This window comes from Drosophila pseudoobscura, chromosome 2, assembly GCF_009870125.1.
Source record: "Drosophila pseudoobscura strain MV-25-SWS-2005 chromosome 2, UCI_Dpse_MV25, whole genome shotgun sequence".
In the NCBI taxonomy this organism is placed as follows: Eukaryota; Metazoa; Arthropoda; class Insecta; order Diptera; family Drosophilidae; genus Drosophila; species Drosophila pseudoobscura.
Genome location: NC_046679.1, coordinates 15,124,805 through 15,693,762, shown reverse-complemented (window position 1 = coordinate 15,693,762; position 568,958 = coordinate 15,124,805). Strand labels below are relative to the sequence as shown.

The 568,958-nt window shown below is 45.4% G+C and overlaps 37 protein-coding genes and 1 long non-coding RNA gene across 77 annotated transcripts in view; 14 read left to right on the top strand and 24 right to left on the bottom strand.

The window, feature by feature from the left end:
- Ir92a (Ionotropic receptor 92a) overlaps positions 1 to 3,608 on the bottom strand; it is a 6,447-nt gene extending 2,839 nt beyond the window's left edge. The window contains exons 1-4 of the mRNA XM_033383594.1: positions 3,557 to 3,608; positions 3,282 to 3,499; positions 3,069 to 3,222; positions 1,415 to 1,842 (exon numbers count right to left, since the gene is read on the bottom strand). Coding sequence (XP_033239485.1) covers positions 1,415 to 1,842; positions 3,069 to 3,222; positions 3,282 to 3,499; positions 3,557 to 3,608 — 852 coding nt within the window. The remainder of the gene's footprint in view (positions 1 to 1,414; positions 1,843 to 3,068; positions 3,223 to 3,281; positions 3,500 to 3,556) is intronic.
- Positions 3,609 to 13,411: 9,803 nt separating this feature from the next.
- On the bottom strand, positions 13,412 to 14,972 carry Sirt2 (Sirtuin 2). Its single transcript, XM_001358848.4, has 4 exons — positions 14,754 to 14,972; positions 14,604 to 14,686; positions 14,450 to 14,546; positions 13,412 to 14,391 (listed from the first exon to the last, which is right to left on the bottom strand). Exons 1-4 carry the CDS (start codon positions 14,836 to 14,838, stop codon positions 13,511 to 13,513), a joined length of 1,146 nt encoding a protein of 381 aa, XP_001358885.2. The 5' UTR covers positions 14,839 to 14,972; the 3' UTR covers positions 13,412 to 13,510.
- Positions 14,973 to 15,101: 129 nt separating this feature from the next.
- LOC4801853 (zinc finger protein 501) lies at positions 15,102 to 18,584 on the top strand. Of its 2 annotated transcripts, none has more exons than XM_015181944.2 (3): positions 15,102 to 16,194; positions 16,286 to 16,786; positions 16,874 to 17,011. In XM_015181944.2, the coding sequence occupies exons 1-3, from the start codon at positions 15,555 to 15,557 to the stop codon at positions 16,882 to 16,884; spliced, it is 1,152 nt and encodes a 383-aa protein (XP_015037430.1). In that variant the 5' UTR covers positions 15,102 to 15,554; the 3' UTR covers positions 16,885 to 17,011. The 2 variants fall into 2 exon arrangements, with proteins under 2 accessions (XP_015037430.1, XP_001358884.2); XM_001358847.4 differs by having other exon boundaries at positions 15,104 to 16,194; positions 16,997 to 18,584.
- Positions 18,585 to 20,014: 1,430 nt separating this feature from the next.
- Orp8 (Oxysterol-binding protein-related protein 8) lies at positions 20,015 to 32,593 on the bottom strand. Of its 8 annotated transcripts, none has more exons than XM_015181939.2 (9): positions 31,304 to 32,593; positions 27,649 to 27,750; positions 24,062 to 24,111; positions 23,163 to 23,541; positions 22,420 to 23,091; positions 21,914 to 22,077; positions 21,680 to 21,858; positions 20,435 to 21,610; positions 20,015 to 20,367 (listed from the first exon to the last, which is right to left on the bottom strand). In XM_015181939.2, the coding sequence occupies exons 1-9, from the start codon at positions 31,731 to 31,733 to the stop codon at positions 20,136 to 20,138; spliced, it is 3,384 nt and encodes a 1,127-aa protein (XP_015037425.2). In that variant the 5' UTR covers positions 31,734 to 32,593; the 3' UTR covers positions 20,015 to 20,135. The 8 variants fall into 8 exon arrangements, with proteins under 8 accessions (XP_015037425.2, XP_015037428.2, XP_015037429.2 ...); XM_015181942.2 differs by having other exon boundaries at positions 22,855 to 23,091; positions 31,304 to 32,578; XM_015181943.2 differs by lacking the exon at positions 27,649 to 27,750 and having other exon boundaries at positions 31,304 to 32,590.
- On the top strand, positions 23,433 to 23,896 carry LOC26534044 (uncharacterized). The gene is made up of 2 exons (XR_001451738.2): positions 23,433 to 23,567; positions 23,622 to 23,896. It is a non-coding gene; the product is annotated as an uncharacterized lncRNA (long non-coding RNA).
- Positions 32,594 to 32,756: 163 nt separating the features above from the next.
- Positions 32,757 to 33,773, bottom strand: LOC4801850 (uncharacterized). Its single transcript, XM_001358844.5, has one exon. The coding sequence runs from the start codon at positions 33,593 to 33,595 to the stop codon at positions 32,852 to 32,854; it is 744 nt and encodes a 247-aa protein (XP_001358881.2). The 5' UTR covers positions 33,596 to 33,773; the 3' UTR covers positions 32,757 to 32,851.
- A 155-nt stretch (positions 33,774 to 33,928) lies between these two features.
- Positions 33,929 to 35,703, bottom strand: LOC6897361 (thioredoxin domain-containing protein 9). Its single transcript, XM_002137478.4, has 3 exons — positions 35,556 to 35,703; positions 35,109 to 35,357; positions 33,929 to 35,036 (listed from the first exon to the last, which is right to left on the bottom strand). The coding sequence occupies exons 2-3, from the start codon at positions 35,283 to 35,285 to the stop codon at positions 34,563 to 34,565; spliced, it is 651 nt and encodes a 216-aa protein (XP_002137514.1). The 5' UTR covers positions 35,286 to 35,357; positions 35,556 to 35,703; the 3' UTR covers positions 33,929 to 34,562.
- Positions 35,704 to 36,652: 949 nt separating this feature from the next.
- Positions 36,653 to 57,767, top strand: Map205 (Microtubule-associated protein 205). 2 transcript variants are annotated; one of them, XM_003736568.3, is made up of 3 exons: positions 36,653 to 37,155; positions 37,245 to 39,113; positions 54,426 to 57,767. In XM_003736568.3, exons 2-3 carry the CDS (start codon positions 37,269 to 37,271, stop codon positions 56,430 to 56,432), a joined length of 3,852 nt encoding a protein of 1,283 aa, XP_003736616.2. In that variant the 5' UTR covers positions 36,653 to 37,155; positions 37,245 to 37,268; the 3' UTR covers positions 56,433 to 57,767. The 2 variants fall into 2 exon arrangements, with proteins under 2 accessions (XP_003736616.2, XP_033239556.1); XM_033383665.1 differs by having other exon boundaries at positions 36,653 to 39,113.
- Positions 57,768 to 59,518: 1,751 nt separating this feature from the next.
- On the bottom strand, positions 59,519 to 61,942 carry mod (modulo). The gene is made up of 4 exons (XM_001358842.5): positions 61,562 to 61,942; positions 61,048 to 61,486; positions 60,213 to 60,950; positions 59,519 to 60,141 (listed from the first exon to the last, which is right to left on the bottom strand). The coding sequence occupies exons 1-4, from the start codon at positions 61,805 to 61,807 to the stop codon at positions 59,777 to 59,779; spliced, it is 1,788 nt and encodes a 595-aa protein (XP_001358879.2). The 5' UTR covers positions 61,808 to 61,942; the 3' UTR covers positions 59,519 to 59,776.
- Positions 61,943 to 62,197: 255 nt separating this feature from the next.
- Positions 62,198 to 68,828, top strand: krz (beta-arrestin protein kurtz). Its single transcript, XM_001358841.5, has 2 exons — positions 62,198 to 63,298; positions 65,276 to 68,828. The coding sequence occupies exons 1-2, from the start codon at positions 62,671 to 62,673 to the stop codon at positions 66,124 to 66,126; spliced, it is 1,479 nt and encodes a 492-aa protein (XP_001358878.2). The 5' UTR covers positions 62,198 to 62,670; the 3' UTR covers positions 66,127 to 68,828.
- Positions 68,829 to 70,479: 1,651 nt separating this feature from the next.
- Positions 70,480 to 71,256, bottom strand: LOC6897358 (uncharacterized). The gene has a single exon (XM_002137475.2). It carries the CDS (start codon positions 71,254 to 71,256, stop codon positions 70,480 to 70,482), a length of 777 nt encoding a protein of 258 aa, XP_002137511.2.
- A 2,432-nt stretch (positions 71,257 to 73,688) lies between these two features.
- LOC6897357 (uncharacterized) lies at positions 73,689 to 76,708 on the bottom strand. The gene is made up of 2 exons (XM_002137474.3): positions 75,639 to 76,708; positions 73,689 to 75,423 (listed from the first exon to the last, which is right to left on the bottom strand). Exon 2 carries the CDS (start codon positions 74,652 to 74,654, stop codon positions 73,746 to 73,748), a length of 909 nt encoding a protein of 302 aa, XP_002137510.3. The 5' UTR covers positions 74,655 to 75,423; positions 75,639 to 76,708; the 3' UTR covers positions 73,689 to 73,745.
- Positions 76,709 to 82,913: 6,205 nt separating this feature from the next.
- Pos (Poseidon) lies at positions 82,914 to 84,367 on the bottom strand. The gene is made up of 2 exons (XM_002137473.3): positions 83,144 to 84,367; positions 82,914 to 83,084 (listed from the first exon to the last, which is right to left on the bottom strand). The coding sequence occupies exons 1-2, from the start codon at positions 83,997 to 83,999 to the stop codon at positions 83,050 to 83,052; spliced, it is 891 nt and encodes a 296-aa protein (XP_002137509.3). The 5' UTR covers positions 84,000 to 84,367; the 3' UTR covers positions 82,914 to 83,049.
- Positions 84,368 to 110,920: 26,553 nt separating this feature from the next.
- LOC6897355 (protein strawberry notch-like) lies at positions 110,921 to 114,896 on the bottom strand. Its single transcript, XM_002137472.3, has 4 exons — positions 114,754 to 114,896; positions 112,809 to 114,683; positions 111,600 to 112,749; positions 110,921 to 111,540 (listed from the first exon to the last, which is right to left on the bottom strand). Exons 1-4 carry the CDS (start codon positions 114,755 to 114,757, stop codon positions 110,979 to 110,981), a joined length of 3,591 nt encoding a protein of 1,196 aa, XP_002137508.2. The 5' UTR covers positions 114,758 to 114,896; the 3' UTR covers positions 110,921 to 110,978.
- Positions 114,897 to 118,763: 3,867 nt separating this feature from the next.
- Positions 118,764 to 126,487, bottom strand: LOC6897354 (uncharacterized). The gene is made up of 3 exons (XM_002137471.3): positions 126,421 to 126,487; positions 119,214 to 119,590; positions 118,764 to 119,160 (listed from the first exon to the last, which is right to left on the bottom strand). The coding sequence occupies exons 1-3, from the start codon at positions 126,485 to 126,487 to the stop codon at positions 118,870 to 118,872; spliced, it is 735 nt and encodes a 244-aa protein (XP_002137507.2). The 3' UTR covers positions 118,764 to 118,869.
- A 15,324-nt stretch (positions 126,488 to 141,811) lies between these two features.
- On the bottom strand, positions 141,812 to 145,877 carry LOC6897353 (uncharacterized). 2 transcript variants are annotated; one of them, XM_002137470.3, is made up of 2 exons: positions 145,795 to 145,877; positions 141,812 to 142,817 (listed from the first exon to the last, which is right to left on the bottom strand). In XM_002137470.3, the coding sequence occupies exons 1-2, from the start codon at positions 145,811 to 145,813 to the stop codon at positions 141,922 to 141,924; spliced, it is 915 nt and encodes a 304-aa protein (XP_002137506.3). In that variant the 5' UTR covers positions 145,814 to 145,877; the 3' UTR covers positions 141,812 to 141,921. The 2 variants fall into 2 exon arrangements, with proteins under 2 accessions (XP_002137506.3, XP_015037422.2); XM_015181936.2 differs by lacking the exon at positions 145,795 to 145,877 and adding an exon at positions 142,996 to 143,086 and having other exon boundaries at positions 141,812 to 142,922.
- Positions 145,878 to 153,413: 7,536 nt separating this feature from the next.
- On the bottom strand, positions 153,414 to 165,189 carry LOC6897352 (putative inorganic phosphate cotransporter). 5 transcript variants are annotated; one of them, XM_015181933.2, is made up of 4 exons: positions 164,971 to 165,189; positions 155,034 to 155,138; positions 154,830 to 154,966; positions 153,414 to 154,769 (listed from the first exon to the last, which is right to left on the bottom strand). In XM_015181933.2, exons 2-4 carry the CDS (start codon positions 155,053 to 155,055, stop codon positions 153,441 to 153,443), a joined length of 1,488 nt encoding a protein of 495 aa, XP_015037419.2. In that variant the 5' UTR covers positions 155,056 to 155,138; positions 164,971 to 165,189; the 3' UTR covers positions 153,414 to 153,440. The 5 variants fall into 5 exon arrangements, with proteins under 5 accessions (XP_015037419.2, XP_015037420.2, XP_033239612.1 ...); XM_015181934.2 differs by lacking the exon at positions 164,971 to 165,189 and adding an exon at positions 159,343 to 159,530; XM_033383721.1 differs by lacking the exon at positions 164,971 to 165,189 and adding an exon at positions 159,343 to 159,530 and having other exon boundaries at positions 155,034 to 155,129.
- Positions 160,215 to 334,208, top strand: heph (polypyrimidine tract-binding protein 1 heph). 7 transcript variants are annotated; one of them, XM_033383690.1, is made up of 14 exons: positions 160,215 to 160,716; positions 161,995 to 162,165; positions 187,761 to 187,790; positions 209,275 to 209,373; positions 300,953 to 301,076; positions 309,452 to 309,717; positions 318,340 to 318,669; positions 318,742 to 319,027; positions 319,285 to 319,478; positions 320,135 to 320,168; positions 326,991 to 327,083; positions 333,081 to 333,297; positions 333,830 to 333,907; positions 333,983 to 334,208. In XM_033383690.1, exons 4-14 carry the CDS (start codon positions 209,284 to 209,286, stop codon positions 334,113 to 334,115), a joined length of 1,845 nt encoding a protein of 614 aa, XP_033239581.1. In that variant the 5' UTR covers positions 160,215 to 160,716; positions 161,995 to 162,165; positions 187,761 to 187,790; positions 209,275 to 209,283; the 3' UTR covers positions 334,116 to 334,208. The 7 variants fall into 7 exon arrangements, 6 of the variants coding, with proteins under 6 accessions (XP_033239581.1, XP_033239572.1, XP_033239603.1 ...); XM_033383681.1 differs by lacking the exons at positions 160,215 to 160,716; positions 161,995 to 162,165 and adding an exon at positions 181,075 to 181,090; XM_003736567.3 differs by lacking the exons at positions 160,215 to 160,716; positions 161,995 to 162,165; positions 187,761 to 187,790; positions 209,275 to 209,373 and adding exons at positions 248,508 to 248,717; positions 250,806 to 251,413.
- Positions 334,209 to 341,042: 6,834 nt separating this feature from the next.
- Positions 341,043 to 342,690, bottom strand: LOC117184816 (uncharacterized). The gene is made up of 2 exons (XM_033383762.1): positions 342,526 to 342,690; positions 341,043 to 341,802 (listed from the first exon to the last, which is right to left on the bottom strand). The coding sequence occupies exon 2, from the start codon at positions 341,700 to 341,702 to the stop codon at positions 341,058 to 341,060; it is 645 nt and encodes a 214-aa protein (XP_033239653.1). The 5' UTR covers positions 341,703 to 341,802; positions 342,526 to 342,690; the 3' UTR covers positions 341,043 to 341,057.
- Positions 342,691 to 342,889: 199 nt separating this feature from the next.
- Positions 342,890 to 346,968, bottom strand: Smg6 (Smg6 nonsense mediated mRNA decay factor). Its single transcript, XM_001358838.4, has 10 exons — positions 346,488 to 346,968; positions 346,060 to 346,418; positions 345,548 to 345,991; positions 345,105 to 345,478; positions 344,894 to 345,036; positions 344,683 to 344,818; positions 344,526 to 344,621; positions 343,629 to 344,462; positions 343,427 to 343,563; positions 342,890 to 343,363 (listed from the first exon to the last, which is right to left on the bottom strand). The coding sequence occupies exons 1-10, from the start codon at positions 346,672 to 346,674 to the stop codon at positions 343,221 to 343,223; spliced, it is 2,853 nt and encodes a 950-aa protein (XP_001358875.2). The 5' UTR covers positions 346,675 to 346,968; the 3' UTR covers positions 342,890 to 343,220.
- A 2,124-nt stretch (positions 346,969 to 349,092) lies between these two features.
- Positions 349,093 to 350,521, top strand: LOC4801841 (WD repeat-containing protein 91). Its single transcript, XM_001358837.5, has 3 exons — positions 349,093 to 349,457; positions 349,539 to 349,679; positions 349,739 to 350,521. Exons 1-3 carry the CDS (start codon positions 349,214 to 349,216, stop codon positions 350,314 to 350,316), a joined length of 963 nt encoding a protein of 320 aa, XP_001358874.2. The 5' UTR covers positions 349,093 to 349,213; the 3' UTR covers positions 350,317 to 350,521.
- gukh (NHS actin remodeling regulator GUK-holder) lies at positions 350,388 to 392,408 on the bottom strand. 3 transcript variants are annotated; one of them, XM_003736564.3, is made up of 6 exons: positions 390,981 to 392,399; positions 365,004 to 365,413; positions 361,432 to 361,781; positions 360,438 to 360,713; positions 354,983 to 357,921; positions 350,388 to 352,035 (listed from the first exon to the last, which is right to left on the bottom strand). In XM_003736564.3, the coding sequence occupies exons 1-6, from the start codon at positions 391,627 to 391,629 to the stop codon at positions 350,912 to 350,914; spliced, it is 5,748 nt and encodes a 1,915-aa protein (XP_003736612.3). In that variant the 5' UTR covers positions 391,630 to 392,399; the 3' UTR covers positions 350,388 to 350,911. The 3 variants fall into 3 exon arrangements, with proteins under 3 accessions (XP_003736612.3, XP_003736614.3, XP_033239539.1); XM_003736566.3 differs by lacking the exon at positions 354,983 to 357,921 and having other exon boundaries at positions 351,878 to 352,035; positions 390,981 to 392,408; XM_033383648.1 differs by lacking the exon at positions 350,388 to 352,035 and having other exon boundaries at positions 352,432 to 357,921; positions 390,981 to 392,407.
- Positions 392,409 to 393,675: 1,267 nt separating this feature from the next.
- snRNP-U1-C (small ribonucleoprotein particle U1 subunit C) lies at positions 393,676 to 394,378 on the top strand. Its single transcript, XM_001358835.5, has one exon. The coding sequence runs from the start codon at positions 393,786 to 393,788 to the stop codon at positions 394,224 to 394,226; it is 441 nt and encodes a 146-aa protein (XP_001358872.1). The 5' UTR covers positions 393,676 to 393,785; the 3' UTR covers positions 394,227 to 394,378.
- Positions 394,379 to 394,392: 14 nt separating this feature from the next.
- Positions 394,393 to 396,019, bottom strand: dnk (deoxynucleoside kinase). The gene is made up of 4 exons (XM_015181926.2): positions 395,804 to 396,019; positions 395,156 to 395,507; positions 394,826 to 395,096; positions 394,393 to 394,756 (listed from the first exon to the last, which is right to left on the bottom strand). The coding sequence occupies exons 1-4, from the start codon at positions 395,823 to 395,825 to the stop codon at positions 394,607 to 394,609; spliced, it is 795 nt and encodes a 264-aa protein (XP_015037412.1). The 5' UTR covers positions 395,826 to 396,019; the 3' UTR covers positions 394,393 to 394,606.
- A 71-nt stretch (positions 396,020 to 396,090) lies between these two features.
- Positions 396,091 to 398,649, top strand: Smu1 (Smu1 spliceosomal factor). Its single transcript, XM_001358833.5, has 5 exons — positions 396,091 to 396,232; positions 396,301 to 396,367; positions 396,424 to 396,682; positions 396,739 to 397,817; positions 397,878 to 398,649. Exons 1-5 carry the CDS (start codon positions 396,207 to 396,209, stop codon positions 397,974 to 397,976), a joined length of 1,530 nt encoding a protein of 509 aa, XP_001358870.1. The 5' UTR covers positions 396,091 to 396,206; the 3' UTR covers positions 397,977 to 398,649.
- Positions 398,284 to 398,839, top strand: euc (eucalyptus). Of its 2 annotated transcripts, none has more exons than XM_001358832.4 (2): positions 398,284 to 398,443; positions 398,511 to 398,839. In XM_001358832.4, exons 1-2 carry the CDS (start codon positions 398,314 to 398,316, stop codon positions 398,702 to 398,704), a joined length of 324 nt encoding a protein of 107 aa, XP_001358869.2. In that variant the 5' UTR covers positions 398,284 to 398,313; the 3' UTR covers positions 398,705 to 398,839. The 2 variants fall into 2 exon arrangements, with proteins under 2 accessions (XP_001358869.2, XP_015037411.2); XM_015181925.2 differs by having other exon boundaries at positions 398,496 to 398,839.
- Positions 398,840 to 399,362: 523 nt separating this feature from the next.
- On the bottom strand, positions 399,363 to 443,137 carry LOC4801835 (cubilin). Of its 14 annotated transcripts, none has more exons than XM_033377131.1 (20): positions 442,926 to 443,132; positions 441,123 to 441,295; positions 436,388 to 436,506; positions 431,463 to 431,525; positions 426,873 to 427,694; positions 408,227 to 408,331; positions 407,595 to 407,772; positions 407,509 to 407,535; positions 407,236 to 407,444; positions 406,943 to 407,156; positions 406,407 to 406,624; positions 405,781 to 405,907; positions 405,608 to 405,712; positions 405,116 to 405,544; positions 404,646 to 405,049; positions 404,421 to 404,590; positions 404,179 to 404,356; positions 402,023 to 402,202; positions 401,912 to 401,920; positions 401,642 to 401,835 (listed from the first exon to the last, which is right to left on the bottom strand). In XM_033377131.1, the coding sequence occupies exons 5-20, from the start codon at positions 427,684 to 427,686 to the stop codon at positions 401,783 to 401,785; spliced, it is 3,420 nt and encodes a 1,139-aa protein (XP_033233022.1). In that variant the 5' UTR covers positions 427,687 to 427,694; positions 431,463 to 431,525; positions 436,388 to 436,506; positions 441,123 to 441,295; positions 442,926 to 443,132; the 3' UTR covers positions 401,642 to 401,782. The 14 variants fall into 14 exon arrangements, 10 of the variants coding, with proteins under 10 accessions (XP_033233020.1, XP_033233018.1, XP_033233019.1 ...); XM_033377130.1 differs by having other exon boundaries at positions 401,642 to 401,828; positions 401,905 to 401,920; positions 442,926 to 443,131; XR_004468536.1 differs by having other exon boundaries at positions 401,696 to 401,828; positions 401,905 to 401,949; positions 404,172 to 404,356; positions 442,926 to 443,130.
- LOC26532691 (uncharacterized) lies at positions 417,280 to 424,855 on the bottom strand. Its single transcript, XM_015181924.2, has 2 exons — positions 424,408 to 424,855; positions 417,280 to 417,964 (listed from the first exon to the last, which is right to left on the bottom strand). Exon 2 carries the CDS (start codon positions 417,846 to 417,848, stop codon positions 417,738 to 417,740), a length of 111 nt encoding a protein of 36 aa, XP_015037410.1. The 5' UTR covers positions 417,849 to 417,964; positions 424,408 to 424,855; the 3' UTR covers positions 417,280 to 417,737.
- Positions 443,138 to 444,127: 990 nt separating the features above from the next.
- Positions 444,128 to 445,647, top strand: Mpc1 (mitochondrial pyruvate carrier). Of its 2 annotated transcripts, XM_033376916.1 has the most exons (5): positions 444,128 to 444,195; positions 444,300 to 444,391; positions 444,460 to 444,588; positions 444,657 to 444,757; positions 445,013 to 445,647. In XM_033376916.1, exons 3-5 carry the CDS (start codon positions 444,527 to 444,529, stop codon positions 445,171 to 445,173), a joined length of 324 nt encoding a protein of 107 aa, XP_033232807.1. In that variant the 5' UTR covers positions 444,128 to 444,195; positions 444,300 to 444,391; positions 444,460 to 444,526; the 3' UTR covers positions 445,174 to 445,647. The 2 variants fall into 2 exon arrangements, with proteins under 2 accessions (XP_033232807.1, XP_001358866.2); XM_001358829.5 differs by lacking the exon at positions 444,128 to 444,195 and having other exon boundaries at positions 444,207 to 444,391.
- Positions 445,648 to 445,795: 148 nt separating this feature from the next.
- Positions 445,796 to 452,795, bottom strand: Xrp1. Its single transcript, XM_001358828.4, has 3 exons — positions 451,843 to 452,795; positions 446,959 to 447,689; positions 445,796 to 446,886 (listed from the first exon to the last, which is right to left on the bottom strand). The coding sequence occupies exons 1-3, from the start codon at positions 452,642 to 452,644 to the stop codon at positions 446,320 to 446,322; spliced, it is 2,100 nt and encodes a 699-aa protein (XP_001358865.4). The 5' UTR covers positions 452,645 to 452,795; the 3' UTR covers positions 445,796 to 446,319.
- An 8,966-nt stretch (positions 452,796 to 461,761) lies between these two features.
- Positions 461,762 to 463,714, top strand: Sgsh (N-sulfoglucosamine sulfohydrolase). The gene has a single exon (XM_001358827.5). It carries the CDS (start codon positions 462,007 to 462,009, stop codon positions 463,585 to 463,587), a length of 1,581 nt encoding a protein of 526 aa, XP_001358864.3. The 5' UTR covers positions 461,762 to 462,006; the 3' UTR covers positions 463,588 to 463,714.
- A 1,143-nt stretch (positions 463,715 to 464,857) lies between these two features.
- Positions 464,858 to 468,762, bottom strand: EndoA (SH3 domain containing GRB2 like, endophilin-A). Of its 2 annotated transcripts, XM_001358826.4 has the most exons (3): positions 468,562 to 468,762; positions 468,241 to 468,429; positions 464,858 to 468,100 (listed from the first exon to the last, which is right to left on the bottom strand). In XM_001358826.4, the coding sequence occupies exon 3, from the start codon at positions 467,959 to 467,961 to the stop codon at positions 466,852 to 466,854; it is 1,110 nt and encodes a 369-aa protein (XP_001358863.1). In that variant the 5' UTR covers positions 467,962 to 468,100; positions 468,241 to 468,429; positions 468,562 to 468,762; the 3' UTR covers positions 464,858 to 466,851. The 2 variants fall into 2 exon arrangements, with proteins under 2 accessions (XP_001358863.1, XP_033238634.1); XM_033382743.1 differs by having other exon boundaries at positions 464,858 to 468,133; positions 468,241 to 468,762.
- Positions 468,763 to 470,505: 1,743 nt separating this feature from the next.
- LOC4801829 (uncharacterized) lies at positions 470,506 to 471,254 on the top strand. Its single transcript, XM_001358825.4, has 2 exons — positions 470,506 to 470,629; positions 470,705 to 471,254. Exons 1-2 carry the CDS (start codon positions 470,576 to 470,578, stop codon positions 471,152 to 471,154), a joined length of 504 nt encoding a protein of 167 aa, XP_001358862.2. The 5' UTR covers positions 470,506 to 470,575; the 3' UTR covers positions 471,155 to 471,254.
- A 1,929-nt stretch (positions 471,255 to 473,183) lies between these two features.
- Positions 473,184 to 473,721, top strand: LOC6897350 (uncharacterized). Its single transcript, XM_033385731.1, has 2 exons — positions 473,184 to 473,293; positions 473,362 to 473,721. The coding sequence occupies exons 1-2, from the start codon at positions 473,249 to 473,251 to the stop codon at positions 473,689 to 473,691; spliced, it is 375 nt and encodes a 124-aa protein (XP_033241622.1). The 5' UTR covers positions 473,184 to 473,248; the 3' UTR covers positions 473,692 to 473,721.
- Positions 473,722 to 474,294: 573 nt separating this feature from the next.
- Positions 474,295 to 475,784, bottom strand: Rh2 (Rhodopsin 2). Its single transcript, XM_001358824.4, has 4 exons — positions 475,636 to 475,784; positions 474,655 to 475,571; positions 474,559 to 474,592; positions 474,295 to 474,496 (listed from the first exon to the last, which is right to left on the bottom strand). The coding sequence occupies exons 1-4, from the start codon at positions 475,732 to 475,734 to the stop codon at positions 474,401 to 474,403; spliced, it is 1,146 nt and encodes a 381-aa protein (XP_001358861.1). The 5' UTR covers positions 475,735 to 475,784; the 3' UTR covers positions 474,295 to 474,400.
- A 70-nt stretch (positions 475,785 to 475,854) lies between these two features.
- LOC4801827 (low molecular weight phosphotyrosine protein phosphatase) lies at positions 475,855 to 477,014 on the bottom strand. Its single transcript, XM_001358823.4, has 3 exons — positions 476,829 to 477,014; positions 476,406 to 476,761; positions 475,855 to 476,341 (listed from the first exon to the last, which is right to left on the bottom strand). The coding sequence occupies exons 1-3, from the start codon at positions 476,860 to 476,862 to the stop codon at positions 475,949 to 475,951; spliced, it is 783 nt and encodes a 260-aa protein (XP_001358860.2). The 5' UTR covers positions 476,863 to 477,014; the 3' UTR covers positions 475,855 to 475,948.
- Positions 477,015 to 497,554: 20,540 nt separating this feature from the next.
- On the bottom strand, positions 497,555 to 498,831 carry LOC4801826 (kunitz-type serine protease inhibitor Hg1). Its single transcript, XM_001358822.4, has 2 exons — positions 498,441 to 498,831; positions 497,555 to 497,870 (listed from the first exon to the last, which is right to left on the bottom strand). Exons 1-2 carry the CDS (start codon positions 498,568 to 498,570, stop codon positions 497,683 to 497,685), a joined length of 318 nt encoding a protein of 105 aa, XP_001358859.3. The 5' UTR covers positions 498,571 to 498,831; the 3' UTR covers positions 497,555 to 497,682.
- A 25,388-nt stretch (positions 498,832 to 524,219) lies between these two features.
- Positions 524,220 to 567,559, top strand: Octalpha2R (alpha2-adrenergic-like octopamine receptor). 2 transcript variants are annotated; one of them, XM_033385523.1, is made up of 4 exons: positions 524,274 to 525,152; positions 562,239 to 562,397; positions 564,064 to 564,639; positions 564,727 to 565,179. In XM_033385523.1, the coding sequence occupies exons 1-4, from the start codon at positions 524,274 to 524,276 to the stop codon at positions 565,177 to 565,179; spliced, it is 2,067 nt and encodes a 688-aa protein (XP_033241414.1). The 2 variants fall into 2 exon arrangements, with proteins under 2 accessions (XP_001358858.4, XP_033241414.1); XM_001358821.4 differs by having other exon boundaries at positions 524,220 to 525,152; positions 564,064 to 567,559.
- The last annotated feature ends 1,399 nt before the right edge of the window (positions 567,560 to 568,958 follow it).

Sequence of the window (568,958 nt, the reverse complement as noted above, 5' to 3'; positions counted from 1 at the left end):
CCCCAAACAAAACCACGTGCACATGCTTGCGGCTGTATTCGCCCTCTGTCTCTTTCAGCGCCTGTGTGTGTGTGTGTGTGTGTGTTTATGAATGGGAGGTAGTATTTGTGTTAGTGTTTGTGTGGGCGTGACCGTGTGTGTGTGTGTGTCTGTGTGTGCTTACAAATGTGCAAATGTCCTTAAGGCAAACAATTGAGTGCGAACAAAACTTTTGCCAAATGACAACAAAAGAACTTTCTTTTTTACAACTGGCACAGTGGGGCTAAAATGTACAAAAATAAAAGAAAAGTTGGACAAATTTTTGTTATAGAGTAAGGTTAAGTACTAGTGGATTTTGTACACACATCTCTGATGCCTTTTCTTATCTGATTGATCCGAGACACTGTGCTTAGACTGGGTCTCAGAACACTGTGAGCACTTCGATGCTCATATAAAAAGAATGTTGTACGATATCTTTAACATAATATCTTTAACATAATCGTATTGATATTTTGTTCAAGTCCCTAACACTTCAAGAAGAAGAAATCTATAGCATGGCGATGAAAACCCGAAAAAAGATGTTGATTTAATAATCTACAATTTTAAATAGCATATTAAGTTATTCTAAACACAGTTATGGGATATTTTAATTGTTTTACAAATAAATACAAATAAATACAAGACCTCTAAGAAGTCGCTTCGCTCGTGCGTCAACCCCCGGCTCACTCGCGCCGATGTGTGTAAGATATAGGGAGACTACCCAATACTTTTTCTATTTAATAGAGAGATAACATACCTACATATATAAATAGTATAGGAGCATTACCAGAACAGTATAGAAAATGTCTGATATTTTGGAGAATAATTTTTGAAGTGCGATATTTTTCTAGGTGGCTACAAAACAAAGTCTGTTTTTCTTTTATCCCCAAGTCCAAAACTATGTGGCTTGGTGTAACCAAACCAATCATATAGACGGCTCCTGACAACTGCTCTGGCATCTGCAACCTCCTCCGCAGCCATAGACACAGGACCACAGGACAACATGTGCTTACATTTTAGTTCCCAAAATCGTTGCCCACAACGACAACAAAGGCAAATAACTAAGCACCTCTCACCCACACAGAACAGAGCCCACCCACCCACAGAATGAGGCAACCACTGGACATTTATTCATGATGAGTCCACACACACTGAGCCCCGACTAATGCAAAGACAACGATGTGAATGGGGGCCAGACGAAGATGAGGCCCAGAACGGACCAGGGGCCAGAGAGGATGAGTGCTAGTGCCAGTGCGAGGACAACCAATTGGCTTTGCTTAATGTTGGCGTGCAAATCTCTGGCATTTGTGGCCCAGTCTGGTCCCGGGGACATGCCACAGGGAGCAGGCCGCAGGGTTGGTCACGATAAATATAAACTTAACCGGCAATTACTTACCACATAATTAGTAATTGTATATGGGACATAAGTAATGGAGCCCAAGCGCAGGGTGCGCTGCTGCAGATCGAGTAGCTTGTTGGGATAAAGTTCGACCCGGCTGTTCCCGGCAAAAGTTTCGTTCGGCAAGAATGCGCCCAGGCGCACGGCATCCAAATTACCAAAGGCTCCGACAAACTTTTGTGTCCACAGCTCGAAATTGATGTCGCGGTACGGCAAAGTGGCTCCGGCTCCTCCATCTCCATCTCGCACATCCCCATCCCCATCCACATCCACATCTCTGGGTCGACTCCCATCCCTCGTGCTTTCCGTGTTTACCGATGTACCCTCTTTATGCCTGTGGGCTGGTACTGGTACTGTTACTGGTCCTCTTTCTGGTCCTGTTACGGCTCTTGTTCCTGGTCGCACCATCAGATGGTGTGGGTAGACTAAAGCGCATTACAACGATTTCCCGTTGTTGGACAAGCAGAAACAACAAACAAGCAGGGGACATGCGAAAAACCAAAAAAAAATTGGAGGAGAAAGCTGGCATTAGTTTTGCGCAGATCGACTACAGGTTATCCTGTATTACGAGATATTCTTTTGATTTAGAATGGTTAAATGATACAGAAATAACATTTCAGAAAAATAAATAAACTAAAAAAACATAATATTTTGTTTAAACTGCTAAGAAAACAGATTTAGAAAGGGGTAAGTTTTCTTAAAAAAATAAAGAGATAACCCAAGCATTATTTACAATTAAATTTCTTAAGAAAAACTCTTGTTTAAATATTGAATGTATAAAAGTATACATATATATGGATGTCATAGCACAGTGTTAATTAAGTGGTGGCTTTTCAGTCAACTCCTGTTTTAAGAGTTTTTCTATAGCGATTGTCAAAAAGACAAATAATTGTATTCGATATAAGTATGAGTCAATTTTATATAAGATTGGCTAATTTTTCAAAACGTAATTTCATTGCATTATTGTGTAAAATTTTTTAAACGAAAAGAGTTATGAAATGAGGCAAACTAAAAGTATTGGCAGAGTTATCACTTTGCACTTTTTTATGGAGTATGTTCATGGAATTTCATATCTAGAACTCCTCCAATCGTCCCATAAATCGCTCAAAGACAGTTAAGGAAAAAGAAACCAAAGAAAATCGGGGGATATGTCAAATACAGGAAAGAATATAGCATATATAGCATTCCCTCTGCATTTCACTACCTTCCTGTCCTCAATAAATACAGGGTATGTGAAAAGAAAATAAAAAAAATCGAAACAAAATTAAGTCGTGGCAAGCAAAACAGTGAAAACAAAGCCAACAAATAAAGAAAAAGACGGAACGGAACGGAAAGGAAAAGAAAGCCCAAGCAGAAAAAAGCCAAAGTTTACAATTGAACAAGACGCCGTCGAGCGTTGAAATTATTGGCAAGTGCTAAAGTTTGATCAACTGGCCACGAATGTCCTGCGGTGGTTGCCCGCTCCTATTTGTGTTGCACAGTGTCAGAGCATGGAAAAGTTTTCCAGTTGGATTTGTTTAGACATGCCCCAGAGGGGGCTGGCAAGAAGTCACCGCTTAAGCTAATAAATTGATGTTGGGGGAATGGGAGGCGACGGAGTTCCAGGGGAGCTCGATTGAAATGTGAGATCAATGAACGCCACTTCACTTACACTGCAGAATGTCCATGGCCAGCAACTCCTGGGGATGTTCATCCTCGCACAAGAACAGATATCGCTTGTCCTTGAGGCGCACATTGGCATTGCGTGTGGCATAGTATCGGGCATGGAGAAAAAGATTCGTCTGCGGCAGGATTGTGATGAATCCCTTAAGAAGAGGAGGTGTGGTAACATGGTAACAGCCTCGATTCTGTTCTCTAAACCTACCTCTATGGTGCTGCTGTTGACGGCACTCATGACCTGCCACTCAAGTTCCGCCAAGTCACTCAATTGTCCGACATTGATCCATTGCAGGAGTATGGATTGACCAAAGCCCTTAAGCACAAGCTCCAGAGATCTCAGGTACTCCAGTTGAAGGAGAGTTGTGGTCCTGGTATTGTTGTGAACGATCAGAATAGACGAAAAGGAAGCGAAATATTGTCCAACTGAGGGAAAAAAGAGATTATGGTGTAATATGAGAAGTATAAAAACCCCCTTCTTACTTATAATCCGAAGCAATGGACTCAGCTGCATCACGAGTGGCTGTAACAACATCTTGTCGCTCTATTGGTCTCAAATGCAGGGAAAATCAGCCTTTATAGGAGGGACTGCGACTTAATGACCCTGCATCGATTGAGGAACCAAATTGATTTGAGCTCGAATTGTAATTGAAAACCCTTCGGTCGGCTCTTGGTCTGGTCTGGTCTGGTCTGGCTATCATTACAAACTTCCAATGGGCATTGTTTGCCCAGACATTATCCTAATGAAACGCACACAAGACATTACAATATTTGCATAATTCACTAAACAATCCTCTGCAGGTCGGGGGAAAATCGAACAGAGGTGGATGGGAGTGTGTCAAGTAGAACAACTCCACTGCCACTCAAGCGAAACCCTTCGAAGTGAGGTGGCTGCAGCATTCGATCCCTTAATCAACCCTGAACGGACTTCCCCTGGCTGTGGGCCAATTAGCGAAGCCACAAATTAGCGACAACAATACTGCCAAAAGACTGACTTTCATTATGAATGCGAACAAAGCCCCCAGCCGAACCACCGCTGCAGTCGGCGGATTGTAGACACAGAACTGAGCCAGACCAGGCCAAGTGTCAATTGAAACAATTCAATTGGTCTGGCCAGGAGTGGGGGAAGCCAGGAGTCAATGGAACAACGCAGTCGTGGCCAATGTGAGAACATAAACGGACAGACCCAAACGTCTGCTGTTCTCTCCCTCTCTCTGCGGGAATGTGTGAGTGTTGGGAGTGCTTAACCAGTGGGTTATTTGAAATTGAAAGACGGATTAAAGGATTTACTCTCCTGGCAAGGCAGACCGGAACCAGCTGGAGACACAGAAAGCGAGCCAGCAGGCACGACGAGCGGGCAATGACGGCAGTCTGACTCCGGCTCTGGTCATTCGAGTGCCCAGCAGGCGACGATTTTATTGCCCCGACAACCTGCTAGGACCTGCCCCCCAAAAAACAACAACAAAAAAAAAGGCCAGCACACCCACACATGGCTGTAACTACGGCAACATCCACACGGGGCCCCCAAGGGCAATTAAACACTCAAGCGGCGTTTTGTGGAGGCGTGAGAGTTGGGTTGCGATGCCCCCTATTCGGGGTTATTCGAAAGTCAATGGCATTAAAAATCCATGAAACGGTTTATCTTCCCTGCAATGATTCATTGGATAGCAATCAAAGATAAAGATCGAGATAAAGCGTTTACTAAGTTAATAGCTGGGAAATGGTCGCATAAAACCAGAATAATATTTAATCCATGCACTCCATATTTCAGTTTTGCAAATATAAGAAATACAGCTTCATACGAATCCACTTATAAGTAACAGCGTCCTTGCAGGTTCCAGAATATCGTCTGGAACCTGCCAAAAAAGATGGGAAACTCAAAACTATGCCCAGCGCCTTGAGTCGACCAGCACTAATCAAGATACACATGGCAGACCAGTGAGTGAGTGTTTTATTTGGTCTTTTTCTGGTTCCATGTCTGTCCGCAGAAATGGAATTTACTCACCTCGCACACGCAACTATCGGGCAGCATTCCCGGAGCCAGGAGCCAGCAGCCAGAAGTCGGGCCGGGCCGGGCCTGGCGCCGCATCACCGCAGGCTGGCTGGCCAACAAGCCGACCACAATGTGGCCAACAAGCACCAGTGGCCAGAACAGCAACATATGTATGGCCAAAAGAGAGAGTGTTCCTGTGTGTGAGTAGAAGAGTGCGTGGCGCATTTTTAGCTAAAGTTTTTTCAAATTCTTTCCCGGGTTTCTGTTGTGCTTTCATCTGCTGCCTGTTGCCTGGTGCATGGTGCACGGTGTGGCGGTGTGGGCAATTTGCTAGCCAGTATTGCACTTGAATTGCTAATGGAAAGTAGTTGCCGCAAAGGAAATTAAGAGCCTTAAAGAACTTTAAATTGCCACAAGTTTAAAGGCAAATTTTAATACTCATTTTCCCCCCTATTCATATGCAAATAATCACGGCCACGACAGCAAGTGCAGCCCGGCAATCAACGCTGTGAGCTGCATTAATGAATACTAAACAAAACAGAAGTCCTTGAAAGTCCTTGCCAACTAAGGCTAAACAATGGCAATATGAAGGACTCAGCGTACATCATGCCACTCCATAATATGTGCCAGAGCCCTGCAGAGGCAACACGAACCATGGAAATGAGTTTTCCCTTTCAGCGAGACGCGGTTGACAATCAGGCCATTCAATACGGAATACTAACTAAAATGAACATCGTCATATTCCGATTCAGGGCTCAAGGCTACATCAGATTTAAGAGGCTTCAAAATCAAACACGATACCAGAATGATCAAGAATATCACAAGACTAAGTAGATTAAGTAGATCTCGGGCTTTCTCTTGATTTTCCTAGTATTTTATTCGCAAAGCGTTTTGTTTTCATCGAATTATGTGACCTGAATTGGTCACCTCATCTATGCCTGTGTCTGTTTGAATGATTGAACTCATTGCAGAAGCCAGAAACAATTACGCACAGCTCATCAGATTGCCTCGCCCACCCGCACTTGATGATGGGCTGCTGTGACAACTCAATGCTGACAGGCTCCGACAGGCAGCATGGCATGTGTTTGAGTGGGGCTCTGGGAGATTCTTCTATCAATTCTGGGATAGGATGTGTAAATATTTGCATGGTAATTAGCTGCGACATCCATGCCACTTCGCATCCATGAGGCAGTCTCCTGTCATTGGCGCTGTCCTTGGAATTCTCATTTGCCAGCCAAGTGCGTGAGGTGGAAAATACATATTTCCCCAGAACATTTTGTTGCTGCACAATTATGCAGATTGGCATTGCTGAGTGGTGGTCTGGGGGGTGGTGAGTCTGCAGAGGGCTTCGAGTATTGCAGTAAATATTTGCCATTTGGTCGAGGCCTTACTGCCCGGACTTCTGGTATTTTTCTGATATTTGTTCTTGCAATTTTTTTTTGTTTTTTTTCTGCCTGTATTGCAATTTTTGCATATGGTTTGTAAACAAACTTGAGTTGTAGCTGGTGATTTTAATGCCCTTTTTTTTAGAAAAAAATCTTATCAAAGCAGAAAAGAAAGCATTTTCGATTTTTCGTGAGAAAAAAATCATGTCGCTGGGTTTGTTTCAGTGTAAGCCCGTGCACAAATCCTGCACTTATTAGAAAGATTTGTATTGCCAAGTTTTTGCAGAAAAATCCTTTTCATTTGCATCACACAACTTCCATCGAAAGGGCATCTAGGGTTCGACCCCCTAGCATATCTTCCTCGGTTTCATTCTCTTTTTTTTTAGCTCCTTGTGGGTTCTTTTCATTGAAGTCTGAGGCAAACACTCGAGCGTGTAAATGCACACACACACACACAAAAAAGAAGAGAAGATGGCGAAACTAAAATAGAAACACATTTCATTTCCGTAAGATCTGCCAGAGTGGAAACGGAAAATGTGCAGTACACTACTATATGGTGTGGAGGGAGGGGGTGAGGATTTTAGGAGGGGGGGGGGGGGGGGGGAGGACAACGGGCAAACAACAAGAAAGTGGAAATAAACTTGGCGATAAACCAACGAAATCGATTGGAAATATTTTAACGAAATTGCAGCTTAAAGTGTCAAGGCAGCATGTTGCATGGCTGCCAGCCCCAAGATGGAGCCATACAGGGGGTTGGGGATTGGGCAGTGGATAGTGTGAAGCGGGGACTGTGGAGGGAGGAGGGGGGGATAGCAATCATTTTCAGTGACGTTAAGATGAGTGCTCGTTCCGTTGATTCCGGCTGTCGATGATTATGAGGCTGCTGCAGATCCAGATCCAGCTGCAACGAAATGTTTCTGTTGGGCATTTAGATAGAATCCAACACTCAGAGAAACTAAGGTATACCAAATAGACTATATGTTCAGAATGGTCCTTTTTTTAGTGCCATAAATGATCACCATTCTTGGAAATCGAATTGTTCTTAACTCCAATCCTGTCATAATCCCTGTCTTACGTTTCGCCCCATGAGAACCTATTGAGTAAATAGTAATACAAATAGATGATTTTTGAACTTGCATTTATAGCGTATCTTTTTCTGAGTGAGATTCTCTCTCTACTCTCTCTCTACGCCCATCTCTCACTCTCTGTATCTATGTCTCGAGTGTGCAATCTCCGAGCGAAGCGCAACGGCAAAGAAACAGTTTAAATGCTAACAATGCAACGGTTTCGGGTCAAGTATTTCCATTTCTTCCCCTGTCCCTCCTTGGCAACATCTCCCCTGCTCTGTATTTTGGCATATCTCCCTCCCTTCGGCTACGGAAACGAAGTGTAATGAAAGCGTGTAAAGTGCAAATCGAAAAGGCAATACAAGTAAGGAGTACAAAATACTTATACCCCTCCGTTTCTACCTCTTTTGGCCAACATTTTCTCTAAATTACCAATGTCGGACAGGGCCAGGACGATAAGGAGGTAGGAAAGGTACCAACTGGTAAGGTGCCCCGGGCACATCCTGAGCGAAGGAAACAGGCTGAGGAAATGTATCGCAAAATGCAGTTTCTTTCACGCTCTAAATGGGTTTTCCTTTGCGCTTTCTCTCTGTTTCTCTCTGCTAAATTATAACTTTAATTAAACGAATTTAATTTCGGGCATTTCTCCAAGGACTTGACTTATCCCCCGATAGCGAAGTGCTTGCTGCTGGAGAATTTCGTTCGGTCTGGACAGGCACTTAACTATTTATCTAAACAGATTTCAACATTTCATTAGCATTTGGCGACCACAGAAACCGCCAGCGAATTAAATATTGATAATTGTTTTTCCACATCGATTCCACGGGCAGCTGGCTCAGCGCCGCGCCCCATAACTTTATATGAATTTATCTATACAAATATATCTATCTATCTATGCAATTACATAATCCACTTTGTTGTCGAGCCGCAGAGTAATGTTGCTGTTGTTTTTTGCCGAAATTTATTGCATTCTGAATTCCGGCGGGAATTGGCCATGGCCCAGGGGCTTAGAGCCAACCATTCAAAATGAATTTAAAGCCGACGCAGGCAAACGAGCCAAATGAAAAATTTCAATTAACCACAAAAACCGGACACAACAAAACGAAAACGAAACAAAAACCAAAAAAAGGTTGTCCACTGCCAAACCATTTTGGCTAAATCATTTCCCCATCTCCCCCATCCACGACGACTGCTCGCACACGAGTGCCGGTCTCTCTCTATATTTTTGAGGAGTTTTTGCTGCAGTGACAGCAGCCGGGGACAAAGCGAAAATCCGATTGTTGGAGTGCGCGGGTCGTCCTGTGCCACAATTAAATGCACTCGATGATGCACCTGACGGACCCCAGGACGCAGCACAGCACAGCACACCATACCCACAGACCATGCCCATCTCCGACGTTCATTTATTCATTGAAGATTGGCTTTGGCCCAATCAATTGACCATGCTGCACGGTGCACCCCAGCCATTGACGAGGTTTTTCCTGGTCCAAATCAATGCAGCATGCGGTCGGGGTCACCCCACTGCCAGTGGACGGGTTTCCGCTTTCGAGGGGGAGGAAACCAGCTAAATCAATGCGAATTATTTGGTTTTTCAATTCGTTACACTTCTCTAGTGACAATCCCTTAATTTTGTTTGTTGTTTATTGATTTTATTTTGATTATAAGGAATATATGATATGTCCGATCTTGTGAATAATTTCATTTGGCCACCATTCGAATTGGTTATGTTCTGGTTGGTGGCCATCATATTTATGCACATCAGTATTATGTGCACTGAAAAAAGGGCATATATTTCCTGATTTCAAAGACCATACGAGTCAAAGGGAAAACAATCTATGAAATATGTTATAAATGCATTCTTGTCCTGTCGTGATGATTTCGGTCAGGTTTTTTCCTCTGTGTACGGATAAAGCCACAGCGGAAATGTACTATATTTTATACATACCACCGCAGCTCATTTGGAGCCACGAAAACCGCCAATTTGGATCTGTGCGGCAGGCAGGCAGGGCATCATTTCAAATCGCACTTTAATTTTGCAGGAGAGAGTGTGGCATGCGGGAGGGGCACGGCACACTCAATCGTTTTTGGAGCATTGTGTTGACAAAGACGTAAATAAAAATTTATGCGCCCAAAAGTAGCTATACAACATGCACATAAAATGATTATGACGATTATGCTGGGAGCTGGAATTGGAGCTGGAGCTGCTCCGTCGACTGCTGGGAGGGATGGGATATTATGCGAAAAAGAACATTGGGTAACCACCCACACACATATGCAATGCCCCCCGACACAGAAACACACACTCCCGCACATTTATTGACACAAATTGCTTTTTCAGAACAGCATTTGGCAGCCGTCGCCCGAGTGCTGCGGCTCCTTCTGGTTTTTCTTTTTATTAAAGCCATAATAAAATATTCATAAAGATTCCGTTTATGCTACGATAACAATGCATATTTTAGAATAAACGCCCATCAAAGATGTCTTTTTTTATTCTTTGGGGCCCACACAATCAATGAAGATCTCTTCGATTTGCTTTATTAGAGACCGCTTGAGCTATTTGTGGTTTTGGGTATCGGCTATGGGATTTCAAATGCTTTTAAACCCTCTCCATGTGGGCGTGGGCGTGTGGTGGGGGGTGGGGGGTGTGTCTTTGCAATCAATTCGATGGCAAGCTGTGTACTGCTCCTCCGCACAATCATGTCAAGAATTCAATATCAGAGCGCGAGCACAGCTGTCGGTGATGACATCGAGGAATGTCCCTACAAGGAATACTCGTCTTTTGTTTCAATGCCATTGATGAACAGGCTCAGAGTGGGGATTAGATGATCCCGGGTGCCGGGTGCCGGCGGTCGGGGGTCGGGGGTCGGGGGTGGCGTCATTTTGATTACAAATATGAAACATGTTCACATAAATATGGCCCCGCCCTTTGGTCCCTCCCTCCGGCACCACTTTCGCCTTCGGCATCATCAAGTGCGTGTGTATGGAGTGCACTTAATGGCGTTCCTTCCACATTGGAGGAGCGGAGCGGAGCGGAGAGCAGAGGGCTTTCGCCCAAGTCAAGTCAAGTTAATATTGGGGGCAACTTGAGTCAATTTTGAGTGAGTGAGACACAGGATACACACACAGGACTGCAGAGTACAGAGTACAGAGTACAGACAGCCAAACACTCTGGAAAATTGCAAATAGACAAGTTCTTGGGGCCATTAGCTTTAATTGCCCAAGTTGTGGGGCAACTGCAACAAATTGCGAGGCCATCAATATTTCCGTTGCTGCATCTGATTTCCTAGTGTGCACCTCCAGCATCCGCATCCTCCCTGCCAGCGATTAACAATATCAGTTTCTGCTTCCCCCGTCCGGAGGGACAGGAGGTTACCCGCTGTGCTGGTTCGGGCTGGGTTTTAATTAGTGCAGCCCGTACGTATTTTCTATTGGCCAATTCACCGCAGAAGCTTCATTACCAGCAAACCGTACGAGTATGAGGCAGATCCCTCTCTCGCTCTCTCTCTCTCTCCCCATCCCTCTCTCTCTCTTTCTCTCTGTCCATCTGTTTGCGTGTGTGTTTATCTGTGGGACAGATTGTGAGTCATTAAGTTGGTGCAGCAAGCATCAGGATGCAGCTGCATGCCACACAAACATTCTGTTAGGATGCCACATACAACGCCCACAACGGCGGTTGATGACGTTGGGGGGCGCGGCAATGGGGCAGTGGGCAGCTGTAACGGAATCAGAACCAGAAGCAGGATCAGAGCCAGCAAATGCTGCCACAGAAACAGAAACAGAAGCAGAACCAGAACCATGTCGAGAGTTAACCTTTGTTGGCGGTTTCAGCTTTTTGTGCGCCGGAAACGGCAGAGCAACTCAATCAGTTTTTGCGGTTTTCGGTGGCACGGCTAAAAGGGACCTCGGCCACGGCCACCCTGCCTCCCGACTTCGGCTGGACGGACACTGGCTAACGCTAATGGCTCACAAATGGCACTTGAATAATTGAAAGCCGGAAACGAGCCAGAGCCAAATGAAATGAAACGCACGGGATTTACCAGCCATGATGCACATTCCTTTGTCCGTTCAAACATGTCCCATCTATACAATTTGCACCCTAAACCAAGCCCTAGTCCCTATCATACCGCCTAGCCCTCTTCCGGCAGCTGCTGGTCTCCTCTTCATGCGAGTCCACAACGGTTGCCGCTCAGTGGCGATGAGCTCCTGCAGACTGTCCGCCCATCCCCAACAGGTAACCAATCTCTAGTAGTGGAAATTCTGTGCATGTGGCTAATATCATGACTTTCTTATGCCCCATGCCTCCGGTGCACATTCACCTGCCAATACAGTCTCGACAGGTTCGTGTTCTGAATTTATTGAATATTATACAGTATTCATTGCCAATCCAACTCCAACGCACGAGATAAATTTCTAGTGCCCTTTATTGACCTTTTTCTACCTTGGATGTAGACACGTGGACAGTACTGTACAGACAGCAAGTACAACAAAATATTGTTGGTCGAGGTCTGATTTATTAATTTCAAGCTATTATTTAAAACTGCAATTTGTTTGCTCCCAATTGTAGGAGCGGAGTCCAGAGCTTATGAGTCTGATGCAGTCTGTGCTGGCGCGCTGCATGGAAAATGTCGTAGGAATGCTTCGCTAAAGGGCACTTCCGGCTCCATGTACATTGGACCAGGGTCCTGAAGGCTTATATTTGATTGTATCGACAACGCTGTAGTTTGCTTGCAGCCACATGCCCGAACCAGAGCCTTGATCTGATTCTGGGGCACAGTACGCTGCTTTAAGTGCTCTGCCCCAAGCCCGGCAGCCAATTCCTGGGCTGGTCGACCAGTCTGGTCCGTATTTAGTAACCCTGACGGCGGCGTCTGGAATCGAGGCGTCCATCGATGCGAGGGATGATGGTCATGATGGTCTGCCTTGCGGGAGCTCCTCTAGCTAGATACCCAACAGATGGTATACCTAATTAAACCATTGGAAAACGATATGCGTGAACATGAGTCTTCTTCGCCTGCCTCCTCTGTCTGAAACACGCGTGGGCGGAGGAGTTACAGTATGCATTTCAGCCTTCTCAGTAGAAGAACAATATGATCGCAAAGGTTTTCAAGTCGCCCGACTTCCAAGATTGTCTGTTCGAGAGATCTAGGACTCTCTATCGAATGGCTCGGAACGCCAAAATATTCAACACGATAAATTTCGAGGAGCCCGAACGCTCGAGGGTGTACTGCGGAATTCTCGACAGCTCATCTAGCGGACCTTCAACCTGTGCCGTCATCAGCATTCCGAGACCTACATTGAGAGCCTCGAGCCTGGTGGTGATGATGGCGCTGTCCACTGTCCACTTGTTTCGTTTCCGTAGTTCGTTGACGTATTCCGATGTCCAGCGACGGCAGACTTCTTGTTTAAAGACCACGTCGAAGAGGTCCAGATTGGTGAGGTTAAGTGTGTGGATTATCCGCTCAGGTAGTGCATAGGCAGACCTTCTTCATAAAAGATAAGGAATATGGAATTGTCACACAATATTAGTCAGTGTGGAGGTAAATGATAGTTAAAATATTTTATATCGTTACGTAATTCCGGATTGAGGAATTAAAGATTATTTGGGAATTTCTTTTTGAAAGAATTAAAGGTATCTTCTGAACAACCTCGGAGACAAAACGAACTAATTCCACATTAGCAATCGATAAAGTATAATACTTGATCTCCCCGATCTGATGCTTCGCCCTGATCTGCACTTCAGCATAACCAATCATGTGGCTTATAACAAATCAGCTTATAGTCCTATATATTTTCATTGGGTATAGTCTATGGCTTCGTTCACGTCCTTTACATGTCGTCGAGAGGACAAATCGAAAGCCGCAAACGAGCCGAATCAAAATGAAATGAAACGCTCTGGATTTACAAGCAATGCTGCGCATTCCTTTGTCCATTTATACATCTGCCATGTTTACAAATTGCACTCTAAACCGAACCTAACTACTAATTTAACTATCTAATCCGTTCTTTCCTGCGGTGCAGTTTTCTCGGGGCTACTGGTAGAGGCAGCCTCCTCAGCGTGCGGCTTCTGTTTTGCAACCAATTCCTGCTCGGTCAACAGTTTTCGCTCAGTGGAGATGAGCTCCTGCAGCTCGTCCTCCCAGCCCAGATTTTTGGCCAGTTCCAGCACACCCTCGTCACAGTCACCAAGGAAGGCCACATCCCGCGTGTTGTTGGGCCGGTTGTAGAGCAGAAAATCGTCGTTGTGTCCATCCATCCAGGTGGTGTATTTGGGACGTCCCACGGCGTCGCGATTAATCAGCAGTCGCACACAGCGCGGCCCAGGGAGCTGCGCCAGCGATGCAAACGGATGCACTTCCAGCGTGGTGCCCATGATGATCAAAAGGTCACACTCCTTGAAGTCTCCATCTAAACTGTTGTGGAACTTTTCGGGTAGATTTTCGCCAAAGAAGACAATATCCGGCTTCACGATTTTCTCGCAGCTTGTGCAGGTAGGCAGCCGATCGGAGAAGATCTCCTTCTTCATCCACGCCATGTCGTACTCCTTCTTACAGCCAATGCAATGGTTTGTATGGAAGCTGCCATGCGCCTCGATTAACTTTTCATCGGGTATGCCTGCCAGGCGATCCAGCGTGTCAATGTTCTGCGTGTAGTGCCTCAGCAGCAGACCCTTCTCATGCAGCAGCCGAATAAAATAGTGTGCCGTAGTTGGCTCAAACGAACCAGGGTACAGCTCCTTGGCCAGGGCAAAGAAGGGAGCTGGTTTCTTCTTAAAATAACCCAACTCAAATATGGCCGTGGGGTAGGGTAGCTTGTATTTAGCCAGGTTGTCGTACAGTCCCGAGCCGGGTGATCGAAAGTCCGGTATGCCAGCGGCTAAACGAGTGGCAACAAATGTAAAAGGCGCGGCCAGACGTACACTCAGTTGACTTACATGTGGATATTCCGGCTCCAACCATGGTGATAATCTTCTTGAATCCATTTTCATGCCAGTGGTCGGCAAGGCCCTTAAAGGTCAAATCCGCTATGACCTGGAATAAATCAATAATGCATCAACATTCATTTAATCAGTGAGTGGGCCACCATACCTTTTCCTTCTGCTTAGTCGATGAGGGACCTACATTCAAAGTGCTTGCGAGCAGCCGACTTATACCATCTACTGTGAGACAACCTGGAATTATCACAAAACATTACTAAATGACAGTCATGACAATTGTTTATTGTCAGTCCGAACAGACCTTCGCTATTATCACTTTCGGCGGAATCCTCTTCCTTCGGGGCGATCTCCACTGCAGCAGTCTCATTCTGATTGTTGTCGCTCATACTGAAGCAGGTTTTCAGCCTTTGATAGTTGATATATCGAAGGTCTCGAATTTTTCGGAAAATACCTGCCGTTTGTTTTTGTGTTTTTAATAAACCAATATCGAAACACGCTACGTTCGTAATTTTCGACTCATCGATATTTTCCAGCCGATAGTTGCTATCGAAAGTATTCGCGATATGCGCAGTGCGCAATTCGGCACTTTTTTGGAGCGCAGCCCTGGTCCGACTATTCGATATGCACTATCGGTGGGCGAGCGACCACTGCCGATGCAGCTCTGCCCGTGCCGAGGCCCTGGAAAACCACGCCAGTCATTTTTGTTTTGATAAGGATACGGATACAAAAAGAGCGTGGCCTGAAAATTTTGCATTAAGCATATAAAACGCAACTTTAAGATTCGCGAAAACTGTGAAAACTGTGTGGCATGTTGTGCAGGACAGAGTGTTTGCCAAATTGCTTGCGATAACGCATACGTGGAAGCGACGTGCCAGGTGCCAGGGCAGGTCGTGGTAGCAGCAGCAGCAGCAGACAGCTAAAATAACAAACCGACGGCGGAGTGTGGTGGGGCTCTGGTGGCAAATGGCTGCGGGGTTTCAATTAAATTGTATAACGCGCCCACTCGCATCCTTCATGTGCAGACAATAAGCGACCCAAAAGTCACTAGCTGGAGCTGAAGATTTTTCGAATACCTCAGATCGGTGAGGCAAACCCCATTACTATGCATCTGAATCATGCAACTGCTGCGACAGCTGCCATGGCCAACTATCAGCACTATGCGCCCGCCCAGCTGGCCACGCACGGTGGTGGCGGCGGTGGTGGTGGAGGCGGGGGTGGAGGAGGCGGTGGCGCTGGAAACGCCTTGCAGCAGTCGACCACCCTGGCCAGCCTGCAGCAGAGTCAGTTTGCGCTGCACCAACTGACCGCTGTGCAGGCCATCCAGCATCCCACCCACCAGACCATGCTACATCCGCAGCATCCACTGGTCCACCTGCTAGATATATCGACGACCACAACGAATAGCGGGGGCAATCACACGCCCATACCGCCCATGAAGCAGGAGATTGTGCAGACTTTCATCAAAGAGGAGGAGTCGGTGGTGGACGACCCGCGCAAAAAGAAGCAGTGCCACGTGTGTAAGAACAAATTCCGGCAGCTCACGACGTTACGCAACCACATGAAAATACACACCGATGAACGGCCCTACAAGTGCAAGCACTGCGACAAGGCATTCCGCCAGATCTCGACACTGACCAACCACGTGAAGATCCACACTGGCGAGAAGCCGTTCACCTGCAACATTTGCGCCAAGGACTTTCGGCAGCAGAGCACACTGATCAATCACATCAAGACGCATAAGGGTAAGTGCAAGCCTTTGACTGAGGAATCACCTTCGGCCAGACCCTGAACATCCCAACAACTGTTTCCCATTCCGCACTCTCCCCCACATAGCGGCAGAGTCGAGCACGCCGACGTCACTACTCAACTATCAGCCCCAGCCGCAGTCATCTGGGAAGATGAGGAAATCGCAGGCGAATCAGATGCACAACGCCTACCAGCAGCAGCAGCAGCATATGCCGCGCGTACAAATCTCAAAGACTCTATACTCCGGCAGCTACAGCTCGCCGGCGGCCGAGGAGCTGGTGAAACCGTACCAGTGCAGCGTGTGCAAGCGGCGATTCCCGCAGCTGAGCACGCTGCACAACCACGAGCGGACGCACATCGATCCCAAGCCGTACAAGTGTGAGACGTGCGACAAGTCCTTCAGCCAACTGGCCACGCTGGCCAATCACAAAAAGATCCATACGGGAGATAAACCATACACGTGTTCCTACTGCCACATGCAGTTCCGACAGCAGAGCACCCTCACCAACCACATGAAGACGCACACGCATCTGGCCTCCCAGCAGCAGCAGCAACAGCAGCAGCCAGGAGGCACAGTCACAGCCACAGGTGAGCCGCTTGTGTGTTCGCCCTACAACTGAGCCGCTTTCTGTTATCACTGTGTGCATTGACCATTAACGCTCTTCCCTAACGAAGCTTTTATTTAAATTTTGTACGCATGCAAACACCGATTCGTTACGATCCGACCCGACCACCAAACCACCAACCGATCAACCCTCTTCCAACATCAACCGAACCAATCCGCACATCGAATTGCAGTGGATCACTCGATGCCAGTGCCCCTCGCGCCGGGAACGCAGCAACTGACGAGCGGACTGCTGCCCAACAATCTGCACGGGGCAACGCACAACATCCTCCAGCTGGAGCATCATCCGTTACTGCATTTTCTGGACAGCGGCACCACGGTCAGCTCTGTGGTAGCCAGTAATGTGGCTGCTGTTGCGGCCAAGTCTGAGCACTTCCAGACCAACACCAAGTCTGAACACTTCCAGGCCGCCTCGCCGCCCGGTCGCATAACCATGGTGGGCAACATCAACATGCTGAAGGGCGAGAATCCGGACCGTCCGTTTGGGTGCAGCGTCTGCCAGCGGTTCTTTTCCCAGCAGAGCACCCTGGTCAATCACATCAAGACGCATACGGGTGAGAAGCCGTACAAGTGCAAGATCTGTGAGGTTAACTTCCGACAGGTGGCCACGCTCAACAATCACATGAAGATCCATACTGGTGAAAAGCCCTACAACTGTTCCTACTGTCCCAAGCAGTTCCGGCAGAAGAGCACCCTGCAGAATCATCTAAGGGTGCACACGTGCTAGGCGAGAGGCGACGCTCCAATCTCCAGCCACCAGTCCGCAGCCAGCGCAGCCCAGCCCAGCCCAGCCAGCGAGCCAGTCAACCAGCCATTGAGGAATAGTGCAATATGCATGCCACATACATAAACCGCATACAGTTATAGAGTTGCATATGTATACAGAATATGATTACATGAATACTATATTTGAATGATATACTCAAAAGTGTTATTTACCTGCTGTGCAGAGCGCAATTGTATGTAACTATATAGTAGGAGAGCTGATCCACATGCATGTCCAATTGTAAATTAAGGCTAGCCGTACATCGTACTGTCGTACATCTGACGTGCACACACGTACGCATATAATACAGGGTGTTTAAGCCTAAAACTCTATACTATCCCCCCACTACTACTAATACTACTACTATTAGCCTCATAACTGTTGTCACCCAGCCCCAGATCCAGCCTCTCCCGTTTCCCACCCCCCGAGTCAAGTCTAGCTTCTCTCCAGCTTTTCTCGTCGTGTTAAATGTTAAGCCCCGAAAGCAAACTAAAGTAAAGTAAAGTAAACAAATAATGGTAAAACTAGTTATTGCTATACTGTGTGTAACCCCCCGCCCGCTCTAAACATATACATACATAAGTTGTCATCGCAAAACAAAAACGCAACTATTTATATAAGTGTACTCTTAGCGGATATTTAGCAGCATCTTTTACTCAAATGACTACAAGCGGAACGACGGCGCGATCGCATAAATAATCAAATAATACCACACTATTCATGAAAGAAAAGTTGAAAAACAAACCGGGTTGCTTATACTAGAACAAACAAAAACTTAGAAAACGGAGAGACGAGACGCGAGAGTCCCTATATTAAGCGAAAAACAAGTAAAACCAGCTTTTACTGCATAGACACACAGAGTATGAACGTAAATGTTGTAGAAAATATATAGTATATATACAAAATATACATATAAATAAACTACTTGTAAATGTAAGCGAAGCGAATAGCTAAAAACAACAACAATAAAACATGGAAAACAAGAAATATTACCCCTATTTAACGTACCCCACTAATCTTGCATTCAGACCTTATCAACACCAGTCCCAACAGTTGTCTCCTACGAATCTTATATGATGTGCTATTCTATCACATTTTCCAATCATTCAACGATTTAGTTAGATTTGCCGTACGATTGCCCAACCTATTATAGAACTCATTTGAGAATTTTTGATTGCAGTCCAATAGGATTAGAGGTTAAATATAAATCCTGTATATGTCAAACAGGGAGATTCCTATTAACTTAAGGTGAAGGAATACTTATGTATGTTCAGAGCGATCTCTTTCTGCAAGATGAGCTTACGATCAAGCTGGAAAAAGGAAAACTGCAAATGCAGTATCTTAAATTCTAAACAGAATAATTTGTAATCAAATAACCCAATTGGAGATATGTTTTGCTCAGGATAACTTTGAAAACGGCTAGATATAATCCAATCCCAAAGAAGTATAGATTTGGAATCGAAACTATGGGATGAAACTAGGTGACATTCACAGGGATATCCACTGATAGAATATCCACTGACCAGAATACTAGAGGAATACACAAATGTGGCCAGCAGTGTGTCCGCCAGCAGACATAAAAACATTAAGGTTTCTTGGATTCCCTGGAACTTTAAGAACGAATTTCAATTCAAAAGCATTGAATCTTGATGATGATAGCCAGAGGAATTTTCATACTATTCCATACTATACTGTATGTATGTATACCTTATCCCTGTGGGACTACTCCCCAATCCCATCCCCATTAAATGTCATTTAAAGATGGGCAATAGCCTCTTTTTATTTGATTTGAAAAAAAGATAGTTTATTAAATATGCACTTCAAGTGAAATGCTTGCAGGTCTTGGGGGAATACAAGGGAAAACAGGAGGTCATGTATATAAGATATAGGTAGTACTAAAATTAGATACATATTATAAGCACTTTCGCATTAAATCTCTAGGGTGCGGGTGGTGTCGAGCAGACAGCCTCTCGAGCATTGTTCGTTCGTTAATCGCTCTAAAAGGTAATCGGTTAAAAGGTAATAAAAGAGTACGTATTCGTATAATTACTCAAAGAAGGGAGAGACAACAACGAAACGAAAAAGCGAACTAGCCAAACAGTAGTATCGAAGATATTGGAATTTTTACGAAATCAGGTGCAACTATACTATATGCATGTGTGTGTGTGTGTGTGTGTGTGTATATATTTATCTATCCGCTATCCTAGCCTACCCAAAAAGTGCTACGGAGTTAAGAAGGAGACTTGCACTAGGCCGTTAACTGCGGGATAGTGGGTGAGTGGGGAGGGGAGGGGACTTACGAGTACATACGGCAAACACTTATGACTTAGTTCGTGATTGGATTCTCGCGCAAATAGAGCTTCTAGCTGCACATCTCTGGCAGCGGGCAAAGGCAATACAGTATACAATACAATAGTAGGCGTCGTACAGTCAGAATCTTTCTTTATAGGGTGTATTATAAGTTATCTAAAGGTTGACCAAAATGTATTCTTAAGTCTAAACAAATTGCGCCCGCAACTGCCCTGCCCTCTCCTGCCCGTCCGCATTTACTTGAACAGCCAGCGCAGGATCAGGCTAAAGGTCAGCCCAATGAGAGCATAGATCAGCGACTTGATCACCGTCGACAGGGCCACACCGCCGCCCAGCATGTTCTGTGCGCCATGTCTCAGGTGCGCCGGGGGAGCATACTGCATTCGCTCTAGTCGCCGACTTATGTCGTTCAGCTGCTTCGAGTGCTCCTCCAGCACCCGGTTAACCTGATCGAGGGCCGCGTTAATTCTGAAAGGTAGAAAAATCGATACTGTAGTACTTTCCACGAGGAGAGAGGCAATGCCCTTTCACTTACTGCCTAATCGAGCTGGAGGAGCTCCGCTTGACCACGCCCTGGGGGGACTGGCTGGAGTCCGAGTTGGTGTCTCGCGGCGCCAGAACCAGGCTCTTGTTCTTGGCCTTGGGCGCCTTCGAGGAGGCAGCCCCCGATTGTCTGTGCGAGCGGGCCACCGGTTCGATGGAGCTCCGCAGGGGATGCATGAGTTCGGCCCCGTGGACGATGGGAACCGACTTGTGGCGCGTCTGGGTCAGCACCTTGTACTGGCACTCGTACTGCCGCACATCGTTCCGGACGTCCCAGGGCCGAAGGTCGGCGTACTTGTATATCCACTGGCCGTAGCTATCCAGCTCGAAGAGATTGGGCACGTATGGGGCCTCGATGCTCGAACGCTCCTTGGCGGCGGCCCTCTGCTTCTCCTCCAGTACGGTCTTCTCTTCGGTGGCAGCCACCTGATCCTCGCGTGCAATGGATTCAGAGACGCGTTCCCACAGGCGCTGCGACTCGTGCGGCTCCTGCGCCTCGACGGGGACCAGGTATCGAGGGAGCCGCTTAGCGCGCAGATCGGCATCCACCTTGAACAGAAGGGTTTCCTCGCCCGTCTTGGCGTCCTTGATGCGGCACTCCCTGTCCCAGTGTCCATTGATGGTGGCCAGCGTCTCCTTGCCCAGCTTGATTTTACCCACAACCACATTGGTGGACTCTGAGCCGCCGAGGAATGGCTTCAGCTTGAACTCTAACTCCGTCCTGTAACCGGTGTTCTCGCACTCGATGTTTATCTTGCCGCCCAGCTCCATGGACAGCGTGCCCATCAGAATGCCTTTGCAGTGGGCGTAGGGCGTGGTCGCCGTGTAGCATTCACCGCGCGGCAATAGCGTCATCGTGGCCGCCCCCTCAAGGACGGCGGAGGTGCTATTGCCGTAGAACTTCGATTTCGCCAAGATGGAGCAGGTGATGCTGAAGCCATCCTCGCGATTCGTCACGTAGAAGGCCGACACGGGCGGGTGATGCGAGACCTGCTCGGCAATATAGAATGTCCGACTGCCGCTGGGATGCTGCCAATAGCAGCGGAACGTCTCGCCCAATATCGGATTGTAGGGCTTCTTCAGGCCCTTGGGTTTCTTGTAGAAGCTGGACATGTACCATTGCACGATGATCTTCATGCGCGTGAATGCATCATCCTCCTGCACGGCCCTACAGAGAGAGTCAGAGTCAGAGTCTTAGTTAGTAATGAAGCACACGTTAGGGGAAGAGATGACCTACTTGGAGAGCAAATCTGCGTGGTAATACGAGTCCGAGAGCTTGTCGAGAAACGAACGTGGCTCCAGGATGAACGTGGGCAGCACCACCTTGCTCAGATCCATGCCAGGACGCACCTGCTTCACAATGCACCAGATGAGGCTCTTGTTCTCTTCGGCCAACTCCTCCACCTGCTCCCCTTGCTGAAGAAGAAACGTGTGAAATGTTGCGGGAGGGAGATGACTTCCGTTTAGTTACCTCCCCAAACTCCTCTTCGGTGAAGGGCACATAGGTGGTCTCCACGCAGTCGGCTGGTTCTAGGGTATCATCTTGTACGGCCTCGCCCGCATCCGACTCCGATTCTGACTCCAGGCCCGACATGGCGGCGTTGGGCGCTTCATTCTGACTGTCCGCGTCCAGATCTGAAAGGGTTAAGAATTATTGAAATGAGACACAGGCTAAGCATTTGCCACAGACGTTTCTCTAGCTGTAGCAGCCTCTTAACAACAAAGCTCTCGACTGCTGTCAGCCTCATTAGCGAAATACAAGGCAGGTGCAGGCGCTCTTGTTTTACAGCAGCAAGGACTAATGATTAAGAGGGGTCAGACGGTGTCTAAGAGGGTGCCCTTCCCGGCACATACTCTATAATTTTGAACAATAATTTCCAAGTCTACGCTGATCCTGATCCTAGCCAGCTACAACTACAATGACATCGACAACGCCAGCACGACAATATCTAGCTATAACGACTTGTTCGGCATCACCCTTCACGTTGAGGCGGAACCGTGGCTGCAACGGGCACTCGGGCGGAGCGCTCACAGGCCGCGGATCAGGGCCCGGGGCCGGGGCCAGGCTGCCAGCGCTCGTGTCACCATAGTCATCCTCGTTCTCTTCGCTGGAGCTGCTGCCGCCCAGGGCCCCTGTTCCGCCCAGGGACAGGGACTTGCTGACGGGGCTCAGGAGGCGACGCTTGCGCTGGGTACCCAAGGCGTAGTCGCAGCTGGAGGCATCGCTGCAGGAGCTCTTTCGTTGCTCCGAATGATGCCGAAAGTGTGGCAGCCGCTTGGTGCGCTCCCAGTTGCTGACGGCGCTGCTGTAGAGCTGCTGCAGCAGTGGAGTCTGGGCCCGCGAGGGCAGGCTGGTGTCGGAGCGCGAGGACTCCATGTCGGGCGGCACAGCCAGGAACTGACCCCACTTACCGTGGTCGTTGAAGTGCTTCTCGTAGTCCGCCTCCGACCACTGTGTCTCGTGGGAGACGGGCAGCAGCGGTTCCCCCACGTAGGAGGTGTTGGACGGCGCTGTGCTGCTGTTGGTGCGCAGCAACAGAGCCGAGCAGCGCAGCGACAGTTCCAGGGCATCCATCCAGCATTTACCAGCCGCCTGGCTGGGCGCTCGAAAGATCAGGTAGGCGGTTGGTAATGGCTGGACAACGGCGCCTGCAAGAACAATTATAGTTTAGAGGTCGCATCAGGCGTAGGTTGTTTGGCGCTTGGCCACCACCACTCACCGATTGTCTCCTTGTCGGGTCCGCGAGGCGCCCAGATGGACTGCTCCATGGGATGGAAGAGCTTGAAGCAGAAGCCATCCTTCTTGCTGGGCCGCTCGATCACCTGGCACGCGGTCAGCATCACGGTGCCCACCCAGTGACTGCTCTTGGTCTTCTGGCTCTTGTAGATCAACAGCAGTCCCGGCTTGAGCACGCACCACAGCTTCGTCCAGGACTTGAGGGTGCCGCGGACCTTCAGCCAGTCGGCCAGCACAATCACGGCTGGATCCTGCAGGGAATTCATCAGCTCGCTGGCCACGCGTTTCTTCTCTTTGCGGTAGTTCTTCCGCTGGGCCTTGTAGGACTCCTTTCGATTGAGTTTGGCGGCATCGGCAGCGGACTATAAGAATGCCAGAGATCAAATAAGTAGGACATACCATATCTGGAATTCGTGAGACTAAAACCTTTCTCCCATAACAGCAATGGAAAACGTTCAAATACTGGGATATTTTCATGGATTCAGGCGGGTCTCAGGCGCTTGGTGCTCTCACGTCAAGAGTCTACGGAAAATTACTCAAGGCAGAGCTGTCAAAAGTTCTTTTTGGAGAAGCAAGGAAGCCCGAAACTCAAGTGTTAATCTAATTAACATTTATAATTCCAATGAAAGTAGAAAGAACAATGTGTCATATCCATTCCATGTTGCACGTGGCATGTTCCAAGTCCATCGATTACAATAAATATCAGACCAGACCAGACCAGACCAGACCCCACTCTTATCGCAACTTCTTGCCCGCCCCACCTCCCTGTAGATATAGATAATGACCCCATTTCTGTTTGCTGGCAACTAATTTTTGATAAACTCAAACTAAATAGAAAAATTATACAATAATTATGTACGTATTCGGTTCGGGAATACTTGCCTTATCTGCCACATTGCCGTCCCGATTATCTGAGGCCCAATTGGCGATTCCTGTAAAACGGAAAATATGTTCTACGTAATGATTGTTTTTCATTAATCAGGAGCTTGGAGCTTGGATCTTGGATGGGATATTCGTGTGTGGTGTGTGATTTCGTAGATGGTTTTAATCGATCCGAAAAATGAACAAAAAATATATCGCAAAAGGGGAAAAAACTTTTCCATCGACGTTTTACGATCGAAAAAAAAAACACAATAAACTAGGACCAGGTTGGGTCGGCATAAAAATCAACAATATCTAAAGGTGAGCGCAGGTCGAGGAGACGGGGAGGGCCATGGGTCGCGGATGGGCCTGCCGGGGCAGTCGTTTTATTTATTTTACGAATATGCTTTAATTTATTTCGCAAGATACACAAACAAACATCGACTACATCTCGCGCGGTTCCGTACACCGAGAGAGCGAGAGTCTTATGGGAGGTCTGTCGTGGGGCGAGGGGGCGCGGGGGCGCGGGGCACGTATGGGTTGGCATTGTCAAGTGTCTCGTACTTGCATTTTACGGCACTGCTGTCCGGCCCTCGCGCTCATTCCACATTATTATTAATTTCGTTTATTGCTTGTCTAAAAATAAATACCCAAAAAGAGTATATAATCGTAAAGCTCACACACACACACACACACACAGAGAGAATAGATTATAATTTCTTGTTGACTTTTTGTTGTTGGATTAATAATTGCCACTTGCTTTGTAGAAGATTCATGACCAATCGGACATAACTCCTGTTCTCCGGCTCTCAACTGGTTTCCGTTCCGAAGATTACATCCACATACAGATGTATTTTACAGGCAGTAGTTTCTTTGCATATTTATTTTCATTATTATTTTGCTCATTCACACGTTTTACAAGGCGGCACTACATGGCGTATGCGTTATGCGTTATGCGAGAGGCAACCGTTTCGAAGACGCCGACGACTGCGTGCTGAATGTGTGTTTTCGACTTCTTTCTGTTTTCTGGCTTTCTGCCGTTCCGACGTTCCGCCGGCCTCTCGCGCCGACTGATTGAGATATATGCCGCCGGGCGCGAAACGAAACGCTCGCCCAAAAGCGCACAAGCGGCGGCAGCAGCAAATGACAACTGAAAGCAGCAGCAGAGCAGCAGTAGCAGAGCAGTAGCAGAGCAGCAGCAGACCAGAGCAGAGCAGAGCAGAGCAGAGCAGAGACCCGTCAGCGCGCTGAGAGCTGGGGCCCAGCGGCGATGACGACAACGTCGGTCGGCCAACACAGCCACAACAACTGTCTGGTCTGCCCGCTGGCTCGCTCTGTTTATGCACTCGGAGCACGCTCGTCATTATTTTCGAAAGAGCCAATAGCCAAGAACCGAAGGTGTTGATACTTTTACAAACCGATCATTCCAGTGTCCAATATTGGATGACAAGCAAAAGATCAAAAACTGAGTCTCCTGCTACTTTCTACAGACAGATCTGGTCTAGATTTATTTTCATCAATTTTGGTTGAGTTTTAGGCAAAGATTTTCCACTGCATTCGGTTGGCAAAATATCAGCCAGAATCGGTCCACTTTTGGCCTTAATTTCGGTCAGCGGTGGGCAGTATTTTCTGCGTCATGCACACGACATGTATGTTGTTCTTTGCACTCGCTTGTGCAATGGCAGCTGTTGGGAACAAGGATTTAAGCTAAAGCTAAACCATTAAAAAGTGGGGACATTCTGTACCCCTAAGCCTGGGGCACATGCTAAATGTCCCCTAAGCGAACGGGCACATACCTTTCGAATGACACGAACAGACACCTGGTCACGAATAGCCACGAGCGGGAGAGAGTGTATGTATATTTCGTAGCGCACGAGTAGTGTGGCAATATTTCTAGCAGAGAAGATCGCCGCTGGTTCAGGTTCTGCCTCTGCCTCTGCCGCAGCCAGCAGATAGTTCAAACGCGTGAATATACGATATAGACAACATGTGTGTGGGGTGTTCAGATAACGATAACAACGCTGACCTCGCTGCTGCTGCTCTGCCGCAAACCTTTCGAGAGGCGTTATCGATGGGGTCCCAGCAGAGGAGCTGCCGTATCTTCGGCCGGACAGCAGAACAGCGTGTGTGCTGAAATTATATATTGTACAACACAACACCCAGCAATTATGGCTTGCTTTCATGGATTGTGACTCAGGTGGGATCTCCTTAGCCCGAACCTATCCCAAGTGGAAGATTAGAGACAGGGCGGATCGTTATCTGTGCACTACAGGGCACGTGCACGTTGGGTTGTACTCGGCCTGGATTTATTCGTGTCATAATAGAGATCGAAATCAAAGCCATTGTAAAGATAGCCAGATATCCAGAACAATCGACTGCAGACCTAGGCCTGAGCTAGAATCTCAGCTTCTTCCTTGGTAAATTTACTGAATCATAAAATACCTATTTGTTTTTCCAATTAATGTGTCCCCAGTCCAATGTCCATGATAAATGGGTAAGGAACACCTGTGAAATGTAGCATAATTGTCTGCCCAAAGATAAAATCCCGATCGGAGACCACCTGAGCATTTTATGTGTGTCACGGCTGAAAGGAGGGGGCTCGCAGACACCTGTCGAAGCACAGGTGTGCTTCTGAGGATTACTCATCACAGAAATCAGAACATGAACCTTTATCAGTGCCAGCGATAAGGAAAATGCTGTTGTCGTTTCGTCAATGGATGATTCACCTCTACAATGGACCTCTTTTTGCGGGAAATCCTAGGCTGAAACTATCGTAAAAGTCTTTCGCTCTATAGATTCCATGGAGATTTGTCACCTAATTGGTTTCTTATCGCGGATTCGCAACATTTTTAGGGTTGTAAAACTCAAATCAAAACCATAACCGCCCAGCCAAAGCGATAACGATAACGATAAGATATCGTACGACCAGACCCCAAGGACAAGCATTTATCCAGGTTTCTTTCTGCCAAGCGAAAAGTCCCAACAGCACTCGAGTATTTAATAATAATTCCCGACTCTCCACAGCACACAATCGCAAAATCTTTTGATGATAAAGTGCCCGCAGTCGTTCCACAGCAAATTCTACACAGAAATGGCACGAAAATGGCAATCGAAATGCGTCACAGAAAAATGGAATGCTTGGCTGACTTTTGGGGTGACGGGGGAGTAGGGGGGGTTTCGGTTGGGGGATTGGGTTAAGGTTGGGTGGGGCATATACATAAGTATTAGCTGGCGGATGGGAGATGCATACAAATGCGACACCAAGTAGTTTTTGGTCAGCAAAATCAGGTGATCAGAGATGATCAGAGATGATCAGGTGATCAGGTGATCAGGTGATCAGTTGCTCAGTTGATTATGATCGTGATGGATGGAAACGAAACATAAGTTCTCACAACTACGAGAGAGCCTCTCTCTCTCTCTCTCTAGACTATGATCCCTAGTGGATGATCCTTCGAGTCAAAAGAAACCAAAGAAATTTCAGAGATGATCAGTGATCGCTAATCGATAATAAATGTAATCGAATGTGATGTTTGGGTGATTGATTGATTGAGTCGAAAGAGTGTTGTTGTTGTTGTTTTTTTTGTGGTTTTTTTTAGGAGGAACTTCACCTGGCGATGATGGCGCCGGACTGTTGCTCAAACTGTCGTTGGATGGCAGTTTCGTTAAGAGCACTTTCAGCGAAGGTCGCCGTTTGAATTTGAAATCGAATACTGAGGAGAGCAGCACACACATGTACGGGCGGAGGGAGAAAGAGAGAGAAAGCGAGCAATATGTATAAAGATATAGATATATATGTATGTATATATAGATATATAGAGAAGGTTCACTGGTTTAGACAGTTTTAGTTACAGATAGTACGCACACGACACATAGACGACATCGACACGTTTTAAGTACAAAATAAAGCACATACTACACACAGAAGGAACAAAAGGATAGCCACACACACACAGACACACAGAAGTACAGTTATCTACAGTTTAGAGTGGGAGGGGGAGGAGGAGCTTGATCCAATCAGGCCATAAGGCAGCACCATCCGAGACCATCCATTACCATTACGGGCTTAATTATGTGAGCTCATCAATTGTCTCCGTATCAGACATGGGAGCTCAGCACGCAGTCCGTTGCAAGCCCCCAACCGTCCCCGCTTAAGATGGTCTCGTTGGGCGCCAAGGAGGCGCCTGCCTGGCTGCCTGCCTGGCGGTAATTAAGATAGGCGATAGGGATAGAGGACTCGTACCAGAAGACAGCATACAATGCCTTGATTGATTTTAAATAAAGAGCTCGAGCGGCCGAGTGCCGGAGTGCCGGAGTGCCCGCCCGCCTTGCAGGCAATCAATTTACGCAATTAGAACACGCCTCACCAGCCCCAAAGCCTCTACTGAAATACGGGAATAGTTCAAAGTTCAGGCATGCGGTCATGCGGCGAGAATTATGGACACACCAGACCCTCCAATGATGCAAGTGCATTCTGCACTTTCACACCAGCCCACCTCCCCAGCATTCCCCTCCCCAGTGACGTCACATGGCGCCACTCTAAATGAACCCCCACAGGGTCCTCGGTTGTGCTTCTTTTTTGAGGTAATCCAATTACAATTCCATTTCGGGGATCAATGAAGAGTGACATGTGGGGCGTGGGGACGGACGGCAGGTAGCCCCCTCTCCACCCCATTCTAGCCATGTTTTATGTACATATTTTCCTGTAATTTTCCCAAAAGCATGCTATAAAATATTCATCGGGACACACAGGGCAGGATGAAACTCGTTCAGTATGCAAATGCAGATGCAAATCGGCCTTAGCCCAGAGACTCGAACAAAAGCACAGCCCCAGTGCACCCCCCCCCCACTCACCCTCTCGCTGTTGACCTTTTCGTGGGGCCATCTTTTAGCCGAAACATACGCAAAAATAGAGCTCATCAGCACGAGAGGAGGTCCGGCCCAAAGTCTATAGTCCACATTCGGTGACCCACTCTCCGCTGCCACCTCTGCCCCGCCCGCTGCCCCTTATGCTGCCTGCCTCTGTTCGCGACAAGCTCCACTTAAAATGTTCGCGAAAAAAGAGTGCAGCCATAGCCGACACATGTATGCTCTTTCCTTGGAAGAGCATTCAAAACTTTAGCGAAACGCGTACACGACATGTAAGCAGTTTACAGCATTCGCTTGTGCGGAAAGGACATGCTTTAGAAGTATTTATGGATTGCAGCCCAAGAGCTTTTACCAGCAACCCCAGCCATGGAAGACCTCGGTTGGCTCTGCCGCAATCCATCGATTTTTTTCGTATTTATTTTTCACGCATTTTCCCTTTTTGCAAATTTACGAGCAGGTCCGTCGGGGGTGAGGGTAGTGGGTAGTGGGGGTGGGGGCACCTCTTTGACAGGTGTACAATTTTCCAAGCGTTTCTGACTTGCAGTTTCCACAATTTGCACACCTTCATGCAGGACCGGGGGCGAGCTCTATTCGCGCCCACTGTGCCCAGGGCCAGCCAACAAAAAAAAAAGAGACGAGGCGCGGCGCGGCGCGGCGTACAATGGCAATTATAAAGTCGCATTTAGCCTGGAGTATGAGCGCTTGTGTCAGCTAATTACGTACACTACACACATATATAGATATACATATACATAGGTGTATGTGTCTATCTGAACAATAAAAGAATACAACATGCGAAATAAACAATTTAACGACAATAGCACACAATAATAATCAAGAGCAACAGCAACAAAAATATACACATATTTCTGTGGACTTGGGGTCAAAGGGTGGGCGTGCAAAATTCCCTTCGCCCCGCCGAGCATTGATTGGTGATGTTGTCCTGGTTACCCACCTGTCCCGGGCAGAAAGCAAAAGTCATATGGAAATCGATAAACAGCACAAAAAGGGGGAAAACGAGAAGCAAAAACAATCAAGAAACAGAAACAAAAGCGAAACCATGTTGCAGTGTAGAATGTAAGCTGAACAAAAGCAAGAGGGGGGAGGGGGGGGGGGGGAAGGTGGGAATGCATGGAAATGAAGAACCTAAAACTTGGGCGGCAGGTGGAAACGAGATACGTTATCGGGTGTTAAGTGATACGTTATGGCAAATAAAAAGTACTAAACAATTGTGAGAAAACAGAACGAAAATGACACATGATTTAGGAACAGAAATCAGATACGATTAAGCTCCAAATACTGGAGACGAGAGAGCCTGGAGCCACGCATAATCATAATCGTAACCTCCTTCTGAGGGATCTTAACTAGGATCTTAGCGATGAATATTCTGATATGAAACAAATCATTTCCCCCTAATCTACTTTGTATTTCCATAAGCTGTACTGCTATAGCTAATCCACTTAGTCAGTAGATCTCTCCCGCTTAGTGGATAAGTCAATTAATTACTGGGGATTCCATAAGGAATCTGCCTTGAACACTCGACTCGTATCCCTAGTATCACCGATGCCATGGCAACACTGTAAACACAACCACACCGGACCATGTCCAAATGTTCCGATATGACAATCAAACCTTGGGAAATTTGTGGAGAGCCAAGAGCATGGCAACCAGTCAGACAGCACCCCGACTACTTAGTATGTAAATCAATTAACACCAGCGACAGATACAACCACAGCTACAGCGACAACTACAGCTACAGCGACAACTACAACTACAGCAATCAAAAGAAAAGTGAACGACAGACATGGGACTTGGATGAATGGTTCCGACACAACGGAAGTGTGCTAAATGCCGAACAAAGCAAAGTGTTAAGCGATAACGGGGCCACAGGGAGAGCCAGTGGCGGGGGGGCGGGGGAGATGGTTTGTTTCCGACACTCAACGGATGAATGAATGAGCGAACGGGATGGACATTAGATGAATTTTTGAAATGCGAGAAGCCACAGCAAATCAAAACTGAAACTGATATCAAAAATTATTTTTGTGTGTGTGTGTGTTTGTGTGCTTGTGTGTGCCCCCCTACAATGTTAATCATTTTGATTAGTTTCGATTGTGAATGATCAAATCGAAAGAACACATAACGGAACGAAACTAAACGAAATGGAGAACACAGAGGCAGAGAGGCACAGAGACAGAGAGAGTGTTGCGGTGGAGTATGTGGTCCGCTGACATTGAATCGAATTAAAAAGGAAAACAAGACGTAAGAGGCAGAGGCAGAGGAAGAGGAGAAAGAGAATACGAAATGAACAGAAAAACGCAAAAAAAGACATCAAAAAGCCATTGGGGCCAGGCCATCTAGCAGGTACGGGAAGGGGGTGTGAGGGGCAGCTGTACTCACCTGTCGACTGACGGAGACCAGCACTGTTCGGTGGCGTAATGCTGATGCCGCCGACACTGCTGGCCGCACCGACGCTCACGCCCAGCGATTGATTCGAGGCCCCCATCGAGAGGCCGGATGGCGTCACGGCGCCGCCAGTGGCGCTCGGAGTCTGCAGCTGCAGATGGCTGCCCGTCGGGACACTACTGGACTGCTGCGGGGTGCCTGGCATCGAGTGGGAGGAGGTGGATGCACCCGTCCCACTGCCGCCAGCCAGGCCCAGCGATGGCAGCAAGGAGTCGCCGCCGCCAGAGTGCTTCGCGCTGTTGATCCTGATGGGCGTACTGGTGCTGCCAGCTGCTGTGCCTGTTACGGAGGAGAGGCTGGACGTGGGATTGACGGGCGTATGACTGCCACTGCCGCTCGGATGCGCTGGCTGGGGCGACTGCATGGTTGGGATTCTCGATTGGGATACACTTTCTTTCGGTTGCACTTGAATGTTCTGTTCCAGGGGGCTGATCAATAAGGCATTGCTCCAGTTCTCCAGGCAGCCACAATACACACTCAACTCACAGAGAGGGACACACACACACACACTGACACACAGTGACACACAAACACACGGGCACGGGGCCAATTATTGATTTTTGTTGTTGCCGCGAGAGAGAGTTTCCCTTCTTTTTTGCACTTTGAATTTGTTCTGTTTTGTTTTGAATTTAGATTCTTCTTCTATCGATTGCTTACAAGCAGCATTGCCAAAAAACAAACGAAAAACTAAAAGTGTGTGCGAGAGAGATGCCTACGTTTTCTCCAGCTCAGCTGTTGTCAGTGCAGGCCGATTGTTAATTAATCCAGATTAATGCCGCGTTATGGCCACGTAACATTAAAACCCACCAATTAGTAGCACTGGCAAAGAAAAACGCTGCTGCTGCTGCTGCTGCTGCTGCTAGTAAAATTCTACGCACACACACACACACACAGAGAGAGAAATGGACACACTTATGCGGGCTTTGTCACACGCTTTTCGTATCTGTATCGTTGGGCCGTTGTCGTTCGTGGGCGTCCGCTGTCGTTCATCCGGCGTCGTTCGCGATTCACGTTCGAATGAAGCTGCCCCACCGTCCAGCCAGCCATCATCATTTCAAAAAGCTAAACTTGTTTCTTTTCGTTTTCGTATGAGCTCATCCACCGCAGCCATTCCATTCCATGCCGCCGCACCACATCACCTCACCGCCCAGGCATGGGCAGACGCAAACCCCCCCTTCTCGCATCGTAGAACATACGGCTGGTATTATTTTATGACGCGGCAAAGACGCTGGAAGTGCAAAAGCGTCCCGTTGTAAAAGTTAAAGCTTTTTGCTGTTTTCGGGGACGACTTACAAGCAGCTGATGCACTCGTAGTCTCCAACCCTGCTCGGACAGGGTCGCAACACAGCTCAGCCAGGGCTGCACTGGCACAACATTTTGAATGTAATTTTAACAGATTTTTTATTACGTTACGTCACTCTTTGGAAGAGAATCAAGATACAAGTAAATATACAAATGCGGGGGTGTGGGATCGGGGACCTGTCAGAAGTTGGTTTCGCCACCGCCGCTGAGCAAAACTAACTGCACACGCCCCGGCATCGATTCGTACAGTTGTTCGATCCTGTCCACCATCTCCTGGTCGCTGTGCCATGCGTCGTAGAGCACGGCCCGAAACTCTTGGGCATTTTTCGGAGCCTGCGTCTGGATCTTGGGCAGGATAATAGCCATCAGCTGTTCGATGAGACTCAGGTCACTGCGATTGGTCCCCTCTGGACCCACCAGGGTATCCACGAATATCTCCTTCGGCGGCGTGCCATCTACAAACTTGAGATCGTCCATGTTGAAGACATTGCGCCAGTCGCGCACTGTCCAGTCCTGGTGTGCAGTGGCCCAGGCCATGCGGCGTCTCTTGGCGGCCATACTTAGCCCCACGTTCCTCACTTGGATATGCTTTGTCTTGATATCGACCACGCGACTCTGCAGGGTGCGACGGTTCCTCTCGATGTCGTGCTGGGGCACATGCTTCTGCTGCACATGCATGGGATGATCTTGAACCTTCATCACCACATTATTCGCTATTTTGTGCGGGAGGCGCACTGTCTTGATCACAGCCGCGGGCTTCGTCGGGAGTTTAAATGTGGCGGTGTTTCCCTCGACGAGCTCGCACTCCTTGATGCAGCTGACCACACTCTCCACGTCGCACTCCATAATCTGGGCTATTTCCTCGAAGGTGTTGGAGCGAATCAGAGCCTGCACTATGCCGCGGGCCGCAGGTACGAGAACCATTCTTGAAGAGCTTGTTGTCTGTCTCCGATGGATAGGATTTGGACAAGAGATTTATAGTCCCGGGCAGACTGCGAGGTTTTATAGCGAACAAGCTAAATTGGCGTCAGATAAATTTTTGCGATCAGGCGTCCCTTTTGCTTTTGACGGATGCTTCCGTTATTCGTCAAACCGGGCTGCCAACTTAATCGCATGCAGCCCTGCTGCAGCGCGCACTTTTCAAATAATCGAATCGAGTCACTGGTTTTCTTTGAGAATATGCAATTTAATAGTTTTCTTTCTGATGCTTTATAGAATTACAAAAATAAATATAAAAAACTTGTACATATGTGTTAGTTACCACTACATTAGGAAATGCATTACATCTCTGTCAAATTGTTAGAAAATATATATATGCCAGATGATATTTTGTTTGTCTTTTTTGTTTGTTGTGTGCATTCTTTTACATTCACCATTTAAGAGCGAGCTTGAGTACGTGCGGATTATGCCCCAGAGGCAGACTCGAAGATGGGTTGTAAACTACTAGCAAGTGGATAACACATGGGTAAAAATATTAGAAATTATTGTAAAAAACAGTATTAAAGAGTTTACATAATTGTGCATAATAGTTGAGGCTTTATAAACATCGTTTCATAGGAGATATAATTAAGATTAGGGTACTTTTAAGCTCGCTAGAGTGTTTAAACGGGGGTAAAAGGCAACCGAATACTAATGCTATACGAACTGAATGTGCGGAGTGGATAGGGGGGAGAGGAGGGACGCAGCAGCAGGAATACGTTTGAAAACGTATTATTTAATAAATAACTCTAAAAAGTATGCCTAATTGGTTTAGATCCATGTGCTAGCTTTTGATTTGTGTGTGTGTTTGTGTTTGTTTGTTTTTCCGATTTGTTTCAGGCCAAGCTTTGAGTGTGGGTTTTGTGTGTGGCTGGGACTTTTGGGCTTAAGGTTACGGAATGGGTGGCTGTTGTTAGTCATCCAGTTCGATGTCAGAGTCATCGGAATCGTAGCCGCCACGTATTGTCTTTTGCGCCCGGTTCATGTACGGCTTGCGCTTCACATCTGGCGGCTGCATGAGATCGCCCTTGTACTCAATCACCCCCGAGTGGGCGATGCGCCACTCGAGCATCTCCGTGGAGAAATCGTCGCAATTGCCCAGGTCGGTGAAGCCGACAATGAAGTCCTTCGTCTTGCTGTCCTTCACCAGTGCAATCGTGGGTATCACCTTGATACGCAGGCGCTGCGTCAGGAATGGGGACTTCTCGGCGTTCACCTTGCAGAATTTGGCCTCCACATGCTTAGCGGCCAGGGTCTTCAGGTGCATGTCCACGATGCGGCACCGCTCGGCGCTGTCTCTGTAGAAGTGGCACACGATGTTGGGTGACTTTTTCGACACCTCGAAGAACTCTTTCTCATCAGCCAGCTCCGTGTAGGTGCCGTGGCCCTGGGGGAAAGAGGCGAGAAATCGGTCAGCTCTTGGCGGAAACGGTGCGGCAGCCACGGGGGCATTACTCACATTTCTGAGCCACTCTTGCTTCTTGTTGTTCAGCTCTTTCAGTTCGCGTAGGCGCTGCTCGCGCAACACCTTCAGGTCGTCAGAGTCCAGGTTATCCAGGCGGTCGAGCTGCTGGTCCAGCTGCTGCTCGATCGTCTTGGCCGCATTGAACAATTGATTTTCCAATAGGTGTGCCATGGCTGGTGATTCTATCTGTCCAGATAGCAAACAAACCTGCGCTGAAGATTTTCCTCTGGTTTAGCTCTGTCTCTGCGTGTGGTGCGGCATGTTGAGGTGAGGTCGAGGTTGAGGTTGTGTATGTGTCCGGCACAAATGAAAGGCGTAGTCATAGGAGCCGCAGATGCGTCATGTTTAGTGGAAAATTCGGTTAAGTAGGCCATGTTAGTGGAAGTTTGCAATGGGCTGTGTCAAATGCAACAACAAATGAACTTTTTAGATTGTACGTACATTGATCGTTCGACTATTTCATTGATTTTAATGGTTTAAAGTTTATTTTAGCGTAGTGTTGTGACAGTGTGACCGTGGACTTATCTACAAAATACACCGTCCAATCCCGTCTCATTTTTAAAATATACCGACAAAATATTTGTCGGTGTATTCATTCATATTCCTCGATTTTGATATTCGGTGGGATATTACTAGTCAGCTTGGATCCTCAACCCTGATCATATAGTTTTATCCGACAATCGAATCAATTTTACACAAGAATGGTTTATTTTAAGAACTCATCTTTATTGTATGTTTATAAAATAAGGTTTAGACAAAAAAGGTCAACAAAAATGTGCCAGTTTTTACATGGTAACTACACATTTGCTACATGTCAACAACATATGTATTTATTGAGTACGGGTATTTTTATACCCTATAGTCCATAAATTAATATTAAAATCCTGTTTTCCGAGCTGACATGTTTTTAACCTATTCATGCATTTAATTATATTCCTGTATATATCTCAATCCCATACCATACCATACCATGTCCATACCTTTGCATTTCCCATATATATTTGGTATGGTATGTTATGAAACTTTAAGAATGTAGCGCAGCTCAGGTAAAAGATATCGTGGTAAACGAGAATAGAAGGGTTAGGATAGGTTGGATCTACAAGAACAATTTACAAACAATATTCTTTTTCGCGGCTTAACTCAAGTTGTTCACCGCCTTAATTAGAGGTGGGTTAAGTTCGTTTCGTTTATAGGTATATTTCGGTATTTTTCTTGCCACCATGTGCCACACACAAATGAGTTAACGCGTACCATGCAAGGAAATGAATTTTGTGGAAATTGTGGTTGACTGTTTTGACTTAAACCTTATTAATGAAATAAAGATGAATACTTTAATCTGAACACTATTTTAGAAAATTGACTTAATAATCGGTTAAAATTATGAAGTCAGACCTGAGGGTCTGTGCCAGCTAGTAATATTCAACCGAATATCCAAAACGAGGAATAGAATGTGTTCCAGATTTAATGCAAATAATTCGTCAGTATATTTACGGTATATATAATTTGCGACGTGTTCGGTATATTTCAAAGGCGGAAGACGGTATATTTCATCAGAATATCCGCAGCCACACTGTTCATATCAAAACTTTAATTTCAACTGAGCGGTTGCAGCGCGCGTCGGTCGGCTTGAAGGCGAACAATTCAAAAGTAACTGAAAAGCCCAAGAAAATTGTATTTGAGAGTTAAACAGAAGCACAGAAGGCGAAACCAAAACGTTCAGGTGTTTGTTAAAAGTTGATTGTGCTAGCGTGTGCGTTGTTAATCCGTTTTGACATTTTCATAAAAGTGCTAAAGAAGGGAAGAAGGACCGAGTGAAGAAGCAGCGAAAACGACAAGCGAAAAATTTGTTCGTGACTCGGCGGCTGTGCTGTTCTGTTCGCTTCTCCCTCCCGTTCGCCGCTCTCTCTGTGTGTGTGTTTGTGTGGTGCTGTGGTGCGGCGTGTATGTGAGAGGGCACAAGGAGAATTTGCAAGAAGCAAGAAAGAAACGCCAGAAAAAGAAGCGAGAAGAGAAATAAAACGCAGTGGCGTGTGAATCACGAGTAAGCTGAATCATTATTATAATTTTTTTTGGCAAGCCCAAGAGCCAAAAGAAATTGTTTATTGCTAAAAGAGCACCGATATCCCCCAGAGAGAGATTGAGAGATACAGCAAAATGGAGCACGAGGACAACGCTCAGTTCGATAATTACATGAACCGCTTCGCGGAGAATATTCAGCAAATCGCTGGCGGTGCCGGCAATGCTGCCGATGCTGCCGGCGAGCTGGTGCCCAACATCGGCGCCGCCTCCGTCAAGTCGGGCGAGCACGAAGACGACGAGGAATGGAAGTACAGACATGAAGTGCAGCAGAGCGAAAAGCAGCAGCAACAGCAGCATCTTGGCGGCTTCGGCGAGGAGGATTTCGGCGCTAACGTGGCAGGAAATGGCAACGGCAACGGCACCGGCAATGGGTTTGGCCACCACGAGGCAGAGCTGCTGATCGGCAATGGGCTGGGCAATGGCGGCGGTGCAGCCGCTGGCTTTAGCCTGGTCTACGAGGACGAAGACGTTGAAGTGATCAAGAACGACGGTGACTTCTCGACAAACTCCAACACCACAACGTCGACCGGCGAGGTGGCCGGCCTGGAGCGGCACGATCAGCAGCAGCTGCTGCTGGAGCCACAGCGAGATCTGCTGCAGCAGCAGCAGGAGCTGCTCCATCAGCAGGAGGACGAGGATGAGGCCAGCTCGGTGGCCACCACATATGGCACCAGCAGCCTGAGCGAGAACAATCCCACGCCGCTGGATCAGGAGGTGGTGGGTGGCCAGCAGGAGGAACAGGAACAGGCACAGGACCTGCTCGAAGCCTTTGACAACAAGGAGAACAACGATCCTGTTGTCGACCCCGAAGAATCTCACTCGCAACTCAATCCCAATGCCGTCGCATTTGTGCCCAATTTTGGCTCCCAGCCGTCATCCCCATTGCCCATGGAGGGTGAGCCTGTCCTGGGCCTGAATCCGCGCCAGCTAATTGGTGGTCCTCTCGACGATATGGTGGCGGAGAGTCCCCGCAAGGGCTCGGCCAGGGACAACATGGACGCCATTGCCGTGCCCGACGAGCGGGAGTTTGACATTGAGGCGGCCAAGCGACCCCATGAACTGGAGCAGGAAAACGATGTCTTTGCCGATGGCAACCTGGAGCAACAGCTCTTGAATGGAGCAGGCGCTGGCATTGTCCTGGGCGCTGCCCCGGTCCTCGAGGATGTCCTGGACCACGGCCCAGAGACCAGCGTTGACTTGGATCTGCCCGTGGACCAGATCACCGCCAGCAACGACATCATGAAGCAGTCGTTCTACGGCGAGCACAATGCCTCCATCGAGGACATACTCAACTCGGTGCAGCCGCTGCCGACTCAGTCGAGCGAGGATTTCGGAGCTGCCGAGAAGGAGCTGCTCAATGTGGAGGAAAAGGAACATGTTTCGCAGTCCCCCTCCACGGAGGAGCTGCAGTACCAGGCCAACGACGACCAAGACCAGATTCAGATTCAGCAGATCCAGCATCAACAGCAATTGTTTGGCTCTGCCCCCGAGGACCCAATGCAGGCCTCGTTCTATCTGGAGCACACTTCCAGCGAGGCCCATCAGCAGCAGCAGCAGCAGGAGCAGGAGCAGCAGCGCCCAGATGAAGATCTTGCACAGCTGCCCGGCGACTCTACCGATCCCTTCGCCCAGAACGTCAACGACCAGAGCCTGCTCCTGGACACCAGTGCCCCGCTGTTCAGCCCCGAGGAAATTGCGCCCGTGTCCAAGCTGGACGCCAGTGCCCCCCCGTTCAGTCCCCAGGAAAATGCACCCGTGGCCAAGCTGGAGCTGGAGCCGCAGCAAGCCGATATTGTGGACATTACGCCGTCGCCGCTCTCCTCCACCGAGGAGAAGCATCTCGTCGAGGACACCAAGGAGACATTCGAGCAGGAGACTCTATTGTTCGAGCCAGTTGTCGCGGCCGGAGCTCCCCCACAGGTAAGCCGACCGCACCTGGCCTCACACAAGAAGATGACTCATTAAAAGTGCCAAAAAGTCATCATTATTATGCACTCGTTCGTCATTTCATTTGTTTTCTCAACCCTGTTTACAAATATATATATACATATGTGCGTGTGTGTGTGTGTGTGTACCAGTACCAGTACCCGTATGTGTGTTAATTTTTCCTGTCTTGCTTCCGTTCCTGCCCTGCCCTGCCTTTGCGCCTCACCTGGCCCGCCTAAAAGAGAAATCATTAAATTTGTTGGTATACTCCTTTGTCCTCTCTGCACAGCTCCTGGCAGTGCATGTGCCGTGACCCCGCCATCTGCCCTTTGTCTGTGTCTGGTCGCACAGTGAAACAGTTGCAGATTGCTGTCGGTCGGTGGTGAGGGGGTGCGGCAAGTGGGAGTGATAGAAATGTGTTTGCTGTCGAATATTTGTTTAAAATTAAATTTTTCACCGAAAGTGGTTGCATTTATTGAGCCTTTACTGTGGTTATTGCACTTCTACGAGCCTGGGGTGTGTACCGTTAACTCGCTCGCGCGTCGAACAACGTCTCCGTCTCCTTCTCTCTCTCTCTCACTTGCGTTGTTTCCGCTGGCTCGGTCATGTCCTCGCCCTCGTTCTGGTTCTCATTCTCCTTGACGTGCTCTCCTTCTATTGCTCTGCACTCTCCTGTAGTGGTTGCTGCAGTCGTGCCGCCGGCCCGGGTCGGGTCGGGACTCGACTGCCACTCAATTTTTACACTCAACAGGACACGCAAGTGTTTCCTTCGTCCTTCCCCCTGCCCCCTGCTCCCTGCCAGAGAGCGGAGCGAGTACATATTTGGTGGTGTTAAGGTTAGAGCCATGCTCTTGGGTGGGGTTTTCCCTTTGTCTCTGAATGCGCGCATGTGTGTGCGAATGTGTGTTTTAATACTTTAAATTCCGATTTGAAATAATTAAGGGAGGCCCCAAGGGGGTTGTTGGCCATTTGCCTTTTGGCCATCATCCTCTCTTTTTATTGCCGGCCTTTGTTGTGTTTGCCTGTGTGTGTGTAGCACTTAAAGCTGTCTCTTTCGTTGCTCTGTTTGCTCTCTGCTCTCAGACTGGCTGGCTGGCTGGCTGGCTGCAATCTGCATGGCCAGCAGCAACAACAAAAAGCGTAACAGTAAATGGCGTTGCCAACTTCTGCAAGAGCTGGCAACCTTTTCGCTTCGTTGCAAATTCCAGCTCCAATGCACACACACATACACCGATGCATATGCACGCTTTCATAATTACAACAACACTAAAAACAGCTGCACACAGACAAACGAACAGAGATAGCTAGACAACGAGTAGGCGCAAGAGAGAGCGAGAAGAGGAGTGAGAGCGAGAGACGAGCTTTTGGGTTCACTTAATTGGGTCATATACGGTTTTCGCTTGCATGTGTATACGATTTTTATGATTCTCTTTATATTTGTTTTATGTGTGTTTTCTTCTTTGTCTTGCTTTGGGCATTGTTGTTGTTGTTGTTGCTGTCGCTGCTATCGGCATCGGCCACTTCCTGTGGGAGTTGTGCTTTGGGTGTAGTTTACGCCTGCAGACAAAACGATTGAAGAAAGCGGCCGCCGCTTGTCTTTTGCCCCCCCCCCCCCCCCCCCCCCCCCCTCTTCTGCTTCTTCTTATGCTCCTCCTTCTGCATGCATTTCATTGTTTGCATATTACTATATTTATCTAAATGATTTGTGTCGTTTTGTGTCTCTCTTTTGTTATTTATTGCCATTCTACTCTTCTCCTGCTTCGTCCTGCGCAGGGGCCATGATGTTTTTGACCAGATGTTTGACACTCAGCGAGGGTATATTTCCTCAAGGGTATCCACCATTTCGAACCCTTTGCCAGCCCTTCATTTTCTTGTTTATTATTACTCTGCTTTGGCGCACGCCACGTCTTCCCTTCCCTTTCCTTCTGCTTCTGCTTTGCTTTGCTTTGATACGATTCCGTTCCGTGTCGCCTGCCAATTATTACTGTTTATTTATCGGCAATCACATATAACAACAACATTAGCGTAACAGACAGTTTGTCACCGATCTTGTAAACAAAAACAAAACAAAACAAAAGCAAAACCAGCAGCCATTTGGCCGCCGGGCGCGGGCATTTTTATCAACGAAAATTGAGACCCTACACAATTTTCAAGTGGTTTTCAACGTGTGGTCATTAAGTTGTTTCGTGAATGGGCTCTTTGATTGATTTATGGCCAGATAACATGATGATTGTCTGTTAATTGGCAGCAGAAGGTGCTCCCAGTGGCCCACCGCCAGGGGGTAGGGGGGGGGGGGGGGGGGGGCTGTTCTCGAAAACGATGGGAAATCTTTGAGATTTTTCAATATTTTGAATATTCTTTTATTGTAATAAGTTTTCAGCTTTCTATTAAACCTTTAAAATAATATATTTAATAATTTAAGAATAAACTCAGTCATTACCTACGGCACCTACCACGGAGGTCACTGTCTGGCTGCGGCACATGCAACAAAGCTAAGCATCACAACCCAAGACAGCTATAGGAAATGGTCATCGAAACTTGGGAACATTCCATCTGCAACTGCCCCGAAAACACCTGGTCGCTCCGGTCCTGGCATCTGTAGAAGATGCCCCTAAGAGGACGCCTAAGGAACTTGCCTTGGAACTACCTCGATTGTCGACGACTTTAAAAACTGATAAGCACTACCGCGACGGTTCTTACCCCCCTATCCCGACAACCAAGGGCCTTACTGGCCTATGGAGGCCGTTCGGGTTAACCTAATCTAACACTTGAAGAATAATCGATACGATTGCTAGAGCTTTCGGGAGCACTGAATATCTGAGGCACAAACAAAACAGCATTCATTGCACTTTGCTCTCCTGCTGCTCTAATCACGCCAATCTATTTATAAAATCAAAGCTTGAGAATAGCGCCAGTCCACAATCTGATACATATATGTACACATCGAAAGATAGATAGATAGATAGAGAGAGAGAGAGAGAGAGAGAGGATGCACTTAAAAAATAGACAAACAACGAACTGATAAATGCGCAAAATTGTTCACGCGTCTGGCTTATGACTCAGCTCGAAAAAAGGTCTACCTACCGGCCTATCGCCTATCGCCGGTGTCTGTGTCTACGATTCCCACAATGGGAGAAAAACAATTACAATTGCAAGCCGCATAGAATTACAATTACAAAATACAATTTGTATTGTTTTGAAGAGAAACTTTCCCTAGAGCTTCGCTTCGACGCTGTAGTTCACACAATTCGCATGACATTTGCTCTGGTACCATTTTTTTTTTTCGGTTCAATTAAAATTTATACAATTTACATACATTTGCATTTCCATTTGCTGCATTATCATTGTGTTTTAGACCGAATTTTTGAATGACAACTGGTCGGCTCTGGTCTGGTCTGGTCAGGCCACCACACAGTATTATTATTATTATTTTTATTTCTTTTTCCCCGACTGTAATTGAGCGCACTCGTAATTTAAAACAGAGCAAAACAAATATATTCGTTCTATATATTGTGTTTATGTGTGACCCTCCAAAAGTGAATTTATTTAGCTTAAAAAAATTTAGGTACATTCCAGAAATTGTGCAAGGGGAGGGCTGCTTAGATTAGGGGTATTCCTGGACTGGCTTTGGGCTTATAAACCACACTGAATCGTTTCTACAGGGCAACAAATGGACGAAAGTCGAATCTAATAGACCTTCTTAAAAATTAATCTGGCAATTTAAATTCCAAGACACCACGAAGAGTTCTTGGTCTATCGAAGAAGGATGTACCCTTAGCTTAGCTTTTGTCCTTATTTTTGTACACCTGACAAGCCAGGGATAGCCGGCCTGAAAAAATGCAATAATGAAAACAAAAATTTAATCTAATTAAGAGAGTCATAAGAAAGCCGCTCATATGGATTATATTAATTTTATACCCGGCTCTTATTTTATTTGAATTATTTGCTCCGAAAGCACGAATTTGTCCAATTTTGCGGTGCTTTGTCGTCCTCCAGCGCCTCAGTACCCACAAATAATTGAATACTGCTTGCTTTCATACAAAAAATTTGAATATTTAACTGTTTTTTGTTAGCAAAAAATCACATAACAGTGCAACCGTAGAGCCTGCGCCTCTGGTGCCAGATATATGGCATTTTGCTAGTCTTTAAAAGGAGAAAATTCACTAAAAATTTGCATAGATCTGGAATACCATTAACACGATTTTGATGCCTGCTACTTTTTATTTGTGCAGTCCAAGGCCTGACCCCAGCACGTGGCTGGTTGAGGGGGGAGGGGGGGAGGGGGCTTTTGGGGGAGGCCTAGCAGCAATTTATGGCCCAGACTTACAAAATGCTTTTCGGCTTAACAGCCCCCAGAGCCCCAGAGCCTGGCCTGTAATTAAATTGAAAAATCCATTAAGATTATTAGCTCAATTAAAATTGCAGTTGGCTTCTTTCTTCACTCTCTTTCTGTCTATAGTAATTTAGTTCACACACACATACAGATGGATAGATACTCATGCAACGTGGCTTTTGCCGAGGCGCCACTCCATGACTATGGGAATGCGACGCTTGACGCTTGGCGGTGGGGCAAGCAACGGTTGGTCTGGTCTGGTCTGATTTTTGTTCGCTCTCTCTCGTACTTTTGAAACCTACGCGAAGAAGGCGCAATGGCACCCAACCTTGTCTGCCCACACAGGACAAGTGCTTAGAGATACAGATAGATAGATAGACCCAGACTCCACTGGTGCTGCCCACCTATCGACAGACGCCCAAAGGAAAACGACAAAAAGTGACAGCCAGAAGGAGAGAGCGAGAGAGAGACAGAGAGAGAGAGGAGAGATACCGATGTGTGTATCTGAAAACTCCACATGTCTGGGGATGTCTGCATGTATGTATCTGTGCGAAACTCGTTTCGGCCCCAAAAAGCCAAAAAGCAGAACAATTGCAAGACAAGACAAGAAATCTTTTGCTGCAATATGATTGCTGCCACTGCCACCGCTGCCACTGCGACTGCTGTGTGGGTTGACTGCGGAGTTGATTGCCAAAAAGGCAGGCACACACACACGGCTGGAGGAGCACTTGACGACGCTGCTGCCAATCCTCCTCCGGGCCAGGAGGCCCAGGCCAACTCAGGCAGACGGAGACGACTTGACGATTAATTGCAGCATTTTACATTTCGAGTTCAAAAGAAAATGCTTGCAGCAGCATCAGAGGCAGAGGCGGCAGGGGCAGCATCATCAGCCAGAGTCAGAGGCAGAGGCAGCGTCTTTGCTTGTATCTGGCAGATACAGTATCTCGTGCGGCCTTTTTGCCGCTGCATTTGTATGTGTTATCTAAATTTACATTTTCCCCATGTACCATCCACCATCCACGATGTATATATTTCATATATATCTGTACTTTTGCCCGTTCCGCGGAGAGAGGCGACACTTATGAGCGCCCTGCACTTTCGCTGGCTGCATCTTTTGAGATAGAACTCAGTGCCAGTGCTTCCTGATGGTGCTGCCCCTGCCTCTTCTTGGTCAGTGTATTTATAAAAATGCAAAATCCTCTGCCAAGTGCCAAGTTCAATAGCTTTTCATACACCCCAAGGGGGCAGGAAGGGGGCCAGGGAGCTGGGTAAGAGGAGATACTTACACGAAAAAATCATTATTCAAAACGAGAGACAAAATGTCGCTGGGTGCATGTTTCTGTTGAGTTCTGTTCCTGGTTTTTTTTGGCCCCTGCAGCGATGGATTGGATGGATGGATGGACGGATGGTTGGCTGGGATGCTGGCAAGGATGGCAAGCTGGCAGACCCCAACTCCAGAGAGGTCTACCCTCGGCACAAAAATAGAATTTAATCGCTTCGAGGCTGAAGCAGTGGGCTGCTATCCAGTGGGGTGTGTCATCCATCCAGTTGCGAAAAAGAAAGAGTGTTGTGTGTGTGTGCTGTTAATTGAAAGACATTCCAGAAAGAGGCCATCCCAGCGACGATCCACTCACTGCAGTCATCTGTCTTCCGCACCAGCCCCTGCCCCAGCACCTGCCCCAGCACCTGCCCCAGCCCCAGCCCCTGCCCCAGCCCCTGCCCCAGCCCCTGCCCCTGCCCCAGCACCTGCCCCTGCCCCTGCCCCAGCCCCTGCCCCAGCACCTGCCCCAGCACTTGCCCCAGCCCCAGCCCCTGCCCCAGCCCCTGCCCCAGCCCCTGCTGTATGTTTTCGGTGAGGAAAACTATCCGCAAGATTGATGTTTTCATGCCAGAGCTGGGTACCCGCCTTAAACTGAACCTATTTGTCTTCCAAGTGCTGCCCATCCGCTCTCGAATGGAGATTTAATGCATGTCTAACAAGACATAACAGTTTCTTTCGGCGACAATAACATCTTGATGGAACAGAGAGAGAGGAGAGACGATTGGGGATAGTAAAACCTGAGAACCAAGTTCGCTGTGGCCTCGTGTCTTGCTAGAGCCATTAAACTGGTTAAATTTAGTTGGAAATTAAAATAATTTTGTCACATTTTAGTGCTATAAAAAAAACCTGAAAACATGGAAAGGAAACTCACATAAAGATCTGAAAGATCAAATGTTGTTTAGAAAAGCATTCATTTGCTTAATTTGGATGTGATTTAGGATGTGGTTCTTTAGAGCAACAAATCCTACTATGACTAATCACTATTACTATCTAATATCATTGAAAATAGACGCATTTGTTGACCGGTACTCTAGTATTAGGTCATCTAAGCACTCGTAAGAGAAAAACAAACCTTATCGGCATGACGTGAGTAGAACTTCCATATAGCGAATCTCAAGGGGACAAAAAAAGAAAATCGTTATTCGGAAAATTCGTTAAAGCCTATTTTGCTTTAAAATAATTCGTAATATATGTTTGCGTCAAGCAAATACATTTCTTTAATCTATCCAACCATTTCTATCCAACCTGCCTCAAACTCTAACTAGTCCAATGCCACAGCGAATTCTTTCGCCTTCTCTATCTCTATCTATAAGACTGACTTTTTGCAATATAATCAGACATGACATCCTCTCTATAATCCTCTCTCTCTCTCTACTAAATCTCCATACCAACATCTACCCCTAAAAACTGAGAACTGATGGAAACGTAGCTGATGCTGGTCAATTTTTAATGTCACCTTAATAATTCGGAACTTCCTCAAACGAATTTGTACTTTTGTTTTGGTTGGAAACCGCAAACAAAATTTTACAAATAATTTCCTTATAAGGTGATCGAAAGCGCTTGAGCACTCGAGTTACGGACATAGAAAAAAAATCGTAGTAAAGAAATATTCTCTATAAGGAAACTTCGGTGATATTGTACTGTGTTCTGCAGTGTTCTGGAACTAAATTCGCTATATAGAAAACTTTGTTCTACGGAAGTTCGTTATAGAGAAGCTCGACTGTCTTATCTAGATGCGTAACGTCCATACTTTTCTATGGTATTTTTAGCATGGGCTTCACTCAAAAGCCATTCCAGCTTGGCCGATGTAGCCGATGACTGAGATTCCGTCTTTGGCCGTCATGCACATGACATGTATTTTGTTTTCCAAAGTCGAAAGAAAACGAAAATAATGAAAAAATACTGCAAATTTATGTTTTAAATATTTTGTAATTATTTAACATTAAAAATCATAATTTAATTGGTATTTCACCAATTTATAATTCCTACGAATACAGCTAAAAACATATATTAACCCCCCTGGCGCGCTCTCTCACAGAGTAGCTTAGCAGAGTAGGGTGCCTCACCTTTTCTTTTAGAGTGGTTCGCCATAATTTTTATAATAAAATATTTGGTCATCTGCCGGCAATGTTTAGATATCGATTTGGTTTCTTTGCCTTTAGCCGCTGCCAGGCCTTCGCCTATCGCAGTTATCGCAGAGCACTTGCCCCGCAATTAATCACACTCCAAATCCCATAAACATTCCCTGATAATGACTTCTTCTAGAAGGAAAGGCCAACTGCCATTTATAGTTGGAGTTATCTCTGCCTGGATTCCATTTCTAATGCCACACAAGTCGTGCAGAGAAAGAGAGAGGCAGAGATAGAGATAGAGAGAGAGGCGGGTATATGGGTGGATAAATGGATCGTAAATAAAAGTAAATGTGGAGTTCTAGCCTGGAGTCATGGATCATGTTTGTCATAAAAGAAAATTGTGCAAAATAAATTCCGAGAATAGAGGAAAATGTTTCGACCGGTCGGCGGGTCAATTTACTTTAATTAATCATAAAAACAGATACAGAAACCAGCCAAGACACAAACAAAACGTCAAATTTAATAACAGAAAAGACTTCCATTTGCTTAGGGGGGCCCTCGCCAACATCTATCTATAGGAATTGACAGAACAGAACGGAACGATCTGGAACCGTCTGGATGGAATGGGTGGGGAGTCGCCTCGGCCTGGCTTCTATGGATGGTTTAGTGGAGCTCCAACTTTCAAATTGTCCAGAGATGATTGCACTTCCCCCCCGGCCGCAGCCCCAGCCACATCTTCGCCGAAGAGAGTGTGAAGCCAAAGCCAAAGCCAACGCCAAGGCATTGGCCATTAGCCACAAGGCTTTTTGCCTTGCCTCGCCTTGCCTTTGTCTAGAGCTTCGGGGGCTCGCAATGCTAAAGAAATCATAAAATAAAAAGTGGCAGAAGAGCCCCAGAAGCCCCAAACCAATGTTCGTGCTGGCCAAGTTTGTTGGCCAGGTGTTTTATTACCATTTGTGCTATTAACAATTTCTTTTGGCCCATGTTTCATGCTCTTTTTGTATCTCATATTTTGCACTATTATGAATTTGCTAGATACCCTCTCTAGCCTCCCCCCCTTCCCTCACCCCTCTCTCTGCAGACCGTTTTGATTGGTGGAGGGGGGGACCCTCCTTTGGAACGTTTTCGGTTTATGGCCAGGCCGAGAGTCCAACTGTTGGCCAACAAAGCCAGTCAATTTCATGGCTGCGGCTGCTATTGCGGCTCCATTCTAATGTATCTATCGGATGACTGCAATGTGGTTTCGTTTCGTTTCTTTCTTTCTTTCTTGTAATTGTATCTTTTCGGTACATTCTGTATCCGTTGAATACTTTCACAAAAGAACCAAAAACAAGCCGCAGTTAAATCTGTTTCATGTCCATCGCTTTTCCACATTGCATTTTCTTGTCTGGTTTTTCCTTTTTGTTTCGTACTGGCAAATGTAGCTGTATCTTTAGCTGTGCATCTTTATCACATTACCGAATGGATTTATGGAGAGGGGAGTGTGCACTGGCTCTGGCTCTGTCTTTGGGGCAAACCAATCTGGCCTTTCACTTGGCCAAGAACCCATTACCATTCCCAATCCCATTTGGAGGGAGAACTGATTTATCATCGAACTTCACAGAAAATTAATTGAAATAATAAAATGCACTTGGTATTTTTTTGATGGATCCGAAAGATACAGCAAAATGGGTTTACAAGACGTGCAGAAATGTTTCCCCTATGAGAGCCTGGGTTTTCGAGCCACCAGTTAATAGTCTTCCTATTTCTCTAAGTTCTGTTTCCCGGGAACGAAACTTTTGCCTCTTCAAAGTTTCATTTTATCTCGGGCCCTGCGTCTGGGTCTGCCTCTGGTTCGGGGTCTTTCGAAACTTTCTGCATAAATCCAAAGAAAGAAAAAAAAGAAAAGTTCCATCTAATAAATTTTCTGCATGAACTTTTTTTTTTTTTGCTATTTTCATTTTTGTGGTTTCCTAAACAAATTACAAACAAAATGGGGGGAAAAATTGGCAGATTTTCTCATATTTATTTTGGACAAGCCTCATGCAAGATTTTCCTTTCCTTTCCGCCAGCGGCAACAGAGCAACCGCAGAGGAGGAGAGAACATGCCCCAACATCATCATCATCATCATCATCATCCTCTTGGCGGCATCGCGTTGGGCTTTTCTTTTGGAACTTGGGAACTCTCCAAAGTACAAAAGCAAAAGGCAAAAATTATAAAACATAATTAACTTTCTATTCTTTTGGATATGATTCGTTTTTTGTTTCTCTTGCCCCTCTTGCCACAAAACACTTCAGACAGCGCTCCAGCCAGCTCCAGCTAGACCGACCTCATCATCATCATCGTCATTATGATTATCATGTGGCAACATGGTTTCGCAAATTCTTCCCCTCCCCCTCTCCCCCTCCACGTACCCGTATCCGTATCTTTGGCTGTGTCTGTGTCCAACTCTTGCCAGTTTGTGCCCTGCTTTATTTTATTTCTTTTCTTGAGATCTTTGGTGCTTTTTTTTGTTTTTGTTTCGTCTGGCTTGCGAAAATGTTGCCATGGCCGTTTGCCGGTTTTCCTACACAATTTGCGCTGTATCTAGTTCTTTTTTCTTTCTTTTATTGTGGTTTATTAATTTTTTGTATTATTTATGCCAGAGCCCCGCCATAATTCATTGAGTCCGAGCCGGGGCTGAGTTGGCGTTGAGTCGGTGTATCGTTAATTGTCCAAAATTATATTAAGAGAATGATGGACAGAAGCTCTCCCCCCCGGGGGGGGGGGGGGGGGGGGGGGGGGGGGGGCGACCACGCCCCACAAGGCCGCCGCCGACTCGTTGAGATTTTTCGAGCGAGTGGCTGACTAAGCGCAAAACCCATAATGAACCGTGAACTGAAAGCAAAAAGCAAAAAGCAACAAGAAAACACAAAAAGAGAAAATGTCGCAGTGCATTTTCTTGACCTAAGTCATTTCCGCACTGATATGAGAGCAGAGAGTGCAGCAGGAGAGAGCGGGGAAGGGGCTCCCCACGAAAGATAATAGAAATAGGAATAATAGAGGAACCAAAGCCCAAAGCAAGTCCTGAGCTCCCTGGGTTTGTCTTTGCTCCCAACAGATCTTCCTCCTCCAATACGGTTAAAAAAAAGCACAAAAAAACTTAATTAAAATTCACAAAAGGTGGATTTGCTTCATGCCTCAGTGCAACTGCAGCGCAGTCGCAGCAGCGGCAGTAACTTTGTGTGTAAGAATGATGAAAATACATATAACATTTTCCATTAATCACCATTGGGAGATTAATGATGTGCAGCAGCAGCGGCACATGAGCCGCCGTTGCATCTACCAAAAAAGAAACAAAAAATAATAAGGTGGAAACAATAGAATATACATATGCTCATGCGCCCAGCGCTGGCTGCATGTTGCGTGTTGCTCTCCAGTTGCATGTTGCCTGGCTGCCTGCTTGCTAGCTTGCCATACGGTTTCAACATTTATTGCTCATCATAATTGCCGCGGCACAGTTAACCAAGCAGGATAGGCAGAGAAAACGAAAGAGAGAGAGGGATAGAGGAAGAGTGAGCAAAGCGCTGCAGCCTGCAGGGCATATTAGTGTCTCCCTCGCTCTCTCTCCCACTCGCTGGCAAACAAAAAAAGAAATATAGATGAGAGGATTTGGCAATTTCTGGATGAGTCACAGTTTACAGGGCATCGGTTGGGTCGCTGCTGCCCGCACTCTTGATGTTCGCCTTCTTTTCCTTTTGATTTGTCACTAATTTTTTTTCGCATATTTAAAAATAGAAATTACATAGCCGGCACAGCCCCAATAGAAGCAAAAACAGCAGCAGCAGCAGCCACACTTCATTACGCACGCACACACACACACACACACACTCGCATAAGGGAGGGAACACATGCAAAAGTCAAATAAAAATGCAAAGAGCAAACTTTTTCGCTTTATTTGGCATTGTATTTGGAGAGTTTGTGCCTCTCTCTCTCTCTCTGTTTCTCCTTTGATGAGAGTGCGTATGCCCCCTCCCCCCATGCCATGATCAGATCATCAAGAGCGTCGCCATGGAACATCATGGATCATCAGACAGCCGGCGGCGAATGCGAATTGTGCGTATGAAAAGGGAACGGCCCAAGACAGTGGAACATTAAGCTGTTTTATTGTGGTTGATTATTATAATCATTTTGTGCATACATATACACACTTTTATGGTTAGTGAATGAGTGTGTGTATGCGTGTGCATGGCCAAAAACGGTTGACAGTTCGGACCGATAGAGACCCTGCGCAGCGACTGTCAATTGCATTCCATTTTTGTACAAACCTAATGGCCACTGTGGTCGCCTCTCCTCCGTCCTCCGTCCTCCGTCCTCCTTAGAGAGTGTGCCTCATTTCCCCCGTGTGCCTCGCGGTGCCCAGTTTTGGCTGTCTAACGAGCCATGTGTGGCAGCAAACGGCAACCGTTGGGTCGGTCGGACGTCGCGTACATCGAACGTCGAACATTGAATGTCGAATGTCGCATAGCAGCAGCAGTAGGGGAGAGCCGGCAAAGACATGGACGACTCAATACCAGTGATTTGTTGTATTTGCGCACAAATTTGCGACTCTATAAATTGTCTTGTACGCTTGTGTGCGGATCTCTGTATAAAATTATAGCCGGCCATTTGTTCATACTAAAACAACCGTACAGTCAGCTACGCTCCTGCTTATGCGATCATTCTCCTCCTCCTCCTCCTCCTACTCCTCCTCCTGCTGCTCATGCAAATCCACAAACAACGCCATCTGTTGAACTTGATTTTTGTGTTTAATTCTTTTTCTTTTGCTCTCTTTTACCTGCCCCCGTCGCACTCTCTCTCTCTCGTGTGTCTCTTTCTCTTTGAATCGCACAAGTTGACGTCAACTTTCGTGAAATTTCTTCATTTGCTGCGCACTTTTTTGCAATTATCCAAAGCCAAAAATTCACATGAGAGCCAGCCGAGCCGCAGCTAGAAATTGTTGATGTCATCGTTGCGTTCTTTGTTTGCCTTTTGGCAAGCAAACACCAACACCAACACCAACAAAACCACCCACCAACAGCGGCAGAGCCGGTGACGGCGACCGTTGACGCCTCGTTGAGCAAATCAATGAGTGTGTGAGAGAGTGAGGCCCATTGTTATACTCTTTGAGGGAGGGAGTATTATGATTTTGCTCAAGTATTTACTACGTGCAAAGAGGCTTATACATATATTTATTTATGTATTTCTGATAAGCATCAGCCGTAAGGCTTAACCAAATTGGGCTTAAATCAGATATGAAATTTCATACGATTATATGGACATGGCAGCCAGGGTATCAAAAGCTTCGCTCCCATTTCTTTTGCTGTGCATGTATTTTTTCTGCCGGCTTCTTCGAGTGCCAAAATGATTTGTAAATAGACAGAGAGTGAGAGAGGGAGAGGGAGAGAGGGTTTGCGGTACTTTAGCACACAGTGAAATCTCTTTCATTGAGTGGACCACAAATTGAATGTGCAAATTGTTAGACATTGTGTGTGCCCACTGTACACATTTGTGTGTGCAAAAGTACGTGTATTGGTTGGCCAAATAGATTATTTGTGCAAAAATAAAAAGCAAAACACTCAATTAACACACCGGGCCGGCCGGCCGGCAATCGCCGCTACAGAGAGCGCTGCCAACTTGTGCGGCTATCAGCTTCCACACTGATAAAATACCGAGCAATTATCGCGGCGATTAAAATGCACACAGGGAGTGGGGCAGTGGAGTGGAATGGCTTGCAGAGTTATTTGAAAACGCGTATTACATCATTTCTAGTCATGATTGATTAGCAAATAGCAGCGACGATGAGTCATGGGGCAAGGAACTAAGTCTCGCGAGAGCTCCGACTAAGCTGGGGTTTGTCTTTCATGCTTCTTTCTTTCTTTTTGTTGTTGTTGTTGTTTTTTTTTTTTGGACTTATTCGCTTCAGCTCACTTTTAACCCCATTACGCTTGAGCAACAGTCCAAGCAGTGTAAAGCAGTGGAGAGAGAGAGGAGAGCAAGGCAAAAGAAAGTCCGACCAGCCCAGCCGGCAATTGCGCGAGGCGAGTGGGCTAAAAGTGGGCAACCGAACTGGGAAACCTGGCAACCCGGGGACCTGGCAACGAACGGGGCCCCGGCTGGTGGCATTTACTGGTCAATGACATTTTCGAGTTTCAGATCGCTCTCTGTGGTGCGATGTGCTCCGATGTGCTGCGGTGTGGCCTGGCCTGGTCTGGTCTGGTCTGGTCTTTGCGTGCCACAGAAGAAAAGTGCCGGAAAAAATGTTAACGCTACATTTTCCCCTGCGCCAAAACTAACGCCGAGTCACACTACTAAGTCACTGACACGTTTCCTGTCATCTGACTGTTGTTTTTTTTCCCCCTTCTTTCTTTCTCTATCTTTGGTTTTTGTTGTTGCTGTGTATGTATGCCCTGGCCATGTCATCGCTGGTTTGGCTCTGTGCCTGCGGTCTGGTTGTCGGTAATACAGTGCGACATGGGGCTGGAATACTGTCCAGCAACTGTCATGACATTGTCGGGGGGGGGGGGGCTGTTCCTGTTCCTGTTCTCACTTTCACAAGTTCTCTGGACTCTTCTCGGGGCTGATGTCATCATTATCATAATTTGTATGCATTAGTAATGTGTCTGCGTGTCAACCCTGGACCCTCCCTGGCAAATGCGCAGACAACACTCCCCTTAGTTTACTCCGAAATCTACAGTTACCCGGGGGGGTGAGTGCATCGTCCTGAAAGGGCTGCCACTTTGTACCACATTTTGGGATTACTTTTACAGTGTTACCTACTGATGTGGGATGTGGGATATGGGATGTGGGTGGCAAGATTGTCCCATAAAACATGCACCATTTAAAAGCACTTTAGTTGATTTCTTTTCGTCAAAAATCCTTCCTGGAAAATGTATATTTGAATATTGCCTGCTTTGGGGCGCGGTCGCTGTCCCGATATAAAAAATATTCCATCCACTTGCTTTTCTATACGCGTATGTGGGGCATGTGGGGCACACAGTCCAGGCCAGCCCAGATGATATTCATTCCTGGTTTTCCCTCCGTATTTATTTAGCTGGAAATTTGTCTGTCTGTCTTCGTGGTGTGATTTATTTTCGTTGGAGCACAAAATACTTTGGTTGCTGCATCTGTCAGATATTTTTACGAGCCACGAGCAATAATGCCATAAGTAACGCGCAGAGGGAAAACTGTTGTGCCACCATTTTGCTGTGTGCGTTGTGCCCCCAGGCAAACGGAGATGTCTTTCAATGGACGGGGGCTTATTGCATTTATCGATTTAACAGCACTGAAAACTTCGAGAAGGGGGATTCCAGACAAGCGGGAGACTGGAAGACAGCGACAATGGAGAGCCAGACACTTACCAAATGCTTCTTTTTGTTGTCTTTCGGCGATAGAGATGGCGATGGCGATGATGATGATGTTGTTGATAATTGTATTTTGGTTTAGTCATCTTCAGGGTGTGGTGCCTAGCATTTCCAATTCCCCCGCATCGCCCGAATCCCCCGAATCCCCGAATCTTTTCCACGTCACTTAATAATCTTTTCTACCCACTTGTTTTTCCGTTTCCTTTCCTTTTCCGCAGGTGGAGGAGTACGCTGCCTTCAATGCAGCTTCCGGCTATGAGGCTCAACGCTCCGTCGAGGCGGAGGCGGAGTCGGAGGTGGAGGTGGAGCTGCAGGAGGAGGAGCAGCTCGCCCCGTCACCGGGAATCAATCCATTTGCTGCACCATTCACGCCCGCACACTTGGCCGAGGAAGTCGTCGTGGCCCAAGAGCTGCAACCGGAAATACAGGAAAACTTCAACCAGCTGCAATTGCAGGAGGAACTCATCGAGGAGGAGTACCAGATTAGCCCTGAGCCTGAAGCCGACGCCCCCGCCCCCCTCGACGTGTTCCCCGACTTTGCTGCTGCCGCGGCTCCAGCTGAGGCTGCTGCACCCTTTTTCAATGGCTTCGAGAGCAATGCCACCCCAGAGCCGGTGCTCCAGCAGGAGGAGATTAGGGAGCCATCGGTGCTGCTCTACTCAGAGCCAGCTGTGGAGGCACCAGCTCCGGCTCTTCAAGAGCCCGAGCTACCTGTGAGCTCTGAAGCAACTTCCGAAGCAGTGAAACCCGTTTCTTATGCATTTGACCTGGACGACACTCCGGTGGCTGAAGCAGAGCCCATCCCTGTGGCCGCCAGCGAACCCGTTGCCGAGGAGCCCCCCGTGGTCGCCGCTGCTGCTGTGGCGGCTGCAGCTGCAGTCGCTGTCGCCGGCACAGCCGTGGCCGCAGCCGCAGCCAAGGCCAAGGGAAAACCAACTCCCACTGATGCCAAGAAGCCGGCTGCCAAGCCTGCAACCACTACGGCTGCTGCCAAGCCCAAGGCAGCAGCTCCTTCGGCGGCAAAGAAGCCCGCAACAGGCCCCACAACAACAGCAGCACGTCCTCGGACGGCACCAGTGGCTCCCAGGACCACGACTGCATCGTCGTCGACAGCTGGCAAGCCGGCCACCACTGCCCGCAAGCCGCTGGCCAGCTCGGTGGGAACTGCCGCTGCCAAGCCGCCACCCAGGATCACCACCACAGCCAGTGCACGGCCAGCGACAGCTCCGGCCGGCCGTACGGCTCCCGCCAGCAAGCCGTTGGCCAGCAAGCCCCTGGGCAGCACTTTGACCAAGACGACGACCAGCACAACGACAGCCGCTCGCAGCGCTGCCTCTGCCAGCCTGGCGGCACGCAAGCCGCTCCCTTCGGCCACGGCCAATGGGGCTGGTGCCAGCAGCGCCAGCAGCCTGGCCAAGCCACGTTCGGCGACCACCACCAGCACTGGCGCACCCAAGCCGAAGGTGCCGTCGCCTCGCAGCGCCGCCCCTACTGGCGCCAGCACAGCCCGCAAGGCGGCGACTGCTGCTTCCACAACGAGTGCATCCTCGCAGGGCGCTCGTAGCCCCACAAAGCCAACGACCAATGGACTGGGCAAGAGCACCGCAGGCAGCAGCACTACTACCACCACCACTACTCGCGTCAAGTCGGCCACAACGGCCAATGGCACTGGCACTGGCACTACTACCACATCGACAACAAAGACTTTCACAGCCCGCCCGGCACCCAAGTTCACGCACTCGATGGCCAGCGGAACCACCGGCAGCAGCAGCAGCAGCACCACCACCACCACGCGACGCTCCCTGCTGGCCACGAGCTCGACCACGACTGCGGCCCAGCGCAAGTCCTCGCCCCTGAAGCCCAGCAACAACACGCTCAGGGCGTCGCCTCTGAAGTCAGCCGGAAGCGCCTCCACCACGCCGCTGAAACCGAAAGCCAAAGAAACCGCAGCCGCTTCCAAAGCCTCGCCGGCCGCTATAAAGGCGCGCAAGGTGCCCACCCCGATGAAGGGTGCAGCCCCTGGGGCCCCCATTAGGAAACCAGTGCCGGCTGAGCCGGCTCCTCCGGCCACCAATGGCGAGGAGGAGCAGCAGCCACCCATTACCCAGAACGGCAACGGATCACACGAGGCAGAGGTCGTCGCAGAGGAGTTCCCAGTGTCCCAGGACCAGGAACAGGCACCAGCTGCAGCTCCACCCTCAGAGGTGTCCCTGCTGGATTTCTAGGGCAAAAAAACACGAGAATTACTTTACTAATATTATAAACATATTAAGCTAAAGTACTTTGTGCGCGCGCGGACATCAAGAGAGGAAAATAAGATGGGGAAAACGGAAGAAACCGAAAACTTTAAGACAGAAAATCGAACCCGAATTGTGAATTGTGGGCCCCGATAACGATGCTCCAATGCAATCGAACCGAACCGATCTATTTATACATCGACTACGATTTCGATTTCTTTATAGATATTTATATATATATTAAATGTATGTTATTAAAACGAAGCCCCAGAGCGAAAGCAACGTTTTGTGCTATTTTGTGAAGGTTTTTTGTACCGCTGTGGCAAATGATTATACTATATGGTGTGCTCTGTTTTTTCTCGCTCATTTATTTAAGTTTTTTAGTAATTGTTCCTCACACGCTCTGTTATTTCTTTCGCCCATGTGCTAAGCGAAATTTTTGTATTGCTCCGAACGGCACGACGGCACCCAAGCGCATCGCTAAAAACCACACAAAATAATTGTCATTTTTGCAACATTTTTAAAGGCAAAGAAAATCCAATTGCGAAAGAAAAAAGCCCAAAAAAAAACACAAAAAACATTGTCAAAAAGGGAAAACGCAAAAAAAACAACAAAAATCAAATAAAACTATGAAAAAATATCGTGTAGGAAGAACAAGAAAAAGTATAACTGTAGCTATTAGTCGGCGTTCTAACAAGTTAATAGGAAGAAGAAGAAAAAACATAAAAAAAAAATCAAAACTAATCGAACAAGAAGGAAAAGCAAACAAAATTTGCGCAGCTGAAATGTTAGACTGCTAACCATTAAAAAAAGAAAACAAAACAAAAATAACTTATAATATTACTAAACGATTCAAGCAGGAATCGATGTGTTTTAACTGTCCTCCAAGCACACACACATATATTTTATTGATTTAAAAATGTTTTGTATACGTTCCTCCAAGTTTACTTAAAAGAAAAGAGTTACAAAAATTGAATTTGCTTGAAAACCCGAAGAGCAATCAAAATCCTAACCCAGTGTATCATTTTAACTTCAGCAAAAAAAAAAAAAAAAAAATCTTGAAAAGTTTTCTGTTTTAACACATTTGAAAAGCAGTTTTTGATGCCACCAGGAAACTGGTTGAATTGTATTATTATTTTTATTTTTTAATTTGTTAAAGACAAACATCAGCAAACAATCGGCAGAACGAACATTTAATGTAACTCTACAGCACCATCCCCGAATCACACACACTCTCTATACATATACTGTATGTTTAAAACGATATTACCAATTAAAAATTAAACAAAAACGAACAAAAAAATACTTAAAAAGGAAACATTACAACTTTTGATTTGTTTTATTTTATTTTTTAATTTATTCCTTCGGTTTTAGTATATACAGATCCCGTTTCAATATTTATGTATATGTGGAATGAGAGATACCAAAGCGTCAACGACTCGAATTTATTGTATTGAGAAAACCAATTTTGCCTGCTTTTGTGAAAGTAAACACCTCCCCTTGTCGGTGGGGGAAAATGTGGATCAGTTTTTAGATATTAAGTTGCTAGAGTTGAAAGTTTTGCCTCTATTTACACACATAAATCAAATATACAATGCATGCAGTAATACAATACACAAGTATGTATTACCTAGATAAGCCTTTGCGATCGATCGATCGATCCTATCCATGTTTTTAGAGAGTTGGTTGGTTGGTTGGTTGGTTGGTTGATTTGCGTTATTCGGTTTGCCCAGCCCCGCCCCGCCCCCAGTGCCCTTCACTTTCATTTGCCTTATTACTAGTAATTTGCTAACTAAAGCATAAGCTAAATTATGATAATTATTATATTACATCTATTGAAAGAGTTTAAGAGTCGAAAGCACGAGACTCGGGGCCCCTTCCAACCCTGATATCCAGCCCAGTCAAAGACCTTCACGGCTCCAATTAGTTGTGCTTGAATTAGCCAGACGGACCCGGCCCCGGCCCCAGCCCCCCCTTCAACTCCTCAACCCAACAGCCCATTATCGTCTAGTGCGAAGAGAGACTGATTAAGTGATTCATAACCAATACTGCCCGTGGGGCTCGGAACGGAGCTGTTGCTGGATGGCTGGAAATTTACTCTCCGTTGCATTTAGGCCTTGGCTCTCGGACCAGGGAATATTTCCTTTTTTATACACATATACATATATTACACATGCATGCATGGAAGAACCCTAAACAAGTACTTAAACAACAAAATATATATTTAAAGAAAAAGGCAGAAGATACTAAAACTAAACCACAACTAAATGAGAAGAACAAAAACTAACTAATACCTACACATAATTTATCAAATATACATATACAACAAATGGAAAATATACAAGACATACTATATGCCGATATACATCTATCTAAACCATATACATGCATACATACATACATACATACGAGTATACATATATATCAGTCAACAAGAACAAACATATTTGTGTAGTGACAAAACTGAAATTAACAAATATTACACAAAAATACAGAAAATTTATTACTAATAAATGTTAAATATACAAAAAAGAAAACACCACCACCGCTGAGCAATTACTTACGTTACCAACTGTTGCTGATGGGCGATGCCGTCAAGGAGCTCCCCAATCAGTCAGAGTCCTCCAAGGGGGCGTCCTGAATCGGGCTCATTATGGCCAGTGACCTAGCCAAGCCCCCACTTCCACTTAATGCAACTGACCTGGGACCCCCCGCCTGCCGGCCGCCTCTGCTCATTTGCATTGTGGCCAAGAAGACATGAACAAAGACGAGACTTACGAGTGGTCTGCCGGCCAATGGGAGCGCCACCGCTGAGCAGGGCCATCAAAAAGTTTGCGTGTGGAGTGCAGGCTGGCTGGCTGGCTGGCTTGCATGAATCACTCGACCGGCGACATCGTGTGCAAAGTGTAATGAATCATTTGTCTCGGGGGCAGAGAGGGTACACCCATACGCGGAGTGTGTGTGTACGTGCTGGTAATTTGCAATTTGTTCTCGCACCAACTTTTACCAGTTTTTTTGTATGAAATTGGCCCACAGCCTTTGTGGGCAGACAAGACGACAAAAGACGTTTTGCGTTTGTTTGCATTTACTCGACTCTTTTTATTTAGCTTTCGGCTCGGTGGTGTGAATGGCAGCAGAGCAGCCCTTACATCGGGTAATATACAAATCTTTTGTGGGGTGGGGGAGGAGGAAAAGCGACCACGCCGACACCGATGATGCCGCCAGACTTAATGACTAAATTCAACGCACTATTTCGCATTGGGTTGCAGGGAGGGGCGTTTTGCGTTTATGGATTACAGATTAACTTAAGACTAAGCCTGTCTAAAATCTGTTTAGACCTCTTGCTTGACCTTCTTCCAAGCAGGCTTTGCACCGTTGTCCTGGGCTGGCCGTTTGTTGAAGGGCTTCTTGCCGAATTTGTTGAACTTTGGTGGGCCGGCGGGACCTGGGCCAGGCTTGCGGTTGCCGCCGGCGTTGCGGTGCAAGGTCGACTTCTTTTTGAGCAGCTTGTGCTTCAGCATCGAGTTGGGCTCTAGGAATACGGGCTGGTTCTTCACGACGCGCTCATTGCACAGGAAGGACTTGCAGAAGCCGTCGTTGGTGGCGAACTTGACCAGGGCCTTGTGGGTCAGCAGTGTGACGGAATCGATCTTACCGCTCTCACCAAGCAATTCCTGTAGGTCGCTCTCAGTCACATCTACAAATAGGAAAAGAACAAAAATATTAGTATGGAAAAGGTGCTGGGAATGGGGAGGGGGAAAAACCCACCTGCGGCAAGATTTGTCACCAGAACGGTTCGCGGCGATGTGTTGAAGGTGTATTGCTCCAACTTGAGCTCCAAGTCGCTGACAGTCTTGCCATTGAGCTGCAGCAGCGCCTTGGCGGCCTGCTCGGGCTCCTTGAATGTGACAAAGGCTAGGACATAGTTGGTGCACACAACATCAATGTCCACAATGTCGCCGAACTTCTTGAAGATCTTCTCAATAACGTCGGACTTGAAGGACTCGTGCTTGGCACCATTCTGGACGATCAGCGTACGCTCGGGCGACTTCTTCGAGTTGAGCTTGTACGAGGGCTCGCGAACGGTAATGAAGCGAGAGTTCAACTCGGTGCCGTGCAGCTTGAGAGCCTTGGGCAGGGAATCGACAGACTTGAAGCGCACGAAAGCCGTAGGGTTGCTGCGGTTGTTGGACAGGTTGACCGCCTCCACTTCACCGACCTTCGAGAAGAATGTCGACAGCTGCTCTTTGGTGGTATCGCGGCCAACTAGTCCCACGGCAACAGTGCGATTATTCAGATCATCCTTGTTGAATGGCCGACCCACGACCAAAACATTGCCGTAGAAGGTCAAGGCCTTCTCCTTGGCTTCGAGAGCGGCCTCGGCCGCTGCAGATGTCTCGAAGGCAATGAAGACAGTGTTGCCGTCATTCTTTCCCTTAATACGATTCACTGCAATGAGGGGCCCGAATTTGCTGAACTGAGCAACCAAATCGAGATGTTTGTACTCTGGAAAAAAACGTTTAAAGCAAATCCAAATGTGATCTCAAATGCAAAACGACCACCAGAAATCATTTAACTTTAAAGAAGGCGTTAAATAACTTACCATTTGGTATGTTGGAGACGTGAATAACCTGATCCTTGGGAACATCCGCTGGAATCTTGCCAACAGTGATTTTTGGAATGCCGCCCTTTTTGGGTGACGCCGCAGGTGCTGCTGCTGCTGCTGGGGCAGCTACCTTGCTTTTCTTGGCTATGGGAGCCTCAACAGGTTCGTCGTCTTCGGAATCGCTCTGTTGTTTTCCTGCATTTGAAATCTGGCCAGGTTCATCTTCGGAATCGCTCAGTTGTTTTCCCGCATTTGAAATCTGGCCAGGTTCATCCTCTTCGGAATCGCTCAGTTGTTTTTTTGCTGAATTTATAATCTGGCCAGGTTCGATGCTAGAATCGTCATCGTCATCATCTTCATCATCATCATCATCCTCCTCATCGCTATCGTCTTCAACAGCTTCATCGTCAATTAAATCTGAAACTTTTTGTTCTTCCTACAAATACAAAAAACACAAAACACGCGGTTTTTCCTACGGCTTTTCGTGAAGCGTGCTGTCTCTGAAACTTACCTCGGACTCGCTGCCTTCCTCATATTTGACGGCAGTCTGCTCCTCCTCGGAATCGGACTCATCCTCGCTTTGCTGCACTTGTTGCTCTAGCTTTCTTTTGGACTGCCTTGTCTGCGCTTGGGTGGCCACAACCTCCTCGTCGATCTGTGCCGCCTTTGGCTTTGGCCCGCGCTTGTTGCCGACTGGCTTCTTAACACCATTCTCGGACTTCTTTGCAGGGGCTACAGCGCGTTTCCTTTGTGCCATTTTGCTGGTTAAAATGTTTTCAGTCAGTAGGCTAATTAAAATAGATTACTTTCAGGCAAATTTGTCGCCGAAATGTGAACAACGCGTGGTTTAAGCGGAATAAAACGCACGTGGTAATAGGGATGGGAAACAGATTTATCGGGGAAATATACCGTCCGACTCTCAGAAATATACCGCCTCATTTTAAAAATATACCGCAAATATACTGACGAATTCGAGTTTTATTTAACATATTCCTCGTTTTTGATATTCCGTGGAATATTACAAGCAAAAAATATATATTTTGAAATTTAAACAAATGCAACAGCCCAACATGATATGGCAACGTCGTGAAATTAGTTTCAGACACTTACAGCACTACCATAGATGGCGCCATATCGATATTCTTTTGCCATTCATTGAGCGATAAGCTTGAAGGACGAGGTTCATTACCTCCAGCTATTATTTATTAGTTCGAAAGGTCGTTGAAACATAAAAACTGGCGGCGAGCGCTTATCACCGTAGGACTACGTATTGCGAATGGTTGTTTCTGAGAGTAGTCGTGACCAGCAACAGACACGGATGTATCGCTCATCCCTAGAAATTTCGTACAATGCTTATCGATAAGCGATAAAGTATACACATAAAAAATTAAATTGCAGCACCAGCACCAACGCACATATTTATTGTTCGAAGTGCGAGGAGTGCCAAAAACAAAGAGCGAAGCGACGAGCGTGTGTGCGACTAAACACTTTGGAGCAGATACAGACAGACCGGAACCAGAGCCAGCCACGGGCCGTAGCAACAAGGGAGTCGCAGCAGCAGCAGCACAGGGCAAGGAACTGAGCAGCAGCAGCAGCTAGAACAACGTCGACGACTACACAATGAACACACTGACCCCCAGCACAAACGGAGCAGCCAGCGGTGGCTCCACAACGGCCATCTCCACGACAGGCAACGGCAACGGCAATGGCAGCGGCTCCAGCACAAATGTCACAGCGGCCGGCACTGCCGTCGATGGCGGCGGGGGCGGTGGCCTCGACGAGGCTGGCGGCGATGCCAGCTCACGGCGGCAGGCGACTCGTGTTTTCAAGAAGAGTTCGTCCAATGGCAAAATCACCGTGTATCTGGGCAAACGGGACTTTGTCGACCATGTGACGCACGTAGATCCCATAGATGGGGTGGTCTTCATCGATCCCGAGTATGTCAAGGATCGCAAGGTGTTTGGCCAGGTGCTGGCCGCCTTTCGCTATGGTCGCGAGGACCTGGACGTACTGGGTCTGACATTCCGCAAGGACCTGTATTTAGCGCATGAGCAAATCTTCCCACCCATGCAACTGGAACGCCCGATGACCCGTCTTCAGGAGCGGCTGATTAAAAAGCTGGGCCCCAATGCACATCCGTTCTACTTTGAAGTGCCACCCTACTGCCCCGCCTCGGTGTCCTTGCAGCCGGCCCCCGGAGATGTGGGCAAGTCTTGTGGTGTGGATTACGAGCTGAAAGCATTTGTGGGTGAGTCTTTGGCATATGGCTGGCAGGCAGGCAGGCAGGCAGGCAGTCAGCCGAGGGCTTGCCTGCCTCGTTGTCCATTATTAATGTATGTGTCGACATCTGTGCGTGTGTGCGTGCGTGTGTATGAGAGTTCTGCTCCGGTCAGGCAAAGTCAAAATCATTGATGAGCAGCGACTGCAACAGTGGCGGCAGCAGTCAGGCATTGTCAATACATGCATAAATATGTACATTTCCACATTCCGCAGTACGTACCCATGTACATACATACAATATGTGGAGTGGAGTATAGATGTGTATAATGTGGCGCATGTGTCACGCGGACACGCGGGGTTAATTAATCCAGCTACGTCTACATGGAGCGACAGCGGGGACTGCGCAAAAATGTCATTGGAGGTTTGATGACGCAGCGTCCCACCTAATTGGAATTCGACGCTTCTAATTGGAATCCGACGCTGCTCTCGACTCTGGTTGTATCACAGTCGAGATATGTATTGTTGTTGGCTTTAATTAGGCGCCGCTGCCACTGCCGCTGCCGCTCCCGTTGACTTTGCTGACGTTTTCCACAATGCTCCTCCCCAAAAACACTCAATTGATTCTTGGAAGAGTGGCGGTGGGGGGGCCAGTGGTTTTGTTTTCTGCTTGCAAAAGCTTAAAGCGCAGAGCGGTTCTCCCCTTTCCTTATTTGTAATAATAATAGGTTAACAACAATATACGATCGCCGCTTGTTCAGCGAAAAAATTAGCTGCGATTTATGGAAGTTACGCGCGCATATTTGCGTTTCGCACGCGCACTGGCAGTCGCACATCTTCTACGCTCCTCGCTCCCAAGCCCCATCCTGGAACGGGACGGGACAGTGCGGCAGGCCATCTCGCTTGCACTTGGCACACATTGCTATCTGTTTTGTGTGCGGCGCGCTCTTGCCTTTTGTCCGCGCTTCTGGCGCTCATTCTTATCTGCTTGCGGAGACTCTGCCAATTTGTGTGCGGCCATAAAGAGATTAATGAAAGAGCGGGGCGGTGGCAGCGGCACCCCAATTGGCATTTGGGTGGGCCTTGCCATATGTACATATAGATAGACAGCCTACTGTTGCACTGCACTAGATGATACCTAAATAAAATGTGAGATTTTCAAAATAATTATTCACACAAGCGTTCCACAGCACGTCGCACCCACTCTGGATCTCTGGCAGCTTCCTATACCCGACCAGAGGGTGTTATGACTATCAATGCTGACCGAGTATTTCCTACTCTCACATTGCTGATCGGCATTAAAGCTGGTCCCCAAGCTGTAGCTTCGTACATACCCTTCTCTTTGCTGCCTGCAGCCACTCTACCAACCTCACTCCACATCGTTCAGAAAAATCACTTTCATCTGATTATTTCATCTAATTGACACCACAAAAGATCGCTTTGGAGTCCCATCTATCTGCTAGGGTATTAAACGCTTCGGGGTCTGAACGATAGAATCTCTTTCTTGTTATTTACTTGGCGTATGTTGATTTGTTTATTTAATGTGCTTTGCCTCCATGTTTTTGGCATAAACAATTAACTCAGCCCCTCTTGATGCGGCACGATTTACGATCTTCAATTTGGAAAGCATTTCGTTCAATTGGGGCAATACAGAAAACCAACCAAGAAAATCTTGGCATTGAACTGTCTGTATCTGGCTCTAAACCATCTCTTGTCGCTATGCCCTTGTATGTGGATTCCCGGAATTTGGTGGGGATCTACATACAATGGTTGGGAAGCGGATAACTGATTCATCTGGTTACAATGCCGGTGCCGATGCCGATGCCCGCCGCCTACCATCTATGACGCACATAACCAAGCGTTCATTCATGTATTCACACACTGAGAAGCACACACGCATTAGGGATAGATATGACACACCTCTAAGCCAAATATGCAAACGTCACATGATATTATTCCAGTCAAGTGGATAGCCAGGCCCTTACTAATTATGTGTATCCTACATTAGGTGAGCACGTCGAGGACAAGCCACACAAACGGAACTCGGTGCGGCTAACCATACGGAAGGTCATGTATGCCCCGTCCAAGGCCGGGGAGCAGCCATCGATTGAGGTGAGCAAGGAGTTCATGATGAAGCCGAATAAGATCCATCTGGAGGCCAGCCTGGACAAGGAGCTGTACCATCATGGCGAGAAGATATCGATCAATGTGCATGTGGCCAACAACTCCAATCGAACGGTCAAGAAGATCAAGGTCTGTGTGCGGCAATTCGCGGACATTTGCCTCTTCTCGACGGCCCAGTACAAGTCCGTTGTGGCCGAGATCGAGTCGGAGGATGGTTGCCAGGTGGCACCGGGCTTCACCCTGTCCAAGGTCTTTGAGCTGTGCCCAATGCTGGCCAACAACAAGGACAAATGGGGACTGGCCCTGGACGGACAGCTGAAGCACGAGGACACAAATTTGGCGTCCAGTACGCTGATCACCAATCCCGCCCAGCGCGAGAGTCTCGGCATAATGGTGCACTACAAGGTCAAGGTTAAGCTGCTAATTAGCTCGCCGCTGCTGAACGGCGACTTGGTTGCCGAGCTGCCGTTCACGCTAATGCACCCCAAGCCCGAGGAGGAGGAGCCCCCGCTGCTGGGCGAGAGATCGCCGCGGGCCAGCCTGGCGGCGCCGCTGCTCACCTTGGGCGACGCGAATGAGGACGGGGCATCGGGGTCAGGTGGCGACCAGGGACAACAGGATGTGCCCACCACCACCAATCTGATCCAGCTGGACGATGAAGAGGCGCAGGACGATGACATCATCTTCGAGGACTTTGCCCGCCTGCGTCTGAAGGGCGCCGAAACGGAGGCCTAAGTCGCTGATGGCTGGTCTCCCGTCCCCCTAGATTTTCGGTCGCATTGTTGTCGAGCCCAGAGCTCTTGCAGTTCTTGATCGGTCCCGATCGGTCTTTAGATATATGATGATATATGTTATGACAGTGTGCACGCACAACAACACACTTCGATTGTCCAACTTATTGAATACGGTCACCTTTCGGCATTTTGTATCATATATGAGAAATTCGCGCAGCCGCCTAAATGTAAAGTTTTATACAGTAGCCAATAGCCACGGTAAATAGTTTGGTGTAAGCTAAAGTATTTGATATGTGTAGGCCATACGTTCTAGTATCTATAGAGTTAAGCTGACAGTGTACGAATTTTAAAATGTGAAATTGTTTAACAAATACACAAACCATACACAGACACACCCACACAACGCAGCACAGCACAGCACAGCAAACCCCACACGCGAACCAGATACGCCATGTAATTTACAACCCAACACCCACGCCTGCAACAGTTGAAAGAATGCACAAAAATTATATTTATTTATCTTCGAACCACGAAATCTGTTCACTTATGCCCAACGATTGACGATACGCGCACACAAACCCATGCATTCTAGACCCCACACGTTGTTGGACTTGTCGTAATTGTGGCCGGCAATATTTTAAAAGCTTTAAATGCAGCTAATTCGAACTATGTTTTTTCTTAAAAAGAACAGCAGCAGCAGCACAATGAAACGCCCGAGCATTATACTTACAATCAATGCCTAAGTGTAAAGAATAATTTAATGTAATTACAAAAGGAATAAAATGCAAGGAAACTTGTTAAATGTGCTTTGTTAAAAATAGCAAAAGTTTATGTATGATTTTCGAAATTTGCGAATCGAATTTGGAACTTGGTGGCTGAAAAAATCATCAGAAATATTTTAATATGCATTTTTATAGCGTTCAGACGGATCGTATGCACTGAATCCTTTGGCATGAGTTCTGCTCCTAATTGGCTATGTCCGGAATCGAAATTGAGGAAACGAAAACGTAACGCAAATTACTTTAGAAACACACAAAAATTGGAATTGGTTCCACTATATATATTTTTATGACGACCTTTTCAATGAAAAGTAAAAAACGCATAAGTTTAGAAGCTGTGAAAGCGAGAAATGTATGAATTTGGTTCCTTTCATTTATGGGCGGCGCCTGCTACGAATGAATTATATGATATTTAAAAATAATTAAAATTCTAGATACGCTTAGGACAAACAAAATTGATAAAAAAAATATGAAAATAACCTAATTTAAGGCTTTTAAATGCTAACATTAGCTCGAATTTGTTTTTAGACCGAAAGAAACAGCAGAAGCAAAACAAACCATGATATACTATGTAGATATCATATGAACATATTTTAAAGTGCATTTTTATAACGCGTATATCTGTACGATCGTATGGGTTTGTTAGAATGTTTTTAGAGCGCGACGGGAATGATTGAAACTGGAGCAAAAACTGGTTAAAATGGATACAATACTCGTATGACAACAAGTAATTTAACAAAAATATATAGAGCAATTTAAATGTATATGTAGAAGGAATATTAAAATAAATATTTATATGTGAATATAGTAAATATACATCAGAACCGAACAAAACAGAACAGAACCGAGTGTAAAGCATTTAAGCCATAGCCTCAGCATGTGCCCACGAATATGAATATGAATATGAATATCCTGCAGATCTGCTTAAGAAATTAGTCTCGGATGAATATGAATCAAATTTTCAACATTATTTGTAAAGTTTTTATAATACCTTTTTATATATTTCATACATACACATGTAAGACGGAGGAGAACCCTTTTGTAGCCTGCACAAAAGCAAAAGCAAAAAACAGATGAGAAAATTAAATTAATTTTATTTTTTAAAGTACATTTTTTATCTAGTACCAAAATGCATTCAATTTGATAAATGTTTAATGTGTAATAATTAATTATACAGATATAGGTATAGGTATAGGATATATAGTTATTTATATATATTATATACATACATATGTATAATAAATACCGAGCATTATGTGCTGTTTGCCTAGCCCACGCACAGAGAAGGAACCCACGATAGTTGAAATGCTATAAGATATGAAATGTATGTATTACAAGTACCTACCAGAACTAACATAGTATCATAGTCCCATAGTATATACTATACACCGATATAAATATATATATATACGAGTATATGTGTACATATATGTATATGATATGTAGAATATGTGAAATCGAAATCGAACATTGATTGATAATCTATCCACCCTAGCCCTCGCGCAAAGCGATTCGAATGGAACACGATATCCAAGACAACCTACCTACTACTCGTACTCGTATGACTAATCGAACCCAAAAACACGAAAACCTAAAACGGATAATGGAAAGATTGAATGTTGTTTATTTAAATGTTATAGAGTACCGAACCGATAAAGGAAAGCATAATTATTGGAAGAGTGGAAGGGGCACGTTGGAGTTGTGTGTGTGTGTGTGTGTGTCTGTGAAAGACAATGTCCGAAAAGCTTTAAACAAATATATACAAAAATATATAGAGAGAGCATTACAAAAATATACCATTTATTTGAGTTTGTTATATCGATACCGAATCCCATTCCCCATTCCCCCAGCCATGCCTCTCAATATCATCCAACGTGTCCATCAAATAATTAATGTTCTATCTACTCGACGCAAAAAAAAAAAACAAAACGAAAACTAAATAAAACAATCTATCAAACACTGAACTGGAAGGGCAAAGAAAAACAACAGATTTTTAAATGTAAACGAAATTTTTTTTGTCATTTGATTTAAGCTGTCATTATTGTTGCACCATTTAGAGAATAATTAATTAATGAATTATGATATATTTTTGATGTCCAGCGATGATTGAACAGCAAAAAATGGGAAAATATATTCGCTTTGTGTTTGCCTGAACAGTTTAATAATGTAAACTCCTGAATAATTATGCAATAAAACGATAGAAATTCTATGGAACTCAGTGGAATAATACGAGTATGAATGTACCATATGAATAATCAAAATCAGAGGGTAATTAAAATACACAAGTGGAAACTGTTGTCATACGTTTGTCGAAGGTTACTTTATTCCGCAACAATTAGCGAGAATTGTATTACATTAAAGGGGTATTATATTCGTCCTGAGTGTTCCCTAGGATCCCATTTATAATTCGTGCACATTAAGCTGCTGAAACACAGTGCTGACCCACAATGAGGAGCGGGTGTTAGCCTGCTTGTGGGATCATCAGAACTTCTTGGGATTATAATTTATACATTTTGCACAAACTGAATAATTGATAATGGCACAATGGACTTGGCAGCGCCGCTGCGGTTTAGAGGCTGCGCTGTGGAACGGATGTACGGACAGATGTCGGGCTCTGGCGCTGGCTGATGGCCAACGAACCCGAGCAATGAGCGGAAAACCGCAATGTGAAAAAGCCATTTGCTGTTTGGCCTTCCCCGTCCTAAATTTCCACTCACCCACACACCCAACATTACTAGCGCACTTAAAACAGACGAGGAGCAGCAGTCAGCAGAGAAGTCAGGTCATAGAGCAGAATGTTGTAACATTTCGGGGGACGGCCATTCAGTGCGGTTGTGTCTTGGGTATGTGTCAGTCAACCTGTGACGACCACCGAATCTGTCGCTGGGAGTCGAGCAGCAATTCTTCATTTCCGGTGCAGCTTAAGAGCCATGATTCCTTCCCGACTCCTTCCTTCCTGGTTCCCCTCTGTGTGGGGAAAGCCTTTCTTTTTGTGCGCTGTGGAAAAAGCGAGCAACGGCAACGGCAATGGCAGCGGAAGTTGCTTGCCTGACCCAGACCCAGACACAGACCCACTCCACTCAAGCCCCAACTCGTTCCGGGGTCGCCTTCAGTCTTCTACGTGTTCCTTACCTTGTCCTGCCTTGCCCACCACTCGCGCTTTGTACTGTATGGTTTTCATTTCCGGTTTCCGCTGCTGTTCGAGTTACTTAAGCGGATTACAAGAGCAACAGCGAATGACGAAGTCAGTTGGAGCAGGGGCTTGCTGCAAATGATGAAGTAGACGACAGGACCGATTCCAGTCCTGTTCCTGTTTTGATTTACCAAATATGTTGAATATTAATTGAGATTTATGGCCACTGCACCTCCACTGGGCCTTCCTAACCCACCCACCCATGCATTGTTAGGCAAACCCATTATCGTAATTATGCCAAAATGACGGATATAGAACACCAGTAGTGTAGATGGACCTTGCCTATGACGAACTCTACTTCATTAAAGGCTGAAACACAGTCGGATTGCTGCTTTGCTATTACTTATATTTGAATGATTGAAACAGGGAGAGGCATCTAGCACTAGGCCTGGCAGTGGGCATTCTCCCAGAGCTGTGCTTGCGACTGGAAGTAGTTGACCAATTCCTCCATACTGACGTTGGCGAGCATCTCATTGATTTTCGGGACGAGCAGGTTCTGGTACAAGGAGTCGGTGATCTTTGGCTGGATCTCCTGTAGACCAAGAGAAATGAGAGTCTTGCTCCAGCGGTTCCAGAAGTTGTTGGTGGAGATGTTCCACAGCGTGTTCCAGTTGTCCAGCTGAATGTCGGCCAAGTAGATGGCCAGTTTGAAGTCGACGATGCGCAGACCCGAGGAATTGGTCAGGCTGTTGGCAAAAGAGTAGCTTCCCACAAAGCGCAGATCCACAAAGGCCTCATTGATCAGATCGCGCTGACGGATGGGCAGAGGGACTCCGGCAATGTTGACGAAACCCTCGATCTCGGAAGAGCCCAGAATCTGGATCTTGGGGAAGATAACGTCGTAAGCTGCCTCGCCGGTGGTGCCATAATCGCTGGCGCTCAGGATCTGGAAGTTGTTGAGGCCCTCGATCCGGATGTTGCTCACATTGCCCTTCAGATTGTAGTCGTCGCTGGAGCAGTCGAAGGCGTAGAAGGGATTGACAATGGGAGCAAGCACGGGAATGTCGGGGGCGTAGCCGCATGGCATGATACTCTTGAAGGCCTGTATGTACTGGGTCATGGCCGAGCTGAACTTAGCACTGGCAGCCTGCTGGGGGACTGGTGTAGCGCTGACCAGGGCGATGCCCAGGAGGGCAACAAGGAAGAGTTGGGAAGCCATTTCGATTGCTGACTCGGTTGGTGAATGAACTGTGAATGGTTTACGATGGCACCGTGTGTCTTTTATAGTTGGGATTCTTATCTATTCAGTCGATGTTAAATGGAAGCTTTCAAGTCTTATGATGGATTGAATATCGATGGAATCGCTTATTGGGTGCCCATATCGCCACTAAGGCGCATTACATACTTTCAGCTCCCACATGACTCATTGGCTCGTGCGCCTGTCGAGGGGTTTCACACGATGTCAAACGATCCATCGACTACTTAGGGTCTGCAAATACCGAGAGCCGTGTTCATTTGGTTTCGATATCGGAATGAGTTCCCGGAATATTCTAATTGATGAGACCCTTAGTTAGACTGGCCTTTTCCGAAGCCACAAGCAACCAACAAGCAGCTTTATTAAATACTTTTTAATTTAGTTCCACTGAATTTTTCTACTACTGGAGATGATAGATGAGCTGAACGGAACATCAAGAAAACATATACAGGTGTTGAGGTGTTAAACCTCTGAAATATTTTCAGATTTATAGAACTGCAAGCAGCAATTCCGGTCGCGTTTAGTACTCTTGTCTAAGTCCGCGGTGGCTCTTGAGATTGAAAGCTTCTTCTGCGCTTCCCACTTTCCCGGGGTAGCAACTGGTATAAATATATATTTGCCATCAACACTTTTCAGATCGATATAACCGTAATCAATAGTGGATTATTCATTTCATCTTTAACTTTACATAAAAGGTATGTGTATCAATCTAGTGGACCTTCAGTGCCACCAGTTAGTTGGGATTGCCAATTTGCTTTTCAAATAAATAGATCTTGTTTTCTATAATATGCAACTTTTTTTCTTGTTTGTTTTGAAAAAACAAACATATTTAATTGCTAAGAATTCCGCTTCAAATGTACGACCTATTCCTCTTGGAGTTGCACATATCGTGGTTTTCTGGAATTCCTTCTCCCGTTTTTTGAGTTTTCTTGTCTTGCAATCCTTTATAGGGTTTATGGAACTTTTTTAATGTTGAATGTTGTAGCAAAAGCAATAGAATCATAAAAATCAACATCTTAAAGTGCTTCGAGATGTTCAACTGCTTGAGAAAGGGAAAGAAAACTTGCTTTTCTCTCCGTAAGAGAAATGTACTAAAGCTCTTCCTTCTTATCAACAATTTCTGAGTAAACACATAAATTTACTCATTTAATCTGTTATGAGAAAATAATGAGGAAGTCTGGATGAAATGCGGGAATGATAAGAATAAAAAATACTTTTCACTTTGAACTTTAAACTCAAAAGAATCCGTGTGAATATATCCAAACTGCCGATGCAAATGGCGCAATGTTATTGTGGAAGAGCAGAACCTGTTCAGTTCTTACTATACATGTTCCCTGGCTGTTTTTCTTCGAATTTGTTAAATAAAGGCTTTTTACTTCATAAGCCACCACGAATGTACAACTCTTTCATCATTAAAGGCTTTCAAGGAAACTTACATACGGATGTTATTTACACCGACTTTAGTAAAGCACTCGACTCTGCCAAACACTCCAGTGTTCCAGGTCTCAAAGAGTCCTCTTCAAAATCTCCCTCACCTTCGGTATAAGCATACTTTCGATGATCCGCATTTGAAGGTGATATTAAGCTCAGTGTCCAGTATATGTATATTATATATTTCCCTTCAAACTCGCTTTCAGTCATGGTGCTGTGTAAACTTGATACACCTTATTGCCTCAAAATGTAAAGTAATGACATATCATGCCCTATATACCTATACCCTATGCGGCCTTTCTACACGACATCTCAGAGATGTCCAAACTATGTCCCAGGAGGATAGCGAACTTTGTGAGAGCATCTGGATGGGATAATTGCTGACAGGAAGTCTCAAAACGCAGGAAGGAAATGATCCTATGCGGTATCACAACGGGCCGAAACCGGCCTAAGTGTGACGGGCTCCGAGCGAGCCCGGCAGCCGCCTCAACCTAACCTAACCTAACCATAGAGCCGTCAGTACAAAGTACACCAGGACTTTTTACTCTTTGCTTTACGGGATGCGGCTGTGAGACTACCACCTTACTCTAGTAGACTGCTATTAGTAAATCTCCCATCCCACCACTTGATCGAGGGTGAAGTAGATAGCCTTGATTTGTTCAGCCGCATAAATTTCACTCCACTAGAAACAATTTACCGTTGACCAGATAGTAAATTCGAAAAAATGGTTTCTAAAGCCTTCTTTCTTGAATAGGAAGATAGTTGGTCCGGTGACCTACTTCTGATTTAATACACCAAATGTGTTGACGATTAATTGAGATTTATGGCCACTGCATCCACCAAAGCATTGTTAGCCAAGCCCAAACACGGCCTTCAGTCGCCCCATTAGTGTAATTATCGCAAAATGACGGATATAGAATACCAGTTGTAGTTGGACTGGTGTTGAAAGCCGAAACACAGTTGGATTGCTGCTTTGCTATTACTTATATTTGAATGATTGAAACATGGAGAGTCATCTGGCACTAGGCCTGGCAGTGGGCATTCTCCCAGAGCTGTGCCTGCGACTGGAAGTAGTTAACCAATTCCTCCATACTGACATTTTCGAGCATCTCATTGATTTTCGGGACGAGCAGGTTCTGGTACAAGGAGTCGGTGATTTTTGGCTGGATCTCCTGCAGGGCGAAGTACAGAAGCTTCTTACCCCAGCTGTTTGCTAGGTTGTTGCTGGAGATGTTCCACAGCGTGTTCCAGTTGTCCTGCTGAATGTCGGCCAAGTAGATGGCCAGTTTGAAGTCGACGATGCGCAGACCCGAGGAATTGGTCAGGCTGTTGGCAAAAGAATAGCTTCCCACAAAGCGCAGATCCACAAAGGCCTCATTGATAAGATCGCGCTGACGGATGGGCACATCGTAACCGGCAAAGTTTATGGAACCCTCGACATCGGTTGATCCCAGCACCTGGATCTTGGGGAAGATAACGTCGTAAGCTGCCTCGCCGGTGGTGCCATAATCGCTGGCGCTCAGTATCTGGAAGTTGTTGAGGCCCTCAATCCGGATATTGCTCACATTGCCCTTCAGACTGTAGGCGTTGCTGGAGAAGTCGAAGGCGTAGAAGGGATTGACAATGGGAGCAAGCACGGGAATGTCGGGGGCGTAGCCGCAGGGCATGATGCTCTTGAAGGCCTGTATGTACCGGGTCAAGGCCGAGCTGAAGTTAGCACTGGCAGCCTGTTGGGGGACTGGTGTAGCGCTGACCAGGGCGATGCCCAGGAGGGCCACAAGGAAGAGTTGGGAAGCCATTTTAATTGCTGATTCGGTTGGTAAATGAACTGTGACTGGTTTATGATCGCGCCGGGTGTCTTTTATAGCTCGATTTTTTATCTCTTGGTTATATTTTCGTTGGGAGATTCCAAATCTTATGATTGATTGCATATCGATGGAATCGCATACTGAGTTGCCTTATCGCAACTAAGCCGCATTAATTTTAATTTTCCACAAGACTCAATGGTTCGTGTGCCTGCTTTGGGGGTTTTCCTGACAGCTCAGCACGCGTTTCCCCCAAACGATCGATCGTCTGGTTAGTGGCTACATAATGCCAATAGCCGCGTAAATTTGGTTCCAATATAGGAACGAATTCCCGGTATAGATATTCCTACTGATGAGGCGAGGCGCCTGTTTGGCCAGTTCCCGTGGCCTTATCTGAAAAAACAGTCAATTAGCCTGTTTAGCAAACATTTAACATTCAGTTGAATACTGAATTCGGTATCTCCATTTTAGTTCTAGTTTGCTTGATTAAGGGAACATCAGGATGCATCAAAATAAATCCTCTTTTCAGTGCGTGAAATTTGAGCATTTCTCGGAATTACATTGGTATTCGCTGCTGGTCTTACGGAACCATTAGGCTTTCAGTTTGGCGGTTGTAAGTGCTTTTTGAACCGCTTCATGGTCGTTGGAGAAACATTACCTCCACTATTGGCGATGGCTGCGTGGCTAGAGACTTAATCTGACTATGGTGCCTCTCCTCTTCCAGCTCCTGCTGCTCTTTCTGTCTGAAATATTAGTGGATGCTGCATTTTAGTTTTTAGCAAAAGTTCCTCCCCTCTACTGCCATCAAGCGCACAATCCGTGTAGTGTCTATCGATCGAATGAGCAGGACTATAACAATCCTTCAACCTTCGGTGGTAGTCTTTTGAATGGGAATCTGTGGAAATAAACATTAGCTTTTCGTTTGGGCTGAGTTTTGTAATGTATTCAAATAATTAAAGTCAATATTGATTTAAATTGGTGAATTAGACAAGGCATGAACTTCATTTCGATATGAAGTAAAATAATAATATGGATTAGTTGGATGTTAGGTTTATTTTTACTTTAGATTGTAACGCTTTATGCTTCATGCTTTAGCTTTTCTCAACTTACATTAGTTTAGACATTTTGCGTTACTAGATATGTCGGCTTGAGCGATGTTTTGCTACACGTGAACTAGACGGAGAAGCATTGGTCCTAAATCTCGTATTGCTAGTGGGATCAGCTACAGCCGAGGAACCACGTCCAAGTAGGGAGTCATTCTCATTACTTTGGCGATGTTTTATTGCACGAGAACTAGACGGAGAATCATTGATCCTAAATCTCGTAATTCTAGTGGGATCAGCTACAGCCGAGGAGCCACGTCCAAGTAGGGAGTCATTCTCATTACTTTGGCGATGTTTTATTGCACGAGAACTAGACGGAGAATCAGTGGTCCTAAATCTTGTTTTGCTAGTTGGATCAGCTACAGCCGTGGAGCCCCGTCCAATCTCGGAGTCAATCCCATCACTTTGGAGATGTTTTGCTACACGCGAACTAGACGGAGAATCATTGGTCCTAAATCTCGTATTGAGAGTGGGATCAGCTACAGCCGAAGGGCCACGTACAAGTACGGTGTCATTCTCATTACTTTGCCGATGTTTTGCTGCACGAGACGGAGAAGCATTGGTCCTAAATCTCGTATTGCTAGTGGGATCAGCTATCGCCGAGGAGCCCCGTACAAGTACGGTGTTATTCCCATTACTAATTGCCTTGTACTTCTTCTCCAAGTCGCAAATGCGGATCTCTTGGCTCACGATGATAGTCTGGAGCCGAATTATATCGTCGCGGATTTTGTTCACGTTCGCCTCAGACAAATACATAAAGCGCTGACTATTCAGTGGTGCAATAGATGTACACACTGAGGAATCGCTGTTGTTGACTTTTCCAGAATTTCCGTCGAATCGTCTGCTGCTGGGACCCTCACGATAGGCTTTTGAAGTGGGAGTTCTTGGCCCCTGAGGAAGCATCTTGATGTTGGGGTTATTTGCTGACAATTCGCTCGGATTGATGGCAGCTCGGCAAACCGGAAGAGGAGCGGATCTATGAGGCCTGTTTCATCTAATCATATTTGTTGGACTACAATTTGGAATGGTTGGTATTATTGTGGCAGCATTTTCATATAGAGCAAAAAGTGACTTAATATTCAAGGTATACCCGATGAACGGAGAACATTTGAGTTCTCTGAGCTATTATTTGAGATGGCAAAAGTGCACACAAAGAATCTCTTTTCACAGATATTTGACTTTAGCTATGGCAAACAAATGAACCTTCAATTTGAAAAGGATTCCATTTTTGTTCATTCCCATGGTATTTGGGTAGTCGGATTCCTGTTCCAACTTGTGTTTTTCGTGCGTATTACATTGGGATGCCTTTGTTTCAACATTTTGATTTGGTTTGGCAGGGTCCAGCGCGAAGGGAGATGGAAATGGCTCTGGCTCTGGCGCTAGCTGTTTGGGATGATGACTGGGACCATTGGAGCTTTGTTGGAGCGATTCACTTGAAATGCAAAAGTTCAATTTACTGCAGGCGCCAGTTTGCTTTCTTTTCTCGTGTTGTGTTGCACTGCGTGCCGTACCGGAAACAAGCTACGCTCGGTCCACTCCTATCCACCTATCCAACATCCGCTCCCACATGGAGAGCGACACGCACAGACATGCACAATGGTACATATGTAGGTATGCTCCCTGCCTGCGCCTGGACAAACGGGATGGATAGTGAAACAAAGCAAATGTGAGCTGAGTAGCCTCTGCATTGGACATTTGTTACCGCTGGGCAAAGATGTCCGCAGCGACCCAGGGCGAGGGCGAGGGCCAGGGACTGGGTTTTAGGTTCTGCTACTCCGGCTTTGCTTCCATCCTTTGATTCGCCCACCCCGCGACGGAGGTGCGGAGTATGTGTGTGTGATTGAATGGACTTGGAGTGTAGTACAACACTCGGAGCTGACGATGACCACGTCCATGTTGCCGTTTTACCATGCAAATGCCGGTGAAAACATTTTTTGGACACAGATCCACCGTTGGCCATATTTCGCCAGTGCTGTGGATGGGGAGGGGCGACCTGGCCGAACAGCGGCCGTCTGCCGCTGCTTCAGTTTGCCCTGCAGCCATTGATGATGAGCGCAATGTTCATAACCTGCCCCCTCCTCCCACTGTGTCTGGGTGGATGGGCTGGTTGTATGCTAATTCCCTCCAGGTGCACATGTGCGGATAGCCGGGTCGAGCCGGAGACGGACCGTGCCCGGCGGCTGAACAAGATCTGTATTCCATTTCTGTTATATATACACAAGATTGGTACACATTATTTTCCTGTTTCGAGCAGATCAAAGTGACAACTGACCGCATTAAGGCTGTAGCTATGCAGAATATCCGCCGAAAACTCAGCCGATGATGGAGCTCCACTTCATTTGTGGCACACGACGACGACGGCCCAACGCTGTCGGCCACAACAAAGCATGGCCCACAGCCAATTTGGTTGGACACACGGCTAATTGGACCAAAGTGCGTGTGCCATCCCATCCTCCGCCTGCTACTATTCCTCCTCCTCCTCCTGCTGCTAGCTGATGGTGTACCTTGGGTGATGGTGGTGTACGAGAGTGTGCCAGGCCTGTGTTTTGGGTGGATGGAGTAAGAGTGTTCTTGATTATACTTCCGCTTGCTTAATAGGAATTGCGCCACAAAACCACATTATGCCGGCGCGTTGTCGCCCTCAAGTTCTTCTTATTCCGACCTCAGGTGGGGACGGCCCGACCCCTGAGCATCAGCCTGAACCGGAGCTCAGCTGCTTTAGCCTCTCTTTTGGGCATTGTGAAACCACAAAACTTTTACCGTTTGTTTTGGTTTGGCCTCCGCCAGTGCCCGGATTCCCCTGCACCCACATGTATTGACTAAATTAATATTCTCAATTGAAAACTTTTCAACAATAGTTGCTGCAAAGTTTTTCAAAGCCATTACACGGAGAGAAATCCCACGCGGGATCAAACAAATAATCCAAAACAATACAATTTATTATGTTGTAAGATGCTGCTTAACAAACGAGTTGGCAGCCCTGGAGCCTTTAATGATATTCGATTATTGTCAGCTGGTCAGGTTGTGCTTATCGATATCCTAGCTTTTGTTTGCCTTTGTAATTTGCCATTGTTTATGGTATTTTTGGAGATAAGTTGTAAGAGAAAAGTATCAGTGAAAGTGAATAACTCTTCGGATATAAGCCACGTTGCTGATTATGTTATTCGTGTGTCCACGGGTGCCAAAGTACGGGCGCCTTGGCGAAAGCGATCGAGATGCTTCCAACGCGTCACTGCCCTGAGATGGCGGCCCCGCGTGGCGGAGTGAATTCCTGGAGTTGCCGTTCCTCGAGGAATACTTGAGTATTGGATTTACTTTCACTATATCACCAAGTTCTTATGTGTGTTTGTACATAAATTTCAGAATACATAGGATGAAGAATTCTGTAAACAATCATTGGCTTCAATGAATGCTGAACTGAAGATATCAGGTACACACTACCCATGTGTGCATGTAAGTAAATGTTTTGTAATGAACTTCCAATCATAATTGTTTATTTTTTTTTAGGCATGGTGAAATGAGTCATTGGAAAGCTTCGGCCCGTCAAGTGAGTCACTGCCAGTATTCTCAACATAGCGTTTCCCTTTGAATAATCTTGGCTAAAGCCCATTTCGTTCAGTGCAGCCTAGGCGGACACACCGCAAAACTTTTGCGTGTGGTTTTGTGTATTCCATTCTAATAAGTCGCCAGCTATCTAACAATTCAAATCTAAGAAAATTTCAAAATTCAATTTGCACTGTGGTGCGGTGTTGCTGTGTCGCTGTGCTGATGGGGGAGTGAACAACAAAAGCCCACCTCATCTAGAAACTCCCTCGGTTTTGTCCCTTCTCATCATCAGGAGCCCTTGCCGATGCGACGGCAAAGTGAACAAACATTTCTGAAAACTTACTTGAATAGATTATTAGGAATTATCAAAACTTAATTTAGCTTAAGAGTGCTCAACGTAAAGGGGGCAGGGCAGGGCAGGCGGGCGGGCGAGACGTGGCATGCGGGTAGCTAATGAATACCGCCCGAGTTCAGGAACAGGTGACAAACAATCAGTGACTGCAGCACTTGAAAGGCGGCTTTTGAAGTGGTTGCCATTGAGAAAACTTTTGACTTGAAAGAGGGGACTCCGACCTGGTCGGGGACGTTGTGGCCATTGATCTTGTCATGTCTTTGTTGTGGACTCTGCTAAGTCCCCGACTAAGCGGCTTAGGGCACTCTGCGCTCGTGGAACTTAAAAGTTTAGCACATGCGACTTAAGCGCTAAAAGAAATAACATCAACTGCTAGGCTGTCATCACAGCGGGACTGCGTTTATTAACTAGACTCGGAGATGGACGCTGACATGGACATGAACACGGACAGGAATCGATCTAATGAGGCTGCCAGCTGGCGGCAGTGTCTGGGATTGGCCGGGTCTGCCATATCCAGCTGTGTAATCGGCTTCAATTAAATCAAGCCAAACGACACCGGCAATTTGAACGTTCGCTTTTGTGCTCCCCACGGGCATGGACAAGGAGCTTGCAGCTAAATAGAATCCAGCCAATGTCGGAGTCGGAATTGGAGTTGGAGTCATGGCGACCTTTTAGGAGCGCTTCCTGCCGCTTCCCCCGTCCTGGCCATTCACTCAATCTGGCGTTAATAACGTGGCACAAAATTTACAAGGGAAGTGCAGATGGAAAGAATACTTGAGTTACCTTTACCTTGCCCTTGCCCTTATTCCGAGTCGATAATCGCAAAGGAAAACGGATGTCCAATTAGTTGTGTGCCAGCTTCCGGCTCCAGCTCTTCCTGTGCACATCCAGCTCATCTTCGCCCGGTCTGAGCCTGTCAATTGCAGCAGCTTCCATTCGGAGTCGAGCCAAGTCGATTGCCAGTTGGAGGCCAGGCGACGCACAGCCTCGCCTCGCCCCGCCCCGCCCCGCCCGTCGTCATTGTTGCCGGTTGGACGCCAATGGCATAATTTTCATATTTGCTTGCCAGTCAATTGCCAACAATTTGCATAGTTTGATGTATGCATGTATGTATGTATGTAAGTATGTATGAATAGTAGGTATATGTGATTTATATGTAATCCTCCCACTCTACTTTTAGATATGGCTTATCCCGGTCCCTAATCAATGCCTATTTATGTGCGAAATCCGTTTGGCTTTGCCAGTGACGCGCTTATCGCGCTGCATGCTCGTCGGGCTAAAAATTGAATAAAGGATTTAGGGCCTTAAATTGGAGGTACAGCCGCCGACTTGCCACGTCAAATGCCAGTGTCTCAGAGTGTGCGTGTTGTGACTCCACCAAGGATCTCCACGCGTGTGTGTGTGTGACAGGAAGCCAAACAAAAGCAACATGTGTAACTTGTATGGCCTGGCAGCGTCAAAAGGCGAGAGGCTGGAAAAATCTATTAGAACGTGTCTTGCCTGCCAACCCGATACTTCGTTACCCATTCGCCCAGCCTCTGCTCCATTTTCCCGCTTATATTTCACCCGAGGGCATAATAAGCTTGCCTCTGCCTGCCACTTTTTCGAAGAGGAAAACCTCTCCGCCTCTCTGCCCCTCAGCTTTCCCTTTTCCCTTTCTTTTTTTTTTTTATTTATTTCCACGTGCGTGTGTGTGCCTGAGATATTTACTTATGATTGAGTTGCGTGGCGCCAGAAGAGGAAACATCGAGGGCACGCCACCCTCGAAACAATTTGGTAAGAGATTGCGGTTGCTTTACTGATTTTCTCACCCATTTTGTGTGCGCTTTCGCCCCATTTTACCCGACCGTTCGTTTCCTCCCTCTTCCTGCTGCCGGCCTGCCGGCCCGCCTGCCAGCCAGAGTGTGTGTGAGAGATGAAAATTTAAATTGATTTTGCATTGTTTGACTGTCATTGTTGTTGCCCTCATCGCCGGGCTGTTGGCTGTTGTTTTTCTGTTTTTTTTTGTTGTTTTTTGTATATGGTGGTTCTCGATAAAAACGAAGCTCTGGTTCTACATGGGTGGAAAATTATTATAAATTTCAATTTGTGCATCATAAACGTAACACCGAATTGGTTTCGGGATTCCCCTAATCGATTCCCTCTGTTGGCTAGCCAGCTGGACAGTACTGTTGCCTTTTGGGATGATCTTTCATACCAAGAGGTATCACCATACGAGAAGGTACGATTACAGGTAAAAGACGCAGAACAGAATGGAGATTAAGTGGGCTGACTATTGCTGTCATGCCGGATTTGATTGGAAATATTCAGTCTTGGCTCGGACTTGCTCTCTGTTCGTATTTTCCGGGTTGAGAGGCTTGACTGCACTGGGATTTTTAGGTGTTGTTTCAAAGAACTTCGTGAGGCCTTGTATGCATACACTCCTCCTGCAGCCATGGATAGCGGATCTACAAATTCAAGGTAAAGCTACAAACATATATGAATACTTTGCCACCTTCATAGGTTTCAATTGAAATGTATTGTTCTTTTTCTTCTCAGGCCTTGGACACATCAATTATCCAAACGGCTTATGCTTTTCTGATATTCTCGGAGATCCAAGGTAAAGATATTCCTATCCCCACCATTCCATGAAAGGATTAACATATTATTTTTCCTTTCAGGTCTTGCCAGACGTTTCCCCAGAGCTTTGATCTGCCTGGAATTGTACTCCCCTCTTATTCGATATGGCTTGACTCACCCCAGCATTGTGATGCGCTTTGTTTATGTGCGACCCAAGAATCATTTGTTTTTATATGAAATTGTTTTACGCTGTGGCAGCGATCAACCCTGCGTCTGCCCCGCTCTCTGATTACAACTACAAAACTGATTCTTTGGTTTCCTTTTTGCCGGGCTGTTTGCTCTCTGCTTTCTTTGGCTGTTCATACAAATATTTATCGACTTGTGCGTTGATTTTCCGCTTGCTTTGGTTTTACAGCAGCCCCAGCCCCAGCCCCAGCCCCAGCCCCAGCCCCAGTTTCGGTCCCATTTTCATCCTTCGAAGATTTTTCGGCATATCCATGTCAGAACCGAGCCGTAGCACGTGCACGGTAGGGTTAAGCGTTGCTGCTACCCCTTCCCCTTCCCATTCCCATTCCATCCCTGACATGTCTGGAGAGTGTGTGTCTGTGTGTGTGTGGTACAGAGTGGGGTCTGCATTTGGGGCTATGGATTGGTAATTGAATTTATTGTTTGACATTCAAAGTACCGTTGAGTCAATTACGCTGGAAAATTGGTATCAAAATATTTACGAGCTGTTTATTGCATTACGCAAACTTGATGCCCCCTCCAGGCAAACCAATTCGATCCCCAGCCCGAACTAAAAATAAAAATGAGAAAAGGTAACGCAATTTACATGCTGATGCCAGGGCTCCCCCGAGTGGGTGCAAGGCTACATACATAAGTACAAATATATTCTCAAGAAAAATTACATAAAGGTTAAACGAAAAAGGAAACTTGTCGAGGTGTAAACTGCCCGTGTGCGTCAATTAATTGAACAGAGGGATTCTTCTGCTTGCGCTGCAATAGATCAACAATCAACTGCTTGAATTCCGGAGCAAATGCCATCCAATACTTACACTTAATGGCCTTAATGGCCACCTTCTCGTTGAGTATCCGCAGGTCGGACTTGACGTTGTCATAGCTGAGCACATTATCCATGCAAAAGAAGCCATTGCGCAGCTGCATCGGCAAGTGTAGCTGGATCATCTCGAGGGACTCGGGATTGTCGGCCAGACGCGTGTAGATGTGCAAGACATGTTGCAGGATACGAGGATCCGGCTCCAGCGTCTGCTGATGGATGACGCGGCCCAGAGTGTGGATCAGATGGGTTCGACGGGACAGACGACGGGTGGCAAACTTCAGGCCCACCGCATTGTCCAGGATCCGGTAGAGAATAAACGAAGAGAGTGTTTTGCTAATGTTCGAGCCGTGCTCCATCTGGTGCAGGAGCTGAGGAATCATCTCGGCGGCCATTGTGTAGCAGATGATCTCCGATGTGTTCTTTTTCAGCAGCCCACAGATGATGATCAGGACCGAGAGTCGCACGTTCTCGATGGGACGCGTTTTCTGGGTCAGCCTCAGCAGTGGCATCAGATAGTAGAACAGGTGGGTGCGCATCAGCAGCACTCCAGTATCCGGATGCTTGGCCATGGACAAGAAGAGGCTGAGGGCCGCGAATACGCGCTGTGACTGCTGGTCGTCCAAACTGTTGGTCGACACCGCCGGATAGACGTCAATCACCTCCTGCAATAGCCCGGCCACAGCGCCAAACGACTGCCACAGCATGGGACCGAGATTTACGATTACTCGGCGACGCTCGCAAAGCTCTAGCATGGCCAAAGGACGGTCCTCCTTGCTGCACAGGTCCAAAATCCATCCACAGATGTACTCGGCCTCGGCCAATTCCCCGATATTAACATTTGAATCGCTCATCTTGTTTGCTTTAATTGTTTAATTTTCCTTTTAATTTTCCCTGCGGCTTTCACCTGTCTCTTCGGTGGCAGAATTTTAATTGTTTTCTGTCAATATGAAAGTCGGCCTTCTGTCTGTTTTTTTTTGCGGTGCAGTGCAACTTTTGTTGACCACTTTGTTTGGGTTATAAGCCGAGAAATCTTGCACCTTTCAAGCAGATGTTGCGTTTAGCCCAGACAGAAATTTGAGCCTGGCCTCAGACTTAAACAAAGAGAGTAAACAGATTCTATAGCCACATCAAATTGCACTGCTTTATAAGCCAGACTATTTTTATTTTCACTAATTGAGAGATGTCACTACTAGTGTTGGAAAAGTTACTAATGTCTATCGTGTAATTTCGTTTCAAACACCAGAGGGTGACAATCTTATAAAAAGAGTATTAATTAATGCACTAAAGTCCTCGAAATTACGGAATTAAATATACCCATATGACACTAGACTTTAGAGAGAGGGAGAGACAGAAATTGAATCTGAAAAGTGTGGAAATCGAATATTTCTGCCGCAGCTGGCGCATATAACTTTCTCGCTCTCACTTCAAGCTTTTCTCATAAGACTGTCCAAAGTCCAATTTCATCAGGCTATAAGTAATTAATATCGTTATGGTATGTCTGGAGTATTTGAGTTTTCTTTGAACAAACTCAGATTGAAAAATGCATTCGCATTTCAATCTTAATAAAGCCGTCAGTCAAATACTGCATTATTTACCAAACCAAAGTCTGTGCACACTAGCCGGGCGACATTAACGGTACAAATATATGCATATGCATATATCTCGTTGGACGACCAGACAGGCCATTGGATAAATGAGCTGATGAGTTGCAGTTAATTAGAGCGAATTCATCACTCACTTGCAACACCCACTCCCCGCACCTCACACTCCCCGTCTGTACACCCAAATGAATTATGCATAACAATGTGGGCAACAAGAACAACATGGGGCTAAAGCTAAACCATGCAATTAAATGCAAACAATTTTCCATAAATTATGTGCGGCAGCAACAGCAGCAGCAGCGTCACCCCGAATATGTATGAATATATGTATGTATGTATGTATGTATATGTAGTTCCATGAAGCGACTAATGCAAAACGGAAGCGGAAATCTGTTTCGGTCTTCTGCATGCGTGGACGTCCCCTCCCCTACTTGCCCGATTGTGTATGAGTTTGTGCCGTGGCGGCGTGTTAATTGGCAACAACTCTATTATTAGAAGAAAAATATGCTGACCCGTCAATGGCAGCAATTTGCCTTGCTAATTTTCATGGCGGTCACAAAAAACCGTGGAAAACCAGACAAATATAGAGGAGAACACAGGAAAATATTCAAACACTGGTATGGGTGAGGGGGGGTGTGGGGCAGCTGTGACAATTCCCAAAAATATATTTGCATACGCCAGATCGATGTATATTAATGCAATTAAGTGATGCATCCAAAATTTTCAAATAAACAAATGCGCAAACAGCAGTTTTCTCCTCGCAACTCCCCTCCGGCCCCGAGGTTTCATTTTCCTGTCGGTCGAAAAGTATTAACTGCATTTTCTGGATAATTAGGCAGGTCAGTCGCAATCGGAATTTCCGGTTGCGTTGTTGCCCTTATTCAAAGTTTCGAATCGCATTGGCAAATTAGAAATTTCACGCTACGCCAGGCAAAACGCCAAATAGTTGTGCCTTTTAATGAACCGACTAAAATGGTACCCATTCTGTGAAATACAGAATTATTATTAATCCTCCTTTCATGGAAAGCAGCAAAGTAAAAGTACCAGTAAATGATAATTTGATGCTCCCACAGGTCACATTGAGTGCAGGGCACATCGTTATTAGCTGCTGTCCAACCCAAGCCACTCAACCAAAATGCCAAAATTGCATTTGGAGACTACACACACCACACCCACACCCACACCCACGCCATGGCACGGCACGGCACGCCAGAAGGCACCACGCACTGCAGTGGCAATGCGCACCTCACCACATCAGAGGGCCTGGCATACCTGGGCCCTATGGTATTTTGTCTAATTTAAATTAATATTATGCCAAGCATCAGCAGTGGCGGCAGTGCAGGCCAGAGGCATTTCGGCCTTTATATCCTTTGGCCCTTTTTGGGGCCCGTCAGACAGGACAGCAGAGCCAACAGGCAACAGCCAACCCATTGGCCATTGTTCGTCGGCCAGGGCAAATTGAAATTGAAACTGCAACCGGATGTAATTGGGCTTGCATACGTTCGTTTCGATTTGGTTTGGGCTCCGTTCCGCTTAGGTTTCTGCTCTGCTCTTTCCTGTTCTGCCAGTCTGTTTGTCTGTCTGTCCGTTGATAATATCATTGATAGCTTTTGCCACAATTCGTAACCGCAATAAGTTGTTGTTGGTCACAGTTGGAGCGGCAAAAAAGGACCGACCGTCCATTACCTATGAGACTACTGTCCACTTCCCACATGGCCATGAGGTTGTTCTGTTCTGTTCTGTTCTGTCCACTCGCCCATGGCTCTGAGTGTTGTGTGTTTCTGTGCTGAATGGCAACTGGAAATTGGAAATTTTAAGCTACCTTTATCTGTTGAATGGCTTGTTGATTATTACCGAAGCTGGCGAATGGATTTGCAGTTGCTTCATTTGTGGAAATTAATGAACCAACACACCTAAGCTGCCTTCCATTGTCTACTGCATTCTCTGTGTGCATCAAATACGTTTTGGAATTTGCCATTGTCTGTGTATGACTGAGCGGGTGGAACCCACAAGAAAGATATTTGGCAACGAACATTGCACCAACTGTAGCAATGCATAATAAAAACAGACCAGAGATGGGGATGGCTTTACCCTTTTTTTTTTTAAATATACCTACTCTGAGAGACAGAGAGAGAGAGATTTTATTGTATTATATTATTAAATATACATTTGAAAACAATTTAAAACATAGTAGTAGATTTTCAGTGCACATCTGCATTGGAAGTGCACAATGGACCTCTGAGCACTTGCTCCCTGGGATAAACTTTGTTTGATTAACTTTTTGCAACCGAATAAGCAACAGGGAAAACCCCAAAAAGGTAAGCCCTAAGCCCGCACAAAGTGTCTTTATTTATATTTGATAAGGTATTACAGGAACACGCCACACAGACACAGCAAACAGCACCACAGAAACCCACACAGAAACACAGAAACAGTAGCAGAAACACGCAGAACAAGAAGCCCCAACAAGGCAGGCCCCAGTGCCAGCGAGTTGGAAAACTAAAAAGTGTCGCAGCAATTGTTTTGTGACTTGTAACTGTTTGCAATTGTTAAACTTTGGTCAATAATATCACCTGCGCCTGTCCACAACCCACAACAACACTAAACTGCATTTAGCATCAGAAACAATGCGGCGTCTGTTGTGGGGGAAGAAAGAGGTTGCAGGAGCTGCCGGGCGCCGGGCGCCAAGTGGCAAGTAGCAAGTAGCAAGGGCAATGCAACAAGTACAAAGCTGCACGTATTTACCATCTACTAAGTATTTTCTATGACTTTGTGCCATTGTTTTTTTTTTCCAGTAGCTTGCATTTTTTCCACACCCTTCCAGAGGGTGTTAGGATTTTGGGCAGGAAGCTATGTGGCTGCTACAGTGCACATTCGTAACACCGCCTGGAACACTTTAAGGACTGAAGGGTACGATCTGTAGGCTGGAAAACTGACTTTGATATGATGGATATCTGCCAGTGTATCAACAGCTTCGGCTTTTCTTTGTGATTTGTATTCTTTTAGAGGTTTACTCGAGCATTAAATAAGTCAAAACACTCACACAAATACGGGGAAGGAGCGAATGGGAGGAATGGGGGGCCAGGAGCATGAGCAGCTGCAGGCCTGCCGCTGGATGGCTTGCTGGATGGCTTGCTGGATGGCTTGCTGGATGGCTTGCTGGATGGCTCGCTGCCTGGGAACAATTGTCAACAGAGCGCATTGTTTTGTTTACAACATGGAAACTTTTGTGCTTAACTTTGGCACTGCCAACAAGCATTAAAAATAATTTTCTTAGCCAGCTGAGCAATGTGAATGGCGGAGGGTATTTCGGCGCAACAACCAGCATTGTGTGCTTTCCATTCCCGTTAGATGAGGCGCCTAGCCAATGCCACTCGAGCGGGCAAAAGATATGGCAATTGAAAAGAGTAAATACGAAATGTACACAGATCTATGGGACGTTGCAAAGTATGCTACAGTGGAGATTCTTTAGATTGAACAATTCGGAGTGGAAGATATGAAATAGAGAAGCAGTATTTCATATAAATCCAATGCCAAATAAAGCAAAAGCTGGTTCCTGAGGTATTCCTCACCTGGTTGTGTTGCAAAAGTTTTCCTGCATATTTTGGAACCCTTTCGTTACGCTTGGGAAAACTTGAATAAGTTTGGTTTGTCATCAGCATAACTTTGCAATGTGCAGCAATCAAAATTAATGTAAAACGCGAATCTCCAAACTTTAATTAACTCATACACAGACATTATGTCTGCTAAACCTTGCGTGGCCTCCCCAAAAACAAAAAAAAATACAATACATATATGTATATGTATGTAGACTGAAAACGATAACTGACACTTAAAAGGGGAAGGGTAATGGATGTGTTATTGCGAGGCGGTGGGTGTGAGCCAATGATTGTCATTAAAATGTTTCCGCTGCCACCCAAAAAACGGCAACCAGCATCCATTGTCAGTCGCCGTTGCTAATCAGCGATGATGCCACAAGGTATTCATATGCAAAACAGAGACGTTGCGCGACGTTGACATTATTCATTGCAAATGGCAAACGGAAGGGATATTCATATACATATGTACATTGGCCCTCGTGTGTATGTGTGTGTGTGTCGGAAGGGAGCATATGCCGGATGGGGGGTGGTCGTGGGTTGCCCCAAACTTTAGCGGCGCTTAAGGTAAAATATAATCAAAAGCCGTGAAAACATTTTTACACGTCATTAAACTCAAATTCAACAAACCATGGCAGCGTATGTTACGGCAGCACACCCAATGCCTGGCGGCACACACAGATAATCCCAAAAAAGAAAGAGAGAGCAGATACTCCTTCCAAGCCTCCAGAAGATTGATGTGCCTCGGTTGCATAACCAAATTAAAGCCCCGTCTAAATACACGAGAGAAGCTGTAAAATATCCTGGCTCCGGCTCCATATCGGAATCTGGGCTCTAGCTCCTCGGCTTTTGTTAGTTTCTGTCGAAAACTTCTAATTACCTTGTAATGATTGCAGTTTACATGTTTCGTGCTTGTTGATGATAGACACAGACACGCCCCCGAATCAGCAGCAGCCCCCAGCTCCCAGCCCACACTTCTCCGACACTTATGAATAATGACTTTGTCGCAAGTTTCGACAAAACGTCAAAGTTTTCATGGCTGTTAGGCAGATGCCTCCATGGTTGTGGATGTGTGGATAGCTTTGTACAAATTGAATTTAATTGAATGCAACAAACTAATTAAATTCATTTCCCAGATATGGCCAGGAATTTCGAAATTCAAGTCAAGCAAGGAAATCAATGAAATTTGATTTCCAGTTTAAAGGACAAAAACCCCAAGGGGCAAGCAGCTCCGGTCAGCCTCAGCCCTTGGACCATAAACCTTTGAATTATTAATTTTTAAGCTTCCTCCCCCCCCACTCTCTCTCTGTGTGTGTGTGTGTGTGGGGCAACATTATGAAAAAAAGAGCGACCCTAGGGCCTTTGATTTGGCCTGTGGGTCAGTGAAGCACAAGTAATAGGGTGGCAGGGAGGACACACAGTCCCCCCACCCACACACACACACACACATATGTCTGCACGCCTGAGTGCGCATTATTAAATCTAAGTAGCCGAACGGATCGTGAAGTGGGTGCGGATGTGGGTGTGGGGTCCCGGCATTATTAAAAAAATCCCGGCATGAAAACCTCAGCAAAAGATAACAGAATATTGATTCCAAATCACATGCATTATGCATTAGCCCCCAAAACAATTTGCAACATGTCGGTCGGCGGCCAGTCAGCGTCAGCGTCAACGATTTCGATTATAAAATTTCAAAAAATAACACAAAGCTGATTATTTTCGTTACATGGACAGGCAATTTGTCCAGCTGCCAAGAGCAGTATTCGACAAAAACATAATGCAAACCAAAAGCCAAAAATGAAACCATGACAGAAAAAAGGGCGCAGAGCAGGATTTTTGCCCCCAGGCCGGCCAACAAACGGAATGGAATTGAGACTGGGCTGATAGCTGACATTTAGCGTTGCATTGTTTTTGCTAGCCAATTTCGGGTGGCTGTCAAATCGAACTCTGTAGAACTCTGCTGGCGCCAGCCATTCCTTTGATCCGTACCACCATTTCGGATCACTTTATTCGATAAAGCTATAGTTGGGCGCATCAGACCCTCAGTCTTAATATTCAATACTATTATCGCAACTTAAGAACTGTGTCACCAAAAGCTTGAATGAAATTCTTTAGATTTGTAAATAAAATATCCAAAATCGGACACATTAAGATTCCATTATCTTTCAATGGGTAGATAAGAAATATATCAGCTCCCTTACAAAAATACATACTCCAGCGTTGTTTCATATCTTATCATATCTTTGCCTAGTTTAGATAAAATCAGTTATCAACCCAACGAAATTCAAACTAAACAATGCTACCTCTTAAAAACCTTAATTAGAATCAAAATTAAAATAATATAAATTATTTTTGATTCAAATATAGTGTTTAGAAGAAAGTAAAAAATAAAATAAAAATGTATAGAATTCAGCAATATATATAAAATTAGCCATAAGGAATATTAAATATATAAAAGTGGTGACTAGCTCATTATCATAAGGCACAACTTTGCAGCCCCACGAATATTTAGATAAAGGAAAAAATAAATCATATTTCATCGCTTCATTGGGATCTTTTGATGACTTGATAAATTGTGCAGGGCATGCGAATTGTTGTGATGAAAACTTGATGGAGTTTTCCTTTCGCCATTGCCTCTCAGTCCTTTCATTCCGCGTGTTACACCAAATTACATTATCAGTGAAATTGAGTTTGTAAAGAGACTGGGGCCTGAAAAGCCGTCGTGCCACTCGCCACCGTAAACATAATTGACTAAAATGTTTTCACAAATTAATTAGAGGCGGCTAAATTAATTTACATGCCAAAAATGTTTGATGCAGCGCCGCCCTTGCCGTGCATTAGCTAATTGCAAATTGACTTTATCATTTTGGTTGCCGAATTGTTTGCGGCGGTGCCCATGTCCTTGGTAGCTGCTCCCTGCGGCTGTCAGCGGTGTATTTTTGTGTGTTCTTTTATCGTAGTATGTATTCTTTGGCGGTAACAAAGGCCCCAATAATGTACAAAATTTGAATAGAAAATGAAATTATTTTGATGCGGGTGCTGCGAAAATGCTTCTGGGGTAGCTATTCTTTTATCGAAAACAAAATCCCCCAACATGGTTTGTAATATGCTAATGTTTTACCGGAGGCAAATGCATTGAATTAATGAGTTTTGATAGATCAGGATCAGGATGGAGTGTGCGGATAAACAGCAGCATAGGGGCATTGCAAATTAGAGCATGCATAATATACTTCTTTGTACAACACGGCTAATGAATAGCATAATTATATCATAAAAGAGCTGATTAATGTGGTCCAGAACACCTAGAATAAATCGAATATCTGCAGACAAGCCATACCTTTAAAGAAAAGCCATGGAGATGAACAACACAAAATCAAAATCCTGCAGATTTATCTTTTAATTAATCCAATCAACCGCTTACAAAAAATCTTCTTCAAATATTTAGGACTATTTATGACAATTTGCATGAATTCAAATTGAAAGTCAAGTAACGTATTTCCCATTGGTTTTCCTGCCATTGTATTCTACTGTAAATACGAGTAGAACCCTATCCAAGTCAATTTGATCCAGTTGAGCCACTGGACTGAACTGAACTGACCGCAAAACGATTTCAACAGCAATAGAAACCCAAAGATAAATACTTGGTCACTGCCAGGAAATTGCTGAACAGACTCCAGTGCGTCCAGTGGGTCCAGTGGGACCAGTCTGCCAGCCACAGAAATTGTCTATGAAATTAATCACTTGACAAAGTTGTGCAATTTGCGTAGCCAAAAATTAACTTAAATGTTCGTTTTTTGCATGCACAATTGAGCACACACACACACACAAACACTCGGCTCGGGACAATGCCGAGGAGTGGGTACTAAGAGAGTGCCATTGGTGATGGCGCTCCTTCTACTCGACCTCTGCTGACCAGCAGTGGCCACAAAACAAGGCTCAATTTGGGCCGAGATGGGAGATGGGTCCGGGTTGGGTACGTTTTGTCCCTGGCCTAAACCATTGAAAAACCGAAAATGTATGGCAATTAGTGTAGCTATTGTGTGTGTGCTGGAATGGATCACTGAGAAAAAGGATCTATGGCTTAGACGCTTGCAAATCTTGGCTTGCCATGTGGATTCCTCTACGAACAGTGCTTCTGATGTGAGGATTGGGTAAATGAATCCTTCTTTCGTTTCAGGTTTTTCCTTGATTTTCCTCTTTTTTTTCTTCAAGTGCATCGGAATATGAAGTTACTGGTGGAAGAGGCATATGGCCGGGGCAAACTATTAGAGAGCAGTCCCGTGACTGTGTGTGCGTGTGCTGTTCATTTGGCCACATTTTGTGGCAGCCAGTGCAAATGGCTCTTTGCTGTTCTCACTGTGTTGAGTAATTTTTCAAAAAAGAAAAAAAGAAGGACCAAAATGGGCTCCCTTCATTGTTATGCAGCCTTATTGTTATTGCATAAAAATGGCACAGCCCAATCGCACCATCAGGGGACGCACACACACATGCAACAGTTGCAACTGTGGCGCAATTAAGCGACGCAATTAACGTGGCGCAGTGTTTAACCTGTTACGTTGTGGTCGGTCCGTAGCTGGACGTCGACGAGGACCAGGAGGAGGACGTGGTGGTGGCCAGTCACATGGACGGACAGACGCTGGCGGGGGATTTTCTAAATTTTAATGCCGGCCATTTGGCTCCTGGCACATGTCCGACTGCAATTGGCCTCCATTTGTGTGCCCACAATTGTCCTCATAGCCATAGCTATAGCCATAGTCTCGTTCCTGGGCATACCGTTACCGTTTGAGTATGGCCTGACGCATCCCTGGTAATCCCTTTAGCATTTAAGTATGAAGGGTCCCTGGCAAAATACCGCTCCCATTTAAGTATGCCAATTTTTCACACACCCACTCATTGGTTGTGCCACTTCTCGCCCCGCCCCCACACAGCCCGCTATTCCTGGTATAGCATCGGGTTAAATGCATTATTTTTAACACCAATTGTGCAAATGGCCGAGAGCCGATAAATTGCCAACAAATGCGTGCAGTCTTGATTGCCTCAATTATATTAATTATCGTACGTGCTCTCCAGCCCCGACTCCTTGGCGCACCACCACCGGCAGTTTAATAATTTTCATACGTAGTAGCACAGAATAAAGTCCAATAATGTTTGAAAAAGCCTTGCGTTGCACCAGACCAGGTTATTCTGCCAAAGGGTTCAGTTACTCTTTCCTGGCTTAGCAGAGAGGCCTTTCGGCTTTATTACCTCTAACGGGACCGACCTCTAACGAAGCTAATTTGTTGAATTTTGTCGAAATGCAATATTACATCCCCAGAAAGCATGTGCATAATTATGCTCAGATATCAGATATCGTTTTTTGTTTTGGTGCTGGTTGGTGCTGGGTGGCGCTGGGAGGCGGAGGGGGAGGTGGCGTGAGGCATGGCTTCATAATTATTTGCGCATGATTTAATTATAAGTTTCGCGAGGTACGACCAACACCACATATGCGTGAATTTTTTGGCTGCTGGAGCGGACTTCTAGCCCGCAGCTGGGGAGCCGGAATAGTTTTGCGGGCACTCGTGCATAGTTTAATGTAATATTTGAGCGCGCTTAATTATGTGCAAATTGCAAACAAAATAGATTAAATATTAATCGCATTATTCCTTGACTCGTGTAGTTCTCGTGTAGGTCTGTCTCTCTACAAATATTTGGTCTAACACGATATGGGGGTGAGAGGAAGTAACTCTAATTTGCCATGCGAGATACCAGTACATTCCGGTTGTCTGTGTGTGTTTTTGGCCGTATAAAATATTCCATTATGGAGTTTCGTTGTTCCATCATAAAAATTCATAACCCACAAAAGGTGTACGCTCGAGTGAAGCCCCCACAGAGATCACAATTGTATATATCCATTTCAATTACCTGGCACACTGGGGCCAAAATAAACCAACAAAAAAGGAAGAAAAAAAAAGACAAAACCACTTCAATACCAATATCAATAGCAATTCATATAAAAATCAAATCGAGCGAAATCGTGCGTAAGAATTAATAACTTCCGTTTTGTGTTGTACTGTACAACAAAAATACTTACACATGTATGGAACGAATTTGTGGGATATGTGGATGTGGATGCCGGAAATTAGAGAGAAACCCATGTCATATGCTCGAGTGGAAGGGAATTTTAATGGTCATAAAGGAAAATGACCCAAAGAACCTTTTACTCGTAAGTTATTCACGAGAGAGAAAAGGCAGGACCCCCAAACGTAGCTAAACGAAGTTATTATCTGTCCGCTAGTTACTTACTTACCATATGCTCGTACAATGGCTGATGATTAACTTGCCCTGCCCCATCGAACCGAGCAATTTGCAATTGCACGCCCGACTGACTCGGCCCTACAGCGAGTGCTCTCTGCTCGGTCTCCACCTGTCCACCTGTCTTTCTGTTCTTTTCTGTTCTGCTCTGTCCCGCTGTGCCTTTAGGTTGTGATGGCGGAGAGTAAATGGTATCCAACGACATATTGCATTTCCAGCGAACAAGGTGCCATTTCTTCCACCTCTTTGACGCCAGTCGTGGCTGCCTGGCAGATGCGGCCTGTGGAAACGCTTCTGGGATGCCTCGGCGTTTTACAAGAGGCTGTAATGAGGTCCACATTTCTACTTTAAGTTTGCTCAAGCATATAATTCTTCTCTTCTTACGGTTCCGATTGGGTTGAGTCGGCATTGCTGATCATCGCTTTTCATTTCACCTTATTTGTCATTTTCTTTTAATCCGCACTGGTGGCCAGACTAAATATCCTTTCACCGTCACTGCGGCTGTTGAATATTTTTGTTTCTTGGCACGCCTCCAAACCTCACATATTATGTCTGTCTTTTCCTGTCTCCCGTTTTTATTTGTATTTTTTAGTGGTGAAGTGAATGCGTATGCTGGCTATCCACATTGAGAAAATACGCTTTCTATAATTCTCTGTAATAATAATATAGAAACTAAGAGAAATTCGAAATGAAAGTAGAATGACTAGGAGCAAACCATACATCTATGGGGTTTTCAATTGGAATGTCACCAAGACCAACAAATTAAGAGTTACATTAAAAACACATTACCATATAATTCTTTTCCCCGATATTAAAACTTAATTTTACTAAAATAGAAATTTTATCTGAAAATCAACAAAAGATAATTTTTTCTATTTTTTTTTTTAATGATAAATGAATGAAAATCAGGATAAAAATTCTTTTACAAAGTATCTCTTAAATATTCAGCTAACTACAAAAAATTGTAAAAAAATTTCACACTCTCTGCTAACGGTAGAAATTTTGCAAAGTCACGGCAGATACTTAGACCTTTCGTAATATTTCACATATGTATTTATGTATTAGTAATGTTATACAGATAGTCTTGACCAATTTGAAGAGTTTGGAATTTCGTCTACCCAGTTTCCTGGGTTTATTTTTCACAATCACAACTATTGGGTATCCTTTATTTGTTACATCCGCTTGAAGCCGGATTGCTTGTGGATTTTTGTCGGGTCCTTTGTGTGCAAATTGTTGGCTATTGGCTATTGGCTATTGACTCTTTGCGTCTTTTGTTGTTTTAAAATTGCTCATTTTATGCACATGAGTGAGTGCACGTACCCCAATTACCCCACACTCATACGAGTGTGCTCGTAGGAGGGGGTAGAAACCCTTTGATGGCAGCGAACTCTTACACTTCCACCCTGCCGTGGTTGTATTTTTTCTGAGTAAGCGGCGGACAGTTCAGTGATTAGAAAATTGTGGCCATGGCTGGCTACTTGGTTATGCAGGTGACGATACAATGGTGCTAAGTGAAGGCGAGCCGAGTGGCTGTTACGTGCCATCGCAGGTGCATGAAATTGCACATCAAATTGAGTTATGACAGGGCTCTAATTTGACAGGCGTTGAGGCGTGCTGATTGCGTGAAAATGATGCCATCCAACCAGACAGCCTGACAGCCTGCCTGCCAGCCTGTCCAAAAATCTCAGCTGCAACAGGCTCTGATTAAGAGCCGTAAAGTGCCAAAAAAGAAATGGAAAACTTTTATTTGAGCATTTAATTAATGGCCACAATTTACTTTCTAATTAAGGGGTGAAGGGCCAGCAACCGGGCAAAGGTTTCTCCGGTGATATTTGTGATTGATATGTATGCCCGGGTTCAACGGGAAGTTTTGCTTTGCCCCAAACCCGAAACGGGGAAGGGGGAACGGGTAACGGGCCGCACCGCAACTCTTTTCGTGGAGAAAATTAATTCAAGTGCGTAAATTACTTCCACAGCCACCTCAGGTGATTGCCGAGTCGGCTCGCTTCGCCTTCCTTTCCGACTTAATTGAAAGTTGGCAACATAGGCTCGACCCCTGTGTGCCCTGTGTGAGAGTCCTCATCCTCATATCACCCACAAACGAATCGGGCACGGTCCAACCCGATGGCCCAAAGTGCCTGGCGGTTGATTTGCGGCGGCGATGGAAGAAAAGTGAAATGTAACTCCCCTTTCCCTGCGCCCGTGCCGGGTCTATGCTGGTGGTTTTTACTCCATTTTGGGTTCTGGTGCAGCTGTGTTTTTACAACCGAATTGCTGCCACTGAGCCGTGGGTGTTTTGAGTAGAAAACGAAATGAAAGACAGAGAGCCACCTGCCACCTGGTGGAAAAAGTGTGAAAAAGCTCCAGCTGAGGGACTGAAAGAAAGTCATCCCAAAGAATTCAACAAGAATTGTTTTGCTACAAGTGAAACGGGATGAAAAATAATTTCCATGCTAATTTTGAAACTGATATAAATGGCTATATGTTGGTTGAAGATGATTTCCTCCTTGCACTGCGAATATGGCCTTTGTATTTTTCGGTACCAAAGGCAAATTACCCGAAGACTATCAAATAAATCAAGCCTGGATTAAAACGTACCGCATCAATATTTAAAACTTAAGTTTGGAGACGGGGAAGTCGGGGAAGGTTCACGCTAAACTTACCTACACAAATTAAGATAGAAAATGAAATATTTAACATCAAATTATCAGCATTTGCAGTAGTATGTGTGGAATAGCGAACAATTTGATAGAGTAATCCGGGACACTGCTAACAAAAAAGCTCAATCAGGCCGCCAACCTCTGTCGACCTCGACCTCCGGCAGCTTCATCCAATTAACTTCTACTTTTCTCTGTGCTGCCTCATCTGCCGGCCATGGTCCTGGTCCTGGTCCTTGATTCTACTACGGGACCACGTCCTGGCGGTGGATTAAGTGAAGGCTTACATAAGTGCAGACAGCCAACATGTGTTGCAAGCTGATTTGGCTTTAAGGCGGACCAAAAGGTTATTTTATTTATAGCATTAGGTGGCTGGGTGCTGGTGACAGCAGCTGCGCATTGCCTGGACTGCCGAGGCTGCCTGCTCTACTACTGCCGTTGCACTTTTGGCCTTTGATCATAATGACGTTGACATGTTGGCCCTTTTCGACCCCCCACTGGGTTGGCCTTTTGACCGGAGCGTGCTTTGAATCGACTGCATTGTCCACTTGAATGGACCCACATGTTGCACACACAGAGAAGTGGTGCGGACACAGCACCAACAACAACAACAGCAAAAAAAAAAACTGATTGTAGAAAATAAAGTCCCGACCGCACACTGACAACGCGGTTCGAGGATTCTGGCAACAATTGAGCTCTTAACTACAGCCGGGATGCATTTTAATTAACAAAAGCTTTGCCCACAAATGATTTTGCTTTAAAGATCTCTTTACAACATTGACTATAAAATAGGTATTTAATTGGCTTTGAAAATTACTATTCTGGGCTGAAATTTAAAGCACGACAATGCCTAAAGTTTGGGAAGTATTTGTCCAGATATGGTTTCCACATCGGAAGTCTATAGATTTGCATAAACACATGTACTTTCATTTACTTGATATTTTAGACTTTTAATATTTTTAATGTTACAGAAAGTTTGTATTGGATTTTGTTGATCTGATGGGATTATGATATGGTATGGTAGGTATGCTCATAGGAACCAATTCGAATTATACTTTGAATTGAATAAGATAAATATTTATATCAGCATTATTATTCCATCCATATTCGAAATTCCATATTATTTAATATTTATTTCCATCTTATTTCTCGGATTTACGGTTTGCTGAAATTCGCTGAAATTGCAATGCATTTACACATATGTATATCTATATATATATGCATACACAATTTTATACATATGTTGCGTTCTGTTATTACTTTCTATTGTTTGGCAATGTGTTTGCATATTTAAAAATTCCGTTTGTGTGTTAAACGCAGCAATTAAAAATACAAGCATGAATTAAACGGGCTTATAAAAAAGCCCTCTCGCAAAAGCAACAGAGGTCGTTGAAGGGTGGGTGTTGGGGGCAAGGTCTCTGCTGTAAATACAAATACAAAGCGTTAGGCAGACACCACCGCCAGCGCCAGCGCCAGCCCCAGACCTAGTCCCATTCCAAGTCCCAATCTCCACTCCCAGCCGCAGTCCAAAAAACTCACTGGGGCGACGACGGACGAAGGAAGCGCAAATACAAACTGATTAAATATGCACTTTGCAGCTCTGAAAACGCGGAATAAATTAAAGTGTTAATTTAACATGACACATTAGTGCAGCCCTCACACTCTCTCTCTCTCTCTCTCTCACTCTCTTTCCTCACGCACTCACACACACACAGACAGCAAACAGACACTCACTTACACTGAGAACAAAAATATTCTGGTTTCCTCATTTCCAGAAAAATAGCAAGAAATAACTGAAATAAATATTAGAAATATTCCGTAGTGGAGGATAAGCCAGAGTGAGTGGAATCCACAGCCATTTATTCTTAAAAAGTTGAAGGCAAAGAATAGTACTCTTGAAAACTTAATGACACTAAGGTCAAGAAATAATGAGAATGGTCACTAGAATTAAAAATAACTATTTTCCTCGAGTGTACCAAACACCTATAATACATAGAAATGAGTTGGGCTTTGGCTTCTGGTCTGACTTTGCTCTGTCGCCTGATTTTTGTGTGTGTCTGCGTGTCTGTTTTTTGGGGAGCACCCTCCTCCACTGCCTCCACTGCTGGTGCTGGTTCTGGTACTGCTAATGAGTTGAAGGACTGCTGCTGGGCCCAAGCTGCAGGGATTAGGCGACCGTGTGCTGGCCCTGATGATGATGGTGGTACCAACTCCCAAACACCTGACATGCGGTAAGGTGTTTGAAGTAATTACGCTCACGCTGATGTATTAGCATTTTAAAGCGTAATTATTGTTGCTGGCTCTCGTTCTGCTGGCTGCCTCTGCTGGCTGCCTGTTAAGTGGAATGCCAGGCGGCAGCTGTGCAGACCACAAAAAGAAATCATATACGAGTATAGAACCGAACTTTGCCAACTTTGAAGTGGCTTTAATTCAATTAGCGGTTTGTCTAGTGTGTGTCTGTGTGTGCGTGTGTGTATGTGGTGGCTGATGGTATAATGCGTTTAGTTGAGTGCCATGAAGTGTTGGCTTTACTGAGTAATTTAAAAGGCTCTCATTTAAAAAATAAGCCCAGTTAATGGAGAGTCGAACCATTCATTAGCCTGCCACTGAATGAGAGAGAAAGCGAAGTGAACGCTTCCACGTATGGATATCTGAGGGGAAAGGTAGCGAACAGTATTTACCTGACCATAAATCGCTGGCAGGTCCATTCCAGCCAGTGTCCCCTATTCAGGAATCAATCTACCGTAACTAACAGCTGCGATTAGAGTTGCTTGTTGTTGTTCCCCCAGGTAAGGGATTTACAATGGCAATGCTCCAGCTCCCTGGATCGTGGGCCCTGGACCAGAATGGTCTGCAATTTATGCAGCTGTCAGCGATGGCTAACAAAAGCCAACCGGGGACTTGCCTTGAGTTACTTCTCGTCTCTGCACTATATTTTTGTGTGTTCTTTTTGAACGCTTCGATGTGATTAAATGTTGGCGCTTACTGTTTACTGCAAAGGGGTGCGCATTCCCATAAACATGCTCCGCGGGTCGCCATGGAGGGTAAGTAGCGGAGCCATTGGTCACGCTTAATCGCCTGCTAGATGGACAACAGTGGCAGTGGCAGGAAAAGGGGCACAAAAAGGGACATCAAGTATACGCGTCGTGTACATAATTCTATGCTTCGGCAGGGACACTAAAATTGCAGGGCGTGTCCCTCGGCTGGGGCTCAGAGGCGTGAAGGTAGCCCGTACACATACACACACACTCAATGTCGGGGGTAGAGGTGCACACACACCCACACATATGCCTGCCTGTGCGACAGTGCAATGAAAATAATGAAAAGCAAAAGCAAAAGCAAAAGCACCCTGGGAGTTTTATAACAATTGATCACCTGTTACATTCATTGGTAATTGCACCCAGAGCCATACTAAATACACAGATACACACAAATGCACTCGAACGAACACCCAGAGGAACGCTCTCGCACACATACTCGTACTTGGAGGAACACCCACAGGTAATACTCATCCTGGCCGCATTGGTCGGTCGCATGTCTGTGTGTATGGAAGTAGAGCCCAACGGGCCGCATGATGTGTGCACTGCATTCCCTGGCAATCTGGCACCCCCGAATGCCACCCAAACAACACCATGTGCGACAGCCAGTCCCCGGCACTGAATCCCCATCATAGATGTATCCCCCACATACCCCCAGCAGCAGCAGAACCTTGGATTCATCAATAAACCCGCTGCAGGACCTCTATCCGCGCCATAGTCATGGAAACACCAGGCACCCACAGCCATTGCCAGTGCATTACCCGTCGTGGTCTTTGCTTTCGATTGTCGTTGGCTTCGGATTTTGTGCATGAGGTCAGCTTTTGTGTGCTTGGTCTCAGGCTATGGTCTTCCAACGAACCTCCCAGCTACTCAATGCATTTGCCTCTGCTCTGACTACCTCCCGCTACCTTCTCTCACTGCGGAGTGAACTGGATGGCCCTGGGACATTTGTTACAGTTGAAATGCGCTCGTAAAATGTTTTTTGAATCGTTCTGCAGTAGCTTCTGCTTCAGCTCCAACTCTTGCTGCTGTGCCTGCTCCACCTCTAGCTTCACATCCAGCTCCTGGTTCTGCTTCTGACCCTACTCCAGCTTCTCCTGGAGTTCGACCTCCAGCTCCACCCTACCCCCATCTCCCTGTTGAATGCCAACAAGTAAAACAAATTGTTGCATTTTAATGTTTTCGTCCCGTTGAATATTCCAGGTGCGTGCCGTGTGGGTATGTGTGGGTGAAGGACTGACCAGTATATATAGTCGTAGCGGGTCAGTGGGTAGTGGATGGATGGATTGGATGGAGTGGGGTAAAGCAGGAGGATTTATTGAATTTTAAATTTTAATTTGCAATTTTTCAGAGCGAAAAAAACCAGAGGTAGAATGCGGCATAGCGGGGAGGGGGGGCGAGGAAAACGCAACTGACGGAGCTGTTGTTGATTGAAAAATGTGGCTGTGGCTCTGGCCATAATATCCCTCGAATATGTAGGAACAGGGCTAGCACTCTTTAGGTAATGAAATCGATTATGAGCGGCTTCCAGGCGAAGCTGTTTCGGATTAAAAATGGTTCCCTTCGATAGAGGTGCTTTTTTCTCGTGAGATTTAAATGATTGTGTGAATGTAGACATTCATTTCCATTTGTCTATGGCTGCAATGGAGATATCGACAACAGATACTCCGGATATCATTGGACACCACACCGCCCCATGCCACACACGCCCACCCACTCGCCCATGCCACGCCCACAGCATCTGTCCGGAGCAAGGCAGCCGCCCGTTGCGCTCTCCTGCTGTCACTTGTCAAACATTTTGCTCTGCTTTGTGGCCATCTGAAGCCTCAAAGGCTTTCATTGGGACAACAATACAGGACAGGAGCAGGGGGAGACACAAGTAGAGAGCACTGTGCTGTGCTGTGGCAGAGGCCAGTGGATGTGTGTAGAAGGGGCAAGGGAAGCTGGGGCAAGCAGAGAGGCCAACAGGATTAGCATTTAGTTTAGTTGGCTTTGTTAGCCGCTGGTTGCCATGGTTTACTTCGGTTTGATTTACCTTTGCATCTGCCTTTGGTGGCCCCTCGGCACACGCGTCCCGACACCTGCGGCAAATGTCAGTGCAGCTAAATGGCTTACGACCTCCCCTCCCCTCCCCTCCCCCTCCCCCTTTCACTCCTCTGCCGGTGGCTGGCTTTCTCCATTGGCCAGGTCTCCGTTGCTAATTTCAGTTGCTGTCGCCTGAAAGCATTCTGCAGACGGTAAAAACTTTGATTGTGCGTGCAGCAGGGCACAAACAATGCCGAGGCGAAACATAACTTTTAATGAAATTCAACGCATTTTCTTGTTAATATTAAAATGCGTCAACGGCGACGAAAGAGAACGACAAAAGGGCAGGGAAATTATATTTATTATTATTTTATTATTATTGTTCTTTATTTTTTGCTAAGGAATTTTCCTTAATACACCTTTTGCCAGGGTTTGGATCTGGTTCTGGTTCGTGCCTGAGCAATTCCTTCAATTCAAAGCCTTGGGGGCATGCAAATGCCTCTTGTCAGCCAGTTGCCTCCCTTAGCTGTGGCACTTTGTGCCGTGCCGTTCCCCCCTGGTCCCGCATGGTCCCTGCATGACAGCCAACCCCCTTTGGCATCGTGTATTATTCTTTTATGCGTTTCTAATTTCATTTAGCGACATTCGACATCCCACCTTTTCGTACTCCCCTGGAAACTTTGATAAACATTTCTTTGGCGAGTCTTTGGGCTCGTGGCTCGTGGCTCAGGCCTCGGCCTGCATTGTTGTGCTTTCTTCATTCTTTTGCTTATGTATTAACATTTTTTTTGCCCCATCTTTATACCCTTCCAGAGGGTTTTATGATTATAAGAAAATTTTTGCAATATAGAGAAGGAGTCTTCTTATAAAGAACATATCTCTATATTAAATAAAAATGTCTTGGGTCGTTGTCGTGGTCCCGATATTGAACTAATGTCGGCCGGTATACATATAAATATACATACTCATCGTTATAATGGATTTCGAAACGATCTGCAATTAAATACATTATTTGCCTCGAAAAACAATCCACAATAAAGTCACTTTTTGATATACAAATACCTGCCGTGGCAATCATGAATTTTCTAGGGTATTTAGTGGTTCGGTTCCATAGGGTAGTATTTCTCTTTTCTCATTTTCTCTTTGCATTTGGCTTGGCTCTCTGGTTCTGAGTATTTTCTTTTAATTTTTTGTATTTCCCCCTCAACTTTGAAATTAGATTAGAAATATTGCTACCAGCATTCTGCTGGCTTTTCTTTGCTTTTCCATCTGCTCCGCCTACTTCTCTCCTCTCAACTCCTCCTCCACCACCTCCTCCCCCATCACTTGCTTTTCAATTCTTGGCTTTATTAATACGCATGTTTTTTATGTGTTTGTGTGTTTGGGCGTTCGGTTTTCTGATTTGCATGGCACTAAACAAGAAAAAATGCTCTTTACGTTTGTTTAATATTTTTCAGATTTCCTTTGGTTCCACCGCATTGGAGGCTCGGCAGGGGTGGCAGGGGTCCTGGCTTGCTGCGACTGTTTCAGTTTCGAAATTATATTTTAATTTAGTTGGCATCGTTAACTTTTTATGTCGCTGCAGGCCAAGTCCTTGACACGGAAGCCCCGCCTAACAGCTGAAAGAAAAAAAGTTTTCCCTGTTCTGTTTAAGCTTCATGGATTGCAATTTGCTGGTTATTATTTCATTAAATTTGTGTCCAATTAGAAGTCTGAATTTGGCATTAGACTTGTCATTAGTTAGTAATTTAAGACTTTTAATGGGTGGTATATTATGATGAAAACACCATGGAAGTGGAGAGAAGGATAGAGTTCTATTGAAGCTACCACCATTTCCTTGGAGAATGGAAGATGAACGGCATCCATCATTTGGGGAAATTGCACTGCTTGACTATCCTCGAAATACCAATCTCATTCGAAGCTTCTCCACACAAATTAGCAAATTGTTTTCTCTTGCCAGATATTATCCCATTTAGGATCCGAACCCCCCGCCAACGCCATACTTGTGCAACAATGGCAACCGCAGCAAAGGCAACTGGATGATGATATTATGCAAGTGTGTTCTGCCAATACCTGGCTCCCACACAGACTTCTGTTTGTCTCCCAGCGACGTCTTCTCGATATTGGCAGCTCGTGTGGCAGCGGTTGTGGCCATGTAATGAATATGCACTGCGGCCCCCAACATTTGCCATCAGTCTGAGCAGCTTCCCATTGATGTCATTATGTGTGTATTGTGGTTTCGGATTCTCTTCCCTTCCCTTTACTCCTTCTAATGGATAAATACCCGACCCATCCTCCTGCTAGCTCTCAGGCATAATACGAGTATTTCCACAGCGGATGTTAAGCTCTAATTAATCCGGATGGAGGGTGTTGTTGATTTGCTTTTGATTACATCTGAAACTTAAACTGATTGATGCGCTTAATTTTTCAGTTGCACAAAAGTATTTAAGTCGATTATCCTGTGTGTGTGTGTGTGTGTGTGTGTGTGTGTGTGTGGTACGCCTCGGGTTAGGCCATAACTTATTGTTAAAGGGCTGAGCGGATCATTCTCTAATTATATGATTTTTCATTGATTATATTTATAGTTACATGTATTCCAGCGAACAACCCACCAGCTTCGTTTAATCGCAATGAAAAATTAATTAATTTATTTAAATTAATTGCGAACACACACACATCTAAAAAAAGCCCATACTCCCTCTAGTGTGAGAAACAAGTTTATGCCTCAATTAATTTCCATCATAGAAATGGATGTAATTAATTCTCGGTTCTACCTTCAAAACAATCCGCACTCCTGGGCTAACATGTGAAATTTTCAATTTCCAAAAGAAAAATCATTTTATACACACACACACGTCCGAATCCAGAGAAAAGGAAAAAAGGAACAAAGCTGCAAAAGGAACGCAAATTGAATTTTGGGTCGGAACGGACCACAGGATGTGAACCCTTTTTGATGCGTTTTTTTTTTGTTTGCCTCTCCTCAAGCTTTTTTCCGTTACTGTTTCTGTTCCGTTCGAATGAACAAAGTGCAGCTGAGGGGCCTGTTTCTTGAAAAACTCCCCGTGCCCCCCCTCGTGCCCCCCACTGAGATGGATGTGTGTGTGAGCATTAATTAAAATACAAAAATTGTATAAGAACCCAGGCGTTTTTCCATCATACAGAGATCATAAATTATATAAAAGAGATACCGAAAAAGTATCCGGCATTCCACACAATGTAGCAGAATCAGCTTAAAGTCCCGCCCCCCACACCGTGTGTGTCCCCGTTCTACCCCGACCCTCTGTTCCGTTCAATTCGTGGCTGCCATTTGGCAAATTGAACTCATGTCCAAGTTTTAAGCAGATTACAGGCCATTAAGCATTTTTTTTTTCATACATAAGAGTACGTGAGCGAGTGCGAGAGGGCGGTGGTAGGTGGTAGGTGGTAGGTGGTTGGTGGAGTGGTCAAGCCTGATGGGTTCTGGGTGCTCTTTTCAAACAATTTCTGCGTTTAACATATGCGAAGTCATATAAATATTTTGATAAGGGTTTGCCGACCCAACCCAACCGACTGCGAACATATTTTTGCCGCCGGCTCTGGCTCTGGCTCTGGCTCTGGCTCTCATGTGGGAAGGGTTGGACGGACGGACGCTTAATACCCATCATGACTTTTAAGTTATCTCTCTCTTTCTCTCTCTGTGTCTCGCACACCGCCTCCGCCCATCAGTCGAATTAAAAATGCCCCAAATACAGTGCTACATACAGATGACCGGCCTAGTAGGGGCTAAAAGATACAGCATCTGAAACTTCAAAGTAAATAGGTAGTTCTTGCTGCTGCCCCTTTTTGTTGGTTTTTGTAAATCCCAAAAGTGCCTGCTGAAACCTTGTCATTATTTTTGACAAATTAAATGGAGCAAATGGAAATGGAAATGGGTGAGGGTGGGGATGGTGATGCGGATGCGGATGGGAATGATGCAGAGTACCTGTCATTCGCATTTTATGCTAATTCTTTTCATTAAAATACACAAAAATGGGACATGCATTTGTGCTCAGTCTTTGAGTCTTTGCCTTTCAAGAGCTGACAACAAATATTTCCATTTTGACATTTTAATTCATTTCGGGCTATGAAAAAAGCTATGAATATTTAAGATGAGCTCTGGGTCTCGACCTTGAGATACCCGTTACCGGGATGAGTATAAATAATTTAAAACCAAAGTAAACACTAAAAGAGGCTAGAATGGTAGATATTGTCTATGCTGGCTTCGGTTCTCTTTCGTCTTAAAATATAGGTATTTTTTTACCTATTGAAATTTGGATGGCTTTGCTGATATTAATTCGAATCGAGCTGTCTTTATAAAACAATTGTTATGGAAAATATGATTTTATAGAGAATGAGTAGATATACAACTGTATAATAATTGAATGACTTCCTTATGAACTTATGGTTAGTATTCAAATTTTATTGGCTAGCTGGAGAGACAGGGGAAATCGAGAAATAATTGTTGATCTGTATACCGGATTGGATACATATAAATTTTATTCTTAGAGAAATTCCTTTAAATCTTTCGGGTCATTGTTTTCTGATGTTGCACAAAAATCTCCATGAATACCAAAAGCAGGCAGAGTGCCAATTGAAAGTATTAACAAGTATGGTATGAAATAGCTGCTCCTCCATATAACTGACAGACAGGCAGACAGGCAGGCAGGCAGGCAGAGAGACAAGGTTCTGGGAGTCGAGGCATCCCCCAGAACTGCCAAACAAATTGCATATGTCAATTACAAAACTGGCGGCCGCACAAATAAAGTTTTAAAACTTCATTTCTGTATATGCCACGGAAGAAAAGCGGAAAACTCGCAGGCAAATAAACAGAGCAAAAACATCGAGGAACAGCCGCAGCCGCACTGCGTGAAGAGATCTCCGTTCGGGGTCTCTGCGGCTGGCAAATCACTGTTGCAAAAACTGTTGAAAATTCCATTAAACTTCGCGTAAATAACCGAAGGCGTTCAATTCGAGTCGACGTCGTTTATATAATTTTGTTGTTTGCCCAAAACAAGAGTGGATCGCGGGGGTAGAGTATGGCCAAGAGCGGGGTACAAAAAAGTTATACGCAAAACTTAAAACAAGCTAGTGCTGTGGAGTGGTGCCAAAAGGGGACGGGGGGGGGGGGGGGGGGAGGAGCGGGCTAAAGTTTTGCATGCCTGATGTGTGGGAGAAAGGTCGCGGGTTGTTGTTTTTAAAGCACTTGAAGAGGGTATTATGAAGAATTTCCGACCTCTTAAAGGATGATAATCTTAATCAAAGCTGTTCTAAAACTCAGTTCTAAGTCCATCGGTTTACGAGAACTGCATAAAGAGCTCTCGTTTTAATAGGTCTCTTGAATAGATCATTATGGTCTGGATAGCATATCTAGGAGCTAAACAATCAGTCATTATTTGTAGCAAAATAAAGTTTCTTTCTGAAGATATTCTAAAGAGAATGCGTTTAAATTGCATTTAATGTAAGATAATCTCCATTAAAGTTAAATATTGGTTCTCTAAGGGTATCTACAGTCTCGACTCGTATTTCTTTTCAGTATTTTTTTTTGTTGCCTTGTTTTTCCGACATTTCTTTTGTACTTGAGCTGAAATGCAGCGAAATTAACTAAAGCATACTTAATAATAAGGATGGATGAAGAGCCAGGGATGAGGGCTTGTTGCTTATCTAGCCAGGACACGCACACGTTGCATATGCATATGCAGCTGCCTCACATGTGGCGGCTGCTCCTTGTTTCTTGTCTGGAGGCCGCCCCAGGGCTTGCTGTGTATGTGGCATGCATCAAATTATGTGCGGCGTATTGTTTCCAGCAAAATATTTTATATTATATTCTACTTAAATCTCAGAGTCAAGTTAACTTGGCCATCCAACTTTTGTTCACTTGGGCAAAATAGTTGCTGGTTTTTCTCTCTATCTCCATCTCTGTTGCCTTTGTTTTCTTTTCTTTTCTGTTCTGTTCTGTTCTGTTCTGCTTTGCTCTGCTCTGGCCAAGACTTATAATTCGATTCGAAGGCAAAGTTTATGAATAGCTTATGGCCTTAAGTAGGTCCGAGATGCTTCGTTCTAATGCACATGGCTGCATTCCATTTAAATGAAAAACTTTTGTGTGTTCTGGCCATTATATATATAAATGTTTTGTGTTGGGATGAAGCCTTTTCGACAGCGGTTAATTTAATGAAATGCCAAATGGAAAAGACAAAGCCATGAGCCAAGAGCCAAGAGCTAAGAGCTGAGCACTAATTAGGCGCCCAGGTGTGACTACACTTCGGGGATAAGCAACGTTAGTTTCAATTAATTAAGTATTTCATAATTGTTACCTTAAGAAACACGAATTCCAATTGAAGATGAAGATGTCGATGTTTTTGGGGCCAGTCGAGCAGCAAATCGATTTGGTGGTCGTGGATGGGTCGACAATCAGCTTAGAGCCTTTTGCATATTCCGACTGCAATATGCATAGATTAATTTCATTTTGGACCCAACCCCCTGGAAAAAGTGATTTGCAAATCAATGGAGCAGGACAACGAGTGGCTCTCCTGGCATCGCATCGAATCGATTCAATTTCGCCTCCTAATTTAATTACAATTTATGCAGAACTCCGAGCTGAATCGAACAGCTGCTTAAGCTCAAAGATTTTCTATTTGGTATCTCGGTTCGGGTCCGGTCCTCGTGCTGATTGATGTAGATGCTGATGTGGACCCATGTCCGACTCCAACGACGACTCCGACGACTACTGCAGATTGTAATTTGCATCGAACATTAATTAATTGCATATTATGGACATGCATAATGGTTACTAATACGCCAAAACCAATAATCAACACAACAATGGGCAAACACAAAGGCCAGAGTCCTATGCTGTCCTGTCAATCGAGGTTAGTTCTGAAGGGCAGGGCAAGGATTAGATATGCTTCAAGTGGACTCTGGCAAATGTGTTTCAATTTACAAAAGCTGTCTCAGATGTCTGTCTACTGTTTGGTTGTGCGTGTGTGTGTGAGTGTGGACAGGACGAGCAGGACACTTGGAGAACCCAATCACAGCTCAACTTCAAAAACTAATGCAAATTAAGAAGGAGAAACAGCAGCTGCTGCAACGGCAACGGCAAAGGCAGCAAGCAGCAACTTTTTCAATTAACACAGACAATTATATTGGCATTGGAGTGTGCTTGAAACTTTTATCGCTCCATCCGCTCAAGATCCCTTTTGAAATTGTGGTAAATGATTGGGGCAATTTACCAAGTACCCCACTCCAGCGCAGGTAGAGGCTAGGTAGGGCCTTGATGAGTCCGCTCATTTCATTTAGTTCATTTTTTTTGCTCTCCAGTATTTGTGATATTATTTCATCATTTCACGCTTGTCTGCGCTCCATCAAATGCTTAACTTTGTTCAGCAACGCTAATTGTCCTTCTTCTGTCTTATTGTTTTTCCAGTGTCTCCTTCTTTAATTTTTAAACTGCTTCTGGGGGCATCTCCACTCCATCCCCATATCCATCTTCAGCTTCAGCGAACCCAAGCAGCTGCTTCTGGTTCTGTTTCTGGTTCGGGTTCGGGTCCCCAGTTTCTGCTCCGGTTGGACAATGAGCCCTGGGCAAATGTACACTGCGTGTTTAGTTTTGCTTCTCTCTGCTCTGCTCTGCCATTTGTGTAATTGAAATAAAATGTTTTTAATCAAATATTATTCTAATTATGCACAAAGAAAATAATGGCAAAAACTTTCGGGCTTCCTTTCCTTTCCGAGCCGCCTTGCATATGAAGAGTCTCGAAAAAGACCACAACCAGACCAGAGGTGACTCCTTTCTCCTGGCCTCTCGCCTTCTCTCCAAATGTGGTTTCATCTCTGCCATGCGAGCCAGCTCCGTGTGGAGTTGATTTTTCCAAGAATATTCGAGGTGGTCCACCCGGTGGACTGACTGCAGCTTAAGTTTGAGCATTCCGGTCGAGCTGCGGTCAATTGTGCACGGAGCAAGATGCAACGAGAGCAGTAGAGCGTGTACTGAGAGAATATATATTTACTTTTTTTATATTTGAATATAGTATAGATGTTAAGCCATAATCTCTCATATTGTGAACTAGTTCTGCTGCTACGATCGATGTAATTTGGGAGCATTAACTTTATGTGCGAATGGACTTCAGAAACAGGTTGGAATCTGGATCCGTGCCCATGAGCATTACATATGACTCACTTTTGAATTTGAGCGCATGACAATAGAACATTCTTTAACCATAGCATAAATCTGTACTTTTGGATGAGCGTAATTTAATCGTACTCGATTGCGAGACGAAGAGACAAAACAAAGTTCCAATTGTGATTGTTGCTTTCGTTCATCTCGTACCTCTTGTGATTAAAATTCACGCATTTACGACATGCTCACACTCACATTCTCGTTATCTTGTTGTTCTTTGTGCTCTACCCAGTCGAATTTTTCTTGCTTTATTTATTCAACGGCCTAATGGCATTGCTCACAGTGCAAAGCATTCCCAGTTACAAAACACTTAACCTACTAAATATACAACAAAAATTGCATAAAAACTGGTCGAGCCATTTGGGAGCAGTTCAAACATAAACGAGTCTTTTATATAATGGTTCTAAGATCATATTGTTGACATACATTAATTAATCTTTCGTGGAATCTAATAGTTCAACTTTACCAACATCTGAAGACAAATCAATGTAGATTATCTTGTAGACGGAATTCGGCACCGCAATACCCACAATATTCTGACCTACATCAGTTTTTGCACTAATCATCTGGATCCTGTGCCTGTTCTTCTCAAGGATATTAGTAATGCGGTGCCAAAAGGGCAGCACACGCCCCGAGAGCACATTATAGGTGCGTATACGCTTGCCGTCCATACAGTCATCGGGAAAGTGACACGTGCGATTCCAAAAGATATGGGAACAGGTGTTCAGACACACATCATACTGTTCCTGCCAATATTTGCGGGCCGTTTTCGGCTTGACCCTTACATAGCGCGAGGAAATGGAAGCGAGGTTTTCGATGCGCACTTGACGTCCGATATGGGGTCGGTAGATCTCCATTTGGACGTCTTTGGGGCCTGTGACAAGGTGGAAACTCGACTTGACTTCCAGGCATAAGATAGCTACCATTTTGTCCCGTTTCTTCTCTTTCAATTGATAGAAGCCTTCGTAGCGCTTACGGGCTCTTCTGCGGAACCTACGAGGCAAACGTGTTACCAGTATAGCGACTGAGGCAAAGTAAAAAGCAAAACTTACATGGTCATAGCCGCCGAAAATGTCATGCCACGTTCCACCTGCAACGTGTGCAGCTGTGTGGTTTCCGAGCCATTGGTGAACATCTTTGTAAATTGTAACTGCCTAAAGGACTTTACGCTAACTTGGTGGGCCGTCAGGTCGAGAATTCCAATGTTAAAGCGACCCGATCGCTTCATTTGCGCAATACTCCCGTACATGTTGTCGATAAAGAACTTGAATATGACATTCTGCATCTCCACGCAACAACCGCGCAATCTGTTGATGAATCTATCAACGTTCGAGGAGTCCTTGGCGACGCTATAAATCTCGACGCCGTTCTCTCCAGTCTCCACATTGAGCACGCCCACATCGCCAAGGGCCACTTCGCAGTCGGCCAGAAAGTCCCCCTTGTACGTGTCTGGTATCTCAGAAGGATCGATGCTTCTCTGGCCTGCCATCTGTTGGATCACATGGTAGAGGCTGCTGGGTCCATGGATGTTGTTAATACTGATCTGATCAAGATCTGGGTCATCGGAGGACAGGGTTTTGTCCTTGATCAAAGCACCCAGAGCCTTCAATCGTGCGGCGACGGTGGTGGCCATGCGTCGTTCGCCTACCAGGTCCGCGACAACAAACACATACTCCGGGGTGTTGACCTGATTGGAGCGATGCGTGCGACCCAACTGTTGAATAGCCAGGTCCAAACTCGACGGAAGCTCCAAGATGATGTGCACACGCTGGCGCTGATTGGCCACAGTCTGGTCGCTGTGCAGAGAGATGCCCATGGCGGTGGTCTCCGCAATGATGGCCACCTTCTTGCTGTCCGCCATAAAACTTTGATGCTCCATGAAGTTGACCTGGTCCCGATGGGCCGCGCTACTACAGCGCGGCATATACTGGTAGACCTGCTTAATAGAAACGATTCCTCCCCGTCTTGTGGTTATCTCGGCCACCGCCTTGTGGCCGCCTAGTCTTGCTTTAAGCTTGTCCATCGTATTGGCAGGCAGACGGCGACCTAAGAAATCAATCTTGCACAGCATCTGGTATCGCATGTAGATACAACATGCCACATCGTAATCGGTGATGTCTCCGGAAGTGTCCTTTTCTTTGTTTTGCTTGGACCGCAGATAGTCGTGCAAGTGAACCAGGATGCGCTCCTGCATGGGTTTATCTATGTGAGGAAATAGATAGATAGAAGTATGATCGAAGATCCAACAAATACACTCTTACCACTGTCGGCCTTTTCCATGTCGCTCTCATCGGATTCAACGTTTTCGTCATCCTCATCGGAGTTCAGTCTGTGTCTCTTTGATTGCGATGTGTTTATGACCGCCATGTTGATCAGACGATTAAAATCCTTGAGTTTGGGTGCCGGAAAGTATTTCTCTACAAACAATCTCATAATCACCGTCAAAGTGGATACAGGCTCTTTAAGCTTGCCTTTGTGGCCCTTCAAGTATTCGAGAGTCCACGACTCTTCTGTGGATTGAAGGCTAATGACCACCGCCTTACCGTGGTCGATTGCGTCACGAGCCAGATTCAGGGCATTTTCCACCTTGCCGGCGAGGCACAAGAATCGGAAAAACTGTTGATGCGAGGACCAGAACTCGTCCCAGATCTTCTGTTGCGTGTAGGGGTCGACGCGTAACAGGCGGCAGGCTGCTTGCCACTTCATGTTGATCTCGGCCCACAGTTTGGCTGCATGATCGTACGTCTTGCGGAACTCCGTCGTCATGGCAACCTCTTCGATGCGGACGCCGACGTTCTTGAAGCGCAGCTGACGAGCTATGTAGGTGCCTCGCAGCTTCATGTCCATGCACAACATCTTCATGCTGGCTGGGCTTCGATTTTGCATCTCATTCGCAAAGTTATCGAATTTCGGACAGCCAGTGCCGGGGCCCCACAGGCCCAGACGCGTCATAAATATCATTTTTTTGGGATCGCTGGGCTCCGTGGCCAAGACATAGACCATCCGAGCACTGGGGAGTTGCTTCTGCAGCTTCAACAACACGCTGACATTATCCCGAGTGAGGTTCCTGGCGTTGTCGCACTCGTCGAAGACGATGACCCCGTCAAAGCCCTTGCCCAGCCAGCTGGAAACCTGTTGAAAACGGTTATCGTACTTTCCATCGAGCTTCTCCGACATCGCCAACAGAGAGGTGTACGTGCAGAAGACGATGCCTGCCTTGAACTTGTCGTTCTCCTCGGAGCTTATACGCCAGAAATTCAAGGTGTCCAACATCACCACTTTGATCTCCTCGCACTCGCACTTGCTCCCGCGAATGTCTTTCAGATCACGCTCCACATCGCACTTGAGTACATTCGAGACGGAGACCCAAAGAGCCCGCTGGCGGCCCTTCAAGTAATTGTCATATATGATCCCAGCTATGGTCCGGCCCTTTCCCACGCCAGGTCCATCGCCCAGAAGGAAGCCAGCTCGCTCCCCACAGGGTAGAACTCCCTCATGGGTCTGGCAGGCCTGGAGTACCGCCTCCAGTTGCTGGGTACTCAGGCAGCCCGGGGAGGATCCGGGCAGTTTCAGATCGTAGCTGATGTCCGGCAGTGCCACCGATGAAAGAATGGTCTTCTCAACCAATGCCATTGTCGAATGTGGCTCGGAAAGCTGGAGCTTGCTGGGCTCATACATAACGAAGGACTCGGCCACCCGATTCTCCTCATAGTCGACCTCCTCATCCTGTAGGGCCTTATCCGGCGCCAGAGCATCGCCGACTTGAGGTTCCGAATGGACTATGTGCATTAGATAATAGGGCTTTTCATCTTCCATTACAGCACTGATTTCCTCAAACGTGAAGCTCTCCCTCTCCTGTGGCAAGGCGGTAACCCCACCCACTGTGGCTGTACCTTTTCTCGATGGAAGAATTGTGAACTCTTTTATCAGCCCATCTGCTCCAGTGACTACGGAGAGTGGTATCTCCTTGCCAAAGTCATTCGTCACAGAGGTAATCCTGGTCTTCGGGACACCATGGCGTTGCGAGTCAAGAGTGGGCTTATAATTGGGTACCGATAGGATTGGTTTCGATGACTTCATGCCTGGCGGACAGCATCTTGGTGCCTCCCAGTTGTCTGATTTCTGATCAGTTCCTTCTGATTCGGAAATTGTAAGAATTATTAGCTGCACGTATCACATTATTCTCCTGCAGCCAGAAAAACTTACCCATTTTGCTTCAGATTTTACACGATGTAGCTAGATTCAGTAATAAGAACCAACAACAACCAACTAATAATAGATTTTAGTCGGCCCACTTGTCCCAATCTCCGGTTTTCAACCCAAATTAAGCCTTGTGCTTTTAATTGTTTTGGCAAGTGACGCCGATCAACCAGTGTTGTGAAGAGCATAAACATTACCTATCGATTGCGAAATATCGCGCAAAAAAAATTTAATACCAACTAATTAAAATTACACTATTTTTTTAACAAAATCTAGTTGAATATTAGGTAGTTAAATACAAATTATTTATTAAATACAGTTTTCAATTATTACATAAATATTTCACATAATTTCGTACGTGTTTGTCGTCAACGATAGTACACATGTTTGAAATGTTCTGTATTCATTTACTTATTTCTTTGTTATAAATGCAAGTGTGTTATCAGAAGACTCGAATACCCTTTTTTAAATACGATAAATACGCCTAGCGGTGTCAAAAAGTTTCCTTCTTTTCGAAAGTAGGTGCGCCTGTTCGGAATATTCGATTATTTTTGCACTTTTCCGCGTATCAGCCCAACTATCACCACTAATAATCGCAATAAACAGTATTTCAAAATGTTGGCTCGTAAAAATGCTATAAATCCCGAAAACAAATACTTAAAACTAAATACTTAACACGAAATTTTTGTGGACACCTGTGGCCATAAAGGCTCTGCTGGATATATTTGAGGAGAACATCGAATAAGGCAACGGGATGGGAATTACAATTCCGATACGAATTGTTCTGTTGCTGATTGTCACAGGCCTCTTTTCACAGGCCTTAAGCTTTGAGTTTCGCTGACCTGAAAGCTAATTCTACTAGTTTGTGTTACCCACACAGAGGAAGGCCATTTAAAAACTAATCAAAGAATTTGTAAAGGCACCAAATAAATGCCTTGTTCTAGCTAGAAATATTTGAATCCATTTCTGCAGTTCTTTGGTTTCCTTGCGTCTACTGCTGTCTCTGTTTCCCATTTTCTATATTTTAAAAGATTATAGCCTTAGCCTATAACCCCTGAACTGGCTTCTGTAAGACTTCTCCTTCATTGTCCGACTGATCCTTCCCCGTCGGTACTGATGGAAGCCAATGGAAGAGCACAAAGGCAAATATGCGAATCTAAAATAAAATTGAATTTGTGCACACTTTATGGCACTTGCGAAGACCTGCACGCACTTCGAGCAAATTAACAAAACCAGACATACAAAAAAAAGGAGGAAAAGCCAGAAGATGAGAAGGCGTTGGAAATGTTTCACACATGTGTGCCACGCCCACCGCAGAAGGCATTCGAAATATGCCATTAAATTTAATTCAATTACGAATTTCATATGGATCGACAGTGTGCGAAAGAGGGAAGACGGAACGCGTCTCGGGGCCCCTTTCAATCGGGTTTCAATTTGCCATTAACCCATTATGGTTCAGCGGGCAATAATAAGCGACGGCATCGCCAGTCGACGGGGGGGCTCGTGCCTCAGGCAGTGTCTGCATTATAACGCAGAAATATGCAATAAAACATAAAAATAACACACCTGTCCTGGCAAACCAAACTATTGAATGGAAGCACTAATACACGGTCGCACGGCGCCGCACAAAGCGCTCCTTTGAGGTGGTGCTCGATGAGCGGCGTTGTCAGGATGCCGCCGCTGGGGAAATTGCCAGAATGGAGGAACACCAACAATGACAATCCTGAAAGGTGTGGCGTCCATTAAAAGCAACAAGGAAGGAGGTATGGCTGCTTGGGCACAACGAAATTTTGAATACTCTTCGATGAAGGTCTTAGCCTTCATAGCAGCGGATAATGGAGAGGTTTCTATTTTTGGTCTTTCAGATTAAGGAATCGTGTAAACTTTTTCATGATTGCTCTATCAATACAACATCCTATAAAAGAAATCTAAGGTATTCTAACTTGTTGAAAAACAATATAGGAAAATTCATAACACCCTCCATCTAGGGTATACAAAGGGGAATGGGGAATACGCAATGAAAAGAGATGAGTGAGGCTGGGCCTGCTGGTCGTAAACACGGACAGGTGGGGGAATCGTTGGTTCTGCAGAATTTTTCAATTTTCCAGCTTTTGTGTGTCAATAAACGTTCAATTCACGAGCATCCGCAAAGTGCCTACAACTGCCAACCCACAAAACACACACACACAATACGCACACACCCATACAAAAAACCAAAAGCATATACGCACATGGATGCATGCATAGATGATGATGTACCAAGTTTTTTGCCTCTATCGATGTTGCTTTATAATCATTCCACACACACACCACCAGGAACCACCGACAATGGCAACAACAAGAGAGCAGCATCGTTAGTGGCCCATTCGCACCTCCCACCTCCCACTTCCCACTGCCCACCTCCCACCTCCCCCTTCCCACTTTCAGGGTTTTCCATTTCTCTAGTGTGTGCAAGAGTTTTTCTTTTATTTTTTTGCAATAATCTTTCCTTGGCTGCACTGCGTCATTCCTGCCACGGCTGTCAACGTGGTCTTTGATGCTTGTAGGCGTTGCTGTTCGGGCCAATAAGCTGCTTTGAGCCTTGAGCGGCTAAAACATGGCCAGTATTTCCACCATGCCGTTGTGACAACATTTTCCAATGCCTCACATCAACAACAGTGCCACAGCATCAGTTCTGTTTCAATTTCCTCGTTGCTTTGTCAGAAACTTCAAAAGCGCTGCAAAAATTCATCAATTTCCACCTGGACACGTCTTTGTTAACTTGTTTTTCTCCTTATCCACCTGGCTATGCTGCGGTGGACAGTGTTTTAATGACGGCATTGACCGCATCGCCCTCATTGACAGCTCTGAAGGCGACATTTTAGTTAGAGAAGCCATAAAGGCGATTACCAATACATAGTAGGATTAATCAAATTCAAAGCCAAATACAATTTTTCCCTTTACACAGTCCAAACATTTACCCAAGCGATAGCCGATCAGTTGAAGCAACAAATAAACTGCACATCTCTCTTAGCGAGAATTTCCAACTAAAAACTTGATAAGCGAATTTCGAAAAGTGTGCCGCACCCGCCCGCCCCCGCCGGGTCCTGGGGCAAATCGCTGCTGCTGCTGGTGCTGCAACAGCCCCAAAGGACAACAAGTTCCGTGCAGGGCGGCACTCGACTTCCGCTTTGTGTAAAATATGATGGCAATATGTGGATAGTTTTTTTTTTTTTGCCTCTTTGCACTCTCCATCTCCATATCCATTTCCATCTATTGCTGTTGAAAGGAACACTCAGCGGAACGAGGACGAGGACGAGGACGACGACGACGACGACCATCCCAGGCTGGCGTATCAATCAGGATTTAACAAGCAAATTTATGCACTTGAGATACACGAGCGGACGGGCGGGCCCTGGGCCCCCGGGGGCTATGCTGCTATGCTGCTATGTGTGCTGCTCTTCATTTTGCATTGTGTTTTGCATATTTGAATAGTTTTTATTTACTTGAACTCACAATTGCACTTTTGCCATTACTTTGGCTATTATACTGACGCTTTTACCATGTGAGCCGTCAGCAGCAAACATTGCAGTCCCGTACACTCCCATCTGCATTGGTGTGTGTGTGTGTGTGTGTGCGAGTATCTGTGTGCTTTCATTATTTATGCATAGGTGCTGTGCTGGGCTCTCGACTGTTGCCTGTATCTTAGCTCGGCTCAGATACTCTCAGATGCTTTACTCCTGCACTGTCTTATGGGTGCTCTCCTTTGCTTTGCATATTTTAAGGGACAACACTGTATCGCTGAGTGGGTGGGCGTGGGCTCTCACCTGTCTGAGTGGGTGTGTTAGTGCGTATTATCCTTGATGTCATTTATCCCTTTTTTACATACTAAAACAAAGGGGACCCTTCGAGTTTGAGCCATTTAAGTATTTTGTATCCCTTTTCGGTTTGTCATGTCTTCAATTGTGCAACATTCTTTCGAAAGTAGCGTAATTCCGGCACCTTCTATGGACGCCATAAAATATACAATTCTGAAATACCAGTACCCTGCATAAGCTTTTATTTCAGGACAAGAAAGCCTAAGGTGGACCAAGATAACACTTCCGCTCAGAGAGAAGATCAATGGCTTTAGAAATATCTTCCTTAGATGGGATGGGTTTCTTTGTTTGAACGCCGTGTGGCCTGTGTGGCATTCTTCTGATTCTTCCGCAGAAGCTGCTTGGCTGCCGTGGACTTCGGCTTGGCCTTAGACTTCGGCTTGGCCTTGGACTTCGGCTTGGCCTTGGACTTCGGCTTGGCCTTGGACTTCGGTTTGGCCATGATCTTGTCCTCGTCGCCCAATTCTAATTCGCTCAGCTGGGCTACCAACATACCGGTAGCAAAAGCCAAGGCCGATGACCCTCCTCCAGCGAGGCGAGCCGGCACATAATTATCCTGTTGGGACGATACTTAGATGATGATACTTAGATACTTAGCTCCTTACAAACCTCCTCGAACAGCGACTTCTCCTCGGGACTGAGAGCCTGCCAGGCATTGGAGGCCTCGTTGACCAACTCCATGGCTGGGACGTCTTTGTCGGCGCAGGCATTCCGGTACTCTCTCAGAAAGTTCAAATGGGTGCAACGGGTTACGAACATGGTGCTGCCACAACCCAAATCGAATGCGGAGGTGCCCAAGTGATCAAAATATACGAATCGAAAACTATCTATGTATACAAATCTGATTATTTGTATATTAATTTTGCCTTTTGTTGTGCAGGTTGTGTTTGATTTTGTTTTTGAAAAGTGTTGTAACAGAACGATTCGAATGGCATTGATAAATGGCCTACTTCCATTGGTCAAAGGAGGCAGGTAATGCAAAGGGGCTTAAAAAATCTGCGAACGATTGAAATGTAGATAAATTTTGCATGATGTGGTTGCAAAATATTGTCACAATTAATAATGTCTCCCCAGTGGAATCTATTAAATTTCTATAAGCATTTACTTAAACCTTACACTACTCTCATAACTCAGGAGGAGACGCTCCGTGCGACAGGAGCCGTTCCGTTGCCCCCGCTAATTGCATCCAGCTAGAACTTTTTTAATTAAAAGAAGCAGCAGCAGTAGCAGCAGCAGCAGCAAGAGCCCCTGACAAACGCCTCGCTAAAGCGCCAACAAATCTTGGTTAATGTCGGCCAGCTCGTGTCCTGGACTGAGGCTGAGACTGAGACTGAGGCTGAGGCCACAGACCGCCATGACAAATACACAAACCATTTTGCTTTACACTTTACATTTTCTAAGCAATTTATACAACGTACCTTACCGTACGGATAGGGATGTGAGGGTGGGAGTGGGAGTGGGTGCTGCTGCACTTGACTGTTATCTTCCTTAATTGCGATTCTCGCCCGAGCCCAGGCGAAAGGTGGAAAAAAATTGTTTATTGTTGCAACGGTAGCGGCAGCGGCAGCAATGGCAAAAAGTTAATTAAGTTTACTTTGCCCCCGAGGTAAAAACGTTGACAAAGTTGTAGAAAATACAGCCCACTGTAGCCGGCTGAAGAGCAAAACTCGGTTCATTTATATGACAAAGCGATTACGACAAAAAAACAACAAAAAACAAGGGGGAGTACCGCTGCAGAGCAAATTGCAGGTTGGGCCCAGAGCCTAATGATATTGGAAATTACATTTGCCGTCGATTGTTCGATACGGTTAAGGGCAGCTGCCAATTAATTCGATTGTTGCAATCCCACAGCCCCTCCCCCCCCACCAACCTTCGCGTAACACTTGACGTCTCGTTTGAGCAAACAAATTGCTTGCACTCTTTCCTCATCGCCCCCTAATTGGCAAATACGAGTATGTATGTATGTATGTACTTGTTTCCAGCATGTTCACTTTTATTCTGACTGTAATTTTGACTTTGACTGCATTGGGGGCTCCCCTTTTTTGGGCAGTCAATAAGCGGAAGCTAAAAGGCAAACTATTCGTTTCGGTTGAGGGTGGAAAGATAACTTTCAAGTGGTTTTTATTGGGCAAAATGCTACCAAAAGGGAACCAAATCGATTTGATTTTATTTCAAACAAAACGTGTAATCCGGGCAGAGGCCTTGGTGATGCTTGGATATAATTTCTCTAATATTTTTTGGTAAATATTCATGGAATCCCACTGATTGGCTGGTAATGAAAGTTTATTAAAAAACTTGGTCCTCCCTTGCCTCGAATATGCTATCGAGGGCGCCATTTCTGATTTCGATGGTAGGCAAAGAAAAATGTATAAAACGCAATTGATTGCAGTTTTCCCAAGGTATTCCAGTCGAAGGAATTTGCCCAGAAAATATATGAAATATGCATTCTAATGAAGCTTCAGCCGGGAACTGCCTGCCGGTGTCGACGGCTAAAATGAAGTCAACTTTGTAAAAAGGCAGCACCCAGGATGCTATCCTGTGGTGGCTGCGGGGTTCGGTTCGATGGCGATGATGTAGGCCAAGTGGGGGTGGGCAGCGAAAGGGGCGCAGTTACTGCATATGGCCAAATTGGTTTCGATTCAATCGATTCGGTCAATGAAACAGCTTGAGAAATTCAATTAGTTGTGTGCTTCAACGGTCATGGCTATGACGTACGTGCCCCCCGCAGTATCTCCCCCACCTGCCCTGCTATGTGGGATTTATTTGCTTGATACTCAGGAAAATCAGCAGAGCAAAAAATATATACGGAACAACATTCCCTGCAGGAATCGTTTAGGGGTTTTTCATATCTACTACTAAGTCCATTCGTTTACCCTAATTAGTAAAAATATTTGTAATTTTGAATGCATGTTTAGCTCTTTTAATCAGTTCTCAATCCGTTTCGGCGGTACGCGTCGATCGTAATGCGGCAGCGCCCCTCGGTAGCGATGGGAGGGCTGCGTTTCTAGCTGGGATCCACGCATAACAGGCTTCATCTTTTTGTTACATGGCCCATTTGATGATGAACTCATTCCATAACAATGTCTAATATAGCAAACAAAATTTACAGACCAATGACCTATGTCTCAACACAAACACAAGCAAAACATTGATAAAAAGATCAACCACAAGGATCACGATCATTAGGTTTTACGGAGCCAGCGAGGCGAGCGGGCAAGTACTCCTTCCTCAAACAATAACATCTCTTCGGGACTGAGAACCGGCCAGCCTTTGGAGGCCTCGCTGAAACATTTCCTTAGTTGTACCCTATATTTTGTATGACCATATTATCTAAAAAATCAAAAATAAAAGTTAAAATGAACATCCTTTGTTGAGTATTACCAAAAGTATCGAATTATTCTGGATCTATGATTCATTGCATGTCCTTCAAGGACAAATATTAAGGATCCTACACCACCTGGTTCAAAAACCTTTATTAAATTTATCTTTTATTTTTAACTTTTAAAATAAAAGTTACGGAATAATTCTTATTTGTAGCTTTTAAAATAAAAATCCAAAAATAACTTCTTTTATTGAAAAAAGAAGAACAAAGTTTTGTTTTTGTTTTTTAGCATTTTTATACCCGATACTCAAAATGAGTATTGGGGTATATTAGATTTGTGGTGAAAGTGGATGTGTGTAACGTCCAGAAGGAATCGGTTCCGACCCTATAAAGTATATATATTCTTGATCAGCATCAATAGCCGAGTCGATTGAGCCCTGTCTGTCTGTCCGTCCGTCTCTGTCTTACAGAGTGCAAAATCTGAACCAGATCGTATAATTATTATAGCCAGAATCACGAAAACAATTTCACTCTTTCTCGCTCTGTCTCACTCTAACACACAGGTTTCATGGTCGGTTTTGCCAATTGCAAAATATGAGTTCAAGGATCTGAGAACCCATAAGAGCTAGAGCAACCAAATTTGGTATCCACACTCCTGTGATATCGGACCTTGACCGTTTCCTGTCCAAATTTCGCCACACCCCCTTCCGCCCCCGCAAAGGACGAAAATCTGAGGCAACCACAAATCTCAGAGATTATTAAGGCTAGAGTAACCAAATTTGGTGCACACACTCCTTTAAGATGTCACTATAAAACGTATATCTCAGAATTTCGCCCCACCCCCATCCGCCCCCACAAAGGACGAAAATCTGTTGCATCCACAATATTGCAGATTTGAGAAAACTAAAAACGCAGAATCATAGATAATGACCATATCTATTAGATTGCTGGATCAGATCAGATCATTTTTATAGCCAAAAGGAACAAATCAATTTGCAGTGGCTACGCAGCGCGTAGCTCAGACTGATTTTCTGTCTCTCTCGCACGCACTCTTTAGCGGCGTCTGCCGGAGGAGAGCCATACTGACTTAGTATCGGGTATAACCGTAGAGTTGCGGTGTCCGCAGCAACTCACAACGTTCCCCCTCGTTTAATATAAATTAATAATAAGTTTTATATTTTTTGTTTTTTTAAAAAAATGGAGAGTTAATTGTTAGACTGGAATTTTTATTTTAAAATCTGTTGCGGTCCCTGCTTAAAATTATATTTTCACGCAGTACCCAACGCATGAGGCACGGCATAGACCATGTTTGCATATGTATTAGTAGCGAAAGTTCTTCGAAATCACAGCCCAAACAATGGCTTAAGCAACGGATAAAGAACAAGAGGCAGAACACAACTCCGATGCCGATGACTACGAGAGCAACAGTCTTGTCAAGTAAATCCACTAAACCGCTAGCCGTCTCTCTCTCTCTATCTCTGGCCTCCTCTATCTCTCTCTCTCGCTCACTCTAGTTAAATCTGTCTTACTCCCGTCTTCATCTTACATTGTGTTTGTCTTGCTCGTAGTCCTACACCTCCTTTATTTTCCAGCTAGATTGTTATTATTGTGGGTACTCGTACTTTTACTTTTTGGGGATTTGCCCGATGGGCGCTGCCGGCTCCGGCTCCGGCTCCGGCTACGGCATTTTATTGTTTTTATATGCTCAATTTTGATTGTTGTTGCTGTAACGGTATTGCTCAAGAAGCCATGGAGTAATTTATGTAGCGAGAAGCACTACTGACACTTGGACGACACTCAGCTGAGATAAAGAGGATAACAAATTGCGCTCATGCAACAGATTTCCATGCAAAGGGACAGCCGCCCACTACTACCACACACACACACACACACACACCCACGCACACACTCCACAGATGACAGCTGAGCGAAAGAGAGAGTGAGTGGTAGTGGCAGTAAGCATGAGAAATTTGAGCGAGAGCTTGCGCAAGTTTTGGTCTTGAGTGAGTTAGAGGCAGTGCCCACTGAGGAAAGGATGTTGCATCCAAAAAACATTATGAGACATAAATTAACTCTTGGAATTGCCTTGTAATTCATATCAGTCACATGGCTTATAGTCTCAGTTTTTCAGCTTTTTCCCGGCCGTTCAGCGTTGACTATTTTGAAATGCCGCCATTCCCCGAACAGCTGTGCGCAAGCTCTACCCAAAAAAATTGCTAACCCACCACACACGGCGCTCCGGAGACTGAGACAGAGAGCGAGCTAGGGAGAGAGCGGAAAGCAACGAGTGATTGTGCTGGCTGTGTGGGCCAGGACTCTGCCGCTCTCTCGTGACAGCCAGCCAGCTGTGGTGAACTCTCACCGTGTGTGTGTTGGGTTCAGTAGCGAATGGCCAAGGTGCGAACAAATCAACACGGTTTGCACACTCCACGCTGTGTGGCATCAAAATAAATCGCAAAAAATTACCAAATCGCGCCTTAAATGTGTGAAATCTGGCCAAACAACAGCCCGAGATTGTAGCCCAATCAAGGGAATCGAACAAAAGTCGAGAGTCCTTGCGAATACCGCGTGTTCCGCGTGTTTGTGCATAGAAAATTACGGCATCAGGACATACGCCAAAAATCGCGTCCTACGTTACGCTTTGCTTAGGTGTGTGTGTGCACATGAACGAACATCTGTCTGTGTGTGTGTGTGTGAGTTTTGAGTGAGAGCGTAGCGCGTGGAGGAGAGTTGTGTGAGCGAGATTTTTGTGTGGGTGCAACGTGCTCGTGTGGCGCGTAGCCAAATAAATTCAATTTCTATAACCGCAAAACCAAGCAAATCATAGCAAATCGAATAAAAATCGGGCAGAAATTAATCAGTAGAAGGCCGTTGAATACAAAAATTGTCTAAAAAGTATCCGCTCGCACTCGAACTGAAACTCGCACTCAAATTCGGACTCGGACTCAACCGCCGCGGCCGCGCAGCTGTCAGAATGTTAGCATGTGGCGTCGACGCCGTCGTCGACGTTGACTAACGTTCGTTTAGTGGCACTATCCACGTGACATGTCTGGTGCATGCATAATTTAAGCGGCGTTTCAGTGGGACGCCCAGAAGCAGGCTATGAAATATGCCCACACCACCCAGCCCCAGCCCCAGCCACAGCCACAGCCACAGCCATAGCCACAGCCAGCAAGAAGGCCAACTTAATTACTTAACTTAATTTCGTGTAAACGTGGCCAAACCAGCAACAACAACAATAACAATCTGAAGCCAGAGCAAGGCGCACACTTTCGCTAGAAACTGCTCGAGTGCCTCAATGGGTCGTCGTCATTGTCGTCCTTCCCGCCGCTGTCTTGTTTCATTGTTTCAAGGCTGTAACTGTAAACGCGTCGCGACCAGCAGGTTATCTCTCTCTCTGCAAGACGCCCCCATTACACTGTGTGAAGAGAATTCATGCTAACAATCGTGGCAAGTGGCACTTGGCTGGCAGCGCGCACGTGCAACGCCACGTGGAAAGTGAAAACACTCGAAAGTGACTTTTCAGCACATCAAGCTGACTACTGAAGCGTTGGCAACGAAGACTGTAACTACGACTGACTGCGATATCCTCACACGGCCAACGACATTGGCAGTCCAGCCCAACCCCACCTGGCCACCCACCACCCACCACCCACCTAGCCACCCACTCATCACCTACAAAGCACACAATCCTCAAGCTGAGCCACCACCATCACCACCGCCCACCCAACCACCAAACCGAACGAACGAGCACCCACCTGACCTAACCGCTAACTGGCACCTGCACACGTGCGGGCCCCAACGCGCTACAATAGAACGAGTATCTGTACCCACAGCAGCAGCAGGAGGAGCAGTAGCAGGAGCGGATAGTGCGACAAACAAAGAGGTGAGTCGACAGACAGTCAGCTGTTCACACAGCCAGCATATCGATATAAATCGTAAGGGGTGGGGGGGATCCGGTTTGGCTGGAGTGTCTCTGGAGACTTGTGTATCTAAAACACAGTGGGATTGAGAATTAGTAGCATAATAATACAAGCAGGATAGCGGATAGCGGATATTCGATATTCATTCAGACATAAAGGTATCCAGCCGCTTACTTTTGTAAACCATCTTATGCCCTAGAAGGTCCTTTGATAGCCAAGACTCTTGAAGTTGATGTAATCGTTTTGAAATCATCAAATAATATGTTGAAAACTATAAAATAATGTCGGCTGGCAAATATATCAAGCCCACATATGTCTTTCCAGACAAACCTCTCGACAAACAACAGAAATCTACTTGCACTTCGCCTGGCCTGGTCACGGTTTTTATGGTCCCACTGTGTTTACCCGACAGAGATACCGGACAGACCAGAATTGCACGCTTTAAAATACCAAATATATGACAGAGTCATATGCACGATGGCATATTTTATGGCCAACCAGCAATGGGACGTGGTCGGGGTCGGGGATGGGTACGGGGACCGTGGGAATGGGAACATGGGAACAGACCTACCCAGTGCCATGCGGTGGTCCGTGTGGGATGGCTGTGGCTTTTGGGTTGTGGGTGTCCTGCTATTCATTTCCGCTTCCGAGTGCTACGTCCGCTTCCCATTGTTATGCTAGTCGTCGCCCAGGCCCAGGCCCAGGCCGAGCTCCAGCAAAAGCAACAGCCACCAGTTCCTGTCCGTGTCCCTGTCCCTGTCCCTGTCCCAGTCAAGATCCATCTTCATTATATGAGCGGGCGCGGGCGCAGTTTTTCTCCGTTTTTTTTTATTCCCCCCCCCCAACTGCTCCAAGGATGGATGCTTGCGGTTGCCTGCACTTGCCAACGGCAGCAGAACGAGACTCTGTCGAGTTGAGATGAGATGAGCTGAGACATCTGCGTCATCAGTTGGGGCATCCGTTGTGGATCCCTGACTGCCGGCTGCTGGCTGCTGGCTGCTGGGATCCAGCACTCGTGGCATTTCTTCAGCTTCACTTCACTCGAGCTGCTGCGTCTTGGTGGGTTCTCTGGCTCTTGGGCCACACCACAGTACTCTCTCTGACTCTGCCACTGCCTCAGCCTCAGCCTCTGCCAACCCGAAATGTCATGTCTTGCTGTCAAATCAAATCAACTGTCGTGGCTGGGGCTGTCTGCCTCGCTGGTTTGCCATTCAACGACCACTTGTTAGTCTGTAATTTTCGCTCATACCCAAACACATACACATCTCAACTTACCCCCTCACACACACACACAGACTAGTAAACACATATGTATGCGCGTCAAACACAGAATCAGCCACAGAGACAGAAAACGCTTACGCTTCTTGCTTGACTGGGCCTGTGCCTGGGCCTGGGCATGGGCCTGGACCCCTCCTCAGCATTTGAAGCTGTCCCTGAAGCAGCTTCTAACCTCGCTTGCCACATCCCATCCACCCGCCAACCCCCGCCAAGCCACCATGCTGCCTGTCCACCCCCTTCCTGCTGCTGTCGAGGTTCTGTTGCTTGTCGTGGCTTTTGTCATTTGTTGAATCTTCGCGAACTTTGCCTTAGTCATTCAGGGCATTCGTTTCTATACCCAGGGCATTCGTAGACTTCGAGGGTATATGGTTTTTGTGCACATCCTGAAACTGTGATTTATAAAGGCATCTGCCGGAATAATTAGAGATCCCTTTCTTAACGATTTGGGCTGCCGCTTTCATGTCAAAACTTTTGGGTATCGTTTAGTCGGAATCTCATTTGATTTTTCCTTGTCTATTTTTTGTCGAGTGCCCGTGTATTTGTCTGGTTTTTTCCCCCGTGCATTTTTGTTTTTGGTTGGTATTTTTCAACGAGTTTTTCCAAGCTCAGCCGACTCATGGTTTTCTTTGTTTTGATGTGGATTCGCTCTCTCTCGTCTCCGTGCTCAACATTTGCCTTTTACTTTCCCACCGTGTCCGTATCCGTATCCGTGTCCGTGTCCGTGTCCGTGCCCTAGTGTCTGTGTGTGTTTGGGTGTGTGTGGGTGTGGGCCCTTTAGGAAACTCACCACAGTTCACAGCTGAAGCTCCGGCTCGTCTCATCCCGTCCCGTGTGGGGCATGCATGGTAAATTGAATTCTGATTTCTTGCTTAAGCATTTCGCTCTGTTTGCAACTTGATAATGTGACATGCAGCTGCTGACCCGGCTAATGTCCTTCCCGGACGACACCCTTCAGCTCGCCGATCCGATCCCGATCCCTGTCGAGTCGAGTCCTGGTCCTTTTTGCACTCGAACAGTGTGATTAGTGTGTCATTCGGTGCACGTGACTGGAATTCAATTTGCATGCTCTTACTTTTTTTGCTGGCAGAGCAGCTCATTTGCAAACAATTCCAATGACAGTTTTATGCATAAATTTTCATCATCGTCATCTCGGGAGAGCGACTCGAAATGTATGCCCCCTGGCATGGAGGAGCTCAACAATTGACGTGACGACAGGGCCCACAGGGTGAGGGGGGGGGGGGGGGGGGGGGGGGCGCAGTGAGCGGACGTATCGAATGAATGCATTCGTGCCAGTGGCGATAGGAACGTGTGCGGGGGGCGGGCGCCGACTCTGTCGTTGTCTGTCGCCAGTCAGCCAGCCGCCTTTTTGCGCCTACAAAAGGCTTACAAATATTGTCAGGCGCCTGGTATCTGTATTGTCTCTGGCTGTATCCACCACCCGCCTGCCTTTCTGCTTGTGTGTGTGTGGCGTCTCCTGTTGCGCGATGTTCCCAGTATCCGCTTGGGTGCCTCCAACCAGACTGCTGGCAGCTCAATGCAACAAGCGATTCAAGCGATTGTTCTCCTGCCTCTCACAGTCTGCCTTCAGCCGGAGTTCAGTGTCGGTTCGAATTGAATTTTATGTGGGTCACCTTCTTCCTTCTCCCATCTGCCATAGACCGAAAAAGTTTTCGCTGCGTTTGCCCAACCGACCCCGACATTTCAATTGCGGTTTCATATCAATTCGATTTTGATGGCACCCACACACACACACAGCCAAGACGTTGTCATCGTTGCCACAATAGTGATAGTTCCACCCCCCCCGCCCAGAAGCAGAACCAGAACCAGCAACAACCACAAACAACAACAAAAAGAAAAGTAATAACAATATGCTGGTGTCGTTGGTAATATGGCAGCAATTTTCCCGGACTGCACTTGGTGGCAACAACGACGCCGACATTGACGATGGCTTAACCATGCCCTGCTAAAAGGTATAACGATTGCCAAACGATGTTTGCCACATACTTAGGAAAGCTTACTTCTATTCCATACTACTTAATCGGAACTAAGTCTTTTATCTGTAATCAGAACTTGGCACAGCTTCTTCCTTTGCCCATAACATGTATACGAAGAGTAATTAAGAGTATATTCCGCTTCGATCTCCAAAATCTAGCCGTTCTTTCTTGTTGCAAATTGAGTTAAGTGCCAGGCCACATGCAATGTGGGGCTGGCAAATGGCCTGAGCTTCATATTTGAGTTGTTGCCGTTGCGGCCTGACTCTGACTCCCTGTAAGTGGGTCATATTATTATTTAGACTCTTTTTCTATATTCTTTTTTTTGGGTGTCGGCGGCACTTGAGTCTAGGCTGACAGGCCAGGCTGTCGCTCAAAATTGCCTGACAGCTGGGCATGGGACTTTGTGGCAGCGATTCGCTCTGCAAATACTCGTACTCGTATCAATAGAAATCGTTTGCAGAAGAGCAGTAACTAGACCCCCCTGCTGACGTCATTGCACACTGTTAATTAACTCGCATTGAATGTGGGCAAAAGTGTTGATAAATGGAACACACAGGCACATACTCGTACATGTGTGGATGTGTATAAAGAACCATTTACAGAGCGACATTACCTGCCAATGGGGGGGCCATTGACAGCCCCACAATGGGACAAATGCATCTTTGATGGGGTAAAAATTATACAGCATTTCAGCGACCCATTCTGCTATCCCATACAAGAAATGCAGCAGGAATTGGTTGTAATTAGTAAAATAAAATTATACGAGTATTGCTCGCCATTTTTATATAAGTATTATAGAGTTTATTGATCAAACAGCTGTGCTTCGAAAAAGTGGGTTTACAGATCTCTTTGCAACCGTAGAGCGCTGCTCATAGTCTTTGAATAAGTGTTGATCTTCATCTAAAATATTAGCAGTCAAAATCTCATTCAATAATTGAAAGATTATCGACTTTTCCTGAACCAATCTACCATATTTTGGTTCAAGTTTTCAAATATCATCCATATCGATACAAAATCTATACTTATTGCCTTGGGTGTCACATTTTTGTGGCATTTTGTACTGCTTTGGCCGACTAGCGATATTGAAACTAAAAGATATCGTCTGCATATTGATTGCTCAGTGCCTTAATCAAATTGCTCGTCATCTTTCGACTATCTTAGGCCGCCACTAGTTCATAAAGACTGAATAAATAAACTGCTCTGCTCGAAAAGAAACGAAATTTACATTTTTATGCCATTCCTTTTGTGGCACGCTCCATTGTGCGGGGTCTCATAATGCGCTCCTCACGGATACCCTTCTATTCTCCAGTGTTTCCCCTAACCCCCCCTAACCCCCCAACGGCTGCCAATGATGAGGCGCCCGCTGCGTTTTAGCATTTTGGCGCAACTTTTTGTTGCCCAGCTTCCCATTCAGCGGCGTCCCAGTGGGGCAACGACGACGCCAGCCGTATCAGCCAGCAACAGCCTTCGCAGCTCATTATACGGCGGCATGCTGCAGCTTCGCCTTCGTCTCGGTTGCCCCCTTAGAGAGACAGAGAGGCAGGGAGGGAGGCAGAGTGGAGAGTGGCATTTTCCCAGTTGCCAGTTTGGAGCTCCCCGGCTCTAGCTTCCCGGCTCAGTGTGTTTTGTGAACCGATGCTGCAAAGTATGCAACAAATTTGGTTAACTTTTTGCTAGTGTTAACTTTTTAAACGCTTCCGAGGGCTTCGCTTCTCCTGTCATCATTGTCGAAAGTTGAACTTATGTTTTGCATAACAATTTGGCTCTCGAGGTAAGTTTTCCACGGGCTGCTGGGTGGCGGGGACTGCGTGTCACTTGGATCAATCATCGGGCGCACTACGATCCACTTGTGGGGGGATCCACTTGTTCTTGTTGTGGGACTTCTGTGTAATGGACTCGTCAAGTGCCCCGAGGCACTCACGCAACGGCTTTTCATCGCTAATCAGTTGCAGTGCGTGCGGTGGTCACGACCCCTGAACCCAGTCTACGTCCCGACCTGGCCCGGCCTGCCCCAGACGCCTGTCAAAACAATCTAACCGCTGGCTTGTCAATTTGGTTTTTCGGAAATTTTACTTGTTTCAGCCGCCCCAGGCATGGATTTCGAAAAGTTTCTCCTTTCGCCCACCCCCACACACTCTTTCTGGTGGCTCCAACTCCCCCGTCCGCCGTCCCGCGTTGCCCCCTGGCTCCACGTCGGGGGTCATTTCGCTTAACAATAGGATATTGCGAACAATTTCCGTTGCGCGGCCGGATGTAATGGTAATCAATTGATTGTTTTATTGTAAATTAATTGTGGGCATGCACATGAGCAACATTCATTGTTGTTGTTGGTGTTGGTGTTGTTGTTGTTGTTGTTGTTGGTGTTCCTCCTCCCGTTGATATGGTTGCTATTATGGCTTCGTCCTTGTGTTCATTGTTTATTGTTTTTACGCAATTGTTTGGCAGTTGTTGGCCCGAACCTGTCCCCATCCCAATTTCCCATTTTCGAGCTCCTGTTTTGCTCCTGCCGCTGCTCCTGCCGCTGTTGATTTAAAACAACCAAAATGCGAAATGAGTTTTGCGAAACGGAAATTGTATTTTTGGTTAGCAAGCGAAACGCTTTTGTTATTTGGTCTCTCAGTTTTCGCTTGATTCAAGTTTTTGTTTAGAGAGGTAGCCCCCAGCTAGATTACTTTTCTGTGAGTTTATCGGGAATTGTTGTCTGATAAACAGCACACCAATTGAAATCATAGATGGAGGCAGTGCGAGGAGCTGGGAGGAAAGCCAGAGAGAGCGAGAGTGAGAGTGAGTGAGGTGAAAGTGAAAGTCACTCAAGGATGAGACCATGAGATATGAAAAGCATAAAGAAATGAGGAATAACTTCGGTAAGAGATATGAAAGAGGTTCCATTATACATTCACGCCTGACTGCCAATCCGTTTAGGGGCAACTCTTTGGACAGAGCTAATATTTTTGTTTCATTACAAAAAATGTGCCCTCGACTGTACGCTGTGCAAACATCTGATCTGCCACATTTATCTTAATTATGGGCAAATCATTCCTTGGCCACTCCAAAAACCCTTTCACTCGCCTTTCACTTTCACTTCAAGTGCGCCGGCTGATTAACAAGCCGCATCATAGCCAAGTTAATGAGTGCACGACTTAGTGGGCTCATCTCTCAGACAGTTAATAGGCCAAAAGAGAAAAGTTATTGAAAAACTTTACTCTACTTGACTTCATTTCTGGCAGCCTCTCGTCTGGGTGCCGGGTGCAAGTGTGTGCGTGTGTGTGCTCAAGACAAATGACAGAGCCGTTGCCAAAAACTTTGGCCATAAAACAGACATTGAGCCGCCCTGGCTGTCTGTCTGGCTGTCTGCTTGTCTGCCTCACGTTGCTGGTGACAATCTGTTTGGTTTTTTTCTGCCGCTGTTGCGGCATCGCCTCATCATCATTAACTCATCAATGTCAAAGTTGATCAAAGAGGCTGCGGCTGGGCTGAGACCAAACCAGATTTAGCGTAAAATTAACACAATCTAACGTGCGCTGATGGTAGCTCCTGCTGATTCTTACTACTGCTCACCCACTTTCTCCCACTTTCCTCTCTTGCTGCTTATTGGAAAATCAATTTTCTGCCTGCCAGTCAGTGGGTCCTGTCACGGGGGCTGCTGACTGACGACATTGATGCTGTCTCTTCGCCGTGTACCGTCCTGGGGATTGTCCCAGACGGTGTATCTGACTGTGTCACGGCTGAATCAATTATATGCCTGGCTTCTCTCTCCGCCCAAACTCCGATATTTGCTGCCCTTGATTGTTAATTAAATGAAGCGATTTATTGCATTTTGTTTGCCTGCCTAATGCTGCATGCCATCGATAATTTCGCGATTACATTCGAGGCTTAGCGCCATTATTCGTTTAGCTATTTTTATGGCAGACACTGTTTGGACAGCTCTATCCGCAGGTACTCTGCCCCACGAACAGACATATGTACTCTGTACTCGTATAGTTTAGTTTTTGCCACAGTTGCAGCTGCACTAGTCGGGTGTCGGGTGTCGGGAGTCGGATGGCCGCCGCAATGTTTGTCATTGCTCTTGTTATGTTTATTTTTCAGCTGGATTTACACGGTATACATTTAGATATATATATTTGGTATAGATACAGTGAGGATCAAAATATTAATCGAATTACGCATGCCCCCCTTGCAATTCTGAGTTTTGATTTGTATCTATGACCGGCTCACACGCACATGTTCGTTATTTTGTTGGTTTGGTTAGTCTTTTCTTTTTTCTCTACCAGTCGGCAAGATTCTATCGACAGCCAAATGGCATTGTGCATTATACGACAACCGTTTCTACTCAACTTACAGTTTTGTCACGCACTGCCTGGCCATATGGTATATTTTTGCACGCAACTGCATCGCTTTGCCAATGCATAATATTTGCCATCGATTTTTTAGCTTTATTGTTTTACTTGTCAGACAGAAAATGCCACACAGCCAGTAACAATAGAAGCAAAGCAGCAACAGAATGTTGCAACAACTTCACTTGCCATGCAGGCGACGTTTTGTGTTTTGCATTCCCCATCGGGGGTCGAAATCGGGGTATTCTGTGTGCATTTGAGTGTAACCCGAACATTTTGATTGTTCTTTTGGGCTCGGTGGGGGGGAGGGGAGGGGAGGGCGATCCTCCACTGAGTGGAGTGTTCTTTCCTCGGATGTGTCAATATTTTGCCATTGTATTTAATTGGTATTGAAGAGCCTTAAGCCAAATTCGATACGGGCCAATTGCCCAAACATGTCACTGCTAGTCTCTGTTGTACAGCAAAAAGAGTAATTTTTAATCCGATCTGCTTGTAGAATACATGGGCATTTATTTATTAAAATAATTAACTTGTCATTTATTGCCGTTGAGCAAATAATTCTCATGTCTTTGAGGCATGGCATTGTGTTGCGGGAAGCCAGAAAGCAAATGCACAAAAGCAATCATTTTTCATACGCATTTGGTCTTGTGACAACAGTTGCGTTTTACATAAAGTGAGAATATTTAAAAAGAGTCATTGAAGATTAAATGTGGCTTAAACCATGAGGAAGCCTTACCACATCTCAGAAACTGGCAGTCCTTTGAGATATTTGACATGCAGTAAATTACGGAATTTATTTCTACAACGGTTTAATTGTATTGTTACAAGGCTTTGCCTACCAAGACAGGCTCTCATCTGTCCCATCCGTAATTAATCCAAAACGCATGCCCCACTTGAGCCGATCAACTCTCGAATCGAATTGAATTTGTTATTACAAATGCAAATGCTACACATCAATTTTTAATTAAAAACTAAACAGCCAGAAAATCTCCTTTTGCTAATTGCGGTCTGTATGTGCCTCTGTATTAGTTATGGATATCCGCTTAGCTGTTTCTATGTACAGACGAACGTCATTAGCAGCCTCTGCCCCAAGACGACGATGATGACGATGATGCCCAATAATATACGTCATAATGAGTTGGAATATCGAGCTGCTTAAGCCATGGGGCTGCCACAACAGCTGGCCATGTCTGCTGATTAGTGCCCCATGATGGCAGTCAGTCATCAGCTGCCCCGGCAACGGAGGCTGGTCGTCGTTCCCCCCCTCCTGTTTTTGGCGCAATTGACGTCAGCTTTGTTTTAATGCTAATTAATTAAATTCATTCAAATTAACAGGGGGAATGGCATGAAGGGGACTCCCTCTCTCTCTCTCTCTCTCTCTGGTTTTGGCCAAGGCATTAATTACCAATTTTTGTGCTTTGTTGTGTTTTGCGATTTGCGCTCTGGGGTCTGGGGTCTGGGGTCCGTTCTGCTCTCAGTGCTGGCAGTGGAATAGAAAAAAAGTGATTAACATTTGGCGTTCGAGCTGCTTAATGAGCGGCAACAGTTGAGGGCCAGCAACAGCAACGGAAGGGACTCATATTTCGCTGGTAATTCATTTAAATGAAATGCACTCAACCTGAAATGCAGCAAAAGTGGAAAGGAAAGGAAAGGAAGCCGATTAGCGGTTGAACTGAAATGCGTTCGTAATTGGTCAGAAAGGAGTCCTGGTCGAGGAGGGGCCCTGATGGGATTTTGTGGTCATTAAACTTTAGTTGAAGTTTAGCACTTTAGAGAGTAGTGCATCCCCCCGGCCTGCTCCACCACTGCCCCACCATTGGCATTCAGTCAGTTGTGTTCATCTGTTAGGTGGCAAAGTTAATGAGATTAGGATGCGCTGGCTGACTGGCTGACTGGCTGGAAGACCTAGCCGAGCGCCTCTCAACGGTTTTGAGGTCTGTCCGGGACTGGCCACAAGCCCAAAGAAGGAGCACGGGCTGGGCAACCCCTTAATCATCATCAGTGCATAAATCAATTGTATTAATAAATTAACAGACGTTGCCTGTTCGGGGTCCACTGCTCAACGAGTAGCATGCAGTGAGGGGAGGGGGGGCTCCTGGTGGCTCCATCTTGCCTCAATGGCCCCGGCAACGGTTCGCTTGTAATATCTCAATTAATTATTTGTATGCGGTCAATGTGTCTGTGTGTGCGAGAGAGAGAGTATTCGTGTAGAAGCGGATATGCGGCCATGCTGCCATAATGTTGCCTGCCACATTTTAATTACTCATTAATGTGTGCACACCGCCTGCCTGCCTGCCTGCCTGCCCCAAAAAGTTGTAACGAACTAACGTTTTGTTCTCTGCGGTTTTACAAATGTGATAACATCAACTGTAAACAAAACAAAAACAAATTAAACAGATGCAAAACCTGTGAAAAATGCGAAAATGCGAAAACGAATGGGAGGTACCCTGCTTCCGAGCTGGAACACCTATGGAGCATCATGTAAGAGCCTCTCAAGTATTTAATGGAATATCAAGCTAAGTTAGATATTTCCCCATAGGGAAATCTTGCCACCAGAATCGAAGGTAAATGCCGATTAGGCCCCATAGAGTACCCCATTAGATCGAAACCTCAAACGGGGAGGCATTAAAATTTAACCCATTCAAACCTTTAGCCGGAAAGCGAATATATTTTGCAAAAAATAAACATTAAACCAATGACCAAACCGGCCAGAGGCTATATCAAACCTAGGCCGCAATGCCCGAGGGTATAATACTATTTAAATATGTTTTTAACTTTTACTGCCACTCTGGGGCTGGTGGCCAACAACAACTGATGTTAAGCAAATATACGCCAAAAAGAAATTACAATAAATTAAATAATTAATGTAACTCGTTGTTGGACATTTTAAGGGCTGGGGCCAGGGCAGGGCCATGGAATGGAGGTGTTATGTGAACTGCATGTTAATTAATAGTGACAGGAGAACACAATGCGAACAACGACATGGAAACTAATTAAAATTTATACACCAATAAAGCAATTTGATCAATAAAGACACCGCAATGCCACACACACACACACACACACACACAGCATAACAATGGGCAAATACATATTTGTATCCTGTGGTCAAGGACTCTGCACTCGCCTGCTCTGGCTCTCCTCAATGGAATGTCGAATGCGCTAAGGCTAATGCATGGCAAGCATTTCAAGTATTCCATCTGTGAGTGTGCGGCGGCGGCGTCCAGAATTATGCAAAGGCAAACAAGAGTGGGGAGGGGGGAGGGGGGATTGCTCCTCCTACGGGCAACATATCATCCGTGTATTCGATGTACTGTACACATGCCCGGCACTGCCAAGGCACTTCATTATTTTTTAACACACTTTTTAATGATTTTTCATTTTCCGTTGCCGTGGCCAGACAAATAGTTTGTGGCTTGGGTGCAAAATGTATACATATACGTGTATATGAGTATTCTCTTTTTTTATACATTTTTTTGGTTTTTTTTTTGTTTTTTGCTGTTAAGTTTTGGAGCCCGACCGCTCGAACCGCCACTGTTTGTTTGCATTGGTAATGAGTTTACTTTGGCTGTAAGTTGCGCAAACAGACCGCCGGCTCACCTCGGTCTGGCTCTGGGACCGCACCCACAGAGAGCACCAGAGAGAGAGAGAGAAAGCCCCAAAAATGGCTATGGGGCATACGGACGGACTTTCGAGGAACCAGGGATGTGGGGGGGGGGGGGGGGGGGGGGGGAGGCGGCCCAGAACTTGTGCATTAAACTTTCGTTTTATTGTAAACTTCTGTCAACAAAAATCTTTTGCGCCCGCACAAATACTCGTACTCTGGCACGCAAATTCGTGTGTGTGTGTGTGTGTGTGTGGGTGTGTGTGTGTGCCACATGTGTTTTTAGTTATTTGGTTGTTCCTGCAAATTGCTTTGCGGTGTGTGCAGCTCTCTTTCCCCCCTCTCTAACTTTGATAAATATAAAAATTTTAATTAGTACTAAAAAATAAAAAGTCCAATGTTCAAACATGAAGCAAAACTCGTGTCCTGTCCTGTCCCATCCCGTAAAGTCCTTTGCTGGCTACGTAGTTTCCGTTTCATGGGGTATATTGGACAAGTTCAGGTGCAAAAAAAACCAAGTATTACCATGTATTTTGGACTCTCTTTGGGGGGATTATTGGGTTGCCTCTGCAGTACGGGGTATCTTCTAGTCCCGTGTTTCTGTTTCACATTTAATGACCTCTCGTGTGAGTCAGCGAAATTTCCGCTATGGCTCGCGGCCCTTTAAAGTGGGCTTTAAAAAAGAAAAGTGAAATAAATCAAGGCAGCACGGTTGATGTTGTTTGGCTTATCAAAAAAAAAAGGTGAAACACAGAACATCGTGATGTGGCATGGTCAGGTCGGCGCCATCTCGATAAGCATCGGGCGCCGGAACATAAATCACTTTACAAAGGAGAGCCGGCAATCTGCATCTATTTGATGCTCGAGACGTCCCTGATGCGGATATCAATTCATTAAATGATGCGAAACTCAATGAAATTAGCGAGTGGTGGCTGTGTCGGCGTTGACAAGCCATCGCTAAGTAGACCATTACCAGGACAATCCAGGGCGCTCAAAGAACTTCAAACAGTGCCCCACGGTTCGGGGCAAAGGCGACTATGAAAACAAAATCCGCCACTAAGTAGCGGGTACTTATGACATAATAGCTTTCTCCCAAACAGTGGTTCAAAAGCGAAACTTTTTCGTTGAATGGCAACATTTGTCGTTCTATAAATAACTTTTTCTTTGGAAAAAATTCACTTTTTATTGACAAAAAAAACGGCACTGTGAATTGGCAAGGGAAAATGATATATTCTATAATTAACATATGATTTACATCTGAATATTAATTTGTTGGCTAATAGGCGAAGAAAAAACTGCAGACAAATAACTAAAGCCAATAAAGAATGATATATTGATGGATTGTTTTAATTGGCAGTCAATGAAGAGGAATTATATTTGATGGTTCTTTAATTGTTTCTCACTTTAGAGGGAATAATGCTTCAGATAGAATAGATAGAAGTTCCGATAGATTCTGTATTCCTGTAGATTCTTTCCATGGGAATAGGATAAGGACTAATGAAATTCTTCGAATAGAATCCATTCTGGTCTATTATTCAGTGTGGATGGTGATGGTTGACGATGGTCTGCCCACCACTGTGCCCATCAAGACACGTTTCAAGTCAATGCCGGGCCATGTCATCATTCACCTCACCTGTGCGCCTGCTTCCTCGTGTTGTTTTTCCTTTTAGCCATATTAATGTATAGTATGTGCTACTGTGTGTGATTTGAAACATTTTAGGTAAATTAAAAAATAACATTATTATTATTTTGACAGCACGCTTTTCGGGGAAGGCAGCGGCTCTTTGCTTGGCCGAAACAAGAATAATAACCTTAAACGATTCTTGTGAATTGAAAATTATTTAGAGTCGCTAATTTTGCTAAAAGCAAAGACCACTTACGGGCCCAAGACCACAGAACTTCAAAGGAGGAAAGGGCCAAACACTTGGCCCTGTTTGATCTGCATTAGCGTGTCCATGTGTCTGAATATTTCCAATCAGAGCAGAGCCTGGCCATATATCATCATCAATTGTAGTCGAGAGGCTTGAGAGGCTTGAGAGGCTGGCTGGTGGTCTTGGTCATTGACTTTGATGCCCTTTCGCCCCCGAGAATGCTGTTAACCCCAGACCCCGTCTGTAAATCCGGGGCGTTGAGCTGACAGTGACAAAGCAAATGTCAAATTAATTTGATGCCTTACTTAAGGTCCAACACCTACTCCTCTATCTCCATCACCACCTCCATCCGGCATGAAGCATGCAGACAGGTGCCGGACACAATTCACGGCACACGAGGGGGAAAGTGAAACTTCAAAAGGCACAAAGTGTCAAGCTATTTAACACGAAGTCGGAGATGGAAACGTGGCTCACATCCAGAGACAGAAGCAGAGACAGTCGTCATCCAGGCTGCTGGTCACCTGGAATGCTGACTGTCAATTTCATTTACGTTTTCAATCGATTTATTGTGGCCCGACCACAGTCCGGCCGGGAACACGCCCCACATACACACACACACACACACACACACACACACACCACACAGGACTCGGCAGCAGACACTCAAAGGCAATATTGGTCAGATTTTTGACAGCTCAAATTGAATTTGCCTTTTGCTGCTGCCTTTTTGGCTGCGCCAGGAGTCGGGAAAAAAACAGAGAGAATTGTTGTTTGCCTCCACCACCTCGAAAAGGGGCAGGCACCGCACGAGGGTGTGGCCGGCTGTCAAGGTGTGAACACATTTGGCTTTTGTTTGCCGCCTGCCACACGACGCAGCAACGATTTGTCTCGCTTTTTTGATCGATTGTTTATCTCGCCACCCGGTCCCTGGGGGGAGGTGTCCTGGAGTCCCAGCAATCGCCTGACCGCACACATATTTGTCCTACTTTTATTGTTCCTCCGTGGGGGGAGGACTTGTTTGCTTCTCAAGAAATCTGAAAATCAAGAAAAACTCAACACGCATATTCCCATATGTCCTTGCCCATGGGATGGGTATTATAGACGGCATATTCTAGCAGGAATCCCCCCTTTTTATTTAATTAATTAATTAAAAAGTATCTGCTTATAATGGACCAAGACAGGAGGGGGGAACGAAATAAGATAGTGTTTAAAATTTTAATAATTGCCATATTTTCAAGGGATATTTGGGGGGATATGGTGTGGCAGAGGGAATTTTAATTATGGCATATGACCATATACGAAGGCAAGCGGATAAGACGGAATCTACGTGTAAGTCTGGATGGAAGGAGTTTGGGCGTCCCCTATTTCGGGAAAGAGCTCGTATTTGCCATAAAGGTGGCCTATAAGTTTTTGAATAGATTCAATTAGAATTTCCTGCTCGAATTCTATGGGCTCCACACACATGAACAATATTCCCATATCGGCCGCACCAACGAGACGTACAATACGGTGTTCTAGTAATGGCAAACTCTTTTGATGAATGGTAGAAAACCTTTAGCTTTATTCAACCTTGCAGCCTGTTTGTGTTCAAAAAGGACTCCAAGGTCATTCGTTCTTAAAATTACATCCATTTGAGGCGAAATGTACGACAAGGGCGGCAGAAAGTCTTAAATTTACGTTTAGAATGATAAAAACAAGAAAGATTATTCGTATGCCAAACTCATTTTACACTCTTTAAACTCATTTCAACTCTCATTTAAGTCGCTTTGAAGGCGATTATCAATCGCAGTAGAAAGGATAGATTTTTATTTATTTATTACGATATGATTTCTTCTTTATTTCTTTATATTGTAAACTTTCGAATACACGATTTTATTATTCGTTCTTCCTTCTTGATTGTCATCTTCGTGTCTACGGCAAGTATCGATATATCGAGTACAGTGGAGTTTCTTATAATACAATCGATTAGTAAATACTAATACGATTAATAATACTAATATTAGTATTCATATCTTAAAATATCAATATAAATATATACCTGATTCTCAATATTTTCTAAAACGAATTATTTGATCTTTAATTCGATTTTTCATTTCAAGATTTATTTATTTAACTGCTGAGGAACCTCTGATTACTGCTTTCAAATATTTGCTTAGCTTTCTAAAAACTAAAAAACACTCGGACTCCGTGGAGCAGGCAGGAACACATAAAAAAAACTGTTGGCAATTTTTGTCTTCATACAAGAAGAGAAAGTCGGCTGCTTGAGACTTTTTCAAGCAAATATATAATCAAAAAGTTTGCAACAATAAAACATCGATACGCAAGAAATATAATTATTCGTAAGAATCGATTATTACGATATAGACATCGATTACACAGATTAAACTTACACCACTAACCATATAGTATACAGTGTGTACTAACACATGCAAAGATGTTCTCTAGGCGCTCTCTCTCTCATGATGACGTCACTCTGGGGTACTGAACGCGCTAGCCAGTGTGTGACGCTTTCGTTGTATGAACTGGCACATCTATATACTGTATGGTTAGTGCTTACACCAAAAACTACCGAGTATCGAGTTTCAAGCAACTCTGAAAAATTTGTTCAAACAAGTTTCCACCATATATTTAAGGTTAGAAAAAAAAACCTGTCGAAATGGAACAAATCTGACCTTGGATTCGTGTTCAGGGCTGCAAAATACATAGAGATATGTTACTACTCGGCCGATCTGTTTTGCCCTCGCTTGTTTTTACTTTGCGATCTCCTTTCATGGTTGGGAATTCGCCAGGGTTCGATCGTGTTTGCAGTAGCCACCCCACATGACTTCCCCGCGGAACTCTTGAGGTCTCATTCCCGACACTTGACAAAACATTAGAAAACTCATGTTACATGATTATTTATTTATTTAGCCATGTTTCAATGCGATTATATTCAATGCGCCACATAGGAGGGTATATACGATGTTCAATGTTTATTGAGATTAGATTAGATTATTGGCCGCTTGGAGTTCCTTTGTTGTCGGCAGCGCCAGCTTGGCGGGGCATAAATTCCATGGTGTAGCGCATGTAGACCTCGGAGAGATGGACGAACTCGGACCAGAAGTTGTCCTTGGTGTACGGCAGCTCGAAGCAGGCGATGAAGCCAGCCATTAGCTTGTTGGCCTGGCTCTTGACCATAATGGCGGCATCCCGGTTGACAGTGTGGGCCTCCACACTCGCTGCGAAGCGGCACAGCAGGCGAATGCAGTCCACGGCCTCGAAGTTGCGCAGCAGCAGGAGCTTGCTGACGGGCATCTGGAGGAGCTGCTCGAAGGCCGCAAGCGCCTCGTCGTAGTTCTTGTAGCCGATGGTCAGGCATTTGAGCAGCTTGTTGATTTCGCCCACAAACTGCCTCTCCACCCGCAGGGAGCTGCTCTCCTGGTGCACCTTACGCATGTAGGCCAGTTCGATTTCCCTCTGATGGGTCCCTGGAGCGGCGATGGCAGCGGCGGCTCCGCTGGTGGAAGGAGCAGTAGATGGGGCCGGGGCCGGAGCTGTGGCCGGGGCCGGGGACGGGGCCAAGGCCACCGATGGTGATGTATTTTCGGCGCCTGGATGCATCACCTGCCAGACATAGTTGAGAATGTCGGTGTCCTTGCCGCCCATTCGCTGCTCGGTCATTAATATTGCCAAGCGAAAATCATCGTAGTCCAGGGATTCCTTGGTGACATATTTTTTCTTTTGTTCATCGTCGTAGGGCCAGATCTTGCTATAGCTAATTTTCTGGCAATCGTTGGTGGAAATAAACAGGACGACTGCACTCTGCTCGTGCTTCCTAATGATCCTGCCCGGCCATGGCAGGTATTCGCGATATTCCGCAAACACAATGTCTTCCACCTCGAATTTACCTGCCAAGAGAGCGTCATCCATCTTTGTAAGTGCCAAATGAACGAATGAATGCCACCAAAATGCTACAAACTGCACTTGACTATTAGCAGAAAATGAACCAAGGACTGTGGTGGTGTGGTGGTGTGGTGGCCGATTAGAATGAGATGAAACCAGTGCCTGTCTAGTGATGCTACGTACCTCAGTAGAAAACGATGTTTAAAAGCAAAAGAAACCTCGAGAGTTTTAATTTTTTCAAATCGGACAAAAAAAACACCAAGAACAAAGCGTCACTGCAACTTTTTTTTCCTCTTGATACGAACATTTGCAACATTATTTTTTTGATGAAAAAACCGATTTTTCGAATCTTTACAAATTTTTAATGAATTATGGTTTTTTTTTGGGCAATGTTTTTTTCAAGGCTCAGAAAAAGTCTGAGAAAAAATGATTTCCTGTTTTTTCATATTTTATTTGTAAAGGTGCATTAATTAGGCGTTGAATAAGGTATAGTTTATAGAAAGCTATGGATAAACAGCTAAGGTAAACCTCCTAAAATCGCCACTTTTAATTATTGTAGGCATCTCTGGCCCAGTGTTTTTTTACTCTCCTCGGAATACGTTCCCTTTTTTTTTTACAAAAAAATACCAAAATTGGCACCGAACGATATACCGATAAGAAATATCGACGAAAATGCACATCACTATTGGCTAATGAACGGCACTGCCATTGTAGCTTTTCCAGCAGCAAAAGAGCACAGCTATAGAGGTCTTGTGCAAGCCCGCACAGGTTAGAGGGAGTCCAAGCTAATGTCTGAAGGAATGCCAATTACGAATGTCAATTTCATGAACATGCAAATACATTTTTCGTAAGCCTTTTCGCTTATGGGAGTGGGTGTGGGTGTGGCTGTTTGTGTGTGTGGAGCATGCGTTAAATGAGACATAGAAATATTTGTTGTTTTTTTTTATTTTATTTGTTTTTGGTTGCCATGGTTACGGCATGGGGGATGCGAATCATCTGAAGATACAAACAGTCCGTGGAATCTGCATTCAACAAGGTACAAAGTGCACATAGCAGCCTTCAATCAGTGTGTGCCTGGAAGCGGCAAGTGGCATGACGCAAACGCCAGCGGCAATCTGAGAGCTGAAGAGTCCCAGCATTTAAGCTTTAAACATAAGAATTAGCCTTGGAATTTTATAAACTGCACCCTGTATGACGCCTAATTAATGCACCTAGATATACGAATTTTCCAGAGTTGTTAGTGTCTTAATTTCACAAAAAAAAATACCAAAATTTATAGCAAAAAATTACCAATTTTAGATATTAATTTGAAAGATTTACATTGCCCAAGCTGCACCATTAACCTTCCAAAAATTGAGCCAAAAATTGATAGCTACATTTAATAGTTTTTCAGAATTGCAAAAATCATAAAAACGAGGTGTAGCATATTCGAAAAAACGCAAGCTTTTCTCCTAAAAAATCCTTAAAAAAATACCTATTTTTCCTTCGCACATAAAATACATAATTCATTAAAAAATGTGGGAACCCCAAATCTATCGGAAAAAATGATGGGATCTGAAGGGGGATAGCTGATATAAACGCTGATTTTTCCCTTATTTCCTTCTTTTAATTCTCTTAATTTCATTTCAGCTTAAAGACAACTTCCTTGAATGCTGATTTGGTAAGTCTTGCAACTCATTTGAATAGCGTTTCAAGTTTTTTATGGCCTTAAGTACGCGGTTTCCCGCAAGATGATCGCCACAGAAGTCCCTCCATAAATCTGTACTTTTATGTAAAATTTTGAATGTCATTATTCCCCGTTCGGAGAGCAGTGCACGGCGGGAGGGGAAATGTCTTTTTAGTGGACTTTGTTTGGGCTATAAATGCCGGCGTTTTAATGTGGTGGCCGTGTCCTAGCTGCTGGCCGCCATAATGGGGCACACACATTGGACGAATGGCCATGCAACATGTGGTGGCGTCGGCTACTTGTGGCATCTTCCTGTCCCTCTTCTAATTTGATTTATATTTATAAAGTTGCAATCATTTACTTTCGATTGCCGGGGTAATAATAAAGCGTCGTTACATTTAAATAATGACCAAGTCGGGCGTCGGTTAATGGTTATGAAAATTCAATTATAACCCCAGCCGCAGGATGATGGTCGTCTCCTTAATTCGCAGCATCTTTCCCCACTCGCCACTCGCCACTTGGCAGTGTGCCCCTAGACCGCCTCCCACCCCACTCAAGGAGGCACGGCACATAAAACACGTGGCAAGATTAATTGTAGCCGGCTGTCGTACATTACAATGCGTATACGCGCTGTTGTACATGTGTAAATAAGGGACAAGAGAACCACCGCAATGCTACTGCCGCTCCTTGCCGACTGCCCTGCTCCTGCTCTGCCCTGCTCTGACTACTGGGTGTCCTTGCGGCACTGGCGACTGCTTTTTTGGTCATCATATTTAATTCAAGCATAAATTTTTGCACGCATATAAAAAAGGAGCCCGGGACAGAAGGAAGTAAAAAAGAATTAATACGTTTCGGTTAATTTATGTGGCCAGGGGTGGGTCAGGGCCCTGCCCTGCCCTGCCAGGGGTAGGCATGAAAAATAACCCGAGCTGGACGCAAACCAATGAGCCACAAACGACCGTGACGGAACGGACGATGGGGATGGGGATGAGGATGAGGACGATGATGATGATGATAGCCACTGCTTTTGTCTCGTCACCCTTTTTGCCCTGGTCCCCGGACCTAGTCCTGTCTCCGACTCCTGCTGCTGTACTGCTCCTGACCCTGTCTCTCCGGGCACCATTTGGCTGCCTTTTGTTATTGCAATGTTCGGGGTAATTACCAATGTATGCGAGGCGGGGGACAGGTGTCCGCGCAGCCTCGGCGCCGCTTTTAATTTGTCATAATTTTGCCATAGACTATCGTACACCGTGCACCGCTACCGACTAATTAGCTAGGCCAGACCACCCACCAAAACAGAGCTATTAAACACTCACCAGCCTCGGCGTTCTCCATGGCACAGCGTTCAAGTCTTGACGAACAACTGATCGCTCGACTTGTAGTCGCGGCTGTCGATACTGCAAGTGGAATATAATTCCTGCTTATAGTTTATAAAACAATTGCGTTTTCTCGGAAACATAATAGAGGGGGACTTTGTTTACTTACTTGGGTTTCAATCGGTTGAATGCGATCCGAAGGAGGGGGCCTGACGACTGCCGGCGTCAGCAGTCTCTTGTTTAATCATCACCACCCAAACCGACGACATAAACCATAATCTCGATGATAAACTCAACACTGAGCGAAAGCCACTTAATTTTTCAGCCAATAAACCCAAAACACCGACAGCTCCAACACCAACACCAAACAGAGACGCCGCAGAGCAGCTCTCAGCAGAAATGGAACGAGCAGCTTGCCTCCACATTCACATTCACATTCACATCATCAACTGTTGCAACCGTAGAACCGAAACCACATAAATCAATGTCTGAGGGCGGGCTGCTGGCCAGAATTTCTAGGTACTGGCATCCAACTCTCTACGGATTCCGAGCCATTTCCTTTTGGCTGTCACAGAAATTGCAAAATATTTGATTTGTTCTTATTTAATTTGAGCATTTTCGGGGGCCGCACGCACGAATTTGCCAAAGGCAGAGTCCCCAAAACCGCAGGCCACACACACAGGTAGGATGGATACATGTGGATACATGCGGATACACTCCTCCATTGATTGGCATAAGATTGCCAGCAGAGGACAGGCCGGAGGGCAGAGGCAAGCCATAGTCAAAGCCCCCTCCAACCGTGGCCATCCCCGAGTGCGTTGTGCAGTTTTCGAGTGATGTCAGGCCTACCCTTAGACGTCATCATTGATGCCTGATGAATGGGGGGCCAGTCGGCGGGAAGGGGCGGCCGAGGAGAGGGAGAGAGGCTGCTGCTTTTGGCCATCAACGAAGCTCTGGCCATGTTCATGTTCAATTAGTGCAACGGCACTGCACTTTGTCCATATAAAATGCCTGCGAGTCTAATTAATTACTACACGAGTCAGATACAGATACAGATACACTGGGGGAGAGAGAGAGAGGGAAGGAATCTGTCGGGCCAGACCGCAGCCTGTCATCCATCTGTCTATCCTTGTATCCTGTGACTGATTTCAATGGACCCCAACAGCAGCGGCAGCATTATTAGGCCATGTCCATGTCCGGCATTGGTTTCTGTCGCCACCGCCCCCGCCCACAGCTAATAGCGAAATAGTATCCACAAGGCCCCCTAAAATGGAGAGCGGATCAAATTTTGTATTTTGACTAGCGGCTAAATATTTGCCATTGTATTTTATGTGTATTGTACATGTCGTTGGCTGCGATTATAATCAAGGGGCTGCTGTGGGGCTGCTGTGCCCGGACTGGCAGCTGTTGAAAAGGAAATGCATACCCTGCCATCCCAGCCGTGATGCATGCCTCCTCCCAATCAATTTCAGTGCCACCAAACGTGGAGAGGCGTACCGAAAGCCCGGCTACTCTCTGGCAGATCGTTCGTCGCACCGCCACTGGAGTCTGCGGCCAAAAGATATACCCTTTTTGCAGAGTTACAGAGTAGATAAAGTAGAAAATTGTTGCAGCCAATTTGCATATTGAATTACATTCATTGTTGATGCTTGCGTGCGTTTAATCCGGCAGTACCTCTGGCAGTACCCCTTGGAACCTTCGGAAAGGGGGTTGAAGGGGGAGGGATGGCAGGGCCTTTCATGTCAAACAAAAACCGCCGTCATATGTGGGGGGGTGTGTGGAAGGCTGCCACTGGGGGGCTGGCAAAGAGTTGTCATTGTCCCCTTTAGTTATTTATTTTACACAACATTTTCTCCCCAGTGTTGTATTCTTTTTTGACGCTTCTGAGTGACGCTGACAATGCTGGCAATTGGCAGCCGCCACATGCCACATGCCAAGGCAGCGGCCATAAAATATTCAGCTATGGCAACAAAGGACTACAAAATACGAGTACTCTCCTGCCCTCTGGAATATTATTCTTCTCTCGTCACACCGATGTACTCTCCCACGCAAAATGTTGCCTCTTCTACTTCTGGCCTCAATTTGGCATGCAAATAAATTGGCTGAAAATGCAAGTAACTCCAACTATTGTTGGAGTAAGTCGCTGGGTGGCTGGGTGGTCGGGTGTTGGGTTTCCCCCGGGAATTTGTGATGCTTACTGCATTGAGCAGAATTAAATGAAAGGTTATTGGGGGGGGGACGCCAGAGCCCTATTAAAACCTGGAAAATATTACCAAAATATATGGAATCGCTTTTATAATTGGTCTCCATAGAAATTGGGTCTTACATAAGCGACGGCTCATTATTTGTATTGTTATGAAGGACTCTTGTTATTTCTGGCAATACTAAAGTAATGATCAGTTCCTTTTGATAGAAGTTGCCTCGTAGACCCACGTAATCAGCACTAGGATTTTTGTGGGTGGGGACTTATATTGGCCTGCCGGAGACCCTCACTCTTTTGGACCGGGTATAAGACGACAGGAGGAGGGTTTTCCAACCAAATAAATGTTCAGCTACGAGTCTCTGTGCATATTTCGATGAACAAAATTGTTGGCACACCCCAAGAAAAACTTAAAAGTAAGATATTTCAAAAATATATCATATTTGGTGTTCGAACCCTTAGCCTTAATGACGGCCGATAATCGTGCTGGCGTCGAGTTTAGTCATTTTTTGATAGTTTCCTCCCCTATATTTCCCCATTCTTCCCTTAAGGCTTTTGTCCTTCTAGCCCGCTTTCTAATCCAATTCCTCCCTCATCACTTTACAGTTTTTAATGCTTATTTGGGTCTACAGATATCTTATGGATTATTACTCCTATCATGTATTTTATCATTCTTATTCATAGATGCATCCTACTGCCTGTTGCATATTTCTTTAGGTCAGCAGTGCAATTTCCACTCAAAATCCTAACGTCTTATGGTCCACTAGTTATAAATCTCCACCATACTTAGGTGTAAACAAGTAACGTCGAAAAGGTAGTGTTTTCATTGGAAAAATTAGAGAAATTTTCGATAGGAACACGATTTTAATGTACCCAATAAAAAGGCTGGGATTACTGCATTTAAAACGACCTTAATATAATTTATCTGCAATTTTCTTAAGCATATTCTTAAGGACAATTTCTAATAGAATTTATACTCTAGACCATTTTTTTATTTTGGAATTCTTAAGAGAGCATAACCAAAGATTTCTTAGTAACTTTAGTGCTAATTTTCCTCGAATGATAGTCTAATAGCTATTTTTCTGGCATGCTCGCATTCGGTTCGGCTACGCAGCGTGCGTCATGCGGCAGCGCCCCTCGGTCGGTTGGGCGGGAAGAGGGCTGCGTTTTGCCTGGGATCCTCTTGAAAGATGCAGTCATTGCATGTCAACGTCCAAAGAAAGATGATAGTCTACCGATTGGAGATTAAGTAGGCAGACTATTGTGGTCATTCCGGATTATATTGGAAATACAAGACTGACTATTTCCAATATAATCCAGCGCGGAGTGGTTTGGAACAACTCGTAAAAAAGCCCCCGTTCAATAAAGTCTCTCTGTTTAGTAAAAATACTCTCTGTTTTATAACCGTAACCATATGTTAGATATAGAAAATATAGATTATTCATCATATACGAACCCACAGAGTCGATTGATTTACTGGTGATTGGAATTCCACGACGCTCTCATTCTCTTCATTAGACATTGATGCCTTTCCCTAGGGTTCCATAATCCTTTCCATTGGCCTCTATCGTTCGCATTTTGTATGTCTTTGAAATAGAATACTCGTATAAATTTGGATGCTTATATACCTTTCCACAGAGAGGTCTAAAAAGAAATGATTCTCTAAAACTTTTGTGTATTATTGAATGAGGAACTTGGAACCCTGTGAATCCAGAGAATACACCAAATTGTCTTTAGTTCTCGTAATCCTTTTAGTCGCTGATTTATAGCCGCACCTAATTCCATTGCATAAAGTACTTATCCCATGAGCATTGCTCCACATACGAGTATCCATTAAAAAGGCCAAACTTTGGCAGCACGAAGCGAAATCTTTCGCCTGCAAATGGAATTACATCAAGTTGTTGGCTGGGCTTTTGGCCCAACTTTTGCTCGGGTGATAAGCAAGCCAATTTGCCAATGAGCAGAATGCTAAAACAATTAAGATTCAATTTGGAAGTTCTTCAAGCTGCACATTTCCTGGCGCTCCTCCGCTCACTCCGGCCGGAGTGACAATTTGAGCCCGGGCCAAGAAGCCGGGCCAGAACTGGTTCGTGGCCATGCAGTGGCAGGGTCGATTCGGGTTAAGACCATTTGGCCAAAAAAGGCATTACAAGGATTTAATTTAAAAGTTTGCAACACTTGGCTGGCCAGGGGGTGGCCAGGGGGGGGGGATGTGCTTTGTGTGGCAGATGGGGCAATTAAAGCATGGGGCATGCAGCAAATGAAATTTTTAACTTAATATAGAAAACGATTCGGTGAATGAATTGCCTTTTTGGCCAGCCATATTTCTTTTCATTTTTTGTTCCGTTTTGTAATTTGAGTTGCAGCAAAGGGAGAGAGTGCTGCTGCCACTGCCACTGCTGCCACTGCCACTGCTGCTGAGAAAAGTTAGTTTTTCGGGGATGAAGCACATTAATTAGAAGCTGCCACGCTCGGCAGACACGCGTCCAGGTGCCTAAAAAGTTGCCCAACGTGCAACATGCTTCGTGGAAAGAGCAAAACTTTCTCGGTCTGTGTTGCGTTTGAGTTTGACTTGAAGTTGAAGTTGAAGTTGATTTTTCTATATATATGTATGTACCTACTTATGCTACCTGCCACACATACGATATGTGTGTACACTTTTTGTTGTTGTGGAATTGCCTGCGAGAGGTTGCTTTTAATTAGGGCCCGCCGTCATGCGCCATGCACTTAAGTCCTTCGAAGGAGTACGAGTATCGGGGGCAGTGGCAGTGGCAGTGGCAGTGTGGCAGGAGTGGCAGTTGCCTCTGTATCAGCCAGCATCATTAGCAGTCGCTGCCTGACTGCCGACAAGGTGTTAACTTTTAAACGTAACATTTAATTTTCGCTAAAAGCGCAGAAATAAAACATATGCACACACAGGGGTGGCTCCCATTTGTAGGGGAGGTGGTAGTGGGTAGTGGGGGGGGGGGGCTGCCCTGTTATAAATAACGTAATCTTCACGCACGTAATTCAAATGTGGCGGATGGGCGTGTCTGGCCGTCGTTGCGTCTCATTTAGCGCACGTAACCAAATAATGACCCCAAATGATGCTCCTGCCTGATGACCCACGCGGCGTATACATAACGCTCGCCGAGGGGCCGAGAGCGGTGTAGGTCTCCCCTAACGACTAGCAGATACCCCCTGAATGGGTTCAGTAGTGCTGGTGCAATCTGTCGATCACATATTCCAGCTGTTGTCCAAAAATACTCCCACAATAAGGCGCCAGAGAACATGGTCTTCTTTGCTCTTCTTTTAGTAATGATCGGAGAGCTATTATTCTTGGCTTATAAGAAGATTTAAGTACCTAGATTAGAGTTCTATACGCTTAAAATTGTGATTACCTAAAGGGGGATTTTTTTTTGGCATACTAAAGACTTAAAGTTTGTAAAAAGGCAACAGTTTCACTTAAATTTTGATATTAATATGCTAATATCTGATCTAAAGATCTCTCGATTGCATACAAAAAGTCTAGGGTCAATATTTGACTCATATCGGCGTGAGCAAGCGAAGCGAGTGAGCCAGGGGTTGGCGCATCAGCGCAGCGAGTGTGCAGGGGGCTTGCTGCCTATTTAAAATAAATATATTTATTTAAAAATTCAATATATTTCATATTTGAATGAAATTTTCTCCTGATTTTCTACCAAAGTAATTGTTTTAAATTTAGCCTTATTAAAAATAATTTTTTTTTTAATTTTTGCTTGCTAATTTTGTATTTTAAAGCCGAATATTTGGCTTAAATTTGGTTGTTTTTCTCTGAGTGTAGTTTGGAGTTCTATATCTTTAAAACTGTGATTATTTTTCGTTGGCTTAGCTTCCAGATATTCTTATACCTGTCCCATACCTGTCCACAAATCCAGCATACCCCTTTGGAGCCCCTTCGGATACCCTGTACAAAAAAGTAAACTGCGTGCGTATTGTAAATAAAATAAAATGTAACGAAACGAAGCGAAATGTTTTATCAACGTGCCGGAGCGCACTAAACACAGTACCCCCCCGTCGCCCGTCCCCCGCCGGACTCAAACCCCCCCAGGAGCAGCCTGGAGCCAGAGCAGAGCTGTCCATCTGACAGATGGTTGCGCTGACCAGAGTGGAGGCTTGCGGTGGCACCCCTCCCCCGCCCCTCTATCAGAGGCCTTTGTCTCTCTCCCTGTTGCTGATTATCGCTTCTCGTTCATGTGATATTTGTTGTTGTAATTGTTTTGGGAGAGGGAAGGACGCAACGGCGCGTTAGATACTCGCACTCGGACGGCAGAGGAACAGGAAGATAGATTGCAATTGCCACAGGCCATTACCGAATGCGGGCGGGGAGCGGTGGGGAGTGGGGAGGCAGAAAATTTCTTGTCATTAAATTAAAAATAAACGACAATATTTTATGCGCCTATAAATATGCAGCACGGCACACACCAAACGCCTGTCTCGTAACAGGGAAAGCGAGCAGCTGTTGGAATTTATTTATGCGATTTCTTGCCGTAGTAGTTACTACGTTTTAATGTAGGTAGGTAGGGGTAGGTACCCCCCTCTGCCACACAGGTGTGTGGAGTTTACACGGGCTCGAGAGTGGGGATAGAAAAGATAGAAAGATGCCTAAGCCGATGTAAGAAGAATTTATATCTGCTAGATGCATCCAAGGATACGCTCTCGGGCACGGCCCAGGCTCCGGAGTCGTAAATTATGATTAGGCAATTGGCAGAAGGCTTAGCAAATTGACATTTTGCAATTGCATCTCAAAGATACACACATGCACGTGCGCTTCCCGCAGATTATTTTGTACATAAACCTTTTAAATATTGAAATATGGTGCTCATCTATGATTTAATTCCAGTTAGATACTTTTGTATCTCAAAGATATTTTTGTATAAAAATATGCTTTTTTCTGCAGAAAATGTCATTCATTGCTGTAACTTTTTCGTCTCAAATATGATTGCATCTCTAAGATACTTTTTTGTGTTATGATTAGCCCCAAAGATACATTCAAATAGTATACCTGCACAACTGTAGATATATTTTTTGATTCTAGATACTTTTACATCTAGACAATACATTCGCATTCGTATCTGGCAGATACATTTCTTTGCCTGAATAATTTTGAATACCATCGTTGGCTGAAAAGTATCTCCACATATTTTATACATATTTGTGTATTTTTCTCAACTGAGTATCTTACAGATACTTACTTCCCTAGTCACTGCTTGGCTTAAATCCTGCAGTCTGCAGTCTGCATCTCCATCTTCCATTTTCGTAGATATTTTTGCAAGACTTCTCTGCATCCGACAGATACACCACAAACTTACATCGCACAGATACACATGTGTATCTGTGTGCTGGTCTGCAGATACTTTTGCAGCTTCTGCCGCTCCGCCCATTGATAAAATCCAATAAATAAAGCTCAAAAGTAAAATAAATCTTCTCATGGGTCTTTACAATGCAATCCTAATCCTACGCCTCCACCTCCGCCTCCATCTGCTCCTCCCCCTGCTCCTGGTATCTCCAGGCGGGCATTCTTGAAGGGTTTCAGCTCCTCGTCGGGCAGCTGCAGCTGCTCCTGCGGCTCGTTCCACGGCTGGGTCACGGCTGTGCCCCAAATCAAGTAGATCACATTGCCGGCAAAGAGGACGCCGGCCGCCAGGCTGAAGACCAGCTGCCACTCGCTGCGCTGCGTGGCGTCTGTGACCAGCAGGCCGACGACGAGGGGCGTGCACAGGGCCACCAGGTTGGTGAAGGTGCTCAGGATGCCGGCGAGGATGCCGGCATGGTTGGGCGAGAGGTCAATCGTGTTCAGCTCGCTGCCGATGGTGGCCGCACTGCTGACGCCCACGCTCAGCGTGACGAGGAGCAGGGCCAGCGACTTCTGGTCGACGCCCACGAACCCCACGGCCAGCATTATGGAGGCGGGCGCCCACAGGGCGATGCTGTTGTACGTCTTTCGCAGGGCCGTCAGGCTGAGGCACTTGTACTGCAGCAGGGTGTCGGCCACGATCAGGTACACGTAGCACATGGCCCACATCAGCAGGAAGGGCAGGGCCGAGAAGACGGCATTGCTCTGCATCTCGAGCCGCAGGACCCCGCTGAGGTAGGCCGGCAGCTCGGCCTGCATGGTGGCCAGGCCCCAGGTGTCGGCGCAGCGGGCACACAGGAGGGCGTAGAACGGGGCCGAGGTGAAGATGCCCCGCCAGGGAATGGCGCGCCGTCGCTCCCTCTTCTTGGAGCTCATCTGCATCTGCAGATCACCCATGATGTACTCCCTCTCGGCCTGGCCAATGAAGCGGGTCTCGCTGGCCCGGTTGGCGCCCAGCAGCAGCCACAGCAGGCACCAGCAGAGGGCCAGGCCCGAGGAGGCATAGCTGATGCCCGGCCAGCCCAGCGGCGAGCTGGCTATCGTCCCGGCCGCGTACATGGCCAGGACATTGCCGCAGTCGAAGCCCGTGTAGGCGAAGGCCCCCAGCCGCGTCCGCTCCGCCTCCGGCGCCCAGTTGGCCAGATGCTGGTGGATGCAGGGCCACGTCACCTGGCACAGGCCCTGGAGCAGCCGGATCAGGCAGAAGGCCTGCCACCCCGCCGCATAGATGCTGTGCGGCGTGGCGGCACTGAGCAGCGCCGAGCCCAGGGTGCCCCACAAGAGCACCGCCTTCGAGCCGAACCGCTTGCACAGGTAGCCGGCGGGGAACTGGGCCAGCGTGGAGCCCCAGTAGAAGCTGGACAGGATGTAGGACTTCTCGGACTCCGTCCAGTTGTAGTGCTGCAAGAGGGAGACCGCACTGTGAGGGGGCTGTCAACGGTGGCTGCTTCGCTTACCCACGGGCGTGTCCTCATTGATCGATGTGGCATTGGTCATGGCCACCACGGTGACGCCCACATTCAGCTGAAGGATTGTGTTCGCCGCCAGTCCGATGAAGAGCAGCGCGGCCTGCAGATGCCGCAGTCCAAGGCGTGGCACTGTCCACGGGTTGAACGATTAATAAAGGGCACAACATTCACTGGACTCTCTCTCTCTGTCACTCACCCTTCTCGAGATCCTCCTCCATGGCAGTTCCTGATTTAAATGTGATTCTGATTCTGATTCTTATTCTGTTGGCAGTTCTTTGGCATTTGGCTAGCTCTTTGGAAGCTGAAAAGATACAGATCTATGAGATTTGGTGGCTTATTTGCTGTTGGGGCTTAAACGGCAATTATTTCTGGGAATGAGATCATTTTTATGGCCCATAAAGATAGCTGGGAATATCGTATATGGGTTAAAGGTAATGAAACCCGATTCTCATATACTTTCATTACGATATTCGGTAGAATTCGGTTATACGGACTCTGCTTATAGCGACAAAAATTCGATGACTTGGTTGGTCCCCATACAAACTTATACGAAAGGAACTCCGCTTAGTAAATTTCCGCTTTTAGCGACAAACCTATCATATTTTTCAAAAAAATTCAGCGAAATAATGCTTAATCTCTAGTGATAAAGAAAGAAGATGACATTCCTCTATTGGTTTCGGCAAGAGTTCTGAAAAATCAACTACCGATTTCAAGGAAAGAACTGTATAAATATGTTCTTATTGACAATAGAGTGGCGATTTGGGTGGAACCTTCCGAAGAAAACATTGTTAAAAATATATTAGATGACGGACAGGACTTTATACGACTTTTTATGAAAAAAGACCCATGTTATTGAATTAAATTTAGAAAAAAAAAATTGTTTGACTAGAAAATTAATTTGGTTTATTTTAAAACCTATTACGAACTTAGCAACCATGAAAGAAATTTAGAAAAATATTTTTTTTAGCTTCTTTTGGTTAGAACGTCTTCTGGGTATAAGTCGGTCCCTTGATTGTCCATTATAAACGGATTATACTGTAATTTCATTGTCTGAGAGAAAGAATAGTCCATAGAAAAACTCTCGTTCGTATTATCAAACTTTGAGCTATTTTTAAATGTATTTGTAAGATCCAAACTTGAGGTTTAAATTAAAAAAAAAATTCAACAAAAAATATAATATTGGTACTTTATGTTCATATTTTCCCCTATTATTATCTGCTATAAGAAAGCTGTTTCAAGATACAAGTTCTTCCACAAAGTCTCTCCTACATATTCAATTGTCTTAAAACAAATCCCAAAAAATTAACCAAAATCGGCTAACGTTATATTTTAAAATTTTTATTTACCCAAGAAAATGTGCCTAATTTTAAAAAAAAACCATCAATTTTTTTTTGTTCAAATATAAACCATTTTTTAGAGTTATTAAGGCATAATATTTGAACATTAATCACATTTAAATATGGCCTCAGGTTATGCTGGAATCGGCTTTTCAATGGTTGGCCGGGAAAACCATTTATTTCTTTGTCACTTGGGAATAAATTGGTTTTTTCTGGCATTATCTAGGATTAGAATTGGGATAAATAGGACTGAAAAGTTAGGTATATTTTCAGAAGAAAAAAACCGCTTTATTTTGTCATTTTTTTACTTTAAATTTGTACGATTTTGCAGTGGAACATAATGGAAATTCCCAGGAAAAAGTTTTGGTTTGCACTATGAAATGTGGTGTTCCCTTTCTGAGAGAGAATTTTCCATAGAAATACCTTAATCTAGTAATTTTTGGAACCTTTTGAAGCTACTTTTTCTACCGATTTGCAAGATCAAAACTCTTTTTTGAGGTTTTCAACTCATTTGAATGCGATTTAAGGCATCATATCCATCAGTAAATGATTCAATCTTGTGTTCAAGTGGATACTTTTACTGAGGACACAATTCTCCTTCGTTTTCTGTTCGTTTTCGATCAACAAATCAATTGAAGTTCCCATTTATTGAAGTCGTGACCCAAACAAAGTTCGTGCAAATCGTGAATGCCGATCACTTAAGATTCTGTTCTGGAGTCATCAGTTCTTGTGGACAAAGTATGAATAATTCTCCACTTAAAAACTGCTGAAGTGGACAATTTTGTGTCGAGAAACAATGCCACATTCCAGTGCAACAATAAACCCTGGATCTTGGCTGGTTTATGGAAGAATCTGCCACAATTTTGTGCCGATCTAAACATATTCCATGTTCTATGGGGGAGCTTGGCAACGATTTAATGAACATTTCTGGGCTCAGTTGAGGTCATCCGTGGGGGCCTCGAAATAGGGACAGACATATCCTAATCAGATTGATGACAGAGGAGGCAGTATTGTCCGTATTTGGGCATATTTTGCTGGCACAAAAATTCCACTGCAACACTAGGGGTGGGGAGAGATTTTCAATGTTGCCTCTGTTGCCACACGGACACAAAAACAGACACTGGGAGCCCTTTATCCGGATATTGCTGCCATGAAAATTCTCTTGTTTGTTTGTTATTTTTTTTTTTGTTGGATATGTTTTTGGGTTTGTTATTTCCAGAAATTTTTGGTTCTGTTTGGTCCTGGGCTCTGAATCTGAATCTGGCTTTGGCTCTGGCTTTGGGTCCTGTCTGGGGCTCTGTTCCATTCGGTGCCTCCTCCAGTTATAGTCGTGTGTAAATTTTCTCGACAATACGCAAAATACAGAGAGGAGAAATAAACAAAACGAGAGACCAGAAGAGAGTGCATCTGAATACAAATCTCGGCATTTACAGTTGTATCTGTGCGGCTAACAAGATACTTTTCAGTTCGAGAGTGCACACACGCCCACCCACCCATCCGCCCACTCTTTTTCAATTGTTCTAATAGTTGGCAACGTGTGGAAGCCTGCCAATCGACAGAGGCGCCCCAAATGGAGGGGGGAGTGGGCGCTGCATTTGTCCACCTTTGACGAAAATAGTAACAGATTCAAGCCTCTAGCGACTAGCAGAATGATCTATATTCGGAATGAAATTCGAACAGAAAAAGATTAAGATACAACCGACAGACCTTTTTTTTCCAGGCCTCGATGGTTGCCAAAGCATTTTATCGCCAGAGACATAATCGCTTTTGCTTTAGTTTTGATGTACTTTTTATCTTATCTCGATGGAAATTGTTTAACAGATAGACCATAAAATACATGTATATTGAGGAGTCTATGAAAAGTGAAGACTTTGTGAATGGTTTGGACTTGGGCATACCCTCCCAAGGCAGAGTGAAATTAAGGAACTGAAAGTCCTCTTAGTCCTCAAATATTCCCTAATATAAAATGGGTTTTATATATTCCTCATAATATCTTTGGATAAAGCCATTAAAGCCTGACTTTTTCTTACACAAAATTTAAAAAAAAAATAACTTAGGAACGTTTAAATTGGTAGAAAACTTCAACTTTATCTTGGTATATCTCCACTTATAGGAACTATATGGTCACAAATTAAAAATCTTATGAAAGGCTAGACATTTCTCTTTGAAAATCATCAATTCTTGTGGATTTTAGAGCTGCAGTTTCCCAGTGAAAATTATGAGATACCACAAGGCGGTTTTTGAATGTTTTTGGGTTTACTTTCCAGATTCAAAGTATCTACAATCTAATTTTTGGTGTGGTGCCAACTGCAATCCAAAAGATACATTTAATTGCCTTGTGTAATTATTTTTTATTTAATTTTTATAAATAAATGATGACAATTTTGTGTCATTCTGAGCATTACCCTGTTTTAAATTCTATGGAATTTCATGGACACTTGGACAAGGGGTATATTTATGACTGTATAAAATAAAAGCTATATATAGCCCTACGAAAACCCAAGCAAACCCCACAAAAGGTTGACTAACAGACGCCGATCTGTGGCAATGACGAATGCAGCACAGCCCCAACACCTGTTGAATACCCTGTATAAAAAACAATCAATTCAATGGCTTGTGTCCTTGGTTGTGTGTGCGTGCGTGTGTGTGTGTGTGTGTGTGCGGGGGGGGTTTTTATGAGTAAAAGGCCCATTCTTTTTGGGGGCCCATTGTGCAAATATTTGCACATTCGAATAGTTTTGTTTGCATTTTAGTTCACATTTTGCAAATTACTCTCAGCCCGAAAACCCCTCCCTCCCCACCCCCTTTCCTTCGGCCAAAAGCAGAGTGTGGTGGGGGGTGGGGGGAGGGTAGGGCAGATCCCCAACGATCTTTGAGGGCTCTTACATATGTACGAGTATTTTGTTGAGTATTTTGTGCGAAATTTATTAAAAACAAATCGGATACAATGCCATTGAGATTTAGATATTTTGTTTCTTGGTTTCAGAAAATAAATTTCGGCACACACACAGAGATACTCCGACAACATTGTTGATTAAGTTATAAATAAATTGTATTCAGATTCACTTGTTTCCCATAGTTAAAAGATTCAGATTCAGAATCAGATTCACAGATTCACAGATTCACAGAACATTCGTTCCACTGTTTGCAGCACCACGTTGTACGTACACTTTGTTATTTCGATACAATGTAGAGGCTTATGTTTTGTTGTTGTTTTTTATTTTCTATTAATAACGATTTTTAATTTAGTTTTACTTTGCCTCTGGCTGGCGCGGTGCTCGCGATCGCTCGTTCTGTTTGTGTTTGCGCGCTGCGGGCGAATGTGAGTGTGCGAATGGATTCAGTTCTAGCACCCGTAATTGCCAGCGAATCAATTCGAGTCGCCGTCGTGAGGCGCGTCACGCGTGAGGCCCTACAAAAGCAAGATAATAATGTTTGCTTTGGGCTTAAACGGTTTCTTTTATCGCAAATTAGTGTCTTATGTTGGGTCTATGTGTTTGCTTAACCTTAAAATGTGGTAAACTTTTCACCAAATGCCGCATTTTCTCGATTTGTTTTTGATACTGAAGAAATTCAAATTCAAACCAAACCGCCATAAACATTCCTCACTGACACAAGATCACTGCTATAGCACTCGCACAACAGATGATCACGAGAGCGTGATGTGGCGTGAGAGAGCATGTCTCTCGCAAAACTCATCCAACGACACGCAAAGCTGAGCGCCCACTCAAAAAATGGGATTCACACTCAAACAATCTCAGCCGTAAGCGCCAGCCATAACATCAATATTATATTGTTTTATTAAAAACAAAAGCATCGATATGAAAAGATATTTAGCTCTCACTCGGTGACGCTCTCTGCCACCTTTCAATGTAAGTTTTAGGTAAAGCACATAGGGCATAGAAAGTTCCATACTCAATACCCTGCAACCGGCAAATTCAAAGTTTCCACTCAAATTGATCGAAACTCACAGTTGACACGTAAAAATGAGAAGAGAGCAACATTTTGAAGCTCCAGCAACATTTCGACGGCCTTGCCGCCCGCCCCGAAAATCGTGATCGTGAATGAAACATCGGCCGCGAGCAATGAAACAACAAAATACCGTCGAATGTTATTCTGAATTCAGAAAAGTGCGTTAATATACCCCACAAAAACAAACAAAGTGATCGTGTATGAAACATCGGCCCCGCTATCGATATATCCCCACAACAACAACGAGCGGCGTTTTTGACGGTTGAGTTTCTGGTGTGTGTGCGTGTTTCGGTGGAAAACAAAAACAAAACAGCCGCGAAAAGTGTTCAATTGGATTGCAATTGATTTCATTTTCATTTGAAAATCCCCGTAAACGCATGTGCCCGCTAAACCCGCGACAGCCGTGAAAGATCAGCCAAAAGGGCAAAAATTACCTAGTAGTTGATAGATCGCGAAACGCAAAAGCGCGTCAACAATTACAGTTAAACTAGAAGGGTCGCGTCGTCGTCGCTGCCGCCGCCACTCTGCCCCGCCGCCGCCTACAAAACGACGTCATTTTATCATATTTGTGTGAGTGCTTAAATTGTTTAAACAAACACACAAGCAACAAAAGCCGCTGGGCAATCATTCCTCGTGCGTGTTCAACTCTGAAATTGAAATTTGAATACGTATGAAAGAAGGCAGTTATAAAAAAGGGCAACAGCAACAAATTAAATAAAGCTGTGTGTGAAATCGTGTGCAAAGGAAAGAAGTGTGAAAGGAAGAAGAGATCGAGTGAGGAGCGAAAGAGGCAAGATTGGCAAAGAATACGGCATAAGGAAGGAAAGGAAGAGTGCGATAGGAAGCGTGCTCGCTGAATTTTGGTCTAAGGGTTGTTCTGAGAGGGGAACAGTGCGAAAGGAAGCCATAGCGGGGCAGGGTGTAAAAAAGGAAATTAGAATGAACGCCACATAAGGAGCTCGGGAGAACAAAGCTGCGATCCATAAAAAAGCAGTGCTAGGAAAGATTTCCACAAGAAGCTTAAAGCAGTGCAAAACGAGTCAGTATGTGGGAAGGGTACCACGGCAAGCAGTGTGATCACCGAAAGTAAGAAATACAGGAAAAGAAGAGTGTAGAATATAGGACACAAAAATGTGCTCAAAGCCAAGAAGTGATCTCAAAGAATGTGAAAGAATCCAATAAGAAAGCGACAAAAACAGAGAGCACAAAAACTTTTTACCGCCAAATGCAGGCCGGCCGCTCATAAAAAAACTCAATTATAATTTAATAACAGTTCAATTTGAGTTTTACTGCAGTGCAGTGAGTGTCGAGTCCCCCCTGCACAACGCACAACGCCCCTGTGCAATTTATGTCATTTCGGCAACATTTCCTTGTCGGTCGCTTTTCGGTAGGTTTTTTTTCCGTGTGTCCACTGGTATTTTTCGCGGCGTATTGTCTCTGGTGAAAAGTTGCACGCTGTGGTGCGGAGGGGAGTGGGGTGTTGGGCTGGTCACCTGGTCAGGAAGTCCGCCTTTTAGTGGAACACGCGCTATCCATCGCATTGTCCAAGGAAAATGGAAACAGACTGCCAGTGTGTGGCGTTATTCGTTTTTGTATTTCTAATTGTACTCGTTTTTGAGTGAATGTGTGCTCCTTGATACCCTGCATACACTTGGGGTTTACATCCCTTGCCATGCCTCCTATTGCTGCCGCAACTTGTGGTGAAAGCCACACGAACTGCAAAGCCCTTTGTGCCATTTATTCATAGAGAAATAAAAGAATCTGAATAGCAGGGTATCCCAAAGTCCGCGCGTGTTTGTGTTAAAGTGTGTTCTAGCCAAAAAATATAATTTTTCGCCCCTCTTTCAGTCCCCACATTGTGTAGCGTCTTTTTATGAACGTGTCCCCAAATATCAAAAGTGAATGAAATACAAAAATATCAAAAGAAAACAACAAAACCAACAACTCGGATCTTTACAACTGAACAACGGAGTGCAACGGATTTAACCCGCTCCCAAGAGCCACAACAGCAATCAATTTGTAAGTTTTATATTTATCTTTTAATTTTATTTTAAACTGCTTTTGTTTTCGGAATACTCATTTGTATTTATCATAACTGCTCTTTTGCCTGCTTCCCTTTTTGGTTTTTGCCTGTCGTTTACCTGTTGCCTGTACTCCTATTTTGTATACCCCTCCCTCTCTGGCACACACACACACGCACACATCATCTTACGCTCTGCCCGCTCTGTTTCTGTATCTGTCTCTCTTCCTCTCTGTCTGCAGCTCCTGCTCTCATTGTTGAACGGTTATTTCATGCATTGCGCTTTGTGTTGTTGTTTTTAACATTTATTTTGTTTTCGGTTTCGTCTGCCCCGTACACACACATGCACCCACACACTCATGGCATTTACTTTATGTTGTTTTTTTTTCTTTCTTATTGTGCAATTCCACCTTGGATTTACCTTAGCCCTCCAGATCATCATCTTGAACCGAAGGCGTGTTTGTATAGGGTGAGATTTTTCCGCTCTCTCGAGTCGCCGCTCTCATTATCGAACACTCGGGCATGACAATGCATGGGACTATCGGCAGAGTGCGCTTCACGAAGGCTTCACCTTGTAAAAATACACCGCGTTGCGGGCCCTGAATCCTCTCTCACTCTTGCTCTTCCCTCTGTTCCTCTGTGTGTTTTTTTTTTTTCGTTTTTCGTTTTCGTTTGTTCCACTTTTATTGCCGTCGCTTCCTTTTTGCATAATTTCGCTGACTCATTGGCATGCTCAGTGTAATTTTCATATTTTTTCGGTTACTGCGCGATCTCCTCTCTCCCTCGTTCTCTCACTCACTCACTCTATGAACTGCTTTGCTTTGGTTTTGTGGTTTCGACCACACACGCATGCACACCACACACACACACACCTGACTCTGACTTTTTGTGGCTGTGCTTTTCCGTGTAGGTTTTTCATTTTGTTGACATTTTGCCTGTGGCTTTGGACCCGGCTCTCGGGGGCTCTCGGCACCGCAGCAGCACGGCACCTGCTCAGGCCTTTTCAGGGTCAGCTGGGAGGCCGACCCACCCCGAGCAAGCCCAGAGAATTCTGTTTAATATTGTGTTGGTGGCTGCTAATGAGTGCACTGTGAGTGGAGTGTGCGTGTGTGTAGTTCAATTAGGGAAATGAGGAGTGGAAATGTTGCAAGTGGCAAGTACTGAAAGATTTATTGGCTCTCGCTTTAAAGGAATTTATTTACCCTTACCCATTCTTTGTGCTGCACTCCTCACCCTCCTCACTCCGCACTCCGCCCCTGCTCATGCACACAAATGGCACTCATTTGGCGGTACTTCAATCCTCGTGTTCGCCTTTTCTTTATAATAAAAGTAACTAGATTTAAGCACTTGTGTGTGTGTGGGTGTGGATGTATCACGTGTCGTACAACAAGCGCCGTTATTTTAGACACAAAACGACTCATTTAGAGGGAGTGCAAGACAGAGAGAGGGAGAGAGAGAGGGAGAGCTGTGGATGAGGTGGCGTTTTGCAGGGCGACGCATCGTCGGGGCCAGACGTAATTTGCAAACAAAAAGCCATTAAAATATCAAATTAGCGTCTGGCTTCAGGGGGCCTCTCCGTATACGGATTTAGTTGAAGTCTCCAATTGTCGTTGACGCCGCCGTCCCCGTCTCCCTCCCCCTGCAGCCTCCCGCAGTAGGCCCGCCCACTGCTCCTCCCCCTTCTCCGTTATTGTGCAAAATCGAAAGTAAATGAAATGTGGCACCCACCCGCATGTGTGTTCCGATTCTGTCATCAATTTGTTGATTAACAGTTGTTAGTGTCCTCTGTCTGGCCGTGCCCCCCTTCAAGCCCCGCCCCCCATCCATCAACTGAGATTCCGATAAAAGTCGCGTGCACATCGTAGTTATCAGTGCGCTCTGCTCTGCTCTGCTCTGCGGTTCCCGTTCCCTTTAGTTTCGCTTATCAGCCATTAAGTGAAATTGTTTCTGGTTCGCGAGCAAAACTTTCGTATCCTGTAAGTGAGGGGAGTAGTTGGGGGTATATGCGGTATTTAATCAGGGGATCGGCAGATCAATAGGGTTATGTTCTAGCGAAACAAAAAAAACCAAAACCAAACCAAAAACCATAAGGGTATACATAATTCTAAAGATCTCTTGAAAATGGTCGAGATTAGATGATTTTTACTAGAGATCAGAAATAAGAGGTATGAGCCTGTAACAGGAATAGATAATGCTATCACTTTTTTGTAAAAAAATTGGTTAATAACATTAATTTTGGATTTTGGATAAATTTAAAATTAAAATAAATTATTAATTTTTTATATATAAATAAAAATTAAGGAGCTATTCCCGATATTAGTAAAAATAAGTATAATCTCTTTGATATTAATAAAAAAATGAATAAATATTATTTCTGATATTAGTAAAAAAAAACATTATTTCTGATATTAATAAAAATAAAAAAATAATATTATTTCTGATATTTATAAAAATATAAAAAAATAATATTATTTCTGAAATTAGTAAAAATAAAAAATAAATGTTATATCTGATAAAAATATAATTATTTTAAATTAAATTGTATATCATAATTTTGATTATAAAAATTAATACGACTCCCTACGGTCGCTGCTCTTTATAGACAGCTGTGACTTCGACTGTACCGATTTTAACCAATTACAGGGTATCTTCGATTAGCGACTATCAAATGCAAACGCTTCTAGAGGCTTGCTGCTGCGTTGTTGCTGCTGCTTTTGATAACTGAATTTACATGCCGCATATCATTCCATTTGTTTCACTGTCAAGGCTGTGTGCAATAAGCTGAAATTTGAAACACGTTTTACCTGAAAATAAAACCAAAAACTGAGTCACTGGGTTGAAAGAACTTCGTCGTCGTCGTCGGTTCCAGTTGTTGGGGATGATGATGATGCGAGTACAAAATGGTTACCCGCCGAATGCAAACGAGGCCCGGCAATCAAATCATTAAAAGCAAATTTATGACGGTCGTCGCACACACACGAAAACCCCTTGCAAACTGTTCTAAAAGTAAAGCTCGACTGCTGCTGCTGCTGCCGCTGCCGCTGCTGCGGAGTTATCGCGATCAATGGATCTTTTGGAGTAGCAGAAAAAAAAACAACACGCACACGCAGGCAGAACAGAGAGACAGACAAACAGACAGCTAGAGCGGGAGAGAGAGACGCATATCGTGCTCCATATTTGGATAAGCCCTCTGTTCGCTGTTCTCGCGCTCTCTCTCTCTCTCCTTCGTTCTTTCTTGTGCCGAATGATCTGGAGCCACGCTTGCGGATCGGCCTGTGTGCTGTTCCCTTCGCTAGTTATACCCGCGAAACGCGTTTCATAAATTATCAAGTTGAATGCCCAGTTTCGAAAATTCAACCGGGCCCGCCTGACCTTGAGCGCACAATTTTCGGTGCTTTTGCTTTTGCTTTTGTGGTGTGTATCTACAGATATGTACACACATGTGCACACATACAGTCGAGCTTCGCTAATTGCGACTACCATTTGTCGCTTAACAAATTCGAAGAATTTTAAACACCACATTTCACACTTGATTTGAAATGTTTAACTTTTTGGAAAGCCAGCAGTGGAAAAACACGCCACCAAAGCAAGATCTAAGCGATAGGGAGGCCATAGAGAAAGAAAATTTCCATAGTATACACATATTATAAGAAAACTGAGAGAATAAGATACAGAAAGAGCTCTAATATCTAAAAAGAAATTATATTTTCATACATTCCCGATAGATCTATCTGAATTTCCACTCAATTCCATCTTGAAATTACTTCAATTCATCCCCCACAAGTCTTCACTGTACTCGTCTGATGTTTGATTGCTTTGAGCTTCGTTTTGTTCTCTTCTGGTTTCTTAGTTTTCCTTCCACGCTCTGCGCTTTGAGGCCCGGCAACTATCTCGATCTCCCTCGCTCTCTCTCTCGCCAATGGCCAATGCCAGTGGAGGGAACACAAAAACCTTTAGGCACAAGTACGCAAAGTCTTTTCGCTTTGGTTAATTAACGCAGCCATACAAATTAACTAACGCACATGCGTAACCCAACGACAAACTACAATTTGGCGCTCCATGGCTGGCGGAGATTGTCCGCTTCCATAATGATTAATGATGATGCTCCCCCCCCCCCCCCCGCTCCATTGTGGCTTTACTCTTTGAACTTGGCTCTAACGAAAAGTGCGTGTTGGGTAAATGAAACCGGTTCGGGCCCTTGAATTTGGCAATCCAAAATAAATGAAGGAAAAAAGAGCCACAAAAAAATGGTGGGAAAGGGAAGGTCAAGTTGATTAGGATTGATGGTAGATGTACCTCTAACCAAACTACATCTGTATCTGTATCTGTAGCGTGTGGGAAACACTGTGGGAAAACAAGTTATGGAATTCTCTTTCAAGAAGAAAAGACAAGAAATTAATTTTATAATTTCTTGGAATTACGTTTTGAAAATACTACAGTACAAAGTACTATTTTTATTGTAAGAAATAATGCAATAAATTCACGTTTATAAAAATTGTCTAATCTTATAGAAAATTTATTAATTTGTCGGATAAAATTAATTTTCGGTTGAAAATCGCGGAAAAAGCTCTTGAAACAGCTGTAAACTGTACATCATACACATTGTATCTCCCTAAAGAAGAATCGTTCTAAAAGTTTTTAAAATTTCAAACAAATTTTTTAAATATTTTTTTATTAACATTTGTATTACTTTTCATTAACATATGTATATTTTTGTTATTGTATATTTTAAAGCGGGTTTGAATCGGCTTTAAATCGGGTGCAAATTGGTGTTAATGGTTTTTCAAAAATTAAAATGTTAATGAAAAAAAAAAGTTTTTACTAAAGATAATTTTTTGTTCGTTTTTATTTTTATTTTTTAATATTTTCTCATATTTTATAAGAGATTTTGAAGCAGTTATTAATCGGATTTGAATAGGGTGTAAAATGGGTGTTAAGAGCTAAAAAAATATTAATTTTGCGAGAAAAAACTCAAAATATTATCTAAATTTTAGAATGATGCGCCCTCCCTAAGATTTCACACTCTCTCCTAATGTTTATAAATGTTTTCCAATCAATTTCGACCTGCTATATATTCTAACTCAATTTCACAGCAGAAACTTTTCCATTATATTGAGGAAAACAATTTTTATTGATTTTTTCGCTGTGGAAAATCGTAAAACATGAAAGCTAATCAATATGCGCCCGCAATGCTAAAAATGGAATAAAAATCATATAGGAAAATACCCAGACAGAGGGAGGGAGAGAGAGAGGGGGAGAGTGAAGCATCATCATTATCTGCCTCATTTGGGGGGGTTGGTGGAGGGTACGCATTCCCCCCCAAATATTTATTGATATTCGGACATGATCGATCAGTTTTTGTTTGGGTTTCGTGGGCGCTCGCTTTTGTGCGAGAGTGTAAAATTGAGGCAATTTGTTAAGGTGTTGATGGGTGCATGCAAATGAACTGCTGCCACACGAGGATGATGATGCTGACGATGATTGGGGCCTGTCACATTATGAGGCCTTGTGTGTGTGTGTGGCATGGCCCCACATGCCATAGAGAAGATTTGCCGCATAATAGACCGCTCAAATGGCCCACAAAATGATGGACACATCAATTGAGTCTCACCCGCTATGCTATGAGGCGATCGTTGTGTCCCACCCACCCCCTACCCCCTTCCCGCTTCCCTCCCCCATGGCGGGATTCACTCTTTAAATTGTATTTATTATTTTTTATCAGACTGCACGTATATGTCAAACATAAGCTTTGACAACTTAAATACCGCACGAGACACACAGATACATAGATACAAAGATACAATGCGTTCTGTGTACGTGTCTGTGTTTGCCGTTTGATTGATAAGAAAGTGAGGCAGTGACAGCTGTTCCGGGGACACGGCTGCCGCCGCATGGCAATGCTTCCACTTCTTCTTTTCCTTGGCGGCCAAACGAGTCGTGAGGAAGGGTTGAACTCTCACGAGTGTGCGTGTGTGTGTGTGTGTCTGTGTGTTGTGTACGCAATTAGGGTTGCATTTGCCGGTTTAACCGGGCCCTGGGACGGGTGTCAATGTCAAGGGGCGACTGCCAGGGGCAGGAGAAGAAGTGTCAAGAGTCCGTGTGAGATATGGAGGACCTTTGGGAATAAGGGATCCTTTATGCATTCAAACGCATCGAAACCGAAAGCTATCTGGCGGGATTTGGGTTTTTTGTGGCATTTGCAACAGATTGTCCAAATTATCCCTAAGCAAATGGATACATTGGTTAAAGAAAAGGACAATACCAAATTTTTTTTTAAATGAAACCACAAAAATATATTTATTTTTGGGCTATAATGTCTATAAATGAGAATTTTACATTATTATAGGTAAAACGAACAAGAACAAGCCTTAATACGATTCTTGAGAGGAATTGCAGTCCCTTATGGTGTGGAGTCTTCGAAAAAACATGTTTTATTATTTTAGCACTAGCTTAAAGTACAGTTTTAGATTTTTAAAATCTAGTTTTAGTCGTGTTTTTTAGATGCGGCACGCAGATGAGATCTCATAGAGGTCTCGGAAGTACCAATTTTGGTTAGGTTTTTCATTTTTTTGCCATAATTTGACCCGTTCTTTATGAAATTATTCATAACACACCTAGTTTTACCAATTTTATGACATATTTTCATTTTTAATGGACCTACTTCCTTCGAGGCTTTTAATGTCGATTTTTCGTCCTTTGAAAAGGACTTACCACAACCCAAATTTTTTTCTCGTAATGAGGACACTGTAATGGATTTTTGAGAATTTTTTCGATGTCCGGTCGCGACCACATCCAAAATGAAAAAATTGTTCAATGTGAACGTCGGGGAGTATATTTATGTACATATATGTACGTGTTAGAGAAGGACAGCAGACTCTGGCGGCTCCTGTTCTTGCGCTTTTTGTTTATTGCAATTGTCTTATCTCTTGATCTTCGTTTCATCAGCGAAGCATATTCCTCCTCTCACGCACTAAAAGCCCACGCAATGGCTTCGTTCTTCTGTTCTCTCCCGCTCTCTCAGCAGCAGCAGCAACAACCATGCGAGCGCATCGGAGTTTCACTTTGTTGTTGCTGTTTTCTGTCCCCCGATCGTCGTTTCACGAGCTTCGGCTGCTGCTCGCATGCATTTGCTTGCACATTCAATCGCTCGCTCAGCAACAAAAACAACTGCCTGACGCGACTCGCGCTGCCAAGCTTCGCTTTAAGCAGATAACAAACCAAGGAAGAACGGAACACAACGGGACTCTGCGTGGTTTTTGTCTTTATTTGGATATTCGACACTGCGTGGATTGTGGGAATTACCTTAAATAATCATTAAATTGAAGCCAAAGCACTTGGATATCTTTAAGCACTTTCATCTGAAAATATACATATGTATGCAGAGAGCTCTCTATCGGGCAATCAATTTGATTACACTCTCAGGGAACCCTCGCGCCCCGCCTCTAATCAACTCTTTTGTGCACACATCCATCAGTATAATAATCAAACAAAACAAAAACAAAAACAAAAACAACTTTGGATAAACAAATGGAAATCATTCGATAAATAAACACTAAAATGCATTCTCCTGCTCAAACACGATATCCCCCTTCTGTACATACAAATAATACATATAAAAGTACATACATATATATATATATATGTATATAGTATATAGAATATTTATTCTATTTTATGCGCTTGCTGTTGTTGTGGCTGTGTTCTACATTCTTTTTTATTCCTTTTTTTGGTTCGTTTATTATTTCATTTATTTATTTTCCTCCCACCATATAACGTATGTATGTATTCGTTTCGTACTACTTTTGACTCTCTCTCTCTATCCCACTACCCCACTATTGTTGCTGTCTCTGTCTCTGTCTCTCTGTCCTTCTCTGTCTGTTGTTTGTTTTTGCACCCTGTCTCTGGGCCGTCTGCCTTCCTGCCTGGCAGTCTGTGCGCTATTTCGAAATGTTTTCTAAACATTTATACAATAATTTTTAATGCCATTTTTCACAATCAAAAAATATTTTCTATAAATATATGCACTAAAGCACACACGGAGACTCTATAAATATCTGCGCTGCTGCTTGGATAAACTTTTATTTTATGGATATTTTTCCCACTTTCCACTTTCCATTTTTCCCCCATTTTCCCCATTAAAGTGCATTTTTCACCTAATTTTCCTGTGGCGGCGGCGTCACACAAACACGCAGTTTTCCTAAACAAAAACTTTTCCCATAAAAAGTCAAAGTCTTTTCCTGTTTCTGTCTATCTATCAATCCCCCGTTTTTCACTTTCCCTCTCTATCTATCCCCCTGTTTCTATCTCTATCTTCCGTCTCTTGCTAGCTTTGCCATGATCATGCCTGGCATTATCAATATATACTATATATATATAGTACGTGTATGTGTAACCCCGATCTATCCCGAAGATATATTGATATAAACAATAACCTGTTGTCTCATATCGGAATTGTTTTTCTGTTCTCTTTCTCGACTCTTGCAGGCACCACCCCCGCAACCACAGCACCGCCGCCACCACCGCCGCGTACGTGGGTCGTGTGCAGTGCGAAAGAAAGTCTTTCTCTCTCTATTTAGTAGCCTCTTCGACAGCGCCTAAGATATACAGAAGATACAGATACAGATACAGATATACGTATCCGTAGTGTATGTGTAGTATTTGTATTTGAGAAATAATCAAAAAGATATAAAGTCTTATTTGTTGAGACCGAATGTGACAACCGAGAGAAATCTTAATCCCCGAGCCTTTGGGGCGAATGTCAAATGCAAATTTATTAGAGTGCAATCTCCCCCCGACTCTCCCGCTCTCCCGCTCTCCCTGACCGGCGAAATTAATATCTTTGTAGGCTATAAATTTCTCATAAATAACACCCGAATCGAAAGGAAAACGGAAATCCAGAATACATCTATAAATAAACCCATTCGGAACCCAGAGTGTTTTCTATTTTAAGTTTTTTCCTAATTTCCATTTGTGTGTCCGTGCCCGTACCCGTACCCGTACCCGTGCCCGTGCTCTTGTGCTTCGATTATCCGGTAGTAGAGTAATCGTTTATCGTTGATCGTTGTTATCGAGCAGCAACAATCGTTTATCGCGGCAGCGCCAGCGCTGACAGCGGCCCCCCATGCGTGGGCTCCTCTAAATTGGGTGAGTAAATCATCTCTGGCAAAAGTCTTATCACATAAAATGCTATACACAACACACAACACTCGTCTTCACGGATATATCTGATTTTCCCTTTTATTTTAAGACCCAGTGGGGATGGCGGGATGGGGCTATGGGGGCATAAATCGTCTCATAAATTCATCCATGCATTTCCTAGAGCTTCCTTTCAGCCACTGCTTTGTGGCAGTTATTAAAAAATATTTCTTGTTTGCTCAGCGCATACAGTGCCGGTCGGAGTTGTAATGCAGTTTGCAGTTGAGCGTAGGAAACGCAAATAAATATGCATAAATATGCATAAATATTTCAATTAAAACTGGAAACAGAAGGGGGGGGGGGGCTACTACAGTGAGGCATCCTTTTGCAAAGATAGTTATCTTTGAAGATAGCTCCGAAAATCAGTGCAGTTTTCATCGATTCTTTTTTTGTTGTCTTTCGTTTTGAGATGCAAATATATTATTACTTTTTATTGTCTAATTTTTTAATTTGTTCCAAATTAAATTTTTAATTATAAATTAATTATCCACTTGATAACATTTTTTTTAACTAAAAATGTGATTTCGATTTTTTTGTAATTTATTTGAAATTAATATTGGTATCATTTAATTTATTCGAAATTAAATTTGTCTTCTTAAACTTATCCTAATTTAAAGTTTTTATTTATTTTTAATTTTTAATTATTTTATATTTATTTTAAGTTAATTTTTTTTAATTTAATCTAAATTAGATTAAAATATTTTTTTTTAAATTTTTTTTAAATTTTTTAATTTTAGATTTTTTAAAATTAATTTTAAAAACTTTTTTGGAACAATTTCTTTTTTTCCACATTTTGTGTTTTGAATATTATTTTTTTTTATTATTTTACAATTTTTTTTAATAATAGTTTTATTATTTTTAAAAATGTTTCGTTGTGTTAAATTATTTTAATTTCAAATTTGTAAGATAACATTTTTTGTTGTATTCTCTAGTCTATTATATTTTTTAAATATATAATTTACTTCATTTAAACATTTTTTAATATCGTTCTATTAGGTTTATTTTATTCCCATCCTGTCTGTATTTTTTTCGAAAGTGCATAATAAACTAGATCTGATTGAACAGTGTCTCAAGTAGATATCTCTCCACTCCTATGGCCATGAAACGCAGTTTAGAATTCAAAAGTTTCGCCTTCGTTGGCCATGCAAAAGTGCGTTGACGTTCACTTGGCTTCCCCTCCACTCGACTCTTTATACGCTCGTATTTTGTTCCATCTTTTTTCATTTGATTCCTGTACTGCATATCATTTATGCGCAGACGTCAGACCGTCAGACCGACAGACAGTTCGACCTCCTTTGCATGCTAAGCAGAGGTTGTCTGCTGCCTGCTTCTGGAATTTAAAGAGGTGGCTCGTTCGGTGCAAGCTGCTTGCTTAGCGACACGCACATCGTTATTACCACTCTCCAAGACCGCCGCCCCCCCCCCCCCCCCCCCCCCCTCTCTCTTCCTCTCTCTCTGGCCCTGTCCTTGTCCCTTGTCTTTGGCCATGGAATGGGGCAACAGCTGCTGCCACTGCTTGCTGCACTTGAAGTTTGTCTTACAATTGCAATTTCAATTGCATTTCGGTGGTTGCGTGAGCTCCCTGTCAAAATGTGCTTGTAATTGACTTTGCGGGGAGGCAACGCCACGTTGCAACGACTGGGAGTACAAGTAAATGGAGATTCCTTTTCTTTAACAGATAAAGAGCTGAAAGATGACCAAGGAAATGGAAACTTGGGAGAGTTTTGAATAGGGAATTGGTAGGGAATTAAGAAAAAAGAGGCAGAGGAATCTCAAGTAAACGGAAACATGACAATGGAGATTGTTTACCCCTAAGAGAGTTCTTCTTTAGCTACTTTAAGGTATATTATCTGTTTAATAGTGTTCTATAGGTCTTCTATAGGCCATCCCGGGACACTGGCGGATTGCCAGTCACGTTTTCAGAGTGTCAATCCCTCACAATGACTTCTGCAGGTCTGCTGTCGTGATGAGGAAGAGCAGGAATCGGTCCTCCATTTCTTCTGGCACTGCCCGACCCTGGGAAATCCTAGACTTTGGCTTCTGGGAGCCTCTTTTCTCACAGAAAAACCAGGGATCTTGTCGAAATTCATCCAAGACTCCGCTTGGGACTGTCCTTAATCCTTAAAGTTTGCTCTCCATGGTCTAGGCAGTGAGAAGGGGCACCACAATGGACCCTTAACCGGTCCCAGGGAGCCGAAGGGAGGTCCATCCCCTCTCCCCAGCTACCGCCTTAATCAATCCCAGGTTTCATTGATTATTCCTGGGAAATGGTAACTTTAAACTTTGTTTCTTTTCTGAGGAACTATTTATGGAAGTTCTAGTAGCTTTTCCGAGTATTACTTGATTGAAACATACTCTTGAATCGATTCTTAAATCCAGTTTTAAACTGAATTCTATGATTCCTGGAAACTTTTTAGCTGTGAAAACTCCAGAGCTCCAACTGCTTCATGGAAATAAATATCCAGTTGATTGTTTAGCTTGAAATTAAACAAAAATTCATGATGAATAATTCTCTGACATAATCATAAAATGCCACTCAATCATCCGTCCAGCAAACGTTTCAAATTTCATTTCAGTGGAAATTTTAGCTGCAAAACAGTCCCCCCCCCCATAAATATCTATATGTATATGTATCTATGTATATGCTCATGTATCTTGTAGCTTGATACCATTTTTATGTATTTATTTATTTGTTTTTTTGTTTTTGCTTTCAAATGCACTTCAACACAAAAAAAAGAAAAGAAAAAAAACCTAGGCGGAACTCGAAATAAAAAACCAACAACAGAAACCACAAGAATTTTGTCGCTCTGTCAACAAAGTTTTTGTTTTTTTTTTTGTTTTTTTGTGTCTACTGTGGCTTTTGGTTTTGTTGTTTTTGCTGCTTTTCTGGCTAAAAATCTGACGCGATATTTATATGTATTTATTTTTCTGGAGCAGCAGCAAGAAATAAACAGAAACAAAAAACTTTAGTCGAATGAATTTTTTGGCGAGTTTTGCTGCAACATCAGCAGCATCTCATGGATCGGATCTGTGCTCCCACGCGGCTCCCGTTTCCCCATTGCGATGGCAACACTTGGAGCAGCCCTCTCGAGTGTGGCACAGGGACTGGAACCAGAGCCATGGGAAATGTGTGGAGTCTCGAGGGGCAGGGAAGGAGTTTTGGGGCACTAGAACTATGGCAATGTGACACACAAATGGGGTGTGTGTGGGGCAAGGGGCAAGGGGCAGGGGGGTCTGTCAGCGGTTCTAAGTGCATTTGGACATTAGCCCCCCAAAACGAGACGAAAATCTCACTCGGACTGGCTTTTGCTCTGCCTTTTCCTAGGCAATTTGCCTTAAAATTTATTTCAATTGCTCTTAAACGAAATAAACTGTTGTACAGCTCTGCCGCTCCACACGTTGTGGGTGTCAGCGACGACGACGACAACGAGACGACATCATCACCTTAGAACAAGTCATTAGAAATGCGGTGGTTGCCGGCCCGCCCACGCACGCACCAGGCCAAGCACTGGGCCAATTTGCCCCCAGAGTTTATACGAATATGAAATATTAATACACACACGAGTGTGGCATGCAACGAGTGGGGCATTTACATAGGGAATAAGGAAACACTCAAAGCCTCCCGAGCACAAAATATTACATTGATTTATGGTCTAGGGGATGGAGGAACTACTAGCACCACGGTTTTTGTCCACATTCGCGGATGATACGCGACTTCACTTGGGATAAAGCTAAAAAATATATATATATAGCTGGTTTAATATTTTCAAGCGTATTTATAGATATATTCAAATATTTTCCATATCTTTTTTGGTGTAGAAATCAAACGCAGGTTTCTAAACAATTTCAAAGATTATAAATCGATAAAATCTTGTTTTGAAGCGAATTTGAAAACAATTTAAATGATAAATTATCGATACAAAGCTAACAACTTTTGATACAAATCGATTAGTTATCGATAATAGACATACAAGTTTATCGTTTATCGAACATATCTCCATAACATCGATAAATTATTAATTACTTAATGAGGCACTTGATAAAAATAGGTCTAAGCGAATTTGAAAATAGTTTAAATTATAAATTATCGATACAAAGCTATAAATTTTCATTAAAATCGATAAAATCAATAAACGTTTATCGACAACATTTATAACATCGCTAAAATATATAAAATACTTTATAAAAATTAGTTGAAGTCAATTTAAAAACAATTGAAACGATAAATTATCGATAAAAAGGTACAAATTTCGATAGAAATCGCTTATTTATCGATAACAGCTATAATAAGAGTTTTGCGTAATTTAAATTTTACGAATTTAAACAAAACTTTAACTAGGAACGAAACGTGTAATTTTTGTAGACAATTTGGTCGATACTTATTGAAAAATTCGATATTAAAAAAAATTCGATTATAAATAGATTAATTTTCGATAATTATTTCAATTACCGCATCATTCCACCCTGCACTTTTTTATAAAATAAAATAAACTAAGATTCCAGGCCACTTGGCTGGTTGGTGGCTTCCACCAAATGAGGCGCCACTGTGCACTTATGCAAGTGCTAATGCCACTTGGCAGCTGCTGCTCCCAAAAAACTATCGGCAATAAAATCAGTAAACTTTTATGCAACAAATTAGCAGAGCAGCCGCCGTCCCTCCGTCCCTCCGTCCCCACGGCCAGCTCCAAAAGAGTGCGGCCACGGCCACCTGTTGGGTGGCGTCTCCTTGGTCCAACACTTGGCCCGTAAGGATATCATTAAATTTCACTTAAGCCGTTCCTCGAGTAGGAGCCCCCGAAAAAACTCCACAGACAACGACAACAGCGCGACGACAAGGAGCTTCAGCAGAAGTGGGGGCTGCGGTGGGGGGGGGAGGCGGAGGCTGTGGCAACGAGGCAACGTCCAAGTTGCAAAATCTCCAGATGGAGCGTCGAGCAAGTGCCAAAAAAGTGGTTTGGTTTTCGTGTTTGTTTCGCTTTTGCCCCCCTGCCCCCTGCCTCTTGCCCCTCCCCGCCGTCAGAGGCGCGTGCGGCGTTGCCTCCACTCTCTCCCCCTCCCCCCCCCCTCTGCCCGTGTGTCTGGGTGCCTCCTTGTGCTGCGTGCGAGTTGTTGCACTTTGCGCTTTCGACCCACATTTGTCTTTGGTTTGCATTTTTGTCGAGGATTGGCATCCATCCGCCTGCCTCCATCTGCCCCGCCGTCTGCTCCGTCTCCGTCTCCTCGCTTGTGTGTGTGTGTGTGTTGAGCATTTCCTTGTACAATTTTCCTTCTTGTTGTTTTTGTTGTGGCATGGAATTTGGCTCTTTTATGCATTGCATTCAATCTTTGTGCTGTTTTAGCCGCTTCTTCATGGGATGTGTTGCATGCGGCATGCTGCTGCTGTTGTTGTTGTGGTTGCTGCATCTTGGAGTCGCCTGTGTACTGTTGCATCTCCTCGAGGAGCTATATTACGGCTGTTGTTGCTTGTGGGGCGCCTCTCTGGCCCTGGTTTGAATATTTTCTGTTCTGCGGTTGCTCCTGGCCAAAAACTGATGCTCATGTTGCCCCATCCACTGCTCTTGTGGCTGCCCCATCCACTGCTCTTGTGGCTGCCGCCTGCCTGCCTGCCTGCCTGCCTGCCTGCCTGTCCTTCCTGTGTGGCAGGCAGGACTACTCTCTACTCTACTCAGTGGCACTTTTAAATGAAGTTTAAGCTCTTCTTTCTTCTTCTTCTCTTTTTGTTCCATAATGCACTGCCTTTCGGTCAAGGAGTCTGTGCCACTGTGTGTGTTGCATGTGGCGGGGCGAAAAGTGTTGCCGGAAAATGCCAGAAATCTCATCCCAAATATTCCTGAGATGTTTATACCAAAAATCCTTTCGGTTTCGCTTAAATTTTGGCAAAGTTTGCCGTTCTTTAAGGGAATTTTTCCTCGATATTTGATATATTTCTTTTCTTCATTCTACAACATTTTGTTGCATCTGGCATTTATTTGGTATTTTATATGATTTTTTACTTTTAATTAAATTTATTTTATTTTATTTTAAAAGAAATTTCTAGCGACGGGCCGAAAGGCATTTCTTGTGTAGTTTTTTTTTCTCAGAGAGATCATTTCTTGGTCTGCTGACAAGATTTCAATTTGACTTATGGCCGCCCGTCGCCTAACACGATGGAAACCGTGTCCCCTCCGCCCTCCGTCCCTCCTCCGTCCTCTCGTCATCTGTCGTCGCATTTCCCTACGAGAGCTTCGTATCTGACGGATTGCCTAGCATGCAGGCGATGGCACAGCCAACACATGTTTTAGCTAAATAATTGAGATTGTTGGCATTGCATGCCCCAATCCCTCCCCCTCCCCCTCCCGAGTATCTTTCGAGTATCTGGCATTCTTCTCAACCTCTCGGATGTCATCCAAAATTGGGCATCATGCCAGCCAGCCAGCAGCCAGGCGCAGGGCCACTTTCTTCACTCCTTCCCTGCCGTCTCCTTGGAGTCTACTGCGGTTTCTTCCATGACGAAGTGAGAGATGTGTCCACTGGGAGGTAACTACGAAATCAAATATGCTCATAATTTGTTCAAATAAACAGCAAAATTCATAGTACGATAAATATTTACACTCACAAACAGACGACAGAGGAGGGGCGGGGCTACTGTTGGAAGTGGCTTCGGTTTGGTTGTGTCTTTGAATACCCTTGCAGAGGAGGGCAATATTATTCGAAGGAGGAGCTGGAAATTCTTAAAAAAGTCAGTTTGTTGCCCTGTAAACTATGGAGCAGTAGAAAAGCCACCTTGGCTGATGGGTTATTTGTGGCTTCTGTTTTATGTAGGACTCTCCATCCTCTGGTCATGAAATCGAAGTCTTTCTGCCTCGCCATTTTCTCCTTAAAAAAATAAATAATAAATGAATAAATAAATAATAAATAAATAATAAAAAAATAATAAAAAAATAAATAAATAAAAAATACATAAATAACAAATAAATAATAAATAAATAATAAATAAATAAGTAAAAAATAAATAATAAATAAATAATAAATAATAAATAAATAAAGAATAAATATTAAATCCAATATATTATAAATAAAAGAAGTAATAAATAAAATAAATGTTAAATCAAATAAATAATAAACAAAATAATTAATGAATAAAAATAATTAATGAATAAAAATAATTAAAATAAATAATAAATAAAATAAATAATAAATAAAATAAATAATACATAAAATACATAATTAATTAAATAAATAATTAATTAAATAAATACCAAATAAAATAAATAATAAATAAAATAAATAATAAATAAAATAAATAATAAATAAAATAAAATAAATAAAATACGAGTGTTAGGGTATATAATAGCCGCTTCAAACCTACCTAGATTCTTGGAACCTATCGGTATTTTTTCTCTGTTTTTTTTGTTTAGTTGTGGGTTGAAGTTTTTTCTATCTTTATCTCTATCTCTGCACTTAAGCAGACAATGAACCGGCGCTAAGAAGGCATCAGAATGATGATGACATCAACTGTCCGGCAGTCACCCACGTAGCATATGCTGTCCCTCTCCCCCTCTGGCCAGTGGCTTTCTCTGTCACACCCGTAATCGTAGGACAGATTTTTATCAATTTCATAAATTATGATTCCAGGCAACTTTGTTGCGCCCCAGTGCCCCGCTCATTAGGTCGTAAAAATCAATAAAACATCAGGCGCACAGATTTTAAGTGATTCAGATTTAGCAGCGAAAGATTGAAGTGAAAGAGAGTGATAGAAAGATATAGCGAATGTTTTAGATAAAGATGGTTATACTATGCATGTGTGTGTGTGTGTGCGTGTGTGTGTGTTTGTGGGTGTGTTGCATGGTCTTTTTGTTTGCTGTTTGGCCCACAACAAGCGGGTCTAAGGTAAATAACAACAAATTAGATAAGCGATTTATTAGCCAGAGCGAGAGATACGAGATACGAGCCACAGAACCAGACACACGATTACAGAACTAGCAGATACATTTGTATCTATGGGTGTGTGTGTGTGTGTGTGTGTGTGTGTGCTATGCAAATTACCTTTTGCCGACATTTAGAGATTTCTGTTTGCCGAGAGTTTTGTAATTTACTCTAAAGAGTCGTGTGAATAAATTTGTTGCTTTTGCTCGTTTGATTATGTTTTCGTGAATCATCTTATCGGAGCAGCCATGAATGAACGGTTGGAGGCCATGTGAATGGGAATCTATTTTTGGGCATAGATACTGCAGGGAAAGCACTTGGGGAAGGAATCACTAAAAATGGGAGATTATAATGGGAACGGAATGGGCGAATGTAATTAATTTATAATTACTATAATTCATTTTTAATGCCTCTATAAAATAGAACCCTCGGAATTTTCTTGGATTTGTTGTCTGATTTTAGTACAAATTATTTGTTTTAGCATTGTGTTGACGTTTATTGATTTCTTAAATTTTTTAATTGTGTTTGGGCCTAAGAATTTGGCCATAATTTTTTTTTATATCCACTTCGAACTGGCTTAAAGTCTTTAAAACATTTTAAAAGGCCCTATAATTTGTATAATAACAAAATTATGAAATACAAATTTTATTTATGATTTTTATTTTTAGTATCAGAAATAATTCTTAGTTTTATGTATTTAATTTGTATATTACAAACAGAAACATGTTTTTATTTGCAAATTTAAAAAATGATTTTAGTATAAAAATGCAAAATAGTACAGACGAAATTTTCTATTTCGAAATTCCATACAAAGAAGTTTTCTATATATCGAATTTATTTCCAAAACACTGCAATGTTGTATGTTCTGGAAAAAATTCTATACTACAAGTTTTCCGTATTACGAATTTCCCTTGAGATTCGCTATATGGAAGTTAGACTCTATTTAGAAGACAATTTATTTTAAAGAAATTTCCTTTATTATTGGTTTTTCTTGCTCTGGAATACCTCTTGTAAAAATAGGTCACTTTTTTCCTTGATTTTCTTTCTTATATTTTTTATTTCTGATTTCCGACTTTGAATTGGATTGGAATAGCTTGAAATTGTATTGTAAAATTCTTGGAACCTACATAAAATATGATTTAAATGTAACTTAAATATACTAAATGATGATTTATTTTTTTAATCTCCCAAAAAGTACTTAAAAATACACGCAAGTATCTTTTAATCCAATCTATCGATTGGCGCGTCTGCTTACTTATTTACCTTCCTGCTTTAATTTATTTAGCTTGCATTTTTTTTTCTCATCAGTTTCTCTTTTATCACATTAATTTGTGCTGTGCTGTGTTTGCTTTCGCTTAAAAAAGAATGTTTCAGCCTCCAACTTTTGTATATTTACACGTTTCGAATAACGAGAGAGATATAGAGAGAGAGAGAGAGGGAATCGAGTACAAGACCGAATGAACAAAGGAAAATAAACAGTGCTGTGTAAATAAGGTCAGAAAATGTACAAAAAGTTTTGCCAATTGCTGATGCTGCTGCCGCTGCCTCTGCCGCTGGAAGCGGAAGTATCTCTGATCTCTCTCGGGTTCTGTCTGCCTCTGCCCGCTCTATTTCTGTCCCTTTCTTTTCTTTCCTTAAGCCATAAAGTACTTAGTTTTATAAAATAGTTTTAGGATATCCTTTATTTGTGCCCGTATCCAAACAAAAAAAAAACCATCAAAAACATTGTTCTCTTTTGCTCTTATTATTTTTCGTTTTAGGTAAATTTTGTTCTTGTTTTGTGGTTGGTCAGACACACTTGTTAGCATGAATATGAGTCAAGCTGTAAGTCCATACAAAATTCTCATATTTATTATTGTAACTATTGTAGAACAAGAAAAGCCTATAAAATTAACAACAGTTGAAAACACATAGAGAAGGGTATGTGTAAGTCGTTAAGTCAGAATGCACAGAAATTCGCAGGGAATATCCAAACAAAGACAGAAACTATGCAGCAAAGCAGAGTCCCGTTGTGTTCCGTTCTTCCTTGGTTCGTTTTCTGCTGAGAGCGAAGCTGGGCAGCGAGAGTCGGCGTCAGGCAGTTGTTTTTGTTGCTTCGAAAGCGATTGAATGGCAAGCAAATGCATGCGAGCAGCAGCCGAAGCTCGTGAAACGACGATCGGGGGACAGCAAACAGCAACAACAAAGTGAAACTCCGCTGCGCTCGCATGGTTGTTGTTGCTGCTGCTCAGAGAACGATGTAAGAACTTGCGGGAGAGAGCAAAAGAACGAAGCCATTGCGAGGCCATTTAGTGCGTGAGAGGAGCAATGCTTGCTGATGAAACGAAGATCTAGAGATAAGACAATTGCCACTGCACGGCGCGCAGCAGCCTTTTGCCTTTAGAATTATGCTGACAGAGAGGGAAAGATGCTGGAAAAGAGTAAAGCAGACAGCGTGCCGTCGTGTTTTTCTCCGTGTAGTAAATATTGATAGGCGTATGGCCTTTTAGTCCCAATACCTAAGTGCTACTCCTGTGTAGATTTAAGAGCCGTCCGAAACTCGAGTGTCAATGCAAACAATTTTACAAATGCACAAAAATGTACAAATAGTTTTAAACATTTGTTTGGCAGACAAAACAACAAAAAAAAACAACAAAAAAAATGGGTATATAAATGTTATTGGTTCCGTCTGGGTAGCCGTCTGTTCGCTTTTCCCCAAAAATGTCCGAATGATTTTCATGGCAAAAGTCTCGTCAAATGTTGGCTGCTGCCAGCCTCGGAGAGAGAGAGACAGAGAGAGAGAGGTAGAGATATGCTAGAGATATTTGTATTTTATTTCGATTTGATTTTGCTTTGCCTTTTGTTGCTGCCTCTGCTCCTGCCTGCCTGCCTGCCCGCCCGCCTGCCTGCCTGCTGCTGCAATTGAATTGCAAATATTTGCGCTACAATTTCTCAGCGTGCCATAGATAAATAAATGAATTTTCGATTGTATTTTATTAACAGTAAATAAAGTTTCAATTTCTCACACACCAGCGCACACACACACACCAGCAGACTGTGTGTTCATTAGATGAAATGCGCCTGCCGAAAACCCCAAAGAATTCCCTGTATTTTCTGGCTATATCTTTTGTGCATTCCCCAAAAAACTAAAGAAACCAACGAATCTCCCTTGGAATCCCCTCCCTTGACTTGAAAAGTTCTTTTGGCTAAATATACAACATACATATTTACGATTTGATTTCATTTTCATGTTCCACTCGGGACAACATTTTTAGGGTGCCCCTCCTCTCCCCCCCCCCCCCCCCCCCCCCCTTGGCGGTCATAAGTCAATAGTTGGCGACGTTTTAATGGGGCTCCTTGGTCGTCGCTAATGAAATATTATGAATGATGTAGACGCCGCCCCCCGCCCCCCGCCCAATCTCCCTAGAAATTAAATCAAAATATATATAATTCATGTGGGGTTTACGACCTGTCCGGCATAGGGACTACGCCTCCTCCGAATATTTGGTGTTGCATTTGCCCGTTTTATGACCTTCTTTCCATTTTTAATGTACAAAACAACTTTTATGGTCGCTGGTCCGTCCGGTAATGTTTTATTAATTGAATTTAGAGAACAGAGAACAGGGTCCCGCAATTCCACATAGATTCATCACGAAATAAAGAAATGAAAGAAAGTTTTTCACTTTGTGAATCATTCTATGAATGATGCCACTTTATGGCACGATATCGTGACATCAATCTTGTGGCACGCGGCATGCTCTCTCTGTCTCTGTCTCTCTTTCCGTCTGCTTTTCTATTTCCCATCTCCCTCACTCCATGTGTTCTTAATCAAGTATGAAGCGAAGAGTCTCAGATGAATGCATTTCCACGGAAAAGATGGAATCATTCACTCGTGAGTGATACCACCGGTCCACTGGCAACACATTCGCCTTTCGCCTAGGGGAAATATTTAGAGAAAATTCACATACCGAAAATGTATTTCAAATGCATTCCATCTTACTTTACATTGTTCTTATTTGATCCTAGAGCTTTAATAATAAAAAGGTTATATATGTAAATATAAACAAAATAAAATAAAACAAAATAAAAAATAAAAACAAAAACCATAAAATTCAATTAAAAAATAAAAAATTAAAAATTGATAAAATAACAAAAAAATAATAAAATAACAAAAAAAAAATAAAATAATACAAAATAATAGAAAATAATGAAAGAATACAAAATATAAAACAATACAAAAATAATAAAATATTAAAAAAAAATAATAAAAAAATAATACAATTACAAAAACAAATGAATAAATCAAACTTAATACAACAAAAAAATGTTAAAAAATACCAAAAAAAAACGTAATTAAAAAATAAAAAATACACAAAAATAATATAATAAAATAATAATAACATTAAGTAATAATAAAATAAAATAATAATAAAATGAAATATTAATTAAACAAAATAAAACATTAATTAAACAAAATAAAATATGAATTAAATAAAATAAAATAATAATAAAAAACCAAAAATTAAAATTAGAAAAAGTTAATAAAGTGGAATATCAATTCACACATTAATTAAACATGTATTAAATATTAATCCAAATTTTTGTAAATGTGAGACTCTATTTTGTGGAATTCTTCGCATAAAACATACAAAATTCTGCTCAAAGAAGCGGAAACAGAAATGAATTTTGCTCATGTTACGAATTTGTTGATGAAGATAAATGTTTTCCGCTAAGATCTAAGATCACGCACGAAATAAATGTCACTTTGGGGCCATTATAAATTTGTCTCTTAATCAAAACTATTTCCCACCTACTTAAATGGACCCGAAGATGAATTTTGGGGTGCCCGAAAGGTGCCTGAATTAAGATTTTGATTTCGATTTGAATGGGTTTTTATTTTTGCAAATCACCGGAAACGGCAGGCGAATTTATGGCCCTTCTTGTGGCATGTAGCATGTAGCATGTAGCTGTTGGGTGTCGGTGGTTTTGTGTGGCGTGTATAAACAATGCAACAACTTGTATATTTTTAGTGGCATAATTATGGCCCAGATTTATGGCCAAGAGCCGACAGCCATACTCTGCCGGGGGGGAATGGAAAACCATAATATTTTGGCTAATCTGAACGGGATGGCAAGATTAATGTGGCTAACACAAAGTGGCTAATGTCTGGCTATGGGGATGGCTTTTTTTTTTCTTCATTTTTGAACCCATTTAACAAATCAAAGAGGCGCCGCTTGAAATAAAAATAATAATATGCCATATGTTTTATGAGATGTGGGAAATGGGCAAGGAGATGGTACAGTGCGGTTGATAGCGAGAAGATAGAGAAGGTCGTGTATATTGGAAAAATATATTGTTTTATGTATTCCCAATTGGGTCTTATTCGATGTATTCTCTTTATCAGAACTAAATTAAGATGAAAGTCTATAATTTAGGGCGATAAAGCTAGAGAGCATAAGCTACAGCGAATAGTGTACAGCGATTTAGATACAGCGAGTAAGATACAGCGAATTAGATAAAGCATGTAAACTACAGCGACTAAGATTTAGATACAAGTATTGCACAGAAAAATAGCCACAGCTACAGCGAGTAATCTACAGCGATTGATCCACAGAAATTAAGATAAAGCGATTAAGTAACGAGTAATACAGCGAGTAAGCTACAAAGAGTAATATACACGAATACGCTAAAACGAGCTATCTACAACGAGATTTCTACAACGAGTTCTTTACAACGAGGTCTCTACAACGAGTTCTCTACAACGAGTTCTCTACAGCGAGGTCTCTACAACGATTTCTCTACAACGATTTCTCTACAACGAGTTCTCTACAGTGGGTAAATAACTTCGAGTAAGCTACAGCGAGTAACATACAGCGTTTACCCTAGAGCGAGTAAGCGAAAGAGACTAAACTTAACCTACAGCAAGGAAACTATAGCGATATAAAATAATTACTGCAACGAGTAAGCTACAATGCGTAGGTTATAGCGAGTAAGCCTCGTCGAGTCAACTAAAGCGAGCACGCTACAGCGATAACTCTGAAACAGTGAGCGATAATGAGTAAGCTACAACGAGTAAGCTATAACGAGTAAGCTATAACAAGTGCGCTACAACGAGTTTTCTAAAAGTTCTCTCTACCCTAGAGCGATTAAACGAAAGCGACTAAACTTTTCCTGCAGCAACTATAGCGATTACAATGATAACTGCAGCGAGTAAGCTAAAACGAGTAGGTTACAGCGAGTAAGAACGTCGAGTAAACTATAGCGAGTAACCAACAGCTTTTACTATGCAACGAGTAAGCTAAAACGAGTTCTCTACGGAGTACTGCTTCACTGATCGGTTGTTAACCTTTTTATCGAATAAAGTGACTATAGTACTATATTATTTCAATTCCTGGCTATTCAGAAAATACAATTAATCTTTCCTATCAAATCCTATCCGTTGCTAAGGAAACGTATCTCTTCATCCGCATATAACGTATATTTTAGAAACGCACTGCAAAGATACACATAAAGATACAAGATGCAGACACCGCCGTAGATACAATAAAATATATTTAATACTTAATATTTTAGTCGCATGTTATTTGTCCACTTGATCTCTCTCACACTTGTTGCCCATAAAAAATGCCTTTTAAATAGCTCTCACGGAAATCTAAACATTTCGTTTGTGCCACCCCCCCCCGTGCCACCATGCCCCCTTGCCACCGCTCGGGGCAGGCAGCCTTCTGGTGCGTTCTTTTTGTTCTTTTCTTGCGTGGGCCGAGTGTTGGGGCGAGTTCGCTTCGGTTGGAGCGTGGCCAAGTTATGCACTTCTTGACGCCGAAAAACCAAAAATAAATCTTAAAACAAAACAAAAATCGAGAATAGAGAATCGAGCAGGGGCTATAGATATTGTATCTCGAAAGAGCTTAATTAATTTACGTGAAATTTTGATGATGTATTAAACGGCGTGGAACCGTGTATTCGGATGCATGTCTGGGCCATCAATTAGCCAATATTCTCGATATTTTCTGACAGGCGGACAGGCGGCACCCCTCCCTCCCTCTCTGGCCTCTAAGCCTTGTCCATTTAGCCTTTGAAAGGCTCACGTTTGACCCACTGCAGGGGGGGTCCCTCCCCCCCCCCCTCCCTGTGTCTGTCTTTGTGGCAATTTGTATGCAAGACTTGTGTGTGCCTGCCTCCTTTTACTGCGGCACGTTGCAGTCTTGCTGGCTAAACGATTGCTGCTCTCGAGTGCAATCTGTTTAAAGAGCGAGAGAGAGAGAGCTAGAGAGGGGGTGAGGGGGTGAGAGAGATCTGTCTTTGGGGGTCCTGGCGGTGGCGTGGGGCGGCTGCTAATTGTGTTTGCGGCAGCCACAATTAGCCCTCGAATGTATGCTACGCCAAAAACTAATCTCCACATCAATGCATTTTTAATCAAAAAGCGTTGCAAGTGGCACACTCCACTCGCCTGAAAGAGTTGCAAAAATAAAAATGTAATGCTATTAGCTCCCCTCTCTCCGCCCACCGCGCCGCCGCCCTCCTGCCACAAGAATAACCAAGTTTCGGGGGCAAGGGAATCGCGTGTAAATATTTTCGCACAACTGCAGTCGGAGCGTGTAATGTATTTAGCTGCTGCTACGTGCCACAACTGCCACAAGTCGAGTTAGTTTTCGCCCTTGCCCCCACAGCCCCCCCACAGCCACACAGCCAGCAATCGCAATTTGAAGTTATAATTTATTTAAGCATCCATTAAGGAGCACATATTGATGATCCCCCACAGACGACGGTGGGGGAGGGGGGTGGCGCCTCCATCCTCCTCCTTTGAGGCGAAAGCTGAGTGCAATTCGACAAACGCCCGGGCCGGGCAATTACTTTTGAGTTATTTGGCTTAATAGAAATTCAGCGAGCGTGCGGTGTTTGTCTTGTTCCAGCCATTACCTGTGCCACATGCCCCATGCCCCATGGCCCCGGAGTGGCATAAGTAAATGTTGGACTCTGTGCCGCTTTGCCTAGTCCTGAGACCCAACCAACTTGTCTCCAGAGAGGGGCAGGGGGGGCGAGCCTCTCAGGGGGGGACTCCAAAGAACCAGCGACAGTCCTTTGGGGACCTTTGGGGATCGATTATGAATTATTTGAGTTGGCCAGAAACAGAAAATGACTTATGAGGCATCCGCACAATGGACGCTGCCACAATGGCCGCCACGACACACGTTATCAATTGTTGCACAAGGGTTAGGGGGTGGCGGGGGTGGCGGAGGAGGAGTGTCCTTTTGACACTAATAAATTGTAGCCGCAGGACAACAGCAGCAGCAGCCGAAGAAAGCGAAGAAAGCGCAGAAAAACCCCCATGAAAATTAATTTTCTTCGCATTCTTTTGGGCCGTGATTTATTTCCACAATTTCCTTGATGGATTTTCAATTTCAACAAAAACCTCTATTCATATTTTTTAATAATTTATGTGCTACAAAAAAAAAAAAATAAAATAAAACCCAATTTAACCTTTAACCTTTGTGTGTTTTGTATCTTTTTGCAGGTAAGTTTCCACTACGACGAAAAAGAAAACGTAAGTTTCATAATTTATTTATTAATTACCTCTCAAGGGGCGATGAGGGTGGAGGGGGGGGGGGTAACCTTTTAAATAATTAATAAATTCGCTACGTAATCGATTTTCATATAAATTGAGATTTATTTACGAGAGAAATTGCTAATTTATTTAATCCCCCAGTTGAGCATTTTTATGCCCGCCACAAAGCAAGTGGGATGGGAGAGTGGGGGAGGAGGGGGGGGGGGGGCAGTCTCCCCTCCCCTCCCCTCCCTCTGCAGGCCAACTATTTAGACAGTTGATTAATCGACAAACGCCATTATGTTTCCTAATGTCTTTTCCTTGAGAGAGCTCCTCCTCCTCCTCCCCCTCCTCCGCCTCCTCCTCCTCTACGTGTGTGCGTCTGCCTCCTTTTGTTGCGTTGTTTTTGTGCGGTCGAGAGGGCAACCGATGCCCAATTAGGTCGTTGCTCAAAGTGTCATCAATAGGCCGCACAAATTGCAAATTGCAAATTAATTGCCACACCAATTTCGGGGGCGCCTCTTTCTCTGCCACAAAAGCAGATAAACAAAGAGGATCGATGGCTCGATTGGATATCCCCACTCTTTGAGGGGGCTGCCACACCGGTATCTCCTAATTATCTGCCACTAATTGTTGCCATTCTTTTGGGCACCACTTCAAAGCGTTTTCCATTGTGATTTAAGCAGAGTGCATGCCTGTCATAAATCCCTCTTTGGCTCCCGCTTTTGGCAGCGACAAAGGCAGGGGCAGGGGCTGTGGCAGGGGCAGGGACTGGGGCAGGGGCAGCGACTGGGTGTTGTGCTCAATCAACGCGTCACGGCGTGGCAACGATCATAGCAGGAGACACACTCTATCGTACGAGTATACGTATGATTGCTGATAATTTAAATGACACTCGAGAGGGTGGATGGAGGAGTTTTTCGCATGTGCCACATGTGGTATTCCACCGGGGACTCGATAGAAATGTGGGCCACTCGATTAGGGGAATTTAATTTTGGTGGCCATAGAATAATGCACTTTTATTCTTCCTCGGGTCCATATTTTCATTCTTAGGACTGTGTGGAACAGGGGAACCGGAACATGGGTAATGGAACAGACATATTATGGAAAAAAGATAGGAGTGTTTGGGGAGCAGTGATAAGGATTCACTATAGATGGAGCCCCTTCAATATTGCACTACAATTGCGAGTGTTTCATTTCCATTGTACGCTGTTTCTCATATATTATTCCACTACAAGAAATGCAGAGCAGTGGAACCAGAACATGGGTAATGGAACAGACATATTATGGAAGAAAGATATGTGTGTTGGACCCTAATGAACGCTCTTCTATTTTTCACTTCAATTGCGAATGTTCCATTTCCACTTTACACTCTTTTCAATCATAGAAAAACGTCTGCAGCGAGACAATATTTTAATAATTCTAAGAATAGTGGAACATTTGGAAAATGGGACATGCATAGCTGAGCAGACACAGTGGAACATATATTATGGAACAAAGAGAATGTATCAGAGCTAGTGGATCGATCACAATGGATCAGTATTAATGGTGGAGCCTCTTCAATGTAGCACTACAAATGGGGATGTTCCATTACCAGTCCAACATTTTTGAAGTCATTATTTCCATTATTTTTATCAATGTCTAATGGTGGAATTGGAACACGTGTAATAAAACAGCTTTATAGAACAGACAATAGGCCATATATTATGGAACAAAGATAATGCACGAGTGTCAGGGGATCACTGATAGTGGATCAGTATTAATGGCCCTCTTTCAATGTTGCACTACCATTGCAAATGTCCCATTTCCGCTTGGAACAGTTTCAATAATGGTACAATTTCTACAGCGAGTCAATATCCCACAATAACAGTGTGGAACGGTGGAATTGAAACTCTCGTAATGGAACAGCTATAATTAAACAGACAGCAGAGCAGAGCAATGTAATAGTGTTAGTGGAACAGTGAAACTTGGTCAGTATTCATGGAACAGTGAAATGCAACATTCACGGGTAAACAATGGAATTTTATCATTGAAGGGAGTCACTCAAGGGCTTCCTTTTTAATTGGAACAGTGGAAGTGGAACATTAAAAAATCTATAAATTTGTGGGAAAAATGTAAAAACATAAATTTGCATTTTCAAGTACCAATTTTGTTTCTTTTCCTTTTTTTGTTTGGGGTTACTCACCTGGCAACCCTCTTCAGTGGTCACCCACCCCCACCCCCCCGCTGCAACCCTCTCTCTGCCCGCTATCCATTGCAATCTCCTGGTCGCTTTTCCCTGTCATCTCTTCTCCGTCTTGCACTCAATTATGAAAAGAAATTATTAAGTGCGAGCTGCGCTAAATTAGCGCGCAATTGAGTGTGGCCAGGGTTGACAGGGTGCTTTCCCAGGGAGAGAGCGCGAGAGGCAGGGAGGGAGGGAGGAGGGTGGTGCAGGTGGTGGTGCAGCCTCGACTCTTGTGTGCAACGGCAACGTCTTCTTTGTGGTCTGCCAGCCTGTGGCCTGCTGCCTGTTGCCTCATAATTTCTGCCACATTTCTAGGCAGCATGCCCGCCTGCCTGCCACACGTTCTACAAAGTATGAGACAGGGCATGCCTGGGGGTCGGGGCGGTCGGAGGGGACTCTTGGGGCATGTTATAAATGGCGCATATTTTGTGCATTTCATTTGCGTGATTTGCCAGCCCGAAATGTGTAGCATTTTCCATGCAAGACAGAGAAAACAGAGCAAGATAGAGATACATTCTATCTCGGATGAAGGGAAGATGGACTGGTGGCAACAACAGGTTGCATGGTGGCCGCATAGCCGCCTGCCTGGACGGCTGCCAAAAGGCCTGCCCTTTTTTTTCGGTTATCAGAGCGCGCCAAGATGGATGTTTAATTGACCGCAAATAGAAACTATAAATTATGGCAGCGTTGCTAATCAGAAAATTGCTTTAATGAGCTACGAGATTCTGAGGCGAGACTCGGCCGAGTGCCACGCCTTTTGTGGCACTTATTAGTCACTCGGCGAGCCTCTGCAGATGTGTTTTTCTCCTCCCACCATTTGCCCAGAAAATCAACAGAACGAAACATCGTATTCTTTGGTTCTTCTGCGAAAGTCGCTGAGCAAATAAACAAAAGCCAGACGCAGACGGAAGTCCATCAGGCGGCCAGGCAGGCGGGCATCCATCCAGAGATCTCACGCGATGGTAAGGGGTCCTCTACCCTCTCCCCGAATGCAAACATCAGCTAAATATTTATGCACGGAGCGGAGCTAAAGATCAGCCCGCCAACCACTGGAAGATCATCCGATCATCCGATATTCAGATTCCACAGATCTTTCGGATTGTGTATAAGATATTCATTCTACTGTTGTTTTGGTAACCTTTGAATGTTTTTCTGTTCTTGGGGGCAAAACCGAATTGAGATTGGGATTTGGGTTTCTTTTTTGGGGGGGCTTTCTCTCTCTTGCCCTCTTTCCATTCCATTCCGTTCCGTGGCCGTGTTCCGTGTGTGTTCATTATGCGAATCAGTAGACCAAATCAGCTCAACATCATCATCGAAAAAGAGCACAGAAATAGTACTAGTCGATCGAATCAAAGAAAAAGCCATACTACGGTGGGGACTTATTTCTTTCACTGGCTGTGGGAATAAACATCTGCTTTTGGGCATTCGTTTCATGGAATTTACTCACTTTTCGGTGGAAGAGAAAAATATATAGGAGGAACATTCCAGGTAGATGGCTGTGATTGCCCCCGATTGGGGCATAAACAAAAACAGTGGTAGGCACTTTTGAAACTGCTAAGCCTGTCGCCCTTTAGGGAAGGTTCGTCTAGGAGATTCCCTAAGCTAAGCCACTCTGTGAAGGAGAGATAGAAATAGAAGAAGTGAGGGGCAGTGACCCCTTCTCAAGGCAGTAAACGCTTCATTCTTAAAGCATTATTTTATTTTAACCAAGCTAAGCTACTCTGTGAGAGAGATAGAAAGGGAAGGAATGTATGCGCTCAAGGATGGAGAGAGGGAGCCACAGTGATCCCTTCTTTAAGCAGTAAGCGCATTCATTCTTATAGCATTTTTGTATGTCTAACAATGCTAAGCCACTGTGTGAGAGGGAGTAAAATTAAGGGCAGCCACGGCGATCCCTTCAAGCTATCATTAAAACTCTTTGTGCCTTTCGAAACGAATGCATCCGGGGTAATTGCCACAGCGCATCAACGATTGAATTCATCAAGGACCTGGGAATAGTGGAATTAAACGGTGGAACAGTGGAAATGGATCACAAGGGTATTTTATTGGGTTTTAGCTGTAATTGCCACAGATAACCGACTAGTGGAACAGTGGAAATGGATCAGAACTGTGTTTTATTAGGTTGTATGAATAATTGCCACAGATAACCGACTAGTGGAACACTAAAAATGGATCATGAGTGTGTTTTTATATTGTAGGAGTAATTTCCACATAACACCGACTAGTGGAACAGTGGAAATGATACAAAAAAATGTGGAACGGTGAAACTGGAACACTTAAATCCGATTTCCTTGCCTTCCTTGTCGTGGACGGGACAGTGGAAGTGAAACGTCTCCGATTGTCTTTCCCAAATGACATTGTTTATTCTATTGGCTTTCCCTCGCCGTCGATCGCGTGTTGCAAGTGCCACTGGTGCCGCACTAGTGCAGCGTCGCACTAACCCACAAAGGCAGTCACTCAAAAGTGACACGGATACGCGCTAAGTGCCTCCAATTGCTGTCGATCGTCGTCGGTCGAGTCAGTGATCTCAATTCAAAGCCGTCACGGACAGAGTTTTTCGCTGGATGTGCCCGTTCCTCCGCCGGAATTGAATTATGAGAAATTTGTGTGGCCTCCGTCCGTCCGTCCGTCCGTCCGGGTGGATGGATTTGTGTTAATTACGTTCCGTGTCGCATGCAGGCGGACAGGACAAGTTTAAAGCGTTCAACCTGTGCTCCACAGATGCGGGATCTCTAGCCCCAACTTTCGGAACTTTTCCTGCGTGGCGCCTCAACTCGTGTGAGTTTTTCACATTGTTTGGCATTTTATGAGCGTGAAATTAAATTAATTAAAACTACACGACACGACGTTCTCGTCTGCACAACACACACCATGCCACACCATGCCACACCATGGCACACCATGCCGCACCATGCCCCACCATGCCACACCATGCCACACCATGTTCTGGTGGAAGGAGCGAGAGGATGAGCTTCTCCAGCTGCTGTCGGAGGCTTGTCAGACGTTGCAGCAAGCGAGAGATTGTTTGTGTTTGTGCCTCGTGTCCTGATTTTCTCCATTATTGTGTGCGTGCGCCGTGGAGTGGCAGGCGCCGCGGCAGGATGATGGCCATGGCAGCAGCCAGTCAGCGATTGCAGTATCCACTTACCTGCTGCTGTAGACCAGGCTAATAGCTGCATTAGGCAAGTGCCTTTCGCTCTCTTGAAAATGTGGATTTATATATTGAAAAACGTAAAACGGTGGGGAAAAAAAACCCCACGCGGTTCTGATTGGATTTCGCAATCAATTCGCTCGCTCGCTGTAGCCATAAACTAATTTCCAGCTAACTGAGTCCCCCCTCTGAGTCCACCCACACACCTTTTAATACCAAAAAGCTGGCTTTATTCATTTCGTGGATATTCTCATATTTCCCATATTTCCCATGCAGCCCAGAACTCAGAGCCCAGACAAGCGAAAGCGCTTTCAACTGCAAATGAACCGGATTAGATTTCAGCTTAAAACCAGAAAAATAAAGAAAAGAAACGAGTAACGGCCAACAGAGTCGGCCAGAGGATACCCACTAATAAAAATGCCACTGTTCCATAAGCAGAACATTCGTTTGCGCGAATTGGAACGGTGGGAATAATGGAACATACTGGATTTTGCTGTTTTCAAATAGTTTTTGCGTCGAAAAATTATGGCACTAAATCTGCACTGGAGATTCTGTGCTGCTAAGCTACTCTGTGAGAGAAAAAGTGGAAGAATGAGAGGGAGAGAGAGCGTACGAGTCATGGGGGATTATGACATAGGTGGAAAGAATCACACGTGTGGATTATAAGAAGGTTGCAACAGAACAGAACAGATTATATATTTTATTATAAAAGGTCTTCATAACACAGGGTGTTCAATGCAATAAATTATGTATATATATATATATCAGGGGTATTCCTTATTTCGTTGTCACATCCCACAATATTCCACAATATTTCCTGTAATATTGCAAAATCTCTTCTTATATCTGGAAAAAATAGTGCCTCAATGTCCTTAAATTTGTATTTCTTTGTGAATTTCATTCGTTTTCAATGAATTTCTTTGAGTTGGTAGAGAATATCCTTAACTATCCACAGCCCAAAGCTGGGGTTTATGTCTAGAAAATTATGGATGGTATGGCATCTGGCTTTCCAGATGAACAATTTTTGGAAAGTTTCAGCCTCTAGATAGGCCATAATTTCGGTACTTGTATGGGTTTTCATCAAAGAAAATCCCCCAAATCGTTCGAGGCCATTCGTTTATGAGAAATTTGCACACCCCATCGTTATTACAGGGTATAAAAACATATATGGCCAGCCATTGAGCTAATTGCAGGCATCCCAAGCACCGAGTGGCCAGGATACGAGTCGCAGGGATATCTGTGAGATCTGTGTAAGGATGTAAGGACTTAGCTGGTTGGCTTTTCGGGTCACAGACAGACACACACACACGCATGCATGCACGGATACACAGATACACAGATACACCGATGCAGATACAGATACAGATACAGATGCATGCATGTCAAAGGTGCAACAGCTAAAACATTGACCATTCAACATGTCAGCAGCGGCTTAACTTGTTGCACGGAGAGAGAACATCAGAGCAGAGCAGAGCAGCAGCTAATCTCGACTGTCTGTCTCTGTCTGTGGATGCAACTGTTACGAGCAGGCGGCACACACCTGCCATCTGACTTGTGGCTTATGGGAGAGACCACCGACCACCGACCACCGACCTTATGTCTGGGCGGATGACAGGGAGAAAAAAAAAAGAACTTAAAGCTTGCTCATAATTTATGTAGCACCTGGAAAGTGCAGCACGTTAAACACGTTTTCTGTCAATTTAATTTGTAATTAGTCACGGCTCTCATTTAAAGGCCTCACCTCGGGGCCCGGCCCAAAGAGAGTTTTCGCTTCTTGGCCTCGTAATTGAAATTGGCAGCTGGTAAAACCCGCAAGACCCGAGACCCAGGTGGAAGCTCCGCTCCGCCGGCTACTTGCACGTGATTTCATTGCTAATTATTTTGTGTGTGTGTGTGGGGGGGGGAGTGTGGTGTTGCGGCTTGGTCGACCAACCGAAAAGTGTCATCATCCATCTAGCCCCATGGCCCTGATGGGACAGACCGAATCCTACGTGCCTCAAAATTCACTTAGAGCTGTCTCCGGCTCTTCGGCTTCTATTAATAGCCGCATGCTAATCAGACATTAAACATCCAATCCCCATCCCCATCCCAATACTCCCCCTTCTCTTAGACCACAAATTTGCATAATTTCCTTATTTGCTTACATCTTCTTAAGAAAGAGATGAATCAAGCCCCAGCCCCTGCTTGATCAGAGCCCAAGCTTGAGCTTTGATTAATTATGGGAAAAACCCTGAGAAACGATAGAAAAAGGCATCGCGTCAGCATTAAACGACCTTGGCAGAACAAAATTGAAAGTTATAAAGTATTAAAAATTAAGTTTCCTTTCCTTCCTGCCGTTTTTTTAGGGTACAAACAAGAATCAGATTTGTCAGATTTAAACACGAAATTATTTCCAGTGTTTAATCTTGTGTTGAGAGAGGATCATACTCGAGCCGATAAAAGCTCTTCTTCTTGATGTGGCTGAGCGCCAGAGAGAGGTTTATGTCTGTCCATCCTTGTCATTTGCTCATTTTTGCGCTCAGAGAGGAGGCAAAGGTGTGGGTGTCTTGTCCAAGTAATTACGTGGCGACGCGTCTCTCTCTGCCTGCAAACGAGCAGAACGCAGAATGTTTGCCATCTCCTTCTAGCGCTTGTCACTCTGAGTGCCGATTGGCTGGACCCTCCCCATATCATCCTGCTCGTGCCTGCTTGGTGAGAGAGCGCTTACTGGGAGAGGAAGCTTACGCTCAGAGAGGATCGTAAACAAAAGCTGTGGCCGAAAGACGAGTGCGAGTGAGAGGGAGATGTTTGCCCATGAATGGCGTTTTGTAAACAAATTTGCTAAGGAAAAAAGCTGCATAGGGAATTGGAAGTCACCAAAAAATTAGTTTTTTTTGGCTGGTTTAAAGGTAAAAAATAATAGAGGTTGTTAGTGAATAGAAACCCAACATATTCCAAATTCTTTGAAGGTATCGGACTTAGATTCATTAATGTTTTTGAATGTTTTACACTATTTTCTGTGACAAAATTTGTTTCTCCAAGAAAAAGTTTGACTACCTTTAAAATGTTATGTTTTCTTTGAAGAAACCTCCCAGACATGTCTCTTTTTTGGGGTGTTTTACGGCTGTTTTGACCCCCAGTAAAAACTATCCGTTCCCATGATCCCAGTGCCAGGAGAGACACCACGGTTTCCCCTTTTGAGAAACGAGAATCATAAAATAGTACAAGTTTCGTTTCCTCCACACAAAAACCAGAAGCCCATAAATTTGCACATGTTTTAGATGTGAGCAAAAATTCCCATGAATAAAAAGAAAAACTTCAGAAAAGACTTTGTATATTATATAATTTCATTCAGGCTTAGTGGCCCCGTAGTGGCAGTAGTTGCATGCCGCCAGTGTGTGTGTGCTTGTGGTTGTTGGGTTTGCCGGCCGGCAGTCGATGGCCGACAGCCGACAGCCGACAGCCGACGGCCGGTTAAGCCGTCCGACAAGTTTTTCCACTCGCCATTTCAGGCATGAGCTCATCATTACCATCTGTAAGCCCTCCGCGATCAGCTGTGTGGGTCTCCACTGGAACACTGGAATCTCTACAAAACAGTTTTATGGCGGGAAAGACACGTTTCGCGGCCGGGAGGGGGAGGGGTGGGGGGGTGGGGGGGGCTTATGTCAGTCCCAGTGCCCAATGAGAGACGTTTTTGAAGTCATTAATTTGACGCTGCTAAATGAGAATTTATGTGTCTACTGCAGGCCTGGGCCAAGGCAATTTCTCATGCACAAACATTTTTCAACGCCTGACAGACAGAGCCAAAACACCAGACCGAAAGACAAGACCAAAACTCGTTCTTCTCTGCCCCCCCCACCCTCTCTCTATCCGTCTCTCTCTCCTTCTCGGTGGCACAGATGTCATTAACACACGCTGCCCGGCATGACCAAAAAAAAAAACCACAAAAAATTAAACAAGAGAACCAAAAACAGAGGCAAATGAGAGGCTGGGGGCCGAGAGACCCTCATTACCCCGGGCTTAGCAAAATTTATTAATAACCGAGTCCGAGTTTGTGGCTCGCTCGTCTACTACGTAAAAGGATTTCTCGAATCCCCCTCCCAAAAATGGCGTATCTTTAAGATGTACCAAAGTACAGTGCGTGCCAGAGTTGTAGAGTCGAATTTTGCTATAACGAAGTTTTCTATATGACAAGTTTATTTCCATCCCATAATTTCCAAAAAATGAATATTCGAAAACGAATGCTAAGAATTTTCCATACAACGAATCCCCATTGAGATTCGCTCTATGAAAGTTCGTCAGTAGTGGAAAAGTTTCCCATAAGCGAACAGGGACTATTTCCCACCAGGGATTCAAAGGGTTTCTATAAGAATTACTCTATAATTAAGCGAAATTTGAAAGAAAATGTATCTAGAAAACTTTTTTGTGTATCCACCATTCTACAGATATGTAAATCTGCTTTGGTATTATGATATATAAGGATATTATATACGAATTCGTTAATATCTATCAAGTAAAGCCCCAACGATAGTTACGATCTATGTACTACATCTTGCTGAATGTATGTATACGGATTATCATCGCAATATTCCAATAATCAGTAAATATACATAATTCCATTTTGAAGATGAATAATTTTCAAGAAATATTTATCGCTTTTCAAGCTCTTAGATCCGATAGTCTTATAGTTTTGTCACGCACTTTAGTTGCGTGCCCCACGGCGAACGATTTATGTGTGTTCGAAATTCGAATGCCTTAAAAAGTTTTCGTTATTAATTTCTAGAACAATTCGCTGCTGGATGAAATCCCAATTTGGCAGAGTTTGAAGAGCACTTGATCCGATCATTCCATTCCTTACAATTTGCTGCTGCGATTGTTTTACCGACGGCTGCTATTCTTCGTGGCTGCGCATTCAATTTCACACCAAAACGAAGCTCATTTATTGACAGTCAAGGCATGAAATAACAGAGCGAGAGAGAGCAAGAAAAAACAACGAAAGCAACAAAAAGGCTTCAATTCAATTCTTGGGCTTTGTTTGCGATTCTTGATGGTGCGCGAACGCGCCTCTTGGGCTGCCTTTTGTTTTTGCTTTTTCCATGGGACTTTTTTCGTCCGTCGTCTTTGTCTTCGACTTCGGCTATGGGCTGCCTCTGCGTCTTCAGTTCGGCTTTGGGCTGCGGCTGCGTCTTCACTTCGGCTGTGGGCTGCGACTGCGTCTTCAGTTCGGCTGTGGGCTGCGACTGCGGCTTCAGTTCGGCTTTGGCTTTGGGCTTCGGCTTTGGGCTGCGTCTTCGCTTTAGCTTCGATGTCTTCGGTTTTGCTCTTGCCTTTTGGGTTGACAGACAGCTTCAATCTTCGGCTACGGCTGCGGCTTCGTCTTCATTTTTTTCCTTTGCCTTTTTTTTTTGTTCTTTGTCTCTCATTGTATTTGCTGGTTTCTTTTGCCTTTTGGGTTGACAGCTCAATTGCTTTGGTCTGGTGCGCAGTCGTAGCCGCAGTTCAAGGCCGCCCCTCGCACACTCTTTTTGTTTTTGCATGTAAAGAGAGGGAGGGGTATTCTCGGGAAGAGAAAAAGTCTCATCTGAATGGGGAGAACGTGTGTCTGTGTGTGTGTGTGTGTGGTGGCCATTTGTTTAGCTCCCATTTTTGCTTTTGTTTGCCATCTGTTCGGGTTTTTTGTTTAGAGTGGCACAATATTTATTCGTGTACCCTTAACAGAGAGGGTATTCCATAGAAGCAACCATAGGAGCATGCCATGTTCCTCCATCCATCGAATAAATGTATCTGCAGGCAGCACGGCAAAAAACTTGCCACCAAAAGTGGAAGGAATCCATCAGGCAGCAGCCAGCCAGAGAGGGTGAGGGGGGCGAGGGGGGCCTTGTTGAAAGAAGAGTCGGAAGAAGTTATTACTCCAAATATCATCAGGTGTTTTCATTTAATTTGCGAAAAATGTTTGTCTGCCGTCAGTCAGATTCGTTGCTACGAATGGGGCTGCACCCAGCACACAGACTGCCACATGTGGCAGATAAAAGTGATTGAAAGTGCTGCCCAGACAGCAGCAGAAGGAGGAGGGAGGAGCCAAAGGAGCTGCCGCAGCTGCTGGGGGAAAAAAAGGCGAAATCACATCAAAACGAAGGATTGTTTTCCCCTCCCCCTGCTCCACCCTGCTCCCCCTGCTCCTAGTATTATTCATAAGCCAAATTAAGACTCGTTTCCTGGTGGAAAACCAGGCTTAACGTTGCAACTGTTTCAACGAATGGTGCCACATCCAAGGCGGCAGTCATTGGATCTTTGTGCTGCATGCAACCTGATTGGAAAATCTGTTGTGCGTTGACATTTTTAATTACAACAGCCACGTGATTTTGGTGGGCAGGGGGGAGGGGGGTGGCGCCTCCTCGCTAAATGATGAATGGATGGTGGGCGCTGCAGCCGGGCTTTGGCTTTGAATTTCGTATGCAGCATGCAGCATGCAGGAGGCAGGAGGCTTTGCCCCAAAGCCAGGCGAAAGTAGCAGCATTACACGCCCACTGGCACTCCCCCTTCCGGGAGGCGCTTGGATCAGAATGCTAAAAGGCAAAAACCGTCGAGAAAGAGCGGGAGAGAGAAGGGCACACCCACAGAGCCAGAGAGAGGCTTTTCTCTCCCTTGCCCCCCCATGGAAGGGGCACCCAGATGCATCTTCGGATTCGGGGGAAGCGGCTTTCTGGGGCGGCTTTTCTGCTTTTGTGCTGCTTTCAACACTAATGCAATTTGATGCGGCACAAAACCACACGCATGCACACTTGCAACACATGCAACACAGGCAAGAGACTCTCAACAAAGCCGCCACCGCATCCTCGTGGGGCAAATCCTTAACAGAAAAGGATTTTCCACACACTTGCTCGGCACTGTGCGGCGTGTTGCATAGTTTTAGGCGTTGCAGGGGGCACCAGGCACCAGACAACGTGCAACGTGGCAGCTCTGAGCCCGGGGCGGGCTCTGTTCTTATCATTCTTATCATTCATCCGTTCAATAGATCCCCTGCCGAACGTTTGCCACCGTCAACACAAATTTATGCAAATGCCGAGCATTTCGCTTTTCAATTTCTGTCGACACCTCCCACAGGGCCGCGCGTCTTGCTTCTGTGTGTTGCAACAAGTCCTGCCCCTGGCCCTGCCACTGCCACTGCCACTGCCTCTGCCTCTGCCACTGCCTCTGCCCCTGCAACTTCTTGGCGTGTTTTCCCAGCGCATTAAGAGCCATCCGCCAGCCAGAGTTCTTCCTTTTTCCTTTTTTTTGTGATTGAAATATGGGGCGTCGTGACCCCTGACCCCACTCTCTATTTACTTTCACTTGTCATGCACAAATCTGCACAATTTCTTGGCTGGATTTCGTTATTGTTGCCACAGACATCGCACCCCCCCACCCCCCTCCTTGCCCCCCGGCCGTGCCTCTTCTTGGTGTCGCAAATCTAAACGATTTGAGCTTTTTAATGCGATTTGCGTCTGTGTACGATGCAGTCTGCCTCCACCCCGGAGTCCTTGGAGCCCCCCCACAGATACTTGATAAAAAAGATAGAACGAAGGAAATGCCTGCTGGATGTGTAGTTTGTCTGTGGCAAATCGATTGATGGCACTGTGGCAAATCTGTTGACTGTGCTTAAAAATTAGGGCCATTCCATAATCTGCATTCGAGAAAACTTGAAAACTTCTTATTGGCCAAATATTTGGCCAAGAGTTTTGCTGTTGAAGGAAACGCCCAAAGGGAATGCTTGTAACAAACAGAAGGGAAATGTTTCCGAGATCTCAAAGACTTTAAAAGAAGGATTAAACGGTTTTTGGGGACAGACTTGTGTGATTTGCCACTCTATGGCAGCCACAATTTTGAGGGTAGAGGAAAACAGCAAATTGAGAATCATAGAGAATGACCACAGCCACTAAATTGCCAAATCTCATCCAAATCGGTTCAATATTACAGACAGAATGAGGAAAAAACCTGCTGTTTTGGCTATTTGAACACCTGGCTTTCGCACAATATTAATGCCAGAGCAGCTCATTGTTGATTGGATAGATTTAGGACGTACAATCAGATCAAGTTTCAATATATAATGCCCTGCTCCGGGTTTTTAAAGATTTACGTTTAAAAATTGAGTTCTGCGTGCTCCGATTTTCGCCACTTTTTGCCATGGAGAGTGTTTCCTCCCCAAATTGTTTTCCGATATTTAATTTGATAAAAAATGTGATTTTCATTTGGAGGAACGCAGACGATAATCTTCACTTCCCATATTAAAAAATAAGTCCATCGATAAGGAAAGGTGACAAGAAAAGAATGGAAGAGACGCAAAATCTGTATACACAAATATTCTTTTCATCGAACCGAAAGAATATTTCAGCAAAGACATTATATGATACAAAAAAGAAGACGAAAAATTCGCGAATTAAGGAACAAACGATGTATTTTTCACCTATCGCCAGCTATTGATAACGATATTCTATCTTCTTTTGGTTTTTTTTGGGTGAAGTAAAATTTGAAGTGTGATTGGATATACATTTTATTGAATATATTAATGTATATGTCACAGTACTTCCAATTGTATATAAACTCCAATATAAAGTTATATACATTTAAATTTATATTTTGTTAATTTATTCATTAATTATGTGGCATAATACAATAACGAGAAACATACGAGAGGCACTTTCCTAGAGAGAATTTGTTAAAGAGAGTCTGAGGCCGACAGAGGAACTTCGATATGCTCCTCTGAACAGCAGGGCAAATGCGCAGGGTTGCTGGGGATCGATAACTGATTATCGTTCGTATTTATGCCTCAAGTCTAATTACTTTTTGAAAACAGAAGCTCATTGGCAACTGGGTTGAAATCGTAAGAATCTTACGATTTGCCAAAACCGGAGCACGTACTTTTGCGATTTGGCAGTCAAATCGCAACGTTTTTGCGTTTTGCGATAACCAGAGCAGGGCTAATAGATTAGTATTACATAATAAGGTGTGGGAGGGGTGAGGTGGGGGTAGGGAAGTGTCAGTAGTTGGTAGAAGGGATTGATGATGGTTGGGTGGTGGCGACTGCCTTTTACCGGGTGGAATATGTGTCTCGCATTATGTGAGTCGCAATTCAGAACATTTCAACTGGTTTATTATTTGTTTAAGTAGCTTGTTTTTAGATATTTCATACTGTTACAAGATTTCGCTACAAGGCGGGCCGAGCGGATGTTCCTTTCTGGTTGGAGGATGGTAGAACGATGTGGAAGGCAGCAGCCAAGGCAGAGCAGCTCTCCGGTTCCGTAAAGAAACCCGTAATCTTCTTTTAGTCTTCCCGTTTCATTGCTTTTTACACATAATCTCGAGGTTACAACTTTTCTTTAACTCTCCTTTCTTCAATGTGTTTTCTTCTCCTTCCTTTTTCGTCCGCTCAAGCCCTGCCGATCGAGATGGGATCCAACTATCGATAGGCCGGGTCAAGGGCTCTAAGGTGGCTATGCTATGGATAGATATGGAATGTATCTATGGAAAGAGGCGCCGTCGGGACATCTGGTCTTTCCATCTCCCAGTCCCGTCCCCCCAGGGACATGGAAATGTTTTCCATTCTCGAATGAAACAAAAGTTTTGCTTAATTAATCATTGAATTACAAAAGATTGAATGATTGAGCGAGTGACTGATTTATTGTTTTGAAAGATGCCATCGATTATGCAAATTGATTGATTGATTGAATGATAATTGCACTCATGACCAGGGGTTCAATGCTCCAGCCCCCCAGCCGAATGACTCAGCGGCAGTGGCAGTGGCAGTGGCAGCCACCTGCTCATTAACTTGCCACCTCATTGTATCTGGGAGTCTGTGCCGTATCTGTATCTGTATCTGTATCTGTATCTGTATCTGTGTACATGTGATATCAGTGCCAGGGGCGCATCAGGGGATAAATGTTCGCTTGATTTGCTGCACGATTGTCGTCACAGCTGTTGCAGTGGCAGTGGCAGTGGCTGTTGCACTGCCTGCAGGTGTGCACAGATGCCGCGCATGCCCAGTGAGGTGGAAAAAGCGACGACAAATGCCATGAACTTGTTGCAGTTGCGGCTGGCTGTTGCAACAGCCGCATTAATCATTGTTTTCGGGCCGCCCCCTGGGGCCTAATTGTGCATGCAACAGCAGCAACAGCAGTGCAGCGGCCGTTGTGGCAGCAACAGTCTCGCTCTCATTCGCACCCATATTACATTTATTATCCTGCTCGAATGCTGGGCGCTGCATGCCACAAAGCTGGACAAATTAACGCGTGGGCGGGTGGCATGGCACCTCAAGCGAGACGAGGTCGTGCCTCAATGTGGCAAGTGAGAGAGAGAGAGAGAGAGTTCAGAGAGCTCGGACATTTATTACAAGTGTAGTTGCCAATGTTCATGTGGCTGCCACATGTGTGTGGCATTCCGCCATTCGCCATTCGCCATTCGCTCCATTCCATTCTTTTCTCCTTTTCCAATCGCCCATTCCCTTTTGGTCCCTGTGTCGCGTGTCGGCATTAAAAAGGCGGCAACATTGTTGAATGTTGCATGCCTGAAACGTCGGGGGCAACGTCAATTTCCGTTTGTTGTCGTCATTAAAACCCAAGCCCCAACGCACGCTCCGCTGCACTTTGCCGCTGCTTTTCTGATAATGATGATGACGTCCAAGACGACGAAGACGATGGCGATGGCGATGGCGACAACTGGTTGCCACAACGAGAGCGGCATTGCCAGAAACGACCAACGAAACGAGGCTTGTGGTTTATATAACCTTGAAAACCCTTCGACGAGGGCAAGGATATATGAGATTTCGTCAATTTTAGACGGATTTTGAGACGGATATATTGTTTATACTATGATCTAGGCACAGGCCAACAATAACAATAACAAGACCCCTCATTAACGAAGAGCGATTCGAGCATTTGATGCGGTCATGCACATGACATGTATATTGTTTTCTCTTTTGAAGGATTCCCTTGTGCGTGTGTCGAGTCAAACCTGTGGGAAACAAGGACATGCCCATGGACGTGCTGATCTACATATACAGAAAATTATAATAAGAATTTAACAAAATTTTTTCATAACAATACTTGAAGAGTACCTATTATTTTGAGCAGCCTGAACTTGACTTTGAAGTACAAATGGATCCATTTTATTTTATAGCATTTATCCTATAATATAATCATGTTTATTTTATAGAAAACGAATACTTAAGGAATAATTGAGAACTAATTTTAAGTTTAAAATATTGAATAAAACCGTTTTCTGTTATGTTAAAGTTTACGTAAATAAGTGTACCTATTATTATGATCAAGTGTGTATAAAGCCTGATTAATACCAAGGGTTTAGTCGCCTAAATCGGAAATAAGTCTATTGCAAAAAGATGGGCACTTCTTTAGTTCTAAAGAAGTTTGTTCTCGCCTTTACATATTTGTATCTTAGGAATCCTTCATATGCTCCTTCATATATCTAAGGGAAAAAGTATAGAGGAAGAATTATAGAAAAAGAGTTATAGAAGAACAATTATGGAAGAAGAATTGTAATGGTGGAATTGTAGGGTGGTTAAAGTGATTCAAGAATTGGAGAAGAATTATATAAGAAGAATCTTGAAAGAGAATAAAATATATGAGAAGAATGGCAGAGTAGGGGTCCTATTCCAAGAATCACAGTAGAAGATTTCTGGTAGAAGAAATCTAGAAGAAGAAACGTTAAAGAAGAAATGTGGGGCAATATTTTAGAAAAAGAAATGTACATGAAATGCTATTGATAGAATGGAGAATGGAAATGGAGTAGAATAGTTGTAGAAGAAGAATTGTAGGAGAAGAAATGAAATCGAGAAATTGTAGGGAAAGAAATGAATTGGAGAAATTGTAGGGAAAGAACGAAATTTGGTTGAGGAAATTGAGAAGAAACGTTGAAAAGGAAGTCGAATGTAAGACGAATTGTAGAGCAGTATTTTTAAAAAAAGAATCATAGAAGATTTGTGGTGAAGGGAATCTTACAAAAGAGAAGTAAAGGAATAATTTAAAGGAAGAAGAAATGTTGTGGAAGAATTCCTGTTGTTGAAATGGAGTAAAATAGTTGTAGAAAAAGAACTGTAGAGGAGAAATAGTTAAAGAAGTGTTGTAAAAAGACAAATGGAGAAGAAGAACTGCAGAATAAAGATTTCAGAAATGTTAAAGAATTAATATATATTTATTTAATTAACAATCATCTCCTAATAATGGAAGCTAGTTACAAAAGAAGGAAAGGAGGATTTTAGGTGATTATATATATTACATGCTATTAGCTTAAGGGATAGTTCAGGGGATAAGATATATAGACAAAGAATTGTGTAAAAATCTGCTCCACAATTTAAAAGAAGAAATCTACTCCGAAATTAAGAAAAAATAAATCTAGTCAGAATGTTTGCCCAATGGAAATTCTTTTGTACTTATTTCCCTTCTCTAGTCTAGATTTATCTTCAAAAAACAATTGTAATACCCTCTGTCAGCCGAAGACAGACACGACAACGTCAAGAACATGAGCAGCAAATACCAAAGGCTACAAGGGCTACAAGCAACACGCAACATGCGGCATGCAACAACTTGAGAGCGGAAAGTGAACATAATTCTGAAATGGTGTATTCTATTAATTAGTTTGGCCAGTGCTTGGGCCTGGGAAATGACACTTTTGTAGCACTTAAAGCAATTTGCTGTGAAATGCGTAAGCAAACTGACAGATGGACAGGCGGAAGAGGGGGGGGAGAAGCGGGGCAACTGAAGGGGAGTGGACAGAAATATAAATACTTTGGTTATGAATTCTTTAAGAGGTGCCGGACGGATGCTTCGCCGCTGGTAATCGATGCCCCCCATTGACAGGTGGAAAATAGGTGCCACAGACCACCCACAGAGGTGGAGAGAGGGAGGGGGGTAGCCCGGGGTGGGGGGTGTAATGCGATAGGAAATTTGTTTGCTTTTAAATGTTTTTAACAAATGGCGGAGAATGAAGGGAAACCAAGGAGGAGGAGGAGGGGGCTTCTTTGGTTCGAGGAAATCAAGGCCGGAAATTGAAATATTATTATGTGTCTCTGTCTGTGTGTGTTTGTGTGGCATGCAACTACTTTTATGACATGCACTCGTCTCTCCCTCTTCCGACACAATGTTGCATGCAGTCCTTTGGCTGGAAAATGCAAAAGTTTTGACAACATTTGCCACTTTGTCATGCCATTTTAATTTTCAACCTTTTCCGCTCTGTCTCCCCTTTTATCGCTCTCCTTTTCTTGCCTTTTCTCTTTTACATGTCTTTCTTGGCTGATTTTTCGGATTCTACTTTGTATTTGTTGTTGCTTTTATTCGGTGTATTCCTTTGTTCGGTATTTGGTGGAATCAAAGGGTGATGTGGTATTCGTGCCACATACCCAGGGAGCTCCGCCTTTGTGGTTTCTGAATTTTAAGAGCTAGGATATCGACTTTAGGATTGAAAGTGGAAAAATTATGCATCTTTTAAGCAAAATATTATAGGGATGATCTATGGGATACTGATTATGCAACCAAAATGGAGATCCTTTTCAAGAGCTCCGCTTTGGCATGATTTAAATGGTGGCATTACAAAATAAGAATCCCTTTTTAAATTTAAATTTGAAAAATATATTAGGTTTTTATTTGGGTTTAGCCTATAGGAAATAAAAAACTATTTCTGGATAAAAGAATTTAAATATTATATATTTTTTTATATTTATTTATTTTTTTAATATTTAATTTTTTATTACTTTTATTAATATTTTTTTTTATATAACTTTTGTATTTACTTAGTATTTAATATTTTTTTTTTTATTTTTTTTAAATTTTAAATATTTTGTTTATCAATAATTTAATTAATAATAATTAATAATTTTTTTATATTTTTTGAAATATTTTTTTTTATTTTTTTTTTAATATGAAAATTTAAATAAGGTTTTAATAATACAAATCAGAAACTAATTTTAATTTTTTTTTTAACTAATCCTTACAAACAATAAACAAAATTTAGTTGTTAAAAATAAAAAATTTTCTGCTTACTAATAGACGGTAAAAAAGTGACACATAAAAAATATTTTATATTATTATTGAATATTGTATATAATAATAATGTATTGAATATGAAATACAAAAACTTTTATGGTTTGAAATTGATTAATTGGCAACAAAAACTAAAATTTAAATACAAATATTTTTGTATATTAAATTAAATTTATTAAAGAAAAATTTTTTTAAAAAATATTAATTTAAATTTAAATAAATTTTCGTGGCCATCAATACATCCAGATTAAAAAAGTTAAATCCCTCAAAGGAAAACAAATTTATTTCCGCTTAAAATATAAATATTCAACAGGGTATCTTGCAGTCGGGTCTAGGGGACCATAGCATTCCCTCTGGTGTTTTTTTTGTGTGCTCGTATTATGACAAAGTCGAAAAGTTTTTATTGCTTGGGAAAAGCGCGAAGGCAGAGAGAAATAGTAGAAAGAGAAAGAGAGGGGGGAGAGAGAGAGGGGGAGAGAGGATGTGCAGTGAGTGGACTGTGCGGAAGAGAGTGGCATAGTGAAGTGGTAGACAGCGGAAGAGGGAGGGGTGAAGGGAGGGAGGGTGCAGGGGTGCAGGGGCGTGGGGTGGGGCTAGGCTATGATTTATTTGGCGCCCCAAAACGAAACGAAACGAAACGAAATGCAGCGCGCAACGAAATGAAGCCATCAAAAACGTTGACATCGTTACGCAAAAGCGGAAATGACAATGATGATGGGCGCCAAATGAAACGATGGCCTTGCCACGCCCGCCCACCCCCAGCCCCCCCGAGCAGGACGAGCAGGGCATTTTGCTTCAATGAAATGCAATGCGGTCGTGATTTGTATGGAGAGGGTCTGGGTCTGGGTCTGGGTCCGTGTCCGGGTGCTCGGAGAGGATGTGCAGGCAAACGATTCCTGTGTTGGCTGCCATTAAAACGCGTGAAATTGAAAAGGCGAAAAATTGCAATGCCAACAGTAAAACGGGCGGAAGGGGGGGACAGAGGGGGAGTGGGGGAAAATGTGGGCCAAATGTCAGTGCAGGTTGCATGGCAAATGGTGTGAAACGGAGAAGGGGAGGGGGGGGGGGCACAAAGGAGAAGGGATATGATCAGCAGGAGCAGAAGCAGAAGCAGCTGTTGCATTGATTTGGTTATCAGCCCGGGCGCCATCTTATTGTTGCAAGTCAGAAAAGAATGTTGCCACAACGAAGGAGGGGAGGGGGGAGAGTGGAGAGTGGAAGTGTAAATGTGTGCTTGCTTGAGCGGACTTACATTGTTCAGGGATTTGTGTGCGATTAAAGGCGAAATGTCCGCTAAGGAGAGCATTAAAGTAGGCGACCAAAAGGGTTCTCTCTGGATTAAGTTCTTTCTATGTTTATTCTTATTCTATTATTCCACTGCATTCAAATGGGCAATGTTGATGGAAAACGTGAACGAAAAGCACTCATTCGATTGTGTTTTTGCCCAAGCAGTGACTTTGTCTCCTTATTTGTTTTTGTATTTGTTTTTTGCATACGCTTCGGTCGATCACAGGCAGCCAAAGCTATGCGTCTTTCGTGTTCGTGCTCGAGAGAGATCATCTGACGCTGTAAAGAGCTCGGCTTCTTGTCTCTCTATCTCTCTCATCTGCATTGAACTTTGTTTGTGCTGCTATTGCGGCTCAAGCGAAAACAAAGAGAACACACACAAAGAGAACAAAGAAGTTCGGCTGATTGAGAGATCGGCTGCTAACAGTGAGAGACCCGAGCTGTTACGCCCGATTCTGTTAGGCCTGATTCTGTTAAGCCTTTGCCAATGTTAATTCTCTGTTAAACCACTTACCATGCAGTATATACTGCACTGGGGTGTGGTGTTAAGCGAATGTTAAAATGTTAAAAGTCTGTCTGCCTGTTATATTCTGTTACTTGAATGCCTCTTTCCTTATATTAATGTTATCTTCTGCTTCTTACTCTTCTCCTCTTATCCTCTTGATCTATTAACATTATTCACTCTCCTTAACCTAACCTATCATACACACACACATTCTATATACACACAAAATCCGCATCAAAGAAGAACGAGAAAAAAAAAAACCAACACTAACCTCTATCTGCATTCTCTCTGTTTATCTATTTACACAGGTAGCGACCATGATGTCCTGCCCCCTTCCTATGCAATTACCGATACCGATTCCTTCACTACACAAAACAGAATTTGCATCGGTTCATATTGGAGTTAAGGTAAGTCTCTATCATGTCACAACCCCTCCCCTTCCCCTCCCTTCCCTCCCTTCCCTTTCCTAACTCTTTCTCTGAAATCTATCATCCTTTGATCCTTTATTCGAACTCTTTTTCTCTGTTTGCTCGCTCGATTATTAAATAGTAAATTAAGCGAAAACAAATGCGAAAATCATGCAAATGGCAAAAAGTCAACAAGTGGGGGGGGCGGGGGCAGGGGCGTGGGTGATGGGGCACAAATGCTAAATGTAAATGTTGCCAGCAACAAACTGGGGCACAAACATACACCCTGAGAAGGATGCTGTTGAGAAAAGGGGAAGGGGGGGGGGGGGGTTTCGCCACATCCGTCCATTGTTGACATTATTGCAAAACATATACACATAGACCCATGGACCCATGGACTCCTTACCCCCGCACCCGCACCCGTCCCCGCACCCACCCCCGCCCCCGCAGGCGACACAGCACAAGCCAGCAGATATTTACGTAAAATAATGTGTGCCACTAAATCAAATTGTCCGCCCCTTCGTCCCCCCTTCGTCCGCCCCCTTCGTCCTCCCCCTCATTTGACTACAACTTTAATACGAAGTGATCACATTTTAATGATACCAAAATGCACTCTTGAAGGAATAATGATGTCAAGATGGTCGTGGGTTCAACAAGAAAACAAAACAAAAACGAAAAAAAACGAAAAGGAAAAAGGGAAAAGGGAACAACGGACGCACAAAACATTTCTACGGATTGTGTCACGTTTTTTGTTTTTTTTTTGTTTGATAAATTCCACAGCATACACGTATATATCATGATTTTGGTTCGTTTTTTGTTGGTTCGTCCTGTTTAAATGCCAGGACATAAATCTATTTTTGAATGAAAGCCACTCGCTTGGCAGGATGCGTGTGGGGGGGGGCATGGCGTATGCGCAATATTTTCCAAGGGATATTTTTTGAGAGTGCTCTGTTTGGTTGTTGTTTTGTTATCTGTGAAGGAAACTGTGCTTATTGTTTGCATAATGGACGCTCGTTAGCGGGAGGGTGTGTGTGTGTGTGTGTGTGTGTGCATCCTGAGAGGGTAGCTCTTTCGCCAATACCTTGAAGGGGGGCTATTTTTGCAATTGAATAAAGAAATACTCGCAGAGCACCCCTTGAACACAGCAAAGGGACGCAGAGAAGGCTTAACCAATATAAATGCGCTTTTAATATGGGGCATACGGAATGTCCCCGACTGCTGTGTCCTGCTGCCACCTCCTGCTGCCGCCTCCTGCTGCCACCTCCTGCCCCCTCCTACCGCCTCCTGCTGCTCCTTTTTGTCACTTGGGCGTTTTAATAAATGATATCCTGCAGCGGCCCTTTGTGCCAAGGATGCTCCCTCCTGCTTTCAGGGATAATTGAAATTTCTGTTCCCCTCACACAGAAATCGGAGTTTGCTTTGTGGCTGGCCTGACAGACGTTAACTTATTGCACTCACTGTGAAAGAACTTTTCTGTGGTCCACCCCCCGCCCCCCTGCCCCTCCCGCCCACCGCGGAAATGCCGTCGGCATTTGTCGCAACATTTCAATGAAGAATGCAAACAAATTTGCAAATAATTAAGGTCGGAATGCGGCCGCAGCAGCGAGAGACAAACAAATTCAACAAACAATTAATTCCGACCCATCGAACGGCAATTAAAATGATTTTTTCTTTTTTTTTGTTTTTTTTTTTTTTGCAAATTTTATTATCCATCCAGTTGAAGGGTTAATGAGCGGCCAATAAATTGTGATTTATGTCGGGCGACAAAAAAATTGACACTGCCACTGCCACTGCGAGAGCTTAAGCGCCTCCCTGCCTCCCTCCCTGCCTCCGCACCGCCCACTCCCCGGGGCGGGGGGAATATCCGTGATCTGCCGACGCGACTAATTAACGCAAATCACAGCACGCAAAGCAGTCCACGGGCCGGAGTCCTGCTGCTGCCATGGAAAGTGATAACCAGTTCATAAAAAAGAGAAAAAAGAAGCCCGGCTGGGAGGGTGGCAAAAGTATATTTAATAATAAAAACGGAAGACAACAAAAAATGGCCTGAAATTAAACGAGCTGCCAGGAAGGAGCCAGCCCCCCCCCCCCCCTGACTGCTGTTAAACCCAATTTCCTGCCCCCCCCGAAAGGTAGAACCCCTTACACTTGACCGCGCGGCATAAATCATGGGGCAGTGGCACGGCTGCCATCGGGTGAGGGGGGGGGGGGGACACTGTCTTCGTGGGCCATAAAAAAAACGGCGCTTAAAAATTGACCGTGCTCAGGTGAGGCGGCAGAATAATATTTAATAACAAAGGAAATATAGAAGACAATGAAAAAAAAACATTTTATGGGGGAAGCCAGTCGTCGGAGGGTGGTGGGGCGGGGGGTTGTGTTGGGTTGGGTGATGGAATTTTTAAGAATTTAATTTGGTTTAGACAGCCACAATTTGTCGATAAATGTTTTACAGGTGTAAAAAACAAACATCTAAAATGTACTGGAAATGTATTCTGATGCTCCTGTTCTAGCGTTTTTGTTGCTGTATTTCGCTGCGGGAGCAGTGCAGTCGCCTCAACTAGCTTTGAATCTCTCACACAACAAAATTCTCTTCCAATTGCTTCGCCGCCCTTGCTTGTATCGCTTCTCTCAGCAGAAACAACAACAATGCGAGCTCAGGCGAGATTAACTTTTGGTTGCTGTTGTTTTCTGTCCCCCGATCGTCACTTCACGAGACTCGGCTGCTGCTCGCACTCGTACATTTACACTTTTTAGCAACAACAACAGCTATGCAAGCGCAGGCAAGGTAAACTTCTTGTTGTTTTCCGATCGTCATTTCAATTTACGAGCCGAGCCACTCGCACGAGCCTACTTCGCACGCATTGTCCGCTCGTGCATTTGCAATTCCATCCACCTATCCCCTCTATCAGCAAAAACAGCAACAATGGGAGAGCAGGCCAGGTGAATTTCAATTCACGAGCCTCTCGCTCCTACTCGCACGCATTTAGAATTCCATGCAGCTAAGGCACTCTCAGCAACAACACCAATAATAGGAGAGCAGGCAAGGTGCATTTTTTTTGTTGTTTTCTGCACTTCGATCGTCATTTTACGAGCCTCGGCTGCTGCTCGCACGCATTGCATACTCGTACATACTCCGTCCAGCTGTGGCTCTCTCGGCAACAAAAATCACTGCCTGACTCGCGCTCTGGTCTCGCTCCCACCTCAAAGCAAATGCGAATCAAGGCATAAAGAAACGGGACTCTACTCTGCTGCGTAGTTTCTGTCTTTGTTTTGACACTCTCGTCTGCAATCTGTATTCATGATTTGTTCTTTTAATGCACTGCAAACACTTCGAACCCAAGCGCTTTAATCATGTCCGTGCGTGTCCCTTTGCTCTCTTCAATTGATCATAACACAGTCATCAATGTTTCTATCTATATTTTGCAACCTCTTCAATCGCCTTTCAATCTGCTTTACCTACTTGTACCTATTTACAGTGTATGCAGCATAAACTCCTCTTTATTTACAGTTCCGTCACCGACAAATAAGAATTAGATTTAGATTCCATGGTAATCCGTTTCATTCCATGGATTTGCTTGTAGTTTTACAGCGGCAAAAACAACGCTTGACTTCCAACGGGACATGGACTCGGTTCAAAGGCCTTCGAGCTTAAGGGGACTTCCGCCATCCGCCTGTCCAGCAGGCCACTCAGCGTGTGCTCTACTATTCTCTTTGCCGGATGGGAAGGGTGATGATGAGGTCGCCACCACACCAATCCCCATGGCAAAAGCAACAGCACTGTACCGTGCATTGCACCCCTCAGTCTGTGGTCAGGGGCAGGGGGGGAGATAGAGAGAGATGTGCTTCCGTTTCAGCCATCTCAGAGGATGATTCTTTGCCTTGGACTGTCTTTAGCCTGCTGGACTACCTTTAGCTGCTTCTCCTCAGACTCCTTCTTGGAATACCTTTATCCCGCCCCCGTCCTTCTCCTCAGACATTTTCCTGGAGCTCCTGCGCATACATTCGCATTTGTTTTTCTCATGCTACTTATTAATAATTTAAGCTGCGCTTCACTCCGGGCCAAGAGACAGAGGACAGCACAGCACAACGGAACGGAACGCATTGTTTGCCCAGAAATGTTTGTCTGTCTGAGGATGCTGTGTATCCTCCTCTTCTCACAAAGGATTGCGCTTCAGTTACATTCGGGCGTTTTTCGGGCGTTGTGTTAAGCGCTCATTTCTTCCCCTTCCCCCTCACCCCTCCCCCCCACAGGTTGTTGTTTTTTTTTACTTTTTTTATTTCCACTCAAATTGTTTTATTTGCAACACACACACACACACACAGATACAGATGCAAACACCCCCAGACGTCTTGGCTTTATTACGGTGATTTTTCTTGAACGCATTTCGTGCTGCGAAAGGATCTCCGGGCATTTCCACCTTTTGTAATTTTTATGATATTATTTCGCTGCCGTCGCCGTCGCCGTTGCTTTACCTCAACTTTTGATATGCGTTCGTTCTTTCGCTTTTCCTCCATTCTTTATTATTGTAATTCATATTAAAAGAGCAAAAAAAAAAAACAAGAGAGAAAGGGAACCAAGTAGTTCTTCTTCTCGTCTCGTGTTCGTCTCATTCCACTCAATATTTGCCTTTGTGCAAAGACCAAGAGAGAGGGAGAGAGAGAAACCTTTTCAAGGAATTAAAAGAAAAGAAAAGAAAAGCATATGAAAGCCAGCCCGGATCGGATCCATGACCGAATATCCGTGCCGCCGCAATGCACATTAAGCACACACCAGAGCACCACGCACCACCCACCACCCACCACCCACCACGCACCGAAACCCCACAGCAAGGACATTCAGATTCAGGGCCTTTTGTTGTGTCCCCGCGACTCCTGATTTGATTCCAGGCTTTGTTCGGGCTGGCTCCCTAACAAGCGTTAAAAATTATAGTTATTAAGTGGGATTGTGTGTGTGTGTGTGCCGTGTGTGTGCGTGTGTGTGTGGCTCGTAAGACGCGTATGGGTAATTTGCTGAAGGCTACCAAAGGACTTTTGCCACTCTTGCCACACACATTAGGCACACGCATCTCTTCTTTTAAAATCAAAATTGCGTCGAGCCATTAGGAGGCAACAGAAACAGCAACAGCAACAGCAACAACAAAGGACCGGGCCAACAGAGGCTAATTATTCCCCCGTTTACGGCCGCCGGCGAACACAAAACAATCGTTAAACGAGAAATATTATACGAGTGTGTACCATGTGGCATACAACATAGCATGCTTTTGTGCGTGTCCAAACTACTGCGGCACGCAACCCAAAAAAGACAGAAGAAAAGGCTGGCTTCTTTCGAGCGAAACCCATGCAACAGATACCCTAGGATTTATACGAATTATAATCGAAGGGAATGTCTCTTAAAGGAAAATTCTATAAAAAAAGAAACATTTAAGAAATATTGAAAAATAAATAATCGGGATTTAAATACACAAATATATCAAATAACTATTATAATTATTTGAACTATTTTTTTTATTCAATTTATATATTTTTTTATTTAATAAATTAGTAAAATAATATAATAATAAAACATAAAACCTTAATAAATAAAATAAATTAATAATAAAACAAATAACAAAATAAATATGGCTCATATTTAATCCAAATATAACACATTTAAAAACGTAATGTCTTAAAGTAAGTATTAAAGTTGTAGGAAATATTAAATGATTAATATTATTTAATACTATAAATATTTTTTTTTTTTTAATGGGAAATATATTTCATAATTATATTTGATATGAAATATATTTTAATATTATTTGTAATATGAAATATATTTTATTATTATTTTTAATATGAGATATGTTTTATTATTTTTTTTAATATGAAATATATTTTATTATTATTTTTCATATAAAATATATTTTATTATTATTTTTATTTTTCATATGAAATATATTTAATTTTAATACATGAAAAATATTCAAATTAAATATGAAAATTAGTTAAATCAAAAATCCAAACATTTTAAAAAATTCTGTCATTAAGAATTAAATATTTTTGTATTGGAAGCCTCACAAAAATGAAGGATACTTGCATTCTCGGTATTGCCCAACATTCCCCATCTCCCATTCAAAGTCTCCCCTTTTCAATGGGATGAAAACTGAAGAAAGAAAACTGAAGAAGAAAAGCTGGCCAAGAGTGGGCCAAATACAAACAGTTAACAAGCTGCTTGTTGCTTCTTGGCATAAGTCAATTCTTGGCAGCAGGGAACACGGCTGGGGGGGCAAGGACAACGAGGAAAACTATCCGCAACAGACAGACGGACAGCGGAACAAGAGTCCTGTGTAGAAATCGAAAAGGGATACACATTAATTTCAATTAAGGCATTGCGGAACGCCCCAACGCTTCTTGAAGGACTATCTCTGAGTATTTGTTGTCCTGCAGCGTCCTTGTCGCTTGTTTCTTGTTGCTTGTTCCTTGTTCGTTGAATGCTTTACATTTGCTTTACTATTTTCGTCGTGAACGTGGGACGTCCGATATGTGTGTTTGAGACACAAAAAGGGAGAGAGAGGGGCCACCATTATTTATTATAGTTGGGCACAAAAGGACAACAAGGATACAGCACAATAGACTGTTGCTCTCTCCGTGTGTGTGTGTGTGTCGTGTGTCGCAGAAACGCAAGAAATTACACGAAATGATGCAATTCCCAGGTGTCTCGTTAAAATTTCACAAGATGGAACATTTCACAAGATGAAAGAAAAACGAAGCGAAACCCATGAGGAAACTGATTTGCCAGCAACCCCACTACGGGGGGGTGGAAAACTACTTGGAAAAGCCGCGAGCACGGCTTATGAATGGAATAGAGTCTTTCATTAATATTTGTCGGAACCCTTAGCGTTCGTTTCTTCTCGAACATCTGAAACGCTGGAAATTCCTTCCGGCTGGCAATCCCTTAAATTGCCTTTCCAATTAGATAGTTTTTCAAGTTTGCAGAACTTAGGAAAACTTTTATTGTGTATGACAATTTTTCACAGCACAGAATTCTCACAAAAAAAAAAAATAGAAAATAAAAAAATAAAACTAAGGGAAAGTGGCAAACTTTTCGCTGATTAGTTGGGAACTTGCTCTAGTTTAAAAATTACAATTTAGATTAAAGTATTTCCACCATTCAGCTGGTTCCCATTGCGGGTGGTTCGGTGCAGAATGCAGTGCCCCATAAATGGTTTCCGTACCTCCAACGCATCGAAAATTTTTGGACTAAAAAATATTTTAAAAAAATAACAAGTAGCCAAATAAAAAATAAATAAAATAAATACGACAAAAAACGATAGTAAATAAAAAATATAAATAAAAATCACAAAAAAATAAAAGTTAAAAAAATATATATAAATTAAAAGTAAACAAAAATAATAAATAAATATAAAACTAATTAAAAAATTAAGAAAGAAAATAAGTTTTACAAAACAAAATTTAAAAAATACAAATATAAATTTAAATAATATAAATACAAAAAATATATAAAAATAACAATTATATAAAAATAAAAGATATAAAAAAATAAAAAATATATATTAAAATGAAAATCAAATATAAAATATTAATAAAAATAACAAAAATAAGTCAATGAATTTATAAATTAAAAAATTAAAAATAGTCAAAGAAAATAAAAGCAATATATATGTATGTATAAAAATATATATTTAATAATATTAATATTTAAGAAATAAGAAATTTAAAAAATATACATATAAAAAAAAGTGATTACAAAAAAAAGTAAATGAATATAAATTCGAAAAATGTAATATCTAAATATCTAATAATCATGAGTTCAATATAACCCTTTGAAGATGCAAAATCTAACGATTATTATCGTGAATTCTGTATTGCTTGTTGATGCTAAAAGAAAACTTTAAGCTGCAGTGCAAACAAGCCAATTATTGTGGTCTTAAAAGGTAAAGAAAGTGGGAGTAAAAGTGAGGGAAAGTGGAGGGGGGGGGGGGGGAGGAGGAGCGTCACAGCTGCGGGCACAGGAGAGCAAATCGGCTTTAACCCTAACAACAGGGCCCCGAAGATGGCCACCAAGACAACGGCCCGGCCGCACACATCCTTTGGGGCAACACAACATTTTGTTGTTGACTTTGGCTTTACAGTTCAATATTTATTCTCGCGATTTTCACGCCGTGTGCGGCAGAAAGATTGCTTTCTCTGGTGCTCCGGTGGCAACCCTGGCAACGAGCAAGAAGCGGAAGAAAGGAGAGCCCATGTGGACAGAGCAAACACAAGCGGACACATGCATTAGTCGGACTTAAATGTTGTCAGTGGGGGGGGGGGGGGGGGGGGGGGGGAATGGGCATGGCAATGGGGGATCCTTCCATACTCTCCAAATATCTGCCACTTTCTGTCTGTCTGTCTGTCTGTGTGCCTTTGTTGCCAATGCGAGAGTTTGGTCCTTGTCGTCAGGTGTGTGCGCGCCACGCCAAAAAACGAAGGAAAACTTGTTGACCAAACTGGAAGATAAACAGACAGACAGACAGACAGAAAGACAAACACACGGGGAGTGGACAGGGGGGAACTGAAACTTTTGGCAAGCAAAAGTGTTGGGCCAGGACAAACACATCTGTCCGTCTGTTCGGGTGTCCGTCTGTCCGGGTGTCCGTCTGTCCGCCTGTCGTGTCCGCCCGACTGCCCAAATAAGCATTATGAAATTTGCAAAAACTTTCCAATTGAAAGCGAAACTAAAGGAAGTGACGGTGAAAACCCAACCAGAGTGTTGAGTGGGAAAGTTTTGGGGGCGGGGGTTGGATGCACCTCCCCCCAGCCCTGCCTCCACGAAGGTGTGTGTGTGTGTGTGTGTGTGTGTGTGTGTGTGTGTGCGGCGCCTTGAGACAAAAAGCCGACTGGTGGCGCTCTGGCTTTCGGGCTCTGCGATTTATTTGCATGTGTGCCTATAAATTTGTAATAAAAACTGCCAACGACCGCAAGGGCTGTCTGCGGGCATCCCCTAATACAGTCATCAGCGCCAGAAAAGGGGTGCCTGGTCGATCCTGGTCCTGTCTTCGGCTGGCTTTTGTTGTAACTCATTTGACATTATTATGTGAACTTTTTATGGCCTCTAAGGCTCGCCTTCAAGTGGTGTGCGTGTGCTCCTTCCTAGGCATATACATACGCCGTGGAGAGGCCACCATCAATAAATTTCCATGTGTTGCTCTGCGCTTTTCGGTGGGGCGGAGGGGGGGGGGGGGGACTCTTCCTGTCAGGGACCCGGCACAAAGCTTTTGGGTAATTATTATTTTGGTTTATGTGTGGCGTCGTCTTTAGAATTCTCTTTATTACGCATCGAAGGTGTCTCTCCGCCCTCCCCCCACCTCCCCCTGTCGCTGCGACATAAAATGTTTACTCGAGATACGTGCCTTGGGAGGATATCCCTCTGGTGGAGGCACAGGCCTCGAGAGTAGGCCAAGGAATCATAATTTTTATGGCGCGACGAATAGTTAATGCGCTTCTCATGTCTCCAGGACTCTCTCTCTCTCTCTCTCTCTCTGACTATCTCTGTGGTTATGGCCATTCCCAGTCGCTGATTGGACTAGTTATCCTTACGAGTGTCCCCTGCCGCTGGACTAAGCCAGGCCGCAAATCTAATCTTGCGGCGAATAAAGGCTTAAAGGTCGCCAACGGAGGAGTGGCCGGGAGTGGGAGTGGCACTGGTTGATGGCTAAATGACATCAAATTGTAGCCACCACAATAAAACGAATAGCGACAGTCATGATGCAGTGGAGCATGGTGCAACCAGCAGGTGGGCGTGGGGCACCGTGGATGTCATGGGGTGGACTGGGAAATTTTGTAAATATAGAAATACTTTATTCCGTTCAAAATTCTGTGGATTGCATTCTAAATTATGTGGGTATATTGTGGATCCTGTTCGGCAACACATGGATTTCATTCCGAATGATGTGGATACGATTTTAAAGCATGTGGTTTCCATTCTAAATTATGTGTATCTTGTATGCAGTGGCAGTGTATTCGGTGCCCCATTCTGTGGATCCCTCACGAACTGCTGTAGATTCCATTCAAAATGAGGAGTATCATATTCCCCATTCCTTTGGATCCCATTTAAATATATGTGGATAAATTCTCTGGACCGTATTCCGGGAAAATGGAACAAAATATTTAATGAAATATAAAAAATATCTACACACAAGCGCTTTTCAGTCAGTCGTCTCCCATCCACATTCAATGCTGTGTCGCAAACGTAGGAAAGGAATCGAAGCACACGTGCCTCGACACCAAGATACTCGTAGCCGGCATCCAGTTTCTTTATGGGGGTGATCTCTATGAGAATAGTCTCCCTAGGATAAAGTCCCACGAGCTAATGGACAAGGGAGACAAAAAGAAAGAAAGAGAGAGAGAAGGAGAGGTAGTGCGCTCTATTTGTGTACTAATTGCCAGGCATGAAAGCACACCCTTTATTGCTAAGCTACTCCGTGTGAGAGAAAGATAGAGAGAGAGAGAGATAGAGAATCAATCTTGAATTCCAGAAGGAAGATTATTCAAATCGACAGTAATATGAATAATTATGAATTGTGGAACCGGAAGAACATCCCGTTCCGTAAATTATTTGCTATTTTTTAGGCATACAAAATATCATTGTTCCAATAAGAAACCCCCCGTCGAAATCGATCCCAATCCTTGTAACTCTTTTTTAGGCTTTTCATCCCACTGTACCCCTACCCTTTGTCCTACCCCCCACCTGCCACTCCCACTCCCACTCCCATTTGGGGCTTACAATCCGCGGTAATACGAAACATAAAACTCAAAATCATAAAAAACGCAAAAGCAAGGACAATACGAGCCGGGCCCTATCCAGGACTCCAGGATTCGCATTCGCATTCGCATAGAAAGCAAATACAAATATTGACATTGGATATGCGATTGGTTGGCCTTTGAGCGGCGGCTTGGCGGTGGGGGCAGGTGCCCCATCATGTGGTTGCAGAAGGGCTTCTCGTAATGCCGTAAATGTGTGTGCGTGCGTGTGTGTGTGGGTGTGTGTGTGTGTGTGTGTGTGCACTTAAGGAAGTTGGCGGCTGGCGCCCAAAGGATTTTTGTACCTTTACGATGCCAATATAAATTTGTATTTACATTGCAATAATACTCGTAAAATGGAAGGAACTCAGAGGACACCCCCCGCCCCCGCCATGGCTACTTGCAACAGCGCGGCACAATTTCTGATTTATGACACTAAAAGTGCACTCAAAGTAGCAGCAAAGGCAAGGGGCAAGAGGCAAGAGGCAAGGGGCAAGAGGCAGCATCTCGTTGTGGCAGCAATATGGGCGACGTTTTTTAATTCCACACATAACAAAGCACTTGTGGCCTTAAGCCGGCTACGCCCTCGCCCTCGACCTCGCCCACGCCCACGCCCACGCCCACGCCATCGAGATAGCAGCGGATAGAAAATGGAGCAATAAGCCAGGCGGCAGGGCCTCTAAGCACAAAGAGGCGCCACCCCCAGGGGCAGATAAAAATCAAAACTTAAGCGCCATGGATCGATGCAGCAGCCGCAGAGAGAGTGCAGCAGCAGCCGGAGTGGCCGTGGCAGCAACAGGCGCTGCTGCGATAACAATTTCTAATAAAACCGCATGACAGCCATTTGCCACACACACACACACACATGTGGCAGAGAGAGCGAGAGAGAGAGAGGGGATTATTGCAGCATTGAGAGTTTTCCTATTTGGCCATAAAGTGGCATTATGCATGGCTCTGGCGGCTCTCCGTGGGCCCCATCGATAGAGCCCCCCTTAGAAATTGGCAAATATTTACGGCCTTCCAGCCGCACAGCACCCAGCGGCACACATGGCGTATACTTGATGTGGCGCAACGATTATATAATTGCTTAATTACTCAAAACTCTTGTAAAAAGAAAAGTTGTGCCGCCTCTCGAGTGCTTGCAGCCGCAGAAAATTAACCATAATATTCAAAAGAAAATAACTTTTCCCTCGAGCAACTTTCTCTCTCTCTCTCTCTCTCTCTCTCTCTCTGGCTGTCTCTGCCAGAAATCGGAATGGGGATAGGGTTTTCCTTTTTCCTTATTTATTTATTCACTTCTTTTCGCTTTTTTCTGTGAAAAATCAGTGCCAGAAATCGGCGTGAAATACTTGACGGGCCCTCAAGAGGGCAAGCGCGGAAAAAAATTGGAGTTTTCTCCGGAAACTTTTCACGGCAGAAGGGGAGCTCCGCGAAAACGGGGGAAAAATGGAAAAATCTCTGGCATCATTCTTATTGCTTATTGTATATGAACTTTGTTGAATGGCAATAGGAAATGAGCGGGGCAGGGGGCGCAGGCGGGGGCGGGGCAAGGATATTACGAGTATCTGCACGGGCCACGACCCACGACCCACTTTTTTTGCCTATTTTCCAACTCTTTGTTGCGGGCACCCGTTTGCAATTTGTCTTAAGTGGCCGCCCACCACCGAAACCAACCCCCAACCCCCCACCCCCGGGGCACCCTCGAGGCCCGCGTTGCGTGTGCCTCGAGAAAAAGTGTGAAAAAAGCGTAGGCAAATGCCATAAAGTATGCAAAGCATTTGCATTTAGCATTCAACAAGAGACAACACACAAAATGAAGTGCGAAGCGGTCGAAGCCGCGACAAATTTTCCAACTAACTGGGGGACAAAAAAAAACCAGAGAAAGAAAAGCCAAAGGACGGAAAAAAAACGTGGAAAAAGGGTTGCTTTTTCGGGCTTTTGCTCCTTCGTTGGCTTTTGTGCTGACAAATTCAGGCGTGATAAGTTTTATGTGCGCTTATTTGACTGTTTTTAAATAGACCCAGGACGCGGCAGGACCCCCCAGCAGGAGGGGGGGGGGGAATGCGTGTTTAGGCCTCGACCAAAAGTTAAATAATTGATGTTGACAATCAACAAAGCAAATAAAGTAAAATAAGTAGAAGGCGTCGCGGAGGCAGGCCACGGCCACGGCCACGGCCACCCGCCCATCCTATTATCCCGGAGTGTCCTTGCTACTGCGAGAATTAATAAAGGCATTTTCAAGTTAAATTTAATTAAATTTATTTATGACGAGCAACGCCGAATCCAACCACCGAAAGAAGTGCAGAGATTCCCAAAGCCCCACAACCAGAGAAAAAAAGCAATGAAGTTTTTATACCCGATACTCAAAATGAGTATTGGGGTATATTAGATTTGTGGTAAAAGTGGATGTGTGTAACGTCCAGAAGGAATCGTTTCCGACCCCATAAAGTATATATATTCTTGATCAGCATCAATAGCCGAGTCGATTGAGCCATGTCTGTCTGTCCGTCTGTCCGTCCGTCCGTCTGTCCGTCCGTCCGTCTGTCCGTCCGTCCGTCTGTCCGTCCCCTTCAGCGCCTAATGCTCAAAGACTATAAGAGCTAGAGCAACGATGTTTTGGATCCAGACTTCTGTGATATGTCACTGCTACAAAAATATTTCAAAACTTTGCCCCGCCCACTTCCGCCCCCACAAAGGGCGAAAATCTGTGGCATCCACAATTTTCAAGATACGATAAAACCAAAAACGCAGAATCGTAGAGAATGACCATATCTTTTAGACTGCAGAATCTGAATTGGATCGTATTATTATTATAGCCAGCATCAAGAAAACAATTTCATTTTTTCTCGCCCTGTCTCTCTCTAACACACACGTAGCATAGGCGGCTTTGCTTAGAGTAAAACATTAGCGCCTAGATCTCAGAGACTATAAAAGCTAGAGCAACCAAATTTGGTATCCACACTCCTAATATATCGGACCGAGACGAGTTTGTTTCAAAATTTCGCCACACCCCCTTCCGCCCCCGCAAAGGATGCAGATCTGGGGATATTCATAAATCTCAGAGACTATTAAGGCTAGAGTAACCAAATTTAGTATCCGCACTCCTGTTAGATCTCACTAGAAAAAGTACATCTCAAAATTTCGCCCCACCCCCTTCCGCCCCCACAAAGGACGAAAATCTGTTGCATCCACAATATTGAGGATACGAGAAAACTAAAAACGCAGAATCATAGATAATGACCATATCTATCAGATTGGTGAATCTGGATCAGATCAGATCATTTTTATAGCCAAAAGGAACAAATCAATTTGCAGTGGCTACGCAGCGCCCGACGTCACGCTCAGACTGATTTTCTGTCTCTCTCGCACGCACTCTTTGTCGTGTCGTTTTATATTAGCGGCGTCTGCCGGAGGAGGGCCATACTGACTTAGTATCGGGTATAACCGTAGAGTTGCGGTGTCCGCAGCAACTCACAACGTTCCTCCTCGTTTTTACTATGCCTATTTTCTCCTAGTGTACAGCCACATAAATATTAAAATCTTATTAACCGGGCCCTCCACGTATCTGCAGCAGGAGCGAAAGATACAAAGATACAAATACAAATCCAAAGCAGGGGGAAAAACGTATAAGATAAAAATGTGTCAATTGGGAAATCTATTTTGCGGATTTGGGCCAGAGCCGCACCACTCAATCAAAGGCTGAGACACGGCCTGAAATCACACATGCCCGGGGGTGGGGGCAAAGGACACACCTGAGCAGATGCCAGCCCGAGGAGGCAGCTCCCGGCTCCTCTGCCTCCACGCATATTTAAGTAAAAGTTTGCCGCCAACGTCCTCGTCGTCGTCCACATATAAATAAAACATTTGCGGCCTGCGGACCGAGAACCAAGCATCGAGGATGAAATGGGAGATGGATGACCCATTGGCGCAAGATGACAGGCGGCAGTCGGCAGTCGGCAAGCAAGTAAGCCAAGGGGCAGCAGCGGCAGCAGCAGGCCGGATGCAAGATACAGGAAAATCCCTTTACGATCCCCGAACGGAAGTGCGTACAAAATGTTACAACGTCCCCCGTCCCCTCCGTCCCACCCCCAGAGACTCCTTGCAGACCTGCGGAGGTGTGGAGTGGGGCGATGTCCTGCTCTCTCCTGCTCCTGGCCCTGTCTCTGTGTGCGCTTGGTCAAGCAGATATTCCACGGCATCGAAATCTCCGCCTCAAACGCTTTTAAGACAACAGCCAAAGAGGGACCGCCCAGGCCAAGGCTAAAGCTATAGTTAAGGCTAAGACGGGTGTCCCCCTTCGCCCCCCGTCGCTCCCCTGTTCGATGCTCCAAGGACATGGACCGATTCGGCCGTGCAGCGGGCAAATTGAAATTGAAATTGGAAGAAGCGAAACGAAATGAATTCTGGTGGCGCTAACTGGCCATCCAGCTGATGGCTTCCTGCTGGGGCTGGAACCTGTGCCTCCTGCTCTCCTGGTCCTGGTGGGGGGGTGGAGGGGGTGGAACGGGGTGGCCCCGGACGAACGCATTTGCTGGTGGCATAATTGGCGCTTATTTCCTGGACAGATGACGACCTCGACGACGTTTCGTCAAATGTTTTTTTCTCTGTTGCGCCTGTCGCTTTTATTGGTCACTGGAGGATGAAAGGCTCTGCCCCGTCCTTGGTGGGGGGGTTCGCTGCACTGTGATTGACAGCTGGCACAAAAGTTTGCTTTGCTCTCCGAACAGATTATGTATAAATCTCAATAAATTTCAATAAGCAACAAAAGTTGTTCTCTACCGTTCCTGTCGTTGCCTTTGGCTTTGGCTTTGAAAACTTTTTATTTTCCAGTAGAAATTCTCCTTCCTGCTCCTCTGGCCTTTGTCTTGATGTTTTTATACCCTTTCCAGAGGAGAGGTCTTGGGGTTTTTGCAGGTGCAAGTGCTAGGCTTTCAAGGAGCTAAAAAAAATAGGTTTTTGGGTCTAGACTTCTTTGCTTTTCCTTCACTGTGCGAGTACCAAGAGGCACTACCTCTTTTTGAAGCCACAAATTGCATTCACATTTTGTAGATACAAGAAAAACGAAAATGCAGAGCTATAAGGCATGATTTTATCTATAGGATGCCAGAATCTGGTGTCGATCGGTTGATTATTATAGCCAGAAGAAAACTCTTGTCGTATGGCTCTTTGAACACCTGGCCTTCGCTCACTTTTAATGCCAGAACAACGCGATTTTGAGCGCATACTTTGGTATGGATTCAAACAGACAGAAACTGCAGAGAAACAATGGATCTAACCCTATCAGTCAGTAAGGGAGCCTCATTATGACCCCTATATCAGTCAATACCGCATCCCTAGTTTATATTAATAATCCCTGAATGTACGGCCACACTAGAAAAATACCGAATATACGGCCACTGAGAAGAGCATGGAGATCGGAAATTCTTCATCAAAGAAAGGTAGTCCTGCCCGGAGAAATAAGCTTATAAAACATCTAAGAAGTAACTCTGTTTCACTCTCTTAGTTTTGTCATATTTTTGTTGAATTTTTCTTGCAGTGTAGCCAAGTCTTCGGCTCTCGAAAGCCTTCATCGGGTTTTTGTTTTCTCCCTATATTTTTTATGTTCCACAAAGTTGTTCTTTCTCCTTTTAATTCCTCTATTGATGCACTCAGGTCTTAGTCCCCATTTCACTCTCTCTCTCACTCTCTCCCTTTCTCTCTCTCTCTCTCTCTCTGCGCGTGTGTGTGTGTAAGTTTATCAAATGAAGCGTATTAGGGCTAAAACTTTTAATTGGTCAAATGGCTGACATATTGTGCGCTTAAGTGACTTACACACACACACACACACACACACACACACACACACGGACACGCAGGCAGCTCCTTCTGGGGGCCAAAGTTGACTTTTGACGAGTCAAACAAACTAGTTTTAAGCGGATTTTCGAGATGTTATGACAGGCAGCTCCTCAAAGTATGCAGTACTTTTTCGACCGGCAAAAAAGGATTACAATTTTTGCCTTATATCGTTAGAGCTACAAATAATCATCCCATTGAGTCGTCAAAGGCAAGGCCTTGAAATTAGTGAAGGAATGTGACGAGTTTTTCCCGCCCACAGAGCGTGAAATATATGCGAGGACAAGGACGAGAAGGAGGACGAGGACGAGAAGGAGAAGGAGTGTTTTTATTTTTTGATAAAATATGCTTAAAATGAGATAAGCAGCAGCGGCAGCAGAAATCCCATTGGTGACTACAGGACCATCCACACGGAGAAGGAGACAAATACACAGAAGGACACACACACACACACACACACACACACACTCGCGTAGATAAACAAACACGAGAGGAGGAATGGCGGGACTCGTGTTGGTCCAGCATGCCAGGGATTCAATTTCTCAAAAGGAATTTTTGAGCAAGCAGAGAACCAAAGCCAGAGCCAGAGCCCGAGCCATGGCAGACAACAGAACAGATTTGTCTGGAGGGGGGTGCCGAGGGGGGGGGGAGACAACAAAAACAGAGAGACACAGATAGAGAGGCAGTGGCTGTGGCAGTGGCAATGGCAATGCCAAGAAGCGAAAACTCAAGTTGAAAGGCAGGGAAAAAGGTTGCTGGGAGCAAATGCAAGTAAATTACAATTTAAGTGAATTTTTCATGGTGTCGAAAGCAGAAGTGTTAGCCCTTTTTCTCCGAGCCACAGAGCAGCACAGAAGTCGGAAAGATAAAGGCCAAAAACCAAGTTGAAACAGAGACGAGAGATACCTCGGCGGAGAGAGAGAGAGAGAGAGAGAGAGAGCCAAAAGATTTGTTTGGTGCAAATTGAATGAAAGTGGCAGAAAAAATGTTGCTAAATTATGCAGCAGCGTGGCAGCGGTGGCAGTGGCAGTGGCAGCGTTGGCAGTGGCAGCATCCTTGATGGATCAGATAAGTTAATTTGCTCGCATAAAAGGCAAAAGGGCAACGCGTAGATGCTGTCAACTTTAAGCAGAAATGCGATAGTTTTCCACAAGCATCCACAAAGTTTTCCCCGTACTTTTCAAGGGTATGTGGCAGGGTGTGTGTGTGTGGCAACAACAACGTTGTCTGTGCCCTTTAAAGCTAATAGCAGCCACTTCATTTGTGTCACTCGATGGCACTTCACACGTGACAACAGCAGCAACAGCCGAAGAAGCAGAAGCAGACACTGCAGCAAAAAGACGCACGCACAAGTGCCTCAAGTGGCATCGGATAACGCTCGGCAGCAGGAGAACGGAGGTATGCCACATAGTGGGGTCGACAAGTTTACAAAAATCTTCAAAATAAATACAGCCACGTGGGATTTGCATTAGCAGCAGCTCCTGTTGCCGCCGCTCCTGCCGCCACTCCTGTGGCGTGTCTCTCCTTCTAATGCCATCAACATATGCAAAAAAGTAACAAATTATATGGCACATTTAACCTTCGTGCCGTTAGGGGACCGACTGTACACCGACTGTACACCGACTGTGAATGTGCTGGCTGGATGGCTGGCTGGCTGGCTGGATGGCAGTCACGCCCTCTCGTAGCTCTGCCAGATGGAGAGCTTGTTGGCAGACCTGACACTGTATTTGATCTAATCTCTGATGCACACGAGTAATTGAGCATGCTAAGCTCTCTGGGAGAGGGACTTGTTAAGATTTACGAAATTCTGATGGAAATTCTGGCCAAGAAGTGGTCCGATGGGAGTGAAAAGAAATAAGAAAGAACTTTGTGATAGAGAGACCAAAAGGCGCATTCGTAGACGGATTGAATTTTGCTGATTAGCTGTATAAATTTCCCCTAACAGAATGGACACATTGGCCATTAACCAACAAAGATTCGAGAGATTTTTAACAATAAAATCACAAATATAAATCCACTTTTTTTAAACCTTCAACGTTGTTCATTGCGATTGGAATGTTTCACACATACAAAATTATTCGAAAAGTTGTATTCCAAGGATAAATAATTATTGAAATATTTAGAAATAATTCGAAATCTTCTAGAAGCTAAAAATTCGAAATGATTCGAGGTATCAAAAAAGATTTGAGGAGAAAAAATTAGGGCCAAGGGAATCAATCGATGATACTGAGATCTATCTCTGCGGCACCGTGGTACATACGGAATGAAAATATTCTTAAAGACTTTGAAATAGGATCTGTTTAAGATGAAATCGCCAGAGTGAAAGCAAAGGTAATACTTCTGGGTCATAGACCTAATAGACTTGTGCCATACACGACTCCTGCGAAGAGAACTCCCCTCCACACCCAGCCATAATAGTTAAGGTTGTACTCTAGATAATTAATTTGAATTAATTAAACATATTAGATTAAGATTTGCCTATTGTTCGTTAGTCTCCAAGAGAGAAGATACGATAAACAAAAAGAAAATTATTCGAACTAATATGAAGAATTAAAAATAATTCGAAGGAATGGAAATGATTCGTAGGATTCACAAAGATTCGAATAATTTCCGTGATTTTAAGCATCCAAAATTATTCAAAAAGTTCGAAATGAGTCGAAAGATCAAAATGATTCGAAGGAGGACAAATAATTAAAAAAAAACTCGAATGATTAGACATATTCCAAGAAAAATAATTTATTGAAATGTTTATGTTCAAAAATGATTTGAAATATTTAAAAAGATGAAAATTCGTATTGATTTAAGGAATCATAAATGATTAAAGGAAAAAATGATTAAAATGATTCGAATACATTTGAAGAATAACAAAAAAAGTTCGAATGAATCGAAATGATTGTAAGATGCAAAAAGATTCGAATACTTTCAGTGATTGAAAGTATCCAAAAGTATTTCAAAAGTTCAAAATGAGTCGAAAGATCGAAATGATTCGAAGGATGAACAATAGTTCGAAATATTTCAAAATGATTTGAAGGTTCGAAAATGTTTTTATATCAAAATTCAACGTTTTTAAATTCCAACACCTCCTGCTTTCCAGATTATTGATGAATGCTAATAATTTTAAAGTCGGATGGAAATAGATTTGTTTTGTTTGAAATGCTTCAAAGGCATCGAAAATGCTTCCGTATCAAATTTGCAGGTTTCTTTTTCTCAATGCAAACTCCTTTCAGTCTGCAGCTCTCAAGATTATTGATTAATGTTCGTTTGTTTAATTTGAATGCCGGGCCACGATTTAGAGCCGCTTTAGCCGTGGTAATTGGCCAATCAATGCCCAAAACGACGGCCAGTCAAACGCTATTGAGCTGTCAATTACTCAAAGTATTTCTCATTGGCAGGGCGATAATTTTGGATGACATCCGAATCGCGGGATTTATGATGATATTCTATGTGTGTGTGTGTGTTTTGCCATGTAAAAACCAATTGGTTGTTGCATGCAACTGCGGGTGTCAGTCTGTAATTTGTTTAAACGAAATTCGCTTTAAATTCAGAGCGGGAAAAGTGTGGCCCAGGGCTGGGGCAGGGGCAGGGAGGGGGGTGGGGCAGTGTCATGAAATTAACACTTCTCGACCTAATTTGATATTCATGCATTTCTCATGAGAGAGCGAGCGAGAGAGAGAGTGTGAGAGAGAGCCAGCGATGATGACGCTGTCGGATCGAGTCAAAAGAAAAACTTTATCCCTGGAAATGTGGAGAAAACTTGCTCGCTGGCTGGCTGCAACGAAAAGTGTGAAAATTCCCCAGTTCCCTTTGGTAATGCTCCGTCGTATCCTTGGGTATCCTTTGGCCACCTCCCACCTCCCATTTTTTGTTGTTTTTCGACTCAAGTCTCTTTAATGATAAAAGCCAACAAAGGCCCGACGCCACTGTGGGGCTTAGACCCGGGCTCCCCGGCCGAGACGTAGGCCTGCCGCCTCGTGTTGCCTCCGTTGTAAGCCTTTTCACGGCCTCTCGTTCAACATTTCCTTTGCATATAATTAAGAGCCCAGTGCAAAAGTTGCTTGCCGCCTGACAATTTTTGTTTGAGCTCTCTCTCCCTTTTTTTTTCACACAGGAAAAGTCTGTTGTAATTTCAGGCCACAACATATTACGGGCTAGAGGGGGGTGGGGGGGGGGGGGTTGCGGGGCTACCCTTTAAGCTGTTTTAATGCCCATCATTGGCAGCAGTCGGGATGCATTGCGTGTAAGCCTTTTAAGCCTCACTCCTGGCTGTGTCCTTGGGCCTAAGCCTCCGCCTGCGCCTCTGCCAGCGCCTCCCTTTGACCATTTCAATTGTTTTTCAATAATTTATGCTCACAAATCTCTTGCCCCCTACCCGCCCCTCTCGATTTCCCTTCAATTTGTATGGCATTTTCTCATGAGATTTTCCAATTTTCATGGATAAATGGGTGGGGAGTGGGGAGTGGGGGGGAGTGGAGGGCCTTCCGCCTTCAGGGCTATTAGTGGTAATTCTTTATTCATGTGTGTGTGCTTTGTTCTACCCTCCTTTTGTGCTTCTTCATTTTAATTTGCATTCTCTGGAAGGAGGGGGGCGGGGGAGGGTGGAGGGATGAGAAGTTTGTCACGATTCAATCAGTGGGCTGTTTTTTCCCCCTGTTTTTCGTTTCTTTAATAAATAAATACAAGTACAAAATTACATTTGGGATCCCCCCGAGGGCCCCGGGCGAAATCCACTCAATAAACCAACTCTCACCTTTCCCCGCCCCCCCCCCCTCGCAAGGATTCAAGGATGCTCATACGAGCATGTGGAAAAGGAAAATGAGAGTCGAAAAAATGTGATTTGAATTTTTGTTTGGCCTTCTCTTCCTTGGAGGCTTTTTCTTTTCTCTTGATTTTTGGCCAATTTGCAAATTTGCACAAAGGGGTGGTAAGTGCCACAAAGTGAGGCAAACAGAGGGATAGAGAGAGTGCCTGACAAGCGGCAAAGCAAATAAACAGTTAATGCTTTTATGCAAATTTATGCCATTAACACAAATAAGCAGCAGCCCCCCTCCCCCCACCACCCCGCCTCCCCCCACCACCCCGCCTCACCCATCCCAGGCCACTCCCATTTGGAAATTTGAAAACAATTTGTCACTCAAAAGTCACTTTCCCCCCACTCTGCCACACACACACACACACACGTGTCCATGTGTCCTGAAGCAAACAAAAGAAAGAAATCAAAGCCCAAAAAAATGACAAGTGCAGAAGTAAAACGAAAAACGAAAAAGTCAGAGAGCCACAAGAAGGTATATCACTGAAAAACCCCAATGATAATGAAGATGCCTAGTCAGAGGCAGAGACAGGGGCAGAGGGGCAGGGGGGAGGGGATGCCCAGCAGCAACATTGCCAAAAATCAAAGTCACTGAAAATTAAAAGTAATTTGTTTGCTAAAACACCCAAGACATTAGGCTGCTGCAGGGGGTTGTATGGCGGGGGAGGGGGAGGGTGAACCCCAAATTGAAATGTGAAACTCATGCCAAGTGCCAAGTAGCAAGTGGCAAGTGGCAAGTGGCAAGTGGCGGCAAGAGACAACGACGAATCAACCAAGTGTGGCAGTTATAAATAGAGACCGTGGCGTAGTGGCACACGAAACGGGAAAAAACAACGGAAAATAAATTGAAAATAATGCTCGCATACAATGTGGGGGCAGGTGAATAGGCACGAAGGAGAGAAGGCCCTCTTTGAAGTCAGATGCCAGGAAGCAGGACCTCTCCTTGAGGACAACTTTGGCAAGTTTGAGATCTGAAGGTAGGAGATCGGGTTGTGGGGATGTTGAAGGTGTGGCAGGAGAAGGAGAAGCGCAGATTGAGATCTTTATATATCATTCAACAGTGGAGGAGAGCACGAAAGAATTTCCATGGGTATATGGAGATGGGGGAGTCCATAAAGGAGGCTGGGATTGATCTGAGATGGTCCTTCTGCCTTCTGCGAAGATCTCTGTCGAAAATGGACTGTGGATGGAATGTGTTACAGGGACTCGAAGTCCAATGACAGACAGCCTTAAGTTATACATTTTTGCCTAGAAAAATGTGCTAAAAAAGTACCAAAACTTTACACAGTCTTTATTTCCGCAGTTGGGATCCAATTATTCCTTGGATGAACCTCCTAACCGGCTATTTCAAGGGACGGTAGCTGAAGGGAGTGTTTACACATGGCCTGTGATTTGTTTTTGCACTCTCTGCCCCAACATTCAGTTGCGATCTCTTCTTTTTGCTGGTTGCCGAAGAAATGGAAGCCATTGGGCGAAAATGAGTGTCCATCGCTGCTCTAAACCGTGTTTCCTTCTGCTTTGTAGATCTAATTATTCCGTGAATGAAGCCTTAGGGGGGGTTAGAATGGACTACAACTTCCTGCAGGGAGCACATTGTGTCCAGTGTTGACTGCCTTTCATTTCTAAAAAAAACCTATGCAAACCGACTAGTTAGTCTGTGATTGGTATTCAAATTTATAGTTCATATGTTTAAATATCGTGCGTCCTCCAGCAGCGCACCTCGGTCGGTTGGGAGGTTCATGAATTGGGAACAAAGGCCTGGAATACGCATAACAAGGCAGGGCTTGCTGTCGTTTGGGCCAGTCATTGATGGTGCAGTCATTGTTCTTCGAAGACCTAAATAGTATATATTTTGATTACCATATTATCTGCCCCATTAGTACAATAAAAGGTCATTCAAGTTTCTTAACAGTTTTTGCGGAATTCAAAATGAAAATAAATTGATTTTATTTCCCTGTGTTTCCGCTTTAAAAGTGTCCCCCAAAGGTTGTTGCTAACCGAATGCCCGTGACTGTGTGGCCGATTGCAAATCACAGTGCCATCCTCTCTCCCTGTCTCTTTCTGTCTCGCAATCTCCTGCTGTTTGTGCGTGCGCTCGTCTGTGTGTGTGTGTGTGTGTGTGTGTTGGAGAGATGATTTCTCGCTGCCAGCCCGAAAGTATGCAATGAACAAAAACGCATTAATAATTGAGGAGCTTTGGGGTGCTGCCACTTGGCTGTTTGCCACTTGTGCCTCCCCCCCCCCCTCACCCTCACCCTGCCCCACGGTTAATGCAACAAATACACACATACACAAACATATATATGCGAAAATTACATTTAAATAACATTTTGATCTTTTATTTAAAGATGGTGATTAAATTTTGTTTGTTTTTCCATTTGTTTTTCCAGGTGAGTTCTGCTTTCGGATATTTATTCATGTGCCCCAAATATTTGTAAGTACAATCGAGATACATATAGTAGATATAGATATAGATGGAGTTTTTTTTTTTTTTTTTTGGGAGTATAAATCAGAAGCGAAAATTATGATAAATTATTATTTATGATTGCGAAAGCAGCGAAAAAAGGAGAGTGAAAAATATTGAAATATGAAATCTATTTTCATTAGGCGCCGTGGCCCAAAAATTTCACTTCCCCTTATTTATTTATTATGCTAAAAACTTTCCCTGATTTCTCCGCCTGCGGAAACTTTTTCGAAGGAGTTTGCCGTGCAACTTTATTATTAGCATGTCAGAAGACAACAGAACCAAAGGCTGGCGGGGGGAGGGGCACCCCCTCCCCCGTTCGCCCGTTCCCGATATGCGATTAAATTTGAATACTTGAAGAAAAATTCGTACTCCTCCGACTAAGAAGCATTTCAATTAAAATACCCAAAATGGCAAAAGCTGCAGAACGGAGGAGGACGACACAAATTGCATATCGACCACAGAACAAACGAACAAACAGAATCGGACTCCAAGCCCGAGACACCGACACGGGAGGACTTTTGGTTAAATGCTTTTGTGGCTACCCCCAAAGAGGAGTCGAGAGGCAAGAACTCAAAAATGCAGTCCCCAAACTGGTTTATATTGCAACCGCAATAGCAGCAGCAGCAACAGCAGCTTGTGGCAGGGGCAGCAGCGGCAGCATACCTTTCGGAATGGCAAAGACAGACCAGACCAGGCCAGGCCAGGCCTCCCCTCCTCCTCCTCCCCTTTTGCTGACTTGTTTCTGGCCAAGTCTCGAGTCTGAACTTGGCCAAAAGCAGCCAACGTGTTGCGTCGGCGCAGCGCTTGTTTTTGCTCATTGTTTGACTTTGAAATTTGAATGCGCCCCGCCGGAAAACAGTGACCGTCGACTGTTTAGCCACACAGCCAGCCCAGAATGCCGGGGCTGCCTGGGAGAATGCTGCTTCATTAGGGTCAATAAACCAACTGCAAATGCAGCTGCAGCAGCGGCAGCGGCAGCGGCAGCACTGTCTATCAGATACATATATACAGTATATATGTATCTTTGTCTATGACTGTTGTGTGGCCATGATCGTGACGTTGATTTCCGCACAATGCCCCAGCCAACGACTCAACGACTGAACGACTGCAAACGAGAATTTATTTACGATGATGAAAAGTTTCATGTGCGAGAATCAAATTAAGATGGGACCTGGTTTTACGGGCCTGGTCCCTCGACATGAAATATTAATTGAAAATTAAAGAGAGTTTGAAAGATTTTCCATGTCTTTTGCTTCATTAATTCCGAGTACATTTGTGCCACATTGCAATGGGAAGTGGGCTCTGGGATCTCTCGGTTTTAGGTCTAGAATAATTCAACAGTCCTGTACTTCTGGAGGACTTTATGGGGATTTTTCCTGCCATCATTGCCACTCTCTGTCTAGATCTTCTGTGGAGAAGCATATGCGAGAGAAAACTGTTAAGAATATTCACTCCCACATCTCCCACAAGCCGCATTGATGCTCGACTCGAGACTCACAAGCGAATGATTCAACAGAGAATTCCAGAGAATTGTGCAAACAATATACATGTCCCGTGCATGATGTAGCAGATTGATGCTCGACTTGACTCTTGCCAATACAGTATATATTTTTTATTTTATTTATTTATTTTTTATATTTTTTTAATTATTTATTAATTATACGTATTTTTTTATATTTTATTTATTTAATTTTTATATATATATATTTTTAAAAATTTATTTTTTACTTATCTAATTTTCATATATTTATTTTTTATTTATTTATTTTGTACTTATCTAATATTATATATTTATTTATTTTTTACTTAGCTAGTTTTTATACATATATTTATTTTTTAATTATCTAATTTGTAAATACTTATTTTTTATTTATATTTTATTTATTTGTTTTTTATTTACTTATTTGTATTTATTTATTTATTTTTTGTATAATTGATATCAAACAACATTATCGATAGTATTCAATATATTCCTTATTGATACATGCTGATAAACATTCAGAATGTATTTCGCTGTAAATATAAACTCCATTTCCATTTCTGAGCCATTTCTGAGCCACTTCCTCTTAGATTAGAGAACATTTTCCCGGCCTCTTTCACGCCCGAAACTAATAAGTGAAAACCCATGGCCTTTGCGGCTTTCAAAACCCGGAAAACTCTATGATTTTTCCACTCAGTCTGTGCCCCTCCGCCCCCCAGAGAGGCTCCCGCCAGACAAGACACATCAGACGCCGTCGATGATGGTGACGCCCGTCTAACCAGTCGTCCACTCTACTCACTGCTGCTGGTCTGCTTTTTGTCAGACATTGTCTGATTTTTGTTACAAATTTAGTTGCAATTCATGGGAAATGTTACGCGACGGCAAAGACAGCGGCCAGCCAGCGGACGACAAGTGTGGAACGACAAGTGTTGTAATTTTTTCTCATGCCCCCCAGCCCCATGGCATGCATCGGCAAAAACGGATCAGTCATCAGCGGCAGACAGTGGCCAAAATGGTCAATGTACTCGAGGCTGGTTTGACTTGTCTGGCGAGGAGGAGTCTCCCAGAGGCTCCCAGAGTGCGTTAGAATCTGCACTCCTGTGAGGCCATTCAAATGCTGTGGCAGCCAGCAGGCAGCAGCCAGCAGCCAGCAAGTCTGCGCATCAGTCGCTGGCTTCTTGGCTGCTGCGCTGATTTGCCGCCGGAAGTTCGTGTCATTTGCTGTGGCACCTCCACCATCGCCCAACCACTGGATGGCCACTCTTCTACGCCTCCGCCACTCTCCTACGGGCTCCTGTTGGCTAACAGCCGGGGGAAAGCTTTACAGCGCTAACAGTGCCGCCTGCCCCTGCGGTAGGGGCACGCATCCTTTTTTCGAAGACTGTTGCGGCGGGAGCTTTCGGCCCCCCCGCCACGTATAACAGTTTGTGGCGTCTCTCGGCGGCGTCGGTGGCAGCAGCGTGTTTCCTAAAACCGGTTTCTTCTCGCACACACCAGTTGCGCATTTATTATGCATGAAGGAGGAACCGCTGCTCTGTGGCATGCCACCACTGCCACTCGGCTCCTTCTTCCTGTTGCTTCTTTCGCTCTCGCTCTGTCGCTCTGTCGCTCTGTCGCTTGCTTGTTGTTGCTTCTTTGGTGTGTGCCAAGTCTCGTCTGTGGTCTCTTTCTGGCTTCGATTGCGATCAGTTTCTGTTTCTGTTTTTGTCTCTGGCTCTGGTCTCTGACGCTGGTCTCTGGCTCTGACGATGGTCTCTGGCTCTGACGATGGTCTCTGGCTCTGGTCTCTGGCTCTGACGCTGGTCTCTGGCTCTGTGTCTCTTCTGGCTGTTGCTTGGCTCGTTAAACCTTGGCCTTGAGGCCCTTAAATGGCGCGCTATCATCGACGAAACAAAAAAAACAAAGGCAAAGGAGAAGAATTATTGCAGTCGCCAGTTGCCAGAACAGGCTTTTGGCCTGGCTCCTCATTATCTGCACTCCGTTTCTGGCATGAAACCAAAAATCTTGGCCTGGCCTTCGCTTTCGTTGTCCGTGTCTGGCTTTTGCACTTCTCTGCCTCTGCCCCTGCCTCTGTTGCTGCCACTTCTAGCCTCTCTCTCGCTTTTGATTTCATTCAAATTCAGAAAGTTTCGGCCCTCGAAACATTGCCGGCTCATTAGCCGTTAGTTTCGTTTTAAGCCAAACAAAAAGCAAACCTGCACCGCCGCTGTAAAACTCAATTTGCGGTGGCGGCGGCGGGGGGGGGGGGGGGGGGCCTGTTGCAAGCCCTATAAATCACAATTTAAGCAGTTGCAAGCCGCAAGGAGGCAGCCAGCATCCGTCCCCCGTCCTCCCTCCTCCGTCCCCCGTCTGGGCCATATAATTCCTTCCAATCAGCCAGGAGCAGTCGAGGTCGCCAAAGGTAAACCACGGCTACAGCGCAGAGCGTCTTATTATCTTCGTCCATTGTTGCCGTGCTTGCCTTTGTTGCATGCCCCTGCCCCTGCCACCCGCCAAATCATATTCTACAACGACTTTCGGCTGGGAGTACATTTTTGGGCTTCTTTTCTGGCTCGTCGGGATGTTGCTTTCCTCCAAATTGAAATTAAAATCTGTTAAAACCCTTTTTGGCCCCAAGGACTGGAGCCTTTGTTCTAGGCAGCCAAATCCCCCAGGAAGTTGCACTTTGCATTTGTTCTTGCCACAATTGTGTTGTTGTGCTGCTGCCTTTGGGGCCAGGCGCCACTCCATTTGCTTTGATTATAACTGGTAATCGAGGGCGCCACGAGGATATCAAGGAATGCACTCAGAGAAAATATATTTAGAATTATTTAAAAAAATATATATATACAAATTTAAATTTGTAATTAAATGATTTTATTTAAATGCACAAGAGAGTGAAATTTTGTGTAACGAAAACGTATTGACTTCAATTATTAAATTTATATAAAAAAATGTTATGAAAAAAAAAACAATTAATAATTTTGTTCTTAAAAATAAATATATTTGATATTAACATTAATATATTAGGCCTCATATTTAATAGACAAATTAAAACTCAAATAAAATAGAAATTTATTCCCAATTTTCGTATAAGAAATATTTAATTTTTAAAAATTAAATACAAAAATTTAAGAAGGTACTTATTCGGATTTTAAAAAAAGTTGTGTTAAAAAAAAACATTCTAAAAAAAATAATTTTAAGGATTTTATAATTTAGATGAAATATGGGCAGTATTTAATTTTATATTTTATTTTATTTTATTCTACTATATTTATTAAATATGTGATGTATTTATTTAATTTATTACGTATTTATCTACTTCATTACTTTTTTTATTTATTACTTATTTATTTAATTTATTAGTTACATATTTATTTACTTTATTAATTATTTATTTATTAATTTATTTTATTTTATTTTTTTATTTTTATCAAAGCGAATTTAATTTAATTGCTCTATTTTTTGTATATAAAAAGCGTTAATTTAATTTTAAGATGGGTTTTTTTGACCATGCCCTTTTTCTTCGGGTGTAGTGTTCCTCGAAGGAACTGAATTCTTAGAGGATTCCCCCAAAACCACAAAAGAACGGAACGTACGTTTTTGGGGACATTAAATCGCACATTTATCCCCGTATGCCGGTATCCCCGTGTCCCTGTATCCCCGTATCAGTGGCATCTGCTTGAAGGACATCTCTTCAAAGGTTAATCCTCCTAAACGAAATGTGCTGTGCTTAGGCATTCGACTCCAGTCAAGCTGCACTGGCCCTGCCCCCCCTTCCCCTCCCCACCCTCTCTCTTCTGGCTCAAATTAGGCATATAACAAGTTTCCTTTTGATGGCCAGGGCTCTTGAAGAAGGACTTCCTCTGCCAAAAAAACGAGAAGAAGAAAAAATCCCTAAGAAGTGGAACGAACGAAGGAACGAACGGAGCCCAAAAGAATGGAAAGGAATGGAATGGAATGGCATGGAATACTTCTGTCAAGTGGCAAACATAATGCTTTCTGGCCAAATCACGCTAATGAAAAGCTCAGGGCGACATCAATAGGTGGGTCAGGACAGGGCCCAGCAAGGACTCGTCGTGGCAGGCGAGTGGCGAGGTAAATAAACTTAAAAAGTGCCACTCGATAAGGGGGGCGGGTGGGCGGGTCAGTCAGTCAGTCAGTCAGTATGCCAGGATATGCCAAGTAGTTGTCGCCTGGCCGGAGTCCTTTTCAGGATTGCGTGCTGTGACCCAATCCGCTTAGCGAGCATTTCTGGGCATGGCTGTTGCCGTTGTTGCCGTTGCCGTTGTTGCCTGCCTCTCCTTATTGGTTGTAAGTGGTTACAACGAGATTATGCTTCATTACGCGACAACGTCCAGGGACGTCTCCTGTGACTACTCCTGCGACTCCTCGACTCCTGTGACTCCTCGACTCCTGTGACTCCTTGACTCTCGATCCCCGTCTCGGACTGGTGGCAATCATAACGAGCTTTATGCGCCCCATTAGCGTCGCGCTTGCCGGCGATAATAGCAAAAGCACTTCCACCTAATGGACGACGTGCCCTGCCTGCCATTGCCTGCCATTGCCTGATGCCTCGATTGATGCAATTGTGGAATATATTTCCCTACCCCCCACACCCCCCCAGCCCCCCGGCCCACCAGCCCCCTTGGTTTTTCTTTTATTCTGCTGCATATGGCCGCACCCGCAACGCACACACAGATACTTGCAGTCGATTCTCTCTCTCTCTCTCTCGGTGGCAATGGCAGCACCGATACGATGGCGGAATCTCAAAAATGCAGACCTCAGACTCTTGAAATTCTGCATCCTCTGGCAGTGCCCGTGGCAGGCTGTGGCAGTGGCAGTGGCAGGCTGTGGCTCAGACGGCTGCTGCTGATGATGAAGCTGTTGTGGTCGCTGCAGTGCCTCATCTCCTGCTCCAGCTCCTGTTGCTGCTTCTCCTCTCTCCCTCTCTCTCTCTTTCGTTGCCACAAAATGCCTGTCGCTGGGCAAAGTTGCCAAACTTGTTTCATTTGCGGTCCAAATATAATTGCGACGGCGTCGAGACTCCGATTCACGTTTTATTTTTTCTTTCAACCCCAGCCCCCCTCCGCACCCCCTGGCACTCTCCCTTGCTCCCTTTTGGGCTCCCTTTTCCGCTTGGATGTTGGCTGGAATTTCGTTATTGAAAATGTTTCATGAGAGTGGATTGCATTTGGGTTTTGGGCTTCGCTGGGAATCGAAATCGAAATCTGAGCACCTGAAATGCAATGCACTGGGTCAAGGGTGGTGGCGGTGGCAAGCAGCCAAATGAGGCAGCAGCCAAAACAAAAACGTCAAGGGTGGGGAGGGTGGGGAGGGGCGTCTCCTCCACTAAAAGAAACCGCGGGGGGTTCATGGTCAACTGAATGCATGGCGTTGCATCTTCATGTTGCATGCTCCAGTGAACTGTAGCACAAGATTAGCGGCGCTGCAGAGACTGGCAATTATCTTGTTGAAGATGCCATGACACGATCGGGGTAGAATCTATGCAGATCGTTGCCTGAACGATGGGTTCTCAAGGGAAAAGTGCACTTGCCTCCGCCCCCATTCGGTGGAGCAATAAATTCCAGTTAAAATAAACCGAAAGACAGGCCCCGGCACTCGCTATAATTCTATTGCCATGTGTCTTGTGGGGTTTGAGGCTGGGACTGGGGGCCAAGGCGACACATTCCAGCGGCGACTTATGGCCAAAAGCCGCAGCAGCAGCAGGCGAAAGGAATGCGGCGAGGGGCAGCCAGTCAGCCAAGTTAAGCTCAAGACAAAGTCATGGCCCGAAGAAGACCTGAAGATGGTAGAAGGCACCAGCACAGACCCTGGTCAGAGGCTTGCAACTTGCATCCATCTTTGTGTGCCTGTGTGTGTGTGCCTGTGCCTGTGCCTGTGTGTGTGTGTGTGTGCGGAGTTGCATGCAATTTTGCCGTTTATGCCATTTGCAATAAGAACAAGCGACGGCGGGAACCAACGACCAAGAGAGGCAGATAAAAATAGCTAGAAAATAAGGCAAAAACTTCCACTAAGAAGAAGGTTCGAGTCTCAAAATAATCAGACTAAAAGATACCCTGGAAAAGTCATTGGAACCTCTCGTTCGCTTGTGCTCTCTCTCTCTCTCTCTCTCTCTCTCTCTCATTGTCCCAGTGTGGCTTAGCAATAAAATTTGTAGAAAAAGATATGAAAAATTAAAAAAAAAATTGAAAAAACAACAAAAACAAAAAATAATTAAAAAAAATTTTAGAATAAAATATAAAAAAATATAAACTAATATTTTAAAAAATATATAAAATGAATATACAAATTTTACAAAATTAAAAAAAAATATATACAAATATTACAAAAATCAAATAAAAAAAAAATTACATAATTTCAAAAAAATCAAATAATGAATTTTTTTTTATGTCGTTTATTATTAATAATAACAATTAATATAAATAACGATATACGATAACATTATGTACCGTAACTATTAAAACTATTTAATTATTAAAATGTTTTATTAAATTTATAATAATTTGGTGATAATAATAAGAATAAATCTAATTAAAATATAAACAGATAAATGAAATTAAAAAATATTCAAAATCTAATAATAAAGAAATGAAAGTAAAAACTTCTAAAAACAAAGAGAAAATACAATTAAAATTAAAAACATATAATTAAAAAACTAAAAAAAAAAGAAAAAATTATAGTAAGAAGGAACCCTTATATTTTGCTTATTCTGTGTGTCATAATTGAATGCAATTTTGATGCGATTGCTGTTAATTTTTTGAAGAAAGATAGACCATGGTCCCCAGCTTTATGTGTGGCATTTATATCTCATGTATCTTGTATTATATATCCATCCCCTATCCCTTAAGTGCCTTCCATCTGTGAAACGTGTCAGACTCCTCTTTAAAATGAGAATACCCTCTACTTGCTGCTGCCTCAGCCTCTGCCTCAGCCTCTGTTGCTGCTGTTGCCGAAGAAATATTCGAGTGAATTAAAATGTGGCAAGTTGACTGTTTCGTGCTTTGTGTTGTTGCTTCGTTGGCTCTCGCTCCCTCTCCCTGTCCATCGCCCTCTCCCTGTCCCTCTCCCTGTCCCTCTCCGTGTCCCTGTTGCCCGTGGCTCCGTTCCCTCCTGGCCCGTTCTTTCGTTCATTCGTTGGTGGGTCGCCAGATTCGCTTGGCTTGGCTCTTGGCTCTCGACTTGGACTTGGAGTCGCGACTCCGACTGCGACTAGTAAATGCTGTTACCGCATATTTCTCTCCTAAAAAACATTGCAAGTTGAAGTTGAATGTCGTCTGCGGCACCATGGCGGGGTTGTTGCTTGTTGCTTGTTGCACTTGAATTGCCAAAGTCAACGGCACTGCGAGATGGGGGGAGGGGGAGGGGAGAGAGGGACTGGCTCTCTGGGTCCAGGTCCAGAGCCAGAGCCAGCGACAACGTAGCCGAGATTGAGATTCATTGCCTGTTGCATGCCTGAGCCGTTCGACTAACTGCCGCTGTTGCTGCCCCACAACGCTGCCTCTCACGTTGGCTAGCAAAATTATGCGCACATGCACATAAAGATACAATACTTGTATACAGATATATGTGCTTGTAGATACAGACATATATATATATATATAGGTACTTCTCCGTCTGTGTCTGGAGTGGCATGAAAACTGCATTCTGCCGCCTGCTTGTGTGTGGCTGTACTTGGTCAACTTGTTGCCTGCAACATTGTTGCCATCCAGTATTTTGGAGCCCCCCCTCCCTTCCGGGGATGAGAATTATCAGATTCTATAGCCAATTGAGCCGAGTTTTATATGCACTTTGGCCATTTTTGGCCAACATTTTTCCTTTTTACAGCTTAATCAATATTTAGGCCTTCTGCTCTGAGTATTTGCGTGTTTTTTTATGCTCTTTGCAGGTAAGCTGCGTTTTACATTTCTTTTATGTGGCTGTTGCTTCCACTACAAACAACAAAAACAAAGGCAAGGAGTCGGGGAGGGGGGAGGGGGGGAACAGAACAAACGGAAAATCATTTAACGAGCCAGGCTTAGATTGGAACGGAGGCGCATATTGTTTTATATATCGAACCTCGAACCCCAACAGCGCCATGCCCCATGCCCCATGCCCCGTGCCACCGTGCCCCCGTGGAAAGTTGCCAACAAATTGCGCGTAAATCCCATAAACCGTTTACAACTACAACAGCTCGTCGGCGTCATCGATGACGATGCCATAGCTTTGGAGCTCTCTCATGTTGATGCAACAATAACAAACCGATTTTTATGCACAGACTCGCTCTGTCTCTCTCTCTCTCTCTTGCGACAGTTTTAATGCTACTAAAAAGCGTGAATGGTGGCGGGGAGCGGGTGGGGGGGAGGCTGACAAAGCTAAAACCATACCGTACCGTGCCTCACGGTTTACGGACTAAACTCAAGGATAAAGGTTCTTAAAAACACAACAACAACAACAACAACAAAATCGGGATAAACAGAAATTGCCGCTAAATGAAATTTATTTTTATTAGTGAAAAACTCATGGCCCCCGCTCTCCAACCGATTTGCATGGCGAAGTGCATTGAGGGGATTTTTTTCCACGTCAGCGAGTGTTTTTTATGTCAATCCTGATTGTGAGCTTTAATTTCAAGTGGATGAAATCCGCCAAAAATTGCAATTTTATCATTTAATATTTTATCAACTAAATGGTAGATGAAACAGGATAGGGTTAGGCCTATAAAAAGGGATTTTTGCATACTATTTTTAATAAATTTTACTAGTTTCCGGCGTATCCTAGAATGGGCCAATCTTTGCCTTATCTTTGCCCTTCGGGGACTTAATTGGAACCCTTCTAGACATTAGACATCCTTTACCATGAGAGCAGACTTTTCAAAATTTTCTTTAATGGGCAAATCGTTTATTTATATTTTTTTAGTTTTACAACAATAGGTTTCTTATTTTTCAATATTTTTTTAATGGACAAATATTTTTTTTTTTTTTTTAAATTTCATAATTTGTTTTACGGTTAATGTGTGCTGAAAAGAATAAAATATATTATTTTAAAATTATTATTAACTGGGGATTCGGTTTCTCTACTTTTGTTTTTGAAGTCTTTTGTAGGACTCTTTAGAAATTAAATGAAAGCATTTTTACCTTAAGTGTTACAAAAAAAATGTATTATATATCCATTAACATTCCAAATTGGGAATCTATTGATTAAAAGACTTGTTTTTCAGCAGAAAAATCTCTGGTTTTTGTTGACTGCCCTTTAATATATCAGTAGAAATGGTCTAGAAAAACATTCAGTCATAAAAAAGTCGCCTTTTTGCCCTAAAAGAAAGTAAAATCATAAATCGTAAATGTTTACCCTTAGCTTTATTGCCATCAAAATCCAGCCAAGCGAACCGGCGAATATTCCCGGTCTTAACGCCAGCCGCAAGCAGCGACCGTCAAAGTTTCATTAACATGTTTATTCCCATTTGATTAGTTCAATTAAAGCTTCGAGCGAGAACTTTGACGACACAAGTTCTGGGCTCTGAGTTCTCGGAGGGAGTTCTCGGGGGAGTTCTGGAGCTGATGATGGGGCTCATCAAGTCCTAGCGGAACAACAAGTTGATAATGTCTTAACTGTTGCTCCTTCCACGCGTCCTGGGAGGCTTAACAGAAAGCTCTAGCCGAAGGAGCTTTCGCTTAACAGCCACTGTAACAAAAACTACCCCTCTTAGCATACCTGCTACCCCTTACAACAAAGTTCTGCTACAGCTGTTGTATACACCCCTCCGTGAGGGGGTGGGTGGGCCACCCACTCGCACACACACTCACACACACTCATAGACAATGGCCATTCGCATACCTACGCACAAATTTGCACCTTGGCGTCATGCGCGCTGCCCGCATTCGGAGTCTCGTGTTTCGCCGACCATCGGCACTCGGCCCAGTGACGTTCGGCAGCAGGGCGCCCTCGTGCTCGTGGCTGGTGGCTCGTGCGTTTTCCGTGCTTCGGCATTTGGGCAGCGTGCTGCTGCCTCTGCCGCTGTTGCTGCTGCGACCGCCTCTATTGGGGATTGGGGGTGGTGGCCACGATGATGCTCACCTGAAAGCAGCCGACGAAGCTCTCGTTCCTTGTCGTGTGTTTCGTGTGTGTGTGTGCCACCCCATTTCCACCCCCCTGGCGCGCATTTCCGAAGCAGGTGTAACAATTATTATTTTCTCGTTGATTTTGCCATCGCTGCCCGCCTGACGTCGTCGTCGTCGTCGTTTTGCCTTTTTTCGCTTTTCCAACCCCTGCGCCCCCACTTTTTGTGGCCCCTTGCTACTTCCTCCCCCCCTCCCCCGCCTAGCGCTTTCGCTCTTTCTCTCTCTCTCACTCTCTCTGTCCCTCAATCTCTTGCTCTTGTGCACCCTTAGCGGGCAGCGGACTCGCTCGCACCACCTGGAGGAGGGGGCGCGCACGCATGGCGCATGCATTTGCTATCTCACATGGGGGAGCCCACCTATGTGTGTGTCCGAGTGTAGCTGTGGGTGTGTGTGTGTGTGTGTGTGTGTGTGCCAGTAATGTTACTGCAACAATAGCCATTACAACAGCAGCAGAAGCGGCAGCGGCAGCAGCACAGGTTGTGTGTCCTCTCGTGTGATTTGGCACGAAGGTGAAAGCATAAGCATCCATGCCGCCCCCCACTCAGGCCACGATCCTCGAAAGTCTTATACTCTTATACTCTAATACTTGTACTTATACGAGTATAACAGCGCTATAGGAAACACGTTGAATACGAATCATCCATGAACATTCTGAGAATAATGACCGAAAGGCAATTGATAATTGCGCGCACCTGAGGAAGAGGAAAGAGGGAAAGGGGGAGAGAGAGAAGGAGAGGGAGAGAGAGACCAAGATCAAGATCAAGCCAGGCCTAAAACCAGCCAAGAATGTGTCCGAAGCGAAACAGCAGAGAAGAAGAACCAAAGAAGAGGCAACACTGAAATCAGAAACCGGCAGGTAACCAAACAACAGCTGAGAGCGAGAGCCAGTGCGAGAGCGGCAGAGGGAGTGAGAGCCAAAGGCAGGGGCACAGTGTGCTACGTGCTGCTCCGAAGGCATTCCTCCGCTTTTCGGAGTCGCTGCCCGCAGGAGAAATGCTGCCGATGCCGATGTCGATGTCGATGCCGAAGTCGAAGCCGACGCCACGGGGCCGAGAGCATCCCCGGGTGGGTTCGGGGCGGACGACGACTCGGTTTGGTCGGTTCTTCGGTCGGTCGGTCGGTCGTTGTCGTTGTCGTTGTCGTTGTCGTTGTCGGTCGGGCGTCCGGTTCTCTGGGCCTTTCCACTGTTGCTTTATTTTGGTTAACACGCGTCGCTGCCGCTGCTGCTGCCTCGGCTGGCGTCGACGCAACAGATTCAATCTGACGGAGGCAGCGACGCTGCGCTGCTGCTGCTGCCGCTGCCGCTACCGCTGCTGCTGCTGCTGACGACGACTCCGAAACAAAAAGGTATATTACCTTAGAATGCCAGTCGTTCTTACTTCAGTCTTCGTACAGTCTTTGCTTTAACCCGTTCCAACTCTGTCCGCCGTTCGTTCGTACGCTCTCGCTAGCAGCAGGCCCCGTTGTGCGCTCCATAGGAAGTCACACACCAAACACTACAGTAGAACAGCAACAGCAGCGGTCGCTTCTTCGTCTGTGTTCCACCACCACCACCACACCACACCACACCATCATCATCATTATCATCATCATCATCAGCAGTAGCCGGGAGTCGAAGTAGCCGTCGCAGTCGCCGTCGTCGTCGCAGCCAGCGCATCCACTACTACATTCACATTCATAACATCACAAACCAACCACCACCTCCGCTACCGCTGCCACCATCATCATCTCTTCTACTTCTACCACCACCACCACCGCTGCCGCCGTCGCCGTCGCCGCCGTCGCCGACGACAAGAACAAGAACAACAGTAACAGCAGCAGTAGCAGCAGCACCCACTCACACGCACGCACACAATCGGGCGCACGGGAGTCTCTCCTCTCCACTCACTCACGAAAATTTCAATATCCAAATCAAAGTCGAGTTCAAATCGAAAACAGCCGCAACACCAGCAACAACGTACATCGCACACAGCACGCGGATAATGATAAAAAGAAAATAACGAACGCCGCCGATACGCCGATACGCCGCCACGCCAAGACCCAAAAAAATAAAACACCTCCAAGTCCAAGTCCAAATCCAAGTCCAAGTCCACGTCTAGGATCAGTCAGTAGTAGCATCCCCAACGAAATAGTCAGCCAAGTTAACCCCCGGAAACGAAACGCGTAACTCTCGAACAAGACGCTCAACTCAATGCTAAAACGCTAAAACGCTAAAAACAAATCAGTTTAAACAAATTTAAACAATTATTAAAACAGTTCTTGCCGGTTCTTCAATCTTTCGCTCGCCCTCTCGTTTTCACTTTTTTGCGCGTGTGACTTAAAAACTTTCAACCAAAATTAAAACACACAAAAAACAAAAAAAAAAACTCTTCGTATCTGAAATCTGAATCTTCAGTGTATATTCTCGCACCTCGCTCTACTACACTACACAACAACTACAACAACAAATGTAAGCAAAAAAAAAAACAAAAAAAAATGAGTAAAGAAAAAACCAAAATTATTAAAAAGAAATATTTTGTGCTCACACAAACACACACACACGCACACACACTCGTAAAGAAGAAATGTTGAAAATAACAATAAAACGAAACCAGAAAGAATAAAAAACCAAAGTCAAAGCCAAAACCAAAGCCAAAGAATTGCCAAGCAAAAGTTCGTTGCTCGAGACTGTCTCTCTCCCTCTCTCCTCAAGTCCGATCCCCATTAATGATATTCTCATCATTTCTTATACGCCACTCACTCCTCTTTCTCTTTCTCTCTCTCTCTGCTTCTGCTTCTCTGTTGGTCTGGCTATAGGCCCGACCGAGCATATAGCCGGCAAAACACACACCGCAGGGCCCAGAGCCAGGGCCAACAAAGAAACACGTTTTCGGTGAACGAAAAGAACGTGAAAGCAAAACACGAAAACGAAACAAAACCACAAAAAAGAAAACGAAAATACACAAAAAGCAGGCAAAAAAAAGAGCAGACGTAGCGCGTCGTCGGGGGCGCCTCTTCCTTGAGAGCCCAGAGCCCAGAGGCCAGAACTCGATGCCATAAAACCTTATGGGCCAACGTTCCAATAGGCCGCACAGAGCCAGAGCCACTGACTCTCTCGGCCACTTGTCGCTGGCTCTTTTGGCTTTGCCTCTAAGTGCGCTTCCGAATAATTCCCGTAGTTTATTTTTATTGTTGTAATTACACGTCTCTCCACGGGTCGCTCCGCTGGGGGTGGGGTGGGGGGCAAGGAGCCCAAGAATTTCAGCCCACGCGGCATTTCTCGCACGGCGAAACTCTTCTTTCTGGCCGCTTGGCAACGCCGCTGTCTGCCCTCGGAGTTGCTTCTATTTTTTTTTTGCGCCAGCCAAAAGTGTGACTCAATTACAAAAAAAAAATAATAGAAACCGGTAAAGGTAAAGAAATTTTTGTGCGTGTGTTAATCAAAGAGAAAGAGAAACAGGAGAGAGAGAGAGAGAAAGAGAACGCTGTGCTGTGCTCTAATCTGTTCCAAAAAAAAAATAAACGTGTTTTATTCCCCAAATAAAAAATAAAATCACCCAAAAACACTTGAAAAAAAACACACACACACACACAAGAGCCAGGGCACAAAATATTCCAAAACGCGAAATATTCCAACCTTTTTGTTTTGCTTTTGTTCCAGAGCCATAATTACAAGATCCGCCACAACAACAACAACAACAAACAACAAACAACAACAATAAACAGCATAACAATCTCCAATAACAGATAAACGAATAAATACAAAAAAATCGCCAAGCAAATCCAAATAAATATAAAAAAACCGCAACAAAAAACTCGAAAACTGAAAACTGAAAAAAGAAAATAAAACAAACCATCACTTCATCTCCTACTTGAACGACTCTCTGACTCGACACTCGATTGGTAATAAGAGCAAATTATTATTAAATATTCATGCCCATTGTGTCTCCCCCTCCCCCTCCCCCCGTTTTGTGTTTTGTTTCTTATTTTGTGCATTTTATAATTGTTGCCCACTTTATTTTTCTTTTTGTTTTTTGTTTGTGAGTCATTTTTTTGGGTTTTTTGAATTGGCAAAAATAAAAGGAAAAAACCCTCGAAAATTCGGGGCATAAATTGGATCAAAATTGATTTGGACAGCTTTTCATTTCGAAATGGAGTTTATTTAATTTACATTTGTTAAACGTATTTCCTCGCATTAAATTTAATCACACTTTCAAAAATTTCTGTCGTTTCTTTGGCCAGAAGCAGAAATAGAAAACAGAAAACAGACAAAAAGCCAAATGAAATAAACCAGCTTAAAGAAAAGTAAAAGGCCCCAAAAGCGAAAAGAATCTCTTGGTATTTTTCTAAAAACCCCAAAGTACCCCTTCCCGAACCCCCCGACCCATCGCTATCCCACCATCAAAGCATTACAGAAAAAAAAAATAAAAAAAGACGGCACAAAATAAGAAACAAAACGCAAGAGAGAAAAAAGTGGCAAATTGTTGCTCGAATCAGAAGAATTTCCCATAAAAACCAGAGAGAGAGCAGTATTTAAAAAAATATATAAAAAATTGAAGATTTGCAAAAGATATTTACAAAAAAAAAAAGAAAGATCCTGTTGAGACAAACAAAAAAATAATTGTGAATTTTATATAAATTTATATATCCATATATCTATATAAATATATATATATTTACGTGTGTGTTTGGTTGTTAATTTTGAGCGTAATTTAAAAGTGGTGCCAGGGGGGGAAAAATCAATTAGGAAAAGGTGATAAGCAGGTCAAAGGGTAAACAGAACGAGAGAGAGAGGCCACCCGCTCCCCCCAAGGAAAGGTTGTTGAATTGAAAATTAAGTATAGATGTATTTACAAGAAGCGAAATAGCGACATATCAGCATCAAAGAAAGGAAATCGAAAGGAAAACCAAGGCAAAAGGAAAAGCAATCGGCAAGCAAAAGATGAGGAGAATCAAACAGCGGAAGTAGAAATCAAAAGAAATAGCTAAATAAATATTGATATTACGGAAATAGCAGCCCCAGAAGACCCCAATCCACCCCCCCCGCCTGGAGAACATAAGTGTCGAAGGGATAGAAGGGCTAAAGGATTAAGGATTAAGGATAAAGGATACAAGACAGTCAATTTGTAAACCATAAGCAAGCAGCGTCAATCAGAGGGAGAGTACCAATCAATCAATCAAACAATCAAATTAAATCGAATCACAAGAAGAGATTTTTATCCTAGAATTCCTAGCATATTTAAGGGTTAAGGGTTAAGGGCTAAGGGCTAAGAGGGGTTAAGTTTTAAAGGGATCGCCGGGTCAAATCAAATGCCTCGATCGACAAGAGTACGCGTTTTGACAATCACACGAAATTAGCGTATTTCATATATACACATCGGATCGGATATATATATACCCCATATATATGATCAATATATATATATATCTATATCTATATACATCTTCTACAACTGTATCTGTAGGATACTATATTTATAAAGAACTTTTATGCTAGCTTTAGCACAATCTAATCAAATCGAATCGAATCGGATCTAACGATCCAACCTCGTGCGAAACCTTTTACTATATACTACGACAATCTCTCTTCCTCAAACAATCAATCTTAACAATCTCCGAAGAACGGTTTTCAAAACTTTATAGATCTCTAAAACCCCACACACAAACAAATATAATCGAAACCTCCTCTCCAGTAGTGATATACGATATAGGAAAACACACCCACACCCACACACACCCACAAACAATTTGTACTAGAAGATACATACGCTTAAGATACGCTCAAAATCCAATCGAAACCCGTAGATGCATAGCAAAAGTTGTTAGCGTTTATTTCTCTGGTGTGTCCTGTTGTCCTGCACGGGGATTCTCTCACTCGAATCGTAGCAACAATTTGCGTAAGGCTTTAGGAAACCAATTGGCATTCAAATAAAAACCAAATATATATCAAATATATACAATATATATATATATCTAATCATATTTAAACAGAAACAAAAAAAAAAGTAACACCAGAGCTCATATCCAATCCCCACACATCCTGTGCTAAGAGTCCTGTCCCAAAAGCCTCAAGAAATTACCAAAAAAACAAAAACAAACACAACAACAAATCATCAAAAAAAAAAACTAATCCAAACGGGCCAAGAAAAGTAATTAAACAAACGACAACAACAAAAAAGTGCACAAAAAACCTTTAACAAAAAAAAAAACCAAAAACTGAATCAGCTGAGATATTTTTTAATCAAGATTTGTTGCCAATAAAATCTGTCATCATTGCCGCGTTAACAGAAACCACGGCGTCAGCAGCGATTGCAGCGCTAAGTATCAGCAGCAGCTCTCAAGCATCGCTAGCCGTTAACGCCTCCACGACCACGCCCCTAGCGAACGCACCGCCGGTGGCAACTCCATCAGCGACTGCGTCAGCGTCTCCAGCAGCAGCAGCAGCAGCAGCGGCAGCGGCAGTTGGAGTCCCTGCCACCACACCAGCAGCGGCAGCAGCAGCGGCAGCAGCAGTGTCGCCGCTAACGGTAAAGAGCGAAATCGCCACATCCGATTCAGCAGCCGAGTCCGAGTCCTCCCCTATACAAGATTTAATCATGGTAAGCGCCGCCCAAAATCAAATCAAATCCAAAACAAAATCCAAAGAATCCAAGAAACAAATCCGAAAGAATACCAAAAGAATACCGCAAAATTAATACCAAGAATACCAATATAGAAAGTGAAAATCTCTGAGAGACGCAAGACGTTTTGAGTTTGTCCTTAAAGCCATTACCATACCATGCCCCATGCACCACATGGGATTTGCTCAGTCTATGAATAACTAAATATACTATATATAACCATCCATCCATCCATATATAAAGATACCACTGCAAAATACTGCAAAATTAATAAATACCGAATTGTACAGTTTATGCAAAAAGCCAACTACTTGCTATATTCCTCTACTCTTAACCAAGTATTTTTTTCTTTTTTGGGTTGGTTACATCTCTCACTCTCTCTCTATCTCTCTCTCTCACTCTGCTGATGTCTTTACTATAATCTCTCCCTCTCTCTGTCCCTCTTCGAACGACGGTGTCAATGGTTTTGGGATCTTAATTTTAAGTTTTGAATATTGTAAAATACTTGCTTTTGATTGGTTTTTTTTTGTGGGTCGTGGCTTCGAGAACTAGTTTAAGTTTTGTTTTAATGATCTCTCTTTTTCGTGCCTTTCTTCTGTAAATAGTTTTTAGTTTTATGTTCTGTTGCCAGCCCAAAAGCCATTGACATTCAAACGATGCTAAAAGCTGGAACTTTCTCGACTTCTTCTCAAGAATTCTTACAGTCTCTCTCTCTCTCTCTCTGTCTCTCTTTATGTCTATCTCTCACTACTGTTCTACTGTTCCAATTGTAGATTTATCTATCCACTCGTAGCGCTCGCTAAACTCGCTATCCACTGCCAAAACTCGAATCACTTCCTGTAGTCTCTCTCTCTCCCCTTCTCTCTTACTCGCTCTCTCTCTCTTGTTACCCCCTCCCTACCCACAGAAACCATTTATAATTTTAACAGAAATCTTAGGTAACCTCCGACCTCGTTCGCGCCACCAAACCACAGAAAATACTAAAAAAAAATACTGACTGAAACGAGGAACAAATATTTTCAGTTGATTTTTTGTGTTTTTTTTTGTAGAAATGAAATTTTGTTTGCTTTTGAGTCCATGAATTTTTTGTGTTTTTGCCAATTCAAAAATAAAAAAAAAAACTGAAAACCAGAAAAATACCACAAAAATACCAAACAAAAATACCAAACAAAAAATACCACAAATAATCTGAATAGAGAAAAAACCCTTCACACCACGCACAGCAAATGCAATTGTTGCACGCACCGCCGTCCACGCATCCGCATCCACATCCGCATCTGCAGCATCCGGCGGCAGCCGCGACTGCAGCAGCCACCTATCAGGCCTACCCCACGCCGGCCATGCAGACCAGCATCGTTGCCGTCCACCAGCAGCAGCAGCACCAGCAGCAGCAGCAGCAACACCACCAACAACAGCAGCAGCAGGCGGCCGTCTACCATCAGCAGGTGGCGGTGGCCCAGGCACAGGCCCAAGCTCAGGCCCAAGCCCAGGCCCAAGCGCAGGCCCAAGCCCAGGCGCAGCATCAGCAGCAGCTCCAGCAGCAGTACCACTACCAGGCGCAGGCCCAGGCCCAGGCACAGGCCCAGGCACAGGCACAGGCCATGCTGCAGACGTACATGCAGCTGCAGGTGAACAACGTGAGTGTGGCCGCTGCACCGGCCACGCCCACCAAGTACCAGGCCGGGACCCAGGCTGTGGGGGCGGCAGCGGCAGCGCCACAGTTCTTTGCGGCGCCGAGCACGCCGCTCACGATCATACCGGCTGGGGCGGCGGCAGTGGCCGCCTCGGCGATGTTTGCCACGGCCGCCACGCCCACGTCCGCAGCAACGACACCGACCAACAATGTAAATAATACAGTTAATCTATCAGCCGTAACTAGAACTACTACCACTACTACTAAGCAGCCGCCTGCGGCAGCGGCTGCTGGCATCTGGGGCGCCGGCCTTGGCCCCGGCCGCGGCGGCGGTGCGCCCGTGCCCCTGCCCCTGCTCTCGCTGCTGGGGCCGGGACCACTGCTGCCATCGCCGCCGCCGTCGCCATCGGCGGTCGGGGCCGGGGGCCGTGCCGCCACGGGTTGCAGCAGCGCCAGCAGCGGCTGCAGTTCTGCATCTTCTGATTGTTCTATGCCATCGCCAACTTCACTACACTTATCTTCTCCTAAAAAGGTTTGTGTGTTCACTAAAAAAAAAAAACAAAAAAAAAACCAAAACTAAGAAAAGAAAATGATCTCTCTCTCTCTCTCCCTCTCTTTGGGAGTCTTTTTTTTCCCGCCAGTCATTTTCGTATCAAAGAAAAAGTAGCATTACTCTCTCTCTCTGTCTCTCTGTCTCTCTCTCTTTCCCTCTGTATCTATATCTATTTCTTACTATATCTTGTATCTTTCTATCTGGAACTGAAGCTTTTGCCTGCCATCCGTATTTGTTGTAAATGCTGTAGATACATTTCTTGTAGAACAACTCTTCCATCATTCCATCCGTAGATACATTGCTGTTGTTGTTGTTGTTGTGGTTGTTGTTGTAATTTGTTGTACACCCCCACGCCCCCTTTTGTTAATTACTGATATCCGCGACGTATCTTTAAGTGCGGATACCTTTAAGCTAGTGTCTAAGATACACGCCACTTGCCAGTAGATTTTATAATTATATATTTATTCATCACATAATAAATGCCACACCCATTCCATCCCTTCCGTCCGTCCGTCCGTCGGTCTGTGCAGAAACTTCCTCGAAGGAGGAGTCGATTAAACGCCAATTAAATGAAATTATATATGAATATTCGAATACCGTGGATCCTTCTTCAGGCTGGATTCCTTCTTTCTGGGCCCCACGCGCCACGTCCACGTCCTTCGGGTTCAATGGCTCGTAATAAAATATTGTGCAACCTCGTGGCATACCAATGAGCCTCTGCCACTGCCTCTGCCACTGCTTGTGCCTCCCCTTTTTTTGTATCGGGCCTGTGTACGTATTCTGAGGGATTTTAAGGGTCTAAAAGCTGGACTTTGTTGCACCAAAAACGTACTCCGGGGTTTATTATGCCGCATTTTATCAGTCATAACTATCGCGCGTTCCACGGGGGCGAGCATTAACCGCAATTGTTTGGCTAGCACTTACGCTTTGTCCTGCCCGAGGACTCCTCCTAGGCCTCCCACTGCCGCTCCCGCTGCTCCTGCTGCTGGCCACATGTGTCCGACCATATTGATTAGTTGGCGTTGAAAATGTCACTGCAATTTGTTGGCCGTCGACCAGAGACCAAAGAGAGGAGAGAGGGAGAACTGCAGGCGCCAGAAGGCGAGCAAAAAGTGTGGCAGCTCCTGACTTGTTTTTCTCTGTTTCTGGCCAGGACTCGGAGTCGCAGTCGGACTAGTTTTTAGTTGTATTTCCCCAGTTGTGTGGTCGCCGCGGTGGCCTCCACGAGTGATGTATTGTGCCCCCCCCCAACCCCCCACGTATATCCTGTGTTTTATGTGTCCTGCGCGTGTGTGTGTGTGTGTGGGTTTCTGCTTTGTTTGTGAAACGCAATCGGACGGGCGGCCACATTTAGTATCGATTTATCCGCTGCCCCAGACAGCTGCAAGAGTGTTAGACGCTGCAATTACCCCCCGTATTAATGTTTAAACTGTACTTAAATGACTCTATTATGACCCCCCCCCCCCCCCCCATTAAATTATCTGTAATTGATTTTGTTCAACATACGCCCCGCCGCGCCTCCATGTGGCACCCCCGCCCCTCGGCCCTGGACGGACACATCCATTAGCCCCGATTTGCCCCAGTAATATGTTGATTTTTGCATTATTTTTGTGGAATATTTCTGCCATCCATTAAATGCATTTCGTACATGGAAATATTCGCCACATTTCTGTGTGTAATTATAATTGTTATTGAGGTATTTCCTTGTTTGCTTCAACAAAATACCACAGACACAAAAATTGCAATTGCAATTGTAATGCGCTGTGAAAAATCATATTTCAATTTATTAATAAAACAGCAGCAGGGTGGGAGGCGGGGTGGGGGGGTCTCCCTTGCCGTAACCATGTGTATTTTTTGTCAACAGGCAACTGCCTAAGCAAATACCGGATGAAATAGAGCCTCCCCCACAGTCCCGTGGATCCTTTGGGGGGGGGCTACAAACAACCGCCAAAGGTGCTAATAAAGCCCACCGCAAAAACCGCAGATAAATAAGGATATTGACAGAGCCACAGAGTGAGACATAAAAGATTCGACGCGCTGCTCGGAGGGTAAATAGAAAATGTTTTCAAATTAGGAAAATCTGCGTCGAGGAAAAAGCAATTCAAATAAACATATTAGCGGTGGGGTGGGGGGCATAGGGGGGCGGGGCATCCGCCTTTGAAGTGTCGTCAGAGTGGGAGTTCTAATAAGCCGGGATTCTCGGCTCTCGGCCAACTTGCAGACGCGCAAATAAATAAAGTTTTTAAATTTGAAAAAATTCATCAAACTTTCAAGCCAGCGTCCAAGTCAAACAAACAAGCGCCACTAGAAACCGAGGGGGTCAGGGGTCAACAAAATAATAATATAAAAAATATTACATTAATCCGTAATCGAAAAACTTGAACACGGATACGGAGCCAAACACGGCGGAAAAGTTTTGCCCCTTCGCGCCCTGGAAATTTTCTTTTTTTTTTTGTATATTAAGCGATTTACAAAAAAAAAAAAAATAGAAAGTGTTTTCCTTGTACAGAATTTTCAATTATTTTCGGGGTCCGGCAATAAAACAATTTGAAATTTAAATGCAGGCCAAAAACCGGCCAGGAGGAAAAAGTATGTCAAGAAATGGGACAAGCAATATGTTTCCCCCCCTCAAAAAAAGAGACGAGCAGGGGTGTAGAGGGGTAGAGCTGCCATCAAACTGAGATGAGAAAATAAAATTCAATAAACTCTTGTTAAGCACGGAGCAGAAGCGACAGCAGGGACAGCAGGGTAGGCGGTGGCTGGGGGGCAGCAGGACACAGCAAGGACAACGTTTTAAATATTGACAGCTCCCAAAAGGAGCCTTCCTTGCCGCTCGATGACGAGGCTGTCGAGTAAATAGATAAATCAACCCTAGAGACATGTACACCGAGCACACATTTTTGCATTGATCAAATGATGCTTTCGGGAGGGGGGGAGGGGGAAAATCGGAGAGGGGGGACCAAGCATTGTGATGGTCGTAGTCTTACCCTGCTTCAGAGAAATATGCCCCATTCGCAGACCTTCTCTCTGCAGAATAAATCTCGCTCGATGGACCTGCCAAGTGTATCCAATGCTTCGCCTTTTACCGGCTCGCTGGGTCCTTGTCTTGTGGATTATGAATTTGCTTCATTCTTTTCGAATCGATTTCCATAGCATACTTTTTGGGGCCGCCGAAGTTTGTCCCTCGGCAGGTCTGGGGCTCTCACAATTGCGCTAATCAGACAGGATTTGGATCTCCGATTTCCTTGGCTTGGATTTCGATGAGGATGTGGGGGGACTCCCCCCTCAGTCCCCGCCACCGCGGTGGCTGCCTGTCGCTGACAAACAAATTAAAAAGTTATGACTAAAAACGTTTCTCGCCCGCTGCCCGGCAAATGAAATGAAATGCTGTACGTGCACCCCCTCCACCCCCGCTCCACCCCCGCTCCCCTCCACTCCGCCACGGCGCGGCGTCTCCGCTCTGCTCTGCTTTCTGTTCTGTGCTCGAGAAAACGCCGTTGGCTAAATTTAAATTGCTTTTGTTGCGCTTTTGTAGTTGGCTGCACTTGCGATGTTCCTTCAGAGGCTTTCCATCTCCAACTCCTCCCGCTCCCCCTCCCCCTCCTGTTGCTGCCGCTGATGATGATTTTCCTTTTTGCGCGCAAGTTTTCTTTGTTGTTTGCACAAATAGTTTTTTGTCGCCTGACCGCCTGCCCGCTGGACGATTTTCCTTTTTGAATAGCAGGCGGCGCGTGAACAGAAATGGAAGAAGATTTTCCAAAACTAAATCACAGCCAAAAGAAGCAAAAAAAGAAATGCACGGAGTACTCGTAAGTTTTTGCAGTTAAATGTCCGGGGCTAAGCGCATTAAATCCGTAAGTTCCGCCTCCTCCTCCTCCTCCTCGTCCTTTTTTTTCGCGGACAGAACTTTGGAAATCATTAAAAGCTTAAACGAGAGTGAGAGAACCAACGAGAGCCAGAGCTCGGGAATATGAATATGAATATGAATATGAATATTGAATGTGTGGCTGACGGAAGGAAGGACTCCCTGACTCCCTGACTCCCTGACTCCCTGACTGACTGAAGGACTGACTGGCAAGCCATTAAAACCAAACACGCTGTGCGGCTAGGGCACCCCCTTCAGCCCCCTAAGCCAACTTATGGGGTTGTAACTTTGGCTTTTACGAGCACACAAAATGTTTGCCCTCCAGTGCACTAATCCGGCATACGAGCACACGTGGAGTCCTGGGTCCTGGGCACTCACTCAAACTCAAACTCAAACTCAAACTCAAACTCAAACTAGAAGCGACAGAAAACTAACTTATTAATATGCAATGCACACTTTGTTGCTGTATTAATTGCAATATTAAATTTCCACTAATACTCGCTTAGCAGAAGGTCTAGTCGTGCCACAAACACAATCCACTCTGCCACTGCCACTGCCACTGCCACACTCTACCCTCTGCCCCGTAGCAAAAAAGTTGTGCCGCAACTTTTGGCGGAGTAAAAGTGAGTTGAAAAACACCTAGAAACCAAGTAATTATTACATGTTTACGTGCGCCAGGGTCCGTCGTACACCCGTGCCCCATGGCCCGTGCCCCGTGTCCTGTCTGTGCTTCATTCGGCATGCGGCACGAGTGCGCTGAAAAGCGATACTAATGATAAGTTTCGCCTGCTGCCTGCTGCCTGCCACGAAATGAACTCAATTTGCTACGTTTTGCATTACCATCCCCCACTCCCCCCACTCCACTCCCCCCTCCCCCCGCACCACTGCCGCGCGGACATCATTTCCATATGCGTCAGGTCCTCCCGTGCAGCGTTTCGGTTTCGGTTGCCCGCAGCTTGATGTATGTGGCGGAGGAAAATGCTGCGTCTGGCAGCTGGAAATTGCACTGAACAAATGCACCCACCAAAAAAAAAGAGAAGGAAGCATATAAATAAATGCTTAAAAGGTGTGCATCAGTGAGCCGCAGGAGCAAAGGAGAGTCAGAGCCAGAAACAGAAACCGAACCAGTGCCAGAGCCAGAGCCAGAGCCAGTGCCAGTGCCTGCCATCGATGCCAGACATAATGTGGGCGCGAGTTTTGAAGTTAACCAAAAACGCACACACGCCCCCCCTCCCCTGCCCACCCACTCCCGCACTTTTTGGGAGGAAAAGCACTGAAATTTAAATATTTCGACTTGGATTTAAGGCCTTTATGGCATTTGCTGCGAGAGGGGGAAAAGTGAAAAGAAACGCTTCTTCACTTAGATTTTTTTGAAATATTTTTCGCTTTGAAAATAAATATATTTTATTTTCCAAATAAATATATTTTATATTTAAATTAAAGATACATCATTCATATTCAAAATAAATAAATTTTTTTATATTAAATAATTATTTTTATATACATATAAATTAAATAATTTGATGTAAATATATTTGGTGGATTAATTTCATACTTAAAATAAATATATTTGATTTTTCAATAATTCAAAATTCAATTATAAATATGAATATATTCTATATTGAAATAAAATATTTTCTATATTGAAATAAAATATTTTCTATATTTGAAAGAAATATTTCCTAAATTTAATTAAAATATTTTCTAAATTTAAATGAAATATTTTCTTGTTTAGATTGAATATTTTCATATTTAAATTGAATATATTTATTATTTTAGCTAAATATTTTTATACCTAAATTCAATATTTGTGTAGAAATATATTTGGTATTTAAATTAAATATATTTCATATTTAAATCAAATATATTTATTTTTTCAAAAATTAAATTTTTGATTATATAAATGATTATATTTTATATTTAAATTAAATATATTTTATACTTGAACGAAATATTTTCTTGTATAAAATTTAACAAATTTATTATTTTAAGTAAATAATTCTACATCATAATTAATTAATTTTCTAAAAATATATTTCCCCACAGATAAAATATGTTATATATATTTTAAATAATTTTATTTTGAGATAAAATCTTTTTTAATACATTTATGTTTGAATCAAAGTGAATGCCATTTAATTCCACTATTTGTGATTTAAATTTAAATATGGATGTGCCTGATTTTTCCCTGAGTGCACAGACACTGCCACTGGCACTGGCACTCGCACTCGCTCTGTGGCAAGCAATCTGTGTGGCAGGGAGTCGAGTCGAGTGGAGTCGAGTGGAGGTGGAGTGGAGACGAGTGCAGGTGATTTCATTAACTAGAGTTTGAGCAAATAGCGAGCAGGAGGCATCCTTTTTTGGGCGAGTGGTAAAATTAATTTGTTGAAAATAAGTTTGTGGCGGGTGAAAAGTTTCCATCTTTCATGCGTTGGCCGGGCGAAGGATGATGAAGGATGACGATGGGAGTCCTTGTTCTGCCTTGAAGGCTGATTAATATCTGCACAGAGAGACGCCCCTGTCTGTCCCTCGCTCTCTTGTCTAATTATTATTATAAGAGCCTGACGACTGGAAGACAGAATATGTGTGTCGCGGTGCCTGAATTATACAGAAAGTTTTATGCACTCCTCCGCGCTCCTCCTTTCCGCTGTGCCTCCGAGAGGCATAGAATATTTTATGGGCAGCATAAACACATGCTAATCACTAATTTGTGGCAACACTCTGATGAGGCAGGCGCAGGCACCGGCACCGCCTGCCTCTTGATTAAATGCAGGCCCCCAACAATTGTCACCTTTTTGTCGGGGGGGAATCAACATGGAATTTTCCGCTAAATGCAAATGCCGGTGAGACGCAGACTTTTGATGAGTTGTGCAATTTCCAGCAGGAAAATAGAAAACCAAAAAAAAAATGCCAAAAGCCATTGTCGCCTTTTTGCCTTTTAAGCGATTTCTCCCCCCTTTGCGGAAAAGCCAAGGACTGCTCTTGATTGTCTGTGTAAATGCGGTGCCAATTTTTTATGCTCATAAATGCAGACATCAGGCCAGAGCGAAGGACGCCCAGGACCCGGACCCGCCACTTTCAAGTCAAGTTCATTGTATTTGCATGGACCTGCCCCCGGCCCCCTGCCTCCGGCCCCCTGCCCCCGCCTCCTGGCATATTTTCTTGCTGTTTCATCATTTTCATCAACAGACATTTGCCTCATACGTTCGTGCCACGTTCCGTTTGCTTCTTTATTCATTCGTTTCGTCACTCGACGAAAAAAAAAACCTTTGGCCCGAGTTCACTCCACGCTCTCTCTGTGTCCTTTTGTCCAGGTTCTGCTGCCTCAAAAACGTTAACAGTATTTTCCAGCAGCATTTTCGAGACAGTTTGTCATAATTCCAGGGAATCTCCTACGAAGCTGCCTGCTGCTCCTCCTCCACCTCCTCCTCCTCCTTCTCCTGCTTTTTCCTTGGACTTTTCAGTCGACTTCCTCTGACGTTTTATTGTGTCAACATGACAAATCGTCAAGTGTCAGCAGGGTGGCAGGGGGCAGGGGGGGCAGTGCCAGGGGGCACTTTCTTTATTTAATTTCTTAGGACTTTAATGGGTTAAATGGCCATACCCCTGACTCTCAATTTATGACGTGCACCTTTTATTTATTTACATTTTTTTTCTTTCTATCCCAGAATTGTTTCAGTTCCGATCAGCCTCGGCCATAAATTCCCCTACTTTTTTGTGGCTATGCAAATTTATGAGAATTTTCATTTCGATCAATTTACTTGCTGCCTGCCTACTGCCGGCCTCTGCCCCATTCCATCCATCAGATATGTATATGTGACTGGACTTGTATTTATGCCCCTTACAGACAGAGAGAGAGAAAAAAGGAGAGCTTGGAAAAATTTATTCATTGAAGTTTTTACAGTCAACTAGACACACCTCCTCAATGCGGTTAGCCCGGGCCATCATCTCTCTCTCTCTCTCTAGGTCTCTCTCTCTCTCTGTGTCTCTCTCTGTCTCTGTAATCATTCATACTTCATCAAGTTGAACCCTGGACTATGGTTGTATGGCTCCTCCATTCAGCATTCAGCAGCATTCAGAATTTCTGCTCCTTGTGCTGTGCGCCTTTTGGCTTCATTGCTATGCAAACTGCTCCCAATGGCCACGTTTAATGGTCAAGTGTGTAAAATTGCATAGCAAATCGTTGCCCCCAGGATGCGGAGGGGGGGGGGGGGGGGGGGGGGGGGGGCGCCCCTCGTAGATAAACATCTTTGCCATCTGTTTTTTTTTCTTTCGGTTTTTTGTTCCTTGCTGTTTTCCGAGTGAGCTACATATTGATGTGATTTAGCACTTGGGCGACGAATACGGAATACGGATAGTGTATCTTTTTTGGCAAATTGTTTGTGGGCCCTCGATCAAGGCCATAAATGGAATATTGAGACCTTTAGAATCAGAAACTGTGCCATCAATCAATTTGGACCGGGACTCTCTCTTATGGTTGATTTCATTATAATTTCGATTTGCATAGCCGAGAGGAGTCCCCCCCCCCCTGCCACGCGACTACTCTGCTCTTCCGTCTCGGGGAGTGTATCAATTTTGGGCCCAGAACCTCCTCGCATTTCATTAGCTTGTCAACATTTGTGTTGGCTCTGCAGCTGCCCAAAGTCTTTGACACATCAGCCTGCGGCGTTTGCCCCCCAGAATTGTAGTTGCCATAGAGGCCTACCCTCCTCCTCCTCCTCCTCCTCCTCCTCCTCCTCCAATTGTTGCTTTTGTATGCCTTAAATAGTTTAACTGCTTAGCGGGGTGGCTGTGGGGGGGGGGGGAGGAGGAGTGCTGGTTGCTATGCAAATCAATTCTCTGCCACTCTGTATTTGCCTGGTGCTCGTCTCTCTCTCGCCCTATCTATGGGAAACACAAGTTCATTAGGCGACTCATCAACGGCAGCAGCCATCCATCCATCCATCCATCCATCCGTCCATTCAGCCATGGCAGGCTGCTGTTTAGCCAAGTTTATGCTTAGGCCCAGGCCCAGGCCCAGGCGGCTTTTGAACTTTGATACTCCTCCTTCCTCCCCGCAGGAGAGCGGGCAGAGCCGGTCCTTTGTTGTTGTGTTGAGCCTGTCGCTCGGTTAATTTGTTTTAATTGCCATAAACTGCTGCTGCTGGAGCTGGAGCTGCTGCCGCCTTCGGATTTGATATTCATGTAAATTTTAAAGGCGCTTAAAGCACACACACAATGGCAGGGGGGTCCTGTGGCCCCCTTCCAGGTAGCACACACAAAGGGAAATCCTTTTTCTGAACAAAAGAAAATAAAGGGAAATCATAAATTTTGCCCAGCAGCCATAAAAATGTTGAAAAAAACCCAAAAGCAAATATGCAATACGTATACGGTTTTTTTTTTGTGTGCTTTTGCTATCGATATGGGCAAAATCTAAAGCCAAGGAGGGGCACGAGGAGGAGTCCTAGACAAAAGGGAACACAAGAATCCCAGGCACGTAGGGCATATAGACTTATCTGCAAAAATGTTTTTAAGGGGACCCGAACCGACCCAATCCGCCTGTAAGTATGCAACAGATTTTTTGTCGGTGCCCCAGGGCCCCCAACAACAGGCAGCCAATTAGGCCAATACCAAAATCGGTGGGGACCCCCGCCCCCCTCTCCCCCCCGCTCTTTCGGTGTATCTGTGGCGGGGAAAACTGGTTAACTGTTGCTGCCACTTGGCTCCTGCTTGGCAGGCAGCCAACCAGCCAGACATGGCCTTTATTGCAGTTTAATAGGCAGCTAGCTAGAATGGGGGGGGGGGGTGCTGTGAGGGGGGTGCTGTGGGGGGGTGGTGATAGATAGGCAAACGCATTAAGCAAATCGTAAATGTTCCAAGTTTCTTCTTCTATTTTTTTTCGGCGCATTGCTTTCTCGAACACCACTTAACGCAAATTATGTTGATATAGCCAAGGAGCCAGCAAAGAGAGAGGGAGAGAGGTAGATAGAGGGGGTGTATGGGTGTGTGTATGGGTGTGTGTGTGTGTGGAGGAGTGCAAGGAACTTTCTTTCTTGCCAAAAAACCCAAAGAAAAGCACACGCTGGCAGACACTTTTCCATAACTTGTTGTTGTTCTTTCTTCCACCCCCTCCTACGGCCCACCCCCCCCCCCCCCCACCCTCCTAAAAAGTAGGCAACGCAAAGTCGTTGAGCGTTAAAAGCAAACCCCGAAAATGTTGTGCAACTTTTTGTGGCACAGTGCGTTGTGTAGAACAAGTTAATGTAAAAGTATTTTTATGCTTTGAAAAACATTTGCCAAGCCAAAAATTATAAAGAAAATAATGAACGTAGGAGAGAGGGGGGGGGGGGGAAGGAGAGGGAGAAAGGAAAACAAAAACAAGAAAGGAAAGTAGAAAATAGGCAAAGAAATCCTGCGGCTGTGTTGTTGTTGCATAAATAAAAATCAAACAAAACAAAACAAAAAAAAAAAGAAGCAACAGAGAGATGAAGCAAGAACAAACCCACTCTCTCTCCGCCCCCCCTCCCTGCCCCCCCCTCCCGCTCTGCGCCTCTCCTGATACACATCATCAATGTCAGCGAAATGCTGCGTGGGGGTCGGCGGTCGGGGGTCATCATCGTCATGGATCAGGCCCGCCGTCGCCGTCTCCTGTAATTTTGTTATAGGCACCAGCGGCACGTGTATGTATGTGTGCGCCGCAACCGTGCGCTGTGTCGTTGCCACAAGATAAATGTCTATTTAAATTGTCCCATGCTTCGGTCTGCCGTCTGCCGTGTCCTTTGTATCGTCGATACCAATGCGGCACAGGGGATGGGATGTCAATGGCAATGCCACTTGACGGTCTATCCATGCCCCCAGACTCCACTCTCTCCACTCTCTCTCTCTCTAGTTAAATCTTTATTGTTATCATAATTTGCTTTTATCCGTGCTCGAAGCTTGTCGCTTGGGCAGGTTGCCGTTACCTAACCCAAGAGGCAGGCTGGTGGGGCCGGGGGAGGGGTCATCCCACCTACAGAACAGAAACGGAGACCCACATTTTTATCGTAATTGTTTTTCATGAACATTTTTCTCTCTGTCCGTGCAAAAGCCCGGCAAAAATGGAGAATGGAGCGTAAATAGCAGTCGAGCTCTGCCGAGGCTTGTTTACCATTTTTCTGTTGTTGTTGTTTTCCCTGCTTTTCTTTCTGCTTTTCCCTGCTTTTTCTCTCGGGTTTTCCGCTTGCTATGCAAATCAATAAAGCTGATAATTGAGATTTCTTTGACAAGATTTCGGGTGTCACAATGACAGACAATAATGATGAAGGAGAACGAGGCCTCCTGTCGATACAGGATACAGGGCTACCGTGGCACTGGGAAATTATTAAAAATTATCAGAGACCCCAACGCCATTTCTAGCGACATCAATTTATAATTAGATTGGAAAATGGAGCACCCAGGACCTTGAAAAGTGATATGCCAAGGGGGGTGGGGAGGGGAGGCAATTTCCTGCCATCATTAAAAGATTTTCAAAATGTAAATCTATATCATAGAATAATTATATTGCTCATTAAATGATTTTTTTATTACAATTATAAATATATTTTATCTAGATTTATTTTTATATATATTTTTTTTCGTATACCTCCCTCTCTCTGTCTCTCTCTCTCTCTCTCTAATTAGTAATTGTCGTATGAGATTTGATATGTGTGTGCCTCTCTAGATACTCCCCCCAGAGATTGTTGTACTTGTAAACGTAATTCCATTGTCTATTGTCGAAATGTCTAGAGATCTAAGCCCCGTTACCGTGGCATTGAGAACCGCAATAAAATGTCTAACCGATTTCTTTCGTTTCTATTTTATTTGCAGGTAAGGATCGATGAACAATTTATATATAAGCTGAACTATTTGGTAAGCGTTTTATAGCACAAACACAAACTCCAATTCAATTCCAATTTGTCACGAGCAAGAAAACCCATCTCGCAGGACCCTTTTTTATGGAGTGGAGTGGGATGCCCAGGGTTCATAAAAAATCTCACTTCATTTGGCATTTGCGGCGTACGGTGGGGGGAGGCAGCAACAATTGTGTGCCATAATTGAATTTTAAATAAACCTGCCACACACGAGTGTGGAGAGTGTGGCACGCACACGTAGTCGATAGTCGATGGCAGCGGAGTCTCGTGTCTGGGTATCCTTTTCCTTTTCCTTTGGCACTTGTCTACGTTTTTTTTAACTGTAAATAAATTTCATCGAATTGTAGCTTCAACGACAGCCAGACAGGACCACACACACAGGACTCTTTCTTGGGTGGTGGCATCTCCTCCTCCTCCTGGAGGCGCCGTAAAGTATGCAATTTTATTTCTATGCGACCGGCACTTACCTGGCTGCTCTGCCGCTCTGCTGCCATAAAATATTTAAGTTTACCAAACGGGAGGCTCCTCCTAAGATGATCCTGGAGTCTGGCTTTGACCACACACACACACACCGGCAGTCACAGAGTCCTGGCAGTCCTTGCCTGTCTGGGCAGTTTAATATTTGCTTTGCCATTGTCAGAGACCTCGGACCTCGGACCTCGCACCTGCAGCTGTGGTATTTGTCCAGCCCTTGACTCTGGGCTCTGATTACCCCTCTCTCTCTACCTCCCTCCCTCCCTGCCTCCCTCTACCTCTCTCAGCAAATATAATTAAGTCAACAAACACACACACATCGAGGAGTATCTTTCTATCTTTTATAGCCAGAGAGATAGAGAGAGAGAGAGATGCATATGCATTTTATTTAAGAGTTCAATAAGCAAACCCTGACAGCCATTAGGTAATTAATTTAACACTTGGCCACTAATTGGCTTCCAATTACCAAACGAATCAAATAAAACAAAAAAAAACCAGAGACCAGAGACTGCCAGAGACTGCCAGAGACTGCCAGAGAGAGTGAAAAAGTGAGAATATCAGTGAAGCAATCCGACAGATACTTTTACGAATCGATTGGATCGGAGTCAAAGAGTCATTAGAGCCATTTGTGGCACATTCAGGGGGTGGCAGCCATGGCAATAGTTCAGTTGCTGCTTGCCTCAAAATCGCTTCAATGAACTGGTCAAATGTGGATAAAGGTCCTGACAGCAGCAGCAAGGACTGCCCAGTGAACCAGCTCGAAATTAATGTGCCACGTAAAAAGGGTAATTTCTGAGGCCACGTCAAAGGTCTCCGTCCTGACTTGTTGCGTGCCTGCTTGACCCTTTCCTTTGGCCCCCCCTGCCCCCACTCCCCCCTTCCACTCCCCCCTTCAAAGTGAAGTCAAGTGCAAAGGAAAGTAAAATATTTTCTTTATAAAAACTGACGAAAAAGTCTAGAAAAAAAAGGGAAAACTTTAGATACTTTTGGCCCCTGCCACCCCCTAGATCTACGTGTCCTTTGGGGTGGCCAGGCCTGCCGTGAGAATCATAGTAGCCGCCCTGCAAAAGGGTATCCCAGGGAAGCTTCTCCTCATTGGGGGGCGGGGGGATGTCCCGGCCTGGGCCGTAAAGGATAGCTGGCTGGAGATGCGTTTGGCTGGCGCCCGCCTTTGGCATTAAACTCATTAACGGTAATTGCAACCTTTTCTTTCTTTCTTTCGTTGGTTCGGTCGTTTTTTCCTTGCCGCCGCGATGCCGCGACGCCTCGCGTCTCTCATTTTTAAAACGCAATTTTGTTAATTAATTTTCGCACATGCCGCCGCCCGTCGCCCGCCCCCCGCCGCCCCCGCCCCCCGCCGCCCGACTGCCAGCAGCAAGGATGTCTCCCTCTCGTTAGCACTAGCATTAGTCGATGATTTGGCTTTTGAATATGTTGTCAATCAGCGAGCGAGTGGAAGAGTGCCAGAGCCTTGGCCCCTCCCTCATCTATCCTCAGCCCCAGCCCCAGCACCAGCCCCAGCCTCTGCCACACGCCACTTGTAGCTGGCTTTTCGGCGCTTTTCAATTACAGCGAGAAAAAAAGAGAAGAAGAACGCCCCACAGCCAAACATTGAAGATGCGATGGGGTTCGTCGTGGCTGTGGGATAACGCGGAATCAGAAGGCAGCCCAAGGACAGCCAGGAACAGCCAGGAATCCGCCTCCTGTTGCTGACACTGATGATGATTGTCGCCGGGAGGAAAAGCGGGGGAGGGGGTAGCAAGAGAGAGCACTCTCCTCTCACATTACCCACGACTCTCTGTGTGTGTCTGTGTGTGGGTGTGTGTGGCTGTGTGTGTGCGGGGGCACACAATTTGTCTTGCGGCCAAATGTTCTATTATCAGTGGCAGAAGAGCCCCTGAAAAGCGAAAAATAATATCCTCACTTGCAGGGGAGCCCCCAGATGGAGACGGAGACGGAGATAGCGAGAGAGCCCCTCAAGGCAGTTAACTGAATTTGAGTGAAAAACGAAAGAAAGGAAAAACTCTGTGCCACAGCCAGAGCCAGAGCCACACCAGTAGGAGCAGCTTAAGGAGCTTCTGTGATTTATAAGCATGTGCCCTCGGGCTAACCTTTCACTGCCACACTGCCGCACCCCTCCAGCGTGGTCAGGCGTGGCCAGCAGACCCCTTTTCATGGGTCAGTGCAGTGCAGACACACAGACACATAGACACAGAGAATGCTGTCACTGTTGTTGTAATCAAGTTAATTGCAGGGAAAGGAGACAGAGGAGGCAGGGGGAGGCGCGTAAAAAAACAGAGAGCGAGTAATTATGAGTAATTGCTATTAATATAATAAAGCCAGGGAGAGCCAGGGAGGACCAGGGAGAGCCAGGGAGAGCCATGGAGACCCAGGAAGACCCCGGGACAGGGACAGCTAGCCAAAGGACGACATATTCATAGCGCCCAAAGGCACGCAACAGAAAATACCAAAAAAGCGAAAAAAAAACAGGTAGGGGGAAAATGGAAAATTCTATAACAAAAAAAAATACCTCATTCCTAGGGAAATTATCTAAAGGGAAAAATCTCTAAGCCAGATACCCTGTACTCGATTTAGAGCAAGGAATACTTTTTTGTCATAATTTTAATTTATTTTTATTGGACATAAAATAAGTAATTATTATTTTTTTTAATTTTTATAATTAAGAATTTGATTTATAAATAATTTTTTTTAATTGTTACTAAAAAATTACAAAATAATAATTTTTTAATTGTTAAAAATAATTTTTTTTAATTGTTACAAAAAAATTGTTTTTAAAGATACGCCCTCATTCAGGATATCTCCCGAAAAAAATAGAAAAAAATACACCCAGGTATCTTGTTAAGACTTTTATTTTATAAAATGGTACCTTTTATTTGAATCCTAAAAGTATGCTATGAAAATCGCATTGCTCTACCATTAATCGTGTGCCAAAGCCAGGTGTTCCATGAGCCAAAATTTGTTTTGCTTATACTGCTTCTAAAAATGAACCAAAATCAATGGGATTTTTGAAAGCAACAAGTTCTAGGCAGAAACTTAATTCTAGTTCTGGGATACAGACAATTTCCTTGCACAGAAAGCTATAGATAGATCATTTATACCCTTAAAAGTGCTGCAGTTTGTGGATATTTAAAATACATTTCATTAGAGACATTATACCCTTGTACTTGGGCATTAGCGGGTATGCCAGAAACACACGAAAAAAAGCAAGGAAAATTATTCACCGAACGGAACAAAATACATTTGATTATAATCTACGTCAACAGCAGCAACAAGCAACAAGCAACAACAAGCAACAACAACAACGAGGGTTGTTAGCCATAGACAAAGCTCGAAAATTGATATTAATTTTTCCGCTTCTCCTGTTTTTTGTCCGTGCCTTGGAATGTCCATAAAAAAAATGTACCTAGAACAAAAAGGAGGCACAAAATGTTATGAGCCATTTGAGCGCCTTCTTATCGGTGGAACGCCTCTCGGCGGCCCAGAAACCGCAGCCGCAGCCCCAACGCGCCGCAATGTGTTGCCTTGGCATTAATTTTTGCCATTTAACAGGAGCGTAAGAGAAAGAGAGCAGGGAAGAGGAGCGGAGGGGAACGGGACGGATCGGAGGGGAGGAGAAAAAAATATCAAATTAATTAGTGAAGCTTTTGTGGCGGGGCACAGGCAAAACCAATGGCGCTGTGGAGCGAACAATTTGGATAAATGAAAAACCTATTTTCGGACAGCTTAAAGCGACAGGCAAACAAGGGTCTAAAAAGGAACAGTGGGCCAAAACTAAATGGGCCATGACCAATTGGAGAGCAATTTGTTAGGGCCAAGAATGAGAGAGAGACAGAGAGAGTGGTTTTTGTGTGTGGTCTACGGAAGACTCAGAAGGGTAACTGCAATTCGATTTATGGTTTCGCCTGGCCCCAATCTCAGCCACATAATTATATGCAATAATTAAGCCGTCTATGGCCTGCCATGTGGGCAAGAGAGAGGCCAACGGGATGCCATTTATCAATCTGACATTGATAGAGTCTTTCGGGGATATATGGGCCCTGTTTTGGTCCTCGAAGAAGCCCTAATGAGTGAGAAATGCAAAATACAATAAATGTTGTGTCTGGAGGATGCCCTTTCCAAAGGGAGGGGTCTCTTTACGAGCCAAAAGGAGGGACTTCTTGGCCAAAACCCTCATCAAATGCACTATACCCGCTGCGCCACGAAGGGCATTGCGCTGGCTGTCTCTCATTGGCCCCGAGGACATGTTGTGCCGCACAAAACAAACTTCATTTGTGGCCAGGACTCTGGCCAGACTTTTGTCCTTGCTTGTGGCCCTTTCTCTGCCGCTGCTGCTGCTTGACTTTTGCTTAAACGCTTCAACGACTTAATTATATTCTGCGTAATTGTCTCTAAATCACAATACAACAACAGCAGTCCTTCTGTCCACTGGCTGTGGCAGATATTCTCGTAATTAGATTGTGCCACAACGCACAAAAGTATGCAACACATTTATACGCTTTGTTGCCAGAGCCATGGCCATGGCTGGAGGGGCAGCGGAATATTATTTAACTGCTGCACGCGGCACGTTTATAAGCCAAAAGGGAAAACTATTACCCCGCCCCACACCCCCCCAAAACAAGGCAAAGACCAAAACCCAAACCCAAACCGAAAAGAAAAGAAAAGGAAAGAAATGAACAGAACAGAACAGAAGAGAGGAGAAAGTGCTGCAGTCAAAGTTTTTAAGTGTTTATTTCAATTATTGTTTGGCTGCCCCCCTTCCGTGGCCCCTTGTTTTTTTTTGGGGGGGCAGAGACACGCGGGGGCAATTTCATTTGCCGCATTTTGTAAGGGTAAGGCTAAGGGAAAACAATAACAAAAACTAGTTAAGAAATGCAAAAGTTTTTAGCGTGAAAGTTCGCCAGTCTCGGTGCAACGCCCCCTCCGCCCTCCCCCCGGCCCCCCAAACCCCAGTGTCCTCTCTGCCCCTCTCCATGTTGCAACGCAGCGGAGCGCAGAGCTTGGCTTTGTTTTCATTTTCATTCACGTGCAGTTACTCAATTTTGGTGCTTAACGACGAAAGAGTAGCGGAAAAACAGTTGGAGAACAATGCAACTGGGAAAAGCCAGGGAGCACACCCCCCTCCGCCCTCCAGCGATCCGGCGGAGCCAGGAGCAATCCCCTCACTCCTCTTTGATTCACTGGCAATGCTCCTGGAGGTGCTTTGCCCTCTTTCCGTGGAGGTCCTGTGGCAAACGAAGCTCCTGCTGGAGCTGCTCGGCTATACCCTGCTTTGCTTCGGGGCACTCCTCTCGCACATTGACGCCTGGCCATAATTTCATTTTACACTTTCCGCTCCTCCCCCTGCCATTAGTTGGCAACTAAAACAAGAGGGGACAAGTATATGCTACGACTAAAAGGTACCCTCTACTGGGGAAAGAAAAGAAGACCAGCCTTTAAATGGGAGAAAAGAAGATTTTAATGAAAGGGGAACCTACAGCCCAGACAAAATATTTATGTTTAGACAGGAAAATGTTTACCAATAGATTTAATCCAAGAGTGAAAATGAAAAGCAAGTTTTCTCATTTCAATTTTGACTTGAATATTCCAAAAAATTGTATTTAAGTATATTTACCATATTACAAAAATTAAAAAAATTATTTTTCAATTTAAAAATAAATATATTGCATATATAATTTTAATTTAACTTATTATTTATAATATCTTCTATAATTTTTACTTAATCTATTTAATTGAAATTTTAATATAAATAAGAAATATAAATTAAATATATTTCAATTAAATTTTTTTTATTTATTATTTATTTATTTATTTTATTTATTATTTATTTTTACGTGTAATTTATTTTTGTTTGGTATTTATTTATTTATTGTGTATTTATTTTTTAAATTTTATTTATATTTATTTTAAATTATTACTTATTTATTTTAATTGAAAATAGGTGTATATATTTTCCACAAATTAAATATATATATTTTTTTAAGTGTTTTTTATATTTTTATTCAAAATTAAATATTATTTGTGTATAGTTTTATTGGGTTTCTTATTTATTTTATTATATATTGAATATTTTATTAATATTATTATAAATTTATTAACCAAAATAAATTCTATTGAATTTCACTATTTGTTATACTTAAGAACCTTTTCCCATGGCATTCCCCTCAGTGTGTGTTGCTCTTCTCAAACTCGTATATACCCATGTTGCAACCAAGAATCAATGTATTCTCTTCTCCATTAAAAGAGTATACCCCCCGTTAACCCCCCCACATTTGCTGGGTAGCAAATGAAACTAATGTTTGAGGCGCTCGTGCGGGGCAGTTTCTGGCTCGCTGACAGTTTTTGCTACTTTTGGCTGCGACAGCGGCAGCGGCAGCGGCAACATTGTTGCTGGCAACACTTTAAGAAGCGGCAAAAGCAAAAGTCTGTGCCCCATTTTGCGTCTGCCGCCTGCCGCCTGCCGCCTTGTGCCGCCTCTGCGGCATGTTTAGTGTTGCGTGTCGCCATATTGTTTGCTTTATGTCACACAGAAATGCTCGTGTACTGCGGGACGGTACACTCTGGTTTATTTGCTTCGTCCGACTGCCACACACACACGCACACATACACGCATACATATATATTTTACTCTCAGGTAATTGCGGTTTTTATTTCACAAAAATAATAATAGCTGCACCTTTGGGGGTGGCTCGGGGGCCTGGCTAAGGGATGGATGGATGGATGGATGCCACTGCTGGCTTGGTGCCTTGGATGGACAGGCTGTCGGAAGTTGTCAGCCAGAGGGATCCAGAGCGCGCACTAAAGTGTGCTACAAGCCATTGTGCGGCCATCTTAAAGCCACACACACACACACAGAGACAGAGGGAGAGGCAGAGAGAGAGAGAGAGAGAATACATGTGTATTCCGAAGCCACTTTAAAGCGCCACGTGAAGCATATGCTGCATGAGTGGCAAGTGAACGCTAATAAGACACACACACACAGAGGGAGAGGGAGAGCAGAGGCAAGAGGCAGACAGCCTGGCTGTGTGTGGGTGTGGGTGTGGGTGTGCAGCATAAACCCTGTTAACACACTTAACAACAAACAAAGCTACAAGCAACGCCTGAACGGACACACGCCCCAGACACGAGCGAGGCATGCGAGGCATGGGAGGCATGGGGCATGAGGCATGGGGCATGGAGCATGCGAGGCTGAGGCAGAACTTTAATGCTCATTGCCTGGCCCGACGACTGGCTTTGCCTGGCCTGCCCTGGCCTGGCACTATGCCAAATTTAAATGAACTGGGTCGACGCCACCGCCAAGGACTCCACTCCCCGTCCCGTCCCGTCCCTCTCCTCTCCTCTCCCCTCTCTGCACTCCCTGCATTCCCAGTCGAATGGTGGCTGCTGTAGGCCAAAGGTTTGAGAATTTGCATGGATCTTAATTACATAATATCCGCCCGAAAGTGAAGCAAGAAATACACCGAATACCGAATACCGAATGCCCCCCAGAGGGAACTTCTCTCTGTCCAGCACCAATATCCCGTTATAGAAACAATAGTTCATTTCTGTGTGTGTGTGTGCCACACCCGCATGGCACCACCGATTGACCAGCGTCGGCTGAGGTCTGTGTGTGGCAAGACACGAAAGAGAGGGAAGATGCTCTCTGTAGGTGTGGAACGATCAACGCTTGGATGCGTACTGCTGCTAAAAATGTTAATACAAATCATTGGGGAAATCAAAAATGGCGGCAGTACACACCCACACACCCCCCCTGCCTCCCTCCCTCCCCGCCTCCCCTGCCAAAGTGCAAGTGAAAAGATTTTTCATAGGCAAAAGGCAAACCTTCCAGCTGCTGGCCGTGCAATTTGCAAGGGTTTCCCAAGTGGCCATCCCTTTCTCACACCCCCCCCCCCCCCCTCTGTCGCTGCCCCCCTCTGTCCCTTCCCCCCTCTGTCTCTGTTTTGTTGTCAAATTTGCCGAGCAGCCGCTTCCCATTGCAGTCGAGAGAAACGGCAGCCAAATCATTAGCATAAACGTGAAGCCCGAAGCCTGGCGAAAAGTAGCAAATCCATTAAGCACCCGAGAAGAGGGAGGCTCTTCCCTCGGCCAGGACTCGCTGCTTTTGGCAACTCTTTAAAGATTTATGAAGCGTCAAATATTTATTATGCTCGCTTTTGCAATATAAGGCGGACGAGCACGCAAGCCGCCTCTCTCATCTCTCACGGCACGGCACGGCACGGCAGAGAAAATAGTCCAAGGCGCCGAGGAGGCATTCAACCCGGAGACGATGGGGAAGGACACTCCAGCTTCAGCTTCAGCTTCAGCTCCTTCCCCGCTAAGCCTTTGCTCTGGCTGGAACACTTTTTGAAATTGCAAAGCGGCGCAAATAAATAAAAACACATAAAAAGTAGGCAAACGCCGAGAGACGGGAGACGGGAGAGGGGGGGGGGGGGGGTCCCAAGAAAAACCAGGGCCAAAAGCGGGCACACAGACAGAGACACCCACACAGTCGCAGCGTCATAATAAAAATAAAATAAAAACCCAGGACCCAGAGATGTGAAATGAAATGAATGGGGGGTGGAGCAGGGTAGGGGGCAGGGTGGGGGGCCAGCAGCAACAAATAGTCGGCGGAAAGGCCTGGTCCTGAGGAAAAAAACAAAATCAATGCGAGAGCCAGCCGAGTTTTTCCGCTCTCTCTCTCTCTCTCTCTCTCTGGGAGCACTTTTACTTTTCTTGGTGGAGGGAGGGTTGGGGGGCGAGCACACACTTCAACCCTTTCAGCGACTGGCGGTTGCTGCCCCACTCTGGAATGATGATATATGCGGCTTCAAATATGAAAAATCTTTGCCTCTGTTTATAGCAGAGGCACCTGTATGCCTCTACGCCTGTCTGTGTGTGTGTGTGTGTGTGCCCCGTCGTTTGTTTAAGTGTTGAAATATGTCAAACATCGGCGAAACCATTTAATTTGACTGCCGCCTCGCGGAGCATCGCGTCTGTCGCCTTTGTGCCAAATGCTTGGCATATTTTTAGGCGCACACAACATTTCTGACTAATGATGGCACGCGTGTGTGTGTGTGTGTGTGCCCCTCTCTGTGGCAACTAATGAGGCGCATAAATTCTACACACAAAAATCTCTCCCTATGTTGCAAATTTTATGAGCTCAGCAGATCCAGGCATACGTTCTAGGGTGGAGGGAGGGGGTAAGGTGAGAGGGGGAGGGGGAGGGGGCGGCCTGTGTCTAAGCCATTCAAGCAGTTAGAGACAATTTAATTAACGCATTTTAGCTGCCTCTTGTGCCTCGTCCTAGTGCCTCGTCACTGTCGTCTGTCGTCTGTTTGTCATTTGTCAACACTGGCACACAGTCGTAGCTGTACCGCAAGGACTTGGCTATTTAAAGCTGAAAAGCCAGAGAAGAGAGATCTGTGGCACATCAAAGGAAAGCAGCCGCAGAGCAGACTTTAAGCTGGGCCCCCACGAGTGGCGGCAGAGATAGACCTTCGGGAGAGGGGGAGGCACTGGGATGCCTCCAGAAGCGATCTATCGCGCTTCAAAGGTGCACTGTCGAAATACAAGTCACGCTCCAATTTGCTTGCCCCTCCTCGCCCGCCGATGGGAGCCAAAGGAAAACAGAAACTAGAAAATGGTGCGGCATGCCCCGGCCTAACCGCAATTTGGTCAGGTCCAACTCAATTTTCGTTACGAAAACTGCAGCCATATGCCAGGAATTGCCAGTCGCCCGCCGACCCTTCCATTTGCTGTTAGACATAACTTTTTCGATGGTGGGCGGCCCCTTCCCCCTCCTGCCCCAAAAAAGAAAAGAACAAAAAATGACCAAAAAAAAAGCCTCGATGGCTCCGCTTCTCAGGCGCTTGAAATTTAATTAAACATGCACACGTGAGCAAATGCAAATAAATAAAAACTTGATGGCTTTTGGCCAGCACCAGAACGAGGCAGGCAGCAGGCTGTGCTGTGGGGCAGGTGGCATGGGGCATGGGGCATGCGTGCGTCTCAGCATTGAGCATTGAGCGTGGTGTTTGGTGGTTGGGAATTGCATGCAGATTGGTGGTGGTGGGGGCCAGAACACAGGTGGAGAGTGGAGGCCATGGCGTGCTTATAAGTTTTAAATTCTAGCAAAGGCTGGTGCCAAATAGAAATAAATAGAGAGCCCCCCCCGGACTCTGGAGCCTTTTTTTCTATTTTTTTCAGCGGATTTTCGGTTAGTTTTCTGCCGCCGCCGCTGCCGGGGCGCAACACGTTTTAAATTGAACGGCTTTTCTCGCTTTTCTCGCTTTTCATTCTACTATTTGTGGATGGTTTTTCCCGGTCTACTTTTTATGCCATGTGGAAGAATGATTTATGCAGTGGCTGATGGCTGCAACATCGGCAACACATTTTAATTGAAATGCACTTAAGGACTTAAGGACTCTCTCTCTCTCCCTGTCTCTCTCTCTGTCTCTGTCTCTCAATGTGCTCTGTAAAACATTTTTTAATTACTAGAACATCAAACGGTAGTGAGATTTGTTCACAAACAAATTCCATGAGATTTGCATATGAAATCCCCTCAAAAAACAGCAGCAGCAGCGCTGATCCTCTGATGGAGGATCCTTCCCCCCCCCACCCCCCCTGCAGGTCACTGCTAAATTCGAAATCATATGCAAGCATGCAACATGCAAAATTTATGACGAGCATAATAAAATAGAACCCAAAAAACAATTTAACTTTTAGCACACACATGGAAAAGGGTCGCAGGCCATGTCCTGACCAAAGGCAGTCAGCCATGTAAATCCTGCCTGGCTGCCTGCTGCGGGATTTTTGTTAAAAACTGCATAATTCATTTGCAGAATGGCTTTCTTCTCCTGTGGAAAGGAGCGGAGCGGGGAGGAGCGACAATCATAACCAAAGCCACAGAAGAGCGATGGCTCCGGCTCCGGCTCCGACTCGGACTCCGACTATGTCCTCTCGTATATGTATATTTCATTTAAAATTTACAAGTTAACAATATTAAATATTAACAGTTATTTATGCATTTTTCGGCACAAATCAAAAATTTACATACGGGGACGAAAAGTTGCTGCAGCTTCATCTCTCGAGATGAATGCCATGTCCGTGCCCCCCGCCCCACGCCCCCTGCCCCACCCCCATATGCTGTGTGTGTGTGGCAGACATTGTATTTGCCTTTTGCCACATTTTATTCGAGTTGCATGCCACACACACACGGCGATTGTTGATTTAAATAATTCGCTTTTGGCTTTTGTGAGAGGGAAAACATTTTTGGCATATTATGTGTGTGCTTTGTCCGGTTTTGGTTCGCATTTTCAGCATTGTTTGACTATGAATTTTTGTTTATTTGTTAAACAATATAAACAATAGTCGGGGTGCCCCACAGGGGGCGGGGGGGTTTGGCAAACAACAAATCAATTTTAATTTATGCAAAACTTGAGTTGACTTTTCTCCAATTCAGAGCGGAATTCCAAGCCACAACTCGCCACAAAATTATATTTTACAATTTTTTTTGCTGGTGTTTTCCTTCCTGCAAGCCGACCAGACGGAGGCATGCCTCTAATGCGCCCTCAAATATTTACTAATTTTAGCAGGGGCGGGGGGAGGGGTGCCCAAAAGTTGCAGACAAATTTTCAATGTCTATAAAACAAAAACTTTTGCATTAGAGAGGAGCCAAAAGGAGGAGCCGCCACCGTCGCCGCCACCGCCGTTGCTCAAATATGCAAATGAGTTGAGATCTCCGCAAAACTTGCCCCTTGCCCCCCCCTGCCCCCTGCCCAGGGCCCTGTAAAGTGCCCTTCCCCCCCTCCCCGCCAACAACAAAAGCATTAGCCTAAAAAGTGCATGGCAGGGACTCCTCTTCGGGCTCTGGTTGCGGCTTCTGCTGCGGCGGCAGAGAGTGCATTTTGAGGGCCAGGACCTGGGCCTGGTCCTGGGCTTGAGCCTGGCGTGAAACATTTGTTTGCCCAACCCCTCTTGGCCCCCCTCTCCAGTCAAGGAGGAGTGAAGAATAAATGGAGTGTGTGACTGGCAAGTGGCTGGGCCCTGGGTCCTGGCCAAACATCAGGATTACATTTACACAGCATCACAGAGGGGTGGGGGGGACGGATGGAGGAGGGGCGGGCTCTGGTCAGAGCTCTAGATCTAGCTTTTGGTAATACGACGATGGTGCCTCTCCTGGCTGCACTCCTGGCGGGTGTCCTTTCAGTCTGCTAGCCGCGAAAATGCCAACAAATCATTGCCAGGACAAGCAGCAACAACGAGCCAGGCAGCTGGCCATCATCCGGGGCTGGCAGAGCCACCGACCGACCCACCGACCGAACAACATCATCATCATTCAGTCCAGTCTGTGCCTAAGCCGCATTTTGTGGATTCAGATGTTGCAAGGCCTGGGCCTGGGCCTGGGCCTGGACCTCAACACTAACACAAGCGAACGCGCATGGAGCGCCGGTCCAGTGCGGCATGCAGCACGGCCCAGCACGTCCGCTACCTGCAACAAACGAGGCGGTTGCCAGCAAAGTGATTTCTGGTTTAATGTTTTTTAATGTTGCTCATGTTGCAAGCACAACCAGAATGCGGCTCCTCCAGGGGCTACTCCAGCAGCTCCAGCAGGTCCTGCAGGTCCTGTGGCTCCTGCTGTTGACGCTGATGATATTGTTGCTGTCGACAGCAGCGGTTGCTTTGGTCAGGCTCTCTTTCTCTCAGCGATGACCGCCCTGTCGTCAAGTCAAAAGAGGAGACAGGAGTCGGCAGGCAGGAGCGGCAGGAGCCGGCAGACAAGGGCCAGGGTGGAAGTGGGTGTCCGTTGCACCTCTGCAAAGACCATGGCTAATTTTTCGCTTTGTGCATGTGTGTGTGTGTGTGAGAGAGAGTCCATTAGCATTTGACAAAGTTGTCCAGTGGTTGGCCCCACTCCTTGCCTCATTTCCGCTCTGTCTGTGTGCGTGCGTGTGTGTTGCGGCTGTGTTGCCGAATTTGACACAACATTTGTCAAACCACAAAATGGCTGCCGCAACTGCCGTTACTTTCATTATGCAAAAGGGGGGATCAGAGGTCGCAACAGACAGAAACAAACAATGTGCACGGTTGTCGGATGCCAAAACCTTTTAATGACATTTCGTGTGGGTCCAAGCCAGGTTTTCCATGAGCACATCATCATATCACAGCTCTCTCTCTCTGAAATTGTTTTCAGTCTCTCATTAGGAATCTATCATGCATATTTCTGACTGCACTGATCCGATGCCCACGTGGCGTATGCGTAATGTCGTTCTGCTTGCGGTTGACCAGGGCCAAAAATTGTATTTGCCCGAAAATTGTTGGCAAATGCAATTGTCACAACGTGATTTGGCCCCAAACCAAGCTCCCCCCTCCCCCCCACCCCCCAGCAAACAGAAACTGATGACAGGGGAGGCAGGGGGACCGGACAGGAAGAGGAAATCAATTAGTGGGCAACATATTTGGCAGGGCGCTAAAAGCATTGACGGATGATGATCGATAAATTAGCGAAGGGCCCAGCAGCCGCCTGCGGCCCAGGAAATTATTTATTTATAAGTTAACGCTTGACCGAGCATCCCCCCCCAGCTCTCTCCCTCTCTGTGCTTTCTGATAAATACTTAATGATTGTGTTTTTATTTTAGCAACAATTAGCAGCTTATGGCATACGTGTTTTTATTGATTTCCATATGCATATGGATTAGTGAATGTTTTCCTTGTTGCAATCCGCTTTGTTTCAATATTTGCGCCGTAAAGTAGGCAATATTTCTATGCAAATTCGCGGGCAGTGCACTGCCAGTGTGTGTGTGTGTGTGAGGTCATAATTAATAATTTAATTGCTTCTGTTTATCTCTTAATTAAAAGGGATTTATTTGACCATTACACAAAACACACACACACACACACACACACACACACACACACACAGACAGACACAAAGAGTCGTACAAATCGCAAGCACTCGGCTTTTTATCGCTTTTGCTAATTAAGTTCCATAATTAATGGCATTTAATGCGGTTTTGTGTCCATCAAATACACGATACAATACGGCATATATTGACAATCAATTGAGACATTGCCCCCCCCTTGCCACATGCCACATGCCTCTCTGCCTATTGACCACAGAAAGTGATTAGGGCTTGGCTTAATTAGATTTGATTGCTCAAAAGATTGCGAGACAAAAACACTGAGGATTCCAATAGAGCGAAGAAATTCCGTAAATTCGAAAATTCCACAATCCCAAAATCCCCACAAACGAACTGCTAATCAAATTGTCTTACGTTTTCTCGATTTATTTACAGGTGAGTTATCCGCCAGACTATGATGATGATGGCCAAATGCCGCTTCAATTAGTAAGTAGAAAGCGGCCCCGAAACGGCCCCGAACTTCACCTTCCCCTCCACTCCACAGGCTCTCCACAGGCTCCTCTGTGTGTGTGTGTGTGTGTGTCCTGTGGGCCCTTAAGTATGCTACACTAATTTAATTTCCCAGGCATATTTCTGCCCTGCCTTCGCGTGTCTTTTCTGCCCATTTGGCACAAAACTTAATTAGCCGCGAAAACAATGGCCCAGCCTGGTCTGGGGCCTGCTCTGCGCCTCTCTCTCTTTGGCTAATTTTCATAATTGTTATTATAGAAATTCAGGCAGCCATAAACAAAAGGTTAGTTACTCGCCTAATGACTTGAAGTGGACTACGGGGCGCCTCCTGCCCGCCTCCCGCTGATAAACATGTAAATGCGCTTATCATCCTGTGGGGGGAGGGGGGGTGGGTGGTGGTGGGGGGGTAAAAGTTTTCCACCTCTCTATCAGAGACCGAGACTCGCATTCATAACCCGAAAAACTCCACTCAATGCGAAAATGATAGCCAAACGCAAAAGTTCACAACTTTTCAACTATTTGCCAGAGCAACCCCCAAAAAGGGGGGGCGGTTGGGGGGTGGTGGGGGGTTGGGGGCATGGCAAACAACCCAGCACTAATTACGCTGTGGCGTTGATTTTTATGTGCCCCGCCGCGGCGGCCAGAGCCAGAGCCAAACACTAAACGCTTTTAAAGGCACATCTTAAAGGGGCGGCTGTGTGTGTGTGTGGCAACATCCTACGGCCTACAAAGTTGCACGTTGAACTTTACAACTTTTGCGATACTTCTTGGCCGTCGTTTCAGTTGTTGTTTGTTTGCTGGTCGCTGGCACACAACTTTCTGGAGCCTGTGTGTCCTGTGTGTCCTCCAACCGGACGCCTTTCAATTATTAATGCCACTCTGCCACTGCCACTGCCACTGCCACTGTGCAGTGTAGTTTAATTAATTAATTTGACAAAAGTTTTCAACTGAACTTGAGAGCTATTTTTCTGCCCTGAAAGCCGAGCAGGCTTTAAGCCAAGCCGCCTTTAAATAACTGAAGGCCAAAGCAACAAAAGGCAAATCATAAATTAATTGTTATTTGGTTTCGAGTATTTTTGATTCGAATTCTAGGGTTTCTTTTGCGTGCGGCATGTGGCATGTGGCGTGTGTGTCTGGCAGCAGCCCTATGAATATTTCAGCAAAATGAACTTTTCATTAAGTGCTGCTCTCTGCAGAGAGGATTGGCCAGCCTTTGAGACTGCAGAAACGTCAATTGCAGCACAAAACACAAAGCATTTAGGAGTATATTTTGCTCGAATTTCAGGCCTCGTTGTGAACGCATTCCTGCTGCAAAAAATTCCTTTGCCGATGGTCTCGAAGATTGCGAATTTAATTAACAATCTTCTGGGCCGGGGCCCAGCCTTTTGCTGGTCTCCGGCCACGAATCGAAGTTGCAGGAACAACAAAAGGGCCTGCCGCATGACCTCAAAAATGTGTGTTTATGCCACACACTTCCGCCGCCTCGGTACGCGCATGAGTTGGCCATAATTAAAAATGCTATTACTGCCAACTTCATATAAATTTTTAATTAGCAATTTTTGCTATTTTGCTACTTTGTTGCCACCACCCTTCCACCCATCCACCCTCGTCCTTTGTTGCCGCCTGCTGGAACTTTTTAAATTAGCACTTTGTTAAACACCCTGACGAAAAAGGTAGCAGCATCCCACATAAATTGTTTTTTAAAAGGATTTTGTCCATTGCCCCCCCCAGTCCCTTCAGTCCCTTTGGGTTTTTTTTTGTTGGTGGCAGAAACGCGTGCCACGGCAGCTGCTCGCACGCATTAAGCTCTGACGTGGCATCTGTCATAAATTTTTTAGATAACAACAAAAAGCACAGAGCCACAGAGAGAGAAGCATGCAACAAGCAGCAGCAACAGCAGCAGGAGGAGGAGGGAGGGGGGGGGGGGCGTCCTGGGCTCCTGGTAATTATTAGATTTTATGCAGCGCCACCGCAGCAGTGACTCTGCCTCTTGCGGCCATAAAGAGCCGCGCAAATATTGACAATTATGGCCTATAATTCTGACACCCATCGCCAGGACATCGGCCAAAGGGTTAACAATTTAAATTAAAATGTGTGGCACACACACGCACACACGTGTGGCACGAGTGTGTGTGGAGATACTTTATGATTCGGCAGCTTTTTCTCGTTTTTGGTTTATTTGTGCGCACATTTCGTGCATTTTAATTAAAATTAACTTCATTTTTATTACGCATCAAAGAGGAGGGGGGGCCTAAGCTGGTGGGGGGGAGGGGTGTATTTTTCCTACAATTTTTACAATTAAATAAAGATTTTATTATCATATGCCCGTTGGCTTTTAATGTTTCCACATCTTTAGTATCCATGTGCCGTGCCTCTCCTTTGTGCCTCTCCTTTGTGTGCCTGTCTGTGTGTGTGTGTAAATATTTAAGCTGCAAGCAGATACAATTTACTGTAGGTGTCGCGTCGGCATATTTTAAAAGCTTTTTGTTACACGAACGCGTTTACTTAGCCGCACCAGCACAAACGGGGCAACGAGGCAAGGCGGCAAGGCGGCAAGGAGAGAGGGAGATGGCTGGCTGGCAAGGAAAGAGCAAGCGAGCGAGAGCATAGATAGACCCTTCATATACATATGCAAATTTATGTGACATTGTGGCAAGCACGCGCTCACACTGGCTCTGCCTTAAGGCTGTCTCTGTCTCTCTCCCTCTCTCTGTCTCTCTCGCCCAAAGGAATTTCCGTTGGCTTTTGTTTTCTAGCTGACGCTGCAGCTCCCCCACCCACCCCCTTCTGGGGACCCACCAAAATGTATGCAAAGCTTTGTTTAAAGTGTCAGACATGTGTATATACACACACATGGCTGGGTGTCTGTGTGTGTGTGTGTGTGTGTGTGTTGGCAATTTAATGGCCCGCGACCTGCTCTCGAGCTGGAGCTGAAGCTGGTGTTGGAGCTGTGAGACCCCCACCGTTTATGCATATTTAATAGTTGCTATTTTTGCTAAGTGCTTGAAATTATCATCGGGACAGCTGGCAGGTGCTGCCAGGAGCTGCCAGGAGCTGCCAGGAGCAGCCAGCCGTCGTCAAATCTGTTGGCCTAAGCCTCAAAAGAACACTGGGGATTCCTTTGGAGAATTGAGGAGGATTCCGAAAGGAGAACCGAACTAATTAAATGTCTGCCTCGACCTTTTGCTAGGTGTCAAGGCGCAGCCCGCCCCGCCCCGCCCCGCCCCGCAGCCCTTTCTAGGCGTCAAAAGGATGTGGCGGCTGATGGCTGCCTGACAAGTTACACAATTAGCAGAGGAAAACCAGAAAGTTGCTCTCAAACATTTCAATGGTTGCTCCGCCCAAAAATTGTGCCCACAAAAACTTTTGTTGGCCAACAAAATTCGGCTGCTGTTAATGCTGGATCCTGGCGGCATCCTGGGGATCTCTGGCAGGATGCTAATGAATTGCTGTAACTGACTGTTCGCTCGCCTAGATTTATGCCATGAAAATTCAAAGGTAAATAGCCAGCCGTCGTTCCACTCTCTGACAGGCAGCATAATAGAAGTCCTGACAGACCAAGGGGGGGCGGCGTCGGGGGCGTGGAAACTTTAATCAAGCGATCCTTTTGTTTGCCAGCAGCCACCGGGAGAGAGGACAGAGGAGAGCGGAGGAGCCTCCTCCTCCCGCCGCGAGTTTGAATCAAGTTTGCATCAATTTCAATATTCCCACTGTTTTCATTTAATTTCAGCAACTTAAAACTTAATTGTGTGCTTCCTGCCGGCTGGCAGTCCTCCTTTATGCCACTCTGCCTCGCTGCCCCTCCGCCCCTCTGACTCTCTGGGCGCCTCGCCCCGCCCCCCGCCTCTTGCTGCGTTTAAATTTGCAAAAATTAAAGCAAGCAGCGCGTGGCAGGACCCCTCTCTGGCTCGCAACAGGTTGCCACACAAACTCATTTGGCGAGGGCAGGAGGGGAGAGGAGCGGGGAGGAGCGGAGCGGGGCGGGGAGTGAGAGATTGGGATGCCACGTCTGCCAGTGGGCTCCCGGGTCTTGTAATTTCCCGCACAGTGGAACGACAACGGCAATGATAGTTTCTCCAGGCCCCTCTGCCCCCTCGCCCCCCTCTGCCCCCTCCTTGCCACCCGCCAGAACTTCAGTTATGAATGGCCATCGGAGGAGGTGCTGCTGCTGTTTGGAAAAACATGGCAGGCGACCCCCAGCTTCATCATTTAAAAGCGCATTAAAAACTTTTTAGATTAATTTCCACCGCAGCGTTTCGCATCTCTTTTTTTTTGTATTTTTTTTCTCGCCTTTTACTTACTGTTTCCTGCCACTAATAATCCTGCCTGCTGCTGGTTTTGTTCCCGCTTAATGTGGCTGATTTTAATCCAAAAATTGCTGCAATTTAAAACGAATACCACATGAAAATCTAGGAAATATGCTTAACAATTGCTCCTCCGGTTACTAATACGTTTTTCGTGTACCCATTGTTGCTCCTAGCAGCAGCAGAAAGGACTCCAGGCCATCGAGGCACTGCTTCGTGTTCGGATTCCCCATATATTCGGTTTATTCATGAGCTGAGATGCAAAGCATTAGGAGCAAGGAGTACCACCTACAGATCCACCAACAGATCCATCTCCAGCTGCTGCTGCACTGGCAATTCAATAGCTTTTACCTTTTCAATACACATTTTGCCAAATCATCAATACATTTTTTCTCTTTTTTTTTGCCATCGAAAATGCATGCAGCTCCCAGGAGCAAAAGCAGAGAGATGATATACAAACAGCCCGCCCCCCGCCCCCGCCCCGCCCCCGAACTATGGATAGAATGGGGTTCTGTTTGCTCTGCCCTGTCCTTCCCCTGCCTCCTCCCGACGCTTTCACAATCATTTTCAATAAATTTATCCGCAATTTTCAGAGCCTTTGGCCCCTGGGCTGGGCTCCACCTTGTTGTCGCTCAAAATTCGATTCCCAGCAGATTTCTTTTTTCATAATTTTCCCTTCCAATGAATGCAGAAGGAGGTGGCTGACTGGCCTGGCCTGGCTCTAATCCCGTCCACTGACTGTGCCAACCGTGTGTGATTTTATTTAAGCTGCACCTCGATTGCTTTTCAAGGATTTCCCCTCCAAGACGAAGGGGTGGCCCGTGGGGGGGGGGGGGGGAGGGGGTTTATTCATTTCCTTGGCCTTGGCTGAAGGGGTTCCTTCCTGTCCGACCTTTTTGGCCACAAATTATACGCAATTAAGCAAATTTGTCTAGCCCGAAAAAAAGAAAAAAATCAAAGCTTCCTTTTTGGTCACTGATTAAGGAGCCGGTGGCCAGGAATCCTATGAAAACAAATTGCAAGGCAAAAAAAAACATAAATAAAAACGAAAATCAAGAACAATAACAAGGCAAGGGGCACGGTGGGCGGGGCACGGGGGGAGCGTCATGTAAATAAATGCAAAAGATACGGAAAGACGACTAGGAAATGGCGTGGGGGGGGAGGGGTAGGGGGTAGGGGGGTGGGACGGGCTGTGGGTTCATTTAACTTACGGCGCGTTTCCGATTTACCGCAAATTTGAAAACCAACAAACAGCCAAAAATTCGCCCCAAAGGCAAAAACCCCAAACAAGTAAATACGAATGAAAGACCGAAAGATAGAAAGATGGAAAAAACAACAACGAGGAAAAACTGCGAGGAAAATGTGAAAATCCCAGGCACTGGATAAATTGTAAAATTCAATTTTCGACCCCTTTTTTCGCTCTCTCTCTGGATCTCTCCTCTGGTTAACACTTTTAACTTTGATTTATGCATAAATTTCCACTTCACTTTGCACATGGCCCAAAGTCCTCCCCCCCTCCTTGCGTTTCGCCCTTTTGGTGCCTTGATTTGTTGATTTCTAACAAATATTTGTAAGCTTTTCCGATAAAAGTAAAGTGAAAATATGAAAGAAAGGTCGCGGAGGGGGTGGCGGGGAGGGGGAGGACAAGCAATGACTGTCACTCGACTGTCCGTCCAGCCATCAATGAATCATTTCGTTGTACCTTTTCCCACTCGGTGTTCAATATTTTTTGGTTTTCCGCCACGCCAGATCCTCGGCTTGTGTCATCCGTCACTTTTTTCACAGCGTCCGACAAAAGTTATTGTCGTCTCGCACTCGTTAGTGTCCAGGAGGGGGGGTCAGGGGGCAGGCAGCACTTCCGGACAGGCAGGGATGAAAGTTACTCCACTCTCACCAGTCAGGGGCCATCCAGCGGTCCATCCAGGGCTCCATCCTTCGCTCCATTCAACGCTCCATCCATGGCTCCATCCAGTGGTCCCTCCATCCTTCACTCCATTCATCGCTCCATCCATGGCTCCCTCCATCGCTCCCTCCATCGCTCTAGTTAAGCGATTATCGTTCTCGATTTAATATCAATTTAAGTTTTTCATAAATTTCATCATCGAATGCCAGGCTCTGGGAATTATTCATGACCCGTCTTTCAGCCATTCAGCCTTTCACTAGCCCCGTCAACAGCCATCAACCATCAATGGCAGGGCTGCTGCTGCCACATTACCTCGTATTTTTAATGGCCATTATAAATAATAAACAGTGCGAGAGAACGATGTGTTTTTCTAGCCAAATGATATGTGATATGTGACGCAAGAAGCCCTCCTCTGCCACTGCCACTGCCACCAAAAAAAAAAACCAGACCTTTTCTCGCTCTCTTTATTTTGGTTTGGTTTTTGCGGGGGGGGCGCGGCTTAAAAACATTAATAAACCGGAAGAGCAGCACAGCACGAGCTCAAAAGCGGAAATGGGGCCAGCAAAAAAAAGGAGGAAAAAGGAGGTAAAAAAACATCCATATATCGTCCTGTGTCCTGCCTGCTCCTGCCTGCCAGGATGTCGCGGGAGTTGCGGGAGTTTTCTGTGTGTTTATCTGTGCGCGAAAATGCATTTTTGCATACAACATAACCGCAACAGATGCGGTCGCTTCAATATAAATGCAGTTACAAATGGCACAGATCGTACTCCCCCCCCCAACGCCCCCTCTACCCCTCCTTTATACCCCGCCTTTATATGTGTGCGTGTGCTGCGGTCATTACAACGAATTGCGTTCACAATTTCAGAGCTCTCTGGCATCCCCTTCCGCCTCGCCCCGCCCCATGTCTCCACCCCCCCTCTGTCCGTCTGTCTGGTTTGCAGTTTGGTTCTCTCTTGTTTTTTCTTTCCGACTTTTTGGCCTGGTCATTTCCGGTTTTTGTTTCTGTCGACCATTATGCGCCCTGTTGTCGCTCATCGGAAGGGCAGACGGGGCCTAGCTACTGCATTTATAAATGCATATGACAGAAGCCACCGCAAAGGCGGCAGGGGAGGGTCAGCAGGGGGGAGGGGGCACAGGATGCACTGATGGGCACACACAAATAACGCTAATTATGGGACTTATGCTGGCGAGGCACCTTTAAAGCGGATTTCTTGTTAAATGCATTTTACCCACCCCGCCCCGCCCCGCCTCGCCCCGCCCCGCCCAAAATTGAAAGCTGCTTTCCATCACACACCGAAGCACAGGCACAGAGGGGGGATCCTGCCGATGAGGAGCAGCAGGACAAACACAATCAAAGTGTTTCATCCAGGCTAATGAAGAGCAAATGCAAATGGCTCTCTCCTCTCCAGCGGCAGCTCTTTCTCTTTCTCTCTCTCTGTCTGTCTGTCTGTCTTTCTGTGGCTCATTAATGCGCATAATCAAAGCGGCAGTGCAGCAGCAGGAGCAGCAGGATGCAGCACGGAGGACTTGCACAGAGGCTGGAGCATATTTGTCACATGATTACCGTATCAAATAACACACAGACAGACAGAGGGAGAGCCACATAGTGGTCGCTGCCAGGATTACACGACACCGAGACATTTCTGGTTAAGCAGGGAGCACCGTCTGTCATGACGGAAAATCCGCGTACCATAACGTGGGGGAGGAGGGAGGGCCTCCACAAGCACCATAATTTGGCACTATCCCCACAGACGAATGGCGACTGGCGACTGTGGACTGTCGACTGGCAGTGGCACCAAAAAGAAGCGTCCAACCATTCCATTCACTCATCCTCGTGCATCCTGCCACACAGACGGCAGGCAGGCCTGTCCGACTGGGAAGCAGGGACAAAGGCTGCCCGCAAGCGTGTGGCAATAGACAATGTCTATGCATATTTGTCATATGTGCAGCACCGAGCTCGTTGTGGCTCCTGCCTCATGCCTCCTGCCTGAAATTGAAACTGTTTAGTGCTGGTGGATGCCGTTGCTGTTTCTGGCCTGATGCCTGCTGCCTGCTGTCTCTGACTCTCTGGTTCTGACTCTGGCAGATAATTTGCTAGAAAACCCATTTTCCGCTTGCTTTTCTGTGCGGCAACCTTTGGGGCACCACGAGAGTGTGTCAAAGCAGCACTTGCTCCCTTCCCCGAGTATTGATAGGTTCAAGGCGACTGGATGCGAGGATCTTTGCTGTTTACAGTTATGACCGCCACAAAACTTCCGGTTTTAAGCTGTGCCGCACATGGTAGCTCTTTCTCCGTGTTTTCTGGTGATTTCGCGCTTTCAAAAACCTCTTAGGCCGAGTGCCACATCGAGAACATCCCAAAACAAGGCCCAAATGTGGCCAGCAACCAGAAGCGGCATCAATGGGAATACAGCACTTAACGGCATCGTTTCGACGGCTTAAGTAGTCGTAGTCGTAGTCGTAGTCCTAGGACTAGTCGGAGGGAAACAGAAGGAGAGAAAGAGAGAGAGGAGTGAGAGAGAGAGGAGGAGAGCGGCTTAGTGGATAGGCACAGTCACGGTCTGCCTCTGCCTCTGCCTGTGCCTGTGCCGTTTGCCATATTCCATATTCATAATTGCTAATGGAATATGCTGCGACAACCACGAGAAGGAGCGCCAGGAGGGGCGCCACGAGGGGCAGCAGGAGGAAAAGATGATGACTCTGACGCTGACGAAGAGTAGCAGACAGACAGAGAGGGAGAGACAGAGAGGGAGAGAGAGAGTCTTAGCAGCATCATCATCATGATGATGGCGATTACGAGCGCCCACTACAAAGTGTTCCTCCAGCTCCCACCACCCCCACCCCCTCCCCCACCCATCTGCCCAGCAGGCGCTCTGCGGAGATATTCCTGTGAGAAATTAATTTGCAACTTGCGAGACATTCGGCTCTGGCGTCTATTTACGTTGTATATATTACGTATACGCCACCGCCGCTTGGCTGTTTGTGTTTTAGGCGGCCACAGCTGGCACCGCCCCTGTCCCCTGCCCCCTTTTGTGATATTCCTCTCTAAAAAGAAAAACTGGGCTAATTTCTAGTCACCCGTCACCTGCAGCAATTTTCACTTTACTTTTTGTGTTTTTTTTTCCCCCCGCCCCTGCTGTGTTTTGTTTTTGGTGGAGCTGCAAAGTTTTTGGCAGCTAGAGAGAGGGAGAGGGGGAGAGTGTTCTAGGAAGCTCTCGCTCTTTGTTAATTGGTTCAGTCACCTGTCTCTTGATCTGCCAGTCAAGCGTGCACGACCCAGAGAGTCACACCATCAGCACCGAATCCGAAGCCGAAGGCAAACCACCATTCAGAACCGGACGGACGGGCGGACGGGCGGATGGCCGGTTGACGGGGCAGGAAGGAAGGAAGCCAAGCCAGGGCCGGGCCGGGCCGTGTCACCTGGGCACTCCAACAAAAAAATGCCGTAGCCGCTTGCTCAATGAACGTTTTAGATTACAATAGGCCAGGCCCCAGGCCCCGAGCCCCCGAGCCCCGAGCCCAGGGTGGATCGGGGACCTCACATTAGCTTGGGGAGGAGGGCAGGGGGTTCTCGACCGCAAAGTTAGCGCTCCGCTCCGCTCCACTCCGTCCGTCGTTAACTTAATTGGCCATCACCACCCACTTTGCGGGTTTTTATGACGATGGCGATGGCGACGGCGACGGTGACCCGAACCCGAACTCGAGACCGAAAGCACAAGAACAACTTTTGCCTGTTGGCCCGGTGGTCCTTGGTGGTCCTTGGTGGTCCGTCCTGTCGACGCGCGTTTGCCTGTCACATTTTTTGACATTTTTATTCTATACTTTTTGTTCGTTGTTGTTGGTTTGTTGCTTCTATTTTCTATTAGGAGACTTTTTTTTTTCCTCTCTCTGTTTTGTTGCGGTTGTCACCTGGCCGGCCGCCACCTGTCCCCCCCCCACCCCCCACCCCCCTTCCAGTGGTGCCCCCCTTTTGTATAATATTTGTGGCATTGCCTACTTTTTAGCGCCGTCTCATCGTTTATGACCGCTCTGGGACACGGACTAGACTTTGGACTTGGCATTCGGTTTGGTGGGGGCGGGGAGGGGGTTGGGTGGCTAGGTCCTGTCGTTTACGCTCGGTTTGGCTCGGCTTTTTCTATATATTTTTTGTGTGATTAATAGGTGTGTTAATGGATGTCATTTTGATGTTTCCGCCAGACGCATGTCTCCCTCTCTCTCTCTTTCTGGCTACTTTGTTGGGCAGCCTCGCTCCGTCTCGCTTCCCCTGCTGGGCGGGGGGGCTGGTGGTTTTGTGTTTAATTTGAGCATTTCTGGCTAATTTTTAAGGCTCGTCATTAAATGTAGATAATTTTTTATGCTTTTCCTCCATTTGGCCATTTGCCCCTCCCCCTCCCCGGGCGGCCTCCATGCCCATTCATTTACCATTTCTATGCCTAGGTTTATGGAGCAGCAGCGTCGTAAAAGCGAGAATGTAACGAGCCAGCGTCACGACTGTTGCAAGGGTCAAGGGGCAAGGGGCACACGGACGAACGACCAGCGGAACCATCGCGATGGTCATCGTTTCTGAAGGAAGAGACAGACGCCACCGAAGCGGTTGTTAAAGCCTTTTATTTGCTGTCGTAGACAAATCGTTTGGGCATGGCCTTGCTCTCTCTCTCTCTCTCTCTCTGTCTCTCTCTTGCTGCTCTCTTTTTTTAATTAGAAATTTTTAAAGTGCTTTCGAAGCCTTGGAAAAAGAGTAGAAAATATTAAAGATACCCGCAAAAAGGCGATACACGGCATACCCTTGAGCACCCTCTATGGCGGGGGGGGGGGGGGGGAGAGGGGGTTGGATGGGTATTAAAAAAAAAGAGTGCTCTCTCCTTAAACAAAAAATATGTTCGGCGTTTGCTGAACATGGCATAAAATGCAACATGTTTCGCCTCCCATCTGCAACGCCCCCGAATGCTGTTTTTATGGCCACAAAGAGAGCGAGAGAGAGGGAGAGGGGTGTGGGGAGGGGGGCGGGGTACGTTGCAGCAGGCGGCGCAGTAATCGATATGTAAACATGCGAGTTTGCGTTTCCCCCACTCGCTGCCACGCTGCCTCGCTGCCCCAATGAATGTTGAATGGCGAAAGAAGTGGCGGCACGAGCGGTGACAGCAGAGGGGCGGCAGGGGCGGGGCTGTGTGTATAAATTTAGAAGCAAACACGACAACAAACCAAAAAAAAAGAGAGACAGAGAGAGAGAGGGACAGGGGGAGGGTAGAGAGCCAGCAACAAGCTGCAATCGCTGCGTTGTGGCATGCAACATGTTTTTATATATAAATCAATTACTTACCAAACATGAAGCGCGCACCACGATGAATGGCGGAGGCATGCCATGGATTTATGGCCCTGAAGGAGGCCACTCCGTCCATCCATCCATGTGTGTGTGTGTGTGCGTGTGTGTGTGTGTGTGGCAGCCAGGCAGGCAGGTCCATTAAAGTTATTCAAATTGTTTTGCAATTTGATTAAATCCGAGTGCCGAGATTCCAGATTCCACAACTAACTTCGTTATGGGATTGCGCCCTTGTCCCACATCCATCCGCCGCCCTTTCATCGCCCCTCCCTTATCGCCCTTCCCTTATCGCATCGATATGGCTGCGGCACAAATTTAACAACCAAAATCGAATTATCCCTGACGCGTATATTAATTGAGCTTTGCGCCAGAAATTAGAAACAACCAAAAAACAAAACACCAAAAGCAAAAGCAAAAGCCAAAGCAAGAAAATTAAAATTGACGCGATTTTGGGTGAATCCCAGAGAAAATCCCCGGGAAAAACCCTCCGGCTCCGGCTTTCACGGCAGCAAATTTGTCAACGGGAAAATATTTTGGGCCATGAATTGATATAAATGCCTGGCCCGGGGGCCCACCGAGAGGTCCTGCGCAAATAATGCGCTAAATAAATTGCGAAAAATTACATAAAATATTTAAGCGCATTCAAGTGTAGCGCTATAAAAAATGGCGGGGCATTAAGAGATTTTTTTTGTTTTGTTTTTTGCTGGCAAATGGCTAAAGGGGGGGTGGAGTGACTCCAAGGTGGAGTGACGGCGTGTCAGACACGGCAATAGACAGCCCCCAACCACCTCGAATAGAACAAGGAGCCACGTGGCAGTGGCCGTGTGGCAGGAGCAACAAATTATGTGTGTGTATAAGCAAATAGCTGCTGAATATTAGACATTTGAGAATTGGCATAGCAAATGCTGGTCCTTCATTGACTTGCAACCCCTCAAGCAGCAGCAGCAGCAACAATGCTGCCCCACCCGCCCGCCTGCCACCTGCCATGCAAATGTGGAGACGCGTGTCTTGGGGCAAGTCAAAACGAAATGGAACTTCCATTTTCCCCCCTTTTTTAAAGTCCAATGGCGGCAGACAAACGCCGAAAATGCTTGCTTCCGCCGCCTCTCAGACGCTTTTAATGCATTTTTTATTGGACTGCCGCGCACAAAACGACAAGCAAATAGAGAAGGCCATAAAAATAAATAAGGCACACAACATGTAGCCAGTGGGCGGGGGCCGGGGCGGGGGCATGGTCACATTAACACCAGCAAACGTATCCTTCGGCAGGAGGGACCCCGGGAAAACGCGCAGCATATTTTTGCTATTGCCCGGGTGTCCAGCCGCCATAAATTTCAATGCTATTGAATTTTGTATGAACCCTCGACCAGCAGCAGATCGCAGGAGCCCAGGTCAAGCTGGGAGAAAGATCTATATGCTCCTCCTCCTCCCCCACTACGTGCCGAGTTGCTGGTGCTTTAAAAAGGTATAATTTATTTTAAAAGAACCCCTCAACACCCTCCAATCCCAGTCCCAGACCGAGTCCCTGTGCGCTCTCAGAATCAATATACAGGCAAGATTTATGCCGCCCGGTAATCGTTGCTAAGGTCAGGACCAGAATCTGACTTGGCTCATTAGAAATGCCAAACGGCAAATGCCTGTCATTTGCATATACAGACTCCTCCACTCTCAGCCAGTCAGGGGCCCCAACTCTTTATGCGAGTATGTATATATGATGTCGCATTACAGGCGAGTGAATATCTTAATAGAGAGACTCTCCGCAGAGTCGCGTGCGGCACACAGGCAGCAAATAAAAAATTGCCAAAACTTTCGGCCGTGCGGAAAGTGAGACACATGAGAGAGAGGGAGCGTAGTGGAGATTGGGGAAGGTGCTCCAAGGGCGGGGGGCAAAAAGAATATCAATGAAATTGTCATACACAAGTAAATGCCTCCAGATAAAGAACGTAGAAAGAACCAACAGAGAGGTGGTGGCAGACACTCCACTGAAGGGAAGGCCAGGCAGGAAGATGATGGTTTTCGTATACCCTTGGCAAAGAAGGTCCTTAGACAAAGCTTTCCTTTATCAGAAATTGAATGAAAGGACTTTAGAAGGGCCCTGCTTCAAACGGCTCTAAATGATCCAAGATTTATGCTGCGATGGCTGCCAGTTTGTCCGTCGCTTAAGAGGAAAAGTGGCAAAGAGAACACATGAGAATCCCAAAACAAAATGCATGTCGTGTGCGCTATGAGGTTCTCGTTGAATCAAGTCTCGTTAAATCGAGTCTCGTTGAATCGAGTCTCGTTGAATCAAGTCTCGTTGAATCGAGTCTCGTTGTTAAAGGGTTTATTTTTATCATGTTGTTTCTGGATTGCTCCCAATTTCCCGCTGCTTGCGGAAGCTTTAGGATCCTCCCCGCCTTGGCTGCTTCTCCAGGACTTCCCTCGTTTTTTGGCCCTGAAAATTCCCTCTACTTCTCATAGTCAAACCCCTGTTCGATGCCTGCTATACCCTCTTGCAGGGTGAAAACGTTTGCCTACCTTTGAGCTTGTGGCACTTTTTCTACTGCATTTGCTGCTCAAGAACGTGGCAAGGGGGGGGAGAGCAGTCGCAGTCAGAGACAGACACACAGATACAGATACGGATACTCGGGCGAACACATGTTTTGAATAATTTATGCGGGCGGGCGGTGGAGGCGAGTGAAATGTGCCCGCCAGGAGTTCTACTGCTGCTCCATGGCTCTCTGCCACCCCGCCCCCCCACTCGTGCCACTAGGCAAAGTTTTTTGCACTCACACAGGGGGGAGTGTGTGTGTGGGTGTGTGTGTGTGTGTGTGGGAAAGAAAGAAGGCAGCAAAAAAAGGTGATAAATGCATAAGCAGGAAAAGTTTTGCGCCTCTTTTCGTCTTTGCCTTTCGATTTCGCTTTTGCACTGAGTGCCGTTTGCCGTCTGAGCAGACAAGTGGTGGAGAGAGGGGGGAGTGGTGGAGAGAGGGGAGTGGAGAAAGGGGAGTGGGAGAGTGGGGGAGAGAGAGAGTAGTACTAATAGCGAAATTGCTACAAATCGTTTTGGCCAAACTTGCGCAAGTTTGTCTTCCCCTTCCACACACACACACACAGGCACACAGACAGGCACACACACACACACAGAGAGGCACACACACACGTGCCGCAAAGAGGAAGCCATTTTTTCTCGCCTTTCGACATTCTAATTTAGACTCGCTTCAAATATTTATGCAAACAAATTGAAATAAAAAGAGTTCCTCTCTGCCCCACACTCCTCTCCCCCACACTCCTCTCCCCCTCCCCCTTTGTCTCTTCGTGGAAGCAATAAAAGCCAGAGCGTAAATATTTAGTGGTATATGAAATAACCTCTGCTCCCCGCCCCCCCGCCCCGCCCACTCGAGATACTTAGAGAGTATCTCTATGTGTACCTCTAGATACATTTCATATTAAACTTGAGCTTCTCTCCGCTGCTGGCTTGACTCTTTCTTGTTGCTGTGGTTTCTCTGGGGCTCCTTGATTGTGGCAGGAACCGCAGCTGTTACACTTTGGCGGCATTTTCATATAATTTATTGCCTTCAGCCTTCAGCCAGCAGCCAGCAGCCAGCAGGTGGGTTGCCTGCCGCTTGAGTAGGGTTCGAGTGGGTGGGGGCCCATGTCTATGGCTGGTAACGCGGCCGCAGCTACAAGTTGCGTTTATCAACTGACAACTAGCTAACAAATAGGGCGACTGGAGAGGAGTGGGGCTGGGGGTGGGGGTGGGGCCTCTAATTTGGGCCTTCTAATTAGAATTTATTGGATTTTCTAGGACTCGAAATGCTTTAAAGACCCCACCGTGGCGGACTTAAAGCCTTCCTTCATCGGTGGAAATATCCAGCAGCAGCTGCTGAAATAATTGTTATTTCAAAAGGGGGAAGGGGGGGGGGGGGGGGGGGGCAACCGGAGATTGCCGCTTTGTTATGGCTGCAGTTTTCCGCTGTTGTTATTTTTACCTACATATGCAATTTTTTGCACCAAGGATGATGCCATCATGCCACACAGAAGGCCCCCATCGTCAGCAGCAGGCAGGCAGGCAGGCAGGAGCATCGCATCATCATCAATGCTGGTGCAGGAGTGGCGGAGGAGTGGCGCGCAGTGCAAGTGGAACGAGAGAGGACTCATCGACAGTCGATAGTCGTCGTCGACATCAATGAACCGATCCGATCCGGTGCACCAGCGGAAATATTGAGTCGTATCTGTGTCGCGTGCTGTACACACACACGGCACACACACACACACAGAGAGAGACACAGACAGACAAAACGAAAAGCCTTTAATCGACAGCAACATATTCGATTTTAATATTCATATGCCGTCGTCATAAATTTCATGACAACGGCAAAGGCAAAGCGAGCAGAACAGAACAGAACAGAACAGAGAGCCGTGCAATATATGTGGGCATTGATAGGACTATCCTCCCCCCGCCTCCTCCTCCATCGAGAGACAGAGAGAGAGAGCTATTATCAGCCCAGTTCGTGGAGGATGACTCACACGCACAAATCACGAGCAACTCGTTACTCGTTGAGGGACATATAATTTGGGTTTTGTTGTCCTTTTTTCCCCCTAAGAAGGGAAAGAACGTGCTGTGGCCTTGTGTCCAGGCAACTCTCTGAGCTCTCGCTCTGTCTCGACTAAGCCTCTTTTTTTGTGATAATACCCAAAGCCCTTTTTGACTTGATAATCACATGGGTTTGCATATCATTTGCCCTGGCTCTGGCCTGCCCTCTCAATTACGCACATATCTCTCTCGGTCTCTCGGTCTGTGGGTCTCTGGTATGCCTTTTAAAGCGTCTTCGAGGAGAAAATCGCATGTGCCACATGCGGGGAATTAAACAACAAACAACCCCAAAGAGAAGGCCAGAAGCAGCCGCTAGAGTGGGACATTTGCCCAGGGATGGATGGACTACGACTACGCATTGCTCATTACAACAGCAACAACAATCAAGGAGAAGTAGATGAAGGGCCAGAACCAGTACCGAACAGAGGTTCTCTTCTGGTTCTCTTCTGATGACGCCTGACACCCTTTGCTTCCGTCTCCGTCTGCGTCGCCGGGGCTCCGGGTCTCTCTGTGTCCGTGGCGCACTTCAAAAACTTAACCGTTAGGCATATGCGTGATTATCTTTCCACTGCCAGCAACAACAACAACAACAGCCAGTGGGAGAGAGTGGGAAGAGGCAGCAGCAACCCTTAGTGTGGCAGAGAGGCACTGGCAGTGGGGGCATGAGGCACTGGCAGTGGGGGCACGGGGTACCGGGGCCCTTCAACAATTGCGCGCTGACCCAGTTACCCGGCAACAAAGGCGGAAGCAAAAGGAAACGTGCTGAAAGCGAGAGACGAGAGGAGACAAGGCGCGGAGAGCAGGGTATGAAAAGGCACATGTCATCATAGAAATCAGTGAGTGCCGGCCAGCAGCAGCTCCTCTCCTCCTCCTCTGTGGCACTGGCCAGGCCCTCGGCTATGGAACGTTGCTTATGAAAAAAGGAAGGAAAGGAAAGAAAGGGGGAAAGGGGGCGTACAGAGAAGGTGGATGGTGGGTGGTGGGCAGTGGGAAAATTCATTAAAATGGCACAGAGGCGAGACAACAATGAAACGGTCCACTTGGGTCCGCACCGGGCGGACAGTAGCCAGTGGCCCAGTGGCTTATCGGCCAGGCCATATGTGCCACACACACACCCACCCACCAAGAGAGAGAGAGAGAGAGAGAGAGGGATGGAGATGGGTGCGGATGGACATCCAGTTAGTAATCAAATATTTAGCATACTTTTTAGAAAGCATATTAAAATAACATTTCCGGCCAGCTTGGCAAAAAGGAAGGCAAATCGTCGCAAAGTCCCATCCGCCGAGGCAGCCGGCGAGGGCATTAGCCGGAGTCCATGAACCGTGTAATGCACACTCTCACACCCACACACACCCACACACACCCACACACCTACACATGGCCCTTGGAGAGCGAGCGAGAGCGAGAGAGAGAGAGACGAAATCCCAGTGGCATGTGGAGCAGCCGGCACTTGGGGAGCGTTAATGTGCCATAACGAATGCATTAGAGACTTGTACTAAGTAAGCGCCGTTAGTTAGTTAGTTCCACTGAAAGGGTTGCCCCAGCCAGCCACGTGGCGCTGGGGGGTTGGGGGAGCAGGGTATTTAAAATTTAATTACCCACCACAGTAATCCAGCAACCAGCCCACTGCCTCTCCTCATCCTCCTCCTCGTCCTCCTCTGTCCTCAAATGAAATCCAATATGCTGTCCAGAAGAAGGCACAGAAAAAATATGCTCTGCTCTGAAGGGGAAAACATATGTTGCTGCTGCTGCTGCCGCTTCTGTTGTACAATGCCACACGGAACAACAATGAACAGCAGCTTCCCCACTGATATCATTACTCAGCCGCCACCCAAAACACACACACACACACACACACACACACACACACACACACTCGGAACTCGGAGAGCTTCCTTTCTTCTTTTTTTTGTGCTTTCTTTGGGGCTATCGAGGTTTTTTTCCGTTATTGTTGTTGTTGTTATTGTGATATTATCAAGTGAAGTGCTCTTGCGGTTAACATATGTACTCTCCCTGCCTCGTTCTCCCTCTTTCTGAGGGAAGGAGGGACCCTTGGCCCTCAGTTTTAAAGGTATTTTGGGGATGGAATCCAGTATCATATCCTTCTAGCCATACCTGATGTATCGAAATAAAACAAGTCGCTTTGGGTGATAATAAGAGCCTCGCAAGTAGCCCTTAACACGCATATCTCCAATGATCACTGATCACTGATCGACTGAAGAGCTGAATAGCTGAAAACAGTATAAAAACCCAAGCCCTACTGATCTCCCGATATGCCTCGCAGTTGATAGGCTCTACTGAACGCAAAGGATTCGTAATTATGATGCATATATTCATCCATGAATGAATGATCAGTGGAAAAGGATCATCAAAATAGTGAGATACTTTGAGAGTGAAATTGGTTAGATGGTTTTCTGTTCCGAACACGTCTTTATTCAACTGATGCCCCATCCAGCTTTGATCTACATACCTTTTCATCTGGCCGTATCTTCGGCATTTTCCTGGAGTGGCCGTACATTAATGGATTCTTAATCTAAGCTAGGGCTGATCTAGCTATTGGCTGATAAAGGTTATAATGGGTGATGGGGGTTATCCTACCGCTATACTTTATCTAGATACATGATACATTGACAAATCGTTGAGAATAAGCAGAGTAAATCGAGGAATTGCGACCACCACATGACACCAATCACCGGAACATGATCTATGCTCTGCTGATCTGCTGAACATGATGCCTGATAGATCCTCAGCATGATGACACGTGGTCCCTGACGAACGCATCCATTCATAGAGGGGGCAGAACGTCTTTGGAGCAGAAAAACACAATCGAATGTTTCCTCTTGTGTCGGCAATAATCTGTATTATTATTTTACGGCATTTGCCAGCTCTGGAAACCACAAAATAGCTGCCCCTGCCAGGGTATCTGCCACATCTAGTATAATGCCTCGTGGCTCTCATATCTGTTGCTGTTTCTGTTGCTGTTGCTGCCATTTCTATTGCTGCCTTTGTCTATTGCACACCCTCTCTTTCTATACATATATATTTCTGTGTGTTTGTGTGTGCGTTTTGGCTTTTCTTATTATTCCTATTACCACATTCTGTTGCTGTTGTTTTTGTATTTAAGCTAATTCCTTTATGTGTATGGATATGTGCCGTGTGGCGTGTGGCTGTGTGGCTGTGTGGCGTGTGGCGTCTGGCTGTGTATTTGTACAGGGGAGCATATAAAACGTGCAGCCACATAAAAATAAAACCCAAACAACAAACAACAAAACAACAAAAGCAAAAAGCAAAAAGCAGCAGCAGCGTAAAGCAGAAAAAGCCAAAAGCGCGCAACGGATGATAAGCCAAGTGGCAAGAATTCAAGCGTAGTCAGCATTGATAGCTGATGGAGTGGAGCTGCCTCTAACTGGGGCTGTGAGGGGGTGGTAGGGGGGAGTGCGGCATAAAGGTGCCTACTTCACACAAAATTACCCTTTTCAATTTGTGTGTGCAGAGAGGGGGGGGAGAGAGTGGGGCATTCCCCCTAGCCAGAACTCGTTTATTGACTTTTTGTCATTGCTGCTAATGCATAGCAGGAGGAGGAGGAGCAGTACCAGGAACTGAACAAACAGACATATGTAGAGTCCCCTTCCTCTCAACCAGACACATCCTGTGCTCAGTCCTGCCAGAGGATAATACAGTCGGAAGTAGCTGTGAGGGGGGAGGGGAGGGGACTGCTGTGTAGCAGCTTTATTTTTATGGGACGCATTACGTTTAATGTTTGGCTTACTCTCTCTCTCTCTCTCTCTCTCTCTCGAAGCCACAGCCTCTGATTCCCAGACATTTCTATAGCTCCTGGCTCCCGGCTGCTCTTTCGGTGAGTGCCGTAATTAAGTGTCACATGTAATTACAATACACTCATGTGCTTTGTAATTAGAGTTTAGCGCAGCCAAAAAAGGACCCCCCATGCGGAACTTTTTCGCAAAAAGCTAATTCCAATGAAAATGAATGCCGGGGCAGCATTTCGAATCGGGGACAAGGAGATTTAAGTTTGAGCTCAGCCCGGAACGGACGGATGGTCCAGTGAATGGCTAAGCAAACCGGAAACCGCGAAGCGGAATGATTCGGACCGACGATGATGATGGGGGGATTATTATAACTATAATTTACTGCCGCTGTCTGTTGACTGTTGACTCTCGACTCTCGACTGAAGCCCCAAGAACCGCAAGCCCCTAAAAAGCAAAGGCTATGCAAATGCCGCCCCCACTTGAGGGTGGATGGGGGGCGGGGGGCGGTGGGGTGTGCTCTGTAATTTATTTAATCTGCGTAAATAGCCCTAATACAAATATTTATATTGTTCTCTCTCTCTTATTTTTCTCTTTTTATGTACGTATATAATGTATACCTTCATCTACTACAAAACTACAAACTACAAAACTACAAAACTACAAAACTACACAACCACTACCAATAAAAAAATAAAAAAAAAAACAACAACTACTGCCTACTGAACTGCTGTATAAAACCATCTGTAAACAATCTTCAAATCTGTGCCTCTGCCTGTGCCTCTGCCACCTGCCACCTTGCTCTTCTGCCACATCTGCCACATCTGCATCTGCATCTGTATCTACTGCTCTACTCTACTGTTAACTGTCTCCACCGAAATGCAATGCGCAGCGCGGAAGCGACGAACTTTTGAGTCAAGCAGCAGTCATGGCGCCCGCTTCCGACAATAACAATCAGGACCTGGCCACAAAGAAGGCCAAGCTGGAACCGAGCACCGTGCTGGCCGGCGGAATTGGTAAGTCTTCGCTCTCTCTCTCTCTATCTCTCTATCTTTCCTTTCCATAACTATCATACTTTGTATCTGTGTGCGCTCTCTCTCTCTCTCTATCTCTATCTCCATCTCTGTCTTTGCTCAAGTGCCGCTATAGTTTTGTTGGCCTTAAACTTGGCCACAAAGTCGCCGCCTGCTATTCGCCTGGAGGCACTTTGTGGCCTATGGCCAATTAACCTACTAATTAGCATGGAAAACAAGCCAACGTATGCTGTTGGCCAGCAAATTATTAAGGGGGGGGATGGAAAAAACAGAAAAAAAAATACGTGGAAGTGTACAGGACACCGATGACTGACCACGCCACGCACTGTGTTGTGTGTCGGCACATTAATTAGCCGCACACACACACACAGACGAATGCTAGGGGGGTGTTACAACCCCTGGCAGCACTCTCTGCATATTGCCATACCGCAAAGTAATAAAGCTAATCAAAAACCGCACACCGAAAACCCGGCCAAAACCGTAACCCAACGCGGGCCAAAGCGAAAGCAAAACCAGTAGAATGAACCACACATTAGGCAAATATTTGACAGGTACCCACTCGCTCGCTCGCCCTCTCGCTCGCCCGCCCACTCGCTCGCTCACTCGCTGAATGGCTGAATGGCTCTCGCTGGTTCACTGGCTGAATGGTTTGTCGGTTCGTTGGCTGGGATGTTGCATGGAAAAATCCGCTGAACCACAAAATGATTGCCACTGCAAACAAATCAATGGGCAACAATTTCCGGCTGAAATTCAAAAGTAATCGACTGCTTGTCGAACCCCCCCGGTCCGCCCGCCCCCGCCCTTGCCTATCGATTGTTGTTGTTTTGTTGCAGGCGAATTTAATTAACGCCATAACGCAGTGCAGGGGGGATTTTTGAAAATTCTTTTGAAATGTCGCTGTAATTAACGTGTGGCATGCCCCCGCCAAAGGAATCGGATCGACACAACGGTCGTCAAAGGCCATAGAGAAGGATCCGAGAATTAGCCATTAGCCGTATGGCACTTCTGGCTTTCCCCCCACCACCTCCCCCCGGCAGACAGTCAAAGGTCACACACACACACACACACACACACATACGCAATGGAGTGGCAATGAGCGAAAAGGAAAGGAGTGAAAATGGCAATCGACACTCGGGCGGGATGAAAAATAAACGCAGAAAGCAGAAGCATAATATTTATTTATTACTTTACAAAGGACTTTTCTATTAATTAAAAAGCAACAAGCAGACAGTCCCCATCCTTTCACACACACACACACACACACAGCAATGGAGAGAAGAGACGAGAGGAGAATATGGTTCACCTTTCACCCTTGTCGCCTCGTCCATTGTTCGGTGTCCACAGACGAGGCGGCTGGCGCTGACCCAACGGCATTTTGGTGGCCAGTTCATGCATACGCAGACCGGCGAGCCCCCACACCCCCCGCTTGACACCAGCCACCTGCGGCCATTTTAATTTTCCACGCAAAGTTCTTGTGCAAACACACGCCCGCCCACGCACCGAGAGAGGGAGCGAGAGGGGGCGATTTCCGTCCTGCTCCATTAAAGTCGCTGGCCGCAGCTTAAAGAGTGTGCAAGTGGGGGCCAGCCAGGGGCAGGGGCGGGGGAACGAAGCTGAAATCCCAATGAATTCATTCATGTGGTCGCTGCCTGTATGGAAACCACTTAAAGCCGCTGCTCCTTCCCGCTCCCTTGCTCTCCGCCCGCTTTGCTTCGATGCCGAAAATAATAACAAAAGGAATTGCTAAATAAATGTATAAGGACACTTTTATTGCACTGCAAGCGAGCCGATACATGTGGCAGGAGGCGAGGGAGACTCAAAGGAAAGGACGAGCGGGATAACAACAAAAGCCAGACAAGTAAATAGCAAAAATCCAAAGAGCAACAATGAGCATTGTTCTCGCTCTCTTTGTGGGGGCCTGTGCCGGGTCCTTGGACAAACACACGCACAGGAATTGGCCCAAAACTGTCATGTCCCTGCCTATTGACTGGCCCCCCCAGTGTCCTTTGGCAGTGTGTGTGTGTGTGCCAATACATCGATACACCGCGAACACTACACACTCCACACGGTACCTGCTACATGCCACATAGCGGCAGCAGGACATGCAACAAATTTTTCACGTAAATGTAATAAAAACACTTTGGCATGTGCAATGCGGGGCAGCAGCGGCGCCACGCCCACCCACTTCAAGCGGTGAGGAGTTTGGGGGGGGGGGGGGCTGGGCTGAAGCACACTTGTAGTAAGTGGAGCCCCCACACCCCCTCTCCCACCCTCCCGAGCACCACTTGGGCAAATGCAAAAGTGCGCTGTGGGATTTTCGGGGGTCGGCTAATAAATAGTTTCATTTGATTTATTTGATTTTTTATTATTTGGAATATTTTATGCAAGCCCTACGAGGCCCCAGGGAGTCGCAGCGGCAGCTAATTTGTGGCGCCCAAAGCCCTTCGAAGTCTAGACCTAGACCCAGGACCGACCCCAGACCGACCCCAGGAGCCGTGGCATGGCCGGGTCGCGTGTCTGGATGGGAACATACCATGCCATATGCCATACGCTCCGTGTCCTGCCGTTTCGTCTCGTTTCGTTTCGTGTCGTAGGTGAAAGCGTGGCCAGAGCCGTGTGTTTTTCCTTTGTTGTCGCCTCGCCCTGCGTGTGTGGTGGCGGCTATTGCTGTTTCAGTTGCTTGTTTATTGTTACAGCTCTCACACATGCATCGTCCTACTCCCTCCTCCACCCTCCTCTCCGGCGATCCTCCTCCTCCTCCACTGTTTGTACAGTCCACCAACATTTGTTTGTTTATTGACCGATTTTCGGGGGCTTAACGGTCAACACACACACACATTGTTAAAGGCGGAAAAAGGACCAAGAGAGAGTCCTACCGCTGCAGCTGTTGCCTGTCCGTGCGTGAGGATGGCAGTGTATTTTTTCGGTTGATTTTAGCATTGCTAATTCCTCCGCCAGACAAACGGATAGACACGGCTCGGAAAATATGCTGAAAAAATAAGTTAAAATTACTCTTAACCAGCCATCCATCCGGCTGCCGGAACTACTCCCTTAAGCCCTCAAATCCTGGCTCTTCAATCAATTTAAAGCTCAAGGACTCCGCGCGCAGGGACTCTGGGACACTCCGGCATCTGTCATCGGCGGCATCGGCCAATCCCCTTGGACTGGTCAAACACTTAAACGCTTTTATTGCCATAACCAATAAGGCGACAGTTTGGCAGACACCGAATCGGTGTCCTCCCGCCGGTGTCCTCCCGCCTTGTCTCGGATATCATTCGCACGTCCGTCGCTCCTGCTATGCGTTGCGTGTAAATATTTTCCCAGTCAATAAAATAATATTGTCATAATTTTTTTTTTTTTTTTGCTGCTCGTGGTAGGACGCGGTCTGTATCAATATTGAGACAGCATTGAAAGGAGGATAAAAATCCGAACCAGACCGTGAGGCAAACAACAATTGTCCACTGGTTTGGCCGCCGGCCCCCGGATTGTGGCCTTCCCGCTCGACGTGTGTGCTATTTATGGCCAGCACTGTACGTGAGTGCGGTTAGTTGAGAGAGAGAGTCCTCGGCTTGACTTTCGACTTGACTCCAAGACCTGATCCCGGATCCATGCCGGATACAGTGGATATTTGTGTGCACTTTAATTAAGCATACGCACCGTTGACGGCCCTCTCCCTTTTGCCGAGTAATTATAATGCACAAATGGAGTGGAAAACTTCTGCAAAGGCTAACAAAACTTAAGCACTTGCCAGAGTCGGGCCCTCCTCCGAGTGTGTGCTCATAATTTATACAATTGATATACTTCATGGAGAGCCACTGCCACAGCCACTGCCACTGCCACTGCACCTCCTCCGAAGTGAGTTCTAGTTACAGACTCCGCCTCGGCCTCCTGCTTGCCCCAGTTACAGGCACAGTCGCAGACATGGAGACTGCACGCTAAAAGGCAATGCAGCTGCCTGCCGAGTGCCGAAGAATCCTGTGGAAAGGAGCCCCCACCCCCTTTTTTCGTAATTGAAATGCAATTAAAATTTGTAAACGTCCCACTCTGCGTACATTGACTCTTGGCAAGGTCTCCCCCCCAGCCCCGCTCCCTCCCTCTGTTCGGCCTACAAACATTTTTTAATGAATTACATTTCTTGCGGGTGTTAGACTCGAGCCGGGCCTGGGCCAAAGAAAATCGTTATTTTCAATTATGCCACAGGACCTGTCTGGCACAAAAAAAAAGCAAGAACGAGGGAGGGGGTGAGAGGGGGGGAGGGGGTGTGTAAAATGCAAAACGCAAACACAGCCGCTGGCATTGAGTTTCATTTGCTGCCAAAAAAAAAAATACGAAAAATTTGTGCCATGATTGATTATGCGTGGGCGGCAAATGTTGAAATTAAAGACAACGAAGGACCCACCCCCTCCCCCCCTGCCAAAAGCAAATATCATTAAGTCCTTAAGCATACACAGACAGAGACGGAGACAGAAGGAGAGGGAGAGAGAGGGGGCACAGAGAGAAGTTTGTGGAACAATTTAAAATTTATGATGTGTGAGCTTGTAAAAATCTAATTTACTGTCGCATAATTAAAGACGCAAGGGGACGGCATGTGCATGTGTGTGTGTGTGTGTGTGTGTGTATTTATTCAAATTATATATTCAACTGTTGACACACCCAAAAGGCAAAAGTTTTATCTGTCGTGTGGCGCGGGGAGGGGTGGAGGGGCAACACTGGCCTGGCGTCACGTCAGGTCACGTCTCTCTCCTTCTCTCTCATTAAATCATTAAATGCCGCCATGTAAGCATAAATTTAATTGTTATTAACAATCAGCACTTATTTTGACTCCTCCACACAGAAAGGCGGGAGGCGTGGCACTTTTCTTTCTGGCCTGGCCTTTTGTTCAACTCCCCCGCTCTCCCCTGTGTCTTTTCCATTCATTTTCATTTACAAATTTGTACGTTTCGGGTTTCTGTTTGCTTTATGAATTTAAATTGTCATTAATTAACTTTTGTGCGCATCGAATGGGGGCCTGAATGGGTGTCGGAGGGGGCGGGGGAGGCCGGGAGGGTGGAATTATTACACATACGCATGGAGGTCCGTGCTGACCATTCATTATGGGCCCCAGCATCGTCCTGCGAACTCAATTACAGTTTGCAAACTTTTCAATTAGCTATAAATAGTTTATTTATGTTGTTTTTTTTTTGTTTTCCTGCAACTCATGCAACACGAAGTGGCGCCTCGCGCGCCTGTGTGTGTGTTTAATTGAAAAGTGCTGCCTCAAACGCTTTTCACTCTCACTCACTGTCTGTCCGTCTGTGTGTGGGTGTGAGGCTCATTAATACTGTTGAGCCCCCCCCCCCCACATCCTTGCAGCTCATTTCAACGCGCAGCGGAGCGGATGATTGCTATTCATGGCCCGATCATACGATACATCCAGGGGTAGGGACATTGACAGGACAGCAGGCATCATTATCGCATGCAAATTTTTCTCGTATCCTGCAGTTAATGTATCTTTTTGCTTGTTGATTTAGCAACATACGCGCACGAGTCTGATAATTACTTTGATGTTAATTCATTGTCCAAGAAGCACTCGACCTTTACACCCGCTCTCTCCCTTCCCACTGCTTTCCCTGTCCCTCCCTCCCCGCGTTTTTCTTTGGGTTTTTTAACTCGATGTTAATTAAAAAGCAGCAATGGCCATAACTGGCGTAACAAATCCAGCCGCAGGCCCAGCACCCACCAAAAACAGAACCAGAAACAGAATGATTCAAATTGCACTTTTTCGCCTTTTTTTTCGCCCTGTTTGTTTGTTAGACTGCAGCGTGCCACTGGCTGTGGCTGTGGCAGGGACTGTGGCAGGCAGTAGCTGTGTGCTCCGAGCGCTGTGTTGGCTGTGTTTCCGGCCGTCGTCAACTCGTCGCCATCTTCCTTTCCAATTATGCCCCTGCCGCCCGGCCGCTGTCTGCCTTTGTGGCAGTGCCCCAAGGCGTCTGCTGCGCTTTCTGCTCGGCACCGGGTTCACTGCAGTTCGAGTCCCGTTCTCTGCGTGCTCTCTCTCTCTCTCTCTGTTCGGTTGTCGATTTGCAAAGACATTTTTTTTTGTGTCGTTTTCACACCATCAAGCAGCGTTTGTTGCGATTTGAAACAAATCTACGAATGCCCCAGCAGCGGCAGAAAATCATAAAAAATATAGGAAAGAGGTGGAGCGGGGGGAGGAGGGAGGAGGGCGCGGGAGAGCCAAAAACCAAATTGAGTTGTTGATGGGCGAACGTCAAAAAATCCACAAATTCTGGCAGTTGTTGCTCGTTTTTTTTTTTCTGTTCCTTTCCCGGCGACAACGTCATCATGAATGATAGATACTTTTACATATTTTCGCTGTCGATGGTTTTTCCGGCAAACTGCCCAACGGCACTTGATTTGTTGTTTGTCTTCTGCAGAACATTTCCGCCGCTCCCCCCCTCCCATTGGAGCCCCACTGTAGCCCCCTCTAGGAGTGCACACTGTACAGGTTTATTTAGTTTTCGATTTTCGCCTGTTTTTTAGGGGGTCCGTTATTTATGGCGGAGCCGCTTTCATCGCCCGTTTTTTGCCTATTGATTTTTAATAAATTTTTGAGCTGCCGAAAGGACTCAAACGAGACCGCACAGGGGGGTGGGGGGCGGTGCGGGGGGGCTGGAGGGTTGCATAATTTCGTTTCAACTTCATTTCCGTTTCGAACTAATCAAAAAGTGTAATTTCCGATTAGTTGTATTCAGAGGCGGAGGCGAGTTCTGCGAGTGACCCGACGACCCGACGACCCGACCTGACCAGAGTGCAGGTCGATCCTCTCGAAAGTTGGCTCGAGACTTTTCCTCCAGCCTGCCGCAAAATGGCAGTGGCAGAGTCCTTTTCATTGGCCAACTGTGTGTTCTGCTGTGGCCCGGTTTTTCTTTCATTGTATAACAAATCGGAACATTGACCTGGCCTGGCCTGGCCCCGGCGTCTGTGATTGAAAGTGGAAGGGAATTGGCCGGATAATGACCCTTTTAGATTATGAGTTATGGCCGGACTTCGGGGGGCTTGGAGGACTCCGAGGGCTCCTCGATTTATCTCAATCCTCGGCATTCCTAGCATACTTATGCGGGCAAACGAGTCGATTGTCGTGCCTTAAATTGGGGAATAATTTCGTGGCAATTAAAACGGCAGATGGACCGGCACTCACCGCTATCTCTGCTGTTCCCATGTGCTGGTGTTTTGGCTTGTTTAGCAAATATCCCAGAGAGAGGGAAAGCAGCGCAGAGGTGACTGCATTTCATTTGCATATAAACACCCCGAAAACGAGTCTGCAGGTGCATGCGGCGTTGCAGGTGCAGGTGCCACAACACACACAAAATAAAAAGCGAAATAACGAAACGAAACGAAACCAAACACATTAACAGGTGTTGACTAAGCGCCGCCCGAAACGAGACCCCCGCCAGAGCCAGAGGGGCAGAAGGACAGACAGATTCCAGTCCGGTTCCGGTTCCGGTTCCTGAGAGGGGCAGGGGCAGGGGCAGGGGGAGGGGGAGGGGATGTGCTTTGGTGGCTTATAAAGAGTGCCAAAATTTGTTTGCTTTTGTTTATAAAAATTTAAGGCACTTTTGGACAGGTGCCTGCCGGGGGATGCGGCAGGATGCAGGATGCAGGGAAAACCCAGAAATGTTGCAGGGCCAAAAGGCACCAGCAGCAGCAGCCTAAAATCCCATTTGTGCCCCCAGTCGGGGGGCCTTGGTGGTGCTTTATTTATGCAAAAATAACAAACAAGCAAAGGAGAGGAGCAGCCAGAGAGACAGAGAGAGAGAGAGACAGCCGACAGAAGGGCCCAAATGGCGGGGCGAGTGGCTAAAAGCCTCAAACGTTGTCTGTACTGCTGCCGGACATTGTCGCCGTGTTGCCTGCTGGATTATTCACAGCCGTTGAAAGTGTGCAATGAATGAATTTATGGGTTTCTCCTTCTGCCACTCCCCTGACCGCCCCCCCGCCATTCGTAGGGGTTTAACTGTGCAAAATGCATACAAATGTGGCAACGTTTGGGCATGTTATCAACATTTTTATTTGCGTCTGCTGTGTCTCTTTGTTGCCACTGCGATTTGGTTGCAACAAACCCCCCACACCCCCTTCCTTCCTACCCGAAAAAAAAATAAACAAATTAAGTGAAGCGCGGAAGCGGAAGTGCAGACAGCGATGGCCATTAAGTGAACCCAGAGAGCCAGCAGGGCCAAGGGCCAAGGGCAAAGGGAATTGTCAAGAGAGAGTGGAGTCTCTGGTCTGTGGCAGGGATTGTCAACTGTTTAATATTGCACTTTGGTTACAAAATGCTCACCTTTCGTTGTCTTCTTTTCTGTTTGTTTTTGTTGCAGCCAAGGCCTCGAAAGTCATCCACTTGCGGAACATTCCAAACGAGTCCGGCGAATCGGATGTGATCGCTCTGGGCGTGCCGTTCGGTCGCGTCACAAACGTCCTCGTGCTGAAGGGCAAGAACCAGGCGTTCATCGAGATGGCCGACGAGATGGCCGCCACATCGATGGTGTCCTGCTACACAGTGAATCCGCCACAGATGCGTGGCCGCATGGTCTACGTCCAGTTCTCCAATCATCGCGAGCTCAAAACGGATCAGAGTCACAATGTGAGTATCCCCCCTTATGCTGGAGATCGACGATCCTCGATCAAAGAATGAAAATAAACACATACAAAAACCTCTTACTTGTAGCTTTGTTTCACTCTCCCACCTTCTAAATATCTGTTTGTATTTCGGTTCTATAGTTCTGCCGGTCTTAAGTGTTATTAATGTGGCAATTAAGTTTTGGGTCTAAAGAAATCTGCGATTTATATGCAAATTCTGAAACGGGACGGCACCGAATGTGATATGGGACGATACCCCTGCCCGTGCCCCTGCCCCTGCCCCTGCCCGTATGGTCGACCGAACCTCTCTGATTAATTACAGTTTCTGGGCAACTTAATTCCCATCCAGCCAGAAAGGAGAGCCCAAAGGATTCCCATCATAAATGCCCAGAGATCCACAGAACTACGAGTATCTCTGTGACCCACTGTTTGTTTGTGTTTGTGTTTGTGGGTGGGGGGGAGGGTGAGTGGGGAGGAGGGGGGAGTGGATTCTAAACCAATTTCTAATTTTAATTTCGTAAGCCACAAAGTCACTGACTGAAGTTTAAAAAGCTTTCAAATAAATACACATGGCCGCACACAGACACACAGATACAGACGCACACACACACACACACGTGCCTGACAAAAGCAGTAAAATGCATAGTTTTTGGGGTTTTTGTGGGCAGCCCCACCGCCCCCCCTCCCCCATACATCCCGGATAGATACCGAATGGAAACCACACGCATACCAAAGCAAAACGACAAACGAAACAGGACTCGTATACACGGACAGAGAGGATATGCCAGCCAGCTGCTTAGCTCAAAGTCAAAAGCATATTTTGATTACTTAAATGAAAGTGGGTGGGGAGGGGTCCAAAGGAAAACCCCAAAGCGGTGTTGTCACCTTTCGGGGGGAGGGAGTGGCACTCCCCCCCTCCTTTTGATGGTTTTGTTGGTGTGCCCGCAAAGCAAACTACTTAAAAAGAGATCGTCGGCCGAAAAAAAAAGGTTAAGAGGCTGCAGCAGTGGCAGAGAGCCCCTGGAGAGCCTTGGGAGTAGGTGACACAGCAGCAGCAGCCACAATGGGGCAGGCCTCAAACAACAGCTAGACCAACACAATACAGTTACATTTCACTGATTACCTTTTGGCTGTGGTCCCCCCTGTGTGTGTGTGTGTGCGTGGGCAGATTTCTCTCTCTTGTTAACTACTAATCCTAGTAAAAGGCCTTGTTACCCCAACCCCAACCCCAGGGCAGCCCGCTCCCCCCCTCCTACCCCGCAGACAAGTCAGACGAGTGGAAAAGTCAACGCCGCTTTCCATAGTCGTTGTTGTTGCTGCTCTAGTGGAAAATCTCTTAAAATGCATGAGAGGGAGCACACAGAGGTTTAATCTTGTGTGGAAAGAGCCTGTCGCTGTCGCTGCCTGCCAACATATTTATACAATTTCTCATTTCATTCAACCCCCCACTCCCCACCCCCTCCTTCCCCCCTCCATTGTGGAACATGTCTTGTGTCTTGTGTGCTGTTTTTTCCTCCCCCCTTCCCCCGTGCTGATGGTGTAACAGATTCTTTCTTTTGCTTTCGGCCCTCTCGCATCTTAACAACTGTCTTCATTGGCTCCCCCGCGTGCCGCACCGCACCGCATCGCCTGTCTTCTAGTTGTTGTCGTCGTGTGCCCCACCTGGTGGCAGGAGCATTCGCCTGATTGTTTGGCGACTCTTGACTGTTCCTTTATTTTGCCGCTTGCGTCATATTTCGCTGCTTGTCATTCGTTTGGTGTCTGCCGGTGTCTCCGGCTGCAATGTGCAGGGCTTCAGATAAGATGCTGGGAGAAATTTAAGAAAACTCTAAGGGAAAGCGAACAACCTGGAGAGGCAACGCTTTTTAATTCGCTCGTTAGTTGTAGATTCCCCCCCAAAAGATCTTAGATACCGCCCTTGGCCACAAGGATTTGCCTGCTTTAAATTTATGTAGCAACAGCAGCAGGGGAAATGTTGTACCTCCACACAGAGAGAGAGAGACAAATCCAATGCATGGCCTTAAGGGATTTTAACCCCAGCACAAGAGCAAGGAGCACCGAGGGGGGGAACGCACCTGAAGGCAAAGCTTCGACGACAGCAGCAACAGCAAATCAGCAATACAGGATTTCCAAATCATCTCCTTCCTTGCCACACGCACACACATAAACATAAACATAGATACACACACAGACAGAGGGAGAGGGAGAGAGCATAGCACAGCACATGTGAGATTTCAACGGCTGAGTGATTGCACGGTATAGAAAATAAAACAAATGGGAACCGAAGACGGGATTGGAATGGAAAACCAAGCAACAGGAATGAAAAATCCTGCAGCGCCTTGGCCACCCCCCTCCTCGCCCTTCCACACACACACACACAAAAAAACACACACACTCTGACATTTATGTTGGCAATTTGGCAGTCAACCGGCAATGGTGGTGCTGCTGCTGCCTGCCTGCCTGCCTGCCACTGTGGCAGCCACTTCTGCTTCTGTTGCTGTTGCTGCTGCGTAACAGGATTCTAATATGTCATGTCTTTGGGATGTCCTTTCACCTTTGCCACGACAGCAGTGGCAGTGGCAGTGGCAGTACTCCCACCTCGGGCTTTTCCTCTGTCTCTATTCTCCTTGATGTCTCTTTTCTGTGTGTAGCATCTTAGTCCGCCCTTCGCTGCTGCGGCGAACCTTGACTAAGATTCGCAGGAGCATGGCAGCGTGGCAGCATGGCAGTGTGGCAGTGTGGCAGCCCCGAAATGAAGATAAATGCACTGTGGCAAGTTCACGCGGCTACGACCACAACGAGCAACGAGCTGCCCGCAAAAACCCCAGGAGCTACTCCGACCCCACAACCTCCAAACCCCAACCTCCGACCGACCCCAAAGGTCCGCCCCAGCCCCAGCGTTTCCTGTATCTGTATCTCTGTCTGTCTGTGTGTATTGTTTAGTGGGTTTCAAATTTGACATGTGATTGTTTTGTCCCTGTTGCTGTCTCTGGTCTCTGGGTCTCCGGGTGTGGTGCCACATCTGTTGCCGCTTTTTCCCTGGGTCTATGGGATTGTTGGGTAATTTTGATAAATTAATTTTTGAGCTTCTGGCCTCTCTTTGAGGGAAAAAAGGGTTGACAGGCTCTTGGGGACCCAGAAACAGAATTAGATTGAAACAAAGTCCCGAGTCTCCTGTGCAACATTTGGCCTGCGCCTAAAAGGATTCATTAGATTTGCCCACAACTGATTAATCGTCCTTCGGCTGTCTCCCCGAATGGCCGTCGAAGGCTGGAGCGCGCGTTCAAGTGCGAACAGTAAATGCAGGTAATCATCCTAATTGGCACTTGCCACAGTCCGGCGCCCCCCCCCCCCCCCCCCCCCCCCCCCGAACAGCCAGACGCACAATCTCCCAGAGAAGTGCAGCTCCCCAAAGGTGTGTCCTGTGCAGGTCCGAAGCCCCGGCCGTGGCTGCATCCATGTGTCCTGGCTGTGGCAGCTGCTCGTTGCCCCCCTGGTTTTAGGTGGCTTGGGTTGCCTTGTAATTAAATTAAATTGCCGGCTACAGAGTGCAGCATTTTACTGTGAAATTCTAGTCTTCAAACACAGAACAGGAATAACATAAACAAATGTCGAATCGCAAATGAAAGGCGCCCAAAAAAAATCCAGTGATGGACATTCGGCAGCGACAGCAATTGTCAATTAATGGTTGGTATATCCGATCCGACTACGAAGGGGCTAAATTAGGATGGAACACGAAGGTGGGATTAGTTTTCACCACAATTGACATTTGTGGGTGGACAAGGGAGGCGGCGGGGGGGGGGGGGGGGCCCGAGTTGGAGGCCAAACTAATACAAATGTCAAGCGATTAAGCCACAAAAGGGATCAAACTGATTAGCAAAGGCTTATCACAGCCACAGAGAGAGAGGGAGAACGAATGTCCTGTCTATACGAGTGTATGGGGAATATATAGGATATTTAGTTGCAGGCGCCATTTGATTTGGTGTTAATAATATGAGCTCCCCCGATGGCTCAGGGCTCAGCGGAGACTGAGACAGAGACCTCAATGTTTTATTTAATTTGCTGCCTGCCTGTCGTCCTGCCTTCCTGTCGTCCTGACAGCCCGTCGTCGTCGTTGTCGTTGTCGAAGCCGAAGCTGATACTGAGGCTTATAGGGCCTTTTCCTTTTGGCACGCTATTTGTCTAACTCTCAGGCGTCTGCAGTTAAAGGATTTCGACGGGGCAAATAACTTCACATATGCCAACGCAGCTCGTATCTGTGTATCTTTGTATCTCTGTATCTTTGTATCTGTGCGCTCGTTGTTTATTTTTCTATGCGTGGCTGGTGTTTTTCTTTTCTGTTTTCCCATTTTATTTTCACGTTTACTTTTGCGCCTCCATCCTCAAAGGAGGAACTCGCAGCAGCAGGAGCAGGAGAAGTAAGCTAATCTTATTGTTTTCCCAACAACAGAAGGAGCAACAGCATTCCGCGTATGTGGCGGTGGCAGCCAGGCAGCCAGGCCTCCCCGCTGATCCTTTGAGTTATGCGAAGGATGCAGGAGCTGTATTTGCTTATACTTGTAGCTTGTAGCAGGCGAAAGCTTTTTGCCATTTTGATTGGTGACGTGTTGAAAATGGATTTAAATTACATTGTTTCACACACTCGCGTGTCGTGCCGCGGAGTACCTCGGAGTACCTCGGAGTATCTTGGAGTACGTGAGCGGAGGGCCCGACAGCAGTGAGGGAAATGGCTCCTCCGCTGACAGACAACAGACATCTCTATCTCTCTCCCTCTCTCTCCCTCTCTGTGGAGTCTTGCACTGACTTTTCCTACTGCTAGAATGTCAATGTTTTCATTGAATTGATTAGTTTTCTATTACGGTTTGCCCCAAAATGCATGTTTGCCTTTCTCCCGCTTTCCCTTTTCCTTTCTTTGTTTTTCTATGCCCCCCCACCCCCCCCCCCCGTGTAGTAATATTTACTTTGTTTTTGGGCAAGGCAGCGGATTTTCCTGCTTTGCGTATTTATTTATGGACCTGGTCCTGGCTCTGGCTTTGGCTTTGGCTTTGGCTCTGAGTCCCTCTCGAAAGCCAAAAAGGCTTTTAACACATTTTACGTGGTTTCTATTTTCGTTTGCCTTTTTGCATAAATAAGACAAATATTGTTTTGTTTTCACTGTAACCGCTTCATGCACTTTGCACAAGTTTCAGTCAAGCTGCCTTCTGGCTTTGGTATCCTCTCCTCCGCCCGCCCTCCTCTTTTGACCATAAAAACCACGCAGCATCAGCAGAAAGAGTCAGAAGGGGCAGAAGGGGGTAGGGGAGGGCCTGTTGGGGCAAGCAGATAAACGACTCGCTCTGTCGTTGGTGGGCAACCGCAGCAAAGTAATACATAATCCAGAGCTCAGCTTTAAAACTTAACTACAGAACAGAACCACCTCATAACTTGTCGGAGTGCGACTACGAGTGCGAGTGCGAGGAGTTGTTGCCAAAAAAAGTTTACACTTTTGCAGCTTTACGCTCGTGGTTCTGGCCACGAAAAGGCCAGGAGCTGTCCTTGGCGAACTTGCCACGCATGCAGTGGCTGTGGCACTGCAGTGGTTGCAGCAGGAAGCTGTGGCCAAGGAGCTGTAGCTGCTTTACTTCTTAACTTGGCCCACAGCACTTAAGCCCGGCCAAGTGCTCGCTTGACTGAGAGACGACGACGACGACGAGGGCCCCCAAAAGGGCTCTGTGCTTCATGCAGTTTAAAGTGTGCCGCCGCCGACTCTGCCTCCTCTCGAGGACAGCCCAAGATGCTGAGGCGGCACTCAGTGTGACATTGCAATGAAAATAAACTTTCCCCCCCCCCCAAAAAAAAAGGGGGTCGGGAAAAGGGGGGAAACAAAAATATTTATGCAAAACTTCAGGCGAAAGGCACCTTCGATATTCTTTGGCGCCTGTCCTCCGCCGCCAAGCCATTTTCTTATGCAAAAAAAAAAGGAAAGGCACCGTCGACAAAGTGTCACATCAGAATCGTAGAACAATTGCTGCTAAAAGTTTGCGCTCTGCGAATATTTCGAGTAGTTTTGGGAGATTTCTATATTTTGTTGGGGTTCGGATTGGTTGCCCCTCGGCGGGGGGGGGGATGTACCTCTGTAGTTTTCGGGCGGACATATGTCTCCTTTGTGTGGATTTTCCCACCGGCAACGGGGTGCGATGCGATCGATAAATGTGCTTATCAGTTGCCTGATACTTTTAGCTTATCAAAGCATTTTGGTTTATCAAATGCCGCATTATCGCACGGAAGGATGGCGGCGACGGCGGCGGCGGCGGCAGCGCGGCTTCTCAATCATATTAAATTATAACAATGTGGTGGTGGTGGTGGTGGTGTGTGTGTGTGTGTGTGTGTGTGTGTGGGTGTGTGGTTGCTTGTACATGGTTATTGGTATTAGTTGGTGTTTGAATACATATCTAATCAATGCCACATTCCACGCACACTACGAACACCGACAATGCCAGGAGGAAACACACAATTGACTCATTAACAGGCAAAACCGCGACAAGCAAAGACCGACGCAAACACACAGATACATAATCATACTCCACACACGCACACACACACACACACAGACGGGTACCGATTTGCTTTGTTTAATGATGTTGCTGGTTGTGGTTGCCACCCAGCCCCCCTCAACCGCCAGCCCCCCAGCCACCAGTCCAGCCCTAGTCCTAGTCCTGTGCCTGTTTTGGACTCCAGTCCCCAAATGCTGTCAGATAATTAGAATACCTACGACCAACACTACTCGTACACCCAGAGAAAACTAGGGCCATGATAGGGAAATATTTAATATATTTAAAAAAAATATATTTTCCAAAAATTTATGTTAAATTGTTTTTAAATCAAAGTAATTTCCATTTAAATTCCTAATTTTTGTATTTTAAAACTGAATATTTTATTGCAATATATGTTTGGTTGTGAGGCCATTTTTCTCTGAGTGTATGCCTGCCTTTGGCTCGGATGGCGGTTATTATAAAGCCATAAATAGCTACAAACTGTCTGGAAGTTTGACCATTCTCGCAGCCCCAGGATGGGGGCCCCAGCCCCAGCCCCAGTGCCAGTTCAAGTACCATTCTCTGTCCTTTGGTGGATGTTGCGTTTGTCGTCAATGGAGGAAGGCTATGCACAATTATCGGAGTACTTAAACGCCTGGCAATTGCCCACTTGACAGCTAGTTAATGTTAACCAAGTTTAAACCAAGGGCCAAAAGGAAAGCGCAAACGCACACGAGTGGGAAGTGGGAGTGGGAGATGGAAAGCAAGAAATAGATGGGCAAAACGCTTCTCAACAATTACATTACAATTTTTACACAATCAACGTCATCGTCATCATAATAATCAGGCAAAGTGAAGTATCAAATTACAGGAGCAGAAACGGCAGGAGCAGCGGCAGACTCCAACGCCAGGCCAGGGACTGCCGGGTCTCCCACAGGCATCTCGAGGAGGAGAAGGAAAGGCAATCGAAGATGAAGAAGCCGCATCATCGTTGCTGGGGCAGGGGCAGGGGCAGGGGCTAGGGCTATACATTCCACATACGACACGATACAGCGATACAGCGATACGGCGTGTCTAGCCACGCACACAGAGCAAAGAACATGCCACAGCACAGCGTACACAGCACTCTGGCAATTCTAATCAATTTTTATTATTTTTACAAACTTTGGCAGGGCCATAGCCCACAGCCTGAAGCAGGCAGGCTCACACAGGCAGGGGCCACAGCCACAGCCAGAGCTCACGTCGTCCTTGTCTTTGTTTCGCCTGCCAGAGGAATTTATCTAGGAGGAAGGCAGCAACAAATAGCACGCCTGGGGAGGATTGACGATGGCAATGGCGACCAGAGAGGTTTCTTCCTTCGCTTTCCGCTCTCCACTTTCTTCAGGCTTTCCTCCTGTTGCTGCTGACAAACGCACAAAAAAAAGGAAGAAAAAAAAACGCGTCGCAAAGGACGAACGATAAGGCTCGATGGGGTGGGTGGTTGGGTGGTTGGGCAGGTGGGCGGTCGAATGTGTTTACGTTATGATTTTCGGAATCAAAATTCAGCACGAATAGGAATAAATTTACTTCCGAATGTCATTAAATTGTTTTCCGATAGAACGTGTATATTTCCACGCAAGAAGTTTTTCCTCTTTTACTTCCTAAGAGCCTCGTCTGGCAGCCACCCATCTCGGCGTCTCCTTCATCATCCTCGTCAGCGGCAGACTCCTGTCTCCACCTCCACTTCCATGTCCTCCCCCCCAGAGCTTCCTTTTATTATTACGATACTTGATATTATTGATTTTGATTGAGATTTATGTGGGCTTGGGTCCCTCCTTCCCGTATGCTTCGCTCGCTTCCTTCAAACCATCGTTTAGCATATTCCTGGCTGTGTCCTGGCTGTGTCCTGGTTGTGTCCTGGTTGTGTTCTTCCCTTCTACAAGTACAAGCGTTAAAAAAAAAGAAGAAAACTTGTCGGTTGCTGCATAAATTTTGTGCAATGCAAGTTCGCTCCTTTCGCTCCTTTGATTAATGCGCAAAAGTTTTGGCGCCTTTAACTAATAAAAGTTTTCCGGGTAGTAAATTGACTCAACATCTTTATCATCTTGGTTCGTTGTTCTTCCTTCTGCTTTCAGAACTCGGTGGGGCAGAGCGACTACCGCATCCAGTCGCCGGCCGGCGGCTCTCCGCTGCCCCTGTGCGCGGCCAATGCCACCAGCAACAATGCCAACAACTCCGGCGACAGCAACAGCAGTGCCGTGGGCATTTTGCAGAACAACACCAGTGCGGTGAATGCCGGGAACAACACGAACGCGGCCAATGCCGCCGGCGGACCCAACACCGTGCTCCGGGTGATTGTCGAGTCGCTGATGTATCCGGTCTCGCTGGACATATTGCATCAGATATTCCAGCGGTACGGCAAGGTGCTGAAGATCGTCACCTTCACCAAAAACAATTCATTCCAGGTGAGTGGTCCTCCCCCCTCCCTCCAGAGGAGTTGCCGGCACTCACAAGCTCTCCTTTACGTTCCCCTTTAGGCCCTCATCCAATATCCGGACGCCAACTCCGCCCAGCACGCCAAGTCCCTGCTGGACGGACAGAACATCTACAACGGGTGCTGCACGCTCCGCATCGACAACAGCAAGCTGACGGCCCTCAACGTGAAGTACAACAACGACAAGTCGCGCGACTTCACGAATCCGGCGCTGCCGCCGGGCGAGCCGGGCGTCGACCTGATGCCCACCGCTGGCGGCCTGATGAACACCAACGATCTGCTGCTGATCGCCGCCCGCCAGCGGCCCTCCCTAACAGGTGATAAAATAGGTAACACGAACGGAACATTTTCCCGATTTTCTATCATTTATGTTTTCCTAAGAGCTTCACACACACACACACACAAGCACTGCATACACACACACACACACTAGATATCTATGCTTTGTTTCAGTCTGTTTTTTCTGGCTTTACACTCGCTATCGATTCGCCTCTAGACCGTAGAGCTTAAGTGGCATGCAACACCATTGCACAGCACAGCCTTGGACTACCCGTACTAACACTCGATCTGTATCTTTGTCTTGCAGTCAATGGATTGGGTGCTCCCGGTGTCCTGCCACCGTTCGCCCTGGGCCTGGGCACACAGCTGACCGGCGGCTACAGCAACGCCCTGCCCAATCTGGCCGCCTTCTCGCTGGCCAACAGCGGGGCCCTGCAGACCACCGCGCCGGCCATGCGCGGCTACTCGAATGTATTGCTCGTCTCGAATTTAAATGAGGAGGTGAGTCGCAACAGTCTGCGTTCTTTTGGTTACATCTAGTCTACCTTTAAGTAGTCCCGAACCGCTGCCAGGGCTCTCCTTTGGGTGCTCCCTTCCCCCCTCCCCCCCATACTCTCTTTCACACTGAAATATGATATATTTATGCGTAAAGTCTTTCAATTAGTTTGCCTTTCATGTTTGCGTAAATACCATTCCTTTTTTTGTTTGTGTTTTTTTTTATAGAGTTTTTTCCAAATTTGTCGCATATTTTATTTGCATTTTAATTTGAAAATCCTTTGACATTTTTTTCCATTCCACGTCTTTTATCGGTTAAGCAAATACCAATAGTGTGCGGCCGAATGCGTTTATTTGATTTCTCGCATTTCACACATATTTTAATATTAACTTTTAAATAAAAAATGTATCAAATATATATTAAAATGTATGCAATCCTGCTTTGGGCCAGAGAGACTCTTTTTCGGCTCTTTATTTTCGCTCTCTCTCTCTCTCTCTCTCTCTGGGCCAAGGCCTAATCTGATCTGTAATTTGTTATTTTGTCATTGATTTCTCTACTGTTTATCGTTTACTTTTGTTTGTATTTTTATTTGTAATACACCTAAAACGAATCTCTCGCTAACTGACGACAAAACTCTCTATTTTCTCTTTTTTCTCTGTAGATGGTCACGCCTGATGCTCTCTTTACCCTCTTTGGTACGTCTGCACATAAAAACAAAACAAAAAAAACCAAAACCAAAAAAAAAAGAACCGCAATACTTTATTAATTTTTATGTTTCCGTTGTCTTGTGGGCGCAGGGGGGCAGAGATGGATATCGTAGAACTCGTTCCAAAGTATCTCTTAGCTCTCTCTCTCCCTCTATCTCTCTCTCTGCCTCTCCTTTGTAGCCCTCTACCACCTTTTGACTCTATCTCTAGCCACACACAACGTGTCCCCCATATATTTACACTCCTTGAACAATTTATAAGTAGTTTACTTGATTATTCATTGAATTTACACTGTACTACGGACCGAGAGTCGAGTGAAATGTCTGCCCAAAGGCCAAAAAAAAAAGAAAACCAAAAATTCACAGTGGCTGCTGCTCTCTCTCTCTCTCTCTCTGTTTCCGCTTCCGTTTGGCATTTACGCCATTTACGTGCAATCAGCAAAAGTGCCATGAATTATTTATATGTGTGGGAGCAGGCGGAGGAGCAGAAGGAGGGAGGCTGATGGTGGACAGGGGCAACAAAGCAATAGCTGACAAAAAAAAAAAGTGCGAAGAGCGGAACATGCACATAAAATGCATCTGCCAGCGGAGGTGTCCCCCGCAGTACTCCCCCAACTCTCGTCTCAGAGAGCGATCGAAACCATCTAGGAACTGGGTTAGCCGAAAGCCCATAATCTCCCCCAGGAGTTGCGGGATTGTGTTCCTCGATCAGGCCATAAAGCCCATTTGAGTGGGGTTTCGGGGGTGGGGCGAGGCGGGTGCATGCACTGTGCCAGTATTTATTGTATTGCCAAATGGAAAGCGACCGGCCAAAGCCAGCAACAAATGGCTTTCTAATAGCTTTTTGCCAGCTGCAGGGGCCAGCAAATCCGTCTGGCTCCAGCAGCTCGAAATTGAAATAGTTGTGGGTCCAGCTGGAAGTCCCTCTGACGTTTAGCCAGTCATAAGTTCTGCTTACATATTGTAAAACAATGAAAATACTCGTACCATTCCACTCCAACGTCATATACATATATTAAAAACGGAACAGGGAAGGGGCATTCCGACCCATGCTTCTGGCAACAAGGCAACAAGTGAAACCGCACTCGGGGCTAGGAGCGGCACCCACTCGGGCTCCTTCTGCGCCACTTGTGCATCCGCTTGTTGCTTCTACGACACACGCTCTTCCTCCTGGCTGTGTCTGTGTCTGTGTCTGTGTCCGTGCCTGCGCCTGTGTAAAATTACATGAATTAAGTGTGTGCTCGTGGCTTGGGCTCTCTCCGCTCTACGCTCGCCCCATTGTTGGGCCCCCGGGGCCAGAGTGTGGGCTAAAATGCATGCACAAAACACATGCTTTAACATGTGCTCATCCTGCCACACACACACTGCCACAGTGGCAGCACAAAAGATTGAGTGCGGAAGTGCATAGCTATAAAAATGTCCATTTATTTAGTTATCATTGCGCTTGTTGCTGTCGCCATTGTAGCTCTGTGTCTCTCTCTCTCTCTCTGTGTGTGTGTGTGGTCTGTCCTGCTCCTCCTTCTACCTTCCACCTTCCACCCTCTACCATATATCCTCCTTTTATTCCACACACAATCGCAGTGTGTTGTAGTTTTTGCTGGCTTTTACAATTGAAATAAAATTTACTTGTGACTTTTCGTAGTAGGTTCGGCTGCTTCCTTGGCTGGCTACGAGTCGAAGGGGTCCTGGAATTCTGGAGCTCCTCTGTCTCTTTGCTGGTTTTTGCCTCTGCGTCTGTTGTCTGTCGTCTGTCGTCTGTTTGCCAAATGAATTTAACTAACTTTGTAAAGTTAATGGGGTTTGCTGTTTGAATTGCTGTATAGCCCCCTCCCTTCCTCGGTCTTGTGGGTGTGTGCGATGTGGCTGGTTTTATTATTTTACAGGATTTCCACTTGACTTTTCACTTGCGCCTGGCCCTGGCTCTGACTCTGGCTGTGGCTCAGCATTCGTCCGTTATGTACTTGATTTAATTACCAAAATACATCGATTGTGCAAGTTTTTGTTGAATGTTCGTATCTGGGGGCCATCTCTCTCTCTCTCTCTCTGCAGCCGAGTGTGGCGCATAATTGCAGCATAATGGATTTTGTTGCCGCAACAGAAACAAGAACCCAACCTCCAGCCCTTCCACAATGCCACAGTTCTCTGGTGTATTTTTCGAGTGTGTGCGTGTGTATGCACAATGCCAGGACTCTCTGAGGAGGGGGAAGAAGCAGCAACAATGTTAAGTCTCTCCCTCTCCCTCTCTGGCTCTCTCTGTGACTACCTTTGTCTCTGGTGACACAAAACGGTTTGTTTGTGGCAACACACACACACATACACTCCCCCATACAGACACACTCATGTGAATGCGGCTCTCATCCTTCGAGAGGACCCTTTGTTTGCATGCAAATGCATTTAATTTGAGTTTAAATACCCAAATATAAACTTTTGCCAAACAAACGCAACCACACCGCAGGAGTCCAGTAGGGCAGAAGGGTCAGGGGGCGGACGAGTCAGTGGGGGCTGCAGCCAGGCACTGGCTCGGTCCAGGACTGGGGTGCAGTAATCGGTCGTTGGTTTAAGCCGATTGCCTTAACCTGGCCCTCGTTTGCCTTTGATTTATATTTACGACGCACAAATTGCATTGCATTCTGTCAGCAGTTTGGCAAGGGAGCCGAGGAGAGGGGGGAGTGGGGGGGCCTTATCGCTCGGAGTAAGCAAAAATTTGCCAAACGTATTAATTGCTTAAAAAGTGTCCGTTGTTTGTCGATTCGGGGGATTGGGGTCTGGCGCAGACAGTCCCTCCTTGCGGGGCGGGACTTAGGGCAACTGAGCCACAGGAAAGCCGATCAGCAGACTGCTTAGTCGGGTGCAACAGCAGGGGCTCTCCAGCAGGAGCTCTCCAGCATCCTGTGGCAGCTGCCAGTGCACTGCTAATAAAGCTTAGATTGCTGATTAAACGCTCCAAAGGAGGAGGAGCAACAGCTCCAGCAACAGCTCCAGCAAACAGCAGCAGAAAAAGAAGAAGCAAAAGTAAGATACATCATACGCACCGTTGCACAGCCAGAACGAGAGCGAGAAGAACGATAGAGGGCATGGCAGAGATGTCGATAAGTTGAACGTTAAGCGTATTATTATTGGCCTCCTTTCCAGCCAAGGCGAGAGCCAACGAAGTGCCAATAGATTTAGATAAACTTGTTCGCCAGCCAGCGTGTAATTGACGGCATCTGCCCCGGCCCCTATCGCTGCCCCCAGCCTCCCAGCCAGGAGTGGGCCAGGACTCGGGCTGGAGTCGGGCAATCAGCCAAATGGCAAGCTAAAATTTTATGTAATAACCTTTGAATTTCCAAGTAGCTAAGCAGACACGGGACAGACAGTGGCACAGACACTTAAGAGGCGGGTTGTACGACAAACAAGCGACTGGCAACTGGCAAGTGGCAAGCGGCAAGCGGCATAGCGGCAAATGGCAAATGGCAAACGGCTGCTTTTGTTATGTTAATGGCAACACGCAGGAGGGACACGTAACAACAATTTCCACATGTGAGGCCGTGGCACGGCCAAGGCGGAGGTGGCAAATTTTGCACTTCAAACATGCCCCAAGCTCAAAGGCGCTAAGCATTCTGGGGGAGGTTGCAGGGCCATTGTGCGGTTCGCTGCTTGCTCACCTGAAAGCTGTTTGCATGCCAAATAATAAGAGTGCCACGCACCGCCCGAGACAAACAAGGCACTTCAAACGGCAGCGCGTTTAGATTGATCTGGCCATCAGTGGCTCCCAACACAAAAAAAAAAGGCACACACGGAAAACCCAGGAAAAGTTTGGCCCCAAAAACCCTTTCGGTGCCCAGGCGGCAGACAGACATTTTATTAGTTTTGACAGCGCTTTGTTGCCTACGCAGAGAAGAGGACGGAGGACTCAATCGAGACCAGGCCCAGGACCCAGGGGCTCTCTGGGGCATGCTCTTTAGACACTTGACACATGCCGCTTAGGCTGTCAAGCATTCAATAAAGTCCCTTCCTCACTCAAGAACCACCCAAACACACACACACACATCCATTCCGATTCGATCTGGAGATCTGGGAGGATGGGATTGGGTTTGATTTGGATTTGGACTGGGGAGTCTCGCCAGTTTTTGCATAACAATAAAAGAAAACTTAATCAGTCTGGGAAACAGGGCAATCCACACAGCCATCGACATATGTTCTGGCCGCTGTAATCCGCTTACGTAATTGTAATGGCGTGATAAAAATTTATATGATTGCCGAAAATATGGCGGAAACGTGTTTAATTGAATTTTTATGCGTTTAGCGAGTGAGTCCTTGCTGCGTGATTTCCTGTGTGCGCGCCAAATAATTTCATAAAATTTTATGCGCTACATGTTGCGGCAGAAATGCAATTTGATAGAGTGCCCGACCGCCCGCCCGCCCGCCGGTACAAACGGAATATCAATGCTTTTCCCATCAGCCGGCAAATCGTTTTAGTTGCCAAAAGGTGACAAACAGCCCACGTGATTAAATGGAAGAAACCGCACGGAATTTAAATTTAATTTCTGCCATTAGATAGATAGATAGATACGGGATACGGGATACGGGATACGGGATAGATGCGAAGGATAAAGTGGGAGAGAGTAATCATATCCCCATCGATCTCTGGGCGGCCACAAAACTTTATAGACTCCCGGGCTAATGTGCCAGCACCAGCCGCATATTTCTTCATCTAGAATATGCTCAAACACACGACTAATGGGCCATCTGGGAGTCGGAGTCGGCGTCGCTGTCTGCATACGTTAGTGTCGCGCAGCCGAAAAAAAACCCGCCCGAGAAGGAATAAAAAAAAGCAGAAACCTCGAGGCAGCCGCAATGCCAGTGCAAATATAGCCGATAATAAATTATTATCAAGTCTGTCGGATGCCGTTTCTGCCGGCTCTGCTCTGCCGCCGGGTGGTTTCGGTTCGAGGCACTTTGCATGGCAACCGGCAGCTTCTCATACGCCCCGTTGGACGTCAAGTTATGCTGGTGACTGGTGCAGCAGCAACAGCAGCATCAACAGAGAGAGCGAGAGGCAGGGGGAGAAGGAGAATGAAGACCTGGCATTCAATACGCTCCACTGCCAATACCTGCATATAGCACTAGGTCCCAGGTCTGGCCTGCCTTTCTTATTGCCAGCAATTGTTGCTATGAAATTTTCTGGCAAAACGAAATTTTTCGGTGTTTGGCATAAGTCAAGTTAGCAGTTTACGCTGCAGAGGATGCCCTGCCACAGGAGCGCTATAGCTGGAGATGTAGCTGGAGCTGGAGCCGTAGCCAGTCAGTCAGTCAGGTAGCCAGTCGTCTGTATAAAATGGATTTACTGCCAACTGTTGAACTGTGTGTCCTGCTGCTCGCTGCTGGCTCCTGCTCCTCCTCGGCACACTATTTACGAGTGCGAGTACTACCTGCATTTCCATTGCTACTTTTGTAACTTGTTAGCGCACCGCTCGCTTCGCTACGCTTCGACTGGCTGCCTGGCTGCCGGGCTGCCGGGCTGCTGGCTGCCCCTCACTTTTATGGCCACATTGCTTCCCAAGTTTTAACTTCCTTCTTTTTTCATGTTTTCGTGTGGATCGGACTACTGCGAGTAGTTGAAAATTTACTTTGCGCATTATTCGATTTGTTGTCTTGGGCAGCAGCGGCAGATGGAGTGGGGCGGGGGCGGTTGCGGGTTCGGGGGCAGGTCCTGCACTTTACATTGTTTGCTTTGGGGCTGCCCTTGCGACCCCTGGCCGAACCCTGGCAACTATTTTTTATGCTTGATGGCAATTTGCGCTCTGCTTCAAATTTGCCGCTGATTGGCTCCACATGGTTGAAGGGGCCCCAGAGGGTTGCGGAGCACCCAAGGGCCAATGGACCGACCTTCGGGCAGCTGTCAAAGCAAAAGTCCAATGACCAATCCCAGGAATAACAAGGGCCACCCACCTCTGCCTCTCACTCTGCCTCTGCATCCCCAAATACTTAAATTCTTAAAGTACGTGTCCGACTCTTAATGGAGCTCCGACTCGGGGCTCCTGCCTCTCCGAGGTCCCCCGCATATTGCACAGTTTTGTGGCGTAAGTAAGGTCGTAAAATACAATTCAATAACGCGTTGGACTGCGCCGAAAAGTTGCCCCTTCTTGTTGCATGCACACCTTTTGCCTGACAGCGCTGTAAAATCTGTGGCATGCTGCGGCCTTAAAACGGGATACTGGATACGGGCACGGGCACGGGCCGTGGAAGATGAAGCCGGAGACGATGCAGCTCACTGGCTGGGAGTCGGGAGTCGGTATTGAAGCTCGTAAAAAAGAGCGGAGCAAACTTATTGAGCTAGTTATGAGTTTCCTCGTACATGATACTAACGGCTTCGCCCACGGCAATAATGCGAGTGCTCCTGCCCGTCTGCCAGCCACAGACAAGGCGGAAAGACGGCCAAGGAAGGGTGGCAGGCCAGGGATAGTGCCAGCGGATATCTTCCTGTATATGTTATGGCTTTTTGGTGGCGTGTAAAACTTTTGCCGCGGCCGCAAGCTGTCCGAAAAAGCACTCCTCCCACGGCAGGAGGAGCCGCCTCCTTTGGTGGGGGGCTGACGGCAGTTTATGCGAGTAGGGGGGGGTCCCTCAGCAAGGACACTTGAATCATGATGTCAACCATAAAGAATTTGTCATTAGTTGTGTCCCCATCCAGCAGCAGCAGCTACAATCTCTCTCCCCCTGGCAAGACACTCGTTTAGTTTTAGCGGCAATGCAATGAAATTAGATCCGAGATCCGAGATACTTGTGTACCCAGCCAAGCTAATAATCATCCTGAAATGTTCTTCCGCAGGTGTATACGGCGATGTGCAACGTGTAAAGATCTTGTACAACAAAAAGGACTCGGCACTCATACAGATGGCGGAGCCCCAGCAAGCATACTTAGGTAAGTCCACACTCAAACACACACACACACACACACCACCTCACAAAAAAGAACGAAATGAAAGTAATGAAAAATCTGAATCCGATTCTGAATCTGAATCTGAATCTGAACCATCCTCGACCCAGCAGCTGTGGAAAAGGGTACGGGGGGGTGGATGGTGCTGCTGGGAAAAGAGCAACTGCAATTTGCAGCTTGTTTAAAATGAAAATTCCAGCAACATGAAATTCCAAACGGGGGTGCATTCCTTTGGCAACCGTAACCGTTGGTGCTGATGATGATGCTGCTGCTGCTGCCATTTCCTGGAAATGCAGCAAACAAAATGTATTAATAATAAAAATTGTTAAAGCGAAAGAGCTGGCACAAGAGGAAGCCCACAAAGAGCCGCAGCCAGAGTCAGAGCTGGAGCCGGAGCCGGAGCCGGAGCTGCCTCTGAAGCCACACGGCCATCGGCCATCGGCCATCGGTGGAGGACGAGAGCGATGGCTGGCCGGGCGCATAAATAAAATTTTATAAGCGCTTTATTACCAGCGCGCGCCTGTACGGTGGGCAACACCTGGTCCACATCCACATCCAGACCAGGAGCTGGACCCCATGGCGAGACCCCGAAGGCAACAAAGGATCTTCGCCTGTGTTCGGGCTGCTCGGCGAAACATGCCAATCATTTTATTGCATTTATTTGTGTGCACTTTGCCATTGTCAGGCGTCTGGCGGGTGGCGGCTGGCGGCTGACTGCGAGCCACCCACCAGGGCCATTTCTGTATTCGCATTAAGCGAAATGAAAGTCCTCCTCCTCTCGCATCGCGATGCGTTAAGAGCAACCAACCGACGTGCCAAATTCCACTTTATTACAAAAACAGAAGCAGCAGGAGCAGCAGGAGCGGCAGGAGCACCTAGGGGCAGTGGCAGTGGCAGTGGCAAGGCGATTGAAAGTGCCGGGCGTTGACAGTGCGCTGACAGCGACACCTTTCTTTTTCAGTTTCGATTTGGTTTTATTCCATTTAACACGCCGCATCTCCCTCTCGGTCTCCCTCCCCGCGACTCATTGTTCTTCTGTCTTTCGTTTGTTCGTTTGTTTTATTTATTCATTGGAAAAATAACTCAAAAGCCGTCAAAGTGCCCACTGGGGCCCCCACGTCGCTCTTTTGAATTGAAAATAACTGAGGCGGTTGGCCAGGACAACCAATCTTCGTTATCCCAGGCTCCTGTTGAGCACTTAAAGTGCTCTAATTAAGGCAATAATAAGGTGAAACAGGGCCAGTGTCGGCCGGCATTAGCTGCTTATGCTCGATGAAGGCTTATGAGCCAGACACACAGAGAGCCATAAGCTGCTTTGGGCCCACAAAAGTATGCTATGTCAACTGCAGGACTCCCAATACGCCATACACTCGCTGGCATTAATCGCTCGCACACATGTAATTTATCAATGATATTTTCTGTCACGACTCGGACTGTCGCTGCTGCCTGCCGCCTGCTGCCTGCTGCCTGCCGCCTCCTGCTGTTAATAAAGTTTAAATAAATTTAATCTTCTCAATAAATGCAATGCGCGATCGCAGCTACGGAAATTGCCAGCAAATTGCACGGCCAGAAAAACGTAAGCTACTGCATAATGAATGCCAACAACTGTTTATTGATTTAAATGGAAATAAAATAAGTGAATGGGCGGGCGGCTGTCAAGGGATCGAGCAACCCATCGGAGCAGCCCAGCCAGCATCCGGATGCCACGGACACCGCCACAGGCAGCTACCCGGCGGCCCTTAGGGTACGGCATTCCCCGACCCACGAGAACCGCAAACTATTTTTGCCAGCTTGTCGCCAACTGCTCATCCCCCATCGCCCAACCCCCAACCCCGTCTCCTCCTCCTCCTCTGCGTGCCGTGTATATTCAATGTTGCGTTAAAAATATGCTTTGTGCTGTACTCAATTAAATTTTTAATTATCATTATGCAAACATGCACATCCGACGCATATTCTGTGGCCCCCCACACCATGCCTGACCCCTGTTCCGTCCCCACGCCTCCCTTGTGGCGCATTCCTTGGCCCGGAGCTCAAACGCATTCCCCCCCTTTCAGGTTTTCTTTCTTAATTATTTGTGCATGAATTTTCAGAGGAATAGAGAGAGGGCTAATAAGCAGCGCAGGTCGCTTGAAAATGCATTGCAAAATGTGGGCTATTTCTGCCTTTGTGCTACTCGGCGTATGCGTAATGTTAATTAAATTTGTGCCCAAATTTGACGGAATGCAAAACCACAGAATGCCACCGGCTGCCACTGATAAAACTACGAAGCGAACAGAAAATTCCAGCAATGCCTGCGATGCCGGAAAAAATGTTTAGCGGCCAAAACCAGAGCCAGTCAACTGTTTGACCAAACAAGCAAATTATTGTACTAAACTAGGAGGAGGTCCCAGTCCACCCGCCCAGCCGTCCACCCGTCCCCCCGGGCTGGAACACACACACACACACACACGTGGAGAAATGGGAGCCCGAGGGCATGGGAAAATATTAATGGGAGTGCGGCAGCATATAGACTACTAATGTGGCCGCCAGGTCTGCCAAATGGCAAACACTTCCGCTACGCTCCGCTCGGCTCTGCTGTGCCGTGCCGTGGCTCCTGGACACCAGGTAGCAGTCTGGAAGGGAACGGAGGATGGCGATGGGGGATGGGGGATGGAGAGTGCGCACTTATGCACTCATAAAATATTAACAAATTCATTCGTTACTTTGCCCAAAACTCTCGCCAACTCCAACAAACAAAGACGATTACCGACAGCCCAGGAAACGGGAGCTGGGGAGCTGGGGAGCAGGGAACTCGAGGCATGAGAATCAGGGAACAGCAGCTGTCCAGGGTCACCCGCCCATACCCACACCCACACCCACTCATGCATAGGAAAGTGTCTCGTAAGGTGCTGTGCGTTATGCCATGAGAAGAGTGTGGGGGGGGGGCCGTCCTGGGGTCTGGGGTATGTGGCAGTCCAGTCCCCACAAAATACGGCTACAATTGCACACTCAGCATACGAATTACAGCGTAAAGGCGCAAAAAACTTTTTGTAAGTGAAGTCAACAGCAAAATGGGAGACGACAGGGGAGGAGAAATGGGCAGGAGTGAAGGCCAGAACGATATAGAATGGACACGGAGACACAACTCGGCCGAAACAAAGTGCGACAGCAATCAGAAGGCAAAGACAGGGGCAAAAATAGACTAAAACACACAATGAAAAAACAATAAGCATGGGAAAGGACCAAGGAACAAGGACCAAGGACCTCATCTCCACACCGAAACCCAAGCCTCGACCAGTCTGAGGTGTGTGTGGGTGTGTACCGGGAATTGGACCTCAAATGAAAGTAGAGAAGGAAGCGGGCTGGCAAGGGAATGGAGGGGAAGGGAGACCCACTGAAATGTCTGCTGGGCGGGATTAAGTTTTTGCGCAACTTATTACAAACTATGTTCCATACGATAGACACAGTCGCCCACAAATTTATTGGCACACTCCCAGCAGCTGTCGTCTGGTGTCTGGTGTCTGCCTGCGTGATTCCATGATTCCATGCCTGTCTGTGCCTCCTGCCTACTGCCTACTGTCGGGATGGGCGCTTGCTCTTTCCATTCCGCTCTCGTATTGGGGAATTTTGCGTAAATAAATTTGCAGCTTCTGTTATTCCGTACAAATTACTACCAAATATTTTGCATAAGCGTACGCATAAAGGCATTTACAATAAAAGCAAACAAACACGCGCACACACACCCGTGCAGACATATGTTGGCAACATTCTATGGCCATATATATTATGGTCCATTACGCATACGCCATGTGGAATCTCGGGTGTCTGTCTGTCTGGCTGGCTGGCTGGTTGGTTGCTGTCCTGGAAATACGAGTAGAGTTTTGTGAAAGTTTTGGCAGAACTCTGGGCCCTGGGCTCTGGGCTCTGGGCTCTGGGGCTGGAATCCTGTGTGGCGTGGCGCCCCCCTGCCTGTTTGACAATGCTAAGTGACTGTTTGAATGACTTGGCGCCCGGCACTCGTTCGGCTCGGTCGGTCGGTGCTCACAATTAATTACGGCGAGGGGAAACGACTCTGAGAGGATGTTTTGCATAGTTTACGAGCCAGAGATAATAAAGTGTCTGGCAAGTGCAGGGCTATAGATCATAGTCAAGACATTGCCGGACATTAATCGTTCAAATCATGAAAGTTACAATTGAGTTGTCTCCCAGAGCAGGCACAAAGCAGCCGATAGCCGACAGCCGACAGCCGAGAGCACACAGCCAGTTCCCCAACTCCCCGAACCGTAAAATCCTGCCTCACCTGAGCCGCCGCATTTGCCTCCGCCTCCTGCTTCCGGAGCAACTCCGTCGCCGACTCCTCGGGGTTGTCCCAAGTGTATGGATGCTTAAAAGTCTTAAACCAAGAACTTCATGCATAAAACAGAGCAGAGACCCTCTCAGAGCTCTCGCTCTCTCACTCCATTCACGAGTCATTTCACTTACTTTTTGGGGCCCATTGTGCTCGGAAGGGAGGGGGGGGGCACTGTGCTCAGCTGTGCGTGTGCACTCCTTTTGCTCCTTTGTTTTTGCAAGTTAATAATGATTTGTTGTTGCTGTTGTTGTTGCTGTAGCTGCTGGTCAGCCCCGTAATTAAAAGTTTAAGATACTTTTTGAGTTGGGCCCAGTTCCGGAACCCCCAGACCCAGACCCAGGCCCATCCAAAGCCAAAGCCAAAGCCAGCAGCAGCAGCTGCAACACTTTGAGGCTCGTAGGCAAAGTTGCGGCGGCTCGTCTTTGCCCCCTTCTTGGGGCAAGTGTCTCGCCTGCACATTAATCTTTATTACAAGTGTTTGTCATACAACGACAAGGACAACGGCAAGGAAAAAAGAGTGTTTAGCTCGCATATGAGGACCGGGGGGGCCCAGCCTTTGTCACTGCTGCTTCCGTCTCTCATTTTACAATTTATTATATTCCTGGGCCTTTTTTTTTGTAAAATCACTTAATCCATTAGGCGAACAATAAACGGCTGAGTAAGCATATTACTTTACAATAAAACAGAGGGCTGCCAACCCCATTACCCCCACCCCCCCTCGTCTCGTGACAACTGCTCCTCCAATGATAAAATGCCATATAATTTATTAATATAATGCACTGAAAATGAAATTGAGAAAAAGAGATCGCCTTGGACACTTGCGTGGACAAAGCCTTTGCGTGATGCGGCACAAAACAGGGAAACAGAGCGGGTAGGGGCAGGGGTACGAGTACGGGTGGGGGCAGGGGCATGGCAGAGTCTGAACAGAAATTAAATAAAAAAAAGTAATCGAAAATGAAATCGAAAACGAAAACGGAATGGAAATGGAGATGGAGATGGAAATTGAACTGTATTTAAGTACGGCTCTGGCCTCTGGCCCCTGGCTCTGGCTTTGGCTCTGGCATTGCACATGCAGTTGGTTCGGGGCCCCAGGTGTTATGAGAAAACAGTCCCCGGGTCCAACATCCGATGGGAGCTGCTGGCTGGTGGAAGATGGTGGCACACTGGCACCGCTCAAGCGAACTTTTTGTTTGGTAATACTTTTACGGCCAAACAAGCACATTACATTTCTGCTTGTATAAATCACCAAAGGCAGACGACAACGACATTGATAAAGTTGCAGTTACATTTCAGAACCCAGAACCCAGAACCGAGTACCCAGAACCAACTACGAATATGTAAATATTTGCCAGCACTTATTGCTGACTTTGTTCAACTTCGACGAGTCTTCGGCGTCTGTATCCACCGGTGGGTGGTTGGGGGGAGGCGCCAGAAAACAATTTTATGGCTTGTGGCACAGCATATAAATTGCATTTGCAGGCACGGATACAGACACAGACACAAACACAGACACACAGTTGCAGATACAGATACACACTCCAACAATTTGACGAGCATATGGCCAGCAAACAGAAAAATATAATACAACTTTAGCCCTAAACTTGTGTGCACTCATTTTAACGTGTTTGCTTTGTGTGCTCCTTTTGTTACAGCCATGTCTCACCTTGATAAATTACGTTTATGGGGCAGGCCGATACGTGTCATGGCCAGCAAACACCAGGCCGTGCAGCTGCCGAAGGAGGGACAGCCGGACGCGGGCCTGACACGTGACTACTCGCAGAATCCGCTGCACCGCTTCAAGAAGCCCGGCAGCAAGAACTACCAGAACATCTATCCGCCATCGGCGACACTGCATTTAAGTAACATTCCGTAAGTATCGCTTCGAATCGTTTAAAGATGCCCCACAGCTGGAGGTGCTGCCCGTTCGTTCGTTCCTTTTCGTTTCCGTCCTACGGCATCGTCAATGAGGCGTTGGCAGGCGCTCTATGGTGCCTGATAGGATAACAGGCATGGTGTGAGCCCGAACCCGAGCCCAAACCCGGACCCGTCCCGGGCACGACAAGGCAATTACAATTACCGCTATGAGCAACAGCCCGGGCTCTGGCTCGGGCTGGCGCCCCGCAACGCCTTGTCTGCCAAATATGACAAAGCGCCCTGCCAGGCCAGGCCATTGTGTGTGCCTCTGGTTGGGATGGGGATAGGGATGGGGATGGGTCCGCTCTCTCTTCTGCCAGAATTTATGAGGCAGCTTCAGCGGGGGGAACACCGCCTGCCGAGACGATATCAATGAACGGGCCGCACAGCAGGCAGGCCCATGCATGGGTGCTGCAAAAGGCTCATACATAAATCGATACCAGTTAATTTTAAACCGAATCTAACCTATCACTCCCGCTCCCCACAGCTCATCCTGCTCCGAGGATGACATCAAAGAAGCCTTCACCTCAAACAGTTTCGAAGTCAAAGCATTCAAGTTTTTCCCGTAAGTAATTGTGATTGTAATTGGCATCGACTCCTGGCGACACGAGACTAACCCCCCTCCCCTCTGCGCTTACAGCAAGGACCGCAAAATGGCGCTGCTGCAGCTGTCGTCCGTGGAGGAGGCCGTCCTGGCACTAATCAAAATGCACAACCACCAGCTGTCCGAGTCCAACCATTTGCGCGTGAGCTTCTCCAAGTCGAACATCTAGAATCCGATTCGAGGTCAGGTTTACTGAACCTGACTGGGTGCCGGCAGCAGCTATGTGCACCACCAACACCACCAACACCACCACCACCACCACCACCACCAGCTACAAGTCTATTGGCAGCAACAGATACAATCTATTATTCGTAGTACAAGAAGGATGCACGCCCACTTCAACTGAGGATTAAGCACCGTACCCAATCCAATCCAATCCGAACCCAGCCCAGCCCCGTGCACCCCGAGCCCGGAACCCGGAACCCATTCGAATCCAATCCAACCCAACAAAACCCAACAAACCGATCAACCAGCGGCAACAATCGATGTATGAGCTATACCAACAGGAAACAGATGAGCATATACAATACTCTTAACTAGGATCTGTCCACTGTGTGTTCCGCAATCGTTACAATCGAATGGAATGGCATGGAATGGAGCAGGACGAAACCAAGAGTAATCTTAACTAAATTTCTAAAGAAATCAAAATCAAACCAAGAAGCAAGAGAGCAAGAAAACAAGAAAACAAAATGCTAAACGTTAAATAAATAAAGTATAAACTGAAATTATATATGAGGATATAGCATTTCAACTTACGGCGCACGCAAACAAAACAAACAACAAACAAACAACCCACTAAACAATCAGCAACATCGTATCTTAAGCTTAACTTTAAACTATAGTCCTTAAGTAAATTGCATTGCATAACAAAACGGATAAAACAAAACAAAACAAAGCAAACAAAAAAAAAAGAATAAAAAAGAGTATAACGAGAATAGAGGAAAAGTAAATTTAAATGTACGAGAGATGAGGATGATCGTAAATTAGAGATATTTTTAGTGCACTGTACTGTGTTTTGGTTTTAAAAAACGGCAGAAAGTCAGAAAAGGAAGGAACGAAAGAAGGAAAGAACAAAACAAAACAAAACAAAACGAAACGAAAGTGAGAGGAGAAGAGAAGAGAAATTATGTTAAAAATGAATTAAGGCAAAACTTTTTATTATGTATATGATGCTGTTATTATATTTTAAATGAATGCAACTTAACTTTAGTTTTTTATAAATATGCAAAAATCAATTGCAAGAATCGCATAGACGTAGCTCTTAAATGTTTTTCATTTTGTTAGACTTAGAGAAAAAGAGAGAGAGAGAGAGAAGAGCGGAGAGAGAGACGGTCCCGAATTGCACACCGAGTCCTAGGCATTGAAGCATTGAAGCGAACAGAAATCAAGAACAGAGTAGAGTTTATGGAAAACTGAGAGAAAAGAAATGTATTAAATTTGAATAAGTTGAAATAAATCGGCCACTTGGACAATCCGAAGATGTACATCCAAGTATATCCAAGAAGGCGCACTTAGCTCGTCTGTTTGTTTAGCATTACCGATTACCGATTACTGATTACTGATTACGTGAGAATAATAATTTTAAACGGCAGTTAAATCAACGCAACGCGTACGTAAACCCTATGTGTGTATGTATATGTAAATGTTGTTAAGCTAGCGCAAATTATACACAAATCGATCAAATATATATACAATATACATCCGTATAAGTATGTATTGAACTACAACAAACCATGAAACAGGAAATTAAACAAATTTTAAGCTACGAAAAAAACGAAAAAAAAGTATAATCTCAAAAAGAAAACAAAACAAATGAAATGAAAGGAATGGAATGGAATGGTAATTATATTTAATCATAGGCATACTGGTAACAGAAAGACATATACGTGTTTTAGCAAACAAAACTGAATGATTTTTTGATAATTTTACAAGGACCCCACAACATGGACAACACACACATGCACACACACACACACACAACACACACACACACAACACACATACAAGACACACAGAATCAGACAGATACACTCATATATGAAAGTTTATATATATTTAGAAAGTGAAATTATTTATACGTTGGCGCAAAAGAACAAACAAAACAAAACAAAAACAAAAAAAGAAAACCAATAAAAAGATGAAAAAAAAACACACACACAAAATGGTTAAAAAATCAACTAATTGTAACTTAATTGATATGGATTTAGTTAGTAAGAATGAGTAGCAGTGATCGTAATTTAAAATTAACAAAGAAAAATAAAAATAAAAATAAACCGAGACAGAAACAGAAACTGAAACACAGGAGAAGCATACAAATCACAATACAAATTAAAGAAAAAAAAAATGGTAAAAATTAAATGAATAAATAAATATACATATATGTATATGTATATATATATGAAACGTGTACGAAAAGCAACAGTAAAATATTGTAAAATGTAAATCGTATTGAAATATTATATTTACAGTTTACAGTCAGACAGAAAAGTCGCAAGCAGTGCAGAATGTGGTTGAAAGTGGCACAGAAAGAAAGAATTAAAGAGAGGGGGAAAAAAAACAGGGGGAGTGTGGGGGGGAGCTCACGAGAAAATAGTTGAACAAGCCTCTACCTACATTTTCCACGCAACACGCAACAGAATGCTTATAGTGCAGCAGGAACGTTTTGAGCCACCAACACTAGCGTTTCATATACCACATAATGCAACTTACTATCTAACACTTAACTTTAACCTTATACCTATTTATCATACTACATACATATGCTCTATGTCTATGTCTACTACTTATATACCGTATACACACTATATACATACATGTTTTGTTAGCGATGCATCGATGCAAGGTAAAGCGATATGATATGAGATATATATATACATACATACGTTGATATCAAAACCCACGACTGCTAGAATTTCAACTGAGAACTCTTGACAAATCAAAAATTTCATACAAGTATTTAGCGAACTTAATCTACAACTTCATACCCCCAAGAAGCAACAACACACAGCCACACACTATGAAAACCTAATGCACACACACAGCCACACACACAGAACACACCAACACACAGGCAATCCAAAAGGGATTTAGATAACAGGGGAGCATGAACAGCATCCTGGGGCTGTCCTTTGGTATGCATTCAAAGCGTTCAAAGCGTAATCAAATATTTAGCCCAACGATAATATAGAATCAATTTGCGCTTCAGCGTGTAAATGTTGATAGTGAAGACGACACCGAGAAAGCAGCATGCGAATTAATAGAACTAATACAGAATCTACAGAATACAGTTTAAAGATGGGAATACGAATATACGAACAGTAATGCAGATACCGCAACATTAAAATTAAAGAATACAAGTGAGCGAATGCAGAGTGCAGCTAATTGACAAAACAGTACACTAAAAGTATTACTTTACCAAGTAGAGAAAAATCACAACTAAGAATTAATTTACAATTTAATTGAGGAGCCGAAAACTGAGAGCCTGCTAGGGAAAGGAGACGACAGGAGTAAGGAAATAATCAACGTACATCCCAAACAATTGTTGCATTTGTCAAAGTCAAAGTGATCTCGTTCGACTGACATTGCTGGCGACGATCAAGGGATCCACGGAGGGGTCCCGGAATTGCATTAGCCTAAAAGATCTAAACTAAAACCTAAAACATTAAACATAAAACGTAAAACAGAAACAGAATACAGAAAACAGAAGCCAACAGTTTTAAGTTGTACAGTACGAGCTGCAAGACGAGATTTTACCAAAATGCAAAGTGAAGCATACAAAATTGAAGACTAATCGTGGATTACATATATATAGATATATATATATATATATATATGTGTACCAGTATATGCACAGGTTCATATGTTGTGAGACGGTGCATCGGTGGACGTGTGCGACATACTGCATGCATACTTATGTACGTGCTACTTTTACAGTTAGAGAAACCAGATATAACGTTATACGTGTATGTACTATATGTAATTGTAGCTATAACTATATATAAATGTATCGAGGAGAAGCAGCAAATTATTAGAAACATAGCGATCAGTCAAATCGGAATGCAGTCAGAGGACGGAAACTATACACGAACCAAAAGGAAATCAAAGTAGGAAAGTAGGAGATGGAAAAACAGGAACCGTTTTTGTTTTACCGAAACCACACACGCAACATATACAACATGAACAGAAACATATCAGCATTGTTTGACATATGAGTAGTTAATTTTAAACAATCACCCTTTTTTACAGTCACAACCCTCAGACAGCACCCATATTTCAGTTCAGCTTAATTCAGTTCAGTAGTTCAGTTCCACGCACACACCTGACACCAGACATCAGACACCAGAGACCACACCGACACCAGACATCTGTACAGGAGGTACGAAGCTCCTGGGATTACGTATATGAATACATTTACAAATCGTTAGTTTGGCAAAAGTCAGAAAAAGTAATAATTAAGGATCGATGAAGATGGAGATGGAGCTGACCGAAGTCGTAGATGAAGGCGTAGGGAATATGTTTGAAGTTTTGGCAGAAGACAAAACCAAGTGGAAATGCATATACTAATTTGTACAGTTATCAATTTATGTTGAATGTTTTTCGGAACGGAGATTCGTGGGGTTATGTGCTCGGTATCCGGTAACCAGTATCCAATATCCAGTATCTTTAGTAGCGGAAATTTTGTGTGTGATTTTTAGTGGAGACGAGAGGCGCCAATCAAAAATGTTGTTACGTTTATGGTTTTGTTCATTTGTTTTGTACAATTAGACAAACGTATACAACTAATATACAATATATACCTAAACATATGTTTATAGTTAGCGAAATCTGGATGTGTTTTATGTGCTACGCTACTTTTATACAGAACTGTTTTCTTTGCATTTGAATTGCGTTTCCGAGACAAACACACTCGAACAGACTCACATACCAAACATAGTACAGCAAACAGTCGACAACAGGCAGAAGTTCCTACTTTTAGTAAAACTGATAAATGATTAAAGCATAACTAACCGAGAAAACCGAGAAAAACCGATTAAAATTGCAGCAGTGAATTTAATACGAGTATGTACACATAACGACAAGTTTTGATTCGATTTCCTTACCAATCAATTGCCGCTTTCCTTTAAGACTCGCTTTTTGATTGAAGTTGGATTTCCTTGGTCTGTCTATCACTTGTGAATATCTGAATATCTGGTGCGGCTTTAACATTAGTCAGGCATTATTGCAAAATTTAAATAGGGTCCAAGTTTTAAATATTAAAAATACAGCTCAGAAGGAGGGAAGGAACGTAGAGATACGATGAATGACTCGAATGAAGTGAATAAAGTGGCGAATGGCCAGCCGTCTAATTGGTTATATTCTATTCTATTCTATTCTACTCTATTTGGTACCCAGTCTTCAGGAAGTTTTTTATGGAGGAGAATAATGTCAGTCCAGTCACTCTCTCACGACAGCCACAGCCACACCCACACAGCCATCGGCTAACTATCTGTATATCGATCGTTGTAACTGAGAAAGAAAGCTTAGCAAATCTGCCCTAGATCTCGACTCTTAACCGCTTAACTAGCCCAACTGCGAGTAGACACACGCGAAACAATCAAAGTTGAAAACATCTATTGAATCAAATTTTTAATTATACACCAAGCAAACCACTTTGAAACTTTTGTGCTCTCTAATTGTACAACTTAAAGGTAATACAACAAGAATAATCATTTTACGCTCTTAACGAAAAAGTAAACAAAACGAAACGAATCGAAACAAAACAAAACAAAACGGCGATGTTTATGTAATGCAAGATTTTTCTCACCAAATTTTACTACAAATCTCTTATGTGTATTGTATATAAAAGAAAAAAAAACAAAAACAAAAACTAATGTGTATTGATATATTTAAATGTATTGCGATTGCAAGGAAGAAACTGCAACAACTGTAACAAACATAACCAGCGCATGAAACGTCAAACAAAATGAATTAACATCCAACAAACAGCAGCTACGCGACTCTTAATTAATTTTTAAACAAACTTAAGATACATTTTCATAATGCGATTGAATTTGACGGCACAAAGCGAAATGTACGAGCGAATTGAGCATTTTGCCGAGCTGAAGATACTTAGAACTAATGAGTAAACTGGCGACAGGAGGCAGGACGTAACTAAGGGAAGTGTGAGATCTGCAGATCTGCAGGCTGCGGCGCTGGTATTGAGACATTCAACTGGGCGCAGCGTTGAGATTGCAATGATATGAAATGAATATTTGTTATGTTACAAGCATTAATTAATTAATTATTATAATATTAATTATTATTGAAAATATTTGAGAAATAAATATAAAATAAAAATGATTCAAATCATTAAAAAACACTCTTTCTCTTCAACTTGGGCGCTGACAACAAGCAGCTTCATGAGCTGCCGAATACATTACATATTCTATAATCTATAATTATTGTTATGTTTTACGAATTATATGTACGAGTATGTATGTAGTAGGTATATTTCTTGTGACATAAATAATACGAGAAAGTGAAAATCGAACTCAATCTTTTTACTATTAATTTATAATTAATTTTTGTATTCAGAATTGTATTTTTCTAAGAAGCTTCTTTTTTATTGCAAAATACAAAAATATAATTTACAAAAAAACAAGTCCGAATAAATCTTGATATCTTCATTCAATTAAAATCTTAATTTTATCAGCTCTTCAATGTGGTAAGCAAGAAGGGGTGAGTATCTCGGAGCGCTATACTTAGGACCTGCTTTTCCGGGCTCAGGATGATTGAGACTGTCGATCGGCATGAAATTCTTAGGCGTACTTTATCATTTTAAGGTTCTATTCAATGGATTTTTTCAATGAAAATTGACTTACAGATTATATTATTTCAAAAATATTCCCATTGGTATCGTTTTTATCTTAGGGCTTACAAAGATGCTTCTTTCGGTTTGGAAGTGATCATAATTAATTCCTTCAATATTCGCCGTTGCAACATTTGTAACTTAGTAAACAAATAATTAAATGCATTATATTGCCTATCGAACTAGTTAAGGAACTTTATTTTGGATGGAACTGGCTTCCGAAACATTCCTGCTGTAGGTAGGAAACTGGCCGGAGTTTGGCTTCTAGACAATTGGTGGGGTATTGTCCTGATGAAGAAGCGTGTGATGTCGCCCTAGGCAGGTAAAGCAGTCGTATGGACTTGGGCAATCTCGAAGCTCATGTCCTCGTGCGAAGCAGTTCAAACAGAGCATTTTCTGCTTGATATAGTCAATCCTCTCATTTACGGTGATCTGTAGGAAACGACGACACTTTCGCACAGGATGATACTTCTTACAGCAAAGATCACAGGGCCGTGACCTTTTGCGTACCTTGGCGTTGGCCTGCTTGGAGGTGCTGGGATTATAAAGCTCTCTCATCTCGAGAATGAGATATCGGCGAAACAGGAATTCACTCATCGCCTCCCAGGACGGAATCTCGGTAGGGTCGGCTAAGGACTCTTCCCAGAGCATCAAGATCTCTCTGGGCAATTTTGTGGAGGTCAGGAAAACCATCCAGCAATCCAGCAATTCGGCTGCGGATAATTCGCATTGCTCCAGGGCCGTGACGCATCCATTGACAGTATTCAGGAGCTCTCTTAACTCAGTTGCAGATTCAGAATGTATTCTGGGCAAGCTCCAAATGGTCCTGATCTGGCTGAAGACTGCCGATCTCCTGTTAAAACGCTCTTTGGGAACGTCCTGTGACGCCACTGTGATCTGGGCGGACATTAAAGTAGTGGACCGGGAACTTCTCGGGTTGTTGAGCTGGAAGAGGCTTGCCCCGCGTTGCACTGCGGAATGACTTTTCGTTTTGGCAGCCTGTGACGTTCTACGAGAAGTAAGAGGATGGTTTAATTATTAAACGGATTATTTATAACATTTGTCAACTTTACTGCGGTGTAAAACAAAAACGCGAGTATCCCACCTAAAAGCCGGAGTACCCCGAGCACGGGTAATCGATCTTGTGTGCAATCGAAATGTAAAAGTAAACAACCGAATAAATAAATACATAAATAAATTTTAAATTATTTGGAATATTGTGTCTGGTATAAGTGAACGATCTAATTATTGTGTGTTTCCCGGAAAAGACTGATCTCCAGATTTGTGTATATTGATAGTATTTAATGAAAATGTTATTGTAGGCCGGCAAATTGTGTATAGAAATTTAGACAAATGAATAAATACATATTGCTAATGACCGTATTCTTTTATATTGTTTATTCCTTTACATTGTACATTGGCATGGAAATGGAAGCTTATCATATGCACATATCATACATACATACATATGTATGTACAAGGTAGAAAGTGCTTGGAAGAACGATAGGAATGTAGGAGGAAAAGGAATAGGGTAATAACTAATTTCTTCGGGAGCGCAACAGGTACGTTAGCTGGCGGGAACATTGGATTATAATGTATTCCGTGACTAACATTTATAAATAAATGGATATTCAAATTGTCGCAGTACTAATTCTGGAAGTTTATACGGACGACGGGTGCCGAGTAGGGGAAAGGATGAACATATGTACGTAGATAAACAATTTGTACTCACCTGAATTATGGATCGCAAGAATTTTCCCGCGATACGAGCTCCAGGAACTATAATATATCCGGCTCGAAAGGCCAAGTGATGTGGTGGGCAGGTTTCCTGGTGATCCAATGAGTACGTACTGTCGATCTATAGTGGCGTGGTGAGACGTCTTTCCCCTTCAGTAGATGTGTGTGTCGATAAGCGAATTGCATTGTATGTTGGGGATGTGTTTTCATACACCTTTTTGGCGCAGTCGATATTTAATGCACTAGAAGTTATGCTTTATAAGAATGCCCACAATGGAACGTGAGCCCCGTGTGCTGACGGGACCAATAAAACAAAAATAATTGAAAAACAATCCAAATTGTTTTTAATTGTATCGAAAGTCACAAAGTGTACATTGAAAGAAATGAGAAAAGGAAAATTAATGTGTGGAACACCACATGATCCGATGCGACGAAATCATCCCCCGGAAGATACCAGCACCTATGTATCCTACATACGCACTGTACTCTTGTCCAGCCATCAGGAGCCTACGTCTCTCGTGAACGTATTTGCGCGCAGGGACTTCCGACCACGACACACATACTTGTAGTCACATGCGAATAATTTAGTAAATATAACAGCACAAGCCCGCGCTTCAGCAGGAGCGGAGCTGCTGCGTGAGCCTGTCCAATAGTCAGCAGGGACCAGCGATTCGCATTGCGAATCTACGTTCAGGTTGATTCGCGACAATCTTTGGCCCATTGCAAAAACTCATCCAACGCGCTAACGGCTAGATTGCGAGTCAGGGCCTTTACGCGCAAGTTGCGATCGGTGGTGATAAGTACCAGCTCCGTTTGAATGAAGCACTTGCCATCTGTAGCAAGATATGTTAGGATAGGTTAGGACTGCCCTGAAGATGGTTCTAGTGCAACCTTACCTTGACATTGTTCCGACTTGGTAGTCTTGGAAACAGCTATGGCCGTTGCCAGAATTTTGTCGTCGTTGGACAAATACTCTTCCTCAACCAATCCGAACACCGAGGCATTTACAAAAGATCCCTTTGTAGTTGCACACCTAAAATGGAGTCAATCAGGGTAGAGCAACTCTTGAAAAGAATATAAATCAAATGGGTGTCTTACTTCAAGTTGCTCTTGGCCGACTTGATGAACTCCAGGGACTTTTTGGCGCGCGTCGACACCTCGTCAAAGTGATGGATACGTTTCTGCGTCTGCCGCGAGTTGCGATACGAGTCCAACTTGACGCCTTTGGAAAGCCCGTCCAGCTCTTTGACGACTGTGAGAGGTATTATGAGCGTATAGCGCTTGTATTCCATGGACAATTTCTCAATGTCCTCCAGACAATCAATGAAGCAGTTGGTGTCCGGCAACAGGTATCGCGGACGCACCTCTATGTATATTTTTGTGTCAACCAATTTAAGAATTTCCTCCAACTTGCTGTTGCAGAACTTCTTGACCCTGGCCTTCTCCTCGAGCTCCTTCTTTAGCTTGCACAACTGCGAAACATCAAAGTCAGTCGAAGGGCAGACCGCAATTTCCTTATCCGACTTGGTCTGCTCCTCGCCTTTGCCCATGGAAGCCGTATCCGAGGAAAGGCCACAACTTTCTGCATCAAAACAGTTCAGAGCAACCTTCATATCGTCATTGAGATCCTCAATGGTGAAGCTGGAGTTTTGTGGCTGCTGCAAGGCATCCTGATGCAGCAAGAAGCAATCCTGAAACTGTGCTATCTTTCGCATGCGCACAAGGAACTGTATGCGCTCAGACCCACGCTGTCCGTCGACTCTGCTCGTCTCCTTACCCAACGGACTGAAACCGCTCAGGGCGATGTCTTCATTCAAAATGATTTTGGACAATTTTTCAACGTCCTTCTGGTCGAGCTTGTACTTGCCGAGCAACCATTCTATGTTTACGAAAAGGGTTGACAACTCAGCCCAGCAATCGATGAAGGAGTGCCTGTGGGAAATTAAAGGACTGATAAGTAGTGTTCTCGATGAAATGGAATGCAGTAGCACATACTCCTCCGAGCGCACCGGCTCCCACAAATCCACATTGATGCTCAGCCAATGGACGTGGACGTTCACAAACTGCAGATAAGTGTTTATGGTGGTGTACCTAGAACGTGATAAAAACAAATTCAAAAACCAAATTCCAAGGCCCATTTCGCATTTCATACTTGTCATCAGAAAGAGACTGAACGCCCGAAGATTCCTCTAAACAGTTAGCAAGCGTTTCGTTTGTTATTTTCAGAATGAGGCCAAACAATGAATTGGCAAAATTGAAGCTGTGATAACGCATCTCCCGACGTGCCACTATAAAATATATATGAGTGTACAGCGCATTAATTTCAATTGTTATTGAGCTTATCTGCTATAATATGCTCGCACCTTTGCGCTTGTTGTGCTCCATGACGAACAGGTTAAGTGCCGCCATTTTCAGCAGTTTGGAACGTGACAAGAGGTTGGTCTGCTTTAGAGCGACACTCAACTGAATTTGAAGCTTTCGAAGCAGCTGGTACAATGAGTCCACACTAAGAACAAGTCACATGAGGGTATATCTATAGTCAATGTACAAATATAGCCATGAGGTGTAACTCACTCTGTTCCATTGTAGAGCTTGCCGATCAAGTACAAGTAAAGGGACATAACGCGTGGCAACAGATCCACTGGTGACATTTCGTCGTAGCGGTTAACCTCGGCCATGGTGACCTTGTTTTTACCCTTTTTCTTTAGATCCGAACGATGCAAGCAGCGAATGCCATCCGGGTAGATCCAAACTTCCTTTCGCATGTGCTTGGACTTCTCGTTCTTAGTGATTGGGCCACAAGCGAAGGGAGATTTTTTCATTTCAGTCTCCTCGTACTTCCGGCGAATCTCGTCAAACAGATCCAGCAAGCTCTCTTTGGCTGTTTGAATTGAGTTTGAAGTCAACAAGCTGCGCACATAGTAGTATACAGCATCGAAGCGCTTATGCTGCATAAATTATATGCCATATTTAATAGTTACTCGAATAGATCACTGAAAAGTGCGCAGTTAACTTACATGAAAAATAGCAACGATAGCCAGCTGGTTGTAGGGCGCACCGTTTCCGGGCACTAGCTCCTGAGCACGATGGTAATAGCGTGCAGCCTCCAGGTAGTCCGTGCCATGTACATAATTAACCCGATAGCGGGACAGGTCACCCAGACAGATTAGAAGGCGTTGTGCAACCACCTTGACGGCGCTCTCGAAGCGTGATATATACTTTGCCATTAGTTGGTCAAAGACAGTATGGTAAAACTGGAGCGCTTGTTCAATCAGCAGCAAGGTGTGGGTACGGGCCTGGTCGGTCTGCTGCCGCCTTAGATACTCGCGCACGTTGTAGAATAGCAGTTTCCAGAAGAAAGCATCAACTTTGTGCTCGCAGACAAAGCGCAGCTCCTCCAGCATCAGTGTTTTAAAGGCGCCCTGTAGCTTGTTTTGGATATAGCAAAAGTTCTTCCAGTTCTGCAAAGAGCAATGCACAATTTTTGGTGAAGCTGTTCGGTCAGCCAGCAGAATTAGTCACAACTTACAACTAGTATTAGGTTCCTGTTCTGCAACACCAATAGTTGGTCGTACAACTGTACAATTTCCTTTGCATTGGCCATAGACAGCATAGGCTCGAACCACTCGGGATGCTCGGTGGTCAGAAGAGTCCGCTCCTGCGGCGAATGGGGAGTATGCGCCTTATTACTCTTAGTCTGAGTGCGCCCACGTCGCCGTCCATAATGACAGGACTTAGCAGTAGCATTGTCAGACACTGTTGCCGTGACACGCAATAATCCCGGTATGCATACATCCCTCAGTTGCTTGTTGCTTGACCCGTTGGTATCCAAAACGGGAATTTTTTCATTGCATTTTTCCTTTGCTGATGAATTGCTCAAAATCTTGACTGTGAATATGTCAAAGTGAAAAAACATGATGTGATGGTAAAAAACAACCGTGACGTATTTAAACTTACTTGGCCTTGGGCAACTCTTTGTTGTTTTTGTCATCGCCATCGGGGGCTCCGAATTTTCAGCATCTTCTTCCAACGCTGTTGCTGTTGCGTGGCTACAGCTAGCAGCAATTTTGTTTTGCAGCCGCTTCGGTAGCGTCCCAATGATCAACGATACCTCATTTTGTTCTTTCGTTCCCTTTCGACTCATATTTCAAGCGATTCTTTTGCTGGTACATTGATTTCACTTTAATTGTAATCCGCCTTTGTTGCAGAGAGTGGAAAATTTTGTTTGTATTTGATCACTTTTGGAATGAATAGAGTGTTCGCCAGACGATGTATCTGCAATGACCATATGCTACAATAATACCAGCAGAGCTCAAGGCAAGGCTGGTTTTGTTGCAATAAAATTAATGTTACTATTGCTAATTTAATATTTTTTTATTTTGTGTGTGGTAAAAATTTACGATTTATCGATATATACCATAAGAAATATACCGAAAATACGTCACAGTTTCAAGATATATTGTAAATATACTGACGAATTATTTCATCATATTGCTTGATTTTGATATTCGGATAAATATCACTAGTTAGCAAGCACCCTCCGCCCTGAGCACGTAATTTTCGCCAACTGACGAATCTCTTTCCTACAAGACTTGCTAATTGAAGTTCTCATCCTAACTGAATTGCTTGTAAAACAGGGTCTAAACAAAAAAGATCATTTATACAGTTTCCACAAAATACATTTGTTCTACAAGATAACTACACAATGGCTACGTACTAACTACATTTTCATGTAGTTAAGAGGAAATGTGTACGTTTGAAAATTTTTTGTCCTTTGGGTCAATGTCCTGGGTCCATGGAAGCCAGTGTGAAAAAACTCCGTTATCCACTTTTAATATGCTTTTTCTGCATTTAAAAAAAGTGAGATTTTGATGGCAAACGATCAGGAATTCGGTTCTAATCATTAATTAGTATTCGATGCTGCCTGCGACATGGCGTTAAATGGCATTTCTACACGATTGCTACATTGGTGCAATGGACAAGAGGGTGAGTCCATGACGGAAAATTCTAGAAATTACTATGAAAAGTATACAAATGTGCAAGGTGTGTGAGCTAGACATGGTGTCTAAACTGAATCAGTGTGACATGGGCAGAAATATAGCATCTAAGTTTCAAAATATACCGTAAATATACTGAGCCCACCTTATCTAAACAAGTGATCAACTCGAGCCAAATCGCGGCAAAGAATACTGTTTTTGAATTCTTCTTATAGACCTGCCACCTGCCTCTTTACTTGCAAACAAAAAAACACGATAACTTCCGCCTGAGCTGCGCTAAAATTATTCTAGATTTATCATGTTGGGAAATCATTTTCCTGCATTTTGATATTCGGCTTAATATTACTAGCCAGCTTAGGCCCTCGGCCATCAACGCATAGTTTTATTCGGGTTGTACTTTTAAGTACTCCTCTTTATTGGATTTTATCTAAAAAAAAAGGATTAAACAAATAAGGTCAAATAATAAAGCGTAAGAGGGCGTGAAATAAACCGTAAGTGAAATGGTACGTTATTTTAACACTTTTTGCTTATTTACCGATTTTTTTCTTGAATTAATATTTGAATTCTGTTTTCATAGCTGATTTGAAACATTACTAACAACTTTTTCTCAGATTGATATATTTTGACCTATTCACTCATTTCTTTATCTACTCTAAGTCTCTGTAAGCTGCAACATTTCGTTGTGATAGCTTTAAAATAGAGACTAACTAATTTCTAATTAGTGCTGCCATTCCGCAGCACATGTTGCTGAAGGGAAGTATAGATTATCGTCTAGCGAAAGGGATGTGAACTTCGTATGGAATTTATGACTTAATTAGTAAAATCGTTGCGTTTTCAAATTTTGTAGCACTTGTAGCAGTGTGAAAATGTCTTCACACAAAATTTTGTTGCCCTAGTTTTTTGTACAATATCTGAGATCCAGGCGCTCATCAACACGAACAGAATTCTAATACTATACTATATCCCCATATTGGCAGGATTGGCAGAGTTAGAGTGCCTTTTTTCTTGGAGATTTGTTAGCCGACCAAACAAAATATTAAATGCACTCCTTTTCGAGCGAAAGTTGTTCTTAAAGAATACGTTGGATCCCAATATGATCCACGTCGCGGCTATTTTAATTTGAAAGAAAAGTAAACGGGGGTAAATGAAAAGGGTTCAAATACATCAGGTGTAGTGAACCCATGCATGCACATACATATGTGTACATATAAATATGTACATACATATATATGAGCGTATAAATGTAAGCGCAGTGACATAAAAAACTATTGTTTATGTTTCACATTAATTTTATACAGCAACATGATCTGCCCCTTGAGCACGGATCAGCTAGCTGCCCAAACAGATCAGGCATTTTCCCAAAACTCGGGCAGAGCCCAAACGAGGGCAACCCAATTATACATTACAAGCGTTGCTTCGTGTTTTTTTCTCCGCAGATAGAACATGAAATCTTTTTTTGTTAATTTTCACAATTGAAATCTCGATATCGATAGCAAATTAGCGGCTGAACTGAAAACAGTGATTTCGTTATCGGTCACTTTTAAGGTATTTTATAAAATATGCTAGAACACTGGTCACTCTAATTCATGAATTTCATGGTCACTCTAATTCATGAAAACAATCCGTGGTTGCCCAATATAAATTTGCAATTGTTTTTATTTGATATCCACGGTCTTCTACTGTTAAATGGCACAGGTGGCATTCCTCGATAACTTGCTGAGAGAATATCTCGTGTTTCGAGGCTTCTCCAGCACTTTAAAAGCGCTGGACTTGGAGCAGCGGACCGAGAGGGACCAGCACTTTCGGGCCGAGCGCATCCTGGAGCAGTTTACATATGCCGTGCAAACGTACGACCTGCACGGCCTACGGAGCCTATGGCTACACCTGGACAATAATCTGTTCACCAAGCTGGACCACACCTACGCCGTGGGTAAGCAGCCCACTGCGAACCCGCCAATTGCTCCCAATCTAACATACATACATTTTTGTGTGATTCATTGCATGCCTTTAGCCGTAAAGAAACTGGAGAACAGTCTACTCAAGTACTATCTGGTGACGGCCTACAGCAACCACAAGTCGGAGAAGATATCAGAGTTCTTCAACAAGATGGCAGGCGAGCTGCAGCAGCAGAGCGAGTGGAAGGATTGGTTCTGTGGGTTGAGATTTGGAATCCCCTTGACATTCATTGATTGATGTTTTATTTGTTTGCAGATTTCCCCTTCTGCAAGAACGCAGAAGAGTCGCCCAGCTTTGCTCTTTACTTTACCAAACAGTGGCAGGACACGTCGCTTTTGTCGCTGCGCAACTTCCTAACGACCGTCTATCAATGCTTGCCACAGCCCTCGTTTGTGCGTGCCGAGCAGGAAGCGGCCCATATGCAACGGCTCAGTGAGGACAATGTTGGCCTACGCTCTCGACTCCTACAAGCGCAGCAAGAGCTGCAACAGCAGGCGCAGCAACAGCCAGTCAGCGGTAGCTCGCACAACTTGAGCGGCGACGCTAACACACGGCGGCGTAGTGTTTATCGGCATCAGCAGAGCCTAAACGATATCTTGCCCTTCGACATTAGTCCGCCGGGTCACATAGTCGACGACTTCTGCATCATTGCCTCCGAGGCGAACAGTGTGGGCCAGGCCAGTGATGCGCAGGCTCGTGGGCTCAAGCTACTTATACGCAATATTGGATCTGGAAGTTCTCCAGTTCTGGGACGGAAGGATCAGGCCGCCAGCTCGGTCGGCGACAAGTCGACCAAGCGCAGATCCGGCAGCGTGGGCCGCAGTTGGATATAGACATGCAATAATCGTAGTAAATCAGTGATAGACGCATTCAAACATTCATATATTACTGCCTGGTCTCTGTGTGTTTTTCAATGTATTTATTGATTAGCAATTCTCCTTAGCTCGTAGACGTACAAAAGAAAGAGCAATGCGTGTAGCGTAATACATAATTGCAATAAATAATGTAAAATTACAAATAAATATAATGTATTGTATAGACGATTCGTATTTGCATTCGTATTCGTATATAAAATATCCGTTTATACAAGCAGCACAATTTTAAAAATACAGTTTATTGTATAAAGGTATTGTGTGTATATAGGTAATTGATATATGTATAAGTTTTGCATAAAGTAGCATCGGTTTTGACACGTTCCATTTCGTCAATAAATGCAGGTTCAGCGTGTGGCTAGTGGGTAAGTGTCGGTGAAGCCTAAGGATTAGGATTGCTTGTCTCTCGATTATCCGATTGTTTCTTATGGAATACATATGTATGTATCTATCCGAACCCACCCGTGCGAGTATGTGGGTGAGCGGTTTCGGGTCCTACTTCTGTGCCTCCTGCGAATGCAAAGGCGGGTTAGACCCGTTTGCATCGCCAAGTCTCTTAGAGCGCTGTCTCAAACGACGGCAGTGCAGTGGCCACTAGTGGAGCGTTCGCACATTTGTTGCTCTCTGCACTGGATCCTGCAGAGTTGCCTCCTTTGCCCGCGAAGGTGTGCTTAAACTCGCCGCGCATGAAGTTGTTCTGCTCAGTTTGCAGGAAAAAATTGCGCTTCAGATCGTAGCTGGAGGTGACAACAGGGGGGCTGATTGCTGTTTCTCCCGCCTCAGAGCTGGCACGGGATCCTCCGCTTGTGTTGGAGTGATCCTCCTCGCTGTTGACCTCTGGTATTGTGGTGGACATAATGTCCGTTCGTGGTGCGGCAGATGCAGCGGCCACCACATTAACAGGACCACGGGTCTTTGGCACAAAGGTCTTGGATGGCGACCCGAACTGGCCCTGGCGCAGCATCCTGCGGTTGGCAAACGTCTTTGGCGAGCCGCTCAGATCGAGCAGCTTGAGACTGGAGTTAATCGTGGCCTTGGCTGCTCCTGGCGCTGCAGTTCCCACTTTGGCAGCGGGTCCACTGGCCTTCGTCGTTGGTGCTGGGCCAGATGGTTGACCGCACGACTTCTTCAGCAGTTCCACGGCTGACATTTTCCGCTGTACGGGACTCGTCTTGGCTGACTTGGCCAGCAGCAGCTTCTTGAAGTCCATCAACGTCGTCTTGCTCTGACCAATGCGATCGGCGCAAGTGTTCAGTCGCTCCGGCGCATCATCGCTCCAGTTTCGCGAGGGCTGCTTCATTGGCGGTACTTGGGCATTCTCTCCTGCCTTCTCCACCTCATCGCGAGTGGGCGTGGACGTGAGGAAGGCTCCGCCGCGAGTTCTTGGCACAATTGGCGATATGTTGCTTTTGCCATTTGGGTTGTCCACTGAGGGGCCAGCAGCTCCAGTGGCGGCCGCAGCCCGGGCCAGGCGATCGGCTCGGCGTATTGGCGTGGCGTACAGATCATCCCGGCAGGTAATGTTGCCACTAGGCTGTGCTTTCTGCTGGTTGCGGCGACTCTGCAGGGTCCAGTAGATGGGTGCGCTTCGCTGGAATGGCGTGGCTGAGTCATCTGTGGGCTGTGTGGTGGTCTGTGCAGGCTGCACTTGCTCATAGATGTTAGAGAAACGTTGATACCCTGGGGAGAAAAGATAAGTTCGATGCGAATTAGTCAACGGATACACAAGTCTGCCGATTTTGTCATGGGTTTTAGTAGGCAATTTCAAGTGCGGATGGTTAGGATAATCGACTAGAGAAGAAGCATTCAAAGCAAGCGGCGCCATACATACCTGGTAGTCTCGAATGAACGTATTCCCCTCAAATTTTATGCACGATTAATGTATATACATGGATCTGGTGAACTGGTGCTTGGGTGCTATAATGTGAGGATGCTTTTGTATGCTTTGGGTGCATGTGGGGGTGGTGGATGGACGGTGGTATAAGTATGGGAGATCCTTTACCTCAATCAGCCTTGGGTATGGTATGGGTGCCATGATAATGTCAATGATTCAATGCCAAATTTTCGTTTCGTTTCTTTTCGTTTCGATTTATTTTTGTTGCAAAAACATTACTTACGATCGGTGGGGTGTTAGATGTTCTTTTGTGTGGAATGTGGTTTGGACTTAGGCGAGAACTTAAGGTTATGGCCATGAGCTAATTTTTCAAACTACGAGTACTACAGACTTGAGCACCTCCTCCTCCTTATGGGAGCAAGAGTATGTTATCGTTAGTTCTGGGAAAGTGTGCAAAAAACTACTACTACTACATTAACATAGACAAACACACATGCTGGCATGCTGGAATAAATGATGCAATAGAAGTCTTTTGCACGCTTTTGATATTACACAAATTTTGGATAAAAAATCATAAATAATTCGAGTAGTTTTACAAAAATTAGCATCATAGTCGTGGTAGAACATAAAAAACTTACTTTATAAAGTACGTGAATGGTGCAAAAAACTTTACAAAATTTACAATAGACATGTGTTGTGTTGGAAAAGTTATTATTTATCATCTCTCAATCGATCATTTATTGTACATTTTGGTAACTGAATGATATAGATAATTGTGTTTGATCTACAGAACGATCGAAAGAACAGGACCCAAGATTTGTATGTTAAAACTTTTGAATAAAATATATGCCGGATCCCATTATTCTGAGTGTCTTTTGGTCTGTTGGCTGTCCTAGAATTCACTACGGGATTGTTCGTTGAATGTAATTCGCTTTTAGGGATGTTTTTGCAATGCTCTGGGAGTAGGTTCGTTCTGGAGTGTGCCCAAAATTCGTATGAGAGCCCGACATATATTAAATACAAATTGCAAATGAGCAAAGAAAATGTTGACAAAAAATTAAGCGTGACGGACAACCAGTCCAGCGTCTTTCGAGCCGACTATTGCTAAAACTATTCCACACAGGTACAACAACATGTTGGTTTATGTTAATTACAATTAGTTACAAACATATAGTATTTTTTAGGGGTAACACAAATAACATTAATCTTTATCGCTATGGTTAAAACACACACAAACAAAAAGTTGGTTATTTAAACGGTTAAACGGGCCCAAAATTGGGAAAATAAATTACAAAACAAAATATCAGGGTGTTCCCCTGTAGACTGCCGCAAGGGATAGTAGTATATCAAGCGTAGGAGCGCAGCAGCAGTGGCAGGGACATTGAACCCCAAGATACAGGACTCGAGACTCCACCAGGCAATTGAACACGCACACGAGCCTAGTGGCTGGCAAAGTGGAGGCCACATTAATGAGCGCCACCATGTGAAGATGCTGTGTGGTGCGGAGATTGTCAATTATTTTGCAGTGTTTGCTCAAGACGGCCTCCTTGAAGGGGCCTGGGACATGTGTGAAAAGGGTTGGGCATTGACAAAAGGTCAAACTACAGCCAGGGACAGGCTTTTACCAGATCTCCGTCACCTCGAACTTTTGCAAAATGCGCTGACGACGGACCCCGTTGTCGTCGTGGGGCAGAATGATTTTGAAAGGCCGCAGCAGCACGCTATCCACAAAGGACTTGTGGTACTTGGGGGCGGGCATGGGCGCTGTTAGTGCCTCCACATCGTCCTCAGAGTCGGAGTCGGAGTCAGAGTTGCGTGCAGCAGTGTCTGGGTCTGGCTTTTGTTCGCTTTCTTGGGACTCATTGGCCAGGGCCAGAAGGGCTGGTGAGTCATCGAAGTTTTCCAGCGATTTGTTCTTCAAATAGGAGGAATCGTTGCCGGAAGTGAGGGACAGGGAGAACTCATCGACGAGGCGCTCAAAGGATTTGGCTATCTTGCGCTCCCCTCTGGTGCTGGCAGGTGTGGCTGGCAGGTTGCTGAGGTTGCGCAGCCTAAGGGAACTTGTTGCATGCTGCATGGGGGGCAATGTACCCGAATTCGGGCCTGCGAGAGGGCCTCTCTCGGCACCGAACGAGAGCTGAAGTCCCTGGTTCTCCTTATTCATTTCCAGCTTCAGCTCGTCGTTGGCCAGCCTATAGCTGTTGTTGCGCTTGAGAGCGGCACGAGGCTTGCCGGGATTTGCATTTGCATTTGCATTCGCACTCGGATTCGGATTCACATTCGGTAGGGAGAAGTGCACTGCAATTGGGTCAATCGATAAGGCAGGGGGTGGAGTTGGGGCTGGAGTCGCATTGTCATTTACTTTCGCCCTCGGCGGCAGCAGGGGTGGCAGCTGCTGCTGCTCCACCGCCTGCCCACCTTCATCCCCATCTTCAGCCCCACGGGGGTTAGTTTCCATTTCAGCAACCCTCACTTTCGACTCGCAATCTTTTGGATGCTGCTGCCGCTGTGGATGCTGCCCTACGCTTGATATGCTCGTGCCCATTGATGCGGATTTTGACTTGCTTTTGACTCCAAAATTGTAGTGTTTGTTAATGTTTGTTGCTGTTGCTGTTGCTGCTGCTTCTGTTGTGGCAGTGTTGCAAAGTAGCGTGTTATATACATTAGCAGAGGAGGAACAGGGTTTGGATTCGGTTTGGGGATTAGACTTAAGTGTAGGTGTAGGTGTAGGTGTATGTGTGGGTGGGCAAGCGAAATGGCAACTGTCTGCCGGCGGCTGGAGCACTAGCTTACCTTCTTCGCCGGAGTGGGCCGACGCCGTAGAGGAGGACGAATTGGTGGCCGTGGAGCCAGTCGATGAGTTGGACTTGCCCGAGGGCGAAGGCATCATGTTGCCCGTTGCCGGGGCAACGGCGGCGGCGGCTGCAATTGTTTCGTAGAAGGGATTCGTGTGGTTGGCCAGCAACTGCTTCTGCTCCTGGTAAGTGGCTCCGCCGACTGTCGCTGACTGATACGCAGCCATGCTGCTGCTCTGAGGGATCTTGCTGAGCGGCGACTTGGCTACTATGGGACGCACATTGGCCACCTTGCGGTGGTTGCCAGCGATACCGCCGCTGCTCAATAGCAATAGCTTGGCGCTCTTTGTTGTCGCCGTCAGAGGGGATGTGGCCGTCGATTCTGCTTCTATAGATCCGGGTTCTCCTGCTGCTGCTGCTGCTGCTGATGTTGCACTTTCGCCCGTAGCGGCGTCTCGCGTTGCACTGAGCAGGGCACTTTCGGTTTCCTTTACGTAGGGCCCAGGTGCAAAAGTGGTGTGTGCACCCTTGCGCCGCTTCAAGCTGTCGGAATCGTAGATGACTCTGCCCTCGGCCGTCGTGCGCACCCGACGCTGCTGCTGCTGCTGTTGCTGCTGCTGAGCGGCGACGAGCGATTTCTCCTCGCGCAGTTCGCTGATTTCCGCATACATCGGCACCCCGCAACCCTCGCTCCGGGTGGGTTGCTGCCTCTGCCGCTGCTGCTGCAGATGGGGTGGCGGGGTGGCCTTGCCAGCTGCTGCCGTCTCACCGGGCAGCAGCAGCTGTGCGCAGGCCCCGCTCTCGCTCAGCGGCAGCGGTAGGGCAGAGGGAGAGCCATGGGTTGCATGCCGACGCAAGTGCTGAGGCAGCTCGTTCAGCGACACGTACTCGGACGTAGCAGAAGCCGAAGCCGAAGCCGAGGCTCCGCGACGAACTATGTCATTGGAATAGTAGATGCCGAGGCTGGAGCCAGCGCCCGAGGGCGTAATCTTTGCCCTGTGATTGTTGTTGTTGTTGCTGATATCCGCAATGGTGACGTACTCGCCGGCCAGGTCGTAAAGCTCATCGTCATTGACGGCACTGGCGGAGGCGGGCTTAGGCTTTGGCTTAACCGGAGAGCTTTTTCCCGGCACAAGCTTCACCTTGAGCTTCTCAAACATTCCGCTCAAAGCTTTCGTTGGCGTCTGCTTCAGCTCGTTTAGGTTGTGGTCTTTGCTACTCTCCGGATTCGCATTTGTTGGTGTCCTCTGTTCCGGCTCTGCGGCATCATCCTGGTCCACATCCACGTCCACGGAGAGATTGGTGAGGGTTCGATCCGCCTGCGACTGGTGCTCGTCATCGTCGCTGGTCGTGGGCGTGATGATGCACATCGAGGGTATCCGCTTCGAGGTGATGGCCGTCTTCTGCTTGATCCGCTCGATCCGCTCCACTCCCTCCAGATCCGAGCTCTCCGAGAACTCCAGCTCCGTTGCCCCGCCCGGTAGAGGCATGGCCGAACGCTGCTGCTGCTGATCCTCCTGCTTGGCAGCATCCTCTGCATTGGGCGCCATCTTCACGTTCCTCTTGATGGTTCCCGTCCGTTCCAGTGTGCTGCCGATGGTGCTGCTGCTGTAGCTGCGCTCCAGGGTGCTGCTGCTGGCACTGGTGCTGTTGCTCTGACTGTGGCTCTGGCTCTGGCCAGAGCTGTGCTTGCCCAGCGAGCTGGTCCGCTCCGGCACATCCGGCCCGGAGATGGCTCCGTTCAGGAGCGTGGTGCAGACAGTGCCCGCCGAACTGGTCGTGGTCGAGGTCGAACCCCGGCCGTACAGCTCGTACTCGTTCTCCGCGTTGAGCACCGTCTGGTTGGACTGGCTGCCGAAGGAGTAGGAGCTGGTGTGCAGGCTCTGCTGCAGCGGGGTCATCGGTGGCTCCTCCTCCTTGAGCGTGCGCAGGCCGCTGTCCATGTGGAAAGAGGTGTAGTAGCCCTCGGTGTCGCAGCTGTACGCGGAGCTGGTCTCGTCGTCGAGATGGTTGGGATACGCACCAGCCTCCGTCTGCAGCTCCGGCGTAGCTGTGCCCTCGCTGGTCACGCTGCTCGAGGCGGAGGTGTTCAGGAATCGCCGCCGGCTCATCATCGAGGAGGGCGGTCCACTGCTGTTGCACGGCTGGAAGCTGGACACATTCAGCGAGGTGTTGGAGGCACTAGACTTGGGCTGCATGGTGATCTCACTGCCGATGGAGGCGCGTCCCGACTCGGAGCTGGCGCTCCAGTTGCCGCTGGAAGAGTGCGGCTGCTCATCCTTGCCGGCCAGGCCGTGCAGTCCGTTCCGCCGCTGTCTGTTCAGCGTGGCCGTCTCGCGCATCTTCACGTTGGCCGCCGCCAGCGTGGAGGAGAGCTGGAGCTTGCCCCTCAGCTGGCCGCTGCTCGACACGCTCATGCTCTTCTCCGAGGAGGAATACGAGGGTTTTCGTTCGTGCGAAAACCGAGATTCACTCTTCTGGGCGATCAGATCGTGCACCACACACTCTTCGTCGATGTCGCGCTTGGGCTTCGCGCTGGCCTTGGACTTGCCACCAACCCGCTCCACGCTCGCGGAGCCGAGGCCCGGCGGCGATCCATGGCTGCTGCTGTCCGGCTTCTCGGCGGAACTGTTCTGGGAGCTGCATCCGCTGGTGTCCAGCTGGCTGCTCTCCCCAAGGCCGTTCAGCTCTCCCGCCCGGTGCATGAACTTGAACCGGTTGCGGCCCCACTGCTTCAGGGAGTTGAGGCGGGTCAGGGTGCTCTTGCCTTTGTCGTAGGGCAAGGCAACAGATTCCTTTTTTAAGATGTCGCTGGACTTGCTGCGTCCGAACTTCTTCGACTTCTTGGCGCCCTCCGGCGTGTCCGCACTGGCCGCAGCCGGTGCCGGCGATGTGGCACTCGATGAGGCATTCTGCTTCGAGGAGGACTCTCCATTTCTGCTTACGTGTGTGGGAATTCGGGTTTTGCATAAATTGTGCAACAGAACACACACATTTTTTGTTGGGTTAGGAGGGAACATAAAAGAGAAAATATATGTTTGGTATTTGGTTAGCATATTTGTAATGATTGATGGAAGATGTCATATGGAAGATGGAAGATGGAAGGAAGGGCATGGAAGACAGCCTCGTAGGATAGAGCCACACAGAGAGAAGGAGAGAGATGGTACGAGTATAGCAGAGAGTATAGCAGAGACAGAGATATTCCTATGTAATGGGATTATTGTGAGAAGTTTTTCAGTCAAGATTTGCTTTTAGACGAACGATCTATTAGAGACACAGATGCACACGCACACACAACAGACATGGGAATAGATGGGAATCTAGAATTGTTGAGTCTAGAATCTAAATTAATTAATGGCACAGTTCAGAGGTTAATTTTCCCGAATACATTTGTATTTTTCGTTTCTCATTTTTCATTTCTCATTTCCCATTTTCTGGCTGTTCCCGCCGCCGCCTCATCTGTTGATTATTAGAGACGATTACAACATCTACATTTTAGTTTCGAGTGGAGCAGATCATCCATCCCGCCACTCTATGAGGCATCTATGTGGCATGCAAAGTGCCAGCGAGTGGCAGAGAGAGAGGGCGCTGGCGCAGGGAGATAAGAATTCGACTCATTTCGATTCTGGGGCAAGAACGGCCCGAATTAGGGGATTCATCGGGCTAGAGGCTGGCGGGGAGGGGCCCCAAAGTGCAGTCATTGCTAAAAGATTTTCATTGAATTTCAATGTATACTCGAATGAGCACAAACAAAATCAAATACGAAAGAAATGCCAGCTTTCGGGGTGGTCGAAGTTTTGGATACCCTTTGCAGGAAATTCAATCTAACAAAAGAAAACCAACTCGAGTGCAGCATTAATGTGCCGCATAATGCAAAGAACATTTATGTCCTGTCTAAATGCTGAGTCTTTGCCTTGCAAACATATTTGATAAAAGAAGACTACCCCTTTTCGGTGTGAGGGTAACAAAGAATCACGGATTGAATGCACTTACAGTTTGGCAAGCACTGGCCATTGGGGCGTTAACTTTTTCGCTGGTTTCAGCATTTTTCGACTGCTGATCGCACAGCATACAAATATTGAACAGCATTGACATAATGTGGCACACAAACTTGTAGTCTGTCTTTCTGTGTGTTTCCGTGTGTGTGTGTGTGTGTGGGTGTGTGTGTGTGTAGGGTCTCTCATGTTGCACATATAGAACGCAGTCAAATGGAATGACGCCGTCTCTGGGCTGTCGCTGGGACTTGGAGCCAAAAGTCCATGGCTTTTGTGGGCATCCGCCCAACAAAACAAAATAAGATTTATGAAACTTTTAGCAAAAGGCGTCGCGTCGTGTCGTTTCGTGTGCGCCGTGGCATTTGAAAAGCACAGGAAAGGCTGAGAGTCTGAAGTAAAGTAGAAACTTGTGCAAAATCCTACAGAGGAGTTTGCCTCTCGCATGATTTATGCTGATGATGCGGCGGACAGCGGCGTGCCGCGGAGGAGTTGCAGGAGAGAGAAGCTTGAAAGAGTGGGTCGACTGACTGACGACTGACGACTGACTAGATCCCAGCTATAGGCCCAGAGAGGAGTGCAAACGTGGAGTGCGTGTGTGGGTGTTCGAGGCTCGTGGCCTGGCCAAGAATGCATGGGTGCCCCTCATGACGGTGGCTGTGGCGGGGGCCGGGGCGGGAAAAGGGCGAATGTCTGGTATGGATCATGATATGTACGTGTATGGATGTATATGACTGTTCGTATTCATGTGGGTACTCTGTATCTGTATTCAATATTTTTCGTTGAATTTGTTAGGCTGTTTTTTTTTTTTTGCATTGAATCAAAAAACGTTTATCCAAAGTTGCATTGTTTCGTAATGTTTCCATTGTCGAATTCGTAAAAGGAATGCGGCTGAAATTCAATTGAAATTTGGAATGCAACAGCAAGTATCTAATTACACGTACATTAAGCTAAAAACACAATTTATTTACAATTTTATTTGTATTTCTTTGTACAACATTCAAATTTTGTTAAGCAATTTTCGTAATTTGTAATAATTTCATGCATTTTGTGCGGCTAATTCGGCAAACAATATATATAGTATTCGATATAATATGTAGTTAATGGCACAGGAATCTGCTTTGTTTTGTACAATCATAAGAAAGAAAAAATCAAGAAAAACAAAGAAAACTAAACAGCATAACAAATTGTTCAGCTACAAATTTGGCTGTTCACAATAATCTCATAGGAAAATGCAGTTGAGAATAAATGGGGGATACGATGGGAACGATTCTTCTGAGATATGATTCTTCAGATATGTACACATATACGATGTTTAGTATGGTACTTATGTACAGTTCTGATAGGCAGTGTGAGAGTTCTAGGAACTGCTCGGCGTTTGAAAGAGAAGTAACAGATAGGTATCCGTCTACACGGATATCCATAGACAGATATATGTATAAGAGAGCTAGAGATACATACCCATTGGCTGCGTCTTGGATCTCCTTCTGGTCGATGCCGGCTATCGTGTTCCTCCGCTTGCCGCGCACCTTGCGGGACCGCGACCTCCGGCTAACCGTCTGCACGTTGTCGTCCAGGTTGTTGGCCTCCGTCTGTCCGTTTTCGGGACTGGCGCTGCTCGAGGAGGCCGCCGGGGTGGTGCCACCGGCAAAGCATCCTGCCGTGGACCTGCGGGCCGCACACATCCGCTGGAAATTCTTTCCAGAAATGTTCACCGAAATCACTTCGGCGGGGTATCTGTGGAGACCGGAGAAGAGGGGGCCATGGTTAGTTCTCCTTTGGAAATCGATCTCCTGCTGTTGGGCCACAGTTTGAAGTGCGCTTTTTGTGGTTACCCAAACTATAATTCGTTTACCCGAGCCACAGCACTTTTGTGCCCCCAATCAGTGGAGCATGAACAGGGCTCCGTCTGATGGCAGCGGCTGCGGCTGCTGCTCCATTTCAGAGCCTAACAAATGAGCCATGGCCGGAACGGGGCGTGGCCCAAAGGGAGGGGGGCTCGACACTTGCATAATTGTGCGGTCACCGCACTGTAAATATTCATACGATACGTAATTCAATTAATTTATTTAAGCTTTTTTATCCGAGCGATACGAGCGATGCGCTCTCTGAACAAACATTCGACTGAAACAGTCGAAACACGGATGGAAAAAATGTGGACGGAAAAACAACAGTTTTTGTGGAAAATGTGGACAGAAAAACAACAGTTTTTTGTGGCTGGAAAAACAAAAGCAAACACGTGAAATTTGCATAAAAAACCTATTAAAATTGTGTATTTAAAGTTCAACAAATAAACACTACACAGTACATTTGAAACTGTAATATGGAAACGGTGGATGTAAAACTTTTAGCTTAGCACAATAGCTCGCAAACTGTGAGGTGGGATTTCTATTTGAAGGCTAAAATTTGAGTATTTTGTGATTGGATGGGTAAATTTTGATCCTTGGATACTCACTTTAAGGCAATCTGTTTGGTCTGCTCCTCGGGTGAAGGCAGTCGATGATTCAAAGGCACATCTTTATTGATATCGTTCGGCAGCAATGCCTGATTGTGATGATGGGAAGGATGATGATGATGGTGGGAGCTGCTGTCCGCCGCCTGGCTCAGGTTCTGGGCGTACAGGGCATCGGCGGCATCGGCGGACAGCACGGACGGAGAGAGGGCGGGCGTGTGGACGCCACTGTCGCCGATGACGATGGAGGTGCTTATCGAGGTGTCCACATGGTGCATGCAATCGGGCGTGACGGTGACATCACCCAGCGCCTCGCTGGAGGTCCACTTCCGCAGATCCTCGATGGCAGCGGGCTGAAAGAAAGAGACAGATGGGCAGGCAAAGGGTTAGGGATAAGGTTGAAAAATGTGTCCATTTGGCATGCAAAATATTGTATGTTGCTTTATGTCCTGGCGGACAGCTCCCTAATTAGTCGCTGGAGGAGTCACGCAGAAGGCCTGAAAAATGTGTCTGCCTCCTGGCATTTGTGTTTGCGCAAACATTCTTTATGCTTTCCGCAAATTGGGGCAAGTCACGCCATTTACAAATCCCTCCCCAAGCCCCTTCCCAAAAAAAAGAGCAGCAACACGCGTTTTGAGCTTTCAAAGTGAAATTCAATCAGTCTAATTAAAAACAATAGACGAACACGTGGGCCAGGGATACCCTTCCAAGGGCAGACTATAGTTTGGGACCCCAACGAAATGGTTTCCTCGTTCTTCACAGTTTTCTGCGACTCTTCCCCATGCAGTGTAGCTATACACTCGGAGAAAAATGGCACTGTGAAAGGAAACGGTTTTTGATTTAAGCATAAATTAATCAAAATTTATACTATGGCCCATAGTTAATATATTTAATATAAATGGGAAAAACTTTGTATAAAGTGATTTAATTAAAATATGAAAATATTTAATTTAAATATTAAATTTTGCCGCGGCTCACCACGTTCCCCCTCGTTTTTCTCAGTGTGTATAGAAAACATTCCCTAGATTAGAATTGTTTTCGATTCCTAAGTGAATTACTCTCTTAAAGAAAACAAAAAAGCAAAAACGCAATCGTTTCATTTGATTTTCGGTTCGACTGCTGTCGGTATCAATTGTAACAATTGAAAATCATGTGCGGAGTGAGGAGTGGTGGAATGGGTAGTGGGAAGTGCGGAATCGGGGAAACCCTCACCCCCAGAAAAATCTACATAAAAAGGCACTTGAGCTAGATTTCCAAATGGCCAAAGTCGGCAGCGGCTCGGCTCTCTCTGACCATAAAGAAAGACGGCTACGGCTACGGTTACGTCTACGGGTATCCCACATCGGAGTCTGAGTCGCATTTTGAGTCTGCCAAAAACTCTTTTAGCGAGAGGGTGCCGGGGTTTCCGTCTTTCTTGTCAATGGATGAATGGGGCGGCCCAACGGCCCTGGCGGCTGAGCAACTTTTAACGATAAAATATTCGCACATAAATGTCGAGTGCCGTATATAATAATGCAATTTAAGTGCCGTCAAGTAAACAACAATAACAGCAGCCTCCCCATGCCATTCCTTATGCCTTTGAATGCCTTTCCATGCCCCTCCATGCCCTCCATGCCTTTCGTTGCCGTCTTGAAGATAGTTGCTGCCGTAACCAATAAACCGCAGAGCGCTAATGGGTCTCGTCTCGAAAGTCTGGGCTCCAGGTTCGGGTTCTCTTTCTCTTTGGGTTATCTGGGGAGTACGCAGTGCCAGGCCGAGCGGAACGTTGCGGCCAACTAGCGTCAAACGCAATGCGAAAAGGATTAAAAGTCATTTTATTAAGCAGCAGACGACAGAAACAGAACGGAGGAGAGATGGGGAGAGATGGGGGGCCAGGGGACTGGGGGACTGGCGACAGGCGACTGGGATTGACAACCCAACCGGCGCTGTTTTGGCCAAAAACAAGTTTGGCAACCTATCGAACAGCGATCCAAATTGTCGTCGTCGTCTTTGTCGTCGTCGTGGCTGAGTCTGTGGCTGTCTTTGCCAATGGCATCGTCTATTGGCCATTGGCTGTTTGTCTTTTGGAGCTTATCTAATGGCCTGGCCAGCAGATAAACAGGAGACGACACAAAGACGACGACAACAACAACAACGAAGTGGGCCAACTGCAAATGCGCGTTAGCTCAAATTAACTGCAATTTTCTGATATGTTCTCAAAGAATTTGCGACAGCGAACAAAGACGGAATAAATTGTAAAGAAAAACTCAGCTGAAGATGCGATTTTCCATGTACATTTGTATATAAATAATATTTTATAGTGAAAAATCCTCAAATAGAGGCAATCAATTCAAAAATTGCACGAGCTTCAGCCATGAACAAAGGAATTTGCAAGATACTTGAACGTTGAATGAGCAAAGAAGAATGGAATTCATTTGGAAGCAACTGAAGCACAACTAGGAATATATTTATATGTTTTTTAGGTTGAGATTCTCCAGGAGATACTTAAGATGTGGATGGAGAGGGACTGCAAATGGAACCTGTCAAAATTCAATAAATAAATGACGATTCCCAATAGAAAATAGGAGAAATATTCGACATGGAAAATGATTCGAAGAAATACAAAAAATATAATTTATGGGAAAGCATTCTGTTAATGCTATCTATGAGGATTCCCTTTCTGAAACCTATCTTAGACACAAATATTTGGATAACTAATATCTGGAAGAAACCATCCCTCAAGGATACAATCTCTGAACGAAACAGTCAGTCCTTTAGAGAAACACATCTTTGAGAAATCATCTTTTGTACCCGTAATCTCTGAGAACACAATTTTAGAGAGTACACAGCTGCTGGTAGATACACAATATCTCCTCCTAAGGAACGCTCTCCCATAAAATATTCCTTAAGAAGACTCCTCAAATCCAGTCCAATCAATGTATAAGCCATCACAAGATTTAAGCCACAACCGAAAGGAGGGAAATCCCTGTCCACGGCCTCTCTTCCGCCCCACCAGCTTGGAAAAGACATAATGGCGTGGGACGACACTTGAGCAATTAAAACGGAGTCAACTAACTCGAATGATTTGATGGAGTCTTAACCTGTCCCGCCCCCCGATTGATGGAGCTGCAGCTCCGCCTAATGGCCAACATCTAACGAGGAGGAGCTGCAGCTGGAGCTGCTGCCAGATGTGTGGTCCCTCTTCGTTCGATGTTGCAGGCTCTCCAGTGTGTGGGGGCTATGTGGAGCACACGGACGGACGGCAGAGGGAGAGATGGAGATGGAGGAGAGTCTGGTCTATGGCTTTTAGAGGCGACACAGCTGGCAGATAGCAGGAAGCCACAGCCACAACATCAGCCACTGGGACCACACACATGAGGTCGTTTGTGGGGTTCGCTTCGTTTCGATTCGTTTTGGCTTGCTTTTGGTTTGGGGACCTGGTCTGGTCTGTCCAGGTCTCCGGACTCTATGCGTGCTCCGGCCACTAAACATATTATTTATGCATGTGGCATTAACTTTTGCGAGTACCTGTGCCTGTACATGAAAACGGGCCATCGCCTAACGGAGCGGCCCGGGAAAACCCGTTTAAAACTCACCAAACGTATCTCGATCTCGGCATCGATGCGCGTGCGCAGCTTGCGATTGGCATTGCCAAAGTCGGACACGCAGATCAAATAGTCCTCGGAGGCGGACGCCTCCGCGGAGCCACCGCCTCCGCCTCCGTTCGTTAGGACATCGTGGCCATTGTGGTAGGCCCCCGTCGTTCCGTCCCCGTTGAAGGAAATGGAACGCGGCGGAGTGGTGCCCGTGGCCGTGGCATTGGACTGGGCCAGAGCCGCGAGGGCTCCTGCGGTGGCCGCCCCAACGGGCCGGTCCTTGCCCGCCTCCGTGTACAGCTGGCGAACGCTGAGCGGCCGCGTGTCGCCGGTGAAGAGCTCCTGCTGGAATGACTTGTCCGTCTCGTAGTGCTCCTTGCGCTGTGCAAAGGTGAGGAGGTCGCTTTCAGCTGGAAAAAAACACAAAGAGAAGAGCCATTAGCGCATAATTTCTTGGAAATTAGTTCTAGAGTACTTTACAGGGGGTGTTCGAGCAAACACAAAAGATTTGTGTACACAAAGAAACGATCTACAAAGCGAGAGAGAGAGAGAGATCTAAAGTGGCATCCACCTAGCACTGCCCTATCTATATATAGCACTATCGTATCATTATCATCGCCAGCAAGTACTCAAAAGTGCTTTATGTGTAATCTAATTGAAAGCGGCCTGTCCCTGCGTGTCTGCGTGTGGCGTGCCCCCGTTTCCTGCCACACATTAATTGGCAGCTACCATCGATCGCTCCTCCCGAGAGATCCGCAAACAATGGCTGGCAGGCCGCAAATAAATCAATGCGAAAATTAATAGAGTGGAAAAATCGCCAGAGACCAAGGACACAGAAGAAGAAGAAAATAATCAAAATAAACGAATGCCATGAAAAATTGTAATTAACTTTAATAACCCTGCCTGCCACATGCCACCGGGCGTCTCCTCCAGCAGTTGCATATTTAATTCTCACAGCAGTCTCGTGGCCGGCAGTCGGTCGTCCCTTCGGAGGGAGGGATAGATAGATGGATAGATGGAGTGGGGAGTACGGACCATGGCCGCCGTTTGTCTTTCTGGCTGTCTGCACATTTTGCATTTAATAGGCCGCCATGTGGACTTGGTCGGTAATGAAAACAAAGCCCGAGGAGTCCGATGAGTAGCGGCAGCAACTACCAGGAAGCAGCACCCAACAGCTACAACAAGATGGAGCAGAAGCAGCCACTCGTAGATTAACAAGCCCAGAGCAAAGACACTTGACACAGCAGCAGCCAGAGATGGAGATGGAGATGGAGACGGAGACAGAGCTGGACCGCTGCCAGGCACTGCAACTGCAACAGAAGCTGCCCGCCCAATGAGGAGTGGCAAGAGGCAGGAGGCAGGAGGCACTGAACGAACCTAGCGCTAAATTCAGGCAATTTTATGGCACTCGGGCCACGTTTTGACGTTCAGTTGCGCCACTGGAAGATGCATGGGTCTGTGCCAGAAGCCACCAGCCACCAGCCACCAGATTCTTTGCCATTTCGCCAGCAATTTCAAGTGCGTAGACATTGGCACACGTACTCCGGCACTGGCACCGGCACCGGCACCGGGAGTGACCCCCATATACAAGATACAAAAATACATTTCCATGCCGTTCGTTTTTTTTTGGCCAAATGTGAAATTCAATTAGGCATGCTCTCAGGTGCAAGGCTGCTCTGCGCCGTGGCAAGCGGAAGCTGCTGGCAGACAGCAGACCGACCAGCAGGAAATGGCAAATTATCGAGGCAAAAATTATGTTTCCCTAAAACTTTATGGGGCTGGGTAGGTTGAAAGACCCTGCCCCCGGGCTTTGGGGGGCGGGGACAGAGGAGGCGTCGTCACGTCTGGGTGATGGCCATGGCCACATAATTTATGACTCATGTACGGCTCGCACAAGAATGTCTCTTATATACATATAGTACTCCTATGTACACAGAGAAACACATATTCAAATATACAGCGAATAAAGACGCAAATTGCAATCGTTCTTGGTCTGCATTATTCGCTGAGATTGCGACAAATCGTGTCTGTCGTTCTGTCGTTTGATTACGAGTGTCAGAGGCAGAGGAAGGGGCAGAGACAGAGGCGGCACCATGTCCATAACAATATCCATATATACTCGTACAGGCACTGCCACAGCCACAGCCATGGCAACATCAGGGGCAAGGCCTAATAAGGCTGTAATCCACTTTTATGGCTTTTTAGCCGTTATCCAACGACAATTGTTAAACCAGTAAAGGAGTGATATATGCAGCATATTTATGGACAAGGAAAGAGATAGATAGATGGATAGATTGTAAGATACGCCATGCAATACTCTTTCTTGTAATGATATCAAGGATACCACATCCCTATAAACTTTGCCAGAAGACAGCTGAGGGCAGGGCGTTCCACTCAGTACTCCTTCTTCGGAAACCGACACCGAGAGTGCAAAAACAAAGTACAGACCTTGCGTGGGAGCGAGACTCAGCCTGTGGGCAGGGAGAACCGAATCTCTGGACCAAGAACTGATATTTATTTGTTATTATTAAAAGGATTGATCAGAATAATGACACATTTTAAGTGAAATCTTGGGTTACAGAATGGTATAAAGAAGCTTCAGTTGATATTAATGCATTATTATCTCTTAACAGGAGATTTGCAAGTCTTATTCGAACTCGTAGATCGGAACCGCGAATGCAAAAACAAAATACACGCAAGGTGGGTTTCGGGTCTCATTCAAAAAGCGTGCCTAGAGTCTCCCTAGAAGATGAAGGGATTATTAGCACTTACTGGAAGAATTACAGGGTATGCGATTACCCATAAGCGAACAAACTCTATACAAATGACAGCTCGTATTTCTCGTAAAATCTCTGCTAAAAGCTGAACTTTTGCAGCATCCCAATCTGCCTAAACAAATTTACATGCCCCAATGGAAAAAGCGATCTGCATTTGAGAGCATCGAGTATATTCTATTGGCGGTGGGGATGGGGTGTGCAGAAGTTGTCGCCTGGCTTCTGTTGACATTTCTCGATTGTCATGTCAGAGGCGATGAAATTTATAGAAGGGAGCATCGCAAACACAGATACGCGAACGGATGATGCCACGCCAGATGGAAGACCATGGAGAACCAATAGCCCCGGAGCCAATATATCAAAAGTGCATTTGCCACGGCACTCGGTGGCACATTGACACGTATGTGGCAGATACGAATACGAATGCGAGTGTGTGGTGTCTGGCAAAGCCGCAAATAAATGAGATTTGCACAAGATGTTGGCCAACCGAGCGGACCGGCTCAAACACCGAATCGAACAACCGAATCCCCAGCCCGATGCAGACACTTTTTAGAATTTACTCGGGCCATAAATTGACACTACGAGGGGATGCGAAGGGGAGCCAGAGGTACGTGCAACATGAAAGCTGCGCTGGCACAGCAGCATCGGCTGTGCTATGCTGTATCTAGCAGATACAATCTGTCATAGACTAACGCGTTCTGTAGCATAATTTGCAGGCAAACGAAACGAGTTTCCACTGGGGGCACTCGGCTCCAAGGTGTAGAAGGGGGTGGGGGCAGGCTACGTGCTCCCTGGCGATAATGTCTTGGCAATAAATGATTTATAAGCAATCCATGGCGATGGCAGTTGCTGCCTTAATTACGCTGATTGCACCAGGTTAGGGATCAATGGCCGCAAAGCTCAGCCACACACAAAAACAAAAAACATAATTGCAACGAGTGGCAGACGCAGTGGCAGTGGCAGACAACGAGGAGGCCTCCCTTCAATCAGTCGAATGTCCACTTTAATTTAATTATTTAAAGCGAAAAACAATTGAAGGCAAAGCCAAGTTAAAGACTGAAGACAGACAGACAGTTACTGCCCTTGGCCCTCAGCCAGGCTTCCAGATTGCTGTGGACATTGCCGGTTACCCCATCTATCTGTATCTGTGACTGTGTCTGTGTCTGTATCTGTGTCCGTACGGGGCCTGCTGTGTGTAAGTGTCGTAATAGCATTTAAAGCAATTACGGGTCGCATTTGGGTCTGCCTCTGGCATCCGCCACGGGAAATGAAGGTCCTGTGACATCCGATGCGATAAAAATGAAAGCCAAGTGATAAATTAATTATGAGGCAAAAAAATGCACAAGAAGCAAGGCGGCCCAAGCATTTGTATTCAAAGTCGAAACTGAAATACTCTCTAGTGTATTTTTAAAGATTTTTAAAAGCACGAATATATCCCCTTCTTTCATGGTAATATTTTAGACTTTTTCTCCATTACCCGATGGAGTTTTAGTTTAGTTTGAGCTTTCAACAAAATCGCCATTAAATCCTAGAAGTGTCTGCCTTCATTCTAAGCTTCTGCAATAAATCTCAGGGCTCCAGCATTTTCGAGAGCCAACCATTAGTCTAGGCTTTATCTTTTGGCACTCCCGGACTCCACGATGCACCTCTTGCTCTTCCGGCTAACACTGACAAACTTCTTGGCCAAGTTAACATGGCTCTTGTGGCTGTGATTACCCTGAGCGAAACACTTGTTATAAATGATGAGAGCCCAAAACCTGTCCATGTACCAGGCGCTTATCACCGAACAATGTCTGCATTCAGCTCTCGGATGATTTATGGGCAGGGATTATGGGGCGCAGGGGGAGGGAGGTGTGAGCTTAAAGTGTCAAATGTTGTTGCACAAAAACTGCAAAATATAATCAAATACATGAGATACATCCACAAGTACACATACATATGTACACCCATGTGTGCCGACATATATATATATGGAAATGCTGATGTGGTAGTCACATGTGCTTTATGGCCAAAAGTTTTTGCGTTTTGGCTGGGCTTTGGGTCTGGTCTGGTCTGGGGGGGGGGAGGGTTGCTGTTTTAGCAAATTTTCGCCAAGCCAACAAAAGAGCCGCACCACATTTGGGGCGCCACAAGCGCATAAATTGTAAAGCCAACGGCAACAACAACAACAATAGCTAGACAAATTTATGCAATGCCGTGGGGAGGCATGAGGGAACCTAGGGGTGGGGCAGCAGTGGCGGCAGCCGCTACCCCAAACAATCAACGAGCAAATGTTGCACGTAATGCGACAGTAAAAATGTGGCCAAAACAAAAGCGCAAAAGAAATGTTGACAGCGGCTACCAAAACAGAAAACACAAAAAAAAAACAGGGAAAGAGCGCTACAGAAATGGCAAATAAAATTGGTCTCGCTTTCTGGCGAAAAATCTCATTAAAGACAAGTCCCCATATGCGTCGCTGGCCCCTGCATCCGGAGTCAGGAGTCGCGGGAGTCCGGGAGTCACACAGTCCGTCAGGAGACAATCGAATCAGCTGCCTCCCAGCTGCACTATTAAAACTGATTTATGCTCTGCCCCGAAGACACACCCACGCATTGGCATTGCCAGCAAACGCACTGCCAATGAGCTCGTATAAATGGGCAAGTCACGTGATGGTCGGTAGTGATTCTGATTTGCCAAGCCCTCAGGCCCACAGGCCCATAAAAGGTCAATGTGGCTGACGATACCAGGGGTATACAGGGGTGCAGAGGGGGTGAGAGAGAGAGTGAGTAAGCAGGCCTGGCCAGGACCTAATGATCTGAATTATGTGTTTTCCGGTGGGTTGGGTGGGAGAACTCTTTTCATTAGGTCTCACGATGACAGATAATGCACGATTCATTGATTTGAAAAGAGGATTAGAGTGAACAGAAATTAAGTTGAGGCATGCCTCATATGGGTGTGCCCTGCCCCAAAGATACTTTTACTTTCCTTCGGGGGAAATCCCCCGACTAATCCCGTGAATAATTGAATAAAAATCCCACTGATTATAAATAGTGTTCTAAAAAACTTCTCTGATGAAAAACAACTAAACAAAAATCCAAAAATTCCCCATGAAAATCCCCTGAAGAAGAAAAATCTATTAATTTATTAGAACATTTCTAAGAATAAGATTTCTATGCATTCTAGAAGATGTAATGTGGATCAGTTTCGAACAACAAAATCATTATTTAATATATTTTAAAGAAAGTATAGAAATGATAACGTACATTACTATTTTCTACATTTTATCTACTCATTACTAAGAGCTTTGGGAATTTAATCAATCATTTCTATGCATTAACAAATCCATTTCCAAGAAAACAGCAGAAAACACATGTGAAAACCACTACAATCTTCACCCGATACTCGTACGATGCGTATACGAAAAAAATAAACAATAGTTTGCCTTAAAAGTAGAGGAATGATTCAGTTTCTGTATTTGTTTACACTTCCCCAAGGAATAAAATAGAAACTATTGTCGAATCATAAGATTTGTCTCAATGTACGATCTTCTGCTGGCTTTTCATTCGCTACTTTGCTGGCCGTTACTCTTGTCTCGTTCTTCCTGTTCTTTTGCGGGAGGGCTTCCTGCGAGAGACTCGCTCAGAGAGGGATAATATGAGTGCAAGTGAGAGGGAAATGCCATTTGCCTATTCTATTTCCATACTCGTTTGATGGAAAGAGTGCTAATTGAGAGAGAAGAATGTAGGGTATTGTTATCCATGGGAATCGAAAAGAAGCCATCACAGCCTTTACTTTTCGTTTACTCTTCATGGAAACCCCATCGATGACAGCCGTCGAACCGCCCACAATTTTAATGAAGTTCATTTTCTTTGGCTCTTATTCGAATGATGGCCCGACGACAAGTTGGCTTTTATTTAAATTAATTGACCCCCAGGCAGTTGTCGTGATAGCAATTAGCGTCGTATTTTCCTCCCATCTGCAGCTCGTGTTCTGCGCTCCAATTAATGGGACACCGAGTGGAGCTCGGCTTTTGGTTGATTGAGTAAGACTTTGACTTCCGCCAAGTCTGATTAATGGGATGGATCATGGATCATGGGATGGATCGTTCGCAGAGGGAGGGCCCTTTTCATGGCTCTACGTGTACTGCCCATGTAAGCTAATTAAAAGAAAACTGTAAAATTTGCTGCTAAACATTTTAGTGTCCCTCCTTTCGATGACGCCCCCGCAGTCGTGCTTCTGTCTTCTGTTCAATTTCAATCAAGAGCCGCCGCCGTTGCCGCCCCACCTCTATCAATCGATTTTACAGCCCCCAGACGAACATAAAATCAACTGAAAATTGAATGAAAAATGCATCTCACAAGGCCCAGTGGCATGCAGCGGCAACTGCTGTTCGGCTGTTGGGTTTTCCTCCGAGCAGTTGGGTTTTCCACTTCACTCCACTCCACTGTTGCTGTTGCCTCTGCTGTTGCGGCCAATAAATTTAAGTGACATGCGTTTTTCGGCGAGTACCCGCGGGATAACTTTGCTCTCAGACATTCCAGCAAGGCAGCTACGGGCTCTGCAGGGAGACACAGAGAGAGAGAGACCACGACGATCACGCGAGACTGATATCATTAAAAGCGACATCCTCATCCTCACTTCCAGGGGTTTCCTTTTCCACCCTCTGCGGAAGTGTTTTCTCTGCTCTGCGGCGTAAAAATAACTCCGGCCAGCAGCAACAGCAATTTTATTGAATTTTGTGTCTAAAATTAAATTGAATGCCCCGAAAAATTGTTCCGAGGTTCGACAATTTTTCACGTCCCTTTCGCCAGATGTGTGCCTGTGTGTGTTGAGAAGATTTACTCCATGCAACAGTCGGGGGCAACCACTTTAGTCGATCCCCCATTCCCTTTCCCTTGCTTTGTTTCTCGGCGACATTTTCCGGCTTTCCACCCGCTATTTCGGCATTAGGCTCCCTTTATTTTTAACAGCTCATTTGCCCCTGCCACCTCTCGTGTGTGTGTGTGTGTTCAGATCAGAGGAGAGGAGAGCTGAGTGGCGCAGTGTGGTGTGGCAGGGTGTGTGGAGTTTTGCCTTTTGTGGTTTATTCAAATATTACGGATGGACGCATAAAAAGTGAGGCAGCTGAGGCGTTGAGATTATGGCAAATGTTTGACTTGAACTTGAAAAGACTGGGAAAAAAGACAGGGGAAAATACACGACACTGGAGTGAGATGCCGAGATCCAGAGGAAGTGAAAGCGGAGAGAGATATGTGCCATATCCGGCTCAGGGGATCCTGGACCTATCCCATTCCCATGGACCATCGACCATCGACCGTAAAGACCTTAAGTAAGTCGTTTTCTTTTTGTCTCTGGCTGTCTCTCGACTTCTTTTTGGAGTCACTGCCTGCCACTCAGAGATCTACAAATTGCCCTCCCCCTCAGAGCCAGAGACAGAGCCAGAGCCAGAGACAGACACAGAGCCAGTCCATGAGAAGAGGCTCTTCAATTGGCCCAGCCTCGTTGGACGGTATGGAAATGGTTAGCCCTGGGCCAAAGCGACCAATTGAGTTGGCATTGAATACAATTGAAAGACACTCTGTACCGAGTACCGAGTACGGAGTGCGGAGTACTGGCTCTGAGACCCAAAACGGGTTTTGCCATTTCGTGGAAGACACTCTCGAGTCGAGAGTTGAGTGCCTCTCCTGCCCCATGAGTGCCCCCCCGTTGTGGCATATGTTGTTGCCGGTGGGTTCGGGTTCGCATCGATCAGTGCTGGTACACGGCTGGTACAGAGATGGATGGTTTGGTTTCTTATTTACTATTCATTGGAACTCCATCGTTGTAAAACGAACCGAAAGGGAGAGACATTTACATGCCAGTATTGGCTGGGCTGGCAACCTTGAACTATGGCTCTGGAGATTTGTGTTTCTATGCCTGAGAAAATACAGACATACGTATATTCTTCAAAATTATGACCCAATCAGTGTTGGTTAATGTGTGCTGCTAGGCTGCCGTCCAACGCGTCTCCGCTGTTAACACTTTTTCCCGACATTCAGCTCTTTCATGGCTTCCATATAATGTTTATTATCCATAAACCCATGGCCAGGGGGGGTACCCCAGCTTCCTGGATGCAAGGCCCACGCCCGTGGAGGGCCTCAAGTGTCGCTAATTGGCACTCCGGACGGGGAGGAGACCTGTCCGTCACTCATCAAATCAAAGTCAGGACAGGGCTTAGACTTGCATTTGCATTTCAATTTGCATTTAAAGTTATGCCGACTGCAGCTCCTCTATAAACACTAATTAAATGCTTAGCCATCCGTCCCGAGGCACGATGTTCCACGATTGTCTGGCAGTGCACCAGGAGGAGCACTTGGCCAGGAGTCTGCCCCTTGTCTAGCCGGGGACTGGGACTGGGGCTGGGACTGGGACGGGGGCTCCTGGGTTCCCCGGGTTCAAGCAGCAGCGGCGTAATGCATTTTGCATTAACATTTTTTTTATTTTCCAGCCAGGCGACAGCCGGGGAACAATGCCGCGCGAGGGCCTACAGGGACACTTTACTCCACACCACGCCCCCCCCCTTTTGCCATATGGGAGGGTGCCAGTCAGTCTCGACTGTGGACGGGGAGTGCCAAGGGGAGGTTTAAGTAGGGGCTGGATAGTCTCGCTGGATGGGTATTAAATTTACTCGGGGGCTTCTCTCTCGCAGTTTATTCTGTTCCGAAAAAGTTCAGGTTTTCTTGCCTTTGACACGTGCTAAAAGTTCGGGGAAGAAAACTTTTTGCCGTGCAGCAGACGACAGCAGGAAATGCTGCAAGAACATTTGGCAACACTTTGCCTGATGAACAGGACAGAGAGAGATCCCCCCTCTCTCTCTCTCGCTCTCTCTCGGGGGGAGAACAGTAAGGGATGGAAGGTTGTTGAGGGGCAAACAAACAAACAAACAACAGGGAGGGCAGAAGAAAGAATTCCCCTAAAAGACAAAGCGGCCAAAAGACGGGAAATATTTCCCAGGCAGGTACACGAGACACAGGATAGGGCAGGAGGGGACACGAGGGGTCACGAGGGGAACAGGAACAGGCAGGCCACGACAGGCAAGGAAGCGGCACGAAGTCCTTTGGCTACCCCTAAGGCAGTCGCAGTCGCAGTCCCCTCCCTGCCTGGGAACGGGAACGTTCCTGTGCATTCCTGTGAATGAAACTCAAGGCATTTGCACTTATCATTCATTTCTCATGTATGAGGCCTCTGGCTCTTCTCTCTGGCACTCTGCCACTCACTCATCGCCTGCCGATTTCTATGGTTTCCTGTGCCGCAGCCCAGGACCCCTTCTTCAAGACGTTACGTTACGTTGCGTTACGTTTAAGGAGCAGCAGCGGCAGAGAAGCCCTTCGGCGGACCGATTGAATTACATTTTGCCCCTCGGCAGGAGAGGCGCATCCTTACAGAGTCTTGCGTCAATGTCAACCCTTGAATGGAATTGAATAAATATTTGCATTACTACTGCTTACCCCCCGGCAGACACATAGATACACACAGAGAAAGGGGTATCCGTATCTGTAGGTGATAATCATGGCTACTGTCTGCCGCCACATGGGCCACATGGGCCACATGGCTAATTGGTAAGACAAAGATTGCTCTTTGCTTTGCTTTTTAGAAAGTCTCCAACTGGTTCCGTTTCTCCATCCCCATCTCCATTGAACTTATGAACTCCTCTGCGGCCAGGCTAGATATGATTCCGTCCCCCCCCGCATCCGCACCATCCGCACCATCCATACCCTCCATATCCGATATCTTGCGGCCACTCAGGTGACAATTGGCAAGCGCTAAAACGCAGCTCCAATCTAAGCGAATGAGGTTGGTCATGTCGGAGCATCTAACGGGGAAACCGCAGAGGATCTAGTTACAATTTACCCCTCGAGCCCCCTCCCCACGGGTGCGGCAATGTGCCACTTTATTTTCGGTGGAGACGCCTGCAGCTGCTGCTGTTGCTCTTGCGGTTAATTAAAGCCAGAGACAATCAAATGAAACGAAAAGAAACGAAATGAAACCAAAGCGCGACAACATCGACAACAATTTGTATGTTGGAAAGTTGCACGTCCGCGGAAGAGGGGCAGAGTCGAAAGGACACCAAAGTGCCGTGTGCTGCAATCGGATATGAAAAAGTTGCTCAAGTCGAAGGAAACTTTCAATCTGGGTTTATAGGTTCTTGATGGTAGTTTTATCTGTTGGCTAATGAAAGACTAGCTCTTGGGCAACGAAGCTTTAGATACCCTCTTCAGATCTATTGTTGCTATTTCGATATGGATCAAAGAATAAGTCGTATTCCGAGGAAAGTCAGGACTACACTGAGGAAGAACGATACCTAAAACTATGCCTTATAGGCTATAGGCTATGCCTTATAGCCCTATATGCCAATTTATTTCGATTAAAAATACAACAAAAATGTGTCAATAATCATAGTTTATACAACAAATTTTAAAACCCGAAGGCTGTAAGAAAAATTCGGTTTGTTGAAGGTTAAAAAAAGTTAGATTTTGTCGACTAGTGGACTAGGAGAGCTTTGTTGTACTTCCCAAATTCCTGGGGGTTCCGACCTTCATATCATATCATAATTTATTCTACACAAGTGCTGCTTTCTTGTCTTTTTTGGCAATCTTCCGCGCAAAACCTATACCCTGATACCCTCTAAAAATTCATTTTAAAAGTAAGCTCCAATGCGAATCATAAAGAAAAAACATTTTTTAATTGAGGTATTAATCTCTTTTTATTCCTAGTTTATTCTCTAAGACAGCTTAAAGAGTATCATCATTTCCCAGCTCTTTAATCGCTTCTTTTAATCTTTGGTTTAAATCGTTATTTGACTGCCTGTTGAATAATGGGAACCAATTTTTAACATCGCTTCTTTTGGGTACTGAAATCCCCTCGCTTTCGGGGAGGAGGAGGAATGGCAAAGAATTTCCGAAAGTTGTTTTTCCACATCAGCAGCGAAAAGGCTTTCCCGTTTAGAATAATGTCAAGACTCCTCCGCCGATGTCCAGGCGACGATTAGTCGTGCTGCCGCATGTGGCAAGGTGTTGGCTGCTCTGCCTCTGCCTCTGGCAGAGTGAAAGGCAAAAATGCTGCTGCACGGTTTTAGCCCCAAGAGCTTGTTGTGTTTTTTTTTTGTCTTTTTTTCAGGGTTCAAATTGTGTCAACTTTCCCAAAAATTTGTCCAGAATGCGGCATTTGATTTGCATGGAATTCAAAGCCAGACCCGGACTGGGAGTCTATCTTTAGCCATTAAATGCAGACAAAAATGTTAAGATAATCAGCAGAGAGCAGAGAGCAGACAGCAGACAGAAGGGGGAAGAGTTGCAGTTGCAGTGGCAGCCAGGAAGCGGCAACAACTTCAGCGAATGTCTTGGGTTCCTTGCTCTGGTGGAGAGCTTATCAAGTGCTAAGAAATCTGCAATTTTGAGGTGTCTGCTTAGGTGCGTTGACAGGCGAGAGATGCGAAAGAGTTGGAGTCCCTCCGTTTAGCGCTAATCTCTGCTGCTATCCCGACGCCTGACTGCAGCTCGAGTGCCGGGTCCTTGAGACAGCATCATCAACACTTTCTGGACTGAAGATGCAAGACGCAGAGACAGACACACAGTCTCTGGCAGTCTCTGGCTGAGGCTCTGCGGCTTTGTCTTTCACCGAGCGCTATCTCAAACATAATTATTGCCTCATTATGCGACAATGATGGGGTGTTGTTAATGCCTTTGACAAACATCCCATCGAATGGGAAGGCAAACATTAAACAGCAAACAAACAGCGCACAAACCTTAATAATGAAATGGTAAATGGTAAATAAATTGTAAACGTTTTCGACGCTGCTGCTGCGCCCAAAAGCAAATATTGGTACGCCTCATTACATTGTATCTGTATCTCTGTCTCTCTCGCTATGGCTGTATCTGTAGCTGTATCTCTCTCTGTGCATTTGTGTCTGTGTTCATGTAATCTTTGGCTTTTCCACAAATATATTTTCAATTTTACGAGCATTTCTCGGTGTTTTTTCCCTTTGACTGTCAACACTTTGACGACTTTTCCTTTTTCCCAGAGCACTCGAGAGGATAGGAAACAAACAACAAGAGCCCAGAGCCAGAAACTGATAAAAAAAACAAAACGAATATTGGAAAAGTTTTTCAAAATTAACCCGAAAACATTTTAATGGCTTTTCAAATACTAAAAATCAAAAGATAAGACTAGTTTTTATTTGATGACTGCATTAGACACGGTCGTGGCGATTATTAGACGCGTCGGGGGATCGTAAAAAAGCCAAAACCCGATACCCGTTTAACACCCAAAACGAAACCGAAAACCAGTTAGTGGTTTCCACATTTCATTATCACCTGTTATCAGCCCCAGACCACACACACACACACACTCATGGGTTCTGTCTGTCTATAGAAAGGTCACACTGTACGTAATCTGGAAAATATATTGCAGATTTCCAAAGCAAATACAAGACTCTTTCCCGCTCTCCTGCTTCAGAGTGTACAAATTCCCCAATGATATGTTCTTTCAATAAATAAATTCATTTTGATTTATTGTCTACCAGCATGGGTGCTTATTTGGGGAGGTAAATGAATAGTTTCCTCAATTTTCTTAGCCATAAAAAGAACAGAACATAACAGAAACAGAAACAGAAACAGTTGCATTTCCCCTGTCACCCCAGCACTATGGGCAAAGATTCGATTTTCTGGCCACAAATTTGTTCTTTTCTATGGTTAAGAATTTTAGGTTTATTTATTTTTAATTCAAAATACAACAGAAAGCTCTAGTGGTATTTTACAACACTTTTTAGGGACATTCCTTAATACTTTTTTATCGGTCAAAATTTAATAATTTGGCATGAATATTTCTAATTAAAAGTAATAGGCTGAAATATTTTTAAATATTTAAAGAAAATACTAACCAAATTAATTGAATTAAATTCGCTATTTTTCTATATATTCTATATGCTTTGGAGCCTTTCTGATTAGAAGTTGAAAAATAAATATTACAGGTAGACCTAAAGAAATCAAATGAAAATCAAAAACCAAAGCAAAACCTCCTTAAAAAAATCAAATTATATTAAAAATAATATATTGTTGGAAAGTTTAAAGTCTCCATCTATAAAATTCGAATAAATGTTCAAAGAAATATAATTTTTTCCCATAGTGCGGTGTCGCACCCTTATGGGTTGTTCATTTCAATTAATTATTTGTTGCATTGCCTTTTCATTGGATATTATGACGTTTTTATGTCCCCACACGGAGGGGGGAGGAAGACGACTTATTGAAACATAAATTAGGCAACACATGTCCATAAAACATTTCGTAGTCACTTGTCATATCAGCGAAATGTTCCAGATTTACAATTTACGACTTCTACAATGGGACTTCTCCCTCTCTCTCTCTCTCACTTGACACTCTCTCAGTCACACGGACAGGATGCGGATAGAAATGTGAGAGTGCGTCTGGACCACTCGCCTGATAAGGATGCTCTAGACACCAGACTCTATACTCTATACTCCCGACTGTGTGGCCCTTAATGGCTTTTCGGCCCATGCCAAATCAATTTTCCAGAGCATAAATCAGCCGAGATTGAGAAACCCCAGTGGAGAGTGGAAAGCGGAGCGAAGAGACCACAATGAAAAGCGGCAGATAAAATTAACAATCTATTAAGGGGAATCAATAAAAGAAACATTAGCAGACTGGACCATAAATTGGGGAATTGTGGGGATGGAAACCCGAAATAGAAAATGAAAATTAATACGAAACGATAATTGAGAGAAACGAAAAGGAACACACTTTGGAGCCAATAAATGTCCAAGGCAATGGAAGATATTGTATCTAGAGGTTAACCAAAATCTCCGTAGAGATCAATTGGTCGAGATTTTCTCATATAAAAGGGTTTTACCATAAAATCAAGCAACTTTAAGCACATTTCAGACCGTAATAGACCATAAATTATTCAGAAAATCTTGAAATATATATCCCAAGGCAATAAAAATCATTGTAAAGATCAATGGACAGTAATTAAAATATTAAAACTAACTTTTTCCTCAGTAGCTAGGGTGGCAAGGGTTCATCGTACAGTTTTTATATTAAATGAACCATCTTTAAGCACATTTCAGCCCGTAATAGACCATAATTATTCAGAAAATCCCAAAATATATTCCCCAAGTCAATAAATGTTATCCTATAGATCAGTTATGTGTATTTATTTGATGGAAACCAAGTTTTTCCATGCATATAGTCATTATATCCCTAGTAGAACCCATTGAAAGGCACCTTCAGACAGTTCTGCCATGAAACAAGACAACTTTAGGCGTATTCCAACCCGTAATAGACCACAGACTTTACAGAAAATCCCAAAAATATCTTCCCGGGGTCACTGTAAAGCACTATTTGGGTCAATTGCCGGCAATTATATGCTTAAAAACTAAGTCTGACCATTCGTTAAGTGTCGAAATTGCCCAAGTAATTCCCTCGACGAGCAATCATAAGAAAAAGTCTCAAATTTCTTGTCTTGTTCACACGTTGCTCGTTGGAAATCCACCGAAATCCATCATTTACCATTGTGCAGAGAGACGGACGGGACGGGAGGGGAGGGAAGGGACCATCAAAGCCAAAGACAGCACACAACACACATTTTCCCAGGGCGTTAGATAACTCAAGAAACTAATTTCCAACATGTTTTTTCCACTCCTCTCGCTCTCTTCCATTTTCTTCACAATTTTTGCCGCCACATAAAAGCAAATCATGCTGCTCCAAGAGGCGAGAGGAGAGAGAGATGTGGAGCGAAAAGCCTTTGGGGCGCCCCTTTTTTGAAAATTTCGACTGTAAATCAATGCCAACGAATCTCGCAGATACTCGGCTGCTGCTCCACAAAAGTCCCCATAATAATTAAGAACAAATTCATTTACACTTTCAAACGCCGCCCCCAGATCTTTCCCTTTCTCTTCGGCTTTTTTTGACAATGTTTTGAGCGTTGGGGAGTTTATTTATTTATTTGTTGTGAATGTGAAATGCATTTTGTGTAAAAAACAAAGCGACAAACAAGCAGAGCAGGCGGAGCCCAGATTGCTCTTCTCTGAGGCGCAACGACAGCTGCCTGGGCCCGGGGAGGGGGCAAGTTTATTGAACTCCCCATCTCCCCATCTGGATGCCTCCCTGTCGGACTTTGCCCTCTCGCTGGCAATTGCAAAACAATGCAGAAGCCACACCACACATCGCATATCGTAGGAATTGGGTCAGTGTGCTCATTAAAGCCGGAGCCGTGAACTTTTTGCTGATCTTTGGCGCTCTGCCTAGCCCGCCCCTCCCCGGCGAAACGTTTTATGATTTCATTAATGCAACGCACGCACAATGTGTGTGCCCCGCCACGCCCCGCCCCGCCGCGACTCGCCTTTCTCTTTCTGTCTAGCCCCTAAATGGAGGCTAAACTGCCTCATTAAAATGGCATTGTCCACGGTTCGAATTGGAATTCAAACGCCAGGTTGCATTTCCGGTTGTGTGACAGTTGCCACAAAGGCTGCTGCAAGCGCCACTCGTCACCCGTCACTCGCCGGATGTTCGAAAAGAAATCGAGGGGGGGGAAATGCCACCAAACAATATTCAATGTTCGATGCCTAACAACAGAATTAGGGCCCAAAAGCACTTGAGCCCTCGAGCGAGGGTTGTACAACGTTGATTATTGTGTTTTGTTGCATTGTTAAACAATTATGCGGCATTTCCTCCCGATGCGAATCCATTTGATGACACTTTAAGTACCGGTTGCAGCCATCCACCACCCAAAAGGCCGCATAGCCACACAGCTGCTCCCGTGACCCAGTGCTCGTCGAGTAAAACAGGGAAAGGGAAAGGGAAAGGAGAGCAATTGCAATGCTTTTCGATTTGTTTCCGCAATCGCATTCGCGTCCGCATCCGCGTCACGGCTCATTGACTACTGGAGAAAAATTAAACAAAAGGGGAATCAGAGTTTGACCCAATTGATGGATGGCATGCCCAAGGGGTTCCGGTTTGGGTTCCCGTTTCGGGGTTGCGGCATTTCGGGTTGGAGGTAAATAAAGAGAGCAACAGATTCAAATTCTGTGCAGACATTCGCAGAGGAGATTACAGATTCAATGGAATGACTGAATGTTGATCCAGCAGGGAAGAGAGAAGGAAATAGCTCAAAAATGCCAAAACAAAATACATGCCGTGTGCATAACGTGGAGTAGAACTTGAAGTTCAGCCTATGAAGCACCACCACTTCTTTTAGGGAATGCTTAGACCACGTGCTTGCTCTCAACTACTCAGATACATGTCCTGTGCATGACCAGGATTACATCATGATGTTCAGGTTAAAGTTTTTACATCTATAAAATGGGAAACTATAGTGGAATGCCAGGCGTATAATTGAATGGAACAAAAGATAATTAACTATCCCTTCCTTTAGGGTATATAACATTCGAATATCTCCTCAAAAAGTATCCTTTCTCATTGTATATACAACTTGTACAGCTCCAAAAATAAAAAAAAGAAACAGCAAAAGTCTTTTACATAAACAATCTTTCACATTCCGATTGCTCGCTTGAGGTCCCCGTCCCCCCAGAGACTATCTCTCAGCGCCATATCCGTCGCCGGTTTGGATTATAACATAATTTACGTCTCTTCCGCTTGGGCGGCATTGTAATCATGGCTCCCCCTCCGCCCACCGACTCCGACTCCGGCTACGGCTACGATTCCCTATTCTGCGCGGAGTCTGGGCTTGGCTAAGCGTCACAAAAATGCGGCTAACCGACTCCTATCTGGCTCTGGCTGTGGCTCTGACTCTGACTCTCTGACTCTCTCTCTCTGTCGAACTCTATCCGGCCCCCGCCTCGGTTGCCTGCCCCTTTTTCGATTTGCCCTAATGTCAGGGCATTGTAATTGCATTTCGTGCTGAACTTCTGGTCCTACACCGCAGACGAGAGTCAAGGCAGAGACAGCGACAGCGACAGAGGCAGAGATCTGTGGAATCCCACCAAAAAAAAAACACGATTTCAACTCTGGAGCTGTAGCTGGAGCTGGAGCTTTTTTCTGTGGCTTTCAACTGCGTGATGGGATTGTATCTGTGTATCTGTGGGCCTCACAATGTAGCCAATATCTGAGAGTCGGCATCTTTGGTGGCCCGACGCCATCATCGTTGTGGAGTCAGAGACAGAGCGAGAAACCAGAGCCAGATCTCGTTTGGTTTGCCATTTGTCTATAGATTCCAATCTGGCAGAGCTTTCGGGTTTTTAATCGCTTTTGTGGAACCTTTACCTTGGAATTAGCTGGAATTGTGGCAGAAACCGCAACATATGCCCTCCATTACACAAAAACTGTATCAAAAGAGATCTCATCTCTCGGTTCTCTCTCGCTCTGGGCACATCTGTGAGGCCTACTGCCACGTGTGGTACGTGGTACGTGGTACGTGGAACGTGGTACTCGGGCAAGTATCTATGTTTTTCGTAGCTCAGCTCGGCCTGTTTTTATATCCGTATCTCTATCTGGTTTTCGGCTTAAGCGTATTAAAGCGACTCTAAAAACACATTCAGTTCCTACCCCTAATGGACTGCACCGCCCGCCCCTAAGCCCTAAGTGAGCCTCCAGCTGCTGCTCCTGCGACTGCTGCGACTGCTGGGTTCTGTTTCCTATTCCATCTCAAGTGGCCGACTGGATTTTCGGGGCATAGACAATCTAATTACCGCTTTCAGTGTGCGTTTAGCGTAAATGATAGCCCACAGGGCCAGGGGCATGCCTCACAAAGGCACACATGTGCGTACGGGAGGGGGGCATGCCACGGCTGAGCGGGTTCCACCAGCTTCCGTGCCCTCACACCCACAGCCCAAAGCCCGCGGCTACGCATTCACCTGCCGTCTGGCAACTCTTTCTTCCACTTTTTATTCGGCTGCCCTTTTTTTGGGGGGAAGGCTTACCACTAAGTCGCACTGCGTGGCCTCCCACTCCTGATCCCAAATGGGGCAGCCATGACAGCGAGAGAGAGAGCTACCCACGCACTCTGCCACCACCCATATGGCGGGCTCCATGCCCCGCTTAAGCCGATCAAAATGCAACATCTATGGACTCCTACTGGCTGGGATGGTATGGCCTGACTGGATGACTGGATGACTGAATGACTGAATGACTCTCTGGGTTGACTGACTGGTTGACGGCATGACGCGGCTTAATTGGCCATTACGAGGCGAAGGCGACGGCGACGGCGACGGCGGCTGCATAAGAGGCTCTTGTCTTGCGCAAGTTTCAGGCTTCCAACCGCCAGAAACAGAGACAGAGACAGAGCCAGGGGTAGAGCGAGAAAGAGAGAGATTCTCTCTGGCTGTCTTTCAGGTTTTTCTCGGATAATGGAAAATGATATTGTACCGTTGCAGCGCAGTGCTTTGTCTATATGCAAATCAAGTGAAAGCAGGCAGAGCCCTCCGAGGCTTTAGAAGCAACAAGTTGTCCAAAAACTCCAACATTCTATCCCAGAAATGGGTCAAAGTGCGGGCTAATCTGCAGAGGGATATGTGTTCCCCTTTTATATTCATTTTCCTGCAAACTAAATTGGGAAAAATCCTAAATCTTGACCTGAAATCCAGAGATTATTCCTACGGCAAAGGATTTAGTTGGTGCCGTGCCCCATGTGCCGCATGTGCTACAGTTGTTCAACACGAAGAGATAAACATCCAAAAATGATGTCACTCAAGCTGCCTCTGCCACCTCCCAAAAAAAAAAACATGCTCCACAGAAGAGAAAGAGGCAAAAGCCCTGGGAAGAATGAACAAAAAGAGTATCTGAAAAGAGCACACAGCCGGCAGGGCGGGAGGGGAGGGGCAATCAGAGCAACGTGTTTTGTATCTAATGAGTTGCGAGGCGGGAACTTCTGCTGCTGCTGCCGCTTCTGTTGCATCGTTTAGTCAGGGTAAATGCCGCAACTTCAGTTATAATTACGACAAACAATGAATAAAAGATACGAGCGAAGAGATCACGCGATTGTTGGGTGCGTTTCGTCGTCTGTTAGGGATAGAAGACAGAAGAATACGATGGATTGAAGCCAGGTGGTGGAACAAGCAAGGGGTGAAGGAGGTTTATGTATGGAGGAGAGGTGGCAACATATGTAACAGGAGTCACCCCCTAAGGGATGGGAATGTGTTACAAAAGTACCTCCTTCCTTGTTCTCTTCCCTTCCCCGATGCACAAGCGAAAAAGTGCAACAACAAAATTTATGTCGTGTGCTTGACAAAAAACTAAATAAATCCTCCACTGGAGAGTCGCTATTGGTGTGTTCAACGACTTCCAAATTGAAAAAGCGTGCCCATCGCTGATCCCTAAGATCGCTTTAAGTTCCCCCCATTTATGGTTTTCATTCAGAGCCCCCTACTAGTCTAGTGCCTGGTATTGCCACACTCATGCCACGAACACACCTTGGAATCCCTATCAGAAGGCGGGGGGGCGGTGTAAACATGTGATACGAGTACGTACTCGCTTGATAAGATATCTAAAAACGAAAGCCTAGACCATTATATCATAAATAGTAGACCATCAAATCTAGTTGCTGAACGGCATTGGCAAGGTTGCCCCTACCGTCTATCGTCTATCGCCTATCGCCAGAGGCAGCTGCTGCCTCTGCTGCTCCCTGTCTTCGAATCAATTCGGGGATTAATTCCCATGCAATTACGGCCTGTGCCGCACCCCAGGATCGGGGTACAGGGGCCTTTGTGATTAATTTGCATGTGACATGAGCTACGAGATATGATCAGAGCGCATCAGCTGTGCCTCTCGTTGCCTCCCAGGGCCTCCCCTCGTGACACCCGCGGGGGGGGGGGGGGCATATTTTGGTAAGGGAAAACTTGTTTTTATGCCACAAACAAAGCAATTTTCGCACTGACGCGTCCTCCATCCAGGTGAGACCCTCCTCGACAGAGGTAAATTATGAATGCAGCGCGCTAGGGGTTGAACGGGTTGCATGCCACATAGAGCGGCGTACATTTTGGCAGCACCATTTACAGTGTCTGTCTGTGTCTCTGCGGTTTACAATGGCCGGAGCGAATACTTTACCTGGGCAGACGAGGCAGGAGCGGAGCCGGCAAAGGAACAGGACGAAGGATAAGGGACAGGGTCAGGAGCGAGGCGAGGCGAGTCTCTTGGCTCATCTGTCGCCCGGCATTGCGTGATGTTTGCCTGATGAATGAGAGTGAAAAATGAAACACAAGTTGCCGGTGCTGCTGTTGCAATCAGTCGTCCGGAAATCAGCACAGACAGGCAGTAAAAGAGACAGAGAGACGGGGAGGAAGGAAGGTACATAGGAAGAGGACTTCCAGGTGAGACAGTCAGACAGTCAGACGAAGGGACATTAAGACTGCATTATGAAACGCCGCAGTGGGGCGACAAAGTGTTTCCATTTGGGATTTCTCCTCTGCCGTGCCTCATGTGTGCCATGCGTTTATGCAATGCCTCTGTCTCTGGGACCCTTGAAGCCTTAAAGCTTCCCCAAAACGAAGAGGGAAAAGCACTTGAAGTTCTCGCTGGGCAGCAGAGAATTCCCAGAAACAAGTTCGAACCCGAGACGGAGACGGAGATCTCGGGGCAGGAGAGGCTGAAAATTCTGTGAGAAATTCCAATGGTAATGCAAGGTAATGGTCTCTGGTTGCTGGCTTCCCAGGCTGTTTCCTCGCTGCTCCGCCCTGCCCCTGGGCTCGCGTAGCTGGCTTGATTAGTGACGCTGTTTACCTGCGGCATGATGCTGTGTGTTGTACGTGTGGTACAGGTTTGTGGAACGAATCTATAAACTGAAATCGCATGCTACCCCGGCCAGACGGATACGAGGCTCTGTCTGTTTCTGTCCCTGTGTTTTATTGTAGTTTTACCAATGGAAATTCCAACGCACAATTTTCGCAGTGCTTTCCCTAAACGCCCACGTGTTGGGCTCTACCTTTCCTCCTCCCGGCCTGGTGTCCTGTGTCTCCTGCTGAAGAAACACGTTTCGTCAGGCATTTAATTGAAATGCCATTAAATTTCCACTGGCCCTGGGGCAGCACATTCTCTTTCTCGCTGCCGCATTCTCAGGCAAATAGAAGCGAAGAAACAGATTAGAAAGTCCAGCGGGATGCCACAAGTGGCAGCTTGGTTGCGTGGCCTCTTGGCGAGGCTCTTAAATGGTTAATGCGGGTGCAGCGTCTCCAAAAGGTGTTTACGACAGGCTCTTAGGCAGTTCCTAGAGAACCCCTCAATGGCCTGGAAGTGCCATTAATCAAGGCAGCACGAATAGGATCCCATGCGACACTATCAAACGGTTAGCCCCCCTCCCCCCTTACCACTGAGGCAGGGGCAGCTTGAAAGGTAAACAGACAAAGGCCAGCGACAGACAGACAGACAGATAGACAGCCAGACAGACAGACACATCAATTTTAAAGTTCTCTCATTCTTTATTCTTTGGTTTACGAAATTGAAAAGCGCAGCGCCTGAAATCCGAACGAAACAGCAGCGCGATCGAATCGTTCTGTCTTCGATCTCCCAACCTATCGATGGGGCTGCCTCTCTGTGAATGGTGGAGAGGTGGAGTGGGGCGGAGTGGGGTGGGGAGTGGAGTGGAGTCGGGGGACGCATAGCTTAAAGTTCAATGACTGAAAAGGTGCGTTGTTCTGACTGCGGTTGTCGTTCTTCTTGTTGCTGCTTCTCCTGCTGCTGCGCTGCTGCTGCTCTTGCGGTTGCCTAGAAATTCATCAAAGCCCCGGCGATGCGGGCCACTTTGACTTGGACTCCATTTATATTGGCCATTTGGTTTTGGTTCTCTGCGCCCGGCTAGCGAAAACGTGTAAAAATGCGGCCTGAGCTGCAGCCCGACCACGATCGGCAATCAATCTGCAGATTCCAGTCGCGAGGAGCGGCACGCAACAAGCAATCTTCTCCTCTCCCTCCCCGTATCCCTCTCCCTCGCCTTCTGCTCCGTTGCCGTTGAACTTGTGGCCTTAAGTGGCTGCTGCTGCGGCTGCTGCAAGTGTAGCACCAAGTTGGGTAAACACCAGCCTCAGTGGAGGAAAACAAGCTGCCTCAAAAGTACGTAAGTATTATCTAAAAGGCAGAGATACACAGAGAGTCACAGAGTAAATATTGTATAAGCCAGGGCCCGGTTTAGGTTTGGCTGTGCAACGAGTTGAAAATAACTGCGGATGTGGCAAGTAGTTTCCATAAGAAGACTGAGGAAGAAGACTGTCTATCATTAGTTAATCCTGCAGTTCCATCAATTTAATCCCAAAATTGTAGTGCCGAATGGTTCTCTGTAGCCGTTCGCTTATGGGCAACTTATACAATAAATTATACGAATAATTTCCTATTGGAAGCAATCTTCTCCTCCCCGTCTCCCTCCCTCTCTTTTCCTAGCATTTCCCTAAGCCCTTCCTCCACTAAAACTCTCAGATTCCAAGCCTGGACCAGGACCAGGACCAGGACCGGTATCCGTTCTCCTCCTTGGTTGTTTACGCCCAGACGATGACAGGCGCGTCTATTTATCTGCATCTCTGTATCTGGCGGGTCTTTTGCCTTTGGTTGGTTTACAATTTGGTTTTGCGCTTCAAGTGAGAGAAAAATGTTGGGAAAATAAACAAAACAACAACAAAAAGCCAGCAAGAATTCCAGTCAGAGGATGAAGCGAACCGAACCGAACCGAACCGAGATGAACTGAAGTGGATTGGCCCCAAAACCAAAACAACAAAAAAAAGGGGGGGGCCCCTGGGCAAACTTTGGGCTGCAACAATCAAATGCTCATCAGCGCACTTGAAAAATAATGCGTTTAAGACAAAAAGAGAGACCCAGAGATACAAACACAGGCGCAGACAGTATCTAGATACAGATACAGATACGGATACGGACCGGCAGACAGAAAACGCACTCTGTATCTGTTTCTTTTCTGGTATGCTTGTATGTATCTTTCTTTTTTTGGCCGGGCATTTTCATTGCTGGTTTTATTTTTCGTTGGCTTGTTTGTTTAGTTTTGTGGCAGCACACACACACACACACACACACGTGCAGACACACACGCAATGGCAGCTAAATGTTGCAGGTGGGAACAGGTTTTCGTGGCTGTTGTGTGCTCGGTGCTCGGTGTTCGGTGTTCGGATGCGGGCCATATCTCTTTCGGTCTTTTGGTCTTTCGGTCTCTCCCTCTCTCTCCATCTTTTGTACGGCGCGCGTTATTTATGCCCCACTGTGGCTGTAATTACAAATTTTTGTTTCCTGCAAAGCCTTTGAGCATGTGTGAGTGTTTGATGCCCACGCTGCCACATGTGGCAGACACAAACGCGTAATACTGTTTCAAAGTATCTGTATTCTAAGTACAACCAGGAGAGGCGGCGGCCCTTTTCAAAGTGCTGTGCCAAAAGCGCCCGCTGCGCCTAAGCATTCGCTGTTGCTTGATCAGTCCAGTCACGTAGCAGATAGCTGCCACTGCAACATGTTGCCGCGGCAATATGGCAGATCGATTGATGGCTAGTTAGGTAGAGAGGCAGCCAACGGGAACAGCCAGCGCTTTCTGCGGAAAGAATTGCAGGAGCCAGCGACCGACCGGCTGTGTCTCACGCATGGCTGCTCTCCTGCCACAACCACTGGCAGCCCCCTTTTTCGGAGCGGCAGTTGCATGGTGGTAGTGGAGTGGTAGTTAACATTTGCCACAAATGGCGCGATGTAATGGCATTTCTAATATGGCCACATTAATGACTAGAGCACACAGGTGGGATGGAGAGGAGAGGAGAGGAGAGGGGATGGAAGTGCCATTGCCGTTTGCAAAATTAACAACCTCCGATGTAGCCAGCCCCTCTTTGTGTTCTTGCTCTTTATCGAGCTTCAATACCTGAGCAATTAGTGCGACATTTTGTGGCACACAGTCAGAGTCAGAGGCAAAGGCAGCTGTCCCTGTGTCTTGGGCAGCTGACAAGCACCCAGAGGGCTATGGCGAGGGGCGGGGGAAGAGTAAGCAAAGTGAGCTCTTGCAAAATGACAGCTGACAATGGATGGGCCAACGGCACACCACGCCACTCCTCATGCAACAACAACAACAACAAAATACAAAAGGAATATTGCTGCAGTCAGCGTCGGGCCAGTCGGGCGTCGAGATTTTCATGAAATTATTGACAATTTTCAAGCGAAAAAATACATTTTTTGGATTTGCCAGCGAAAAACGATAAAGTGCTGTGCCCACACAAAAATGGAGAACAGAAATTGGGTTCACAGCACAGTTTGACAGCCACTGTATAACCTGTTGCTGTTGTGCCACACAAATCACTATGAAGGGGGGGCGGTGGGGTAAGCACCTGCCCCACAAACGGCCATTCGTGTTGGCCACAATTTAACACAAGGTCGCGAAAACAATAAGCCAAACGACTCGAGACTCCGCTTATCTCTGCTCTGCTCTGCTCGGCTCCGCTGTAATTGTAGAAGTCGGAGCTGGTCGAAGGAACTAATTGTGTGAGCAGAGGCCATGGAGGGAGACCAGAGCTGGCCATCTCTATCCACAAATGGGGGAACAAAGCGGAGGAGGCGACAAAATAAACAAGGTGTTAATTTCCACGTAAACCGTCGGTACTCCCTAGAGGCCTCTTTGAGGGTGTACCCTTTGGGGTGGCAGGGTATTCCGAATAGGAGTTTGAACTAGACTTTATTTTCCTCAGAGTATGAAATAGCCATGTACTCTTACAGAATAAAAACACATATTTAATATTTAATCAAGAATCACACTTTATATATGCATACATACGGGTAGGGTACACACTCCTCTATTAGGGGTATTTTGTAGGGTAATTAAAGCTTCGCCTTTGTCTCATCTTTCCTCTTCGTTCTCTCTTCTCTTCTCGCGTCTTCTTTGTGCCTGCGTGCAAATTGAATTCCCGATTCCCGCGACTGTGTTTTTGCGAAAGCAGATAAGATTTCAGCACGTTTCATGCCGCCGCCGCCGCCGCCGCCGCCGCCTGGCCGCCACCCACACACAGAAGCCGCAGCACCGTCGCGCATGCAGAGCGCAAGCAGAGGGGAGGGAGAGAGAGAGAGAGCGAGAGATGACAAAAGATAAGCACGCCTTTGATAACGCACTTGACTTTGCCATTCCCTCCCCCCCCGAGCCCTGCTGCTCCCCTGCTCAATCATCAAAGCAATGAATGGGAATGTGGATATTCACACATTATATTCGTTTAATTAAAGAATACTTCTAGAGGTTTATTGGATCATTCAAAGGTACTTACGAACTGTGACCATTTTCGGATCGTAGGCACAGACGCGCCGCTCCACGGCCGCTATCTTGCGCTGGACCCGCCCGGCCCGCTCGCCCACCGACTGCAGGTCCCGCTGCAGATCGTCGAAGATGTCGCTGGCGATGAGCACCAGGCTGGCCAGCTGCCGCAGGGCATTGCTCAGGGTGATGTTGCTGATGGAGTCGAACTCGTGGCCGGAGACGACTTTCGAGGAGCCGGCGGTGGGTGAATGTGGGGCGCTGGCGTTCCGCGCCATCGCCGGACGCTGCTGGCTGGGGTGCCGCGAATTGGGCAACGACTGGGAGGCACGACTCGGGCCGTGCGTCGGCGAGGTCGAGAGGAATTCGACGTGCTGCTTCAGCTTCTTCATGGGCAGGGCCGCTGGTGGGTGGGGCTGACCGGCTCCGTCCTCCCCATCCCCGTTCACATGCACCAGGACTCTGGTCAGCGAGGGCGAGGTGGGCGAGGTGGCCCGGCAGTCGGCGACATCCGTTCCCGCCTCTGGCGACTGCTTGTTGATGCAGTTGTTGTTTTTGCACTTGCCGGGCGCACAGTGGAAGCGGGTGGAGGCATGTCCAAGGCTGGCGGCCGTCGCCTGGGCCACATTTACGGGTTGCACCACGCGCTGTACAAAGGGCATCTCTTGGCTGCTTGGCTGCTTGGATGCTGGCTTCACTAGCTGCTGCTCCTCCTCCTCATTGACTTGGGGCACTGCTCACGTACGGATCGGGCACTAGATTCATACCACACAAACACTATCTCTGCGTCTGCCTTTTAGCCAAAAAACAAAGAGCGAGAGAGACACAAACTCACACTGGCACAGACAGAGAAACTGGTCAAACAACTTCTGGGCTTGAATCCTCTGCAGCTTCAGATTCCGTCTCCTCCTTTACCTATTGTTGTCTGTTTTCGGCTCTCGGCCGCCGCATAAATTCCTTTACTTTTGGCCGTTTTCTGTGGCTGCTGGCTGCTGGCTTCACACACGCACACAAACTAGTTGGTCGCTTGGGGCGACGCTGCTGCTGCTGCCTGGCACTGGTTTAATTGAAAGCAAGCCGGGACCGGCGTTTGGGGCGACACTGTGAACTGGTTTATGCTCTGCACTTTACACCGCATTATGCATTAACGTGGCCTGAACCGACAAAACCCGACACCAACACCAACCAATTTACACGCCGAACACGATTTTGTAATAATTACGCTTTTATGGCTCTACTCTGTTTTGCTGCCGCCGCTTTTATTGCCGGTACGCGTGTTCCCCGCTCATTCGCAGCTTTCAAAAGGTGTGGACGAAATCAAGAACGATAACAAACCGCGCGCACGTCTTGCTCGTTTGCCGGGTCAAAAAAAACAGCCGATTAGCGATGAGCCAGGATGGTGCTAGAGCTACACTTCCCTCGATATTACTATCGACGCATTGACATTTTTCGATTGTAGTTCACTATCGACCCTCAGAAATATACCAAAATATACCGCCTCATTTTAAAAATATACCGTAAATATACTGCCGAATTCAAGTTCTATTTTATATATTCGTCGTTTTTGATATTCCGTGGAATATTACTAGCTCTATAGAACATTTAGCCATGCCCAAGTAATTTTATCCGATTAGTGAGTCTAATTTCCAATTGACTGGTTTATTTTAAACACTTGCTTTTATTGCATTTTGCGTATAAAGAGGCTTTAGCGAAAATGGTCAAACAAGAAAAACGTAAGAGGATAGTCGTTCCTATTGATCAATTTTTATATTTCGTCGAATATTATTATCTAGATGAAACAATTCACCATTCCCACATAATTTTATATTTATTTATGAACCAATTTTTTACTTAACTGTAAAGGTTTTAGCGAAATAGATAAAAACAAAAACACGAAAGAGGATAGTCGTTCCTATTGATCAATTTAAAGATTCCGTTGAATAATGCCGGCTAGCTAAAATCCTTAGTTCTGCCCACGTCATTTTAGGCCGTTGATGAATAAATTTTAAATTTGAAATTGAAAATTTCAAGACTGGCTAGTTTGTTGTCCTTGCTTTTATTGTATTTTGGCTGAACAAAAAAGTTCAACAAAAAAACAATCGCAATGTTGCTGGTATTTGAAGACATGATGCGTGTATAGGCCTTTGTAATTAAAGTATGCACATAATCTAAAATTATGGAATGGGACTCATTGTTTCTACCGATTCATACCCGATTCAAAGAGTGCAAAATAGAGATTTGAAGACAGCAAAAAGAGCCAATAAACGATTTGAAGAAAGCAGTTCGGCCATCGATACTATCGAAATATAAATTCTTTAAAAGTGAATGAGTGAAAATGATTTAAATGCAATCCATTGGAATAAATGATGCACGTAAGTACGATTTGAGTGCGAAAATTAAAAATTTGCAATTGTAGTTCACTATCAATAGAAGCACTGCGCAATCAACGAAGAGGAATTATTGAACAAAACAGCAAACACATAACATTCGGCTCATTTCAAATCAAAAAACGTATTAAAAACCTTTCGACTCTGGTAGATTGTTAGGATTTTCTTAGTTTCACATTCTTTTACATTTTTTGCTTTTTTAAATTTAAAATAAAACGGCCAGGAAGGTGATTATACAGTAGATCAGGATTACCCGATATTTTTGGGGCAGTGTAACCACACGAATTTAATTTACACCTTCTATCGATAGCTTCGTTTTGACACCCTGACAACATACGGTCACACCTTTTAAAATTAGAAATAAATAAAGCATATTCGCTGTAAAATAGAATAAACCAAAGAAAAAATTGGTTTGCAAACTAAGCAGCAGCATGCCAAAGTACTACTGCGACTATTGTGACACCTACCTGACGCACGACTCGCCCTCGGTGCGCAAAACACACTGCACGGGCCGCAAGCATCGCGACAATGTGAAGTTCTACTACCAGAAGTGGATGGAGGAGCAGGCCCAGCATCTGATTGATGCCACCACGGCGGCATTCAAGGCTGGCAAGATAACGAACAATCCTTTTGCTGGCGGACCCTCATCGGCGCCGCCCAAGCCGTCTGGCGTGTCCATCCCGCCGCCCAACATGGGTGCGCCGCCGCGTCCTGGTATGCCTGGCATGCCGTTTATGCCGCCTATGATGAACCCCATGATGACTGGAATGCGTCCGCCGCCCATTATGAATCCCATGGCCATGATGGGACCGCCACCGCCGCTGGGCACCATCCCGGGTGTCCGTCCGCCCATCATGAATGGACCAAAGTGACAAAAACACGACCTGCCAGAGAACAATCAAGATCATCGGCATTAATTAAGAGCTATAGCATAAGTAACCTCAATTGCTAATACAAAATAAATACATATTTAAATGTACTTTTATACAAAACATAAACCGTGTAATTTTGCCACAGATCGAAATGATAAAAAATTAATTTAAAATAGTAGACATATACGCTTTTATTACACTTTTGGACTTACATACGTGCTATAGTAGAAGATTAGAATATAATGTGATTATAATTGTTATTGTAGGTGTTTATCATAGGATTCAAGTGTTCTATTAAGTTATATTGGGGATTTGCCTTCCATTGCCTGACAACATCGTCATTACTTAAGTAAAAATCCCCGATCAGAGCTGATCATTGGTTATCTGGACATTCGTTGGCGTTTGCTGGGCGAGATTAGTACTTGAGGCGGCTGATGCGTGCCCGAGATAGCATCGAATATACTCGTCTCCGAACGCTGGTACTCGCTGCTAATGTTCTCCAGAGTCAAGTCGGCGTCCAGCACCAACACCTGAAACATCAAAAATACAGCTTAATTTGAGGAACTCGTGTGCATCTCTGGAGACGATCGAGTACTAACCTTGCAGGCCTGATTCCGGCGGTTATGTATGAGCCAATCCTCGTGCAGTTCGTGCAGCTCCTGGAGATACTTGAGCGGCACACAGCTCTCTTCGGAGCGGGCACGTTGTCGAATGCGTTCATGCGCCACTTCCGGGGACGTTCGCAAGTAGATAATGAGATCGGCCTGAACATGTATGGACTCTTCAATGAACTTGTACCATTCCTGCAGAGTGTTGTACATGCCCGTCTCCAGCGAACCATTGCGGTGCATGTTCTCCACAAAGCAGTACCTAAATGTAGAATGTTAAAACCGGATTCTGAACAGACTAGGAAGGGGGTGGGGCCTTACCGGGAGCTAAAAATGGAGCGCTCCATTATTTTTAGCTTCTTGTCGGTGGGCGCTGTGTGTGCCTGCAGCATGGTTAGCGTGACATAAGACTGAAAGGGCATTGCCCACTTCTTGGGTTCCTTGTACATCCGCTCTAACAGATTCACACCGTTTACGTTGCGCCACTTCTCCACAGGCTCAGTGAGCAGGCAGATCTCGTCCCTGTACTTCTCAAAGTGGTTCAAATACGTGGTCTTGCCGCTGCCGATGTTGCCCTCGATCAGTACAGTGAAGGGCTGCGTGCCCTCGGCGTACTTTTTGCCCTGCCTCGAGCTGGCTGCTGCTACGGACATCATGGCAGATAAACAGCGATCTGGACGTGAAAAACAGTCGGGAATGTAGTCAAATGTGATGGTTTCTTTTGTATTCCGACTAGCGCCAAGAAAGAGCACTGTACTGTAGGGCTGGTCGAGTAAAACTAACCACCAAGAAAGATGATCTCGTCATTTGCCGCCGAAAAAAGCGCGGGAAAAAACATTGTATTGTTTGTTTTCGTTGCCATCAACAGCTGGGCTGGTTAAAGGTGGACAAGGGGTAGGGCTAGGTGTGGGTCGTGGTCTAAAATAAATCTTAGCCTTAGGAATTGATTTACAGGCTAGTTTTAATTACCAATATGCTGGATAATTTTCATCTCATGTAATGGGATATAAGTAGGGAATGGCAATAATGTACAGATGATCTCCTACATCCGATGACTGGATACAGAAGCATCTATATAATGCAGATACTTAAATGCCAGCAGCATGAGGAAAACTCGTTTTTATTTTAAAAGGACACGGTATTTCACAATAAATGCATTTGCGCATGGAGATTTTATTGAAAAAAGAACAGCTGACTTATCGATACACATACTTTGAACTATTGGTTCAAATTCCGATTACTTACAGCTGTTTGGCCGGCGAAATTATCGCCCGCAATTGTCATCTCGAAGACGCATTTTTGTCAATATTTTAAGAAAATTGTAAATAAATAAGAAAAAGAGATCTTAAGCGTACTTCTTTCCTTCAACAGCATGTCTATAGAAATCGAATCAGCCGAGTGAGTACATAAAAGGTACCCCAGCGTGTCCTGCATGTGTAATTTTCCTTTTATCCACCCCCCAACAGCGTGATTCGGCTTATCCAGCAGTACCTGAAGGAGTCCAATCTTATGAAGACGCTGCAGACCCTGCAAGTGAGTCCAACCGCCCTCCTCAGACAAATTTAAGCAATCTAGTTTCCCCACCACAGGAGGAAACGGGTGTCTCCCTAAACACAGTGGACAGCGTCGATGGTTTCGTCCAGGACATCTCCAATGGCCACTGGGACACGGTGCTGAAGGTGACGCAATCCCTGAAGCTGCCCGACAAGAAACTGCTCAATCTCTATGAGCAAATCGTGCTGGAGCTGATAGAACTGCGGGAGCTGGGCGCAGCCCGTTCCCTGTTGCGGCAAACGGATCCCATGAGCATGTTGAAGCAGCAAGAGCCCGAGCGGTATATTCATTTAGGTATTGTATTGGATTTGGGCTCCTTGGATAAACGTTCAAGTGCGGATTTTTCGCAGAAAACATGTTGCAGCGTGCATACTTCGATCCCCGTGAAGCGTATGCGGAAGGCAGCAGCAAGGAGAAGCGCCGCACAGCCATCTCACAAGAGCTGAGCGGTGAGGTGCATGTGGTGCCCTCGTCCAGGCTCTTGGCCTTGCTGGGTCAAGCCCTTAAATGGCAACAGCATCAGGGACTCCTTCCTCCTGGTACCACGATCGATTTGTTCCGCGGCAAGGCGGCCATGAAAGATCAGGAGGAGGAAATGTATCCCACACAGCTGTTCCGGCAGATCAAGTTCGGACAAAAGTCGCACGTGGAGTGCGCTCAGTTCTCGCCAGATGGGCAGTACTTGATAACCGGAAGTGTCGACGGATTCCTGGAGGTGTGGAACTTCACGACTGGCAAAGTGCGAAAGGATTTGAAGTACCAGGCGCAGGACCAGTTCATGATGATGGAGCAGGCGGTTCTAGCCCTAAATTTCTCGCGCGATTCTGAAATGGTGGCCTCTGGTGCCCAGGATGGCCAGATCAAAGTGTGGCGCATCATCACCGGCCAATGCCTGCGAAAATTTGAGAAGGCCCACACCAAGGGCATTACCTGCCTGCAGTTCTCCCGCGATAACAGCCAAGTGCTGAGTGCCTCCTTTGACTACACGGTGCGACTGCACGGCCTGAAGTCAGGCAAGATGCTCAAAGAGTTCAAAGGCCACTCATCCTTTGTCAACGAGGCCACATTCACGCCCGACGGCCACAGCGTACTCAGCGCTTCCTCCGATGGCACGGTCAAGGTGTGGTCCCTCAAAACCACAGAGTGCGTCGCCACCTACAAACCGCTGGGCAATGAGCTGGCGGTCAACACTGTCCTCATCCTGCCCAAGAATCCCGAGCACTTCATTGTCTGCAACAGATCGAACACGGTGGTAATCATGAACATGCAGGGCCAGATTGTGCGATCATTCTCGTCGGGTAAGCGCGAGGGTGGAGCCTTTATCTCGGCTACTCTTTCGCCGCGCGGCGAGTTCATCTACTGTGCTGGCGAGGATCAGGTGCTCTACTGTTTCTCCGTCTCCTCGGGTAAACTGGAACGTACTTTGAACGTGAGTTTTTACTGACATTACACTCGTTGCTGGTCTCTGGTAAATACTTTTATTTAACAGGTTCATGAAAAAGATGTCATTGGCCTGTCCCATCATCCGCACCAGAATCTTCTGGCCAGCTACAGCGAGGATGGACTGCTGAAGCTTTGGAAGCCATAGATCACCTAAGCGTTTGCCAATTGACTTTCGTACCTAGTTTTAGTTCCAGAAATACACCTACTGCCCCCGATTACGATTACTTTAAGTTTCGAGGTGTTTTCTTGGATTTTCTTTTACCCTGCCCATCCCCCACATCAATATCTTCAATCGTGTCTCTATATGAAACAAATTGACTTTAATTAAGCATTATGCAAAGCGACAACGAGCGCAGCCGTCTCCCAGGGCCCTAATCCGCAGAGCACAGAGCTTGCTTCAATTGCTGGCTCAGCGCTTAAATTAGTTGAGAAACCACACTCAACGGGTTCACTTGACAGCCCCAGTCCCAGTGCCAGTCAGCATGAAGAGCGACGAGATCATTGATAAAATACGCAACAAGCTGAAGGAGTCGGACCCTGGCCGCCGCACTGTGGTCAACACGTTTCAGTTCAACTTCACCGATGTCGACGGCAAGCTAATCAAGAGCATGGGTGAGTGAGTGCTGGACCATTGGCCAGACCACCGATGACCCTCTCACTGTAGTCTTTGATTTCAAAGCATTGAACATCTACGAGGGCAGTGCAGCCAGTGCCGATGGACAGGTTACTATATCCGATGAGGATTTCTATCTGGTCGGCACCAAACAGAAGACTTTCCAGCAGATTTTACAGCAGGACAAGGCAAAAATCGAGGGCGATGAAGAGGCAATCAACAAAATGTTGGAGAAATTTCGTATAAATTCCCAGAACTGAAGTATATCTGATAAACGTACTCCTACAATCACATATACGTAGATATATAAATGCGTTTTTGTATTCATTTAAAAATACTCGTAGCACTGTTCCGGCCGCCAAGGATTGTAACAAAATAAATTACTGCAAAATAAACATTTTCTAATATAAATAATTTAGTGAATTCAGTGCCTTTTGGATGAAAGATAAACCCTGTTAACCCTCCACCCATCTCAGTAATTGTAAAAATTGTTTCAACGTTTTGAAATTCAATTGGTTTTATTATTCATTTATTTAATTACCTTTATTTATATTTAATGTTAACATGGAATTGTTTTTGTAGGTGTTTCCTTTTAATTTGAAATTTTTGGTTTCTTTGGCGTATTATTATTATTTTTCAACTATTTTTTCTGTTATTTGGCATGACGCAACCGTTTTGGTGCCAATGAGTGCGTCTGAGATTCTGAATTTGATTTCTGACTGCTGTTTTTGTTTCTGGTCTCGGATTCGGATTCGAATTCTTTTTGGATTCATCTGTGTGCTCCTGGCCTGCCTGGCTTCTGGCTTACTTTTAGATTTAATTGTAAATTTAACATTTGCTCTTTTTGGGGTGTTTTAATTTAACTTTTAGTGTTACCTTAGTAAACGCTTTTTAGTTTAAAACATCTCTTCTTGGGGGTAGGTTTCATTGGGGCTTGCTTTCTCGAACATTTTATTTGCGTTTTTCATTAGTTTTCTGCTTTAGTACTATTTCCTTTTTAATTTATTTGTAATTTTTATTGCTAAAACACAAATTCCGATTTTGTTTATTAACTAATTGAATTGTTTGTTTCTGGGTTTCTTCCTCCTTTTTTTATATTTGGTTTTATGCAATACAACAACAAAATTTGTACACTTAAACTAAAGTTTTTTATACGAATTATTTCTTAGGATTTACTTGATCATTATGCGCTTTTAATGCAACAATTTAACAACGTTTTACTTCCTCAAGGTAATTGTATTTACTTTCTGTTTTACTCATTACTTATTTATTTTTGTTTTATTAATTTAGCATTTGTAACACCTACATACGTTTATTATAAATGGTTTTTACGTTAAACGGTTTTATGTTTCCTTCGCTGATTTAAGCCATTTTCTTTAATTTCGAATGCTTTCTGTTGCAAAACGTACGTGCGCTATGAAACCAATACTTATTCATTTTACTTTACGAAACATTAGGGAATTTACTATCGATTGAGAGCTCCAAAACGGAGGAAACTGACTGAACGAAACCTTAAAATATACACATAAATATAAAAATAATTACCATACAATAAATGAACACTATAATATAATAATAGTTGGATGTAAACGATTGCCAAATCATGGTTTGGCGAAATAGAAATTAAATTGAAATTGATTCCTCGATTTGTATTTGGATTTGTATTTGTGTTTAGTTCATTTTAGTTTAGTTTCTTGTATAATTTATTTTATTATTATCGTTCCCTTTAGCGTATACATTTTTATAAATATTTTGTTCGCCTTAAATGTTTATAAAAATGTGCTTAAATAGACAAAAATCTTTGAATTTATCCCGTTTTATCTCCAACCCATTTCCGTTTCTCGAATCCATTTACCATTAAATATTTACCATTTTTGGGGCCGCTAATGAATGCTTTATTTAATTTCCTTCGCTTATAAACTCCTCGATCTAGCATTATTTAACTCTGCGCTTTTACTCTTTGCTGGAAGATACAGTTTTGATAGTCACTAATTCTTTTATTTATGCATTTCTCCACCTCTCGCCACTGCGGTTCTTGTTCTTGTTTTTTGTTTTTTGTTTGTTGTATGTTTGATTTTTGTGTAGCTTCAAGTGTCGAAGATTTTTGTTGTATTGTACGTACAAAATGTGTAAATAAGGAGTCATGTCATGCGCATATGATTAGGTAGTTAATTATTATTGTTTTATGCCCTTTAGTGTGTTGCTGCTGCCTCTATTCTGTATTGGTTTTATCTATCGATTTTGGTTCGCGAGAATGTGTATTCATTTATTGGCGCTAACGCTCATCGTCTCGCTTTTTGTATAATTAATTCAATTTATGCTTCACCTAAATATTACTCGTATCAAATATAAAAATCAACAACTTTATTTTTTTTTTGTTTTTTGTTTGGTTTTCCCCTTGTCTGCGGTCTCTTGTGGCTATGAAAATGATCGTACTTCCGGCACTTCCACTTCCTCTACTTCTCGCTTTTTACACATCTGTCCGTCTGTCGCCCTGCGCTCTCTCCATGCGCCATACGTATTTCGCTATGTGTATAATATAGTATATTTAAATGTAGCTATTATTTGTTTGTTGCTTCCCATCCTTCCTATTCTTTCCATCCTTCGGTTTCTTCTGCTATTGAAACGCGCGCCTCGCTAATCGTGTTAATCGCAACTACAATATGATCGCCCTACTGTACTTATTTAGCGTCATCGTTTTCCTCATCCTCTAATACCTACTACCTCTATAGATCCTCCGCTCGCTCATTAAATATATGTCTTAATCAATTCGCATTTTTGCATAATTTCTTGTCTTTTAGGTATTGTTAACTTTTGAATTACTGTTTCTGCTTCTGTTCTGCTTCTGTTCTGTTCTGTCCAGTTTATCTGTCGTTTATCTTGTCTCCTTGGCTCGACCACGTGTCCGAGTGTATCTGTGTTCTGCAGTGTATCTGTGTACTATATGTAAAACTACTTCACTTGCTCTGCAAAGTTGCTCTGTTCGCCATTTACCTAGTTAGCCTTAGTCTAAATGCGTCTTAAAACCGAAACTGAAAGTCACGATAAAAATGCCTAAAAATGCTCTAAACCATCGTTAAACGTTCGCCATTTGGTTGACATGATCGATGTTGTCCTCATCGAAATGCACATCGTTGATGAATATGTCCGCGACCAGATCGTCCTCGTCCAAGTCCAGATCATCATCGTCGTCATCCTCTCCGTTGGACATCAGGCCGTGTCCCATGTCTACGCCGGCAATGCATATGTGGGGCGGCGGTGGCACGCTCGTCGGCGGCAATGGGGCTGGTGGTATGATCAGGTTACCGCTGTTGATGCCATGCAAACTGCCCGCTATACTAGCCCCGCCACTCTGCAAATGCCTCCGACTGGAGCTGAGACCCGCTGGAAAGCAAATGGGAACTGTTATAGCCGTGGAGGAGTGGAGAGGAGTGGAGAGTTTTAAAATCAAATAAATTACCTGGAAACTAAAAAGACTATAAAGAAAACCAAAATCAAAGAAAACCTTAGAAGAGCACAGAACAAATCAAAAATATATATTATTATCCCAGGATTATCCCAGGGATCCCTTAGCTTACCCGTTGCACTGGTCTGTGAGTCGTAGTGCGCATTCCGATGCAGGCCCAATTGGCGCACATGGTTCCTACGGTTTCTTCTGGAGTGACAGAGTGTGCATAGGAGACAGATTAGGGACAAGACGACGATTAGTGTTATTATAATTAGAACGTCGTGATCCGCCTCGGCCGCTTCCGTGGTACCTGTTCGCATTTATTGAGGGTGGGAGGGAGGTGAATAGAATAGATCATTTGTTAATCGATATTCGGAATACTTCAACGATTTTATATTAATATTGGGAACGTGTGTGTGTGTGTGTGTGTGTGTGTGGATTTCTAGTTAGAGGAGGAGTTTTTGTGTGAGTTTCATGTGGGTGGGTGGGTGGTTGGTTGGTTGAGTGGGTGTTCTTGTTCTGTTGTGTTGTGTGGATGTGTCTGTGCAGTGGATTCCTTTAGACATTCCTTTAGATTTAGGGTTACTCAGTTCAGTTTATCATAGGCACCAGGAAGATACGATACACATATACATATACATACATACTGCTATGATATGCAGTGCGGTACTGAGCGGAAAGGTGCAGAACATAAAGAAGCCAGAACGAAACAGGGAACGAAAACTACATGCCGTGAATAAAATCTCTCACAATGCGATCGAAATGGGAACTGAAAGATGCAACAAAAGAGTAACTCGGATGATCTCTGCAAGGGTTGGAGTTCCGTCTAGTTCTAGGGTGAAGTGAAACTTTACTTTGGATTTTTGAGAATATTGTGCATGTCATGAGCGTTTGCGTGTGGGCTTTGTGGGCTTTGTGGGCGTGTCGTGGCGTGGTTTGAACGTGGACGTGTTTAACGATTGATTGTAGACAAGCTTTATGCAGAACTCACGTGTTAAATGTGACCAGAGAGAGAGAGTATTTCTTTAAACTTAGGTATAGATTAGAGTTAATATTTGGTTTTGGTTTTGGTTCGCTTCGTTTTTTGTTAGAAAAATGAGTAAAAATTCTTGCTAGCAGAATGTTTCGTTTATGTTTAGGTTTTTGCTTTTTTTTGGTTTTCTTTGTTATCATATTAATGTTCATTGTTTTTGATTCTCGTGGCAATTCCAATTCCGATTTGGAAATTTTGATTTTCTTACTGATTCTCAGGGTTTCTTCTGTTTGTTTTTGTTCTTGTTTTGATTCTGAATCTTTAGTTGTACGTATTTAACACTAATGCCATAATTGCTAAAACAAGTGTCTGTCGAAATGTGGGCAGATGCGTGGAATTGGCGTTACCTGTGCCAGGGGGTTTTGGGGGGTTTCGGTTCGAGGGATTTATATTGTTTTAAAGTAGAGTTTTTTTTTGGTTTTAGTTTATTGGTTTTGTTTGTTAGTGAAGACAAAAGAAAGAACAGAGAGAAATATAGGTAGAATTAGACAAGTAGGAGAGAGAGAAAAAGAGAGAAAGTGAAAGTTTTAGTGTGGGACTTTCACTGCGACTGAAAGTGTTGGATGCCGTACGAGTGGTGTTGAGTGTGGAAGGAGTGTTCGAATACTGCTACGAGGTGGAAGAGATTGAGATATTGAGAGTGAGAGATGTATGCATGGGGGGCGGGGAGGCTTGATGGATGGGGTAGGGGATCGTGGAGCACCCTAATCTATCCAGGAAGTATGTACAAAAGTCTGGCCATTGAAATGAATAAAACAAAAAAACAACTAGTAAACAGATTTAGTACTTAGGTGCAAATATTTATACTTAGAGAGAGTTAGAGAGACAGAGAGATAGAGAGAAGTTGGAGTTGGCCTCAATACATATGTATTTTTAGTTGGTTTTTTGGTATTTTAGGTTAGTATATTATGGATTATCATAGCTTTGGTATATTTAGTGGATAACGTTTTGCAAGTGTTTCGTCGGGTTCAAGTTTTCTTCGCTTATCAAAACGAAAAAGTGTAATGAAAGTATATGGTACACAAGGATTGCTCAAGGACATGATCCATCCAGTCCATGATAATCAAACCGAAACGAAACGAAATGAGATAGATACAATAAAGGTCCCACAAAGTGGGAGTCCCACTGGAAACACAAACACGAATAAAGAATAACGTAACGGATACAATACATTACGGAAACGGAAACGTAAACCTAGTCAAAGGAGGCAAATAAAAAATTGAACTGAACCGTTCGACTCACTCACGACTCACAGTGCAATTCGTCACTATCGTCGCCGGGACCGCAGTTCTTGACGCCGTCGCAGCGCAGCTTGTCCGAGATGCAGTAGCCAGCGCCGCACTGGAAGTGGTAGGTGGACTCGCAGTGCAGGCCCACGGATGGCGGGCCCGGGCCCGAGTCCTGTATCTCAGTCCACACAATGCGGAAGCCCTAGACAGAGAGAGGGGGATCGTAACTCCGTATTGACTTTTCCATGTGTATCTTCTTGGCTCACCTGGGCACCTACGGTCTTGTCGCTGGTTGTGAAACTAATGCGTGCCGTCTGGCCCGTGGAGGTGTAGTGCCAGTATTCGATGGGCGGCTTCTCGCCGCACAATTCCATGGGCGGTTGGTCAGAGTCGACATTCATCCACAGCCTCAGCACAGCCGCAGGACAGCCGCGATCTGGGCCGAAATCGAATAAGAAACGTTTACGGATCAGGATTGAGTGGATACTCACTTGCTGGATCCCCTTCGAGGCCGAACTGCTCAAAGTGAATGGACAACTTGTAGCCGGGTCGGGCGGTCATCACCCAATTGCAGGCATTGGAGGCCAGGCCGCGACCGGGCGCCTTGTAGCCCGCCGGCCAGTTGGGGGAGGTGATGATGCCCGAGTCCTCGTTGCTGAAGTTGCCGCCGCAGTCGCCGGCATCCGACTTGGCAGACTCGAAGAAATAGCGCGCCTTGAAGCCGCTGGCCACGCTCTCCTGGTCCGTGTGCAGTGTGATGCGCAGCCCCACAGCACCCCGGGGGCTCTCGACGGGTCCGGGTGCTGTCAGACCACAGTAGCGGCCCAGCAGGCGATCGTTGTTGTCCCGATAGACGACATACATCTCCAGCCAATCCTCAAAGCAGGCGCCCGACCTGCAAGCCCAAGGGGACCCCCAGTTAGATTCCATTTCTCAAGGACTTCTCATTGAGGATGCTTACCCATATGCACCGGCCGTGGCATTCGCGTTGTTGTCCGCCTTGATCTTGAAGTGATCGAATACAATGGTCACCTGCTCGTTGGCCTCGGCCAGGAACAGGTACGAGCAGTTCGTGTCCGACGGATAGTTCGAGGGGTAGCGCGGACTGTTCAGCTCGCCGCGCTTCTTCGAGCTGCTCACGTACGTGAAGCTGCAGGTGCCGTCCGGAGCCGCAGTGCCGGGTATCTTGTACTCCGTCTCGAAGGTGTACTTGCCCTTGAAGCCCCGGCCCTGCAGCTCCCCCGAGCTGAAGACCATGGCCAGGCGCGGCCCCTCGCTGATCACGCGCTGCGTCTCGTTGCCACAGAGCTCGTAGTCGAACTTGTCGTACGCGTCGGCCGTCTCCTGGCCCTTCAGATAGATCTTCAGATAGCCATCCGTGCAGTTGGATCTGTCAGAAGATTGGAGAAATTGGTATGGGAAAATTCGTGGGGATCTGCTGTGAAATACTTACTCGCTCTTGTCCTTGTGCATTACTTGGGGTATGTTGAAAGTACTGGTAAACTCGAGGCGCACACGCTCCAGATGCTGGGCATCCTGCATGCCATAGATGAAATATCTGAGGGATGATAGTTCCATTGAACTTTCTCTGTTCTAAGCATTCTGTAGATCTGTAGGACTACTCACCTACATACAGTTTTTGGTATATAGGGATAGGGATAGTTGGGGGAGAGCACAAAGCCAGTCGACTCCTTCTTCGATAAAATCTTTTGATCACATTCTGAGCCACGTATGTGAATGCCATCATTTTCACCTGATGTACATGTATTTCGTATGATGTATGTCATTCATAATAATTTGTTGTTGCATTTTTTTTTTCGTATTTTTTTGTAAGTTTGTTAGTAGAGCAGTTTTTGGAAAGAGCAGTCCGATCAGATCAGATCAGATGAGGTCAGATTATAGCAGAGCAGAGTACATCAGATAGCGTAGAGAGAGAGAGAGAGATTCGTTTTGAAGTAGAAAGAAAGTTGTTGGGGAAGGTTAAAAATTTGATGAGAGTGTTGTTTCAATCGGTTGGAAAATAATAATACAAAATGCAGCAAAAATGAACAAAGCCAGTGGAAAGGTTGGTACCAAGCACATACAAATAGCTGTTAAATGCTTTACGCTGTGGCAACCATTTTGTGTGGCGCCCAAAAAGCTTTTTGGACCGCGCAAAATGGTTGCCGTGGGAGGGGACGGAGGTCAGAGAGCGCACAACTGAAATGATTGATAAAACAATTGCAGTTAGATGGTGGATATAGGGTACTTACGTATAAAATCTAATTTAACAAAACCCTCGCTAAATTCATAAAATCCTTTAAAGCCACGATTCTGGGTATTTGCGGTGCGCGGTAACGTATAAAAATGAACAAAAAGGCTCGACTCGCTCGAATACAAAACTAAGTTTCTTTGCTGTCCGCAATATGTACCGATTAATGCTGACGAATTGTCTGGACCATCGTACACTTTCACATAGTCAAATGGGCAGCTGTTGTTGTGGTTTTCATGTTGTTGTAGGTTGATTTTTTTGTAAATATTTCAGAGATTTGATAGCAAATTGGATAGAGAAGAAGGGTTTTTTTTAGAGATACTTGTAGTCGAATGAGAGTAAATTTGTTTATGGATTTATGGATAGATCACAGATTAAGAGTGTTTCGAGGGATGTGTGTCTTGGATGTGGGCTGCAATCAAAGCAACCTCTGACCTGGGCCAAGAACTTGCTTCGATCTTGACTTGTAAGCGGTGTTGTGTGTGCGTGTGTGTGTGTGTGTGTGTGTGGGTTTTGTGCAGCATTAGAGGTACTCACTGTGGTCCACCAAAAAATAGATCAAAATCACGAAACTCTAATCTAACTCTCTGATTCGATTCACCAAGAAACTGATATGTGCACGACATATCCTTCGGATAGGCACCTGGATAGGTTGGCGATATGAGCGTGCCGGTTTTATTCACACTCATGCTCGGCGTTATCGTGTAGGAACATGGCGATCCCGCAATGGGTATGCCGATTTCATATTCCGCTTTTCGAGGGATTCACAAGAGGTTAAGTCATGTTATCGGCTGTTCATCGGGTGGTTATGCAAAGTCTGGTCTACTCACATGCATTTATAAACCTAAACGTGCCCTCGAACAAATCGGTGGACACGTTCTTGTTGCTAAAAAAGGAAATGGCAACGGCGCGGTACATGGAAATGCGACGACGCGGCGGTATGGCGCCACAGTACCGACCACCGAATGGGGAATTGATAAGCTCCGCAGGCTCCGACGATTGCACCTCCGAGTAAATATCCATGTACTCATGAACACAGCTGTAAAGAAGACAAACCGAACTGTTCGATTGATTTTATCTATGGAAATATGTGAGATGATTACCTTGGTAATTCACCGACGGCCGAACCGCTAAATAAATTGAAGAAATTTATATTAAGACCGCTTGATTGTGTATCATTAGGACTTACTCTGGTGGACTTCCTCTTAAACTAAACGATTTAAAAACTACTTCGACGCGCTGGCCAGGTCCTGCTAGGAAAGTGTAGAGGCATTGGCGCGAATGATTGCGATGGTTGTGCAGCAGCGGGGCCGAGAAGGTGCCATTCTGTGGCCCACCAATCCGCGACACAAATGTCTGATCACACTCTGCAGCAAGCCGGGGAGAGAAGGGGAGAAACAAAGGGGAAAGTTTGCAGGCGTTTCGGCCATTGATAAGTTTGGATTGTTCAAGGTTCTGTTGCAGGTCGGTTACACATAGACACTCACACACAGCAATACAAAACACATACATGTACAGAACGAAGCGGCAGAACAAGTGTAACGTTGGGTGTGTGTCTGTATCTGTATCTGTATCTGTATTTGCAATTTACAACTACAGCAAGCGGTTGGGTTCGTCTACAAAGATAACTTTCAACTACGGGTAGACAGACACCAAAATTTAACTGCTAACTACGGGCGCGACTCGCACGCACTCAAACACAAGCGCACACACAACCCAACACACGTACACGCACACAAAGATACACATCGAGAGCAGGAGAGAGTGAGAGAGACAGAGTGAGAGAGAGAGAGAGAGAGTGTGAGACAAGGCGCCACCTACTTGGCGATTTCGTGGGTCGCGACGACACCTCCAAATATGTCACCACGGGCTGCATCCAAGGCTCGCCATCAACGCCGGACGACTCTAAGCGAGCAATGCCTGCCCCTGTAGGGAGTTGGGTGGGAGCGGGTGGTAGAGGGTGGTAGAGGGCGGTAGAGGGTGGTAGAGGGTGGCAGGTGGGAGACAAATATACATACACAATGTTAATGATTTCGATTTGCATGAGAATTGCGCTGAATTATGATTTATTTAGCTGGGGGATTGGGACTGTGCGTGGGGCTCCGTGGGAGGGTCTGCTCTAGTTAAGTCAACAACAACACTTGATGCTTAACAAGGAAATGCGCTTCCTGACGTCATGACAAGCTGTCCTACTGCTCGTTTGTTTGTCTATATATCATAAATGGTTGGGGTGTGGGTGTGGGTGTGGGTGTGGGTTTGGGGCAACATGATAACATGTTATTATCAACTGATAATGCAACTTAAAAAGGAAATTCATGTACTCTCCACCGGCGGAACAGCTTATGGGAGAGGGGAGAGTGTGTGTGGGTTTGTGCTCCTAAGCCAGCGGAAATTATGAAGAGCTTTTCTGCACACAGATACTCGTACTCGCTCTGCTGCAGCATCAACTTTAAAAGCCTCAAAGCCTTATTCTCTAGCCGGTTCCAGCGTACTTTATGGACTATCTTTTGATTGACATTAAATGAAATTTAAATGTGAAATGTTCTACAGTTTTGGTAGAGCATTAACAAATGCTTTGCGGGCACTCGCTTCCAATTAAATTCTGTTTCGGGCACATAATAAATGAGCGGGCGAGGATTTATTCTGGCTTTTGTGGCTTTTCCACCAGCTGGTGCCTCTGTTGCCTCGGGTGCCTCGGGTGCCCTGCCTTGTAGTTGCGGTTCTCGAACAGTTTTAGTTTTCGGCTGAAACTGTTGCCAACAGCGATAAATGTATGCGGATAAACGGTTTCGTTCTCTATTGATTTTGTGATTCCCAGTCAACATGGTTTGTAGCCAAAGCCCCCGCTAAGCCACTGATACAATTTTCAGCTAATTATTTACGCAACCGAATGGCAAGCCCTTTTGGCAAGCGATCTACCTAGGGGATTATCACCCTGCCCATAACTCTTTAAATTAATTTTGAAAAGGATATTTGTGCCTGGAATGCAGTTTGCAAAACAGCAAAATAAACGACGCTCGATGTAAAAGTTTGCTCATTAAAATGAGAGCGTATTTGTGTGGCAAACACAAACACACACACACAGATACACTAAACGTAAACGCTAGGATAACACACATGGACAGGGGGGACACGGTGCGTGCAGCGTTCCAAGGCCTGAATAGCACTCTGGGGCGTGGCTAGGGCGTAACAATGACAACCGCAGCACAAAATCGTGGTAACCGGAAGCTGGCAGAGCCAAATCCAAACCCCCTCCCCCCCCCCACCCCTCTCGAATGACAATGCGCAGTAAAGTGTCAATAAATTTTATGCAGACGCCATTTGCATTGCCATAAATATTTTTGTTGTGTTCCGCTGCGCTCTGCCGAGTTCCACTGTCCCCCCACTCCCCCTGTCATTATGTTAATGTACACCTTTTGTGAGGCACCGACTGGGTTTCAATGCCACCAGCCGCTTGAACAATGCATAAAAAATGCAACCAGCTTTTAATTGCGTATTGTAAAAAAGAAAAACTAACTGAGAAGCTGCCAAATGGCGGCGGCACTTCGTGTTTCAATTGTGTTTGTTAAATGTATTTACCGCCAGACTAAGCAGATGTACTCGGGGGGAAGGAGGGAGCTGAATGGAGACGAGGCTTGGTTAGCCGCAACTTTGGTGTTTAGCACAAATTGCGCCCGAAGGATGGTTGGGTGCCAGTAAACGTTCTGGGAGCCGCACAGGCATAATGATGAAGATGTTGCACAGCGTGAAGCAGAGACAGGGGGCCAGAGTGGGCGCGTGTCTCCAAGGGAGCTCTTAATATCAGACACACATACCACATGCTGTTGCTGCCAGGCGACAAAGGAGTAGAGAAGAGATGTCTCGGGAATCCCAGTCCAGAGAAGTTTTTCAAAATAATAAATCTCTGGGTAATTATAGGAAGTAGAATTTTCAAGTGAATGAAATGAACTTTCTCTGTAACTGCGCGAACATTCATAATTAGAGTCCAGATGATGCCCCTACTTAAATGTTCCCATAATTAATGGCGCAATATCAAGTAACCTTTGGGCCAACAAAACTTGGACTCTTTTCAGAGAAAATCAACTTTTGCTTTGCACTTTTGAAACTTTTGAAACAATGCCCTGGTATTGCTTTAAGCCAGCTAAAATCAAGAGCTTGCTCTGATTTAAAGTTTTCCATTCCGAATTTTGCTGCAGAAAAAACAGTGCAATTTTCCTTCAGTATCTGCTGGAGCTGCTTCAGCTCCTGGGGGGTTTTTCCAGCCGGGCTCAAATCACTTTTTTGTTGTTGTCTGTTTCGTTTCTGCTTTGCATTCAGAGGTGACACTTTTGTCGCCTTCTGCACATATAATCTTTAGTGGGCCTGTCTGTCTACGGCAGCCTCCTTAGGCCCATTCCCTTTACCATTCCCATTCGCAGCAACTGTCTGCCTGGGTCTCCTGCTCGAGTACACACTTCTTGAAAATTTAATGGCTGCCACTGCTGTTGGCACTTACACGGTGGCCCGCTGAGCCCCCATGCCCAAACCGCAGCCATTCTCATTCCCCAGCCTCGGTCTCAGCCACCCCTCTGACACCTCAGTCGAAGAGCTCATGTTACAGACAATTTGCGTTAAATTTACAAGTACACCATTCGCCAAATGCCAGACCAGAGCCACAAACAGGACCAGAAGCAGAACCAGAGATGGCACAGTACCTTATGTTGTTTTATTTGCAATGGCGTGCCGCTCAGGTACATCCAGAGATCTCATGTTCGCTACTTTTACCACAGCCCCATGGAACGATGGCAGCGGCAGCGGCAACACCAATTAAAGTGGATTTTCATGAAAATGAGTTTTCCTAATAGTTTATTTTAGCCCAAGAATAAAATCATGGCGATAAAATGCGTTGATTAAGCCAGACGAGGAGGGAAGGTGTGAGGCAGAGGCAGAGGCAGATGCAGAGGCACAGGCAACATTCTGCCATGACGATGATGGGTCTCGACTAGGATAAACATCTTAGACACAGCTGCTGTCAGGGCTTTGGTTTCGGTATTTGGTCGGTGGAAGTGGAGGTGGCAGTGGCAGTGGCAGTGGCAGGCGGGCATAATTATGCATATTATGTTGCAGGGACTTAAGTGCATATTTGTGTTAGCTATCAGGTAAATTGGGTCTAATTTATTGCCAATTAGTTGGGTGATTAAGTTCGAGTGATTATGGCATGGCTCGGCTCCTTAATGGGGCTTGGCGAATGGGTTAAATTATTAATTAAAATCACGCATACGCGCGGGTAACTCGCCATTCTTAACTGAATTTGTCTATAGGGCAACACGAAACTGGGAACTGGGAGACTTAAGTAACGATATCTTTAGCGATATAAGGTCGTATATCAGATGAGCGTGTACTGGGCGAATAGGTCATTGAATATCACGCATACGCCTCATGGGATTCCACATTCTCTGCACTCTAGAGAAATTGTGGCCGGTCTAACATTTGGTCAGCTCTCGAACCTAAACTTTATACTTAATTTGAAATCTTTTTGGCCTGCCCCTGGATGTTGTATTTCGGTATCAAAATTTGCTAACTGCAATTGGGGAGCACTTCAGCTCCCTGAACTGAACTTTGACTACGTTGAAGCAAACTTTTGCCGATAAGTGGAAGTAATAATAATAAAATTGGCTCTGGAAACTACTCACGCTTCTGAATGGCTCTTGCGTACGTACCTGCAACGAGAGAGAATGAACGGGAATCGTAAGTGAATATGGAATTAATACGCAGATATGTGCGAGTATACATATATTTCACTGAAAGGTAATGAAAGTACTTGCTGGCCCGTTGCACGAGGAATGCAACAAACAAAGCGGACTGCTGGGGTCAACAAGGCGATGCAATTAAAACAGAATGAAGAGAGAAATTGACATAATGGATATGGAGGTAATCAAAGAGATTGAGGGGAGGCACTGCCACTCGGGCAGCCTTCAATGTCCCTTTATTCAGAGGCGATTCCACAGATACAATGCAACATTGCATTAAAGGGCAGACACTGCTCCTGGCTTTGGCTGTGGCCATGGCATGGAAAGGATAGGAAAGGAAAGGAAAGGACTCGATTCAATAAGCGTCATATTATGCTGTCTAGTCGGGTTTCAGCTGAAGCACCTCGTGTTGCATGCTGCTAATCAATCATGGCGTGCAATGTCAGAGGAGAGCGGGGCGGGGCAGGGCAGGGCAGGGCAGGCCAGTGCGGACGGGGCTCTTCCAGCAGCTGCCTTCAATGGGCAATTATTGATTGATGCCAAGTGCACATCGCCGGATGGAAAGAGGCATGTGGCATGTAGCAGCCCGTACAACGGGTTGCACCATCTCTTTCTGAAGTGGCCCGCAACCCTGATCTAGTGCCCCTTTTTCCTCTCTTCTATTGCATCTTGTGTGGCTGCCGCAGCAACTGCCGCATCCTGCCGCCGTCAATGTTAAGTTTTTCGACATTGAAATTATTCTTTTGAGGTGCCACACAGCTTAAAGTTGTACCATAATTTGTTGTTTCCATGCAGCATTTCATGGCTTTCCCTTCTCTCCTTGTGTGTGTGTGTGTGTGTCCTTGAGGTTTCTGTGGTCCTGTCAACAGTTTCAGTTTCCTTCTCGTCTGTATTACTTTTGAGAAAGTTTTCGCAGGGCTTCTGCGTGTGCATTTAGCAGATATTTCTCATAATTGTATGCGAATGTTTTTGCGACACCGAACAAAATATATTTTCTGTGATTTTTCTCTAATTTCGTTTTGGTTGTGACGGAGAGAAACGTGTTTGGCATTCTCAAAGCGCAGAAACCACACAAATTTATTTAAATGACTCGGGAAAATTAAGTGGAAATGTGTGTGAGCGGTGGGTGGGAAATGAGGGAAATACGCGAGATGTAGATAAGTCGAAGCGAGGCAAATTTTAATGCCGCTCCAGAAAACCTTAGACAAATAAAACTATAAATAAAGGACCTCCCCGAACCCTGGAGCGGGCTGTGGTCGATGGGTCTAGGCCTAGGCGGGACCTATTTACATAAGTGCCCTCCCCCTTTGTGGAGGCGCACGTGTTTGATATTTCTTCTAGTTTTATGTCAGAAAATACACACACACACACACGCGGACACGGGCACATCCGCCCGTTGATAATTCAATAAACTAAACAAGATTCTGTTGGAGATTTATGGGTTTGCTGAACTCGCTCTAGCAGCCAGTTTAACATTCAGCAATTTCGACTGCCTTAAGGAGGTGCGGTGCGGTTTATAAATCTTCATTTCAACGCACACAGATACACACACAAACATAACGACATTCCGCTCTTGGCCACTTATTAAAATGCCATTTTAGAGTGGGCGGGCAGCAGGGGCAGGAGGAGCAGCCGCAGCAGCAGCGGTAACGGTAGCGGTAGCGGCTGGTTCATAAATTGCCAACACTTATGCCCAATAAATGGCCATAAATCTGGGCAGCCGACTCGTTGGCGGCATTAAAATGCGCAACGACACGGCCACAGCCCAGGCTTGACAAAAACAAACCCCAGCCGAAAACTAGGCAACAGACAAATGCCAGGAATAAAGGAAATACGAACAGGGAGGAGTCGAGGCTTTGGATACCCTTGAAGATCTGTTGTTTCAATGATAGATATAGGTTATCCTCTAGGCTAGTAATGGCTATAGAAAATTGTGTAAGCTATGATATGGAACTACAGTTTGCTTAGCTTCATTGAAATATTTCCTTCTTGTAAAAGGTGACTACCCAAAGTCTTCTCATGGAATAGAGATTATAGGGAACAGATTGTTGGCATAATGTATATACTCTCGAGTGTGGGAAATGCCACCTTCTCTGCGTCCAAATTCAAAGCAGCCTCTGCAAATTCCCAAGTACTCGTTGTATTACGAGACAAATGCCACAAATAATAAGTACTAAGCATTAAGTATTCCCAGTGTTACGAGACAAATGCCACAAATAATAAAAAATATGTCCTGCTGATGGTGTGTGTGTGGGTGAGTGGAACAAATCTCTGTTTGTTGTCGAATCATTCTCCACGGCTTAGCAGCCAAGCACAATGTAATTTGGTTTTAAAAATGCGAGCATTTGCTATGCCAACTGGCCCGAGGTGCTGCTCTTAACGGGCGGACATTACACTGATGTCACTGCCAGAGGACAGAATGGACCGGAAGGCAGTCCAAATTGATTAATTGACAGTTGACTCGTCATCGTTTTCGAGGGTCACTTTGGCTGGCAGTCCTCCTCCGCCTTTTCGGCCAACATTGTTATACGAGAATTGTGTGTCAATAATGGACATGACGTGCCGTAATAAATCCTTGGTCAGCCAATTTCACAAAACTGCATTAGATTTCGAGCCATTAGGCAGCATTTCGCCCTCCTGGCTTCTCGTACTATCTCTTTCTATTGGCAACATTGCCTGGACATGGACTTGGAGCTGTACTTCGACTATCTACAGTTTACACATCGCTGAATGCAATTCTCGACGCTATCTCTTAGCCATTGTGAAATGTTCATCATGCAAATAAAAAAATGAATGAGCAAAAAGAGCTGCTCTACTTATGCCATCATCGAGAGAGAGAGGGTGAGTGAAAGGAGGAGAATTAGAAGCAGATTTATACTCGTACATATACGAATATCCTTCCATGTAGCTCTGGGCGTTCCATTTCGTAGCTGTGTGGGTTTTAGTTTTTTCTTTCGATTTCCACTCCTAATTGAGCAATTTCCTTTGGTTAATTGCTTTGCGCGCTGACGGATTTGGACTTGGATTCAGATTCCGATTCTCCTCTTTGGGGAGCAGTGCCGTGCCCACTAATACTCGCGACAATCTGCTCTTCCTCGGTCAATTAATGCGCCATAACAAATTCATAAACAAGCGAATTGAAATTGAAAAGCGGTGAAAAAGGCGATTAAGGACACCTCTCGAGCAACGGATGCAGCATTCGTTGATATGCAAATGCAGTGATAAAACGTGACACTTGCCGTCAACTTCAATTTGGCCAAGGCATTGACTACTGGCCATAAATACGTGTGGCGGATGCCGTGTGTGTGTGTGCCAGCTACCTTTTTCTCTGGCACAAAAAGGTAGCAAATACTCAAAATGAAGCGTAATTTGCATATGGCTTTGGGGGTCTGGATGGGGAAACATTGAGGATGTGTGCTTGGGGGCGGCTTTTATGCACACTCAAACAAACGCACACACACACACACACACACACACGAGTATATGTATGTATGTGTGTGAATACAGAGAATCAAGTAGGTAAAGGTAAAGCCAAAGCCCCAGCCACAGTCCCAGCCCCAGCCCCAGCAACTTGGCCTAATCTGCATAATAATAAACCACACAAACATAAAACTGGAACACCTACTTCTACTACTCCTACTCGTACATAAGGGTGTACTAGCCACATTTCCACCCTCCCCGTTGGCCCGTTTTTCCATGCTTAATATTGTGTAAATTGAATTTCCATCACTTTATGATTACTTGATGCGAACTCGGATGGAAATATTCATCAAGTTGACTTTTGCCAGAATCCGCCATCCAGCATGGAGCCCCAGGGGTCTCTGGTACCTCTGGACCCCCGGACCCCTGGACCCGTGGACCCCTGGACCCCTGGACCTCTGACTGCAACCAAAGTAGCCGGGCATATCCATTTTAATCAAATTGACAGCCGTCTGCAGCAATAAAACTTTATTAGCAGGAGGAAATGTGCATCTGTCGATGCTCGGAGCACAGCTTAAGCCCGTCTCTGGGACCCCCATGCAGGGATGCAAGTGGGAAAGTGCCATGCGCCAAAGGACTTGTACATGCTTCAAGCTCTCCGTCCTCGAGAGATACTTGAGTATTCAAATTGAACTTGACTTTTGATTTTTTCTTCGCCGGCATTCATGGGTGTTGGAGTATTTTCTTGTACCGTCAAGGAAAAACCCACCGTTTCGATGCATTTTAAAGACTTAAATATTTTTCGCTTACCTTTCTCTGTGGGCTGTTCGCGGGGGCGGGGTATTGACAGGCGGCAAATGGGTTTGACATTCGTAATTAATTGATAAGATAATTAATGCAGTTCGCTGGTGTGTTCCATTAGCTGATTTTGGCGTTTCCAATGAGGATTAAAAAAATGTAATTCCAGGAAAATTCGTATTGGTTGCAGGGCGCGTACGTTTCTGCATTGATTTCCGTTTACATACATTATGCACTCCATTATGTTTGTGATCCATAAATAGGGTTTATCCGATTGTATAGTCATAGTTATAGTTATAGTTGATAATATCGCAGATGCATAGATCTGTACTGTTGCTTCTTGTTGTAAACATCAAAGAGTTGGTTGGTTGGCTACTTCTAGGTACACATATACATAGATACACGTAAAACTTATCCAAAAGTTGTTTGTTTGATATATAAAATGCATATCTTCTCTATATAATTCATATCTCTAACATGTATGCTCCGTCCGCAGTGTCTGTCTGAGTTCCCTTCCGTTTGCTGAGCCATTAACAAGTGCAATTGCTGACATCTTTCCGATTTGATATGATCTTATGCTAAACAATTGAGCTCTCTGGTTGCTTTCTCTATTGTCTCTCCTTTGCTCCATATCTCTTTGTCTTCCTCTGCGGTCTCTCTACTTTTCAATTTCAATCAATTTTTGACATCGCTGGACATTAATGTAAACTTATTTCACTTTCGTGTACGTAGGTATATGTATATCAACAGCAATAAAACATCAATAAAAATCGGTTTTTGTTAACAACACTTTTATAAAAACGAACGCAACGTTACGACGGTTGGGTTACACATAAGTATATATATATATATTTCTGTATATACATATATGTATATGTAAATGTATATCTATATAGTATGTACGTATTTATGTTTATATATTTTATCGTATAGTTATCTTTATCTTTATCTTTATATATTGTGTGTGAGTGTGTGTATAGATAGAACTGCTTGCTCGTATATACATTATTTATATTAATCAACACTTAAAACACACAGAGATTTACTATAACATGAAGATGTGCGGGTTAGTTCGAGTATTTATTACGATGCGGAATGTTCCAAAAATTTTGTTGTTGATTTCTCGATTGATTTTTGCTTCACAAATTCTAAAAATTTCACATCACAGCCAATGGATACTGACGATGGGACGCATTTTCCTTTCCTTCTCCTCCTGATCCTACTCCTGCTACCATTTCCGTTTCTTGGTTTTTTCCTGGTTCCGATGATGATTCCTGGTTGATGATGGTGCTAATGCCGATGCGGGTGCGAATGCTGATTGACTAACAATTGAAGGGCCTCTGTTATCCATCTGGGAAGTTGCCAGGTCCCAGCTGGAGCATGTCTCATTTGGGCTCCTCGATGGTCTGGCCGACCACAATGATGATCACGATGAACACCGCCAGCAGGACGAGGATGCAGCAGATGGCCACAGCCACCATCGCGCTGTTACTCATACCAGGGCTCTTTAGTACTCCCGGTTCACTCTCGAAATGGAATCGAGTCGAGCTAACTCACTCACTCGATGATGTCTGATTGATTCGAATCGATGGCACGATACTGCAGTTGTGCGCTGTATCGAAAAGATAGAGATATCGGGGGCATTTGCATATTTCCAGGGACTGACAGTGCGACTGGGGACTGTCTTGTCTGTGCACAGTTGAGATTATCGGACCATTCACTGGGCAATCACTTGTCATAAGTTCCTCCTCGTTCCGCCCTTCCGCCCTTCCGCCTGGCTCCTGGCACTGACAAATACCCATCCATCCAACCACCCATACAAAAACCCGGAGAAACAAATTGCCTGCCATAAATCGAGAGGGCGGCCTATCAGACGCTTGACTGGGCATGAAATGCCTGCCCGACCAGAGGACCCCGACAGCCTGTGGACAGCCAAAAACTTGTCGCCTCTTTGTGCTCCGTGCGTGAGTGGAGGGGCTCAGAAGTGGGAATTCGCCCAACAAAAATCACAGCCCATAAGCCCGACCCAAGCTGTTCGGGGTTCGGTTCCTTTTGTCTCTAATCTGGGGTCCTGTGTGCCACTGACAGATGATTAATGTTGGCCCGTGCTGCACTTCCTGCCAGCCAAATGCAATATCCAGTATCGATAGCTAGTGTCCTGTCTAATAGCTATAATGTCAATGCATTAAACTGGATGACAAGGCTGCAGCCTGGCCTACAGCACGTATACTTAATTGTAAGCTGAGCACGGTCCGGGCCCGGAGGGGCAAAAATTCAATTACATCGAAACAAAACTTGACAGGCCCTCGATGTGATTCAATGTAAAAATAAATTGAAAAAACTACCCGGTATGAAAATAATGAAAAGTAATAAAGGAGGGTTCGCTTTTTCCAGGTCGAGGCGATGTATACACTTTTAACTCGTAGAACTATGTATGTGTTGGCCTTCAAAATGGATCACTTTGAAAACTGATTGGTGCTCGAACCACTTCCGTTTCTGATTAAAGCATCCACAAGTGGACATACCCTTTTGAAGGGTACAAAAACCATCAATGTAATGTTTATTTTCATTCCTCTTTCAGCACAACAGCGAAAATGGCTCTGGGCGATGACATTTCGCAGGAACCAGACAAGCAATAACAACACCAACAGCTTTTGCTACCAACTTTTGATAAGTTTTCGCAATGCCAAATGGCAGGTGAACGGAATGGAATACACTCGTAAAAAACTAATGCAGCCCGTACCGTACTGTTACTGGGGCACGAATTCAATTCAGTGGGAAAAAGCCTCGACTAGACCTTTAATATGAAGTTAAGGCGATGGGCCCGCCCTAAGCTAGGGGGCCGTATTATTTATGTACTCGGAGACCGCTTGCGGTGCGTGTGATGTCCAGAGGTTCGGCCGTCTATTAGGCAGACTTTTAATTATGCCGCTCACGCAAATTAATTTGCCTTCTCCGGCTGCGTGGACTCGTCATTTGCAGGCCCCTCAATGTTTGTGGCAGTTTCTATTTTGGCCCTTTTTGCGTTTGATTTCGGCCGCAGAGCCGGGACTGTTGCGACTTTTAAAGGCTCTGGGCTATTTAATATATCCTTGTATATTCTTATTTATTTAAGCTCATTTGTCGTCTGGTCAGTGTCGCCCTTTTAGGTTCAGTAAGCCACTGCCACTAACTGACTTTCGTACCTTTCGTGCCCATTTCTTTGCACTCGGCTCTGTCCCATTGAATCGGTCAATTAATATTAATGAAATGCCTTCCTTCCGCCAACCCACCACCATCACCGCCACCACCACCACCACAGTGCATACATTATGCCTTCCTGTCTGCCTTTTTCCATGTATGTGTACCTACATATGTGTACACTGCCTGTGTGCATAATTTCCACACAAAAACCGTAAAAAAAATATTTAAAATTCACCTCTGTTGGGGTCGGGACTTCCTTAACCGAATTAAGTTGTAATAAGTCAATTTATCAGGGTTTTTTAAGCTTATACTTGTAAGCCCCCGGGCATATCAATCAATCAAATTATGTTTGCGGAGTAGTATGAAAATGCAGCTGCCTCTGCCGAACCGCACCGCACCGTCCAACGTGCCGTATGCGCAATGTGGCCAAATGCTTGTGGTTTATGGCTGGGCGATAAAAGGCCGCAAAGATATTTTATTTCTGTTTACTGTCTGGCAGAGGGGGAGGAAACCGGTGAACACTTGAAAAGATTTACAACACATTGCACTGACACATATTGTGCGGCCGTCAGAGTTCTTCCCGTCTTTGAGTCTTAATTAAATTAGCGCCCCCATAGAAGAGGCAGAAGGCGCCGAGCCACAGATAGAGACAAAGACAAGATGACAGCACAACAAAACTGCCACCGAAAATGCCAGCACAAAGGAAACACCATGTCACTGGCTAGATATGGGCTCATACACAATGCCAATGTCTGTCTTTGTTGTGAAATAAAATAAAAATAAATTTTTGCAATTTCGTAAGTTTTATGCGCACATTTGCGAAATTTGTTTATGCTGTCGAATAAAGACTTGGGCGTAGATATGCGTGGTTACCGAGTGGGAGAGATCATAGAACAAATGGCCCATGACGCAGAGGGAAAGCCTCCAGGACCCAAATAGGTACAGATGCGTACATGGAAACGGGGTAGAGGCTGACTATGGGATAGGTTAGAGGTTAGGCAAATGGCACCCCAGGGTGCGTGGGCATCCCAGTGCCAGTGCCAGTGCCAGTGACGTTGGCAACATTTTTTTGCCCTGTTCTCACTCGTCTCGTGTGCGCTGAAACATAAATTCAATTTGTTTCGCCCCCACAAAGAACCGTTGAAGGGTTAACTTAACCCTTGCCAAAGTGAAAATTATGGAAAATTGCATTGCCCAGAACGCCAGGCAAGGACAGGGGGGAGAGAGCGAAAGCCGTTTGCGAAATGAAATTGCATGCAAAATTAAAGCAAAGGCGAATTTTGTCCTTTTGTCAAGTTCAAATGCAGGGATGGATGACCTTGGCAGTCGCCGCTGAAGAAGTCCTCTCCGCCAAGTACCGTTGACTGTTGGAAGTGTGTGTTTGTGTGTCAAAACAATGACTAAAATGCTTGAACAGAGCTTTAAGGTCTTGTCTTGCAATGTCAAAAGTCAAAAGTGCATTAAAATAATTGCACTTTCAGGCAACGAACGGCTCTGATTTATAAACGCGCACCAATACACATACCTCTTCCTGTAATGCCTGTTATGCCCCTCTTGTTCGGCTATTTCTGTGCATCTATGTGGGGGGCCAGCACATTTCCGCCTTCAACTACACTTAAACTTGATTTTTGTAGTATATCTTTTGTCTTAGTGCTTTAGACAAGCGAGGGTCTCAGGGCTCACATTGTGGCCCCACATGAATGGAGGGCCTATGAGTGTGTGAGTATCGTATCTATGTGTGAGTCAGCCTCGAGACGGTGGTCCCTTAGCCTTGTCATGGCCCGCTGCTTCCTGACCCCAGCTTGTTGCATGTTTCACGTTCGCTTTTATGAAGGAGATTTTTAAAGCATTTTTCCTGTACAAAAGACAGATTTTTCTTTTTTGTGAAATGCCCCGGGAACGTGCGACAAAGATTAATTAAATTCCCAACTTAAAGTCTTCCTGGAAATCTCAATCAGCAGCTGCTAAAACGTGTAAAATTTAAGCAAAAAATGACTCGAAAGCATGCGGCATGAAATTTCCCGGAATTATGTGGAATATTCAAATCGAGTTTTGTTTGCCATTTGCATTGGAAATGCCTGTGGCTGTGGCCACCTGACGACTCTCCGTTTCAGCCTTGTTTATTTATAAATTAGATTGGCAATGTGTATTTGGACCGAAAAGTTCATTAGGATGAATCGCCACCTCATCGCATTTTATGGTTATCTCTGCGGTTTGTTTATCTGTCTGCCCTAATTATCATTGTATATCATTCAAGGCTAATGGCTCGGAATGGTTCACCCCCCACTCGTTAAGAGTCCCGATAGTGATTTTTATTGAAATCGGCATAGTTTTCGCTCGGTTTCCTTTTTGGCTCTCCCTTGGCTCATAAAAGCATAATGAAGAAAGGGAAAGTTTCGCCCCTGTCCCGATTGATTAGTAGTTTGATTGAAACGAGTTCAAGTTTGAGAGCTAATTGATTAACTGAATTGAGTTGGGGTTCTAGTGGGAGTGAAATTTGAAGAATCTCGAATAAACAATTATTTTTAAAGCCACTTAGAGCAGGTGGCACATCAAAGGGCGGGACGGGACGGGACGAGACGAGAGTCTTTATTTTTAATCAGCAAACTCATTAGCAGTATCCCGCCCTTAACTAAATATAAATTAAAGAAGAGGCCATCCGCAGCTTACATCCTGCCTTTTTAAGCCCCCCTACCCGCCCTTTCCCTTGTCCTTGTTCTTGGCCCTACTGCTGCTGCTGGTCCTGCTGGTGCTGCTGCTTGGTGAAAAGTTTTCACTTGGCAGCCGTCAAGTTGATGTAATGAAAAAGTTGCAGCATTTTTCTAGCAATATTTCTCATATCACATGACACGGACACGCGGCGCGACTGCGGAGAGCCTTCGAAACAACAAGGACTGTGCACCGGGCGCTGCTAATTAGCTTCGAGCTGGGATTCAAATACAAACAAATGTTGCCCATACGCAACAATGGGTTTATTCATGGGAAATTTGAAAAAATTCCTTGAAAAATAGTAAAAAAAAAATAGCACTACAAAACGACAAAGGAAAAACGAAAAGAAATCTTTGTGCACATGTCAGAAATAAATAAACATTTTCCACGGAAACACAGCAAAACGGCGGGGGGTGGGGGAAAAGGAAATCCACTCGAAGCCGACGGGAAAACCATATGAGTAGCGGGGAAGGTCGCCCCGAGATGAAGTCAGTCTGCAGCTCATTATGAAATAGCCCCAGTAAAAAACCTCATTTTTCGATTCGAGGGCGGGTCCCAGCGCCGGCCAGTGGTAGCTTTGAGGGAACCCCAAAAGGAAATTTTAATGATGCATATAAAAAACCCGGCGACGTCAAATGAATAAATAATTTATGCGTAAAGGTCCTAAACAAACGAGTGGCTGCCACATTATTTGGCAAGGTTTCTCCTCACTTTTTTGTTGCACACTTTCCACACGTAGCAAATTTTATCTCTCTATTACCTGATGGCCATGCCAGTGGCAGTGGTGGGGCCTGATTTAGTGTCAGAGTTTCACCCCCGAAAAAGGGAAAGGGTTGTGATCCCTCCGACTGTGTGCTCTCGTGCATTCCTCCACTAGCTGTTCTGTTCTGTTCTGTTTGCTTATCACCTGGTGGTAGGCTAGTCAAACAAGCTGCCTGCTCCACTATTTGCCTAGAACGGGGCCACGTTTCAATATTTCAGAGATTTGCCGCTTGCCACGTTAACTGCATGCAAATTGCAGGAGTCGGAGTCGGAGTATCTTTTCCTTCTTTGGGGCCCTCTGAGGCTTAAGCTTTATTTGCTCCCAGCTCTCACACGCATTCGATTAGTTTTGAGCTGGGGTCTTAGCATGAACTACTACGAAACGATGAAAGTGGGAGCTGCGAGCTGGGAGCTGGGAGCTGGGAGGTCCTTGAGGCCAAAGGGCGACCGTTCTCAAAGTTGTCACTCGCCAGGGAGAGCCGTTGCAATCTACTTTCATCCCCAAGGACGGAAATTGAATGTTCCCAATGACATTGGCTCCAATTAGACAGCCCGGGTCCGCAGCTGGACCAGGACCCGTCATAACTTCTGTTAAGGACACATTTCCATCACAATTCTCGCTTTCTATTATATTTTTGCCTTCAACATATGTATTGTGCGAGTGTGTATCTTTTATTGTAGCAGTCCAAACAATTGCAGAGTTGTAAATCCCCCAACAATTGCCTTCATCGGAATCGTTTTGTAACCTTTCATTGCACAGAATGCTATCATTTGTTGTCCTGTGAAAGGACGCGCCAAGGAAATCAAGATTCCCAGTCCAGGGTTAACAATAAGCATGTGACTGTGTGCAAGGGTGTATTTGCAAATATGTATGTGCTTTGAATAGACAGTATATGTGTGGGTGAGTACATTTATCTGACATTCATTCATTTATTCAATGTAACTCAGGAGCAAAGCAGAGACTGCTTTTAGTCGGGGATTAGTCCACTGGAGAGTAGATTGAGTACTTCCATAATAACTTGGTGTCTTGCAGACTCCCGTCTGGCCAACTATTGATCTGCCCCTCCACAATGATCAACTTGAAAGCCCCCAAATGGCTTAGGGAATCCCCAATTTAAGGACATTTATCTGACAATTACTGATTCCATGTAAACTGCTTTTAGTCTGGAATTAGCCCAGGAAGGAGTATTTAAGTAATGGTCAATCCAGGTTCTATCCCTTATAAATTTCCACTTAATTCCTTTAGAAAAAAAAGAGTACTACCACCTTCCAGCCAAAAACTGATCCCACGTAACCTCCGATTGCCCTGGATCAGACCCATATCTCAAGTGTGCACCACAGACAAGGCAATTCAAAAGAATATGTATGTAAATTATTCTCAAGTTCCATTTGAATATTTACGGTTCCGAGCTAAAAGCTTTCCAAATTGATTTGTAATTCACTTTTGTCTTTCAAAGTTTTGGGTTCTTATCGTTGGGAATTAGTTTCCCGCAGCAGCAGTTCACGTTGATAACCGATTTTTGGGTGGGAACGGATTGGATTGGATTGGTTAAATCAGCATAAATATGCAAACCAAAAAGCACCAAAGCGGCCCAAGCGATAAAGCGCGAAACGAAACGAAACGGAAAACTGCAATCAGTATGGGAAAATATTTTAAAGTGCGCGCGAGACCGGACTTTGGGGCCTTTCGCACGATGCGATTAATGTCGTCGGCTGCTGCTGGCTGGTCTCCTGTGGCGGCTGCTGATTGTGAGGCTGAGGCTGTAGGCTGTAGGCTGAAGCGAACAGTGTACGGTGTGTGTGGCACGGCCGACAGAAATCGACTGAGCCGATTCGGCTGCTGGCACGGCATTTAAAAGCACTCGACGAACGAGAGCCACGGGGCGCGTGAGAGCGAGGACTCCAGTGATGACACACACTCGGAAAGAGAAAGCTTTTTCTTTGGCCACATTTGAATCTCGGGGCGGTCTAGCAGTCAGTCCCCAACCAATAGAACTTGAATAAATCAAATTGAATTTATGATTTCATTTCTTGCTTAGGTCTGCCCCACATCCACATCCCCATCCCCATTCCCATTCCCATCCACATCCTGCAGCCTCCGTCGCCTCGTCACGGAGCTGGGCGCCTGGATCTGGATCTGGATCTGGATGTGGATCTGGAGAGGGTGCTTAAAGTTGTTTGCCTCGAGATTTCATTTCGTTTGAGGTGCTGTGGCTCAATGAGTCGTTGATTTTATTTGTTCGAGTGGCCAGGACGCCGCTTTAATCGCTCGCCAAAAAGCCTCCACTTGACACCCCGTGGCAGGTGGCAGGTGGCAGGTGGCAGCTGCCAGATGGTGCCCGAAATCTGACAGGTGAGAATCTTGTTTGACTTGGGCTTCCGCTCATTATGCCGCCTTTGCTGCTGAGAATTTGTTTGCTCCTTTGTGTGGATAATTGCTGGCTCAAGGAGTCGCCTCCGCGCGCCTCCTGGTCGCTGTCTGCCTATGCTGCCCCTTTGGGCTAATTTAAATTGGCTGCAAAGTCGCGTCGCTTAATTTTCGATCCGATTTAATTTGCCGAAATCTCATTAGACCGAAGCAGACAGCGACGACAACATCGACGACTCTGTCTCTGTAAGATAAATGTGAATGTCTTTTTCTCCTTTGGCTGGGCTGCTGCTGGTTTGACCTGTGCCTGGGGCCGGGGCCTGGTCTGGTCTTTGACTTTCTTTCTTTCTTCTCCCGGCGCGCCATTATTGGTGGTTCTGGCCGCCAAGTCAGCGATTTATTTGAGCCAAACAAAAGGCCGTGTAACCCAGCAAACATTTACCCAATCTCCGGGGCAGTGATAAGAGCAGGAGAGCCGTTTCCTCTTAGCCGGATGATAGCATGGGAGTCCCCCCACTGCGCATACGCGAGCTTTCAGAGAGAACGAAGCCGAGAGAGCAGGTTGGGTTCTTTGGCTTAAACTGATAAGAAGGAAGACAGAAGCAAAGTCCTCCTGGTGCCTGCATCTGTGCCCCGGCAGCGGCTGCTTCAATTGTCTTTAATCGCTGCTCAAATGTCGATGATGATGGGGCCAAAAGACGGCGAGAGGATTGGGGTGTGGGGAGTGGGGAGTGGGGATGGAGGGTACATTTAACGAATTGTCATTGATTTCTTTTGAAATGGCGCCGCTTTTGTTTGCCTTTGCCTTCTGCCACATTAGGCAGCTGAGCTGCCTCCCAGAACCAATATTCTGGCACCCTGTTTATCGGGGGAATGATCACAAATTTAATCTGCTCTGGCACCGGCTCTGACACTGGCACTGGCAGCTTGTCCTAAATAATTATGTTCACATTTAATTAATAAGTTTATAGCATTAACAAAAGCCAGCCGCAGCGACTTTGCCCCGAAAAGGGTCTGCGGCGCTGTGGCATGCAATTAAGAAGGGCCGAGCCGCTTGCCACATTGTCTTCCAAGCAAACCCTCAACGCTTGACCCCAAACTTTGTAAAAATTTCGCTGTTGTTCGGGCTTTGAGAAATGAGCAAAAAACCGAACGATGAAAAAATGTCACACAAAAAGATTTAAAGGGAAAAAAACCCCAGCTGCCCAGCCAGCCCCATCCCCATCCCCAGGGGGATGGATCCTTTCCTTCCTGCCGGCAACGCACACATTTGTAGGTCATTAAATTTGTTGTCCGCCTTTGGCCGTAGGCAGTCGATACATATTCCGTTCGGTACATAAATAATGAGCTCTGGTTGTCCTGTTTGGCCAGACTTTCAAATGTTGCCACATGCCATGCCACTACAGTGGGCAGTGGCGGAGCGGACACTTGACACTGACATTGTCTCAATTAGTGGTGCCACAAGTAGAGTATAGAGTGGTTTGAGTGCGGCACTTACCTGCATAGAACAAGGGCAGCAGATTGAAGATGATAACAAGCGGAAATATAGAGCGTGCAAACTTCTGCATATCCATGAAGATGCTGACTGGGGCAGGAGGACTGTGAGTGTCCGCCTTCTCGCCAGGGCTGGTGCTGTTCGAGGCCCCATCTTGATGGAGGAGCTTTCGTTGTGGTTTCGTAGAGTCTTGACTGGCATTGGAAGATAAGCGTGATAGGCGAGGACCGGTCGTGTTGCTGCTGAGGCCAGCCTGCTTAGAAGTCCCTGTAGAGGCGGCCACAGCAGCCAGAGCCAGGCATGGCTGCTGTTTAGCTGCAGTAGCAGCAGTAGCAGGAGTGGTAGCAGCGTCCTCATGTGTCCTGCCGCCGAATGCCAGAGGATGTGGCTGTCCTTGCCGGCGGCCAGCTGCGGACAGCATTCCGTGATTGTGGCTTGTGGCAGCGATCTCAGGTGTGGTCCATTGCCAGGCTGATGCACCTTTATGACTTTCCCACGCTCGTGCATCATCTGTTGCAGCTCCCCCGGCCTCTGCTGCTGCTGCTGCTGCTGCTGTTGTTGTTGCTCCTTTTCCTGCTTCTGCTGGCTGGCATAATGTTGCTGTTTTTGCTTTTGCTGCTGCTGCTGCCTCCGGTTCTCTTTGTGTTTTTGTGTGGCATAAAAAGGTTTCGCTTTGAAATTGCTTCCGTTTGTTCCTGTTGCAGTTGTTCGTGTGCTGCTGCTGCTGCAGTGTTTGTTGTAAGAGTTGTCGTGTCGTTGTTGTTGAAGAAATTGTTGTTGGTGTGTTATAGAAATGTCGTATCTGTGCTGAGGCCATGTTGTGCCCTGAAACGGTATTAAAGAAGAAGAATGGACCATTAAAGATGCTCGTTCGTATGTTACAAAAAAGTGTCTGCACTGCCATCTGAAAAGGACTAAGGACAAAAGCGAGTTGACCGATGTACACTTTTGATAATTCCAATCGCTTTGATTATCGATTCCTTGTACACCCGGGCCAGGATTACATGCCACAGCAGCAGAGCGAGGGAGTAGCCTGATGGACAGCAGCAACAACAAAGAGTTTTGGGGTTCTTGTCTTTTTAATCAATTTCCACTGGCACGCCCCCTATTCGACCAAGCGCTGCCGGGCAATCCTTTTGCTTCCACGAGCCCCATTCCTCCCAAAAGGGTTTTCGAATGAGGGTCCTTACTTCCTATTTCTTTGGCTGTTTGCCATCCTTTTACGAGTTTTATTTGCATTTAAACTGGGCTTAAACCGCTGTGATGCGAAATTGAAATATCGTCATCATCATCAATAGTAATACTATATATTTCATTCAAAGTTCGAGATGCGAAACTTGTTGCAGCATCTTTGACTAGATAGTACTCCCCAACACTGTGCGACAATTGTATTTTGCACGAGACAAAAATAAGGTTGTAGGCCTGGCTGAGTTTTTGGATCGCAGCCTTACACTTAGAATTTGCAATACACCCCCAAAATCTTTGTTACCAATTACAGACACGTGATTTGCGGCTTAACTCGACATTTTCTGCGCCGAAGTCCTAAGGAAATGAGGGATTGTATGACCTGTCGAAGGGTTTTTTACTCGTGTCGATACAATGGCTGTACTTTAAGTTATCAAATATTGGATAATTACTTTCCAGCGAATATCAAGTATTCGTTGTATGGCAAAACACTTGCATTATGGCACTTTTCCCAAGAGCTTTCGCTTACACAATGTAAAAGTTGTAAAGCAGTGCAAAGCTTTGGTGGAAAACGTATCTCAAGCGCTCTAACCAAGTAACGTAGATGTAATGTAAAATTACACAAGCTTTCGGATGGGACTGTAAGCGCAAAACTTCAGATGTTATTTGACAGAAGCCGATTGAGCTTTTGGTAGACCGATGTACACACAGAAGGAGCGACTCTCGTAACAGGGAAATACTCGTATGTATGAGAAACGTGGAGAACTCTAGCGAAATTTCGGAATATAAATGATGAAACCCTTTAGAAATTCTTCCGTAGAGATCCCCCTGACTACGCTCCTGCTCAGGACAGGACATTCCTCATTTGCCTGCCATTAAAATATGCGGAATAATCATAAATAATCTGCTAGAACACTAGATAAACCCTCGCCGAATGCCACGCCCAGTGGGTCAGTCCGGACATATATCATATTTGTGGCCCCACTCGACATGTTTTTGGCAACAATAACAGACGCCGCAGCAAGTTCCCCCCGCCTGCCATTGGTGAAGGGTAGGGGACAGGATAGGCTATAGTGATTACAGACGTTGATAATAAAGTAAAAATTGCAACAATGAACGCATAGACATTATGTCCAAGGTAGTCAGCAAGGCAGGGCAAAGCAACGACGCCCACACGTAGCAGAGGGCCATAAAAGGCTCGTAATCAACGTGAAACTGCGACGCACACGCACCCATCTACGACTCCTTTCGTCCTTCCTTCCTCGGATGGTGTGCGAGTGTCCTCTGCCGGACATCGGTGCTCTGGTGCTTTGGTGCTCCTGTGGCTTTCCCATTTTTGGCAAAACGAAAATTGTCTGCAATGCTGCACTAATGTCATCAGGGCGTATGCGTAACTATGTGAGGTGAGGAGGCGAATGGTGAATGGCGAATGGTGAGTGTCCAGTGTCGAGTGGGTTCAAGGCAGTCGAGCAGGCAGCTGGGGCTTAGGGTTGTGCTGAGTGGTGTTTTCTGTTACGTTTCAACTGTATCCATTAATTCCGGGCAGCTGGCAGAAAGGATGTGTGTGCTCATGTGTGTGTATCCTGCTGAATAATTAAAGAAGCTGTCAGGCAGCTAAAACTTCGCCGTGTCCTGTCCTGTCCTGTCCCTGTCCCTGTTTTGGTCCCTGTTCTGCCCCGCCTTTGATGTGGCTGCCACATAATTGGAAAATATTTGCTGCACTCCTGCACACAGCGACACAGACACACACAGGCTTGCAATTATGAAATTCCAACTGCAGTAACAGACAGGACAGCGAAAACAGAGAACAAAATGTGCGAAATGGAACTGAAAATGGAAGTGGGAAATGCGGTCCATGAATTGCAATTTGTTTTGGGCAAATGTTTATTCAAATGTTTTTGCTCTTTTCGGTGCTTTCTGCTGTTTACGATACCACCTGCAATTGTTGTTCTTGCGGCTGACCTGTTTTGCTGTTTCATTTGCTGTGGCTGTGGCTATGGCAATTATTTTGCTCCTCGCTGTTGCAGTTGGTAATACTTTGACCCGAGCTAACTGTGCGTTTGCCCCAGCATTTTAATGAGTGAAACTTGAATAGCTCGCCCCTTCTACTGCTGCTGCTGCTGCTGCTGCGGCTGTTGGGGCAGACAAACGCGGATAATGAGAAAATAATAAAGACGGGGGAAAAAAGTTAAAAGCCAGCCAGAGCCAATTAGAAGACACTAAAGCCGGGAACCACGTCAAAGCGGGCACAAAGGGAGGGAAAAAGTGGCAGCAACAGCTCTAGCAACCGCTGCACGATGCCCTTTCAGACTTGATGGATGGTCTTCGAGGATATTATGTGCTTTATTAGTATTTGGAGAGCATCTACCACTCTAGGAGTAACATAAGCGTGATGTTGCATCGAAATTGTAGTTTAATGCAGTCTCAGCACAATGCCACTCTCTAAGCGTGGCAAACACTCCAAAATAGTTATTAAACTCTCAGCAGAGGGTCCAAGAAAAACCCAGCCAATGGTTGCCTGCAACAAATGGGGCTGGTTGCCATCGCATCCGCAGCGGCTCCGCCATCATCATCAGTTGCACAAAAAGCTAGAGCACTCCACACTTTACTTCCACGCCGCGAGTTGTGGCATAAATTTAGCCATCTCCAGAGCAGACAACTGGCTGGCTGGCTGCATTTGTATCTGCATCTGTTGTGCGCTTTAACACTGCCATTTGCTATTGCTGTGGTGGCAGCAAAATGCCTTTCATCCGACTGATTAACATTCTGCTTAAACTATGTCATTAAAGTTCTTTAGTTGTACCAACAACGGGCACAGCTCGTTATGGAATGCCTTTGCCTGGCTGCAACGATGCCAGAACCAAAGAACCTCATCATCATCCTGTTGCAGCAGCTGCAGCTGCAGCACCATGGAAATTAGCGACAGCGCCAGCCCCAGCCCAAAAGGCTGGCTTGTGCAACGCCAGAGTGTGCCACCGCAGCACAGAGACAAATTGCAATTTAAATTTGGCTTTTGTTGACGCACCGAGTGCTTCAAGTGTGTGTGTTTGTTGGCTGTGTACGTGTGTGTGTTTGTGTGCTCATTATGAGTCACAATTATTTGTAGTTTTTAATTAGAAAACTTGGCCTGCGTGTCTCTCTCACTCTCTCTTTGTGACTGCAGTTATCCCCTCTTCTGGTTGTGCAATGTGCACTTGAAAACATCAAAATACTTTCATGAATATGCAATGCGCTTGTTAATAGTCCTGGGCACATGCGGCGTATGCGTAATGCATGATTTATGTGCATGTTTATGATGTCTGTCTCCCCCGCCAGTCGCTGGCAGTCTCGGGGAAGGTTGCATTTAAAATTAATCAACAGGAAGCTCTACTTGTTGATGTGCACTTTAGATGGAATCAAATCACTCACCATATCGTCTGCATTTAGAGCGTTAGGGTACAACACGTCCTAATCACGGAATCCTTTCAGTTTCTGCAACGATATAGAAGTGTAAAGACCTTGTTATAGTTTAGTTTTGTATTGCCTTTGGTTTTTGTTTCTGTTTCTGTCTTTGTTTTTGTCTTTGTTTTTGTTTTTGTTACGGATCTGCATAGCTGGTAGAACAGAACCAGCTAACAGCTGGAAGCACTTAAGTAAAAGTTACGGACAAAACACAACAGAACGCAACTGCAACATTAATGCGACTTTCGTAGCAAGTTGTAAAACTTTTCGGCAAGGCGCGAGCGTGTCAAAAAGATTGTAAAGTACCGTAACTCAAATGGAAATATAAATAGAAAAGGGGGAACGAAACTTTCCGAGCGAATCAATTCCGGAGCTTCCAAACTAAATTAAACAGCGACAAGCAAAGCAAGCTGCCAAATACTCGTAGATAAAAATGCCAGCCACACGTGCCACAAGCGACACGACAGGGGGGAAGCCGCAAACAAATTGTAAAAATGTTGCAAGAGAATAGGCAAGCAGAAGCAACATTGGCACTGGCTCTGGCACTGCCACTGCCACTGCCACTGGCAGCGTCTTGAGCCGAGTCCCAGAGCAATTTATCATCTCTATGTTTAAAATTTATTACATTTATTTTATGTTGTTGTGCCTCTTTTTTCCGGGCTGCCACTGTTTACTTTTAACTGTTTTTCCTTTGCCTTTTCCCCAGCCCTTGCATTGTGCGTGTCCCTATCTGCTGGGCCTCTGCCTGAGCCTGTCTGTCCCCTCTAACAATTCCCAGGCAACACTTTAAGGGCCCAGTCGAGTGGATAAAGTGGTGGAGACGGAGACGGAGGTGGAGGCGGACGGCGGGCGGCAAAGAGTTCTCAGCCGCTGCTGTCAGTTGAGTTATAGCGCTCGACTTGGCTTGACTCGACTCAGCCCCGGCTCTTGTAATTGAATTTATCGCTGTAGCAATATTCATCAACGTCAGGAGCTGGAGGCACGGCTTGGAGGCAGCATTTGAGCCCCTAGAAAGCTTCTGCTGTGCTGTCGAAGGCCTTACAAATACCGGGCGATCAAATTGAAGTGTCAAAGATTATGATTCCCTTTTCCGTTGCGCATACGCAGCGTGGGACAGGAGGAAGAGACTCCAATTCAATGCCATTTGACCAGACCCCAACCTCAAACCACCACCCCACCCGCATTGACAGCGTTGCCAAATTGCTTTTGATATCAATTTCCTGGCAGCAGCAGCTTTCGTTGCCAGGCAGCTCTGGCCGCAGCTGCAACAAAATCCGATTAGAACGAATGCACTCCGCCCCTGCCCCTGCCACACCGAGTGTGCGTCAAAATCGAATTGTTTACGATACTGCCTGTTGTTTTGGGGCAAACACAAGCACCAACACAAACACAAGCACAGGCAGGAGGCACGGCACAGGAAAAGGGGGAAAGCGGAAAAAGGCAAATCCATTGGATTGCCAAAATCAATGGAGCAGCAGCAGCAGCAGGCACACAGGAAGAGGTACCGGAATTTGCCATGGAATAGTCATGATAGACTACATGAAATATGCATATGCTGCAGTGGCCATCCACGACCCAAACTCGATTTACCCAAAGGGCTATGAGACTGCGAGTACCACCCTTCGCCGAGGCTAATGAAAGCCACAGCCAAGTCAGCAAATTGAATCAGCTTCCTGCGGGGGATCTAACAAATTCAACATTTATCAAATCGAATTCGATGCAGATGAAAAACTTTGGCAAAGTGCAGCGCTGGCACAAAGCGAAATCCATTCAATGCGGACTTTAATTAATCGAAATTAAATCTGATGGCTGCGTAATGGTTTCCATGGTTTGTGTTCAATGCTGAATGCTGAATGCTGAATGCTGACTTAATTGTCTGCATATGGAAGGGCTGATTGGGAGGAAGGACCGAATCGAGTTTTGGGACTGGGCTGCAAATTGTAAATCAAATTTCAAAAGCTAACACGCAGGCATATACGATTGCAGCTGTCAGTGGCAGGTCGCAATGCCAAGTGGGCCCATGACACATGACACACGGCACATGGCATGTGGCATGTGGCTGGCATGTGGCGACTGGCCGATGATGAATGAATCCTTAATTAGTGATATTAAGCTGCGTCGCTTGCATTGACCATCAATTTGTGTGGTTCCCTGCGTCGATGATACCCTTCAATCGGACTTATGGCAACGCCTGTCCAGCCTCCTTGGACAGCTGTCGAACCGTGTGACAGGAGATAAGCCATTGAAGGGGAAACGGAAGCCCGAGGCCCTAGAAGACGAGTGCCTGTCGGTGTGTCCTTGACAGACGGCATAATCAATCCCCATTCGCCCGACACCATGTCCTTTGTGTTGCGCATTCGCGGAAATTGAAAGAAAAAAAATTCACTCTGCACTCTGCAGGCGTCGGCTGACAATGACAGCACGGGATGGTAACCAGGGGGGATGGGCGGCATAGCACGGAACGGCAAGGCACGGCACGGCACGGCACGGCAGATGTGATATATGTTTATGACTACCGGCGCCGGGTTGCATACAACATAAATTATCAAAGTGCAAGTTGCAAATTGCTTGGCCTTCAGCCTGCGGCACGAAATGTGCACATAATTTCAAATTTATTACGAACCTACGTGCCACACGATATGAAAGGGAGCCCGTGCCCCGACTAGCCCAGGATGCACTCTCAGAAAGGAGATGACTTTTGGCTGCACCCCCGAACATACAAAGTTGCAAGTACACTGAGGGAATAAATGGGGTTTCGTTTTTCAATCAATGTGGGTTAGTAATTGAACCAAGATATTATAATCCATAAGCCATAAGCATCTAGGGTATGACCTATGTATATATTGACTTACTAGAGGGCACTTTGTCTCACTTGCTCCGACCACGACGACCCAAAAGTTTTCTATATAATTGGCAGATTCCTATTCCTAACGCTCTGCTCTTCCCTAGCATTCCTTTCTTAAGTTTTTAGAGGAACTCTCATGATATTCAATGTCCCCCAGGATGTTTGTTTCTTTCTGTTGAGTCCAGGACATTTACATCGAATATTTTCTGATTTTTTCAGAGCTGCCTTTTATGAAATCTCTGGAGAATAACTTCTGAAAACCTCGTGGAGTTTATTATTTGTTAGAGATTCCATTTGAGGCAAAAACTATTTGTTATTCTCCGATTGGCTTTTGATTACTCTGAAGATATGTCATGGCGATTGGTTTTGCCAGTGTAGTACTGGCTCTATGCACCTTGGCGGTGCCTCTTTTGAATATCAGGTATCGCTGGCACGTTGGGGGCGTGTCTCACATGCAAATAAGGTACCACACACACACACACACACATGCTCACACTTTTCCCGGACTCGTTACCCGCTTAAGACAAGCCAACGCCTGCTTTTGTGTCAACTTTCGCCTGGGCCACGCCCAGGTTTTGCCGCCCCCTCGTTTGCCGTTGCTTAGCCGCCCCGCACCTCGTTTCGATTTAATGCATCATTTCCCCGCATTTCAAATGCAGAAGCCACAAGCCACCTAGATGGATCTGAAAGGATCCACAGGAGGCAAAGCAAACCGCAGTCACCATGCCCCATGCCCCATGCCGCATGTCTCCTCTGGCCAACACGATGCCCAGCGGGCATCGTCCTCCATCTCCATCCGCCCTCGAAAGAATGTTGTGCATTTGTGTTTGCCTTTGTGCCACTGCTCGGTGGCGTCGTCCTGGATCCAGCTGTGTCCTGCGCCATGCTAACAATCTTGTACTTTGGAGCCCCGCTTGAGTTTAACTATGGACCTTGTTGGTGTTCCTCCTGCCACTGCCACTGCTGCTGCCACTGCTGTCGTTGCTGTCAGAGCCATTTTGCCGTTGTCCTCGGTAATGTTACACGGCTTTTTATACTCCTTGGAGGCAATGGCAACGGCAATACCAACAGCAAAAGCAACAGCAACAGCAACGGCAACGACAACAATAAAGCAGGTGAAGGATTCACATAAAAGTTGTAAAACTGATTTAGCCAGCCAGGACACACAGGCGCACAGATAGAGGGACTAGGAGAGTGATTCGGGACAGGACCCGGGACAGGGACCAGGCATGACGATATTAAAAATCAAATCAAATTTCAGCTTAACTGTATAACGTGATAAGAGATGGCGGGACAGCACCTGTACTATCCTCAGCCTGACCTGGATCATCTAACCGAGTGAGAAAATTGCTGAAGCTGGCTTAAAACTCGCTTTGATCTGCCCTGATTGAGGGTAAACTCCATTCCGTTGATGATTAGGCGGTTTACACAAGTTGCTCAAATAGCTGGGGCCCGTTTCTCAATCAGTTATTGCCAGACTAGGACTAAGACCTCTGTAAATCAATCTGCTGCTGGCACTTGGATCGATGCACTGCCAACCCCACAATCAAATTACTATTTTTGGGGCCAGGCAAACATGGATTCTTCTCTAGTGCCAAGAATCAATGTGCTGGCAATTCAATAAGCTGGAGTTTTAGCCAGAGACAGGCAGGCCAGGCCCTCTGGCTGTTTGGCAAGACCGAGCTGAGCTGCATTTCATATCAGTTGATTAGTGTTGGACGGAGAACGAGAGCTCTCACAATGGGGCTGGGGATGGCTGGGTCTGGGTCTGGTGCCAAGGAGAAATTTTAATAATGGGCTACCCCGACAAGGCGAATGAAATGCGAGACGCCAAATTAGTGCCAAGCAATTAGATGGCAGCAGCCAAATTGAAAGCAAATGAAATGCTCCGGCACTCACAATAGCACCGACTCAGGCTCAGGCACAGGCTCTGGCTCTGGCTCTAGCTCTGGCTTCGCATTCAGCAGCAGCCTGAGACTCGCAGGCAATTAGCAGCGACACTCCGCTCCCCCCTTGGCCCCTTCATTTCACTCTACAATATACTCACATTTATGCTAGTTGCATCGCATGGCATTTGGTGTTCCAGTTGGGCCATGTTCTTGCCACTGCTACATTTTCAGTTAATTGCTTCAGTTTGGGCGAAGAAAGGAAATTCTTTGCTCTGGGCTGCAATGGAAATGGAAAGAGAAAATGAGAAAAGTGAAAGATTGTCATTGCAGGAGGCAGGGGGCAGAGCCAGATGCTCTGCCTTCTGATGCAGATACTGCGCTAAATCATCAGGGTCTATATGTAAATGGGTTAAGGAAACACTTCCGAGATTATTTTAAGGCTCTTTTATGAAAAGGGCATCTAGTTGGTGAAACAAAGAAGATGTTTTCCCTTCAGGAAGTGGCACGTTGGCTATTTCAAGTGGATTTAAATTACTTATTCGTGTGTAAAAGATTACAGAGAAATGTGGGTAAAGTGCCACTCCTTCAACAGAAGCTTCCGAGTGGCTATAATATGTGTTTCTACAATTCATTTGCCCAGCACGCACTGCAGCCGGCGATGCGATGCAGTAATCCCCTATAGAAACTTATGCCACTCACGTAGTACATGTCTGAGCATAGATATTATTAAAGGATGTATTCCCGGGCCCATAATTGGCCATGACTATGCAAATTTCCAGAGCCGCCGCAAAGTATGCCACACAAATAGTTCAGCCGCAAATGGCATTAAAATGAAACACGCATCAACGAAAGTTAATTGGGAATCTAGAGAGGAAACGAAAACGAAACGAACCCAAAAGGCAAACAAACAAAGCCTCTCTGCCACAAGCTCCGTATCAATCACAACAAAGCATACACACACACACACACACACAGAGACACAACGAGTGTGAGTGGGGGGGGCGATAGGGGATAGGCAATAGGCAGGCGGCAACTAAATTACAACCAATTTTTATTGCTGTGAAAACAAAAGGCGCAGCATATTATCACAAAATGGCGCTAGCAGACAGGCGGTGGGCGGTGGGCGGTGGGCGGTGGGGTGCGTTGTCGGTGTCGGTGCGTTGCCGCTGACTTTGGGGCGTGGCAGGGCTATATCTGTCTGCCAAGCGCACGTTTTCACACACAAAAGGACACACAATAAATGATAACACATAAATTCGCACATAAGTTTAGTCCTGTTAGAGTGTTTCTCTTTCATTCTCTCTCTGTGTGAGTGCGAGTGCGAGTGAGTGTTGTGTGTCCGTGTGTGTGTGTGTGTGTGTCTGTGTGTGATATCGTTAAAAGTCAATTGTAAACTTTCGCGCCCAAAGGCAGCAAAAAGTTACAACTATACCAACGCACAATGTGTCTAAGGCAGATCGAATTATAATGCAAAGGGCAACCTTCCCCTAGTGCTTCACCCCCCTCCGCTGGAAGGAGCGCGTAGTGCCTCCTTATCAGTGGCAGTCAAATCAGAGCATAAACACACGAGCAACATCGCATACTCGTAGAGGGTCAGGTCGGATCGGATCGGGTCGGGCTCTGCAGCAGAGGGGAAAGGAAACAAACCCACTGGAGCGGCAGCTGGATAACAGTTACATTGACATTGCCCATCCACAGAGAACCATCCTTTGTGTCTCTCTGTGCCTTTTTTTGTGTGTGCCTGTGTGTGTCTGTGTGTGTGGGTGAGAGAGAGCACGCCTGCGCTGCCCAGCTTACACCAACGAATAAGAGTCACATGGATAGACACGCAGAGAGCCATCCACCATTCAGGCATCCTCTGCTGCCGTCGCCCTTTTGATTTTGCTTCAGACAGCGACAGCGACAGAGGCAATGGCAAAAGGCAAAAGGAAAAAGGTTGCTTTGTTTTTGCTTCGGTTTTCCCTGGGTTTTCCCTTTGCCTTTCCCTTTCTTCCTTTCTTGCCTTCCCCATGTCCCATTCCCCATTCGGGGGGCTTGTTTACGCTTTGCCGCATATGTCGCTGCCAATGTATTTAATTGTGAGATGCGCACAAAAGTAGGCAACGATTATTTCAGCCTCCTTCAGCATTTGCGGATCTGTGCGTTTTGTGTGTGTGTGTGTGTGGGTGTGCGTGTGTGATTGTCTTTTATTTATTTATTTCGTTTGCCCATGCCTTTTACTGGCAGTCACTTAATGACGTAACAATTATCTTTGGACGCATGCTTATGGCACTCACGGGTGCGCTTACTGCAGCCTGAGGTTGCGAATTGAAATTGCCAGGACACACAGAGGGACGACCCCCACGCTTGGATGTCACCGCTTCCGGGTGTGTGCCCCATATGCGGATTGAAAACTTTTTCAATTATGAAAATGCCCCTTAACGTACTTCCCATGCATCATTTCATTAGCCAGAAAACGGGGTCTTAACCCGCTCCTCCGGAGCTCCTCTAATTGACCGCCCGATGGGCGCTGCAGGGGAGGTGTGTGTAGAGCCTGGGTAAACGTTTTGCAAATAAACTATTTCTTATTCATAAACAGAACTTGGCGCACTCTGAACGACCACTTAAGTGTGTTCCCCCAACAACAATAACGTTGGGCAGCAACAACGATGTGGCAAATATGCAAGTCCTTCCCCCCAGTCCTTCACCCCATTCCCATTCCCACTCCCACTCCCACACCCACTCCCATATCCGGCAACGTTGTCGTTGTCGTTGTCGTTGTCGTCCTCGTCCAGTGCTGCACAAGCAGAGTGGAGCGCATGAATGGATGAGTGAATGGATGCTGAATCGCCAGTGGCAACCAGACAAGCGGGCATGTGTGGGGCGTGGCCAGCGTTGTCCCCATTGTTGATGCTGTGGCAGTAGCCCCTGTCCCTGCCCCAACTGTGGATGCTGCTCCTGTCGTGCTGTGGTGCCGTCGTTTTCCTCTAAGTGCACGGCAAGAGCGCTCCAAAAAGTTCTTTCTTTCTGCGAGTACGAGTACATCTATATTTGTGTGTCTCTCTGTTGTTGCATGATTATTTTTGCATGCCACTGTGAGCGAGTGGAGGACCTCGAATATAAATGCCGCATCTTGGGCCCCACCATTGTTGGCAGCAGGCTCCTGCTCATGACTAAGAGATGTCAGCGTGGCCTTTTGTCTATACATATAAGCACGAGATTCCATGTGGGTCTGTGCCATTTTCAGGCAATTTGTAAAGAGTGCGGTTTTAGGAAAAATGGTTTCTGAATACTTCTGTTTGGTTTATCTCCAAGAAGAAGAAAACACCTTGGAACACCCTTCGAAGGAGTAAAACGTGATGGGGCACAAAATTAACCCTGAACTGTCGATGCAAAAGCACATTTGACACCCATCGATTGATAGAACAGGAGACCCAAAGCCTCAGCATCTGCCTCAGGGACGGAATGTGCCCCGGCACATTTGTAATTAAGAAAGTTTTTAGCTGAAAGGCACTTAAATGAAATTTTAATTTATTTCTAAAATGCTGCCATACCCAGGGACAAAAAACAATAGTCAAGGGGGACAAAAACAATGCGAAGGAAGAGTCAAAACTTTTCCCGAAGCCAAGTGTTGTCGCAGCATTGACAGAGACAAACAGACAGAAACTCTCGGCTGACTGACAGACAGATAGACAGAGAGAAAGACAGTTGTCGCTAGAGACACAGAGAGAGAGAGAGCAGGAGGAGCTGGAAACCCTATTAAATATTTAACCTTATCGCAGCCATTGCTTTGGCCATTGCAGGAGGTCTCAATGTGGCTAGGAGACCATTGCCGGAGACCGCACAACAATGGAAATATTTTAAAAAGTGCCTCAAGGACACACCGCTGGCGCTCCTTTGGCGCTGCCACATTATGGCGCCTCATGAAACGCTTAAGCTATCAACACGATATTCGGTAATTAACCCGGCTAAATACGATACGACAGGCAAATTATGCCAAGACCAAGACCAAGACCAAAGCCAGTCCAGAACCAGACGTAAGCCAGTTCCGAAGAAGCCAGAACGTGTACTCCCTTAATGTCGTCCTGTGTTAGGGGCGGGGCAAAGCCACCCCCCTGTGTTGTGTGTATGTTTGTGTTCGTGTGCTTCCTGTTTGTATTTCGTATCTGTCTCCCGCATTATCCTGATTAAAATGCTGCAATTTTTAGGCAAGTCAGGACTCGCACCATCAGCGGCAACATTAACGGCCGTGCAGCTTTGTTATCAGAGGCAGGATGCATGAAGCACCTCACCAACCACCCACCCACCCACACACACACAGACACCACACAGTCCTCCCCCAACAATAAGAGAGAAGGAAGGCAAAAGAGAGACCGAACCGCGTTGAAAGAGACAAAAGAGAAAGCAACCACTGCTCGTGGTCGCCGTTTGTGTGTGTGTGTGTGTGTGTGTGAATTGTGGTGTTGGTGAATTACCACAAAAATGAGAGACGGTAAACAACTTTTGCCAGACTCTTGGCCGAGACGAAGAGCGGCTGCCAAAAATCGCCCATTATCCATTTTTATTTTATCATCAATTTTATTACACACCGACCGACTGGAGAGTGGAGAAAGGAGAAAGGAGAAAGAAGCACCAAGTTGATATACGAAACCATCAACATCAATGAAAAATGCCAACAAAAAGAGTAACCAGAGAGGAAGCAGCGCCACTCACCCACTCATCCACACATACACACACACACGTTAGCACACTCACAAAGACTTTCAGAGAGAGGATAAAACACACGCCCTTTTGGCAAAAAAAACCTGTGATATGCCATAGTCCTAGTCCTAGTCCTAGTCCTAGCATTTAGCCTTCCCCCTAGTTGGGTGCTGTGTTTGGTTTTTGGTTAATTGTTGTCTGACTTATACGCACCTACAGTGGGGACTGCATTGGAGTGCAGTCTGTGGCTCCTTGGGCCCCGATCCTTTTGTGGGTGCGATGTTTGCTGCTGAACACTTTTCGTTTTGTTTGCACTTTGGCTCTGGCCTGATTCGCTTTGTTTCTTAAAATATCATTTCACACTCGAGTCACTTTCACGGAAAATCCTTTTTGTGTGTTCGGAGAGAAAGAGAGGGATAGATGAAAGGATTAGCACTGCTCAACAGAGTCTGTTTTTGGGGTAATCGTCTATGGGCCTGAACACGGGTCGTCCTCACGCACTGGTTGCTGTTTAGCAACTGAAACTAGATCTGGCAAGTGCCAAATCACCTCATCCTCATCCTCAACGTCAACGTCAACGTCCAAGCCAGCACAGCACATACATCATCTTTCGAGCTCATAATCTTCCGAGCCAATCACCTAAGCAAATCTTATCCAATTGACCGAACAATAAACCCAATTTGCATTGAGAGAGTGCATCTGTGTGTTCGTGTTGATTGAATCAACAGCCGACAAGTAAACAGATTAAGATTCGGACACTTTAACTAGGCTCGGCACAATGGACACCCACCCACATTCACCCACTCACCCATTCGGACTAACTATCCCCATCCATGTGTGGAGCTCTGCTCTACTCGAATTTCGCACTTATTCAATTGAGACATTTGGTGAAAATTCTACCCCAGAGCTGGGCACAGCCGGGGGTGTCGTCGTCTTCTGGTAATTAGCCCAGAGTTCTTAGAGAGCCCAACTAATGACAAAGACCTTCAGACCTAAGCCAAAGTAGGTCGGGCCACTACCACTACCGACACGCCCACCAACTCTGCTCATATAATATATATTTAATATCATAAACCCAATGCTTTTTAAAGCATCTTTATGTGCCGATTTCAATTCTTCTCAATGCTACTACTCTTTCTTTTAATTTCTTTGTCTGTTGTTGTGGTTGCTCTCCCCCTCTCCCCCTGGTTTCCTGTTCCCCCCGTTCCCATTGCCCCGTGGCCATGCTCTGCCCTGCTCTGGTTGTTGTGGATAAATTCGGGATTTTTTGGGAGCGGCCATTTGATTTTCTCTTAACATTTTCTGCCTGTCAGTCTTTCTCGTGTGTTGTGTAGGGGGCTGGCTAAGGGTTTTGTCTGCGGAATATTTCGAAACAAATACTGTGTCTGCAATGGCATAAAAAGTAAAATTTCTATTCGGCTTGGAGGTTGACGGTTTTTCGTTTTTCTTCTTGCGAAAGACCAAAAAAAAAAACACTCCCACGTCTGGTGTGGCGCTGTCTGCGCTGTGCGACCGGGGGATTGATTTTTCTGCTGAGGGCTGTATGGCGGCGGCAGCGGCAGGGCATGCCATACCATACTCGTTCTTCTGGGGGTTGGGTTGCGGTGCGGCTGTTGCCACTGATGACGCTGGCTTAACGAATATGGACCGACAGCACCATCAGTAACAAAAGAAGCACACGCAGACGGTTTGGTTTTCCAAATGCACACACGATTCCAATTTTCCGATTTTCCGCCGTAGTCTTTTCGTCATAGTCTGGTCTACCGCACTGGGAAAATGACACACACTGACCACACACACACACACACAACATACACAGACACTAGTGGGGATTACATGGTAGGAGAAGCAGCGACGGCGACAGCGACAGCGGCAGGCATGACCATTCCCATTTCCACTTCCACTCTGCTCTGCTTTGCCTATCCTCTTGTCTGTGTTGGTGCTGCTGACACTGCCACTGCCACTGCCACTGTTGTGGATGCCGCCGCCTCTGTGTGTTTCGCCTGGACTATTTACCGAGCCTTGTTCCGTTAGCCGCCGTCGTGCCGTCACTCTCGAGTTGCAAATTCACTCTGAAACAGAGTTCCGAATGCGAATCCGCTTCTGCTGCTGCTGCGAATGCTTCGGGGACCCAAGGACTCGGCGGCGCAGAATGTGTGTCGCACGGCGCACCAGCTCGCGCCGCCCCAAATCTCTTTTGATGGCCGTAAAGAGCGAAAGAGCGGAAGCGCGTGGTGGATTAAACACTTGAAGCTGCGAATCATACCGAAACAGGAACCGGAACCGGAACGGGAACCGTTAACCGATTTAAACTCTCTATTACCAAAACCGATATTTTAATTATTATTAATAACAACCGTTGCTGGCTGCTATGATCTATACGGTAACTACCCAGAAATTATGACTAGCTGCTAGCTATATAGGGATGCTGTGATTTAATCTTGTCTGCTATTAAATTAACGAAATAGCGTATACAAAGGTCTATGCACGCATCATGTCTTCAAATACCAGCCACATTTCGACTGTTTTTTTTGTTGAACTATTTAGTCTAAAACTTGTTTTAGCCAAAATAAAATAAAAGCAAGGACTAAAAACTAGCCATTCTTGTAGAAAATGTATTCATCAACGGCCTAAAATTATGTGGGCAGAACTAAGGGGTTTAGTTAGCCATAATTATTCAACGGTATCTCTAAATTGAGCAATATGAACGACTATCCTCTTTCGTATTTTTTATTTTGAACTATTTTGCTAAAACCTTTTTTTAGACAAGATCCAATAAGAGCAAGTATTAAGCATACACCAGTTAAATAGAAAATTAATTCATGAATCGTATAAAATTATGTGGACATGGCAAATTGTTTTATCTAGCTAATAATATTCGACGGGATATCAAAATTGAACAATTGAACGACTATCCTCTTTCGTCTTTTTGCTTTGACCTATTTCGCTACTTGTTTTTTGTTTGACTTATTTCGCTAAAACATCTTTTTACGCAAAATGCAATAAAAGCAAGTATTAAGAATACATCAATTAAATAGAAAATTGATTCATCAATCGTATAAATTTATAATGGCATGGCTTAATGTTCTATATAGCTAGTAATATTCGACAGAATATCAAAAACGAGGAATATGTAAAATAGAACTGGAATTCGTCAGTATAATTTACGGTATATTTTAAAAATGAAGCGGTAAGTTTCGGTATATTTCTGAGGGTCGTCTGAGGGTATCGATAAGTCCGCGGTCACACTGTTTGACACATCTGCTCTGAAATTTGTGTTGTTGTGGTTTGTTGTTTTTTCGTTTCGAAAATTTATATAACTTTTAAATAGTCTCTGGGCCTGAACACATCAACAAACCGAATTTTAGACATCGAAACATTAAATTTCAGTTATCCGGAAAACTCTGCCCGCCACCAATAGAGCACAATTTCTGGTCTTTTGGATCAAGGCCTGCCAGCGAGAACGAGAACATCAACAACCTGTAAGACCCTGAGGAACATTTTATAGTTTCGAGCCGAGAGACAATCTAATCGGTATTTTACCATCCAGGTGAACCAACCATCTAATCAACTTATTCGGCTGTATTTGGATTATCCCGTACCCGAGTAAAAGCATCATGTCCATCAGACGCGGAATGGCCACAACGGCCAGCAAGGAATGGAGGGACTACTTTATGAGGTGCATTTGAAGGTCGCCTTGGGTTCTAGAATTCGTAATTGACTGCTGCTATCTTTACTCATCAATAGCACCCACTTCTGGGGACCCGTGGCCAATTGGGGCATTCCGCTGGCCGCACTCGCCGATACACAAAAGAGCCCCAAGTTCATATCGGGCAAAATGACACTCGGTAAGATGTGAATTTGATCAGCAAACCAGTTTTGACGCTACACGCGTGTTCAGCATCGAAAGTTTCCGTCGCAGATTTCCTAATCAGAACGAGTACTATTTTATATGATAGGGCTATGTGCAAATCACTACTAGTCTGGCTCTCTGATAAGCGAAAAACGCGTCGAGTCTTTCGAAGGGGCTGCCGATAAGGCTGGCGTTAATTGAATCCCACATACTAGATTACATTTCTGATCACAAAACGTTTCCCTTCCAGCTCTGACGCTCTACTCGTGTATCTTCATGCGCTTCGCCTACAAGGTCCAGCCCCGGAATTGGCTTCTGTTCGCCTGCCATGCCACGAATGCCACGGCCCAGTCTGTGCAGGGCCTGCGCTTCCTCCACTATAACTATGGCGAAAAGGATCAGTCGGAGTAAACGATGCTCTCCCTCCACCAGCCTGACCCTCCACAAGTCCCGAATCACAAACGCGCGATGCCTCTTCAAATATTTACCCAACAGCAGCTACAACAATTTACTGACGACACGCAACGCACATGCAAATTGTGCTGCCCAACAGCCACCAGTGGTGCAGTAATTGCCGCGTTCAACACCACACAGCTGGCTGAATCTCATCACTGGACAAACTGAAGTTGTCATGCCACTGCGGTTGACCTTTGACTGTATTCGTTTAATGGCGTTTTGGAGAGCTCATCGCGCGACGCAGCCGCACCCAGCACAATACCAATTCCAATTCCAGATTAGTCTAATGCAAATGAGTACATTTTTGTTTGTAAATTGTTGGCTACACCAATACCATATCGTTCGGCGGTTGTTCAAATTTTCAATACGGTGCAAAGTAGTCAAATTTAGAGGAATTAAAGAATATAATTTTTATACGATTGGCCTTCATGTAGTATGGTTTAAAATTGAATAAAATCAATTGAAAATACAAATAAAAACATTTTATTTTTTTTTTTTTTTTGATTTTGTCATGCTCTTTCTAACATGCACTTTATTCAAACGATTACGTATATATATTGTATATAATATAAGTAAATTGTTCTTAACAATATGACATATATATTTTTTTGTTGTGTTTTTTAACATTTTTTGTTCATCAATGAGGTTAAAACAATACATTTTGTAATCTCTACCCATAAAGAGGTATTTTTTTTGTGTGATTTTGTGTTTTTGAGATTACACTTAGGATCAAAACATTATACGTGGATACAAAAAACATGGTGGTAGAATTTTAAAGTTCTTGCAAACATAATAAAAAGTACGTTTTAAAAATAATCACACCTCGCGCTCTGTGGCGCCTCTATTCATAATATGTTGGTAATTATGGTTTAGGTTTTACATCAGTTCAATGTCATGACACATGATGTTCTCCCCAGCTTCGGGCGGGGATGTGTAATGGATATTGGACTTTCTCTTCTCAACTACAACGACAACTTAACTAGATAATGGATGACAGGGGATCTCTCTCGACTTAAGGCGATTCACCGCAATATGCGATATCAGTAGGTAACGACAGTTCTATGTATTTATGGCTACGAGAATCTAAGGCTGGCTTGGCTGCTAGTGCTCCTTTTTGACAAAGGTGCTGTTGTTCCGCTGGCGGACCATCAGGTAGTTCTTGAACAGGGTCTCCTTGTGGTCCACCCGCTGTGACTGGGTCAACAGACGTTCGTTCTCGGCCACCAGCTCCTCCTCCAACTGCTTCTCGAGCTCATCGCGACTCTTCGTCTTCCGGCGCGATACGCGGCTGGCCTCGTTGTTCTTGATGCGGTCTATGTATGCCTTGCGCTTCTCGTCGTCCATGCGGGACATCACCTCCGGGTCTGGTCCGTCCGCGTGCTCTTTGGCGGGACGGCCGCGCTTTCGCTTGGGGGCGTTGCCGTTCGTCGAGGTGGTGGCACTGAACTGGGAGGTACTGGCGACTGAGTAGGCGGGGGAGGCTGGAGCAGTGAGGAAGCCGCCGAACCCTGACTGGCAGGTTGGGGCTACGCTGGAGGAGCACGCCGAGTAGTAGCTGTGCGGTGTGTTCGGAGCTGAGAAATCGGTGGTGGTTTCCTCCTCGGCGCTCCGCAGATCCTCGATGATTCCGGCATGTGATGTGATGATGGTGGTGTTGGCGGCCTCGGACTGTTTGTGGGAGAGAGCGGCCCGGTTAGGAATCATTCTCAGAATGGGTACGTGGATTTTGCAAACACTTACCCTCTCAAAATTCAAGACCTGCTCAATGATGGCGGGTGTGCTTAATTCTTCTGATTGGCTGAATGCAGGCGGCGACTGGCTGTTGATCTTGAGCATCAGCTTGCTCCGCTTCTGCGCCTGTGTCTCGATCGCAGGGGCGAGCACTGCCGCCGAGGCCGTGCGCTTTAGTCCAACCAGAGGGTTGGACAGGGTGTGTCGGATGGCCACGGAGACGCTGCTGCCGCCAATTTCCGGATCGGTAACTGGCTTGACATCGTCCACCTGGCCGAAGCCCAACGATTCCTGACTACAGACGTACATGCTGCCGCCGTAGCTGTTCTCGTCGGCCAGCAGCGGTTCTTCGCTGAAGCATTTGGTGTTGGTGGAGGTTTGTGAGAATGTTGAGAGCATGGGGTCCTGGGATCCGGTTAGTATGTCGTTAAGGTCTATGAAATTATTGGGTTGATTGAAGTTGATGCCGCACATGGGGGCCATGTCGAGGGTCTCCTCCTCTCCAGTCAGTTGCTGGAAATCGTAGTCATCCATTTGAAGTTTATAGTCGTCGAGGTTGTCGTTGTTGATGTCATCCATAACCAGATTGCACCGATCCATTTTCTTGGGCTCAAGCTCAATGTGATCCTCGGCAATCAAGTTTATATCAAAGTCAAAGTCAAGAATATCCGTTTCAGTAAAAATCTCCTTTCCGCTTTCGCTGCTACACGATGACGTTGCTTCTATGTCTTGCAGGTATTCTACGATAAAAAACAAAATATTAGAATCATTTGTCAAAAACTTCAGTTCAATGAAATGCCATTATGTGTGCTAGTGTGCGTAAGCTTCTTTTAAGAACATATCATGGAATTTAAGGGATCAGATCAACTGAAGAGATTTTTGTACTCTTGTTCGAAATTAATATCCCAATAAAATTTTAAATTAATAAATAATAAAATAAATTTTTAATGTTCAGTTAGAGTGTAGATGTACAAGTGAAAATACATGACATCTACATGGCTGGTACTGACATGGCTCAGTGGCGCTGAGTGTGATTGAACATTCTACTACGCAATATTGTTAAAATGTAGCATTTCTTGTTTGAAATTGGTTAAACTCCTCTGTGTTCTCTACATACATTCTACACGCTCACTTAATTACTTCCAAATACATCAAAGTGGCGCCAACAGACTTAACGATGTAGTTTGTTTTTGGAACTATTAGAAGTAAAGAGTAGCGAAACTTGTCGCACAATATTTGTCTCTCTTGCACTTTGTTGTGAAATTAAAAGCAACGAATAAATGATGTTTGGGAAACAGGAACAAATCGGGATAAACATTTATAAAATTGTTCGATTTCAATTGAAAAGGAAAATATAGGGAATAATTTTTTAAAAATTTTAAGATTGAAATTGTTTGGCTTGAAATGTTTAAATTAAAAACTAATAGTCCTATTTGCAAATGTTTTTAGTTTTCTTTGCTCCATATTTGACAAAAAAAAAATTATTTCTTTGTCCCCCCCGCGAATAACAAAAATTGCAATTCACAAGTACAAAGAAGGGAAATGTAGAGAGAGAGAGAGAGAGATTACCGACTGAGCCATTTTTCAGACGGAGAGCGAGAGCGCACTCACACATTGAAAAGGTACTCATGACGCAGAGTACCACTATGCGGCACAACAACCACACAGAATTTGAACACGATCGAACATGTCTCGATCCGTGCGATCGGACTGACTGCGGGCAAATGCCCTACACTGATGTGGAGATTTTTACTGGGAATTACATTTTCTTAATACGTAAACGCAGAAAAACCAAGTTATTGTTACGAGTACTATTATTACAGAAACAAAATATTTGCAAAAAACATCTAGAAATTGTAGAGCAAAAAATGAAACAGAATAAACGGTTAATAACTTCTGAGACTGACTTCTGTGACTTCGTTCTGCCCAAGATCATAAAATAAAAGGGAAAAGAAATATCTCAAGGGAAATATTTCGAATGGGTCGCAATATTAAATTCCAATAGATATTCACCTAAGTATATTTCGAATTGCCGGTGGATCTCGCGCTGAGTGCTGTTTTATCCGCTTACGAACTTAACGGTTGCAACGACTTTTTACGAATGGAGCCTGGTCTCCGCTAGTGGCAATATCAATGCGAGCCTCAAAACAAACCCGTGCAAAGGTACACACATATGTATCTGTGTGTCGCCGGTCAGAGAAAGAGAGAGCAAGAGAGCGCTAACCAATACAAGCCATCGGTCCTACACCAACAGCTGACGTCGCGACGTCGCGCAACAAGTACGATTTCTATTGTCATCCCACTCTGACCGAACACATGCTTGTATTACAGTTGCGGAAAAAGAGAGAGAGAGAGAGAGAGAGAGAGAGGTTCACCGGCGACCGTCCCTCTGCCGAAGTGTGTGGTTCGTGTTTGCTCGGATTTATTCTTCTGCCAATTACACACATAGATACTTGACAGTCATAGGCTGTCCAAAAAGAAGTTAGCCGTTTTGGAATGCACTAATACATTTGCCACTTGAATTTCACCAGAGCCACCCAGGGTTGCTACTTGTTCTGCACCAGATAAGGGAAATACTTAAAAGGGAGTGTCTTAAAACAATGGGACAAGCGATCGGTTAATTGACCTAACACTTTTCAATTTTTCACATTTTCAAAGATCAAATTGTGAAAGAAATCTCACTAAATATATAAAATGCTTATTTAATTGATTAGCATCATTTAATTAGCATTAACCGGCAACGGCTCGTATACGCAATGCATTTTGGCAGACAAATATTCAATTTGTGTATGTGTGTGATACACTAACCTGTTGCCGGTCATCCCATGTATGTGTATGCATATGTAAGTATAGCTATCTCTGTCGCTCAGAGAGAGGGATGCATGTATTGACAATAAGAGGGTGAATGAGACTGGAGCACACAAACACTACTCCCACTACTGGATCTCGCTCTCCACGCATGTGTTTATGCGCTCTCTCGCAAGACTATCTGGTGGTGGTCGCGTTCTCCTTCTCTCTCAGTGTTTCTGCAGATCATTCTTTTTGAATTTCACAACAAACAAGTGACCCTGAAAAGGGTCGCGGGGTAATTTAAAACGAGCCCCGAAAATCGGATTGTTTAAATCAAAATGTATGTATGCTTAACATGCATGTAAGGAACTCAAATGTTTATGTACTTGCATGAGTACTAACCTGATAAGTATTTATACTATATATTAGCATTTGCCGGCTAGAAAAACGTGCTCGCAAAAATTTGGGTCATGAATCAGCTGTCTACAATGCACTTGACTTTCTACGCTTGTGACATCACAAAATCCGGTGGCAAAAATTGATAACCTGCCGAAAATACCTTAACCTCTAATCTATAAAACCGCCCGATAAGTTAGAAGAGCGGAGCAAGACCATGTATGGTCAAAACATACGTATCTCTTATATAAGGAAGCTAGTACCGAAACAAAGAAAGATCAGGTGTTACCGACATCAATAAAAATGTCGAATGCAATATATATGTACATATGTAAAAGACCGGGGGACACCCAATGGAAATAAAACAGCTCATCGACTTCGGACACATATACCGGACAACAAGCTATACTATATGAATCTATAGGCTACGTGTGCTACGTAACGTAACGCCAGCATTGATTTTTACAAATGTATATATGTATATACATACATTAATTTGGAAAGATATTTTTGCATTTTTCCCCCCCTTGTTCTTCAATTAGAATAAGCAAAATTACTCGTACATAAACGTATAGATACATTATGCGTACATACAATATAATGCAGCCATTTAAAACTTCGTCGTTTCGAAAGATGGAACAATCAAATGATTCACCCCAGACAACCAGTGTCGTCAAATAGCAGATAAGAGTAACGTGTAAGAAAAATGAAGAGAAAAAAGGGGACAACATTTCCGTTTAGTAAACATAATCTTTGGGAATCGAATCATTCTTTGCTATGCTATATCGAACAATACTTTTAAAAATGTAAGAAAAAGTAGGAAAATGTTCTACACTATATTATCGAAAATATACATATGTATATCAGGACAGACATTTTATGGAATAGGGTAGGTTTTTCTCCAGAAGGTTTCGTATTGTTGTTATATGAAAAAGTGATGTGATTCTGCCAGCAAAAATGATTCGCCAATACAGGGTTTTACTAGGATAACCACAAAAGTCATTGAAAGGTTTGCAAAAAAAACAGACAGACAGACAGATCTCTGTAAACTTTAAAAGTCAGAGACGGACATGGCAATATGTAAGTTCGAAAATCTTTCATGCTTTCCTTAAAAATCTAGAGAAGAATTGTTGTTTTTGAGTGTGACTCATAGTTTGTGAGTAAGTAAATATATAAAAAAGTATGGCACTTTAGTTGGATAAAAATAAATAAATCTTTTGGGTGTTATAGTTTTCTGGCAGAAAGATAAAATAGGTCGAACAAAAGACATGCTGTAAAACTTCGATAAATGGAGGGGGTTGAATATCGATAAGACGTACATATACAAAATATGGAATATTGAATTCCATTTACCGACAGATCAGGCTTCGGACTAGGCGAGCCGGGACCTGGCCCGCCCTGTCTCCGTTGCCGTATTCCATCTGGAGCTAGGCCATGGCCATCAGCTCGTTTCTTCAATGGGTCATTGCACTGTGATCTTCTTCATCGCCATCTAAGTGGTGAAAGTACCTCGATGTCCTTGGCAGAGAAGCACCTGTCCCCCCGCCCGGCTGGGCGGGGAGCTGGGCAAAGCTCGTGCCTGCTATCTGACTCTTTCTCTAACTGATTGTTGTTAAGTTTTTCGATTTCGATTTTTTGGCAACGTATCGCAACAGTAATGAGAGAGTTCTTGGTACATATTTAACACACACAAAACACAGTACTCACCATCAATGAACACCGGAACATCTATCTCTTCAACTGTAGCAGTAGGCATTGCTCCACTCATATCCTGGCGGGACGGCTGCAAGTCTGCACCTGTCAGCTGGATACCAGCCATTGACGCCAGGGTCTGTGACTGGGGCGTGCTCGAAACCGGGACCGTTTGCGTCACCATCTCCATAGTCCGTGTACCGACTACTGTCGCCTGCTCGTGGTGCAGCGTTCTTGGCGCCCGTGCCGAGCTGTGTTCTAGTTGGTATGTTGCAGTCCCAGTCGCTGGATACGTTGCGATAGGGGCTTCCGTCGCCGAATTCTTCTTGTTTACTTGAGGGAGCACCGTAGGCAAAGCCCGTTTCACTGGCGGACGCGTTGGTACCGACCCTGGTAAAAAGGGTATTCTGATAATGCGAGTTCGAGGCGCGCTGCACTCTGTCCCGCTGCTCCTGCTGCTGTTGTTGCTGTTGCTGTTGCTTGTCGCGTGCGTCTGCGCCTGCGCCTGCGTTGGCACCCTGATCAGTATGATTCTTGGGTTTGGTTTCGTATTTATCACGATCGGTATGGTTGTGCTGCTCATCGACGTGCACGTAACCGAAGCCTTCATAGGCACTGTTTGCGTTGTTCTCCTGTGAGAGCAGCAGCAGCTGGGCGATGAGTTTCTCTCGCCAGAGGGTATCGCTACTGTTACGATCTGCGGATCCTGGGACCGTGCGTGGGCGTGCTCGTTTGCCTGTTCCGGTGCCTGGTTGTTGCTGGGTGGTGCCCTCGCCTCGTATGTTGTTGCCTGTACTCGTGCTGGCTCCTGGATCATCAATATTATATCTCTGAGATTTTCGGGACTCTCTCTCGTTGCTGTTGGAGCTGGTCTCGGTGACAATACAATCGGACTGGTGGTTCTGGGAGCTTTGGCTGCTGGTGCTGCTGTTGAAGAAGGTCTTGGTCTGCTCGTGGATGGTTGTGTTGTTGGTTTCGCTCTTGGGCCTGGCTTGGCTGGTTTGGGATTCGACGGAGAATGCCATTTTGAACGGGGCTGTTTTTGTATAAAATTTCAGCATATTTCGTTTCATTTCATATGGTTTTTGGTGCACGGTTCGTTTCGGTTCGGCAGGATTTCAAAAATTTATACAAATTTGCACAATTTATACAATTTGTTTTTGATCGATTCAGACAGGATTTGTTGATGAGTGGAGCAAGCGCAGTTAAGAGTTTTCGGTATTTTTGTTTTTGTTTTTATGTGAAAGAAAATAGACAAAAGAAAAAGATTTTGTTATTACACAGATCGACGACGTTGGGGCAGCACGATCCTTTGTAGGGCTCGCGCCTCAAAATCTTGTGGTTTTGGGTGGGTGGGTTAGCAATGTACAATGCCTGCCGCCGACCGCCTGCCGCCTTCCGCCCATGGATCCTGTGGGGACCATGGGCACTCACGGTCGGTCAATGTCTCAGAGATATCGGATGCGGGATATCCCTGATCATTGATTTGTCAGGCGTTGGGTCTTTTCTTTTTTGGCGATTTCGAAGAGCTTGTATGTGTGATGCGTTGGTTTTAGATGGTGGGTGGTGGGTGGTGGGGTGTCTGCTTGGTTGGGTGTGTGTTTGGTGTTCTTTTGCAGGCCTTGTTTTGTTAGTTGCATTTCCTTTTTTCTCTTTTGGCGTGTTTTTTTTCTTTTCCACACTATTCCCATATTTTTTCTGTATGTTTGTTAGAGTTAATTCCTTTTTTTCCTTTATTAATTTATTTTTTGTTTTGGATTGTATCCTTTTTTGTATGGAATTGCTCCTTTTTTGAATGGAATTGCTCCTTTTTTTAAATGGAATTACTCCTTTTTTCAATGGAATTGCTCCTTTTTTCAATGGAATTACTCCTTTTTTCAATGGATTTAATCCTTTTTTCATTTCTTTTCTTTTCTTTTCTTTTTGTCTTTTTTCTTTTTTCATAAAACATTCTTACAAACTAAAGGTGCAAGGACGATCTCAACCAAGCGCAATCATGAGAGACAGAGTCTTATGGTTATGATATGATCAGGACTTTGAATACTCACTTTTAATTGACCGTTAGAAAGAAACAATGAAATTGTTAGGATCCCTCTAAACAAGCTCTAAAAAGAGTCGTCGACACAAGTTCCCCTTAGGCTGTAAATTAAAGAATAAAGAAGAGAAGGCGCATTACTTATTGGGCGCACAACATGGAGATCGCAGTGATAAGATTCGAGAATAGCTCTAGATTTGATTTTAAGTCCTCTTCAATTGTAATTACAGATAGTAGTAGAGTTGTTTTCGCCAAACATTATAGTTCCTTGTTCGATAGGGCTGGGCTGGGCGCCTTTCAAACGTCTGATAAGCCCACGGCCCCCACCCCCAAAAAGCTTTTGCCACGCAAAACGCAAAATGAATTTCACCAGAGGCATGGGCAGGGGCATGGCCATGGGCATGGCCGACCATGGGCATGGCCAACAGGTCTCTACAGCCAGAGGGGGCGTGGACTAAGCTAATCAGCAGTTGGCAACGTCCCTCAATTCGGGCACCCTTCCCTCCCTTCCACAATTGTCACTTAGATAATTGTGCTACAGAATACAGAACACATTATCTCACTCGAATATCAGAAATTGTCGTGTGGTGGTGGCCGGTGCATAAAACAACACCAAAAAGCAATTATCAAGCGATGGAAAATTTCCCCCCAAAAGCACACGCGAGCTTTGTCTAATGGAACACTAATACCGGCACGGCTCGGCTCGGCACGGCACACGTATTGCTTTATAATTACTATTGCCTCGCATATCAAAAGAAAAATCCCCCAAACCCCCGTGTAAATTTGATCAAAATTGTTGCTTGCTTGCATGTCTAATTCCCTCTGACGTCACTCGCTCACTTAAGCAATTCAATATGGCGGTCTTTTCACTCAATATATACTATAGATCATGCACACACTTATACACACTATATATATAATAAATATATATGCATATTTTCATCTGGATTACTTACATTTACTTAGTAAAACTGTGTCTTCAAGCGCGGTTGTCCGGTTGTCGAAAACCCGACCGAAAAATTCACTTGGGATTTTTGCTGCGCAATTTATTGGGTGGTTCCTGGCACCACCACTTGGATATTTGGTCGCCTGTGGCCGTTTCTACGATTTTATGAAACTACTCTGTTCCGACGATTGTCTGGTTGTTGCTCCACGTAGAACAACAACGAATGATATTTGTTCACACTGTGGTTCCTTTCTGCAGGAACTGAACTGTCTGTTTGACTTGTATGAATTCCACTGAACTTGTACAAGAACTTTTCTATTCACTTTATTTGAGTTGAACGACGGGACTGGTAATGTGTGAGTCAACTGACTGCTTGAGCAATTCACTGCGGATTGAATCGACCGTACGTTGCTCGTTCGGTACAAGTCGGAGAAAACGGAGACTCTGTTGGGCCTCCACCAGTTGTCTGAATTTAGATTTGTTGTGAAATTCAAAAAGCTCAGCGCAAACCAGTTTGCCATGCACAGATACTTTTAGTGTGCGTGTGTGTGTGCGCCAGCTTTTACACGAACGCACACGAACAGGCGCACACAAAAGATACAAGTGTGCGAGCGAGAGAACGCTAAAATTTCCCCCTAGTGCCAGCTGTCGAATGAATTTGCCTTCGTCCCCTTTGCTTGTGGTCTTACAGATACAATAGAATCTCAGGCCGGCCGGCAAGCCAACAATACAATAACTAAGAGTACATTCATATGTACACTATCCATAAAGATGTGTGTATAAATGTTTTTGTAAATAATTCATTTAAATGTACTTTTTTTACTAGCGAGACGAAGCTGTACATAGTATGTGTACATACATACATATGTATGATTCATTTGTCAATTCGATTTCTATATATGCATGAATCTGAAATGCCGGTCAACTGACCTAGCGCAAATGCATTGAATAGATCGAAAAGATTGCTATATTTTCTAAACTTGAGCATCGGAATGGAACAAAGAAAAATCATTCCATTGTGCATTCTACTCGATAGAATGCTATTATACCCCTCAATTTATTTGGATAAGAAAAATAAGCAATAATATTTCTATGAATAGCAGGTATCTCGATGTATTGTATGTATGTATGTATAAAATCCACACATACATATTCCACGTATCTCCCATTTTTGTACCATTTTTCATGTTAAAACACCTTGCAAGGTTTCGATCTTTGAGGTCACTGACAATGCAAAAAACGTTGCGATTCAAAAATGGGAAATTTCTTTGTATAGTCCGTCTCGCTTTTATAAAGCTACATTCCCATACAGTCAAACATAAAGCTTTCATGCAATAGTGTTTGTAGGCAGTCGGTTGATTGTGTGCGCAGATAAAAGCTGGCTGAATTCTCAGAATTGAGCAGCTTTCATCTGGCGACAACAATCATACATATGTACATATGTACGTACAGAGCTTTCGCCGATAATTAAAGAAATTCATGAGTCACGCTGAAAAACAGAAATCACCAAAGCGATGAAGCTCCCAGCCGTTCGTTGGCAAAAAGAGTGTCATCATGTGATATTTGTAATGCGACTGCGAGCACTAATCGCGTGGGGTTTAGGTTTGGGCCACGTATTTACAATAAACATGTACAGACATCTTAATTATAGGTCTGCCCGAATAAGTGTGCAGAATTCGTGGAAATTTTTACCTAAAAAAGTCTCCTCCAACAAAAGAGACAAGGTGAATTTCGAATGCTAATCTGGCACTGGCACCGACTGGCACGAGATCTCTCTTGGAATCGAAAACAAGCAACAACAATGGCCACACTTTGTTGGCGAACTGCCAAAAGAAGAGACCCCTTGGTAAGGCCGTCTCACGATGATTTGGCTAATTTCTAGCCCAAGGGTTTTTTGTGGCTTGCTAGATTGTAGAGTACGAAGACGATTGCTTCCCTGTTCGATTTCCATATCTTATCTATCATGTATTTCTAATCAATTCTGTTTATCTGATACGTGAACTTAAACTGTAGAAGCGTGGTTCGAGTATACATATACTTGTACCTGTGACTAATACTGAATGTATTTGAAATGACCACATTTGAGGTATCTCCTAAATAGTCTTGCTTTTGAACGGGCTTTAAATTGGTTAGATGTTCATATTTCCACAAGTTATGGGTGGAGTCTACATACAATATGCCGCGATTGTAGGGTAAAAGCACCATTTGAGGTGAAGGGCTCGAATTGAGTGATAAGTAAACCTCGTAAATACCCTTACAAAGCTCGTTGGGATTGAGCATGATCAAAAAAAGTAACACTATTTGTATAGTCTAACTACTATGGAGATTGGAATACACCTTTGCCCTATTACTGTAATATTATAATAGCCCTAAATGAGCTATAACACTTATATACCTCCCACTATCGAGTACTTTTGTCCGTTGTTGTGTGTGTTTCCCGTATCTCATGTAAGTTTACAATAGGCCTAAGTGGGAGGGCTCGTCAGTGTAGTTTTTAGGGCCAATGTCATTGACATTTGCCGGCAACAATGTGTCTAGAGAATGTTGTGGGTGTAGTAAATGTGGCAAACTTACCGTCCATCATGTTGCTGCCGGGGCAAGCAAGTTCCGATGACGACACAAAAGGTGGTTCCTTGTGGTTTCAGGATCAGTGTATGTATGGTGGGCTTGACTGGGCTGTGCTGGAGTGGGATTTTCTTGCTGCTGATGATTGGTGCCTCAAAAGCGAATAAAACAGCCACAGCGAATGTTGCCCCGAATAGTGACGTTCCGCTTCTTTCGTAGCAACTTCTTAAGAGTGTTCTTAGTACAGGTGCCGGTGCCACACGTGGTGGTATTTACGTGCTTGTTGCAGTGATTAATGTTTTTGTTATTATGCCAGCCACGCATACGCATACACATGAAATTGTTTAGCATGGGAACTTGCTGCTGCGAATGTTGCACACACATGAGGACAACGACAGGCGAGTGTTGCATGACGTTGAAGCTCAGCTTGGGGTTAGACTTCTTCTGGTTGCTCACTATCGCTTCTGTTGTTGTTGTTGTTGTCGATGAGGCAGCAACGGTAGACACAGCGAACATAGTATTGGGGCACTAAGCCAATATATAGATAAGGACTATAGGCAGATCTCTAGCTATAGTTGAACCGATTCAGATAAGGGATTTTTTTCGAAATAAATTTTTTTTCGCACACGGTTACCTAATTAGCATCTAGATACAACTCTTATCTGAGATACCATAAGTATGTAAAGTATATATAAATTGTTTTTGCTTTCTGCACTGGACTTTGCACTTAGGTTGAGTGTTTGTTGAATATATTCACACAAAGGAAATTACTGTGATATGAACAAGAAATCTCTATAACGATGTTCAGCGCTTGATGCCATTAAGAATCGCAATTTGATAAACTTGTATCGGAATTGAATCGACAATTTCACAAATTTCACACTGATTTGCTCACAAAAGGCTGTGTTTTTTTTTTTTTTTAGCTGACTCTCTCAATAGGTAGTTCTGTTCACGACGGCCGAAGTTTTGTTACTAACCCGTCACTCCGTCGGCGCTGGACGATTGCTGTCCGGGGTTGATAAAAGTATTTTTGCTGACGTACTTCGCCGCTCTCTCTCTCTGCTACATTGTTGTGGTACATATAAGCCTCTAGATGTAGCTCTCTCAGCTGTGGTCGTGCCCCCAAAATCATCTATGCTGAGATCTCGCTGGGATGCCACAAGCTATAGGGGATAGTAGATGGCTTTTAGGGCCTCTCGCTTTGAGAAGTAGATATGGATGGATTAAATTCAGTAGATTTTACCGCCAAAAAGTAGTTCGATCTGGAAATGATATGGGTAAGAAAGGTTAGAAAGGTTTAAATAATTATTTGCTTGCTTTTCAATTACAGCATATCATGCAATATATTCAGTCTAGTGCGAAAATCGAAATCTATTCATAGCCTAAATCATGCTTCGGCTCCTGCCCATACAAAAATGGCTTAGATAAGGCCAAGGCGGTAGTGCTGCTTATCAAGCACCGCTGATAAGAGATGGCTAGGAGATAAGAAACACAGCATAGATAATTCTTCATGTTTTCGCAAAAGGTTATTAAACTGAAATATTGATTTCTTAATTGAATCGCATGCTATAGATGAGAAGCGCTTTATGTGTGCCTGCTATGTCTGTTTTGTTAGGTGTAGGAGAACCTGTTTGGCGGTCTGCCGAGGCAGCAACAACACCAACAACAGCATGCAGCATGCGTAGCTCTTTCTCTCTCAGAGCAACACGAACTCTGTGCGGCTCTCTCTGGTAGGTCAGATTGGCTGATGCAACACTTGCCACGCATTTCAACAGATGGTTGGAACCACAGCTGATTTGATTGCTGTTTTGGACTGTTTGGCTTGCTGCCAAACTGAATGGGCCCACAACATGTTGCCAGGCTGCAGAGCACGTGCTGCGGAAAACTCAAAATGTTGACAAACATTTTGCATCGAAAGTTCTGGGAAAAGGTTACGGCTTCCCCGCGCCACTCGAATGGTTGGCCAAAGGGGGTTGTTGGCTAAGAACGTAACCTGTCTAAAATTAAGCTAGTGGCAAATGATTCATTTCATTATGAAGGGTGGCTTCTTATGTAACACACAAGAACTGCAAACGCTGTCGACGCTGGGGAAATTTGCGCATTTATTCCTCCTGGTGATATAATACATATATCATATAATATCATATAATATGTGGAGCACTTGGGTTGGAAGAGCTGATAACTGACGTGTTTCCAATTAGATGTTTTGTATATGGTTTGTGTGGCATGATCAAATTGGATTCGAATACGTGGTGATTCCCCAATGGACTAATAATTATTATAACGTATACATACATATATGTACATACATATGTATGTATGGAATGAAACCTTTTTTAAATGCCAATCAGGAAAATGTTACATCGACTATGTTGTTTGTTCCTAAATAATCGTATATCTATTTTCTATATCTATATTTCTATATCGTATATTTATCTATTTAAATAATAATTATATTTGTATATAATCTATTATTTATTGCACATAAGTATGTACATATGTATGTATTTCGTACCATTTCGACAATTTTTTTTTATTTTTTCCGCTCCTAAATTTTTCCCTAATTGAAATATTTAAATACTTTTTGGCAGATGTTTGTTAATTAAACAAATAAATAAAGGTAATCTGATTCGATGAAAAAAAAATCCAAAAGATAACTTCTGTTATTATACCCGATACTCAAAATGAGTATTGGGGTATATTAGATTTGTGGTGAAAGTAGATGTGTGTAACGTCCAGAAGGAATCGTTTCCGACCCTATAAAGTATATATATTCTTGATCAGCATCAATAGCCGAGTCGATTGAGCCATGTCTGTCTGTCCGTCTGTCCGTCCGTCCGTCTGTCCGTCTGTCCGTCCGTCCGTCTGTCCGTCTGTCCGTCCCCTTCAGCGCCTAATGCTCAAAGACTATAAGAGCTAGAGCAACAATGTTTTGGATCCAGACTTCTGTGATATGTCACTGCTCCAAAAAAATTTCAAAACTTTGCCCCGCCCACTTCCGCCCCCACAAAGGGCGAAAATCTGTGGCATCCACAATTTCGACGATACGAGAAAACTAAAAACGCAGAATCGTAGAAGATGACTATATCTTCTAGACTGCAAAATCTGAACCAGATCGTATAATTATTACAGCCAGAATCACGAAAACAATTTCACTCTTTCTCGCTCTGTCTCACTCTAACACACAGGTTTCATGGTCGGTTTTGCCAATTGCAAAATATGAGTTCAAGGATCTCAGAACCTATAAAAGCCAGAGCAACCAAATTTGGTATCCACACTCCTGTGATATCGGACCTTGACCGTTTCCTGTCCAAATTTCGCCACACCCCCTTCCGCCCCCGCAAAGGACGAAAATCTGAGGCAACCACAAATCTCAGAGACTATTAAGGCTAGAGTAACCAAATTTGGTACACACACTCCTTTAAGATGTCACTATAAAACGTATATCTCAGAATTTCGCCCCACCCCCTTCCGCCCCCACAAAGGACGAAAATCTGTTGCATCCACAATATTGCAGATTTGAGAAAACTAAAAACGCAGAATCATAGATAATGACCATATCTATTAGATTGCTGAATCTGGATCAGATCAGATCATTTTTATAGCCAAAAGGAACAAATCAATTTGCAGTGGCTACGCAGCGCCCGACGTCACGCTCAGACTGATTTTCTGTCTCTCTCGCACGCACTCTTTGTCGTGTCGTTTAATATTAGCGGCGTCTGCCGGAGGAGAGCCATACTGACTTAGTATCGGGTATAACCGTAAAGTTGCGGTGTCCGCAGCAACTCACAACATTCCCCCTCGTTTTAAGTTAGCTTCTTCTGAAAAATAGCCCTTTCAAAATTGGTTTTAACAATTTTTAATACTTGTTTAATAATGTTAAGGATCATTTGGAGCTGAGAAGAGGTGAACACACTAAACAAGTTTTTAGTTAAAAAAAAAATAAGCCTTCCAAATGTGTGGCAATCTTTTTTTTGATTAAAAATAAAAAATAAATTTTAATTATGATTATTTTTCAGTTCTATATTCTTTGCTTAAAAATAGTTCTTATTAATCACAAAATAATTATTAACACCAAAAAATATCAGTAAAACGTAAATTTTGCACATTTTGGTGAATATATATATATTTTTGATGATTTTTCGCTTAAAAATACAAATTAATTATTACTAACGGTCCCTGGTTTGTATCTATCAAAATACATTCCAAAAGTATGTAGAAATTATTAAGTTTAGGTAAGTTTAAGAAATTATTATGTTCACCTTTTGAAAAGTTTCACAGGCAGTAGTTTGTAAAGGGTGCGCACTGTAGTCAAACCGCTCTGAAAGAAAGTCGAACAAAGTGAATGTACACACATAGACATAGACAACTGTATTAGTAAGCCGTGCCATGCTCCCGCTGAGCCCGTGCTGTGAGAGGGCGAAAGATTAAAACTGGAATTGAATGCGATTGGAACTGGAAGTGAGCGAGCCGGAGAAATGTGAGAACATACAAACAGGCAAAGATTTAGCTGAGAATGCATAAAAGGTATTGGAATCATTTGGGCCTGGCCTCAGTGCGGTGACGACGTCCATAGGATTGCCTAGTGGTCTTCAATTTGCTGAGATTCGAGTTCGGAATTGGAAAATTGGTCATGCGGCTGTTCATCGCAGTGCTGGTGATCCTAGTGGTAGGTGGAACCTATTCCCGGGCGGCAGAACCGAAGAATGTCCTGCTTTTGCTGGCTGATGACGCTGGCTTCGAGATGGGGGCCTACCTGAACAAGTTCTGCCAGACGCCCAATCTGGATGCCCTGGCCCGACGCGGTCTGCTATTTAACAACGCCTTCACCTCGGTGAGCAGCTGCAGTCCCAGCCGTGCCCAGCTGCTGACTGGACAGGCCAGCCACGCGAGTGGCATGTACGGACTCCATCAGGGAGTGCACAACTTCAATGTGCTGCCCGAGGTTGGGTCGCTGCCCAACGTGCTGCGGGAGCAGAGCAACGGTCGCATCCTCAGCGGCATCATTGGAAAGAAGCATGTGGGAGCCGCCGCCAACTTCCACTTCGACTTCGAGCAGACGGAGGAGCAGCACTCGATCAACCAGATTGGACGGAACATCACCAAGATCAAGGGATATGCGCGGGATTTCCTCAAACAGGCCAAGGATGAGCAGAGGCCCTTCTTCCTGATGGTCGGGTTCCACGATCCACATCGTTGTGGCCACATAACTCCGCAGTTTGGGGAGTTTTGCGAGCGCTGGGGTAGCGGGGAGGAGGGAATGGGCAGCATTCCCGACTGGAAACCCATCTACTACGACTGGCGCAATCTGGAGGTGCCCGCCTGGCTTCCGGACACGGACGTTGTGCGTAAGGAGCTGGCCGCCCAGTACATGACCATCTCGAGATTGGATCAAGGCGTGGGCCTGCTGCTCCGCGAGCTGGAGGCTTCGGGCCTGGCCGACCAAACGCTGATCATCTACACCTCTGACAATGGACCACCTTTCCCCGGAGGACGGACCAATCTCTACGAGCATGGCATACGATCGCCGCTGATCCTCAGTTCGCCACAGAAGGATGATCGCCATCATGAGACAACGGCTGCCATGGCTAGTCTCTTGGACATATATCCCAGTGTGCTGGACGCCCTCCAGCTGCCGGCACCAAATGGAACCAAGTTCAGCGGAAAATCCCTACTGCCTGTCCTGAAGGAGGAGCCGCCAGCGAAGGAGAGCGATTCGGTCTTCGGGAGCCAGAGCTACCACGAGGTCACCATGGCCTACCCCATGAGAATGGTGCGCAACAGGCGCTACAAGCTGATCCACAACCTCAACTACTGGGCGGACTTCCCCATCGACCAGGACTTTTACACCTCGCCCACATTCCAGCAGATCCTGAACGCCACAATCAACAAACAGCCCCTGCCCTGGTATCGCTCCCTTCTGCAGTATTACCAGCGACCCGAGTGGGAGCTCTACGACATCAAAGTAGATGCCTTGGAACGAAACAACCTGGTGGACAAGCCCAAGTACAGTGGCATCCTCAAGCAGCTGCGCCAGCAGCTCTACCAGTGGCAGGTGGACACCAAGGATCCCTGGCGCTGTGCCCCACATGCTGTGCTGCAGGAGCAGGGCGTCTTCAAGGAGAATCCCGTCTGCCTCACCCTGGGACACGAGGCGTTGCAGAGGTCCAGGCGGAGGGTCCTAACTCAATATGAGGAGTATGTTGTTGTCTAGCCACTCCAGCCTACCCCTTAGTCGGCTGGTAGCTTGTTCATTTGCTAAAGTATTTTATAAAATTTACAGTCTTATCGCACAGTCAATAAAGGAGCAATTCAAAGTGCTGATAACATTGAGAACTGAACTTTATGGTGTTACTCACTCTTCGAGATACACTGCTCGACAAAAATATAGCACAATAGAAACTATAACTGTCTCATCCGGGTATCAATTCAATCAATACTGAAGCTCGTTGTGCGAGTCAAATCTTCAAAGCCGATCATTTGTATGGTATTTACATACATATATCTTACAATATTAACATATTATTGTATTTTATTGTCTGAAATAAAATAATATTGCCAGATTATATAGCAATGTTTGAGTTTAACATTAAATTAACATTTAAATTTAAAAAAAAAAGACAGGACTGCCCATCCGGCCAATAGACATGGTTGTATCGACTCGGCTTTTGATGCTGATCCAGAATATATATACTTTATGGGGTCGAAAACTCTTCCTTCTGGCTGTTACACAAAACTAATATATCCCTTAACCATTCGGGTAAGTTACGGAAGGTATTGGTGTTGATCTATGCGGCCGGAAATACTTTGGAAAAATTATAATACCCACTTCAAAAGGGTATAACAATCCAAAGTTCTGACAACAAGAACGACTCCCCAAGTGTCTACACTGCCCCACAAAAATGTAGTCTATGTGCTACTATAACAAATGGTTTCGAAATGAAAGCCGTCCCAGGCCAATGATTCAAAGGTTGCGTTGCAGCATCCTACAAGCACTCGGCACAGACTGACAAATGTTCCTGGCAGCATGACCTCAGCCACTTTGGGGGGTGTCAAGAAGGGACGACTTTCGGGGTGGTATGCGTCATGTTTCAATGTCATGCCCATTGTGGGGCAGGCAGGCTGGGGGTTGGATGCCTTTGGGGGTTGGAGTGGGTCGTGCTTCGCTCGCCTTTGTGTCTCGCTGTCTGTGTGTGGAAAATCGAAAATTTCAATGCTTCTCTGGTTTATTGGTGGCGCCGCTGCCAGAGCTCCTTCCCATTTGCCGTGCAGCATCCGAGTCTGTGTTACACAACATGCACAGACCTCATGGCTGAGCCAAGGCTGCCACTGGGGGTCGGGGCTGGTCTGGGCTGGGGTGGGGTGGAGGGGGGGGCAGGACAGAAGCGGAAGCGCCTCGCCTCGGCTTAAGGTCAACATGGAAATACCAAAGAGTAAACTGGGTTGTGCGTTTTTCTCATTTATGACTTTGAACGAAAGACACATTAAAAATCAAATTTTATTAATTTGGTTTTGCATAAATTAGGTTCTTCAGTTTAGCGTAATTATTATATGTGTATATTTTATATTGTATATTATTTAAGTTTCCGCCCACACAAATGCACGATTACAATTATTATTGTTGCTCTTCTGCCATCAATAAAATACATATTTGTTCCGATACTGGGAGGGGGGCGCCACAGACGGACCCACCTCCCTGGAAATTATCGGGCCTGACTGCCTGCCTATTTGCGGGGCGAGTGCTTCATGTTCGCTCGCCATATAATTTTTGTTAAATCTTTTTTGTTGCCTTTTAACTAATTTATTATCAACACAAGTTGCATGGATTCTTTAATTCAATTTCGCTTTATACGTAAATATATTATTGTATATATCTTTGCATTCACATATACAATAAATATGTATGTACATTCGTGTGTGTATAGATCGCATAGCTTGTTCATACATATGCCAACATGAGACTATTTTAATAATTTTTAATTTGTTTGTGGTTTGTTTGTTTATTCGTTCTGTTCTGGGTTCCATCTTTCAATTCAATTTAAATACATATATTCTATGCATATATTGATCTATATCTGCGGTTATTAAACGCGTTTAGTTAGTAGGTTTTTTTGTAAGTGTTGCTATGCTTCGATTGACTTGACTGGTTTCGCTTACGTGTACGTTTACGTTTACAGAGTTATTATCAACATCAACATCCTTCTGGAAATCGTTTAACTAGTTATATAATATATATATATATATCTATAATCCGTATATGTATGCATGGTTGGTATTGTTTAGGAGGATTCTGTTACATTTACTTTGCTTCTAGTTTAGTTTATCATCTCGTTAATTGTTTTATATTGTATTACGTTGCTGCTCAGTATAATTTATAATAAATACATAATAATAAATATACATGTAGATAATACGCTTAATAAATATTGATTTCATTTATATATATAATAGTTATGTATATAAATAACAAAAAAACAACACACATAAAAAGGAGCAAAAGTTAGGATACAAACTTGTTTTGATTTATCCTTGAATCTTGAATTTTTCTTACAATTTTACAACGAACATCGAGAACGGTATTGGTATTGGTATTCCGTAGGCCATTTAGAATAGAATATAATTGAATAGAATAGAATAGTGTTGGGGGAGTATTGTTGTCGCACAAACATGGGTATAGTTAGGTATTTGGGTAGTATCCAATAAATATGCTTGGGTATATGATGTGGATAGGTAGCGTTAGCTTACAATGTAAAGGGATTCCCCCGCATAGAGAGCGCATGGATAGAGAGTTTAAATTACAACGAACGATGGGCTTGGTTAAGAGTTGGAAGAAAGAGGGAGACAAGCTGGAAACAATATCATCGGGACTGCCTCTGAAAGCACTATGAGTATGGGTAACTAATTAATTCATTAACAAGAGTGCTTACTGTCCGTAATGTTCTACGGAGTACCTGTTTGTGGAGTAGAACATCGCAGATACGCCTGCATCTATTGTGGATCATAGCATTAGGAGCTCGAATTGAGTTGGAACAACATTGCTGACATCGAAGAATAAAATGGAAAACGTAAGGAAATCGCCCTTCGCTTGTAACACTTGTAAATTTAGTTTGTTATACGTACAATATTAATTTAACTTGTAATTCATTTGAGTTTTTGTAATTATTGTGTTGCCAACTGGTAAGATTTTCGCAATTTGAAATTTTGTTTCTTTTATATGATAATCGTATATGGTTTATATGGTCTGCCTGCATGCAAATGTCGTTTATGGCCACGTGAATGTGCTGAATGCTAGCTAGCTAAGCCGTAAACATATCCGTATAATCGTATCGTAACCGTAGTAACCCGCATCTAATCAACTATATGTATGTGTGCTGCCAAACTTTGCGCCTCTAATGGCGAAACCAACATTAAGGTTATTGTTCTCCACCATGATCTACGACTTCAGCCAATTTGATAGGGTTGAGGGAGGAAGTCGGCTTTAGTTGCCATTGGGCAGGGGGACCTGCACCTGTACATAGGATTGCGGGAAGTAGCCGGTGCGACCATTGACGGCACCCTCATACCAATTGTCGTCGACGCGATTGAGCAGCGTGATTATGTCGTTCTCCTTGAAGCCCAGCTCTCCGGGATTCTCTGGGTCGAAGTCGTAGAGGGCTTGGCAGCAGGGCTGCTGCTGGCGAGATGGTGTTACGGCCATCGACTTTGCGGGCGAGCGCATCGGCGAGGGCAACGGCGAGGCGCTCGAGCTAATGTGGGACGGCGTGCCGTCATCAATGAGGCCGCCGCCACCGCCGTCCAAGTTCAGATCGAGCAGCGTCTTGGGGACAAACTCATTGCGTGGCCGGCTCTCAGCCTCGGATCGTTTCTCCTGCAGCGTCTCCTGCAGGCCACGTAGCACATCGGCACACTGAGAGTGAAAATCGTATAGTGCCTCAGCAAAAGTCACCAATTGTGAGACATGTTCAGTATCGTTTTCCAACAGATTGAACATGCCTACCTGTGCCAATTGCAATGATTCGGCGAACTTATCCTCGGCACCACGAATTTCATCATCTTTGGCCTGACGGCGACGCTTGCAGTCGAAGTCGAGGCGCCGGCCCTGCAGCTTCTTGCGATGGTGCATAACCTCCTTGAGGTCTTTCATCTGCATATGATGCAGGGGCTCCAAAAAGTTCTGCTTGATATTGTCGTCCAGCGAGTACTTGACGTCGGCCATCTGTTTCAGCGACTCGCCAAACTCGACGAGCGCCTGCGCAAACACGCTGTTGTCCTCGCCGAGCTTCTTACCATAAGTCAGCATACATTCGGCCAGCAGTCCCTCGGGCTGTGGATACGTGTTCGATTTGGCCTGTCCCGACAGCTTCGAGATGCCCTTGACTGCGGCCATCTTCGCCCGTGCCGTCGGATTAGGCTGCAGGAACTCCTTCGTCTTGAGCTGCAGCTCCTCCACCAGCTCCACGGTCACGTCCGTCTTCCGCTCCATATCCATGAAGTCCATGTCCAGCTTGGTGCCTTCGGCGCCACCCATCTTCTCCGTCATGTACTGGTTCGCCTTGTTGATCTGCTTCTTTAGTCCAGCGAAAGCCATGTTGATGCTTTTCTCTCTCTTCTCCTCTTGTCGCTAATGGAAATGTGGATCGGACCTGGGTTGTCCGCCTGCTACTTTTGATGCTGCTTTTGCGCGCCGCTCTGCTCTGCTGTGGTGTGCTTCAACGACGACGCGGTTGCTGTGAACGGGTTGGTTGAGTTAGTTGACTTGCCTGCTTTTACCGAGAGAGACTCAATTTCAATGTCGATATCAATTGATAATTTGAGGCGTTTGCTATGTTAGCTGCGCGTTTCTATTTTTAACGTTTGGAAGACTTACGCGGCGTGCACTTTTCGTCACTTTATGCTTTGGCTGGGTAGCGTTGCTGCTGGTCTCCGCAGTCGCAGTCGCGGTTGCTGTGGCTGTGGCTCTGCCTTTGCTGGTGCTACTGCTGTGGGGGTGCTTCCGTGGGGGTGCTTCTTCGACTGCGCGCGTGTGTGAGTACGTGGGGGTGTGTGTGGTTGGAGGCTGTGTCACAAACGTCAAAGGCAAGAGAATATTAATTCGAGTTCTAATTTTTCTCCAGCACTTTCACTCGCTTAGCCTGCACTGCACGTTCTAGCTGCTCTGCTCTGCTCTGCGCTTCTGAATGCGATTCACCTAGCTTCGATTTTTTGCAGAACCTTGGGCTGCGTAATTTTTGAAGGACTGTCGTTACTACTATTTCTCCCTCTGTCTTTTTGGGGACTGGGGGGGCTCGCGTTTTCCTCTCCGCACCAAAGCAAAATCAATATCTTAACCGTGTACATGAATAAAACGAACTTAGCCCACTTAAGCCCCCTCTATTTAAAACCGCGAAATATATTACTGTTTGAAAATTCTTCGTGTGGATCCATCCTATCCTATCCTTCCCCTTTACAATTACAAACATATTACCACGATATCTTTCACCTGAACTACGCTAAAATTGTTAAAGATTCATAATTTTCGTAGAGAGTATTCAACTCTGGTCAACAATGGGTTAATTGCTCTTTTTCACAAATTGTAATATAACTTGAACTCGTCAGTATATGTACGGTATATTTTCAAAAAGGGACATAAATTCTGAAATCGATAAAAAAAATTTAGAAATTGTTGAACTGAGCATACGAAATAAGTTTATTTACTTTTGAATGAAGAATTCAATCATCTTCAATCGCATCGATAAAATATACCAAAATATCCAGATTATACATTGCAACACATGACAACTACATATCTATGTAGTTACGTTACGTAGTTTCATAGTTGAACAACACTGCCAATAACAGATTCGAAAGTTGCGCCAAAGTGGGGTTTTTTCTAAAGTGAGCTTTGAGTTACTTTTAAATGCTTTTCAGTCAACATTTTCGTATAATAACGTTTGCCCACAGAGCACACCAAGTAGGAAGGGTACGAATTTTTGAAAGATGTGTTTACAACAAAAACGTTTCTGCCTTAAGTTAGCAATTTCACTATTTAAAGTGAATTAACTGCCGAAAAACTACATGTACGTATATATGTATGTACAATATAGCTCTGTTTGGTTTTCTGCTGCTTTTTTTTGGACTCAATTTGGTGTATCGTTGGCTGTCCTAGTAAAATGAAAGCCTAACCTTAAGTACTAATCAACACTAGTAGAGGCTATTAAAACCGCGAAAAAAATGAAATTAGATTACCAAGTATCCTTTGATTTCCCCATCAATTTTTTATGTTTAATTTTTCATTTATTCTAAGTTGCTCAGTTTCTAAAGGCACCTCCTAAAATCAACATCGAATACAAAAAATTCTATAAATATATCTTAGATTTTAGATCCGCGTACTTTTGATCATGGAAAAAACAAACGAATCCAAATACTGCACTTGCGGCGACGTCTTCATTACCCGTTATGCTCCATTCAATTTCCTGCGGGAGTTCCGGCACGCCTGCATTGACTATGAATGGACTCCTCAGGAGCTGGTAAATAATGCCCTCGAAACCTGGCACACCCTCACTCCTCTCGAGAAGTCACGGTTCGAGCAGGTACTACCCTTCGAGAACAGCCTTTTGGCCAGCTTTTCATGTATCTTCCCACAGGATCAGTACTTGCCGTATTTCATCGCTGAGACGGTTGAACATTTGTTGGAGGCCCAGAAGCAGAACGAGTAAAAGGAATACGCCAAGGAGTCAAGATAGAGGCGTTGCCCAAATAGGAAGCCCCACCAAAAATGATTTCAGGACTACTATTCAAATCTTGGCGGTATCTTCAGCACACTGTTAATGGAAAACTGTTAACTTATTAACAGAGCCTGTAACATTGATCAATGTAACATTTTCCCGCGCAAATCCTTAACAGAAACTAATTGAAAAATGCAATTAAATCAAAGATATTTATCTAAGTTAATATTAGTAAAAGCCATGACGTCATCGCATGAGGCGGCACTTTTACAAAATTCTTGTTTCCCATTTTTTATCTTTGAAGATAACCCCCGTAGTGGGGGCTCAACCAAACAAACAATGAACATGTAAATCAGTTCAATCGCGGTAGCCAGGTAGATATGGTATAGATAAGACTATCGCATCTTGTTTTTAATTGTGTATAAAAGCCCCTTCCACAGTCCACTGAAGCATTAGTCTCTCCGAAACCCAAACGACTGAGCCCCCACTCAGAAGAAAATGAAATTCGCAATTGTTCTACTTTTGGCCAGCATTGCTTGCGCTAACAGCCAGGTGAGGATTGGACTTACGGGAGATAATTCCGATTCCGGCGGATAATTTAACAACAATACTTTCCTCCATACACAGGCGGCACCATCTGCCGGCGGCGGCATTGCCATCAATCCCTTCGCGGCAGCCAATCCCTATGCGGCCGCCTTCAATCCCTTTCTGAACGGACTTTTCGGTGGAGCAGGTGCAGGTGCAGGAGGAGCTGGAGCTCCAGTTGCTGCAACCCCGCCCTTCGGTGGTGCCTCCATCTCATCGTTCTTCCAGTCTGTGGTGCTGCAGCGGGAGGCCGAGCGTCTGCTCAGCCAGCCCAACTTCCCCACCGATCTGGCCGAGCGTGTCCAGGATGTGGTGGCCAACTCCCAGGAGACGATCGCCGGCTGCAGCACCCCCGCCACCCTGCCCTGGCTGCAGATCCGTTGCGTCAAGCCCCTGCTGACCAGCGCTAAGAACGAGCTCAAGCTGATCGATGACGAGTGGCAGGCCCGCCAAACGGCCGCCGCCAGCCCTGCTGCACCAGCCACAGCCTAGGAGCCAACTGCACTTCTATTCCAGTATTTAACACTTTACTTAATCTATAGACGAGGGCAATCGACCAACATAGTTGCAATAACATTCAAATAAGCTCAATGCTGGAATTCTTTCACTTAGTTCTTGGGTTGTGGGAGGATGGGAAGAGGCAGTGGCAGGGGCAGTGGCGCTCTTGACCTAGACCAGGAGATGCTTTGATGTGGCCGGTCGGACTTGGCATTCTTCGCTTTATTAAATTTCCATTCAGGAATTACAAAACTTGATTCTGCTTTCCCGTTTGCCTTCGCATCGACTTGGCTTCTCGCGTCACAATAAGTTGTCGGCGACCTCGACCCCGATGGTTCTGCTCCTTGCCCCATGACCCATTCCCCATGATTGGCGCCCTCGGGGCTGTTAATGCTGTGGCGCATACTTGAGTCGCCAAGTTTGGGTCTTTGGGTTTGGGCCATTGAGCAGGCAGCGCAAGAACTTGACGCATTTTGGTCAAATATTTGAATTCCGTTGCCTTTGCCTTTGCCGTTGCCGTCGCCGTCGCCGTCCTCCGCCTTTTCCTCCGTTTTATTTTCCATCCTTTGTGCGGCTTTTGATGCTCCGTCTTCCACTTTTTGCCCCAATGGCGGGGTACAGAGACAGCCCTTTTCTGCATTTATCAATTTGGCCTGCCAAATTGTTTCCAGTGCATGATTTGGCTATGAATCGGCCCATAGAGAGACCACAGAGTCGAGAGCTGATTTATGCGGCAGGCAGTGCTGCCTCAATTATCATTGCCCAATTGTTGTTCCTGCTAGGTCCCCAACCGAATCGCCTTTCGCTCCCCAGCCCAACCGTACTCAATTCAATTCGATTTGTTATGGCATTTGCATATGAATTCCAGGACCTCGACGACCCACCAGGGCTCCGGCTCCTAAATGGCTTGGCTTAACGAGCCAAAGACTGGCCGCAAATGACCAACTGGCAGGATGCAGGAAGATCGATAAGCCGAAAGAGAATGGACAAAACCCGCAGTGGACAGCAGCCAAATAACAGAGGTTGGAGGGATTTAATTTCAAATTCAAATATGTAATTAAATGTAAATTCAAGCCCCGCTAGCCGCTAGCCGCTCCCCGCTGCCTGTGGATGCCACATACACAACACAGGACTGACAGCGATGGGTGGGCGCATTAGTAGGGGATCTGGGGCGAGTGCAAAGTTTTGGGCCACTTAATTGAAATATTTCTAGATTGAAACTTGAGTCTTTCTTGCTGTTGTCATTACAGCAACAGAAACAGAAGCACGAACAGCCACCGAACTCTGCAAAGTTTCGTGTAGTGTTAGCCGCGAGACCCCGCCCTTTACACCATCCCTGCACCACTCCCAACTTCCCATCTCCCAAAAACTGAAACTCAAAACTGAACCCATCCCAGTGCCAACCCGGTTTGGTAATGCTAAAGTTGTGGCATTTGAAATTCACGCAGCAGTAAAAAAATGAAAATCCAGAGTACAAAATAAAATCCAGCCGCATTCGGGCTGCCCAACTAAATATATATGCCAAAATCGGTTACCAAAAACAGAAGGGGCGGGCAGGAGGAGGGGGCGGACAGAACACTCTAAAAGTGCATATATGTAAATTTGTTATGGGCTTGTGGCTTTTGTTTTGATGCAAAAGTTGGACGACCGACCGACCGACCCCCCAAAATAGGCGAACAATTTTTTGCGGCTGTGGCTTCTGTCAGAGTTCGTTAGTTCGGCGGGAACGGGTGTAATTTGGGATAGAAATTTGGGAAATACTTTCGACTACACCGAAATCGAATAATGAATCATCCCCCAAAGGTCCGTCCAGTATTTGCTGTTCGCACTCTGTGCCACACTTGCTACTGTTGTTTGATCCCCGAGTGCCACTTCCGTTGGCTGCAGATAAGCAACACTTATCTGATCTCCTCCCAAGAAATATGGTTAGCATAAAACATAATGAGGTTGAGGCTATCAGTTGTGGTTGCGATGCGGCCCACAGATAATGGAGGCTGTAAACACTATCAAGGCAAACACACAATAAGCTGAGATACCAACGGAATCACGGAGAATGTGGCTCAGTTGGCCAGCGAAGGTTTACGGAAAATGTCGAGTGCATCGCTGATCGTGTTCTGCTTCTTGGCGCTCCTGGTACGTTTTTTTATAATACAATTCGAATTCCACTTTGAATTTCCTGAGCCCGATTGTTTCCATCGCAGTTGGGACAGACTCTTGGCCAAGATCCAGCTATAAACTATTCCCTTCAATGGGCCAAGGATACGGGCATAAATATACGGATGATTATTGAGGAGAAGCTTCCAAATACTGCTTCGGCCCAGGCTGAGGGCAGGGAAGTGGCGGACACGTTCGACCTGGGATTGACTCACTGCAATGCCGAGCTGTTAGCCAGCCGGAATGTTGCCCAACACAAGGTCTGCGTCAATGCTTTGGCAGCAGGTGCTTACGCCTCGTTGGATCGCGTGGCTGGACAGCAATGGGCCATCTATGGCGCCAGCTCTGGGGCATCGCGTATCGGTTTGTTCTGGTAACATTAATCCAGAAGATTTTCAATAAAGATCAATATAATTGATATATAATATATATTAATATCCGACATGGGCATCTAGTCTTTGGAATAGAAGTCTTTGGTTGCATACTCGTATGTGTACTCAGGTGTATTCTTGAATGGTTTTCAAAGAAGATGAACTTTGGCCAAATCGCTGACTGGCTGGTAGTTGGCCCTATAGGTGTGTGCTGCTTTGCTGGCTTAAATGTGGAGTGCAGTCCCTGTCTGCCTCTGTGTTTCTAGTGCTCATTAGGCAAATAAGCGGGATGGGGGGCTAATGGGTAGCAGGGATATTGGAATGGGTGTGGCAGCTGTTTCGTAATTATAATCATTAGATACGAGACAAAGCCCGCACATAGCAAAGGCGACATTTGGCTGCAAATGTGTGTCAATGAAGATGAATTTGCATCAGAGCCCTGGGACTGGGAATGGTACTGGGAGTGCGAAGGGCTTGATAGATGCACACACCGGAATGGTGTGCTGGTCTGTCCTTGACATGAGCGTAATGAGCGACGACACACAGATGAGGCGACTGCTGCTGACATGGGAATCCTCTGTCTCATAAAGTTCAATATATTTTTTTTTGTTACATTTTTTACATCATTTTTATGATGGTTGCATTTAACGTTTTTTTTTCGACATTTTTGTGCCTCTTGAAGGCAATTGCGTAGATACGAATATATTCCCCCAGCTCAAGCCTTTGACTCTGCCTCGGATGTGGTTTCCGTATCGGATGGGGGCGCATCCGGCTTGGGCTCATCCGTGCTGCCGCACACACACATGGGACACTGGCAGACGAAGAAGATGTGCTTAAGAAGATTGAATACACTCGCAGTTTATGGCGACTTACCTTCTCCTTGAGCACCAGCCGGTACTTGGGATGACTGAGGGCGAATTAAAAACTGCATTAGACTGGCCCCAACATGGGCACACCGACGCCACTCACCTGATGCCATACACGATGGGGTTGTAGACGGCGCTCGTCTTGGCGAAGGTGGCACCCCAGATGGTGGTGAGGGGGGTTAGACCGTCGATTTTGAAGAGTCCAAAATAGCAGATGATGAGGTAGGGGGTCCAAGCCATGAACCACAGCGATATGGTCGTCAGGGCAACCTTGGCCAGCTTGTTTTCGGCGCTCTTGTCGCAGTCCTCGGAGCTGCGCAGCGACTTGACATTCATCTTCTTCGCCTGATCCCGCATGGCCTTCTCGTGGGCGGCTACGGTGGCGATGATGAACCAGTAGGAGTAGCAGATCATGAAGAGCGGCGTGTAGTAGACGAACAAGGAGTAGGTGATGAGGTAGGAGCGCGGATTCCACTGTCGCGTCATGTAGTCGATGCTGCAGGCAGTCAGGTTGCCCTCGGGCACATAGCTGCTCCAGCCGATTAGCGGCATGATCGTCCAGAACACGGCCATCATCCAAATGAACGCAATCTTCATAATGGACGTCTTGATGGTCATGGGCGTGCCGTTGATGCCCTTCACGATCACGTTGTAGCGATCGAAGGCGATCATGCACATGGACCAGATGGACACACAGCCGAACAGGGAGCCGCAGGCCGCATAAATGTCGCACCACAGTGGCCCCAGCACCCAGGTCTCGTAGTAAAAATTGATGATCATCACCGGCGACTGCGAAGCCATCATGCAGAAGTCGGAGAAGGCCAGGTTCAGGACGAGCAGGTTGGCGGGCGTGCGCAGCGACTTGGTGCCGCCAAAGATGTAGACCACCACGCCGTTGCCGCAGCACGAGATGATTAGAATGACGAGCGTGAACAGGCCGAGGATCTTGCTCATTGTGGGATCCATGGGGGCGAAGCGACTCCAGTACGGATTGACCAGAGGCGCCATGTCGGGCAGTACCTGCGTGCCATGAATTGCGATTAGCACATATCCCTTCTGTAATCCTTGGTCCCCCCCTACTTACGTTGTCCAGCACGGAACGATTGCCTCCTGTTTGGGCCTCGAATCTGGGCCCCAGGAGTGCCATGGCCAACGGCGGCTCTGGCAACAGACTGCGCTCCATGCTCCGTCACCCGATTCCGATGCGCATCGAACTGTGGCTGAGCCACGGCTGGGGCCGGGGAACCTTTATAGCTGGTTTCTAAGCCAATTAGCTAGCTATCAAATGGGGTCTTAATGCTAATAAATGCTGTCCAACTGACAGATAAAAGTCATTTTTATTTTCAAGGTCTCGGCATCGATTTGGGGTGGAATAAAATCAATGTTTCAATCATGTTCTAGAGCGAGTCCAAAAATTTCTTTCCGCATTGCAGGCACAGTTTCTTTTGGCGGCAGTTGGATGAGTTTTCGTGGTACTTGGGCGCTGGCGTGGCTAAGACCTTTGTATAAACTCCTGACAAGAAGGCGTTTGTGGCCAGGTCCAGGGTATCCGACATCAAATTCCCGTTTGACTCAATCGGATCCGGCTTATTGTTCTTCTTAGTCTTTTTCTCAGTGCTAGGTTGCCCTGCTTCCATAGTCTTCTCGGTCTCGGCTTCTGAGTAGGCGTAGTCCTCCTCTGAGCTGGGCAGCTGGTACCGCACTATGCTTATCTTTTGGCTGAGTATGAAATACTTGCAGCAATCCTTGATCTGGTAGTAGGCAGCCCGGAAGCTCCTCAGCTTGTACGTCTGGAAATGGAGGAGAAACCGCAATTAGGATTCAGTTGAAGTGACCCGTCAAGGACGGACCCACCGGTGACAGTTCATTGATGGCGGTCGGCTGGCCATCCGGCCCGAAGGAGCTCAGCCGAAGCACCAAGCAGTCCTTGGTCGAGCGATAGAGATTGGACCAGAGCAGCAGCTCCTTGTACACAGCGTCGTCCATGGCCACAATGTAGTCGAAGTAACGAAAGTCCTGGACGGTGAACTGGCGACAGAAGTGATCCGATCGGAGTCCGTGCTCGCGCAGAGTTCGCAGGCAGCGCGCGTGGGGCCGGCGCCCAATGTTCCAGGACCGCAGTCCTGCACTGTCCACCTCCCAGTAGATGCTCGTCTTGACCATCAGGCTCTGCATGATCGCCTCGGCCATGGGCGAGCTGCATATGTTGCCTAGCCATCCCGCAGGATTAGGGGGCAATCGTAAAAATGTATGGTGACGATGATGGTTGATGCTTACCCATACATACAAACAGTATTTTCTTGTGTGACATATTTACTATTCTACGTACGAGTCCGCTGAGAATTTAATTCAATTAATTCACACTAAAATTTATACTTTTCCTGTTCCTAGATTACAATTTTTACTAACTGAAATTTGATTTTCCACATCCAAAAATCTGTAGCCCGAACGGCGTACATTTAAATGCTGTCTACTAGGTTGGCATGGATTTATCGACATGACCAGAGCATGCTCAGAGGAGAGAGAGCCCCAACGAACTATGAACCCAAACACCAACCTCAAGCCAACCCAAATTATAGTGAATGACTGGCCACTTCCTTAGATTATCTACAAATGCACTTTTCCCGCATCATTTGTGTCCTCCAGCTGGATTCAAGAGGGACTTGTGTGTGGCACGGCACGCCCACAAAGGCATTAAGCATGTTGCAGCTGCATGTGCCACAGGGGAAAAGGGTTCATTTGTTCAACTAGATAGTGTCAAGTGGCTGTCAAGTGGTGTGGCCACATCCACATCCACGTCCACGTCGCGAATTGCATTCGAAATTAGTTAACAAGTTCAGCGAACCCCGCCGAGTGGAAGTGGCCTACATAGCCGTATGGCACATGGCATCCACACCCCCCACACCACCCACCACACACCACACACCATAATCTGATGTCATGTTATGAAGGTGCACAATGCTTTTGGAATTCATTTTATTTGAGTGTCAATTATGCGAGAGTTCCGTCGGAACGGAGGGCCGTCTGTCCGAGTTTATGCACTTTTTGTTTCCATTTGCATTAAACGTATTCCCATGTCTGTCGCACTCTTTCGGTCCGCAGAGGAGTTGGCTGGCTTGTTACTTGGCCATTGGCAATATCCAATTGGAATTGCATTGAACGACTAAATTGAAAATTCAGCTGAAAAAGCATATTTCACTTATCACTTTTCACACAAAGCACACACAAGCAAAAGGCGAAAACAAAGCTCCGCCGGCCAGAGGGCAGATGCCAGAGATGGCAGAGGGCAGGGGCAGCGGCAGGGGCAGGGGGTAGAGAAAAAGGGGAAAGAAACAACACATGGTCGGAGGGAAAGAGAGACCAACAAAATGAAATTGTAAGCGCAAAGCACAGCCACAGCAGAAACAACAGCAACAAGTCAGTCAGCCAGGGAAATAATATGTGTACGTATGTATGCATGTGTGTGTGTGCCCGGCTGGTGGCAGAGGGGAGTGGCGGGACAGGTTAGAGCGGACGACCGGACGACCGGACGGAAGTGTGGCACTGGCATTGCATTGTTGTTTTAATTAAAAACAAACCTCCCCTCCCCTTCCGGGTTTATGCAGCAACAAAAAACATGGAAATAAAACCAAAGTGAGCAACCTGAGAGGAAAAACTAAGTGAGAAAGAGGAAAAGAAACAGCTATAGCGGAGAGAGAGAAAGAGAGTGAAAAAAGAGATAGATAGATAGAGAAGGATGTGTGTGAGATAGAAGAAAGTGTTGAATATTTAGTCCAAAAAACATATAAAACAATCGGACCAGCAAGTGTCAAGAACTCAAAGATCGACTAAAAGATACCGACCATATAATGAACACTTTCAGAAAAAGTCTAAAAGAAAAGTCAACAGTGACAAAAATAATTTTTTTAGCACGATATTTTGCATAGAAATTGTATACATTTGAGCTGTAATATTTCTATGATCTATAAATCTAATGAAAACCTCAACCTCCACGTGTGAAAGAGCTCTACCGATTTTTAAGAAATTTTTGTTGTATACAAGGTATGCGAATGGGTACGAGCCAAATATTAAATATTCCGCTCATCAGAAAGTGCTGATTGGTGCTATTGCCTGAGAATTTCCCCATTTTAGTCCCCATTTCTATTCCTGAAGCCCATTCGCACATTCGATAAGTACTTTCAAATGACATCGTTTTGGAGACAGCCACTTTCTTATTCTGGCATCAGAATCACGCATAAAATATACCCTCCTAGTCTACAAGTAATGGGTACAAAAGCTGCACAAAAATGGTTCAAAAATGTTAGTACAAGAAGATGACACAACCGGAAATGAGAGACTATCTGCTCCTACATATGTAAGTGGTGCTGCCAGTGTGGGTATGTGTGTAGGTGTTTCTGCTTCAGCTAATGGCAACCGTAATGCTGTGGCAGTCCCTAAATTAAAGGATGAGCTGGCATGGACACACCACGCCAGAAAAGAAAAACCACACCTAATGGCAATTTAAATGAACAGAAGCACAGAACGAAAATCGAAGTGGAAAAAAGTAAACATGGAGCTGGAAAAGAAACAAATAAAGCCGAGGCCCTACCCGGCCATTGTTGTAGCCTGGCAAATGCTTTTTGTTGACCACAAATGCAATTTACAGCACAACAATCAGTGGCGGACGGTACGCAGAATTCAGCCAGAGCTCCAGCACCAGAAGAAACTAATAAAACACAAACTTTGTTGCTTTGTGTTGCAGTCGGACCACGGCACTGCATTAACTGACCAACGGACAGGCAGCCAGCGAACCAACAACCAGGTTGAATGGGTTGCAGCAGACCGAGAGAGGTGCAACAGGAGCACCAACATGCACAATACAAGAAAGAGGGGTATTATTTGGGAGTCGGGTCTTTAAATACCCTTTTGCATCAATCGATCCTATGATAGCTATGATATAAGGATCTGGTTTCCATACGACTTATTTGTATATTATTGTTTATTCTATTTTTTGTGGTTCCGAAACGATTGAGTTGCAAACATCTGAGTAAAAGAATAGTAATAATAATAAGAGTATAAACATCATCAGCATACTCACAGTTTTGGCCACACAAGGCACATACAATTAGATATACAGCTCGTTGAGGTTGCATGGGGCAGACCAGAGGCAGGTGTGGTGCGGCGCGGTGCAGGTTCTGTGGGACTACAGACTGGCGACTGGCGACTGGCGACTGGTGCAGCTTTTCCCCGCCGTGTTTGCGGTCATTTCCCGCTGATTGAGGTTCAGAGCATGTATTTTTGGGTTTGCTTTTTAAAATTAAATTTACCGTAAGCACACGTATACGTATCTGTGTGTGTGTGTGTGCGTGTGTGCTTGGTCCCACTCTTTACATTGCTAAATAAACGCCCCTACGACTACTTTGTGTGAGGTTTTTGTGTGTTCGTTCAGGTGTGATAAATAAATTAAAATGCATATGAGCGGATGAAAAGGGTGTGGTGTGGTTCTTTGGTAGCTAATTTCCCACTCAGTGCGGTACTCATAATTGTTGGCGAGTGTTTCCAGCTGGAATATTATGGTTTAATTAGCCATAAAGTGAGATGCAGGTACAACAGTCATATAGATTAATCGTTATCTAATCATTTTTGGTAATTGACGTCTTAGAATCGTGTGTAATCTTATCTCCTTTTCATTTTGTATCAATTGTGGAAAGATGAAATTCCATCATTTTTCGTTGCCTGCTTTCAGGCGCCAGCCTCTTTTGAGTAATGTCTTCGGTCATACTAAAAAATGACAAGGAAACAAGTTGAAATCACGAGAGAGGAAGAGAGAGAGGGATACAGACAACCCAAACAAACGAAGGCTCATTAAAAAAAGCCAAAGGCAAATATGGCCGGGCCGTCTTGGCCTTAAACTCGACCCCATCAATAGCCGAGTCGGTTGGCAGACAACAAGCTGGAAAGTCTTCTGTCTGGCCGAGATTTTTTGTGGCCGATAATGCGGCACGTAACGGCAATTCGGTAAATGATGCAGTGGATGGGACCCGGAGACGGGGCACGTTCCACACGGGCCGAGTCAATCGTCTCGGCAGCGGCAGCGGCAGCGGCAGTGGCATCTTCATCTTTCTGCTGGAGCTCGTAAGTCATTTAACATTTTGAGGTATTTAATGAGCCAAAAACTTTTGGCCGCACATAAATTAAAAGTCGACTAGAACGCCACGCGGCCTGACCGATGTTTCCCAACGGACTCGGGGTCAGGGTCAGGTGTGCCGGCTGACCAGGCAATGGCTCTATTAGCATGCCCATTAAAATTAGACAAATGGTTGCCATTGCCGTTCGTCGTTCGCCGTTTGCCGTTTGCCGTTTCCCATATCCGCAACTTTGGCCCAGCCCGCCAGATTTATGGGCATCTAGGAGGGGCTTGGGTCCGGTGCTGGGACTCGACTTTTGGCGCAATCACATACGCCACTTGAGAGAAATGTTCTGCGGCCATTTTATATGATAAATGATTTTGTTGCCTGTCCAGCAAATGCATATGTATATGAGTGCGGAAGTGAATCTGTGTGTGGGTGTGTGAAGGTCAGTGAAAGTCATTCAGCCTTCAGCTTAAAGCCGTTGAACTGGTAGCAATCGACACTTTCTTCAATTGCGTTTTCCGCACAGAACGGAGCCCTTTTGTGTGGGTATGCCTAAGCCGCTTCTATTCGGCCTCAAGCCACCAGCAAATTTAACCCTTCACTTCATTAAACGTACTTTCCGATACCCCACGGGGCACACAAATCACTCTGGCCGCAGATACAAAGGCTGACGAAGCAGTGGATTGGGTGTGGCCTTAGAAATTCGACATATACCCAAACAAAGGCCTAATCGTGCAGCTGCCTCTCCCGCTCCCGCTTCCTCACCTCACCCTCACGCTCCTCACCTTGGCCACGCCTTACAATGGCTCCAGGAACTGATGCTGCCGCCTTTTGGTTGTAATCCATCAAGCGGCTTCGGTTTTGATTCGGGGGCCACTGGCACAACAAATACAGCAGCAAACAAGGCAAACAAGGCAAACGAAGGCGGAGGATTGGATTAGGAAAAGCATTGGAAAAGTGGATGCCACAAAGAGCCCAAAATGTAGCCAGCAAATTGTTTTCCATTCTCTGGGCCCGGAGATGCCTCCTGCCTGTTGTTGCGTGTCCTGGCTCTGGTTCTGGTGCCTGTCCTTGTTTCCGTTTGCTGTTTTGGGTATTTAAGCATTTAGTCAGTCGGCTGAGCCCCTTTCACTGCCGGAGTCGATCAGTCATTTTAGTTGTCATTTCATCTAGGAGTAGTTTTTTCTGCCCACTTCGTGCAATATTCCACATGAAATGAATTGAATGTAGCAACATATGACAAATTAAGCCCCAAAGCTGGCGCTGGCGCTGCGCTGGCGAATATTGTTTCAGTTGCTGGTGCTGCTGCTGCTGCTGCTGACAGCCTTGTGGCAAGAGGAATTGCTTAATTGATATGCTTTCAATTTGGGCCCTGTGCTGGCCAATGCAAGCCGCACAATTTTGTGGATTTCTTTGACAGATTCCATTCGATGGTTTTGCTCGAGTTTTGGCCACATCCCTGAACCCGATCTGATGAGATGCATTCGGTTCTTCAACATCCTTCCCTTTGACTGTTGCAGCTGATGCTGTTGTTGGTTGATGGTGCTCTTTCTCAATGCCTCACGCACATGACTTGGCCGCAAACTTTGTTATTTTCCCATGACTGTCAGGCCGGCCACAGTCCGGGGCAGCTGGGGCAAAAGTTTTTCTCCAGTTTTCGGAACTTGCAACTTTTCTCATTTGTGCGTGTGCATTGGTAAGTTCCCATCCCCTAATCTCTCTCTCTCTCTATCTCTTTCTCTCTCTGTCGCTGGCTCCCTCTGTTGCAGCTTGCAGTTCTCCCTTAGAAATGATGTCCAACTGTGCTGCTTGCCTCTGCTTCTAATAGGACAAGCACGAAACTAATCCGCAACATGACGACAAGAAAATTGAATTCTAGCAACTGTCAAATTGAATCTTCCCTGCCCCTAGTTCTCGTCTGCTCTCTCTCTCCCTCTAGACTCTGTCTGAGTCAGCAATCATGGAATCAAAGCATCAACTTTTTAGGGTAAAAGAGAACCACCTCTGCTTCCGCTTTTTGTTTTCGGGAGGCAGTGCACGTGACAGGGCCAACAGCGTCTAGGCGTCAAAAACTAAACGGACAACCCGGCTGGCCCATCACCCATCCGCAGCACCCAGCACCCTGGCACCCATCTCATAAGCTTTTCTTTTGCTGACTTTTTGGCATTGTAAATTTCATTTATTGACTCTCTCTGACACCAGCGACGAGCGACGGGCGACGGGCTCGTGATAATGACAGACTTCATCGATTACGCGATTATCGCAATGTCACTTTAGAATTTTTCGCCAAAAATGTTCCTCGTTTCAGGCGGGAAAAGCTTTTAGCTTCCGCCCTGCTCTCCATTCCCCACTCCCCACTCCCCCACCACCATTTGGCGGATGAAATTGCTGCGCTTCAAGTGTAATATCACTTAAGCTCTTAAGCAGTCAACACAGAACACAAAAAAGAACCCAAACCAGGCGAACGAACGCTTCAATTGCCGCACTTTTAGCCGCTTGCCCTGCCCTGCCATGCCCTGCCCTGGCCCCTTGAACCGCCCACATACACGAGTGGGAGTGCTCTCCCAACTGTCTCATCCAGATCGAGTACGAAAATAAAACGTCTCCTAATGTGTTGAACTGTTTAGCGCTAAAAGGATTTTGCAGTTTGAAATGCAGCCAGCGGCGGCATGAGGGCGACAATAATTGAACAATGGCACCACAAAAACATTCTGTTTGCCATTAAATTTGCATTGCCACGCCGCGGAAATGAACCAGAAAAGGAAAAGCACTTGAGCAGACAGGTGAATACAATTTTATTTCAACGATTTGCACGGTAATTGCAATGAGGCAATCAGCAACAGCAGCAGCAACAGCAACAACATCGAATTAGTCAGCTGCTCTTACAGTGCAATAGAAGTGTTTTTTCCGGAAATGTGTGCCAACAGCACAGGGGAAAGGAAAGCAAAGGAAAGGCGAGAAGAGGAAGGCGGAAATTTATGCTGCAAATGCAGGCAAACAATAAAATAACGAGTTGTCTGTGCAAGCAAATTGCATCACAAGGTGGGGCAGAGACAACAAGCTGACATCGTTTGTTGCACGTGCCAAAGTCGAGGAGGCAAATGTCTTACGCTTCCATAGCTCGCCTAACAAACGTGGCAGCGACAACACTTCAGCCCAGACCCAGACCCAGACCCAGACCCAGCCCCGCACACCCAGTTCCAGTTCCAGTTTCAGTTCCCAGACAACAAGGCTAACAAGGGACAAATGGCACCCAAGTGGCAGCAGCAACTTCGAGGCAAGCTAAATTTGGTGCATGTTTGCATATTTGTGCTCCTGTTTGTCAGAACAAAGAAAAGTCTTGGGAGCGGAGCGGAGTCGTCGAAAGGTACCATGTGTAAAAAGACCGGGCAAGCAATGCAAATATATAAAACTTTCTTTGACATTTTAAAAGTACCAGCAAAGGCCAGCAATCAGAGTAGGATAAATGCACCAATGCATCGGTTTGGAAAGATCCCTAAAAAGTGGGAGCTCTTCCGTCGATTACATATATTCTATATGTATATTATATTATTTATATTGGGACGTTGCCCGACATTTTATTCAAAAGCATATGGGGCGAAAATTAGGGCTTTCCCCCTAGTTTTATTATATACTAGCTGATCCGGCAAGCCATTTGCTGTTGTATTGCCAACTATTTATGTTGTTCCAAGCGATGTCATATGAATACTGTACAATATCCAATCAGCACTTTCGGATGAGCGGAATATTCAATATTTGGCTCGTTCTCAAATGTGAAGCAGAGAAACCATGTTGATGATGAGTGTCGATTACGTACCAGCACGCTTGTCTCCGTTCCGATTATTTTTGTTGACTTCGTTCATTAGGTGCCTGTTTAAATTGAAATTTGCGCAATTGCGACATGCTCACACGCACATTTTTGTTATCTTGTTGTGCAACTGGGCTACTATGCGTTCAATTAAAGAAATTTAATGAAAGAACTAAAGAAGAACTACTAAAGGGAAGAACATTGCATGTGTGACGGACGATCTAATCGCATTTCACAGAGTTGTCAGGAATAAAAGCAACATTGATCTGATTCCAGCAAATTTAATTACCGCGCTGTCCACAATTGTTTGCAGCCTTCTCTGTGTTTTTCAAAAAACATTTCCACATACACTGACATGGCCCCAAAATTTTACATATCCACTCCCACCCCCTCCAATGTCCAACAGTGCCGGGCCTCATTAGGCAAATCCTCAGTCCCAGTGGCCGGAGCGGAGAGCTGGGACCGCACATGTTTAATTTAAAGCTCAAATCGAAATGCTGCGTGACTTAATTAAATTGCAATGTTATCGAAGGGGAAACCATCATTTGGCCCCAGGCAGTGCCCGGGGCAATAACAATTTAGATAAACAATGGATGCGGCATGTGGCGCGTGATATGCAAACGTGCGTAATTAACCTTTTGAAATAGATACCCAGGTGTCGTTGCCCTGCCTCCCAGACCACTAATAAGTGTACATATCTACGAGTATACGTATATCCTCTGGCTAATCACGAAATGCAGCTGATGAGTCGGGCCCAAATGTTGCACGTTCGCAATCAAATTGCCGCCGCTGATGGGGCCAATTTAAGGGCTACGCCCCCCCACAATGGACTCCGATGAGGCATTACAAACTGGGACGGGGCATAATTATCAGTTAAATGCAACTATCGAAGCCAAATGCCCTTCCCCTTGACACAAGACTGCGGTTTCTTAGCCAAATGCCTTCATTGTCGGGCCATCAAAGAGACTTGCAAATGGCATTTCCAATGACATTTGAGCTCTGCTTCTGCCCCAGTCCCTGCCACACATGCTATGTAGGACAGGGATAAAGGATAACGCGCTGGGAGTGTGACTAATGCGGACTTGATGATGATTAAGTTGTTGTCCCCAGACCCATTGCGTGCGTGTTGATTGAGGGCAGATGTGGGCGTGCCTGCGTCATGACGCACAACTATTGAGAAAAGAGAGATGGCAATTGAGTCTCAAGTCTCCCAGCTTCAGCATTAGTCCCATTCCCAGTCCCCGAAGAACGTGATTCAATTAGTTGGGAAAAATACTCGTACTCGAACCGCACAAAATAAAATGAAATATACTTAAATACTTTCTGCCAATAATCAGTCAGGGGACCCTCCCGGTACAGTCACGGCACCCTTTAATTATGTTGATAATTAGTTGGCGACGTGACGGCTTTGAAGCGTGAGCCACCTCCTCTGGAGCATTGATCTTCCCCAAAAAACTCTTCAATTCACAGAGAAGGACCTCCTCAGGTCGACATTCAAGCTGGCAGTAAAGCAGAAAAATTGTCGAGATACGAAACAAGGTTGCATTCTGGACATTCGTTCTTGGGATAAGCCCCGAACCTGAACTGCCAATCATGCAGGACTGGGGCTCCTGTTCGGGCTCGTGTAGACAGAGGAGATAACAAGATGTCCCTCCAGCAGGCAGCAGCAGAAGCAGGAAGCACACACAGCTGAGGCTCCAGCTGGAGTTGGACCAACAGTGCGGCTAGAATGGAGTGACAAACACAAACTGTGAGATAAATTTGGCTTGGGAACGTTCTCATTCCTATCTGACAGCAGCAATTTCAGTTTGGGATTCGTGTTGGCAATGGGATTGAATCAGGACCTGCTGGTCCTGGTGCTCATTCTCGTTCTCGTTCTCCCAGATGCATGTCCACCTCCTGCCACCGCATTATCTGTCGCACGTGTCCATGCGTATTTGAATGCTCAATTAAATTTCGGACTGATTCGGTTTAGCCCTTAACCCAGTGTCCCTGTCCCCCCCTTGGCCAATGGCAATATTGGATTGTAATTGGGATTTTTGCATTCGCCTTTCGCCACTCGACTAACGCCATTCGCGCTTAGTCCCTAGTCCCTAGTCCCTTAGCTACCTCGTTGGCTCATGAATTATTCACTTCGTGCGCTTCCTGCTCCTATTACGGTTGCTGTTGCAATTCGATTGTCGGCCAGGACGGACAATATATTGATATGTCTAGCAGGAGGTGGAGCACGAGCTGGAGCAGGAGCAAGAGCACCTTATTCAAGCGAAGTTATTGGCAACCCATTTCTATAAGTCATGTTTACAAAACACTTACAAGTCGCAATGACGAATGAAGTTAATGAAAGTTTATTGGGCACACGGGATTGATTCAGCCATTGACGGATTGAGTGTGTGTGATAGAGTGCCGCGCCTAATGAATTTTCTCAGTTGAGCGGAAACGGAAATGTAGCGCCAATACGAGTACACTGCGATGTCTGTGTTGTGCGGGTGTGTTTCTAGCGAAGCAAACAATGGAATCGAAGGGTTTTCCACGAGCCAATTGGCAAGTTTTCAATTGTTAATGAAACTCTTTGAGGGCTTCCTTTTTTGTCTCAGCTATTAGGCGTCTTTTATCTTTCCCTGCCATTTCCCATCTCCTGCTCCCTTTTCTGCCTTTCCCAACTCCAACTTTCGCTCCTCAACTTAATCATTTGACTTTTGTCTAAAGTTTTCCTTTTTGTTCCGCTTTTCTTTGTGTTTTTTGCTGCTATTTGTATTTGTATTACATTTGTGATCTTAACAACAAATTTACATGCAAATAACTTTTTCAACTTTACCACTTCACACACACACCCATTCGAAAAACACAGATACTCACGCACACACACGCGTGTCATCTCAATTGCCACTTATCAGCTCATCGATGAGGTTGGCCAAAGTTTTTGTTTTTATACCCGATACTCAAAATGAGTATTGGGGTATATTAGATTTGTGGTAAAAGTGGATGTGTGTAACGTCCAGAAGGAATCGTTTCCGACCCCATAAAGTATATATATTCTTGATCAGCATCAATAGCCGAGTCGATTGAGCCATGTCTGTCTGTCCGTCTGTCCGTCCGTCCGTCTGTCCGTCTGTCCGTCTGTCCGTCCCCTTCAGCGCCTAATGCTCAAAGACTATAAGAGCTAGAGCAACGATGTTTTGGATCCAGACTTCTGTGATATGTCACTGCTACAAAAATATTTCAAAACTTTGCCCCGCCCACTTCCGCCCCCACAAAGGGCGAAAATCTGTAGCATCCACAATTTTCAAGATACGATAAAACCAAAAACGCAGAATCGTAGAGAATGACCATATCTTTTAGACTGCAGAATCTGAATTGGATCGTATTATTATTATAGCCAGCATCAAGAAAACAATTTCATTTTTTCTCGCCCTGTCTCTCTCTAACACACACGTAGCATAGGCGGCTTTGCTTAGAGTAAAACATTAGCGCCTAGATCTCAGAGACTATAAAAGCTAGAGCAACCAAATTTCGTATCCACACTCCTAATATATCAGACCGAGACGAGTTTGTTTCAAAATTTCGCCACACCCCCTTCCGCCCCCGCAAAGGATGCAAATCTGGGGATATTCACAAATCTCAGAGACTATTAACGCTAGAGTAACCAAATTTGGAATCCGCACTCCTCTTGGATCTCACTATAAAACGTGTATCTCAAAATTTCGCCCCACCCCCTTCCGCCCACACAAAGGACGAAAATCTGTTGCATCCACAATATTTCAGATTTGAGAAAACTAAAAACGCAGAATCATAGATAACGACCATATCTATCAGATTGCTGATTCTGGATCAGATCAGATCATTTTTATAGCCAAAAGGAACAAATCAATTTGCAGTGGCTACGCAGCGCCCGACGTCACGCTCAGACTGATTTTCTGTCTCTCTCGCACGCACTCTTTGTCGTGTCGTTAAATATTAGCGGCGTCTGCCGGAGGAGAGCCATACTGACTTAGTATCGGGTATAACCGTAGAGTTGCGGTGTCCGCAGCAACTCACAACGTTCCCCCTCGTTTTTGTACTTTTTCTTGGCCTGAAGGCAAAACTTTTGCAGTTGTTATTCCATCTCATCTCTGTTTGTGTTTTGTGTTTTGTGTATTCGTATTTTATTGAAATCGTTAAGGATCCGTGAAACAAATCGCACGAATCGACATCTCCGGCTGGCATTAATCTGTGATTTTAATGCGGCCACATTAATTCCAGCCTAAGCCGGAGTCCTTTAATAGCCGTAATGTGTTGACGACCCCGCACAAATGTGTCCTCCCAGAGCTCATGACGACATCGGGGGGAATTGGACTGAGGCTGGGGCTGGGGCTGGGGCTGGGGCTGGGGCTGGAGGTGCTTATAATCATAAATTACGACCAGGACCACATGCGGTCGCCTGTTTGGACTCGTAAAGGATATGGTGGGGCAGGGATTGCAGGACGAATGGGGAGGGATCCTTTGATGCACTACTAGGGCTTAACGTGAATTATTTGCATTGCGGTCGGGTGACCACCAGCCTCAGCGGCAGTACGCAGAACGCAGCCTCTCCAGGTGCGGAGTAAGCCATGCATTGACCTTTGGCCCGCAGGCAGCTGCACCTGCACCAGCATCGCCATCCACACCTGCCACTCCACTCTCCTTCAGCGTACAGTTTATAATTGAATTGCTCGGCCGGTCAAATGTACGCACAGCTGCCCCAGTGCAGCTGCAGCTGGACTGCATCTGGCGGTGGGTAATTAAAATGCATTTCGCTGCAGGATTTAATTGTGCATTTTGTCCACCCCCCGACATACGACCTCTATTAGGTGGTGGAGGCAGACGCCTGACCGATTCCTGCCGCACCTTGTGCCATTTAAAATGCATGACATGCTTCAAAATGCTTGCATTCCGGAAAGGGGTAGCCTGCGGATTGGGGTTGACTAAACAGCAGGAGCCTGCGTGGGGGCCCCACACTCTGAATAAAGCGCAGTGTGGCACAGACAATCCCTGCAGTGCAGCTCCACTGGCTGGCTGGCTGGCTGGCTATCCTGATTAAGCGGCGAAGTTTAATTTTCATTTTCGCCGGGCTTTAACTCGAGCTTAAGCAATCAATTTCCGGTCCTGTCCGCATGCCGCCATAGAGATAGAGCCATTGATTAATTGATTGCTATAGTGGTTCTCTTAGCTGTTTCTAAAGTTATTGAACAGTTATTCTTTTTTTATATCTGGATCTGTTCTGGTGTCTATATTAGTTTCTATCCATAGATGTTCTTCTTCAGAGATGTTCCTACATTTGTTTCTGTGGTTTTTCTGTAGTTGTTTCTACAGTGGTTTCTATAGAGGTTTCTATAGAGGTTTCTATAGAGGTCATAGTTGTTCCTAAAGTTCATCCTTCAGTTGTTCCTGCTGCTGGTTTAGGTTTTTGGTTATTTTAATACCCTGCTTTCTATATCTTTTCCAAAAGCTAAATCGCAATGGAACCCTGCCCTCCCCCCCTTTGGATCGAATTTGAATTCGCAAATGACGCTCCGCCCCTCGCTGTTTGCTAACCAATTTCGCTCGGTCTCGCTTTTTTGCCAAGTAAATATGCGTTTAAGCAAATATTTTAGCTTGTTGAGAGTTTGGCTTTTTGTTGTTTCACTCTCTTTTTTTCCTGTTATGTTTCGTTTTCAGCTCGCCCTCTGTTTTTTGTAATTTCGTTGGTGGCAAAATATTTGCTTTTAATTCCGGTTACTTTCAATCTGCCATTATAAGAACGCTACCAAAATGGCGGGGGGAGCACGGGTCACATCCGGTAGCGGATGTTGTCATAGCGACAATAATGCTGCTGGCCAAGTGATCAAATTTTTTTTCAACATGAGAAACCTACCGGAAAAGGTTTTCTGCTTTGGATTCCATGGTCAGAATAAAATATGGGAATACTGTAGAAAGTATCAATATCTTATGAGGAATTTAATTAATTAAGGAATTCTGTCATTTAAAATCAAGTAAATACTTTATTAACCAACATTGAACCAACATTGTGCCGCTTAAGCCCAATATTTAATTTTAAATAATTCAAAAGATTGTGACCAGAAATCTGCGGATTTGGCATGGCCGCATTAATGTGTTGTGACAACTTGACAATGGAATTCTCATTTAAATGTTAAAGCGGGTTTTACCAATATAAATTTTGCTTTAATAATTAATGCGATAAAATTACATAGTGCTTCCCACATACGAGAGAATGTGTATGGAAGCCTGTGTGTGATGTCCGTCAGGCAGAGTGCGTGAAAAGCGGAAGTAGCAAACCGGAAGCCGCAATGACAGGCAACCTCATGAATTAATGCGGCTTGTCCTGTCGTTCTCTGTCCTGTCTGTTCTGTTCGGTTGTGCTCTGATCTGTTCTGCCGTGTAGTGTGGAATGTTGTGTGCGCTGGTGATATGTTATTATTCAATTTACGTATTGTTGAAAAGCTTCCCCTGCATTCCGCTGTATTGGTTTCCGCCTTTTGTAATCCTCTCATGCAATGGATACTCATACCTGCAGCCAAAGTAGCAATCATTACCAATTAATAAACAATACAAAAAAATACGATCCAATCGTCAGTTTAATTTTTGTTTTCCCGATTAACTGATTGGAAACAGTAAAAAGCATTTTTAATGCTGGTTTAAAGACGATTATCAAGCAGTGGAATGATGCTCTTTGCACATTGACTAACGAGGTATTCTTCGCGTTTTTATGTGGCTGGTTTTTTAATATTTCGCTGTTGACATCACTCAGACTGTCTCTCCACAGGCTCCCTTCATATTTCACTCGCTGTTGGTTGTTAAATTTTATTAAAATTTGCGCCCATTTGCCATAATTTGTATTATTTCATTCCACCCACATGCCGAATGACAGCAAAGACCCTCGAGTGCTGCTCGTGGGCTTGGGGCCGCAGATGAGTTTGACAAGCAAATAAGATATAGAGGCAAAGGCAGAGGCACAGGCAGATGGAAAGGCAGTAGCTGTGGCATTGGCAGTGGAAGCAAAAATAAATGAACACAAAGGAGAGAGAGGTCTGGCTGAATGGCGTGGCATACACATATGTGGAGGAACGCCATACCTCCCTAAAGCACCATTTGTTGCAATCAAATGAAATGCCAGGCAGCAGGCGAATTGACAGGCACCCAGGCACCCCCCCACCCCACCCCAGTCATATCCGTATTTTCATTTCCCATTTTTCGGCAGGCGACGAGTGCAGCGCTTTATGAAAAAGCATTTTTAATTTCCATCGGTCGTCGCTGAGCTTGGTCTGTTAAGCGGGTAATCCATTTACAGGTAAATGCATTTATTTTCACTTTGGTTACATTTATTTTGTATCGAGTGTTTGCCAAATGAAATAACAACAAGCACTCGATTCAATCAGGACGAGCAGCTCTTTATGCCACATCGCTCATACCCATACCGTACGCTGACATTTGATTTGCTTTGCATGATAAATAAGAAGCGACACAACGGGAAAAGGCAATCATTCAAGAGCGAGACTGCCATCATTTATTAATGCTAATGCATTTCGCATTAATCCCAAGCTATGGCTATGGCTATGGCTCCGACTCCTACTCCGACTCCGACTCCCAAAAAGCAAGCTAATGGGTAAATGCAATCCAAGGAATGAAAATAAATTGCCGAAAATTAGTTAAAACGCATTTGATGCTTTCTAAGTTCAGCTTTCCCCTGCTGACATCCACGTGCCCAGAAGACGTAAGGGGCAGGGTAAACGGGTACTGGCAACATTAATAGTTATACAACAGCTGACATATTGATAAATGAGCGCTGAAGCAGCAGCCGTGGAAACAGCGGCAGGAGAGCTGGAACTATTTCGCTCGAAAAATGGCGCAAGGCTAAGTTTTCGGTGGGTGGGGCGTGAAAACAGGAGAGAAATGGCTCCAGCGTGAGAATTTTCCGAGCTCCAACATACACGCATTCCCCACACAAACACATACAGGGGTGCAAAACAAATGCGTGTACATATTTCTGCAGCTGTGATTCCTTTTCCAGCAAGCAGAGCGAAGCAAAAGCACAACCATTCGACTTCGAATGCTTTGCAATGAGTCAATTTTTTAACATTTATTTGACAGAAATTTTCATTTATTTTCGGCTTTTGCCGACTGGCTGACTGAATGACTACTGGAGTAGAAAAATTTAATTAAATTGAAATTAATTTGACAGGATATTGCAGGCGCCACCAGAACTATTAATAATGCCCCATGTGGTAAGGGTAATGGCAGTGGCAGTGGCAGTGGCCGTCGGAGTGGGTGTTTGAGCCTCGGTGCATGTGAGTGAGCGTTTCGGGACAAGACAAATGTGAGCCAAATAAATTCTCATGTTGCGCTTTTGACTCGCTCGCTTTTCCCGTCAAAATTGCACAAAGAAAAGCGGAAAACAGCGGAACATAGCGGCACAGAGAACAGACAAAATAGCGAAACCTACAGACTTCCAACCACCCCCCCCTTCGCACACTCTAGGCTCGTGTGAGCCTCAATAAATCATTGCATACATTCGAAGCTGAGGAAAATACGCAATTTTCCAGCCAGCGGCACATAATTAATTAAATTTAACTTTTAAGCACTCAGCCATACCCCAGCAATATCACTCATACGCACAGTTGCTGCCGCTCTGGCCTGGCGCCGCCGACACTTGGCATTGACATACGCACAAATAAATAGACGCTATAAATTCAATTCCCATTCTCGTGGTCGAACTCGTACGGATTCACGCTCCCAGTCCCAGTCCCAGTCTTAGTCCCAATCCCATTCTCATTTGCCATTTCCCTATTTGCTTTCTCATTGAGCAAACGTGCCCGAAATATTTTCCCCTTACAATGCAAAAACTTTCGTTTAGGTGTGCTATAAATCGCGTGCTCTTTCAGTTTTGGTGCCGCTCGAATGCTGACAGCTCTACAGCTGTAAAGCTGAGACTCTTCCGAGTTGTGGGCGTGGCACATCATTTTAAGGTTCAGCGGGAAAAGAAGAAGGACATCGCGGAGGAGGAAAGGACAGAAAATGCCAGTTCACGCAGGAAAACGTGCTAAAGTCAAATAAATAACAAAACATTGGCGGACAGCGAATGAATTTATGGCCAAGGCACAGGCAGAAAAAGTGAAAAATTTTCAAGCAATTGGATTAGGAAAAGGCGAATGCTTGATAGAGTGGAAACAGAAGTCGGCTCGGTCCTCGCTGGATATCTCATTCCCAGACTGGCCAGAAATGAGATTAATGATTTTTTAAATGTCTTGCAAAGCAGCAGCACAGTGCCCAAAACTGCCCCTTCAGACAACCCAGTGGATGAGCTGGGGAATCCACTCCAAGTGACTGACAACTGACGGCGACAATGATGGAGCAGAGATCCGCAGAGTCCTGTTGAACCGAGTCGCTTCGGTGTCGAGTGCCCTGTGCACATCATTGGGCATTAGGTATGCATGCCGTAGTGCCTGGGCCTCGCACTCGGAAAGATGTTGAGCAATGCGACCAGAGACAATGACAACGAACGACAACGGGAGCTCCAGGACCAGCAGCAGCAGGAGCCCGAGCAGGAGCAGAAGCAGAAGCATAAGGAAAATGGTAGCCGGGTTCGATAATGAAGTTAAAAATTCCATACATACAAATACAAACAGACAGGCAGGGCAGGGCGAAAGGGAGGCCAGGCCGCACGAGTGTCTGAAAAAGAGGAAGATAGTGTCAGAGACAAGGATGCAGTTGTTGTTGCTGCTGTTGCTGCTGTGCGGCATTTGCCTTTGGTATTTATGAGTACGTTGTCCTTGATATGCCTGCGGAATTACTAAATGTCTCTCACTTGACACTAACTCACACGCACACAGACATGCAAAGATACGCACAGACACATACGCCTCATCAGCCATTCACTCATTCATTCACTCTCTGACTCTGACTCTGACTCTGACTGTTTTTGCTTAACACTGTCCGCAATATGTTTATTGCCACGCCCCAAAGTTGCACACGTACACCTTCTTTCCCCCCCTACTACTTATACTATTACGGGTACATATATATATATTTTTATCTTTTACGTGCAGCTATGAGCTCAAGGCGAAATTTAAATAGAAATAGCATGTTGATGTTATTTGGAGTAGGTTCATATTTAATTTAATATGCGAGACGCCTTCTACTTTCATCTCTCTTTCTCCCTCGCTCTCTTTAGTTTCTGCATGTGTGTGCGTGTGTGCGTGTGTCTGTGTGTTATAAATATTTTAATTTATTTTGTCGAGAACTCGCAAGGATGGATGTGCACTGCTCTCTTTAATCCGCCGTAGACGAAGGCTGCAGTCGAGAGCTGTTCGAGCGAATCCCCCGATGCTGGATGTATGTAAGCTCTGCCAAGACGAGCGACAATCCCAATGCATTTTGGGGAATGCCAGTCCCAGTGCCACCCCTAAGAATGCTGCAGTTCCGCCTTCTTGTTTGCCCTTGTCACACACACTTCGATTGCGTGTGTACGCTGTCGGAGAACAAAAACTTCACGATTCCGTCTAGATAAATAAAAGTGCGCCGCCTGGGGGACTGTACAAAGCAGGACGAGGTGCGGGTTGCAGGGTGCATGGTACAGAGCACAGCGCACAGGGCACAGGGCTTAGGGATGATGGGACCACGCCCTTACCCAGAATCAGAAACTCAAGTGGCAACAAGTGTAAGTGGGCTGATCGACCAAGTGCAGATAACCAGTCAAGTGGTCTGAGAGACCTACATAAGCAGGTGCCAGGCAGGGCAACTGAAGGAACTCGTCTCTAGATTGTGTATGAAATCAGGCAGAATGAGAAACCAATTTGTGTGGAAAATACAAAGGCAACAGCAACAGCAACAACAACAACAACAGCAACGAAATTAAATTGGCCGAAGGGTTTAAGTTTTTCCTTTGCTCCACGCGACTCCACTTCCCTCTTCCAAATCTCTTTCGAATTCTCCCAACCGCTTCGCGAATTTTGAAGGTGAAGTCGGTCGAAAACATCGCTGAAAGCAAAACTTTTCCCAAGTCGCTGCTAAAGTCGATGGCAATAAATATTATTGGTAACTTTTTCGTTTTCATTCGGCCAGGGAAGGAATTTTAATTCAATGCGAGCCAGCGAAAACCTCAGAAAAGGTTAGAGCCGGAAACATAACCAAGACTTAGCCACAAAGAAGCCAACTCTGAATTATTTAAACAGAAAAATAGTTAAAGTTCAACAGCAGAAAGTCCGTACAGTACACTGTGCGTGTGTGTGCCTGGTTAACCGGGTCGGGGCCCAGCATTACGGGATCATTTTCCGCCCTCCTCCTACACAAATGAAGCCCCAAAGCCACTGGCGGAGTGTGTGTGCGTTGGGGGAAAACTGGATGGCCACTAAACGTGGGCCCAGTGTGCGACGCAGTGGAAATGCACTCGAATAAACACAAAATTTATATGAACACTGGAAAGACAGATTAGGGCGGGAAGATTGGGGGTGCTCGGGTGTGCCTGCTTTGTGTACTTTTTGTGGGAGCAAACAATAGCAATTTTTGCGTTTTATAAATTCCTTTGGTTCCTGCCTTTAGCCTGCTTTATGGCACATTTCCATTTGTGCCACAGAAGAAGCCACAAACGAACAAACGAAAGAGACATTGCTGTTTCCCATCTAAGCAAACCATTTAGCATAGCATACTTTTGAGAGCATTGTCAAAGTTCTGGTCGTCCTGGGCAAAACTTTTTTGATCGACCCAAAGTACGGCATCACTTTTGTGGAGTTGCAGCAGCTTTGCAGCAGGTGCCCCGTGCCCGTCGACAAATGCTTTCCGCTCTGTGGCCGTAATGGAGCCCCAGCACAGACATCAGAGCTCCAGGCCCTTCCTCGTTTCTGACTTTTGGTCACATAAAACTCAATTGAGTCGTTAAAAATACAAAAATGTGATAAATAATCAAATTACATGTACTTGATGCTTGCCCAGCCCAGATTCAGGGCTTAAATATTTTTATGACGTCGACATTTTTTTTGTGTCAATTTTTATATATTCCTGATTCTACATTATTTATGGCAAAATCGTTGATGATTTGGCTTTCAGCTAATACCGCGTGGATTTGCCAGTTTTCAATTATAGCATGATATTCCCGGGCATGGGCCCGGGAAGGCCTTTGCCGTACGTATTCCATGCCATCCGTACGGTTTAAATTTCCAATTAGATCGGAAAGCAAACTAATTTCATGCAAATTGCTGGCACTACAAAAATATCTTTCACTGCGAATCTTCGTTGCGAAATTCTGTCAAAATTGTGCGTTGATCAGTTGAGTTTTTCGTTTTACATTTTTCACTTTTCGTTTGTTTTATTTGACGGCCAAAATTGCCCGCATTGAAACCGAAGTTTTAGCACATGACTCGGATGGGTTTCGGAACGGCATCGGCATCGGCATCGCATTCCTCTGAGCTCTGAGTGCTGTCATTTAAACAGATTAATGTGCTGCCATCAATGGCATGTCATGTTCCATGACGCGTCGCTTCGATGCTATTATGCATTTGATTGGCATTTGTTTGTGCACAGCAATCAGGCACTATACTATACTCTTCCACCAGCACAAGCCTGTCAAAACCGACAGATGTGGGAGAGCACAGTCAGACCACTGAATCTGTCAACAGGTAAATGGTAAATGTAATTTTCGTGTGGAGCATTTTAATTAGCCGTAAGTCGATAGTCGCAAAAAAGGGCAAACGCTGACAGCTCTTTGATGTGCCCCTGACACTATCCGGCTGGTGGATGTTGCCCCCTGACACTGTCCAGCATCATCAGGGACCAGAGTACGTCAGCACTACGGACGTCCGCGGACATTAATGGGTAGAATTCACAGTCTTGGCGACACTGTCAGACACCCGTGTCAGAGGGCCATTTGATATGCCCCTGACAGTTAGCACATTTGGCGCATTTTTTTCTGGCTCACTTTCTTTTTTTCCCCCCCCCTTTTTATACAGCGCCCTGACAGACCGGACCAGAGTGCCGATCCACCGCTGACAGCTTACAACATTTGACTGGCTATTTTTGGGGCGGCATTTAGTCATTTTAGCGGGTCCGTTTGATCAAAGGTAAAACACTTAAGCACATAGCGGCTGCTCGGACTCGGACGCCTGCGATCCGATCTCTATTTGCTCTGAATGCTTAGCCTAAACATACAAACTTATCGTCTAAAGTGATATAGGGGGACATGGGGACATAGGGACTATATTCCTAGTCAAGCGTCGCCGCAGCGCACGTCGCAGCTCTCCTGGGTGCAGAAGCGGTTCCGGTTGCCGTTGCAGCCCTTGTAGGTGAAGGATCGGCAGATGCCCTTGTCGTAATACCACCGGGTGACCGCCTTGGTCTGGTCCTTGCTGTTGCAGAAGTTTCCCTCGTTACGGCCCACATAGCAGTTGACATTGTCTGAAAGGCAAAAATTCACTTGTTAATTGTTTTCGGGAAATGGTCTCTCGCGATGCGCTCCAGTGCCGCTCGTTTGGCCTCATTTGGTGCAATTAAATGCTTTTGTTTATATGGGACACAAGGCAAACGGCAGAATATTTCATAATTCCCTGGCCACGTTGCAGTCATAAGCGCAAAAAATAGAACAATTTCGTAGCCAGAATTGACTGACGGGCAGAACTTGGCAAGACCCAGAACACTGCAGCTATTAAAATGTACTCAGTACGAGTAGAAATGATATATAGCATTAAGTTCTGTCGATAATCAAGTAATATTACGACATCGGTCTTTACTTTGTAGAGCTAGTACGCATCGATCATTATTCAAGGGGATATACGATGCCGTCGTCTGATAATTCCTCTAAGATGCCCTGTTTCTGAATTCCTCCTCTACGATGACAATGCTCTCATTTTGTCAGTCCTCTGCGAGACCATGTGGCGTCTGAGTCATTCGAACTATTTCTAATTATTGTCCAGAGCGGTAATTTAGCAGTTTTACGAGCCAGATTTTGTTGCTTGCCCCAGTACTTACTCAGCTCCTTGCATACCGCATCAGTGCCAGCGCTCGACGCCTCAATTTGCGCGGTCTGTGTCAATAGAATGACGGACAGGAGGCCGACGAGTGTCGCCCAGAGAAACGTCAAATTGATTTTCAATTTCATGTTTTTCACGCGGCGAACAACGAAGGGGAATGAAGCGGCACCAGCTGCGTCTGCGGCTCTTGGCTATAGAGGTGTTCTCGTGTGTGGTTGGACAGAAACTGGCAGAAGAGCACAACGGAATGGCAGACCACAGCAGACCAGGCCGGGCCAGAGGCTGTTCCAATATTTTCGTTTCTGGTATTTTTAAGTAATTTGCGCTACTTTCGAGCAGAAAACGTGCGAGTCGATACGATCCAATCCGAAGTAGACTGAATAAAGAACTCACAGTCTGTGGGCATTTTCAGTTTATATACGAAATGCCGGAAATTGTTCGTACAGTTTTCGTACGACCCATACCTAATCCCATTCGCCAGATACTTGGGCAGGTTCTGCTTCGGCTGCTGCTTCGGAAATTCGAAATATATTTCGAGCATTGAGAGCTTGACAGCTTTCTGGTATGCTCAATACGCATCTCCAACCATATAACAATCCAACAATCCATCAGTCCATGCATCTGTCCATCCATTCATCCGACCCGTGGCCCGCCCGTGTCCATCAGCGCTAAGTAGGAGAAGATATTTTCGGTCAACAAAAGTCTCGTTGGTCCCACCGTTGCGCCGCGTCGCAGGGGCCAAATTGCACTTAGTTTTATCTTGGGGCGTTTACTTTGCGCTCGTTTGCATAATTTCCAACTTATTGAATATTTTCCACATAATTAATTTTAATTATTTGTGTTTCTTTCGGGCGTTTGAATTAATTTAGATAAGAGGCGGTGCGGCGTGCTGGGGTCGGAAAAGGGCCAAAAGGGTCGCGCACTGCAGTCACTGGGGATCTCTCTGCCATTGTCTCTAATTACAATGGGCGGCATTTGTTTTGGGCATTTTTTTTTTGGTCTGTGCCTCTGCTTTATTTCTTTTTTGGTTTCTTGGCAAGTGGCTCTGGCATCGGTTCGCGCGTTCTTCTCTCCCAGTTCTCCCATTTTATATTTTCCGCACTGTTGTTGCTCCTATTTCGGCGAGAAAAAAGAAAAAATCAATCTTCATTTAAAATTCAATTTAATGCGCTGCGTGCATAAAGGAAGTTCCACAGCGTCTTGGCCCCTTGTCCTGGGCCTTTGCCATCGGTCATCAAGAGTATTGTGTTCGTCGGGAGAAAATTAAAACAAAAAAAAAAAGAATTGTATATATTTTGGACTCGCTGACGCATCAAAGAGAATTTGCTCGGTGGTGTCGCGTGTCGCGAATGCCGCACAAAGGCATTAGGCAGCCTCCATTGCCTCCATCTCACAGAAAGAAAGGGGAATGCAGGAGAAGTCCCGATTGGAAAATGCCAAAAGTCAAGTCGTGGGCGAGAACTAATGAATTTCACCATCGTACCGTCCTGACCGTTTGCTAAAATTTAAAAAAGCATGGAAAGAATTCTGATAAATGTATACTTGAAAGGCCACAAGACTCACACGTTACAGTCCACGTGTCGTATGAGTAATGCATAAGGAAACGCATCAATTTGTTCAAAAGGAACTCCTCCACTGATAGGAAAATCATCGAAATTACACAAAACGGAAGACTAAAAATCCAAAGAGGATGTTCTTCGAACACAGAACGGAAGTCTTAACTAAAGTCGGTTCCAGGTATACAAAACCCACTCAAGTGGAAGAGCTGATGGAGAGCCAGCCAACAGTGGAAGAGCAGCCAGTGGCACTGAATGAGAAGATATGTCGAGATGTGGAGATGTGGAGATGGGGCAACGAGGCGTGTACGTGATGTATCAGCGCTACTAAATCAATATCCAAATATGGCGTCTAATCAATCGGGATCGCATAAAAACTCATACTCGTATAAAAAGTGGACGCCCATCAAGTTCATCCTCTCGGCCACGTTTCTGTTGAGGCCACAATTTGTGATTTTCCACTTGTTTTGACCAATTTGGCGATTTGGTGATTTGTCGCCTTTAATTCCCACAAAATTTTTGGACGCACTCAGGCAAAAGTTATTTAATGGCTGCACTTGAACGTGCCGAAGGACGAACCAGCTGAAAGAAATGGAGAGATTACAGAGAACGAGATAGCGAGTGAGTAATGGAGAGAGAGATGGGGAGGGACTGGAGAGTGAGCGATTTAGTAGTTGGAAATTGAGTGAAAAGCATTGAGGTCGGTCTCTCGCATTTTGAGGATATTCCTTGCATATATTTCACCTTTTGTTGATGCACCTTCCATGCCCATTCCCACTCCCACACTTCCATTTTGCATTTGATTTCTTTTTCACTGCTTGGGAATTATTCTTTCAATCCCTTTTCATACGCTTTGAGATTTTCCCTCAGTTTCCTCAAATTGAGGAAATGAAACATTTCAATGATTTGCTTCCGGCCTTACTGTCCATCGGAGCGATTCATAAACAGACCAGAGAGAAAGAGTTTTGTTTATTACCTTTAAGGCGCTTTCGCCGCAAGACCTCGATAAATTATTCAAATTACAGCTTTGATCTGTCCTTTGAGCACAGGACTCTCTTCATAAACATAACTGGGTTTCATCCTTCTGAGGGAAAAAGGCCAAGCAGATATTATTGATTACAATGGCACGAGAAGCAATTTCTTACACAACATTGCCACAGCAGCAACAGTGACACTGAAAATGTTTCGCCATTTGCCCCACAATGATAGACCGAGCGACCATTGCAGGAACCAGGGCCGAGCGTTGTGTTTTTTAGTTAAAATTTCGCAATTTGCAATAAAAATTCCATTTTTTGGAATTCAGTTTGTGCGCACGCCCCAGCCCCAGACCCCCGCTCCGGCCCCGGCCCCGTCCCCGGCCACGGCTCCGGCTCCTGCTTCATCTCCAGAAAAGCTTCGTCTTGTGGCCTTGCGGATAGGCAAGGCAACGAAGAGCGTCAGCAAAAGGATACGCAGCATCCAACTAGGCTATCCGGGGCTATCAACCGGCAATTATTATGCGTCCCGAACTGCACGTGCCCCATACAATGTGTGTGTGTGTGTGTGTATACTGCTCTGCGTTTGTGTGAGTGAGGGTGTAAGTGTCAGTGTGTTTGTGTGGTGGCAGCTGGGGCGTACCGACAATAATTTAATATCAAAACATATTTTACTTGCATGCCGAAGAAGCTGAGGAATGCGCTCAAAAGCTTAAGGGAGTAGAAGCTAGCGAAGCAAGTCGAATAAGGAGGCGATGAAGCGTTCATCTTGTCCTTACGTCCTTACTCGCCCTTTCTTCATCTCCTTGTGTATCGTAATTATTTTAAAGCCCCTGGAGGGCTTGGACCTGGACCACAAAAATGCGTCGCCTTATGTGGAGTTATGGCTGCAGCTGTCTGTTGTTTAGGTGGGGTGGGGTGGGCGTTAAGGATGAGGAGACTGGAAGCCAACTCCATTGTGTATTTTCCTCATTTCCGACTCAAATGGATTTTGATTGTCTGCCTTGGCCTCGCTACGTGTCTGCCATTTGTCTGCGCCCGTTTTTGGCATCTTCGAGCCAGCTCCGGTGGCAGCCAAATGACTTTCTTTTCTTGGCCATTGCCTCGTTTGGCTGTTGCTTGGGGCCCATTTAGTTTTATTGTAATGATTTCTATTACCACACTCCCTCGTTTTCACTCTCAGTCCCCCCGTAGTTTGGTGCAACATTGCAGTTGACCAGCTTCCAGCTTCCAACTCCCAACGCCCATATCCCCAATGGACTGGTGGCAGTTTACGTGGCCATCGCGCCTAATGAGTAGTTATTTCCGCTTCTATTTCTTGATCAAGTCGTGCATGGTGCGACATTTGCGGTAGTTAAGGCTTATGCCGGGACACGTCTCCCTATTAATTGCCGACGATTTCTGCCGCTGTTCTGCTGATGGCTTAACTTCATGAACCTGCTCTGCTGAATGGTCTCTTGCTCTAATTGAATTTATGTCATATTTTTTGTATCGATATATACAGTGCTTTCCTGTGTGTGCGCAGCACAAAGCTTTGATATTTATGAATTTAATTTGGAAGCTGTCACAACAATAGATAATAAAGCGAGTAAAAAGTAGTCTTTTAAAAAAAAGATGAGACTGGGAACAAAAAATGTTAATATTCGCGCCGTCTTCTGTGCTCTCGCTCGCTGTTGCAATGAATGGGGAAAAGCATAATTAATTTTAATGCGCTTTTCCGCTGCTTTGTTTTCCAGAGTTATCATTTTCATCACGGAATAGCTTTAATTATTCAGCTCTATCAAAGGCGGGGCTTTCCTGTGGCAATGCCATCACGGATTGTCCCCGTCCGCACACTCAATTTGTCAGTGAGGAGGAGCCCTGCTCAAAGGAAGAGATTTGTGAGCCCCCCCTCGCATATTGGTTCCACGAATTTGATCCGTTTTTTCGCAGCACTCCATTGACACCGACGTACACTCAAACCAATACAAACCGAACCAAACCAATCCACATGCTGATGATTATCAATTTGCGAGATTCGTTTTGGCGTAGAAAATTGTTTACCCGTTTGGCAAGCAAAATGAGAATGAGGGAGCCCCAACCACTGAACCACCAGCTACCGTTCACAGCCACGGACCATTTTCCACGCCCTATGCGGTGGGAAAATTGAAAATGCAAACAAACAAACAAACAAACACACATGGAAATTGAAGTCGTTTGTGTGGGGAATCGCTGGCTTCCGGCTACGGAGTAGATGGCGTCACGTCTCGCCTGTCTGACTGCCTGACTGCCTGCCTTCCTTGCAGGATTAATGGTGGTGTAATTTATTGAAGTTTGCCAATAAAAACGGGGTGGCACAATTCAAATTAAACTCGTCTTCCCCTTGACTTTCTTAATGGCAAGTGCATTTCCCCAGATTTCCACAGATTTCCGCAAACATTTGTTGCTTGTCAGCGGCGAAGGGATCGTGCTTCTACCAGGGAAAATGCAGAACACTCTGCTGGCGGTGTGTGCGGGCGTTGTCTTGCTTTCCATAAAGTTGGGTAAAACTAGCAAATGCTATAAAAAGTTGCCCAAGTTTTAAATGCAAACTGTGTGCGAGTGCCCTGCATTGTGCCGCAGCAACAGTGGAAAGTTATGCAAATTTGTTGCAACAAAGTAGTGTTTTTGTTTCTGTTTGCCTGCCAGTGATTTATGTGGCCAAGACCGTGACCGCGTCCATTCACTGAGCATAATACGCTACTTAATGTCCCTCAGTAACAAGCAATGAATGAATGCAATACAGTGGCAGGCACAGCCACAACACAAGATACCCACAGTCCATAAAGGATGCTCTATACACCCACAAAAAAAGCCCTGAGAATCGGATATTTACATTTAGATATATATATACATATATATATACCATATATTGTGGCGCACATTGTGGTTACACAAATAACAAATGAGGAAAACTAGAGGATTATATCTTGACTTTGAAACGGATCTCCGACTATAATAATTGCATCTACGCCTACAACAGCAAAGATTAAAGATGATGATATATTTCATATTTAAATTAAATTTAAAATACATTTTTCAATTAAACAAAATTTATTTGACATTTAAATTAAATATAGTCCATAATTGATTTAAATACAAGAAATGTTTGTGGAAAATATATTTCATATTTAAATTAAGTATTTTCATACATGTATGTTGATTAAATGGATTAAAGTGCTTTATATTTAGATTAAATATGGGTCATATTAAAAAGGCCAATTTCCAAGAAGAGCATTCCGAGTGGCTTTCGATTAGGATCAGCAGATTCTGCCTTTCCCAAGCGGAACCTGAGGGTACGTACGTTTATGCGGACCAGTTGCCGTGAAAGTTTAAATCGAATTGGGCGCCAAAATGGTGGAAAAGTGTTCTAACAAATGGCCATAAATGGCCGAACCAAACTTATGCGCATGTCTTATTGTGAGATGGCAGGACGCCCACAGCCCGGAAGCAGCCATCTCCGCTCTTGTTCGATGTGAGATATGCAAATATCTGAAACTTGTTAATATTTGATAGGATACAAGTTTGGCAAACTGCAATAAACGCTACCACACACACAACAGGGAAGGGGGATTCAATGGGGGGCGGGTACCCCTGGAGAGTGAAATATTTGACTAGCTTCTCGAAATTGAGCTGCTTACGCTTACGTTTCTCCATCCATTCTCCATTCTATGATGCAGGGGTGGGCCAGGGGTTGGTCCGACCGCAGGTTGGCTGCCTTGCGGTGGCCAGAAATTAATTAAAAAAACTTTAAACACCGATGCAATAGTGCATGGTGCCGCTGGCTGATTGGGCGATCCCCTAAGGAATCCACTGTGAAGCAAGCTTAATGTGTTGTATGTAAAATTGTTTACACGTAATTCGCTTAATAATGCAGCGGGAAGGAAACTCACTTAGCAGAAAATCAATTTCCAGTACAATCCCTGACAGACGTTCGTTCACTCGGTCGCTACCATGTGATTTTCATGGAAACTGTCGAGCTGTGAAGCTGTCGTCCAGCAACAACGCTATTAACATAACACCTCTGAATGTTTGAGCCAAAGAAGTGTGTGAGTGTGTGTGCGAGTGCATGTGCATGCTGTATGAAAATGATGTTTTTCGCTTAAAAGGGAAAATTCTCATTTTACATGCGCTGCAATTTCTCGCTCACTTCAATTATGCAAATTGTGTGTATGTCGAAACCAATTCGCATTGCCAGGCGCCACCTCCCCCACAGCCCATACATATGTGTGTGTCGACTGGCTGGGTGGGTGCAAAAGAAAAGCACATCAGCTCCTGCCCGAGCTCAAGCTCGGGCATCAGGGTTGTACATGCAATTAACATCATGGCGACAGCTCAACAGACGACAGATATCCGACAGACAGATAGACCATCTACGTGGCAGTGGCAATGGCAATGGCAATGGCAGCGGCATTGGCAGTGGGAGTGGGAACGACACCAGGCCGAAGCCGAAGAGGAAGCCCCGTCCGAAAACTTGATGCATGCCAGCCAGAAAGAACTCATTATAATTTTCTTCATTTCAATTTTCCATTCGTCATTCAATCCACAGAAGCGGATGTCCTTCCTGCTCTCCGTCTCTGCTTGTAATTTAATTTACATGAGCTGTGTGCTACATCAAAATTATCTTACGTAAAAAGTTTTCGGCCATCACATCCTATATCCTCCTCCTCCTGCCCCGAGCTTTATTAATTACTAATGTGAAAGTTTCTGGTGTCCCTTTTCATCGCTCCATCTTCATCTACATCTACATCTTCGTCTGAATGCCCATCTCCGGGGCCAGACGAAGCCCCAGCCCCTGCCCTGCCTTCGGTCGAGCAATTATGAGTTTATTTTGTAGCTGTCCGATTTCTTGGCTTATATCCAGACCTAGAGCATCCGCCGAGGGAAATCCCACAGCCGCACATCCGAGCTGAGCAGGATCCAAGTTGGCAAGCAAAGTACAAGCCAATTTTGCAACTTGGCCAAGAAGTGTTAACTCAATCAATGTGTGCAAATATTGATGGCCAGGGAAGATGGAGGAAGACTGAGACTGGGCCATTACAAAATGCGGGGCCAAATTAATTTAAGTTTAATTTGACTCTGAACTAACACCAAGGCAAAGGCTTGGCATATTGGCTTAGTATTTTGCCAGTCCAGTGCCAGTCGGGTGGGCTCGCTCTAATTGGTTTCTCCCCATCCCGGCTACAGTCTAGCCTTAATCAGGACACACTGTCTGGAAGGCTTTGGTTTAATCAGCTCATTTTTAATGCCGCCTCAGTCTCTCTGACTTGTTCACAGCTGGCCAGAGCAGGAGATTGGCCAGGAAGCGGATATCTTTGACTGGCCAATTTGGGCATTCTGGCCATTAAGTGGGTCCTACATGTGATCCGCTCGAGTGCATACAAAGTGCATGGCTCAGTTGGCACTAACCCAGAGTAAACACTCGGGTCGGGCGGGGTGGGAGGACAGGGCCGTAAAATCTAAACGTGGTCTACATTTTTCAGCTTCAATGGAGCGCACGTACGACTAAACTGAAATGTTGCATTAAAAAGTTTGCAGCGCAGCGGAAAGCAGAAAGCAATTCAATTTAATTATAGTACATTTGGCTGGCACAAAACAGCGAAAGCAAAGCCCGAAACTGAGAACGAAACTAAGACCCGTTTTATGTGCCAATTTTATGGCGTCCGTTGGCTTCTTATCCCTACACTTGTACCCATTCCAAATGCCCATCCCCATCCAGCTCTGTGGCAGCCGCAGCATATGGCCAACTCATGGCATATTTGCGATTGTGGCAAAAGAAAATGCGCATCAATGGAAAAGGAAAAAGGAAAGCTTGCGGCCGGGCAGCTACCTGAATGGAAATCAGGTTTGGGGCCAGAGCAAATTTGATGGATCACCACTCTACCTCATCGCCTCATCTCTCGTAGCTTTCCATTTTCAAGATAGAAAAGGAATCTTGCCTTTGGGTAATATTTCATATTTCTTATTTCTAAACTGCCAGCATACAATTCCTCCCCATCGATTCGATGATGGACTCGGGCATGATTTTTGTTTTGCCAGCTCATTATTTGTATTTCAATTTGGTGCGTTGCCATTTCCATTTCCACCCACGCCCACACCCCGGCGGTGGGCCACCTTTCACCTGATATGCCTTTTACTTTACGGATTTTGTGGTTGGGCTGCCACTTTGAATAACAATTCTGTGGAAAAAGTTTTTCTGCGGTGGCTTTCATATATATGTATATGAAGACGCAATAAAAAAGTTACTTTATTCCAAGTCTACGTGTGCCCAGAGCTCTCTCACTCTCTTTCTCTCTGGCTCTGTCTCTCCGTTTGGAGTGGGTGAGTGTGGGTTAAGTGCGGCTTGTTGCGGTTGGGAAAATGTAGATTTACGTACCATCGCATCGCATCGCATCGCATCGACTCGCCTGCCAGCTATAGACGGCTGGGCCGCTGCTGCTCCTGCCTGTGGATTGCATATCGGTCTGACATTGGCAGCAGGTCTCGTAAAAGCCACTCACAGACACATCGACCTGCGAATGCAAATAGAAAGCTCTATAGACACACAATCGTTTATCAGCATCGGGGCCTGTCCCCCCGAGTCAGAGTTCAAGCAATGGATTCTTTCCCTAAAAGACTAGTAGCTTCAAGCAAAGTGACCAAGGCGGCCACGGCGACCAAAAAGAGCGCAGCTTAAAGCCCTGATTAGGCCAGCTGTATCTTTAAGACATGGCTAAGCAAAGAAAACAAAACGAAAGAGAATGGTACGCCCAGGTGTAATTTTTGCATTTAGCCAACAATTTGTTGCTGTCTTCCAACTGGCATGCTGTCTGCCGGGTTCGGCCCGGCCCGGCAAGGCATGGCATGGCATGGCATATCCTGGCTGGTTAGCATCTTAAATTTTTATTGCAAGGGAAGCGGAATCTTTAGTAATTGCTCTCTGGGCGCACATAAAAAAATGTGTAGCCAGGTAAGCAGAAGAAGTTGTTCGAGCCGACAGCCCGGCACGCAAAATACTCCAACACAAAACTATTACAAGCCTGTCTAATGCCTTCTCTCACACAGATACACACACACCCGTGCATAGGCGAATAGCACGGCTACGGCTACGGCTACGTATGTCTTTGTGGGTGTATCTATGTGCGAAGAGTGTGTTTGAAGAGGCCCTCGAGAGTTTGCTGCGCACTTGGCTGCTGCTGGCAGGCTCAGAGCCAGAGCCAGAGCCAGGCAATCTGTGCCAGCTCCTCGACTGCCTCCACAGACATGGACCCACTCCTTCACACACTGCCGGCCGGACGGACGGACACTGCAGGTGTTAACTGGCGGCCAGTGCACGGGAACACACCACTTCTTCACATTGCCAAGGATAGAAGAAAGAGTGCTCTGACTGGGTACTGGAGAGTGCCCCTCCAGATGGAGGAAAAGTTTTGCGCCTAATTGCCAAATGTCTTTGAGCGGATTTCCCTTAAATGTAAAGTGTGAGAAACGAAAACAGCTCTCAGCTCTGGCGCGTAGTTCATAATTCAGGCGCCAACTGTTGGCAACAATTGCAAATTGACAAGCTTATTAATCGCCTAATCGGCCTGAAAAAGTTAATGTAAGTCTTTCGCATAAGCTGCGCTTTGTTTTCAGTCTCGAATAGGCATCTCGAACGGGTATGGAACCATGGGAGTGCTGGGAGTAGGGGCAGGAAACTTTCTGGCCTGGGGAAAAACTTTTTGATAATTGCGCTCGAATGGTCTCGGTCTCTAAAAGGGTTGCTGGCCCCTGATTGAACCGCCAGCGAAAAACCAACTCAAAACTTTCTGCCCTTGTTGGTTGGCTGGCAACTGTGCGTATGATTAATATGTACGCACAGAAATATAGAGAGCAGAAATCTGCTTTGTCTCGACGTGCTCAGTTCTGTTTAGCTTTGGGCTTAGCTTTAATGAGCACTGAGCCAGCACTGACGCTGGGGCTCGGCAAAAACGCTTAATGACTCGAACATATCACTCTGTCTGTGGGTCTGGCTTATCTGCCCCGAGGGCCATGAACTAAGCCCCATCCTTGTCGCGCTCCTTCAGTGCTCAAATCTTGCCAATCGCTTTGCATTTCACAATCACATAAATAGGAATAAAACCAACGCTAAATGGCACATTGAATGGGACTGGGGCCTCGGTCGGGTCGGGGTCTTTGGGGTTGCCCATTCCCCATTCTCAATCAGCAGCTTGCATATTGCAGCCACCAGCAAAGCAGGGCAGTGCTGGGAAGAGGAAAGTGGTGGAAAAGCATTTCCCATTTCCCATTTTCCACTTTCCGTTTTCCATTTCTCGTTTTGTCTTTGTTCTTTGTGCCCGCGCTGGACCAACTTATTGTTGTGTAGGTGTGGCCAGAGTCGTTACTGGTTTAGTTTTCACTTAAACTCCCCTTCTTATAGCCACTGTAAACCATAAAACCAAGACCGAAAGAAGTGTCTTAGGGACTGAAGCAAGAAGTACTCTAAAAGACCACAGTACTTGATTTTGATCAATTTATAAGCATAGTTTTTAAATAGATATCTTCAAAGAAAACACTTTTTCGTTACCAAACTACTTGGAAAAGTGTTAACACTCTGTGTCAGGGTATACCGACAGCAAAAAAACGAAACGAATAACAACACTCAGGTCCTTTTTGCCAGCATTAATAATTTATAAATTTATAAGACTGCCGCCCAAGTTGACATTCGTTAGGGTGGATTTTGGGGCTAGCTTATGGCGCCTGTTCAGGGCTCTCCGATCTATTCAATTAGAGCACTTGTTGCCAGTTATTTCCTACTCTGAGTTATGTAAATCCTTCCGCCGGCATTGTCCATCGCCGGCCTGTGACGGCTTACGATTTCTAATCAAAACTCAATCAAAACTTAGCCCGCCGTTCAAAACACGTTTTTGATTTTATTGTTCTTTTGTTCTCGTCCATCGATTGCCATTTCCATTTCGAAGTTCCAAGTTCCGAGTCACCGAGCATATTTATTAAATTTATTTTGTTGTTTTAAATTCTTCTCTAAGCCCTCACTGTTCTGTTGCGAAAACAATCAAATACGAGGAGCGTATGCAAGTTTCCCGTTGTGTTCTGGCAACTTTGAAGTTGCTGCTGTCCACCGCTCAGCTCACCTAAACTAATTTCGGGGAAACTTTTGCCACACTGTTTGTTATGCATTCCCTTTTTGCTGTGTCCAGTCCATTCCTGCTGGCCGAGGCAGGGCCTCATCTGGCAGTGGACCATTTTGTGCTGTCAAGACTGGGTGTCGGTGTCGGTCTTCGGTCTCGGTCCCGGTGCCGGTGCCACATGCCGGGGGCTGATGAGGTGTCGCTTAGTTTTTAATATTGTTTGCGGAACAACATCCGCTTCCAAAACCATTGTTGTTGTAAGCGAATTTCGCATTTCACGTCCTTGCTTCCAGGAGTTCGTTGGGGAGACGTCATTGATTTTCTCTACAATTTATAGGTATTTAAATATTTGTAGATTGCTTTAAGTAAAAAATGTGTCCATATCTGATGGTTTTTTATTTTTATTTAAGCCCGTATAAATGCAGTAATCTTTGTAGTCGTGGAGTGTGAATTTAATAATTGAATTTATTTTCAGAAAAATAATGGATAATTGACCGAATCGAGCTATATATCAATACCTTTAACTGCGGTTCCTTTCATTCTCATTTCAAAAAAACCCTTGAAAAAAGGACAGAACATTCCACGGGAACTGTTTGTGAAAATCCATTTTAATGGACCTCCCATCGGAACATTTTTCGCTAATCAACTCGATTATGGGTACTGAATGCTTTGCGTTTTCGATTAGGGGAATTTCGTGCGTGAACAGGGCATAATATGCTAATAGTCAGTCGGAACTGTTCTGAAAACATATGAACATTCCCGCAGACCCACACACACAGAGCGAGGGCCGGATGTGTGAACAAATATTTGCCCGGCCACAAAATTATTGTGCAAATATGGAAACTATGTAAGTGAACAGGGGCTCGGGGAAAGAGGGTTCAAAGAATCGAAATTATCCCGGAGCACTCGTACTTCCACTGTTAGCTGAAAAATTTGAATTGTAAAATTAATATCTGTAATCAAACAGGAATCCCCCTTCGGATCAGCACAGTACTGTTGAGCCTTTGAGAACATTTTTTCATAAGCCCTCGAAAACAATATACACAAATGGCAAAATACATAAACGCGCCGCGGATAAAGATGGAATGGGAGGAGTCGGGAAATACCAACAATTTGGATTTGCATATTTGTAGACCAGAGACCACAAACCCACCTGCCAGCAACCTGTTCGTATTTATATTTATATAGACTATTCATTTGTATTGTGTTTTTAAGCTGCAACAGCAACAGTGAAAAAGTTCAAAATTTCATTTGTTTTTACCCAACTAGTTAAGAGGATCATCTCCATTAGAATTATGCTCTTTGTGGGCTAGACGACAGTTCTTAGGATGCCTTCAGACACTATCTGCTATCCAAGGGACACTTCAGACAAAACGAAACGTGACCGAAAACATATTTAAATAAACTATTTGGCATGGGCATGGGCATGGAACTTTAATTAAAAGCCTGCCCTGTCGCCTTCCATCTGATGCGCCACAAACCAAAGCCGTTAGTGAGAAATCTGCCTCATTACGCGGGGACACCTTTGGCTTAAGTGTGATTAATGTGGGACATGCTGTAAAGATTGATACCTGGCGCACGGCCCCGCAGCAGGCAAACTGATTTCGCATTTCGTTCGCATCAACCTCTTGGGGGGCTCCTTAATAGTTTTGTGAACCGCCGCAGACCGAAGCAATCAAAAGTCTCAAGTCCTTTTTGGGGACCGAAAAAGGGTTTCAATTTGATTTAATGATGATGCCAGGACAAATTCAACGCCACGCAATCGCGACTCGACTCCTCTCTGGGACACAAAAGTCAATTCCATCAAGTTCCGGATGCTGCATTGAATATCAACTAGTTTGGCCCAGAATCAGAATCTGAATCCGCTTCGGTCCCAGCCGGAGCCGGAGCCTGAGCCGGAGCCAAAGCCGGAGCTGCAGCCGCAGCCCACTTAAACTTCTGAGGTGAACGACTGGGGGCGGATGAGTGCGAGGAAGGGGGCGACCAGGACGGATGTTGCGTTATAGAGGGATGCCAGTGGCGAGGTTTTCATGTCAGCGTAAATTTCCGTTTCACTGCCACAAGGCGGCGCGTGTACATATCGAGTATACGTGTGTATATGTGTGTGGCTATGAGTGTGCGTTGTGTGTCCTGCAGGTGCTAGCCTGTCTATGACTTCATGCATAATAATGAGGCTCTTGTCCTGCTCAATACCCACTCAGCCGGCCGCCCAAAAACCCGAGCCGCACTCCGGCGATGTTCTGCCCCTGCCCTGGGGCAAGTCGGTGTTTGATTTTTGCACGACACAGCCGTAGCCATTGCTCGACTTGAATGGCTCTTGTTGTGTATTTCAGTTCTGGATTTATTGTACGATATTGCTTGTTGAACGAACACTGGGACACAGGGACAAGACTCAAATATTGGCCCAGGCAATTGTCGGAGATGTTCGTGCTGTTTGTTTTGCATTTTGTGGTTCTAGTTTCTACTATTTTTTGACATTTTCCTAACCCACTCCCCCACATGCCACATCTCCTTCTTGCCTCTCGAGTATTTGCTTTAGTTGCGATATTTTGTTTGGACTGTGGAAGTTTTGCATTTATTGCTGCCGCCTCTGTTTCTGTTGTCATAAACACAATTTATCAACATAAATGTCACAGATTCACTCTGCTGCTGCTATATATTTCAATTAAAATGCGAAATATCTATGCTTCTGTCTGTGTATGCGAGGCAATCAGATAAATCCAAATAGAATTCCATTATGCATTGCCAATTTCCGAATAAAATCTTGTGCCTGGCGGCTATGCAAGGCAAAACTTTTCATATGAGAAGTTGGCTTATTCAATTGAAAGGCCAACATCTTTGGTTATGAATGCCCAATTAATACATGACTTCAATAAATACTTGACTTTCGAAAGGCTGTGGCTCTGGCCACGGCAAATTGCCGGACAATTGGAATTAATGAGGACTTTAATCAAATTTTCTACGCCAAAGCACGTTCATTAATTTCGAACGCAATTATTACTGGGGCAAAGCCATCGCCATCGCCATCGCCTATTCCAACCGAATTAAGTCCACAAACAAAATACGCACAATCAAGCGAATATAGCGCAAATTACTTTTCATTACAAGTGTACAAGCAACGGCTGACCGGCATGGCAAATGCCGGACTCCCAGACTCCAGGATCCAGGATGCCAAATGCCACCGCAGCATCCGGATCTGGCTGGGCATTTAAGGACAACTTCATCATCATTAGTACTACAATGGCATAGCGGAAAACAACTAAGATTGTTTTTGTAGATCTTCCGACTATTGGATACCTGTTGCTTATATAATTATGCTTGCTCTACTAAGTACAATGAAATCTACTAACAGAATGGGAAAATGGATGATCCTTCTTTCTTTATTCTAGTAATCTTGACAAGGAGGAGGGGAAGTTGTGCTGCCGTCCATTTATAAACCCATCGGAACACTATATACCCCTGTGGCTTAAGAGTAGTAAAGGGTATACAGGAGAATAACATGACGGGCATATACATAATGCTGATTATGGCATATAAACACAGACACACACCCGCCCACACATACATATACAATATGCTGGCATTAGTGAGCTACACTGGCTTCTTCCTGCTGTGCCGCAAAATCATATTGAGTGCGGATTAAATGGCGGCACGTCGACCTCTCCTTCATGTTGGGCGCATAAAAATCCATTAGAAGCGAAAATCTTCACTGTGAAAGAGAAAGGGATCCGGGCCCCAGCAGAAGGAGTACTACTGCCCCCAATAGGCTGGTTAGTGTGGCGGCTCGACTTGGTTTAGTAATTATCACAGTTGCAAACGCTTCGATAGGGCCCCCCCCCAACTGTGCCAGGAGTGTGTGCGTTTGTCTGAGAGCACTTAGCAAAACGTTCACGTTTAATTTAGCCTTGACTCCAATACGCCCTCATCTGCTCCCGCACTTCTGTTTCGCACTCATGTATGTGGTATGTGTTTAACCCAATTTTTGTTAATTTCCCCACTAACACAGTGTGAAGATTGTAAGCGGCGTGTTATCGCCACTCAGCCACTTGGGCAAACACAGTCAGCCACGGATTCGACGTACTCCTCCTACTCGTAATTAGAATCTCACTGCATTACTATTTGCCCTGACAAGTGCTTGAACCGATTTCTTTGAAATATCTTTTTGTGACCCATCACATATGTACATATGTCTCAAGCGGGCGTGTGTCTGAAGATGACATTCATTTCTTGGGCAAACAGAACTTCAGCCATCAAAGGGGTAAGCTCCTGCATGCGCCTCAAGAGATAAGACGCACATGTGCTTCCCGGAGGCTGGAGGTCCTGTCACAAGTGAAACTTTTGTACAAACTGCAAGTCTCGGCCTCGAGGACCTCGACGGAGCCGTTGTCGATGGGTGCAAAGTTTCAACGAGAGCTGGAGAGAAGACATTTCGCACTGACGACAAATAACTTTGAAAATTTGTATGAGCTTGCAATAGGGCTTGTCAATTATGTTATTTTCGCTGTCCCGCCTGTCACAGACTGACTGCGCTTTTCCCGGAAAATGCCTGTTTTTTTCGCTGTCACAAACTTTTGCCTAGCAAAATTACGATTCACCTTTAAGAGTGTCGGCAAAAAGTTCCACGAGTGACGGCTCTGCAAGTGCAGTTGAATATTTAACCGATTTCAGAGGGGATACCACCCAATGACACGCTGCGTTGGATTGACCTAAATGCCAGTGGGACTGGGACGAGGGATTAGGTTAATGGAGTCTCTCGCTGTTTCCCCACACAATGTGATACGTTGCGCATACGCCGCGTGTGTCGGGGAAGCAATAACTCAAAATCTTAGACTCGTAAGCCAATTTTCGTTGATTTGGTTTATCTCTAGTGCCACAACATCATCAATACAAATGCCTCTGCGTCACTGATTCCCATTTGACTACTCGCCCGACTTTGATTTCATTTGTTGGCGGCTTCCCTCCGCAGACCCGACTGGGTTTGGTCTTGGGCTTTGGTTTGGGTTTGGTTCGGTTGGCAGACAATTTGATTTATTGGCACAAATTGCGTTACATTACGTTATCGCTTTGAGTTCGACTATTTGCGTGGATGTATACGTACTCGTATAAATGTGTTTTTTGTGAGTGTTTGTCCTGAAACTGGAGTGGCAGCAAATGCTGCTTAATCCGATGGAGGTGTACCTTAAGCCCAGTGCCTCACTTTCCCCTTGACAGTGCACTTTTCAATTACCTGATGGTCAGATGTCGCCCTTTGGCCAGGCAATCCCACCTAATGGATTTGTCTAATTTGGCCATTTGACCGGCGACCTCCTGTAGGACGGACCCTGGCTACAAATCCAGATGCGAAACTGATAAGTGGCAATAAATAAAGTGCAAAAGGTTGGAATAATTGCTGGGATATGTAAAACAGATTTCGGTTTAGTGTATCAGGGGAATCCGCCCGTGCCAACCTCTGGCCTTTGGCCAATCTGATTGCAGGAATTGCGACAGGTGTCCGATTGGCTAGATGCGCTTGAGTTGGGTTTCGCCAAAACGAACCCCTATAGCGTTGTTTTTTTTTGTTTTTTTGAGAGCAATCGTGCGCATTTTTGTCAGATTTAATTGAAATTCAAGCTCGGATTCCAAATCCAATTCGCAGTTTGAGTGCCGCTAATTAAGTTGTCTATGCATTAATTCGAATGTTTCGAATGCAATCGCAATGAATTTAATTAAATCATCCATAAAAGGACGATTCTGCAGGTGTTGTCGGGCAGAAGCGGCGTAGATGGAAATAGAGAGATGGAAATATTTGCCCCCGGTCCCAGCAGTACGTGCAACATGCCAGAGATCCTACCGGAAAATGTGGAAACAGAGAACCAGGGAATACTTCTGTGCGTTTTGGGCACAAAGTGAATTTGTAAGCAATTTGGCGCACTTAAACTGGCGAGAGAGTGGAACTGGCTATTTGTGGCTGCCACCTGCCACAGCACTACCTCTGGAGCCCACCTCTGCAGGCAGGAATTTTGCCATTTTCGTGCCGGAAAATGGAAAAACTTTTGCCTGCCACACACTTTTGCGTAATGGTCTGTTTCGGGACCCTCTGTCGACTGTGGCTGCAACTCATTTGGGCAGACTCCAGCTCCATTGAGCCGGAAAGTCGCAGCCTCTCCTTTTCTCTTCTTCTGTCTTCATTAATTAAATGCGACTTGCGGCCTGCAGCTGCAGCGGCCGTGGCTTTCAGCGATGCCATAATGAAGGCCAATAAACAGTACATTATGTTGCTCCATCCAGAACTAGCTCATAAAAGAACGCCCACTTGACGAGCCGTGCTGTCCCCCAATTAAGTTTCATCACGTTTTCCCTGTACGCCAAAGAAAAGTTTTCCCTTTTCGGCCAGCCCGCCAAACGAAGCGAAAGTCAAACTGGGTTCTGGCCGAATCAAAAGCTACCACCCCCCATGGGGAGGGAGTAGGACTCTTGGGGTCCCGTCAGGAAAGGTTAATCGACAGCAGGAAGTTCATTAGATCAGGTCTCGCACTGGAAGTTTCCTATTGATAACGATGTGCGGCGGAAGCCGTTATTGGATTTGGCCACAAAATTTACAAGATTGATCACTGTTGGGGCTGATTTTTACCAAAAATGCATTCGAACTGAAACCGAAATGATACAAACGGATGCATAGTTGGCCAAAGTTGAGCAAATGCAATTAATTTCCACTTTGATTGCATTTTTGTTTGGATTGGATTTGGATTTGCAGGCTGGTTGGCAGCAAATCTCGATTGCGAGTCTCTCTCTCGTCAAACATTGCAGTTATTTAGAAAATTCAATTTGCGTTGCGATTCTGCCACACAGCCACAAAGGGAGAAGTGAGGGGATTGTGTATGCTGCACACCACACACAACAAATAATTTTCAATGTTCGTAATGTGGCGAGGCATTTGTTCAAGTGCAACTGGAGCAACAGCAGCAATTGAATTTTGTGGCCCTTCAGCTCCACCCAACTCTAATACCTGCCACATACCAGATGCTACTGCCATGCCTTTTGCCCCACAGAGAAAGCTGCCGCCTAAAAGCCTTTCCAGCTGATTAAAGTGACCTGGGCCAAATGAGGCTTGAGTGCCCTGAGTGAAGAACCAGGGCCCCCATCAAGGTCAGAGCTGATTGAAAATCAATTGCCAGCAATGACGATGCATCCATCCACTAATCTCGAGCCAGACCAGCAGCGAGGATTGCCTGCTTTATGAGCGTGTCTAATGGTCATGCTGATAGGTTTTGTCCACCACACCCATCCCATTCGTACGCCATATATTTGCCCCACCCCAGACAGAGAGAGAGAGAGAGGGAGCGACATCTGAACATGTTGCATTTAATGTTGCCTCGTGTAATTCCGCATGTTTTACACTGCGCTCACACACACACTCCTGCAATGGATTTTGGACATTTGTTATACAACGAAGAGCAAAAAACGATATGCAAATATTTGGTGGGGGGCGTCGTTTCAGGGCAGCGGCTGGTCATGCCAAAAACTCTCACAGATGTCAGTTTATGTAAATGGATTCGAAATTAGTTTCAGTTTTGTTGTCCCCCCCCGCGCGCCACCATAAAGGAGAAAGCCAAGCATGCTCTTTGTGTCCAGTTCGGCAGCATATGCGGATACAGAATTGATGTCGAAGAGGGGATACCACGACGTGAGAGGGAAAAACCTGCCCCGGCGACTTGCTTCAGCGTTGGGCGTGGTATCAAAGGTTTCAAATACTAATAGTTTATGAATTTGTCACGGTTTTCAAGGCAAAATGCAGAACTAGAAGGATAGAAGGAGCCTATATCATACTTGGTGGTCGCCGAGTACCGAAACTATCATCATGATTCTAGATATGTATTGGATAAGTCATCAGTGATTTGTGCCTAGCAATCGTCAATATTTGAGTGTTAATTTTTCGGTTCATAGGTCCATTTCACACCAAAGAATGACTGCGAGAAGTTGAATTCAAAATGAATTTCGTATGTCAGCGCTGCGTCAGAAAGCTCTTCAGGCGGCCGGGGCCCCGCAAGTATGCTGAGCGCCTAGCTGCTGTTATGCGCTGGCAACATTAGTGGCAACACAGCATTCTAATTAAGTCAGGGGGTTTTGTATTTCCTACCACGCCGCGGGCTCTTTGTGTAGCAAATTTTTGTGCAAGCTTCCAAAAATTGTACACAAAACAAGAGCAGAAATGCCAGAGAGGAAGAACTATAAAATGGGCCAAAGGGAAACGCAGCGCAGCGTGGCGCCACTGTTCATGACCGAGTTGGATGGCGGCACAGGGGGTGGTGTCAGGAGGCAGGGCCTCGAGGCAAAAGGCATTACTGTAGCAGGAGTCTCTCAACCAGCGAGTCCTTCTTCGTTGCGTCTCCTTTCGTTTCCCGTTTCAACGTTTGCTTTATTTGCAAGTCCAAGCGTGTTCATGGCTCTCGGTGCGTTTTCCCGAACAAAAAGGAAGGGCCTACCGTTGACTCAACCAACTACCTTCTACCACCCACTACCCGTCAGCACCGCCTGACTACCACACCACAACTTTTTGCACCATTCTGCCGATCTGCTTTTGTTTTGTAACTTTTTGTTTTGTTGTCGGCGCGGGAGCTAATTAAAAGAATGTTGAAAAAGTGTAATATGTAAGCAAATTTCAGACGAGCCACATAAATAATCCCGATTATTTTACCTGAGCGCCCCTGTTTCCAGTTGGTCTCTTTGTTGTGTCCCGCCATTGGTCAGTCGAGTCGGTTTGCGCCAAATTTTAGATGAATATTCAAGACCTAAAGCCTGCAGGTCTGTTTGTTAACCAGGAATGGGTCATTGGCCAAGGAAATATGAACATCAGAAAGGTAGAGCCAGACGCCAGAAGGGAAAACAGAGCGAGAGGGTGGCAGAAAGGCAGTCAAGTGACCCTGACTGGAGGCTAGACCTATGGAAATGGCGCAATTAGCTGCACAACTTGGCTGGCAAAAGATTAATGACAGCGTTTTCCTTTTTGCCAGGTCTTTTGAGTTGTCGCTGGCTTATTGACTCGAGAGCTCGAGCTCAAACTCAAACTGAAATTCAGAGCCAGACGAGGACGCGGAGCGGAGCCAATCGGTTGTCGTGTCAATAAAACGTTTTCTGTGTACATAAAAATAATAAATGATGTCAAGAGTTGGCCAAAAGAACGACACACAAAAAATGCAAGTAATTAGACACATAAATTTAATATCAACTTGCCTTTAATAAACCTAAGAAACGTCGGCCTTGCCGTGTGCCCCCAAACGTGAAAGATTTGTGTCCCATTCCGAGGCGACCCCATCCTAACCAGGCCTCCACTCCACTATGCACTTCCTGGGCCCCATGTTCCAATGTGTTGGACGAACTGAGGCGCATATAACATGGTAGGCCATGTCGGATCGGGCAAGGGACTACTCTGTTCGGGAGGCATTGTCGGCACATGTTACCCCGCTCTTGTTGGTTAATTGCTGGACCCAGCAGCCAGGCCATTCGACGAAATGTTTCAGGAGGCTAAAACTTTAAATTGTTTGGCAATAAAGGCGAGAGTTTTGGCCCGGCTAGAAGGGCTCGCAATTAATTTAATTTTGTAGCCTATTTAACGCCGGCCGATTGCCATTTCATTTAACGCGAAATGCGGATTGATCAAGCACACTAATTTCTGCACTGTTGTCCGCTATTGTTGATAATATTTCAATAATATTCACTGCTCTTGCCGGCAGCTCCGAGTGGGATATAAATAATTGGCGCTGACAGCTTGATAAATGGGCTTTCAGCCGGGCTAATGAAACTAAAACACGGCCATCGAGCTGTCTGCCACTGCCTGCCTGTACACTGTTGCTGCTCTCCACGGAGATGATGCCAGCGAGTTTTTAAATTAAGATAATGCAGCAGACGAGGCTGGGCCACGGTGCGTATGAGTGGCACAATTTCCTGCCTCGCTGCCAGAAGCTTCTGCCATTTACCATTTACAATCCCTCTTTTAGCAACAATTTTGCCAGCTAATGCGAATGATAAGCGCACATAATACATTTTCTGCCATTAGCGCGTTGCATTTAGGAACTTTTCTGAATTACGGGGCATTATCAGTCCTGCAGCAGGAAAAAACATTTTTTGGGATCTTTCTGGTTTCGGCCATGGCCCATTTCGGTACTTGTACATTTTGCTGGAGAGTGTGCTGAGTGCTCGATTTATGGGTCCTGGATATGCAACGCCAGGACCTCTGTTCTTTACACTATTTTTCACCCAAAGACAGCCACACCCCATTCCCATTTCCGTTCAGCACTCGCTATTCGCGTGCGCCCACAAATCCGATTTCATTATGGAAAACGTGCGGCGAATTAAAAGTAGATTTAGCATGGCTTGCAACAAAAGACGGAATGCAATTCCGTTCCATTCAGAGTTGCGGCACCCATTAGCAGAGCTGACAGAGTGCGTGCTTGGGCTTGGTGCTGCATGCAACAGTCTATACACTCGCTTCGTGATGTATGTGCATATAATTTAATGTATGCGCATTCGAGATTTGCGTCTTATCTGTGACTGCCTTGGCAACCGAGATGGAGAGGAAAATCCAAGCAGCGGAAAGAGTAAGCGGACCCGGGCTGGGACCCGGGGCGGGGAATCGCTTGTGATGGCCGTGATTCGATTACTCCGGGGAAATGGTTACTTGCTGCATTTTATTTTCAATATACGAGTTGTTTCTATTGGAAAAATGAACAGTGGAAAAGACATAAACCTCAGCAAAAAGCCAGGAAGTCAAGAGGAGAGTCATCCATCAGGCTCCAACCGCCTGGCATTCCATAGCACGGCTATAACTGAGGAAACCTCAAACCTCATATATTGTCTTTTAAGTACTTAAGACTTAATTGATCAGAAACTTACGTTCCGGTAAGCACTTAATTTTTCCATCATTGAGTCGCTTCTATGGTGGTTGAAGGCAACATTCAGACTTGTCTTCATTTATTGTCTTCGCAGAACGCTACTAGGCAAAACCTGTCAAAAACCTGTATGAAAGTGCCCCTGTCCGTTCATAAGATTTGACAGTCCAGAACTGGGTTGTATCTTTCCCATTCTCGGAAACGCTAAGACCTGCGTCTTCTCATCTCTGGCAGCCCATGCATACCTGGTCGCAATCGCAATCTGGCACACACCTTCGTAGGCAGTTAATATAATCAGAGCCTGACAAGCAATCTTCTGCCATGCATTGACGATGAGTGCCCGCTGTTTTTGTTGCTGTTGCCGTTGCTGTTGCTGCTGTTGCTGCTGTTTCTACTGCTGTCGCTTGTTGTTTCCGGCATTTGTCACTCCACTGTGCAGGCGTATGTGTGTGCATGTGTGAGTATCCGTATGACGGGTTCGGGGTCGGTCTTGGCTTGTTTGTCAGGCGACGGCCTTTTCGAATTTATTATGTTGATGCTCTCGCGGAGGCTGAACTGATGTGTGCTGCGTGTAATTTGAAATTATGCGCGGCAGCGCCAAGACGTATGCTTAACATAATCAAATAACTCATACGCCCCGTCTCCACACTTGATGAACAACATGTCAGTTCATAAAAAAAAGCAAAAAAGGTGAGAGCTGCCTTCCACTTCCACTTCGCTTTTTCATTATCATAATTTCTAGCTGATTTCATTGCTCCATCAGCAGAAACAACGGCAACAGCAACAACAACAGAAGCAACAGCAACAGCAACCTGTACGATTGATACGCTCAAGTTCGTTTTTCAATTATGTGCCCAACAGACGTGACTATCGCGTATAATGTGCCCGATATGTTGGCTTTTGTGTTTCCCATCTGAGATGAGGAGCAAACTCCTTGCCGAAGATGCCTTCCTTTTCGTTTACAATGCGCCCGCACACCTCTCGCGGATGGATAGCTTCATTACGCTTTTATTGGGCCGGGCTGGGCCGGGTCCGGGTCCGGGGCTTTAACAGGCGTGAGAAGTATTTAAAGGCGAGCATGACCAACATTTACCGTGGAAACAAAGGCCCGTATGTGGGTTAAAACGAAAATGTACACAAAAGGTAGGATCGCACACATGGTCGCAGCGCAGTTCCTTGGCCAGCAGCAGTCCTCAACAAACATATGAAACGGGCACCAGGAGGAGAGCCCTCCTCCCGCCTCCCCCTCCCGGCCATCCGAAATGAAAAAAAGTGAAAAGTGCTGCCACAAAAATAAGTTTTGGTTTTTGGTTTAGGGCACTGGGACAAAGGCAAACAAAGCACAACAGAGCGCAACACTGTGCGGCGAAACGTGCGGCAAATGGAACAGAGAAAAAGTCCCTCGCTGAGAGAGCCGCAAAATTTCCCGTTTGCCGCGTGAACTTGTGGAACCTGGTGTACACTTGTGGGAACGAACGGCAAGCGGGAGAACGAGTGTGGAAAGCGATATCCAAATTGAATTGTTTAATTGAAAGTTAAGAGCCCTCAAGTACGGGGATTACTGCAATGGCAGGGCTCATTAAGTACTATTTTGCTTTAGGTGTTATTATCCACCCTTAGTTATTAATAATCATCAAATTTTATAGTAAATGCTTAACCCCACGGAAGACAGATACAAAAGATAGGCTGCTTCCCTTTCGATTGGATTCGGAAACCAAATCTAACTTCAGTTGCAAATTTATTATATTTATTGGGTATATATTTGGTATATATATTATTATGTTGTATATTTTTCTTCATTCATTGAAAATTGCGATGAAATCTTGTTATGGCGTAGTCTGTTTATGAGATGAGATTATTATGATTACTGTGGGATTTGCGATTTTCGATTATTAAACCAAATATTGGTAAACCTTTTGTTTATTAAAGGTAGCAAACTATTTGCCCCACAAATACGATCTACGGACAACGATTCAGAGTGCAACAATCACAAATATGGAAACGTAAACAATCGAAAGCAATGTATAAATGAGAATCTCGAAATGGGAAATACTTATACGGCAACTGTCCCCACAATGGGGCTTTAGAGACACAGCTAAAGCGAGAGAGAATTTCCCTCGGAACGATGCGCACGACGACACGCAACGAACGACCGAAGGCAGCCCGTCGCCCCATGCGGCGTGTGTGGATGCCATGTTTTGGTAGCAAGTCCGTCAGTGGCAGCGCCAGCGGATGGCGTTCAGTTAGGATGTGCAGTTCCAGCGGTGCGAACGTGTCCCGGGCGCGCCAATTGGCCAAGTAGCCGAGAAAGCCAAGAGCCAAGTCCAAGTCTCCATAGCCATAGCGCCAGCATCGAGCGGGAAAACGCCTGATAGAGAGTGAAATTCGCGGGTCGCGCGCTGTGTGTAAATAAACTGAAAAAGCGAGAAAAATCAGGCAAATCGAGTGAAAGAAAAACAGACCCCAACGGATCGTCCATCATCGCCTCATCTATCAGCGATCCGCACGATTTATTTCGACTTTCGAAGCGATTTACAGCCTGGTTGCAGTGAGTGCGCCAAAAACATTCGGCCCTAAATTATTACATTTCAAGTATTGCCCTGAGGTGAACTCGAGCCGGAGGTAGTGTCTGACGGATGCCTCGGCGGCAGCCTGCGCAATGTGAGGAGAGCGAAGAAGGGCAGAGGAGCCAATCAATTGGATCGATGGGATCGCGTCCAGGCAGCGGCAGAAGAAGTCCAGCGAGGATGCCCCCTTTTTGTACATAGCCAGCTTTTTCTACTCGTCTCTGTCATGTGTGTCTGTGTCCGTAACCGTAACCGTAATCGTATCCGTACCCGTATCTGTGTAACTGTATATACTGTATATGTGCTGTAGACTATAATTGATTAAAGGAAAAACCACAACTTAAACCAAAAACAAAACCAAAAGAACAGGGCGCGTTCTACCGTCTCATAGATCCCTCACAAATGAGCGGAAAACGCGCCACACACGAGTTTCGGTGCAAAAACGGGTATTAAAAATCGAAATAATCGAAATATTGCTAATGCTAGAGCTATGCTAGGAATTAAATAAATTATTAGGGTTAATTGGGTGTTGTAGCGGCGGAACAAGAGAGCAGCCGATCACCGCATACGAGAACTCACTTGAATTGGAATTTCGCGCGTAAGCAAATTTAATTATAAATACGAGCCGGATGGACGGCAGCATGGGACCAATCAGACTATAGAGCTAGCCGTACACACCACACCTAGAGTTAGCCAGCTACACACTACAAAGTTAGAGAAGATCGCACAGAAGAGCGAAGCAGCACCATGGACTACAGCAGGCTGAATGCCAACATCAACACGGGCAACATCAGCACCGACGACTTTCTGGCCGTGTTCACGACCAGCTCCACAGCCGCCACTGGCGGGCCGCCCAATGGCACGCGATACCCGGAGAGTGCCACCCTCAATCCCCCGCTCCTAACCGTCGACGGCCAGCTGACGGTGCCGGGCCTTCTCGACCAGTCCCCAACGGGGTCGGGAGCAGGCTATATCAATGTGAACGACACGATATATCTGCTCAATGGGAGCTTCTACAATAGCACCCTACAGCTGGCGGGGAGCTACTACAACCAGAGCGGCGGAGCGGGAAACCTGAGTGGGGGATATGGACTCATGGGTAACGGCAGCAATATCACGGAAGTGCACTGGGACGGACGCTATCCGAGCGGGTACACGCTCACCCACATAGTGATTGCCTCGATCATTGTGACCATCCTGATGATCATCATCGTGGTGGGCAACATGCTGGTAATCATCGCCATTGCGACGGAGAAGTCGCTGAAGAACATCCAGAACTGGTTCATCGCCTCGCTGGCCGTGGCCGACTTCTTTCTGGGCCTCATCATAATGCCCTTCTCGCTGGCAAATGAGCTGATGGGCTACTGGATCTTCGGCAGCTGGTGGTGCGACATTCACTCGGCCATGGACGTCCTGCTCTGCACCGCCTCGATCATGAACCTCTGCCTCATCTCGCTGGATCGCTACTGGAGCATCACCAAGGCCGTCGACTATCTCAAGTCGCGGACGCCGGCCCGTGCCGCTGTCATGATTACTGCGGTGTGGATTATGTCGGCACTCATCTGCATACCCCCGCTGCTGGGGTGGAAGGTAAAGATGCCCGAGGGACCGCTGCCCAAGTGCGAGGTAAGTGAAGTCATATTCTATGGGATATTGAGGCCAATTGATGGCAATTGACTGGCACTGGTACTGGCACTGGTACTGGTACTGGGAGATGGGGGATGAACACTTGTATTTGCAAACAATAAAGCGTAGGGGGATAAACGCATAGCTCAAATGTAGCTGAACGGCGGCTAGAAATATGCAAAGCACAGAAATTGCGGCCTCTTTCTATGCAAATTTCGAACAATTGTCAGATCGTTCGGTGCCGGGCTTGGGTCGTTGGCGAAAGTCACGCAGAGAATAAAGGCTGAGATATTTATGCATATGAGTGGCGGGTAAATTCCAAGTGTGTCTAATTCTGCGCCCCCAACGTTTCCCCTGCTACCCTAATGGAGTGAGAGCTTGCTCCAAGCCCAAGCCTACCCCAAAAAGTAGGCCATAATCCATAGAAATATGCGCATTATCATGCGGGTCTGCCAGTTGTTGAATTTGAATTTGAATATGGGGGATTGGGGGTAGGCCACCACGAAACAACGAGACAAAAAGATACATGCACGGGCTTGTGGCAGGGGCAAAAGAGTAACAAACTAGCTGGCAAATTCACAAGAGAAATTCCTTGGCAAGGGGCACACAACATCCACATCCACATCACATCAGTAGCTGCCACAAACTGCCGCACGCCTGTCTTGCCAGCATTCAGCTAGGAGCCATTTTGGCGGTGCTCTGTTTTTTGGAAAATTCTTTAAATTGTGCCACAAATTGAAAACGTCCTTCAAACGAATCGATGCAGTCAGTCAGTCAGTCAGGCAGGAGACAGGCAAACATTCAATCACAGTGACTGACCCTCCGTCTCCGCCCGGAGGAATTCAGTTTACAGCCAGACCACTTTTGACAGCGAAATTTAACCAGCTTTAAGAGTTTAAACGGCAACTTTCGTAGCACAGAAAAGTACGTAGAAATAAAATAAAATATTTCACCCTGTCCCCTGGTCAGTGGTTGGTTAAACCACAATATTATTTATTGCAATCATGATAAATGCGTAGAGAGACAGAGAGAAGGAGAGCTGACCAGCAAAATGGAAAATGCAAATGTCCCGGGGCATTCCCCCCCGGAGTATCCGTATCTGTATCTGAATCTCGCCTGTCTCCAGAATTTTTGATTAATTTTTTTGTTGGTTGTTGCTGCTGTTACACTCTCATTGGACAGTGAATAAAGCAGAAAAGTATCTGTAGAGAAGCGAAAATAATAATAGAGTGGAGAAGCAAAAAATAAAGTATCTTTATATAGAAGCATGCTAACGTAAAGTTTGCCATTCAAATTAACCTTGAGACAATAAAATGCCGAGCTGCGGGAGCGGACGGAGGAGAATGTTGAATGTTTTTATTTACGGCCAGATATGGGACAGGACAGGACTGGACTATGGCCTGGTCTCTGGGCATCCCAGCCGGCCGGCAAATGCCGGCACATTAATCAAGCCTAAGTGGCCCGGATAAAGTTCCATTGCGGGAGTGAGATGGAGCCCAGCTTGTTGGCAGCCTTGAGGCGTAATGAACAGCCGTGTTTTTGGACAATTTTTGGACAAAACCAACCAACCATCCGAATGACAATTTATAATGTCGATGGCCAACTTTGCATATAAACTGAAATTAGTCTGTGTTTGACCAGCGCCCAAAGGGATTGATTACCTGGCACCTCGAACGCCCATTCCAATCATTTATCTCATTTAGCGGCAGAGAAGCAATTAGCTGGACGGCACTTCGCCCAACAGATGTCGGGACAACCGAACAAACCGCCAAAACCAATCAGCTAACTAGCCATATCGACACGGATACGGATACGGATATCTCCCTTGGCCCCGTCGCTCGACCAATCATTAAAATTGTCTCCCAGCCAAGAGAAAAGCAAACGGGGATTTCGGGAAAGGAAATGCCTGTCGGCGTTGCCCTTGTTCAGGGCTGCCACCAAAAACCTCCAATTTGCAGCCGAATCGAATAGCCTATCAGGGGTGGGGTCGGGGTCGGGGACGGGGACAGGGGCGTTCGTCCGGGAGGAGAGTGGCATGGCCTGGTGAACATTTTAATTATGACACCATGTTGACATGTACAAAATTGTTGTAGGTCGTCGTCGTCGTCGTCGCCGTCGACGTTGCGCGACGGCACATTGAACCGCAATACAAGCCGCACACCAGCAAATAGTAGCCGAAAACTGCCAGGAAGGTCGAAGCATTAGATACTCTTTCAAATTGAACGATGCTGTGGATGTTATATGATTGGATTTATCTCAGCACTCCCAGCATTAGTTCTTACAAAGGCTTGTTTCTCGATGCTATAGAAAACATACTGCTTCTATGGTCTGCAAACATCATTGAAGACCATCATTACACGGGGTATGTAAGGGTATAAAAAAGTTTCTGGTGTCATGTGAAGAGGCAGGCGACTGTGGGCGGTAGTGGTGCACAGCCATACGCTGATTTGACACTTGCCTGCTCGATTTAATTAATAAAAGAACATTTTAGAGAGCGATGACGCTGATTTTGCTCAACCAAGAGAGAGGAGAGGGAGAGCCCCTCGACGTTGTCTAGCCGTTGAACTAGTTTCGGGGATGAAGAGGAAAGTGGAAAAACGAAGGGGTGGCTTTCCATATGTTGGTATGTGCTATGTGTGTGTGCAAATATTTTGACAGGCGCATTTAATTGACATCAGCTGCCGCCCGCAGGGAAAGCGGTGAAAGTTTTCGCTCCCTGATTAATGCGCGGCCTAATGAGGTGTCTCTAATTGTGTGTGGGCGGTGGCTGTAGCACGAGTGCCATGCCACTGCGAGTGCGTGTTATTTTTGGACTCCTAATAAAGCCTGCGGTGAGGCCCCCGGGCATCATGTAAATCAGCCCCTATTGTTCGTCCGGCTCCGAAATGAGTGCAATTTGGCACAGAGAAATGCCCCATTTTGGGTACGAGTACTCCTCATATATATAAAAAGACTGCTTTAGAGTGGAGCCGGACTCATCTAATTCCTGGTAACTACATTATTCAATGCCCTGATTCCATTGGCTCACAATGCAAACAAAACTCAAGCTGTTCGGCACGTCCCATTGTGCCGCAATGTGGTCTTTTGTGGTCGGCGCCAAAGGGTCGGTCGGACAAGCACTGCCACAATGGACCTTATTATTATAATCCGTAAAGGGGCAAACACTTTATTGAAATATTAATCGAATATTATATGCCATTTTCCGGAAGACGGACAAAAGGCAGACCTCACAATGGAGCAACAATCGGCCTTTGCCCCGAATAACTTTCATCAAATCCGAAAGTTTTGCCCAAATCAAAGTAGTTAAAACAAAACCAAAGATTCTCCGGGGCGATGCCATGAAGGAGGTGGGATTTTGTGGCAGAGTCAAGGCAATTAGGGTCTTGCGGCAGTTTCGTCGGCAGCTCAAACTGCTTCTCACAAAAGAGTGTAGCATATACAACGGTGCGTATGTGTAATGTAATGTCATGATATGCCACACGCCCAGCCATCCGACCGCCCTTTCCACTACAACGACTTAAGTCATTGCTTAAGTAGCTCATTAGCGTCAGTTTTTGCCGCGCACTTTAAACGAAATTAAGAGAAAAACTGCAGAGTGGCAAGGAGAGCAGAAACAGAAACCATCTCGACCCTGTCACAGTCACCCTTCGACGGTGGTCCTCTAGCAGTCTTCTAGTCCCCCCTTCTATGCGTATGTTCATCCTTAATGTCCTGGCCAGCGGCACGACTGCCAGAGAGCTTTAAGTTGACATTGAGCTCGGGCGAGTCCAAAGTGTGCGTGAGCCTGGGCACTTTTGATATTTTCTCATTATTTCGTACATGTGCATGAGCTCTGAATTGCTGTGTGTGTTGTGTGTCGGTGTGTGTGGTGTGTGTGTGTGTGTGTGTGAGAGGCTGTAATTCTCGTTAGGTCTTTGTTACATTTCATACACTTGACTTGCTCTGCCTTCAGTCTGGTTGTTCTTGTTGCTTCTGTACTTACATTTGCCTTCCTTCGTAGATGTGCATGCTTAAGGGCTATGTGTGTGTGTGTGTGTGTGTGCAGCCCTTTACGTTAGCTAAAGTATTTTACATTTTTTTGGTGGCATTTTCATGCAAAAGAAGGCAAAGAAATGCCAGGTCCCAAAGAGTCCCAAACGAAACGAAATAAGAGCCGGGTCGGGTATTCCGACATAGCGATACCCAGTAAAGGGGTTTAATGGGAGCAGATAGCATAGAAGATACTCATATATAACGGATACCCCATTGGGTATTTGATCTTTTCTTTGTTATAAATAATGTATAAAATAGTTTTTTCCCCTTAACGTAAACGTATGCCCTACGTTGGCTACAGGCGCGGCTTTCCAGGAATGCAATATACCCGTTTTCCACTGCCGTTACCGGGTAGAAAAAAGGTTCAACAACAGTGGGCTAATGGGCTTAGTCCTTGTAGATTCCTTTGCTTATGTGGGTCTATGTGTGTATCTAGTCCGTGTCCATGTGCTGTGCACTATGCGAGTGTGTGTGGCTCCACATCGTTTGAAAAGTTCACTTTTTTTTCGGCCATTACGGTCTGTGATGGCTCTTAAGATCATAATCAGTGGCATTTATATTCAAGCAGCTGGAAGGGGGCTGAGCAGACGGCAACATTTACGCATTGAACTGCGTTATTACATCCTTGATTTGTTTATAACAGGAAATTATTAAAGAAAATATATGCCAGGCAGCGAGAGAAAATCAACAGAAAATCAAATAACAAGCATACGCCCCCGCTTACATTCATTCAATCCCGTTTTTTTTTCTTTCCTCGCCGCGGCGCTCCTTTGACTGTGTCTGTGTCTGTGGGCGCTCAAATCGTTTGCTAATTTCCGCTTGCCGCGCACTCATCGCTGCTGACATTACAGATAGGATGTGGCAAGAAAAAGAAGAGGGTCTCTGCTTCAAGAGAAGCTGCTGGAGCGGGATCTCCAAACAACTGGCGGCAGAAAAGCAGAGCACATTCCTTTGAATGTCCGCTTGCCCGGCTGTAGCCTCCGAGAAGGCATATGCCTTGGCATTTTATGCGTGGCATAGGCAAATATTGACATTTTAGCTTATGGCGCACGCACCACTAACTGGCGCCTGCCCCAGCCACAGCCACAGACACTGCCATGGACCCGTCCTTGGTTAAATTAAATTACAGAGCAATTCTTTCCGGCTGCTTTTTGGGCCCGCTTTTCGTTCCCGTTATTGTCAGTGCTGCACGTATAACATTTGCGGTCCCTCAATGCTCCAGCCATGTGCAGTACGGCAGCCTCATTGGCATTTGTCATGCCTCCTCCTCCTCAGTCGAAACTTAAAGTCGGGGCCATAACTCGAACTTCATTTGAAGTTATATACATGGACATACCCATGCCACATGGGCCCGATGGGACTGGAACTGGGAACGGGACTGGGACTGGGCTTATCCCCCTCGTTCATGATTTTATCGTGCCTGTCGCGTATTCCACGAACGGCAGGAATGGCTTCCTTTCATTCTCTGGCCGCATTCCAGGGCCCAGCCTCAGGGCCTCTTTTGTTTGGGGAACTTTTCGTGCTGCTCGCTCTGTCGGTTTGATTAAAATAAAGCCAAGTTTCTAAGCCCGGATTAGTGTCCGAATTATTATTATTTTTTCCCTCTTTTCCCTCTTTTTTTTTTTGGGTGCAAAGGAACGCGTTCTCAGTCAATTGTTTGGCTTTCATTGGCTGTGTGGCTTCTTAGGCCAGTCAGCTGGCGTTTATTTATTTATTTTATTTTGGTTGTTCGTTGGATTTCCCTCCGTTGGTAACTGTTTCTTAAAGACTGCTCGCCTCTGGCTTATAGAATTTGCATTGCACACTGGCTGGGGGGCTGTCTGAAAAGTTTTTTATTGCATTCCATAAACTGCAGAAGATGTCAGATTCCATACCTACCCCTGTCCCCACTCTCATCCTCACCTCCAGCCTTGCCTCGGGCAGAGAGATAGACACAGAGACAGAGAGAGACAGAGTCTAGGGGCCGTTACTCACATTTGTTGTTGTGCTTTCTTATCGCATAAAGTACTTTCCCCCAAAAGTTTCAGCTCCAGATATGAGACGCTCACATGCGTAGGAATGCAACTCTGTGTGTGTACTGATGTCATCTGGTATGAAATATAATTCCTTTGCTGAAGTTTGATATCATTACTTTTGTTGCCGCTGGCCCTGGCTCTGGCTCTGTTGTGGCCCCTCCTTCTCGGGCCCCGTGCGAAAAGCGCTTCAAGATTTCGCACGCGTATTAACTTTCACTTGCCTGGAAACATAAACAAGCTTTAAGCCAGGCCAACAGGCAAGCGCTGGGTCGGAATCGGAGCTGTGTGGCCAGAGCCAATGGAAATTAAAACAGATTTGGTATTTATGAGCCTGCCACAAGCCTGGCTGCTGGCAAAGAAAATTATAGCCGGCCAAATAAATTGAACAAAAAGTAAGTTGGCGAAGAAAGGGTGAGGCACCAAGAAAAACTCTTTTACAATTGAATGGAGTTCCGCTGATTGTAATTGAATTAAGAGCCTTCACGAAGAGAGCCCAATGTGCACGATGACAACCATTTCCGTTGGCTCTCTGAAAGGGTCAAAGTTAATTTATTGCCAGAGTGTGCTTCTTCGATGGAATTGAGTAAATTCCGCACAAGTCCTGGACTTTCGCGGACTCTTGGACGAATCGTAACGTCAAATGGCGCCTAATTGGCAAAACAAGCGGAAAATCGCAAATTAAAACGGAATCTCTCCAAAGTCAAAGCTGGAAATAAACTTGTCTCTCCTCACTCTACCCCTCTCCATTCCCATTTTCGTTGCTTTAAGACAAATGAAACAAATTGCGCATACGCCTCCTCCAGCCGCTTTAGCCGCATTTCTTGCCCTGTGATTTGCCGTTAAAGGAAATGAAATGAAATACTGGCTCTTCTTCGTTTTACGCACTCTTACCCATGGCCTGGCGCCAATAGGGCAGGCAGGCAGTCAGGCAATTTCCTATGTGATTTACTTGGCCAGCTGCCAGCTGAAAGCCCTATCATCAACACCAGTCACAGGGGGTTACCCATAATTAAAGGGTATTGGGGCTGCAGTTAATTTCATACGCTCGTGCCACAAGCAATCGCCGGATCGTTCGATAATATCGTATTTCTTTAGCAAAATTCCGCAAAAAGCGCTTGACATTTATGACAACATTTGCGCACACATGAACACCATAAATTAACTTCACGCAAAAACTTTCCCGGTTCCGGCAAAGGGTCTGGTCTAGGGGCATAGGTCGGTGACGGTGCTGGTGACGCTGCCGGTGTCGGTGGCGGGACTGACTGTCATAACAATGTCAAAACTTAAATATTGACAATGCCATTGACAGGGACATCGACAGGGACATCGGTATCGAGGCTGCCGTGCACTGCTCTGTTTAGCCGCGCTCAGCTTTTATGGCCACGCATAATTTTTCCATATTTTCGGCTATGTCAAAGTCACAGATTTTCACCAGAACAGAACCCTTTCACTCGGCTTTTGGCTTTTGGCTTTAGCTTTCGGCTTTTATGTGCAAATTGCGCGCAGTAAATAAAAATAAATGAGTATGAAAATTTTTTACTCCTATCAGCAGTATTTTTTTATTCGACTCGTTGGCACACATGTCGTGTGTGTAGCCGTAGCCCCTCTATCCTCCGTGGTACCTCCTTCATAATAATCGTAATGAATGGCTTATCACGCCAGCTGGCGTTGTCACCATCGTCAGGGCCATTGCCATCGCTATCGCCGTAGTCTGGCGCCTCCTTTGTTGGTTCGATACACGGCCTGGGATTGGGAGTGGTCTGGGAGGACCAGTACGGGCCACGCAGGAAGTGGTTAATAAACGAAAGAGTTATGCAGTTGGCAGAGGAATCTCTGCCAGCAATCGACACTCCACAGTCGACACTCGACTTGACTCGAAGCGACTCGACCACTCGCACGCCTCGACAATAAAATGAAATTTAGCAATTCAATTTAATGCGTTATTTGTCGTAAACTTCCACCGTGCCGGGCATATTGATTTACACTTCCACTTAAGTGAAAAAAAAAAAACTGGAAAACACTGAAAAAGTGAGATAATTGCCAGTTGAGTCAGCAGCACACATGGGATCCGAACCCGGTGGCCGTATGAAGATTTATGGCCACGACGGAATCAAATACCAATTTCGCCATTCATTAAATTCAACTTTTGAGCGTCGGCTTTAAGGTTTTTGGGCCTTCGGCTTTATCGGCTCGAGCCAGGAGCGAGATTCGGATCCGGATTCGGGACCGGATCGGGTCCTTGGCACTTTGTCGCATAAACATAAACACTTAAAAATTCAGCGGCGAAAAATAACAACACCAGCGAAGAAAATGGTGCTGAATTATTTTCATGTTGTTCTCTTTTTCAGCGAGCAGGCGGCATAATCCATTTTGAATAAAATTCCGAATGAACAGACACGGCAAAGGAGCCCCGAAGGAGGCAGAGACGGGGACAGAGTCGAAGTCGGAGGCAGTTCAAAATCCTGCCGCATTCTTTGTTCTGTCGCCCGGCTTTTGCCTTTTTTCCCGGGCTCTCGTCGAAGATGGAGAGACACAAACACACTTAAAACATGAGCACGAAAAACATTTACATAAAATCGTCTTAAAGTATTTGCGCGCCTCATCGTCGCGGCAAAGAAAAAGAGGAGGAAAAAAACAAGGACTCGGATGCGCCCGTAGGCCAAATAAATTACACAAAATGTCGTCGACCCACCCGTTGCCCGTTTTGTGGGCCATTTTATGCTATTAACCATAAAGTGAAGTGGGCCGTGTCACAGGAAAAGGTCCAGTCCAGCGAGAAATTATAGAAATTGCATTTATTTTCCCGAAACATGAATAAGTTTTAATTTGCTTTTCGCTCTCGATGCAGTGCCCCATAATCGCGCACTAAATGCGAACATAATTACCCCAGAGCCGGAATAAACTCTCGTTTGTGCAATCCAATTGAATTTACCAGCTGAAATTGCATTGCGTAAATGAATTTGTAGTTTAAATTCGTCGGGTCTCCTCCGACAGAGGCCGGAATGGGCCTGGAACTGGGTCTGCAGCTAGGGGAAAACTTTCAAATCAACTTTATCACCCGGCAGCGCACATGTCGCTGGGGAGCAGCACTCGGCCGCCAGAGAAATCAAAAAAGTTTAAAATTAAATGAGACAGACACAAAGGGAGCCAGAGCACACAGACGGAGCAGGAGGACCATTGACAGGACTTTGTCATAATAGTAGTACACGACCAGTATATCTCTGGCTCCGGTTTCGGCCGACTCTCAAGTATCATTGGCTCAATGGGGGGCAAATTTAATTTCGCATACATGAGTTTAATTCTCAACATTCATAAATCCCGGCCAAAGCCCGAGATGATTCATGCATTCGTAGACTCGGACCGGCAGGGGCACTGACTGGTGCTGGCGCTCTGCATCCCCCTCTGCTAATTATGCAAAAGTTTTTGCTGTTTCAGTCTCGTACTTTTTATTGCCCGGCCGGGGCTACTCCCTTGGGTCAATTTTAATTACGCTCATTTGGAGCCTTTTAATGGAAATGAAAAAAAAAAAACAGCAACGTGGGGGAAAAGAACAGAAGAGAATAAAACATAAATATGGCCAAAAATGGAATTGAAGAAATTTTAAATTAAAAACAACAAGCCGTAAAGCAGGGCGTGTCAAATTTGACAGCGGCAACGAAGTGAAAATTGCCGGAGCATAATTGAGACGGCAAAGGGAGTGGCAGCCGCAGACCCTTTCCCCAATTTTTGACTTTTGTGCATAATTAAAAGTATGCACATCGACATTTGCGGAAAGGCCATGTTATAAATATTTATTCTCTGGCTTTTTAGCATTTTTAAAAATTCCGTCAGCACTTGTTTCTGTGACTCTGGTTAAGCCTTCGAGTTGTGCATCTCATATCATCTCATTTGGAATGCCACCAGCCAAAACATTCTCTTCTGCAGGATGCCGTCTAATTTTGCATTCCAAAGGGCAAGGGAAAGGGAAAGTCTTTGGTGCTCTCCTCTGATCCATCTCTGGCTCTTATTTTTCCAGAGTGTATAATCGTCAATCATCATAATTCTGGCACTTTGCCGCACACGTTACGCATACGCCCCCATGTCGATGGCTCATTTTTCCAAATGAAGCGCATTTTACAGTTCCCTTTAATGTGGGCCATAAAAGCACGAGTCAGGGAACCGCCATTGCCATTGCCTTTGCCTCTGCCTTTGTCTTTCATTAACACGCAGACAATGAAGACGGATGACAGTGTGAAGAGGGTTAAGGAGAACAGAAAGCAGCGGCTGTCGAGAGGATGAAAGTGGAGTCAGAAAAGAAGAAGGAGTCTGAGACGAAAATGGAGTCTGAGCAAAAGATGGCGAATGAAATATAAAATTGAGTCTGAGACAAAGATGGTGGTGGCTCAGCATCAGCCCGCCGCCTTGCACTCATTTGCGCTCTGTTTGCTGCCGGCTCTGTCTGCGCCGACACTTTATTGAGTTATTGTTCCCATTGTGAGCTCTGGCTGTGCTTCCTCTCTGTCTGTCCCCTCTCTTTAACAACCGGATATGGTTGCTCACTTCCTCTTGGCTGCTCACTGAAGTTTAAAACTGCATTCAAAAAAAGTCTGATTCTTGCCCAAAAAAAAAATTGAAGAAAAACCCAAAAAGAAAATCCAGTGTGCCGCCGCCCTTCTGACCACACGTTGAGAGACCACGATAAATCCTGTGCAGCTTCGTCTCTCCTCCTTTCGATTCGCTCGGTTCCACACTGCTGCCATTTTTATTTCATTTGGCATTATGAAATTAGTAAATGCCAGGCCATTGTTGCTGCTGCAAGGAATTTCAGGCCATCAAGAAAAAGGCAGGCAGCTCACAGACAGGCCCTGCCGCTTTGTTGTTGGGAAAATACGTTAAAATATGATTTGGTATTATGGCCAGGGCATGCCGCATGTAGCTTTCCCATTTGTTATCCTTGTTACGGATGCGAGCGTGCCATGAAAGGGACTGTGCAGAAAATTAAGTGCGTCCCATCAATGGAATTTTGATTGCAAATAACAAAATGTTTGTGACGTATCATATCTTACGACTCTGATCGATGGCAACAAGTGGGTAGATCGTAGATCGACTTCTAATACCGCAGCAAACGCGAAATCCCAACAGCTCGGAAATGAGTCTCATGTTGAATGATTGCCAAATGAAATCTAGCGACCATCTATGGCAGCCACTCCCTGATGCTGTGATTGTATCCGCATTGCCGGCATCGGCATATGCTATGCGTCAGGCCCATGCTGATCATAAACTTGCCACACGCTTACACAACTCTTCACAGAAGCAAATAAATAAGGCAATAAGAGAACCAAAGAAAAAGAAGCAAAGTCAACCCAACCTAACCCAATCCTCTTTGCAGCACCTACTCGTGCAACCTATGCTTGCCACTCTTTCGAGTCTGCCAGGCAGCAGGAACCAGGCAACAGAAGGAGAAGAAGCAGGAGGCACAGCACACATATCATTTGTCTGTCTGTCTGACTGCCTCTCCATGTGTCCTTGTGTCCTTGTGGGTCTTTCTCTCATTGCTGCTGCTGTAGTTGTTGCTGTTGTAGTTGTTGATTGTAGTTTGTTGCCGCCTCCGTTGTCGTGTTTGTGGTTACACTTTGCGTGCTGTGCACTTCCCCTGAACCCACACGGCGTATACGTTTTTTCCAGACCTTTGCATGCGGTCGACCCTTGCCGTGTCTGCCAGAGCTCCTCTGTGTGTGTCTCTCGCTGTGTGCGTTGGCCTATTGTGCTAATAGGCAACACTATCGTATTTTAACAGCTTTTATTTACATGTGTGCTCGCACACGAATAAAGAAAAACAGAAGTAAAACGATTGCTTCGGATGCCGAAGTTTTAAATACCCTAGCAAATTGACTTTTTAGCAGCTAATATTGAATCAAATTTAATAATTCCGTATCTGACACGACCAATCATTTCCGCCCATTGTGAAATATTTCTATTGCTCCGAAGGATGGCTTTTGGAAGCATGAGTAGTATGTGTGAATGGAACTCAGGAACTGGTTTGAGTCTGGATTCGTGCCGATTAGCAATCTGTTCAATGGTTTCGGTGGTGTTTCAATTTCATCTGACTATGTATCATACTATCTGACTCATGTTTGAATTTGAGCGCATGACAATGGCACCAAGCAGCACTTTCGGATGAGCGGAATATTCAAAATTTGGCTCGTACTCGAAGGCGAGACGTAGGAACGAAGCGGATGCAAAGGCTTTATATACTTGTTGGCATTGTCGCCTGTTTGCAACTGTCGTTGCTGGTAGATGGTATGCCAAGGTGTCACAGTTACGAAACACGATTAAAAAATAATGTGTGTACTGGTAGAAAGGTGAAAAATAGTTAGTAACCTATTCGCAAAGGTTGGTAAATATACGTTCGTATTGAACTGCAGTTATTGTTTGCAGAAGTTCTTGAATTATTGTGGCTAGCAAAAGGATGGGTCTCTGACGTTGGAAGGGTATACAAATTATTTGTGTGGTAAACTCCTCTTTAAGCTGCAGTTGCAGTCGCCTTTAAGCGGATGAAGTTCACTTTATGAATTATAAGGGACCCGTCTGTCGTCTGTCAGCTAGTCAGTCATTCCAGTCACCCACTTATCCACATGTCAGGAGGGGAAGGCAGGGCAGGGCCTCTGCTCTGGCTACGGTCTGGTCCTGGTCCCTGCATGATTGGCATTGTCGAGCATCGCACGACCCCTTGCCCTGTCTCCCTGGCAGCAGCGTCCTTTGTTAACACATTTCCTTCGTTCTTCGATCCTTATTTTGTGCACACACTGATAAAAATGGTGAAATGACAGGTTTTATAATTGGCGATAAAATGCCATTAACAAGGGACATTGTAAGCCCTGTCTGGTGATGGTCCGGGATGTCCGGGATGGTCACGTGTGGGCTCCGCCACCTGCACGGCAAATTTTGAATGGCATGCCACCATAACACTCGATCTCAAAGAATCCACAGCGGCTGCAGCTGGTCCTGCCTCTTAAAGCGCGGTGCTGTGCCCTTAAATTTCCCATTTGTATGACAAGGTCGAATAAAATGATGAGTAATAAATTTCCTTTTCGGGCTGTTAAGCATGTGAAGTCAATAAAATTTTTAATAGCCAGCACACAGCACTCGACTCGCAGCTACCCCTTAATAACTGCGAGTGGAAGTTGTGACCGTTTCCGCTCGAGAACGAGTGAGTGATTTTCCTAGACGTTACGCGCAAGTTTCCGTTTGATACGGATGGAGGATGGCGGAGTATACATTCGCAGAGGCGCCCCGGTGGAAATGGCAAGTAACGGAGCTTCCTGCGAACGGAACGGTCGCTAGTAAACTGTAATAAGCACTAAAACGTAAAATGCCGCTGCACTGACTCAGCTTGCCCCCCTGGCCATCCCTTTGCCTTGGCCATTTGACTGACAAATGTGGCCAAGGAAATGGCAAGGAAATTAAAACAAATATAAAATGCTAGCAACTAGGCAGACGCTTCCCCCCGCCACCCGCTCGCAACAGGACGACTGTGGACAAACTTGCGCGGCAAATGAAAATAAATATGAGGCTAACTTTCTCCACTCTCCATGCTGGATGCTAGATGGAGGATGGAGGGAGGGATTCTCAGCGCCCGGGTGGACGTGGACTCTGCTCTGTTGCGCCAGTCATTTGCCATAAAAGTCAACAACTTTTCCTGGCGCAACGCTGATAAAGGCCAGTCCCAGCCCCTGACAGCAGGGCTTCCTCTGCTTCTTCCTGCCACCCATTTATTTCGATTGAATTACGCGTAATCGCTGCCAGTGCTTAAAAATTAAATTACAATTTTATTTACTTGAGCAGGGAGCAGGCTTCGAGACACCTTCAAATTATCTGAGCCATTCCAGGGGGAATAATGTACCGCAGCAGTGATAAGAAATCGATTTGTCTCCGGGACGTGCGGCACCAATTGGCACATAAACAGAGGCCCCAGGCCGCGAGGGCATAAATCAGGTAACGACTCACACACATGCAAAACAGGAGAGACAATCACATGCCTTTCTGTGTGGGTGCATGTGTGGATGGGTGTCGCATTTAAGTGTATTACAGCTTTTTCTCCTGTGAGTTGTTTCGAATTAAATCCGAAACAAAATACTCAAAGCCTTTGTTTCAAATGTGCGGCACTCTGATTTGGTTTTAGTCGAAAGACAGCTAAATAATTGAAACGAGTTTCGACAAGAAGAAGCCTACCTCTGGCAAAAGAATTAACAGCACTCGGGGTCGGGTCTGCCCGACCATAACATACCCCCAAAACTAAATAATTATATATGAACTATTTGAGGCAGAGAAGAAAGGGAAAGGTAATTCCATCAAAGAGATTTTGGCTTCACAAAAATATTTACAGTTTATTCTTAGATTATCCGACATCCAGGCTAAATGCGTACAATATACCCTTGTACCCTACGAATACAATAACGAGTATTGAAAGCCATTGTCAGGCCCAACTAAGAGCGTACTGTTTATTTGTACCCCAAAGCGAGGCAGAATAATGTTGCAGGTGTGTATGCGCTGTTGATTTATTCACCATTTACAAGTAAATCCCCGGATGAAATATAATTTTCGTGTGTTTATTTTGGAACGAATTTAACGGAATCGATTGAGCGATGACAACAGCAGACGCGAGATCTGTCTTTATTTAGTTCTTGGGAACCAGACCCGTTTCGCAACGAAATCCCACTGTCTTTTAGTCAGAGGAAAGCAATGATGAATGCTCTGCCTGACTGCCTTTTCGTGTGTATGCTTTTCCAGTCGTTGCCGGCTTTTCTATAGCTTTGTCTGCGCTTTCCCCAGAAGGTTCTCCTATTCCTCCATCTGGTCTGGGGTCTCTACGGCAATGTTTTCGCTTCAGTTGCAAGTCGAATATTTTCAGCGATTGCCTCAGAAGCCGCAGAGTAAACAAGCGCTTTCACATTAACTTTCACTCATTCTGTGTGTGTGTGTGTCAGTGTGCTTGGAAGAGTACTCTCTCGCTTTCTCTCTTGGCTGTGGCACACACACATACAGACACACACAACTTTAACGCTTCATTTCACTTTATTTCGACTGCGATTTCAATTTAAATTCCATGATTTTCCATTCTCCCTTAGCCGGCTGCCCACAGCCTGCTGCTGCTCCTTGAATATCTTTTACTTTGACTTCGCTGTGGCTTTTCTGATTTTCCTCAGCCTCTGTATCCTCTTGTGGATCTGCCTCATAAGAAACGCTCATGAAAATGAGTGGATTTTGGTGATTTTAATTTTTAATTTAGGATTTTGGGCTTTCAATTGATTAGCACAAGTTTCGCATCGGTACCGTTCCTCTGCTCTCGCTCTTTAATTAATTAAAAATGCAACAGAAAATGGCGGGAAAGCCGCCAATTAAAAGGCTTACAAGATGACTTTAAAATTTATGGGAATTATGCTGGGTGCGGTGACCTTTCCTTTTCAGATGGGTATTCTACGCGTATATTCTTCGCTGCGAATCGTCGAAGGAGAAACCCAAGCAAGGGAATGTTTTAATTAACTTTTGTTTGCCTTTGCCTAAAAGTTTCCAACGAAATATTTTGAATTTTCCCCCACAGAATATACTTAAAGCGGCCCCAACAATGCTTTTCCCAATGCAAGACGTGCCTCCATCTGGAGCTGAGACTGGGATTGGGTCTGAGGCGGATGCAGGTCCTGATTTTTGGTTGCCTTGCATTGTACAGGGCCTCTGCCAACACTAAGCATTAAAATAGATTGCTGTTTACTTTCAATTTGGTTGCCCACCATCTCAATCTCAATCCTTTGCAGTCGTCGGGGAGGTTGCAGATGCGTAGTACGTCCCTCGACAAATATTTGGCTTTTATTAAAATTTTCTGTGCCACTTCGCGGTGTGGCACACACCAACACAGTGGCAAGGAAAGTGGCAGGAGCAAGAGCGGTGCCAGGACCAGTGGCTTGCCTGATGACTCGACTCAGTGTCGACTGATGCGATTGCATACCTGTCACCGAAAAAAAATATTAACTGACATATTTCACTGGCATGCGCGTCAAATAACTAAAGCTGTCAGTGGGTATCCCCGGGCTCCGACCTCCCCGGGCTCCGGCCTCTTGCAAATTCCCCAAAGCTGCACGAAAAAAATGCATAAAAAGAAGCAGCAAAGCGCATTGTTTCGCACAAGAGCGGGGGAATGTCAGTCGGGGTTCGGAGACCAGGGCAGGAGCAGCGTAAGAACGATGACGATGACAGTGAGTCCCACTGCCAACTATGCGAGTGGAAGTTTGACATTTTTTTTGTGCTTCCTTCGGATGGAATTTTTTTATTCGGAATTTATTTCATTAGCTTAATGCCCAAAGTGGAATTTCAGAGCTTTGGCAAAGTTGTGCCATAGTTAATGAGGAGCATAGAGCGCGGCTGCCCATCATCATCATCATCATCATCATCACAATCATCAGCATCGTCGAAGCGGATGAGTGTCAGGCTTGGGGCTTGACCAGGTGAAAAGTTCACCTCTCTAATGTACTAACTTGGCTTGCTTTCTACTCGTTGGTGCCGGTTCTTGTCCTTCTATACGTACAGTCCTCCCTGCCTGCACATTCTCGAGCAATCAAATTCATTACGCTGCGGAAATACGCAAAGTTGGCAGCGCGTGAGAGAGCAAGAAGTGGAAGTGGAAGCCGTACCACTACCACTATGCTGGGGTATTAGTGGTTGCTCCTGGCGTTGAGAGGCCATTATCGCGGCAGCAACGCGACGGGAAGGGACGAAACGACAGCCTCATAAAGAGATGCGGCCAGCATGCGACCATAAATGGCTTTTGGTTGGGGCCTGAGTCTGGGTCTGGGTCGGGGTCTGGGTTTCGGTTTGAGTCTCAGTTTGCCTGCAAACAACATGACAGTGACAAGCTGTTCCAGCTCCTGCAGAATCTCCTGCTCCTGTTGCTGCTCCCGCTTCTGCAGCAGCTCCAGTTGGTGCCACACTGTGGCAGCCACAACATAGATAAACAAGCGTCTGTTGCTGCTGCTGTCATAACCGCATATATCGCTCATAAACGCCGCCATAAAATTGACTCAAACAAACAGCCCCAAACAAATATGTGATAAAAAGCGGCCCAGAAACTACAGGCAGTTTAATGCTCTATTGGATTTGACTAAGTAAAAACTTTCGTCACTGCCAAACATGCTCGTAAAACGGCGGCAACTCTCCCTTAATATAGTGTCTTACATGTTTTATTTATTTGCCAGGAGACAACTTATTTCAAAATCCATTTTTTGTATTTTTTTATCGACAGAAACAGAAAGAGAAACAGAAACATACAATAGAGGCAACTATGTACGAGTATCTTGTGGTGGGTTCACGTGTCGTATGCATATTCGTGGGGCAAGTTTGCTATGCTGTTGCCACAGTTTGTCGGTGCTTTGGGCCTGGTCTAATTCTCGACGCTTCCGCTAATTAAACGCAGCAGAAGCAGCCAAACCGAGCAGATTATTGCATTTGTTGCTCTGCCATCCGTTTTGTAGTGCTCTCTCTCTGTCCTGTCCTCTCTGTGTGTCCGTTGATAAACGTTTAGCGTCATTAAAAAGGCAACAACAAGGACAACGAACGGCACAAGGACCAAAACGGGATCCCCCCATCAATGTTGGCCCACTGAGACGAAGGCAGAGACAGATAGAGAAAGAGGAAGAGAAAGAGATGCCGCCGGCACTTCTCGTGCATTTCACTTGTGTCTCTCTTCCTTTTGGGCCCCGGCCAGGCCAGATGAAAAGAGTCCTGCCGGCCCGCAGCAACTTTCGCCAAGTTGCAAGTTGCCAGCGCCATTCTCCCAGTTCTCACGCAGGATGCACGCTTTTTGTTCTAGTTATAGCTGTTGTTGCTGCTTCTGCTTTTGCTGCTGCTTCTGGCTACCATTGTTATCACAGCCCCGATGAAGGACCAGCAACAACAGAGGAACACATCAGCAGAACAGCCGAAGAAACTAGGCTACGTCGTCGCTGGGTCCTGTTCAAATTAAACTCAAAATCCTGTCCTGCCGGCTTGTCTCGCCGGGTCTGCATCCCATCCCCTGCCCATTGGCCTTTCCTTCAGTTGTCAAACAAGGTTTTGAGCCCAAGTGGCAGCACTTTTTCTAGCACAGTCCCCCAAACCATCCGAGCCATCCCTGCCATCCCTTCCATCCCCAACATCCCCAACCTCACCATTTTTTAGGCCATCTCAGCCCATTGCTTGTCTGCAAATGTTGTAATTAAACTTAAAGAATTCTGCTATGGGTAAAGTTGGTAGCTGTTTCCCAGCTGGAGAGGAATGAATGAAAGAAAAATATTAAAAATACATCTCGAAGCCATAGATACCCCTTAACAGCTATTCGATGTACTAGGATGTCATGGTCTCAAGACTACAAGTAACCGGCACTCAGTCCAATCTTGGAGATCAACTATTATTACTATCGATGAAACTTGCAAGACCTGCTGTATCCTGCGTTGATCTACGTCGAACTGGCTGTTCCGTTCTCTCGCAGGGAAATCATTATACTCTTCTGCCAGGGTATACAAATACTCGTAAACAAAAGCCCAGAACAGAGACCGGGGAACACAGAGCTGGCGGGCCAATCGATAGCTCTTTAACTTTGGCACTGATGGGTTAAGCTTGCGCCTAATGGCCGCCTAAGTTGACACAGCCAGTCCGGAATAATGGCATCAGAAGAAGAAAAAAATGCTACGAAGAAGGAGGCAAAAGTTTTATGTTGATTTATTAAATTAATTGCTACCTCATGGCTTGATGAAAGAGGAGTACGCGTGTGGGTTAACTTTTATTTGTGTTTAATTTAATTTATACGGAATGTGCTGGAGCCCTGTCTCCCGACCTACCGACAGACCTAAAGACCGACAAACCTTAATGTCTGCGAGAGGCGAGTGGATAAGTAAATCTGAGTCGGTTGAAGCACTAGAGAAAAAATATTAAAACGTAAACTACATATGCTCGTATAAAATTATATTTCCCCATAAACGTTTTCCTTTTCTATCGGGGTATATGCTGGAATATGAAGATGGAAAACATGATTTATGCACAGACTGCACGCCATGCTGAAAAGATGAGCATCCGAGCTGGGGCAGGACGAAATGAATAGAAGTGCTACGTGTTGCTGTTCCACACAATTTCCGGGGCAACAGCCACAGCCCACCCCCAGGTGCTCCTTTTTCCCTGGATTCTCCCCCTTGACAGCGCGCACTTTATCACTCAGCCAGGAGCAGAGCATCGCATCGCATCACATTTCGCAGACATTTTGCAGTTGATTTAATGTCACCCGCAGGCAGGAGTGCGGCCTAGAAGTTTTCTCAGCTTTTCCCAGCTCCCAGCTCCTAGTTCCCAGTCGCCAGTTCCCTTTCCAGCCAACCGTTCCGGGTTCGATTTGTTGCGTTTCCCAATTTTCCCGCAGCTAATGGCGTTACAATTTGCCATTGTTATTCTAGGTGTTGTGCGCGGTGATCTCTCCCTTCTGCGAGGGTCGAGGTTCGAGGAAAAATGGCTCCACAAAACCCCACGGTGCAAAATGCTCATTTATTTTCCGAAAGGGGGGACGGGAGCCTCTTAGGGGGAACTTAACTGCTGCTGATGTTGCTGCCGGAATATGTTGCACGTTAAGCGTTCGCCTCGGAATTTATTGCTGGGCGGCTGCGTGGTTGACTGTCAACCCATAAAAACTTCGACTCCCCCCGTTTCCCGGTTCAGCTTGGGTGGGAATGTTCTTGGAGAGGGGTTGGAAGTTGCTGAAGAGTTGGTATCCTTTGCTATGCGCCGAGGAGTACTGGGGCTGGGGTCTGCGGTTCTTGGGTCTGGTCGTTTATTGCATTTACAGTTACTTAATTCTTTTGCATGAACTTGCCACAAACTCCCCCTCTTTGTTGCAGGTGAGTGAGCTCTGGAGATTTTTGTTGTGTCACCTGGGTGAAGTGTAGGCCAGGCAGCCAGCCAGCCAGTCAGGTGGTAAAAACATTTTGATCGTTCCAAACTTTTTGAACGACTTTAAATGGCGTTCGCAAATTACAGCTCAGCATTTTTGGCAGCATATTGTTGGTGCCTTTATTGTCGTGGATGTGGATGCCACCGCCGTCGATGTTGCGCTTTGATTGTATTTTGAGTGACGGGTACCGCAAAAAAGCTTTTAAGTCATTAATTTCATTTTGAGAGCCAGCCATCCAGCCATCCAGCCATTCTCAAAGGATTTTCAAGTGTACACTTTTTGGGTTGGCTGATTGAAGGGAGGAGGTGGCCCATTAGCAGAGCTTACAGTCGGCTAGGAAAGTGTGTGTACCAAACGGCACACAAATGCTCACCCATTACAGCCAACAGCCAACAGCCAGCAGCAACAGAAACGAAATGAAGTTGCTCGAGGGTGCGTGAAAATGTCGGGCGAATATAAATACACTAATAACAGAGATTTATGCATGGGACCTCAAATGAAAAGCAAACATTTAAAACGGGGAAAATGCTTTCCACAGTAGTCCACATATAAGAAGCGGGGAGTGCTGTGTGTCTGTGTGTGGCTTTGTAATCAGAAAACACAATCTGCATTCAAATGAATCAAATAAATTAGTTTGGCCACTTTTTGAGGCCAGAAACCAAATGGCAACAGCACTGCGAATGGGGAATTTTTGTATGACACACTCAAAAAGGGCATGGGGCCGCGCGGGAGGGAGGAACTGTTGCTTTTCCTCTGCATTATTTGATTAAAATAATTTCCACTTAACTTCTTACTCTACTCAATCTTTAGGCTCCTACGGATGTCTCTTTTTGGTTTTTATCACTTAGCTAGCAGCAAAGGTCACAAAAAGGCAATGTAATTAAGAGAGAGCCCACACACACACACACACACACATATGCCTCTAGAACTATCCCAGAAATTAGTGGGGCTTATAAGAAGAAAAAAAGAAAAGTCAAAGCCCGAGTGAAAGCTAAAGAAGTACATTAAAGAAGATTACTACCCACGTGATCCGAATTGTTGAATACCCTTACTGGGAAAGACTTGTTCTTCGGCCGATCGTTTCAATAGTTATGCCACTCAATAGCATTACTTACTGTCGTTCATATTTTTTAATATTTTGGGTTGCAAAAATAAAAATACCCTTTGCTAGAGTATAAGAAGCATATACCTAAGCATACAGGACGCCCAACATGAATGACTTTTAGCATAAATTGTTAGCATTGATTGTCGCTCTGTGTGTATGTGGATGGGACTGTGTTGCGAGAGGGTGTGTGTGTGTGCTTTTGTATGTGTATGTGTATGTGTGTGGGGCGCGTGAAAAATATGCCAAAGGAGATTCTCCGGCATTCGCCCTACACTCCAAATGAAGTGGCCCCAGTGTCTGGGTCTCTGGGTCTCTGTTCTGACAGTAAGATTTACAATGTGGCCACGCAGGCACGCATGTGTACGACAGAGATCGCAAGAGTGTGAGCGAAAGAGACGGATGACTGGTAGCAGAAAGAGATAGAAGCAGGTTATAAATGTCTAGGTGGCGCCATTTGGCTGTGAGCTAAGCAAACTGGAAATAAGGTTACAGCAACCAGAAAGTGGAAGGAATCGTTGGGATGGTTAGGACAGCTGGGGATTGCCCACGGGGTGGGGGTGTGGGGCAACGGAAATGAAACAAGGGTTCGCAAATTGTATTGTTTTTGTGTAAATTAGTTGTGTGAGTGTGTGAGTGTATGCGTGTATGAGTGTGTGAGTGTATGTGTGGTGCAGCAACTAGAGCTCGCTCGCAGGACGACGACGTGTTTGGACCTTTTAATTTGCATGTTTTATGTTCACTTCATGAGATTTTAGCTGGAGTTTTGGGGCAGGGTCGGTGTCGGGCCTGGCGGTCCTGCGGTTAGGGTTTCAGCATAAAATATTCAACCGGCCACATGTGTCTGAGTGTTTCTGCCTCTATAGAGCTCTATATGTATATATGTATGTATTTGTGTGCCATAAAGTTTAGCTGTGATCATAATTTATCGTTGTGCTTGTGTGTGTATACCGGAACCAGAACCAAAACCGAGTTTCAATTTGACTTTTGCCTACGGCAAATGCCAGCAACCTCAATTCTCTTAACATTTTCTTTTCCCTTTGTTGGTGTGGTTATTTATTCACATGGCTCAGTGAAACCACTCTAATCAGTCCGCAGTCGCTCATCTGGCCTGGAAATTAAGTTCTCCCCGCCCCCCTGCTGATGGCACATAAGCCGGAGTCCGAGCCCCGCCCGGGCTCATTTCCGTGTAAGCCAAATGGCAGTAGTTATAAGCCGGCAACACGCACGCGCTTAATGACGAGCCAGCCAGTCCGTTGGTCAGTGAGTCGATTTTATTTATGGACACATTTTATGACACTTTCAGCGTGGGCCAATGGGGGCTAACGGGGCGCCGGCATGCAAAGCCAATGGGCCTAAAGGATTTAAGTACGGGGGATTCTGTTTGTTCCAACAACGTCCTGGCCGGGCTCCAACGTCTAGTAATTACAAAATCGTCAACACAAGAATTTGAATCTCGCAGCAGCCACAAACATTTCAATTATTTAGCTGCTGGACAGAACAGAGAGATATATTCCAATTGTAGTTATACAATATTGTGTACGTGATGCCGCATGAAACGAAATATCCGTTGTGGCAGGACAGGAGCAGGCAAGCACATGTTAAACTCTTTACACGGACATAAACAGCGAGCGGGAATACGTGCGTGGAATCCATACGCCGCGCCGGACGAGTAATGGAAGCCACAAATACGGACACGGAGAGGAGAACTCTTTTGGGGGAATTGATGAAAGCATAAAGACGGATCTGTCGATAGGACTCGTGTCACATACCCGGGACGAGAATATTACTTATGTACACTGTACGTATGTGGCCCTGGCTTTTGTCCGTGTTTGTCAGCGAGACAGAGAGCGGTTCAGATTCACCGTCTTGTTTGCCCTAGGAGAGTTCCCCCCATGGATTGTGGCAAGCAATCACACGGAAAATGCAGCAGCATTCCCCACATCTCCTTGACATTTTGCGCGAGTGCAACTGAAGCTGAACCGTGAACCAACCAAAGCAGAACCAACAGCCAAGAACAAGAGGGTATGCTAAAAAAAGAATGGAGAGGAGATAGAGAAGAATAGCAGGGACAGGACATGGCTGGAGAAGAAAAGATGATACCGTCTCTTGGCTGACTCTTGGCTTCAACGACTGTCAGCGGAAATTGCTGTCATTGTGCCAGAGACAGAGACAGGGACAGGAAGGGGGACGGGGGACGGGGACACCGACTGGGATGGATGGATGGACACTTCCAATTCCCGCCATAAATCTGGAAATGAAATAAGTGTGTACTGTTGTATATTTGACATTTGGTCACTCACAATCGCCCCGACGCTGAACGAGTGTCGGTGTCGGCGTCTGTCTCTTTTCGGTTTGTTCTGTTGTTTGTTTGTTTGCGTACGTGGTCAGCACCCACATACATACGCCCAAGGACTTTGCGGCCAACACATACATACAATCTCATCGTCTCTACTACATAGCCATTCAGCAATGACCGAAGTGCGGGCAGACGTACGAGTACGAGTATGTATGAGTAAGACAGACACGACCAAAATGGGAATAAATGAGATATTACCAATTTGTATTGAATGCCTTAAACGACATAATGGAGTGGCTTACAAGGAACCCATCCCCTCTTCCCTTTCTGCCCCACACCCTCACGATGGCTGGGCAAACACATTTAGGAAACCGAAGCCAGTGGAGCAAATACTCGCCAGTCATTTACCGTGTCAAAGGCGTTGCCAAATGCCAAAGCAATTATCAAGCATATGCCGTGTGGGAATGCCAATGCCAGCAGCGACGTGTAGGACCAAAGCAAGGCAAACTCGTAATAAAAAAGCGAGCAACACCCAGCGGATCAGCCAGGGGACACATAAACGGGAAAAATATGTCAAAACAACGTTTTCCATTTCCACATCCACATCCACAGCGACATCCACATCGCCCGAAAATGGACAAAGCATGTGCACCCTGCCCGTCAGGTCCTTTATGGCACGAATTAAATGGACTACAAAACAACAAAAGACCAAGGAAAAGGCAGAATCAGAGGCAGAAGGAAAAACAAAGCAACGCGCGGAAAATCGTAACCCATGAGGCGGTGGAGGAGTAGGAGTGCACAAATTCGTACACAAATTGTAAAGAAATAAAATTTTAGTATGCGCATATTGATTTTATGATCAGACATAGCTACGCATAGGACGGGGGGGCGTAGGACTAAGATCCAGCAGAAGGGATCCCCATCCACCCAGGGCAGATACATTTATAAAACTGCAAAGCAATCACGAGTGTGCCAGGCACCAAGAAAATAAAACCCAGGACCTAGTCCCCAGTCTGGGGCCGCAGTCGGCACCCAACTCTGGCCATGGCCAACAGCAGTAAAGTATCTTCTGGCCATACGTTTCGAAATTTTCGTAATAAATTTCAGTGCTGGCGGAACGCATTGCTGTCGCTGTTTTTTGCTCTGGTTCGGCCTTTGTATTTGTGAAATTATGTCGAAACATTTGCTCTGATTTTCATCGGTAGTGTCTCTGTAAATATGTTTGCTTTTTCCTTTGAAATTTTCTGCCTAATGCAAAATTGATTGGAGCCGAAAAAATGTGTACCATAAATATTTATGCTTACGCTTGATTGCATTTTTGAAGTGTCAGCCAACTGACCAGACCAGACCAGACCACATCAGGCTCTTCCTGAGGCGTTTGTGTGACTGGACCTGTCAGTCCATAAAGAGGAGCCTCTAGCAGCCAGCGAAACTTTTAATCTCATTTGCTCATTTTTCACATTATACGCTTCGCAAAGATATTCTGCTTAAAGCCGCTAAACCTGCTAAACCTTCTGATTCCGCTCTTCCTTCTGGCAGCAAGGCAAAGCAAGTTCAGCCAGGGAGAAAGCCAAACAAACGAGCAACAATAAACCAAATACTTCAGACCAGACACACACACACAGCAGGCCCAATAAAAAGAACACCAAATAGCCGTCCCCTGGAAAGTAGGCAACGTCTGTAACCGAAACCGAAATCGAGATGAGCCGCAGAGCAGAAGATGCCACAGAAGATGCCAATATATAGAGCAAAAAGCAGCAGCTTTCTCTTCTCCCCTGCGTCTAAAGCGGCTGCGGCGGCTGTCCCAAATGTATGCCACAAAATATTGTTTACAAATCTCTTCAGCAACGCCCACAAATTTGTATGCGGGGCATTGTTATCCCTGTTGTTTGTCTGTCATGCGGGTCAGAGGTTGTAGATTTCAATATTTACTCATGGCCGCCCCCCCTTACAAAACTTTCTGCTGAGCCTGCTGCCTGAAGATGCCTTAAAGTTTCCTCATCTCTTGATTAAATTAGATGCCGCCAGAGGGTGGGCACTGGCTTTTGTTTTTTTTTCTGCTGACATGCGAGTACAATTAATGAAAACTTCCTGACCAGCCACACCCCGCACATAAATCGCCGGACCTCTCGTCCCCAGTCGGGACACAGGACCAAGACTGCCATAAACTAAAGTAGAAACCAAGCAGGAAGATGACGCCTCGGAGCCATGGCACTTGTTCAGCGGGGCACTTTGGGGACGCACACGCACACACACACATACAAAGATCCGCTTAAGTCTCAGCTTCCGTATCCGCCATCCACTTTCTCTATAAATCTGTGTATGTCTTTGTGTGTGTGTGCGAGTGCTTGCGTGTGCTAAGAGAGCAATAATTATGTCACATTTTGAGTAAATCGATGCCAAGATCCACAGCTGACGCACATTGTCACAGTAACTTGAACTTTAACTCGACTTTAAATGCGGCGCCAGGCGCAAAAGGGGACAAAAAAAGATAGAACTTTTCGCTTGACTTAAGCGGCAACAACGACCGCCATTATTGTCCTTTAAATGACATTTGCCATAGCTGCAGCCGACGTCGACAGATGCCGAACGTTTCCTCTCTGCCCCGACACGGAAGAACAAGGAAAAAACACAGCGAAGGAAAAGCTTTGCGGAAAAGTGTCAAATAAGAAACTAAATCGCATGTCGTCTGCTGTTGTCTGCTATCTGCCGTCCGCTCTGGACCCTTTGTCGGTCAAAGCATTGGGAAATTTAAAGCTTTTCCGTCTAATGTGTGCTGGCAAAGGGAGCTGTGGAAAATGGTACGAAAAATGGAACGAAAAATGGTGTCTGGTGGCTGACGATTTAATCCGGGGTCGCAGAGCTGCTGCCTGCCCCAGGGTAGCATTTAATTACGCTCGTGTTGCTTGTAATGAGGCAAATTGCTTTTTGCTGTCAATTAAAGTAAAGTTTTAGCCAGGGCCTCCGACTCCCTATTCCGCCTGGCGAATTGGCCCTCATTTTGGGCCAATCAAATGCGTTGTGATTCGCTTTTGTATCCTTATGGGGGTGTACACACATTTTCATTTTTTTTTTCTTAAAAATGTACTGTCCGACTTAAAACCGATCTGGCTCGAATATTGTAGGCGCTGATAGAAAGGCTCTGACAAAGGCAGACCTTAAAAGATTCCAGTTGAGATGAGAGGGTATATAGCATTCGACACGCCTAAATTACGTCCTCACGCATTATTTTTCACCAGTTTTTTGGTGGTAATGTCTGTTGTAAAATGAAGTCTGGAGTACGGGCCAAATTAGAGGCCATCTCTTGCCGCCCTACGTATGCTTATTCTATACTCCACCCCTGTCTCCCACGCACCTTCTCACTTTTCTGCTGGCACACTTCCGTTTCCGCCTCGAAGCAGTTGTTGCTTCCGCGGCTTCCATCGTTCTAGTTTCGCCCGTGCAAAAACTGACAGCGAATGCGTGTAGCGATGTTTCTGTATCAGTGTCAGTGGGGGTGTACGAGGGAGGTGTTGGTGTGTGCAGTGTCTTAGAGCACGTTTGTAAACATCTTAAATGTGCTTTTAATGGGCAGCTTCCCAGGCAAAGGCAAAGGCAGACGGAGACGGAGTCAAGGCAGCCAGCTGACAGCTGCCACGGTCCCGCAGCTCCTCGCTGTGTGTGTGGCACTGTCTACCCTTGTGGCACACTCATTTCTATTGCCTTACCGCCGATGCTGATGACGTCGTTGTCGTATTTTAATAACGCTAATTAGTGCTCTAATTAGTTGTAGCTTTAGTTCGCCTGTATAGGTGGGCATGTGTGTGTGTATTTGTGTGTATGTGAAAATGTTTAACGATTTTAAAACACGCACACCCATGTCGGAAAAGCACACCATGAGAGGAGGAGGCCCCTTGTGCAATCGTTTAATATTAAGTGCCTCTCAGTCAGCCAATGCACTGAATATGCATTTTCGAGCGCGCGTGCTCATGCGCCTGCTCCACCTCCTGCTCCTGCTCCTGCTTCTGCTCGTGTAAAAGAGCAATGCTTAAAAATTAATGAAAATTAAAACAAAATTATTACCGGAATTTTACATAACAAAACGAAGGGGCGGCGGAGGCGTCGGCCGCTTCCTGCCTTCGTGTCTGACTTGTGGCAGCTGCCTCATTTTGGCTTGCGTGCATTGAACACATTTTGTTGCACTACAAAATGGTTGGCAGCGTCAACAGACCACGAAATAAAGTTGCAATTAATTAGCCATTAATGAAATTGCACTCGAACACAGATCCAGAACGGCAGACAGACACCAGCAGACGTTGCCTGCCCCGCGGTTGGATAATGAAAATGAATACTGCCAATACTGATGCTGTTAGCGGTCGTAAATGCTGACCAATCTGGACACTGGCAGAATCAGCCAAATGGAAACAATGAAATTAAGCTTATGGGATGATTTAAAACTTAAATCAAGCGGATATTAATCAAGTAGAAGTGGAACAAATGTTTTGCAATTGCACTTGTCTTCAATTTGCTCTTGAATATCTTTCTTTGCTTTTTAAGCTGCAAAAAATCTGAGGTTTAACACAATAATTTATTCACAATACGGCATGGTAAAATTTTCATTGTTGGCATCTGTTTGTTTGCATGGGAATGAGAATAGTCATTACCAATTTAACATAATAGTATTTTTTTTTTATTTGTTTATTGGAGCGGTTAGTCGACATGGGTCCACAGTTCCCCGCGGTAAAATATTGAAAACCAAAATAATGCAAAAAAAACATACTAAAATCGTTTGATTGCAGGGGTATTTTTTCAATGTGGAACAAATTTACATACTCGTATTTACAAAACATTCCCAGTTTTTCGCAAAATTCGTTGGTGAATATAGAATCGTGACACATCAGTTTTGCAAAAACCGAGGACTAAAATCAATATTTTCTAATGTAATTCATTTATTTTCTGCATTTCTACATGGTACATGGATATAGAACGAGGCTAGAGAGACTACGACGAAGTTGCTTTATTGCGTATACGCATAGTTGGCGCATTGAAATGCAATAATGCCTGCAGCACGCACACATGCCAGCACATTTTTATAAGTATTTAAAACCATAAATAACAGCTGTAGTCCCTCCCTATAGATCGGGAGACAGCAAACGGGGGAAACAAACAACCCCAAAGAACAGAAACAACAACACGAATGAAAATTGCGTGATATGTGGAAAACTGTTTTGCTTGTTGAGTGCCAGGCGTTCTTGTAGTTTGTGCTTGTTATCGTTCTGGCCGTGCGGCCTGGTCCTGGTCATGGGGTTGCGGTCGAGTCCCACTCCTTTTGTGGGTCCCATCTCCTATCCTGTGCCATACGGCAACTTGTCCATGGCAGCTGCAGCAGTTGTCCCATTCCTATCCTTGCGGGTAGGTCCACCTACACTCCACTGCCCTCCAGCCCCAATCCCTCTCTTCTCTGTTGGTCTGTTTGTGTGTCAATAACCATTAAGCGTTAAAATTTGTGCAACATTCTTGTTGTAGTTCCGGTTGTTGCTGTTGCTGCTGCGTGTCGCCTGCTGCCACAAGTGTGTGCGTGCCAGGACAAACCAGTACGAGCAAGATTTGCTCGGCAGGCAAAACACAGTAATTATTTTTGCCCAATCGTTCAGGCCGGTTGGAAATTTGGTCAGCCATTGAGCATAAATACGTTGTAGATGGCATTTGATCGAGGTTTGAGTGCAGGACCAAAACAATACTAAAAACGTCTTTGAAATCAAGTCAATCCTTAAGACAACAAAATACATATAATATATAAAAACTATGACACGTTTTAATACACAGACAATATTTTAATTTCGGGTAAAGTTAGTATGTGATATGTATCTACCTTTACAAAAATAGGATCATGAGAGCTCTTCCTAAGTTATGGGCTTATAAGATTGTAAAGACCTTAAGGGATGCATCTAAAGTGTGCAGTTTTTCAAAACTCCTGGAAAAGAACAATTATCATACGGTATGCACAAGTATTTAATCCAACAGAGCGAAACAAAAGTTAAACGTATATAAATAGTCTGTAATAGCAGAGTTAAATTCAGCAAAACAGATATAATTAACTAAGGAACTTGCATTTTGTAATGTTATTTTAAAGTAGGGCTTTGTTTACGAACAAAGTTTCATGCTAAGTTGCTGTTATTATATATTCTTTTTAATATTCTTAATTATTTCGATATTCCTACTGAGAACCCCTTTTAGCACTCGGAGCTTTGACTGTTGGCTCTGAAAAAGGTGATATTAAAAATTACGAACAACTTTATAATCCTCTTATCTGAAGGTCATTTAGTCTTCAGGCCGCTGGTACTGACCATGAATAGAAATAGTTTTTGGTCTTCCACAAAGCATTCTATATTCTGTTAAATACCTCATAGGACATAATTCTAAAACTTTACACTAGGGTCTGGGGTTTTTCCCTCAGTGATACTGCTCTTGCATATATCATTTTAAGGTCGCAATTGGCCTGCCGGGCTCACTCACTCACAAACACAAGCACAGGAACAAGCACAAACATTAATACATACATAGACACTCGAATTACGGACAGCTATTCGTATGGCTCTGTCCTATGCCAAACTGCCTGTTTCGGCTTGAAGCACGGTTCAGTGGCAGCTTCCGGCCGGTGCCGGTGTTGGTGCTGGTCTCTGCTTTGCGGCTCAGTCCTAGAAGGCATGTATTTAATTTACTGTTAAAATTAACGAGACCGTTGCCACTTTGGGCCTGAGCCTGGTTCTGTTTCTGGGTCTGGTTCTGGTTCTGGTCGTCGTGCCACTTGTGTACAAGTTTGCGGAGTCCCAAACAACCGTTTGGCAACAATTTGTTACAACCGGCAACTGCAAATGATTAACAATGCATGCGACATTGTGGTTAAAGGCATAATATTAGCATACATTTAGGCCTTTCCCCTGCCACACACACACGCGCTCCCACACACACGCAGGCAGACACCCTTAGCCCCTTGGCACAGAGAAACCCCCCAGCCACAAATGAAAATTAATTTTCTGCTATTTTACGCTACATCCTGTTCCGATCCAGCATGACATCGGCTTATTGTGCTATTTATGTGCCTGCCATTATTCTCGTAACAAGACAAAAGCCCGTATTAATTACACAACTCATTTGTTCTTCGGAAGACTATAACCAATGACACAAAATCAATAGCTAAACGGGGCACTCCACGCCCCTATCGGCCTGGTGGATAGAGTCATCAAAGGGGAGGGGCCTGGTTGTTGGGCGGTCAGGCCTGGTCCGGCCACACAATGAGCCCGCAACGCAACCGGTAATCAAATAAAACGCAAGTCAAATCGTGTTGCATAATTACAGTCATCTAACGGCCAACATCAGTCACAATTTCAGGCGGGCTGCAAAAAAATACTGCACCAACTTTGGCACGTCGAAGTCTATATACCCTTACTGCTCGAAATCTATTTGTATACCATTTGGAATAGTATGGAATAGTATTTGGAATAGTATGAGAATAGTAGAAGAGTTGAATGATAAATGGTGTCCTTGTCAGTCGATATAATAGAGTTTAGAATAATAAGTCAAGACTCAGTTCATTCAAAGTCAAATTTAACTGTTGATTAATGTTCATTTTTAAAACTCAAACCACCTGTTTCTGACTGAATCATCGAAGATGTCTTCAAATCCACACCCCAACGATTCCAATGATTCCAATAATAATAGTTATAATATAAGTGCTACTTTTTTGTATGTTTTAAATTTCATTGCGATAACATTTGCAAGAATAAACAAAATTTCACTAGATACTATCTGCAGATCTCAAACCTCATAGACTCATGCATATTGATACTATTCATCTGTATTTTGCATAACAAACATCCCAGCGGAATTAGAATACCTCCTTTTAAGGGTATGAAACAGTGGAAAACGACTGGAAATTTACCAAGGCGGCAAACTGAGAAAACAAATCGGCGTAGACCAGGTCAGGTAAGGCCCCGAACCCGTACACCCGGTATGCGTCGGGGGCTGTCTGCGTGTCAACAAGTAATTTCCGCAGCCGAGGATTCATAAAAACAACAACGAATCTACGGCTCGGCGCGGCTGCCCTTTTGCAACAACAGGAACAACCATAGAGCAACAGTTGTTGGGCGGGCCCTTTTGTTGATATTTTATTTTTACGATAATATTAAGCCGAACCGGCTGGGAACGGCTGGCAATCAGCATAAAGTGGTTGCCATTAAAAATATCAGGCCGCATAATAAAATGGTCGTTTCGCAGCGGATATACCGCGCATAGCCAGGCATCCATCCCGGGAAGGACCTCCGACTGCGGGGCTTGAGCCTGACCATTGTTATTGTGACTCCATCTCCTGCTCCTATCCCTATCCCTATCCCTGTCCTGGCTGAGAATCCATGAAATCAAATAATAAAACCATAAAACTGGCCGCAGCAATTAAAAAGCCTCCAGCATAATTCCGTCCGCAGTTTTTTCCTTGTACTCGTATTTGTTGCCTATTTTTTTAGTGGAGTCCGTGGACCGTGGCTGAGCTGCATTTCCAGGGCTCAGCGCATGGCTGGAGAGCCTGAAAAATTGCAATTTAATGAAGCATGCCGTTAGCCGCAATTAAGCGGTAATAACAAATAAGCCATGCTGCTGGCTTAACAGGCCCGCGAGGGGCGTCTGGTAGATTTTTGCCATCGAATTTATTAAACAAATTGAAATGCAAATAATTCTTTCGTTATTTTACCCCAAAGCCACAACACAAAGGGGATCGGATCGCATCTATTTTCACTTCATTTGGAGGGTACAATAAACTCAACAAAAAAGAGAATATAAAAAATATATAATAGAATAGAAGAGAATACATTTCGTAATTTAATTAACTAACGAATGTTTGTATTTTTTTTCTAAAAATATACCATTTTGTACAGTGCAGAGCCGAAAAGAATATCCGGGGATTCGTGAATATCTCATTGTCTCTCGTTTTTAATTGTTACAAAATTCGCGGTCAGTGGCTCTTGGTGGACATTGTCATTGTCCCGGGCTAAATGGCGCGAGGAGATGAATGAATGGCTGGATGGAGCCCTTATATCCTCCTCGAAGAAGAAAAATAAGAAATCACTTGATTTACATTTATGGCATGTGCGGGCAAGCGTTAATTTGTGGAAATGCGAAAAGGCAACGGCAATGGCAAAGGCAAAGGCAAAGGCAAATAAAGTCAGCGGGCGATGACTAATAGAAAATAAGGAAAAGCAATGGGAAATGGAAAATGGGAAATGCCAATGCGGAATGCAGTCAAGTGAAGTGCAAGAGAACCAAGCGGATGTTAAAGACGGAGTTGAAGGCAAAGAAATACTACCGCTACTGCCATGCAAATTGGCTATGCAAACTGTACAAAATGGCTGCTGCTTCAGAAGGCAGCGACGAGAGACACCAGAGGAGCCGTCTGTGGCGGTATATTGGACCGACCCCTTCAAGTATTGACAACACTGTCAAAAGGGAACAAAACGAGGGTCAAAAAGGCGTCTTCGCCTGTAGTTGCACTTTAGATTTATTGATTGTCTCAGTGCGTTCTTGTCCTTGGCGTGTCCGAATGGGTAGTCCTGTAGTCCCCTGGTCCTTTGTAGTCCCCGCAGGCTCCGCTGCAGTCCTCGCTGCAGTCCCTGCAGTCCAACGTCAAGACTTGGCTTATTGCTGTTGGAAAAACTTGCTGGAGCAGCAACAAACACCCAACCAGGACAATAATGCTGATGATGACAGCAGCTCCTCCTCCAGCTCTTGGTGTCCAGGGAAAAGAACGCTTTTCTTATATGTATGTATGTGTGCATTTGTATATGTAGTATATGTAGTATATGTACAAATACACACACTCTCTATTTGTACATTTCCGTACTTGGCTCTGGCTCGACTTTTTGTTCAGACCCATTTTTATTCCACATTTTTTTCTGCGTGCAAACTTTGTGCAATGCCGCGCTATTCGGATTGAAATTCTTTTGTGTTGACAACGGAATTTCTTCACTATTTTACTTCATTTCGTATTATTTGCGATGGCTGGCAGCAGTTGGTGGCCATAAACTCCACTGGGTCTTGCGGCCAGTTGATTTACCTGTAAGTTGTTTATCTTCAAATATCATTCGCACTCAAACGGCACGTGGCAGCCGAGCGGACTTTAATATTTTTAATTACGCTCATTTCTGCTTGCTTTTCCATGTTTACATTTCAATAAATTTCCACTCGGAGTGTGCTCCGGGCCCATGCTCATCCAGCCCTTTCATCAACCCTCTGTTCCTCTGTTTTTCTCTCATTTTGCTCTGTTTTCCCTGGTTTTTCTCTATCATCCTTCTCGGGCACTTGTCATCATCAACACTTGCTCCTGCTCCTGTTGCCACTCTCCTCCTAACGAATTTGGTGGCGCATAATGAGTTTTTGTTTCCGTCAGCTTAAGTTCCTTGATGCAGGACCCTGGACCCAGGACCCAGGAGCGGCAGCAACAACAATTACCATTGCCATTTAATTAAAAATTGCAGAATAATTATTTTTCTTTTTCGCATCGTATTCTTTCCTTCGCTCTTCTCCCCGCTTTTCTCGCTTTTCTTCGGTGTACGCTTGCAAAAAACTTTTCAATAAACAAAAGCGCCCTCTGCAATTTGAAAATCTGCAAATTAGCACAAATGCAGCTTGTGGATAGACGGATGAGGGGACGGATTGAGGGATGGCTCAAAGGATGGCTATAGCACAGCGGAAAAGCACTATATCTTTTTCACCGACAAGCAATTCAAATCGCTTAAGAAAATCCATTGCTATTAAAATCGGGTTCATCCATTAGACAATTCTTTGGACAAAACAAGGAATATCATTTTTATTTTTATACAGTTTTGGGACATTTTTAAGATCTTGCTGAATGCTGGTGAAATAGTATTTTTTGCAGGAATTTTGGTGTAACGGAATTCGATGAAACCAGTACGAAAAGAGCGTCGGTAGAACACGTATCGTATGCAAGCAGCATCAGAGATGCCTAGAGACGATTGGCAGTAGGTAAATGAGTTAGCCAGGAAAACGGCAAACGGAAAACAGGCTACAGGCACCGGTAGGACAGGCCAAATGCAGCAGCAAAATGTAGCTTTCAATTACATTAAATCCGTTGAGAAAAAGTTAACGTCACGCACACAGTTGACAATTTATTTGTTCGTCCAGTAGTTTCCGGCCCCAATGGCACGCTCCTGGCCCCAAAGCAGGTGTATAGCCCCGGGCCAGTGACAGCCAGCTTAGTTTTTTCTCTGGTACAAATGTCAGTTTAAGAGCTTTGTTCAAATACGTTAATAAAATATACGAGTTTGTCCTCCGCCCCCTGGCCCGACATCATTATCAGTGTGGAAAAGTTGGCACGTTGTTGCTACAGGTGTTTCCCGGGCCGAGGTACGTGTGTGCGTAACTTTTGGGCCTACACAGAAAGTTTTTGGCCAACTTCTGCCCCCAGCTTCAGCTTCAGCTTCAGTTTTGGCTTTAATGCAACCGGCTCTCACTTCTGGTGGGGAAGCGATTTCACTTCGTTTTGCTGACAAATGCTGTCAATATATCAACAGTAAACCGTAAATGATGAGACGATTTGTTACGCTACTGCTGCTGCTCCTGCAAAAGCAACAGCAACCGTAACCATAACCGAAGCAGCAACAAAAACAAAAACAACAACAAAAACACTAACCGAGTTGGTGCAACTGCAGCTTCTCGTTTGCCTGTGTGGCAGGCAGGCAATAAGTTGAAAACCGAGACAGCCAGGCAGAAGCAGAGGCAGAGACAGACAGCGACGTCAGCATTCAAGAATCCTGCTTAAGTAGCTGTTGGTGGCTTCTCCAAGCTCGTCTCAACCTGCCACTTGATGTATATTTCGGCAACATTATACTCAACGCTTAATACTTTATGCTTATTTTGTTGCCGCAACTGAGTCCTGAGTCCGTCCCGGAGGAGCTGCAGCAGCAACAGCAGCAGCATCGGAGGGAAATTTATTTTCTGCTTTGGCAGCAGGATAAAGTTGTCTAGCTCAGCCTGTCCTGTATCCCTGCCCCTGCCCCTGCCCCTGCGCCTGCTGCAACTTCGCCTGCGGCTTATGATAAACTGGGCTGCACTTAAGCTGGCTCTGCCCCTGCCACATGCGAGTGCAACTATGTGCTCTTATTTACTGTTAGCTCTGCTGAAATTCAATTTGTGTGTGTGTAAGAGTGTGTGGGAGGAGCACCAGTACTCGTACGAGTATGAGGGTTGTAAGCAGCTTAAAACTTAAATAAATTTCGTTTGTGACCAGACTCCTTTTTTCACAATTTTTATAAATCGCCTGTCGATTTCTTTGCTCTGTTGCCTGCAACCAAGCGGCAAGCAGGAGCTCAAGTTGTGGCCAGCTGATGCCCGGCAAAGGCACAGGCACAGGGCACTCCATAGCCCCGTACCCTCCATACCACTCTACTCCACTCCACTTCCAAACCCATCTACTGAGGTGGCTTAAACAAAGGAGGGCCCTTCGCCGAGAGTTATGCGTGGCTTGGGGAAGGACTGAGGGGTCGTCTGAGCTATGTATAGCTGCAGCAGCAGCCAGGACACCAGCAACAAGAGCGGGACAAAGGCTTTTCATTATGCACGCCACTCGCCGGCGAACAACACGAACAACAACTGCAACAAAGCGGGACTCAAAAGGCCATGCCCTGCTCCTGCTCCTGCTGCTGCTGCTGCTGCTGCTGCTCCTTCTACCGATCCGCCTCTTGGCTGCCATTCACTTCAAGTGCACTTTCTGTACCCTTGCCGAGGGTGCTATGATTCCGAGCAGATTTTTGTAGGAAAATGAAAGACTTCCGACCATCGAAGACATACTTTTTTGATAGTCATTCAATGGCTACGAGCAACGAGCCAGTTTATAACATATCTTACTGAAAGTTTGAATAGACTTGCCACAGACAGGATTAGAGTCGAATCATTTAATCAAAATGGGATCATCACTATATCACTCTACATACTACAAGGGTATCTGAATCTTCGGCACACCCGAATTTAGCCTTCCTTTCTTTTTATTCTATGCCTTTCATCCAAAACACTTAATTTGCATAATTTTTGTAAAGTGAGAGCAACAGCCAGCAGCAACAGCGGCCACTATAAGCGTTTTAATTCCGCCAGCTTTAAATAAACGAAATGCAAGTGCCACAAAATGTGGTACATAATTCTCCCTTAATATTTCCCAGTAAAAATTTTGGGCGTTGGCAGGTGGAGGCTCTTTTGTGGCTGGAAATCTAATACTCTTACTTCATTTAGTCTTATGAAATTTCATGCTCTTTTGCATTTTTCACGTAAATGCTCAGTGATGGGGAAGACAGCAGCAGACAAAGGCATTTTTCGCCAGTGAAAATGTATTTTCCAGTAAATCAGCCTAATGCACTCAACGGCCCCCCCACTATCAGCCCGAAAAAATGGCCCAAAGCATATTCAGCTTCTGAATAGGTAAGAGGATAAAAAGTCAAGCAGAGATAGAGAGAAAGAGGATGGCGGCGGTTGTGCATCAAATTTAATCTAGCCACCGATAGTTGAGTTAACTTTGTAAAGAGCACGGGAACGAGTAATGTGTGCCATAAGCTGGAGCAAAGGGAATAAGCCAAGGCAGAGAAAATTACACTTGTATTAAATCATTCTGCTCAATTCCCCAACTAATAATCTCCTTAAACATTATCCATATCTATTCCAGTTGAGCGAGGACATCGGCTATGTGCTGTACTCGGCCCTGGGCTCCTTCTATATCCCCAGCTGCATCATGGTCTTTGTGTACATACGAATTTACTTTGCCGCCAAGGCGCGGGCGCGGCGAGGCATCAAAAAGCATCCGCGCAAAACAAACAACGAACAGGTGAGTGTGTACCCCGCTATTGTGTTTCCACTCCATGTTCATAGAATTCGGTGCGGACTGACCCTCAGTCCTTGGGTGTGGGTTCCTAATGAACTTTGATGCAAGCCCATTTGAGGGAATGCCATATCGGAGGTACTAATGCGTTTGCCCACAAAATGTCCTTCATGCGAAATGTAGGGGATGGAACATTTTTACATTTCACTGAGCAAATGTAATTTCCATTGCTCTCCCTTCGGTCGGGCGAATCGCGGTGGCATATGCGGCGTATGCTCAATATTTGCCCACCTTTCACCTGCTTAAAGTAATTGTGCATTACCAGGAAACTCCAAATTGAGAGCACACACACACACACATGCTTTGCCTCAATTTTCCATCAACAACTTGGAGGATACGTGGGGGATTTCGGTTTGGTTGGCTTGGGTTGCGGATTGTGTGCCAACGTTGCAATTTTGGCCGCTGCAGCTGTTGGCCACGTCTGCAGCAAACAGGGCCATTCTATTGAATGGCTTCTGCTGACTTTCTCTCTCTCTCTCTCTCTCTCTCTCTTTCCCTTGGTCTAGGTACCTGGGTGTGTGCCTCTCCTTTGTCGTGTTTTAGCGCAGCTTTTGTTGAAAATTATCGAAACGCCACCTAATCCACTGATGGAGTGAAAAGTCTCTAATGATCGACGTGGACTGCGTCAATTACCTGCAATGGCAGCGATGGTGCGAGTCCATTGCCAGTCCACCGTCCAATTCATACACAATTTGCATTTTCAATTAACTGAACGGACGGAACACACACAGATACACACACAGACAGACAGAACACATGGAAAGAAAAGTGCGGAAAACAGGAACTGGCCAGGACTGGCTATATGAACGACACTTGCCAGCCATTTCATGCAAACAAATGCATGAGCAGCGGCCCAAACGAGCGATTAACGGAGACACACAGAGAGAGAGAGAAAGAGCGACGGTGTAAACAGGGAGGGACAAAGTGGTGCACAGTCACTCACATATGTATGCTGACATTACGCTTTATTCTGTGCATTGTAATGCGCTGTACTTATACAATGTGAGGGTATTCCCGACAGTTCTTTGACCTTGAATACAGATCCTCAATGCGTTTTTTATACAGAAGATGGGGGACAATATACTCCGATTATGGGGTATCGCTTAGTCGCCAACAGTCGACTCTAGCATTCGTACCCGTTTATTCTCGTGTTCAGTTTGGACGCTGTCTGTGTCTTTGTTAATTGCCCTTGGTAATTGTTGCTGCTTTTCGCGCATTGAATATGCACAGCCAGCCCCCTCCATTGCAGCAGACACTCACAGCCCCGACAGGCCCCCAGCAACAGATCCCACCCGTGTTTTTGTAAACCGCGCGCACTGACCCGTCTCTCCCGTCAGTCCCGCCAGTTGCCTTAAACGGGATTTTCGAAATGGAAAACTGTTGTTGCAAGTGTTTGGCCATCTGTATCTGCATCTGTCCCCGTTTCGGTCGCATGCAGATGCGAGTGCGAACGTGAATCTGAAACCCAATTTGCAATGCCTTAACGGGGGCAAATGGGGGGTCCAGAAGGTAGAAGCCAAGCTTGGGATTGAACTACCTTGAGATATGATATGTGTTTGTGTGAGATAGCCTAATTATTGTTTCCCTCTATTCGTTCCGAAACTACCCTCAGGTAACGAGCTTCACCACCGCCAACAAGAAAGGAACAATACCGATGCCATCCTCCAGCGCCGCCTCCGCGCTGCAGCTGCACCAGCAGCGACAGATAGCCACCATTGAGACACCACCGAACAGTGCCACGCTGCCGATGCAAATACCAACGGTAACCATGGACCTGGCCTCGGACATATCCACCTCCGAGGCGGGGGAGCTGGAGGCTGTTGCAGCACAGACAGTGCTCGCCTACTCGGCCAATCCCAATTGTGGCGCGAATGCGAATGCGGTCACCGTGTCAGCTGGCCAGCTATGCTCCCCCAGCTCGCCGAAGGAGACGCTTCAGGTCAGCACCATAGCCACGGGCCGCGTTGGCCTCAATGTGCCCGTGCCCCCGTCCATGGGCAGCAACAACTCCATCAACGCCCTCAACAACAACAATGGAAGTGTGGAGGCTGCCAACAACGCGGGCGGCGGCGTGGGCGGGGCCAGTGGAGCCGCATTGGGGACTACAGTGACGTCCAGCAACGAGCTGAGAGTGTCGCCGATCGGCGGACGCTGTCGAGCGCTATCCGTGGGCGTTGACACGGACATGGTGAGTGAATTCGATCCTTCCAGCTCGGACTCGGGCGTAGTCAGTCGCTGTGCCGTGGTCAAGCCGCTCAAGTTTCGCCTTTGCCAGCCGATCTTTGGACGCAAATCGAACCAGCAGCGGCGCAACGAATCGAAGGCCGCTGCCGCCGCGGCGTCAGCCAAAAGTCCCACCCCTTCTGCCGCGGCGGTAGCCAAAAACCAGCAGCAGCAGCAGGTGGTCAAGGCCGAGCTTGAGCCAGCCATTCCCAAGACGCCGAAGCCGCGGGATCCCGAAAAGGAGAAGCGACGGATCGCCCGCAAGAAGGAGAAGCGGGCCACACTCATCCTGGGCCTGATCATGGGCAGCTTCATTGCCTGCTGGCTGCCCTTCTTCTTCTTGTACATCCTGGTGCCGGCCTGTAGTAGCCACTGCAACATCCCCGAGTCAGCGTTCGCCATCGCTTTCTGGCTGGGCTACATGAACTCGGCCCTCAATCCGGCCATTTACACCATCTTCAACAAGGACTTCCGGCGCGCCTTCAGGCGCATCCTGTTCAAGTGATGTTTGGCCTACGTGTGCTGTTACAGGTGCGTTTATGCGAGCATCGAGAAGGCTACCGAACGTGCCATGGGCAGCACACCCATGGGCTATGGACATGGCTCGTATCAGCATTACAGGCGTTAGATTTGCTTCGGTTTGGTAATACCTCAGTCCCGATCCACTAACCCCAATTTCCCGATGCGTGGGTATATTTTTCTTTAAAAAGTAACGAACATTGTAGCTCATTTCAAAAGCAATGAACGGCTGTGAATTTGATGGAATCTCTCAATTTCAATTTACGCATTTTTGGTTTCGTTTCGTTTCTCGAGTACCCTTGAACCCAGCTCCCAGTCCTTCCCCACAAGAGAAGCAGCCCGCAGCCCGCAGGCCGCAGCCTGCAGCCCGCAATCCGAATACCGAACTCGAACCCAAACACTTTTCACACTCGAAGAGCTCATAGAAATGCATGAGCAGGGCAAACAAGAATTTCAGCTAAGCAAACATCTATTATGCGGCCTCAATGGATGTCGACTGCGGCGTCTATGGCCATTCAACTTGAAATAATTTCGCAAATTTCCATTTGTGGCTGCATTGGGAATGGCACAAGTCCCAGCCAGGTCGGTTTGCAGGCTTCAAGTCCGTGATGGACAGCGGCGCAATCTGCAAACGTGCTAACAGGCAGGTAGCCCCAATCCAATGGCCTGCAGACCACCATTGTGTTGGGCGCCAATCCTAGCTGAGGTCAACAAGTTAGGTCAACGGGATTGCTATGATGATGATTATGATGATAATGATGATGGTTGCAACAAATTAATTTGATTTCTATTTAATATTTTGGCAAAGGCCTCTGGCTCCTCACGCTGGCTCTCTCTCGCTCTTTCTCTGTGATTCATGTCGAAATGCAATTCTAATGCCGCAGTTTGGCTGGCGGCCAGATCAATAATTCCATATGCACATAAATGTAAAGTACTCGTGCGAGTACTAGTACGAGTACGAGTACGAGTATAGTCCTGCGCAGCCGGCACATAATTTGTTGTAACAAAGTGAGTGCACACACCGATACTGGAACACACACCAGTTCAGAGACACCGCCATCGACATCGGTGCGGAGATAGATTCCACAAGGCAGCTGCAGTTTTAGTCATGCACTCAAAGATATATCACTTGGAGAAAAATAAACGAAATATATGGAACCACCCCGAATGCCTAATGGGCACACACAGATGCAAATGTAGCCATCCACTACTCACCATTTTCCCATCCATTTCCTACTTTAGCTCTCGGCCAAGGCATCAGAAAATGCATGTGACCGTCCGAGTGGAATAGACAGCCCGTCATCCAGTCGGATGGGCGGACGGACAGACGGAGAGGGAGACCCATCGTCAAACGAAACACTACAATGACACGGAGACAGAACCAGGGAAAGAGGCAGTCAGTCAGTCAGTCCGACAGACAGACACCGTTTTTGGCATATGGCCCAAAACGGCTCTCCATTTCGTTTGGCTTGTTTTCCCTGCCAAAGCCAAAGCCAAAAACTGGAATGGAATATCTACAAAACGAGCCCAAAATCCTCCACAGATATTCCATGCATACATTTTATGTACAATTTATTTTACTTTCTCTGTGATGTCTTTATCGCTCATATTTCTTGGACACTTTGTGGCAAGGTGCAACTAAATCTTTGTGGGATCGCCCAGGCAATCGTCAATCGCCGCTACAAGTCTGTAATCACCGTGTTCTGTGACCATCAAATTTATCGCCGCTTTTAGCATCTCTTCTCACTTCACAGCTTATTGGCCCTTTCAACACATGCCGGCATGCCTGATAGATCAAATTTATAGCCTCGGCCTCGGCCATAGGCTAAGTGCTGGCGGTTTCCTTAGACCTTTTAAAATTGTTTAAGAGGGCATAAATAATAGCTACGACCGAAATCTGTCAGCCAGCTGGAGAATGTGCATGTGTTTCATTTGAATAAATGGAAATCGAAGCAAGAACTTTGATGGTGTTGAAAGACAAACACATTGAAAGCTCTTGGTCTGGGGCCGGGTGCATGCTTTTTTATGGATCACGTTCTTCCTGCCGCCCTCTCTGTCTGTACTTTTTGGCATTGTCAGCAATGTGTGTACAACAACTGCACTCAAATGACAATTTGAACAACGACAGCCAGTCCAACAATGCGAGTAACAGCTACAACAACTACAACCAACTAAATGGTAGAACAAAAACAAAAACGAAAAAAAGGGAGCGTCGGGCACAAGGCGAAATCGAAAACAATTGAAATCGACGGCAAGGCAAACCAGGCAGGACCTGCCACTGGGGGAGGCACATTAAAATGCGCGACACACACATGCTCAACACACTCTTACAGAGCAACACACTCTTACACTCCCACACACCTATACATACACAGCACTTAACTGCACTTAGGTGCGACAGCCAGATGAGTGTCGAGCAGCATTGCACGGACGGCATTGTTTTGCTCGTCGCACGGAAAGTCATTTTCACTTAGAGTGTAAAAATGAACGATAGCTCTCTGTGACTTGGCCGAAGTCTAGATACCCTTGCAATGAAATTTTGACTAAATTTTGACATGGAAATCGGATTTGGAATTGTTTTCCAAAGTTGTATAAATTTATATTAAAGTATTGCCTATTTTATTTCCTTACTTCGCCTCTGGTATGTCCAGATTAGTAGGTCAGCCATTTATGTGCTATAAGCGTCTTACCTAAATTATAATAGCCTCTGCAAGGGTGTATGTAACATCGTGCCGAGCATTTTCTGTTTTAGGCCACATGGCGAATACGCAACGTTGTCAATGTCCTTTGTCTTTGCCTCTACTTTTCGGTTGGTTTTTGCGGCCAGAGTTGAATGGACATTCATAAAATTGCAATTAATGTCACAATTAGCAATCACCATAAATTAAATGCTCCACAACCGTTTACAATTTATTATTTCAAGGAATGACAAAAAAACAAAGGCACACAAAAAATGTGAAAAACGGTTTGAATAATGCATAATCATTTGCATTAATGCCCATAATTGAATTATACGATTTGGAATGCAAATTACTCCTCTTCATAATTTTGTTTGTTGCTTTAATTGAAACTCGGCGATTGTTTTTATTTTTATTTTTTTTTTTTGTATAAAAAGATCTTCCCAAATGCGTGTAAATAATTAAATGAAGTGTAAAATATTTACAATAATTATATAAAAATATTTTCACTTTATTTTCTGATTTTTTTTGTGAAGAACGAAATTCCTAAACGCCAGAAGCCACAAATCCGACTGCAAAATGAAATTTATTTTGGCATCAAATGCGTAAATTAGAATTTGCATTTTCATTTCTGTCAACATATATTTGAACACCAGTCCGGGCACCATCCATATGCAATAAGCCAATTTAATGCCTGATTAACTTGGTATATTGCGGCACCAACTGGGGAGCATGGTTGGCCAGGGATTTTGAGAAGTTTAGAGAGAGAATGGCGTGGGGTTTTGGTTTTTAATTGAAATTTGGTTGCGGTGGTGGTGGCGGTGGTGGCGTTGGTTTTGGCTGTATCGGCTAGTTCAAAGTATTGAAACAGTTGATAAATATTTGATTGTGTCGGAATTTGCTTGCGCGAATGCAAACAAATGTTAAATTATGCGTAACTTTTCGCCAATGCCCGCCAGTCATAATTAGTGATTTATGCGCTTGAATAGCAATTGGATTGTACTTCAAGTCAAGTGAATTTTCGATCAGAGCAATCGTTTTACGACCCAACTACACATGATAAACACGTGGAAACTGTAAACAGAGA

Bases quoted from the DNA above. Each gene is read 5' to 3' on its own strand.
- gukh (XM_033383648.1), bottom strand. From the start codon at position 391,629: ATGCCCTTTGTACAGCGCGTGGTGCAACCCGTAAATGTGGCCCAGGCG. The intron at 365,414-390,980 runs GTAAGTACCTTT...GTTTTTTTCCAG, and splicing joins TCCGAAAATGGTCACAGTTC to CTGAAAGCGACCTCCTCACC. The intron at 361,782-365,003 runs GTGAGTTTTAAA...TCTTTCTTTCAG, and splicing joins CCGAGATCGAGATACGTTTG to CCCGCTGCCATCGAGGATCT.
- mod (XM_001358842.5), bottom strand. From the start codon at position 61,807: ATGGCACAAAGGAAACGCGCTGTAGCCCCTGCAAAGAAGTCCGAGAAT. The intron at 61,487-61,561 runs GTAAGTTTCAGA...TTGTATTTGTAG, and splicing joins AGGAAGGCAGCGAGTCCGAG to GAAGAACAAAAAGTTTCAGA. The intron at 60,951-61,047 runs GTAAGTTATTTA...GTTTTTTTCCAG, and splicing joins CGTCTCCAACATACCAAATG to AGTACAAACATCTCGATTTG.
- Smu1 (XM_001358833.5), top strand. From the start codon at position 396,207: ATGTCTATAGAAATCGAATCAGCCGA. The intron at 396,683-396,738 runs GTATTGTATTGG...GATTTTTCGCAG, and splicing joins CGAGCGGTATATTCATTTAG to AAAACATGTTGCAGCGTGCA. The intron at 397,818-397,877 runs GTGAGTTTTTAC...TTTATTTAACAG, and splicing joins AACTGGAACGTACTTTGAAC to GTTCATGAAAAAGATGTCAT.
- LOC4801826 (XM_001358822.4), bottom strand. From the start codon at position 498,570: ATGAAATTGAAAATCAATTTGACGTTTCTCTGGGCGACACTCGTCGGC. The intron at 497,871-498,440 runs GTAAGTACTGGG...TTTGCCTTTCAG, and splicing joins TGCGGTATGCAAGGAGCTGA to ACAATGTCAACTGCTATGTG.
- Map205 (XM_003736568.3), top strand. From the start codon at position 37,269: ATGGAGCACGAGGACAACGCTCAGTTCGATAATTACATGAACCGCTTC. The intron at 39,114-54,425 runs GTAAGCCGACCG...CCTTTTCCGCAG, and splicing joins CGGCCGGAGCTCCCCCACAG to GTGGAGGAGTACGCTGCCTT.
- LOC4801853 (XM_001358847.4), top strand. From the start codon at position 15,555: ATGCATCTGAATCATGCAACTGCTGCGACAGCTGCCATGGCCAACTAT. The intron at 16,195-16,285 runs GTAAGTGCAAGC...TCCCCCACATAG, and splicing joins TCACATCAAGACGCATAAGG to CGGCAGAGTCGAGCACGCCG. The intron at 16,787-16,996 runs GTGAGCCGCTTG...ATCGAATTGCAG, and splicing joins AGGCACAGTCACAGCCACAG to TGGATCACTCGATGCCAGTG.
- LOC6897354 (XM_002137471.3), bottom strand. From the start codon at position 126,487: ATGAATAGCAGGACACCCACAACCCAAAAGCCACAGCCATCCCACACG. The intron at 119,591-126,420 runs GTAGGTCTGTTC...AGATTTTTTAAG, and splicing joins GGACCACCGCATGGCACTGG to CCCCTTTGCATTACCTGCCT. The intron at 119,161-119,213 runs GTTTGTAAGGAG...TCGTCCCAACAG, and splicing joins AGAAGTCGCTGTTCGAGGAG to GATAATTATGTGCCGGCTCG.
- euc (XM_015181925.2), top strand. From the start codon at position 398,314: ATGAAGAGCGACGAGATCATTGATAAAATACGCAACAAGCTGAAGGAG. The intron at 398,444-398,495 runs GTGAGTGAGTGC...CTCTCACTGTAG, and splicing joins CAAGCTAATCAAGAGCATGG to TCTTTGATTTCAAAGCATTG.
- Xrp1 (XM_001358828.4), bottom strand. From the start codon at position 452,644: ATGATCCAGGAGCCAGCACGAGTACAGGCAACAACATACGAGGCGAGG. The intron at 447,690-451,842 runs GTGAGTACTGTG...TTTTTATCGTAG, and splicing joins TGTTCCGGTGTTCATTGATG to AATACCTGCAAGACATAGAA. The intron at 446,887-446,958 runs GTAAGTGTTTGC...TCCCACAAACAG, and splicing joins AGGTCTTGAATTTTGAGAGG to TCCGAGGCCGCCAACACCAC.
- LOC117184816 (XM_033383762.1), bottom strand. From the start codon at position 341,702: ATGTCCGCCCAGATCACAGTGGCGTCACAGGACGTTCCCAAAGAGCGT.
- Rh2 (XM_001358824.4), bottom strand. From the start codon at position 475,734: ATGGAGCGCAGTCTGTTGCCAGAGCCGCCGTTGGCCATGGCACTCCTG. The intron at 474,593-474,654 runs GTGAGTGGCGTC...ATTCGCCCTCAG, and splicing joins CCCATCGTGTATGGCATCAG to TCATCCCAAGTACCGGCTGG. The intron at 474,497-474,558 runs GTAAGTCGCCAT...TTCGTCTGCCAG, and splicing joins GGCTGGTGCTCAAGGAGAAG to TGTCCCATGTGTGTGTGCGG.
- LOC6897358 (XM_002137475.2), bottom strand. From the start codon at position 71,256: ATGGCTTCCCAACTCTTCCTTGTTGCCCTCCTGGGCATCGCCCTGGTC.
- LOC26532691 (XM_015181924.2), bottom strand. From the start codon at position 417,848: ATGAGTAACAGCGCGATGGTGGCTGTGGCCATCTGCTGCATCCTCGTC.
- Sirt2 (XM_001358848.4), bottom strand. From the start codon at position 14,838: ATGAGCGACAACAATCAGAATGAGACTGCTGCAGTGGAGATCGCCCCG. The intron at 14,687-14,753 runs GTCTGTTCGGAC...TGATAATTCCAG, and splicing joins CGAAAGTGATAATAGCGAAG to GTTGTCTCACAGTAGATGGT. The intron at 14,392-14,449 runs GTAAGTCAACTG...CCACTCGTTTAG, and splicing joins TGGAGCCGGAATATCCACAT to CCGCTGGCATACCGGACTTT.
- LOC4801835 (XM_033377127.1), bottom strand. From the start codon at position 427,686: ATGGCCTCAGCACAGATACGACATTTCTATAACACACCAACAACAATT. The intron at 408,332-426,872 runs GTAAGTGCCGCA...AACTCCCTACAG, and splicing joins GCTGCCCTTGTTCTATGCAG to GGGCAGGCATTGCTCGCTTA. The intron at 401,829-402,022 runs GTAAGCTAAGGG...TTTGCTTTCCAG, and splicing joins CTCACAGACCAGTGCAACGG to CGGGTCTCAGCTCCAGTCGG.
- LOC4801850 (XM_001358844.5), bottom strand. From the start codon at position 33,595: ATGGTTCTCGTACCTGCGGCCCGCGGCATAGTGCAGGCTCTGATTCGC.
- Smg6 (XM_001358838.4), bottom strand. From the start codon at position 346,674: ATGAGTCGAAAGGGAACGAAAGAACAAAATGAGGTATCGTTGATCATT. The intron at 344,819-344,893 runs GTGCGAGCATAT...TATATTTTATAG, and splicing joins GGAGCACAACAAGCGCAAAG to TGGCACGTCGGGAGATGCGT. The intron at 343,564-343,628 runs GTAAGACACCCA...ACTCCATTTTAG, and splicing joins TCGGCCAAGAGCAACTTGAA to GTGTGCAACTACAAAGGGAT.
- snRNP-U1-C (XM_001358835.5), top strand. From the start codon at position 393,786: ATGCCAAAGTACTACTGCGACTATTGTGACACCTACCTGACGCACGAC.
- LOC6897350 (XM_033385731.1), top strand. From the start codon at position 473,249: ATGTCGAGTGCATCGCTGATCGTGTTCTGCTTCTTGGCGCTCCTG. The intron at 473,294-473,361 runs GTACGTTTTTTT...TTTCCATCGCAG, and splicing joins TCTGCTTCTTGGCGCTCCTG to TTGGGACAGACTCTTGGCCA.
- heph (XM_033383681.1), top strand. The intron at 327,084-333,080 runs GTAAGTCCACAC...CTTTTGTTACAG, and splicing joins GCCCCAGCAAGCATACTTAG to CCATGTCTCACCTTGATAAA. The intron at 333,908-333,982 runs GTAAGTAATTGT...CTGCGCTTACAG, and splicing joins AAAGCATTCAAGTTTTTCCC to CAAGGACCGCAAAATGGCGC.
- dnk (XM_015181926.2), bottom strand. From the start codon at position 395,825: ATGAAAATTATCCAGCATATTG. The intron at 395,097-395,155 runs GTAAGGCCCCAC...TTCTACATTTAG, and splicing joins CGCTCCATTTTTAGCTCCCG to GTACTGCTTTGTGGAGAACA. The intron at 394,757-394,825 runs GTTAGTACTCGA...TTGATGTTTCAG, and splicing joins GCCGGAATCAGGCCTGCAAG to GTGTTGGTGCTGGACGCCGA.
- LOC6897355 (XM_002137472.3), bottom strand. The intron at 112,750-112,808 runs GTAAGAGTGTAT...TTCCTCACATAG, and splicing joins CATGGAAAAGGCCGACAGTG to ATAAACCCATGCAGGAGCGC. The intron at 111,541-111,599 runs GTAAGTTTTGCT...TTTGCCTCGTAG, and splicing joins TTTTCGGCGGCTATGACCAT to GTTCCGCAGAAGAGCCCGTA.
- LOC4801829 (XM_001358825.4), top strand. From the start codon at position 470,576: ATGAAATTCGCAATTGTTCTACTTTTGGCCAGCATTGCTTGCGCTAAC. The intron at 470,630-470,704 runs GTGAGGATTGGA...CTCCATACACAG, and splicing joins TTGCTTGCGCTAACAGCCAG to GCGGCACCATCTGCCGGCGG.
- Octalpha2R (XM_001358821.4), top strand. From the start codon at position 524,274: ATGGACTACAGCAGGCTGAATGCCAACATCAACACGGGCAACATCAGC. The intron at 525,153-562,238 runs GTAAGTGAAGTC...TATCTATTCCAG, and splicing joins GACCGCTGCCCAAGTGCGAG to TTGAGCGAGGACATCGGCTA. The intron at 562,398-564,063 runs GTGAGTGTGTAC...AACTACCCTCAG, and splicing joins GCAAAACAAACAACGAACAG to GTAACGAGCTTCACCACCGC.
- krz (XM_001358841.5), top strand. From the start codon at position 62,671: ATGAACACACTGACCCCCAGCACAAACGGAGCAGCCAGCGGTGGCTCC. The intron at 63,299-65,275 runs GTGAGTCTTTGG...ATCCTACATTAG, and splicing joins CGAGCTGAAAGCATTTGTGG to GTGAGCACGTCGAGGACAAG.
- LOC6897361 (XM_002137478.4), bottom strand. From the start codon at position 35,285: ATGGCACACCTATTGGAAAATCAATTGTTCAATGCGGCCAAGACGATC. The intron at 35,037-35,108 runs GTGAGTAATGCC...TCTTTCCCCCAG, and splicing joins AGCAAGAGTGGCTCAGAAAT to GGCCACGGCACCTACACGGA.
- Orp8 (XM_015181939.2), bottom strand. From the start codon at position 31,733: ATGCAGTCGCCCCAGCCAGCGCATCCGAGCGGCAGTGGCAGTCATACG. The intron at 21,611-21,679 runs GTAGGTCATCTC...CTCTCTCTGTAG, and splicing joins CACGCAGATTTGCTCTCCAA to GGCCGTGCAGGAGGATGATG. The intron at 20,368-20,434 runs GTAAGTGAAAGG...TCTACCTTTCAG, and splicing joins TCCTCCAGCTCGATTAGGCA to AATTAACGCGGCCCTCGATC.
- LOC6897352 (XM_015181933.2), bottom strand. From the start codon at position 155,055: ATGGAGGAGGATCTCGAGAAGG. The intron at 154,967-155,033 runs GTGAGTGACAGA...ACCCGTGGACAG, and splicing joins GGAGGAGGATCTCGAGAAGG to TGCCACGCCTTGGACTGCGG. The intron at 154,770-154,829 runs GTGGGTAAGCGA...TCCCTCTTGCAG, and splicing joins CGATCAATGAGGACACGCCC to CACTACAACTGGACGGAGTC.
- LOC4801827 (XM_001358823.4), bottom strand. From the start codon at position 476,862: ATGTCACACAAGAAAATACTGTTTGTATGTATGG. The intron at 476,762-476,828 runs GTAAGCATCAAC...CGGGATGGCTAG, and splicing joins AATACTGTTTGTATGTATGG to GCAACATATGCAGCTCGCCC. The intron at 476,342-476,405 runs GTGGGTCCGTCC...CTCCATTTCCAG, and splicing joins CCATCAATGAACTGTCACCG to ACGTACAAGCTGAGGAGCTT.
- LOC4801841 (XM_001358837.5), top strand. From the start codon at position 349,214: ATGGCACAGGTGGCATTCCTCGATAACTTGCTGAGAGAATATCTCGTG. The intron at 349,458-349,538 runs GTAAGCAGCCCA...GCATGCCTTTAG, and splicing joins GGACCACACCTACGCCGTGG to CCGTAAAGAAACTGGAGAAC. The intron at 349,680-349,738 runs GTGGGTTGAGAT...ATTTGTTTGCAG, and splicing joins CGAGTGGAAGGATTGGTTCT to ATTTCCCCTTCTGCAAGAAC.
- Mpc1 (XM_033376916.1), top strand. From the start codon at position 444,527: ATGTCCATCAGACGCGGAATGGCCACAACGGCCAGCAAGGAATGGAGG. The intron at 444,589-444,656 runs GTGCATTTGAAG...ACTCATCAATAG, and splicing joins TGGAGGGACTACTTTATGAG to CACCCACTTCTGGGGACCCG. The intron at 444,758-445,012 runs GTAAGATGTGAA...TTTCCCTTCCAG, and splicing joins ATCGGGCAAAATGACACTCG to CTCTGACGCTCTACTCGTGT.
- EndoA (XM_033382743.1), bottom strand. From the start codon at position 467,961: ATGGCTTTCGCTGGACTAAAGAAGCAGATCAACAAGGCGAACCAGTAC.
- LOC6897353 (XM_015181936.2), bottom strand. From the start codon at position 142,839: ATGGATGACGCTCTCTTGGCAGGTAAATTCGAGGTGGAAGACATTGTG.
- Pos (XM_002137473.3), bottom strand. From the start codon at position 83,999: ATGAGCGATTCAAATGTTAATATCGGGGAATTGGCCGAGGCCGAGTAC. The intron at 83,085-83,143 runs GTAAGTATTGGA...GATCTATTGCAG, and splicing joins GGCCATTAAGGCCATTAAGT to CGCAAGCAGAAGAATCCCTC.
- LOC6897357 (XM_002137474.3), bottom strand. From the start codon at position 74,654: ATGCAATCAATCATAAGATTTGGAATCTCCCAACGAAAATATAACCAA.
- Sgsh (XM_001358827.5), top strand. From the start codon at position 462,007: ATGCGGCTGTTCATCGCAGTGCTGGTGATCCTAGTGGTAGGTGGAACC.